This window comes from Sminthopsis crassicaudata, chromosome X, assembly GCF_048593235.1.
Source record: "Sminthopsis crassicaudata isolate SCR6 chromosome X, ASM4859323v1, whole genome shotgun sequence".
Lineage (NCBI taxonomy): Eukaryota > Metazoa > Chordata > Mammalia > Dasyuromorphia > Dasyuridae > Sminthopsis > Sminthopsis crassicaudata.
In genome coordinates, this window is record NC_133623.1 from 6943808 (window position 1) to 7520523 (window position 576716).

The following is a 576716-nucleotide window of genomic DNA, read 5'->3' on the forward strand; positions in this document are numbered from 1 at the left end:
GAAAGAGGAAGGAGGCCTGCTGTTCAGTGGAGGGGAGATGACTGGTTAACAGAGAATGCAGAATTAATTAATTCTGATTTTTCTTCTGCTTTCTCTTTCAAGGGGCATAGTATATGGACCAGAAAGAACAGGACAAACATTGCTAACAGCCTTTCGAAACCCCAAATAATGAGTGGCTGTTAAGGGAGCATATAGTTCTCCTTAGTGAGGTTGTGCTCAAAGACCCAGAAAAAAAAAATCCAGATCCCAGGGAACAGAAAGAACTGGCTGGTGTGGCTACCGAGTCACTGTTGGATGAACTTTGAATGATATCACAATGTTGGAGAAGAGTAAATGATAATGTTGTTCTCCATCTGAAAAGGGAAGGATGTGGGGCCTTCCTATCACAAACTAGTGAATTTTTATTCCTGGCAGGGTTTAGAATATATAAAAGAGACGGATTGTGAGCTTGTAGGAAGGAGAATTAGGACTCCTTTATGTGATTGTGACTTCATCAAGAGTAGCTTGTGCCATTTCAAATATGAGTTGTTCTTCCCACAAGGTAACTAGACTGGTTGTTCAGGGGACAGGATAGACCCCGAACTCCTAGATTTCAGCAGCACATTTAGTCTGGATCACTGTGATGCCTTTCTGAATAACATGGAGAGATATAAGGCAAATGAGAGCACCTAGTGGTAGATTTGAAGCTTGTGAGATGGCTAGACCCAGAGAGATCCAGTAGGGTCCTGTTAACTGGGACAGAGTTAATCTAGGGGAATATGTCTGGGATGCCCTCGGTCCTAGGTTGTTCACGTTTTAAGGAAGGACATGTGCAGGCACAGAACTTATGCTTATCCTATTTGCAGATTGCAGGAGGCTAGAAGTAATAATGAATACTTTAATGAGGGAATTAAGAACCAAAAAGGTCACAATTGGCTAGGGAAATGGGTCACATTTAATGAAGATAGTATAGCTGTCAAGTCTGACACGAATGGGGAAAAAGGAGCTTTTCAAATAGAGAAAGGAGATGTGGCTAGACCACAGGCAGGGCATATGAAAATGATCTGATAGGCTTAGTGTATCACAAGCTCAATGGGAATGAATAGTGTAATAGGGGAACAACTACCCCCTAGTGTCATCCTCTGCTGCTTTGAGAAGCATTGCCACCCAGCTTGAGGAAGGGGCCTCCACGCTGATCAGAGCCCATCTGGAAGATGGTGTTCACTTTTGTACTGCACATTTTAGGAGGAACATTGACAAATAGGGACGTGCTCAGAGAACAGGGCCCAGAGTGGGGGGTTTAGAGTCAAGAAGATTTGAGTTCAAATGCAACCTTAGACACTTCCTAGCTCTTTGACCCTGGACAAGTCACTTAACCTCTATCTACCTCACTTTCCCCAACTGTGAAACAGGAAGAGAGGCAGCTAGGTGGAATAGAATATTGGGCCTGGAGTCAGGAAGACCGGAGTTCAAATCCTGCTCAGATCCTTTCTAACCGTTTGAGCCTGGGTTAGTCATTTAACCTTTTGGCCTTAGTTTCCGTATCAATCAGCAAGCGTTCATTACATACATACTATGCCTGTAATAGGACATGAGTTGTTTTGTTTGGGGTGCACAATCCCAAGTATCTCTGACAATATAAGGAAAAACTTCCTGTTGTGGGTCAATCATGTCTGACTCTCTGTGACCCTATCTGGGATTGTCTTGGCAAAAATAATGGAGTAATTTGCATTTCCTTCTTGGGCTCATTTTACAGATGAGGAAACTGAGGCAGACAGGATGAAGTGACTTGACCAGGGTCACACAGTAAGTGTCTAAGGCTAGATTTGAACTCAGAAAGATGAATCTCCCTGACTCCTGAGCATATGCTCTGTCCACTGCAATGCCATCTAGTTAGCCCCTCCTCCCCACAAAACAACTTCTCAGTCATTAGAAATTGGCATGGCCTTGGAAGGGTGGCAAGTTCCCAGTGACTGAAGGTGATGGAAGGAGAGAGAGACTAAATCCTAAGGGGTTAGACTTCACTGGACTCTGATTCTTGAGCTTGGGGTTTTTCTTGACTCCAGAAGAACAAAATTAAAGAGATCTAAATTCAAACCCCACCCACCCCGCGTTCTGGGCCTCAGTTTCCTCCTCTGTAAACTGAGGGGATTTCAAGAGAGGCCCTCTAGGGCTCCTTCCAGTTCTAGATTTTCCAATCCTCTGACACGTTACAAGGCTTCCTTGGGTTCAGGGCAGAATCAAGCAGTGCCAGGGTTCTGGGGGACAGGGAGAGGTCATTGTGCTCTAGGCACAGGAATCTGGATTCTGGGCGGGAGCTCCCTGGAGCCTGGTCACTAATGGGTGCGCCTCTGCTGTGGTTTCTTTAATGGAATGTGCCCGGGCTCCCGCTGGCCTGAGAACCCCTGGCCAGCTAGCCCAGCCGGGTTCCAGGCCGCAGCACCTAGAGCAGCCCGGCTCCCAGGATGCCCCAGCGGGCCTCTTGCGGGCCAACGGGAGCGTTGGCAGACGTTTTCCATAGCCCGTGGGCGGCTTGATGTGTGTGGATTGTCAGGGAGCACGGGGATCGAGGGCCCTTCCCTGCCTCCGATCCCCAAACTTGTCTGCGGCCAAAACTCCGATTGTTCTCCAGCGATGGGGTGACGTCATCCTCCACTTTGCTGCAGTCCTTGGCTGAGCGGCTCTCTGTCTCCATCTGCCGGCTCTCCTCTCCTCTGCAGCTACTTTGCGGCATTTCTGGGGGCTCTGACTCGGTCTCTCATCTCTTTGGGCCTTAAACGAGCCCTAAAGTCTGTCCGGGACGCTGCTCTTGCGTTCCATTCCCATCGCCTGCCGACTCCCTGGCCGAGATCCCCGGGGACCGACGCGGGGGCGACCTTTGTCCCGCTGGCCCGCCACTAACAAGTCCGCGGCTCTCCCTCCACGATCATTAAAAAACCATTTGAAAAAGGGCTCCCTGTGAGTCGCGAAGAGGGCGTGCTCGGGGAGGCGGCCTTCGGTCAAGGTGCCGGCCTTCATCCGGGCCCCGCCCGATGCCTTTTTGTCCCCTGCTCCCGCGTCCCTGGCCTTGGCGATTCACTCGTGTTTACAATAAGCCCTTTTGACCCCGCTGCCTCTGCCCCCTCTCTAGTCATTTTCTGCTTCGGTGCCCTCTCCCCTTCCGCGGGTGATTCTTAGCCACCTAATGTGTGCGGCTCGGGGGAGGAGGGGGCACTGACTCTCCCCGCCGGGATCTCCCTCCGGGACCGGCTCTGAGTGTGCGGCCGGGCCACGGGCGGGGACCTCGGGGGCCAAGGGCGGGGATCTCGGGAGCCAAGGGCGGGGATCTCGGGGGCCAAGGGCGGGGACCTCGGGGGCCAAGGGCGGGGATCTCGGGAGCCAAGGGCGGGGATCTCGGGGGCCAAGGGCGGGGACCTCGGGGGCCAAGGGCGGGGACCTCGGGGGCCAAGGGCGGGGACCTCGGGGGCCAAGGGCGGGGACCTCGGGGGCCAAGGTGCTTTGACCAGCGCCTTCGGTGGGCAGCGCAGGTATTCTCAGCCCTGAATTTTAGACGAGAAAAGGGAAGCCCAGAGCGCTCGGGCCCGGCCAGGATCACCCAGCTGCAAAATGGCCGGGATAGGAATTGGAACTTCCATTTCCCGGCTTAAAAGCCACTGCGGTTTCAAAGGATTTCCTCCTTGAGACTCATTGAGGCACGTCCACCTCCTTGCTTGCTTTAAAGAACCGCTTCTCCGAGCTACCGGCCGGGGGATGCGCTAAGCCCGGGAAACGGCAGCCTCGGGGCCCGCTGGGGCTTCCCACAGGAACCCGAAGCCTGTAGCTGTGCGGCTGTTTCGTTGGCCGGCCCCCCTCCCCTTAGCCCGGCTTCTTTTCGGAGGACACGACCCCGTTCTGGGGCTGAGATTATTTTGTTGGTCCCGAAAATAAGCTTCCATGAGGAGCCTGATGCTTTCAGGTGCGGCCCTTGCAGGGCCCCCCCCTCCCCCCCCGGAGCCTCCACACTGGAAGAGAGGGAAGGGTCCGAGGAGGGAGCGGGGAGGGGCGAGACCCGGGGCTGATCGATGGCCGGCCAGATCGAAGCCGGGGAGCCGCCGCCGTGCGAGCTGCTGCCCACTCGGCGACGATTCCTCAAGCGCATTTTTTTTTTTTTGCCATGGCAACTAAGGGCCTGAGGGTTTCTGTAGTTAGGGGGGGCGGTCAAGCAAACAGACTCGGGCCCTCTCCCTGGTCTCGCGCTCAGGGTGGGGAGAACCGCAGCGTTTCTCTGAGTTTTGCTTTAAGTTTAAAGGTGTGTGTGTGTGTGTGTGTGTGTGTGTGTGTGTGTGTGTGTGTGTGTGTGTGTGTGTATGTGTGCGTGTGTGTGTGTGTGCGCGCGCGCGCTCGCGCGCCCCCCGTGTGCTGGGAAAAGGCCCCTGCTCTTGAGCCCCTGGCCTGAGAACGGCCCCGGACTCTCAGCACGTTAGAGCGGGAGTTGGGGCTTTGGAGAAGGCGCGCGGGGGAGCTCGGGAGGACGCTCAGGCCCCCGCCCCCGGGGGGCTCCCCAGGAGGCCAGTGACTTCGCCCCACACCCGCGTGCCAGGAGGGGGGAGGCCTCTTTGTCCCTTCCCGCTTAGTCAGGGGTCCCGCCGGGGCTGCACCTGTGTTTTCCGAATGCAAAAGCAAACGAGTGAGCGCGGGCAGAGCCTTGCCGCGCTGTGCTTGCCCCGGGCTCCGGCCCCGCCGGCGGGGCTGCCCCTGGGAGCGGCGGCTCGAGCGGCCGGGCGGCGTTTGTGTGGGAGCGCTCGGCCCGGCGGGCTGGCTCTGCACGGCTGGCGTGCCCTCGGCTAAAGCCCTGCCCCGAGCCCCCGAGCCCCGGAGCTGCCCGCTCGCGCCCGGCTTTGTTCCCGCATCCGAGGAGCAGAGTCCCTGGCGAGGTGGGAAGAGCCAGGCTTTAGAACAAAGGTGGGAGGGAGGGGGAGACAGAGGCCGACGAGAGAGCCCGAGCCCGCCACACACACACACACACACACACACACACACACACGCAGCCCCCTCCCCTCCAACCCACAAACAGACAAGCCCGGGGAGAGGCAGACCCTGAGCCAGCCGTGGGCACGCGCACACACGGGCACCCAGAGAAAGCCGCGTTCGGAGGGACACGGGGAGAGGCCGAGCCGGGCCGCCGGGCGGCCCGAGGCGGGGAGCCGCTCCTCAGCCGGCCGGGGGCTCTCCCGAGGGCCCGAGCTGCGGCGGGCGGGCGCGAGCTGCGGGAGCCCCGCGTCTCCCTCCCGGAGATGGAGGGGGGCGAGGGGCGCCCGCAGCCGGTCCGCCTCCTCTGCCCTCCGGCCCTCGCCGGCGCCGCGGCAGCCGGGAGGCTCGGCCACCCGGTTTTGCCCTTTCCCATCATCCGGAGCGAGCCGGAGCCCGACGGAGTCTGGAGCGCTGATGCAATGCTGCCTGGGGCCGGGCTGGGGGCCGAGCTCCGAGCCGCACACTGAGCTAAGACCGACTTCCAGCCGCGGCGTTTGTGCCTCTCTCCGGGCACTCCCCCTTCCTCCCGGCGGGCAATTTCAGATACACAGACGCAGAGGAACGGGGCGGTTCTGGAGGCAAACACAAGCGACTAATAAATGCTCTCCCGACGCTCAAGTAGAAATTCGGCGAGTGCCTCTTAGCGCAGGGGGCTCACCCGGGCCTGAGCAAGCCCCTTCTCCCAGAGCCGTGGAGCCTCTGAGAGCCTGCAGCGGCCTTCGTGTGGGTTGGGGGGCCAGGGAAGAAGGGGGGAAGGAAAGGAGCAAAGGGAGGGGAGGACACTGCGGAGACTGCTGTTTGCTTTGCTTTTACCTCCTGACGGGCAAAATAAATGTGGGGAGCCACTAAATTGGACAGTGATTCTCATGTATGAAGATGGGCCTGGACGAAGGTAAAGCCGGAGGAGCTTCCCGCTCCGGGTTCCCGCCAATACTCTCCGTGTGAGGATTTTCCAAATCCCCCCGCTGGGAAAAGGGGGGTGGTGCGAGGGGGGAAGAGATGTTCCGGTTAACCAAGTGCGATTGCTTGATGGAGAAAAGGCCAACTGCAGGGGGCAGGGCCAGCGCCCCCTGGGGGAGGGGGGAGGGGGGAGGACGGCCAGTGTGCTCAGGGACTCCCCCTGGGCCTGATGCACCGAGAGCAGTTTGCAGTCAAAAGGCCCGGGTCCAGCCCAGGCCCAGCTCCTTCCTGACTGGGCCTTTGGCTAAATTGTCCGGGCCTTCAAGGCTCTTTTAGCTCCTTTGTAAATGAGGGGAGTAAATGAGAAAGCCCTTTGGATGCTCGCTGCCTGTGAGCCTGTGAGCCTGTGGTCCTTGGGTAGTGAGCAGTGCAGGACTTTTTGGACCCCCAGCTTTTCCTCAAATGAACACTCTTGTGACCAAAGGGACACTGCCCTTTGGAAGAGGAGAGCTGTTCTACCACGTTTTCTGCTCACCCCTCAACTGAGGACTTTGCTTCTTTTCCTTACTGTGCCTTCTCTTCTCCCACTTGGACTCCTGCCTTGTCATCATTCCCCCCCCTCCTTTCTACAGGTTCTGACCCCGAGGTTGCCACCTGGTTGCCGAAGCCAGCGCCTCTTCACTTACCCTGGATCCCCTCCCCTCCCGTGCCCAGACCTCACTAGCATTCTCAGTCCTCATCTTCCTCTCTCTCAAATCTTCAGTCTCTCTCCATCCATCTCTCCTCTTCTGCCTTTCTCCCTTTAGCCATGGCCAGGTCTCTCTGACTCCCTTGCTTCAAACCAACCGGCCAACCAACCTGACTCCACCATTCTCCCAAGCTGCCATCTGTTAGCTCGCCCCCTTCTCTCAGCCAGACTCCTAGAAGCCGGCTGAACCCATTGCCTCCCCTTCCTCTCTTTTCTCTCACTTCTTAACCCTTTGCCTTTTTATTTAGTATTTTCTTTTTGCCCAGTCACATGCAAACACAATTTTAACATTTGTTTTTAAGAATTTAAAAATTAAAGCCTTCCTTTCCCTTCCCTTTGAGAAAGCAAACAATTAGATACAGGTTATATATGTGTAGTCATGCAAAACATTGCTCTATCAGGAGTGTTGTGGGAGAAAACACAGACCAAAAAACCCCAGACCTCAAGAAAAATTAAAAAGTTAAAACAATTCTGCTTCAATCTGTTTTCAGACACATCAGTTCTTTCTCTGGGGGTAGATAGCGTTTTTTTTTTTTTTAATCCTAAGTCCTTCGGTGATGCTTTAGATCGTCGTATTACTGAGAACTAAGTCATTCACAGCCGATCATTTTACAATATTGCTGTTACTTTGTACATTTCACCTTGACTCGGCTCTCCAGCTTCTTCCGAGAGCATCCAGCTCATCATTTCTTATAGCATGCTAGTATTCCATCACAATCGCATACCACATTTTGTTCAGCCGTTCCCCAACTGATCCCTTCGGTTTCTCGTTCTTTGGCACCAGAAAAGAGTTGTTAAAAATATTTTTGTACATATAGATTCTTTATGAAATCTCTTTAAAAATCTCTTTTGGGGTACAGACTCAGTAATGGTCTTGCTAGGTCAGAGGGTATGTATACACGGTTTTATAGACCTTTAGGCATAGTTGTTAATTGCTCTCCCTGGTCGGACAGGTTCACAACACAGGCACAGTGCCTTAGTGGCTCATTTCCCCCCTATCCCCTCCAACATTAGTCACTTTCCTTTTCTGTCCTATTAGCCAATCTAAAAGGTAAGAGGTAGTACTTCAGAATTATTTTTATTTTAATTTAATTTAATTTTAGTGTTCCAACAACAGCAAGGTAGAACAATTTTTCACATGGCTATAGATAATTTTGATTATTCCATCTGAAAACTGTTCATAGCTTTTGATCATTATTGGTGAGGAATGGCTCTTATTTTTATCAATTTGACTCGATTTGCTATATGTGTGAGAAGTGAAGCCTTTAGCAGAGAAACTTGCGTCAAAATGTTTTTTCACAGTTACTCTTACTGACCATATTTGTCTCCATCCCATTCCCTCTCCTACATTTTTTCTATTCCCTCCTTTCACCCTGTCCCTTCTCGAAAGGATTTTGTTTCTGACTATCTCCTTCCTTTTATCACTTTCCCCCCTTTTCCTGTCCCCTTACCTTCCTATTTTCTGTAGGTTATCACATTTTGATAGTGACTATATAATGGTCAGTTGTGTTGTTTTATTTGTTTTGAAAAGCTGAATTTCTTATAAGATAATTGTTATGTTGTGAAATGATTTGAACATAATGAGAATTATATTTGCTCATGTGCAATTTTGTCCATGAGAGATGATGAGGGAACACAGAAAATTGTACCGTTTCTCAATAACTCGTGAGCTGTAACCCTTTCACCATCCACTTTCATAAGCAAACTTGGGGTGTTATTTTTTCAAGGCAACGTGCTATATTAATTGTCTATCTTCTGGTGTAATAAGAGCTGAAGGATGAGGAGAGCCACTCTACCTGTACCTACCTCCCCCCCTTCCACAGTGACCAAGACTCCAGACTCCCTCACCTGCAGTGACTGGACTTTGTCAGTTTACACCCTGTGGGAATTGGGGCACAGGCTGACTAACAGGATACTGCCACTATTTGTTATAGTTTTTATGTATTTCTTAACCATTAAACTTGCATAAAACTGTGCTATCATTTTAATTAGGTTCCTATGGGGTTTTTTTTAATGTGTCACTGGTGTTTTTGAGTGTTGTGTTTCTAATCCCTCCCTTTCATAAACTCTGTGGTTTTTATTGCTCATTTGGTATAGCGTGGTGATTTTTGGCAAGCAGAACTGACTGTATCTTTGAAAAATGTCAATGGCTTTAAATACCTATTATTTTGTCTAGGATGCTCCTATATTATTTAAAGATTTGAAATGGATATGTCTGTACATTTTTCTTTTTCCTTTTTTTCTCTGAAAAATTTTCAAAATCTGTTTGCTTTTTTTCATAGCCATCTCTTGTCTTTATACAGTATACTGATTTTGGTTTGTTGCATAATTTTAGATTCAAGGTTCATGCTTCTTAATTTTGTAATTGTTATTTCTAATTTCTGTGTTCTTTCCTCATCCTCCTTGGAAAGCTTCCTGTCATACAAATTAATGTTCTTTGGTAAGTGAGCTCTGCACTTCTCCTGGAAGCTTGTCGGATTTTTTTTTTCCCTTATCATAGCAATGTTACAATTTAACTAAGATATGACTGTTAAATCTTGTATTCATCCATATTGACATTCTGTAGATTCTTTTTATTTGTATTCCCCACCAGTTGTTTTGTCAATTCTGGGGAATTTTCTTTGGCTACTCTCTGAAATATAATGCCCAGAGTGTTTTGTTTTTCCAAGTTTCCTGGGATGTCAGTAATCTTGAGATTGCTGTGCTGTGATTCATTCTCCTGGACTGTCATTTGGCTCTGTGTATTTTCCAAGAGTTTGGATTATTCAGTGATTTTTGAAAGCTGTGTTTCCAGCTGCTCTGCATTTTCCACCTTAGTAAGTCTGGTGTTGCTTGCTTCTAGGGATTTTTTTTTTTTTTTTTTGTGCGTTTCTATTGCATTCTCCGTAGTAACCATTTTCTTCATTATTTCATTCTTTTCCAGCGTTCTCGCTTGCTTTCTTATATTTCTTTTTTAAATTTCCTTCAAGGTTTCTTTTTAACTTGTTCATAGGATTTCCTCTAGATTGTTAATTTATGCTTAATTTTCTGGAATGTTTATATGTTTGAAGAGCTATTTTAGCAACTCTTACATTGTTTTTTTTTTTCCATGTCGCTTCTGGTGCTTTGGCTGATTCACTGGCTCTGTAGCAAAGATTCTTAACTTGAGATCTGTGATTTTTGAAAAAGATATCTGGGCAATGAGCAACTGTGAAAGATTTGGTTCTTTTCAGCAGTTCAGTGATCCAAGGCAATCCCAATAAACTTTGGATAGAAAACGCTGTCTGTATCCAGAGAGAGAACTATGGAGACCGAATGTAAATCAACACATGCTATATTCACTCTTTTTTCCTTTTTTCTTCTGTTTTATTTTTCTCTTGTGGTTTTTTCCTTTTGTTATGATTTTTCTCTCCTGATGCAATTCATAAAGAAATATGTATTTTCAAAAATCAATGTATATGTATAATCAGAAAAAACAATAAAAAATACAAAGCTTAGGTTATCCCCATAAAAAAGATATTTGAGAAACTGTATTTTAATAGAATTGGTTCTCTTTATAATTCTAAGCATTTTATTTTATATCTAAAACCATTATCTTGAGAAGGGGTCCATAGGCTTCATCAGACTCCTAAAGGGGTCCAGTACATAGAGAAGGTTAAGAACCTCTGGTCTATTATAGTATTTGTTTTTGGCTATACTATTTTTTTTTAAAAAAATAATATTGGCATTCTTTGCTAATTTATTATTTTGATCAGTTTTTAATTTTTTATGATTTTGTTAAAATTGTTTTTTCACATGTTCTCTTGGGTTGCTGTTTTGCCCCTCTCTGACTTTTTTGAATTAGCCTTTCTAGGTATTTAAAAAATAAAGCCTAAATAGAAATACACATCTGTCTGGAGGAAAAAAAGAAGCCTGAAACAAGAGGGATAATTATGAAATGCTAGTTAAAATAATCAGTGGGAAAAAGGGAAAAATTCTGCAGTGTCTTTTGGCTTCCAGACATATATGAACAGAGGTTGGATCAATTTCATCTGCCTTAGGAAGTGGCAGGTGGCTGGACCAAACAATGCCGGAAGGACCGATCGCCGAGACGGTATCCCCTGGATGCCGAGATTGGCCGGGCTTTGGACAAAAGGTGCCCCGCGCCAGCATTGTGGTACTTAATTAATGCTGGACGGTTTTGCCTTCTGTCCGAAGCCTTCAGTCGACTGCAGACGGTTCCTGAGATGCCTGACATTTCGGCTCTTCGACTTTCTCTGACTTCTCTCTGACTTCCAGCTGTGACTTCTGGGTTAACCAGGTGCCTGAGGGTGCCCATTAACTGGGGCTGTTACTGAACATGTCAAGCCTTCTAGAAATGATCGATTCATCGCGATTCATGAAATGGAGTGTTTTCTTTCTGTTTCTTCTCTCCTGTTTGACTGGGACATACATTGCCCTTTTCCTGTGGTCGGCTTTTCGGCTCTTGTGACAGGGACAGAAAATGAGACAATGAACATAAATCTGCCGCTGTAATAATGAGCTCTTCTTCTCAGGAGTCTGTGATTGTGTCCTGTCCACTGAGCACTATGGAGGACACAATTTGTATGCACATGCACACACATGTGCACGTGTACACACACACACACACACACACACACACTCTTATGTATATTTTGGACTAGATCTGGGACTTTATTGTTAAGGGGCACTCTCAGAGGAGAAATTCCCTTTACCAAAGCAGATTAGTCCCTGTCCTGCAAATCATAGTCTTAGAGAATTGTCTAAGTGCCGGCCACTGGATTAAAGGACTGATCCGTTAGTCAGGATAACTCAAAATCCTATTTAGACCTATGGTCTTGGACAAGGCCCTTTACCTCTTCTTTTCCTAGGGAATTCTTTAACATTTCTCTACTAAATCAGACACACTTTATGATCTCTGAAGGGTGAAGAGATTCCCACACCTGGAACTCGCCATACTGCTACAATCACAGCATCATCTGTATACATACAGATGTATGCAGAAGTCAGTATGCTGGGTTCAAATCCTACCCCTCTTCAGTCTAGGTGTACAATCCTAGTCACGTCATTTAAATTCTCCAATTCTTGAGCTTTTCACTCACAACTACATGTATCACCTTCCTCATGGGATTACTGGGAGGTGAGTTCTCAGAAAGCCTCCAAAGCATTATCGAAGAGCCTGGGCCTTCTGTCTCTGCTTGGCTGGCCTGGATTGGGTGACTCAGGCTGAGCTCATTTGCTTGTCAGCCCAGAGGCATGTGAATGGAAGGGCTCTTGATTTTTGAAATACTCCGGAGAGTGTTCTGGAAAGGATGGGGAATAAGCACACATGAAGCACCTGCTAAGTGCCAGACTCTGGGCTGAGCACTTTACAACCATGATCTCCTTTGCTGCTAACAACAATCCTTCAAGGTAAGTGCTATTATTACCCTGATGTTATAGTTGAGGAAACTGAGGTAGACAGGTTCAGTGACTTTTCCAGGGTCATTCAGCTAGGAAGTATCTGTGCTAGATTTCAACTCAGATTTTCCTGACTCCAGGCCTGCACTCTGGCTTCTGGGCCACTTTTCTACTGTCTAATTGAAGAAGGAGAAAAGAAGCTCAACTCTTCCTGGTGATGCCAATGGTGATCCTGGAATCTGGACAGGCCCCGTGGCCAAGAGTTGGGCCCCAGCCATCCCCCAGCAAAGCAGTGCCTGCAGATACTAGAGGCTACTTGGGGTTGGGGGCTCTAGGTAATTGGGTTTTTATTATGATTGGAAATTTGAATGCTTCTCATTGGAGTGAATTTGAGTTTGTCATGTAGTGAAGGGAACTGAATTCATTTGGGCAAAATGCGAGGAGTCCAATTTGTGTTCAGCACCTCTCCAGCAGCCTAAGTCAGTCTTCTTGGCTTTTCCATGTCTTGACTCTCAGCACTGGCACCAGGGGGTCTCTTCCCTTATGTCCCAAGCTCTCCTCTGGGACTTCCCCAGGTTCTGGACCTTTTCCCCCCTCCAAACTTACTTCCGTGAGTCTCTTTCTTCCAGTTCTCTACAGGGGCTCTGATAAAATCCTTGGAATCAAGGAATCAGTGGGTAATGAGAACCTTTTGAAAATCTTCCTGCATCCCAGCTCAGCAAGCTCACGTACCTGCCTCCTTCACCTAGCCTTTCAGCATCTCCTCCCCTTCCCATAATCCTCTCCTCCTCAGGGCAAAGTGAGCTCTCCGATAGGTCAGAGTGCATGGCACGGATGGAGGGGAAATAGGAGGAAAAAGAGGCAGCCTAGAACTTTACTACCCACGCATCCTGCCAGGGAAAGGAGAGGCCAATGGAGGAAGGATCCTGTCCCTTGTCTTCTTTTCTCTTCCAAGAAGTACCCATTTCTCACCAGCTTGTGCTTTGCTCACCTATCAGCTGTTTAGTGGCAATGGCTGCTGCAATGACCAGACCTGGGACTATTGGACGAGGGGACTGGCTAGGAGTCTAGCTTGCCACAAAGATGCTGAGTCTTGCGTTAGGGGGTATCTTTGGTGTCATGTGACTGAGTTTCCAGATTCAAGGAGTTTGATGACAGATAATTCAGCCACCATTTATTTGGCTCCTGCAGGGGAAACCGAGACAAAAGGCAAGAAATTTCTGCCTCAGGGGATGGGAGGAGCGTACCATCTGTATACATGGATCCATACCACACGATTCACACACATACATACACACCCATCATATACACATATCCTTACACACTCCCCCCACAAATAAACCGAAAGTACATTCTAAGCCACAGAAATTCATTCCAGGAACGAGAATGTTCTAAGAAGTGGGGGATTGGGCAAGGTCTCTGTGGGGAATCTGGCCATTCTCTGAAGTTGGGGTTTGCATTGGGAGGTGAGACTAGTACAACTACACTGAAAAACAAGGGAAACGCTTCGACAGACTTCCCCCTTTGCCCAGGAACACAACCTCTTTGGTGATATCAGCTCTGGATGCCACTTGAGAGCCACCATGGTATAGTGGGTAGAGAGAACAAGGTTCCAATTCTGCTTCTAATACTTACTAGCCGTCTGACTCTAGGCAAGTCAGTTTATCTTGTGAGTCTCAGTTTTCCCATCTCTAGCATGGTCCCGCCATCTGTAGATCATACCTACCTCCCGAATCTGTTATGAGGCTCCAAGGAGATCATGTTGGGAAAACGCCTCATGGACATAAAAATCCAATGGAAATAAACTCCATTTGTATTCTGATTAATTTTAAATTGGAGAACTTACAAAGTTACATTGATTCTTGCCTCCCTTCAGCTCCTCCACCCCAGGCCCAATCAGTTGCTAAGTCTTATTGATTCTGCCTCTACAGCAAGTCTCCTTCCCATTAATCTTGTTCTCTCCACTTACATTCAAGGTCTCTTTTTTGTCTTTCACCCAGACTATTGCTTCCAGGCTCTCCCAACTGAAATCCATCTTTTTGCATAGTTGTTAAAATCACATTCCTGATCATGTGCCTTTGACCATGTTACCCCCTACTCTAATTCCTCTCAAATGACTGTAGCATAAATACTCTGGGATTCAAGACTCTGGTTCCAGCCCATCGTCCCAGTCTTTTTTCCCATATTTTTATTTAAAAATTTTGTGTGTGGGTCAATGCCTTTTTCTAGTAACATATTCTTGAATATTTCCCTCCCAATTCTTCTATTAGGCAATCCATCCCTTTTAACAAAGAATTAAAAAAGGGGGAAGAGCAGTTCAACAAAACCCAATCGATTCACCCACCATGTCTGATAAATATGTAATGTTTCCCACTCATATCCTCTGATCTCTGGAACACAGGGAGGATTGGTGCATTTTGTTCAATTTTTTTTTCAGGTCCAACTTAACTACATATAATACATTATAATTATATCGTGTTCCCTTATTGTTCTTTTCATTTATATTGTGATAATCATTTTGCATTTTGTTTTCTGTTGCTGCTTGCTTCACTCTTATCAGATCATGCATCTTCCCATGTTTGTTTGATTTTTTCTTTTACTTATGATTCTTTTGATGCAATCATATTCTATTCCATTTGCATGATATGTTTTTAAGACATCTCCAATGATGAACTTCTGCTTTTGTGACAACACTAAGTGCTCCTATGACTATTTTTTGAATATACTTAGACCTTTCTGTTTTGAGGCTTCTTGGGATATTTTCCTAGAAATGGGATCTCTTCCCAGATTTATTTCCCATTACTCCTTTCCACACATTCTATGTTCCAATAACACAGATGACTAACATGACCTCCCTGCTCCCACATCCTTGCTTTACCATCTGTTTCCCGATATTCTCCATGTCTGTGCAGGCCCAGAAAGCACCCCTTCCCCAAGTCACAGAGTAGATCTCTGAAACAAGACTTCCTTAGGTTCAAGGTAGTCCTTGGGTCTGCCAATACCCACTCAAAATCATAGTTCAAGAGTTCTAGGCAATAATTTCTTTAAATAACCTAGTCCAATTACTAGTCAAATATTTCACCCATAACCCTAGGATACATCCTTTCATATAGACACAAATCTATGTGGGGAACAAAGGAGGGAAAAGAAGTTCAGCAAAAACTAATCAATGCACCCACCATATCTGATAAATATGTAGCATTTCCCACCCAGAGCCTCTGACCTCTGTAACACAGGGAGGGCTCATTTTTTTCAACTTTTTTTCAGCTCCAACTATACATTATAATTAATAGAAATTAATAGAACCACATTATAATTAAAGGAAAGAGTGGACACATGTTGGGAATATGTAGGTAGGAAGAAACACACGAGGAGGGGACATATCGGGTCCAGTGGTGGTATGGAGGGTCCAAGCTATGTTTCTGGTGCTACAGGATCACTGATGTCTCTGGTGAAGTTAATACTCCTGCTTTCCATGCGGGCCATGCTGAGTGTTGTCATAAGTTCAGCAAAATTCTGCAATCACTTGCTGGTTGCCATTGGGTTTGGCTCTACTTAGCAGGTAGCTGGAGAACTCTTTTTTTAATAATAGCTTTTTGTTTTCAAAATACATACAAAGATAGTTTTCAACATTCATCTTTGTAAAACTCATCTTTGTAAAATTCTATATTTTTCTCCCTCTATTCCCTGCTCCCCTAGACATCAAGTAATCCAATATAGGTTAAACATTCTTCTATACATATTTCCACAATTATCATATTGCACAGGAAAATCAAATCAGAAAGGAAAAAAATGAGAAAAAATAAAGCAAACAACAACAAAGGGACAATACTATATTGTGATCCACCATCAGTTCCCACAGGCCTCTCTCTGGGTGCAGATGGCTGTCTTCATCACAAGGTCATTGGAACAGGCCTGAATCACCTCACTGTTGAAAAGAGCCAAGATCATCATATAATCTTGTTGTTGCCATGTACAATGACGTCCTGGTTCTGTTCGCATCACTCAGTCTCAGTTCCTGTAAGTCTCTCCAGGCCTCTCTGAAATCCTCCTGCTGGTCATTTCTTATAGAACAATAATATTCCATCACAGTCATATACCATAACTTATCCAGCCATTCCCCAATTGATGGGCAGCCACTCAGTTTTCAGTTCCTTGCTACCACAAAAAGGGCTGCCACAAACATTTTTGCAATATGAATCCTTCCTTTCCCCTTTTTTATGATCTTTTTGGGATACAAGCCCAGTAGAGACACTGCTAGATCAACGGGTTTTGAAAGTCCTTTGGGCATAGTTCCAATTTGCTCTTCAGAATGGTTGGATCAGTTCACAACTCCACCAATAATGTATCAGTATCCCTACTACTCTTTTTCAAAACATCCCCTTCAATATTTATCATTATCTTTACCTGTTATCTTAGCCAGTCTAAGAGGTGTGAAGTATAGATGCTGCTGTATGCACACTTTGATATCTCTTTGGGCATAGGAGATCTCTTTTCTTTTCTCAGTTTATTCTTTTTGCGTTAATGCCTTTTTTTCTAGTAACATATTCATTCTTGACTATTTTTGGACTTCCTGGCCTCCATGATCTCTTCCAGGTCTAAATCCATTTAAATGGAGCCAGAACTCCAACTAAGTCACTTCATGAGGTCTGAGGGATTCACACAGTTATAAGTGGCTTATGTGTGGCAAATTCCAAGAAAGGAACTCCACTTAGGGTTTGGAAGGGGAATGAGGCAGCATGTGAGGGGAATGGGGAGAGAGCTGGCCTTGAGGTCTTCCTCTGGGTGACTCTGGCCAAGTCAGCCTCTTAGGACTTTGGGAAGCTCTCAAGACAAGAGCTTGAAAGGTGAAGTCCCTGAGTTGTGGGCAGAGTCCTGGTAATCGATGAACTTGGGTGGGAAGAAAGGCCCCATAATTTCACTTCCTTTGGTTTGTCATCTTATATATTTTATGAATTTCAAAACATGAGGCTGAGAGTGGCTCCATGGGCACTCCCAGATTGCCCAAGGGATCTAGAACACAACAGAGAGGAAAAATATCTGTTCTACTATTACAAGTTACAGAAAAGCTATCAATGAGGGGATATTTCTTCATCTGAGCGTTCCATATACAAAGAAAACCCAGTTCTGGACCCTAGCCTTATCTTTCTAATGGGAAGGAAAGCTGTTGTTTATATTAATAACAGCTGACATTTCAATAACACTTTTAAAGTTTGCAGAGCACTCTACGAACAATATCCTGTTTGACACAACAAGAAGACACTCTTAAGTTATTACGATTCCTATTTAAAAGAGCACAAAACAGAGGCATTAGGAGGTGGGATAATTCGCCCAGGATCACATAGCTCTAAATATGGGAGGCAGATTTGCCCCCAGATGCCTCTGTCTCCAAATTCAGCTCTCCAGCCACATACACCTCAAGTGAGAAAGGCATATTTCCTTGAGTCCGTCTCCTTGTTTCATGTTCACACCTGTGGGTGGATAGTTTTCTGATAGAATTGTGCATTCTGTGTAAACAGAATCATCAGAGATTTGTGAAGAAGCTGGAAATACTCCAGTTCAATTTCAGTTGAAAAGGAGGCAGAAAAGCAGCCAATAATTCCATTTCTATGATAATCTAAGTCTTTAAGCCTGCAGGACCTTGACAAACGAAGCTGCCATTTTGGTAAAATGTTTCAGCTTGTGCTGGAATTTCAAATGACTGGCTAATCTGTTTGGGGCACATTCAGTATGCTAAGTGTAACTCAGGAAAGTTGCAAGTGGACAAGAATGAAAATGAACTGGATCCGGGGATGGGGGTGTGTGTGGGGGGAACGTACAAACTTCTGTTGGGAGAGCTCTCCAAAGTTCCCAGCTCACCTTAGCTTTGCCTTGCCCGGCACTCTTTCTCCACAGGCCAGGCAGGGTTCTGAGAGCCCACTGTGTCCGTGGTATCCTATCAAAGTGGGATGGCAAGAGCCACCTTCCAGGAAGTACAAATAGGGGTCAGTCCAAAGTAGGCGGGGAAATTCCTGCTGTTATTTGGTGGGGACAAGTTTGGAAATTTCCTCTGGGATTGCTAAGCTAAGATTGCTGCTCTTTCTCCTTCTTATATGGCTGGGAATATTTGCAAAAGACCCACAAGCTTCCTTTTGTTCAAGGTCTTGCTAGACAGCAGGTGCAAGTTAGTAAGAGTAAACCGATTGTGAGACAGTAGACAAGTCACAGAAAACCTCAAGGCCATTTTTTATGGTGTATAATCCTGCCCATGTAAAAAGAACTTGACTACAAAATACATATCACAGTAGGACTCAGAGCCCCTACTGATGAGCTCTCTGGCAGCACAAGCCAACTCACATTCCTTCCAAGCAATGGGCTTGAATGCTCAAACAGATCTGGAATGTTGAGAGCACATTTTCTTTACAGAGCTGGAATGTTGAGAGCACATTTTCTTTGTATCTTCAGCTTGGCACATAGTAAGAGCTTAATAAATGTTTGTGGATTGGTTGTGACTGATGTCTTGGGTGTGGATACATCCTTAATAGATGGAGACTATAACCTATCCCTGTCTGCCCATCCTAGGAGACTTTTCTGCGTGGCCTTCCCTAGGTTTGCCCTAGGGGTGCACCCAACATTTGTGGGCCCTTCCTTGTTTTTTACCGATCCCATTTGTACCCTACTGGAGCATACAGACTCTATCCATTGTTTCTAACTTTTTCTCCTGGTGAAACTTTTTCCCCTGCATACTTCCTCGCTTCCAATGCATGGCTGACTGCCATGTTCCTTTGCTTTGCTCTCTGGGCCATGCTAATTTCCAATTCTTCAGAGGCTCTGGTACTCCATGACTTTCAAGCGTTCAGCACCACTTGTAGAATAGGAGTATTGAAAAGATCGCCTCTGTTCCAGGGAGGAGTCTGAAGCAAAACAAATGATGGCAGAATAGTGAGGTCAAGAGTAGGGGGGGAATATCACCCATCCCCAGAGGCCCAGTCTTCCACGTATTCTCATGCTGCTAGAGGGAGAGGGGAACTCTGTCTGTACAACTTAGGTTCTTAAAGTTGTGATTCCCCCCCCCAAAAAAAAAAGTTGTGATCCCACCTAGAACACCCAGACTCCCAGCAGCCCACTGCCTCTCACTGCTGCTCCACCGAGCCTCTGCTGAAAAGTTATTGCTTTTCCACTAATCTCTGCTGGGCTATTTCCATTCTGAGCTGCTGCTAGCTAATGTAAAAGGTAAAAGAGCCAGATTTAGGGTCAGAAAGATGAGTTCCAAAGCTACCATACTCATTAGCTGTGTGATTCTGGGCAAGTCAGTTAATCTCTCTTAGCCTCAGTTTCCTTGCCTGTAAATTGCACCTACCTCTCAAGGCTGTTGTGAGGATCAGATGAGAAGATGTCTGTGAAACACTCACTAAACCTTAAAACATCTTATAAATGTTAGCTCTTCCTAAAAGGGAGTCTACTCTTTTATGAGATCACCCCAAAGGTACTCAGCACCTTTATGGCTTGTTTACCAGTCATCCCCCAATCAGGCCAAGCCACCATCAGAGGGAGCCTCTCTATCCTTTCTTGTGTACAAGCTTCCTTCCACCTTAGCAGGGATTCTTCCTGGCTGGCTGGGTATGGTTTGGGGGTGGATAAACTCCTTGCCCCTCATCTAACATACTTGGAAACTCACCCTGCCTCTGTGCCAGTCAGCCAAATTGTGGGCAAGGGCTAGAGCCTTTCTAGAGCCTTTTTCAATAGTTTCCTGTCCTCTACTTAAAATCTCTGTTCTCTTCACAACTATTTTTGAAATACTGGACGAAAGCATGTGATAATTCAACGACAGCTTCCATGGCCCTTGCAACCCCGCTACTCTACGACTGCTGCTACTTGCAGAAGTCTAACAGTAAAAATCATCCTCAGCTTAGAGAACTTCAGCTGTCTACCGCACTCACCCAATTCTGGCCTAGGAGGCCTTAGGATGGCCATCAGTTACCACTCTGACTTCCCATCCTGCTGTTCTCTTTTCTATGGATCACCTAGTTCTCCTCACTGAATCTTCTCCTTCCTCCTCTGCTTTTTCCCCTTTCCCTAATCATTTCTTCTTTTCCCCTTTAACTAGTCTGTTTTCTCATCACTTCTTTCCTTAGCTGACTGATCCAGCTACCCAACAAGAGCCTTCTTGTCTTTTTTTTTTTTTTTTCCCTGAGGCTGGGGTTAAATGACTTGTCCAGGGTCACACAGCTAGGAAGTGTGAGATCAGATTTGAACTCAGGTCCTCCTGAATTCAGGGCTGGTGCACTATCCACTGCGCCACCTAGCTACCTCAAGAGCCTTCTTGTCAGCAAATGCAATGCTGTTTGCTGTCTTTCCCCCTCCCCCCAATCCCTTTCACCACACTTACCTGAATCCAGGCTACATCCTCCTCTCTAATCCTGTTCTCAGGTTTGTGAGTGAATCACAACATTATGCTGTTGAGTCAGCTCCCAGGTTATATGATTTGGGCTAAACTGAGGTTTCTGAGTGGCCTAGCCATACTTTTGGTCCTCTTAGAGGGGCAGCTAGGTGCCACAGTGGAGGGAGATCTGAGCCTGGAGTCAGAAAGACCTGACTGCAAACACGCACTGTGGAACCCTGGGCATCTATTTGCCTCAGTTTCTCAACCTGTAAAATGAACCAGAGAAGGAAATGGCAAAAGTATTCCAGTACTTTTGCTGAGAAAACTCCAAATGGGGCCTTGAAGAGTCTGACACAACTGAACAACAGCACCATGACCGCATTTTAACCACCCCTTACACAACCACACTCAAGTTCCCATTAACAACTATTGTAAACCTCTTCTACTTTCCTTAATTGAGAGTAATAATAGTGATATCTTAGTTTATAATGCTTTGAGGCTGTTTTTATCCTCACAAAAACTCTGGGAAGGGGATCCTCTGATTTACTCCATTTTACAGATGAGAATATTGGGGCAGATAGAGATGAAGTGATTTGTCCAGAGTGACTGGTGTCTGAAGGCTGAATTTGAACCCAGGTTCTCCTGTTTCCAGGGCCAGTGTTCTAGCCACTGTGACAAACTGCCTTTAGTCCCTAATCACCCCATTTCATACAGAATAATTTAAACTCTTCAGCCTTCACTCAGACACTTCCCTTTTCCTGTAATCCCTCCCCCAGCTCTGCCCCTTAAAACATTCCCTTATGTGTCAGGGGCTAGCTCTCAGCAGGGGCCCAGTGGAATCAGTATCTCTTTCCCTGTTTGCCCAGAGCCTGGGACCCTGAGGATAGTGGGGGCGTGGTTGTGTGTTGATTGGATTGCAGAAAACCGAAGCTTGGAAATTATGCTGAAAGAAGTCAGCCGAGGAAGGGATGGGCTGAGGGTGAATGCTTCCTTTTGACTCTCCTGAGCCTTTCATTCTAGCCACTGGGGCTGGCCATCCCCAGGGATGAGCCAAGTCCCTTGTTGAGATGAACAGCAAGTACCCTTTGCCCACAGTTTGCCATTTTCCTTTGAGGATTAGACTATGGATCCTTTGCCACATAATCCTTAGATCATAAAAGTAGGATTTTGATCTGGCTTGATGATGATTTTGCAATAATTAGAAAAATGATAGGTCAGGACTTTTCCTCAGAATGAAGCTTCTACTAAAAAGGAAGTCAAAACCCCCTCAAATGCACCACAAACTGCAACCTTCTGTCATCTATCAGAGAATAATCCTGGTTGTTGTGGAAAGGAATGGGAATCCTAGCTACTGGACTGCTCTTTGAACCCAGTCAGGGCTGCAAGGTAAAGGGAAGCTGCTTTCCACAGGCAGATCAAATTCCAGGGACGGAGCCATGCTCTTCTTTATCTCCACCAGTGAACCAAACCGTTCTCCCCTGAATACTAATTGTGACACTATGAATATTAATGGTGACATTGGGTTACCATCGTGACTGCCCCCTTGAGTGATCCAGAACTCCATTCCAATATCAGCCTGAGGCAGACAAGAGAACAAATCTCTAGCAGCATTTTTGCCCTCATCTTCTCTTGCTCAAGGAGCTCTGATATGGCAATGGCTAACCACATGGCAAAAGAAAGATAATAAAGGGAACTTGAGGCAGCAGTGTCAGAAAGAAGGCAGCGTGGAGTAGTGGTTAGAGGGCTCACCTTGGAGCCAGATAGATCTCAGTTCCAATTTCTAGCTGTGGGATGGTGGTCAAGTTACAACACCTTTCAGTGTCCTGGGAAGCTCTGATTCAAAAACAGAGCTAAATTGCTCATCTGTATTGCTATACTGATTTTCCCCACTGGAAGTTTCCAAGACTGATGGAATCACAGATTTGGGCCGAAGGAAAAAAAAGGGAGGATGAGGAAAAAGAGGAAAGCTGAAGCCCTTTTTGTAGTGGCAAAAAATTGGAAAATGAATGGATGCCCATCCATTGGAGAATGGTTGGGTAAATTATGGTATGTGAATGTTATGGAATATTATTGTTCTGTAAGAAATGACCAGCAGGAGGAATACAGAAAGGCCTGGAGAGACTGACAGGAACTGATGTTGAGGGAAATGAGCAGGACCGGGAGATCATTATGTACTTCAACAACAATACTATATGATGATCAATTCTGATGGACGTGGCCCTCTCCAACAATGAGATGAACCAAATCAGCTCCAATAGAGCAGTAAGGAACTGAGGGAGCCACACCCAGCAAAAGAACTCTGGGAGATGACTATGAACCACTATATAGCATTTCTAGTCCCTCTGTTTTTGTCCGCCTGCATTTTGGATATGCTTCACAGGCTAATTATGCACTATTTCAAAGTCCGATTCTTCTTGTGCAGCAAAATAACTGTATGGACATGTATACATATATTATGTTTAACTTATACTTTATCATATTTAACAGGTATTGGTCTACCTGCCATCTGGGGGAGGGAGTGGGGGGAAGGAAGGGAAAAATTGGAACAAAAGGTTTGGCAATTGTCAATGCTGAAAAATTGCCCGTGCATATATCTTGTAAATAAGTAAAAAGCTATAATAAAAGAAATTAGAAAGAAATCCTCAATCTCTCTGCACTTAGAAGGAAAGAGGCTCACTCTGCTGCAGAAGTCTGAGAAAGCCCTGCAACTCCAAATCTGGAGCCGATGGGAATTTGGGATGGCAATAGGTACACAGGCTGGGCCAGTTCCAAGTGGTAGAAGAGGCAGCCCACTACTGGATGGCAGGGATCCAAGAAGCAGGATATCTATTACTAAAAATTACAAAGAGAAGGGAGAGTCACTCTCTATCCCAGATATTTAAAGAAAGTTTTACAAATGCCTTTGGATTTGACCTCAGTCATTTCTAATTCTAGTTCCCATTCTCTCCTCGATTGCTATGGAATTTCCCCTTGGGACAAATAAAAACAGTTAATAAAAATACCCCAAACGCTACCTGTGTCTGAGGGTATATGCAATGTTCTGCTGAGGAGAGGGAGGAGGCAGTTTTCATTATCATTATCATTTCCCATTATCCCCTGGGTCTTGGTGACTGGCTTCCTTTCATGGTCTTTTCCATCATATTAGTGTAGTCATTATGCATAGGGACTGAAGTCCGGATTTGGCTGTGGAGCCAGAGGACCAGGACTGGCCATTGCCTACCTGCATGAGTCTGGACAGGTTTACTGGAGCAGATTTGACCTCCTGAGTCTCTTTTCTCATGCTAAAGTGAATCGGTTGACTTTGAGCTTGTATCTTTTCTTCATCCTGCATCTCTTCATAGAACTTTCCTCCAATTTTCTTCTGACTAAATTCGTCATTATTATAAAAACTAAAACAAAAAAGAAATTAGAGGAAATGTATAACAACGTGTTACAAAGATGCTTAGACTTTTCCTCAAGAATATAAATTATATGCAAAACTGCCAATAGGTTAACAAGATTAAAGAGCTAAGAGACTGATGAAGAATTTAGTCCCTAAACACGGAGGTAGAATCAAAAGGCAGATTATATTAGTTCATCTGGCTTCAGGAAAACATTTGCTGCTAATGATTGGGTGAGAATTTCTTATTCAAAGACTTGTATTCTTTAGCAAAAAGCCTATATTATCACTAGATTACACTTGCCAAGACAATTGGAAGCGTGCAAATGTGTAAACGGCTATATGGGATCAGCTTTGGGGGCTGAGGAACTGAGGCGCATCAAATGGCTGCCTGCCTGCTCAGTGTCTACATGGAGAGCTGGGCTGGGCCCCCTGGAGAGCTATTCAGGCATCTCTGGGGCCTAATCTGTGGGAGGGGGTGCTCACGATGGACAATGTCTCTGTGTATGAAACCCCCTGTGTGACTGCCTGCCCTTCAGCGTGCTCCCCACCACCACAGTAGGCAACGGAGTGTCTGTGTGTGAAAGAGCCGGGCCCAATTCTAAAGGAGTCCTTTGGCCTTTTCTCTCGTTCCCTCTGGGAGGTGGCTTCTTGGCCTAGTCAGACCAAGTTAAAGTACAATTCTCTGTGGGAGATCCAGAGCTCATCCTGGGACCAGTTTTGTATACTTCTCCCCTTCCTCCCACCATGTGAACTCTAAACATACATAAAAAAAGAGCAAGGTTTGTTGCCAGACATCTTAGACATTTGAGACCAGGCCCTGACCTGCTACAATGGAGTGACTGCATCGCTCTGGGAGGGCACAGAGAAGGGAGACAGGATATCAGTGTAGTTGATCAGTTTTCTCCAGAGGGAGCCGTCATTGAGGGGATGGAGTACTCAGGATGCTCATGAGCATAGCTGACATGTCTGCGCCTCTTTCTTTGAAGTATCTCTGGGAGGCAGAGGATGAGAGCCCAGTTTTATGGTGGAGGGAACCTGAAGATTAAGGAAACATCCAGCTGAGGCTTCCTAGGTCCCAATTCTGGGAAGTCGGCACTGTGGCCATTATTATCTTCATTTGAAGGATGAAGAACCTGGAAATCCAAGAGTTAAAATGGCTTTCTCAAAGGCAGGCAATTAATAAATGGTAGCCCCAGGAATGGCCATATGAGCATTGCTAGGAAGGCCCAATAACTTCTGGAAACATTTCTTCACACAGAAAATGTTTTAAGTTACTAAAAGGAATATATATATATATATATATATATATATATATATATATATATATATATATATTTTAATTTTATAAAATGTTTTATTTTCTTTCTTTTTTTGCAGAATCAAGCAAAAGTGGAGAAATGGCAAAATCAGTATTAATAATCTTTCATTAATTAAAGCCTTTTATTTTCAAAACATATGCATAGAAAATTTCCAACATCCACCCTCGCAAAACCTTGTGTTCCCAATTTTTTTCCTTCCCTTATTCCCCTCCCCTAGATGGCAGGTAATCCAATGTGAGTTAATCACGTGCAGTTGTTCTATACATATTTCTACGTTTGTCTTGGCGTATAAGAAAAATCAGATCAAAAAGGGAAAAAAAGAGAAAGAAAACAAAATATGAGCAAATAACAACAAAAAGAGTGAGAATGCTATCCTGCGATCCACACTCAGTGCCCACAGTGCTCTCTCTGGGGGCAGAAGGCTCTCTCCATCACAAGTCTATTGCAACTGGCCAGAATCACCTTGTTATGGAAAAGAGCTGCATCCGTCAGAATTGATCATTGTATAATCTTGTTGCTGTGTACAGTGTTTTGGTTCTACTCATTAGAAGGAATATTTCTTTTTTTATTTTTAATTTTATAATTATAAATTTCTTTGACAGTACATATGCATGAGTAATTTTTTTAAATAATATTATCCCTTGTATTCATTTTTCCAAATTTACCCCTCCCTCCCTCTACTCCCTCCCCTAGATGACAGGCAATCCCATACATTTTACATGTGTTACAATATAACCTAGATATAATATATGTGTGTAAATCCCATTTTCTTGTTGCACATTAAGTATTGGATTCCGAAGGTATAAGTAACCTGGGTAGATAGACAGTAGTGCTAACAATTTACATTCACTTCCCAGTGTTCCTTCTCTGGGTGTAGTTGTTTCTGTCCATCATTGATGAACTGGAAGTGAGTTGGATCTTCTTTATGTTGAAGATTTCCACTTCCATCAGAATACATCCTCATACAGTATTGTTGTTGAAGTGTACAGTGATCTTCTGGTTCTGCTCATTTCACTCAGCATCAGTTGATGTAAGTCTCTCCAGGCCTCTCTGTATTCGTCCTGCTGGTCATTTCTTACAAAGCAATAATATTCTATAACAGAAGGAATATTTCTTGATGCTCAAAGCTGTATCAAGGAGGAATCCCATGGAGACAATGTCAGCCAATAGCCCAGGGCACCATAGGGGCCATAAATGCCGGGCTACAGGGTACAGGGGCAGGCCACTTGGACATCATCCTGCTCCCCAAGAGCAGCAAACCCAGGTGGAAAATCACTGGGATACTGCATAGCCATGGACCAGTAGAGGAAGGAAGAGGTGATTCACTGGTGCTGTGGCATCCTCGCGGGGTGTTCAGATTTGTCCATAGCTGGCAGGCTTTGGCATCGACCATGGGAGTTATCCCCCCAATTAAATACCTCTGAGGTGAGGTAACAGCTTGACCAGTGGCCCCAAGAGAGGCAGATCCATCATCCCGGAGAAAAGAAAGAAAGAGCCAGCCTCCCTGGAAGTTGCTTGGGACACAATTCCTAGCAATCCTGTACAAGAGTTTAAGCCAAGGTAGCAAGAGACTGGAAACTTCCATCTAGGCCCTGTCACCCAGTGATAATGGGGCTTAGGAAAGGAGATGCTGAGCTTGAACGCTCTGAGTGATGGAAAGACTTGATACCAAAGCGGCTCTCCACTATGAATATGTTTTTGTAGATTTGGACCAGTATGTGGAGTTGCAAGAGCTTTTTGAAAGCTGAGAAGGAGAGAGTTTGGAGAGAGGTAAGCAGTTCTCACCATGAACTATCTCCAATGGGAGCTGCTGAGGAGGCCCTAGGAACTGGCGATGCAGACAGAGCTTGTCTTGTGTGGGGTGAAGAAGCCAGGAAGTCCGGGGAAGGCCCTTGGGGATCAGGTAGAGGAGCTTGGCAAAGTTAAGAGACACTTAACAGATATTGCTACATTGCATGGAGTTGGAATGGAAAGCAAGGGACAACCTTGAGCCTTTTCATCAGAAAAATCATCACAAGTTGGCCACAGATTGAGGGGGATCAGATTCAAAGAGGGCAACAATTATTCAAGCCTGGGCCATGTGGGAATGGAGATACTATGGGCAGAAATAGGATAGTTGGGAGGGAAAAAATGGGCTTGGGCCCAAAGGGAGGCAAAGCCCATGAGCCATTGGGGGCATGTGGATTTTTAAAAGTGATTTTTAACCTCCATGGAAAAACAATCAAATATATAAAGAAGAACATAAGAAAAGAAGAAAATGAACATGGATAAACCAACCAACCAAAAAAGAGACTTTAAACAACTGATTCCTTTAAACTACTTTCTCTGTATATTCACCATGGGATTACTGCTATTGTTATTGACCTGTTAGTTACCCAATCTTCCCTGTTCCCCCTTCTTTTAGTCCTGTTTCCTCCTCTCTGTCTCTGTGTGTTCCAATTGAATACAGTGAACTCAACAAACATTTTTATGGTTAAGGCAAAAAGAGAGATTTATATGAACTGATGCTGAGTGAAACAAGCAGAACCAGGAATACATTGTACACAGTAACAGCGAGATTGTGCTGGGCACAAGGGTGGAGAGGCACCCTGGTTAGGGAGCAGGACAGGGTTGAAGTCCAGCAGAGAAGATCGAGAACGAGTGTTCAGATAAGTGAGAGAAGCGAGAAAAAAATAATGGCACAGAAAGCTTCGATCCGTGAGGAAGGGGTAGGGAACATTATCAAAGCGAGCAGAGAGGTCAGTGATGAGAATGGAGAAAGAACCATTAGATTTAATCATTGGAAGGTAGTAACTTTTGACAGAGAAGTTTTTTTCTTCCACATGGATTTTTTGCTTTTATGTCACTTTCGATTCCAAATATAGCTCTCCCCTTCTCTACTCATTAAGTCATCTCTTATGATAAAGAATAAAAGATAGAAGGTGAGTCAGAGATGCCAAAACAGAGATAGAGACAGAGACACGGAGAAAGCAGTACCACCAAACCAACCAGCGTATGCGGCCCATCTGGCAGTACATGCAGTGCTCCACACTCAGAGCCCCTCAACCTTAGAGCAGTTTCAGTGGTGTGGTGATGTCTGAAGCCAGATGGAAAAATATTGAGAAAGGAAAGTGAAGGGGTAACACATATAAATTCCTTTTAATAGGAGCTTGATTATGAAAGGGAGGAACATAGGGATCAACGCAAAGATTTTTCAGAATAGTAGAGAACTGGGAATGTTTCTAGGTTGCTAGTGAATGTCTGAGGCTAGATTTGAACTCAGGTCATCCTGACTCTAGACCCATGGTTTTATCCCACTTTATCGGGGAGCCAAGGAAGCCTGCAGCTTCCATGCAGCAGTAACCTCCATGAGAGTACGACCTCTGCCTTCTCTATCTATCATCGCTGGCACCGACTGAACTGCTCTATAAACTTCGGCTAAATTCGAATTTGAATTTATAGGAGACGTGAGCTTTAAGGCTGGGGGGACAACTCAGGCATAGTTGGACTCTCCTGAACAAGGCCAGTTGTGGGGTGGGCTGCTTTGCTTTAACCTAGACCTGCTCTTGGATTCCTTTAGGACATTTTCATTCAAAAGCTTTCTTTGGGCTCCTGTTTAACTGAAATCTCAACTTATCCAAGCATTATTGTTTTCAAACACACATAAACACATGCTCTTCTCTCTCTCTCTCTCTCTCTCTCTCTCTCTCTCTCTCTCTCTCTCTCTCTCTCTCTCTCTCTCTTTCTCTCTCTCTTTCTCTCTTTCTCTCTCTCTCTCTCTCTTTCTCTCTTTCTCTCTCTCTCTTTCTCTCTCTCTTTCTCTCTTCTCTCTCTCTCTCTCCTCTCTTCTCCTCTTTCTCTCTCTCTCTTTCTCTCTCTCTTTCTCTCTTTCTCTCTCTGTTTCTCTCTGTTTCTCTGTTTCTCTCTCTCTGTTTTTCTCTCTTCTGTTTCTCTCTGTGGTGTCTCTCTCTTTCTTTCTTTCTCTCTCTCTGTTTCTCTCTCTCTCTTTTTCTCTCTCTGTTTTTCTCTCTCTCTCGCTCTCTCTCTCTCTTTCTCTCTTTTTCTCTCTCTCTCTGTTTTTCTCTCTGTGTTTCTCTCTCTCTGTCTCTCTCTCTTTCTTTCTCTCTCTCTCTGTTTCTCTGTTTCTCTCTCTCTGTGTATTTCTCTCTCTGTTTTTCTCTCTGTCTCTCTCTCTCTCTTTCTCTATCTCTCTCTCTCTGTTTCTCTCTCTCTCTGTTTCTCTCTTTCTCTGTCTCTCTCTCTCTCTCTCTCTCTCTCTCTCTCTCTCTCTCTCCTCCCTCCCTCCCTCTCTCTCTCTCTTCTCTCTTCTCTCTCTCTGTTTCTCTCTGTTTCTCTCTCTCTGTTTCTCTCTCTGTCTCTGTCTCTCTTTCTCTCTCTCTGTTTCTCTCTCTCTCTTTTTCTCTCTCTCTGTTTTCTCTCTCTCGCTCTCTCTCTCTTTCTCTCTTTTTCTCTCTCTCTCTGTTTTCTCTGTGTGTTTCTCTCTCTCTGTCTCTCTCTCTTTCTTTCTTTCTCTCTGTTTCTCTGTTTCTCTCTTTCTCTGTTTCTCTCTCTCTGTGTATTTCTCTCTCTGTTTTTCTCTCTCTGTCTCTCTCTCTCTTTCTCTATCTCTCTCTCTGTTTCTCTCCTCTCTCTCTGTTTCTCTCTTTCTCTTTCTCTGTTTCTCTCTCTCTCTCTCTCTCTCTCTCTCTCTCTCTCTCTCTCTCTCTCTCACACACACACACACACACACACACACACGCACACACACACTCACAATTACCTGATTTGAAGTGTGTCTCTTTTAGGATCTTGAAAATTGTACCAATGGGGTTCTATTGGATGGAATGCTAAGTGACTAGGTCAATTTTCCCAAAGAGAAATTGTGAGTAAATTGTTCAGAAACTGTGGAAATAGTATTCAATAGCTTTACATTAAGGCATGCGACAAGATCCATGTTGACGGAGCCATGGGGGGCTCAGTTGTGATGGCAATGTTTAAAGAACTGGAACCTACATCTCTTTACCCTCAACTCAAAAGATTCTGGGTAAGAAGATCCCTCTGAGAAAAACCCGTCCTTGTGCTTTGAAGCTGGCCTCTTACTTGAGATTATCTTTAGAATCCCAGGGGATAGGAAGGGGTTCCATTAAATGTGCACATGATGTGCCTCAAGGAATGGAGCCCTGCTTGGGAGACACCAGTAAGGGCCAGGGCAGGGCAGACGACTCTGGGCGTTGGATCAGATCCTTGTTGGGACAAGAAGGAGCCAGACTTCCTGGCAAAAAGGGCCAGGAACTGTGTAAGTTTCCTTAAACAAACAGACTTTTCTAATGCTTATTAAGTTTCTAATAATCAAGCAAATAAACATACAAAGTGAGGGGTAGAATGTTCCTCACCCTCTCAATTTTTAACAAGACAGAATCCAAAGAATAAACAAACATCAGAAAAGCAAAAAAAAAAAAAAGATGCTTTTATCCCGTGTCCCTTTCAGTTTAATTCCACAGGCACCTACTATGTGCCAGACAGTGGGGCCACAGAACTGACAGACAAAATGGTCTTGGTGATAGAGTTTTTGGACTTGCCATCACTTCTGGCGTTGTTTCCTCCTCCCCTTGTTCATGTAGTTAGCAACTCAGTACTAGATTCTAGTTCTTCTGATTTTACTTTGTGTCACGACAGGTAGAGGCAGTATTGCCTAGTGAATAGAGAACTGTCCTTTGGAGTCAGGGAGACCCGGATTCAAGTCATCCCTCATGTGCATTCTGGCTGTGCGGACCTGGACAAATCACTACATCTCTGCTCTAGAAAACTCTCAAAAACTCAGTTACAGAGATGACAACTTGCATTGGATGAAGAGATTTACTCTTCCAGGAGTCCTCTGTTCAAAAACCACTGCCAGTCTGGTCCCTTTCGCCACATTAAGGGATTTCCATATTTCCCTGAGTTCTTTACATCTGTCTTTTCAGTACAATGCCATGCTGAGCTTTGGCATCACTGCTTGGATATCTGGGATAGTGTCGATGCTGCCCCTTCCTCAGATCCCCTTCCAGCCATCTCAGAAGCACCTTGCCATTTTCATATTGTCTCTCTCCATTAGAACAAGAGACTGTTAAGGTCCTTTGGGTTTGTTTGGTTTGGCCATTTTTTGTATCCCCAGCACTTAGCACAGTATCTGGAACCTTCTAGGCATTTGTTGACTGACTAATATAGCAAGTGTTTTATGGATCTATGCTGTTAGTTCCCTTCATTATTTCTACTCCCTCCCAAGATTCAGATAGCAACCCATTCATACCTTCTCACTCTGTCCTTTTCATCCGTATTTCCCCCCACATTCCATAAAAGTGATTATCTGGTGATAGTGTACTTTATTCTGCCATTTTCTAATTTCTGGATATTTGGGTCATTTTCTTTTTTTTTTTTTTTTTGTTTTTTGTGTTTTGTTTTTTATCAGGAATGGAACAGCACTGAATGGTTTTGAACCAGTCAATTCTTTCCCCTTTTAGGATGTTTATGTATGGAAACCAGGTATCTTCTGAAAAGTTGCAAAGATCATTTGATGGCCCCAACTTCTCTTTGTCTTTTTTTTTTTCATCAAAGCTTTTTATTTAAAACATAGACGTGGATAATTTTCAACGTTCACCCTTACAAAACCTTGTGTTCTCATTTTCTCCCTCCCTTTCCCCCACCCCCTCCCCTAGACAGCAGATAATCCAATATATGTTAAATATGTGCAATTCTTCTATACAGATTTCCACAAATATCATGCTGCACAAGAAGAATCAGATCAAAAAGAAAAAAAATGAGAAAGAAAAAAAAAACAAGCAAACAACAGCAAAAAGGGTGAGAATGCTGTGTTGTGGTCCACCCTCAGTTCCCACAATGCTCTCTTTGGGTGCAGAGGGCTCTCTCCATCACAAGACCATTGGAACTGGCCTGAATCATCTCACTGTTGAGGAGAGCCACGTCCATCAGAATTGATCATCGCATAATCTTGCTGTTGCCATGCACAATGATCTCCTGGCTCTGCTCCTTTCACTTAGCACAGGCTTCTCTTTGAAACAAGGATCTCTCTTTTGGATACCAATATTCTGCTGCTGCTGCTGCTGTGTAGCTGTGAATCGTGGCACACCAACCTGGGTATTTCTAGTTAAGTATTACCCAAAGGACAATGGAGAAGCATATGAATGAATGGCTGACTGGCTGGCTGGCTGAATGGATGAAAAAAGCATTTATGAAAACTTCTTATGTGCCAGGCACTGAGCTAAATATTGGAGACACAAGACGGTTCCTGTCCTCAAAGAACTTATATTCTACTAAAGGAAGACAGCACTGGGATTAGAGCCCAGGCAGAGGCTTTTAGTGTCAGAAGTAAAAGAGATGGTGAGTAGAGCAATCTGCTGATGTGCTTTTCCCAGTAATGGTTGCGTTGTTGATTATTGTTCCCAGAGAAAGGGCAGTAGTAGGGGAGGGCCATAACAGAGATGGAGGCACTATACATACATATATATATATATATATATATATATATATATATATATATATATATATATATATATATATATATATATATATATATATATATGAAATATATATATAGGAAAAGTTGTTCTTTGCAAAAAGCAACTGGGCTGATTGTATACTAGAAAGGCAGGAAAACAGCAGGAAGCTTGGGCATTCCATTGGGATGCCTGCAATGTCAAGTGGTCCATGTGGAGAGCCCCCAAATTAATTAAACATGGCCAAGAGCTGTAAAAGACGGCTGGGTGTGAAGAGGTTGTGATTTGTACCTTTGGAAGGGTTTGTTTGGATTATCAAAGAAGTCTGGGATTGTTAGCAGTCATAAGAACTTACACCTATATAACACCTTTTTGTGGTTGTTGCTCAGTAATTTCTGTCCTGCCCAACTCCTCATGATTCCATTTGGGGACTTTCTTGGCAAGGATACCAGAGTGGGAGTGGTAGGTCATTTCCTTCTCCAGCTCACTTTCCAGATGAGGAACTGAGGAAGTCTTCCCTTATGTACATACTGACTGCATGGACCTGGACAGGTCATTCATTGGGTCTCAGTGCTCTAAACAAACTTTTAAAAACTCAGAGAAGATTTCCAGAGAAGTGGCAGAGAAGATGCCAATTTGCATTGGGTGAATGCAAGTAACTGGCCCAGGATCACACAGTTAGTGAGGATCTGAGGCTGGATTTGCACTCATTAAGTTGAGTCTTCTTGACTCCAGGCCCTGTGCTTTGCCTACTATACTACATACCTGCCCCATAGGGTTTGCAGAATGCTTTACATGCATTACCTCAGTTTTGTTTCTCTAATAATCCTGTGTGTCAGGTGTTTTTATCCCTATTATTCAGATAAGAAAACTGAGGTATAGTGAGGTTGTCCCTTTTATGGACAGAAAATATTTGAGGCAGGGCTTGTACTGACTATTCCATGATACCTTAGATTGAGTCCCTGCTGGCTCCAAAGGGCTGGGGCATTTGCTGACTTTGAGGTCTCTTTTCTCTGTGTCTCTCCTCTCTCTGTCTCTGTCTCTGTGTCATGCTTTCCTGGACTGAGCCAGCAGGATAGCTAACAAGAAAGTACTGGTATATCCATCCTTCTGGATGACAAAATGAAGTTTGGGAGGAGTTTCTTTTTAGTCATAGAAAGTCACTCTTCTTGTCTCGGAGCTCCCATCAGTCCTCCCTGTGCACAGCGTGGCACAGGGGTGGGAGCAGGGGCAGGGGCAGAGAGGCTGCAGTTCTGTTCAGGCTTGCGGAATGACTCCTGCGATGAAAAGATGGACAGCTCTTCTCTGTTGCACTTTGGTTTAATGAGCTGCTGCAGTAGAGAGAGGCAGTAACTGGCCAAACCCAGCTGTAGTCGAACATCTAATTTTCTGTCTTTGTCATTTGTCATTGGGCCTTATCTTCTACAGGGGATCTGATCTCTTCACAATTCCCAGAAAATTGGTCCTCAACATGTTTTGTATTCTGCCAATTAGGTCCTTTTCTTCTGCAACCTTTCTACCATGTCCTTATTCCAACCCCTGGGCTGTCACCTCCTCTCTTCTCCCCTCATCCATCAGCTCCTTCATGAGTCACTTGCCTCTCAATACTCCATCTCGAGCCTGGAGCAAGGCTTTGAAAGAAATTATCCTTCAAAATCATTTCTTCTTCGACTTTACTTTCCCAATTGAACAATAAAAAAAATAAACGAAACCCGAAGTGTTCATACCGAATTCCATAGTCAAACAGAAGCAGGTCTTGTGTTAGCTATGGCCCCAAGCGTACGGCTCTTTCTGGATTGAAAGTCCCTCATCTCCCTGACATTTTGAAAACAATCTCCTGGCCATGAGAGGATAGAGGATTTGAAGTTGCAAGAGACCTTCATTAGAGACACATTCCCTTTGTATTGCTTACTGTGGTCCCCTTCCCTTTTAGTGAGCTTCTGTTTCTCCTCAAATTAGCCACCAGCTCTTGTTGTTCAGTTGTTTTCAGTCACATTGGGATTTTCTTGGCAAAGACACTGGAGTGGTTTGCTATTTCCTTCTCCAGTACATATAATAGATGAGGAAACTGAGGCAAACGAAGTAAAGTGACTTTCCCAAGGTCACACAGCTAGGACTTGTCTGAGGTTGGATTTGAACTTAGGTCTTCTTGATTCCAGACCTGTTGCTCTATCCAAAGCAGCACTGCCTAGCAGCCCCTGATTAGTGCAAATAATGAATCTCATAAAGTCATCACAATATTTTAATTCACACTATTCAAAGATATAATTATGAAAATATGGTTATTGGTTGCAGTGCAAATCTGAATAGTGGGACCACTTCAGGGGATAGTCAGGCCCTCCAGGTATCTGGGTACAATTGCCTAGAAGCTGGTTCCTTTTTCCTTTTCGGGTTTGTGTGCCTACTGCTGAGAACTGGGCCTTCTCCAAATCCAGCTCATCAAAACAAATGCCACTTTCAGAGACTGGGTCTTCGCCATTCTTGCTTCCAGAGAGCTGAGTTCTGTTAAAGTTACAAAACCATGTAAGTGGGCTCCATTAGTGTGACCTCCAGCAGGCCCTGACCTCACCTGCCCTGGCCCAGTCTTCTCATCTCCATTTCAAAAAGGACAAATCAAATGACAAAACAAGTACATGTAGAGGACTTAGCTTCCAATGGGCGACCTGGGCTTCCATTTTCCTTGATGCCTGGACTGATGGCCCTTATGACATTTCCAAGCCTTGGCTTCATTTTGGCCAAATCCCTGTTGGATTTCCCAGAGAAGCCCTTCCAAACTTGGGCTGGTTTGATTTTCACTCCAGCCCCAGCTTTACGCCTGCCTCGATGGCTCTTGTGAGATAGCCTCCCACCCTCTTTTACTGCCAGGATGGAACTCGGCCAGTTCCAAAGCTCCAAAGCCCTCACTTTATCTCCTGGTCATCTCAACATTTGTCTCTAGTTCTCTGTTCTTTCCTTCCTCTCAGAGGAAGAAATAAGTCTCCTACCTGTGCTTTTGACCTCATCTTCTCCTGCTCCCTCTGGGCCCCTGAACCCCCACCTCCAAAGGGATGTCTCTTTGCATCCTTTTCTGCTTCAGGGTCTTAAGAATTACTCTTGTACCATTAAGGAAGAGATTTCCATTGGATTCCCCCAAGGCATGTAGATACTCTCTTTTTTTGTTAATTCTCCAGATATTCTTAGGTTATATCAATTAGCCCAAGAAATCGGACGCCATCAGAGACATTAAGAAATTTGTCCTGAGTGGGATCTAAAGGCCTTTTCTCTGTTTTTGCCTGTATCCTTTTCTACTTTCAACCTGCTCACCTTGTGGTAGGAAAAAGGACATGCATATTTTAAATACAATTAAATACCAAATTAATATACTTTCCAAATGGAGTTCGCCCGAGCTAAATTTTCCAAGTATATATAATGAGCTCCCTTGTCTGCATTGGCAGAGGAGAGTCTGTTTATTTACAGTACCAGATGCTCTTGTTAACAGCCTGGTTCAGTTACATGAGTCTGACCCCCTCCCACAGGTAAGTAAATCAATATTGCTGCCTCTCTTTGCTTATCAGCACGCTCCGTGCACTGCTGAAAGCCACCATATTATGCAAATTCCATTATCATCAAACCTTGATTGATCAAAATCCAACTAACTGGAACTCTCAATTAAAAGGGTTGGGGTTTTTTTCCCCCCTTCTACTTGAAAGAGGACAAAGCGAATGGCAAAACAAGTTCATGGGGAGGACTCAGTCCGAACAAAACCGGCTTCTTGTGGGTGACCTGGTCTTCCATCAGCATCGATGAAAGGACCACTGACCCTTTTGCCGTTCCCGAGGACGGGCCATTCTGCCAGCATTCTGCTTCACTGAGGATTTTGAGTTGTTTGTTCAACATTTGAGTATAGAGAGTGAGGAGCTCTGACATATGGAGAAAGTAAGGCTGGTGAGTCAGGCATAGCACACAGTAACAGCAGAGATCCCAGGAGGTCTTTGTTTGCAAAGCTTCAGAGCTTCCTATTTGGGAAAGAACATGGGTACCTACCATCAAAGTGTGCCCTGGAACAACTTCATTAATCTTGACTTAAGACATGCTTTCTCCCAATGGGACCGGCCATATTGTTACTGTGTATCCATCCAGATCAGAGGATGTCCAATTACCGCTCTCCCTGGTACCTACAAGTGTGTTTTGGACAACCATGTTCAGACTTGCTGGATATGTTTTGCAATAGTAAATAGTGAATGTCAAATGTTGTTAAAAGTTGAATGTTAGCCGGGGCTGTGCCATCCCAAAGGATTAAACCTTTAGTTATTAACCTCACATTCAGTTTCTCTAGCCTGGCCCATAATGCCCTATATCGACTCTTGTTCGGCCTAGTGGGCAGAACTAGTAGCCATGGAGAAACCACACAAATAAGCAGATTATTGCTTGTTGGCAGAAAAACTGTTTCCTGATGACTGGGGTTATCCAAAAGTGAATGGGCCTCCTTGGGAGGCAGTGGGTTCCCTTTGGTAGATGGTCCTTGTGCCCAAACTCCAGTATTCATGTGACCTTAGAGACGTGATTTTGGTCAAGTACACATGGAACTAAATAACTGCTGAAGAGGCTTAAAAATTCTCCCACTCTGTGGTCCTGCAATTATTGGATTTAAATGCAATAATGCTTAGTGTGGTGAATCAGTGATGACATTTTATTCACTCTGAAGCTAGGGCCTCTTGTTAAAAAGTTTGCTCAGATGCAACTTTAGACATCCTGTAATTTGATTCCAAAGTTTTGTATTTTTAAGTGACAGAGATTCTAACTCTTATTGTACAACCTATCTCAGTGTTCCCTTAATAAATGTGTTTTCTCCGGGGGCACCTGGAGAGCCGATTTCCAATGTTGCCAAGTGTTCTAATGAAAAGTGAACATGAGAAATGAGTCCTGGAGACCAAGAGCTTGTTTTTAAGTACAATACAGCAGCCTGGAATTGATTGCCTCTTGGCTTTCATTTTGACTGATGCTGCTCGGGGTTTTATTTTCCTGCAGGGAAAGCTAGTGTCTGAAGATGTCAAGTTCTATGTGCAACTTAGTTTGCCTTTACTTTTGGTAACTTCTTTAGATAGCATAGATTTCCAAAAGTAGATCATATTTCGATGCTTCTGGATTCTGGGGCGTAACAGATAGCCAAAAAGAGCAAATGCCCAATTGGACATTCACATGGCAGAGCCTAACTATCTTAATTGCTGACAAAGTTGCTACCCTATTCTTCAAGGGAGAGGCTTACAAATGGTAGCTTATCAGAGTCAGAGTGACTATTAGATGGTCTTGAAGTTCCATGGACTGCAGGGTGATACCTGCAGTGGAGAAGCGGTTGGCAAATGAACAGAGGAATATTTAGACGCCCAGCAAAGAGCAGAGTGATTATATCAGCAGAAGCCATAGGTAGCTCTATCGCATAGGAGGAATGCATTTCCTAAATTTCCATATTCCTCGAGCTCACAGGTCATGCGAGGGAAGGCAGAGCCAAATGGTGGAGATCCTCAAATGCCAGGAAGATGGTGAAATTTCTTGAGTAGCTGAATACCCAGGATCAGAGAGGAGAGAGACTTGAACAAATCTTAGCAGGCTACAGCAATCGTTCAGGCTGGAGGTGATGAGATCATGAAACAGGCTCTTGCCAGTGTGAAAGTAAAGAAAGGGATGGATGAAAGAGATGCCATGGAGATAGAAATAATAGCATGTGGCCCATGATTAGATCTGGGAGGAAGGGAGAGGGAGGAGTTGAGGGTAACTTTAAAAGTTAAGAATGTGAATTAGTCGAAAATTGGTGGTGCTTTTGACAGATATGGGAAGGCTAGGAAGAAGAATGGGTTTTGAAGAGAAGACGATGAGTTCCAGCTTAGACATTCTAAGTTTGAGATGCCTGTGGGCTATCCTGATAGACAAAGATGTCTAGTAGTCATTTGGTGATAGTTATTATCTCAGTTGGTGGAGGTAATTCCCATTCTGGGACTTCTCAGGTTCCTCCCCACCAGCCATTATAGGTTTTAAAAATATTATTTTTTAAAATTAATTTTATAATTATAATTTTTTGACAGTACATATGCATGAGTAATTTTTTAAATAACATTATCCCTTGTATTCATTTTTCCAAATTTTCCCCTCCCTCCCTCCCTCTACTCCCTCCCCTAGATGACAGGCAATCCCATACATATTAAATGTGTTACAATATAACCTAGATACAACATATGTGTGTAAATCCAATTTTCTTGTTGCACGTTAAGAATTGGATTCCAAAGTTATAAGTAACCTGGGTAGATAGACAGTAGTGCTAACAGTTTACATTCACTTCCCAGTGCTCCTTCTCTGGGTGTAGCTGATTCTGTCCATCATTGATCAGCTGGAAGTGAGTTGGATCTTCTCTATGTTGAAGATTTCCACTTCCATCAGAATACATCCTCATACAGTATTGTTGTTGAAGTGTATAATGATCTCCTGGTTCTGCTCATTTCACTCAGCATTAAAAATATTATTATTATTACCCTGACCTCCACTCCAACCTTATCCCTCCCTCTGCTCCCCCACAATTGCCAGAAGCTATTCTGAGAAAACCTGGAGATTTATGAGACCCTGTAGGTTCAGAAGGGATCAAACAAAAAAAAGTTATGAAAAACATGGAAGGCTCAGAGAGCTGAGCCCAAGGCAGAAGCGTGCCCAGGAAAAGGCAAGCTTTCACCCCCCTTCTTTGTCTATTAGACCAAATAATTTGACATTCTCCAATAAGTTGGATCTAGTTTATCTTTCAGAGTCCCCTCTTCCCCAAGGGCTTTTTTCATTTCTACCGGTTATCTTTCCATTTAGGTTTCTCTCCCAGAGTCTAAAGGACCCTAATAATGGTGTCTAAGGAAACATAGAACTTTGAGTTGAAAAACTATGAAGCTTTTTTGGAGATGAGACTGTCCCGAGCTGAGGTGTCACATTAGCAAATGCTAATAACCCTTTAGGACCCCATCCTCATTGGAGGGCAGATGAGGGCTAAGGCTTGGAAGCACATGGAAGCATCTCCAAAGAACCTGATACCATCTTGCTTCACTCAGAAAAGTCTCATGGGTTGCTCTCAGCCTTGACCAAACTCCAAGTCAGGGTTGGCCAGCCTGGAGAAGGATTGGGTCTGGCTAGCTGGGTGTCAGGAGCCAAGGTGGAAGGTAAGGAACCAAGCCGTGATTCTCAGAGTCAGAGCAAGGCTGGGAGCAGAGTGTCTTCTAGCTCCAAATCTCTGATCTTATGACATATTGTGCTCTGTCAGACGAGATGATCCCTAAGGGAACTTGCAGTTTGCACTTGTCTGATGCTGGGCCCTAGAACTCCAGGTCTAGAGTTGGGTGAGGGGAAGGGGATGCTGGTTACAGCGTCCCCAGGAACAGAAGGTTCACAGTCATCACTCTTTACCTGTGCTCAAGGCCACCATTAGTCTGCCTTAAGACACTGAAAGCTCCGGCGAGAACTCAAATATGTTACCAGGAAGGAAGACTTACCAGATTCATCCATTACCCCCCTTAGCACCCCCACCCCCACCCTCCTGACTGAGTTTCTCATCCAGCTAGCAGATAGCAGAGTTTCTCAGATAAATATACAGTTCCTTTGAGATCAGCAGGTTGTGATTGGGAAAGAAGGGGGCCTAGGGCACTGGGGCTTGGGGCCCACAAGCCTGAGGTGGACAGGGGAGTGTCACAACAGAAGATTCTGGGCAGGCCTGTGGGCCCATCCTGGGGGAGGAGGGCAAAGTGCATTTGGAGAAGCCCAGAAAACAAACTCTGCTAGTGTCTTGTTCCATCTCAGGCCCTCCTTGGTGGACCCCCAAAGGTTATATTTTCTGAAGGCATCTTATGGCTTTTATTCCTTTGTTTTCCACGTACACTGAGACCAAGAAGCCCCTCGCCAGCCCCTTCCTTATCAGGCCTTGATTCCTTTGCTTACTGGCTGACAGCAGGCCTCAGGGAAAGCTGGGTGATTCAGGATGCTGGGAAATTTGCCCTGTGTGAAGAAGGCCCAGAAGAAAATTCCTTGCCCCCTCTGTTTTCCTGGCAAGAACTTTCAGCCCTTTTCTGTGCTTCCATGCTGTGTGTACAAGGACTTGCAGATGGGCCAGTCTTCCTTCCAGCTTGTTATCAGGAAAAAATCTCTCGAGTAATTCCAGGACTTCACAAGGCCTATAGTTTCCCCCATATGGCCCTCTTTCCGTGGGAGGCCCTTGAATGCCTTCCTGCAAAGTCTTTATGAGTTGTGTCTCCCCCAAAAGAAAAGAATCACCTGCTGCCAGATGTGTGGTGAGCAGCCCCTTCCCACTTATGTGGATGGCTGAGCTATAACTAGGGGGTGGTATTGTGGCTGTTGGTCTAGGGCATTGAAACATGGAGTGTAGACAGCATTGCAGAGCTTCCCCAGTGCAGAAGTGACTGATCTTAAAGCCTTGTTAGGGAGAATAGTTCGGTTCGCTGGAAGATGCCCCACCCACAGCTGCTCTTTGTCCTGGACTTCTGAGATGAGTTTGAGGTTGTGCTTGCTGCGGCTTTCCTCGGGAGTGTTTTGTGCTAGTCGGCTGTGGCTCTGAGACTGCCAGCTCTGAATCCTCAAGCCCCCTACCACTGGGCTATCCTCAGATCTTTTGAGTTCACTAGGACGTATTTGCTCAGGCTTGGGCTACCTGGGCAGAGGCTCAGGCAGAACCCCGATTGGTTGGGTTGGCGATGCTCTCACTTGTTTAACTGGCAAACCCTTCATCCTCCCCTGTGATCCCCTTCTTCTCCTCCTTTCTTTGCACTCCAAGGTTTTCTTGTTCATAGACTCATTGGAACCCAGCTCTAGAGAGGGCTGTGTGAGGTAGGCTGGGGCTGCAGAGGGAACTGGAGTTTCCAAGGGCTTGAATTCTAAGAAGATTCCATTTTTCCTCAAGGAGGAAATGGCAAGAAAGGGGAAGGAGAAATGGAAACCTTGAACCTTTCAGGGGGATCAGGAAAGGCAACTTAATTCCTACTCTTTGATTAGTTTCAGTTGGATTAATTTTGCCCCTGGATTAAGACACGGAATCATCACTACCACGGTTTGAGGTGGAACAGGGCCCAGAATGGAGGACAAATACCAAGAAGGGTTGGCTTTGGATGCTTAATTAAAATGAGGAGGGGAGCTTAGCAAAAGGAGTATTCTGAATTAGGTTTGGGATCGGGGTGCTCATAAGCTGTGCTTGAGTCCATTTGAGAACTAGCTAGGAGGAGCTCTGGTTGTGGCTCCAAGTTTGTGCTAAAATATATCCTAAAATTAGTCGATGTCCAGGGATGGCCTTGATAACAGACACCCTTGGGGTCCTGAAAGGTAGCCCAACCTGGGGGACTCTCAAATCTTCCTCAACTCAGATGACCTACTGCTGCCATCTGGTGGCACTGAACTGAAAGTGTGCCCTTGACCTACCACTGCTATGTGGTGGCCATTTACTTAAGAGCTTACAAAAACCAACCAAAGAGAGCAGAACTGGGAAAATGCGAGGGATGAAAGGAGAGCTTCATGTCCAAGCGGTCCCACTGGACGAGGCCGATGGTATTTTCAGAAGAGAACATGAAAGATGGATCCTGGGCACATGTCTAATGGGCCACTGGGCGATGACTAAACACCTCTGGTTGTACTAGAAGAATTGGGAATCATTTTCTTGGCTTGGCAATTGGAGAGCTGAGCCTGAGTCTTCTGTACACATCACATCCGCAACGACGCAAAGAAAACAAAATCAGGCAAAGAGAGAGCAGCCAGTGGCTGTCAATCTCAGGTCTTAAAGGTTAGAGCCTTTTCTTTTCAGAGACAAAGTGCAAACTGTCTCTCGGAAAAGGGTTGCCAGCTGGGCCATGTTTGACATCTACAGGCTCCGTTAAGGCTGCTGAGGTCATTCAATCCAACACCATTTGGTACTTCTCCCACTCCCCAGTTTGAGGACATCATTTACAGATAGGGGCACAAAGATACAGGAGTCCTTTTTACTCGCCCCCCCCCCCAAAGCAGGTATATTGGCTGGGACAGGACCCATAAAAGACCTTAAGAGACAGGCCTTAATCCCAGTTTTTCTTAGTCAGCTTCCTGGGAGCCTTAAGGTAAAAGGCCTGCTCATTTCTCAGCTCCATTTGGAAAATGAATACAAAGACAAAGCACCAATGGAAGCCCAAGAGAAACCAATGACTCCTTCCCAACATCCCAACAAGGCCCAGTCAGTAAAGTAGGAAAAATATAATTTGGGAAGAATGTAGATGAGAGGGGCTGATTGTCCAAAATCATCCCATATGCCTGGGAAAGATATGAGAAAGTACAGTTCTTTTCAGGTTAGCAAGCTAATTTGCTAGGTAACATTAGTTGAACATAAAGCTGTAAATACCTTTTAGAATTTTTCCAAGTTTTTCACACAAGCAATCAACAATCTTTTTCTTTTGGGACTCAGCTAGGCATTAGGAGAGAGAAATTCTCTTAGACATCAATCTGAAAGTATGCACCTTGTAGTATTCACCCCTTCCCACCCTCCCTTCCCAGCTCCAGGGAACTTAATTGCTCCCTTACTTTTTTTTCATCTAGTAATGCCCCAAGGTTCTATGTGAATATACCTAGGAACTTTGGGGAGTTTGGTGGAAAATCTTAGAGGTGGAGAAGAATTCAGAGGGCCTCTGGCATCAACTTTCCATTTCCTTTAACATCTTCACAGTTTTCAGGACCATTTTGGCAAATACAGTTTTTACTTTGTTACTCTTGCTCAATAGTCTGGAGTGCCTATTTGAGTAGCCTCAGAAACATCTATCCCTGTGCTTAATTTTATGGCCCTCCTACCATCTCCCCGGTACCATTTCTCATGATCTTCTTTTCCCCTCAGTACCATTTCTCATGGTTCTCTTTTCTCCACTGCTTGCTCATTGGTTAACCCACTGGTTAACCAATGCTGGTCTAACCCACTTAGAGAACTCTTTTCTCCATTGGTTACTCTTCTATGTGGTCTTTTGTTGGTCTAACCCACTTAGAGAACTCTTTTCTCCATTGGTTACTCATTGGTTACTCTTCTGTGTGGTCTCCCGCTGGTCTAACCCACTTAGAGAACTCTTTTCTCCATTGGTTACTCATTGGTTACTCTTCTGTGTGGTCTCCTGCTGGTCTAACCCACTTAAAGAACTCTTTTCTCCATTGGTTACTCTTCTATGTGTTCTTTTGTTGGTCTAACCCACTTAGAGAACTCTTCTCCATTGGTTACTCATTGGTTACTCTTCTGTGTAGTTTTCTGCTTGCATTGTTTCATGTGGCATTCACTGGAATGCCTCCTTTTCCCCTGGCTGCCAACCCTTAAAAGTCACCTTGAGGTGGCCCCCTTCCAGGAACCAGTAGCTGATGAAGTTCCCCTCGATGAGATGGTGCCTTCATCTCCCTTCCTCCCAGTGCTTGTCTACTCTCATACAGCTTTTTCTCACTCTCTGATCATTTGGGCAGGGCTTTCTAAGTTCTTAAGTTATTAAACACATTGATTAATTTTTTTTACATCATTGTAATTTCCTAATGATCCTCCTCTCATACAGCATCCCCTTGTAATGAAGAAGTTAAGTTAGGCAAAATAAACCCAAAGATTGCTCTTGTCTCATAGTGGATGTCCCATCCCATACCTAGAGGCCAAGGTTTATGAGGGCCTGATCATCAGGAAGCTAGGATTGAAGCTGACATCATTTATACCTCACAGACTGTGGATTATGATAAATGTCTTCTCTCTTCTGGCCATTTTCTATAGCAGGAAGGTGCTTTGTGTAGCTATTTTAGAACCGGCAAAGAAGTCAGTCTCTAAGATGCGACAGGGGCACTGACATCATTGCGACAGCTAGCTAGAAGAAGAGGGAAAGGGCATTCTAGCAAGTTCTCGGGCACCATGTTTGGCCAATCAAGGGGAGTCACAACTCGAAGTTTCCTTCTGGATGGGGCTTTGCTGGTTCTAAAAGCCCTCCTGGGGCTAAGAGAGATTCTGGAAGGTTCTCTGGCATCTTTCAATGACTTCTGCCAGGAGCTAGGAGAACATCCTAATTCCAAAACAAGAGTGATGTGAAATTTTCCTTCAGGAGCACACATAGCCGCAGCATATTGCTGCCCTGAGATGGGTGCATTGAGCTCTTGCTGCTCCTTTCCTGCTGGGAAAGCTAATTCCATGTAGATTGGTTTTGAGGGTCCCCGCCCCTCTCACATCCAAGGATTTAAGGAGGAGAGGAGCATTCCTTAATATTACCACTTGAGAATCTCCAAGATGAGGTTCTCCAGGGTATATGCTCCATATTGTGGCTTTTCCAAAAGGCAATGGAGAAAAAGGTGCATGCTGGGCACAAACCGGCTGTGGCACATCTCTTGCGATGGCCTGTGAATGAGAAGTTGTATAAGAGATGCTATCCATGATGTGTGGAGTGGGAAAAGTGGTTAGTGAAGCGTCATCAAGGAATGCTGTACACTGCAATGGACAGGGAATGTCGAGACCTCAAAGAAGGCTTCTGACTCAATGGGTAGATCCTTTGGGTGAGACTATATGCAAACACATGTAAAAATGGCAAAGGATAAACACATATGGAGAGGTTACATTATGAATCATTGGAGGAAGTAGCTATCATGTATCCACGGATATACCAGAGTGTCCAAGATGGGTACTTGGAAAGCTCTACTTTCCCCCAACCAAGATGAAGCTTATAATTAATCCTGTGGACCTAGAAGTTGCCCAAGCATATACAGCGCTCTAGTATTGGGTGTACTTTGGGAGGTGAGGCTGTGGAACGACCATGGGGACATCTAGTATTGGCTTTGCCATTAGTTCATTGCTTGACTTTGGGCAAGGAATATCCTATTTCTTGGCTCCAGTTTTCTCCTCTATAAAAGGATGGTTTCTAAGTTCTCTTTTAGCCCTAAAGGTCTATGATTATATCACATTATGATGAAAGAAGGATAATTTTGGTGAAATATTGCAAATATATATATATAGGATCTACTTATGAAATATGTGAATTGTAAAGTTAAGGATGGAGCTTTTGTCTTCAGCATTGCAAGTTGTTCCTATTGAGCCCCTGATGGTCCCCAGTGATCCCTGCTAAGGACTCACAAAGAATCTCTTTCCTAATTAATTTTAGAATTTAGCCGGAGAGAATCACCATAATTGTGGGGTTAGAGTTTATGGACTCTCCCCTTCCTCCACTGTTGAAAACTGGGAAAATATTTGATTGTTCCCAGGCTTCTGGTCTCTCTTGCATTGTCTACAAGGTCTCAGATGTTACCAGTGGTGTGCCAGTGACTGTTCTTTCAGTACCACGTGATGGAATTCACTAAGACCGAAAACATAGATTACTTAATTTTTCAAGAATATTTTGGAGCCCAGGATTAAAAACTGGGGCCTGGGTGGGGGCAGCTTGCCTTTGGGAAATTGGGTGGTGCTATTAATGTTCCCAAAGCTTCTCACCTGAAACAAAGACCCTTATTTCTAATATTTATCCTCTTCATGTGGTGGTGTATGACTACAAGTCATGGAACACTCTACTCTCCAAAGAGGTGCAATGTAGTATTATCCCCTCAGGGGCAATAGAGAAGGGCATAGTGGGCATGGGAGCAGGGGAGGCCTTATAGGATGTATAAAAGATGTTATCAATGAAATGTGTGAGTGAAAAAGAGTTTGAGCTGGCCACATGTTGAAAGAAATGGATAAGCCATGGGTATTCCATATCTGCCACAGGTAGGCACATTATAGAAATAGGAAATAAGGAAGGCACTCAGTTCATGGGTGGATCCTGGGTGCTGGATTTGTGTGAGCACGTGAGGAAGAAATGAGAAGTTAGGCTAACATTTCAACCCAATTTCTTTAATATTCCTTCCTGCCCACAGGTTTCCTTGGAAGAGGGTCCCCGGCCATGGAAGCACTCTCTGAGTGATGTCTCTTGAGCAGACTCCCATTTCTCAGTGGTCATAGGACAACAGGATCATAGGCCGAGGCCTAGAGTGGGGTAGGTGACACCTTAAGGAACCCAGTCCCAATTCTTACCCTTGCATCAGGTCACGACTCTCTTGTTTTGCTTTAAAAGTCTTTTGGGATCCAGTTCCAGGTCATCTTTTTAGGTTTATTCAATCGACCAGATACAATAAATGTATCAAACACCTTTCCTGTGCTAGATACTGGAGATCCAAAGAGAAAAGTCCCTGCCTTCAAGGGGCTTACATTCTACCAAGAGAAATGAAATCTATGCACGTATATGCATACAAAACACACACAAGATAATTTATCGGGCAGGAAGGCATTAGCAGGTGGGGGCACATCTAAAAAAAAAACTTCATTTAGAAGATGGTGATTGAAATAATTATTTCAAGAGGGGGGGACCGTGTGCACTTGTTGCCCATTACTCTCCTTTGTGCTCTTTAGATTTGAGCCAAATAGGGCTACTTCTGGCGACTCATGCAAGACATCCCATCTTCCACCTCTATACTACTAAGCAGGCTTTCCCCCAGGCCCACCATGCAGCCTCTCCTCACTTCTTTCTCTCTAAACCCCTTAGCTTCCTCCACAGATCAGCTGAAACTTTGGCCCTTATAGGAAATCTTTCTGGAATAGAGCAGCTTCTTTTCCTGCTCATAACTATCCAGGCCTTCATTTTATGAAAACTTTGAACACTTTTTAGTAAAAGGCAAACCCCATGAACTTATTTGTACTTAAATAGAGCCATGAAAGAAAACCCAAGACTGTGGAAGCCATGGGTATGTCCCAGAGGCCAGGGGAGTTTCCAAGAGGCGTAAAATATTCTGCAGGTGCTCTGTAGCATGGCACTTGGGTGTTTCCTGAAACCAGGGGAAGGCCTGGTAGAGGTGAGGGAGGGATCTCTTGTGGACAAGGAGGCTTTCACTCTGGCCCTTTGTCACGCCAGAAGCCTGTTGGGAATCTCGCCCCTCCCTCTGCCCCCACAGGAATCATTTCCTTTGCCAATGATACCTGCTCATTAGGAAACTTCACATGCTGGTGGACTGGCATTGGGGTCTCTGACGGCTGCTGCTCCCGTAGCATTGTTTATTTGGCCTTCTGCATGGGCTCGGCCCATTGGCTTATCTATTAGGAGAACTGGAGGTCAGTTCAACAAGATGGAGTGACTGGGCCAACCCCGGACAAGCGATTGGGAAGTGCTTGCAGGAATGCTGCCTGAGATCCAATGGGAAGCAGTGCCCATTTGGAGCCTGCCACCCAGCACTGTGGTCAGAGACTTACTGGTCCCAGCTCATGTCTGTAGGAGGAAAGAAAATTAGCAAAGGCAGGAAGTAGGCCCTAGCTGTAGTTCTGTTGTGCTTCTTATATGTTTAAGTTGGACATTCGATCTTGATTCAGTACTTAAGTGGCCATGAGTAAACAAAAGGTGGTTCGGAATTTCCCCACAGTTTGTGCTTTGCTCCACTCACCTAGGCTCAGGCAATAGCCCCCTTCAGTCAAGATGGGAGATATGTGAACTAGTATGGCTTTCCTTCCCAAATCAATGTCAGCCAAAGTCTAATTCCCTAGACCTGAGCTGCCCCATGAAACCTGACATGATCTTTCCATCCTCTGCAGCACAGGGTAACTTGCCTGTTTCCGCCTAATTTGGAGGGAGTTTGGCCTTCGAGTCTCTCTCCTCGTTCCTTCTGCCTTTCAGTGGCATTGCTTTGACTTTATTCTCCACTTTTATGAATTTGAACCCTTTTCCAAGACGTTATCCAGGAGTAGAGAGAGTAGGACCTGAAGCCAGGAAACGATACTTTGAAGCCCACCTCTGACACTTGCTAGCTGCGCTGTCATTGGCAAATCCCTTTACCACCACAAGCCTCAGATTCCTTATCCAGAAATAGGGAGAGTGATACTTGCACTCCCTGCCATACAAAGTCATTATGAGCAAAGTGTCCCACAAACCCAAAAGCTCCACAAGCTTTTTGTCCTGGGGACAGCTCTTGGATAGGCCCTGGGGGGTTGAATGGAAGCCCCTTAAACAAGGGGAGACTTTCAGCCCATTCTTGTTTTTATTGCATAGAGAACTTAGAAGAAAGATGGAGAAGCATTTTATTTTATTTTACAAACATTTTATGCATAGGTAGTTTTTCAGCATTGAAAATTGCAAAACCTTTTGTTCCAACTTTTCCCCTCCTTCCTCCCACCCCTTCCCCCAGATGGCAGGTTGACCAATACCTGTTAAATATGTTCAAGTATAAATTAAATACAATATACGTATACATGTCCTAACAGTTGTTTTGCTGAACAAAAAGAATCAGACTTTGAAATAATGTACAGTTAGCCCGTGAAGGAAATAAAAAATGCAGGAGGACAAAAATAGAGGGACTGGGAATTCTATGTAGTGGTTCACACTCATCTCCCAGAGTTCTTTCGCTGGGTGTAGCTGGTTCAGTTCATTACTGCTCTATTGGAGCTGATTTGATTCATCTCATTGCCGAAAATGGCCACATGCATCAGAATTGATCATCATATAGTTTTGTTGTTGAAGTATATAATGGTCTCCTGGTCCTGCTCATTTCACTCAGCATCAGTTCATGTAAGTCTTCAGAAGCATTTTAAATGGAAAGGGGACCCCGGGATTTAAGACTGGGGGAGCAGGATGGAGTTGGGCTGGAGCCAAATACCTGGCAAATGCTCTGACCCCCTAAGGTAGGGCAGGCCCTTTTCAGTGCATTAGACGGGAAGTCCAAGCAAGCCACAAGAAGCCAGCTCTTTGAACACAGAGGGAATAGAAAAAAGTGGTTTATTTGAGCACTCTCATGCTGCCCCCTAGCCACCCTAAATCCCTACTGCGGCTCCCAGCCCAGCTGTGCCTTTTGTATCTGCTAACTTTAGAGGAACCAAACAGTTTGATGAGCTAATTCATACTAAAGTGTGAATTAGTCTAAGGCCTGCCTCTTGGAAAAGGGTCATGCATCTTAAATGAGGATACTGGGTGGGAACCACATAGCCCCAGGAGCAGTCCAGGACCAGGATGAAGAGGACTGGAGGGTTGCAGGGGATCTGCTTAGGGGATCTCACTTTACAAAGGAAGTCAATGAGGCACTGAAGGAGAAGGTGCTAAGTAAAAGGGCCGAGCTTGGAACCTGGACCTTCAGACTCTAGAGCTAGGGTTCTTGCCACTGCACTCTGCTGCCTCAATTTGGGGGTCCGTTAAATGGTATAGTGGCTTTGAAGTTGTTCTCTGGCACTCTGTCAAAAAGGGAGCAGGGACATAGTGCGGGATGTTTTTCATGAACATCAAAGAGTCGTTTGCCCAGATTTGAGGCTCCAGATACAGATGAGATAAGAGGAAACAGTTTAGCTTAGACAATACTTTGCAAAAGAAGAGCTGGGAGGATGACAGCAGCTGTTCTCTACCTGGCAGAGTAGAGAATGGTACATAAAAGGAAATCTTCATCTGCTCTGACTCATGAAATTGCCCTCCAGGCTCCAAGGACAGCTTCTAGCCAGGCGGGAGGGAAAGATGCTCTTCCCGTGAAACCCAATTCCAGAGAAGAGCACTGGCTTCTCAGCAGGACCCCCCAGGAGGAAGGGAGCAGAGGGGCTGAGAACTGTGGCTTCCAAACTCCTGCCCTATTGGGCCTTCCCTCCAAAGGCCAACCAACTGAGGGATCATGGAACCCAAGGTCAAAAAGAATTGCCTTTGGCTGAAGGGAAGTCAATGGAGAGAATGATGGTCCTTGGCATTCAAGAGTCTCTCCTAGGCTGAGGAGAAGAGAAAAAGGTGAAAATAGTGTGACTAGATCCACATTCAGTCTCCATAGTTCTCTCGCTGGATGCAGATGGCACTTTCCATCACCAGTCCATTGGAATTGTCTTGGATTACTGCATTGCTGAGAAGAGCCAAGTCCAATACAGTTGGTCATCCATAATCTTCTTGTTACCATGTACAATGTTTTATTGGTTCTACTCACTGTACTCAGCATCAGTCCATATAAGTTTTCCCAGGCCTTTCTGAAATCATCCTGCCTGTCGTTTCTCATAGAACAATAATATTCCATAACATTTATATCCCATCACTTATTCAGCCATTCTCCCACTGATGGGCAGCCACCCAGTTTCCAGTTTCTTTCTCCTACAAAAAAAGCTGCCACAAACATTTTTGCACACGTGGGTCCTGTTCCCTCCTTTATGATCTCTTTGGGATACAGGGCCCAGTAGAGACACTATTGGATCAAAGTTTGATAGCCCTTTGGGCATAGTTCCATATTACTCTCCAGAATGGTTGAATCAGTTCACAACTCCACCAAAAATGCATTAGGGTCCCACTTTTCTCACATCCCATCCAACATTCATTATCTTTTCCTGTCATCTTAGCCAATCTGAGGGGTGGGTAGTGGGACCCCAGAGTTGTCTTAATTTATATCTCTATTTTTAAAATTGCATTTCATTTTAATCTTTTCCTATATAATCCTGGGTTTTTAACCTTCTACCTTTAACATCCTTGAAGAACATCTGGCCCAACCTAGGTGAGCTAGCCAGTGACAAGGTATGCAAGATAGACTTGGCAAATCCAAGGCTTCTTCTATGTTACTATAAAAAACCCTTGCTTTTTTTTTTTTTAAAGTTTGAATCTTTGGAAAACAGCTTTCTGCAACTTCTTGCTTTTCCTTGGCTTAATAGGTCGTGTAGTGATTGCCAGGCTTCACAGCTGAGCTCCCTTGAGCCTCCTGGGATGTCAAGAAGCAGTGTGGCTTCTTGCTTCTCAGTCTCCCTAAGAATATTCTGCCAGAGGCCGAAGGGAATGCTGTTTATGGCTTCCATGATGGTTTTTTCAATGCCTTCCAACAATGCTTAATGAGACAGATGGGAAGAATAGCTTGGCTCACAGCAGCAGAGGTAAGAGGCCACTTCCTTTTACTATCTCAAGACTCAGAATGAAAGAGAGATTCTGATTTCCCTGCAGAAGGAAGAGGGAGCTGGGGCCCTCAGTGACGAAATTTTACAAGCAATAATTCTGCCAACCTTCCATCTTACAGCCCAGGTGGTGCTTGTTAAGGATGTGTAACTGAATTTTTCTTCTGTGGCTACAGAGAAAATAAAAACCAAAGGAATTAGATTCCTCAGCAGGGTTTTATTCATTGATCAAAGCTACTGGAAGATCAAAGTTATGAGAACAAGTGGAAGTAAATACTTGCGTCCTACCTCAGCTGTGTCTCCTAGCCATAATCACTTGACAGTATGATTCTGAACCCTGTCCAAACATTGTCTGGCATTGGAATTGCTATAATATACACCTAAGTTCATGCAGATGCAATGTTGGGTGAAGCAATATATTGCGGGGGCCTGTGCTATAGGGACAGAGTTAAGCGGGCAGCCCTGGCTGCAGCTGCCAAGGCTCAGTGCACATGAAGCTGGTTATTGTGAAAGGCAAACTAGGGGGAAGTGGGGGATGAGCCATTAAAGTGGCTTGGACGCGTTATTTGACTGCAGTATCTTCATGGCATCTTTGCAAAATGCCATCGTCTGGGGACTCATGGTGCAGGGCCCATTGGTACAGAGGGAAAGTGTTTTTGTTGTTCCCTCCCAGTCATGGCCCAAGAGCTCGTGAATAAGTTGGCCTGAAAATTTTACTGTGCAGCTACCTTATTTCTCTGTTTTTGGGAAAGGCTGACAAAATGATTGAATTGAGTTGTGTGTTGTGTGAGTATCTCAGTGACTTTCAGTTCAGCTCAAGGATTACCTGTTCCATAGACTTTGCTGCCGTCATCAATGCAGACAATACCATCCCTGTCTCAGAAGGGTGGGTTAGAGTTCACTTCCACCTGAGCCATTAATAAGGCAGCAAGAGCCCAGGCCTTTGTAGGCCTTCCTGACTCCAGACTCAGTGCTCTAGCTACTGAGCATCCTAGCTGCCAGGGAAAAGCTTAGGGTCATTGTAAGGCCTGTGTGATTTCCCGAAGAAAATCCTGCTCCCTTTCCCCCTTTTGTCCAACTCTGGGTCCAGCTCATCTGTCATTTACAGTGCCTCACCACCAAAATTGGTGTACTGATGGGCCGGCCCCGTGGGCAGACCATACGACTTCACGTTGCTTTGAATATGCCTATTGTCATGAATGCTTTTCTTCTTAAGGAGACTGATTTTATACTTGAGTATTTCCATTTTTCAGTTCATTTTCAAGATGAGGAAACTGAGGCAAAGAGGCTTTAGTTAACAATGGGCAGAAAGACATAGCTGGGGATCGAGCTGCTTCTTGCAGCTCTGTCTGACTCAGCCTTTTCTGCCCCCTCCCTTACTGTCCCCGGAAGAAGCTCCCCCCCATTCCTTAGGCCTCTAAATCAAAGCTTCTTAAACTTTGGGTCCTGACCCCATATGAAGTAACTGAAGGTAGGGGTCACAAAATTGTGACTGATAACCAGCATTTGATTTGTATATCTGCTTCCTATATGTTTGGGGCTGCACAAAAGTTTCTCAGGCCTAAAGGGATTGTGGGTACAAAACATTTAAGAAGCCCTGCTCTGAAAAATCTCCATTCCAAGAACTATTGGGAGCCCTTTTGGGAAAAGTGGCAGGGAAGCTTCCTAGCTGCTTCTGGTCATCAGTGGATGCTCTTTCTGAGCTCCCCCATTTGCTCTTCTCAGACCTCCTCTCATCTGTGGTTTGCCCCAGTCTCGGCAGTCTGGGATGTGAGGATCCTTATCCAACATACACTCAGCTTGGCAAGACCATTTGGACTCTGCTTCTTATAGAAGAACTACCGGCATGGCCTTCTCTCTATTGGCCAGACCCCAGCTGGCAAAGGCGGAACAGTGTGTCTATGCATGTAGGCCACAGAAGTTCTTCCGAGGGGATTTGGGAACTTTGTCTACGTGGAGAAAATAACTGATTTTCATAACAACAGACAATTAAAAGCACACCAAAATCTGGAGAGGACCTTAGGCTCAGTCTCCACTTCTGCAAAGTGGAGGACAACACAGTTTAGCACAGTCCTAGCACATTGTGGGCTCTAATGAATGGTGACCACCTGATTGAAGCAGCCCAAACTTTCTCGGCTGCACCTAGGGGCTCCAGCTCAGAGTGGCCATCCCATGCCTGTTTTCCAAACCACAGGAGGTACCATTTTCGAAAATGACTGGCTGGGCCTGGCCGGTCTCGCATTTGCGCTGCATGGTTTAATGCTGGCCAAGGGAGCTCTCTGGGCTGTTCTGGCAGGCTGGGGGCGGGGGGAGATCATCTCCCCTGCAATCTTGCTTACTCTCACTGCTTTGTTTATGAGCTTTTCAAAGGTCATGTTTATGTAGCAGGCGCTCTCTGTGTTTCAATATCATCTGAGAGGATTGAACAAAGTTAGATACTCAGGAGTGTGTGGCCCCAGAGGGCAGGTCCTAGATTTCTACATTCTCAGCAAATCTACCATTGTAAACCCCTTTTCAGTGCCAGGGACACTCCTGCAAATCTGGGCTCCCCTTCATTATTCTCTTGGGCCATTTCCTATGTGACCTCAGGGACTCCTGAATTAGGATTTTCAGGGCTTAATTTCTTATTGCTAGGATCACATATGGAGGCACAGACCCTCAGAGGCCATTGAGCACAAGCCGTGTGCGACCACGGTGACCCCAGCATTGCTCTCCAGTAAATGGGAGCCTGCTACCTTGTGAGGCGAGGCAGCTCATGCTGCTTTGAGCCAGTTTTCTCCCCACCTCGCCAGGGCCCCATGTTCTGTCCTCTGGGCAAGGCAAGTGAATTATGTTACCTACACATTGTAATTTAAGGGACACCAGGGAGGAGCCCTTATTGTTGTTAAGGAAGATGGCAGGGTTTGAGGGCTAGAAGGACAGAGGGAACCAAGAAGTCCAACCCAGCCCAGGCACAAATGCCTACTTCTACATTTCTACAAGTGGTTAGTCTGGAAGGGTAATAATAGCAAGTATATGAAGGAATAGCTAATGCTTGCAAAGTACTTTACAAATCAAATTTCACCCCTAAAGGTGGTTGCTAAGTATCCTCATTTTAATGATAAGAGGTTAAATAAATCATATAGCTAGTAAGTATCTAAGGCTGGATTTAAAGCTGTGTGTTCCTGACTCCAGGCCCAGCACTCTCTTCACTGGGCCTCCTGGTTGCCAATTTGGGGTTGACCAAAGACAGCTAAAGAAATTAAACTTCAAAGGGGGCGAGGAAAAAGTAAGACTAGAAATGCACTCAAGCTTTCTGGCCTGGAATAACTTAATGGAAAGATACTAAGAGAATTGGTGGATGGAGTTCTTGAACTGCCATAGCTGGGAGAATGGTGGAAGGGCTGGGGACTGTGGAGACAGGTTAAGGAATGGGCAAAACCAAGGTGGGCCAGGAAAGTGCGGACCCTGACACTTGTTGCCAGAAACATAAGGGGGCAGGAGATTTAAATGCAAGAGCTGGTGCATCTCATGGCCTGGGGTGCCATATCCCCAAGTGGGGAAAGGAGAGGCAGAATGAAGAATATAGAAGTACGCTGAAAGGTCTAGGTTCTTTTCGACTTCCGTCTGGTTTGACAACTGAATCTTTATAGATGGTTTCTTGTGGTGTGGCAATGAGCCTTGGGCCTTCAAAGCCATGCCAAGGAGACACAAAGAGGAAAGGTTTCATGTTTGGGCCCAGAAATAGGCCGTGGGTTTGTTGTCCAAATGGAGACATTAACCTGGCTGTAGGGAAGCTGTGTGTTTCAGCCATAGCAGCTCTTGCAGACCATGTCCTTCTACCATGTACTGTCACGTACACATACGAAATGTATTGAGGGCCTGTGATTTGATCAGTTCACAAACTGTGGGATCTGGAGTCACAGAGGTGTGCATTCAAATTCAGCTCCAGACAATCCTTAGTTGTATGAATCTGGGCAAGTCACTTAATCTCTGTCTTGCCTTAGTTTTCACAACTGCAAAATGAAGATGATAATAGCAGCTATCTTCCAGTGCCGTGGTGAGGATCAAATGAGACCATATTTTATAGGTCTTAGCATAGCATCTGGTACACAGTAGACTCTATAAAGGCTCATTCCCTTTCCTTTCTATCAGAGGATCAAAAGATCCAAAGAAGCGAATCACTGAAAGGCATGTGGGGATGGCCAAGGGAGGCTGAGCATGGTGGCTTGCTAAGCTCTCCTGCCCCAAAGCAGCATGGGTCTAGATTATCTTTTTTCTATATGTGTGTGTGTGTATGTATGTGTGTGTGTGTGTGTGTGTGTGTATCCATATATATATATATATATATATATATATATATATATATATATATATATATATATATATATATATCCACATATATATATATAGGCATATGTATAGGCAATTATGTACAAATGTATTTGCTCCAGATAAAAGTTAGATGGCTAGTCCTCAAATGGCCTCAAGTATCTATGAGAAATTCCCCCAAAGAAGGGCCCTCCATTTCTTGATTTATAAAATTAAAGCTTTATGCTATTAAACAATTTATGGATTAATTCTAAAACCCATTTTTTGGCAAGTGCTGAACATCTTAGCATAACTAATAGATACAAAACCTCATCTGAGAATGGATAACTCAGCATGAAAGTGAAAAGCAAGATTAAAAGAAGAAATTAGCCCATCATCTTGCCATAGCAAAATCTCTAATGGAGTCTTGAATTGTTTTTACTTTCCTGGGCATGAGTTAGGGTGGGAAGTGATTGTCTCTAAGCAGATGCCACGTAAGGCGAGGGCTACTCAAGGCTGGCCTTTTGTCTTGGCAATGTAAAATGATGATTTTGGACTAAATGGTGCAATGGAAGGAAGTCTGCATTTGGAATTAAAGCACCTGGTTTATACCACTTAGGAGCTAAGTGACACTAAGTCATTTCCCTTCTCTAGTCCTTGGTTACCCTCTTTGAAAACAGTAAGGGTTAGGGTCTTCTAGGTCCTGTTAGGTCTAGCTTGATGATACTGTACATGGGAAGAGATCCAAATCCTGCAGAAGCAGCAGCCTGACTTCATGAAGTCCGAATCCCATCATTCATCTCCTTATGGAGAAATGGTGGGCTTATTATTGCTCTCTTGACTTCAGGCACCTTTGGTTGGTGTCCTGTATGACACAGCTGCTGACCTCAGAAAAGGGAAGACTAAACAAATAACTCACATTTGGGCAAGGTCAGATTTTTCTCTGAGGATAGAAGATGGTGTTGATTGGCTGGAGTGGAGGGTATAAAGTGGGCAGAGTAAATGGCAGATAAGGGGAGGGATGTGCACGTGTGAGTGCACTTGCATGTGTGTAAGCATGTAGAGAAGGTGTACAATGTGTGTGTGCGTGTGTGTGTGTGCGTGTGTGTGCATAGTGCATGAAATCTCAGAAAATTGAAGTTGGCTCTGGAGGCAATGGGGAGTCTTGGACAAGGCTCTCGGGATAGACAGTTGGATAGCTATACAGAGCATCAAGCACTTATTAATCACCATGGTAAGTGCTGGAAATGAAAATATAGGTAAGAAAGACACTCCCTTCATTCGAGGAAATTCTATTTTCTTTGAGCAATACCATAGTAGAGAAACCACCAGCAGACTATGGCGAAGTTTTCTATGGACTTTGGAGAAGAAGGTAGGCAAGAGAGAAATGGCATTTTCTACAGCTTCTCTGTGGCAGCCCTTCTCTTTGAATATCTCTAATCCCGATCTGGGGGAAGCCCTAGCTGCCCCGGATTTCAATCGCCTTCAAACATTTCCAGCTGTTCAAAAACGCCATTACGCCAGGTAAAGGCAAAGGCAGGAGAAGTGAGCATTCGTGCACACGTAGGTGGCAGATAATTTCAACTCCCTTCTTCTATATTCATTCATCAAAGTTTACATGATTAGAAAATTTGGAGGCCTGATTTATCTTGTGGGTTTTGATCATTATTTGTTCTTTGAAGCATGGTAGATGGAGAGTGGGGGAGGAAAGACATATTCCGTTCAGTCATTTAATTCCATCTTCACTCTATTGAAAACCTGGTCTTCTGTGATAGGAATAAACTCCTCTTTGTTGCTGAACCAGCCACAGATTCCCATGGAAATGAAGTTCAAGCCATCAGGCTGAGGAAATAAAATCACTGCAAACTTGAAGATTAAAAAAACAAAACAAAATAAAACAAACAAAACAAAAAAACAAGTAACTGTGGTCAGATTGAAGGGGAGAAAACAGGAAAATGAATGAAAAGGAAGACTGGGGTCAAGAAGAGGTCAAAGCAGGAGGACCTTGGCCAATGGTAAGGGACCAGTGGCCAGTGCCATATCAGAAGCTGACAAGGGTAGGAAAGCTATTTCTGGCCTCTGAGAGAAAAGAGAAGGCTTTTGGGGGAGAAGGTATTAAGCTCTCTTCTGATTCAATTGATTTAAGGATCATCTTCAAAGAGCGTTTATCAATGATTCAATGTTGATTTAGAGACTGAACAAATGTAATTTGACAAGGGTCAGTCCTGGGCTCGATAATTAAACATTTGCAGCCATGGTGTGAATGGTAGAATAGTCTGTTCTTTGGGTTTGCAGTCGACAGTCAGTTTGGAGGATAACAAGTATTATGCAGGTCAGAATTTGCCTGCAAAGTAAAGTCCTGATGGAAAACCAAAGGCTACTTCCTTAATTTTATTTCCCAACCCAATATACTTGGATGTTCACCAGTTCCACTGAGGAAGCCTACTCGTTATTCAGTCAGTTAACTGTAGGAGTAAAGATCTAGCCCACTAAGCTTCCAGCATGAACTCTATATGTGAGAGTGTTGAGGTTGGGAAGGGGACCTCAAAAGTTTGAGGTCATAGACTGATGTCAAGAGGTATCTCGAAAGAATTTGCAGTCTTGAACCCATTTCCTGGTTAAGGGGCAGAGTTTTATTGTAATTATAACGCCATTACAAATGGACTAAATTCCAAGAGATTATGCAAAGAGAGGACCCCTTTATTCAGCTTTCTCTCATTGATAGGCTAATTTTATTACCCAGAAGTAGGGCCAGGCCCAGGGTGTGATCTCTGGGATTGGGTTCTCACTGACCAACAGATTATCACTATTGTCTCAGGAGTTTGGGACCATCCTGAGGCCAGAAGCTATCTGACAGTCAGCAATGAATTGAGAAGTGGTCTGACAGATTGCCCTTCTTAGATTGGGGGTGGGAAGACCCCGAGACAGACTCTGAAGCCAGAAGATTTAGGATTATTGATTTACTGTTAGAACAGAAGCCCCCCTAAAATCAAGAGACCTCAAAATCATTGCTATATTGCATCAAGGGTGGTCTGCGCTGATTTATTCCATGACATTGTGCCAACCCCACCCCAAACAGGAGACAAATACACAAGTCCTCCAGCCTGCTCCCACTTCCTTCCATTGCTTTCTGTCTGTTCAATGCAACACTCAGTGCTGCGAGGGCTCTATGTGAGTTCTACATTAGTTGGCAAAGGCTTCTCCAAAGGAATGATTATGTGGTAACACTAAGGAAGACAAAAGAAAAGACTTATATGTCCCAAGGAGATTTATCAGAAGATTCTCTTCACAGGAGGCAGGAAACAAAAGTGGGATACTGCAGGCCTCCCAATCTGGGCAACTTTAGTACAGGGCAAAAAGTCTTATCTCTGGCATGTTCTAGAGATGCTTCAAGGTGGTGACTGGCAGGGAGGCAGGTGTTAGCTTTTCCCTCTATTTCCAGATCTGTGCTTTGAGAGCTTTAAGCATATTAATTGGTTGAATGATAAGAATATGGAAATAGAATGTTTTCCAACTTATTGCAAGTTGACTAGCCAGGGAAATGTGGAGGGTCTCATTAATGATCCCGGGTGCTATAGGATCTTTTTGGTCCAGCAGACACTTCATTATGAGGTTAGAATTAGGGAAATAGGGAAACCTTCTTGTAGGGTTTCAGGAGTAAAAATGAAAGAAGATGAAGAGCTATTAAAATGGCCTAACTGTATAGAATAGTGGCCAGCTAATGTGAGCCTTGGTATTTTCTTTCAAGGATCACACTGCCTTTTCCATGGGGATGCCAGACCAAAAATGGCTGCCAGGGAGTTGATCCTCAAGATATGCAAGGGGATAGGAAGAAGGCACTAAGTTGTCCTTAATGAAAAGAAAAAAAAAGTGAAATATCTCATTGGAAAAACAACCAACCTGAAAAATAGATCAAGGAGAGAGCATTTAATAATTATCTGACTAACTGAAAGCCAGGATAAAAAGGGCCCAGACACATCTTTCAAGAGCTTTTATAATGGAGCAAAAGATGCAGGGGTGATGGTGGAGGGATGAGCAATGTTTGAACACTATTGTCATCAGAAATGGCTCAAAGAAGGAATAACAGACACATTCAGTTTGGTATAGGAATCTGTCTTGCCCTAAAGGGAAATAAGAGGATAAAAGGATAAAAAAGAGGAGGGCATTGATAGAAGGGAGAAAAGACCAGGGAAGGTGGTAGACAGAAGCAAAACACTTTTGAGGAGATAGAGTGAAAGAAGAGAGAAAGAGAAGGATGAAAAGGGGAAAATAGAATAGAAGGAAATACACAGTTTATGATCATAATTGTGAACGTGAATGGGATGAACTCACCCATAAAACAGAAGCAGATGGCAGAGTGGATTAAAAATCAGAATCCAACAATATGTTGTTTACAAGAACATACTTGAAGCAAAGAGACACACACACACACACACACAGAGTAAAAGTAAGAAGTTGGAGCAGAATTTAGTTACTTCAGCCAAAGTAAAAGATAAAAAGCAGAGGTGGCAATCATGATCTCAGAAAAATCCAAAATCCAAATCCAAAATAGATCTCATTTTAAAAAAAAATTAATTTAATTTAATTTTAAAATTAATTTTATAATTATAACTTTTTTTTTTAACAGTACATATGCATGGGTAATTTTTTTTTACAACATTATCCCTTGCACTCACTTCCTATTCCGAATTTCCCCCTCCTGCCCTCCACCCCCTCCCCTAGATGGCAGGCAGTCCTATACATGTTAAATATGTTACAGTATATCCTAGATATAATATATATGTGCATAATTGAATTTTTTTTTGTTGCACAAAAAGAATTGGATTTGTTGAGGGCGGTAGCCCCTTTGGTATTCTTTGTTTGATCTCCAACTTCCTTTGGGACTTGGACCTTTGATACAAGATGTGGTCAAACTAGTTTGGGCTATCTGAGTTGGCCAGGGTTTTACAGCCCCCCATTCTAATCTGCTCGGATAGACCAAATGGCAGCAGGAAATTCCTTTTTGGGAAGAGACTTCTGTCTGTCCCCAAAAGATAACAAGAGAATCCTTATCTTATTTACATCACTGCATAAAAGAGAGAACCCAAAAATCTTCTCTTTGCAAATGGCCTTGTACCATGCAGCCATTTTGCCCACCGGCTCTCCGGTGTTCCCATTCTAATCAATAAAGACTATGTTTCCATACAGCATTAAGTAGCAAATTCCTTTGCTGCCGAACCCACCATTGGTTACTTTGGGGAAGGAAGGAGAGAGAGAAAGGAACAGATCCATCTTTGTTTAGACCACAATTTACTCATCATTTACTACTCATCATTTAATACTCATCAGATTCAGAAGGTAAAACTAACCTGGGAAGAAAAACAAAAATGCAAACAGTTTACACTCAATTCCCAGTGTTCCTTCTCTAGGTGTAGCTGATTCTGCCCATCATTGATCAATTGGAACTGAATTAGGTCTTCTCTTTGTTGAAGATATCCACTTCCATCAGAATATGTCTTCATACAGTATTGTTGTTGAAGTGTACAATGATCTCCTGGTTCTGCTCATTTCACTCAGCATCAGGTCATGTAAGTCTCTCCAAGCCTCTCTGTATTCCTCCTGCTGGTCATTTCTTACAGAGCAATAATATTCCATAACATTCATATATCATAATTTACCCAACCATTCTCCAATGGATGGACATCCATTCATTTTCCAGTTTCTAGCCACTATGAAAAGGGCTGCCACAAACATTTTGGCAATACAGGTCCCTTTCCCTTCTTTAGTATTTCCTTGGGATATAAGCCCAATAGTAGCACTGCTGGATCAAAGGGTATGCACAGTTTGATAAATTTTTGGGCATAATTCCAGATTGCTCTCCAGAATGGTTGGATTCTTTCACAACTCCACCAACAATGCATCAGTGTCCCAGTTTTCCCACATCCCCTCCAACATTCATTATTTATTCCTGTCATCTTAGCCAATCTGACAGGTGTCGTAGTGGTATCTCAGAGTTGTCTTAATTTACATTTCTCTGATCAATAGTGATTTGGAACTCTCTTTCATATGAGTGGAAATAGTTTCAATTTCATCATCTGAGAATTGTCTGTTCATATCCTTTGACCATTTATCAATTGGAGAATGACTTGATTTCTTATAAATTAGAGTCAGTTCTCTATCTATTTTGGAAATGAGGCCTTTATCAAAATCTTTAATTATTAAAATGTTTTCCCAGTTTGTTGCTTCCCTATGTTTGCATTAGTTTTGTTTGTTCAAAAGCTTTTTAACTTAATATAATCAAAATATCCTATTTTGTGATCAATAATGATCTCTAGTTCTCCTTTGGTCACAAATTCCTTCCTCCTCCACAAGTCTGAGAGGTAAACTATCCTATGTTCCTCTAATTTATTTATGATCTCATTCTTAATGCCTAAATCATGGACCCATTTTGATCTTATCTTGGTGTGTGGTGTTAAGTGTGGGTCCATGCCTAATTTCTGCCATAAAAATTTCCAGTTTTCCCAGCAGTTTTTGTCAAATAATAAATTCTTATCCCAAAAGTTGGGATCTTTGGGTTTGTTAAACACTAGATTGCTATAGCTATTCACTATTTTGTCCTGTGAACCTAACCTATTTCACTAATCAACTAGTCCATTTCTTAGCCAATACCAAATGATTTGGGTGACTGCTGCTTTATAAATATAGTTTAGATCAGGCCACCTTCATTTGATTTTTTTTCCATTAATTTCCTTGAAATTCTCGACCTTTTATTCTTCCATATGGATTTTGTGGTTATTTTTTTCTAGGTCATTAAAATAGTTTCTTGGGAGTCTGATTGGTATAGCACTAAATAAATAGATTAGATTAGGAAGTATTGTCATCTTTATTATATTCACTCAGCCTATCCAAGAGGACTTAATATTTTTCCAATTACAAAATAGATCTCATTAAAAGAGAGAAACAAAGAAACTACATTTTTGCTAAGTGGTACCATAGGTCAGAGCTTCTTAAATATTTTCCACTTGCAACCCCTTTTCACCCAAGAAAGTTTTATGTGACCCTGGGCATATAGGTATATAAAATATCAAACATGTATTGATAATAAATCATAATTTCACAGTCCTCTCATTTAGTTACAAGAACTCATATGGGATCATGAACCAGTTTAAGAAGCTGAGCCATAGACAGTGAATAATAGCAGCAATAAACATATGTCCCAAGTGGTATGACATCCAAATTCTTAAAAGTAAAAATTGAATGAGTTGCAGGAGAAAATAGTAAATAATTGTGGGACACATCAATTTTCCTCTCTCAGAACTAGATAAATCTAGCCAAAATATAAATAAGAAAGAAGGTAAAGAGATGAATAGAATTTTGGAAATGTAAGATATGATAAATCTCTAGAGAAAATTGAATGAGAATAGAATGAAATGTATCGTTTTTTTTCAGCAGTACATGATACCAACACAAAATGACCATGTATTAGGGCATAAAAATAACAAAATTATACAGTGGTCAACTGTGAAAGACTTAGCTACTTCAAGCAATGCAATAATTCCAAAGGACTTATGATGAATGTGCTCTCCCTTTTCAGAGAAAGGACTGATGAAGTCTGAATGCAGATTAAAGTATACTCTTTTAAACTTTCTTTATTTTTCTTGTTTTTTTAAATCTGTATTTTCTTTTGCACATCTAAGCTCATATAGATGTATTTTTGCATCATTAAACATATATAATGTATATCCAAGTGCTTGCTATCTCAGGAAGAAAGTGAGGGGGGTGAAGTAGGGAGAGGATTTGGATTCAAAATTAAAAAGCAAAAGCTAAAACTTTTTTCATATAATTTGGAAAAAATAAAATATGAAAATCTTCACATAAAAATAAAAATGTACTCAATTGGAACAAAAGAAAGGTAGTGGTTTCCTCATTTCTGGAGGTCTCCAAACAGAGGCCAGATGCCATTACTTAGGTGTGTTGCACTGGGAATTTCTTTTCCCTATTATTTGGACTAGCAGATCTCTGAGTTCCCTTCCAGATCTCAAATTCTGTGGTTCAATAATCCTTGAGCTGCCCTGGGAGTTTCACCTTTAAATTGCCTGGCAAATGCTGTGGGGGGGGGACAGTCTGGAGTTATTTCCTCAATATAAATTCAAAACTTCTAATGGAGGTGATTTTATATTTTCCTTTGGTATTCTATATATGAATGCTAACTCAGGTTTCCTAAGGGAGGAGGGAATGAGCTTGCCACAAACAGATGTCCTAAAAGGGCTAAAAGGTCTTAAATATGAATAAAACCATGGATCTTTCTCCTTGTATATTCTTTCCAGTTAGTCAATTATTATTTATTATTAAATATGTAATACCAAGAAAGACTAAAACATAGTCTTTGCCCTGACAGGACATCTTCACATTCTGACAATATACAGACAACTTGCATGTATCTCTATCTCTTTCTATAGCTATATATAGTCTTCTTAACTCTAATTCAAATACTTGATCCACTAAGCCACACTGTACTGTTGGGTTTTTCCCCCCATCCTGACTAATATTGAAAAGAAAACTGGCTTTTCAGTTAATTAAAATGCTGATTCCGGTGTAAAGGCAACCTTTCTAAGATGAGGAGATTTCAGGCTCCATGTTCAGAGTTTAGGATTTCTTAAGCTTTGTTTTCTTTTGGTTTTGAGACTTAGTATTTGCTCAGCTCTGTCCAAATAAGTAGCTCTGCCCTTATATTTCTGAGAAAAATCATTATCCTGCTTCCTTCTGGCCTATCCCTGCCTTTCATGGAAGTTAGCGACATTAACACATCTGAACATTTTCCATTGTGCTTTAATCATCTCAGCAAAGGGAGATGCAAATCAGAATCAGCAGTGATTTTTCGATTCGACATCTTAACCCTATATCACCATCCCCTGACATGTTGATGAGAGACAGCTGGCCTCTGGAAAACAATTATTTTTAGAATGTCATAAAGCACTGTCCAAGAAAATAATTTTTCAAGAGATGTTTAAATTTTATCTAGTGGAAAGAAGAGAAAGAAATGGCATCCCTAAAATGGGAAATTTTTAACTAAAGAGCAGATTATCTTAGTTTATGCAAAATTTTCTGATGGATAAATGGGACTTGGCAAGTGGGTGCCATGCTTCATTAGCAAAGTTGATGACTCTTCAGACTTGTCTTAATGGTAGCCTGAATGTTGTCAGGCATCAAGAGTAGGAAGAGTTACTTATGGACTAATAGCCATATATGGTTACATGAAAAAATGGACCATGCCGTGAAAATGATGCCAAGAAGTCCTCTTTCTGTAGTGGTTGGAACAGGGTTAAATGATTAAGCCTTTATTCCAAGGTGCAGAAATATAGAAGGTAGTTCCAATGGTTATACTCTAAAAGTTAGAGACAACTGAGCAAGACCTTTGGTTTACAAGAACAACTAATTTAAATAGGTTGTTATCAGATGATGCTTTATCCTTGCCTTAGGTGTGCTCTTCCCTGGCCCAAAGCACTATGTTCCCTCCCTAATCATCCCCTCTACATTGGCAGGGTCCGTCCTAGTGTCCTTGCCTTCCGCACGCTGGGCAGTGCCCTGGGAATTTCTTCTCCCATATTGCCTTGTGTCCTAAGTTCCAAAGCTTCTTCCTGTGTTTTTTTCCTCCTTTTCACTCAATTAAATAATGGATCTCAAGGTACCTCCCATGTTGTTTGCTTTGAGCATCAGCATTATTAGTTACTGTGTGGTTCTAGGTAGTATATGCTTGAAGACATGAGATCTCTTAGCATTTGCCTGGTCTAGCTTTGGAAGCAGGTAGAATCACTGTATACTTGGATGCTCCCCTGGCAATCTTCCCAAAACAATTAGGATGATTAACTCTTTTTTTTAATTATAACTTTTTATTGACAAAATATATGCCTGGATAATTTTTTACAACATTATCCCTTTCACTCACTTCCTGTTCCGACTTTTCCCTTCCCTCCCTCCACCCCCTCCCCTAGATGGCAAGCAATCTTATACATGTTAATTATGTTACAGTATATCCTAGATACTATATATGTGTGCAGAACAGAACAGTTCTCTTGTTGCACAGGGAGAATTGGATTTTGAAGGTAAAAATTACCTGGGAAGAAAAACAAAAGTTCAAACAGTTTACACTCATTTAGTTCACAACTCCACCAGCAATGCATCAGTGTCCCAGTTTTCCCACAGCCCCTCCAACATTCATCATTATTTGTTCCTGTCATCTTAGCCACTCTGACAGGTGTGTAGTGGTATCTCAGAGTTGTCTTAATTTGCATTTCTCTGCTCAATAGTGATTTGGAACACTTTCATATGTGTAGAAATAGTTTCAATTTCAGGATGATTAATTCTTGTGAAGTCAATATTTACCAAGCATTTTTCTATTTAAGTGTGTGTTTGTGTGTGTTGTATGTGTGTGTGTGTGTGTGTGTGTTTGTATGTATGCATTTTGCTTCTGCTACTTAAAAAAAGTATCAATGCCATTAGTTATTTACAATAGTCATACTCCTCTCTCTGTTCAAGAGAATTCTTGCAAAGAAAAAAACCAAAACCAAATTACATCAGCCATGTCTGACAGTGTATACCCCGTTCTACACTCATGGTTCTATACTTCTCTAGCAAAAAGAAGGAAGCACTTGTCCTATGTAAGACAGTGGGTTTGGGGTCACTAGAACTGAGTTGGAAGCAACTCTTCTGATGGCTCTTTGGGCTTCCCTCTCCATCACTTGGAGTTGGTGGTGGGAGGTGGATGGCATGCCATTGACAATAGCTGTGGGGGGGGTCCAACTAGAAGTGGGGCGGGTGGTCAAGGGGGATGGGAGATGAGGTCTTGGCGTGGGTAGATGTAAAGCTTTATGCTCATTGATTCATGCATGCATTCACTCTCACTCATTCATTCATACATTCACTCGTTCATTCATACATTCACTCATTCATTCATACATTCTTCGAGAAACAATAGATGAAGGCCTGGACTTGGAGTCAGTAAGACCTGACTTTGAATCCTGACTCAGTCACTTAGTCTGTGTCCTTTAGAAGCTCAGAAACACAAACCACGATTTAGTCTCATTGGAGTTTGAAGTTTGGCAGAAAATGAAAATCAGGAAATCTCTCAGCGAACGGCTTGCCAATCTCTTCTGCTGTCTTTGGATTATTTTGATGTGCTTTGTTTTAGTTTTATTTTTTTCACTTAATGAGTATTTCTTTTCTCTGTTTCCCATCCTCCTCCCCGATTGAAAAAAAAGAAGAGAAATAAAGCAAAAGCACAGTCAAGCAAAAGCGAGTCCTACAGTGGCCTTGCCAAAACTATAGGTCTCATTCTGCCTCTTGGCACCTTTCTATCAGGAGGTAGGAAGCCTGCTTCACCCTCATTCCTGTGGAATTGAGGCTGCTCATTGCTCAGAATCCATAGAGTTTTCAAAGTCGTTTATACTTCTGGTGGTACTGTTATTGGATAAATTGTTCTCCCACTTCTCTCTTCACTCCACATCAATTTCCCCAAAGTCTTCCCAGGTTCCTCTGATGCCATTCCTTTCATCATGCCGTACCCTTCCATGATATTCCGTTATATGGGCTACTTTCATTGTGGCATCTGTTTGGACCATCGAGGGCTACATGGATGCTAGTCATTATTGTTATTTTTATCATCATCATTGTTAGTCCCATTCTCTCTCCCTAATGTGAGTATTTGCATCTATTACATAAGTTCTGGTTTTTCGCGCTGATCTGACTGATTTTGATGGCTGGGTGTTGCTGGGTGAGGTACTGAGCTCTTCATGAAGTCAATAACCATCTTAGGGCCTCTGGCACTTCATCACGCTTCAGATGCTATAATTTCCACTGTCAGAATAAGTGTTATCTCCTTATGAACTAGGAATTGAATCTATTTTTAATTTGAAAATGTGACACTGATTTTGAGCTTTGCATGCCTGGGGAAGTTTCTTTTGTTTCAGGTAAGAACTGGGATTTTCAATGAGAAAACTTTAGCTCAATATATATATATTCAACATTTCTTTTTGACATTGCAAATCTGTTGACATGATGGATCTCAGATTTCCCCATTGGAGATTGTCCCTGTCACAATGCTGATCACAAGCCCTCTGTTCCCCCTTACCCTCTGGGCATTTCTTGTCCAGACTTCTAACAGGGCTCCACTCAGTTTACTTGGGGCCTTTCCTCTGGTTCTCTTGACATTATGCATGTACCAGTGGATCACAGATGATGGGTGTCCATAGTTTATCCCTTACTCTTTTGATGTGACCATCTCACTTTTTCTTCTGATCTTATTTCTTCCAAATGACATTCCTAATACTTTAAATCTGGTACAGTTCTAGATTGGGAATATCTTATAGCCACTAATGACATAGAGCATGGAGTGTTGGAGCAGAATCAGGAAGACCTGGGTTCGAGCTCACTTTAGCCACTTATTAGCTATAAATACTTGGGCAAATCACTGAAGTGCTTTAAATCTTGGTTTCCTTATTTATAAAATGGGCTTAATAATAGCATCTATTTTCCCAGGGTTTTGTGAGGATTAATGCTATATACAGGCTAGCTATTTGCTTCAACTTGGATCCATCAAAGACTACAGTACTCTGTGACTCATTGCCAAAGAATTTGTTTTCACTCGACTTGTAATTTTACTGGTACAGGAAAAACCAAGTGAGGAAACTCCTTTTTCTAATGCAGATTGGCACCTGTTCTTCAAATTGTAATCTTAGATTATAAGGGCCTGGGCCACTACGTATGTAAGGAGCTTGCTCAGCGTTATATGTGTGAGTGTGTGTGTGTGTGTGTGTGTGTGTGTGTGTGTGTGTGTGTATGAGAGAGAGAGAGAGAGAGAGAGAGAGAGAGAGAGAGAGAGAGAGAGACAGAGACAGAGACAGAGACAGAGACAGAGACAGAGACACAGAGAGACAGAAAGACACACAGAGAGAAGAGAAACAGAGGCAGAGAGAGAGAGCCAATATGTATCAGAAATAAGACTATATAACCACTTTAGAGACCGCCACTAAAAGACATTAGTGTTGAAATATGATGTTTTCAGGAAGACATATGGAGTCATTTAAAGAACTGTGTCACAACATGACTAATGTGGGAATATATTTAATATGGTTGTACATGTATAACTCATATAAGATTGCTTGCAATCTTGGGCAGAGGGGAGAAGGAGGAGAGAGAAAAAATTTGGAAATCAAAATCTTATGAAAGCGAAATGTTGAAAACTGTATGTGTAATTAGAAAAAAAAGTCAAATTCCCACTATTCAGTGGGGAAAATGAAAGAATTGTGTCATTTTCCAAAGGCAGTCTACCCTGATATCTTCTTTTGGTGTCCAGCTCATCATTGGTTTGAAGTGCCTAAATTCTATGTACTGATGGAGAAATAATCACTCTGGTTCTTATTGATTACCCAACAGGAGGTCCCAGGCCAAGCCCTAATTGGTCATTGTTTGGGCTCAGAGTTTATGTAACTAGGAATTGTTTCTGTTTTGGTCAGAAATCCGAGGATTTTCCCCTCCCTGATGTTTGTTTGTGTGTGTATGTGTGTGTGTGTGTGTGTGTGTGTGTATAATATATATATATATATGTATATATATATATATATTACATATACATACATACCCACCCACACCTACATATAACTCTGTAAAAGAGGCCATTCTCCACCTCATTTCTTACCTAGCCTTAATCACTAAATGGGTATTGCCTCAGACAAACTGGGGCACTAAGTATATAAGGAGCTTGCTCAGTGTTATGTGTGTGTGTGTGTGTGTGTGTGTGTGTGTGTGTGTGTGTGTGTGTGTGTGAGAGAGAGAGGGGGGGGGAAGAGAGAGAGAGCTAGAGAGAGACAGAGAGAGAGAGAGAGAGAGAGAGAGAGAGAGAGAGAGAGAGAGAGAGAGAGAGAGAGAGAGACACACACAGAGAGAGAGAGAGAGAGAGAGAGAGAGAGAGAGAGAGAGAGAGAGAGAGAGAGAAAGACACAGAGAGAGGAGAAACAGGGAAACAGAGGCAGAGAGAGAGAGCCAATATGTATCAGAAATAAGACTATATAACCACTATAGAGACCGCCACTAAAAGACATTAGTGTTTAAATATGGTGTTTTCAGGAAGACATATGGAGTCATTTAAAGAACTGTGTCACAACATGACTAATGTGGGACTGAGATCAAATAAATACCTTCACTTAAAAAGACCAAGATTTCCTACTGCATCTGGGGCCATCTCCAGTTGTTCCAATTTCTCTCTGGCCACTGGACGCAAGTGGCTCCAGAGGGGAAAGTGAGGCAGAAGACCTTGCCCAACCCTCCCTCACTTGAATCCACTTCACTTGCATGTTATAACATCACCTCCTTGATGTCCTGGACCTCTTTGAGAATGAAGGACAAACAACAACCACAACAACTGATAGATCAGCTCTATGGACTGCTATCCAGTTGTATAATTCACAGCTTGAACCATCGGCATTCTTCATCCACTTGGCTTTGTACTTTTCTGTGACTGAACATATCATTTTGGAGGCTTTATAGTATTAAAATACTTGATATAATCAGCACCATACCACCCGTAAATAAGAGCATCTGGAGGGCCCCACTGGCAATAAGGAATTCTTCTTTGGCTTGGACCCTGCATCAGCCGTCTTGTACAATGATGGTGCACATCTTTGGGAAGTGAAAGCTTCCTTGTCATCCATTTTGCCCGACACACACTTCATTACACAGGGGGATGAGAGATATGATCCCACATCCTGGAATTTTACAGTTCGAAGCGCCTTCCATTGTTTTCTCTTGTTCAGATCTCTGTGTGATGCAAGACTTCTTTGGAAAATATCTGACTAGTAAGTGGTTGTCCTCCAGTTATGGAGTGCTTGCTAAGTCAGAAGCAGCTTATTTCTTCTCATTTTGGGGGATAAGAACAGAGGGACTGGAAATGCTATGTAGTGGTTAACACTCAATTCCCAGAGTTCTTTCGCTAAGCATAGCTGATTATATTCATTATTGAACAAATGGAACTGGTTTGGTTCATCTCATTGTTGAAAATGGTCACATCCATCAGAATTGATCATCATACAGTATTGTTGTTGAAGTATATAATGATCTCCTGGTTCTGCTCATTTCACTCAGCATCACTTCCTGTAAGTCTCTCCAGGCCTTTCTGAAATCGTCCTGCTGGTCATTTCTTACAGAGCAGTAATATTCCAGAACCTTCATAGACCATAACTTATTCAACCATTCTCCAATTGATAGGCATCCACTCAGTTTCCAGTTTCTAGCCATTACAAAGGGCTGCCACAAACATTTTGGCACATACAGTTCCCTTTCCCTTCTTTAAGATCTCTTTGGGATATAAGTTCAGTAGTAACACTGCTGGATCAAAGGGTGTGCACAGTTTTATAGCTTTCTGAGCATGGTTCCAAATCGCTCTCCAGAATGGCTGGAAATAACTCCTAATTATTGTTTTAACTTCTTTTTCATTGGTGCTACATTTTTATGGTAATTTGTTTTCTTTTCTTTCCTTTTCATTGATTCATTTTTAATATTTTTAGTGCAGTTTTTGTTTCCATTGTTGTGGTCACTGTGTATGTTGGTCTCATCAAGCTGTTTCATTGGTTCTGGACCAGTTCATAATATCTTCTCAAATGTCTCTGAATTCTTCACATTCACAATATTCCATGATTTATCCAGCCATTTTTAAATCAATGGGAATCCATGGATTTCCTGGTAGTTTTTGCTACCAAAAAAGTGCTACAATAAATGTTTCCCCTAATATTTTACATCCTAGGGGTACATGCCCAATGGTGGTATCATGGGGTCAAAGGATATGGCCAATTAATAATTTCTCTGGCATAATCATTTCAAGGTACATATGCCCACATAAAGGGTAAGCAGCATTGTCTGTGCCTTCAATGGCCATCATCAGATGCTGCTCCAAGGTTACTTCCATCTTGCATGTGTAAGCAGTTCCTAGGGAGCAGGTGTGTGCTATTTACTTATAACCAACTGAGCATGCTCAGACTACAGCCCCCTGTTGCTTTGCCCTCTTGGTTCTCTGTCTAGGAATATGAATAATTGATGACTTATCAAATAACTCTAGTCCTCTGTTCCTTCAGGATTTCAATCTCTTTTCCAAGCTCACATGATCCTGAAAAGATTGTACACTTACCTATAGATTAAGATGCATTCACTAGATGAAATAGAAATGAAAGGTACAGTAATAAAAGCCACCTTAGCTTGAGGAAGTACAATGACTTGTGTTCAGTTGAACTCATCCACTTGTCATGCTCTTCTTAGGTTCTGCCTCTCGCTGTTGTTATTAAGACTGTCACACCCTAAAGATCCCTTGCCAAATATCATAGTGCCAAGTGAATAGAAGAGGAAAGAGCTGTTTAGCCAAGCCACACCTTCCCCTAATATCCAGGAAGATGTTACATTCACATATGGTTTTTTAGACAAGTTCATAGCTCTACCAATAGTGTATGGAAAAACTAATGTCTTGCTATGCTTTCTTCTACACTGACTCTCTTTGGTCAACTTGGACAGTCTTCTGGGTGTGTGATGTAAAAGTTCAGAACTATTTTGATGCGCATTTCTCTTACTAGTAGTAGTTTGGTTGGTCACATCCTTTACCACTCCTCTATTGGGGAATGGTTCTCTGCTTTCTCTGTCTGGCTGATTTCCCATGCAATTTAGACTTTTATCATTGAGATTTATTGCTAACTTGTCTCTTTCCAATTAGCAGTTTCTTTCCCTATTCTAGTTATACTGATTTTGTTTATATAAAGCTTTTAAATCATATAAAATAAAAATGAACCATTTTGTGCTTTGTGATCTCATTGATATTTCTTTTGGTTATGAATTTTCTTCCAAGCCATAGATCTGAAAGGTCAGACTTTTTTTTTTTAAAGACCATGTCTTTTTACATTAAGGCTTTTAATCCCTTTGGAAATTATTTTAATATAAGATGTACAATGGACTTTCTACCAAACTACTTTTCAGTTTTCTGGAATTAATGTATAGAAAATACTTTGCAAACCTAAAAGTCCTAAAGAAATGGTAACTATTATTATTAGTAGTAGTGGTAGTAGCAACAGCATAACTAGTAGTAGTAATAGCAGCAGTAGTACTAATAGCAGTAATAGTAGTGCTACAAGTAGTAATAAAAGCAACAACAGTATCAGTAGTAGTCAAAAGTAATATTTGTAGTACTAGTACTAGTAGCAATAGAAAAAATAGCAATAGCAACAGAAGCAATAGCACTAGTGGTACCAGTCATAGTAACAGTAACAGCACTACTATTACTACTACTACTTCTAGTAATGTCTTTTTGAATAAAAATGCCTTTCCCCAGTAGCTTATATTCTTGTTTTTTTAATCAAATATTGGGTTATTGAATTTCTATGGATCTGAAGTCTGCTTCTTTGACCACTTTTTCAATTTTTTAATGTTATTGTATACTACTTTAGAACAGAATTTGAAATATGGTCATGCTAGTTCCCTTTCATTCTTACTTTTTTTCTTATTTTCCTTGAGATTCTTGACATTTTGTTTCTCTAAATCAATTTTTTTTATCTTGTTGCATTCTATAAAGTGACCCTTAATTGATATCACACTAAATTATAATTTAGAGAATACTATCATTTTCATTGTATTGGCACACCTTATCATAAACAATGGATTTCTCTTATTTATTTCTTTATTTATGCAAAGATTATTTTGTAATTGCATTTGAAGTTTTTTTTCCTGCTAGAATTTTACAGTAGGGCCTTTTAAAAAGCCTTTCTTTGATACTCAGAGTTTAATATGGCATTCGAGACATAGTAGGGGCTTAACAAATGCTTGTTGAGTTAACTTGTATTTATATAAGTCCTAAATGTCTTACCTTAACTGCCAGGTATTTTATGGATTTTTAAGTCATTTTTAATGGAATTTGTGTTTCTATATATTTCTGCTATGTTTTATTAGTAACAGGAAAGGACATTAAGCTGTTAGCTACAGGGTTCCAGTATAATTGTTTCAAAGGCTGGCTACTCTAGTGCCAGTATCTGGGTCAGGAGTAATTAGCTTTCATGAGAAATAAAAATAGAGGAGACACAGAAAAAGAACAGTGAGGTCCAGGTCATCAATATGGAGGGAAGCAATGGGTCCATGAAGCATCAGTAGGGATCGATTAGCAGAGGAAAGGCACAAAAGCCAGTCTTATTCCTTGCTAGGACCTTATCCATTGCTTGCTCAAAGTGAGTGGTTTTCAAATATGGTCTGGGGACCTTTGGAGGGAGTCCTTGAGATTCTCTGGATGGATCTGCAAGGTCAAAACAATTTTTTTTTTTGCTGAGGTGATTGGGGTTAAGTGACTTGCCCAGGGTCACACAGCTAGGTAATGTTAAGTGTCTGAGGCCAGATTTGAACTTAGGTTCTCCTGACTTTAGGGCTGGTGCTCCATCCACTGCATCAACTAGCTGCCCCCAAAACTAATTTTTTTAAATTGAGATGTGTTAAATTCTAATATTATAAATATCAATAGCTATAATTCACATAAGCAAAAGGTCCTTTGGGTGGGATTCTCAAAACATTTTAAGAATGTATAGGGGTCCTAGGACCAGAAAGTTTGAGAACTGCTGCTTCAAGTCACACATCTTAGATAGATTGTGAGATTGCCACAGAATTGTATTATGATATTTCTTAAGAGCTTATAGGTTGTAAAATACTTTAATAAGTGCTTTGGAATATATAGCAAAAGCTATCAGATTTTTCTAGGGAACCCTGGGATGCCATTTACATATTATTTTGACAGATTCCCAAATATTGCTATTATAAGGGCCCGATTCTAAGTATATAAAATAAAATAAAATTAATTAAATTAGGTTCAGAGAATAAAAAGTTATTTTTAACCATGAAAACTGGAGGCATTCATTTGAATATTTGAATATGTTTAACTAAATGATCTAATTATGAACATTGTGGCCCATAAGAAAGAAATTTGTTTGCTAAATATAATTTTTTTTCAGGAACAGGATGACTACTAGCCTTAAAGGCTGGCCGTATTACTTTGGACCCTTAATGATTTCTTAAAATTAAATTTTATTTCACTTTCTGATGCACATTGTTTTCTCTGTTCTCTGTCTTCCTCCGTTAAGAAAGCAAGAAATACAAACTTGCTGTTATAAACATGTATAATTAAATATAACATTCCCACATTGACCGTGCTTCCTAGCCCCCAAAATGTCTGAATCCATCACCTCTCTACTGGGAAGTATGGTTCATCTTGAATCCTTTAGAATTGTGGTTAGTCATTATGTTGAGCAGCTTCTAAGTCTTTCAAAGTTATTTGTCTTTATGATATTGCTGTTGTTGTTTAAATCTGTGGTGTCAAACTCAAAAAGAAATGACTACCTGGAGCTGTATATCGATGCCTAAAACTACATATAACATTATTTATGTTGTATTGCATTTTTATTAATACTTCCCAGTTACATTTTAATCTTGTTTGAACTCAGAATTTTGTGGACTGCTTTGGAAATTGTTCTCCTGGTTCTGCCTGTTTCACTACATTAGTTCGTATAAGTCTTCCAATGTTTTTCTAAAACTGCCTCCTTCAAAATTCCTTATAGCACTAAAGTATTGTCACATTTATAGTCCATAGCTCAGTAATTTAATGTCTATTTCCTCCCTGTGTCTATAGAGTTCTTGGTTTCTGTGTGCCAACTTGGATTGGAAAAATGACTCATTATCATTTTCTTGGATTTTCCAATCAGGACTTGGGCTCATGGATTTTCTAGATCTCTGTGGAGGAGCTGTTTTAGAAAATCAAGACTATAGTTCTTCCTGCTGTTCTGCCATCTTTTCTCTGCTCTGGCCCTTGATGATTGGTGTTAGGATGGAATAATGTGATTTTTTGGGCTTAAGAGCTTGAAGGAAATTTACATATCATCTATTCCAGCTTTTCATTTTACAGTTGAGCCAAAGAGAGTCCAGAGAGGTAAAGATTTGTCTGAGTTTGAGCTGATAGTAAGTAGTGACCCCAGGATTTAAACATGAACCTTTGATTTTAAATCTGTTATTCTTGCCATGACCTTACTGCTTCTTGTAAGCAACAGCACAGAGGAAGACATTTCTACAAAGACTTGGACAGGTTATTCTCCACTCATCGAAAAATTCTAGAAATAATTTCTGACATTTCTGACTCAAAGCAAATATTTGAGTTTCACTTGCCAGTGAAAGATCTCCCTGAAGGGGCAAGGGGCAAGTCTTAGTATGATATAGTTCTAGCCTCCTGGACAATAGTCATTTATTATTCATGTCAATTTTTAAAAAGATGGAATTTGAAATGAGCCACAGACCAGCAATCCATAAGGAATCTCAGAGGCCTTCTGGCCAGTATCCACCCGAACATGAATCTTCTCTAAAAAACCTCAACAAATGATCACCTAATTATTCCTTGAAGACCTCTAGTGATGGGAAATTCACTACTTTCCAAGGTAGTCCATCCCACTTTTTTCACAATCTAATTGCTATAAAGTTTCTGCTTGTTTTATTCCTAAATATGCTTGCCCTTAACTTCTCTATGCTAACCTGTCTTAGCTCTTAGCTAACCTGCTATTAACTCTGCCATTTTGGATCAGGAAGAATGATCTTAATCATCCTTCTATATCTAGACAGCTAGATGGTGCAATGGATAGAGTGCTGGGCCTAGAGTCAGGGAGACCTGAGTTCAAAGCTAGCCTAGACACTTACTAACTGGGTGATTCTGGGCAAACCTCCCTATGCCTCAATTTCCTTAATTGTAAGATAAAGATTATAATAGCCCTACCTCCCAAGGTTGTTCTGAAAATCAAAAGAGATAATAGTAATGAAGTGCTTAGAATAGTGCCTAGCACATGGTAAGTGTTTAATAAAGGCTCATTCTCTTCCCTTTTTCTTCTATATGACTGGCCCTCCTATACTTGAAGACAACTTTCTTGTCCTACATGTCTTCTCCAGTATAACCTACTCCAATTTGTTTACCTTGTGCTTATATGATTTAATCCTAAGGTCCTAATCTAACCATCCTCTTGTAAATATATTCTATCTTGTCAACATCTTTCATGAAATGCAGTACCTAGAACTAAAGAAGTGATTCAGCTTCAACACACCCCAAGAAATCTACCAAAGTAAAGGCTTGTTCACTATGGCTTAATGCAGCCTAAAATGTCACTCCTTTTTTACTATGTATTACTTTTGATTCATGTTGAATTTACACTTCACTAAAATAATTAAATCTTTTTCAGCTAGATTCTTACCCAGCCACCCCTCCCAATTTCATAATTACATAATGGATTTCTTTTTGAACTTAAGTATAAGACATTTCATTTATCCCTATTAAATTTCCACTTATTCCAATTTGCCCAGAAATCTTGCTTCTCAAGGTTCCTTTCATCCTGACTGCTGTCCAAGGTGCTGGCTCTACTTCCCAGCTTTGTGTTATTTGTGAATTTGTTAAGCATGCCATCTAGGGATTTCTCCAAGTCATTTCTAAGAAATATTGAATAGCACAGAGCCAAGAGGAGATGTTTGGTGTTCTCCACTAAAAAGTTGTTCTCAAGTTAACAATAAACCATCAACAAATCTTCTTTGGACTCAGCCATAAACTTTGAACTTACTTAATTGTACTTTGTCTAGGCCAGGGATTGACAAACTACAGCCTGATGGCCATATCTATAACTCCTACTTCCTTTTTGAATGCTTTTTGATCTAAAAAAGTTTTTACATTTTAAAAGAAAATGTTTTATTTTAAAATGTAAGTACCATACTTAGCTGACAAGCCATACAAAAACAGTGATGTGCCTGAGTTGCCCCATGGGCTATAGTCTGTCCATCAATAGTATAAGCAATATCTTATCTCTTCCAGAAAATTGCACGTGAAATTTTGCTAAATGTTTCGCTGAAATCTTGGAATAACATAACATCTCATCTACTTATTCACTCAATCAATGAGCATTTATAAAGTATCTACCATATTTTTAGACACAGTATATGCAAAGACAGAAATGAAACAGTCATTTCCCTTGAGGACTTTCTATTCTTTCTGGGGAAGCAATAAAGTAATTTCCAAGTGGAGCACTAGCAATGAGGGGATCAGAATAGACCTCCTCTAGGAGGTTGCACTCGGGATGATCTTTGAAAGAAGATAGACATTCTACAAGGTGGAGAAGAGGAATGACTCCATTCCAAGCCTGGGAGGTAGCCTGTGCAAAGGAATAGAGAAAGAAATGCAATGGTGAGGTTGGGTGATAGATAATAGGTCAGTTTGACTGAATAGGAGACTAAATAAAGGAGACTGTTGTGTAGTGAGCCTGGAAAGGGGAGTTAAAGTCAGAGTGTGAATGGCTTTAAGGCCAAACAGAGGAGGTAGAGCCAAGATGGTAGAATGAGAATCAGCATTTTTGCCCAATCCATCCACCATGACCTAGAAAACACACTGCATTGAATTTGGGAAAGCCAGGAAAAAGTCCCTATATGCCATTTTTCCAGCATAGGGTAGCCAAAGAAGATATATCTTAAGGCAGCAGGATAGAAGTTGGTTAGGAACACAGCCCAGCAGGGGCAGTGGCAGGGGGCATTCTATAATCCAGGATGCTAAGGGGGCTGAGACTGTATATTGGAGCAGGAAGCACTAAGGAATCCCAGAGGACGCCTGAACTAGTGTAGGGAATAGGAATGGGTGCCAGCTGGCAGCTAGTTCCAGGTCACATCCCCAGCTAAAGAGGAGTAGTTATGAGTGAGAGAAGCCAGAACTGTATATGAAACAAGGAACAAGTTCCAAAACCTGTGTGGCCCTGAGCCCAAGAGCAAAGTGGGGAATCAGTTCTAACCTTTAGCCTTACACACAAGTCCTACACATAAGTTCCACATAGTGGAACGATTAACCCTATCAATAATAAAAATAACAAAAATGATGTCATCGTTTCAATAGATGCAGAAAAAGCTTTTTCACACATTTCAACACCTGTTCTAGTTTTAAAAATTTAACAAGCACAGGAATAAATGAAACTTTCCTTAAAATTATAAGTAATATCTATTTAAAACCAAGAGGAAGGATCATCTATAATAGAGATAAGAATGAAACCTTTTCGATAAGATTAGAAATGAAACAAACTATTATTATCATTCCTATTTAATATTGTACTGTAAACACTGACTATTTACAGTAAGCACACAAAAAAAGTAATAATGGAAGAAACAAATGTAGGCAATGAGGGGAAAAACCTGTCTCTTTTTTATAGCTGATATGATGGTTTACTTGGAGAACCCTAGAAAGTCAACTAAAAAACTAATAAAAAAATTAATAACTTCAGCAAAGTTGCAGGATACAAAATAAACCCACATAAATCTCAGCATTTCTGTGTATTACCAGCAAAATTCAGCAGGAAGAGATAGAGAAAATCCATTTATAATAACTACAGACAGTACAGAATACTTGGAAGTTAACTTGTAAAGATACGTAGAGGAACCACACAAATAAAATTATAAAATTCTCTATAAAAATAAAGACAAATCTAAATAATTGGAGAAATATTCATTGATAATGGATAGGCAGAGTCATTATAATAAAATTTACTCATTCTGTGCTGTACCAATCAAAACACCAAAGAATTACTTTATAAAGCTAGAAAAAAATTCATCTGGAAGAAAAAAAAGTAAATAATACCAAAGAAATCAATTAAAAATGGGATGGAAGGAGACCTAGAAGTACTGGATCTCAAACTACTACAAATTATTAATCATCCAAATAATCTGGTACTGGTTAAGAAATAAGTTGATCCGTGAAACAGGTCAAATACACAGTAACAGAAGCAAATTAACACAGTAATCTTAGTGTCTGTTAAACACAAAATATCCCAGACATTGAGACAAGAACTTGCCAATATCTCATGCAAAGATAAACTAAAAATGGGTACATGATTTAAATATAAGGTATGATATCACAGGCCAATTGGTAGAGCAGGGCATGAAATAACCTTCAGATACCCATAAGATTTATGGATAAGAAAAGAATGTATAACTAAAGAAAAGAGAGAGAGAGAGTTACAGTAAATAAAATGGATCATTTTGATTGTTATATTAAAATGTTTTTGTGAAAATAAAACCAATGCGTCTAAAATTAAAAGAAAATCAGGAAACTGGGAAAAATCTTTGTAAGAAATTTCTTTGATAAAGGTCATATTTTTAAAATATATGGAGAACTGAGTCAAATCTAGAATAAGCATCATTCCTCAATTGACAAATGGCCAAAGATATGAATAGGCAGTTTTCAGAGGAAGAAATCAAAACTTTCAATAGCTATTGGAAAAAATGTGTCAAATCTCTAAGAAATACAATAATTCTGAGAAAGGCTAAAATGAAAAAAAGGAAATTATCAAATGCTGGAGGGGATATGTGAAAACAGGACTAGTGCACTCTTGGTAGAGCTGCAAACAATTCTAATCTTTCAGAAAAAGCATTTTGGAGTATTTCACAGATGATATTAAACTGTATATACCCTTTGACACCACAATAGCACTACTAATCATGTATATTAAACAGATCAAAGAAAGTAAAAAAGGCCTCTATGTAGGAAAAAATTATGACAGCTCCTTTTATGGTGGCAAAGAATTGAAAAATGAAGGGATGTCCATCAATTGAGTAATGGCTGAATAAATTGTGGTATATGAAGGTCATAGAATATTATTGAACTATAACAAAGGGGATGGTTTCAGGGAAAAAAACCTGGGAAGATTTACATGAACTGATGCAAAGTGAAGTGAGCAGAATAGCAATATTATAACAATAATCAACTTTGAAAGACTTAGTTACAATGACTAATACAATAATCCATTAAATTCCAAAGGATTCATGATGAAACATGATATCCACCTCCTGATAGAGACATGATGGATTCTGAGGACAGAATGAAACCTATTTATTCCCTCTTTCTTTTTGTATGACTTTTTAAAAACAGAGCAAATGTGGAAATATTTTTTATGACTATACATATTTGTAATAGGGTTTTTTTGACTTCTCAAAAGTCTCTGGGATTTTAAAAAGGGAAAAAAAGAGGAATTTGTATTTTATCCTAGAGGCAAGATATTCTTGAGAAGGAAAAAATATTATGATACAAGCTATGTTTTAGAAGCATCAATCTTCTGGTTTGGAGACTTTTAATAGAAAAATAGATCTAGACATGGAACTTGAGATCTAAAGGTAAGGGCACCGATTAGAACATTGTTGTAGTGGTCAACACAAGACATAAGAGCATGAACTAGAGTCGTGGTTGAGTGAAGAAAAAGGAACAGATAGGAAATATTTTTGCCTGGTCTATTTATCTAACAGAGATAAGGATAGAGAGCAAACCTGTGATTTCATTGGTATAAGGAACTTCGAGATGAAGAAGACTGTTTTATCCATGCAAATGTGTGGATCTTCTCTGCAACTTATGAAACTTCCTGAAGATCTGAGATTTTCCCAAAGTCAGACATTGAGCATATGTCAAAAATAGGATTGATTCCATGCTCCTTTTCACTTGTCTAGTTACACTGTCAAACAAAGAAATGAGGTTAATATGATGTGACAAGTTCTTATTAAAGTGATGTTGTTTCTTTATTATTACTGCTTCTTTATGAGATCTTCATTAATAATCCTTTTAATAATAATTCTAGATTTATTCCAAATACCAAATTCAAGCTCATTAGCAAAAGGAAAGGAGAACGATCTTGGAGAGGCAGAGGATGCATTGGTAACACTTGGTTAGGTATATTAGGCAATTTCTCTCATGAATAAATGCTTTTGTAATCATTACTTCTCTCATGAATTGATGATTACAAGAGTGATTCACAAGAGAAAAAAATGAACAAAGAAGAAAGAGATATAAAGAGAATTACATGAAAGTTGATTAGAAAAAGGAAATAAAACTTGGTACCACAAAAGCTTTAATTCCACAATGAATATAAAGAGATCAAAGAAGAAATAAATAAGAATATAGAACATAATCAAAAAATAAAGTTTTGGAATGAATAGAGAAGGAAAAAAAATAATGAAGAGAACAAAGTAAAAAATCATTCTTAGAAAAAAAAAACAAATGCAAGAAATTGAAGGGGACAAAAGGAGAAATTTTTAACTAGTAACTTAACAGGGAGGGGGAAAAGAAGGTGAGAAATTAAATGAATGAATGATAAAAGACTGATAAGCAAAATTCCAAAAATTAGGGAAAAGTTGACAAAGAGGAAAAGAAGAATTGGCGAGAGGGATCAGAGTGGGTGAGAATTAGGGTTATGTCAAAGTATATGAAGCAAAACCAATTTTATGGGCAAAGTTTGAAGAAGAAGAACAAAAAAAAACACTAACAAAATAAAACAATAATAGAAACACAGATAGGGAAAAACAATGAACCAAGGTATAATGTGAATGGTCTAAATAATCCCCCAAAATAAGAGTTTGTATTAGAAAAGAAAACCCTATAATTTGTTGCTTAAAAGCAACAATGGAAATAAGAGGAATGGAATAATATTTACTAAGCATCAGGTAAATTAAAACACACCAAAAACAAACCAGTCATTGCAATCATGTGAACAAAAGAAAAATAAAAATTTATAGTATAAACAGAAACAAACAAGAAAATTACATTATGCATAAAGGAATCAAAGAATTAACAAATATCAATATTAAACTGAGATGCTTCTATTCTTGAATGTCTCCTATGAATTATTTGTCTTCTCTACTTATATTCTCAGGAAAGATGTTTAATTTGCCATTCTCTGTGATGCTTTGCAGTTTTCCCTTCCTCTCTTTTTTTCACTTAGTAAATAAGAATTTATCCAGCATCTGCTATGTCCCAAGCACTCTACTCAATACTTTTTTCTCTTCATTTTCAAAGAGGACCACTGATATCATGGTTATTGTCTTGACGGGCTTCTGACTTGGATTTAAGTGAAGTAGAGTTGCACAAAGGCCTTACTCTCTCTTTCTTTGTTGGCTAAACAAAAATCAAGTGGTGAGTGGTGATGGTCTGGGATACATTGCAGGACCTTGGTATTTTTGATGTCTAATCAAACCATTAGTGCTCCCAGTGCCTGATTTAGCTGCCTTTATGGTCTTTGGAATAAATTGTTCTCATCCACCTGTCCTGTCAGGGGAAATCTTTACATTCTTGGGATAGACATCTCTCTAACTCACCAAAAGATCTGAGGCCTTTCAAGATATTCTCAACCTGCTTTGACCCATCTGCCTGGACAGTTTTGTTGGGGTATGGTCGTCTGCATGCTACAACTTCTTGGAGCCACAGATAAGATTTAGGTGATATTCACCAGCTTAGTAAGTCCTCATACCAGAGGTGCTAGCCCTCTCTGAACACCCCATACATTCTATTAGGCATTGGGGTTTTTAAGAAAGGCAAAATATAATCCGTGTCCTTGAGGAACTCACAATTTGATGGGGGAAGAAAAAAAAAACAAATGAACTATGTAAAAACAAGCTACATATAGGATAAACAGGAAATAATCAAGAGACAAGGCAAGAACATTAAGAGAATTTGGGAAAGACTTTCTGAAAGGTGAAGGAAGCAGAGATAAGGAAGGAGATATAAGATATAAGGCGGCTTGGAAGTATCAGGGAAGCTAGGTTTTGAATGGCTTTGAAAACCAAATAGAGGGATTTGTATTTGATCTTGGAGATGATAGGAAAGCATTGACGTTTATTGAGTATGAGCACGACATAGTTGGATCAATACTTTGGAAAAATTACTTTGGTGCTTGAATGGAGGAAGGGTTAAAGTGGGGGAGTCTTGGGGCAGGAAAACCAAGGAGGAGACTTGCACCAGGCTTGTGACAGTATCAGAGGAGATAAATTGATAAGTTTGAGAACTAGTATGAAGATAGAATTGAGAAGCCATGGTAACAAATTGGATATGGGGAAGAGAGTAATGAGAGATAGTGAGGGAATCAAGGATATTACCTAAGTTGTGATCTTGGAGGATTGAGAGAATAGTGAGGCCCTCAACAATAATAGAGAAGTTTGAAAGGATGGGGGATTTAGAGAAATGATGATAAGTTTAGTGTGGGACATGTTGAAGTTAAGATATCTGATGGACATAGGCAGTTGGAATATGAGAATGGAGATTGGCAAAAATTTAAAAGACTACTTGATCAGCTTTGTGACTTTCGGCAAAAATCATATACATTTTAGACCTTGTATTCTCCAACTATGGTCAAGAGCCCATGGTATTTTTCACAATGGTGCAAAATTTACAATCTCATTCTCAGATAAACTCTTTTTTTGTTGTTTTTATTTTTTTAGGTTATACATGTATATATATTTTTATATCTTTCCAAATGAGTCATGTTGGAAGAAAAAAATCAGATCAAAAGGGGGAAACCATGAGAACGAAAAAAATAGAAGAAAAAAGGTGAAAATAGAAAGCTTTGATCTGCATTCAGTCTCTTTCTGGATGCAGATGGCATTTTCCATTCAAAGTTTATCAGAATTGTTTCAGATCACCAAATTGCTGAGAAGATCCAAGTCTATCATAGTTTATCATCACATAGGCTTGCTGTTGCTGTGTATAATGTTTTCCTGGTTCTGATTGCTTCACTCAATATCACTCCATGTAAATCTTTCCAGATCTTTCTAAAAATCAGTCTATTCATCATTTCTTGTAAAATAATAATATGACAGTGCTCTCATATACCATAACTTATTCAAAAAATCCCCAATTGATGGGCAGCCACTCATTTTCCACCACAAAAAGAGCAGCTACAAACATTTTTGCACATATGAGTCCTTTTCTCTCTTTTATTATTTTTTTTGGGGGGGAATACTGACCCAGTAATGGTACTACTGGATCAAAAGGTATGTACTCAGGATGTTCTGTTTTGAACAGTTGTTTATTTTCCAAATCCACCTTTCTTTTTATAAAGCCCAAATCTTCAACTGGGTGATCCAAATACTACCTACATGCTCTAAGTTCTTCAGTTTCTTGCCCATAGATTCCTAATTCCTAATAAAGCTTTATAGATCCTTTCTGTTAGGATCTTTTATCCCCATATGCATCAGAAGGACTAGCTAGGTTGGGTTGTCAGATCTGACTGGTTTCAGAAAGCCTTCTATCATGTCCCAAATACCTATGTCAGGAAAACAACAGACTCCTCTCTGTGGTTTATGCCAACTTGGCAAATAGCTAGCTCATTACCCTTTCACAGCAATTTACCAATTCCAACGCTTTCTCCTTTTTCTTCTGACCATTACTGGATAACCTCTTTTCTTGACCTTCTCCAAAGGTCTAAACCCATCCCTATCACTGAGCTCCAGTTTTGCAGTGGTTCATCTTCTGCCCTTCCTTTTCTGGGTAACTACCCTTCTTATCATCCAACTTCTTGATATACATTCACACTAATCAGTCCATCATATGAATTTGCTTCATTGATTGATTTTGTTTGAACCCCCTTCTGCCATATTCAAATAGGCAAACAAGAACAAAAGCCAACACAAACACAAACAAAACATTATAAATGACTTGCATTTGCATTTGTCCTTAGCTTTAGATTCAAAGAAAGCAAGTGCAAGTGATTATACATGCCACCATAGGCTTCTGTTATTTACTACTTATTTAAAAAAAGGAATGCAATCCGTATGACCTTTTACCAGCATTTTCTATTGTACTCGATGTGAATTGTTTGTCATTTTTATTTATATAATGGTAATCAGTGTATGTGTTATTCTTTTAGTCATACTTTTCTCCATTCGGTCTCACTTTATGAAGCTTTATGAACAATTGTTTGAATTGTTCCTATTCGGCATTATTTAGGGCATAACAATATTCCATCACATTTCCAGGCCATCATTTATTCCACCATCTCCCCACTGTGTGTGTGTGTGTGTGTGTGTGTGTGTGTGTGTGTGTGTGTGTGTGAGATATATTCAGTTCTCGATATTTGCTTTTACAAATAATGCTGCCGGAACTGGTTTTTGTATGGATAAACTTTTTTCCCCTGTCAATAATCTTCTTAGGGTCAAAGGATATCTCTTTCATTGAATAATTTCATATTACTTTCCCCCAAAATTGTTGAGCCAATTCACAGCTTTTCTAGCAGTATATTTATTTTTCTATTTATCTTTCTCCCTTGTATTTGTATAGGATACACACAAATGTTGGTTTTTTAGTTTGAGAGAATCTATGTATTATCTCAATTCATTATTAGTTATTCATTCTCTTGAGTTTCCTAAATAAACTATTAAAAGTATCTCCATGAAATTTTAGCTTTCTCTGTGCAAAAGCTTATTCATTTAACTTGTTTTTTTCTTGTTTTACTTGTATAACTACCATTTCTAGAACTCTGCCAAATAATTATAGCTTTGGTAGACATTTTTGTTTTACCCCATTTCTTAGAGGGAAAATTGTTTCTCTATTATAAATATTTTTTGCTTTTTATAAGCTAAGCAATTTTTTTGTGCTAAGGGTAGATGAGTTTTTTCCATATCTTTCAGTGGTTTTAAAAAAAATATTACTTAATGGAATATTTTGTTTACATGCAGCTAGAAGGTATAATGGTCAGGGTTTAAGACTTGGACAGGAAAGTACAGGTTCAAAGACATTTATTAGCTGTGTGATGCAGGGCTCATTACTTGACCTCTCAGCTTAAAGCCTCAGCTTTATCTCTAAAATAGTGAAAACACTAGCACCTAGCTATCTCATGTAGTTGTTTTGAGCATCACCTGAGACTTGGTGAAGTATCTTTGGTACACTATAGAAAGGCAGCTAGTATTAAGGTTTTCTGCACCTGTTAATAAAATTGGTTTTGCTATCGGTATGCTTTTTTAGGCAAATGATTTTTAAAACATTGAACTTTAGCTCTGCTATCCTAATATAAATACACTTCCTTCACAATCATTTCAAAAGATATTATTGTGTTCTATTTGTCAATATTTAATTTGGTAATAATTTGTCATAGTTATCTATCGTTCCCTTTCTTTGTCTTACACTTTCCTTTGTGAGGCACTGAGATAGTGTTTGTCTCTTCAAAGATTTGTGTAGAGAATCATCTCTCTCCATTTTTGAGAACATTTTTGGTAACACAGAGATAGCTCATTCTTAAGGCACTTGATAGAATTTGCTTGTGAATTTGTCTGGTCCTAGGCTTATTTTTTCCCATCAAATTAACTTTTAATTTGTCCAATTTCTCTTTTTGGAATTGTTTTTCCATGTTCTATCTACTATTTTGTCAATTTGAGTGTTTTATATGTTTTTGTTATTCATCTATTCATTTTAAAGGTTTAATTTTGTTGGCACATGACAATGTATAATAGGAGTTTGGTGCTTTTCTTCATCTTCCCCCTTTTAATTTTGAATGTAATAATTTGGTCTTGTTTTCTCTTTTTTCAAATTAGCTATTTAATTAATCTTTCAAACAATCATATTTTAGTTTTACATTTGAATTTTTGCCTTTTGTTTTGAATTATTTCTGTTTTGCTTTTAATTTTAAATTTTTTTCTTTTCTTTATATTTAGGTTTATAAATTGGCTGTTTTTCTCATTTCTAATATGCACAATTTCCTATTTTTCTCTTTTGTTAATATAAATGTTCAGGGAAGTTGCATCTGAGGACTACTTTAGCTTGGAGACCTCAGATTTTCATTTTCTTTGATATAAATTTGTATTATTTCTATAATATGGAGCTTGACCCACTCTATTTGGGAAATTTATTATCTTCTTTCATGTCAGAATTTATAGTCCAACAGCTGGGATGCCAGGCTTATGATAACCTGAGTTCGAATCTGCCCTCAGATGTTCACTAGCTGTGCTAACCTGGGCATTGTTCTCTCAGCCTCAATTTCCTCATCTGTAAAATGGAAATAATAATAGCACCTACCTCCCACAGTTTTTGTGAGAACTAAAAAGAGATAATAATTGTGAAACATTTACCAGAGTACCTGTCATATATAGCAAATGTTATATAAATGTTAGCTATTAATAAATTGCTTATGAATTATCATTTTATTATGATGATCTAGAAAAGAAAGAGTTTAAAAGGTTTCTATCTTTCTATATTTATTTATAAGTTTTTATGCCATTGAGAATGATTTGCTCTTATAACAATATCATGCTGAGGATTTCTTTTGTGTTTATCATTCTTTGTAATTATCACATATAGATAGAATATTCAAGTTTACTAATGTTAATGAAAACTGGCTAGATATTTGTACATTTTAGGGAATTTTTTATTCAAATATTATTGCTGTGTAATTTGGTGTGTGTCTATGTACACACTTCCCAAATTCCTGTGTATGCCTGTATGTATGGGTATACACACACACACACACACACACACACATATACACATACACACACACATATATCACAAATAGCATTGAAACTATTTTGTTGTGTTTGATGGCTTTAAGTATGGTTTTTAAAATACCTATTTATCTCTCTAAATATTTTCTACTTTGAATTTAGTTTTATCTAAAATGATGTTGGTAAATAATAAGTTTTATTCTAACCTATTACTTTAAAGTTGTATGAGTCCTTATGTGTGTTTTCTTCAGGCATTCTGTTACTGAATGTGGTTTTAATGAGCTCAATTTCAAATTTGTTCATTTTGATAGGGGAGTTTGATACATTTACATTTAGTGTTTCCATTATATTTCCTTTTCCTCAACTGTAGTCTATTATATTGCTTAATCAGGAAAAAGTATAATTGCTATTGTTTCCCTAGTATCAATCCAGTGGATTAGAGCTTCATGATTTGAATTGCTATTAACAACACTGAAGAGAACATTTCTGTCAGGGAGATCCAGCTGCATTTGTGTTCCTTTGCTGAGGTGCCCTGTCTATACTAAGTGCCACAGATTCCATGTTGGGCTGCAAATCATCTCTTACCCAGTATCCCTGGACCCCACTGCCACTGTTCCCTTGGTTGTTTCCTCAGTTGTCTGCCCCATCGCATTTTGCCTCTTGGCAGCACTCAGCTCCCAGCAGAATCCAGTCTCCTGCGTTTTCTACACAGAAGCAGCCCGGGAGCTTGGAGTCATTGGGACCTTCTCTTTCAGGCTGCTTTTCTACCTCTCCAGAAGTCAAGGGGAATAGCCAGTTGTTATTCCAAGAGCAAGGTGATTTTTTTCTCGTAGCAGATAAGGTATTAGTCACAGCGTTTCTTGGAGAAGTAATGTGTTTTGACTGAGGAAACTTGTTCCGATCAGCCCAAATGTATCTTCAATGCATCAGGAATGAGACTCTGAGTGCTTAAGAATTCTTTCTGCAGGCTGAGTTGTTTTTTTTTTCTCCAAAAGACTTTTCTTATTACTCATTTTCATTTTCTATTATCTGAGCATTAATGGTCTGTTTTGCTTCCCTTTCCCTGCATTGATAAGTAATTGATAAGTAATTTAAAAAGAAAGTCATTCACTGCATTAGCAGAGGAAATTATGAGTACAATGTCAGAAATCTGGCGAGTTTGAAGAAGAGCGTCCCTGACAGTGTGATCTTGTCTCTAGACTTTGGTCTTAACTGATGAAATCCAGCCTTACTCTATTCTTTCAGCAGGCTGCTGTTTCTGAAAATGCCTTCTCATTTCCTCTAATGTTCTCATCTGTCCTCATTCTTCCTTTTCTCTCTCAATACAATATTTCAGCTGAAGATCTCAGCTTGAAAGGCCTCAGAGGTTACATATGATACGTGCATAAGTGGTCCACCAGTAATGGGGGATTCATTTCCTGAGAAGTATTGTATCTGCAGTAGAAATCTCCATGTTGAATCAGTGTGGGCCAGTGGTTGATATATCGAGAGTCTAGCCCTTTTTCTTTTTCTTCAATAATTAGTCTTTAGTCCATCTGTGACTCTTCTTTGGGGCTTCTTTGCTTTGGTTGTTTAGACATTGTTCCAAAGTGGATTGGGGGAGGGTGAACCATATTGTGATATAAGACTAACCAGATGATTTTGCTCCTTCAAAAATGATTAACTGAGGCAGAAAATTCAATCTGGATGATAATAGCAAGTCGTTTAGCCTCTCTGACTCTCGGGCAACTCCCTAAATGATAAATTACAGATGGGTCATGAGCTGCATTGGCAGAGTGAATTTCCATCTTGGTGAAATCAAAAGTCTTTGACCTAATTACATAAGAATGAACAAATATGAGGAATTTGAAAAAAAAACCCGAGGAGTCTCGTAGGTACCGATATGAATAAAGGTACGAGGAAGCAGAAGCAGGACAACAGTAGGCACACTGACTATCAGGGCATGAATGGAAACAACCTAGACAAAAAGCTGAGCTCATATCCATTGCAGTGCTGCCCAGTATTAGCTGAGGAGATGCCATGTTGCAATAGACTCTTCTCTTTTTGCTCGAGAGGAGCCTTCTTTTGGTCAGTTACTTTTGCTCACTTATTTTCCTATGATGTTTCCTAACTATGATGGAGGTGATAGTGTTGTTGTTGTTGTTGTTGGGAATTGCTATATCAGGAAAGTTATGATGTGAAAGAGAGGAGAAGTCATCAATAAAAGTTAAAATAAAGAGAATCTCCCACTGTATCCAACAGAGAAAAACAAATCTAGTCACATCCCTTGCAAATAGGATTTCTGCCTCTTGTTGAATTTAATGAGACATTTTAACATCATCTCATTATAGCAGATGTGTGATCTAAAAATGACCTGGTCTGTCATATTCATGTTTACCTCTGCTTCCCTGAAAAGAAGCAAAGAGCTTTTTGAGAATAAACACAGGCAGAATATTTTCCTTGGGAACCTGAGCACATTTCTCTTCCAATGCATAATGATGTCTGGGCCCGACTCGAGGTACACACAGTTATTTGTGATAACTACCAAGTTTTACATTAGTATTTATCAGAAATCCCAGTCATCCCTGCCAAGGTATTCAGAAATGTCTTTCAATGCCATTTGATGGAACTAAGGCATAATGGCTCTCCTTTATGATAGCATTGGTTACTAGTCATTGGAAATTATTCATTGAAATGAACATAAAGAGATGAAATGTGTGCACGACAGTGGCTGATTTACTAGCCCATCAAGGTTTTTAGCACATTCGTGGACCCACAAAGGTCTCTTCACAGCCTAGCTTTTTCTTGGGCTTAATGGGAAAGTAAAAGACATGGCAAACTCTTCCATCCTGCTGGTTGAGTACATTTTGCAGTCTTTTCTCTCCAGTCCTACAAAGAGAGTGAGATAATGAGAATGCAGGGGAGCGAGAGAGTGAGAGAGCGAACGAGAGAGAGAGAGAGAGAGAGAGAGAGAGAGAGAGAGAGAGAGAGAGAGAGAGAGAGAGAGAGAATATGTAGAAAAGATACAGAGAAAGATCAGAGTGAATGAAAGCAGGAGAGAGATATAATGCTGTAGATACAGAGAAAGAAAGGAGCAGAGAAAAAGTAAGAGAGGATGCAAGAAAAGAAAAGGGAGAGAAAGGGAAGAGGTAGAGATAATGAAAATAGGAGAGAGAAGGTAGGAGAGATACAGAGAAAGAAGGGAACAAAAGGAGTGAAAGCAGGAGAGAAAGGATAGGAGAGAGAATATGAAAGAAGAAAGAAAGAGGAAGGGGGAGGGGGAACAGACACAGAGACAGAGAGACACATACAGAGAGACAGAGGGAGACAAAAAGAAACAATGTGAGCTTGTGTATGTGAGCTACCAGTTCAAGTTAAAGACTTGGCATGTGAATAGGTAAAAGTCTCTCTCTTTCTCTTTTTCCTCCTTGCTCAAAGTTCTATTAGACTTGACCACTTTTCTCATAGGAAACAAATGAATGAACATTGGATGCGTGTTGAAAAAATCAAAAGTGCTCATGGAAAGTCCCACCATGTGTTCCTGCTTGGCCCCATCATCTCAGCTAGAACTGGAGGTCCAAATCATAGCCGCCATGTGTCTCTTCAGGGCCACGTGAAGCAGTGCCATGCGGTCAGAGTGAGAAGGGGGTCACAGAAAGAGAATTTGATCCTCCCTTCCCCCAGTCCCTCTTAGGAGCAGGGCCCCATGCAGGGCAGGTGAAGATGAAGGAGGTGCCCTCCCTGTTCTTGCTCCATGCTTTCCCAGAATAAGCTGCATGGCAGCAGAGAGAGCTGTGGCTTCTGATAACAGCAGCATCCTGCTTAGTATTTCTCCCTAATGGCTAGGTGTCTATCTGTGGTACCACATACTCCCCTATTCTATGCCCTGAGGAATAAGACAAAACTTCCAAGCATAGCTAAGTTTTCAGAAGCCACTTCAGAGGGCAAGATCAGAGGAGACAGAAATAACTTGAGCACCAGGCAGATTATGAAGAACAGGAGGGAGAGGGGCACACTTTGGGGATGGGGGCTCGGTCCCAGAGGATCAAGAGGCAGCTCAGAAAGGTTGCAAGCAGGAGGCACCATTTGTTCTGGGCTTCGGGAGATCAGGGGAGATGGCAATGGGCAGGAGTGTATTCCTATAGAGCGCTTAGGCACTCCAGATCTAGCTAGAGTTGGAAGGACCCTTCAAGGGCATCCAGACCAAATACTTCATTTGACTGAAAAGGAAACTGAAGCTGAGAGAGTAGGCCCAGATCACCTAGGTAGGCAACTATGACCCAGCCCAGGCAGAAGAGCACATTTAGGAAGTAATGAGCCACCCAGGTTATCGGCAGTGTTCAATATCTGAAGGACAGAAGGGCAGATAGGACAGGGGACGCAGGCTGGGGAGAGGTAGCTGGAACAGATCTTGGGTACCAAGCTAAGGGAAGGTCTTTGTAAAGGAGACAGACAGCACCAGAGTTGTGCATTAGGAAGGTCACAGATGTAAAATGTACAGTTTGGATGTGAGGGGCAAAGATTAGAGGCAGTGGAAATAAGCAAGAGGCTCCTGGCGAGGGCCAGACAATGAGGACCAGAATTGGGGGGGGGACAGGGAAGGGATGGGAGAGAGGTTGCTCAATCCATGGGGCTTAGGGCTGTTTGGATGCGAAAGGTAAAGTAAAAGGAGGGAAAGTCACTTTACCCTATTTAAATGTAAAAAGTTCCAGAGAAGGGAATGGCAAATCACTTCAGTATCTGTGCCCAAATGGAATCACAGAGAATCCGACACAGCAATCAGACCACAGGATCAGGTAGAGTAGCCAACAGGTAATTCTGGTCATTAGTAGCTGGAGGAATGGCAAAGACAAACTGAGGGAGGTGGGGTTTGAGCAGAATCTTGAAGGAAGCCAAAGAAAGAGGCTGTGTCCTTTCCCCTTGCCCCATAGAATATCATGCTCCACCTGCAGCTGCTCTGTCTAATATAAATTTTGTTCCCTGAAACCTTGCAAGATACTTTTGGGGTTTATAGGCTAGATTTCTTTCTTAAGGGCATGCCTTCAACCCAAAGCACTCTGACTCTCATCAATTGACCAACAATAGATCACAGGCTAAGCTTCACTTGGTTATTGTTTGGACCCTGAAGGTCTTCCTCTCCCAAAGATACACACACACACACACACACACACACACACACACACACACTCACGCTCTATCTCATTTCTTACGTAGGCTAGATCACCGAATGGGTGCTGCCTCAGTCAAACTGAGCCCTGTTAAAGACCTTAACTTAAAAAAGCCAGGCCTCCCAGTGCACTTGGGACCATTTCCAGTCATCCTGATCTCTTTCTGGCTATTGGACCCAGATTGCTTTGGGGGAGAATTTAGCCACGTGACCTCACCCAGCCTTCCATCACTTTCATTCAACTCTCTTGCATATCATGGCATCACTTCCTTGATGTCATGGTCCTCTTCGAGAAACAAGGACAAAACAACATTCCCAGAGATAGGATTAACATAAGGCACAGTGTAATTTTGAACAGATCTGCCTAGGGTTGTGAAAACACAACGTGGCAAAAAAATGGTCTTTAATAAAATGATTCTAACAGTTCTTGAATTAATGTTGTTTCATTATAGAATCTGAGAATCTAGGTTTCAAAACAAGATTCCACATGGTTTCCCTTCTTTACTAGGAAACTTTGTGGGGTGTTTCTTGGTCTTTTTTCCCTGTTGAAAATGAGGGAGAGAGGTTAGTTACAATTTTGATAATCCCATTTCTGTTGGAAGGCATTTAGAGAAGAGGACCAGAGTATGAACAGCAGGAAGGACCCTGAGATAACATCTGGCCCAGGAGTTTTTAACCTGAGTTCTGTGGCCCCCAAAGAGGTCTATAATTAAATTTCATGGGGTCCATGTACTTGGGTGGGAGAAAGTACATCTTAATTACAATATAATTAATTTCCTTTGTAATCCTATGCATTTAAAAACCTTATTTTGGGAAAGGGTACCTATCAACCACACACTAGACATGGTGTCTATGGAAGCCCTGTTCTAGTCTAGCCTCTTTATTTGACAATTGAGGAAGATGATCTCTAAAGTGAGGAAGTAATTAACTAAGGTGCGTGCAAGTGCACACACACACACACACACACACACACACACACACACACACACACACACCAGCAGCAGCAGCAGCAGCAGCAGCAGCAGCAGCAGCAGCAGCAGCATCAAGGACCAGAGCCAGAATTTAAATATTGGCCTTTTGACTCCATATTCAGAGTTCTTGCCCTGCAGTTCTCAACCTGCCTTAATTGCCTCAGAAACGAAGACTCTCACCTTTCGGACCTTTGGTCAGATGTTGTGTATCTAGAATTTTGTCAAGGAACTCAGATTTTTCTTTGTTCTGACCATAGCACTACCCTGCTCGTCACTGTTCTTGACCTTGGCCTTGCTAGAGGATCAGCCACCGCGCCACTGTCTGACACTCTTGCAGTGACTCTGCTGAGAGCCCTCGTGTGAAGATCCCCTTGTCTATGTCCAGACCAAGTCATTATCCTCAAGGCAGCTTGACTTGCCCTGGGCCAGCCAGTGGCAGGCCTCCTTTCCAGAGAAGCTGGTAACCAAGGGAGCTATTCTACTCTCACGTGGCTAGGGACGATCAGCTCTTGGAAAACTTAAGAAAACTCCCCTTTCAACCTTCTCTTCTCACGATGAATACTAATTTCTGCATTGACATCCTGTGAATAGGAGCTTGATGCCCCCGCAAAAAAGCAAAGCAGCTTGGCGCTTGTAATCTTTTGCCTCCTTGTTCCATGTTGGTCTCAAATCTGACCACTCAATTACTTGTGGCTGGAATCAGAGCGATTTCTATGAAGTAATCAATTGCCAGCAGATGAGTATAACAATTATCAACCTTTTAGTTGAGCTGTCTTAGCCGATCTTGCATACTTGCTGTGTTCGTGCTAATTAGGAAAGTGGAAGGCCGGCTTGCCAGCACCACGGCCAGGGCTAATGGCCTGAGAGCCTTCTCCCGAGCTCTGCATTATCCTTATTAGCAGAGACCTAAGATTTTGGGGTGTACTTTTCCTCTGGCCACCTATAATACTGTGTATTATTGCAGTCATCATGGGCCATTAAGAATCATCAGGGGAGAGAGGACCTTTCTGCAATCACGAAGATTTGCCCCCTCCCTTAGAATCTAAAAACCAAGGAGAGAGCTTGACCTCTGTCATTATCAGCAGATAGCCAAAGCAGGTACTATTCAGCACCGAGCTAAGCCATAGGGATACAAGTAGAAACCAACAAACAGGATGGTTCTTGCCCTTAGGACCTTATATTCTTGCTGCTTTTTTCCTTTAAAGAAAGAATTTTGTTGCTTTTGTTTGTTTTTATATCTCCCTATCACTCCTCCTTCCAGCGAGTCATTCCTTATAACAAAGAATTTCTAAAAAAAGAAGGAAAAAACATCAACAAATTTGAGGAATACAGTGAAAAAAAACGACATTATAAGATATACCCTACCTGTGCAGGGGTGGGGATATGGGGTGGGGGAGAGTTACCACTATTACTTCAGCAAAGGAGAGAGCAGAGATGGCTTTTTGCAGCTCTTCTTTGGAGCAAAGTTGTTCTTTCTGATTCTGCCATGTTAATTTTTGATTGTTTCACCAAGTTAGATCACAAAAAGTTTTTTTTTTTGGAAGTGCTAATTATATACCAGGAACGAGGCTAAATGGTTTACAAATATCATCTCATTTGATCCTCACAACAACTCTGGGAAGTAGATGATTTTAATTATCCCCATTTTACAATTGAGGAAAGAGAAGCAGAGAGAGGTTAAATGACTTGCCCAGGATCACACAGCTACCAAGTATCTGAGACCAGATTCCAATTCAGGTCTCCTTGATCCCAGACTCAATGCATTGCCCCGGCTACTTCAGGGTATGCCCAGATTGTCATGGCTTCCAAGTGAAAGTCTACTTCCAGGCCAGCTGAAGAGGAAATTTACTTATGAAAGGCCGGTGTGGTTCTAGGGGCAGAGTTCAAGAGTCCTGTGAGACCAGTGTCCATTTGGCCATGGTTGGGAATCAGACCCATAGCCATAATGCTAATTACAACAATTCACCTTAGATAGGGCTTTAAGGCTTCCAAAGTGCTCTACAAGTGTTAGTATACGTGAGCCTCATGACACCTTCCAGGGGAGTTATTATAGATTTTATAGATGGGGCAACTAAACTGAGTCTCAGAGGAAAAATGGTTTGTTCGACATTATACAGTTGGTTAGTGTCCATTGGAGGCAATAATTACTCCCGGCTGTATTGCATATTAGGTTTGCAAAGTACTTATACCACTCTCTTATTTCAGCATCATGAGTCCATGAGATGGGTGCTTTAAAAATAAGAAATGTTGGTGAGGATGTGGGATTTCCTCGGTGTTGGGAGCTCTAGATGAAGAAACTGCCTTTACCAGTGGACATTGGCGCCAATTCTGCAAATTCGAGTATTAGAAGCTATTTGAGGTACTAAGAGGTACTGACTTACTCAGAGTCATGGGGATTTGTATCCTAGATGGGGCTTGGACTCCCATCTTTCTGACTTGGGGGTCGAGGTTTTCTCCATTTCACAAGAGGTAGATGATGTAGGTAACATCTCCATCTTAAGGGGGAAGAGACTGAAGCTCAGACGGGCAACATTATTTGCTCGAGCTCACACAGTCAAGGGTCGCAAAATCTTCCTAATTCACTATATTGTGTCATTGAAAGGAACATCTGGAACTTATGGGCAGCTTTTGTGCATTTTCCTGGCAAAGGTGAGAGTTATCACTGACTAGTGGTATATTCTTGGAGAGGTCCCTTGCCTCTCTAAGCTTGAATTTCTTATCAACCCAATGTGGGAGTTGTAGTCGCTGGTCTCTGACCAATGGCTCAGCGTGGTAGTACCCTGGGATCTCGCCCTTGAGATGAAGCTTTACAGTGAAAGGGATTATCTTTGTCAGATGACATGTCCTGATTTGGGGTTTAGAACCTGTGGTCACTGGAACTTATGCAGTGCTTTCTAGTCATTTGAATCTTACAAGTAACTTGGGAGGAAGGTGCTAGTATGATTCCCATCTTACCCACGAGGAAAATGGAGTCTCAGAGAAGTGACCATGGCCCTGGAACTACTAAGCACCAGGTCTCTTGTGATCTGGATCCAAAGCTCTGCCTACTATACTAGACTGCCTTTAGGGTTTCTTTTCTCCCCTTCCCTCTGCCTCATGAGGGATCCAGTGCCTCCTTTCCCCTGTCACCGAAAGGATCCAGAGCTACTTTACTATAAGGTGTATGGATGGGTGCCTTTCTCCCAGGGCACAGGGGCAAGAGCATCTCTAAATCTGTAGCTTGAGATACTGACAAGCTGAGCAGGTGCACTCTGGGGATAGGGAAGGGGCAGGGACTTCCCTGGAACCCTGAATCACATTACCAGAAGCAGACTAATAGTGGGCTTTAATGCACTCCCAAAGATGATTGAAGGTTGAATTCTTTATTATTGTTTTTGTGCAGCTCTAAAGTTAGGAATCAACTCAAGGAGAAGTTGGTGTGCAATTTTCTTCTTCCCAATTTGGTGCCATAGTGTGGCCGTTATAATTAATTTTGACTGGGGCTCGCCTTATAATTACTCTCAAGTATTAAGTCATAAAACCCAGCTGGGGCCTCCAAGGGTAGCCTTCTGTGATGGCATTTTAAGTACTTTCCTCGCCAGGACATGTACATGGATGTCATGGTTTGAATTAGGCAGCTTTTACAAAGAGGAACAATAAATTAGACTAATTACCTTTCTTCTCTTGGATTCTCTTTTTTCTTTTCTTCCTGTTTTTTTGGGGGGGGTTTCCTCCTTCCCTTCCTCTCCTTCCCTCCCTCCCTCCCTCCTTCCTTCCTTTCCTGAATATGTCCCATTTTCTATTCATTATGATCTGCTTCCATCTTATTAAGTGCCAACTAGGTTCAGGGCCCTATCCCCCCACAATTCCCTATCTGTTGGGCATTGCCTTTGTCTCAACCACTCATTTTGGCATTCCAGGCCTTAGCACCCCGCCTCATCAGTTGTTTTTGTTTGTGTGTAATGTTCTTGTTGATGGGACTAGAGCTCAAGGAAGGCAGAACTGTGAACAGCACCCAGTACGGCCACGGCCAAGGCCAGACACTTAATTATTCTTTGTCACATTGACTCCCAAGCTATTCTTATTTAAGGGATGAGTCGAATGAGGGATCATCATTGGTTCTTAATGCACTCATTATACTCGAGGGGGAGCAAAACCTTTTCAAGATGCCATTGCCTTGGTCTAGATTCACATTATATAGCAAAATAACAAATTGATGCTCCAGTGACTTCTGCTCTCCGGCAGTAGATCCATCAGCAACACCAAATGTGGGACTGGTAGGAGCTGGGCTTTCAATAGCACTGGGAAACAGAAGCGTGCCTTTAATTAATTGCATCAAGCGCCCCCCCCAAATCTGCTCCCATCTCGGGGATGGCATTGAGAGGAGCTGGCACAAACAAATGGAGTGATGAAATGCCACCAGAGTTCTTCTTTCAATCCATTTTCAGAATTAATATTTGTTTTTTTTCTCATCCTTTATACATTTCCCCCCTTATCTCCACGGTCCAATCCTGTGTGGCTTCTGTTTTTCTTGGTTGCCATGGCGATGGAGAGCTTGCCTCAATCTTCTGTGTTTGTTTTTTCCATTCCATTTGAGAGAGAAGGGCAGAAGGCAGATCTTGGGGATAGGTCGAGAGCAGCCATTAAGTGGGTCCCTTCTTCACAAACAGACCCCTCCAGACATTTGCCTCTGGGAGACTTTGGGTGCCCTCCAGAAGCAGGGCCCAGCTGACAGGTCCTACCCAAGGACCTCCACTGGCAGCAGTTAAAGACCAGCAGTCAGGTGGTGGGTAACACCTTAGAACCTCAAAGCAAGAGTCCGACCTTTGCTCAGAGACAGTGAACACAGGATCTGGGCATCCCCTGGGGCATGGGAAGGACTGGGGAGGGAGAAAGGCCACCGGAAGTTCTGGCTTCCCCATTTGGCTTTATGCACAGTGGGACCTCAAAGGCTACTTGTTGAATGACATTGCATGGAGCGAGTTGATCATCGCTGCTCTGGGCTCAGGGCTTTATGTTTCTCCCAGAAGTCACCGATTCATTTCAGTCGCCTCACTCTAACTCCATTTTAGAGTTGTTTCTCTCTCTTCTCGCAAAAGACAGTTCCTGTCATCTGAGAGTCTCAGGATGTGGGGATGTCAGGAACTGTCTTTTGCCTTTCTCTGTGTCCACAGCAGTTAGCACAGTGCTGAGCACATAGTAGGTGCTTAATGTTTATGGACTGACTAATGCAGGAAGTCAGCTTAAAGTCTGACTGCCTTTTCTCTCCAGAGAAACTCCCAGATGGCTAGTTGATGCTGAAACCCTCATGGTCGTGGTCTCTGCTCCAAGCTCGGGGTTGGCAAGCCTGGCTACCCATTTTCTTGGTCACTGGCCTGGACTTGAGGCACTCTGATCTAGGAACAGCAGGAACTTTGGAAGTTGGTAACCATGACTTCATGTTTACAGCAGCCAGGGGAGAGAGATGCTGCCTCAAATTAGACAGGGTTCCCAGGCGTTAGGAAAACAGCTTGCTAAAAGGTCAGACAGAAAATAAGTGGGATCCTATGTCTTGGGACTCTATTAAAGAGCACCGCACAAGAGAGCAGAAAGATTGTGAAATGTCAATTTCTGCCTACAATGGCCATTGATCCTGATGGGGAAGAAAAGGGGGGAGAAAGCACCTAAAGAAATGAATGTGGTTGTACAGGGAGCTCACAGAGCTTAGATCTGCAAGAAGAGTCAGACCAAAGGGGATTCTGAACAAATATAGAAGAGTAGCACGGCTCGGGGCTAATAATGTCAGGCAAACTCCAGAATGAGCTTTGGGTTTTCCGGAGCAGCCTGCTTTTTCAACATTCAAGGCAAAAGTGAAAAGAAGAACAGGAAAGGGCTAGATTGCTTTGCTTAAGGAAGATGCTTCGATGAGGGGAGAGAAAGGGAAAGGGAGGGAGACAGACAGACAGACAGGGAATAGACAAAAGAGGGGAGAGGTAAGCTAAGGGGAAGGAGAAAGGGAAATAGAGAGACAGAGATGGAGAGAGAAACAGACAGGTGAGAGAGAGCAGGGGGGAAGAGAGGAGGGTTACGGAAAGGAGCAAGGAGGGAGGGAGGGAGAGCAAGCAGAGAGAGAGAGAGAGAGAGAGAGAGAGAGAGAGAGAGTGTGCAAAGGGGGGAAAGAGAAAGACAGAGAGAAGATTGAGAGAGGAGGGAATGAGGGAAGGAGGGAAGAGAGTGAGAGAGAGGAAGGGCCAGATAGATAGATCCAGACCCAGAGCCAGACCCAGAAAGAAAAGAGTTAGGAACTCCCATTCTGTTTGGGGTGTGTGTGTGTGTGTGTGTGTGTGTGTGTGTGTGTGTGTGTGTGTAGGGGAATGTGTGTTTAGGTTAGTCAGAAGGGGCCTGGATTTGAATCTTCCCGCTGGCACTATGTCTGTGGACAGTTATTTCACCTCTGAACCACAATCTCAACTCCTTCGTGTGTTGAAGGAGCTGGCCATTCTCTAGTCCCAGTCTCAAAGACAGTGGTCTGCAGGGCTGCCCTGCTGTGCTGCTGCTGCTTCTCCCTGGCCAGCTTCCTTTTCTCATCTTGTTTGACAAAGTTTCAGTAGAGGCAGTCTGGGAAGTCACTGTTGTGCTGCTGCTGTTTAATATTTAAAGCCCCGTGGACTGGTGCATGGATGGAGGAAAGGGTGGCGGGTTTGCTCATTTGTCTCCATTATTTTTTAATGAAAAGAATGGCTTAGAAGGTCATGTTCAGAAAGCTCACTGAAAGCATCTTTAGGGCAGCCCAGTAGAAGGCAGGACAGGGCTGGGGGTCTTGTATAGTCCTTGCTCTGCCATAGCTTTGACCTCTGCCCTTCAGGCTCTAGATTTTCATTGCGTGTAGTTTGGGGACCACGAGGATTTGGAATTCTAGGGTCAGTGCCGAAGCCCCCTTGAGATCGTGTTGTCAAATGTGCGGCTCCTCTCAGAGCTAGCTGGGCTCCCTGGCCCTGCCTGTGCTCCCTTCCCTCACTGCCCAGCCCTCCAGGGTTCAGTGGGAATCCCAGCAGCCTTTGCTGCTCCAACTGCTTGCGCTGCCTGAAACTTCTCCTCTGGTCATTGCCCTAGCTCCATCTCCCTTGTTGCCCATGAGAACGTGGCTACTCTGTCTGCCTCCCTGCCCACCCCATCTTCAGTACTTTAGCTGGCACCTCCCAGGCTTTGCCCTAGGTTTGCTTTTCCTCCCCGCCCCCAATCTTGATCTCTTCAGCTTCTCCAGGTTTGATGCTCACCTCTATGGAGCCAACCCCAAGAGCTATAGATAAATCTGTGTTCTACCATCTGCTAGACATTGGTGCCCTTTCTGCCCCCACCCGCCGTCCAACCCCCCTCCTTTCTCCCCTCTCCTTCTCAGATCTTGTCTGCCTTCCCTCCTCAGTTCAGGTGCCACACGAACCACTTTTCTCTGTGCTTTCCATTGATTCCTAGTACTGGGTTCAAATCCCCTCCCCATCAGCTGTGTGATCTTGACCGAGTCATTTTCCCTGTGTGAACCTCAAAATCAAGACAACAGTCCTCATGAGATACACTTCTCAGCACTGTCATGAGACTCACAGGAGATCAAGAACCTGCAAACTTGAACCCTATGTGTCGTTAGCTAGATCCTTAGTCCTAGCCGACTCAGAGTCGGGAGACGGGAGCTAGCCGTCAGCTGGCTATGAGATCCTTGACAGTCATTTGGCCTCTCTTTACCTCAGTTTCCTTTTTTGTAAAAAGGGGACCAGCCTAACTTGTTTTCTGTTTGTGCATTTTTACGTGGGCTCCTTTGGCACCTCTCTACCTTGTGATCCCTTCCTTTTAATGTGCTGTAATCTGCCCACACATAGTGGATCCCTTCCTGTTACTTTCAGGGGGTCTTCACCTTTAGTTCTTCAGATGAGTCTATGCAAGCCAGAGCTCTCTGAATTTCAGTGGTCCTCACTGCCCAGTGGCAGCTCATGTCTAGCTGTACACACACACACACACACACACACACACACACACACACACACACAAACACACACACACATACACACACATACATACACACACACACATTTCTTCTTTTTAATTTTTTTTTGGTACAAACACAAGCTGGAAACAGTGGTTTTCTCTTTGCTAGCAGACGGGTCCTAAGACAGGCGTGGCTCCCCATGTGGACCAGTCAGTTTGGCCACAGGCAGTTCCCCATCCCTCACCAGCCATTGTGCTTTTGTTCCCTGAGGCGAATGCCCGAGGCAGCTGTGGACTGGCACAAGCCTTCTGCCCCAGCTAAATTCACAGGCCTTTGGAGATCATCCAGTCTGAACCCCTCCTTTTACAGAGGGCAAACTGAGGTACAGAGAGGCTAAGCCATTAAAGAGATCATTCCAAGGGCCTGTAAATGAAGGAGGGTGTATGGCACACTGAAAGTATGGAGGTGGGACTTCCTGGTGAAGGCAAAAAGGTGCTAATGAACTTGATTATTGGACAAAACAGCGGACCCCCTGCTTGGGAGCAGTGAAAGGACTCCCAGGATGGTCGATTAGGCAAGCCTGTGCACTGCTGAGACTCATTCCCCCCAGGCCCCAACTCCCTTTCTTCTCTGAGGGCATTGGAAGCCAAGGCCCAGCTCTCCCTGCCCAGTCAGCTTTCCTTTTTTCTCTAAGCTAGAAGCAGTGGAAAGAGTAAATACCACAGCCTCCAGCAGCATTGTGGGAGGTGGAGGAAGGAGACAAAGAGCAAAGCCACAGGGGCAGCCCAAGGCATTGATGGCTGGGCCCCTACGGTGGGAGGATTGACTGCTGGACTCCAGTTCCAAAGCTCAAGCTTTGCACATGAACTTTCCCCCAAGTTTCTTTTCCTAGGACTCATGCTCAAGATTTTGATCAAGTCCTGAAGCTAAATGATGGAATCTCTGGGCCGGAGGGAGCCTCCAGAGTCTTCCAGTCCAACTGAGTCTTTGCTTCAAGATCTCTGAGGTGGGGGACTCATTCATTACCTCGCCAAATACTTTCTTTTTTGTGGGAAGAGCTTGAGGGAAAATGTAGTTGAGGCATGGGGGGGCTTGAAAAAGCTCATTCTAATGGGCATAAGTTAAGAATACAAAGACAATGTAATGTGTGAGAGGTGTGGGGCCATTTCTGGACAATTTTAGACTATAGATTTTAGGGGGGAGAGAGCCTGGTAAGAAGGGACTGGACACTGGACCTGGATTCAGGAACTTCTTGTTCTGTCATCTCAGTCATGTCTGGACCTGAGTTCAAAACTGACTTCAGAAGCTGACTGTGTGACCCTGGACAAGTCACTTAGACTCCTTTTAACCGCTGATTCCTTGACTGTAAAAGGGAATAATAAACTCCCAGGGTTGGTTGGACCAATGCAGGGAAGCTGTGGCATCCAGTGCCATGTTATGGGCTGGGCACAGGGGGAGAGCTGGCTCCAGCAGATGGCCTCCCTGTGATCACCATGGGCATCTTTGCTGGGTCACCTGCTCAAGAAAGCAGGCACTTGACACAAGCAATGAGGTAGAAGATCGGAGCCTTGCCATCACCCTCTCCCCTTAATAGAAGCTTTGATCGCATAGAAGACACACTCTTACTCATACTTCAGGGCCAAACTCATGTGCCACCTCCTCCAGGCAGTCTTCCCTATCTCCCCAGGAAGAAGCAGGAACTTCCTAATCTACTTTCCTGAGCCCTTGGCACCAATTCCATTTCAACTCTGTGTATTCAAATTCTCACCTTCCATCCTGCCCTTTCTTTGCATCCATTGCTCCCTAACTTCGATCACTGAATGGGTGCCGCCTCAGTCAAACTGAGACCCATTGAAGCCTTTGGCTTAAAAAGCCCAAGTCTCCCACCGCATCCGGGACCATCTCCAGTCATCCCATCTCTCTCCGGCCACTGGACCCAGAGGGCTCTGGAGGGGAAAGTGAGGCCGGTGACCTTGCCCAGCCCTCCCTCACTTCAACCCATTCTCTTGCAAGTTACAGTGTCATGTCCTTGATATCCTGGTTCTCTTCCAAAATGAAGGACAGACAACAACTCCTGAGAGGGGAAGCTCCCTTATTTTCGTATCTTTGTTACCTAATGCCTAGGACAGTACATTGGCACTCTTGGGGGGGGGAGGGGTTGGAGTGTGTAATAGAACTGTGATTGAAACTCTGCATTGGTCAAGAAATACTTGTTAACTTTACCTCCGTGCCGGGAAGAGTGCCAAGGACTACAGAAGACTTAAGCAAGACAGGACGTGAACCCAGGCGTCCTGAGCTTCAAAGGCAGCTCTCTCTCCCCTAAGCCAGGGCTCCTTTTCAGTTCCTTAGGCAACGCCTGTTGATCATTAATCAGTGAACGCATGAAGGATGTGGCTCTTGAGGGTGGCAAAGGCAGTTCCTGCACCCTCTGGTGCTGGACACCATGGAGCCAAACAGGAAGGACTTGCTGATTGGCTGCTGCCCCTGCGGCCAGCAGGCTCCTGGGCCAGTGGCTGCGGCTGCCAGAGGCAGAGAAGGGCCCATTAGTTGCTTCCCTGGGCCGACCTTTTCAGCCGTGCCCACCCACACAGTGTGATTCACCTTCAAGGAGGCATTAGCTCTGAAGGCTGATAACACCGCCAAGATAGATGACTGAAAAGGAGGCTGAAAGCTTTTGTCAGATAGCTCTCATTAGAAGCTCCATATTTCACAAAATCATTTTCTTACTCTTATCGCTCAAGAAGATTTGGATGGCACTTTATGATGTCTGGATTCTGACAAAAGTTTATTATACTTGTATCATAACCCAGGAGAGCTCCAAGTCTTGGCTTTTTTCCGATGATGGATGATTCACCACGCTGTAAACAGAAGATATGCTTGAACGGTCCACATTGATTTTCCCTTTCTGTTTGCCTTCCCTACGTGATGAGAAATGGATGACTCTAGCCACATTGCCCCCAATGTCCCACGGGGAGGTCAAGCTGATTTGTGGGCTTCAGATAGACTCTTCGAATCAGTCTGGAAGGAACCGCAAAGGGGCACTGAGGTACTCGGACTCAATGATTCACCCACTCAGGAGGCAGAAGCTAACTCATGTCATCTTGCAGACTGGCCCCCGCTCTATTCCCTTGAGAACTGGTACCAAACCTTAGCCTTGCCTTCCAAGTTCTTTCTTAGATCGTGCCTTTTACTGAGGAGCAGTGAGGGATGATGGTGAGTCAGACAATGGACTCGGAGATTTTTGGCAGCCTCTGATCTCATCTGGGCCTCCATGGTCTTTGAGAGGCCACTCAATTTCTGTGCATCTGCTGCCTCTCCTTTAAGGTCTCACCCAACTCTGCAGCTACGATGCCATGATCCTACGTCACTTACTCTCTGTGTGACCTTTGGCAAGTTACAATCTTAGTCGGTTTCCTCCTCTGAGAAATTATGGGATTGAACTCCTTTACAGGGAAAATGGGGTAGAGAACAAACATTTATATAGCACCTACTGTATGCCAGGCACTGTGCTAAGTGTTTGTTTATATATATGAGTTCATTTGATCCTGGTAGGTAGGTGTTATTATTATTCCTATTGTGCAGATGAGGAAATGGAGGCAAAGGATTAAATGACTTTCCCAGGGTCACACCGCCAATAATTGACTTGGTATTAAAATGTAATATTATCTATGTTTTATTATGTGTATTTTTAAAATTTTGTTCAATGACATTTGAATCTGGTTTGGGCCACACTTGGGAGTGCTGTGAGCTGTGTGTTACCCAGCTGAGTATTCGGCACCCTTACCACACAGAGCCAAATCCACGTTCCTGTGAAGATCCAGCTGGTTGTTGACATCACTGAATGGAGAGACAGGGAAAACAGTTTTGAGTGTGTATGTGTGTACGTATGGGTGTGTGTACATGTGTGTGCAGCGATTGTTGTTTTGATCTGTGATTTCATTGATAACTAGTCTGTAACACTGAGAGGATCATACTGCTGTTATATGTCTGAGGCAGAACTTGAACCCAGGACTGCCCCACTCAAAGGCCATCCCCAGACACCAGTCACCCTTAATAGTGAAAACAGACAATAGTGGAGTTGGCTGGATGGAATAAAGGTGGATCAGTGGGTCAGCTCCTTCTGCTCCCTGATGGAGGTAAGGGGGCTCATAGATGCACATTTGCATATTATACCTGCACACACACACACACACACACACACACACACACACACACACGCACACATACACACGCACACATACATATAAATACAACTTCAGCAGCAGACACTTATTTGGTAGCTCTTCATGAGGAAAACATGGGAAAGTTGGTCTCCCTGGAGAAGGGCTTCAATGGAACAAGTTGAGAGAGGGCCTAGAGCCAATAGAATAAAGAGCCCAAGCCATTGGCTTAAATTTGGGGCCCTCAGACCTTTTTGCTCAAACATGTCCCAAAATCATAACAATACATGCACCCAAGAAACTGGGGCTTTCTTCTTGGATGGAACTTTTTTTTACCAGGCTTTGATTGGAGCAGGTATTTAGGATCATGGGGAAAGGAAAGATGTGAATCTTTTAAAATGGAGCTCATTCATTATGTAGCTACTAGGTACCAGACATCAAGCTGGATTCTGGGGATACAAAGACAAAAGAAACGGAGCAGTCCTGTCCTCAAAGAGCTTCCATTGTCTTGGGGAAGGGGAAGGGAGACACAGCATTGTGTACCAGCAAGTAAAAACAAAGTGATTTTAATAGCAAGAGAGTTTTATTAACTGGGAAGATTAGTAAGGACCCAGGGAGGGGGCAGAGTGGATAGAGCTGGTTAAGGAGGCTTGAGTTCAAATCCAGTCTCAGATAATCCTTAGCTTTGTGACCTGAGGCAAGTCAATTAATCCCTGTTTACGTCACTTTCTTCATCTGATTTTGGTTGTGAAGTTTTTATGCCCAAATCCTTGGTAAATTTGTGTGTAAGTACCATGGACTACTGAGAAAAAAGGCATATACTTTTCTATTCCCATTCAATTTTCCCCAGAGGTCTATCATATCTAACTTTTCTAAAATTCTGTTCACCTCCTTAACATCTAATTTATTTATTCTTTGGTTAGATTTATCAAATTCTGAGAGGGGTAAATTGAGGCCCCCCCAACTAGTATAGTTTTATGTTTTCTCCTGTAACTCATATATCTTCTTTAACCATCTGGTGCACATATGTTTATACTGCCATTACTTCATAGTAAGGTAATATAATTCAGAAAAATGTTGTTTCCTTGCTTATCTTTTAATCAGCTCTATTTTTGCTTGTACTTTGTCATGATTGCTACCCCTAATTTTTTTTAAGCTGAAGCATAATTATGCTCCATCCCCTTACTTTTACCCTGTGTACATGTCTCTGCTTCAAAGATGTTTTTTATAAGCAACATATTGTCAGATTCTGTTTTTTATTCCATTCTGCTATCTGCTTCTGTTTTATGGATGAGCTCATCCCATTCACATTCACAGTTATCATTACTGTGTATTTCTATCCATTCTCTCTCTCTCTCTCTCTCTCTCTCTCTCTCTCTCTCTCTCTCTCTCTCTCTCTCTCTCTCTCTCTCTCTCTCTCTTCCCCTTCCTCTCCCCCTCTTGCTCTGTCCCCCTCGGAAATATTTTGCTTCTAGCCACCACTTCCTCCAATGTACTCTCTCTTCAATTAGTCCCTCTGCTTTTGTTATCTCTCTCCCCTATTAGTTCCCTATAAGGTGAGATAGATTTCTGTTCCCAACTGGATGTATATGTTATTCCCTCTTTGAACCAATTCTGATGATAGTAAGGTTCAAACACTGTCCACTCTTCCATCTTTCCTTTCAATGTAAAATAGCTCTTTGTAACACCTCTTTTATGTGAGATAATTTACCCCATTCTGTCTCTCCCTTTTCTTTATCCCAGTGCATCCTTCTTTTCCATTCCTTTATTTTGGACTGGGGGGGGATTTGGCTATCATCCCATCAAAGTCAATTGACATCTATGCCTCTGTTCATGTATACTCCTTCTAATTGTCCTAATAGTGATAAAAATTCTTAAGAGTTATAAGTATATCACAAAATAGAAGATTTTAATTACATCAAACTAAAAAGTTTCTGTACAAACAATACTAATGCAAACAAGATTAGAAGGGAAGTAACAAATTGGGAAAATATTTTTAAAAGGAAAGGTTCTGACAAAGGTCTCATTTCCAAAATATATAGAGAACTAACCCTGATTTATAGGAAACCAAAGCATTCTCCAATTGATAAATGGTCAAGGGATATGAACAGACAATTTTCAGATGATGAAATTAAAACTATTTCCACTCATATGAAAGAGTGTTCCAAGTCACTACTGATCAGAGAAATGCAAAGTAAGACAACTCTGAGATACCACTACAAACCTGTCAGATTGGCTAAAATGACAGGAAAAAACAATGATGAATGTTGGAGGGGATGTGGGAAAACTGGGACACTGATACATTGCTGGTGGAGTTGTGAAAGAATCCAGCCATTCTGGAGAGCAATCTGGAATTATGCCCAAAAAGTTGTCAAACTATGCATACCCTTTGACCCAGCATTGCTGTTATTGGGATTATATCCCAAAGAAATACTAAAGAGCGGAAAGGGACCTGTATGTGACAAAATGTTTGTGGCAGCTCTTTTTGTTGTAGCTAGAAACTGGAAGTTGAATGGATGTCCATCAATTGGAGAATGGCTGAATAAATTGTGGTATATGAAAGTTATGGAATATTATTGCTCTGTAAGAAATGACCAGCAGGAGGAATACAGAGAGGCTTGGAGAGACTTAAATCAACTGTTGCTGAGTGAAATGAGCAGAACCAGAAGATCACTATACACTTCAACAACAATACTGTATGAGGATGTATTCTGATGGACGTGGAAATCTTCAACATAAAGAAGATCCAACTCACTTCCAGTTGATCAATGATGGACAGAAATAACTATACCCAGAGAAGGAACACTGGGAAGCGAATGTAAATTGTTAGCACTACTGTCTATCTACCCAGGTTACTTATACCTTCGGAAGCTAATAATTAATGTGCAACAAGAAAATGGTATTTACACACATATATTGTATCTAGGTTATATCGTAACACATGTAAAATGTATGGGATTACCTGCCATCGGGGGGAGGGAGTGGAGGGAGGGAGGGGATAATTTGGAAAAATGAATAAAAAAAAAGAGTTAGAAGTATTATTTATGTAGAAATGTGAACAGTTTGACCTAATTGAAAAACGTAATTTCTCTTTCAGGTGTACCTTTTTATGCTTGAGTCTTGTATTTGAGAATCAGAATTTCTGCTCAACTCTGGTCTTTTCACCAGGAATGCTTGAAAGTCTTCTATTTTGTTTCATATCCATTTTTCCTTCTGAAGGATTATACTTACTTCCATTGAGTAGGTGATTCTTGGTTGTATACTTAGCTCTCTTGCCTCTGGATTATCACATTCTATGTCCTCTGATCCTTTAATATAGATGCTGCTAAATCTTATGTTATCTTGATTGTGGCTTCTCAATATTTGAATTTTTTTTCTTTCTGAATGCTTGCAACATTTTCTTCTTGACATGGGAGTTCTGGCATATGATTGTAATATTCCTGGGAATTTTGATTTGGGGATGTCTTTTAGGAGATGATTGGTGGATTCTTCTTTTTTAGATAATAGCTTTTTATTTTAAAAATATATGCAAAACTAATTTTCAACATTGACCCCTGTAAAACTTTATCCTCCACATTTCTCCCTTTCCCCCCCTTTCCCCAGACAGCAAGTAATCCAATATTTGTTAAATATGGGCAATCCTTCTATACATATTTCCACATTTATCATGCTGCACAAGGGGTTCACTTTTCCTACCCTGTGCTCTGATCTATAGCAACCAGATCCACCTTGGACCCCTGATCCCTGATGCCCTGAAATCACACACTCCAATGCGATAATGCTTCTCTTCACTCAGGGACTCTGACCTGGATCCTGATCTGGAGAATGTGATAGAATCCTACACTCAATGTAAGCAAAGTGTTCCCTAGAATGTCCTTCTGGCCAGTTGTCTGGCCCCCTTACTGTTTGTGGGCTGAAAGCTCTAGAGCTGCCGCTGATTCAGTCACCCCCAATGCTTGCACTGGCTTGTTGGGGTGGGACCATGCTATTGGCTTGCTCTGAGATCTGGGACCTCACTGTTGCCTTGTGTCTGAGCCAGAGACTTTGTTGCTGGCTTGCTGGGATATGCAGACAACACCTGTGTTAGACTGTGCTCCACTCTGCCTGAGGAGACAAATCTTTCCAGTCCAACTTCTAAGTTGTGTTGGCCTGGAAAATGGTTTCATCCCCTTCTTTGGTGGGTTCTAACATGAGTTCCTGACTTTACTCTGCCATCTTGGTCTCTTCCTGGTCTATAAAATGGGGATAATGATAAATAGTACTTTCTTTCCAGAGTTTTTGTGAGTATCAAATGAGATATTAATTATAAAATGCTTAGATAGTGCCTGGCAAATAGTAAGTGCTATTTAAGTGTTAGTAATGATTTTTATTATTGTTGTTGCTGTTTTCATTTTAGGTAGAGATTTTGTTATTTTAGTTTTTGTTTCCCAGTAACTAGCATAGCAATGGGCGCAGAATCGGTATTCTTAAAAAGAGTATTTTCTGACTTGAATTTGAAGGAAGCTAGAGACTCTAAGAGGCAGAGAAGAGGAAGGGGGTGTTTCAGCTGATGGAGGGAGTGCACCCTGAGGAAGTTTGTACAATTATAGAGAGGCAGGAGACATAAGGTCTGTATTGAAAACCCTTAGAGACTTCTCACTGCCCTTTCCTGTGCCTCAATTTTCTCCTCTGTAAATCAGGGAAGCTAGAATAGACAATCTTTGAAGACCTTCCAGGTTAAAAAAAATCAACGACCTTAGGAGTGGTTTGTCAATATTTTAAAGAACCTGTTTCTTATCATAATATTTTAGATAACCTGTTTCTTATCATCTTAGAGTTCCTTCTTAGCTTTCATTGTAGTGGATCTTTCTCAGCAATTAAAGCGATTTCCTCTGCAATGCTAGCCCTCCTGACAGATAGGAAATGAGGAATAGGAATTGGCTACTACTTGGAAGAAGAATGTGGCCCCTGCAGTGGGGAGAGCTCTTTTCATTGGGCAGGCACTTTTCTCAACAACGTTCACCTCCAGTTTGGGTCAAAAGGCTTCATGGCAGCCTCCTAGTGGGGTCTTAGTGCCAGTGCTTCCTTCAAAGAACACACCCGACATGGGGTTTTTCCCAGTCCATTGGCCATTTTTCTGCTCCATCACCTTCTCCACCCTCATCCTTTTCCTTGGTTATCCATCTTCATTGCTGAAAGTTCTACTCCCAGCCTCCCAGCAGGGAGCTGAGGCAATTGAAAGTTTGTCCCCAGTTACTGTTGTCTTTTGGATGTCAAAACATGACATCATTTATGTCCTTGATTATAGCCAGCCACTTCCTCTATGAGCAGAAATAGGTGATGCCTTCAGACTCAGTTTCCCTATTGTGACATAGACCGTGGAAATGTCCCTGTGGGAGTGGGGAGGCAGGCAGACATAACCTGTTGCAGGGAAAATAGACATTAGTCTTCTCAGCATGCAAGCTGCATGTCCCTATATGTTCTTCTCCTTTTGAGCTCTTTTCCCACCTCCTTTGCCAATTGATTTTTCTGCTCCCAGAGTTCCTTGTTGTAATCTCCAGGACCTGTCAAAGGCCACCTCTCTCTGAGGACTGCCTCACACCTGGGAGCCCATCTTTGTCTTTACCAGGAAGGCCAGACAGACAGCTAGCTTTTGCCATTGAGAAGATGCCGAGGCTACCAGTGAGACCTCTGGGTCACTCCTCATGCCATTTTATGGGGGAGATAGCTGGAGTCCAAGAACACTAAGTGATGACCTCAGTCTCCCTGCACAGTTCCAATTTTTAGGGCTTCTGATTTGGAGTTCCAGGTCAGGGGCCTTCCTCCTCTCTTTCCCAGGTTCAGCATACAGTTTTCAGAATCTGCCTACCTTACTTGACCACATTCTAGCCTGGACTTTATTCTATGTCTACTTCTTTCCCCCAGCTTGTATCCTGTCCTGGGCCTGGACCCTCGCCTCCTGCTTTTGCTTGCCTTGGGCCTCTGCAATCTCCGGCCCTCACCTCTGCAGAGAAATCTGCCTACCTGGGACATGGAAGCACTGACTCCAGGTGGTCCCTGACTTCCAGTTGGTGTGATTCCTGAGCCTCTGCCCTTGGCTTCATCCCCAGGATTCACAGTAAATGTTCCTCCCTCTGTCCTGTCTGGCCCGACTCCTGGTTCTGGCCTTCTTGCCCTGTTGATGAAGGACAACAACCAACCACTACCAACCGCTCATGTGGAGGCCATGTGGTGCGTTGGTAAGAGCACAGGAGCTCTGGGTTCAAATTCTGCCTCAGATGCTTATTAACTCTTAGATCTTGACCAAATGTCTGAACCTTCACAGAGTTAATTACTTGCCTCTGAGATCCTTTCCAGAAATTCAAAAGTGGCTGGGGAATCCATCCACTTTGTTTAAGCACTTGTTTCTCTTCTTCTCTTTCTGCCAACCGTTGGTCACTTGCCACTTCTGCAGTGATTGGTCTAGCCTGTGTGTCACTGCTTCTTTCCCGCAATGGTTGTAGATGGGGTTCTTTACTGTACTCTCTCCTGTATTCCTGTAGCCATTACAACTCCAAGCTGTCACGGACTGACAGAGTTCTGCATCTGGAGTCTGGAAACTTGGTTTTATTTTTAAGATAACTTACTAACTGTATCTAAATAAGATTCATTTCCTTGGTAATCCCATGTATTTCATGCATTTCTACACATTAGACTGGGAAATGATCTCCAAGTTTCGCCAAACTGCCCATGGGGTCCCAGACACTAAAAAATGCTAAGAACCTTGTACATTGGTGAATTGTATTGGAAAAATGCACGGTGCTGGACTCGAATGCATGCTAATTAAGGCGATATAATGCATGGCCCCTTTATTGGTATATTGTAGGAACTTAATAAATGCTTGTTGACTGGCAAGGAAGTCTAATAGATATAGCCCTTATCAATAGGCAACTTAGGGTTTCCTGGTGGCCTGAGAGAGGCAGGGTAGGGAACAGTGACTAGAACAAATGCCTGGTGGGGAGCAACGGAAGGAGCAAAGTGGGGTCCAAATGGCAAGCAGCCATGTTGGAATCTTGTGCAGTAGGCCATGATCGGCACTGTGTATAGAGAAGATGACCGTGCACGTGCTGGTTTAGAGTGGGACACTTGGCAGGGAGACCATCGAGGCAGACATTTCAGTAGCCCAGGTAGGCCAGGGGAGGCTACATTTTAGCAAAAGCAAAGGGTTTTGACTCATTAGATTCACAGTAACTATCATTTGCCCAAACATGTGAGCCCTAGACAATTTGGGCAAATCCCAAACTCCAAAGAGTTCCATATTCTTTGCTGGGATTTGATGGTATTGAAGATTGTGTCACGGGGAGGGGAGTGCAATAGCCAGAGCCTGGAACCCTTGATCCTTCTCCTTCTTGCTATTTACAAGTGCCAGGCTTCCAAGTGTGAGATTCTTCCCTGCCTTACTCCTCCCCACCCCCATACATCTTTGTGCATGTCTTCACTCTACAAATTATGGATCTCTCTGAGGACGGTCACATGGGCCCTGCCTCCGTCTTGAATGTAGATATCTGATTTCTTCCTCTAGCCTCCTTCTGTGTACCCCCATCACTTGACCTGCCTATAGTAAGAAAGCTACTGCACCCCTCCCACAATTGACTGGAGGCCATATTGCTATAGATACCATGAGAAACAGCATCGAGGAGGTGCTGAAAAAGGAATCAGGAAGTCCTGGGTTCAAAGCCTGCCTAACCGACTGTGGGCATAGACCAATCACTTTACCCTCTAAGCTTCAGAGTAAATCCCTTCAAAATTGACTTTCCAGAGTGTTTCACCATTACTTCTGTTATAGCCCCTTCACACAGGCTGTATCCCAAGCCTAGGACACTGCCTTTGGTCTTTTCCTCTTGGAATTCTGAACTTCCTTTGAGACTAGACTCTGTTGCCACACTAGGTCTTCCATGACTTCTGAATCCCCTCTCCCACTGAGCTACACAGTAATAGAAATCTCCCCAAGTTCAAGGAGATTGTTGCCTTTGCATCCCCCAAAAAGCGGCTGGCGTGCAGTAGGTGCTTACTAAATGCTAGTTGACTGAATGCAGGATAGGAGATGTCAGACCCCAAACAAACAGAGCTGTGGGAAGGGCAGCCTGACAACTAAAATTTACAACTTCTAAGTTTGAATCATTGGAAGCGCCAAGCCTGGCATTCTTCCACAGGTTTTATTAAAAACATGATGTCATAAAAAAGTTGGAAACCTGGAAACCGTCCATTTGATATCAATCAGGTGAATGGGGAGAGGCTCCCACAGTGACAGCACGGGCCAGTGACTTCTATGTGGAAAGGCCAGGTGAGCTTCCAGCAAATAAGGGCACATTTCAGCTGGACGGGGACCAAATGACACCATCTTCCAGCCAGTCGGGGACAGCTGTGGTTTTGTTTTTCTGATGGCTCGAGTGGGCAATGAGATAGTCTTCAGTGTCTGGTGGCTGCTTGATCTTCCTCCTCTTCCCTATGCAATCTTGACTTGACTTTCTCCTCATGTGAAGGAGCCACCAGCTCCAGGTTTCTCTCACTTTATGGGTGCAATGAAAACCGGCATGGGCCATATACATGACTCCTGGCCTCGAGTCCCAGCCCTGCCTCTTGCTAGCTGTGCGACCTTGAACAGAAAATGGACTCTACCATAAAGCAGACAATGGAGTGGGAATGATCTAATTTTTTGAGTTAAGAAACCCTAGAGAACTTATTTATTTTAGGGGGAATGGGCATGGGGGTTGGCCAGGCAGAGGGTTCTCCTAGCCATTTATTTGGATTTGCTTTAAAAACCACTGGGCTGAAGACAACAAAAGGCTCTCAGAGTAGGGGGTGTTAGAGGCCTGAGGAATTTTGAAATATGCCTGGACATCAAGAGCCACTAAGAATCCTCCCAAGACTGGTCTCAGATGTCTAAGCCCTCCTCCAGAGTAGGATTGGGGGCTGACTTTTCCTGCTAGAACTCTACTGAAGGAACATCATGGCTCCCTTCTGCTCTTGGATAGTTATTCCTTTGGTATGACCATGGGTTCTTCTTTTGAATACCAATCCCCTTCTAAAGTCTGGCATTTTTTTTTCAACTCTTAATTGAAAACAAGATAAGGAGTGATAAGAGGTCCTTAAGAGGATGAGGTCAAAGGAGAGAGAGGTAGGTTGATTGGGGGACATGAAGTACTCTCTGGTAGGGAAGTATTGGGATAACCAGCTCCAAATGGCAATCTTCTTTGAGACCAGCATCTGGGTCCTGAAAGGGGGATAGAGGAGTGGACCCGGGGGGCAGGTGATACCACTGGGTAAGAGAAGGGGGCAGAAATGAAGGAAGAAGACATGTGATTCTGGAAAGAATGTGATCCTAGCAGGTAGGAGATTGGACTCGAACCCCATATTTAGGGGTCTGATTTGGGAGGCAAGTTCCTGGCTCTCCTTGGGTGCCAGTATCTTCTTCTGTCAATGAGAAAGTTGTAGCAAAGGGACAAAGGTGCCAAAAGATATATATGTAGATAGATATAGATATGGGGCAAAAGCTACAAAAGATATTGCGATGTCTTGGACCTTTGCTTCTCTGAAGGGTGTGTAGCTTGGGTATAGATACCCAGACTTTGCTTTCTCCTCTATTATCCAGAACAAGAGGGCAGTAGATAGTCACTGGGGTAATTGTAAGGAAGGGAGTGTGTCGGGTTCTTGTAATCTAATTAGATTACAGATCCAGAAAGGTCCCTTAAAGCATAACAAGGGTTGAGATAAATGGAAACTCCAGTCTGTGTAAACATTGCACTTGGAGGCCAGATGGTCTTGGATTAGCATGCCTTTCTTTACAATAAAAAGCTTCTTTTCATCCCTTAGAAGTGGAATTTAGATATCACTTTTGCAACTGGCACTTCCTAAGTTTCAGAAAATGAGTCAATGGAGTTTTAGGGCAAAATCCCTTCCCAAGTTTCTATTTGGGGGGAGGACAGAGTAATGGCAAGTTTATATTTGGGGAGGTGGAGTGAGGATAATGATCCTGGATCATGCTGATAAGACGGAAGCTATTGCTAAATGATGAAATCTTATGCATTTATGAATTGATTCTCTGCATATTTTTCTCCATCATAGCCAATATTTTTTGGCTGCAAGGTCAATGGCTAAATTGGCTAAATCCCACTGTCTTTTCCCAGACTTCATCTCCACCTCTGCTGATCGCCCTTTGAGATTCTTCCCTTGCTCTGTATTCCCTTCTCTTGACATTTCCTGTTATCTCTCTTCTATTATTTTATCTTTGTCTCCTCTAGTTTTTTCCCATTCCCAATAGTGGGGAGTCTCAGATCCCTTGTTCTTTTCTTTTTATACTCTTTCTGAGATCTCTTTCCTCTCAGAGCTTCAGCCATCACCTCTATAGGCTGTGGATACCTCTCCAATCTCCACTTCTCAGACATAGTCCTGTATTTTCTAGCTGCCAATGGGAAGTGTCAATTTGAATAGCTTATTTAGACTCTGAATAGCTTTATTTAGACAACACAGTGTTGCCTAAATCTATGGTATCTTAATTTCTTAGTTTAATATCTTAATTTCCACACTCATCCCCAATCCCAAGCTGGTTCCCTTTTAGAATGTACAAGGTATATTGGGTCTGGAATCAGGAATATCTCAGTTTAAACCCAACCTCAGATATTTGGTATTGTCTGCCCTTTGTTCTCCAAGAGGACCAGCGATTTCACAGGGGAATGTCTTGATTCATGGGTGAATTGGATTTAAGTAAGGCAAAGTTGTACAAAGCCATCAGCCTCCACTCTCTCTTCCAGAGTCCTCAAAGTTGTAAAATGAAGGCCAGGATGAGTAGCAGTGGCCTGGGCTGCAATGGATGACCTTGGTGGCTCTAATGTCTGAGCCAGTTCTAAGTGCCCCATAGTCCTTGCTTTGACCCCCTTCATGGCCATTGAAACAAATGGTTTTCATCTGCCCATTCCACCAGGCAATGGTCTTTACGTGACTGGGGTAGATACCCCCTCCAATTCACCAAGGCCTATCAGTTAGCCTTAACCTGGGTTTAGCCTGTGAGCTGAAACAGTTTTACATGGTTGAGTACCGAACCTTCTTGGAGCTTCTTGGAGCCACCAGTGAGAAGTGAGTGAATCAGGGGGGACACCAAAGGTGGATGGGCAACCCTGAAAAGGATTCAGCAAGCCCTCACGGCACAGGGGCTAGTCTTCCCTGAACTCTCATACACAATAGCCGTGTGATCCTGGGTAAGTCAACCTTCATTTGCTCCAGTTTCCTCAGGTAAAAAATGGGAATAATAATACCTATCTCTCAGGATTGTTTAGGAAAATAAGTCTACACATAGTAGGTGCTGTATGAATATTTATTCCCTTTTCTTTATCATCTTTCCCCTCAATGTCATACTCACCATTCTTCTGATCACAACCAGACTTGGAACTGTTACCTTTTGAATCTTCTGTACACTAGATCACACATATCTAAACTGATAATGGGTTTATTTCTTCTTATTCCCATTCTTTTGCATGGCTCTAGTTCCAGCTCTTCTAACCTGGTTCACACAAGGCCTCTTAATTGGCCTGCCTACCTCTGGGCTCCCCCTGTTCTAATTCATACACACTGTTGCTAGGCTGAACTTTTCTAAAACTACTCTGCGCGATTACAGTTTAAGAACCTATTGCCTAAATATATCCCAAAGAGATCAGTAGTAAAAGAAAAGGTCCCACATCCACCAAAGTGTTTATAGCTCCACTCGCTATAGTAGCAAAAAATGGGAAACAAGGCAAATGCTCACTGATGGAGGGAACAGCTAAACAAATTGTATAACATGAGCGTAAGGTACTGTTACCATGCTGTAAGAATAAAAGAAATACAATGAAGGGAGAGGAGCATGGGAAGAATGATATGAACTGATGCAATATGGAGTGATCTGAGCCAGGAAAGTGATGCATAGTGATAATGTTGGAAATGGAAAGAAAAAAAAACACAAAACAATTCATACTACCTAAATAAAAGTGCCATCACCTACATTGTCCCCAATAACAAATGTGGAAATGTACCTCTCTCTTCCTTTCTATGCAGAGAGAACATGGCATATAATATTGGATCTGATTGATGTTTTGCTTAGTTTGGATGAATGATATTTTCTCTCCTTTAATTCTTTGGTAGGATCTCCCTCTCTGAGAAAGAGGAAGGCTACAATGGTAAATGTAAGTGATGTAAAATTAGACTGTATCAGTAAAAACCTTTTAAAAATCCAAAACCCTCTATTGTTCTGTGGGGTCAAATTCAACCCTCCCAAGCTAATATACAAGGCCCTCTACCAACTCAGCTCCAGTTTTAAATCCTCCCACTAATTCCCAATATAGAATTCCTCCTTCAGTTGGAACAGCTATTTGAGTGTTCCTCATGTTCTGACCAACTAATTTCCTATTTAATTTACTAAATATTTGTCATCTAGTGTGGGACAGTGGGGAAATAATTTACTTTGGAGTCAGAGGACCCCAGTTGAAATATTCTGGCACTTACTACCCAATGTGACCTTGGTCAAGTCACTTAATATCTCTACCTCAGCTTCCTCACTTGTCAAATGAAAAAGTTATAGTAGATAATGTATTAAATCCTTTCTAGGTCTCTAAGATGATCACCTAGCATGCTCAAGGCATTTTAAATTCAACATGTTCAGAAGGATGTTGCAGAATAGTTCAAAAAATACGCTCTTGAGAGAAGGTAGAAGGGAACAAATGTCAGAATTTACAACTTGTATAGCAGTAATAATGAGCAGAGTTAAATTTGACTCTGTGATGGCAAATCTCTCCAAAGAAGTGAGAGGAAAAAAATTATTGGAGGGAAACCCAGTCTGGAAGATGAAAAACAAAAGGAAATAGCATGAAAAGAATACATAACTTCAGCGCAGCTAAGTGGCCCTGGCGCAGAAGGATCTGAGTTCAAAAGTGACTTCTAGACACTTGATACTTATTAGTTGTGTGACCCTGGGGAAGTCACTTAACCCTAACTGCCTTGCAAAAAAACCCAAAATACACATTCTCTAGACAAGCAAAGCAATTTGCAAAGAGACAGCTTAGAGATTATAGGTCTCCCACAATTACCTGACAAATTAAAAACAAATACTACTAACAGACATGAAACCATATTGCACAAAATTCCAAAAAATGGCCCGGAAGTTCTGAACAAAGACAACAATGCAGAAATTGGTTAGCAGATGGAACTCAAACTTGGTACTTGAGAAACTTTAATTTTATGAGGAACATAAAGAAACTAAAGAAAGAACAAATAAGTATGTAGACCATGAATCAATGTATAAAAGTTGAGTATGTATGGAAAGGAAAAATAATTAAAAGAACAAAGAGAAATTCTTCTTGGAGAAATATACAGAAAAAGAAAAAAATTAATAAAAGAAGTTGTAGAAGAAAAGGGATTTTTAGTCAGCTGCTTAACCGAGAGGAGACAATTAGGCAAAGAAAATATGGGAATAGTTAGATAACTAAATAAAGAGAAAGAAAAATCAAAAAGTACAAAACCAGGGAAAGGGCTATCAAATAGAAGGCAGATGGATGGAAGAAGAGAGCCCATTAAGATAGAGTTTCCTTAAAATTGGTTTAAATTTGGATTTGTAAGTAATGTGAAAGATGAATGGTGACAAAATTCTTCATCTAAGATATTATTAAATGGAGGAAAACACAAATCTAACTCATAACTTTAAATGCAAATGGACTAAACACTTCAATAAAAAAGTGACAAATTGGGTCAGAAAACAAATTCCCATTATCTGTTGCTTATAAAAAAACACACCTAAAAAGAAAAAAATGCATAGAATAAAAATAAGAAACTGGAACAAAATTTACTATGCATCAGGTGAATAAAATAGCAAAGCAAACCAAAAAATATTGCACTCATGTTATTCAACAAAGCAAACATAAAAATTCATAATATAAACAGAGAAACAAGGAAATTACATTAGACTTAAAGAAACCATAGATAAATAAATGTCGATATTAAATTTATATGCTTTAAATGGAAGGAAGGAAACAAGCAAGCTCTGTTGCACAGTCCTCAGGAGGACAACTCCTACTCACAGAGGTTGTTACTTGTTCATGATTATTAGGAAAGTGATGCTGTGAACATGCAAATGAATTGGATTTGAGGGAGGGAAGGCTGGATGTCCTCGGAAACTTTCTGGGTCCAATGGCCAGATAGAGATCAGGATAACTACAGATGGCTCTAGAGGCAAGGGGAGACCTTGGCCTTTGTAAGCTAAGCTCTTTACCATGTCCTAGTTTGATTGAGGCAACACCCATTCAATGCTTAAGGAGAGGTAAGACAAAAATGAGGTGAAGAATAGCCTTTGTAACCTAGTTAAAAATCAAGAAATCAGTCTGTGAGAGAAAGATCCTCAGTGTTTCTGGCGAAGTCAATCCAATTGCTCACTCAAATCCAATTCATTTGCATGTCATGGCATCCCCTCCCTGATGTCATGGGCCTCTTTGAGAAAGACAAACAACAACATACTCTAAGTGGTATAGCACCACAATTCATAAAGGAATAATTAACTGAATTACAAAATGGCACTGATATCAGTGTAATAATTGTAGGAAACTTTTGTGTTCCTTCTTAAAATGGCACTGATATAAGTGCAATAATTGTAGGAAACTTTTATGTTCCTCCTTAAATTTGTATTCAGATAAAAATAAAGGGAAAATATGGAATTGAACAAATTATTGGAGACATTGGAACTAATAGACTCATGGCACCTTCTGAATCGAACTCCTAAAAGAATACACATATTTCTTGGCACTGCTTATCACTTTTACAAACTTTGCCATTTTGTTGAGTACAAAGGAAGTCTAAATACATCTTGGAAAGCAAATATACTAAATATCATTTGTAGAGCATAAAATAATAAAAAATAATCCATACTAAAATCATAAAACACACATAAGTTGGAAACTTTTTCCCCCCCCTGAGGCTGGGGTTAAGTGACTTGCCCAGGGTCACACAGCCAGGAAGTGTTAAGTGTCTGAGACCAGATTTGAACTCGGGTCCTCCTGAATTCAAGGCTGGTGCTCTATCCACTGCACCACCTAGCTGTCTCACCTAGTTGGAAACTTAATGAAATCATGAATAACAAGGAAGTCAAATAAAAATCATAGAAACAATAATTATGTGAAAGTCAATGATTATATTGAGAAAATATACTAAAACTTGTAAGATGCTGTTGGAGAAGTTCTCAGAGGAAAATTTATATATTAAAAATAGAAAAAAGAGAATAAATGAACCAAACGCATTAAAAATAGAAAAGTGACATATACAGAGTGTTGAATACTAGTAGTCTTCCTCCTCTACATTATCTTTTTTTCTGAGGCTAAGCCAGGTCTTGATAATTATACAAAGCTAAAACATAGATCTGGTTGTGTCATCCCTTTTTCAAAACCTTTAATGGCTCCCTTTTGCCTTGAACATAAAATATGAACTCACCTTGATATTTAACACCATCTCTAATATCTTCTACTTACTTTTCCAATCATTTCATGTTATATGCCTTCCCGTATCCCCTGATCCAGTCAAATTGGCGTGTGAGTTGTTCCTCAAATATAGCACTTTCTCCCTATCAAGATCTCTGTATGTATATTATGTTTACTTACCTATATATGTTTACTTGTATATTTGCCATATATTTGCCATCCTTACTCCCCGCCCACCTCAAGTAATTGGCTTCCTTGAGACTGAGTTCTGTTTCATTTTTATTTGTTTATCTCTAGTACAAAACTATTCCTTTTAAGTAGTTAGAAAATGTTAAATTGAACTGAATTTAGATGCTATCTTTGCACTTTGGGATGGTAGTGTTGGTCAAGATAGCAGGAGTCTCTATAATTCAGTAATCACCAGGATTTGTTGTTGTTTAGTTATTTTCCGGTCATGTCTGACTCTTCATGACCCCTTTTGGGGTTTTCTTGGCAAAGATACTGAAGTAGCTTGCAATTTTCTTCTTCAGCTTATTTAACAGGTGAAGAAACTGAGGCAAACAGGGTGAAGTGATTTAACCAGGGTCATATAGCCATTAAGTATCTGAGGCCAAATTTGAACTCAGGGCTTCCTGACTCCAGGCCAGGCATCCTATTTATTGCACCACTTAGCTGCCCTATCATCAGAACATACAGGGAAGTAAGATAGTAAGATAAAAAAGCATTCTATCCCTCGAGTTGGCCTTTTTTCCTTTTAAAAGCAATGCCTCCACTTTTAAATACTTCCACCAAGTTATAAATATTTCACAAATAGACACCATTTGTTTGCCAAAGTCTCTCTGGCTCATCGGGCAAACCTTCTGGGCCAAACGTGTGAGAGAATATGGACAAGTTTTAGAGAAGAAGCAGACAGAAATGGTTTGGGATATGAATTGTTGAGTGCAACTCTCAAATGGTTTAGCTCAAGATCTATTTGAATATGTCAGATGGATGGAAAATGCCCCTTAGAGCAAGAATTAAACATCACATCTAGATATGGATTAGCACAGTTGATCTAGCCAACTATTATTGATACTTTCATAGCTCATTTGGGAGAAAATGTTCCATTTTCCTTACTTGTGATGCTATTGAGCCAATTACAGATTTTGAACACTATTGCTTTGCCATCCAAGCTTGGACTTGATCATTTTGGGCTATTACAGCTTTACACTAGCAATTTCAGCCATATTATATGCTTTGTCTCCCTGTTTTCCTTATCAGAGAGAAGACATTTGTCTCCTGCTGCTAGATCTGATTAGCTTTCCGGTACTTGGGAAGGTAAATTCTGGATTTCAAGCTTTCTACCCTCCCAGCTGGGCTTTCAAAATGTCCCCTCACTTGGTTTTGCTTCTTTTCAGCTCAGGACAGAAAAAAAAAAGATAAAGGACCACGCTGTTTCTCTCCTTCTCTATCTACCTAAGACCTTATATACTATGCCCATTTTCTGAGGAGGTGTGATCACTAGCACAGGCAGCTTTTCTTTCCTCCTCTTGCTACAGTACCCACTCTGCTTACATCCCCTTGCCTTGCTGATGAATGGCTAATTAACATGGAAAGGATTTATATAACCTGACTCTAGTTTGATAACCCCTGCCTCCTTCCAAGTTGCTGCTGCCAGGAGTTTTCTTAAAGAAACCAGCCTCTTTTCCTACTGACCCTTTAAATCCCGCCTCAAACAGAGTCGTTTTAATCCATATATAATCCCCGTGCTCTCATCCTACGTCTCCTCCAATGGCAAGATGAACATAACATTTGAACTTAATCTTCCTGGAGCAATAAGAGTTTCCCAAAACAGTCACCCTGCCTCTGGGAGCAGAAAGGTAGCCCTTGAGGCAGCAAAGTGACTGCTCAATGTTCTTCTCATTGCTCTTCAGGGAGTCAGGAGCAGCCTGGGCCATTGTGTTCTTATGCTATTACTCCTAAAGACATTACTGAAACCTCAGGCAATAAGTGTGGGATGAGAGAGGCTGGGAGTAGAATCAGAAAGCCAGAAGTCTGAGAATGGTCCCAGGGTTCCCAGGGAAGTCGGAAAGTATAAGACAGTCATATGAGTAATGATGGTAGGTTGATAGCTTGATGTGATGGTGATAGTGGGATACGTGTGTGTATGTGTGTGTATGTGTGTGTGTGTGTGGGGGGGGGAATGGGGGTAATTCACTCTTGTTGAGCCAAGAACAAAAGTGGATCCAAAGCTTGCCCTTTGTATTGGGGGGTTTCATAATTGCTCTTTGATTGTTCCTTTTGAAATACAAAGGTTTTCTGATAATTGAGAATAAGAGTGGACCTAGGAAGTGAAAAAGTTGTTTAAGTCAATTGGACTAATGGTAATTTCTGCCTCATCTCATTGACCTTTCATAGAATAGACCAGGTCTAAGCACAGACCAGGCAGATAATAGGCTTAGAGCTAGACTGGGCCTCAGGGGTCACTTAGTACAATGCCTCCATTTTCCAGGTGAAGCCCAGAAATATTAGATGACAAAGTCACATTGGTGGGAGATATTTTGAGTTCACTTCCTCCGACTCCAAGGTCAGCATCCGGTCCACCATCCTCCCTGTCAGAAAATGTGTCAAAGTCATCTAGTCCTTAGTTGTTATCCAGATGAGGAAACCATGGCTCCTGGAAGGGTCAAGACACCCAAGGTCAAATGATGAGTTAAGGGCACACAGATCTAGAATTCAGTTATTGTGACAAGTTGATAAGAATATAAAATGGACATGGCAAAATTCTTAATTTGACGTCCCAGCTAGCTTTTGGGGACCTTTGGCCAGAGACTACATCTGATCCCTTTTCTGCAAGGCAAAGAATACTAGCCTCTGAAAAAGTGACACTTGGGCAATTCAACCTTTAGTCTCATACAGACCTCTCTGTTTTCCAGTCAAGTCTACAATCTGAGAGTGAACGTGATTTGTCCAGCTCTCAGAGTGGAGGCCATTTTCATATACACTCATAAAATTATAGTCTAGACCATACTTATCACTACCCTGCCATGAGAAAAAAATCACAGAATCTATGGAAAGGACTCCTAAAGCCATCTAGTCCCACATATCTCTGACCAAAAAATTCTCTTCACAGCATTTCCAAGAAAGTCATTCAGTCAGTGTATGCAGCTTCCCCTAAGGAAGCCCAGGTCACTTTTGAGAAATTTCTTGTTATTAGGAAAGTTTTCCTGAAATCTAACTTAAATATCTTGTAATAATAGTATCTGTCTACACTGTGCCCAGTTCCATTGCTTTGGGCCAAGCCAACCAAATCTAATTTATCCTCCTTCTAATTTTGCCCCATTAAGTCTTCTTTTCACAAAGCTAAATATTCCAAGTTTCTTTAAGTTTCTAAGATCTGTGCTATCTGTTGACACTTTGTACAACTTAAAATGCTACACAATTGGGATTTGTTGTCATTTTGCCATAGATGGGACTGAAATGATAAACCAGTTTGATTCCCAGATCCTTTCATTTGATGGAGAACTGAGGCCCAGAAATGGAAATAACTTGGCCAAAGTGACAGAAGTGGTACAGTGGATTCCAAATCTAAGGCTCTTTCTTCTGAACTCTATACATTCTAAAGTACTTTACAAGTATGAGGTATTCTGTTACTCAATGCCACTATTATATTTTCTACACTTTAAGAATCTTTAAAGCTCTTTAAAAAAAAGAATAGCTTTTTATTTTCAAAATACAGGCTAAGCCTTGTGTTCCAATTTTTTTTCTCCTCTCCACCTCCCCTGCCTTAGACAGCAAGTAATCTAATATAGATTAAACATGTCCAATTCTTCTATACATGCTTTTACATTTATCATACTACACAAGAAAAAATCAGAACAAAAAGGAAAAATGAGAAAGAAAGAAAAAAGCAAGCAAGAAACAACAAAAAAAGATGAAAATACTTTGTTGTGATCCACACTCAGTCCCCACAATCCTCTCTCTGGGCTCCTTCTATCACAAGTTTATTAGAATTGACTGAATCAGCTCATCATCAAAAAGAGCCACATCCATCAGAGTTGATCATTGTATAATCTTGTTGTTACTGTATACAATGTTTTCGTGGTTCTGCTCACTTCACTCAGCATCAGTTCCTGTAAGTCTCTCCAGGTCTTTCTGAAACCATCCTTCTGATTGTTTCTAAGAGAGTGATAATATTCCATCACATTCATATACCATAACTTAGCCATTCCCCGGACGATGGGCATCCACTCACTTTCCAGTTTATTTCCAGCACAAAAGGGCTGCTACAAACATTTTTGTACATGTGAATCCTTTTCCCCTTTTATGTTCTCTTTGGAATACAGACCCAGTAGTAACACTGCTGGATCAAAGAGTATACACAGTTTGATAGCCCTTGGGGCATAGTATCTGTGAACCTCTTTAAACTTAGAGGGAAGTTTTAGAAAATTGCTGGAACCAAAAAAAATAAAAAAAAAAAAACAAAAAAAACCATTCTATTATGGTCAAACAGGTTTTGAGCCAGCCTATCCAAACTGAACGTATTTGTTCCTTTAATGACAGATAGATGGTCATTCATTAAGGCTGTGGTGTAAGCTTTTATGGCTTGGAAGGAACTGCCAGAGCGGGGGCTCTACTCCCAAAGCCTTTAAGGATCTGGGGATACATCTATGCCCCAACAGGATATCAAAGGGCACGACACAGGAGAAAAGTACTAGTATGGGTTTGCTCCCTAGAATGAGTTTGGGTTCCTTGCCACAAAACTATATCCACTATAGAGAAAATCAGTTCCAAGAACAAAGCAGCTTCATAAACAAAGGATCTAATGTATTTCTGCTATTAGAAAGTCCTGCCAAAACCACTAGATTATTTGATATCTTTTATTTTTTGCAAAATTGTTTCTCTAGAAATGATTGGCGTACCTGAAAGCTGACATACACCATTGACAAGAGTTGGTTTGTAAAATCACTTTACATGCCTCCGCCTTGGGTCTGTAGGGCTTCATGGGAACACTCAAGGAGTCTTGTCACACTATTACAAGAGAAATAATTGCTGTGTAAATTACCTGCCTTAAAAAGAGCATTTTAATTAGATATGATGAGACATTTATTGTGTTTTAATTAAACAACAACTAATTTCCAAGGGAGGCAGGTTGAGTTCAGGAAAGCGAAATCTCATTGCCTTCTAATTCTGTCAAAATGACTTAAGCAGAAAGCCTGAGTGTGGCAGAGGGCTGGGAGGGAACATGAGAGGTCTTTGAGAGGCTCCTCCAGCAAGTACAGAGATGTCTGCAGCCATCTTCCAAAGTGGGTGGTGAACAAATTGGCTGTTCCCTTCTGTCCAGGGCCTTCCTGATTGAGCCACCCAGTGTAACATCCTGGACAAGTCGATGGAAAGGAAAGCTTCTTATCACTGAGAATTGTTCGACAGTTAAGGGGCTGCCTTGCTAGAGAGTGAGCTCTGGAAGCAGGGCTGTAAGACCATTTCACAGGAATACTCCCTCAAGAGGAGATTCCCATTGCAAATGGGAAGTGGTACTAGACACCTTCCAAGGTCATTTCCTGTTCTGGGAATTTGTGATCCCATGGGCTGGGGGCTGGGGGAGTGATGTGAACCCAGTGCCTCCCTAGAGAAGATTCAGGAGAAATGGTCAGGTTTATTTAGGACCACTTCCCATTTCCCAATTGCTATGTTTTTTCTGAGACTAAGCCTAATCTGCCTTCCTTGTAATCCTTGTCTCTCTTCTAGTTCTGCCCTTCAGATTCATGAAAGAATGGACTTTGTCAAAGCTCTCCTTCATGCTAGCTAGGGTGTCCCCTTTGCCTTTCCCTTCATTCTAGGTCTTTCCTTTGCCAATCTAAATATCCCCAGTTCCTTCACCTAATCCCTGCAAGGCCCGATCTTAAGGTTCCTTCCCCCCCCCAGCTGTCTGCTCTCCTCGTTCTCAATGTCCTTGCTCCTGCTGCCTGCTGTGGTCCCTTGGCTATTCTACCTGCATCTTCTTTTTGTGTCTTAGACAAATAGATATATCCTCTCCCTGCTTCTCATCAAGACCAACCTCTCATTATATAGATGAGGGAATCAGAGAGATGAAGTTACTTGCCCAAGATCACATAGCCAATTAACAAAAAAGCCCACGGTCTTTTTATCTCTGTCTGGGGACTCAGCATAATGCCCGGTGCCTAATAGATGCTTGTCAAGTCATGGCAGAATGTTGGACAAATGGAAACTCTTCCCATTTTTGCAGTTTGTTGACTCAGCTGGAACTGAGATTGGCCATGGCCACAACTGACTGTGGAAGTTTTGAATCCAGGTCTCCCTGAGACTGGGGCAGCCCTTTCTCGACTTTGCTTCTAAGTGGTGGAGGCAGGCACGATGGTGGGTTGGTTGGTTGCCGTGAGTAGATACGGCCTCTACCAATGATCATTTCAGACCTTGTTCCCCTTCCGAGGGTCCTTCATGCTCCCCTCTTTCTTTCTCCCTTCCCTCAGGCCTGTCCCGTGGCACTTCCTTCCATAAGTGAAGGTGACTTTGAAGTCAAGAGCAGAGTTTTATTGACAAGAGCTGTATTGGGATGGGGGGAGCTGGCTTCTGCTCCCAAAGTACAAAATAAGAAGATGTCAGGCAGACTGGCCACTTCCCCAGTGAGAATACCCTTCCCAAGCCATTGCCTTGGGGCAAGTAATGGACCATTAGCCTGAGATTTCATTTCTCTAACCAGCATTTTATTGGTCAGGTGGACGGATGCAGTCTGTCTGAGGGGGATGAGGACCGGGCTGACTTCTTACTGCTGACTATTAAGCTCGGTCTTTGTTTATAACTCTGTAGCAAGAATGGTAGAAGTCTGCTCACTCATATCAGCAGGAGAGCAGGGGTGGCCGGGCCCCAGCCAATTGTAGCCCAGGGTCTGGAGGGCCTGGGCGCCAGGGTGGGATACTTGGATGACTGGGGAAGGCCCCTGTGGCCACCTGCCTCCAGAGGGGGTGATAGGAGATGATAGGAGATAATGATGGGATATGTAGAAGCAAGACACTATCAACTGGGTCTTTCCCAAGAGAGAAACCAGAATAGATCAAGAGAGGAAGGAGAGTGAGCTGACAGGGGCCTAACCCGGCCAGCTCCCGAGGGGAAAAAGAAGCCCCAGGGCCCAAGCTGATTGGAGGCTTTTATGCCTCCTTCAGTGTTCAGAAGTGGGACTAAGGGGCTCCCTTCTGGGCTCCTACTCCTCTGGGTAGAGCTCAAGGTGTGTGAAAAGCCACATCTCTAGACTTCCGAGAATCTCAAAGTGAGGGGAGGGAGGGAGCATTGTTACCGTGGCAACACACTCCCGAGGCAGTCACCTTCTTAATCTCTTACCACCTGTCTGGGATGTGAAGCCCCTTTGCTAGCATCTTGCTCTTCCCCTTCTGTACCCGGGAGGGGGGCGGGGGGACCCATGACAGAGAATCCTAAGCTTCTGGCAATTTGGGCTGGAACTTCCTTCCCCATCTTCCCCAATTAGACAAGTTGAGCTTATTCATAACAAAGGTAAAATCAAAGTCTAGAGCTTGGGAACAGTTTCTCATCAGCCTCCAACTCCAGAATTTTCTTGGAATAAATACAATTTTCAATTTCTTTTGAAAGAGTGGGTCTAATTTCTCAGATATATAATGAATGCTTTCCCCAAACAGTCTAATTGCCTATTTATCCCAAAGCTGGGTATAGCCAGTATACCCAAGTGCATTTAATTATATTCAAAGAGAGATTTGTGCTTGTGTGTATGAATGCTGCTAAATCCACCATGGATATGCAGCCCAGCCCAACCAGGGGCCACAAATGAGGAATGTTAAGGCATTCATCAACCTTGATGCATTTTTTTTAAAAAGATAATGGGTCTTGATCTGATCACTGATTTTGTATTTTCTTCTTCTTTCCCCTAGAAAAGGAAGGGCAACCATATTATCTACAGGCTGGCAACCGCCATCTATATGAAGGGACTGTTCCCTTCCTTCCCCCCAGTCCTGTGAGGGAAATACCAGGCCCCTCATTTTCCAGAGCAAGTTCACCCGTGGCCAGGATATCCTCTTCCACCTCATGCCAAAGCATCCTCTGCCTTGCCACTCCCCCTCTCCCCATTGGTTTGACTCCCAGTGAAAATAATCGCCAGTTATATCTGGTCCAGAAACAGAGCCCTGGATGAGGGGGTCAGAAGTCACACGTGAGCATCCTTGCTCTGACATTACTGGTTTTGTGATGTTGGGACCTCAGTTTCCTCCCCTATACAAGGGGAATATCTGTTTTACAACTTTTACAAACTCTCTAGAAATGTGAGCCCTTAGTGGTTGCACAAGGGCTCCCAAGAGGCTCCACATGGGTTGTGCACAGCGCCTGTTGAGAGTGCCCCATCTTATAAGAATACTGATAATAATACCTATCTGTGCAGAAATAGAGGCAGTATGGCAAAAAGCTATGGTGCCTGACCTCCAAGAACTCTTAGCCTACATTTGTGATACTCAGAACCCACCAGCAGGACTCCAGATGTGTGGTGACCAGGGCAGTACATGACCTTGGATAGGTCATTTCATATCTGCTCGTCCAGAGCTGGTGTTGCTGGTGGAATAGATGACATCTATGTGGTCCCTTCTAGCTTTTGATCTCTTCTCCTATGATTGTAATCTCTCAGGGCCTAAATACTATCCTTCTCTTCAACCCTGCTAAGGTGGAATTCACTCTTTCGGTTGCCATAGGATTCTCTAATCCCATATTGAGCTTGTGGTCCACTAACAGCCCTGGATCTTGGTCAGAACTGCTGTCAATTGTGCCTTCCCATCCTGTATTTGTAGAGTTGATTTTGAACTCTAATCAACCCTAATCAAGATATGTTACTCTCTTTGAACATTCATCTTATAAGACTTAGTCCTGTGTGACATAACATAGCAGGACCTTGGGAGATGCTGAACCATCTTCGCTTTGTGGCACAGCGATGCTACTTGGACCTTTAGCCAAGTCACAGCTGAAGAGCCTTGGGCCAGTTTGCGGGAGCTTTCCTTTGATGGAGTCCAAAGAGCCTATCTACCCATTCCAAATTCATATAATGGTACTATCCCCTGTCTCATATCTCTTCATCTTTCCCATAAGTTCAATGTAATGGAAAGCATTTGGTCAAATGCTCTACCAAAATGTAGTTAAACTATATCAACTGTATTCTCTTGGGCTAACAGCTAATGTCTTCCAAGAAAGAAAGCAAAAGAAAGAAAGAAAGAAAAAGAAAGAAAGAAAGAAAAAGAAAGAAAGAAAGAAAGAAAGAAAGAAAGAAAGAAAGAAAGAAAGAAAGAAAGAAAGAAAGAAAGAAGGAAAGAAAGAAAGAAAGAAAGAAAGAAAGAAAGAAAGAAGAAAGAAAGAAAGAAAGAAAGAAAGAAAGAAAGAAAGAAAGAAAGAAAGAAAGAAAGAAAGAAAGGAAGAAAGGAAGGAAGGAAGGAAGGAAGGAAGGAAGGAAGGAAGGAAGGAAGGAAGGAAGGAAGGAAGGAAGGAAGAAGGGAAGGAAGAAAGAAGGGAAGGAAGAAAGGAAGAGAAAGAAGGAAGCAAGAGAAAGAAGGAAGGAAGGAAGGAAGGAAGGGAGGGAGGGAGGGAGGGACGGAGGGAAAGAAAGAAAGAAGGAAGGAAGGGAAAGAACAGAAAGAAAGAAAGAAGAAAGGAAGGAAGGAAGGAAGAAAAATAAGGAAAGAAGGAAGGAAGGAAGGCAACGTTAATCTGCAGAAGCTATTCTTAAGAAGGCTATGCTGGCTCCTTGTGATTGCTTCTTCCCCTTCTCAGTGTTCATTAACCTATCTTTTTAATCTGTCTAGATTTGGGGTAGAAATCAAAGTTTGATAACTGGCCTCGCTTGGCAGACTCTATTCATAGAACTTTTGGGGAAACTGAGCTGCATCCCACTCTCAAATACTGCAGTATCTCATTTCCCACTGTCTTCTCTATATTTGTATTACAAATAATAGCCCCCCCAGTTAGATAGCGAAACCAAGGTTCCTATCCAAGATATCTTCTCCCAATCCTGAACCATTTCTAATTGTTAATCTGCTTCCACTCACTCACCTTGGGTCTGATGGATTTGTGCCCCAAATTCATGTCTTCGGGGCATGATGGTCAGCTCCTGGGATCATGGTGAGCAAATGTAATGATGTGTCTGTACAGCAATGAATGCTGGTTATCTGGAAGAGCCCTCTGTACCTCTGTTCACTGGTTCTAGGGGGCTCTTCGTGACATTGATTTAATTCAATAGAATATATATTCAATTATAATAACGGCTATGTTCACAGGGACTTGGCTTTGTCCCTTTTCTTTCCTGAAAAGGAAAGAGGCAGGCAGGGGAACAGGGACCTCTGAGAACTGCTCTGCAGGTTGAATACATTTCCCCTCCAGTCTGGAGAAAAGCTCTTCTGATAATTCAGCACGTGGCTTTGCTGATTAATTTTGCCTTTGTTTTCCAAAAAGCCAGAAATGGTTTAAATGAGAACATTTAATCAGCACCAGGAAAGATAATTGCAGTAACTCCCCAATGCTCATTTTCCTTTTATAATTGAAACTTAATTTCAGGTATAGCAACAGTAATCTAAATATTGCCATTTATATTGGGAAACATGGACCAAACCATGGGTTAGCAATACACAGGCGACTTACTACACCTGAGGAGAGAGACACATACAGAGTATCTGTGGGCTGGGTGAACATTTCAACTCAGTTCAACAAACAGGGATTGAGCATCTCTGCTGGGCAAGGTGCTATGCGGGGCTCTGGGGGTATGAAAATGACTAGAAAACGGGTCCCTGCCCTCAAGAGGCTGACATCAACAATCTCAGGATTACAACATGTGTGCGGATAAATAAGTCCATGTTCACTGGAGGAGAAGAAAAGCGCTAACAATGGTGTGTGTGTGTGTGTGTGTGTGTGTGTGTGTGTGTGTGTGTGTGTGTGTGAATAAAGGAAGGCTCCCCTTAGAAGGGAATCCCTGATCTGAACCTTGAAGAAAACCAAGGATTCTAAGAGGCAGAAGTGAGGGAGGGCATTCTAGGCCTGGAGGACAACCTGGCTAAAGGCAGAGAGGCAGGAGAGAGAATACTAGGCAGTGTACAAAGCAGGGTGCGGGGGATGTTGACAAAAGAGATGGGGAGGGTCTAAACTAGGGTTGCAGCCATGTTGGTAGAGATGGTAGTGTGTGCAAATGCTGTAAAGAGACAACAAGACCTAGCAAGTTGTTAGGTTATGGGGGTGATGGAGGGTAATGGAGGAGAGAGAAGAGTCAAGAATGATCCCAAGGTTACAAATATGGGCAACTGGAAAGATGATGGTGTGCTCAACAGAAACAAAGGAGTTGGTTCAAAGGAAAATATAATGAGCTCCACTTTGGGCATGCACAGTTTCTGGCACCCGTGGGACCTGCAGATAGACCAAGCAGCCGGTCGGAGGCGCTAGACTCAAGGTCTGGAGAAGTAGAAGGGCTCGAAATAGAGAACTAGGTGTTCTCTCTGAGGAAGTGATCAAACCCATTGGAGCTGATGACATCCCTGAGACAGAGACTGCAGAGAGAGAAGGGAATAGGGGCTAGGACAGAGTCCCGGCTCATACATGGTGCAGAGGTGCAGAATGGGAACTATGATATGACAAAGGAGACTAAGAAGAAGTGGCCAGACGGGAAGGAGGAGAACCAAGAAAGTGGTAGGAGAAACATTTCCAGGGGGAGGGGATGGTCAACAGTCCCAAAGGCTGCAGAGAGATCAAGAAAAATGAAAGCAAATTATTAGAATGGTGAACTTGAAAGAATAAACTGAGTGGTGGATGATGTTGGGATCCAACTTGCAAGGGGTTGAAAGTGAGTGGAAGGAGAAAAAAATGGAGGTAAGGTATGTAGATGCCCCCCACCAGGTTGACTACAAAAGGTGCAGAATAGAAGCTGGAGACCATGTTAAAGTCAAGAGAAGGTTGTTCTTAAGGATGGGGAAGTGGGTACGTTTGTAGTCCAGAAGAAGCAGGAGCCAACAGGGAGAGATTAATGACTAAAGAAAGAGGGTAGAGGGATAATTGAGGGAGTTGTACTATTGGAGGAGATGGGCGCAGATTGGATTGATGGCTGGTCTCACTGCTATCAGGGATCACCTCTTTAGAGACTGAAGTAAAGGAAGAGAGACTGAGGGAATAAGATCAAGGAGGTTTGAAGTACAGCAAAGAAGACAAAATGTTTCTATTTTTCAGTATAACAAAAATGAAAGTCCTTTGCTAAAAGAGAGAACGGGATAGGTTAAAAATCTCCTGAGGAGCATGGAACAATCTAGATGGGGAAGTCAAGGTAGAAGTGCTTATGACGTGCTTACTGTATGCTAGGCAGTGTGGCCGTCACTGGGGAGACCAAAGCACGATCCCTACCTTCAAGGAGCTTACAATCCTTGGGGGCATAATAGAGAAACAAGCTCTGGGAAAGCTAAATTGTAAATAAGATCAGAGGGAAAGTACTGGTGTTAAAGGAAACCTGGAAAGGCTTTTTGGAGCAAGTAAAATTGTAGCTGAGGTAGGGAAGCCAGAAGGCAAAGTGAGAAAGGAACAAGTTCCAGGCATGGAAGGCCACCAATGGGAATTCCCAGAATTGGGAGATGGAATGGCAAGGGAGAAATAGCAGGGAACAGGATGTCAAGGGAAAGAATCAAAGGATTGGCAAAATGGTTTGTCGTTTCCTTCCTCAGCTCGTTATATGGATGAGGAAACTGAGGGAAATGGAGTTGAGTGACTTGCTCAGGGTCACACAACTACTCAATGTCTGAGACTGGAATTGAACTCAGATCCTTTTGCTCCGGGCTATGGACATATTTGCCTGCTGCTCCCCCTGTCAAATAGAAGCTCCTAGAAGGGAGGGACTGTTCCATTTTTTTCTTGGTATCCTCAGTGCCAAGGCCTCAGGACCCTGTCCTTGGTAGATGTTTGAAGAAATGCTTGAAATGGAATCAAACTTTCCCCAGAATTGGAATAGTTCTTTTCTCTGCAATTCACAGGTGCTGAGAAGTGTCTAGACTTCCTGGAATTTCTATTTGCTCTCCTGGATATAATTTTCAAAGAAGCCAGTCTGTGCTAAGAGATATCCGGTACGCAGATCTGTCAACCAGCACAGAGGAAGTGTCAGCATCTATATTTCTTCAAGACAGGCCCGACAGAAGAAATCAAATGGAGTTTCTACTGAATGAGCCCCCTTTTTGATCATGCTAGGAGCAGCCATGCTGGAACTGTCCCCTGGCCCACACCCTCTTCCTCAGTTGGCTAGAAAATGTGAATTTCCACTCCAATCTTGGCCCTCAACCTGAATGCCCCCTCCCAATGAACATTACAACGAGGACATTTCCCTTCACTGGCCAGCCTCACCTTAGTTTGGCCGGCCCCAGAGTTGGCCAAGTGAGAGCCTGCTGGTCATTTCTCTCCCTGTGACGTCTTCACCTGAAAATAAATCAGCAGCAGGCCTTTGGGGAAGAGAGAGCTTATCAAAAAGTGTTAGAAAAGTAATTTGGGCCAGTAGGAAGAGAAGGCTGGAGGAAAATGATTTGCAAGTTCTCCAGGGGAATTGACACATTTGGCCTCTGGGCTTTTGCTGAAACTGGTTCTCCCTGATCCTCTCAACCATCCTTCAAGGTCCGGTGAGCATTCATAATTCCCTCCACTCCCCAGACCCTTGACTTTCCCCAAACCTGTGGCAATCTACTTTTTTATTCTCATAGCATTTGTTGTCTGAGTGAGGTGTTTGACACCATACTCATTGTGTAAAACACTATGATATTTTATACAAATGTATCCTGGCTCTCCTACCAGAAAAAAGACCTGGGATCTTAGTGGACTGCAAGCTCAATAGAAGTTAATGACAAGTTGTAGCAGCTAAAAAAAATGACCATTATCTTAGATTTCATTCAGAGAGGTATGGAGTCTAGACAATGGTGCTTGTCCTATGGCACTCTGACTCAGGGAGACTGATGACTTGGTCATGTATGTTGAAAATGATTCTTTTGGGGGCAAGCTAGGGGGCGCAGTGGAGAGAGCACCAGCCCTAAAGTCAGGAGGACCTGAGTTCAAATCTGATCTCAGACACTTAACCCTTCCTAGCTGTGTGACCCTGGGCAAGTCACTTAACCCCAGTTGCCTCAGGGAAAAAATATATATTCTTTTTTTGGGGGGGATGTGTGTGTGTGTGTGTGTGTGTGTGTGTGTGTGTGTGTGTGCCTAGATGGTCATTTGAAGCAGCTTTCCACTCTGAAATGTGTGATTTGGGGCCTCTCTGTAGCTCAGTTTTCCCCATCTGTAAAATGTAGGAGTTGGGCTGGGTGTTAACGGAGCCCCATTCCAGCTTCTTCTGCATGGACCTTTGACATATGCTTCAAAGCAGATCTTGGGAGAGCGAGACTTCTTGCCTCTTCTCCTGTACTCTGAGGGGGAGGATGAAAGCTAGTCTGTGGGGCTCAGAAACAGTCAGAGAATCTGTACATCATTGCCTCCCTCAGAAGAGTGAGTCACTTCCTGTAGCACAGCCATCGCTTTCCTCCGGCCCTCTCCCAGCTTTGTATGACAGCTGGGATCTTGCTTGCTGGGCCTCCTGCCATGGAGAGAATCCGAGGGAGAATAAAACCTGTCGCTTAGAAAGACTAAAACAAAGACAGCTGAATCACTCTAATTGCTTCCCTCGCTCAACACCTACCCGTGGCAGGTATAATGGGGCATCTTTTCAAGTGTTTGCTGGAATACAGCAAGCTACGTTCACACACACACACACACACACACACACACACACACACACACGGAAGAGAGGATCTTCTCAGGTGGATGAAACTTGTATTTTGCTATACATTTGATGGTTGCTACGTGCTCCTGTCTTCTTATCAGCTCTCCCTTCTTTGTCCTTCCTACATAAGCACACACATGGAGCAGACAGCCCATTTCCCTTTCTGAGGGGCTTATTCGATGGATACTGGGAGCAGAGGATACCTGGCTTTCATGCAGATGTTTGTCAGTTTCTCCTCTCTCTGTCTTTCTGTCTCTGTCTCTTCCTCCCTCTCCCTCTCCTTCCCCTTCTCCCTCTCCCTCTCCTTCCCCCAGAATCTCTACTCTCTCCCTTTCTGTCTCTGTCTTTCTGTTTGCATCACTTTGTCTTCTCTCTTTCTTTGTCTCTGTGTCTATTTCTCTGTCTCTGTTTCTGTCTCTGTCTCTATCCTCAGGAAAAGATGGGTGTGGGTTTGATCCAACTCCACTGGACTGGATTCAGGAATGGGTGACCACAAGGAGCCAAAGAATAGCACTCTAGAGGCAGATTGCTGGTGGAAACCCCAAAGGCTCTGTCCTTGGTGCTACTTTGCTCCCCTTTTCCCCAAGCTGCATCACTGCAGAGGCAGAGCCAGGAAGGGAGAGGGGCAGTTTCAGCTTGATGTCTCTAATGGCTTCCTGATAATCACATTGGTGTGTAGGGGTTTCCCCAAGTTGGGGTCTCAGGGAGGAGCTGACCTCCCCTTTGTCAAGGATGTTTGTCTGCTCACATACAGGGTAGAGGACCTGCTTGGGGGCTTCAAAGCTCTGAGGTTCTAGGCCTCTAGTAGAGAAGAGTTATAGGAACAGAGGTCAAAGGCCACTTGATCAATCCAGAAAGGGAGACACTACAGGCCTTATCATCCTTGTTTTGTAGATGAGAATGTTGAGGCCCAGAGAGGCTTAGTGACTTGCGCAGCTCATGTCAAAGGCAGGAAAGAAACTTGGGCCTTTGTGCCTCCAAGCCCTCCATGTTATTCATCATTTCCCTTTGCTGTCACACAGCCCATTAAAAGGGCTGCACAACTTTGCCTCTTGTTTTTTTGATATAAAGTCATTCTTAACATCTCTCTCTTCTTGTACTCTGTGACCCAACTATACTGGCTATTAACTGGTCCTCATCCGTGATGCTTCATTCCCCATCTCCAGGCCTTTGCACTTACCTTCCCTCTTGCCCTGGTCCCTCTTCATTTCAGATCCTTCGAATTGCTTGTCCTTTATGACTCACCCAGAAGCCTCTCACTATCCCTTCAGCTTATAGCACCTTTCCCTACATAGCTTAATACTCTGCATTTTAGCTTACATATACTGATTTGACATGCTGCCTTCCTCATTAGAGTGGAACCCTTTGGAGACAGGGACCGTCTTTGTGTTTTATGGAGGTTTTTGGTACTACCAGTACTTAGCAATGCTTGAAACAGAGTAAACAAAATAATTCTTGGTGGATTGCTATGCTTTTCATTGACATTTATATGGCTCTTTAAGGTAAAATACTCTATATACATAGGTGATGCTGCAGTGGACAGAGCTCCTGACCTGAAATCAGGAAGACTCATTTTCCTAAATTCAAATCTGGCCTCAAGACATTTAGTCAATATGTGACCCTGGGCAAGCCTCTTAACACTGTATGCCTCAACTTCCTTATCTGTCAAGTGAGGGAGAAGGAAATGGCAAACCACTTTAGAACTTTTGCCAAGAAAACCCCAAATGGGATCTGTAATGTTCTACGGGAGCAGATTTCTTGGAGGGCTTCTGGAGGCAGCCTTCCTTTCAGTTCAGTTCAATAATCAGCTCAAATGCAGCCAGGAGTTAAAGTCCAGATCCTTTATTGTCTCCTTCAAAGTCTTGAATCTTTTCCTGGGGTCGGTTAGCTTTCTTAGAGGCCTGTCTCTCTCCTTGGTTCCAAGAGCTCTTGCCACTAGTCCTTTGTCTCTGCCAACTTCAGCCTCATGTCCTTCTGAATCCAAAAGTTTGTCCTTCTGCCTCCATCCAGCACAAAGGTGGAAGTTGGAATGAATCTGACTCTGCCTCCGAGAGAGTGGGCTTGTGGGCTTCTCCCAAAGCCCACTTGTGAATCTCCCGAAGTCTATCCTAGTTGAGGCCCTTAGCTTATATATGCTCCCTAAAGATGTGAACTCTAATATGTGAACTAATGTGTGAACTCTCTTAAAGGTGTGAACTAAGTACATAAGTATTGTCTCTATCAATTCCAGTGACTTAGCACCTTGTTTCAAGTTCTGGCCCATAACAGGGATCACCAAGTTAGACACAACTGGACAATAATATATATTTTATTTCATTTTATCTTAAGAATGATCCCATAAGATAAATACTATCACCGTCTCCATTTTATAGACGGGGAAAATGAGGTTTTGACAGCTAGCTAAATAAACTTATTTAACCTACATCTTCTTGAGTTGAAACAGCTTTCTATCAAGTAGGCTACACTGCCTCTACATACAGGAATGAATGCTGAGGAAAAGCAAAGGGAGAGGCTGGAGGGAAGACATGGAAGCTTTCTTGGAGAAAATATAATGGAAGGGAAATGAAAGGGCTGCTCTATACAGGGGAGTAATAGGATCGAAAAGGTAAAGCCTTAGGGAAGGTCAACATGATTTATGGTACAGGTGGGCAAGTACCATGATCCTGTTTGCCTCGGTTTCCTTATCTGTAAAATGAGCTGAAGAAGGAAATGCCAAACCACTCTAGGATCTCTGCCAAGAAAAGCCCAAATGGGTTCTTGAAGAGCTGAACATGACTGAAAATGACTTACCAATAATAACAGTTAAAATTCTATCTCCACAATATCCCTCAAGATCATCTACCCCCCTACCAATCACATAATAATTATTCTATTCTGGGCAATTGTAATAGCTTTCTCATTGGTCTTCCTGCCCTGCAGTCCATCCAGAACCGTTCTGCTATGCTATTCCCTCAAACAACATTCAACAGCTCCTTATTATGTCTAGGGTAAACTATAGGCTCATGGGTCTGGCATTTGAATCCTTCCCTGTTAGGATTACAAAAGTGAGAACTCAGGTTGTCTGGATAGTGACAAGGTGAGAACTCAGGTTGTCTGGACAGTGACAAGGTGAGAACTCAGGTGGACTTGACCGTTCTCTGGCTCAGACGTTTGGTTCGGGCCTTTAAAGGGAGTTTACACCTTAGGAATTCTAAGAGGAGCAAGCTCATTGGTGGAAGTATTTCCCCACGCCCCGTTGAGTTCTCACATGCCTATTCTCTGGGAGGATAAAAGAAGGGCAGCATTGGGTCTGAGAGAATCGACTCTGGGATAAGGAAACTAGTCTGATTTGGGGAAGGACAAGAGCTGGAGGAGATTCAGAGCTCCCAAGAAACCCGCGTACAGAGGAAAAGATTTTACAGATCTCCTCACAGAGAAGGATTATAATTGAGCAGACGACCGAACCCTTATAATTCAAGAACTTTACACTTCCCCAATCTGGCTCCAGATAAGTTCACCTTATTTTCCTTAAATTAATACATTCTCTGCTTTAGCCACATTGATCTACCAGTTGCAAAGGACAGCTCAAGGACATAGAAAACTAGGCCTGAAGTCAAGAAGACCTGAGTTCAGATGTGGCCTCAAATCCTAGCTGTGTGACCCTGGGCAAGTCACTTACCTCAGTTTCCTTAAATATAAAATGGGCATAATAATAGCACCTACCTTGTGAGTATCAAATGAGACAATATTTGTTTAAAAAAAAGGTACTTAACACAATGCCTGGCACATAGTAGGCACTCAATGGATATTTATTGACTAACTGGACTCTGAGCAGGTACCAATCTGCATTGGTTGTTCTTTGTTTGCTAGTCCCTAAAACAACGGAATCAGACATCTAGTCAATGATGCTTCCTCTTTCAGGGACAAGGACTGTTCACCTTTTGTCTTTTAATCCTCTGCTTGTAGACTGACAGAAGAAAGGATGGATGGATGGATGGATGGGGAGGTAGAGGCAATAAAGAAGTACATTCTAGGCATGAGAGAGAACCAGTGTGAACTTGTTGAGGAATTGGAAAGGGATGAAGAATAAGGAGAGGAATTAAAAAGTAAGAAATAAGGAACCTGTTTCTCACCCTCCAGAAGGTTATAATCTAATGGGGGAAGCCAGGACTCAAAGGAAGTTAAAAAGGAGGGTAGCCAGCCCTGTGCAGACCTTGTCCTGAGGGTCATGGAGCAGAAGCTGAGCACAGCAGTTGGTGGGCAATGAAGTTAGCTGGAAAATTCAGAGCCTCTAGAAAGGGAGATCTTGGAAGGAATTCCTTGTTCCACCTCCTGCTCTCCAGCTAGAGGGAGAAGCAACTAAAGGTGATGAGGAGGGCTTGAGTAGCAAAGCTGAATGGTGCTCCAAGAGGAGAATATGTCAAGTGAGGAACTGATCCTGGAGGAAATGTGATGTTTGTCACCAAGCAGAGCAGCTGGTGGGCAATAGAGCCTCCAGTCGAACATCTCACATCTGTATGCCTTCACATTGGACTGACCCTATGTTTCTCCCTTCCACCTTCCTTCAAGCCCACTTTCTTGACAGTTACCCACCAGGCTGTCTTGAATGGGCCTATTAATGCTCCTTGAGCTCTGGGAGGGCAGAGACTGGTTTTGCCTTTCATTGTATTCCCAGCCCTCAACACAGGGCCTGGCTGAAATAAGTTTATAATTAACATATGCTTCTTGAGTGAGTAGTTATGTCTTAGGTGTCCCGGGCACTGAGAGATCAGCACACTGTGGTGACGTGTGAACACAGAACTTCCCGGCCCTGTGGACAGCTCTCAGACCAATGCAGCTGGTCTCCTCTCCATGGGCAGCGAGACGCAGCCCCCGGACACACACCCATGTGTGGGCAATTGATAGCCAAAGACTCTTTGAACCCAAAGGGAACTACATAAGGGCTCCAGAGAGGAAAGACTACCGGGATCTGCCATAGCAGACTTGGGAATTATTTGTACAACCTGGGAACCATTGTCCTCTGAGCCCAACTCTTCTCATGAATGCCGTGTTTATTTGCAGGAGAGTGGGCCCCAGGTTTGGGACAGAACTTTTCTCTAATGACTATTTTTACTATTCCGTCTTAGTAAATGCCTTTGTTAAGAGTTAATTAGGTCTGCTTGCTCATTATTCATGGGCAGCACACTGGTGGAGAACTGGGAACTAGTGCTAGGAGAGCAGCCTGACAGGGTAGACCCTCGAATCTCGGGAGTAGTTGCTAGCCTTAGGTGCCCACTGTTGGGAGTGCAATTGAAGGGAAAGGCCCTGAGGGGCGGCATCTTAGGAAATGATCCTTACTAATGAAAGCCATCCACAAATCCAAGACACTGCTTTGGGAGGGAAGAAGTTCCTTTTATTGACTACGCTTGAAGAAAAGTTGCTTGAACCTTTCTAAGAGACATTGGAATGGGTGCAGTACCCTCCACATGGGAGCTATTAATTAAATGCTTATTGAATTGAAGTGAGAGGGAATTCCCTGTCTAAGAACACCTACTGTTCTGAGGTACATCCCACATCTGACTGGATCTCTGAAACAGAGACACAAGGTTTTAAGTACTTAACCGATACTAGAAGAAAGACAACATTACATGGAGCAAATATGTGCCAAGATATGAGCTGAACGTACTGAGGAGCCTGGCAGAGCTTCCTGCCCCCCAGGGCCCAGATTCAGAAAGAGGGGGAAGTGTATTTGTGCAAATGAAGGCCCAGTGAGCTGATAGGTGCCCAGGACAGAGGGAAGCTTCAGCAGGACTTTGGTGCAATCCCAGAGACTGTCCATGCAATGGGTATTCCAGTTATTTGCAAGTCAGAGCCCCTGAGGCTGAGGAGGTGGACTTGGACCCAGACAGAGAATATACAGGGGTGAAGAGAGAGTGAAGAAAAAAGGAGGGTTACCTAGGAAGACATGATAATAATCCCAAGGCTCAAGGAAAGAAACCCTGTGAATTCACAGTGGGGAACCAGGAAACCTGCTATAATACTTTAAGCCTATTCCAGCCTATGTGAGCAATGGGACTTTGTGGACCTGCGGTTCCCCCAGGTGTATTTATGTCACAGTATATTTCCACAAAGTCCCCTTCCCCCTTCTCTTTCTCTTTTTCTCTCTCTCTCTCTTCCTTCTTTCCTCCCTTCCTTCCTCCTTCCTTCCTTTCCTCCCTCCCTTCCTTCCTTCCTTCCTTCCTTCCTTCCTTCCTTCCTTCCTTCCTTCCTTCCTTCCTTCCTTCTTTCCTTCCTTCCTTCCTTCCTTCCTTCCTTCCTTCCTTCCTTCCTTCCTTCCTTCCTTCCTTCCTTCCTTCCTTCCTTCCTTCCTTCCTTCCTTCCTTCCTTCCCTCCTTCCTCCTTCCCTTCCTTCCTTCCTTCCTTCCTTCCTTCCTTCCTTCCTTCCTTCCTTCCTTCCTTCCTTCTTTCCTTCCTTCCTCCCTCCCTCCCTCCCTCCCTCCCTCCCTCCCTTCCTTCCTTCCTTCCTTCCTTCCTCCCTCCCTCCCTCCCTTCCTTCCTTCCTTCCTTCCTCCCTCCCTTCCTCTCTCTAAACACACACATAAATATAAACATATTCATGTATTATTGATAATATTTTGAATCACTGTGGCTTTTCAGTGACCTCTTTCCAAGAATCCCCCTTTGGAACAAAGAAATACAATCAAGGAAAGCAAACCAACACATTGACCTTATCTGACAACGCATGTTTCGTTCTGTACCTATGGACTACTACCTCTACCAAGAAGAGGGCAGCGTGCTTCTTAAATAATCTGTTAATGAGGCTTTCACAAAGATCTGGCACAGGAACTGAGTGCGTCCTCTGGACTAGAGAAGGGGTCCTGGACACTACAAAGGATTTTCTGAGGTGAGGTCTCGCCAGAGGAACATCCATAAACTGTCCAAGTTGAGGCACCGATCGTCAGGAAGAGCCAGCCCTGAGAAGCCTTGTACTTGGGAACTGCTTGGGTGAAAATAAGTATGTAATGAAAGCCAATCTACCCTATTTGCTCCATGGAGAAGTGAAGCCCAAAGGACACTTCTATTGTCCTTGGGCCACACCTGAGTGCTCACTGCTCCCACTGTGCTTTACTGTCTCACTTAACCCAACCCCAGGACTTTGGAGGAAGCAAGGGTAGGAGCCAGAATATATATGTGTGGTGCTTCCTGCTTTTTCCTCTTGTTCAGATCATTTTGTTTGAAGGTTGGATGGAGTCAAGTCTTCTTTCTTTGGTCTCTAACTCCTGTGGGTTTTGAGTGATAGAGCAGACTTCCCACCACCGTGCAAACTTGAAATTCGCCCCCCAGCCTTCCCTTCCATGCTCAGCTCTCCTCCCCCATTAAGCTCCAGCTCTGATTGCTTGTTGATTTAAGCATCATAAGTTTTTTTCTCCCCACGTCAGTTAATGTGTAATTTTCCCCTAAGGTGCCCAATCTTAATGGTAACTGCCGGCTCGTTCTAAGAGATACTGTACTTTTCCAAAGTTGGGTATCTCCGGGTGCCCTATTCATGTCGTTCATAAACTGTTCCTCTCCACTCTTATTGGCTCTCTAATTAATGTTGGCCTCCCACAATCCTATCTCCAAGCACATCTGATCAATGGCCTGGCAAGGGGGTCTATTGAGAGAAGCATTTTAGATTAAAGTAGAAAATATGCTTAGCATTGACATTGTTTTCAAGATGAATAATATCTGTCATAAAAGGAACCCCCCCATTGTAGCTATTTCTGAGTTTCCATTTCCTTGCTGGAAGGAAAAATGTGTGAGCTTACAGAAGGTAGGAATATGTTTCTGGAGGGAGGCTTCATCATAGCCCTCCCTAGGGGATCCACTTTGAAGTTTTCTAAAACTCATTTGTGAGGCAGCTTAGAAAATCAAGGATGGGGAGGTGGGAGAGGGTTTTTAGAGAACTGGAAATGTTGTCCACAAATGGCAAGAAATGGTAACCTGGGCCTGAGATATTTCTGCACAGACAGCAATAAGCTTGGGTAGTAGCTGCCAATTGTACCAGAGTTGGGGTGGGGAGAGTTTCTTTTCAGATAACTGTCCTTAAGGAGCTCCATGAGTCAACAAGCATTTATTAAGCTCCTGCTATGTGCCAAACCATTTAGGTGTTAAGTTCTGGGAGACATGGAGAAAGGCAAAAACAGTGCCTGCCTTCAAGGAGCTGACAATTTAATGAAGGAGACAACATTTGGCCAACTATACAAACAACCCAGAGACAGAAAAACAGTGGAGATCGTCAACTGAGGGAAAGCACTAGCTTTAAAGACTAGCTGTCTTAATTTTGTAAATTGAAACAAATTTCCTTGAGATATTTTCTGCTCACATGCAACCTTCTCAGGGAGGGGATAGTGCTAAGAACTCTTGCTAAGGAGGAAAATTCATTCTCCCTCTTGTTTGTCCCATCACCATTGTGGGAACACGGTGGTCTTGGTCCTGCGATCCACCCATCCGTCCCCTTGAAGATTGACAACCCAGAGAGGAACGTGCTCCTTCCCCTTTGGGGACAGCTCCAGATAGGAGAAAGCGCTGCCTTAAATTGAGCCAGATTCCCTTCTTTGCAATGTCCATTGACTGCTTTCAGTTCTACCATCTCAGCTAAACGGAACAAGTCTGAGCCTTCCAATACAAGATAGGTCTCCAAATAATTGAAGCCAGAGAAAATCTCTCTCCTCAGTTTGCTTTTGGCGAGTGAAACATTTTCAGTTCCTTCAGATGTTCCCAGGTTGTGGTCTTGGAGCTCTTGCCCATCCCAGTTACTCTCCTCTGGCCACTGCCCAGCTTGTCAACGTCCTTCCTGTGTTGTGGTCCCTAGAACCGAACACAATATTCCATCTGGGAGCTGAATCAGGGCCGAGGAGCTCAGCACTCTACCTCTCCAGCCTGTGTAAAAGCAGTATAAAATCCCAGTGTGAGGGGTGTTCTGTTTGATTTGTGGGCCAGGGTGGCCGGATCACGATGTTTAGTTAAGTGGAGTTGGCTCCTCCCCATCTTTGTGAAAGGAGCTGTGATCTGGCCATCTCTCCCCCATCTTGTGCTGAGGCTACTGATTTTTGGAAGCCGGAGTATAAGACTTGCCATTGATCCCGATTGCATTTCTTCCTATTAAGTTTAGTTTGATTATTTCTATCGGGATATTTCAAGTCCCTGACTCTGGTCATGGGACCGTGTTAGCTCTACTGGTCACTGGATCAGCGATCAGCATTTCCCGAACACTTACTCTGTGCAATTTGCCCATGGAGGAGGATGCCATTTGTTAAAGCTGGTGCAAAACATCCAGTAGTGCAGCCTGAAATACAGAGCCCCAGGCCATTCCACTGAAGACCTCTTTCCAAGATCATCGTGACCATCATCACCATCACCGTCGCCATCCTCCATCCGGCCCGCTTTTATGTGCCAAGCTCTGTGCCGATCGCTGCACAAATATCATCTCACTTTATTCTCACAACAGTCCTGGGAGGGAGGTGTAGGGTTCTCCTCTTTTCTAGGAAGAAACTGAAGCAGGCAGAGGTAAAGTGATTTGTCCAGGATCACATAGCTAGTAAGTGTATGGGAAGCTGCACTTGGACTCAGCTCTTTCTGACTCCAGACACAGTGGTCTACCCAGTGTGAAATCTGGCTGCTATGTGCCAGGGGATGTGGAAATAAAACATCATCCCTGCCCTCAGGGAGCCTAGTGACATGCGGTCTGGGGAAACAACATGGACACATGTAAGTAAATATGGGTGAGAAGTCAATTTGGAGGCTGAAGGCACTAGTATGTGGCTCATACTTTCATAAGATCTCATAAAGGAAACTGCATTTGAACCTGAAAGAGAATAAGGCTAGCAACTAGGTAGCACAGTGCATAGAGCACCAGCTCTAAAGTCAGGAGGACCTGAGTTCGAATCTGGTCTCAGACACTTAACATTTTTTAGCTGTGTGACCCTGGGCAAGTCACTAAATCCCAATTGCGAGAGAGAGAGAGAGAGAGAGAGAGAGAGAGAGAGAGAGAGAGAGAGAGAGAGAGAGAGAGAGAGAGAGAACAAGGGATTTTTTAAATTATTATATCTTTTTAATTACAAAACACATGCATGGATAATTTTTCAACATTGATCCTTGCAAAACCTTCTGTTCCAACTTTTCCCCTCCTTCCCCTCACCCCTTTCCCTAAATGGCAGGTTACATACATGTTAAATATGTTAAAATTCATGTTAAATCTAATATATATATATATATCCATCCTATTAGCTTGCTGCACAAGAAAAATCAGATCTAGAAAGAAAAAATAACCTGAGAAGGAAAACAAAAATGCAAGCAAACAAATAACAGAAAGAGTGGAAATGCTCTGTGGTGCTCCACACTCGGTTCCCACAGCCCTCTCCCTGGGTGTAGCTGATTCTCTTCATAACTGAACAATTGGAACTGGCCTGAATCCTCTCATTGGTGAAGAGAGCCGCGCCCATCAGAATGTCATATAGTCTTGTCATTGTCACGCACAATGATCTCCTGGGTCTCCTCATTTCACTCAGCATCTGTTCCTGTAAGTCCCTCAGGCCTCTCGAAATCATCCTGCTGATGATTTCTTATAGAGCAATAATAATCTATAACCTTCATGTACCACAATTTATTCAGCCACTCTCCAATGGATGGGCATCCACGTAGTTTCCAGTTTGTGGCCACTACAAAAAGGGCTGCCACAAACATTTTGGCACATACAGCTCCCTTTCCCTCCTTTAAGATCTCTTTGGGATATAAGCCCAGTAGTAGCACTGCTGGATCAAAGGGGATGCACAGTTTGATAACTTTTTGAGCAGAGTTCCAAATCGCTCTCCAGAATGGCTGGGTCCATTCACAGGAGGACAAGGGATTTTAAGAGGTGGAGGGGAAGAGGGAGCCTATGTCAGGCATTAAGGACAGTCTATGCAAGAGCACAGAGGTGAAGGATGAATGTTGCAAGCAAAAAAACAGCAAGTAGACAAATCTGGCTAGAATGGGGAATGGGTCACGTGTAGCATCTTTGAAAAGGTAGGCTGGGGCCAGATTGTGAAAGGTTTAAAATACCAAACAGAAGAGTGTATTTTAACTGGAGGCAATAGGGAGCTATAGAAGCTTTTTCAGGAGAGGAGTAACATCTTGGTAGTTTTGTGGAAGATGGATTAGTGAAAGATTTGAGGCAGGGAGTCAAATTAGAATAATATTGCAACGGTCTAGGCTAGAAGGCTGAACAAGAGGGATGGCTAAGTGAATAGAGAGAAGGGATGGAAGCATGCAATGTTATAGAGGGAGAAACACACAAGATTTGGCAACTGATTGAATAAGTTGGGTGAGAAAGAGTGAAGACATACAGATAGCTCTAGGAGTGAACTTGGGTGTGTGGGAAGTTGCTGGTGCCCTTACCAAAAGAGAATTGCACCGAAGGGAGACGAAAAGATGTTAAGTTGTTTTTGGAGTAAGTTGTTAAATGCAGATGGGACAAACTGTGGGAAATCCCCAAGAGTTAGTTGGTGATGCGAGACTGAAGCTCAAGAGAGAGACTTGAGCTAGATATGGAGAGCTGTGAGTTTTCTCCCTAGAGATGGTAGTTGAACCCTTGGGTGCTGCTGAGATCACTAAGGCAGAATAGAGAAAAAAAAAGAGGAATGGGTCCAGGAAAGGGCCTTGCTTGGGGTTCACCCAGTGAGAGGGCAGAGCATGAATGAGGATCTGACAAAGAGGATGGAGAAGGAGGGGTCAGATATATAGGAGGGGAACCACAACCAGGCAGGGTCACGAACCCCTCAGAGAAGGAAAGGAACCAGGCAGAGCGTGGCAAATCATGCCAGTTCCACAGCAGAGCCAGAGTGGAAGGACTGGGAAAAGGGAGTTCAGGCTTCCCTTCAGTAGCTTGGGAAGCAGTTGGGTGGGGTTGGCAACCTGTTCATAGCGGGTGTGGCTCAGTGCTCTCACTTTCTCTCTGTCTCTGCTTTCCCCTCCCTTCTGGGAGCTCCAAGCCTCCCTCAGACTAACTGGGCTAATTGTGCCCCTGAGCAATTCACACAGGCTCTCTGAAACTTGGTGTACTCATCTGTAAAATGGAGATTATTCCCTATTTTCCAGGATCTGGAGGGAGCATCCAATGAGAGAATGTCTGGAGCCCTCTTAGCAAATCTAAATCAGCTGAATTTGGGTGCAAAGGGCCCAGACTCAGCCTGTATTTGCCATTATGTGACCTTGGGCAAGTGACTTAAACTTGGTGGGCTTCAGTTTCCCCATCTGTGGGGAATGGGGAGGAATTGACTACATGACTTGGTTTTTGGATCACAAGATGTTGAGCTGAAGGGGATCTTCAAGATCTGCTAGTTCAATTCCTTCAGTTTACAGACTGGGTGACTCAGCCAAGCTCACACAGAGAGGATGGGGCTGAGTGGGCATTTGAACCCAAGTTCCCCAGCTGCCTATTCAGCTTCTCCTTCTACTGCATTCTGCTGTCCTAGGCTTGAAGTCCATGATCCTGTGATTATTATGCTCAGCTCTACCTTCTGACCCCTCCCTCACCTTCCCTTAGCTCACATGTTAGTTCTTGCATGACCAGCCCCGGGCTTCCTCCTTTGGCCCTCGGTCAGTGGGTGGCCACTGACCCAACAGTGTTGTGGCAGAGAGAAGGGAAGACCCTTACTGTTAGGTTCTTACTAAGTGCTAATGAGATAATGAGATGATAAGTTCTTACTAGGTGCTAAGTCGGTACTTGACAATTCTCTAGTTCCGGCCTTTACTGGGAGTTTTACTCCTGTGACCTCCTGAGGAGGAGCTTGCATGCTTAGGAGGAGCAAGTTCATTGGTCGAAGTAATTTTCCCCAGAAGCCCTTGCGTTATCCCACGCCCATTCTCTGGGAGGATAAAAAAGGGCGGCACTCCAGAGATAGAGAGTCTCTTGTCTGGACCAGACTTGAGGCAGCTCTCTGGAGGAAAGAAGAGTCTCTGCTCTAGACCAGAGAGTGATCGGCAGTCTCTGGAGACAAGAGCACATTACAGTTATGATCTTGTGTCTCAAAGCCTCCATAAAACAACTAAAAACTGTTCACATCTCAGGAGTTTGGAGTCTCTACTGAGGCCCCCACCCCCAAAAAGGGATTTGATTGATATTTTGGTTTATGTTAGCTACTCGGCCAATGCTGTGGAGGGATAACCAGTCAGAGAGTGAAGGTTGCCTGCCCCTCAGATTCCCCAGGAGCAGCCCCAGTTGCCATCTTGAGAGCACCTAGACTAGAGGTCATCTTCCAGAAACTCGTGTAGATGGGAGCTTCCAGTCTGGGAGCAGAGAGGTCCCCGGCAAGGTAGCTGCCTGGCAGGTAGAAATAGGAAGTCTGGGGAGCTCAGAAAAGTGAAGGGGCTAAGGTATCGTTTCTTCAGCCAGTGCTCTTCCTCTCTACCATCGTCTCTTGGTACTGATCCTTTGTCATTTCCCCCCATCCCCCAACACTTTGCAGCTAGAGCTCTGTCAGTCTCCCTGTTCCAGTGTCAGGGTAGGTGAAAATATATTGGCATGATTTTCCCCTCCTGACTAATACAGTCCCAGACATAGTGATTCCTCCCCAGGCAGCTGTGCTCCCTGTGATCTTCCTGGGTGCTGAGGGTGCAGGGGCCCGGGGCTAGAAATTAGGGAAGAGTGAACCTCAATGGATCAAGAGTTGGAAGAACTGAGCACATCCATGGGAGAGGGCTGGGGGAGTAGGGGGCTCAGTTCTTTACAGGAATACACATGGCCAAATTAGGGTTGCCTGGACTTGGCCGAGAAGAGCTTTTCCATTGCTCCTTCATTGACTTTTTTATTGCTGCAAATGGTTTTTCTCCCCCTGAAGGTCTCTATCTTGTTTCTCTCAATGCACGCCACATGAGCCTATGAAAATCCATGATTAAGCCTATGGAGAAACTTGACTAGCAAATCATCCCCAAACCCCAGCTGCATGAATTAATAAAGCATTAGCTGAGAGATACGGCCCTGAGACTCAAGGAGAAAGACACATATATGGACAGGTGGGAGAGAGAGAGAGAGGAGAGAGAGAGAGAGAGAGAGAGAGAGAGAGAGAGAGAGAGAGAGAGAGAGAGAGAGAGAGAAGAGAGAGAGAGAGACATAGAGAGGAGAGAGACATAAAGAGAGATAAAGAGAGAGGAGAGAGAGAGGTATGAGAGATACAGAGAATGGGGAGGGAAGAAGAAACATGGAGAAAGTAGAAAGATATACCAAGAGGAGAAAAAGGAAAGAAGCAAAGCAGGAAGAGAGAGAGAAAAGCAACAAAGAAGAGAGAGGTGCAGAGAGAAGGAGGGAAAACAGGTATACAGAGGAGAAAGACCCAGAGGATAAAGAGGAAAGACACAGAAATGGAAAGAAGATGGAGAGAAATAGTTTGGAGGAGAGAGAAGGGAAGGAAAGAGAAACAGAAAGAGAGCAAAAGAAATTGTGCAATGAGGGAAAGAGAGAGATAGAAGGATGGAAGAGGGGAGGGATAGAAGAGGAGAGAAATGAAAAACAGAACTGGAAAAAAGAGAGAACAACAGAGGCTAAGGGAGAACAAAGAGGGTGAATGAGAGCTGGAGAGAGAAAGGAAAAATCAAAAATTCAAGAGAATTACACAGAAGCAAAGATAAGGAGAGAAAGAAATGGAGAAAAAACAGAAGAGACAGAGTTACAGAAAGGAAATGAAGAGAAAGAAAACAGGAAAGAGAGGGGGAAAATAGACAGAGGAGAAAGAGAGAGGGGAAAAGCAGAGACAGAAGCAGATGACAAGGGGAAGGGGGAGAGAGAGAAGGAGCCAGACAGTAAGAGGAAAAGAAGACACATGGATGAGAGAAGAGCAAGAAGAGACACAGGAGAGATAAAAGGGAGAGACAGAACAGAAACAGAGAAAACTGAAACAGAGACAGAGAGGAGAAAGCAAAAAACATGTTTTTCCAAACTTACAAACCCTAAGATGCCCAGCAGATGCCCAGGAAACCTCCTTTTGCACTGAGTATGTATAAGGGATATTTGCAGGTGTGCCAGGCGGACCAGGACACCAAACTGGTTCAAGTCCTGGACATCCCAGTTTTGCCAAGGTTTCTGCTGTTCATTTCATGGAACGGATTGGGAGCGACTTCATTGGCAGAATCAAGGATGCCCGAGGATTGCAGGATTTAGAACTGGAAGAGCAATTAAAGAACATTTAGTTCAATCCCTCATTGTATAGCTAAAAAAATGACAATTTAGAAAAGGAAAAAGACTTCCGAGGTCAGCCAGCCAGGAAGCAGCAGAAGCAGATGTAGCCCCGGTTGATTCTAAAGCCACAGCCTACCTGCTATTTGAATGACTGATCTGGATGTGGTATCTAAGGAAAAGCAATCAGCTCCATTGTTCTGGCCATTGGAGAAGCACTTACTCCATACGCTCTGAGTGCCAAAGACAAAAGTCAAGTCGCTCCTGCTCTCAAGGAGCTTCCCTTCTACTTGGGTAGAGGGGGAGGGTGACTCCCAATCCTTTTGCCAATTGACGGCAGCACAGGCAGAAATGTGGGAAGGCGAACTTGTGAGAGAAGGGCTCACAGGGAGGTGGTCTGCCAAGGGATGATCTGAAAGCAGTCACAAAGACGAGAGACAGACCAGGGGAAGGACTGTATACAGATATCCAACTGGTGTGCCGCTGGGAGCTCACCTGGATTGGGGATTTGGATGAAAGGCCAGGAAGTCCATTCTGAGTGGGATGGAGGGGTCACAAAGGAGAAGAGTCGGAAATTAGGCTGGAAATGTAGTGAGAGCCAAGTACTAGAGAGCTTGAATGCTAGCCTGAGGAGTTAGCATTTGATCCCATGGGCACTGGAAACCACTGAAGGCTTTTCAGCAAGAGGAGGAGGAATAAGGTCAGATACGTGCATCTCCACGTACAAAGGAAGGACACGACTGAAGGAACTGGCAGCAAAGGAGACTTCTAGGTGGAAGAGGGCAAGTCATTAGGAAGTAACATTTCAAAAATGTTAGCAAGTAAAAGAGCAGCAAGAAGACTTTATATATATATATATATTTTTTTTTTTCTATCACCTTCCTTTTCAGATATATTCCTTCCTCTCTGCTCCCTAAATAGCCATGGCTTGTAACAAAGAATGAAAGAAAGAATTTCACAAAACTAATAGACACATTAATGAGGTCTGGCAATATAGACAGTGTCTTACACCAAGAGTTTGCCACTTCTGCAAAGAAGGGAGGGAGAAGCACTTTCTCCTCTCTTTTTGGAGGTCAAGCTTGGTCATTATAATGAAACAACATTGTTTGGGGATTTGGGAGAAACCTTTATTTTTGTGAAAATGTTTCTGCATCTGCTTCCTTCGGGCTAGTGTTTCATATTTGTAATCTCCAATCATACTTTAATAAGGTATATGCGTTACCGGGGAGAGTTTGTTTCAGAGCATACAAATCAAAACTGAGGAGTGATTAGAAATTTGAATTTAGAGCAAAGGATGGCTAATTTGTGGCAATTTCATCAAGATAAATCTTTCCATATAAACTGGAATAAATAGTGACATCTCACAGACACAGTGACTGAACAAATGAAAGAGGCATTAGACAGCACAGGCACCACACATCCCCTGAGGAAAGTCCCACGTTACAGCCTCTGTTCCAACTACCTGAAAATCTCCCATCTGTTCACCGTCCCCATCCCAGCAGCCTGGAGGACTAGAAGCGCTCATTCTGATGTGGCTCTTTTAGGTGAAGGGCTTTGTGCAGTACTGAGATGATTTGACCATGCCAAGAGAAATCGGGCAGCCTGGCTGGTGAGATACTGAGACCAAACAGTGTGTTTTAACTTTCTTGTTGGATTCTATGAAGATCCATGAACTAATTCACATAAAAGAGACCGAGGCAAACACACTAGCATGTGTAAGTAGCTAGGAGGCCAAGGGATAGAGAGCAGGGCATGAATCAGAGTTCAAATCTGGCCTCAGACACTTATAAGCTGTGTGACACTGGGTATGTCACTTAACCTCTCCATCTGCCTCAGTTTCCTCATTTGCAAAATGGGGATAATAGCACCTACTCCCCAGGTAGTTTGTGAGGAGCAAATGAGATAATATTTCTAAAGCAAATTACTATTGAAATTCTAGCTATGAGGAAGAGGATGATACCAGCCTTGGAGTAGTTCTGCTGAGCGTGTGGGAATTGGGGCAATTTCATGTTGAGATATTAGGATTGATGTGAGGAGGCTCCTGGAGTTACCTGAACCTTGAGCTTTCGAGTGAACAAAGGAGATATATACAAAATACAGGAAATCTCTATCTCGTGTAAGAAAATTCCCTGCTTTTTTGTCCAGTATCCCCCTCTCCTGTGGACATGAAAGGCTAATCCTGGGATCAAAGATTCAAAAACTGCAATGGGTCTAGAGCTCTTTCAGTTTACAGCTGAGGAAACAGGCTCTGAAAAGAGAAATTATTTCCCTGTCACTCGGGTAGTAGGAGCAGAACTCAAGTGGAAGACTATATTTATCTATAGAACAGTGTCCCAGATGGGCTGCCTTGTGGCATGAACCCACCAGTGGTGGGGGCCGAGATCCTTGCTGAGGGAGGCCAGGAGGTACAGTAGGAGCCCCTTCCACCCACAATGCAATTGTATATATGCTTACAGTACTAGACTGGCCATTCTCAGGGGTGAGGCTAGGAGGCCACAATGTCTCTTGTTTCTTCAGGGCTATCTAATTTAGCAAATTTCTTTTTAACTCCTGAAAAAATAACATTTGACCCCTCGTGTGACAAAAGCCCTTCACAGGGGTCAAGACTTTCTGGGCAGACTGAGCTGTGGCTAAACCCCCCTGTACATCAGATCCTTGTCTTAGAGGTTCAGCTGCAGACTCAATATACTCACTTCCAACCCCACCCCGCCAGGCACCGGTTGGTGTGGGGCAAACTCTCAGATCCCAGGGGATTGATCAGGGTTCGCTTGAGCTGGCAAACCTCTCCATCTCCTTGGGTCTTTCAAACACATCCACCTAGACCGGCAAGCCAATGTTGAGAATATGACTTGTGGTGCCTCATGGGAATCCTTTCACTCTCACACCAAGACTTGAATTCCTTTTTCCTGAGAAACAACAGGACACAACTCCCAATAGGAGTGCCTTAGACCGGCAGGAGGTAACTGCTTAATTTTTACCCTCCTCGCTAACACTATTCATCATGTGTTGGTAAAAGGAAAGATTCTCTCATTTTAATAATTTTTTTAAAGATCCACTTGGCTCAGCCAACACCAGACTATTAGGGAGCACTTCAAGGGTTTTAAAATGACATTTCATTGTAATCAAGATCCTTCTTTTAGGCTGGTCTCAAGGTCATTGCATCTTCCCTAGATTATTTCTTGATTAAAGCAGCTGAGAAGATGGCTGCTGATGGTCTCTTCAGCTTCATTTCTGTTCATTCAGAGGAACAACCCTGGAACAAAAAGCCAGGCTTCACATTTGAGAACAAGTAGCTAATTATTGTAATCACACATGCGATTGGATGTCAGGCTTCTGAAGGTACTGACTTCAAGGGGTTCCTTCTATTATCCAGCCTCTTGCCCCCTCCCACAAAAGATCATGGCCCCGACTGCTGATGGTTTCATCCTAAAAGAAACTTAAATCCTTGTGGGTTAATGTTGTACTTCTTAGCCCCCCAAAATGGAGATCCAGCCCTTGGCAAGACCCCATATGTGTGTGTATGCGAGTGTGTTGATTAAGCATTTGTTAATCACTTACTATGTTGTGCCAGGATACAAAAGGAGACAAAAAATAGTCCCAAACTCAAGCAGGTCACATTCTAATTGAGGAGAACAATATGTAAATAACTAGATAAATACATTAAAAATATACACAGAGTTATATGCATGTTCCCTCTCGGTGTCTGTCTTTTCTCTCTCTGTCTCTGTCTCTTTCTATTTCTCTTTCTCTGTCTGTATACCTGTATCCTTCCTTCCTTCCTTTTTTCTCTTTCTTCTTTTCTTTCTTTCTTCCTTTTTTCTCTTTCTTTCTTTTCTTTTTTTTCTTTCTTTCTTTCTTCTTCTTTCTTCTCTCTCCTCTTCTCTCTCTTTCTCTCTTTCTCTTCTTTCTCTTCTTTCTTTCTTTCTTTCTTTCTTTCTTTCTTTTCTTTCTTTCTTTCTTAGTTTCTTCTTTCTTTCTTTCTCTCTCACTCTCTCTCTCTCTCCTTCCTTCCTTCCTTCCTTCCTTCCTTCCTTCCTTCCTTCCTTCCTTCCTTCCTTCCTTCCTTCCTTCCTTCCTTCCTTCCTTCCTTCCTTCCTTCCTTCCTTCATCCTTCCTTCCTTTCTTCCTTCCTCTTCCTTCTTTTCTTTCTTTCTTTCTTTTCTTTCTTTCTTTCTTTCTTCTTTCTTTCTTTCTTTCTTTCTTTCTTTCTTTCTTTTCTTTCTTTCTTTCTTTCTTTCTTTCTTTTCTTTCTTTCTTTCTTTCTTTCTTCTTTCTTTCTTTCTTTCTTTCTTTCTTTCTTTCTCTCTCTCATCTCTCTCTCTTCCTTCCTTCCCTTCCTTCCTTCCTTCCTTCCTTCCTTCCTTCCTTCCTTCCTTCCTTCCTTCCTTCCTTCCTTCCTTCCTTCCTTCCTTCTCTTCCTTCCTTCCTTCCTTCCTTCCTTCCTTCCTTCTTTCCTTCTCTTCTTTCTTTCTTTCTTCTTTCTTTCTTTCTTTCTTTCTTTCTTCTTTCTTTCTTTCTTTCTTTCTTTCTTTCTTTCTTTCTTTCTTTCTTTCTTTCTTTCTTTCTTTTCTTTCTTTCTTTCTTTCTTTCTTTCTTTCTCTCTCTCTCTTCTTCCTTCCTTCTTTCTTTCTTTCTTTCTCTCTCTCTCTCCTTCCTTCCTTCCTTCCTTCCTTCCTTCCTTCCTTCCTTCCTTCCTTCCTTCCTTCCTTCCTTCCTTCCTTCCTTCCTTCTTTCTTTCTCTCTCTCTCTCTCTCTTTCCTTCTTTCTTTCTTTCTTTCTTTCTTCTTTCTTTCTTTCTTTCTTTCTTTCTTTCTTTCTTTCTTTCTTTCTTTCTTTCTTCCCTTCTTTCTTTCTCTTTCTTTCTTTCTTTCTCCTTTCTCTCTCTCTCTCCTTCCTTCCTTCCTTCCTTCTTCCTTCCTTCTTCCTTCCTTCCTTCCTTCCTTCCTTCCTTCCTTCCTTCCTTCCTTCCCTCCTCCCGCCCTCCTTCTTTCTTTCTTTCTTTCTTTCTTTCTTTCTTTCTTTCTTTCTTTCTTTCTTTCTTTCTTTCTTTCTTTCTTTCTTTCTTTCTTTCTTTTCTTTCTTTCTTCTTTCTTTCTTTCTTTCTTTCTTTCTTTCTTTCTTCTTTCATCTTCCTTCCTTCCTTCCTTCCTTCCTTCCTTCCTTCCTTCCTTCCTTCCTTCCTTCCTTCCTTCCTTTCTTTCTCTCTCTCTCTCTCCTTCCTTCCTTCTTTCTTTCTTTCTTTCCTTCTCTTCTTTCTTTCTTTCTTTCCTTCTCTTCTTTCTTTCTTTCTTTCTTTCTTTCTTTCTTTCTTTCTTTCTTTCTTTCTTCTTTCTTTCTTTCTTTCTTTCTTTCTTTCTTTCTTCTTTCTTTCTTTCTTTCTTTCTTTCTTTCTTTCTTCTTTCTTTCCATCTAGCTCTCTCTGTCTCAATCTTTCTCACATTCTCTATCTCTGTCTTTGTCTCTCTCATTCTGTTTTGTCTCTTTTTCTCTCTATTTCTCTGTCTCTGTCTCTGTCTCTCTCACACAGACACACACAGAAAATACACACAGAGGTATATATGAACTAATCTTCTAGGCCTTGGATGCTGCTGCCAAAGCTTTCAAGAGCCCAGGGTCACCTCCACACGATGAGGAGGAGGACGTCTTATAGAAGCTGGGTGAATAGATCATAGGGAATTTAACAGCTTTGAAAATAGGTTTGAAAATCATTTGGACAACTCAGTTGTTAAAAAATGGACTTTGAAGGCTGCACTCCCCCTTCTGCATTTCCTTGTGTCAGAGAGATGATATAGCAGATTGATGGGGCCAGGGAGTCTCAGTCGACTGAAGCTGTCCTTACACCACCCCTACACACAGACTGCCTCAGAAAAGAGCAAAAGTTTCAATTCCATTAAATAACCAGTGATTTTTGGAAACAGATTCTTCGGCCCAGGCTCTTACCGGTGGTTGAATCTTCCCTGGCTCCTGCAGCCCCCCTCCCCCTGCCCATTTTTGCCCAGATTGGTTTGTGTGTGTAGACACAGCCTGGAGAGCATAATTTACATTTTTATTAAAACTCTTCCTATCCCTGAGTCTATTAATCAGCTCTGAGTTTCCAGTCCACTGTGTGCATAGCCCTGCACCAGACAGTGGTGGACGGCCTAGGGGAAGGCACTTAAAGGGGAAGGCAGAGCAGACAAGAGGAACATGAAGGCAGTTGTGCTGGTGGTCAGCAGGACCACTGTTGGAGGCCAAGGAGTCACACTGGAGAGCTCCAGCAGAGGCCTCGGTAACCTGGAAACAATAGGAGTGGGGAGTGATCTCAGCTGCTATGATGTAATGGGGAAAACAGCTAGGAGTTGGGGGGGGGAGATAAAGCTGGGAAGCAAAAGGAAACTCTCAGGCCTCTGGGATGCAGAAGATGGTAAAGCTCTTGGCAGGAATGGGCCATTCTAGAGGAGTGTCTCTATTTCACAGATACATGGGTATTTCATCTCTAGCCTCTGAGAATATAATCCCATACTAAAGATTAGCTTTAAGGCTGAAATCAGACCCTGATTGGAGATATGGGACAGAAAGCATGTGATTTATTCATCAACTTCACTTCCCACTATTCCTTGCTGCATCCCAAGTAGCCCAGCCAGCCAGAACTTCTCCTCAGCCATCCTTCATTTTCCTCTTCCATTCCTGCTGTTTGTGTAGTCTTGGGGCCCTTTAGAAACCACTTGGCCTGGACCAGCTGGCTAGTAGCTATCCTCTTTCCTGGCCCTGTTTTGCAGGTAAGAACACTGACTGACTTTCAAAGGCCCAGAATGCTTCCCTAGGTAGGAGTCATCCAGCAAGGCCATTCTCGGCAGCAGGACCAGAATCCTTCTGGGCTTCCTGCGCCCCTGGAGGAAAGATCCTGGGTCTCTTCTGGGGAAGGTAGCGTGCCCTGCACACTCATTAATCAGAGCTGTTTTAGCTCCCCTCCTCTTCTCGCTACACTGGGATTCAACCAGACAACAGGCTTTCAGCCTCAATTTAATGATCACTAATGTGGTGGAATTCAGCTAATTAAAAGATAACAAAATATTTGATAACGGGAAATTGTCTGCTAACCAAAGACCGTGATTAGCTGTTCTTCTGACACCAGATACAGGGAAGAAGCCCTTGACAAAATTCTATTTCTTTCTCGTCTCATCCTCGGTCTCAGGAAAGCTCATCTGCATTTGGATTAGTGACATTGCCTGGCTCTGCCTCAGTGGATCCCCTAAATGGACCTGGGAATAGAAGAATTCATCTGGGGACCTGGAGATGAGCGGCCAGGAGCCCTGCGGGGCTGGCTGAGGACCTTCTCCCATTCACTGGACATTTCTCGTTCTTGGTCCTGTTCTCCTTGGAAAGGAAGTAATGTGTTCTGAGAAAGCGGTATCCATAGATAAGCTTATAACGGAGGTGAGGGTGAGAGGGGCAGAAAGGCAAGGGAGTGGGGAAAGGAGGATGGAATTTAGAAGAGGAGGAGAGAAGAAGTTCCAAAGATAGAAGAAAAAGAGGGAACTAAGTAAGGACAGGAGGAAAGGAGGACATAAGAAAGGCAGGGAGAGAAAAAAAAAAAGATATTGAAGAGAGAAGAAAAGGAAAAAAGGTAACCAGGAGAGAAGGAAGGGGAAAAAAGAAAGAAGGGAGAGAGGAGAGAAGGAAGGATGAGGAAAGAAAAGGAAAAAGACAGAAAAGGAAGGAGGAAATAAGGCAGGAGCACTAGAAGGACTACAAGGAAGAAGGAAAGTGAGCAGGTATGTCTCTCCAGAAGGGCAGTGTCAACTCTTGAAATAAATCAAAGCTAAGAGTTGAAGAATAAAATGTCTTTGATGGAAATAACAGGCTAGCAAACCTGCCACCCTGGGGGAATGTCCAGTGGATTTCCCAACTCCAAGAGCCATCCTCATGCTTTTTATACCTTTAGGAGGAGAGGGGAAGAGATAAGTGAAGGTCACAAGACCCCAGTGGCCCTTGGCAATCCAGGCAGGAAAGCTGCTTCCTTCCGGTTGTTTTGCCCCCATTCATGAATCTCAATGCAAGGGGGTCAAGGACACTAGAAAACAGATCTAGCACTAGCTTTCTCCCACCCTCCCCACTCCCAGCAAAATGAAACCCCTGGGTAGGGGGACCTGGGGTGTGGCTCAGCTCTCCCTAATCCAGATGAAATATTGTAAGAGTAAGAAAGCAAGGGCATTACTGACATTCTGACAGCTCAAGGATCATTTAAGGGAGCCACAGTCCAGATTACATTTGGTATTGGCAATTTCTGTCAACAGCCAAGTGGCAGTGGACAGAGTCAGAGAGATCTGGGACCAAATTCAGCCTCAGATACCTCCTAGCTGTGTGACCCTGGGCAAGTCACTTCACCCTGCTTGCCTCAGTTTCCTCATCTGTAAATTGAGTTGGAGGAAATGGCCTACCACTCCAGTATCTTTGCCAAGAAAGTCCTATATGGATCACAAGAGTCAAACGTGACTGAAAAACAACTGAACAACAGCAGCATGCTTCTACATTAAACCAACTTAGCAAACAGCCAATTAGAGCCCAATGGGAATGGGCTTAACCTGGCTATTTGATCCTGACTAGGCTAAACCATTGGACACTGCAGTTCCCACTCTTCAGCTGGCATTTGGGAGGTAGTGTAAACATGCCCAAGTCTTACCTAAGGGAAATGATGGACCTGAAGCTGGAGGTGAGCTGCCCCTTCTCACTTCACCAAGGTTTCCTGTGCTTTAAGGCAAAGCTGAGCCAAGGGCAGTGACCTCATAGTTACCTTTTCAAAATGTGAAGTGAATTGAGTAGAAATTGAATTGAATTGAAAATGTGGATTTTGGGGCAGTGGATAGAGCACCAGCCTTGAATTCAGGAGGAACCGAGTTCAAATCTGTTCTCAGACACTTAACACTTCCTAGCTGTGTGACCCTGGGCAAGTCACTTAACCCAAGCCTCAGGGAAAAAAAAAAAAAGAAAATGTGGATTTTGGGGCAGTGGATAGAGCACCAGCCTTGAATTCAGGAGGAACCGAGTTCAAATCTGTTCTCAGACACTTAACACTTCCTAAGCTGTGTGACCCTGGGCAAGTCACTTAACCCAAGCCTCAGGGAAAAAAAAAAAAAGAAAATGTGGATTTGAAACACAGTTTCATGAAAGCAGTGAAAATACAGCTCTGTGTGCAGCAGTGTCCTTAGACTTTAAGCAAGTCGCTTAATTCCTCTGCCTCAGTTTACCCGCTTGTGCCAGAAGCTTGTTATTGCACTCATTGAAGGGATGCCAGAGTCCGAATTAGAGATCTTCTAGGAAGTATGGCAGTTTTAAGGTACCTTCTTTCAGGCCCTTCTGCCTGGGCATGCAGTGAGTTCCTTTATGATCACCTCTATTTGAGGTACAGAACAGAGCTTGGGAGGTACAGAACTTTTTAATGCTCTGCACTTCCAATGCCCCTGCTGCTCAACAATACCCCGAATTACCCCATTAGGGCTTCATTCCTTTGGCTTAACCCTTTGATCTCTAGTACTATGCAAATGCCCCATGGGAGGGGTGATGCTTTAGGTTGCCCTGGCTCCTCAGCAGTCAAATCCCAAAGAGCTTGAGCTCCTTTTCTGGGAGCAGGGAGAGAAGAAGGCTACAGATTTGAGCAGTGCGAGGAAAGGAGAGCACCCAGATTCCTGGCGGCCCAGAAGAAAAACTGCCCGGGGATGCTCCTCCTTTGTTCCCTGGTGCAGACTATTCCTGGGTCCCCTATTAGAAAACGATCTATTCATTGATGGAACTTAACGACTCTATTCCTTCACTAGACTACTGGTGCTAAGGAAGCTAAGTCAATAGGGTTTTATATGAATTGATCATTCATTCATTTCATTCATTCATTCTTGCAGTCATTAATCTATCTTTCATATAGCAAGTAGTCCTCAAAGGCCCGGCCCATTCAGAGTACGAGGTCAGGCCCTATATGGAGGCACCAAAGACTCCCAGGAGCTCAAGGCTCTCCCATAGTTTCCACCATAGGATAGCAATGGAGTCTGACCCCAGTATCTGGCTCTCCTGAAGTGAGTCTGGACCATTCTTGCCAAGGCAGACACTGAAGCACACAGGTGGTAGAACCGCAGCGGTTCCCCATTGCCCTAAGATAAAATGCAGACTCCTCCATTTGGCAGGTAAATCCCTTTCCAGACTGGCTCCATCCAGTCCATCCTTCAAGACAAATATCATATTTTTCTCTTCATATTATCTCTGTTTCAGCCAAGCTAGGCTACAGGGCCTTTCCAATACAAGCCAGGCCATCTCTCCCTTGTGGGGCCTAGAATGGCCACCCTCTTCTTCTCTGCCTCCCATATCCTGCTCTCCCACTCCAGGCTCTTACATTAGGCTTTTCTTGATCCTTCCCTTGATAACACCCTTCTTCCCTCAAAACACAACCCAAGTGCTATCCTAGATGAAGTCTTTTCCTGATCTCTTCCAGTTCTAGTTCCCTGCTCCCTCAAGGCAGAGCCTGTGATCTTGGGGGTTTTACCTCTTCATACCTGAACCTGGTGAATGTCATACATGAGGCCCTTAATAAATGCTTGTTAAATTCAATTCCAGACTCTCTGAATGGGGGGGGGCTCAAGAAGGGGTTTTAGCAGCTCCTTTGAGTTGGAGCATTCCCCTGATGTCTGCATGCCCCCTCCCCAGTTCAATACTTCTCAAAAGCTGCTGGTCTGCCTTACTTCCAGAGCCACCCTGTTCTTGCTTTCCAGATCTGATCTGTTAGGCCCCCCCATCCACAGCGAGCTCCCTGGTTTTTCCGCCCCCAATATTTTTCTCTGAATTATCCCTTAGATAAAAGCTGAGTTACAAAGCAGGGGCCACTTCAGCCCCTCCCTTCCTGTTGAAGTCCAGCGTTCCCTTAGCTTTCAGTCATTCTGAAGCAACTTTCTCCTGATCCTGTGTACCCAAACTCCCAATAGCCATAATTTAGCACCTAGGCCTCAGGAAAACCTTTTGACCTTCAAGAAATAGGAAGATTTGGTCTTCCCATCAAACACTGGTAGCAATATCCTGGAGCAACAGTTGCTGATGGAAGCATCTGCATGAGGAAAATGAGAAGGGCACCTACTGTGTACCAGGCACTGTAGTCGTATTTTAGAAATACTACCTCATGTGATCTTCCCAATAACCCTGGGAGCTAGACGCTGTAAATTATCCCCATTTTATAGAAACTGAGGCAGACCAAGGATTAGTGATTTCCCAAGATCATACAGTTAGGAATTTAAACTCATGTCTTCCTGACTTCAGGTCTCAGCATTCTTGTTCTCTCAGGAGCAGAGGACAAAGTAGACACATCAAAGAAAAGCAGCTTTGGGAAGCTGTAAAGGGACCAGGGCCCCATGGGGAAAAAGGAGGTTCTTGTAACCAGGAGATATGGGTTACCATGTTGTTTCCTGTGCTCTCTGAGACCCAGCTCACTTTCACCCAGTCCTCTATCCGTGGTTATGAGCAAGTGAAGACAAATTATGTTTCCCCAGAGACAGAATCTAGCTCAAGGCACAACCCCATGATGCTATTGTGGATTCATCTCCCAGACTGGGTGTGGTTTGTCATATAAGTTATACTCCAATTGAGATGTGATGCTGTATATCATGGATCTCATTCACAGATTGTTCACTGACATTGGGCAAGGGCCAGATCAGGCGATGTTTGCCAGGCTGACTGTGACTGGAGAGCCCACCTTGGCATCTAGAAGCCTTGGGGTCCAGTTCTGCTCTCCATATGCTGGCTGTATTAGCCCAGGGAAATTTTCTTAAGATTCCAGATAAAATTGAGAATCCTTTGGAAGTGACTTTGTAAACAATAATGAGACAACATACCAAAATTGGTGGGGATACAGCCAAAGCAATCATTAGGGGAAATTTTCTATCTCTAGAGGCTTACTTGCATAAAATAGAAAAAGAGAAGATCAATGAATTGGCTTTGCAACCAAAAAAGCTAGAAAAAGAGCAAATTCAAAACCCACAATCAAAATACCGAACTTGAAATTCTAAAAATAAAAGGAGAGATTAACAAAATTGGAAGTGACCTCATAGAACGTAGTCTTGCCATCAGTCAAGTGTCATGTTTCAAAAGAAACAAGGCTTGGCTAGAAGCATATTTAGAGTAACTAAGTGGCCAGCCTAGTGGAATGATGGGGTCTCTGCACCCTTTTATTCTGGGAAATCCCCAGTAATAAGAGAATGACTCAGAAAAGAAAACTAGGGTCTGGGCGAAAGCTGGCGTGAGCTTAGGTAGATGGAGATAGTTGGGACACTCGTCACTACCACAAACAAGTTAATGCCTCCAAACATCTGCAGAGAGGTGGGCCAGTTCTAGGGAGCAAGGCAAGCAATCTAATCCGTTCTGATTGGGTTCCTACTGAGTCTCATATGTAATTCCCATTTTAGTTCCCCAAGACTAACACTGGTTGGGAAGGAGGGGAGAACGTGGCCCCCTCTCCAGGGGGCCTGCAGAGCCTGTGTTTTGATGATGCAGCTTGAATTTCTTAGAAAATTCCCCATAGAAATCCTCATCTGCTATTTGGGGGGAAAAGCTTTCATTAGGATAATTACGTTTATTAGACTAATCAGCTCAAATGGAGCCCAAGTTACTTGAAATAACTTTTTTTTTCTTCTGTTATCTGGCTTTAACACTCATAATAGACTCCGTAAGCATCAGCCCGGCTCGTATTAGAGCTGCAACGGAGGCCCCCGAGCTTGGGCTTGGGCTTGGCAATGTCCTCCTTGGGCTCCAACTGTTTAGATCCACATTTTCAAGGGAAGCTCATGTGCATCTGCCTAATTGTTTTGGTTCTTTTGGAAGTTTGTTGGAAATTGTCTTTTGGAGTTATAAGTGAAATGGAGTTCAAAAGAAGGAAAGATCCCAGTACTAGAAAGCCAATCTATATAATTTGAGCAGGACAAAATCTTAGCAACCTTTACCAAGATTCCCAGATGCATATGGGAAATAAAGCTTGTGTGGTATAATCTACAAGAATATTGGGTCAGCTGTGTGGTCCTGGGCAAGTCACTTAAGCCCAATTGCCTCAGCAAAAAAAAAAAAAAAAGAAGAATAAGAAGGAGGAGGAGGAGGAGGAGAGGAGGAGGAGGAGGAGGAGGAGGAGGAGGAGGAGGAGGAGGAGGAGGAGGAGGAGGAGGAGGAGAAGAAGAAGAAGGAGAAGAAGAAGAAGAAGAAGAAGAAGAAGAAGAAGAAGAAGAAGAAGAAGAAGAAGAAGAAGAAGAAGAAGAAGAAGAAGAAGAAGAAGAAGAAGAAGAAGAAGAAGAAGAAGAAGAAGAAGAAGAAGAAGAATATTGGGTCATCCCTTGGTTATTACAGCATTAACTCATACAGGACATAGGGTTCAGTGGAAAGGCAAAGTGGCTGGTGACCGGAATGCTGCTGCTGGTATCAGGAGACTTGACATCAAATTCTACTTTGGAGACTCTGGACAAGTCATTTACTAGTGCTACTATATTTGTAAAACTGCTGTTTCCATAGCACTTGAAGTTTTGCAAAGTACTTTACTGTATCATTTCATCTGCACCAACAGCCTGGAGGTAAATACTATAGTCAGGTATTATTAATTCCATTTTACAGATGAACAATCTGAGATTCAGAGAAATTGTCCAGAATCAAACAGTTAATACTGATCTGAGATGGGATTTGAACCCAAGTCTCCCTGATCACAGGTCCAGCATTTTTTTCCATGACATGTCCTCACTCTGGGCCTCATTTTTTCCATCTATAACTTGGACAATTAAAAGGATCAAATGAAATAATGTCTGTATAGTGATATATACACTCATACACATACCTCTCTGTCTGTCTCTGTCTTTCCTTTTCTCTGCCTCTTTATCTCTATTTCTCTGCCTCTGTCCTCTCTGTTTATCTTTCTGCCTCTGTCCCTCTGTTTTTCTATCTTTCTATCTCTGTCTCTGTCTCTCATTTTCTCCCTCTGTCTCTTGCTTCTATGTAAAGTGACGGGAGTTATCTTGTTTACAAAATGAAGGAGCTCTTTGAATGATCACTCCACCCCCCCCCAATTATCTGCTTTCACCACCACAATTTTCATCTCCCCAATTTGCTTAAAGCAAGCTAAGCTGGCCCAAGTTTTCTTCTCCTTAGTGTGGCAGCAAATCTCCATGGCCTGGTATATTGATTGCTGTCATCACAGACCTTTCTTGACAATTCAAGGTAGAGATGACATTCAACCAAAATGAATAAACCAACAAGAAATCTATCTCCGCCAAAGCAAATTTCAAGTCAACTCAATATGAAATATGATGATCTTGATAAATGCTAAGTTATCAGTTTCATTCTCAGAGAGCTTTCAGATAACTCCAAAACAATTTAGAGGCCGCATATTATGACTGAAAACAGAGAGGCAAGGTTCCTGCTAATGCCTGCTTGCAGATGCTGGCCTTTGGCCATCACTCCACATCACTAGGGGCATTTCCAGGGGCATTTTCAGGGCCATGCGTACAGTAGGTGCTTGTGAAAGGTCAGCCCAGTAGGTACTACAAGTTCCCAAACAGTTGTGCAGTATCTCTCTGATAGGATTCATGCAGAAGAGCCAGATGTGGGCATGTGCCAAGAAGTATCCAAATCAACTAGAAATCTCCATCTGAATTAGCTTATTTATCCCTCCATTTCATCTTAAGCAGGTGTCTCTGGCCAGAACGGTCCTGTACATTTGCAACATTTGCATAATTAAAGCAGCAATATAATGTTTTATTACAAAACTGTGCATATGGATTTAGGATCCAAGATAATAAAGCTACTTAAATGGAAACAAGAAAAAAAGCAAACTCCCATTCTGAATGTATTCAACTGGGGAAATTTACTTAAGGCCAAAAGCATTAGACAAGTTATTTTTCTGTTCCACAGGCAATGGTTTTATTCAGGCTATCCTTCTATCCCAAGAAACATAAAACCAGAAATTACTTCTAAGTTGGGATGAGCTTAAAAGTTTGAAAGTGATTTTTTTTCTCCCAATGTCATCCTGAGGTTCAAGGAGTACTATGGCAAGATAATTTTGTCACCAAATGGCCAACCTACTGGTGTTCTTCCACCAGTGCTTAGATAGGCTCATGCTCACTACCTCCGCAGTGCCAAATGATCTAGAGGAAGGCCCCCTATATCTTGGATATAGGTAGATTTATAGGAGGATGTGGACAAGAGTAGCTCAAGATGGGTACACATGGATAGGTTGGGATCAACACCATTGGAAGGAGTAACTGTATTGATAGGAACATATATCCCTCTAAATATTCTTGTCAGATGGTTTACTTAGAAAACCCCGGAGAATACATGAAGGGAAAAAAGAAAGATAAGTGTCCCTATGTTTAGAGTTGTGTTTGCCATAACTTTCTACTCGACTGGTTTATTTAGTCAATGGGCTATGGAGGGAAACTTGGGGAAAAGCTGATACTTCTGCTTCCATTGTTTTTTCCAATCAAATATGGTTGCATAATGCCTTTTATACAGGTTGGAACAGATTAATTTAGTGGTGGCATGTTTACAAAATCAGTTGTGGAAGTTTTCTGAGACAGATGAATTAATTAGCTGAGGGAAAGGCCTGATTTCCTATTTTTGATAAGAATAAATCAGTTTACATTTTGTTAGTCAAGTTTGTAATGCAGCCTTCCTCTCATTCAGACAGAGCATTCCCAGTGGTATTTGTTTTTACCATTTGTAAATTAAAAAGGGTGATTTTAGGCAATGAGATTAATTTCTTTCCCTAAAGCTTCATAACATAAAAATGGATTTTCTGACACAGAGACTGAGCAGACTTTGAAAATTTGTAATTCATGCTGTAGGCAGAAAAGCCAGAATGAGAGGACAATTAAATCACTTTATAGGACAAAATGGAAGGAAGATGAAGGTGCCTCCTCTCCTTACTGTTCTTGGGGAAGTTGTGATCGGGCTTCCTGTGTTCAGAACAGTTCTGGCTCAAGTCAACTCCTGATGAAGCAACATGTGGCTCTTTAGGTGCCTTGTTTTAAGATGAAAATTTCTTTACTTAGTGATGTCATACTTCAAGCCTAAAGAGTTAGGCGTCTTGGTATAATGGATAGATTGCTAGACTTAGAGTCAGGAAGACCTGGGTGCAAATCCCACCATTTATACTTCCTGGTTTAGTAATAATGGAGAAGTCACTTGGCCTCTCCGAGGCTCAATTATCTATAAAACATGGACGATAGTACAAAGTACTTAAAAAAAAATCTAAAGCGGTATCAAAATATCAGTTATTTTTGTCTCTTTCTTCTTCCCTTCTTTCAATGAAGTTCACACAGAGATGGGCCCTGGAGAAGCTGGTATTCTGATATTGTTCTTTATTATTTGATGCCCTGTGGATTATGGCAAAGGCAGACAAAATAATTGCTTTTTGGAACAGAATAAAATTCTTATGTTCCATAGGCTCCCTGAAAATATCTTCCATACACTCAATCAGTAAACACTGAGGAAGCACCTACTATGTTTCAGGCATACTTTACTAAGCCTTGGGGATACAAAAAGAGGCAAAAGACAACCCCTGTCCTCAAGATGCTCCCAGTCTAATGGGGGAGACAACAAACAATTCCAGGAGCAGACAGGAGGATGAGGATGCAATGTATTCCTGTTCCTCTCTCGTTTTGATCTCCTCTGCTGGGTGTTTCTCTATTTTGAAAGTTCTTCATTCCATGGAGATTACTGATAATTAGTATTTGGTATGGTGATTGCAATTAAAATGTTGTTTTAAGTTTTTGTGCACGGGTTGTTTTCCTGATTTCTGTCTGGGGAATTGTGGGCAACGGTTTAGTCTGTGATAATCATAAGATTCCAGTCCATGTCACTGGCTGAGTTTTCAGGACACTGACACTTAGATGATATGGGGATTTATCCTGTCTGTAAAAGATGGGTGGACAGTTCTGGCTCCCAGATCACATCTTGCTAGATATTTGGGAGATGCTAACTTGTTTTAGTCTGCAGTGATATATTGTCCTGTCTCCACCTTTTCTTTGAATAATCCCAATCGATCACCAGCTCTTCTGCTCCCAAATTGCCTTCCCGCAATATTATCACTTATTATGGTTGTTGTCGTTATGATTGTTAGGATCATTACCATTATTAGCAGCAGCAGCTGCCATGTAAAATAATAACAGGTAGAAGCCTAACCTTGAAATAAAAAGGCTTGTTTTTCAAGTTCAAGTTCAAGTGACACCTCTATAACATATCCTAGTTGTTTGAATGGACAAATATCCCAGATTTGCAGTGCCTGATCAATTTTTTTTGGGGGGGAGGGTCTATGATTCTATAATTACCTCAGATTATTTACCGAAACTTGAAACATCCTGTCCTTACTCCCATACTTCTCTCTTCCAGGATTAAAAATGTTTGCATTCATAGTTATTTGACTATAGGAAGGCTATGTACACATAGTCAGAAATATACATATTCTAAGGCCCAGCTAGCAAGCTGTGCCCCGAGTTTGGCATAACAACAATCCTTTGTGCTGAGCAACTCTTAAAGACTAAAAGTTACATCCAATGAGACAGTTTTCACATGTGGGCATTCCCTAGGCTGAAGAAATCACAGGGCCAGATCCACCTCTATACCTCCCCACTCAAAACAAACCCTTAGTTTCCACTATTCTTTAAATATGCATTCTTCCCTTGGCTCCCTTCCTTTTACACATGAAGAACTGAGGCTTGGAAAATTTGGGACTTATCCAGAGTCACAAGGCAGAAGCTCAGGTCATCTGGCTTACAGTCTACAAGCCTTCCCCCAACCCCAGATCCTCCCAACTTTTATATTGGGTGCCTTCTTTTGAAGGCCATAAAAATATACCATGACTTCCAGCTCCTGCCCTTTCAATTTCTTCTCCCCTGCTCTGGGGACTTCCCAAGAGGGGAGAGTGATAGTTGTGGCTTGAGCGTTTACAAATGTCTCCTGGAGTTTTTGGAGTAGTGGCTGCACACTGGGCCTTTTCATGGGTTGGTCTGCACCACCACCTTATGTTGAATCACCTGAAGGTAGGGTAGCCTTCCAACCTATATGTCTCCCCTGCTATTGAGACAATTTTCATTGATTCTTCCTGTCATGGATTATCCTGGTGCTAGCTGAGAGGTCAGCCTGTCTTTGGCATTAGAGGAAATAGGAGTAGGGGGTGTGTGTGCCCTCTAGCTTTAGGATCTTGTTATAATCTGCTCTTTTACTAGAACTCCTGAGTACCAAACTCTTGCTCAAGGCCCTCCTTGAAGAGCCAGAACTCCCCTTTCCTTTGGCCTGTATCCACAGAGTTTTGATACTTAAGTACCAAGTTCACCACCACGGGCAAGGGGATGCCTAATTGGATTTGACTGCCTAGGGGGAATGAAAGATTTGCTGGTGATCTGCTCATTTCACACTATCCTCATTCCTGAGAGACAATGACTTTCTTAATGAGACTTGGCTTTTGATGACCCGATTTATCCAGTTTGGCTCCTCAAGGTTGAGGAGAAGAGGATGTGTCAGTCGACATTCATGTAGTGCATCTCTGAACATCATTCTTTGCCGTCAGGATGTGCTATGTATTTCAAGTGGCTGCGGTAAATCACATCCATTAGTAGCATAATCAAAACGTCCTCTGGGTATTCAGGCTAGTAATGGGGTTGCCACCTTTTGTTCCAGTTGATCCAGACAGCTGTGAAGAAGCCTGCCCTACAACCTTGGAGATATTTCTAGGGAGCATCCTTGTATGTCTGATGATTGGAAGGATGGCTCTTGGGACTAAGGTGAGGCAGGTTTGCAGAGGGTTGCAGTTCTCTGGTTATTTTGTATACATCTTCTTCTTTCCCAAAGCCAAGGGGCCTAGATCTCTGCAATTGCTTCCCAAAGTCATTTCAGAGCCATGGCTTCAAAGTAACAAAAGTTTACACAAAGTAAACAAACAAACAAAACAAAGTAATAAAGTTTACACAAAGTAAACAGATGCTTTGTTCATCTGGGTTATTCAGATGATCCTGTGATTTCACAGTCCCTTAGAGACTTCAGTGACCGATCATTTAGTTTTATTGGTTGGCCAATTGACTTCAGCAGTCAATCTGGCCACAATGGTTGGTTTGATCAATGTGTAGATAGTCTAACTAATGGAGACTAACACTGAAAGAACCAATGAGAAAAATTCACATTTCTTTCTCTTTGGTTTTTTTTTTTTTTTGATTTTCAAAAGTATTTTATTTTCCAAATACATATAAAGATGATTTTCAACGTTCATTTTTGTAAGACTATGTGTTCCAAATTTTTCTCTTATTTCTCCCTCCACAAGATAGCAAGTAATGTGATATAGGTTAAATATGTGCCATCCTTTTAAACATATTTCCATATTTGTCAGGTTGTCCAAGACAAATAAGACCAAAAGGAGGAAAAACACGAAGAAGAAAAAAAGAAGCAAACAGAAAGGGGAAAATACTATGCTTCGATCCACATTCAGTCTCCCTAGTTTTGTCTCCGTATGCAGATGGCATTTTCCATCCCATATCTATTGGAATTGTTTCAAATCACCACATTGCGGAGAAGAGTCAAGTCCATCACAGTCCATCATCATATAATCTTCTTGTTACTGTCTATAATGTTCTCCTAGTTCTGCTCACTTCATTTGGTGTCAGTGGATCATCACAGGACCTTGCAGTTACTGTATACAATGTCCTCCTAGTTCAGCTCACTTCACTTAGTATCAGTTTATGCAAGTCTTGCCAAATTTTTCGGAAATCAGCCTGCTGATCATTTCTTATAGAACAATAATATTCTATTATCTTCATGTACCATCACTTCTGCCATTCCCCAACTGATGGGCATCCACTCCATTTCCAGTTCCTTGCCAGTACAAAAAGGGCTGCCACAAACATTTTTTATAATCTCTTTGGAATATAAACCCAGTAGCAAGACTTCTGGATCAAAGGGTATGCACCATTTTATAGCCATTTGTCCATAAGAACTCATATTTCTATTGGCTCATAGATTTAGGGCTGGAAGAGATTGTAGAGGTCATATGGTCCAACCTTCCTCCCTTCACTTCACAGAAATGAAGTGTTGCCTGTGATCACCCAGATGATAAGCAACAGAGCCAGTCTTTCTTTAGAGACACTTTATTGCACTTTAGGGTGCAAGTGTTATTGTCCTTATGATGAAGTAGAGGAAATTTCACCTCATAGATATGAGAAATGAATAAGCTTCATCTAAGAATATCCCTAATATCCAAAACAGGAGTACAGTAATTAGAGGTCTTTTCCCAAACTGATTGGAAGTCATCGCCAGAATGTCAAGCACATAAACATTAGCCCTGGTGTGGGAGACAGAGGAGCTCTATTTGGATACTTGTGACCACAAGTAAATGGTTTTATTTCTCTGGGACTCAGTTTCCTCATCTGTAAAATGAGGAAGTTGGATTCAATGACCTGCTAAGAACCCCTTCTAGCCTGAAATCTATGCTGTTATTTTGGCATCATAATCACTAAATTGGAAAACCTAATGTAGTGAGGAAAGCATAGGAAGTAGATTCAAATCCAAACTCTGTTACTTGTCATCTGTGTCATCCTGGACTGATGAATCTCCTTTTCGGGGCCTTGTTTCCTCCTGTGTAAATCAAAGGATTGAACTAGATGGTCTGTAAGGTCTTCAGCTTCAGATCCTAGTTTAATAGCATTATTCTCACTAAGGCCAGGCTTTTATTGTTAGATGAGGACTTTGGAGGGGAGGGGAAGTGTTCAGCCTGAATCTGATGTGACTGCAGTATTTTCAATCCATCTCAATTGTCTTTTTAATTTAATAGGAAGCCTTGTGTCAATAGTGCATTTGTGACTATTACATTAAAGAGGTTCCTAGGTAACTGGAAGATAAAGGCTAAAAAGTGAATGCAGTTCATCACAATGGACATCACTGTACCATACCAGTATCTCTGCACCAGTCAAAACTGACATTAGCTTCCTTAGGTGTCTCTGCCAGTTCAGCCTCCATTTGTCCCTTCTGAAAGGCAATTTCACTAAGCCAATTCTTGCTAGGATGACACTTTGATTACTCGACTCCGAGCAGGATTGAATCCTCTCACCATCACCTTTTTAATTTCATTTCTTTTAGATGATGTCTTGCTAAACAGTCTGTAAATGGAGAGTCCATCACATTTAGGGATTCATGGGCTCGTTTCAGCCTCCCAAGACTGAAAACTGCCTTGAAATGTCCTGAGGCTGAAAAGTAATTTCAGAAAGAAATAAAAGTGATCTGTGAGTCATTGTGTCACCTTTTCCCTCCTTGTGACTCAGTTTCCTCTCCTCAAAGAAGAGGGGGCTGAACTACATGATATCTTCTACCCCATTCCACCTCCAAATTTATGATATTTTGATCCTAGCTAAGGAGATGAGACTAGTTGTTGATATCTGAATTTCATCCCTTCCAGCCTTGACACTTTATGAGTCAGAGACAAAGATAGTATTGGTTTCAGCCGGTTAGAAATTTAAAGAGGAAAATTTCATTTGACAACAGGAGTATCTGTGACTTTTTCAGGCTTCATCAGCCTCTAGTCTGGATGGTTTTTTGAGCCACTGTACCCATAGAATTGTAGAATGTTAGAGCTAGAAGTGACTTGTCCAACATTACCCTACCCGCTCAACCCATTGAGGCCCATGGCAGCTCCAGACCAACTTTGCACCCTCATATTGATAAGGTAAGCAATCAATAAGCATTTATTAATTCCCTGCTATTTGCTAGACACCTTGCTAGGTACTGCGGCTACAAAGTACAATGAATGAAAATTCCTATTTATAAGAATCTTATATTCCGATGGGGGAAAACAAAGCCACACAAGCATATGAAACATCAAAAATACAAATAAACAGAAGGTAGTTTGGGAGGGACCACATTCTCAATTAAAGGGATCAGGAAAGGCTTTGAGTAGAAGGTGATGCCTGAGTTGCTTCCTGAAAGAAGAGGGGGATTCTCTGAAGTGCAGGTCAGGAGGGAGTGTATTCCAGAGTTGGGGAACAGGGGAAGATGGAGTATTGTATGTGAGGCTGAATGTCAGAGTTCTGGAAAGGTAGTAAGATACAGTGAGGTTGGAGTCAGGTTGTCAAAGGCTTTAAAAGCTGATCAGGGGAATTTATATTGTATCTGAAAGTCAATAGGAAGTCCCTAGAGTTTATTGAATAAGGAAACATTTTCAGAGTTACACTTAAGGAAAATCCCTTTGGTGGCAATGTTGAGAATGGAATGAAGAAAAAAGGGACAAGGCAGGGAAACCAACGAGGAAGTTGTTATAGTGATTGAGGTGAGGAAAGTCCGAACAGAAGAGTCAGATGAAGGAGATATTATAGAGATGATAGTTAAACTTATGGGAGATGATGAGATCCCCAAGTAAGGTAGTATAGAAGAGTAGGGGGCTTAACAGAGCCTTGGGGATTGACCAAAGTTAGTGTGAAGTAACCTTGGAGAGGGCAGTTTGAGGTTATAAGATAGATTGTAAAAGGTAGATTGTCAGTCATAGTAGAGGAAGGGAAAATAGCCAGTGTAAAGAGATTGGCTAAGAAATGGATTCTGGATATAAGATGAAAGCCTGAGGGAGGGGAGGGTTTAAAGAAGTTTTGTTTCTTAAGGAGGAGGGAGACTTCGACATGTTTGAAGATGGTATGGGAAAAAAATGAGTTGATTGGAAAAGATTGAAGATTAGAGAGAAAAATGGAAGAATCTATTGGAAAGAAGGGGAGGGTCAAGCACACAGGCGGGCCTTGGTAAGGAGAAGAAAGGAAGGGCCATCTAGTTGTTCAAAACTGGGGGAAAAGGAGGAGAGAGGGAGCTCATAGAAATTGGTTTCCTTTTTCTCCATAAAGTATGATGGCGGCATTTCTATAGGTAAAGTCTCTTTCTGTCTTATTTTAGCATGGGGATTGAGTTTCTTTGACTTAGATCTGCTTTTATTTTTGTTTAGTGTTCATAATAAGCTGTTTAGATTGCTTTTGATTGGAATAATCCCTAAATTTGATCAGAATCTGGTAAGCAAGTTTAGACCAGCTGCAAACTGATTAGCTTTCCCCATTCGGCTCCCCTCCCAGCTGCCGGTGATGGGGGCGCAGCTGTAATTATGGTTGGTGATGAGATGGAGGGAGAGGATTGTTAGGGCAATTTCAGACATTCTGAAGATGCCTGATGAGGCTGAATGTTTCCTAGAGGAGCTGGAGAATACGGAATGTCAGGAAATGCACTGACGGATGACTAAGGAATGAAAGTTTGTTGTTTTTCTGGGGGGTAGTGAGTAACACCTTCCATTTCTAGAGCTGTTGGATTGCAGCACTCCTACTGGGAGAAGCCTGCCTTCCAGAACCCACACTGGTTGCCACTCCCCTTGGGCTATCTGACAACTTGCCATCTTGAGGTATTGACTGCCCATGGGCCTGGTCCTTACTGCCTAGTTCGGTTTGCCTCTGCAGTGGATGAGCTGCCCAGACTCAGCTGGATGGAGCCAGCAGCTCCATCTTTTGGTTTTGGTCTTGTGGGATCCCAGTGCACTTCAAGATTGCTTTCATCTCCCCAGTACTGGAGTGTTTTGAGGCTGCTGGGAAAAGTCGTACTGAAAAAGTTCACCTAGACCTGGCTGCTGTCAATGAAGGATCTCACTCCACTCTAAGGTTTAGAGCCAGAAGGCCCCTTCTACATCACCTAATGGCACTTGATCACTTTACATAGGAGGAAACTGAGGTCCATGGAACTGAAGTGACTACTAGTGAGTAGTAAGCAGCAGAGAAGATATGGAATGACTTGAGAGTGCTCTCTCCCTGCTCTGAACAGGGCAGTGCTTTTCACACAAAAGCTCAGCAGATCCCAGAATGGAAAATTTTTTTAAGAAGCAAATGATTGTCAAATACTGGGCAAGGCCTGGTAAGGTGGAGTGGGGGATAAGCATTCCATATCACCTACTGTGTGCCAGGCACTGTGCTAAACACTTTACCCATATCTTATTGGATCCTCATAAGCCCTTTAAGGTGGGTACTGTTATCAATCCCATTTTATTGATGAGGAAACTGAGGCAGACAGATGTAAAGTGACTTAAAGGTCATAAGCTAGTAAGTGTCTAAGGATAGAGTTAAACCCACAACTTCCTGCCTCTGGGCCTAGGGTTCTGTCCATCACACTTGCCCTAGCTGCTTTAAGGTCGCAGATTTCTGCACATGGAGGACTTTTTTAGGGTAGAAAAGGTCAGGCAATTTATCAGAAAATATCATTTAAGGCATTAAGCACTAAGAGAAAAGTACTCTGGGACTAAATAAATGTTGACATTCTTCCACAGTAATGTCAGGCTGACAGACTTACATGCAAAGAAAAGTAGCTGATTTGGCCCCAAGAGTATGGAAATCACAGGGGCATCTTGGCCCTCCCTCACTGGGGGCAGTGTGACCTCAGTCAGTAGTGGTCTCTTTAAAATGCATCCTTTTAAGAGACTTGGGGTAGGTGGATCTTACAATTACAGCCTTTGTGAATGAAAGAATGAGTGGCTCTTCCATGTATTAAGCTGGAAAGGTATGTCCCCTCATGAAGGGAGTCAGAGGATGGAGAGTGAGCAGCCTCGGATACAGACTTCTGAGACATGGGTCTGCACAACCTAAGAATTCCCCTGCCATTCATTTTGATAAGGGGAAAATGCACAAAGACTTAGAGATTCTGCTCGGGAAACAGCCGGCAGTAAGGCCTACTGGCTCCTTTGGCCTGGGCTTAATTCCTATGGTCCCATTCCAGTAGATCACCAGCCACAATCCATGTGCAAGAGCATGTAATGGAGGGAGGGTGAAGAGGGTTTGGGATGTCAGTCAATGTAGGAAAGAAAGGAGGAAGGGAAGTGGAGAGGGAAAAGGGGATGGAGAAAGGGGAAGATGGAGGAAGAGAAGGAGGGGAAAAGGGAAGGTAGGGGAGGAGAGGAAGGAAGGAATGGAGGGAGGAAAGAAAAGGAGAAAGGGGAAGATGGAGGAAGAGAAGAAGGAGGGGAAAAGGGAAGGTAGGGGAGGAGAGGAAGGAAGGAATGGAGGGAGGAAAGAAAAGGAGAAAGGGGAAGGAAGGAAGGAAGGAAGAGAATGTGTTAAATGTCTGCTCTGCACTCTAAGTGCTTTACAAAAGTCATCTCGTTTGTTCACAACGCTGACAGGTAGTACTATTTTAATGCTCATTTTGCAGGGGCCCAAAGGGAAGCAGACAGGTCACATCATGTGCCAGAGTCTCACACACACAGCTAGAAAGTATCTGGGGCTGGATTTGAACTCAGGTTTCCTGACTCCAGGCCCAAGTTCCTGGTGCACCAGGCCCCTGGCTGCCTGCGGAGCCTCAGGCAAAAACAATGCGGGAACGTTGGGAGCCGAGCTGGGAGGGCTGAAGTTCCCGCCCCCCCCCCCAGACTTTGTGAGAAGCAATCCCCCGCTCCCTTGGGTGCTGTGTAAAGTGGCTCGCTGCCCTTCTTGATCTCCCCTGGCTCAGGGCCCGAGAAGAGCCAGATCCGGAGCCAGTGACTGGGATGGAGGGAAAAAATCCCGGCGGCTGGCTGGCCAAGTTGGGCTCTGCACATGCTCAGAAGGGCCGTTGCCTTCACGGGGCACGAGGCTTCAGTGCTGTGGCCACGGTTGCTACAGGGAGCTTTAGTTTGGGGCAGCTTCAGGGTCCGTTTCGTCTGGGGGGGGGGTCGGACTAGGTCTCTCCCCCCAACGTAGAGACGAGGTGGGGGAAGGGACACACGTAGACAGGGTGAATGCTGACTCCCCAACGGACTGTCCGTTGTCTGGTATCAATCAAGCCAAGCACATCGCTTGAGGGGCGGCGCGCTAATGGCGCACCTGCATGGGGGAGGGGCGGGGCACGTGAGGCCGGCCGCCTTTGGCTGAGGCAGCCTACAGCGTCCACTGTGCGGCACCCCCGGGGAGAGTCCAACTTGGCCCCCAGAGTCTCGTGGCTCGGGGCCTGCCCTGAGGGGGCTCTCCCAGGAGCCTGAGGGCGGAGGTTAGAAAGGAAAAGTTGTGAAAAGATAACAGAATGAGGTGGGAAAGTTCGGCTCCCGGGCCCCACAAAGCCTCCAGGCCAGACCAGCAGGTACTTGGCGGGAGGGGGGAGGGGCCCCCATTGCCATGTAAGCACCTGATTGCTCCGGTCCGAACAGGTGTGGGGGGAGGGGGGGGTTGGCTCCACTTCCAGAACTTTCGCTCCCGCTCCCTCCCGCCTCCCCCCAGCCCGTGTGGACTTGGGCAAGGCAGCTCCGGAGAAGTTGACAGGGTCCTGGGCCGTTGCTGGAGGCGGCCCCACGGGCACCGACCTAGCCCAGGCCTGGCTGTGGCCACCTGCGGGTGAGTGGCTGGCAGCGGCCGGGTGGGGGCGCAGGCCCTGCTGGCTGGGGACATTTTGGGCTCTGGTGAAGGGAGCCTGTCAGCTGGAAGAGTCCGCAGGGGAGGCCTGCCCACCCTGCCTGAGGCTCCGGGCCGGAGATCGGAGGCCGGGTCCCAGTCAGAAGTCCCCTCAACCTGAAGCCCCGCCCAGTATCCTCCCCTCTACTGCCTGAGAGCAGAGCCCCCTGCTGCCCGCGAGCTGCCCACAGAGAAATGGCCCATGGGAGGCCATGGACAGAGAGCGACCCCAGATAGCTATCATGGTGCCCGAAAAGGTGGCACTGAAGAAGACAAAGGGGGGGAAGGAAACCAAAGTGGCACAGGGAGAGCTCTTGCAAGACCTTAAAAAGGACTTTAAAGAGCAAATGACAGCTTGAGGAAAAATTGAGCAAAAAAATGAGTTAATGCAAGAGAAGCAAGAAAATGAGCCCCCAAAAAGTTAACAGGATGAAAAAGGGGTCCAAAAATCTCACAAAGAAAATGGCTCTTTGAAAATCAGAACTGGCCAAGGGGAAGCTGATGACTTGATAAGACATCAAGAAAGGTTGAAACAAAATAAAAAATAGAAGAGAATGGGAAACATTTCATTAGAAAAACAACTGATCTAAAAAACAGATCTAGGAGAGATAATATAAGAGTTATTGGACTGCCTGAAAACTGTTTCTTTCTTTTCTTTCTTTCTTTTTTTTTTTTTTTTTTTTTTTTTTTTTTTTTTTTTAAAGTCTGGATCCTATACTTCAAGAAATGAAAGAAAATTGTTCCGAAGTTCTCGGACCAGAGAGTAAAAGAGAAATTGAACAATCTACCAATCACCACCTCAAAGAGGCAGCAGGTAATGAAAGGGAGTTATGTTCCAATTCTTTCTGGCAGAGGGGTATAATTTCATTCCTCTCCTATGAGTGAAAATCATTCTGCAAATGCCCTCCTTTTAAGTTTGCTTTGTTCCCATCCCTCAGAAGGGGAAGAGGGAAGCGGAGAATTCAGGGTGAAGGAATATTAGAAGAAGGGGCAGCTGGGGGTACACTGGGGTGAAAGGGGGACCATTTCTGTTTCCTTTCCTTTTGTTTTGAGGACTCAGCCCCCTTGATTACTTCTTTCTTTCACCTTCATTCTCATCCAATCTTCTAGCTCCTTCCCTGCTGCCTCCAAACATGCCCAGGTCTGCCTCATCTGCCAAAAAATCCTTTACTAAACCCTATCCACTCCCTCAAGGTGCCATGTTGTAATTCTTCTCCCTTTTTATAGCCAAACTCCTAGAAAGAGTTGCCCACAACCATTCTCTTACCTCTCACTAACTTTTCAGTTCCCTGCAGACTGGATCCAACACATATTCAAATGAAATTATTGTCCCCAAGCTTCCCCATTATCTCTGCTAATTACCTTGTCACCCAGGGTCCTCTCCCTTTCTGATTTCTATGACTTTCTGTCTCTTCATTCTCCTCCCATTTGTCTGACTATTGGCTTGCTGAATTGCCATATGAACATGGCATCTCCCATGTTTCCTCTCTCCACAATTTCTTTTAGTTGAGACCATCAGCTCTAGCCCTCTGTATGCTGATGACTCCCAGGTCTATGTGCCCAATGCTGATTCTTTCCTGAACTCGCATTCCATTTTTCAATGTTCCCATAGATGTGATATATTCAACATATCCAAAATGAAAACCATCTTGATCTCCAAATCCATCCCTTCTCCCTACTTCCTTGTCTCTATAGATGGAGCCCCCATCCTTTTAGTTACCTAGGTTTTGTACCTTGTAGTAAAGCCTGACTCTCCTTTCTCTTTCACTCCCCCACCCCCATGGCCAATGAGTCAAATGATTTGGTGACCCCACCTTCATGCATCTTTTACATTTTTCCTCTTCCGATCACATCCTTTTCTGTAGTTCAAACCTTCATTACCTCTCACTTCCCATTTCCTTACTTGAGAAACCATCCTTCTTCACATAGCTGCCTAATTTTTATTAAAACACAGAACTGAACGTGCCACCTTCACCTGCTGAAAAAAATATTTATTGGATCTCTATTGCCTCTGATAAAATACAGAGGCAATCTCATGCTAAAGCCTTGCATAGTCTCAATATCCTTGGTTTAATTCCTGTGACTCCTCGACATATAGTTTCTATTAAAATTAAACTGATACTGTTTCCCTTACCCATCATTCAAACTCCACATGCCATTCATTTGTATAAGTGGGTCCTCATGAGTGAACTCACTTCTCACCTCAGTTTCCTTACAAGGGCAATTCGAATGGTTTTTCCTACATGAGGCCTTTTCTACTACTAGAAGTTGTTAGTGCCTTCTCTTTCTCCTTCTTGAAATTGCTTTGGTTTTTACTCATTGACTTATATGAAATATGCCCTTCTCCCTTCCTCCCTTACCCTAGATGTCAATTCTTGGAAGGCAGGACTGTTCCATTTTTCTTTTGAAACCATAGTCCCTTGTACATGGTAGATGATTGATTGATTGTTGTTGTGGTTTTTTTTTTTTGTTTGTTTGTTTGTTTTTGTTTTTTTTTTCCCTGAGGCTGGGGTTATGTGACTTGCCCAGGGTCACACAGCTAGGAAGTATTAAGTGTCTGAGACCAGATTTGAACTTGGGTCCTCCTGAATTCAGGGTTGGTGCTCTATCCACTGCGCCACCTAGCTGCCCCTAGATGCTTGATTGTTAAATTGAATTGAAACAAAACTATGATTGGCCATACCATGAAGTAGAAAGAATGTTGGATTTGGAACAGGGGACCAGGATTAAAATCTTGGTTTGGCCACTCAATTACTGTCTCTATGACCTTGGGCAAATCCCAACCTCTCCACTTCTTCATGTGTCTCCTACAACTCTAAATCTATTAGTCATTGAAAGTATGATCAAGCAAACAATTATCCTGTATTTTGGGATATGCATGTATGTGTGTATATATGTACATTCAGGGTTAGTTGCCCTGGATTTTCAGACAAGGGGATGACAGTAATGAGGAAGGTCCCAGGGTACAAGTCTGCTCCCTCCCAACCTTTAGCATTTAGATTCCCATCAGCTTCTCCTTTGCATCCAGAGAAGGAACCCTTGACAAAGCTGGAAGATACCCTACCAAGAAACACTTCAAGACCCTTTGAATGGAGTGGTTTTGGTCAGTCAGACAGGCAGTGAATGTTAAGAGAGGTAGGCCTAATCTACTCTACAAAGCAGCAGAAGTCAGAGCTGTGACTGCCATGGACCTCTTCTGCCTGCCATGACTAGAAGGGCTGGAGAATTAGTTGGCATTAATCCTTTGTACCCAGATCCAGACCCTGCCCTAGACATTTCCTAGAAGCTACCTAAGATCCTTAGACTAGTTCTTCTTTTCACCCTTATCCTGCTTCCTAGCTCTACCGGGCCTACCTGCTTGTACTTTTGTGTTACATGTGGAAGACGCAACAGCAACCTGTGACTTAAACATCAACTGACTTTAGTACATGATGAACTAGGTTGAAGACCATGATAAAAAACATCTGTATGAACAAGCAGCTGGTTGGCCAGTTATCCTAGGCTCTCAAGTAGATAAAGTCTCTGAAATGTTATTAGGATATTTCACTATTCATCTATCCCTAATGTGTTTATTCATTTATTCATGTTTTGAGATATTATTTCATTCTGTACAACAGCTCAGTAACTTCAAGTATGATAGAATTGCCTATATCACAGAGTCTTAAGTGACTAGCTCACTCACCATAACAGCCTTAGCCTCTATCAGAGGCAAAACTTGTCCCCAGTTCTCCCCACGTCTAATGCTGAGCCTCTATCTGCTAGATGTTGCCTCTCATGGAGATTGTGTGGGGTTAGAAAATGAGCCCATCTCATTTAGCTTAATGAAAAGACAAATATCAAAGAAGCTGACTTTTGAGAAAGATGCAAATGATCGATCAACCAACAAGATTTATTATATCTATGCTGTGTGTCAGGTGAGAGGTGAAACCTTTAGTTGCGAGATTCAACTGTAGCAATTCCTGCCCTCAATGAGTTTACAGTGGAAAGAGCTCTGGATTTGGAACCAAGGAGTAGGGATTCAAATGGGAATGCTAATACTTCCCATATGACTTTGGCCTCTCTGGACCTCAGTTTCCCCCTCTGTAAAGGGGAGGGCTGGACTGCATGATCTCCAAGTTCCCTACCAGCTTGCTATCTGTGAAATTTTCACTTTGTAGTGAATTTCTTTTTTCCCTTTTGAAGCTCTTTATTCTTCTAGCAATTTCATCTGAGTGGGCACCAAGGTGATATCACACAAAACCTAAAACAGAAAGAACTAGAGACCCTTTTAAATTGTATTTGAGGGAAAAATTGATCAGATCAGATGAGCTTTGTGAAACCTCCCTCTTCCATTACAATTGTCTCCGAAAGGCCCCTATGACCTCTAACTGGAAAAAAGAACGTTCCTTAATAGTTTGATGAGTTATTATAGAGGGAGCACCTCTGTGTCATCGACTCTGACGGCATCATATTTAGGAGAAATTTGTGGGTGACAGGCAGCAGGGAGAAAGCCGTTGTTGCTAATGATAGATTGATGAATTTTCCAATTATCTATTTTTTGTGAATTACTGGTAACAAAATTTAGTAAGTCCAATAGAAATGTGTGTGGGGGGGAATGGCAGTTTGTAATACCAAGCCTGAGAATCCCATCCCCCTTGTCCCCCATTCCCAAAATGATGAGGAAGGTTAGGTGAGGAAAAGGACATGCTTGCCTCTGGCAAGCAGCACTTGTCATTAGGAGATGTGGGGAGCTGGTGGGAAAAGGAGGAGGAGAGTAGAATTGGAGGCTGGCTGGGATACCAGTAACTGTGGTCAGAATTAGCTGCAAATTGAGTTTTGAAGTTTGAATAAAGCAATAGAAGGGTGATGAATATCTGTCTTCAACTGAGCACCAGGGCTAGAAGAGGTCACAGGCATCATTCTCCATCGGTGTGCCCTTTCTGTCTGACTCTGGAGGGATTGCACAGCAACTCTGAGCCCCCAAGCAGGAAATGGCACTCTCTTTTACTGCATTCTCTGATTTCACTTCAGTGGAAAGAAAAACAAGTCAGTCAAACTGATTCTGGGGCATTAAGCAGCCCGAGAAAGGCTGTTTGCTTGATTGAATTTTTCACTTTTTGTGAACATGAGTAGGCGAGGGATAGACAAAACTTTAATTTTGCAAGAGAAAAGATCTTTCATGTGTGCAAATTGGATGTAATTAGTCCACAAGAAAATGGAGAAAAGGGACTCTTCTCAAAGCAATCTTATCCATTGTGTCTTTCTCACCTCCCCCCAGAAAATCTCTTTTTGAATGCAGTGACCATCCCCTGTGTACTCTTGTAGGACAGCAATCTAGTCTTTGTAATCAAGACCTTCAGATAGTTCTGAGGCATATGCCTTGGCATAGAACAATTGTCTGATTCTATAGCACTGCTGGGGATGACCTGAGGATGCTAGTCAGCTATCCCCATACAGAGGAGTGAAAATCTCACAGGTGATTGCCCACACCACTCATGAATGGTAAGCATTGCATATTAGACTCCTAGATCTGAGACAAAACCCTCAATGGGAGACATGTAGTCAAAGCCCTCTCCAATGCAGGCATCCCTTTTGAAGTATCTCAAGGGGAAGGAGAAGAATATTCAACCATTGCCCAAATCCCTCTGGTGGGGTTGAAAATGAGTTGTTTGCAACAGAGCTATGAGGAGACCATTTGGTGCCTGAGCCAGTCAGTACCAAAGAGTCCATCAAATCAATGTTTAAAGAAACACTTTAGAGTTGTTGGTTGTTTGGTGTTTTGTTTTTGTTTCTGTTTTGAGAGGGCAAGGAGAGGAAGGAACTTCAGACATTGGTCCAGGAGGGGAAGACAGGCTTTTTGAGGAGAAGATTCTGGGAAGAGGGGCAGGTTAAGAAGTCCTCATCTTGGGGCTACTTCTAGAACAAGTGTGCCATATCCCAGCTTCCCATCTGAGGGACTGATCTTTGCTATCTAGCTGCAAACCTCAGCTTTTTCGAAGATGATGAGTGAGCACAAGTGCCATCAGATGCTAGAGCAAAGTCCCATTCATTCCACACTAGTCACAGATAGGTTTTGCAAGAAAGAATGTTCCATTTTCTGACAGCTTGAGTTGCTGCATTCTTCTTCCTTCCTTTGAGCTAAAGTCTGCTCTGCTCCCTTCTTTCTTCTATCCATTGGCCCTAATTCTCTTCTCTGCGTTCACATAGAATAAGCCAAAGGACTCTTCCATACAGCTGTCCTTCCAGTCCTCTCGTCATGCCCGTTGCCCTCTGTTAGTTAAATCCGGTTTGCCAGTGTCAGTCTTAAAATGGGCAGCATCATGAGGGTAGTTTTGGATTTAGAGTCACAAGATTTAGCTTTGGGCCTAACTTTTCACATTTGTTTTTTGCCTTAAGCAAGTCACTTAACTATTCTGAACCTCAGTTTACTCAGATGTAAAAGAGAGATAATGATGCTTTGCATAGTTGTGAGAAAGACAGCATTTGCTTTGCAGAATGTAAGATTCCATAAAATTCTAACTTATATTGTTAAAAACAACAACAATAATCTTTATCATCAGAAAAATACATCTAAATGTGATCCTAGCAGCTTAGAGCAGCATAAGAATATTACTTCCCTTCAGCCAAAGGTCAAATCACATTGTTGATTTACATTGATTTTATATTTAATGAAAAACTCTCAAGTATTTGTACATGAACTTTTGTCTAGCCATGTCTCACTCCAAATCTCTCATCCTCTGCTCGAGCAATTGATTTTTGGAGGACAAGCACAAGCCTGGAATTTGTTTCCATTAAATTTCGTTGTGTTCCGGTTCATTATTCCAGCCTCTAAAAATGGTTTTAGATGTCAATTCTGTACACATAGCTTCATGGTATCCACGGCGTTGATGAGCTTGCCATCTATTTCTCCATCTAAGAGGTTGACCAGGATAAGGACAAGGACAGATCCCTCTGGCATTCAATAAGTCAACTAACAAGAATTTATTAAACATCTGGTATATGTCAGGCACTAGAGATTCAAATGAAAAAGAAAAAGAGCCCTTGCTCTCAAAGAGCTTACATTCTGCTAGAATTCCTATTCTTTCCAAGGTGACATTGAGTTATCTCATCTTTTGAATCAAGTAACTAATTCAGCTATGAAGTCATGTTCTTCCCTGTTTCTCATAGTGTTGCCCACAATTATATCATGGGAGACTTTATCAAATGCCTTGATGAAATAAAGAGATCGTAGACTGTGTTTATGCAGTACCCATGCTGCATTGGCTAAATAACCTTATCAAAATAAGGAGATGAGATCAACTACATGACTTGTTCTCCCTGAACTCTGGCTCCTTGTCATTTCTTCTCCAGATTTTGTCACCTTGTTTCAGCTACCTTCTCTCTCCATTCCTGGTCCCCCCTTCTTTCCTAGGTGAATTCCTCCCTTAATCTCCATTCCGAGGAAGGATTCAGAATAACCATCCTTCATTCTTTGGACTTCACCCAAAAAGGTACTCACTACCTTCTCTTTTTCAGCTCCCTTTCATGAGTTGTCTTTCCCCATTAAAATTTAAATTCCATGAGGGGAATGGCTGTCCTTGTTTTGCCTGTATTTGTATCTCTAGCACTTAGCACACTGTCTGACACAGGGTAAACATTTAATAAATGCTTTTTTACTTGATCATCCCTTTCTTTTCTGAGTACCCAAAATGTATCTGTTTAATGATTTTAAAATTTTGCCAGAATTAAATTCAACCATCTATGTTTTTGAGAATTATTTTTCCCCTTTTTCAGTATCAAGAAAAAAGTTGCCCATCTTTAGTTTTGTGGCAAATAGCTTTTTCTCTAAGGTTTTTCAAAGATTACTAATGATCATTCAATTGTAATGGTTTTTTTCTTTAAGTCTCCTGAGATTTAATCTTTACAAGTCTGAAGATGTGAGCTCCATTGAAAATGGCAGCTTGCCCTCCTCTTGCCATCTTGCTTTTCTTCTATTTAAGTTCCTTTTTAACCTTTCCCATTTTCTACTTTGAAGTTCAGTCTTCGTGACAGAGAACAGTGAAATGATATGAGAAAGAAATTATTTAACTTTGCCCCGTTGTCTGTTGTTAATATGATACTATTTGTTTTCCCCAATTGTGGTTCTTTTCCTTTCTTCTTTATGAACACACACACACACACACACACACACACACCCCACATTTATTCAGCATTTATTATGTATTAGGCACAGTGCTAAGTGCTATTAATGCAAATACAAGCAAAAATATGTTCCCAAGGCTCAAGGATCTTACATTCCAATGAGAGAAGAAATTCTCATTAGAGAATCAGTTAAGGAGAGAGGGAAGAAGAGGAAGGAAAAAGGAGAAAGATACCACTCTGGGGTCCAGGCTAGTAGGGAAGAAGTGAAAAAGTCTAGAGAGTTAGGAATGGAGCTGGGAGAGAAATGACCATGGGTAGCCTAGATACTTTATTAAATGGCTATCTGGATCAATGAGCAGAAAGGGCCGCAATAGCAGAGGATCACCAGGATGAGAGAGCTTCCAGATGAGAAGTACAAAAATACACAAGATTCGATATGGAGTTGGGAGAAAAGTATTCTTGTTCTTGCTCCAGACATAATTTTAAAAGATCCTTTGTGAATTGTAAACATTTTGTGAAAGCCTCAGTTCTTTTTTGGTCTTTTTCTTTGGTATGAACTCCTCCTTCCTACTTTCTATATACTGTTGAAAAAAAACTTAGCTTTTGAGGGAGCTCCCCATGAGGCATATTCCACTCTTGGCAGCCTCCCTTTTTTTTCTCATTGGGATACTTTATGATTGTATCATTGTTGAGAGCTTCCCATACTTTTTCATTCATCTCCCCTTTTAGAATCTCTGGCTATTGGATTATGCTTTTTTTTTCTCTAAACTTCTTGAAATCTGCTTTTCCAAAGTCTAAGGAAGCATTTTCTAAAATAAGCCCTGGGGAGCCTTGCTATTCTGTGATAGGAATAAAAGTTCTATGAAAAAATGATGATAGAATATTCTATGTAAAATTATTTAAGTATTAAAATATTTATTCCATGCTCCTCCAATCTTCTTTTATTCTGAGTATATGTTTTCAGAATCTCCATAGCTATTTTAAAACCTCTGAATGTCCCATAGCTACATGAATTTCGGAAACATGGGATGAGAGGACTTTTGACTGTGTCTAACATTCTTATTTTTGCATATTATGAACTCTGAAATAACAAGTGCCTTTTTATCCAAGTTCCTGTTGCTTCTTCACCCATCAGTTCTTCATTGATGGTTAGAGTTACATCCAGATTAGCAGTTCTTCTTATTGCTTCCTCAGCCTTCTGAAAAATTAAAGTGTCAGCAAGACAAGATTTTATAAGATGATCTTTTTTTCTGCAGAAGAAGATATTTAGCAGAGACAAGACAAATGAAATTCCCCATCCCTATTCTTCCTTGCCTGAGTACCAGTTTTGTAAACTAGATTCGGAAAGCATCATATTCTCTATTTGACCAAACTGTCTCATAGCATATTCCTACAAGGAATCTCACCTCAATTCCTCCCTACATCTCCCTCAGCTATAACTAAAATCTTCCTTTGTTGCTTTGTTGTGGTGTGGAATTATTCCAGTTCTTGAAGGCCAGGCCATTGGAACATAATGTTGACAGGTCCTCACCATGTGGATAAGGTTTGAAGTCCAGTTTGGTGGCTCAGTTGAAGATCAGCCTGAGTTTATTACCAAAACTTTGTCCCCAGTAATAATGATTTTCCAGTCACAACAACTCATGAATGTTCTCTCTTATGGAATGCAGAGATTGTGATTTCTGCTGGTGAAGGCCATGTGTACTCTAGGACTCGTGAACTAGGAGATATGAAGGAAGCTTAAGGATTAAGTCAGCTTCTTTCCACTAGGCTTTCTCCCCTTCAGTTAATGAATTTCCACAGAAATGCTAAGCTTTTTGAAGCGGTGGCTTTCTAGGACCCTCACATCAGATTTGTGTCCTGCGTTGTGGAATTTTAGTCATGCTCTTTCTCTTCTAAGTTCAAATACTGTCCGAGATCCCATTTGTTGCCTTATGCTACAAAGTCACCATCACTTTGTTGATTTCTTATGCATTTGTTAATAGATAGTTGAGGACAAAACAAACATTCTTACCTATATTTCATGTTTTCACCCCCACAAAATTCACGGCTGTTTCTTCCTTCCATTATCTGTCATCCTTCTTTCCATACTATGCCTTTTGCCCTCCTTACTATCAGGTTTTACAATTTTAGCTGGATGTTTCTTTTGGGCAAAGCACAATCTCATTCCCTCTTGATGAAGTCATTCTTTCTCCTGGTCTTCATGAAATGCACTCTGGTCCTTAGGTGCTCCTAATAGCGTGATTATCTCTAGTGGAGAAGTGGTGACATGGTGTATTGAAAAGAGGGCTGGCTTGAAGTCAAAAGACTTGGTCAGGAATCTGCTTCTGACACTAATGGACTGCTTCCATCTGGACAAGTCAGTTTCTCCCCGAACCTCAGTTTCTTCATTTCTAAAATGAAGTAGTTAGTCTTTAACATTTGTATATTTAACCTTCATGACTTCAAGCATTCTCATGATTTTACTAGTAACCTCACTTTCATTTTCATGTTGGCAACTCTGAAACATTCTTAGCTACCTGCAGTAAGTAACCATATGAGGGGCCCAATGCATGCAAGTTTGTGGAATGGATTGTGTCATCCCGGGTGAGTCACCAATCTTGTTCCCCTTACCTTTGTAAAGAGCTCCTGTGCATTCCTTGTATATTTTCATTGTTTGCCTTTAAAAGTCAAGCTTTGTGCCGCAGTTATGCCCTCAAAGCATAGTGGAGTCATTTGGACTCTAAGCCCAGTGTGCAAAATCAGTCATTCAACTTAGCCAGAAAATAAAAGTGTTAGAGAAACTTCACAGGGGAATGTCCACAGCTGCTGTCACCCCCGAGTTTGGTGTTATAGACCTTATATCCACAAAAAGGAGGAAAGTATCAGCAAGAAAAACATATTTGCCCGGTACCAGTTTTATTTTGTTTGCTGTATTTTATGGGTTCTTTCATGGCTAATGTACTAGGAAAAGTACACATTATCAAAATGAAGGTTTTCTTGTGAGGAATTGTATGCAGAAGAATGCATTTTCAGTAATCTCCAATGAAAGACTGGTTTTTGGTGGTCACAGGAACCTAACTCTCTATTTACCATACATTTGATGTATCAGTATTTACATTTCTGACTCACACCATTTTCTGGGACCATTACCCTCCTGTGGAAGTTGAAGACTGATTTTATTTACCTCACTTATTTTTCCTAAGGAAAGCCCTCTGTAAGTGGGAGAGAAGTAAGCTAGAGAAATGAGTGTTGTTCTTATTTATTGGGAAGGACATTTCTGAAGTGTGGATTTGCATAGATTTTGAAGTCACCTTTCTGTTCTGCAAGGTTCAGCAGGAGGAAGTAGGGTTCCAAGTGAAAATTGGGAATGGTGCTTGCAGGTATTAGAGATGGGCCAGGCCCTGGAACTTAAATACATCAGTTACTTGATGTCCTTCTTAATGATACTATAAGATATCAGTTGGACTTGGTTCAATTAAAACTCTTCCTAAGACTCTGATCTGTCTTGACAGAAACAGATCATCCCAGGTCAAAAGGAATATTCAATTAGAGTCAAGGAAAGCTGTATTGAATTTCTGTCTACTCACTCCCACATCTTGGATGGCACCCAAGATCATGTTCCGGTTTGGCTTGCTTAGCTGCATAACCCAAAAGGATTCTGGAGGAGAAGAGATATCATTCTTTGAGCATATTAAGATTTTACTAAGTACCTTTCTCTAGTCTCTGCCCCAAGTCTCATCAGGGCCAAAGTTGAAGGTAAAACAAGAATACCTGGCAGCTCTTGGTCCCAAGTCGAGCAGCCTGGGAAGAAGGAAGTGGGACTGAGATACAAACTCAGAATGTGGAGATGGGGACTTCTGTCTCATACCCTATTCTTTACCACCACACTCTTCTCTTATAATCCAAATCCGCAATAAAATAGAAACCTTGTTTAGCTATCAGGATTTCCACAAACTTCTTCTGATTCAATTTCCTCAATAAAATGTATTTTTTTTGTAAAAATGTAAATATTCCATTGAAATTGTGAAACTGTAAATATCCTCTTGAAAGCATGATGCCTTAAGTCTTGTCAAGTAAAATTTTAGCCAGAAAGGCCCTTCGGGAGTAAGTTATGGTTGTTGTTCCTGTTGCCTCAGATGAACTGAGACCTGAGAAAGGTATGCGTTGAGGGGAGGAGCACATGTTCTGAGAAGGTCAGAGGAAGGCACTAAAAGACAAGGGAGATTGAGAGCAGACCCTGTCAAGGACATAAAATGCTAAAAAGGAAGGACCTTTACTTGGCTGAGGGTGGACCTCCTTGTGGGGTTTTTAATTAAGAAAAAGCAAAGATATTCCTTCTCTCCCTCTTTTTGCCACATGTTTTTCAAACAAAGATTCCCTCTTGGAGATTAATGCTTTTCTACCTCCACTTCCTAAGTACTATGCATCCATTTTCTATAGATTCTGGGTTGCTATATCTGCATAAGTTATTTTCCACAAGTAAAATAGAATGTCCTTGAAGGCTGGGACTATTTTCTGGTCTGAATATCCCTAGTACACATTAGGTATTTAATAAATGCTTATTGGATTGAAATAAATGCAAAATGTGCCCCAAACAGCTCTGATTCATTAGAAGTAATGGATACCATTTTCAAAAAACAAAACATAAAAGTTCCTGCCTTTCTTGCCAGAGTTTAATTGGAATCCAAATCCACATATTTCTATCACCAAAAGTTAAACTGGATTCTGATAACAAGATTAGTTGAGAGGATTATCATTTCCAAACTGTAATTAATTTTTTTTACCATGCAAATCCCTGGCTCCAAATATCTCAGGCAATTAACAGGGAAAGTGAAGTCTGCGCGTTCTGTTCACGCTCCTTCAAAACCACTGAAGCTGAGAGAGACAGCTCTGGAAGAAGCCAAGGGAGAAATTGCAGCACAGTCCCTACCACCCAAGGGGCACCAAAGCATTTTCTTTCTGCTCTGTTTCAAGCTCCTTTCCAATATTGTCAGCCCCACAAAAGTCCCTTTCAGCTGGCAGTCTGAGGGCTTCGTAAAACTCTTGGCAAGGTTGCCTTCATGCTGGCATCTGTCTTGTTTGTCAGCTCAGTTCTAATCTCCCTTTCTGGGACACAGCTCTTCGCCATAGTGAGAGCACATTTACCTTGACTCCACTACTCTGGAGTTTGGGGAGCTGCAGCTTTGAATTTGAATATACACTAACATCCATTATTCACAAGACCTGCGCTGTAGGTGATTCTGCCTGGGAGATGATAACATTTGGACCTAGACATCTGTTAGGCAGGAGTCTACCTATAACAACACACATCCCATCCTGACTGATGGAAAGGTAACAGATTTTTACAACTAATACCTTTAAATGTCTTCTTCAGACAAAGAGAGAAAACCCCTTGACCATCCTTCACAGAAATGTTCAATTGTAGAAGGCTCTCGTGTAAGCAAAGAAATGGAGCTAGAATTTGATTGATACCTCATCCTTAATTCTTCTTTTTTAACCTCAGGTGTCTCCTATAGGAGGCTATTTCAGGTTTTCAAGTATAGATTTGTGAAGCTTTTATCTTACCTCCCAACAAGAATGCCTCAGTGATTTAAAATATCTCTCTGTAAGTAGTTTGTCATTATTGTCTAATAGGTTTCAAAGGGGTTGAGTGAAGCATTCCTATTAATCTCATTAATAATAGGCCTTCGGGGATTGCAATGGACACTTTCCCACAAATCGCTCCCCATTTCTCAGGCTTGGACATCTTTCCTTTTTTATCTGAACAGCCATCTGTCTATAGCAAAGAACAGGGGCATGCATCATGGGCATGGAAAGTTTGTCTGGACTAATACCTAGAGCAGCCTTCTGCAGTGACTTTCTCCCGACCTTTAAAAAGCCCAAAGTGTATTTTGCTTCAACTCAGAGATCATGCACTGAGTGTGAGAGAACTTAGCTTCCCAAAGGAAGTTGATAACTCCTCCTATTTCAGTGGTGCTTTAAGGGCTCATAACAATAACTGCTGACATTTCTCTAGTATTGGAAAGTTTGCAAAGCCCTCTATACCTCATCTGAACTTCTTGACAACTTTGGGAGGTAGGCATTCTGGGTATTGTCATTTGTTTTTCTTTTTACACATAAAGTAGGACTCAGAGTTTCAATGACTTGTCCAGGATGACACAGCTAGTGCTAGTCAGCAGTGAGATTTTAATCTGGGTCTTCCTCACTCTAAGCCTGGTGCTTTATGCACTGTGCCACACTGCTTCCCACAAAGAAATTTCCAAATAACAGCCCTGTGAGGAGCAGTGCAAGTATCATTATTTCTATTTTATGAAAGGGGAAACAGACTGAAAAAGGTAAGTAGCCTCTCCAACGTCCCACCTCCAAGCAGTGTCAGAATTGGGTTGAAGCATAGGACACTCAATCATGCTCTATTTTGCACCAAATTTAGATGTATTTTGTCTAGGGCTTATACAGCCTGAGGAGATTATTCTCAGTGGTATTTTATTTTTTTCTACTTACATATAAAGGCAATTTTCAATATTCACTTTTGCGAGATTTTTGAGTTCCAAATTTTTTTTCTCCCTCCTTCCCTTATCTCTTCCCTGCCCAAGACAGTAAGCAGTCTAATATAGATTATACATGTAGAATAATTTTAAACATATTTTCATATTAGTTATGTTGTGAAAGAAAAATTAGAACAAATAGGAAAAATCATAAAAAAGAAAAAAAAACAAAAAATGTGAAAATACTCCATATTCGGTCTCCATAGTTCTCTCTCTGGATGCAGATAGTCTGTTGGAATTTCCTTGAATCACTGCATTGTGGGGAAAAGCCACTTCCATCACAGTGGATCATCGCATATTCTTCCTGTGTACAATGTTCTCTTGGTTCTGCTCATATCACTCAGCATTAGTTCATATAAGTCTTTCCAGACTTTTCTGATATCAGCCTGCGCATCATTTCTTCTAGAACAACAATATTTCATTGTATTCATATACCACACCTTATTCAGCTATACCCCAATTGATGGGCATCTACTCACTTTCCAATTCCTTACCACCTCAAAAAGAACTGCTACAAACACTTTTTTTTTACCATCTCTTTGAGATACAGACCCAACAGTGGCACCAATGAATCAAAGTATATGCCCAGTTTCATAGGTCTTTGGCCATAGCTCCAAATTGGTCTTTAGAATTGCTAGATCAGTTTACAATTCCACCAACAATGCATAAGGGTTCCAGTTTCCCCACATCTTATGAGAATACTATTCTCAATATAACAATAAGCATGTATTAGACATTCACTATGTGCAGGGCACAAAGAATCCCATTTTGGATTGGACACTGATAATATAGGCATTCAAGGATGAATCCAGTATTGTGAGCCTGAGTGACTGGAAGGAGGGTTGTTGTCTTCATGAGAAATAAGACAGTTTGGAAAAGCAGAGATTCTAAAGGGTGAAATAATTCTGGGGTGCATATGATGAATTTGAGATGCCTGTGGGACATTCAGTTGGAGATATCCGGTTGATATTTGATCATTTGGGAATGGGGCTCAGGAGAAAAATGAGAGGTAAATACATAGATCTAGGAATCCTCCACAAAGAGATGATTAGCTGATGATGTCACTGAGAGAAAGAATGCCTAGGACAGAGCCTTGGGGAACACCTAGAGTTAAAAAGCGAGACATAAATGAGGATCTTGCAAGAGATCTTGGGAAGGAGGCAGGCACGCAAGAGAAGAATCAAGATAAATTTGTCAAGATCTTTTGGGATCCTGCCTATTATCTAGTGTATTAGCCATCTTCTGAGACTTGTGTATGCTTTGTAGTCCTTCCCTCCCCCCCTCTCCCAAATCACTGATGGAAAGGTTGACCACTACTGACTCAAACAGATTCCTGGGTCACTCTACCGGAGACCTTTAGAGTTAATTTTTAAGAAGACTCAAAAATTTATTAAAAATTTTCCAAATCACTTCTTTAACTAAATTTTTATTCTCAGAATTTCCTAGTTCTTCCTTGTATATTTTCATACTTTGAAGACCCCAAGACAATGAACAATCTGTCTTGTATCATATTTTTATCACTGCTATTTATTATCTCAATATCACAGTTATCCCTGCTGCTTTATTGTAGAACTGGTGTTATATAGAGAAGATAAAGATATTTTCCTTCTGGAGTATCTAAAAGAAAGATGTCCATGAAGAACTCAGGTTAAAAACCCAGATGGTTGAGATGGCCTTGTGGAGTAGGTGGTTTTTGTCACTGGGAAATTTCACAGAACAAATGGGTTTGATGAAGCATTTGTTGTCTGAAGGAGGAAGGAGAGGTGTCCAGATCTCCATTTACAGTCCCTCCCCCAATATCTTAAGCTGAAGAATAATGCCCAGCATCCAGAGGGGTCCCAGGCAGCTGAGGTGACAAGCACCAGTCAGGAATGTAGGGAGTGTGTGGGTGGGCAGGTAAGAAGGTAGATCCAGACTAAAGGCATGTTATGTACAGAACTCTGAAAGAAATGGCTCAAATCTGATCACAAGAGAAGGAAACTTAATACAAAGAGCCTTCTCGGAGAAAGAGAAATACAATTTCTGGGAATCAAATATCAGTTTTTGCATTCAACATTCACTTCAGACAAGTTCCAGCCTGATTCTGTGTATCAGCTCATCTTCATTATCTTATAGAACCCCACGACCCATTAGAACAGTCCACATGGTTCAATATCTCTCCATTTTCTTCATGGAGACATTTTGAATAGATGTTAAATATAACTATTGTAGGGAAAGAAATTCAGTGGCCCTCTATATAAAGTTCTGGACAATGAGATGATTAATATATCTTTGGGCTAACAAGGCCACTATTTATAAAGAAGCCCATCTAGTTTCTCCTAATCTACCGGGTGGTGATGGATAGAATACTGGTCTGAAGTCAGACAGACCTGAATTCAAATCGACCTCAAATACTTTTTAACTGTATGACCATGAACAAATCACTTAACCTTTGCCTTTTTTGGTTTCTTCATCTATAGAGATAATAATAGCACCTATCTTCCAGAGTTTTTCTGAAGAGCAAATGAGATAAGAATTATCAAACACTCAGGATGGTACCTGGCATATAATAGGCCCTTAATAAATACTCTGGTGGTGGAGCCAACATGGTGGAATAAAGGCGGGGACTCCTCTGAGCTCTTTCCCTGAATTTCTTCAAGTGCTTTCAAGTAATGACTTTTCACAAGTTCTAATGTGGCAGAACCCACAAAAAGACAGTAAGACAATTTTCCAGTTCAAGACAGCTTAGAAAGTCAGTGTGAAAGATCTGTTGCACCAAGTTGAGAGAGGAGCACAATTAAGCGCATGCTACCCCAGCACAGAACGAGCCCCAATAAACCAGGAGCAGGCTTTGAAGTGACTGGATCAGTGACAGCAATGGCAACCTCCAGAACTCTCAGCCCATAAATGGTAAGGGAATCGGGCAACAGATCAGGAGATTTACAGGGGTTCCTTTGTTAACCCCTGGAACAGAATTCTGTTGTATTGCCTGTACTTGGATCTGGGTCACAGTCCTGGGTCTTAGTACCAGGAGGAACACTAGCGTAAGAGAGCTTGTCATGGCAGGGAAGCAGGATCCCTTTTAGAAGGTCCTTGGGCAGTGCTGTGGCCTCCAGATTCCTTTTTCTATAGCCAACTAGATGGCAGCTCCTCAGATGCATGGACCTCGTTCTGAGAACCTGTCTACCATAGTCAGACCCACCAGAGCTTGTAATTCCCTGGAAGAGTCAGGACCCATGATTGTGATGGAATACTATTGCGCTTGAAGAAATAATGAACAGGATACATTCAGAAAAAAAACCAAAAACCTGGAAAGACTTACATGAACTGATACAAAGTGAAATGAGCAGAACTGAAGACTGTTGTACATAGTGACTGCAATATTGTATGATAATCTACCATGAATACCTTAACTAGTCTCAGCAATACACCGATCCAAGACAATCCTGTAGGACTTATGTAGAAAGCTTCTGTCCATCTCCAGAGAAAGAACTGGTAGAGTCTGAATGCAGATCAAAGATACTGGGTTTTTTCCCCCACTTAGTTTCATTTTCTTGGGGTTTTTGTCTATTCCTTTCACAGAATGACCTCCGTGGAAATGTGTTTTGCATGACTATAGATGTTTAACCCATGTCAAATTGCTTGCCTTCTCAATGAGAAGGGAAGAAGAGAAAGGGGGAGAATTTATTTTTACAAAAGTATGTTACAATTGTTTTTATATGTAACTGTGGAAAATAGAATGTTAAATAAGACTTTGAAAAATAAGTGCTTGTTCCATTAAATAATAACAGTTTTTTCTTGTGATGCTGTTTCTCTCTGTGAATATGACCAAGAGATAGTAGATATAGGGGAAAGTCGAGGGGGCTGGATTTGACTCCTGGCTCAGCTACTGAATAACTGCATGGCCTCAAATATACTTCGATTTTCTTAGATGAACAATGCCATATAACAGTCATCTTTTGAATTTTCAGAAAGAACACCCAATTTTTTTTGGTCTCTCATCTCATAAAAGTTGAAATCACAATTGGAGGATTGATTTTTGTATGTAGACACTTTTTGTCCAGGAAAATTAATTCTTGATTTTTAGACCTTCATAGAATATTTGATCTCTGTATACTTGTTTATGCTGCTGAAGAAAATATTCTTAGATTCTTAAGTAGAATTATCTGACAAGAAAATTAATTTGAGTGATTAAATTTCTCCCTTGGAGCCATCTGCCAGAATCTGTCACAACCAGTTAAGAGGCTGAAAATGAGACCACATCCAGTCATCTCGGTTTATCTATCCTACATTTCCTATCCAGTCTCCCATCCCAAGGGCTCATCCTGATGAGGCAGAAATAAGTGTTATTTCAGACATATAAAAATGTCTGTAGGATTTTCAAAAGTATTGAAGCACTAATTGTAGTAAGTGTTCACTAAAAGTTCAATAAAGATTTTTCAGAATGTATTTCATAGGATCAGTGGGCCCAGTAGAACATTCTGTGAGATGGTCGGTCTCTGGCATGAATCTGTCCCCTTTGATTTGGGTATTCCCATGGGGCCAGGGGAGGGATCAGAAGATGCCTTCAAGGAGATCACTGCTATAACTCTTAAGTATTCTCTGTGCTTCCAAACTTGAATATCTCCTAGAATGGCCCAATACAATGGCCTAGGGTGAAGCTGACAATGCAGCAAGACCCAGAGACAAGTAGGGAAAGCTAGCCAGGTACAACAGGATGCTGAGCCATGAAAAAGTCTCTCCTTTTCTTCTTCCTGCCTTCCTTTTTCTCAATTCCCCTTTCTTCTGCAATCTGGCCCTTCTTCCCTCTCTCCTTCTACTCTTTCCTCCTCTCTTTCTAGAGCTGGGAGTTTCATTAGAAATCATCTAGTTTAATTCCCTTCTTTTACAGAAGATGGAATTGAGACTAAGAGGTAAAATCACTGGCCCAAGATCCCATAGGTCATAAGTGGAAAATGTGCTTGGCCCTGACTTTGACCTTGAAGAAAGCTAGAGCTGAAGAATTGCAAGACAGTCCCAAGGAGGCTTACAGTGCCAGGAATTAGCCTTTAGAGTCCCTAGTTCTTTTGCTGTTTCTTCCCCATATTAAGTCAGGTGCTTTTCTTTTTCTTCCTGGTTACTTTGGCCTTTAGGAGAACGTGCTGGAAAATATCTCCTTACCAACAGTCCAGGCTTTGAAAACTGAACACATAACTTTTTTATGGGCTTAAGAGCTGTTTAGAGAAGTGAGTGCAAGGGATAATGTTGTAAAAAATTACCCATGCATACCCATGACATACCCATGTCAAAAAAATGTCATAATTATAAAATTAATAAAAAATAAAAAAAACCAGAACTTTTTAGAAAGCAAAAAAAAATAGCTTTGTATTTTCAATATAAGCAAAGATAGTTTTCAGCATCCATCTTTGTAAAACCTCATGTTCCAAATTTTTCTCCCTCCCTTCTCCTTACTCCCTCTCCCCTAGATAGCAATATAAGTTAAACATGTGCAATTCTTCTATACATATCTCCACAATTATCATGCTGCACAAGAAAAATCAGCTGATAACATTTTTAAATGAATTCACAAATTTAATAAAAAATAAAGTTATGCTGTTTGGACATGCATACTTATATTGTATTTGATTTATACTTTAACATATGTAACATGTATGGGTCAACCTGCCATCTGGGGGAGGGGAGTGGAGGAGGAAGGAGGGGAAAAATTGGAACAAAAGGCTTGGTAATTGTCAGTGTTGTGAAATTACCCATGCATGTGTCTTGTAAATAAAAAGCTATAATAATTTTAAAAATAAAAGAGCTGTTTAGGACTTTGAAGCATCTAGTTATCTTCAGAGGGGGAAACTAAGACTAAGAGTCTTTGGAAATAAGGGGCAGAGCCAGGATTCAGTCCCCAAATTTTTGCATGCCAGTCTAGCTTTGTGCTACTGTAGGATGGTGCTTCTTGCTGAACCAAGTTCACTGTTTAGAAGTGGGGAGGTAAACACCATTTTCTTTGTTAAGAGATACCAGAGTTTCTTTTTTTTGCCAGAAAAAGATAAATGAGAGTAAGCAATCTGACTCTTTTTCTCTTATCCCATAAACAAGAGTGTTATCTGGTGGCTTTTATTGTACAGTGAGTATAGACTGAAACTGAAATGAGAATCTGGAATGGCCTACCAGGATGCCATGTGGACAGGGAATAGGAAAATGTGACCTTGAAGAGGCCAGATGCAGCCCTGGAAAAATGCAGTCCTCTGCATTGGGGTTTTCCATCATTGTGGCCTTTGCCTTCACTGGCTTCTGGGGCAGGGCTTCTGGACCCTCATAGAAGGCCCTTGGCCAGTATAGTGGCCCCCAAATTCCCCTCCCCATAGCCAACTAGGATAGAAGCTCCTCAGATGCATGGGCCTCTTTCTCAAAAGCTGTTTGCCCTAGTCAGACCCACCAGAGCTTGTAATCCCCTGAAAGAGCCAGGACCAGGAGTTGCTACCATGAGAACTTAGCTTTCAAGAAAGCCTCCCAGCTGGACTAGACTCAAGGATTATGCGCATGAAAGCAAGTGTCACCAGATGGAAAGAGTATTGGCTTTGGATTCAAATCCCATCCCTGCTTACATCCTCTTGATCCTTCAGCAAGCCACTTCCATGGGTTCTAGTTATGCCATCTCTCAAATGAGGGTGTTGTACTGAAGTGCTTTCTAGTCCTAGAACTCTGATTCTCTCATCTTGTGTTTCTTTTTCTGCAGTTTCTGAGCTCAGGCTCATGGAGTCATTTGCAAGAGAATCCAAGATCATTCAATAGACTGTTTAGAGCAAAGATTCTGAAATTTAGATTGTGTAGTAGATGCCTTTGGCAGGGCCAGGGAGACTATCCCTTCTCAGAATCGTGCTTATTTTGAATGAATAAAATAAAATTCACAGAATTGCAATTAGACCAATTATATTAAAATGTGCACTTAGATGTAGACATATACATGTCCACACACACACACACACACATATGTACATGTAGACACAGATTCAATCCATAGACTCTGGGTTAAGAATCATTGTTGACAGGGTTCAAGATCTTGGCCTTTCATTTTACAGACCAAGTCCTGGAAAGTAAATTGACTTAGCCAAAATCACACAAGGAGTAAGGATCAGAAGCTCCTCTTGCCACAGGAGTATACCATCTCCCTTTATAATTGGTTATTGGGGGCTGGTTGAAGGTGGGACTCTGGAGGTACTTTCCAGGAGCATCCGCAGCAGTCAGCCCAGCTCAGCACTTCTGGCGCCGGAGGAGTCGCTCACTGCCTGCCCTTTGTCATGGTTCTCTTTTCAGTCCTCGCACTGACCACTGATCAATATCATCCCGGAGTTCTCAAAAGTGGCCACTCAGCACGTGGCAGTCAGCTTGAAGTTGCTGCTTTCTTTGATGATGGAGGCAGTTTCTGATCTGAATGAAGTCCACACTCCATTGAACATTATAGTTAAATAGCATTACAATCATCTTGAAATAACGCTCTATCAGTGGGAAGTTTGTAGATGGCAACACTATTCTTCAGAGCTATTTATTACCTTGTCCTTGGGGACTGGCACCAGCCTCCCTCCCATTTGGGATGGATCTTTCAGAGATGAAGTGCATAAGTCACAAAAGGGTTATTTCCTAGAATGGCTACACATTTGTCATCCATTGGATTCAGAAGCCGGAGTGAACCTCGGCCATTTTTCACATTACCCTTTCGAATGTGCTCATTTCTTCATAGTCTTATGGGAAAGGTAAAATGTCAGCCAGGCTCCAGCCTCCTGCAGTGCAGAGCAGACTGCTTCCTAATCAGCAAACTGAATTCTGTGGCATGAAGATGGGCTTGGAAGGTATTGGGGCTGCTCAGGCCATGGTGCAGAGATAAATTGTCTCCCCTTCTCCCCCCCCCCCCAAGGAAAGGCATCCTTAGCCAGCTGGAGAGCAGGGAGTTTGTCTATATGAAGGAAGCCTAGTATTTTCCTTGGCCTTGTGTCCCCCCCATCAATCTGCCTTTAGATTTTATTTATATCATGTGACATTTTGGTTCCATTCAAAATCAGAGTTTCCACTTGTATTAGTTCCATAAAATGTCTGAACTGGAAGGGACCTAAGAGACCACTTCAGCCAAGTCTCCCGATTCAGAGATAATGGTTGAATTTGTCCATTACCCAGAGATTTAGATAGGACAAGAATTCCTAACTCCTAAGATCTCTGGTCTGCCAGTAGTCATAACTAGGAAATGAAAGCTGAGATTAAGTCACTTACTCTGAATCCTGTAGCTAATTAGTATCTGAGGCAAGATTTGAACTCTAGATTTCCTCATTCTGAGTCCAATACTCTTATCATGTTGCTCCACAGTTCTGTAATTATCAAGAATACTTAATGAAAATAAGAAGCTATCAGTCTCATCCTGCTCTTATTCTCCTGGTGCCTCCACCCAGTTGGATTCTGGGACTGGGCCTCTGGGTCTCATCCCTGTCCTTCCCCTGGGTCATCCTCCCCAGTGCTGGTCTCACAGTATCCAGAGACCTCTTTCTCTGCCACACAGGGGCTGCAACCCAGAGTTTCCCAGCCCCCCAACTGAATTTGCAGACAGGTTTCACGCCACCTGCCCTGCGTGGAAAACTCATTAGTTACGGTGCTGTCTTTTAGCAAAAACATTTTGTGTCTGAATTGAATATCGATGGCATCCAGTCAGGCAAGTGGACCTTGTATTCCAGACACATCTCTCCAGGGGCTGTCAGAGTCGGGGCTCTTTGAGTTCCCTGGAATAAGCAGGAGAAGGTGGAGAGAAAAGAAACACAAAACCTCTCAGAGGTTGTTTTTTCCCCTTCTTGTGAACATAGATCCCCTCATCTGTCTGCTGCCTCTCTTTGAGACCATGTATCTGCTTTTCTGCCTGTGTGTTTGCAGACTCCTAATTGGAGTGTGAGAAGGGACTGGCTGGGTGTGTGTGTGGGGTGAAACTAAACAATGGAGAGTCTCCTGGAAGTTTTTCCCTTCAAGGAACCCTCATCCAGAGATTTCTTGCTCAAGGAGCACCCTACAATGAAAGGAAGTGGCTAGGATTAAAGACATAGTGGTCCCCAACATAGGATCCCCAGTTTAGGACAATGCCAGAAGCGTCTTCTCCCCTGCCCTGGCCCCACCCTATGCCTCCCACACCTAGACAGCCACCAAGCCTGGAATAATCTCCCAACTTCCTGAAGTGTACAGCAAGGTCAGGGCTGCGGGCCAGGGAAGACTGTGGCCCAGATGCAATGAGGCAACCAAGGCTTCCTGCCCTGCACCGACACAGCTCTTATCTCTGCCCAGCAGGGTCAGCGTTAGGGGAAGGGATATCCCATGACTCACTCACAGGACCTATGGAAGTAATTGTGGATGCCTCCGTGTACCTAACTGTGCACATAATCCTTAGGATGAATGTGTGTGTCTCAATATGGCAATCAGGGGGTGATGTGACTGTTAGTATGCTTGTCTTGAGCACAAATCTTTATACTTTCTTTCCTCCCTAAGATTGCCTCCAATGTCTCAGCCTATTGTACAGGTGTCCAGTGAACTCCAAACACTAATAAGTCCTGGTAAACTGGCCTAATGATGGATTAGTTGTCTGCCTGGTTTTCTGACTGTTGTCTGAGTCCGAGAGCCTTGGGGAGGCAGGAAGCACATGTCATGGGTCTGTAAAGGATTAAAGGAGTAATTGAAAAGCTTAACAGTGTGGCAGGATGGGTCCAGATAGCTGTGTGTCGGCTTCCCGTGAGGCTACCTATATGTATGCATATGAAGATACAGGCAAGAGCCTAGGAGCCATGCTGGCTTCTCAACGGTCCACCTTCACCCCTCCTTCCACTACCAGCATGTTTCTAAGCTCTCTTTCTATAAAAGAGCATTTGCCAAAGGTTTGGATGCCCTGGGGCTAAAGTCTGGAAAACCATGGCTCCTGCCAAAAAATTGTAAGCTCATAAGTCAAGTGCATTCTACCAGGGAGAAATAAGGTGATAGTGGCCCTTGACTAATTGTGGATCACGACGTAGTATTTTCACTTTTTTATTATGGTTTGCTTATATTTTGTTTTCATTCTCCTTTTTTTCCTTTTTGATCTGATTTTTTTCTCGTGTGACATGATAATTGTGGAAATATGTAAAAAAGAATTGCACTTTTTTTTCCCTTGAGGCAATCGGGGTTAAGTGACAACAATAGCAATGGTGAAAATACTCTGTTTTGATCCACATTCAGTCTCCATAGTTCTCTCTCTGGATGTGGATGGCATTTTCTATCCCAAATCTATTGGAATTGGTTTGGGTCACTGTATTACTGAGAAGAGCTAAGTCTAATCAGAGCTGATCATCACATAATCTTGCTCTTGCTGTATACAGTGATCTCCTGGTTCTATTCACTTCCCTCAGCATCAGTTCCTGTAAGTCTCTCCAGGCCTTTATGAAATCATCCTGCTGATTGTTTCTTATAGAACAATAATATTCCATAACCTGCATATACCATAGCTTATTCAGCCATTCCCCAGCTGATGGGCATCCACTCAGTTTCCAGTTTCTTGCCTCTACAAAAAGGGCTGCCACAAACGTTTTTGCACATGTAGGTTCTTTCTTATCTTTTAAGATCTCTTTGGGATACAGACCCAGTAAAGACATGGCTGGATCAAAGGGTATGCACAGTTTGATGGCCCTTTGGGCAGAGTTGCAAATTGCTCTCCAGAATGGCTGGATCATTTCACTACTCTGCCAACAATGCATTAGCAATACCATTCATTTTGAGCTGTATTGGTGCAGAACTTAGTGAGCCTTCAAATGTCAAACTCCATTGCAATCTGTCACTGAACATGAGACCAATTCTTCAAACAGAGGCTAGATGACTACTTAATACAGAAGTGGATTCAAGCAAACAATTAGCAAGCATTTGGAAATGCTTAATGTAGGTCAGGCATTGGATTAGGAACTGAAGATTACAAAGATGGAGAGGGATTCGGCCCCTGAGGAGTTTTACATCATACCAGAGGGATATGATACATCCACAGACATGTAAGTACCATTAGATGCAAAGCCAAGGATCATTGATTGGGAGAGGACATTAATAAGTAGGAATCCTAAAACCTCTGGAATTCTAGATGCACACTGAAGCTTTCAGGAGAGGTCATAGGCAGGAGGACCAACTATGAAGTTAGAACCATAGTGTAGTCCAGAGATGGGAGCTACTGAATTAGGCTTATCTTGGTGGGAGCAGAGACAGGGTACTGATGAGAGAGCTGTTTAAGATGGAATCAACAAGATCCGACAATTCACCTGATGTGGTGAGTGAGAGTGAGGAGACAAGAATGACTCCAAAGCTGTGGATCTGCTTAACTGAAGGAAAGGCTGTTCCCTTTATTGAGAAAAGGGAATTAAGAGGAAGAGTGAATTTAGGGCAAGAGATGAAGGGCTCTGTTTTGGAAATATTGCGTTTTCATGCAGAGGTAACTGTACATCAGGTAGTTAGAAAAGAAGGACTGGAGCTCAGGACAAAGCTGCAAGCTGAACATGGATATTGGAGAGTTGTGTACACAGAGATGATCGCTGACTCCATTGGAAGCCAATGATTTCACCCAGATTGTGTGTGTGTGTAGAAATTTTGTTTCAGATACAGTTTGGACTGGATGGCTTATAAGAACCCTTTAACCTCTGAGATTCTATGATTTGGAGACTGTGGGATCCTTTGTTTTCCATCCTAGTGATTTCTAAATATTCCTCCCTCTCTCCCCCCCACTCCAACCCCCACCTCCCCGTCCTGAAAACTAGCACTGAATTCTGTCTTGGTAACAAAAAATGCACTTAGGCAAAAATAACCAACATAGTGAGTCTGAGAGTATGTGAAACACTTTGCTCCCTTCCTAAGAACCCCACGTCTCATTTAAGAGGAGGTAGGTACATTTCATTATTTGTTCCCTGAGACTGGGATATGGTCACTCAGACATTGGCTTCTTTTTAGTGTTGTTCTCATTTACACGGTTGGAGTCATTGTGTGTATTGTTTTCCTAGCTCTGCTTTATCCTCCACATTGGTTCATACAAATCTCCCCAGGTTTCAATGAATTCTTCCTATTCAGTGACAATAGTATTCCATGACATTTATATACCACAATTTGTTCAGCAATTCTCCAATTGGTGTATATTGGCCTTTTCTTTCTGTCGTTGACCTCTTTGGGCCATATGCCTAATGGCGGAATTGAAGTTTAGTCACCTTTCTCAGAACATTCCAATTTGTTTTCCAGAATAGTTGGCTGAATCTGTAGCTCTATATACATGAACTTGGTGAGCCTGTATTTCCACAACCCTTCCAACATTGCCTCTGATTTTTGGCTTTCCTAATTTCGTATCTGGAAGGTAAAAATTCTGAGTTATTTTCTTGGATGTATCTCTTCTTGTTAGTGATTTTTAGCATTTGATGACTCTTGATAGTTGACGTTCCTTTTTAGAGAACTATTTGTTTATATCCTTTGACAATTTATCTATTCCATGGCAAGACTGTCTACTTTCACCTGAGTTCTTCTTATAGCTGATCATTATACTTTGCATAACTTCTTTAAACACCTTTGTAATCTGCCATAGATCAAGCTCAAGGATGGGGTGGGGTGGTTCAGGAAGCGCCAGGGCATGGCAAGGCAGGATTACAGAAAGTTTGATACTACGCAAGGACTCAGGGATGGGGTAGAAGAGATAAAATAGGGACCTAATTATTAAAATTGGAGCTCAAGGGGGGTCTCTTTGACAAAGGAAGAATTCTATATGTGCTGGGTTCCTTAGCTTGTACTCAAAGATCCCCAAATTTCCCACTTACTAGAGTGACATCTCAGAGAATCCCCGTTCCCGTCACTCTGCACTGACACATGCCAGAGATTTAAGGTGAGTCCTCAGACAGAGAAATCTCTCATTCTTCAAAGAGGGGATACTGTGAAGTATTGCACCCTTGAGCCCATAACTCTTTCTCAGAAGGTGTGGTGGGATAGAAAGCGTGCTAGATTTGAACTGCAAGAACATGGGTCCAAATTTTGACTCTGGAACTTCCTAGTCACTCATTTGTTCTCTCTAAGATTTAGTTTTCTTTTCTATCAAAGGAAGTGGGAAGAAAAGGTAAGATCAGATGATTCCTAAGGCCCTTTCTAACCCTAAATCCTCTCATCCTATGACATCCAAGCTTAGATATGTGGGGAAGTTCTTTCCTCAAAGAAATAGAGGAAATACATGATAATCAAGGACAGTACCAAGCTTTGTTCTTATGTGCAGTAATAATAATAACAATAACTAGCATCTATATAGGGCTTTGAGGTTTGCAAAGCACTTTACAAATATCTCCTTTGATCCTCACAACAATCCTGAGAAGTAAATACCATTACTGTGCCCATCTTACAGATGAGGAAACTGAGTGAAAGTTAAGTGACTTGCTCTGGGCCGCACATCTGAGGCTGGAGATTAAGTCACACCTTCGTGACATGTATTAAGTACATAGGAAGATACAGCAAATCTTTCTTGAATTGATTTATATTAAGAGTGGCATTTATTTCAAAGTTACCAGGTAAAGAGATATTATTTTTATATTAGGCATCTTCTAGAATATGATAGGATCAGTTCATATTCCTCCCAACTTCCTAGACTTGCCAATGAGTTTTGCTGGGTCCAGAAGACAGTCACGTGCACACTGGTGACCTGAGACCCAGAGTGCATCTCCCTATGCAGCATCCCTAGAGAGACAAAGGTCATAGAATCCCACAAAACTGGAAGAGTCCTCTGTGGCCATTTGCTCCAACCTGAATTCTTATGCTTACCTTTCTGTGCCCTCAATTAGTGGTCCTCTAGCCTGAACTTGGAGACTGCCAGTGATGGAGTAACAACCACCTCTCAGGGCACAATGGTCCAACCTTGGGATTTGCTAGCCTGCCCTCTCCTGGACCACTATTTCAGGAAAGCCCCAGTCTCGATTTACTTCATTACCTACTCTCTGGCCATCTCCTCCACAGGCTCATCAACCTCCTTATCATCTTTCCTGTCCTTCCTCCTCCCTAAGCCTGTGATTCATCATCGGATCAAATCTGCCATTGTTTCTGGATGCAGTGTGCCAATCTACTACTCCGTGTATCCATTCATCATCCTTTGGACACCAGAGTGTTCCTTCCAGGGCACCTCTCCTTGCACGTAGACTTATCTTCCTCATTGCTTTTTGAGGGCAAAGACGATCTTTGCTTTTGTACTTGATAATATCCCCAGCACTTTGCTGAGTGCTTAGTACACAGTAAGTTAACACTTAATAAAAACTATCTGTCATCCCCAGCCCTTTCTTTCTTCTCTCTGAGCCCCACTCTAGTCCGAGCCTTCCCCATTGCCCTTAAAATGTGCATTCTTTTGTTGGACATTTCCAATCCTTCACGGTCTGGCTCTCCCTGTTCCTTCTCGGCGGCTTACACATTACTTTCCTAACATACTCTCTGCTCAAAGACCTTCTTGCCAGTTCGCATCTCTGTGCTTTAGACAGGCTGTTCCTCCTAAATGGAATGTCTTTCCTCCTCACCTCTGCCTCTGACAACCCCTTGTTCCTTTCAAGGCTCTATTCACTTGCCATTTGCCACAGCCATTAGGCCTCCCCAGCACTCAGTGTGGGTATATTCCCATTCGCTTATTTGTGTGTATTTTGTTTTCTCAAACTACTTATACCCTTCCCCACAATTCACGCACTCTCCATCTTTCCCTCCTCTAATCTACCCTCTTTCACTAACACCCCCCCTTCTTATTCTCCGCCACTCATATCCTATCCATCTTCTCCCCATACCCTCTCCATCTTTCTTCTCCCTGCCCCATGTAAAAGCTTCTTGAGGGGAGAGAAGAGTTCTTTTTGCAACTCTAGCCTCTACCACAGTGCCAGGCACACAGTGGGTGCTTAAGCAGCTTATGCAGTTGTCTCTTTCTCTCCTTTCTTCCACCCCCTCAGGCTTTTTAGAAAAGCGAAGCAACAAAGCAATCTCTGGAAATGTAATTTCATCTGGGTAGCTGACATGCCAGTCCCCAGCAGTCTCTGGAGCAACGTCCCGAAATGGGCCGAGAAGGATTTTTCAATAAGGGTTGGAAGGAAAAAGGCCGCAGAGCCTGCAGGCATCTTGTAGTTAAGCGCAGCCCCATCTGTATTCTCCCAGCGTTCTGGACCAAGTGTTTATCTATTGACTTGACTGCAGTGGTTTTTTTCCCCTATTTCCACTTAGAGGCTTGAAATTGAGAACAAAAGAATAGGAGAGAAAATAGGAGAGAAGGAGGAATCCATGTAAAGAAATAACCAGCTGAATGCCTCTCTAGTCAGACCTTCAAGTTGCCCCATCCCAGTCCCCATTAGTGCATATAAACTAGGTAAAAGAGCCTTAAGAAGACTGATGATGACAGTGACAGGCTGGCCTATGGGAGCCATGGGGCTTTGAGAGGCAGCCTGGAAGAAGTAAGTTTTCATGTGGGACCCCAGGCTCTTACTTCCCCAGGAGGTATGGTTCAGAAACTCAGTTCTGCCCTCAGGAGGCCCCCCAGGAGCCAGAAATAATGATCTCACACACATCTGCAAATTTGGGCAAAACAGGTTTTTCACTCTTTAAAACCCTCTTCAGCCTGGGAAGGAAGAGACAGAAGGTAGCTAGTGAATGGCAGATAGGAGCCTTCAGAGCCCAGACCTTCTGGATCCTAGGCCGCCATCTTTGTTAAGATTCTGGGTCCCTTCACATTCTTTCTATGAATTGTAAAGTAGTAAGAAACCCCCATCAGAAATTGCATTTCAGTCCAATTCAATTCAGAAAATGCACATCTACTGGCCAAGCTGTAACCAGGATACTGAATGTAGAGGGCAGTGACAGAAGGTGACAGATAGAAAAAGCTAGCACTCAGCCAGAAGGACTTAAAATAAGAACAGACTCTTCACTAGGCCAGCCCTCCAACTTAGCATTTCTGGCTACGTGGCCTTGTCCGAGGTACAGAAATGGCCTTCCAGGAGCTAGATCCTGGGCCCCATGAAATACTTGAGCTACTAGTTACCTGTGATGAATTCTTGGGTCAAACACAGACAGCAAAGTTAGAGGAAAAACTAGAACTAATTGATTCTGAGGTTCACCAAATAGTAATCACCCAAAGTATATACACGCGTAGGTAGTCTGCCATTGCTAGATACAGAAGATGGGCTTTTATTTATTGAGTTGTCTTCAGGCATGTCCAACTCTCTGTGACCTGATTTGGGGTGTTCTTGACAGAGATACTGGAGCGGTTGGCCATTTCCTTCTCCAGCTCATATTATAAATGAGGAAATTGAGACAAATGACTTGCCCAGGGTCACACACATATTAAGTGTCTGAGGCTGGATTTCAACTCAAATCTTCCTGACTCCAGGCCTGGCACTTTATGCACTATGGTGCCACTTAACTTCCTCGGACTTTCATACCCAGGGGTAAAGACTTTGCAGATGGTTCCGGGCTAACTTTCCTTGTAGGTAGATAAGAACCAGGCATGAGATGGAAGAGCTTTACAAAATGGAGTCACTTTGGTTACTTTGCTACCTACAAATAGAAATAGAGGATTTCTTGAGATGGTCAGCAAAGGAGCCCCACCTGAATAGGTAGAGACTCCTCAAAGAAATGAAAAGATCAAGCTTGTAAAGGTTTGAATTTAGGTAGGAGGTGGATTGGGCATGGGCTCCTCAGGACTGGACAGGACCTGTTGCCGGTGCCAGTACCAGGAAAGGCTCTTCTTTAGATTAGCTCTCTCTCGTGCCTCTGCCCTAATGGATGGCACCATCCTTGCCATTTAGCAGAGAGGAAGGTCAAGTATAGGCTGGAGCTTTCTGTGCAAACCACGTCACCAGTCTAAAGGAGATGGCCTTGGCTTTCTTGGCCCCACACAGAATCTGTCTTCTTTCAAAAGCTGTTATGGAAGGTATGTTTAGTTTGACCTCAGCCCAGTGATGGAGGACAGGAAGCTAGATCCCCCAAATTTCAGAGATGACTTGGTTCAAGACATACCCGCCCGAGAATCCCCTCAGGAACACTGCCAACAAATGGCCACCCAGCCTATGTTTGAAACCCTCAGTGAGAGAGAGAACTGCTCTCCCGTCCCCCAAATTCCTGGGCCTGCCCTCTCCCTCCAAGCAGAATGTGTTTCCTTACCCTGATGTTAATTATCCCAGCAGCAGATTTTTGCCTGATGGTGAAACCCACCCCCCACCCCTTTCCTGTAGGCGTGGAGGGTATGTGTGTGGGGGGCACGTGTGCATGTAGGTGTTTGTATCTGAGCTCACAGAATTATGATTGTCATTCCTTCGGTGGGGCTTGCCATCCACCTGTCAGTGTTCTTTCAAAATGGAAATGAGAAATTGAAATGGAGGGGAGTGTCAGTAGGCCTGCGGGGAGGCTGAGGCTGAGGAGTTTGCATCTGGGCCACCCGACCTTGGGCTTGGTGGCCTTCCAAGTCCTTCCCAGGCTGACCTTAGCCAGCCTCCCGCCCCCTCCCTCTACGCTCAGCAGCACTTCTTCCACCAAAACTATCTGGTATTTGTGGCCACTTTGCATTTGAAAGAGGCAGTCTGAACAGTGGATAGAAAAATGGGCTGAAAGCTTGGAGAGCTGCTTCTGATCCCTCCTGACCATGTGATTCAGGTCAGGTGACCAGCTCATCAGAACTTCCTTTCTACCAGGGAAGTCCAGTTCCTACCCTCATCCCTAAAGGTAGTATTTATTTATCTGGGTAACTATCCCCCATTATCATGCCCTTCACAGAGTGGACTATTTCCTTTCGGTCTTTTGTGTACCCACAGCTCAGACAAAGAAATGCTTGGTAGCTGCTTAATTGATGCTCTTTGCTTGCTTGCCTCTCTCCGGGGAAGGTTGATCTCTCTCATCCCTACCACCTCTGACTCTGATGGTTTCAATAATGGCATCCTTACTTTCCCCGTGGCTTAGCCACAACCTAGCCTCTGGCCCCAGAATGCCGGGGGAAAGCCTGCCGGCCCAGGTTTCCTGAGGAGCACACCCAAAAAGCAGCCCCGAGTCTGCCTCCCCATGTCTGCCTCCCCATGTCTGCCTCCCCATGTCTGCCTCTGAGAACTTTCCTCTGCCGGAAAGAATAGTGTACACAGTAACAGTTGCCATTGGAAAGTTGGCTGCTCAAACTGTGACAGTGTTACAAGAAATGGGAAACAAACAAGCAATGGGGATGCAGGCTGACTCACTCCAAGGGTTACCCACAGGCCTTTCTAACCTGGTCTGGGCGGACCCTGTCATCTCATAGAAAGGGAAAGACCAGAGGGCAAAACATTTGCCTAAAATCAATCCCAAGTGCCTTGTCAGGTCCAGGATTGCAATGCAAGTCCTTGCCTCCTGGTAAAGGGCTCTTTCTTCCCTTTCTCTAGGAAATCTGTCACTGCTAGCTGGGCGACACAACGGGGAGTTTGGTCAGGGTTACTCCACAATGCCCAAAGTCCTCATGAAGGAACATATCCAGGCTCTTCAAATGGGCCCCAGCTTAGGACTGAGGCTGGAGAGAGCCCAGTCCTGGGAAGCAGGATGCCTCTTCCACCACTAAGTAGCCACAGACCTTGAACTAATAATTGTCTGGTGGCCACCCTGCTATCCCTGTTGAAAAGAAGAAAATGGAGGAGGCTCAGAAAGGGCAAGGAAATCACCCTGAGTCACACAGCTGCTTATTCCAAAGTCTTTCTCACTCTAGGTCCATTTTTTTTTGGGGGGGGGCAATGGGGCAAATAATTGACATGACCGCAGCTTGCCATTGTAATATAAGACTGGGTTGCTGTGGTTTCTATTTTTATTTAAGGCCCCCTCTCTTGGAAAAAGAACATTTCTCCTCTGCTGTCTGGGAATTCAGCTTTAAAGAATGTAATTGACAAATTTGCAATTGAGAAAATGGCTATCATGTGCAGAGGAGGAAGCCTCCAGCAGAGAGAAACTTGACTGTTTTTGCAAATGCATTTGTTGGCTTGTGGGAGAGCTTAACTGGATGGAATTGTTCTGAGGGAGAGCAGAGGAGCAGTAAAATGACATGGTGGCAGCTTGCGGACCTCGGGCTTTCGGCAGAGCTGACTGGGGAATGGGCTATTCCACCAGGTCCTTTCCATCATGGGGTGGGTAGCCAAAGTTGGATCTTAGGCATTTCTGAATTCTGAAATAAGAGGGTGTGTGTGTGTGTGTGTGTGTGTGTGTGTGTGTGTGTGTGTGTGTGTGGTGTGTGTGTGTGTATGTGTGTGTGGTATGTGTGTGTGTGTGTGGTGTGTGTGTGTGTGTGGTGTGTGTGTGTGTGTGTGTGTGGTGTGTGTGTGTGTGTGTGTGTGTGTGTGTGTGGTGTGTGTGTGTGGTGTGTGTGTGGTGTGTGTGTGTGTGTGGTGTGTGTGTATGTGTGTGTGTGTGGTATGTGTGTGTGTGTGGTGTGTGTGTGTGTGGTGTGTGTATGTGTGTGTGTGTGTGGTGTGTGTGTGTGTGTGTCTGTGTGTGTGTGTAAATGTGGAAGTGTGTAAAACCCTACCACCTCCATCCACTGACTTGCAGTGTGACCTTGCCCAGGTCTCCATCTCCTCTGTCATAGAAAGCAGCTACTGCTTCTGTTCTCTAAGGACTCCTGGCTGTGTGATCTGAAGCGAGCCAGTTTCCATCTCTGAGTTTTTGTTTCCTTCTCTCTAAAATGAGGGGCTTGGACTAGGACCCTTCCAGTTCTTAATTCCTGATTTGTTGTTCATTCATTTCTCAAATTCTATTATTACATAAGTGAAGAGCTGGCCTGAGGAGAGGGGCAGGGGCAGGGCAGCTGAGCCTGCTGGACTCCCTTCACCATCATTATCTGCTAAAATGGATTTTTTCATTTTCCTTATAATTCTGTATCTCCTCATTATGCACCAATGTTAAATAGGTGCAAATGGTCCCACTAATGGGTGGCCAGTGGTGGGCATGAGATCACTGTCCAGATTAAATGAGCTCACACAAGCACAAGGTGGAAGGAGTATTCAACTATCCCCCAGGCCTAACTGGCCACAACCTGCCATTGGCCCTTGAATAACCTTGTCAAAGACTGTTGCCTTTTCCCAGGGCACTGGCAGTCCATGCTTGTTTTCCACTTGGACCAAACCAAATTTCATTCTAATCCAGAGCCTACAGTTCAAGAAAGGGGGAGGCACGGAGATTCACCGCACTTCATGTGCCTTCAGGTGGATTAAGGGCAGAATGAGGACAAACATATAAAAAAGAGCAAGAAAAATAAGAATAACACATATATGTATGAATATATAGAAGCAGAAAAAGAATTATAGGTCATATTATATATTGATATATATCAATATATGTATATATATATATATAAAATTAGAAGTATATAACTTTAAGATTTGCAATAAAATTTGTGTCAGTTCATTTACTTATCACAACGACTCCATTTTGTAGGTGCTATTATTTTGCCCATTTTAGAAATGAGGAAACCGAGACTGAGAGAGGTTAAATAACTTGCTCAGGATCCCACAGTTCATAAGGGCCTGAAGCTAGATTTGAACTCAGGTGCCACTTGAGGTGCCTTCATATTTGAAAAGTGACAGCAGTCCTAACTCAGCGACTGTTACCTAAGATCTTACCTTAGAGGTCACCTGGGGTCTTGGAGGTCCAGTGAGGAGGACTTGTCCAAGGGCACTTGGGTAGCAAGTCCAAGCTTGGAACTTAGGCCCACTGACTCCAAATCTGTGATCTCCTGCAGCATCAGCCAGGACTTGTCGTTCTCTTTCCACTTCTTAGTGATTTCTAGCTCTTGTCATCCTTAGGCCTTCCTTCCAGTTTGCAGAGCTCAGATAGACAAATCCTTAGCGAGGGGACAGAACACAGGAATGGGTTCTGCTCCAACTGGCAAGGCTGATAGGAGGAAGCATGGTTCAGGACACCAGAAGGCTTTTAACTGTAGTACACTCTCATGTATGGTACCTCCTTGTTTTATTGTTGTTCACTCGTTCTCAGTCAGATCCAACTCTCCCTGACCCCATTGGGGGCTTTCTTGGCAGAAATACCACAGTGTTTGTCCATTTCCTTCTCCAGATTATTTTATAAATGAGGAAACTGAGGCAAAGGGTGACATGACCTACCCAGGATCACAGTGCAGGAAGATGAGTCTTCCTGATTCTAGACCAAGTGTTGTATTCACTGCAGCAGCACCTAGTGGTTCTCTACGGCACTCTCAGTACCCTCTAAATTTGCCCACTTTGGGAACAACAGCTTGATGGCTGCAACTTAGTCCCAGCTTTGTAAATAAGCCTTCCTTTGATCTTGACTCATGTTCATCATGTTTTACTTTTTAATTATAGCTACTTATGGAAATGACGTAACTCCCTAAATTAGATTAGAAATCCTTTGAGAGCAAGTATCTTTGTTTTTAAACTCTGGGTTTCCTTAGTCCTGCCCAGCAGAGTATCTTTAATAGAATAGGAACTTTCTATATGTTTTGAGAAGAAGTTGTATATGTCAGCAAACGTTCCATTTAGGGAAGGTAGGGAACTTCCAGACTGGACTCGAATTCACTTTTGTACCAGTGGGATGTATTGCTCCCCACTGTCCCGTTCTGGAGTGCTGTGGTGAGTGACAGGCACTCTGTGGAGAGGTGGCAGGTATGAGGAGCTGTCAGTAGCTGCCTAGGCAGAGGGCTATCACTGTGGGAGGCTGGCTGCCCTATGGGCGAGAGATGAGCAACCCAACTTTCTGCTCACTTTTCTCAGGTTAGTTATCCCCATTAAATGAGTTCTCTTCAAGCAGCATGCCCTCAGCAAGGTTGGACGTGGCCTTTTGGCTCTTCTAGGCATTTGCTGTTTCATCTCTCAGAGCAGGTACTATGCTCTGCCTGTCTAAGGATGGGGAGAAAACTTATATTTATTGATCTTGCTTCTCAACTCTAGGGGGGTGAGACTTTGGGGATGATAGCTATGACTTTTCAGGTTGAATTATGCGTTATTAGCACATGAGAAGCACAAAGGGACTTTTTACAAGGTAGCATGGAACTGGACCCTTCATGTATAGCAGCATAGCAGAAGCCTTAGCACTTGATCTCAGTATGAATCCCTATGGCTGACAGCCCCAAACAAAAGGAGCCTAGAGGAGGGAGCCCAGCACTACGGGCATCTGAATCCCAAGTTTTAGAAGTTCATTTCCATTTTGGAAGTTTTTCCCTTCTTCACCTTAGGGGCTAGACTTTGGGATCCCTTCCTAATGAAAAGGAGGGAGATTCTCCTACCACTGGACGAGAGTTGACCTTCTTCATCCTAGAGTGAGAAGGTACAAGAGACCCAGCCATCCATTATCTGTTCTGAATTCTCCAACCTTGTATCATAAAATCCCATGAAACACAGAGGGCCCATTTAAAGAGTATTTAGAGTGCCAGTCCTAATAGGGGTGCCAGAGGGGCAAGAACCTGGCAATATTGAGGAAAAGCAGTGCCCTTTTGTCTCTGGACTGAAAAGAAATAGATGCATTTCTTTAAAAAAAAAGTAAATAAATTTGGTTTAGACTTTTCATTACTTCAGGCTGGGAAGTGCTGCTACTTACCCTTTGGTCCAAATTCATTCAGCTTTTACTACGTCAAAGCTTTGGAGATACAAAGCTATGGGTCACCTTCTACATCATCTTTGTATGTAGTCATCCAAGGCATGCTTAGAGCTGCTGCAGGTTTTGGTGAGGAAACCTAGGGGGCTGGAGGGAAAATGGAAGGGAGACAGAGCATAGTGGGAATCAGTAATTTGCCTTCTAGTACGTGAGCCTGGCTGTGAAGTGTTCCAGATTGCAAAGGAATGGATTTGGACATTGAAAGGTTCCATTCCCAACTGTTCTTTGGTGGTATCAGGATCGGAAGAATGAGATGGAAGCCTTAGTGCCATAGTGTTAGAGCTTAGAAGAGCATCTAGGCCAAATCTCCCATTTTATAGAGAAGGCAACCCAAGTCTTCTAATGGTTATGAAAAGTTTTCTTAAGAGCCAAGAAGCAAATGCAGTACCAAGAAGCAGGCACAGGTTGGGATGCATATGTAGCAGTGGGAGGGTGGGTGAGCTGGCTAAGTCCTCCAAGTACTGAGCCTACTCTCCTGTGGATAGAATTTCTCCTTCCCTTTTTCAGGCACTTTCTCAAACACCCCACTTCCAATAGTAAATCAACTAATCACAATCTTACATCACCCAATGATGATTTGTTTCTTCTATAGTGTCCCTGGTATAAGCATTTCTCTCTCTACTTTGAAATTGTAAGAAACGAATCAGTAATTCTCTTTTTCGGCTCTGAACCTTCCAGCCAAGAGATTGCTGGGGGGTAAAATCAAAACATAACAGTAGTTTCATTTATCTACTTATCCATTCATTTATTATTTTTAGCATTTACCTTTTTAAAAATTTTGAGTTGCAAATTCTCTCACTCCTTCCCTTTAGCTTCTCCCTCACCCATTGAGAAGGCAAGCAGCATGATGCCCATTATACATGTGAGGTCATGCAAAAATATTTCCATATTAGCCATGTTGCCAAAAAGGAAGAAATATAAAGAAAGTGCAAAAGAGTTCTGGAGGTAGATAGCATTTTGTATCGTGAGAGCTTCAGAACTGTCAATCAGAATAGTTAAGTCTTTCACAGTTAATCTTCCTCCATTCTTGCACTGTTACTATACACAATGTTTTTCTGGTTCTACTCACTTCGCTCCACTTCAGTTGGTATAACAGATGCAGGTTTTTCTGAAACCACTTTGCTCATCATTTCTTATAATATAATCATATTCCATTACAGTCATATACCACAAATTGTTCAGCCTTTCCCCAATTGCCAAGCATCCCTTCAATTTCTAATTCTTTGCCACCACAAAGAGTTGCTATAAATCTTTTTGTATGTATTGATTCTTTTCCTTTACCTTTAATCTCTTTGGGTTACAGACCAAGTTGTGATATTGCTGGATCAAAGAGTATGAATACTTTTATAGTATCAGTATGCTACCATAGGATGGATTTCATTTTTGACTATAGCAATTCATGAAGACAAAAGTGTGGAGGTGGGCCTCTGGGTCCTGAGTTAGAAAGCTTTCCTTGGGTCTAGAGGTGCTAGGGAGCCTCTGAAGTTTGCTGAGAAGGGGGATAACACAGATAGAACTTGCTTTAGAGGAAGAACACTTTGGTAGCTAAGTGTGGTTTTGCCAGGTAGGTAGAGAGACCAGTTAGGAGGTCATGGGAATAGTCTAAGCAAGAGGTGATAGAGGTTTGAACTGAAAAAATGTAGATTTTGGAATTTTTTGTGTGGGATTGAAAATAGAATCCCTGGGACCTAATTAGATAACTGAGAAAGTATGTAGAAAGAAAAGGACCTGGGAGAAAGAAGGATCCAAGCTATGCCCATGCATAGATCCTGGAAAGACAATGTCAGAATCATTGGATTACCTGAAAGCCATAATCAAAAAGGGGAACCTGGACAGCATCTTCCAAGAAATTATCAAGGAAAATTATCTTGGTATCCTGGAACTAGAGAGCAAAAATAGTCATTGAAAGAATTCACCAATGACCTCAAGAAAGAGACCCCAGAATAAAAACTCCAAGGAACATTATAAGGTCAAAGGAAATGATCAGGTCAAGGAAAAAATACTACCAAATGGGCAGAAAAAACCGATTCAAATACCAGGCAGTCACAATCATGATTATGTAGGACCTGACAGCTGCAACACGAAAGGACCCAAAGGCATTAAACATGACGTTCTAGAAGGCAAAGGAGCTAGGACCACAACCAAAGATCACTTGCCTGGGGAAAATATGGGAGGGTGGGCAATGGGCATCACTTGAACCTTACTCTCATCTGTATTGATTTAAAGAGGAAATAATATACACAATCATTTGAATATAAAAAAATCTATCCTGCCTGATAGGGAAGTAGGAAGGGAGAAGCTTAAGTAAAGGGCAGGGGAGGGACTGATAGGAGGCCAGATGAGGAGAGGTGGTAGACAGAAACAAAACACTGGTGAGGAAGGAAAAAATAAAAGAAGAAAGAAGACAAATACCAGGAATACTTGGATGGAGGAAAAACAATCATAACTATGAATGGTAAGAACTGTCGTTTAAAATGAAAATAGTGGATCAAAAATAAGAATCCTACAATATGTTATTTACAAGAATCATATATGAAGCAGAGTAAAGGTAAGGAACTGGAGGAGAATTTATTATGCTTCAGCTGAAGTGAAAAAAAGCACAGCTAGCAATCCTGATCTCAAAGTAAAAGCAAAAATAAAACTAATTAAATGAGATAAGGAAGGAAGCTGCATCTTGCTAAAAGATACCATAGACAATGAAGCAATATCATATATGTACCAAGTAGTGCAGCATGCAAATTTTTAAATGAGAAGTTAAGATGAATTACAGGAAGAAATAGGCAGCAAAACTATATTAGTGAGGGACCTTAACAGTCCCTTCTCGGAACTCAATAAATCCAACCAAAAATATGCAAGAATGAAACTAAGGAGGTAAATAGAATATTAGAAAAATTAGAATTGACAGACCTTTAGAAAAAGCTGAATGGGAACCAAAATAATGTATTTTTTCTCAGCAGCATATGGGACCTACACAAAAATTGATCATATAATAGGCATAAAACCCTCAAAATAAAATACAAAAAGGCAGACATATTAAATGCATTCTGTTTAAATCATACTGCAATACACATTATATTCAACAAAGGGCAGTGGAAAATAGATTAAAAATTAATTGGGAACTAAATAATGTAATCCTAAATAATAAGTGGGTCAAAGAACAATTCATAGAAACAATAATTTCATTAAAGAGATTGTTAACAATGAGACAACATACCAAAATTTATGAATTTCAGCCAAAGAAATGCTTTGGGGAAAATCTATTTCTCTAAAATCTTACATTAACAAAATATTTTGGCTTTCTATTTCTCAGTTCCAGACCTCCTTCAGATTTTTCGGAGATCTGCAGACATGTCATTACATACCTGCATCTTCCCCTTTCAACTTCCCTTTATCTGTTATATTCCCCCGTTCAAATATAATCTCCGTGAGGACAGAGGCTAGCTAGCATTTAACACAGTGCCTGAGGCCTACTAAGGGCTTCACAGATTCTCTGTCTCAATCTAAGAAGGAAGAAAACCAAAAGAATAGCTTTTGCAATTATGAAATTATTAGTAACCTTCCAGAGAATTTCATCTGTCTAATGCAAAATCAAAAAGTCAGATTGCAAGAGGTTAAGAAGTAAGTGAACACTTAAAAAACTGTGGCTTAAGAGATTTCATCAATGTATTATTTTAAAATCTAATTATAAATTATTAATTTAGAATTGTGAGAGATTTAATGATCATAATACATCACCCTCATTTGGTAGTTGAAAAAATTAAGCCTTTCAGACATTAAATACCTTGTTTGAAGCAAAAAAATAAAGGAAGTGAGTGGAAGCTGGAAGAGTGGAGACAAGGAGTGGAGACAGCTTTTGCAAATTATTCACCCTTTTCCCTCCTATTACCCCAATAACCATTGTCCCTGTTATTTGTCAAAATGATCAAGGAATATTTCCTAGAGCAGCCAAGACTTGAGTTTAGCCTTGAAGGAAAACTGAGATTTAGAAAAAAGACCAATAGGAATGGGAGAGTGTCATAGGTGGAGTGCAGACAAGACATAGAGGTGGGAAAGTATAAAGGAAATTGAGGCAGGAGGTGGGAGGTGGAAGGATGGAAGGGAAAAGACCCAAGATATCTGGAGAGCTGAGGGAAGATAATGCTACAGGAACTTGAGCACAGGTCATTGCAATTTAGAACTCAACTAGCTCAACTTTCAGAAAGGGAAACTGAGTCCCAGAGAAGGGAAGGGACATGTTTAAGTTTACCATGTAGCAAGGAGAAAGAACTGGGATTCATATCTAAGTAAGAATTCTGAATCTAAACAGAATTTCTTTCATTGTGGTCCACTGCCTGGTATAAAGTTGTAGAGGGACTTGGATGCCTGTCTGAGGAATCAGAAGAGTAGGCAACTGTGGAGGACCTTTGAACAGGGACATCATCACAGTAGTAATGTTCTCTGGTGTGTAATGCACTTGGTATACACGAGCTCATTTGAGTTTTATCACAGCCCTGGGAGGCTGGGCCTACAAGTCCATGATGAAAGGGGGATGGAGGAAAGCTGTTCTCCTGAACCTACCAGCCCTGCCAGGGGATCATTTCCTTCTGGGGAACAAGTTGGTTCCCAGTGTGGCAGCTTTTCAACAGTATTCTGCTCACTCTGCTGCAAATTGAAGGCACACCGATTTTGTTTAGAAGTGGCTTGTTGCTTCCCCATTAGCACAATAACCCATGGTGATGTTAAACATTCCATTTTCTCAGTGTGAAATTTCATAAGATGAATGAAATTGATTCCTGTTTCCTCTCTCTCTGCACTTGGGGAGGGGACATGGGATCTTAATCTTGAGGCACTGATGCTTGTCATTATCATTAGCTAACATTTATTAAATGCCAATAATGTGCTAAAAGTGAGGCGTACACAGATTGTGGGAATAACTGTCCTTGACAAGACCTATACTCATAGAGTTACTTCAAGGTAAAACTCCAAACTCTCTTTCAAACTTATTAGTTGTTTTTTTCTTTTGGTTTCTCTCATTGTTGTTGTTATTGTTTAGTCATTTCAGTCATGCCCAGCTCTCTGAGACCCCATTTGGGGTTTTCTTACCAAAAACACAGCAATGATTTGCCATTTTCTTCTCCAGCCCATTTTACAGATGAGGAACTGAAGCAAGACCCTGGGTCTTGATTAGGTCAGCAACTCATTTGGCTATTCTTATTCTTCTGTCAGACTGCTTGGCCCCATCGGAGAGAATGTTACAGATGTGCATGCTAGTGCCCTTCCAAGTTCATGCCATCTCACTACCAAGTCCCAAGCCCCAAGTCCTTGGTAGTCCTCATAGTTAAAACTACTATTCTGACATTGCTACACTGTCCTGTAGGCCTCAAGCCCATTTAAATGAAATCCAAAATTATAATTACCATCTGTCCGCCATTTTCTGCTGCTACTGTCATTACCCTTTTCAGGCCGCCATTATGTTTCTCCCACTCTGTTGTAATGGCCTCCTAGCTATTCTTCTTGTTCACATTCTTGATCCTCATGCCAATCCATCCTATACATACTGACAATCACCTTTTCCTAAACTACAGATCTAATTACATCTTTCCCCTGCTCAGAAAATGTTAGTAGCTCCCCATTGTCTCCTGTAGAAAGTCTCAAACACTTAGTCTGCTGGAGCATCAAGGGTATCATCAGTAGCTTCTGTCCCTCCCACTTCTTCTCCCTGAAAGATTTCCTTCTGTGCTTCCTGTACTTCAACCATTCCTCAGACATGCACTCTGTTTTCGCTGCCCCTACAACTCTGTCCGTGTGATTCCCATTGCCCAGAATTCAGCCCCTCTATACCCTACCTCTTTGCTTGCAGTATCTGGAGTTGTTGAAATCCCATTCATCCTTCAAGGCTGAGTCCAGATGGACTGCGCCATAAAGCTTAGCCCTCCAGGTAGCAAGGATCTCTCCTTCTTCTGAGCTCCTCTGGCTTACTGAACCTCCAGCACAGAAGTCATTGCAGCTGCTTGGTGTTACTGTTAATTTACACATGTGGCTTATCTCCCTTCTGGATATCAGGCTCCTAGAGGGCAGATGCTAGCTAGGAAGAAATGGATCATTTGGGGTTTTTAGAGTTACTTAACCTTCCTTGCCTCCTTGGTCACCTGGAAATTGGGTTAATGAGGTAGGCAGGGATGATTTATTTATTGATAAATTTGTGTACCACTTTATGGGTTTCCATGTTAGTTGTTGGGGGAGTTGGGTGTGTATAGGAGTGAATTTGACTTCCAAATGACTATCCAAGTGCTCTGTTCCTTTTATGAGGATGGGCCTCTTAAATCATCTTTATTTGTGTAAAACTGGTTTCCTTATGGAATATATAAACAGAAGCCCATTCATTTTGCAGTAACAAGCATTTGGCCAAGCTTTTCAATGTGGCTGTGTGCTTTAAATCATCATTTATGCCCCATTGAAGTTTACAACCATTTTATTAAGCATTGCTCAAGATAATGGCAAGGAGTACATTATGAACAATAACCTGATTTTATTAAAAAAAAAAAAAGTAAAGTGAGGCACAGAGATGGGACATGACTTGGGCAAGATCACAAAAAAGTGCAAAACATAGAAAGTAGCAATCTTTGAGAATCAACCCGAATAACTGTTGTAGAACCACAAGAACTTAGGAGCCTTTGATTGGGGCTATCCCATGGTGAGGCATCACCGGCCATTCTGCATTGAGGAGGCTTTAGCCCAGTGAAAGGTCTGCCTCTTATAATCAAGATGAGCTTTTGCCAGCACACAGCATCTTGAGACCCTTCAAAACACTACATGGTTTCCCCCGTGAGATGCAGCCCCTTCTCTCATTTTTTTTCTTATTTTACTTCATCTAGAACCAAGCAATTGTCTCCACTGTAGTGCCTATGTGAGGTACACATACTGATGGACTCCATTAATGGATTGCCCATCCTCTCTGGGCAATATGAACCCTTGGGGCAGACCCCTAGGGGCAGACCCCTCAGAGCAGACCACTGAGGCCGACCCAGTATGATTTGGGAACTTAATGCAGCGATAATACAGAACAAGTAGAAACAAGTGACTACTGGGGCCTGGTACTCTATTCTAACTTAGCATAGAGAGATTCTGGATGTGAATTGGTTTTGTTTTTTCAGACCCACTTATTGATAATGAGCATCACTATCCATCAGTCATCCTGACTCAGTTTGAAAGAGCCAGAAAGCAGTTACTGTGAGAATGTGGCACTTTGGGGTTTTTCCTATAGAGATATTCCCATTCTGCCTTGCCCGACTCTAATGATGTTTGCATTCTAAGTATGAGAATTAAATTATGCAGAAAGATAATGGATGATGATTTGGAAATCCCAGGAAAATTTGTTGGTTAACACAGAATGCACAATTATTTCCATTTGGGAGGATGTTTTTGACCAATTAGGCATCTGTGACATGATATCATTTTGACTAACTTGAAAAGGCACAGAGTTGGTTTAATTAGACATCATCTTCAGACTCAGAAAGTCTTCCCAGGCCTTCCCATCTCTACAGCCCATCTCTATGAAGCGGGTGTCAGGACAACAGTGTGGTTTGATGCCTTAGTTGAGGGGGAGGGCCCGGGTCTTATAATTGTCATCTGATTGATTCGAGGTCCAACTTGACCTCATAGCCTTCCCTCTCTGGCTTCACCCAGCTTTCTATCAAGGAGGTAGATGGAGGCTGGCTCATGTTTCATGAAACCTACATTCTCTTAGCTGAAGCTAGAGAGTTCTTAGCTTGACAATAGGAAGCCTTCGATTCAAATCTTGGCCCCATCCATTACTCATGAGCTGAATGATCTTAGTTGTGGTGTGGTGGATAAAGTAGGGGACTTAGAGCCATGAATACCTGGGTTTAAATGCTACCGTGGACGTTTACTAGCTGTGTAATCCTGGGCAAGACACTTCAGTTCTCTCTGTCTCAGGCTCCTCATTTTGAAAATGAGGAGAATGCACCAAGTGGCCTTAAAGGTTCCTTCTGGTTCTAAAACATAGGAACCGGTGGGGGTAAAGTAGGTATGGTATTCTTAGGATCCTAAATTTGGAGCTGAAATGTACTAACTTGTCCATTTGACAGAAGGTCAAAGCATCAAAATTTATCCTCCTGGCCATCCTCATTCCTCTAGTTGGTGCTTATTCCTACTCTCTCCCTCCCTTTCTTCTTCCTTCTCTTTCTGCCTCCCTCCCAATTTTCTTCCTCCCCTTCCTCCAATTGTTTTCTCCACAGGCTCTCTCCATCCTAGAGAGGACAGGGACTTTTTCTTGTTCATCTTTGTCTTCCCTCCACCTCCCTCTTCACATTAAGCCAGTGTTCAATATGATGCTCAGTGATGGTCACCAATGAAAATGAAACCAGGGCACACTGGGAAAAAAGCTTCCTTTTCTTTTCATTCTCCATTAAAGCCATTTAGTAGCTGCTGATGATAGTTGGAGGAAATAAAGGTACCTAAAGCTTTATCGTGGATCAGTCCAGTTGAACTTGCCTTGCCTGCTCACAAGCATGCTGGAGCTACATGATTTTCATTGGTCCCCTATAATCCCTCACCACATGGAGGTCAATTGTTGAGTTCTGATAAACAGCTTTCTCCTGGGGTCACTGCTCATTAAACACAACCAAGGACCCATTAGTAACCTCTCATTCAGGGCCAACAAAAAGGACTTAGGAATTCACAAACCAGGCACATGCACTCAAGTTGGACGTAGTCTATATGTCTGGTGACAGATGTGCAAGGTACCCAGGCTATCCAGCATTCCCCTTTTCAGATAGTTCTAAGCTCTGAGGTCTAGGACAAACAAGTCCAAGACCATGGAAGCCTCTGTGGATGCTAGCACTGACAGTCACTGTACCAAGTCATATCTGAGAATGGTGCTTGGCCCAGTTAGACCCACAGCTCGGAACTTGTGACAATAGTGACTTGACAAAAGCATTCTCCTTCCTCAAATTTGTAAAAGATAAACTTGTAACCTGAACTCTCTAAATGGCAGTAGGTTCTCAAAAGTAAAAGTTGCCTTTAGAAGGGCCAATTCTAGAAATGATTGGCAAGAAAGAAGTCAGTAGAGAAGCTGGGAAATGCAAAAGTTTGGAAGCTGGGAAGAAAGGAGGGGCATGGATGGACAGAAATCGATACTGTGGAGAATCTGAAAAGCAATGGTCAGAAGTAGGAGGTAGAAGGAAAACCAAGAAAGCAGGTTTTTTTTTTTTCTTTTTTTTGAAGGAATATAATTGGAGTAAAGTTGCCTTTAGAAGGCCCAATTCTAGAGATGGTTGGCAAGAAAGAAGTCAGTAGAGAAGCTGGGAAATGCAAAGGTTTGGAAGCTGGGAAGAAAGGAGGGGCATGGATGGACAGAAATCGATACTGTGGAGAATCTGAAAAGCAATGGTCAGAAGTAGGAGGTAGAAGGAAAACCAAGAAAGCAGTTTTTTTTCTTTTTTTTTTTTGAGGGAATATAATTGAGGTAAAGTGACTTGCCCAGGATCATACAGCTAATAGTATCTGAGGCTGAATTTGAACTCTGGTTCTCCTAACCTCAGTGCTGGTAGTTTAGCCACTGCAGCGTCACCTAGCTGCCCAAGAAAGCAGTTTTACAAGAACCCCAAGAGGATAGACTATCTAAGACAAGGTGAGCCTTAGCGTCCAAAGCTCCAGTGAGATCATGAAAGATGATGCAACTAAAAGATTTATCTTCTAAGGGAATTGTCAGTAATCTTGGAGTGGTGGATTTCAAAGTCAAATATAAGAGACTAAGATGATGGGAGAAGCCTCTATGTCGTAGTTTAGCTATGAACAGTAGGCACACTGGCATAGCGAGAATCCTGAACATGGGAGTCCACAAGACCTGAATCTGGATTAGCTATGTGACCCGGTGTGATTCATTTAACCTCTGTAAAATAGGCATAATCAATGCACCTCCTCCTCAGGCTGGTTGTGAGGCTTAAATAAAGTAATAGATGGAAAGTGCTTTGCAAACTTCATAATTTCATATCAACATGAATCATTATTATTATTACAGCATAGAACCATACCTTATGGGGATGACCGGATCAAGTGAAGGTATTTTTTCTTACTTCTTACTTTGTTAGGGATGGGGGGGGGGAGATGGGCAAATTTGTAGACAACAGGAAAGGAGCCAATAGCTAAACTCAGGAAAGGCTTCCTGCATGAGGTAGCATGTGAACTAAGCCTATAAGGAAATCAGAAAGGAAGAAAAGGACAAAGGCACAAGGTATAAACTTGTGTGCTTGGGAACTGACCCCTGTACACCCATATCCTTGCACTTCCCCAGGAGTCCTTCTAGTTGGGGGGATCCTGACTGGGTTTGGTCCCTGCTAGGTTCTTTTGGGCCTTTTCTGTTATGGCTGCTTTCCCTGGAGTCCCAATACTAATCTTCTTTAGCTAGACCTTTGGCCTCTGGTTAGCTCCATGGACCTCTCCTTAGGATTTTTCTTGATTGCTTGGCCCCTGGCCAGATTTCTTTTGCCAGCTGGCCACCATTGAGCCTGATGCCTCTCTGGACAACAGACTTTCCAATGCCAGGGAACTACCAGGAGGAAGTTTCAGGGAAATCCTTGGCAACGCAATGAGACTGGAGGTTGGAAGCTTTGGATTATAGGATATCTTTGCTGTAAAAGCACAAAGAATTCTTTCTCCCCTTATCTCCTTGAAAAAAAGAAGGGTGACATCTAAGTCTAATAGAATGGCAACTCCCTGAGGGCAGGGTCTATTTTACTCTTGTCTTCCTATCTCTAGCACCTAGTCCAGTGCCTGGCACATCATGGCAGGGGCTTATCACATCTTGCTGATTAAATGATTGAGTGATTGATGACCATGCCATAAAGAACTTTGAAGCAAACTCTCAAAGTAGAATTTATACTTAATGCATATATTTGAAACTTCATTTGGAAGCTGGATGCTCTTTGGGCTGATGTCAGGGATGCATGAAATTAAATTTGGGGAAAGATCAGCCTTAAGAAATGTCATTTCTGTGCAGCAGGTAGTTAAAAGCAGGATAGGAATTAGAGCTGGCAATTTCCCCACAGAAATGAGTAAGCTACAGTGAACATATTTTCTTGATTCTTACTCTAAAGTATATTTGAATAACATCTGAAACTTAGAGGAAATTAAGGAAACAAAAAGTTTTCAACTAATTTATGGGTCAGCCAGTCAAGAAGCATCTATTAATTACCTACTATGTGCCAAAGAGTGTGCTCAGTGCTCGGAACAGCAAAGGATAGTCTCTGCTCTGAAGGAACTCATTGTCCATTAAGGGAGACAACATGCAAATAACTCCATGCAAACAAGCTACAGACAGGATAAAGAGGAGATAACAGAGGAAAGGCATTAAGACTAAGGAGGACTGGAAAAAGTTGCTTATAGAAAGTATGACTTAAGCTAAGATTTGAAGGAAACCAGGAAAGTCAAAGGCAGAAATGAAGAGAGAGAGAGTTCTAGGAATGAGGCACAGCAAGTAAAAATGCCCTCAGACCTTAAGTTGTAAGCCTGAGTGACTGAAAGTATAGTAGGTTACTGTGTGTGTGTGTGTGTGTGTGTGTGTGTGTGTGTGTGTGTGTGTGTAAAATTGTTCAAAGACCCAAAGCTATAAAACTCTGAATACCCTTTGAGCCAGCATTATTGCTATTATACCACAAAGAGATCCAAGAAAAAGGAAAAGAGGTAGGAGCTCTTTTGTGGTGGCCAAGAATTGGAAACATGAGGGGGATGCCCATCAGTTGGGGAATAGTATATGATTGTGATGGAATACTATTGTGTTATAAGAAATGACAAAGGGGGTAGTTTCAGAAAAACCTGGGAAGACTTACATAAACTGATGCGAAGTGAAATGAATGAAACCGAGAGAAAACATTGTTCTCAGTATCACCAGGATTGTAATAATGATTAATCATGAAATGCTTAGCTACTCTGATCAATACAATGATCCTCAACAATTCCAGAAAACTCAAGATAAAAAAAATGCTCTCCAGAGAAAGAATGAAAGAACTTTGAATACAGATTAGAGGAATTTTTTTTTTACTTTCTTTGATCTTACTGCCTTTTTTAATAGCACAGGGAATATGCAAGTAGGTTTTGCATGACTTCACATATATAATATTTTAACATATTGTTTGCCTTCTTAATAGGCAAGAGAGGGCTGGAGCGATGGAGAGAATTGGGAGCTGGAAATAAAAATTAGAGAAAAATATGGTCAGTTAAAAAAAAAAAGGTCAGTGAAGTAACCATTCCCTCCAGTGATGCAGTTCACATTCGATTTGTTCCTGCAAGCAAACAACAACAAAAAGGATGAAAATAGTAGGCTGTCATCCACATTTCAGTCCCTATAGTCCTCTCTCTGGATGCAGATGGCTCTCTCCATCCCAAGTCTATTGGAATTGGTCTGATTCACCTCATTGTTGAAAAGAGCCATATCCATCCCAGTTGATCATCACATCATCTTGTTGTTCTATACAATGATCTCCTGGTTCTGCTCGCTTCCCTTAGCATCAGTTTATGTAAGTCCCTCCAGCTCTCTCTGAAATCAGCCTGCTGATCCTTTCTTGTAGAACAGTAGTATTCCATTAGATTCATAAGACTATCACTTTTTCAGCCATTCTTCAGCTGATGGGCAGCCACTCAGGTTCCAGCTACTTGCCATTACAAAAAGGGCTGCCACAAACATTTTGCACATGTGGGTCTTTCTCCCTCTTTTATGGTCTCTTTGAGATACAGACCCAGTAGTGAGACTGCTGGATCAAAAGGTATGCACAGTTTGAGAGCTCTTGGGGAGTTCTACATTGCTCTCCAGAACGCACAACAATCCTTGAAGGTCATTTTCTAAATTATTTAGAAATGTGATCCCCACGGGGAAGGGGATGCCCACGTTAATGCCCATGTCCTGGAAGTTGAACTAGTTTAACTCAAACAGAAGATGAGGGACACTTGGGGGTGGGTAGAACATCATATATTTTATGAGCAACTGGAAAATTCATTTGGTACAAAATTTAGATTAGAATGTGTTTTTATTATCGCCTGATTGTAAAGTATTAGAGAACAAAATTCTTTTGCCTTTTAAAAGTTTCATTCACCTGCAAGTTTGTTGCTAATTGTGATGCACTGAGGAACGCGGTCCAGGAGAGCGATTGCTCTGTCACTTTCCAAATGAATTTCATTATGTAGAGGGAAGTTCAGCCCCCAAGCACAAGCACCAGGGAGCATATTGGAAAGTGATAAGACTTTGAATTCGAATGTTCTGAACTTGGAAGGGTCCTTTGAGGCTATCTCATCCTTCATTTTACAGCTTAGGATGCTAAAGCTGGATCCCCTGAAAGCCTCTTCCCATCAGGCTCTACTGCTGCCTCCGTACAGATAGGGAAAGGCAAAGTGCTGGGGAGGGGGAAAGTGCCTTTAGAAAGTTTTCCTCCTCCATCCCAAGGGCAATGGGGGCTGTCAGGCGCTGTCAATGGCTTGAGTACAAGCAGGCTGCGAAGCAAGAAGGTGACAAGCAGATGCTGTGTGCAAATGAGCTTCAAGGGAGCAAAGGGAGTATGCTAGGGGCTGCCTGGCACCATGTGTCTCGTCCTGTGAGCCCTGCGTTGGTGTGGCTGCCACCATTTTGTGCATAGCAATAAGCCAATGTCCTCCTGGAAGGCTCCAGAGCAAGACATCAGGTCCCTCTCCACCAGTCTAATCCCCTCCAATCCAACGAGTATCTTCTCAATTCTAACAGCCTACCAGACACTGGACTAGCCAGAAGGAAGAGAATATAAAGTCAAAAGCAATATTTAATTCCTCCCTCAAGGAGCCTGTGTTCTTCTGGGGGAATATAACTCCACATTAATAAGTAAATGCAAGATAACCTGAGATTGAAGGAAACGTAAATAACTGAGGTGCTGGGGGGAGTCCAACATAATGATAATGTACTGGGCGCTGCTGCTCCGAGCACTGAACAAAGGCAAAAATGGAACATTCTCTGTCCTCAAGGGGCCTACATTCTACTGGGAGATATGCTAGGTAGACAGAAAAGTAAATATGGGGATATATGTTGATTAATACATGCAATTTTATGAGTAAGGAAACACTAATTAGTGAGCAGATCAAGGTCTCTGTAAAAGAAGGTACCTGAGAGATCTTCAGAAGCAAAAAGGAGATCCTAGGAAGTAAAAGTGAGACTGGAGTCCTTGGCAGGCATTAGGGTCACCTTGTCTATGGAGACAGGAAATAGAATGGTTCAGACAGGGAAGAGCTGGAAGGCCAGTTTGGAATAGGAAAAATACACAAAGGAGCATAACATGAGCTAAGTCAGGAAAGACAGGTGGGAACCAGTTTATGGTGCATTTTAAATAACAAGCTGAGGATTTTCCATCATATCCTAGGAGGCAACTGGGAGTCATTGAAGAAGTTTAAATGTGTGTATGTAACGTGTGTGTATGTGTGTTTGATAGCATGTATTGTGTGTATGTGTTATGTGGGGGCTGTGTGTGTGTGTGTGTGTGTGTGTGTGTGTGAGAGAGAGAGAGAGAGAGAGAGAGAGAGAGAGAGAGAGAGAGAGAGAGAGAGAGAGAGAGAAAGAGAGAGAGATGGAGAGAGAGAGAGAGAGACAGAGAGAGAGAGAGAGAGAGAGAGAGAAAGAGAGACAGAGAGAGAGAGAGAGAGAGAGAGAGAGAGAGAGAGAGAGAGAGAGAGAGAGAGAGATGGAGAGAGAGAGAGACAGAGAGAGAGACAGAGAGAGAGACAGAGAGAGAGAGAGACAGAGAGAGAGAGAGAGAGAGACAGAGACAGAGAGAGAGAGAGAGAGAGAGAGAGACAGAGAGAGACAGAGACAGAGAGAGACAGAGACAGAGACACACACACACAGACAGAGAGAGAGAGAGAAACAGAGAGACAGAGAGAGACAGAGAGAGACAGAGAGACAGAGAGAGACAAAGACAAACAAATATGTTTGGAGGATATTGATCTGGTGGTTGTCTTGAAGCTAGAATTATGAAGATGGGATAGACCAGAGAGAGAGAAACAGATCTGGAAGCTATTGTAATATTCCAGACAAAAGGTGATAGGGTTATGGGGAAATGGAGAGAAGAGGCTGGATATAAAAATCTGAGTGGGGAGTAAGAGAAATAGAATTGTCATGTAGGTTCTAAAGCTATGAACCTGTGAGACTAGAGTTAGGGCATGCACACAGGTTGTGTGCATGTGTATGTGTCATATGGAAGAGTATTGTGTGTGTGTGTGTGGGGGGGGTGTTGTGTAGACAGATATACAGAGTTGACCTGAAACAATACATTTGATTGGTGCTCACCCCCCATCAATCTCATTTTTCATCCAACTCTTCCATTTCAATATCCCCTCATTAGCTGCCTCTTGACCAGGTTTGTTTCCTGTTTGACTATCATTCACTTTGACGGAGAAAGCCCCAAAGCAACATCAGAGTTGAGTAGTTCCTCTTTCTCTTCCATCTGTTACCATTACCTCAAGCAGTGAGACTATCATTTTTCTATCTGTCTGCTTCATCTTTGTCTTCTTCCTAGCATCTTTGGCAAGGTTCGATTCATGCTGGGCTCTAAGAGTAATATGTAAGAGCTAACATTTATCTAGTATTTACTAGGTGCCAGGCACTGTGCTGAGTGCTTTACAATTATTCTCATCTGATCCTCACAATGACCCTGGGAGATAGATGATGTTATTATCCCCATTTCACATGTGGAGAAATGAGGCAAACAGAGGTGAAGTGACCTGCTCAGAGCCACACAGCTGGTAAGTCTCTGAGGACTGATTAGAACTCTGGTATCCTTGACTCTAAGCCCAATATTCTGTGCACTCTGGTGCCCCTTGGCTGCCTACAGGCTTTAACCTCCCTAACCTTATTCATTCTTAGAAGGAAGAATGTGCTATGATTTGGTCTTTGGCTTTAGCCATGTTTTGTGCATTTTCTTTTTAAACTTGGGCTCATTTCAGGGTAGCCTGTGTGGCCATATCACTTTTTCAGAAGCCTCCCCCTTCCCTTCCTCTGTGATATCAATCACAACTCTACAGTCAGAATGTCATTTTTGAAAACCTTCCAACATTATCCTTCTTGAACTGTATCCCTTTGCAGCAGCTCAAGCCTCCCTTCCTGGACTCTTGGGAACACGCTTCCATAAAGGTACCCATTCCCTCTGTGCCTCTTAGGAATTCCAAGTTATCATGATCATTCATCTATCACATTCTCCTCGGGTGTCCACCTTCATTCGAATTTCACTAAGCAGTTCTTCCTTTTGGGGAAAATTGTAGTCCAACAGTAGCAGTTCCTCTTCCTGCCTCCTCATCTTTCTGAGAGAGAAATTGTCAGTAAAAGAAGTCATGTATTTATCAGGTGACGTTAAGTAGAACAAACTTCTGCAGAAGTTTAGGCAGCTGACAAGCCCCATCGGTCTTCCTTTGCTTCTGTGCCACTGTTTAGAGCATCATCCATTGCCTCTAGTTGGCTGAACTGTTAGCACTCACCTCCCACAAAGATGTAACCCTTCTCTACATTCCTCTTTTTAGCCTCAAATGTTCTTTGCTTCTTTGCTCAGGGTCATGAATTTTATGCTGACACCTGCCCTTTGAACTTGGCTTAAAAAGATCTGACCAACCTTTCATTGCACTTTTGTCACAAACTCCTAAATTCAATATGTCTGTTATATTGCCCTGAAACTTGCCAACTTCTCTATTTCCATTGAAGGGACCCACCATTATTCCATTCACCCAGATTATCATTCTTGATGTAATTCTCATCTCCTACTTCTCATTTACTCAATTTCAATAAATAGCCAAATCTTGGCATTTTTTTCCTTCCTCACATCTCTTACATCTGGCTCATTCCATGTTGGTGGTATGCTGGGAGACCCCTTAAGTACTTCTCTCTTGTCTGGACTGTTGCGGTACCTTCTAGCTTAATCACCCTACCTCAAATCTTTCCCTCTCTGATCCATTCTCTACTTAGCTAGCAAAATGAGTTTTCTGAAGAATGAATCACACCATGTCACTCCTCTGTTTAATAAACTTCAGTGGCTCCCTATTACCTCTAGTATCAAATACACATTCCACTGTTTGACACTGAAAGCCTTTTTCAGAATACAGGAAACTGGGGGAAATTATTACAATAAGTTTCTTTGATAAAGGCCATGTTTCTTAAATATGTAGAGAACTGAGACAAATTTATAATAAGACGTCATTCCCCAATTGATAATAGCTCAAAGGGGGCAGCTAGGTGGTGCAGGGGATAGAACACCAGCCCTGAATTCAGGAGGACCCGAGTTCAAATCTGGTCTCAGACACTTAACACTTCCTACCTGTGTGACCCTGGGCAAGTCACTTAACCCCAGCCTCAGGAAAAAAGAAAAGAAAAAAAAGAAAGAAAGAAAAAGATAATAGCTCAAGAATATGAATAGGCAGTTTTCAGATGAGATTGAAGCTATAGTCATATAAAAGTTCTCTAAATCACTATTGATAAGAGAAATGTAAATTGAAACAATCTGAGGTACCACCTCATACCCATCAGAGTAGCTGATATGATGGAAAAGGAAAATGGCAAGTGCTGGGGGAATGTAGGAAAACTGGGATCCTAATGCATTGTGGGTGGAATTATGAATTAGTCCAACAATTCCTGAGAAGAATTTGGAACTATGCCCAAAGGCTATAAAATTGTACATAGTCAAAGAGTATATCTCTACAATATCACTACTAAATCTCTATCCCAAAGAAGGCAAAGAAAAGGGGAAAGAACTCATATGTGCAAAAATATTTCTAGCAGCTCCTTTTTGTAGTGGCAAAGGATTTTTTCCTCTTTTTTATCTTTTATTGATGTCTTTTTTCTTTAAATCATGGACATTTCTTTTTTTTTATTATAGCTTTTTATTGACAAAACATGTGCATGGGTAATTTTTCAACATTGACCCTTGCAAAACCTTCTGTTCTAACTTTTCCCCTCCTTCCCTCCACCCCCTCCCTTAGATGGCAAGTATTCCCATACATGTTAAACATGTTAAAGTATATGTTAAATACAATATATGTATACATATTTCTACAGTTATCTTGTTATACAAGAAAAATCAGATTTAGAAAGAAGGTAAAAATAACCTGGGAAGAAAAACAAAAATGCAAGCAAACAATAACAGAAATACTGGAAATGCTATGTTGTGGTCCATACTCATTTCCCAGTGTTCTTTCGCTGGGTGTAGCTGGTTCTGTTCATTACTGATCAATTGGAACTGATTTGGATCCTCTCAGTGTTGAAGAGGGCCACTTCCATCAGAATTGATCCTCATATATATAGTATTATTGTTAAAGTGTACAATGATCTCCTGGTTCTGCTCATTTCACTCAGCATCAGTTGATGTAAGTCTCTCCAAGCCTCTCTGTATTCACCCTGCTGATTATTTCTTATAGAACAATAATATTTCATAACATTCATATACCACAATTTACTCAGCCATTCTCCAATGGATGGGCATCCATTCAGTTTCTAGTTTCTAGCCACTATGAAAAGGGCTGAGTGGCAAAGAATTGAAAATCAAGGGGATCCACTGGAGAATGGCTAAACAAGTTGTAATACATAATTGTGAAAGGATAGTATTGGGATATAAAAAATCATGAACAAGATAGTTTCAACAAAACCTGGGGAGACTTAGATGAACTGATCCAAAATGAAGTAAGCAAAATCAGGAGAAAATTGTACATGGTAGCTGCAGTATTATGTGATGATCAACTGTGAAAGACTTAGCTACTTTGATCAAGACAATAATCAAAGACAATTTCAAAAGACCCATGATGCAAAATGCTACCCACCTCCAGAGAAAGAACTGAAGAACGCTTTTTTACTTCATTTTCTTTTTAAAAATGGTTTGCCTGTGTTTTCTTTTGTAGCATGGCTAATGTAAAAAGATGTTTTGTATGACTTCACATATATAATTCATATCAAATTACTTGTCTTCTCAAGGATGGGGAGGGGTGGGAGGTAAGGAGATAATTTGGAACTAGGGTTAGGATTTAGATCTCTTATAAATCATTCCATTTCATATGCTCAGAATTACAGCCAACTTGGCCTGCTTCCTGTTCCTTGGATGCGATATCTTGTCTCCCACCTCTCTCCTGAATTGTTCTCCCTCCTCATCTCAACCACTTGGAATAAACCCCTGACCCACTTCAAGACTCAACTCCAGTGTGAGCTTCTACACAATGCTTTTCCTGATCTCCAGCCCATGAGAACTAGATATTCTGTAGGCATTTCAAATTTACCACCAGCAAAACTTAGGATCTTCCCCCAAAAATTCTTGTATTTTTTTGTATCTATTTCTATGTGTGCCTGTTGTTTCATTCAGCAGAGTGTCAGTTCCTTGAGGGCAGGAACTGTTTTTAATTTGTTGTTTTGTATCCTCAGAATTAAATGTGAAAGCAGAATTAATTTTCCCAAATGTAATACCAGTTTGACATGTGACCTTGGAGAAGTCATTTCCCTTATATTTAACATGGGATTAATAACCCCTTGCCCTATCTGTCTCATGAGTTTTGAAAAGCAAAAGAAATACGAGTTGTGGACATTTCTAGGAAGGAAAGCAAATATATCATGCTTTACAGATGCAAGGCATTTTTATTAGTGTCTGGTTTCAGGCCATCAATTCAAAGATACAGATCTCAAGGCTGTGGCTGAGGTAAAACTCTACTTTTAATAAAAAAAGATAACAAATGCTGATTTCATAGCTGCCTTTGTGGAAGTTAGTCCAGAACAAACATCTTTTTTTTAACCTTGTTCTTACTTTGCAATGACTTCCCTGCCTTCCCAACAGAATCCTCCAGAGCAATCAAGCAGAAAAGTCCTGCAAAACAAATCAAGTTGTTTCATTTAGGGAGGATAGTATCAAGGCACAGTGTGCAGAGGAGGTCAGACTACATGGTGAAAGGCCCTCCATCTGAATATCTGTGGAGGGAAATAGGAACAGGTGAGAGGGTGAAAGAGATCAGTTACTGACTTGGGGGCTTTGGGGTGCTGTAATGTGGAAGGGCTTTAACCCTTGTGCTGCCAAGCTGGGGAGGGTGGCACCAGGAACAACGGGCAGGGGAGTTACAAAGAGGTGGGTTTAGGCCCCTTCTAAGAGAGACTTTCCTAACAAGTAGCCGTTTAAGTGTAAAGGGCTCACTAAGGAGTGAGTGGATTCCGTGTCCTGGACTTTGGAAAGTCAGCTCAGCATGACAGTTATGCTGGAGCGAGGATTCCTTTTTAGAAATGGTTGGGCTTAGACAGACTCTGAGCTAACTTCCAATCTACCATTTCTGGAACCTTTTTGCCACATCCAGTGCCATGGCTTCATCCTACCCCATAGTCCCGCACTTATTTGCTAAGAGCTGGAGGTAATAATGCTTCCCTCTGCTCTGGAGTCGTCTCCCATCCCCGGTCACTGGTCAGAGTTCTCAGGGCTTTCAGTGTTAGTTTTTTTTTTATATTGTGATCATGTGTATACTATTTTGCAGGTTCTGTTGACCTCTCCCTGCATTAGTTCATGTAAGCATTGCCTTATTTTTCTGAATGTCTGGTACTGACATAACACATTTTGCTCAGCTCTTCCAAGTCAAAGGTCAGCCAATTTTCTTCTAGGTCTTAATACTGAGAAGTGCTGTTACAAATTGGTTCATGCAGGAATATATTTTTCATTTCCAGCAGAGTTAGGAAGAGTTTGACTGAGATTAGAATTTAGTTGAAAGTCTTTTGAGACCTCTAGCTCAAACATGGTGAATTGAAGAGACTTGTAGAGGGGAGGGGTGTGAAGCTGACAGTGTATGCAGGAGAAAATGTGCCCATCATGCTTCCTCATTTGTGCAGGGGACCCCTCCCCATCCTCGATCAAGGATACTTTGTCTTGTGCCAGTTATGGTTACAATTTGGTAAGAAAGCTCTGTTAATACCAATGGAGTAGAGTGGGCAGGGACAGGGTGGGGGGAGCTGTCTCTTAGAAGAGAGCAAATTCAGCCAAGCTTTGCCTGAGCTGAGAAATTCAAATAACACTGTAATAGAGGCTGCAAATAAGAGGGGAGCTCTGTTAACTGCCCCCCATTACTGCCTGCCTCTACCACTTCATAACTGTTTGAGTCACTTAATCCCCTTAAGCCTCAGTCTTCTCCTTTGTAAAATGGAAATGCAAACCTTTACCCTACCCATCTCTCCGGCAGTTGTAGGGAAAATGCTTTGGAAGCTCGAAATAAGGTAAGAAAGGGAGCTTTCAGTATTGGTACTTAGCATATTATCACCTCATGTGAACCAAAGGGGTGTTTCCACAGGCCATTTTCTGCCCTGAGACTTCCTGAGTTGGAAGACCCAATGGTTTTCTGGGAAAGCTATGGGTGGGGGGAGCCGGAAGGAGGAAAATAGAATTAGCACTTTGATTACAGTGATTAATTTGGACCCATGATTTAAGTGGGATGGATAACTTCCAGTGAGTGGCCCCCACATACATTCAGATGACCAGTTTATGGTCATGGACAGTTAGTTCTCTGGGAGCACAGCCCCCAAAGTTAAGTTGTTTAAGTTAAATAACTTGTCTAGAATCCCTTTAGCTAGTTTGTGTCCCCAGTGGTACTTGAACCCCAGTCTTCCTGGCTCTGAAGCCGGCCTTCTCCCTACTACTTTCCATTGCCTCTCCCAGCACACTTTATATGGCCCTTTAAAGTTTACAAAATATATAGAGGGATCCCAGCTTTGGAAAGGACCTCAGCAGCCCTCTAAGTGAATGTCAGAGGGATGCTTTAAAGATTTGTGGCTTTGTGGAGCCTTCTGGGGTCAGTAGCCTCTGGAATATCTGCCTAGCAGAGGAAGCAAACTTTGAGTCAAAGGATATGACCATTTTGGCCACTTTCTTTGTGTTCCTACTGTTTCCTGGACATTCCCCTTTTCCGTGGCATCTCAGCTTTAGAACTAAAAGACCATCTGGTTGGACACAGAAGGAAACTGAGCCTGAAAGCGAGGAAATGATTTGTCCACAGCTAGAAAGACACTTCAGCAAAAGTTCAACTCAGGTCTACCTGACTTGCCACCCTGCAGTGTGGCTAACTTCAGCTTTTCCTGACACTGCTCAAAAATAGGGTTTGTGGAAGCAAGTGTGCACTCACACACGTGTGCACTAGAGTGTGTAGGCTAGAGAGCTAGCCTCAGAGTGTGCTCGCCTTCCTTGTGGTTGGTGGGACACTGGCTGGCAGTAAAGGACTAACTGCATCTCTGCCATCTCACTCAGGCCCAAAGTCCTACAGATGGAAGGGAGTCTAGAGCCTTCTTGTCCAATATCCCCATTTTACATATGAGGAAACAGGCTCAGAGAAGTGAAAGGGCAGTTAGATGGTACCACAGCATCCAGAGAGCTAGCCCGGAGACAGGAATCCCGAGTTCAAATCTGGCCTCCAAAGCTTACTATCCATGTGAGGCTGGACAAGTTAACTCTTTGGTTGCCTCCCAGGTGCTTTGTAGATGGCAGCTATTAAGTGATTTGCCCAGGCTTCCAGAAATAGTCAATTTCTGGGGCAGGCTCTTCCCAACACCAAATCCAGTGCCATGCCTGTCATGTCACATCAGCTCAGCCTTCCAGACGGCGGTGTTCCCAGGGGATATGGGCTCACCCAACGGAGAGGCCACCTCACCCGCAACACCCGCAGGACCACACAAGGCTCTGATGGTTGAGAAAGTTTGGGGCTCCTTCTTGCCTTGCTGGCAGATAGGAGGCAGCAAGACCAGAACTCTCATCCTGTCTTAGGTGCTCATTTACTTTATGTACACCCCTGGGCAAGTCACTTAATTTCTCCTCACCTGAAAAGTGGGGCTAACAACAGCACTTGCTTCATGGGGTTCATATAAGGTTCAGAGGAGCTAGCAAAGTGCTTTAAAAACATAAAACACTCTACCCATGTGACTGTAACAGTGACTGTTAACTGTTTTTATTGAGAGGTAGTGGGGGTCGTGGAGAGAAGCTCAGCATTGGCATCAGGAAGCCCTGGGTTCAAGGCCTGCTTCTGTGACCTCTTATCCTGGCCGTGTGACATTGAGCAGCTCTGTAAGCTGCAGGATTGGGGGTTGGCTTTAGGTCTACTGCAGGGAAAGCAGTGAAATCACAGAGCAGCTTCTCTCCTCAGGACAATTCCTGTACTTCTTTTTCCTTCTACTTAAAAAGGGATTGGGGGGTTGTTTTGCCCACAGAACCCCATTGGCTGGAGTTGAACAAGGAGTTGACGGGGAGTGATATGTCTCTTAACTGAGTGCTGATGGTCAGGGTCTGGTGCCCCATCTAATGGTGAGTCCTTTGACAAACATGGCTTCAGAAGTGCCATAGTGTACCCGCATTACTGATGCAGCCTGGCCAGCGGAGCCTGGGAGGCATCTGTCAGGCCTGACATGAGCCCTGTGGTATTTTCCACTTTCTTGTTTTTAACAAGTTGGACAGGCACTTTAATGGATTTTTAAAAATGGAGACCTTCAGGGAAACTTGTTAATTTAGTGGTTCAACAGAGCGTGGTTTAGTGACCAGAGTACCCGGAAGGGAGCCAAGAATCCTGGGTTCTAGGCCTTTGTGATATTTAATTGGCTATGTGACCCGATTTGAGTCAATGAAACGGGTCTGTCCTCACTTTCCCCATCTGTATAATGAGCTAATAATACCTGTGATCCCTGTCTCACAGATTTGTCGTCACACTGTTATGATATCATAAAGATGACTGGATATGAGGAAATGTTAAGAGACACAAAGAAAAGAGAATCTTGTCCAAGTGAATCTTTGAAATAAGAACTTGCATACCTAGCTATGATGTTCTGGTTAGCTTTCTGGAGGGCCTTTGGACCAGCCTTGGTCTCAGCAGAATAATCACCATGGGAATATTCAGGGATAAAGTCCAAAGTCTTTATTATCTCCTTCACAGCCTGTCTCCTTTCCCTGGGGCCAAGCTACTTTTCCCGGGGACCTTCAGATGGGCCTTGGTCTTAGTGGAGAAGTGAAGGAGACAGGGCAGCCACCACGAGGGTCTTTATCTTCGAGTCTGTCCTCCAGCCTCCAGCCTCCAGTCCTCTGTCTTCTCTATCTCTGAATCTGTCTCCCCTCCCAGATCTCTTAGTTCTTATATACTCTAAGTACATCATCATAGGTGTCAGTCTTGGAGAAAAGGGCTCCACTTGTAGAACTATACTAAGTAATTGTAAACTAGAGAATCATTATTTCAGTTCCACTCAGTTAACACCCTGTTATAAGATGACTTGTTTCAACTACACTTGGCCCTCTACACCTAAGCCAAGTGGGCAACCTGCATGTAGATTCTCTTTCCCCTACTGTGGGCTATGAGGAGGGCACCTTGTGCCCACAACTCTTACATGCCCAGCTCCAACCGCTTGATCTTTGGCCCCTGAGTGCGCTCATACATGGGCTTAAATCAACACCCAAAGCTATTTTCATTGTTGTGTAAATCTGAAGAAATGTTGGCAATTTACTTTATTTGACTTTTTAGAAATCAGAGACCAGAATCACCAAGTCTTAGCGAACCTCTGCTTTTCCCCTTTATGTTGTCGCCTTGCCCGGCCCTTCACCAGCCCGTTCCTCCTGATTCTGTCTGATCTGTTTCAATCCCCTTTCCTCGTTCAAGGCTTCTCTGGGAAAGGTAGTCCTGACTTGTGATGAGGGGGGAGACTGGCGTGCCAGTTCATATGTGTCCTCCCTAGACCAGAGACTCTGATGGCATCAAAGAGCCGAGTAAACTTTTTTTTTGGGGGGGAGGGGGAGAAGATGGTATATGGTTCTTTTGGTTCATAACCTCAAGCCAGGAAATTGTATTTCTAAAACATGCCTTGTCTCCCCTTCCTCGTCTCATAGACATGGAGCCCGATTCTTTATTTTCAACCAGGTTCTTAGTTCACAATGTTAGAGCAGAAGCTGTTTATCCAAAGGAAGAGATCCTTGAAAAACTAACTCTTAGTCCCAAGGACATATAGGCAAGCACAGAGACCCGGTCTCAGACATAGGCTCTCTCTGATCAAGTTCTACCCCCCAACACCAAGCTTTATCTCAGCCTACTGTTCTCTTAGCCCTGTTGGCTCTAGAGGGCAAGACTGGGAAATGGACAGGGACAGGGAGACAAAGAGGTTAAGGGAGGGAGAGAGGGAGGGGCAAAGAAGATTGCTTCAACCTAAGGTTGAACTTGTTGCCATCTTGCTTGGCCAAACCACCCGTCAGCTTCTCAGGCAAGGCCAGGACGAGGCTGGTTCTGCAGCCATTTCCCCTATGTCAGGTGAGGGCAAAAACTCCTAAGTCCTCTCCTTTCCCATTTTCAGTCACCTCTTCTCTTCCAAGACCTGGGGTTTTGTTTGCAGTAGATATCAGCCTCCACATGAGGCGCAACGTGAAGAGCCTCACAGTACTGCTGATTGATTTTAGGTCAAAGTAGTAGTGCTAAGAAGGGAGGAGGACAAGGGAGACCAGAGGGCCACTGCCCTGTGCCATGTTACAGCAGAATATCATGCCCAGCCTCCAGAGGAAAGATGGCAAGATGGGGAAGAGCCTGGACATTAGCCTATAGAAGATGGGAATGTTCACGTGTAATGGGAGAGAACTTGGGAAGGAGGGTGCTTGAGAGCACTGCCTTCAAGCCCCTGGAGGTTGTCATGGGCCGAGGGCTTAATTAACCTTGTTCTTGGCCTCAGAGGGCAGAATGAGGAGCTATAGGGGGAAGGTGGGAGTTGAAAAAAGGCAATGTGGGCTTGGTATCAGGAAGTGAGGAGAGCTATCTCAAAGTAGAAAGGGAATCATGGGATGGTAGATCTAGAACTAGAAAGGAACTTGGAAACCATCTGGCTTCACCTCTTCATTTCATAGATGAGGAAATTGAGGCAAGCTGGGTTAAGGGATTTGCTCAGGATCACATTACTAGGGAGTGTATGAGGATGGGTTTGAACTCAGACTTTCCTTACTCTCCATAGATCTCTCCCCATACCCACTCTCCACTGCACCTTAATGGAGGTTTTCAAACAGAAGTGGGATGATCAATTGTTGACCTTGATCCGAGGCCTCTTATTCAGGCCCAGAAGATTATCCTAACCCAGACTGATTCTTTCCTTGCTTCTCTTCTCTGCAGGCCCCATCCCTCGCCCCAGCCCACATTCCTCAGGAAGTAATAGGCATTCCCCTTCCCTGACTGCCTTCTCGCTCTCTTCATTTCGGTCACTCGGTGTTTTCTGATTCATTTTTTGGAAGCATTTTAACAAGACAAACAGGGAACAGAATGAAGCGTCTGTGGGGATCAGATCCCATCAGAGCCCAGCTGCCCATGTACCCCGTCCCTTACCATCCACCTGGGATGGCCTTCCTTCTCCTCTGTACCAAGGCTGCAAGGACCAGGCAGAGATCAGAGTCTGCTTTTCCATTTCCATGGGGGATATTTGTAGGGGGCAGAAGCTGGCTGCCCATGTGGGCAAGAAAGATAAATGAAAAATGCCCAGAAGGCTCCCTGCTCCCCGCTTCCAAGAAGATGAAATGGAAGACCTGGGGTTTTTCCCACCAACAATTCATAAGTCAGCGCAGCAGGTGTGGTATCAGTTTGCTAGTTTCGAATTTTCCTTGCTATTGTGTTCAGATGACAAGCTATCTGTGATTTAGGAAAGTAGGTAGTTGCTGTTTTCCTCCAGATAAATGAGTCCCAGTTGTTCCTGGTGCCTGCTCTGGGCACCCTAGCCTGGCAGTACATTATCAGAGATATGTGTGGCACCAGGGGAGAGGTATGCACACGTGTGCATATGTTGGGGGGGAAGGTGGCTTTCTGCTAGGACTCTGGGCTCTGTGGGAAGGCAGCAAAGCCTAGGGAGCCCTTGTAGTGGTCACAGCTGTGTCTCCACAAAAGAGAGAATGCAGAAGGGCTCTCCTGCACAAAGAAGCTGTAATAGCAGTATGGAAGTCAAAAAACCCTATGTGTTTGCTAGCTATGTGGACCTAGGCAAGTCATTGGGCCTCAGTTTCCTCATCTGTAAAATAAAGGAATCAGGTTGAGTGGCTTCATGAAATCCCTTCCTGCTTTCACTCTCTGATTCTATGATGCCCCAAGAAGCAGCCTGATGTAGAGGGTAGAGTGCTGGGCTGGAGTCAGGAAGGATTGGCTTTGAAGTCTGCCTCTGACACTCCAGAGCACTGTGACCCTGGACAAGTCACCTCAATGATTTTCAGTGAGGAGCACACTGAAAGTATTTACCTCATTGGGTCACTATGATGATCTAATGGGAAAGAGAGGTACAGCACCCTGAGTAGCTCAGGGGCATGGGATTTACACCCCAACCCCAGGAGTAGGGAGAGGAGTCAGCCTTTCAAGTGCCTCTTTTTAGGGGGATCAGACCTTTTTCTGCTCAAATGTTACAGTGACCAGGAAACATTTGGTGTGGACTCACATTGTTCCCTGGGCCAGAGTTTCAAGAAATGCAGAAAGCATTTAAGGGCCTATTAGATGCCACACGCTGGACCAGGTGCTTTCAAGGATCTTACATGCAACTGGGGACTGCAACACGTGTGCAGAAAAGCAAGATTCAGAGCAGGGAACAAATATTCATGGAGGTTGCAGATTGGATCCAGTTGGGCCCAGCTTCCTGTTGTCAATCATTGCTGCCTCAGGGAGGACCCACATTCATGACAAACTGGGCAGTATGGTTACATACCCATTGATGGGTGTGTTTTCTTTTATTGTTATTGGCTTTTGCTTCCCTTTTTCTAAGTGATTCTTCCTTTCAATGCATTTGCATTCCCAATCCATTGTTCTCTCTTTTAGTTTATTTTATTTTTGTTTGGTGAGGCTTCCCATTACAGATTCAAAATTTTTTTCTCATTATTTTTGCTGTGCAGGATGTAAATTCTTCTTTCTCTTTTAAACCACTCAAGAATTGCATATTGTGGTTCTATGTTCTCCTCAAATTTCCCAGGATCCTCCATCTTACCAAGTTTGGAATAATTTTCCTTTGATTTGCTGGACTTATTCATAGATGCCTGAATTTGTTTACTAGATCTGGAGGTCACATTTCCTTCTGTGACTTGTTTTCCCGTTGATTTATCTTTTTATCTTTAAGGTCTTTGATCTGTCTTCTTCCTGAAACCTTCAGAAAGTGCTCTCAGCATCCCCGCTCCTTATTTTCTTTATCACTCACTCCATGAATCCCTCCCCTATGACTGTGGTTTCCTTGGGAGCTGGTTGTCAAAGCATCCTGGAGGTGGGATGCTTTGACATCCAGCCCCCAACTGAATCTTGGGTGCTCAGAAATGTCTACAGCTTGATACCGGGCTCTTTCCCTCAGATTCAGAGGAGTGCTGTATAGAAGATCCTGTTCTGGCAACCTGTCCTCCTCTCACTGCTCCTTAGTTTCTATTCTGGCCGTAGCAGTTCAGAGCTTTGCAGGAGCAGTACCCCAGGAAGCTTTTGTGCCTGAAAGTTTGTGGTCAAGCTGGCCATGGAGGCCTGGGCAAACTTCTGTGCCCTGGATCAAAATCTGTACATCACTGGAAATAGGGAGAAGGCATCAGGGTACTGTGCTGTGTCTTTGGGCTTGCTCTTGTAGCCTCATTGGCAATAGTACAGGGGATAGAAGAGGAATGCTGAGTGAGCTCAGGGTCGGTGAACGTTGGTTCCTGCTTTACTTTTCTTCCAGACCTCCTTTTAGAGTCTTGGGTGTCCTAGACTATGGAAATAGCTGAAGTTGCTTTATCTCTGTGTCATAATTTCTCTTTTGGAGGGGTCTGAGAAGTCTTGGGGGTCAGAGATAATGGCTAGTCTGCCACCTTATTACTCACATGACCCAGAAGTCCTTAATTACATAGAAATCTGCTTCAGGGTGTCCTCAAGTGTTATATGCCTTGAATTATTGCTTGATACTTCTAGGCAATGGTTTCCAGACTAGGGATTAGGTCTGGGCAGGGAAGGGGTGCGTCGTTTTACCCCCAGGGAGCCATGGTCTAACTTCAAAGGATATGCAAGCAGCCAGTGGCCAGGATGGTGAGTGGCATTTGACCCTCCCAGGAATAGTTTTAGGGCTTGAAATCCCAGCCAGAGTTTCCCTGGTCATCCAGCCTCTGGCCTCATCTGTACCCATTTCCAATCTTCTTACTTCTGGACCAGGTCATTGCCTCCCAAGGCAGTTGTAACCCAGTTATAACTGTGTACCATTTTAAAACAACTGTATGCCCTCAAAATGTGGGCATTCCTTGGGAGATTACCTGGGGAAAGCAAGATTTTTGTGTGGCCTGGCCTCCCTTGAGATTCAACTCAGTTTCCTAGTTCTGCAGTCATTCCTGCTCAGAATCACCATGAATCCGGTGTCTATCCTGAGAGAAGAGGACTTGGGGGAGGATGTGGGGAGAGGATGATGGAAGACTTCTGGAAACGGGCAAGGATTGGACCACGCTGCCAAAATAGAGGCTGGGACAGCATTAGGGTATGGAGGAAATAATAATTCCTTAATTTTCAAAGCATTTCCATATTCCTTCTCTCATTTGGTGCACAAAATAGACCTATGATACCTTTCCACAAGATCTCCCAGATCCCATTTCACAAATGAAAAATTGGGACTTGTCTAGGTAAATTGACTTACTCAAAACTTCACAGTGACTGCTACTAAGTGGCAGGGTGACAATTTCTTTTTTTATATATTTTATTTTAAAAAATTTTAATAGTTTTTATTTACCAGATATATGCATGGGTAATTTTACAACATTGACAATTACCAAACCTTTTGTTCTATTTTTTCTCCTCCTCCCCCCCCCCTAGATGGCAGGTTGACCAATACATGTTAAATATGTTAGAGTATAAATTAAATACAATATATGTATACATGTCCAAACAGTTGTTTTACTATACAAAAAGAATAAGACTTTGAAATAGTGTACAATTAGCCTGTGAAGGAAATCCAAAATGCAGGCGGACAAAATTAGAGGGATTGGGAATTCTATGTAGAGGTTCATAGTCATCTCCCAGAGTTCTTTCGCTGGGTGTCGCTGGTTCAGTTCCTTACTGCTCTATTGGGGCTGATTAGGTTCATCTCATTGCTGAAAATGGCCACATCCATCAGAATTGATCCTCATACAGTATTGTTTTGAAGTATATAATGATCTCCTGGTCCTGCTCATTTCCCTCAACATCAGTTCCTGTCAGTCTCTCCAGGCCTTTCTGAAATCATCCTGCTGGTCATTTCTTACAGAACAATAATATTACATTATATTCATATACCACAATTTTTCAGCCAATCTCCAATGGATGGGCATCCACGTAGTTTCCAGTTTCTGGCCGCCACAAACATTCTTCATGACAATTTCAACTCAGATCTACTGATCACAAGCCAGTGATACTTCCACCACCTCAGCATTCATTGAACTTTCCTGTTTTTCCACTTTTTTCAAGTTTGGATAAGTTCAGGTCTCAAGTATTATGGTAATGATTCTGACTACCTGTCTGAGAACTATGTGACTTGTCTCCTTTGGTACAAGGAAAATTTAATAATGATGGGGTGTGTGTGGTGGGGGGCACACAGGAAGAGACTCAAAACTTGGAAATGGGTTCCTTGGAGGAAAAACAAAGAAAAGCAAATAAAAGTTGGTCATCATTCAGCAGTAGACTGAATTTTAATGAAATAAATATTCATTAAGTTCTCTGCTCATTTGCTGACAGCGGGGCGCAGGTGGAGGGAACAGAGACGCCACCAATAAATGAGATGTAGGGTGAGCATCAGGTTCTGTTCAAGACGGAGCCAAATTAGTGGCAGCTACAAGGGGCTCTCTGAGCATGGATTCTGGTGCTGGAGATCAGTTTGATAAAACCAATGCCCTGATAACATTCATTTAGACAAACACATCTCCTGAAGAGACAAAATTACTCAGGATGCTTTGGGAAAAGACAGAGTCATTGCTGCATAATCATAAATTAAGAAGTAAATTTCTAAATATATTTTAATTCCTCCATCTATTTCCTATGCACATATGCATGCATGTGTGCAAGCACACACATACAAACACACACACAAACACACACACACACACACGCCTTTATTTACCTAAATAAAACACCAGATATAAAGTAGCCCTGCTATAAGAATCAGTGCTTTAAATGTTCTCTTCTCTATATTATCTTTACTGTTGTTTTTTATTCATATGCTTAGTCAATTTGGAGATGTCTTATAGACTTGCTGCTGGACTTGGAATCAGTCCTCACAATGGTATAATTTTTCTCCCAGTTGGCTCAAAGATGATCATGTAACTCCTTTTGACTGTTCCCAGTGATCATTTCAATTTTTCCTTTGAAGCTGGGAAGGCGTGTGATTATCCCCATGCATCTGCTATGATATAGCTTTGAAACTGGCTTGTAGTTTGTGAATATGCACTCAAGACACTCACTGAAAACTCCTAGGCCCGGGCTGCCACAGGAGGCCTGGCTGAGGACTTTTACCCGAAGCAGATCACATACTCCAATGCATTTGGAAGTAAGAATCGTTAGTAGCAGTACTTTGGACTTAGTAACCTTTTAAGGTCCTACTTGCCTTATCCAGTCAGCTGTAACAACTGCCTTTGACTCCAGTAAAACCAGAGATACTTCCATTTATCTTTTTCATGGAGTAGGGAAAAGCTCTGGCTGAAAGAGGGCTGGCAATACAAATTGGCTTTCTTATTTCTTTTCTCTTGAATCCTAAAGATATGATTGCTTACCCATTGGATCTATGAGAGTATGCTCGGTGAACGGCCAAAAGATGCCAGGCTTTCAGTGAAATGTCTTGGGTGGCTTGTAGTTTGGAATTTGTACCTGTTCACACGTTCATGTAGCATCTTACAGGCATCCATTCCTTTACCTAGCCAGGAGGTATTCGACACATAGTCCATCTCCAGAGTCTGACCCAAACCAAACACAAATTTAATTGGGAACCATTTAACAAAAGAAATAAAAATACAGTAGAACAAAGACAATATTACATTTAAAAAATTGAATCAAGATGCTGCCTTCAGAGATTCATGTGTATAGTTTTGTGGGCCCTGTTTCTATTTGATTTTGATACCACTGCTGTAGGGCACAGCTGCCTGCCTTGGAGAATTCTAATTGCAGTGGGCCCTTTTGTGGTTGTGGGCCATTTAAGATGTTCTCTCTCAACTGGAACTGAACAGTTGTTATTTGGAATTTAAAGGCATTGAAGAAATATTTTTAACTCCAAAGATGGAGGAGGAAAAACATCCTTTAATGTGCTCACTAAAAGACATCAGAGGTTTAATATTTTGTGACTCATAAATTGGATAAGTGACAATAATTGACCTCCCAAGTTGCCATGATAGGATATTTAGTGTCTTGAATTAATCTAATTCATCTTAATTAATCTAACATGTTAGGTGTAAACTGGATTTTCACAAAGCACTCTAACCAATTCTCTCATGTTAATTCTTGTGGACAACATGGAATGATGGGCTTCGAGAGAATACATAGTCTGGAGGTTTACAAATGTACCTGGATGATTAGTTGGGCCCAAAGAATAAGCATAATGATTAAGGTGATTGATTGATGTCTGTCAGCCTAGAAGTAGGTCTCTACTAGAGTATCTGGGTGCCCGAGAATCTTGGACTTGCCCACTAAGAATAAAAAAAAATTACACACCCACTGAGTGACTTTATTAGAGCATAGGCAGCTATTATGTAGTCTACATCAAGCCAGAAAAGATGCCAACATGGATGACCCAAGAGTCTACTTCCAAAATTACAAATGGGGCTTTTAGAAGATGGGACCAAAAGTTATTAGATGGGATAGAGACACATGCAAAGGCTTTTTAATTACATTTCACATAAGTTCAAAATGGGGTGGGGACGAGCTAGCCAGTACTGACAAAAGATTCCCATTGCGCTTTTTTAGTGGTCTTCAATGCTGTGACATATATGGCAGCCCCAAAAGTTAACAGGGTTTTTGCAGACTTAAATATTGTGGAGGATTGGGGATATAATGTTTCACACTGTTCTGGAGAGACAGTCCCCCCCCCAAACTTGGAATCATTCTAAGAATGCTTGAAAATCACACAAAATCACATCCATCTTAGTATATAAATCACTTCAGTCCAAAGAAAAATGTTCTCTGGCCCTTACTTTCCTTTTCTGTAAAAATGGGGCTTTTTGAACACTGGATGCAAAGAAACCATCCCCTTCTAAGAATCTCTTTTCTATTTTGAACACTTAATGTGCAACTGCATTCGATCATATCTATTTACCTTATGGAAACCTGTCAATAGGTGATCACCTCCTCTGTCAGGCATAGGACACAAGACTACAGATGGAACAAACCCCTGCCTTCAAGAAGCTTAGAGTGTTTTGGGGGTGGGGGCGATGGACAGAATTTGACCCTTATTGATCAAATTCATGCCACTTGAGGCATTTGATGGCATTATTTTTTTCTGCAGTCAGTTCTGGATAATTTCAGCTTCCTTCTGAAGTATGACATGAATTTAAATTACTCATCAAACGTTCAGATGATGCTAAGCTAAGGGGAGAGCACAATTGGGCAACTGAATCTGGATTTTGACAGCCTTCTGAAGTTAAGATGAAATCTAAAATGATTAAATTCTATTAAATTCTGCAGTGTAGCTACCTGCAAAAATAACTTTATATGGAAAAAGAGATTCAACATTTTTCTGAATTGTCATTGGGAATATGATCATCAAACAATTTTAGGCTATATTAGAAACCCCAAAGAACTTCTAGGAATACTTCTCCAATCATCAGATGACTTCTTGGACTATGACTTTCAATTCAGTTTTGAGGTTAGGAAAGGAAACTAGTGAGAGATCAGGCTTTGATCAAGCTAATCCATATGAAGAGACTCCAGGGATGATCTGGAGAAGAATAGAGTTAGACTTCGGGAGTGACATGATTTCTGTCCTAAAAAGTATTAGGTTAGGATAGAAAAGGATCCACTCTTTTTTATTTTTGATAATTACATCCCTGCCCTCCTTCCCTAAGGGCAAAACTAGAACACATTGATGAGTTAGAGGAACAGATTTTTACCCTAAGAGCTGGCAGTTGTCCTTCTGAGGTAGATTATGTCTGCCTTGAAGTAGAGTGGGAGAGTGAGCAAGTTTGAGCTAAACAACTTTTGGGAGGTATCGTAGAAAGATCAATTGGACATTACCTTGGAAACATATCTGATAATGGTCAATCAGCATTAATTTTGGGACTCTCCTTGTATCTCCTTAGGGAGAGTTTCAATATATACTTATGAGTGAAGAGTGATTAAAGATGGATTGGTCAGATCAAAGTACTGTGGAGTCAACTATTGTGGGAGGAATCTTGGTTGTCTACTAGCCTGTGAAAGAGACCTTCTATTCTAAATTTGTCCTCCTCCTTGTTTGTAGATCAGAATAGGGAGGGGGCAAACATACATGGATCCTGGAGCAAAGGGTAAGGCTTCCCAGGAGCTGCTATAAGAATTGCCTATGAATAGAAGCACAGAAGGTTTTTTTCCCAAACCTTGGGCTGCAAGAGAGGATGAACATATGGCCAATTAATGAGAATTCTGTAATCCTAGCTTCTGTGATATAAGATGGAGATTTATGGGAAGGGCTAGCTCAGAAATTCAGCCATCTATCAGAAGTGGGCTTTAAGTAGGGCTAGTCATAGGTCCCCTTGTTAGCAAACACAGGGCTCTCTAAGCTGTAGAATCAATAGGGGAGTCAGAAGAAAAAGACCTGAATTTTGCTCTCTGTATGCTATTCAGGCAGTGCAATGGAAAGAGGCCAGGATCCTCAAGTTTATTTTCCTAAGTACAGTGGAACATTTATAGGCATCTCTAGGGAAAAGGGGGACTCACCAAAAGTTCATCAAATGATTCTGATCTTCTGTAAATTGTCTGTTTCCTCCACTTTCCATGGAGGGATTGGATAAAAATTGTCTCATTACATAGACTTTGCTTTGAATGTTTGTATGGCACTGACACTTGTGCAGATCTAACCGTGAACCATATCTGCCCCAAACTCTAAGGCAGTGGTCCTCAAACTTTTTAAATAGGGGGCCAGTTCACTGTCTGTTGGAGGGCCGGACTATAGTAAAAACAAAAGCTCACACTCTGTCTCCGCCCCTCAGCCCATTTGCCATAACCCGATGGGCCACATAAATGTCCTCAGTGGGCGGCATTTGGCCCACGGGCCGTAGTTTGAGAACCCCTGCTCTAAGGTTTCCCAGAGGCTGCTCTTAGTATAGTCAATGCAAGTCGGAGTCACAATTACAGGTGACTGACACCGAGATTAAATCTAGTTTATGTAAACCTTGAGTTTAAGGCCATAGACTATAACAGGTACATCAGATGGTGTTTAGCTTTCTTCCACTTCTTAAGAATAAATTGTATGGAGTGATTACTTTCTCCCAAAGTCTCCATGATTTCTACCCCAGGAACCAGACCTTGTCTGTTGATGAGTTTCAGATTGTGAATTGGATTTCCATTCTCCCCACCCAAGATTTATCTAAATCCATGTGGTGGGTTAATTTCTCAGTTATTTACAATTATAAATGAGAATCATTATTATATGGAAATGACACTGGGTTACTTATTTTGGTCCTAGTGGAGAGCAGATTTTGATGGGTCCTGCCAAGCACAGTGATGGAGTGTATTTTTTTTTTATCCTAGGACCATGTGCCATGTTTGGAACAAAGTCATCACTGAGTTAGTCACAGGGTGATGCATTTTTGGCTATTGCAACTCCTGAGGGCTGTCAGCAGAGCTGTGGCGGTTGAAGGGACATCCACAGCTAATAAAATACAGATTGTTGACATATTGAAGTATAATTCAAAGAATTAAATTTGTCAGATCATAGCCAAACTGAGCTTGTAACATAATAAGATTCCAATCCATGACTCACTTTCCTGCTTCTGCTTTTATTCTCTTCATAGCTGATTATTTGCTTCTCTGGATCTCAAGGGATATTGATGACTACATTGTCTACCCATAATGCATCTTACTTGGATTATCCCAGAGAAAATTGGCACTTTATTTTCTATGCATTTAGATTTTCCTCTCATGTAACTGGAACAATAGCTTGGGTTGAGATTTCTAGTTCTCATGCTCGTGAAATGAAAAAAGGAGTTTATTAGGGAACTAAGGAATGTACTATCAATAGCTAATTGAAAGTGCAGCTGCTGTCAAAATGTGTAGAGCAGTGGGCCTGGAGTCGGGAAGCCCTGAGTTCAAATCTAACCTCAGATACTTATTACCTTTGTGACTCTGGGCAAGTCATTTAATCTCTGTTTGCCTCAGTTTCCTCCAATGCAATGGGGATCACAGTAACAACTCTCTCCCTGGGTAGTCATGAGAATCAAATGAAATAATATTCATAAAGCACTTAGCACAGTATTGGACACAGAGGTGCTTAATAAATGCTTATTCCCTCCCTTGTAATTGTATGTATCTGGTCCTTTTTCCTCCTACTAAAGACTTTGGGTTGGGTGAAACAGTTGTATTTTTGATGTTGTTTGAGTGATCTAGATCCTGGTGGTCTAGATTAGTGGCTATAAGAGAATTGTTAAGAATCACCTTTAAATTGGCCACAGGTTCTAGGAGTAAAAGAATTCACTCGTTCCCGAATTATTAGTTGCAAAGTAAAAGTTTATTGTTGGATAGAAATCAGTTTACCAAGAGACTGACTTCTACAGTGGCAGATCTATTGGAAAATGAAGTTTTGCTCTGAGAGAATGAAGTTCTCAGTGGACAGAAGGGTCCTTATAGCTCAGTGAACTATCTAGGTCCATCTGCAAAAGACCTTCAATGAAGGAAGCTGTTATGTTGGGTCTTAGTGGGGGCTGAGACAGCCCGGATCTCCTATTGGAATTAACAACACTTCAAAGGGGCGCTTTTTGACCAGGATTTCTAATTGAATCAAAGGCCCTGGCATCCTGGGAAGATAACTTATTTAGGGGGATATGATTTCCCCAGAAAGAGCTGAGAATCTGAAAGAGATCACAGATCAATAGGAAATAGTTTCTTTTTTTTTTAAATTTTATTTTTTTATTCATTTTTGCAAATTATCCCCTCCCTCCCTCCACTCCCTCCCCTCCATGGCAGGTAATCCCATACATTTTACATGTGTTACAATATAACCTAGATACAATATGTGTGTGTAAATACCATTTTCTTGTTGCACATTGATTATTAGCTTCTGAAGGTATAAGTAACCTGGGTAGAAAGACAGTAGTGCTAACAATTTACATTCACTTCCCAGTGTTCCTTCTCTGGGTGTCGTTGTTTCTGTCCATCATTGATCAACTGGAAGTGAGTTGGATCTTCTTTATGTTGAAGATTTCCACTTAGGAAATAGTTTCTTAAAGAGACCACAACCTGCTTCATTTTGACTCCACTAAGGCTCTCCAAAAATAGAAGCTGGATGCAGGGAAATTTAATTAACAGCCACCATTTGCATTTCTCTCATCTACAAAAGTGGTCTCCAAACTTTGGCGATCATGTACCCTATCAGTAAAACATTTTATAACCCCCCATGTTCATATTTACTTATTTATATATTATATACATTCAGTCAATAAACATTTATTAAGTATTTGCTATGTGCTAAGCAATGGCAATATAAATATGGAAAGAAGCTCCCATCTAATGGGGGAGACTAAATGCCAATAGGGATGTCAGAACAAGCTATATGTAGAGTAAATTGGAAATATCACCAGAAGGTAAGCACTCGGATTAAAGGGGATCAGGAAAGACTTTCTGGTGGAATTGAACTGGATTTTGAAGGAAGCCAAAGAAGCCTGGAGGTAAAGAGGAAGAGGAAAAGCATCCCCAGATGAGATACGGCCAGTGACAGTGCTAAGGTCATATTGGAGAAACAGCAAATAAGCTAGTCTGTGACTGGCTCCCCGAGTATGTGATGGGAAGAGAGTGGGAGATAGGAGGAGGAGGACAGGCTACGAAAGGCTTCGAACACTATCTGAAGAGTTTTGTGTTTGATCCTGGAGGTGATAGGGAGCCACTGAAGTTTATTAATTGGGGAGAGGGGTGGTCATACATTTAAACCTGTGCTTCAGGAAGATTATTCTAGCAGCTGCTGGGAGGATGGATTGGAGTGCAAAGAAATGTACAATAGAGAGACCAGTTTGAAGGCGACTGGTGCAGTCCAGGTAAAAGGTGATGGAGAGCTTGCAGTGGCAGCTATGTAAAAAGGGACCAAATGAGTGAGGTGTTGTGGCCACTGATTAGAGATGGGGCTTGAAGCAGATTGAGGAGATGAACATGAAAATGAGTTTGTGAGGAGGAAGGATATGGAACTTTGTAGGATGGTTGGGTGGGAGTGGGAAGAAACCCAGTCACAATCATTCACTTGGGCAGTTACTGCCCCTGCTTGGCTGTCCTGTCGAAAAACATTCACTTTAGCTACTGGGAAATGGGAACCAAAGGGGAGATAGGGTGGGCTGGATGAGGGTTTTTCTAATGGCACTTAGCCACCTGCTACTGGTACAGGATTAAAATTGTCTTGAGAGGCCAGCACCCAGCTCAGAAGGGAGGAAGTAGGAGCTTACCCACTGAAGAGAGAGTTGGGGGATAAGGATAGATGTGGTAGTGGTGATCAGCCCTATGATTGTATGTATAAAACCAGCAAAGCACTGGGGGGAGTGTGTGTGGGGGGGAGGGAGGGACAGAGGAAGAGGGAGAGGGAGGAGAGAGAAAGAAGGGGAGGTAGGGGAGGAGAGGGAGAAATGAGGAGAGAGAGAAGAAAGGGGAGACAGGGAGAAGGGGGGAACTGGATCCCTCTGAGGACCCTCTCCACAATGAAATACTGTGACTCTGTGAACCTTTGTCTTTGGTTTTTGAATCCTTTAGAAAGTGGTATACTTCATTGTGAATAGCTGAGTACTTTTATCTCTAACTTACATCCTACATTTCTAGTGTTCTCAATGACAGAGTCACGACTCAGTTATTCCATTGGCCAGATATCTAATCACAGTTGTTAGATTGCAGAGATTTTGGACAGTGCTGCTGGTGACAAGCATCCTCTGCTAACCTTGCAAGGACAACTCAGAGAGAGAACAAAGAGATTGTTGGGGATTGTGGTGGAGCCTTAGTTGAAATGCCAGGAGTTTGGATGGACTAATGATGAGGTGTGCATTCTTCAGGGAATGGGGTAGGAGCATCCTCTGGTCCAGGGGATGCATTCTTTTTCATTTTAAAAAGTTTCACTGGGACATTTTTTTACATCACAGTCAATTTCAAATATCATCCTTGTGCCTGGTCATAAAATGAGCCCTGTTCTTGTAATAAAGCAAAAAGAATAAAACAGACCCAGCAAATGCATCAGGGGCATCCTGTCTCTACCCCTCCCTACTCCCAAAGAAAGGAGAAAAATGTTACATTTCTTCTCCAGGGTCAAGATGATTCATTGCAATTAGAGAGCCTTCAAACTTGGGCTTTTTTGGTGGTGTTGGATGGACTGTTTCCCTGGTCCTGTTTACCTCACTCTGAATAAGCTTATACAAAAACTCCATCTTTCTCTGATTTCCTCATATTTGTTGTTTCTTAAAGTACAATAATAATTGATATGATAGGATCAAATGAGATCATATTTGAAAAGCAGCCAACACAGTGCTCGGCATTTACTAAATGCTTCCTTCCTTTTTTTTTGTGGCATTCACATACCTTCGTTTGCTCAGCAGTTGTCCAGGTGAAGGGCACACAGTTGTTGTTTTTTTTTTTAACAATTTAAAATTTATTTCATTATTATTATTATTATTATAGCTTTTTATCGACAAAACATATGCATGGGTAATTTTTCAACATTGATCCTTGCAAACACTTCTGTTCCAACTTTTCCCCTCCTTCCCTCTACCCCTGAGGCAGGTAGTCCCATACATGTTAAACATGTTAAAGTATATGTGAAATACAATATATGTGTGCAGATCTGTACAGTTCTCTTGTGGCACAAGAAAAATTGGATTTAGAAGGGCAAAAATAACTTGGGAAGAAAAACAAAAATCCAAGAAAACAACAACAGAAAGAATGCAAATGGTATGTTGTGGTCCACACTCATTTCCCAATTTTCTTTCGCTGGGTGTAGCCGGTTCTGTTCATCATTGATCATTTGGAACTGAATTAGATCCTCTCATTGCTGAAGATAGCCACTTCCATCAGAATTGATCCTCATATAGTCTTGTTGTTGAAGTGATAATGATTTCCTGATTCTGCTCATTTCACTTAGCGTCAATTCATGTAAGTCTCTCCAAGCCTCTCTGTATTCATCCTGCTGGCCATTTCTTACAGAATAATAATATTCTATAACATTCCTATACCACAATTTATTCAGCCATTCTCCAATGGATGGACATTCATTCAATTTCCAGTTTCTAGCCACTACAAAAAGGGCTGTCACAAACATTTTTTACATACAGGTCCCTTTCCCTTCTTTAATATCTCTTTGGGATATAAGCCCAGTAATAACACTTCTGGATCAAAGGATATGCACAGTTTTATAACTTTTTGAGTATAGTTCCAAATTGCTCTCCAGAAAGGTTGGATTCTTTCACAACTCCACTAATAATGCACCAGTCTCCCACTTTTCCCGCATCCCCTCCAACATTTGTCATTATCTTTTCCTGTCATCTTTGCCAATCTGACAGGTGTATAGTGGTATCTCAGAGTTGTCTTAATTTGCATTTCTCTGATCAATAATGATTTGGAGCACTTTTTCATATGAGTAGAAATAGTTTCAATTTCATCATCTGAAAATTGTTCATATCTTCTGAACATTTGTCAATTGAAGAATGGCTTGATTTCTTATGAATTAGAGTCAATTCTCTATATTTTGGAAATGAGGCCTTGAGTAGAAATCTTTCTTTAATAGTTTTTTTTTCTTTACCAGATATATGCATGGGTAATTTTACAACATTGACAATTGCTAAACCCTTTGTTCTAATTTTTCCCCTCCTCCCCACCCCACCAGATGGCAGGTTGACCAATACATGTTCAATATGTTAAAGTATAAATTGAATACAATATATGTATATATGTCCAGACAGTTGTTTTGCTGTACAAAAAGAATCAGACTTTGAAATAGTGTACAATTAGCCTGTGAAGGATATCCAAAATGCAGGCGGACAAAATTAGAGGGACTGGGAATTCTATAATAGTGGTTCTTAATCATCTCCCAGAGTTCTTTCGTTGGGTGTAGCTGGTTCAGTTCCTTACTGCTCTATTGGAACTGATGGCCACATCCATCAGAATTGATTATCATATGTATTATTGTTGAAGTATACAACGATCTCCTGGTCCTAACAGAAACTTTAATTGTAAAAATGTTTTCCCAATTTATTGCTTCCCTTCTAATCTTGTCTGCATTAGTTTTGTTTATACAAAAGCTTTTTAACTTGATATAATCAAAATTTTCTATTTTGTGATCAGTAATGATCTCTAGTTCTTCTTTGGTCAAAAATTCCTTCCTCTTCCACAAGTCTGAGAGGTCAACTATCCTATGTTCCTCTAATTTATTTGTAATCTCATTCTTTATGCCTAAATCATGATCATTTTGATCTCATCTTGGTGTATGGTATTAAGTGTGGGTTAAGGCCTAGTTTTTGCCATACTAATTTTCAATTTCCCCAGAAATTTTTGTCAAATAGTGCATTCTTATCCCAAAAGTAGGGGTCTTTGGGTTTGTCAAACACTAGATTGCTATAGTTAGTGACTATTTTGACCTAACCTATTCCACTGATCAACTAGTCTATTTCTTAGCCAATATCAAATGGTTTTGGTGACCACTGCTTTATAATATAGTTTTAGATCAGGTACAGCTAGGCCACCTTTATTTGATTTTTTTTCATTAGTTCCCTTGAAATTCTTGACCTTTTGTTCTTCCAGATGAATTTTGTTATTATTTTTTCTAGGTCATTAAAATAGTTTCTTGGGAGTCTGATTGGTATAGCACTAAATAAATAGATTCATTTAGGTAGTATTGTCATCTTTATTCTATTCACTCGACCTATCCAAGAGCACTTAATATTTTTTGAATTATTTAGATCTGACTTTATTTCTGTGGAAAATATTTTGTAGTTTTGCTCATATAGTCCCTGATTTTCCTTTTAGCAGATAGATTCCCAAATATTTTATACTACAAACAGTTGTTTTAAATGGAATTTCTCTTTGTCTCTCTTGCTGTTGGATTTTGTTAGTGATGTATAAAAATGCTGAGGATTTATGTGAATTTATTTTGTATCCTGTAACTTTGCTAAAGTTGTGGATTATTTTTAATAGATTTTTAGTAGAATCAATGGGGATATCTAAGTATGCCATCATATCATCTGCAAACAATGATAATTTGGTTTCCTCATTACCTTCTCTAATTCCTTTAATCTCTTTTTCATCTCTTATGGGCACACAGTTTGTTAACAGCTCTTTGCAACTCTGTGTATTGCCTGCCTCTGGCATGAGCTACCTTGATTTGGGCTCCTGGGACATCCATAGACATCTTCTCTTGCTGCTCAACACCCCTGACAGCCTCATATTGTTCTCTCTGCCAACATCTATCCTGGTTGCTCATTCTTTTGTGATTTCATAGTTTTTGGCTGAATGGAGGAAGCTTCCCCCTTTCTCCACAAACTGTTGGGCCTTTCATATGATGGAATTCTAATGTCACGCTGATGATAATTTCACTTCCTAGCACTCTCCATTACATTTCAAAGAAGCTGCTGAAATTCCCATCATTTCACTAGCAACATGAAACCCTCACCACTAGTGGTTGTTTAAACTTGCAACAGGTTATAATATTGTTTGCAATATCATAGCCTTTCCATTACAATGGATGAGATTCTTTCTTCACAAGTCAATAAATAATGAGTCCATTTGAAGTGAGGCTTTGGAAAACAAGATGAAAGTGGCCAACCAGAGATGTTCTCATAGAGGGTGATATTTTTTAGTTGATTCTCTAGGGTTCTCTAAGTATACCATCATATCATCTGCAAAGAATGATTATTTGGTTTCCTCGTTACCTGCTCTAATTCTTCCAATTTCTTTTTCTTATTGCTAAAGCTAACATTTCTAATACATTATTGAATAGTTAGGGTGATAGTGGACAACCTTATTTCATTACTGATCTTATTGGGAATGCTTCTAATTTATCCCCATTACTTATGATGTTTGCTGATGGTTTTAGGCAGATGCTCTTTAGTGTTTTTAATAAGAATGGATGTTGTATTTTGTTAAATGCTTTTTTCTGCATCTATTGAAATAATCATATGATTTCTGTTAATTTGGTTATTGGTATAGTCAATTATGCTAATAGTTTTCCTAATAGTGAACCAGCCCTGCATTCCTGGTATAAATCCTACTTAATCATGGTGCAATCTCTTTAGTAAGATTTTATTTAAGATTTTTTGCATCAGTATTCATTATGGAAATTGGTTTATAATTTTCTTTCTCTGTTTTGACCTTTCCTGGTTTAGGTATCAACACCATATCTGTGCCACAAAAGAAATTTGGCAGGACTCCTTTTCCCCCTATTTTTTCAAGTAGTTTGTATACTATTGGAATTAATTGGTCTTTAAGTATTTAATAGAATTCACTTGTAAGTCCTTCTTGCCCTAGAGATTTTTTTTTTCCTTAGGGAATTGATTAATAGCTTATTTAATTTCTTTTTTTTTTTCTAAAGTAGAAACTATCTAAATAATTTATTTTCTCCCCTGTTAATATGGGCAGTCTATATTTTATAAGTATTTATCCATTTCATTTAGATTATCAGATTTATTGGAATACGGTTGGGTAAAATAGCTCTAATTTCCTCTTCATTGGTGGAAATGAAGTCAGCAAAACCCAACTTGTCCTGGGGAGCGGAGTATGGCCACAGCCTTTAAAGAAATCACTGAAAGGATGAACTTTTCATTTTTGATATTAATAATTTGATTTTCTTTTTTCCTTTGTCTAATCAAATTAACTAAAGATTTATCTATTTTGTTGTTTTCCCCCCCATAAAATCAAGTCTTAGTTTGGTTTATTAGTTCAATAGTTTTCTTACTTTCAGTTTTATTAATCTCTCCTTTTATTTTCAGAATTTCAAATTTAGTATTTAATTGGATTTTTTAATTTGTTCTTTTTCTAGCTTTTTTAGTTGCATGTCCATTTCATTTATTTTCTCTTTCTCTATTTTATTTATGTAACTATGTAGAGTTAGAAAATTTCCCCTAAGAACTGCTTTGGCTGCATCCTATAAATTGTGGTATGTTGTTTCATTATTGTCATGCTCTTGGATGAAATTATTGATTGTTTTATTCTTTAGGATTAGATTATTTAGTTTCCAATTACTTTTTGGTCTTTTTTTCCCCTGGCCCTTTATTATATGTAATTTTATTGCATCATAATCTGAAAAGGATGCATGTACTATTTCTGCCTTTCTCCATTTTATTTTGAAGTTTTTATGCCATAATGCATGGTCAAGTTTCGTGCAGGTTCCATGGACCACTGAGAAAAAAGTATGTTCCTTTCTGTCTCCTTTCAGTTTTCTCCAAAGGTCTATCATACCTAACTTTTCTAAAATTCTCTTTACCTCCTTAACCTCTTTCTTGTTTATTTTGTCATTCAATTTATCTAGCTCTGAGAGAGGGAGGTTGAGAAACCCTACTAGTATAGTTTTGCTGAATATTTCTTTTCGCAACTCTCTTAACTTCTCCTCTAGGAATATGGATGCTCTACTATGTGGTGCATATAGATGTTTCGTTTTCATATTACTTCATTATCTATGGTATCAGTTAGCAAATTGTAATTTTCTTTATTATCTCTTTTAATTAGATTTATTTTTGTTTTTGCTTAATCTGAGATCAGGAGCACTATCCTAGCTTTGTCTACTTTAGCTGAAGCATAATAAATTCTGTTCCAGCCTTTTACCTTTACTCTGCATGTATCAATCTGCTTCAAATGTGTAATGGTGCTATTTCTTGTGATTACTCTGAATCTCAGGGAGGTCAAAGTCAACCGTTTAGCACTCACAGCAGAGGGATTTTATGACAGCGCCGGTTGGGATGCTTACAAGCAACATTTCTTTTTATGATAAATGAGTTGCTCCCCTAAGATCTCGAAAACTTTGATCTTGGAAATAGTCTCGGTCCTAGGCTTTGGCTAGAACTGTTTTCCAGTAGTGGCAAAACATTTTGAAAAGAAAGCTACAGGAAGTCAGCAAAACTTGTCCTGGGAAACTGAGTGTGGCCATACTCTTTGCACAAATCACTTACAACGAGAGTCCCATATCTGGGAGCTGAAAGGGAACTCAGGGACCATCTGGTCCTAACCACACCAAACACAAATCCCCTCCATGATAGGTGGTACATGTAGTGTAGAAAAGCCTGCTACTTGCTAAAGGAAGTCATTCCACTTGGGGATAAGTCCAGTAAGTAGAAACAAATGTGTAATGTTCCTTATACTGTCTCCAGAGGCAGCTATGTGGGGCAGTAGCTAGGATGCTGGGCTGGACTTACAAAGATCTGAGTTCAAATCCATTCCTAACACTAGCTGTGTAACATTTGACAAGACACAAACTCTCTTTGCCTCATTTATACAATGAGGATAATAATAATAATAGCCCCCCAGGGGTGTCATGAGAATCAAATGAGATATATGTAAATAAATGCTTAGCACAGTGCTTGGCACCTCATGGGCTTATTACCTTCCTTCCTCTTTGCATCTTCTCATAACAGACCCTGCTCCTACACTCCCAAATCCAGCAAGCAGGACCGATGTAATATTTTTTCTTCATGAAAGATTTAGGAATAACTGAAATCATAGGGTCAAAGATCGAGAATTACAGGGCTACACAAAGATCATTTAATCCCCAGCTTCTTAAACTATGGGTCATGACCTTTCATACCTGAATGTGGAGCTGGAGAAATTTTGATTTCCTATCAATAAATTTGGTTTGTATACTTATTTTATTTCCCTATATACCCCAGGTCATGTAAACATTTCTCAGGTGAAAAAGGGGTTGGAAGCAGAAAAAGTTTAAGAATCCCTGATCTAGTCCAACCCCATTATTTTACAGCTTGAGAAATTGCTCCCCAAGATGTGTGTCCCTTGTGAGCAAGTCCCAGCATAGACTGTATGTGTTCTTCATGTCTCTGGACTCATTAATGTTCCCCTCCAAGTTTGCTTTGGGAAATTTCTGTATAGAACTCATGCATTATTTGAGATTATTTCTACAAGTGTGAATAATAAGATCCCCAGTTTCCATACATTCAAGATAAAACATTATTTCCACATAATTAAGTTTCCATTCTGCTTTCTGACCTAGATATTCTTCCTTGACAAGATTCTAGTAGGGCTTGGGCAAAGCCATTATGGCAACTAGGTGGCACAGTATGTAGAGTTCTGGGCCTAGAGGAAGGAAAACTTAAGTTCAAATCTGGCCTTGGACACTTCTTAATTCGTCTCTGGCAAGTCAATGTCCTGTCTGTCTTGATTTCCTCAATAAAGCGGAATTCTAATATTACTACCTCCTTCCCAGGGTTGTTATGAGCATCAAATGAGCTGATGCTCAAGTTAAGTGTAAAGTTTGGTCCCTGTGCCTGGCATATAATAAATAGGTGCTTGCTCCCTCCCTTCCTTCATGTGCTTGCAAGATGATAAGTGAATGAAGGAGGATTCAAGCCTTAGATTCCAAATGCCGCTTGAAGACCAGTTCACATGGATGTTCACCGAGAGCTAAAAGAACAAGATAGCAGGGAAAATAAGTAAGGCTCTGCTCCAGAAATCTAATGCCAGTTAGAACAATGATCAGGATGGCAGCACAGAAGGAAGGAGTAGGGGATATCAGTGGGGCATAGTGCTCACCTTAGAGACAGGAGGTCTGGGTTCAAAGGCTGCCTTTGATGACCCTTGGCAGGTCCATTCACTTCCCAGAACCTTGCTTTCTCCCTCTGTAAAATAAGGGGGTTGGATGAGATCAGGTTGAAGGTACCTTCCAGCTCTGATTCTCTCTGAGCCTTGATCTCTACTCATTCTTTCACCCTGTGGTTCTGTGGGCTGCTGGTGTCTCATAAATAAAGGATGGCAGATAACTCTAAATGGTTTCCCCTAAATGTCTACTGGTAGTACCATTAAATAACACAGAGATCCCTCTTCAAAACAAATTTGGGGCATGTGACACCTTCCTTCATTCATGGAGATGGGCAGTAAAGCCTTGTTTCAGAGAGCATGCCCTGGCTAGCTGCAGGAATCACCTGTTCAAACATGACTGAAATATCTAGAAAAAACAGAATGTATGTGGATGAAACAGCTTTGATGGAAAAGTTGCTGATGGCTCTGATATTGGCTTATTCTCACATCCCAAGAGCTCCCTGTGAACACCACTCAACAGCTCTGGCCTAACTCAAAATGCCACAGGAAAATTGGCCTCTGCATGTTGGGTCATGTACAGAGCCCATCACTGGGCTGCAACTCATAGTAAAGCAGAGAGCTGGCCCAAACTGCACAGATCCATTGAACGGATTTGCAGGAATTCTCAGGTATTGCCTTCCAAGATATTATTTTGTGGAAAACAAGTTTCTTTTTGAAGTTGTTTAGGTCCAAAAGGTGGAGTGACTGGTAAAGGAGACATAGTTGATCTCATTTCCCTTCTAAATAGTTGGAAGCAGTGCTCAACGCAGAATTATTCACCAGGTACTATTAAATATCTGGACTTGGTATCTTAGACTGATGCATCAGGGATGAAATGCTATATTTTTCTGAATGTCCTCTCACTCATTTTTCTGTTCATGGCCAATGCTGATTCTGCAGGGGATTCACCCCCCCACCCCCCGCCTCTGCCTAAGACTTCAAGATTATCACCATTTTCCTCTACTGGCTTTATTTAAAATATCTCCAGAACTTTATTTTACATAGAGCCTTTACCTGCACAGTGTGACACAGAAAGAAATAAGCAAGAAACATTTCCCTGGACCCAATTTTTGTTAGGTTCATTAATAATGCATGTGGCACCATGTTTGGCCACAGCAATCCTGTCTGGGTAATTAACAATGCAGCATTTCAAGTTCATCCAATGACGATTTGGGGAGCAATACTAACAGCACAGGTAGAGCTGGATGATAGCTGGGTAAAATGTACGTGCAAAGAGTAGAAACGGTTAGATGGAAGGCCTCAGAACTGTCCCAGGAGTTTTAACTTCAGGCTGCTCATTGAAGTTGCATCCCCAGGGTGCTAAAATGTAGAAAGCAATAACATCACCATCCTGGAGTATTTTCTGTGCCCCCTGGCAGCTGCATGCCTGATACCTACCCAGCTGTGAACAATCTTTGAGCAGCATAGAAACTTTACAATGTCCTGGGGACATGCTTCTCTCCATGTCCCCATGCCCATCACATGCACGAGCAATCTTAAGGATGGTTCTGGATCAGCTGATTTTTCATGTGTCCTGTCCTAATCAATAAATCAAATATATTTCAATTCAGCAAACGTTTATTAAATACTGGCTATGTCTCAAACCCACAGCACCCAGTAATCCTCAGAAGTCTCGCTCCCAGGTTCTAATAAGGTTTAATAGATTTCAGAAAAGTCTGGCCATGGAGATTTCAATGCAGGGGCCGAGAGCTAGTGTGGAAGCAAGACCCATCTTTGGCTGAAGCCAATCATGTGACTCTGGATGAGGGTTTTAACCTGGGAATAATAATGACAACTTCAGAAGAGCTTTTCTGGTTGGCTTTGATTAAGGGACCAGGCCAGTTCCATCCCATCTAATCCTAGGTACGCCAGAGTCTTTACTCTCAAGAAGCTGCACACATAGCAGTTGCATGACCTTGGGCAAATATTCTCTCAGCCTTAGATTTTTCATCTATAAAATGGGGGTAGCAAGAGCATCTGCCTCACAGAGCTGTTGTCAGGCTTCAATGAGATCATGTCCGTAAAGTGCTTCACGAATTTGAATGCACAGTGACAGCCACTGAGATGGTACTGATGCAGCTCAGAGAGATCTGGGAGAGTCACAAGATAATTTGGATCCAGAGGACTTCTGGGAAGTTCCAGAGCCAGGATTCACATATTTCCTTTTCCACTTATGGTCCTTAATGATCCACTGATAACTGTAGCCAGAGATAACCCACATTTGCCACCCCTTCCCCTGGACTAAAGGACAGAGTAAGAAAAGAGAGACTCAGAATGGAGTTTTGGTGTGGTCGTGGGAGAGAGGTTTGCGTGACTGGGATGAATTTCCTGGCACCATTATATGATCTTCACTCAGGTTGCTACCTAGTCTAACTCTGGTGGAGGCCACTCCTGACCACATGTTGTAGGCTTTGGAAAAGTAACATTCATTCCACATAAGTGGGCTGCTTGACCCAAAAGGCCTGCTTTCCTCCCCAGTTGGAGCTCCTTCACTGCCTTTCTCCCTGCCAAACGAGCATTGCAGAGAACAGGACAAAAGCCACTGCTCTCGGAAGCAGGTGGGCACCAGCTGGAATCTGGCAGGCTAAGAAAACAAGCACCCAGTTTGGGGACCATCATACCACCAAAGCCTTTGTAGTCATGGTGATTTTGTTCTTCTTTCCAAGAGTCACAAAGATTCTATTTCAACTTGCCCCACACAGAGAATTTCTGATCGCTGAAAGTGGGAGAGCTGGCCAGCACCTGCCAGCCCTTCAGCCAGAGCCATAACACCAACTGCCTTGGTTAGGAGCTTTGCATAAAAGCAGTCATGTACTCATTAAATGTAGCTGAAAATCATATCATTAGCACAGATATTTCATGCATGAATTACTCTCTCCAGAAGAAAATAAGACCTTTTTTTTTCCTGAGCATCCGATCTTTCTACAGAATTATTTTAGTGCTCATTAGCAAGATCCATACCCATTTCGGTTCAACATCTGGCTTAGGGTCCCTCTGATATAGTTAAGGTTTCTGCTTTTCATCAGAATTCTGCCATTATGCAAGCTAAATAATTTGCATCTGTTGAACCTTAAAATTACCCCATATTTGGAAAGTTTTTCAGGGAAAGTTGAACACACATAAACAAAGTTCCACCAACTTTGGCCGTCAGCTGACGGTCATGGAAGAACATGGTAGCTGGCTAAAATGGGACATAGGTCTTCTCTTAGAATTGAGAAATCGGGGGAGGCATTCCATTCTTCCTGCAGAGTCCAAGAGAAGAAAGGGTGGGAACCTCTGGTTAGTTAGCTAGTCACCAACAATCCAATTCCATGGGGATTTCCTGAGGATCTATTTTATGCCAGGCACTCTGATAAGGTGCCACAAGATGTACAGCCCATGTGAAGGGAACTTGCAATTTCAATGGAGAGATGAGACAGAGCCAGGGGAGATATCAGATATAACTCTAACACTGGGTGAATGGATCGACTCCCAGATAAATGGTAAAGAACAGGAAGCATCCTTGGAGGAGATGGGGGCTCACGTACTGCATCTCACAGAGCTGGGTAGTGTAGCATGTACCTAAATCAGATTCTCTTCTGCTGTGCCTAGATAAGTGACCATATAACCCCTGCCAAAGGCCCTACAGGGAGTGGTGGTTCATTAACCCTTCTGCAGTAGTTCTAACTTTGAAGAAGTTGTGGTTTTTTAAAACCCCAGCTGAAGTCTGCCTCTTTTCAGTCTCCACCCATTGTTCATGATTTGGTCTTCAATTTTCACTATTTGGCCAAGTTCCTATAAAAGTGCTGCAGTTTGTCTGTAGATAGGGGCTCTCATCTGGAAGTAGGAATGAGGCCTTGTCCTTCAAATAGCTAACTCTCAAGAGGGCCATTTGTGATTCAAATGTGTTTCACATGACAAACATGAGAGATGTTTGGTAAATATGTGCACATGATAGATGTTGGATAGATCTGGCTTTGATCCTTTGGGGAGGCAGACAAAGGCACTGAGGGGACAGCCAAAAAATGCAGCAGTTCTTGCTGTCCTCCCTTCTAGTAGAGATTGCAGTGAGGGCTGGAGCACATAATGTAGATGAGCAATCTGGCCACGGCTGATGAGCTAACAGTCAGTTTCCAGACAGATACCCTCGAGTTTATAGGAGTCATGGATTTCTAGTACCATGAGACTAGAAAAGGGCATAGGATTTTTGCGTTACAGCTGGGAGCAATTTCAGATCTCAAGCCCCATCCCCTCATTTGATAGAAGAAGAAATCGACATCCAGGGAAAACGACTTTCCCAGTGTCTTAGGAGAAGTAGCAGAGCCATCTCTTCTGGTATGTTGTCATAAGTAGACAAAGGCATGGAAAGACACATTGAGAAGAGACCCTCCTCCTGTCTTTGGTGGGCCTAGGTTTGGTACAGACCACCACAGGGTGCAGTGGATAGAGCACAGGGACTGGCATCAGGAAGACCTGAGTTCAAATCTAGCTTTAGACACTTTCTAGCTGTGTGACCCTGGGCAAATCACTTCACTCTTATTTGTTTCAGTTTTCTCATCTGTAAAATGAATTAAAGACGAAAATGGCAAACCCCTCTGGGATCTCTGGCAAGAACACCCCAAATGTCATCACAAAGAGTCAAACACAACTGAAATGACCAAACAACAACAACAAAAAGCTTGACGTAGTCTTTCCAGAGAGCCAAAGAACCAATTGTTCATCTGTCCTTCCTCCTTCCCTCCCTCCTTGTCCTTCTTCCCCTATCTTTCCCTTCTTCCCTCCTCTTTCTTTCTTTTTTCATCCTTCTCCTTTCTTTTTTCCTTTCTTCTCTTTCTTCTTCTCTTTCTTCCTTCTTCTCCTTCTTCCTCTTCCCTTCCCTCCTTCAGTAAACATCTGTTTATTACATGCCTGGTGAAAACACAAGAGTTTCTGCCCTCAAGGAACTTATGTTCCAGTAATGAGTGGGAATAGTAACTACAATATACAAAACACATGCAAAATATTTGCAAATTGATAGATACTGTGTAGGAGAGGCCACATGAACTGAACATTGAAGAAAGATAGGGACCTTTTGAGGCAAAGGGGATGAGGGCTTCCATTGGAAGCAAGTGAGGTGGTGATGAGTGAATGATTATTGTGTATGGGAACAATCAAGAGACCAGTTTGGTTGAAATACAAAATGTCCCAAAAGGATCAATGGATAATAAGCTTGGAAAGGTAGCCAGATTGTAAAGGGCTATCAATGCACCAAGATTCAGTAACTGCAAGTGCCTGTAGGGTAGCTGGAAGCGGATGTATTTAACAGTCTTCAGCCAGAAACAGCCTAGAAATAAAAAGCCATTAGAAAGGACAATTCAGAAGCCAACCAAACACTGGGAAGCAGTGTCTCATTCTTATCAGGCTATCAACAATAAGGAACTGTGCTTTCTGTTACTGTTTATCATGAGAAATGAACGCTAATCTACCCCAAAACGAGTCAATAGAGCTTTTCCATTATGACTTGTACCCTACAAGAGACAAAAATGGCATCCAACTTTCTAAATTGATTTTACAGCCTAGATTCAGGATTTGTTATTCCCAAATCTTCCTTCCCTGGGAAAGTGGATGGCAGAAGCTTGCCTTGCTCTCCACTTCCACAACTTCCCCAAAGGCCACTGGTGTGCCCATGTGTCATTGTGTTGCTCTACCTAGCTGAGACAGTTTACTGGGGTATGGCCATTGTATGCTGCAGCTTCTCAGTGTCACAAGTGTAAGTTAGGCGGATCAAGTAGACACTAAAAGTAGAAAGCAGCCCTGAAAAGGACTCAGCAACCCACACAGCAGAGGTACTAGACTTCCCTCAATGCACTGTATACCCCAGAGCTAGCTCAGTGTTTGGGAAGACTCAAAGGAAAGGTGGGGGAGCAGAGGCATTAGACTGTCTACCAAACTGAAGGTCTGTGAACCATTGTGCTGAGCTCATTGTTATATGTCTATGAAACCTGGACAGTATAAGAGTGCCATGCCAGGAAACGGAATCACATTTAAATTGTCTTAGAAAGAGTCTGAAGATCACATGGAAGGGCAAGGTGCCAGACACGGAATCCTTTCTCAAGCAAAACTGTCAAGCATTCAAACTCCACTGCAAAGAGCACAACTCTGTTGGGCTGGCCACATTGCTCAAATGCCAAATGGGTGCTTACCATAAAGACTATTAACTCACACAGGTGAAGTGCTCACATGGTGCTCAGAAGTGATACAAGGACTCTCTCAATGTGTCTCTTAAGAACTTTGGAATTGATTGTGAGACATAAGAGACACTGGCATTGGACCCAGCATGGCCTGACCACGTCAAAAAAAGGCGCTGGGCTCTAGGAGCAAAGCAGAATTGAAGTAGCTCAAAAGAAATGTAGGGTGCGCAGAGAGAATCCAAACCAAATGTTCACATAGAATATGTGTGGCCATTCCATGGTAGAGCATTTGGAGCTCATATTGGTGTGATCAGTCTCAGCTGGACATGCTGTAACTTCACTCCAATCTAGTGATGTCATTTTAGTCCTCCTTGAGAACAAAGTTCAATAACTAGTCATCTGTCGGAGTTATCTGTGAAATGAGGGGACCAAGGCAACTGCTCCAATGGGAAGATTAAAGGGTCAAAAGGTTTTGTCCTTGACCTTTCTACCCAGTCATTTCTGTGACCCTTTCCAAACTTCATCACTCCTTTTCTTCCCTTTTACCTTGATTTTGGTTTGTCTTCTGGTATCTGGAACAAAGTTATCTCTATCTCATCAATAACTTCTGCTTTCCTTTGAGGAAGAAAAATTGCTGTCCCCATTTCACCTGGAGCTACCTGAAAACTTTTGTCATCTGAGTGTGTACTGGAAAGGATGCCCGTATCTGACCTAGTACCATGAGCAACCACAGCCTGGCAAAGGAACCTCCCCCAGCCACCTTGACATGGCTACTCTTTCTTTAACTTTTAAGCAGGGGCAGTGAAGAGAGGAGGGGAAGGGATAGGATGGAAAGTGTCAAAGAAGTAATTGTTTATGGAGGAAAGAATAACAATCTTTCTGGGAAAATGAGAGAGAATTCTGTTTGGATTACAGCCTGCCTTTCATGTTTCAGTAATAAAACAAAACACACACACACACAAAAGAACTTCTTTCAGACCATACTTGACAGTAATGGGTCCTATTACTGGGGGTGGTGGTGGTAATGTCAGGCCTGCCTGAGAAAGTGTACCAATTACTGTAGAAAGAAGAATCCTAATGTTTTAGAACAAAATGAGGATGGAAAGATCCTGGACCTCTTTTTTTTCCTATTGTTTCCCCAAATGAAGGATGGGGTCTTGTTCCCAATGTGTGGCTTCTAAGTCTTCAAGGTTCTAGATAAAATTCAAAAGGAAAATTCGTTTGGAATGCAGAAAAGAGGTCAACTGCAAATCATCAAATTTAAATATTTCTCTACTTAAAAACTGGTATTATCCCCTTTACCCACATACTCTGTGATTGAGCGACCCTCAGACAAGATACTCCATCACTCTATTCTGGACATTGTCCCTGCCTATCTCTGCTATACCTGGAACTCCATCCTTCCCTGTTTTACCTTCTTGGCTTCCTTAAAGTCCCAGATAAAATCCAACCTTCTATGAGAAACTTTTCCCAATCCCTCTTTTTTTATTAATTTTATAATTATACATTTTTGACAGTATATATGCATGAGTAAATTATCCCTTGTATTCATTTTTCCAAATTATCCCCTCCCTCCCTCTACTCCCTCCCCTAGATGACAGGCAATCCCATACATTTTACATGTGTTACAATATAACCTAGATACAATATATGTGTGTAAATACCATTTTCTTGTTGCATGTTAAGTATTAGATTCCGAAGGTATAAGTAACCTGGTATATAGACAGTAGTACTAACAATTTACATTCACTTCCCAGTGTTCCTTCTCTGGGTGTAGTTGTTTCTGTCCATCATTGATCAGCTGGAAGTGAGTTGGATCTTCTTTATGTTGAAGATTTCCACTTCCATCAGAATACATCTTCATACAGTATTGTGGTTGAAGTGTACAGTGATCTTCTGGTTCTGCTCATTTCACTCAGCATCAGTTCATGTAATTGTCTCCAGGCCTCTCTGTATTCATCCTGCTGGTCATTTCTTACAGAGCAATAATATTCCATCACATTTATCTAAACTTATTCAATCATTCTCCAGTTGATGGACATCCATTCATCTTCCAGTTTCTAGCCACTACGAAAAGAGCTGCCACAAACATTTTCCCAATCCCTCTTAATGCCAGTGTCTTTGCTCTATTTATTTTTTTGCTGAGGCAACTGGAGTTAAGTGACTTGCCCAGGGTCACACAACTAGGAAGTGTTTAGTGTCTGAGACCAAATTTGAACTTAAGTCCTCCTGACTTCAGGGCTGGTGCTGTATCCACTGTGCCAACCTAACTTCCCCACCCTATTTATTAGCACCATTTTATCCTGTATAGCTTTTGTTTAGACATAACAGTTTGCATATTGTCTGCCAAGTTACACTGAATTTCTTGAGAATACATGGTCTTTTGTCTTTCTTTAGTATCTCCAAAACTTGGGACAGTTCTTGACACATAATAGACTCTCAATAAAGACTTACTGAATTACTGACTATTGTGTGAGAGTTAATGTAGCTGAACTGGATTCTAGTCCCTCTGGTAACATATATGGATGCTTAACTTTCTAAAGGTTCAGGCAACACTCCAAGACTTTGAGGTTAGAGCAGGTACTGCTCAAGATGGCCAGAAGTCAATTCCTCACCTGAGTTCCTTTTACCAAAGAAAATACAGGTTTGGGGAAAAGCAAATAAATGTTAAGTATACAAACATCAACATATTTTTCAAACCCATCACAAAAATTCATGAAAGTGAAGAGAATATTGGCTATTAAAGCTGGTAGGATGAAGTGGGGAAAAGCCTTGAACTGGGTGAAGAAGGGCATGCAGGAAGGGGAAGGCATAGAACTGGACTCAAGTTCAAATAGAAATAGATCTCTGCAAGAAGCACACTGACTTAGAAAGCCATAAATACACATTATCTATGTTGCATATTATTTGTATTTAATTTTGTTCAGTGTTTCTTAATTGTATTTTAATCTCATTCAGAATCCTGAGGGGCCTGAACTGATGCAGAATAAGGTGGGCAGAGCAGAAAAAATATACAAAGATTGCAACATTCTAGGGGGAAAAAAACTGAAAATCTGAAGAGGCATTTTACCTGTCTCCTCAAGCATCTCCATGTGATGGATTCAAGGTGCAGAAATAGACATGTATTATTTTTCAAGTTTTTAATTGAAGACTGAGGGGAGTTAGCAATAGTGATGCTCAAAAAAGAGGCGAGTTGAAATATTGTCCCAAAATGCACAAAGAGAAGGATGTTGAGAACAAAAAATAGATGAGCAGGATAGTTTTCAAATATGTGAAATTTATAATATACTATTTTCAAAAGCAAGCAGTATGAAATGGAAATTTGTAATTTCATATACAGTTGTCTTTTTGTGTTCTGAGATATATACTTAGATAGAAAAGTGCTTCTTGATGGGTTCCTCTAAGTTCAAACTAAAAATATAAAATAAAAAAATTAAGATCTTTTATTCAAAGATCAACTTGAGTGCCATCACCTCTGTGAAACAGTTCTTGACCTTTTTTCAGCTGTTTGCTTTCTTTCACTCTCCTCACCTTTCCCTCCAACAGTTTGTCTGATCTCTCCCCTCCATCAACATTTACTAGCTATGTGACCCAAATTAGTAACTTTAATTTCTGCTTGCCTCAGTTTCCCCATCTGTAAAATGGGGATAATGAGAACACCCACCTCACTGGGTTGTTGACAGGATCAGATGAGATCATGTTTTTAAAAAGCATCACAATGCCTGGCACATAGTAAGGGCTATATAAATGCTAGCATTTATTTATTCATTAATCTCTTTGTTCATTTAATTATTCAGCCATTCCTCAGTTGATGGGCTGTCCCTTAGATTCTTATTATTTGCTTTTTTGTTTTTTTTGTTCCCTTTTCATCCCTATTCAAACCGTTAGAAGTTTGTTGTCTTTGCATCCAGTCCCTCAGTGGGTAGCAGCATCCCTCTTATTTCTCTGTTGCTTTTGATGTATTTTTCCACCAGCATGTAGGAGTGAGCATTCCACTCCTCTCTGCTTTATCCAATGTCGCACCTGACTACTTTGGTCCCTCACTGTCTGAGGATCAGGTAGGTTACAGTTTGTACCTCACCTAAGGTTCTCCAGGACCTTAAGGGGATTTGGAGATTGGAATGGGACTAGATTCTCTGCAGATGGCTCCAGACCTGGCTGATTGTGTTCCCCCCAAGTGTAAGGTTGGGTCCCCTGCACCCCAGTTACATTTAGCCACTAACAATCACTAGCTGTTTTTTTTTTTTTTATAAAGGAATATTTACTTCAAAAAGTATAATCACAGATATGTGAACTTGCCCCCAATACATGATGCTTAATTCTCCTCACTCTCCATATTCAGTTTCTGGGATAAACAAAGGGATTAGGCTCATAGCTTAATTCAGTTCCTATAGAGCACAGTTCCAGTTTTCAAATCCCAAATCCTAATTGGACTGGAGATCCTAGCTTCTCAGGGCTTTTCTTCTGGGCTAGTTGGCTGCACCATCCTGCCTGGAATAGTGGCTCCTCCAAAATCATCACAGCTTGAACTCCCAAACTAGTAGGAACCACTGAGGGAGACACCTTAAACAGAGGACAAACAAAACTGAGCAGAAATCAGGCCTATTTCTTGGAGCTAGATAAAAGAGGAAGCAGAAGAAGGAAGGCTTCCATTCTCAGCAGTTCAGTTCATGGCACTTGTGCTCTGGGTAAACTGTGATCTTCACCTTCTGGACATAGCTGGAAGAGTAGGAAAGAGCAAGAACCAGAAGGAGCAGCAGAAGCTACTTTTAAAGATGTCCCTTGATCTGATTACAAAGCACATCAAAGGAAGCTACCTCTACTTCAGTGGTAGGGGACAGAGTTCCTCAGTGGTAGATGATCTGGGTATGCTTCCAAGACCCCATTCCACACATAAGAATGTGTATTAAGTGATATCCTCTCCCTCAACTCCTTCCATGTTGATATTCTCTTTTTTTCCTTTACCTCAATTGTGAGAAATATAGTGTCTTCTTTCTTTTACCTTTCCTTCTCTTTCTCCTCAAACTCTAGTCTAATGTTAACACCATACCATCATAAGTCATTTTCAATTGTTCAGATAAATTTACCTTTTTTTCCCCCCTGAGGCTGGGGTTAAGTGACTTACCCAGGGTCACACAGCTAGGAAGTGTTAAGTGTCTGAGACCAGATTTGAACTCGAGTCCCCCTGAATTCAGGGCTGGTGTTCTATCCACTGCGCCACCTAGCTGCCCCCTAAATTTACCTTTTTAAGTTTCTTTGTACTCTTTTATTTCCAACTTCCTACTCGGCTCTAGTCTTCATCAGAAATGCCTGAAGGACCTCTATTCCACTTTTAGAGATTTCCTCTTGTTTATGCTAGATGTTGCCAGATCTTCTGTGATCCTGACTATGGTTTCTTGGTACTTGAATAACTTCATTCTGAATGCTTATTTCTCTTAGATATAGCAACTCCAGATTTTGACTTTGATATTTCTGGGATTTTTCTACTTTTTATGTTCCATTATGACCTTCAGTAGAGAGACCTTGTTTGGTTTCATTCTGGATCACCTAGGTTCTTGTACTTCTCAGCTTCAGGCTCACTGGGTCTTTGAGGTTGAGTTCTGGATTCTCAGGACCAAGTGCTAGGGACTGGGAGGACCCTAGATGTCTGAGGCACTCTAGTTTGAATACTATTATTCAAGCTCTTCTAAGGTCACATTGGGGCTTTCTGACTTTACTGGGGCTTTCTTTGGAGCTTTCCACTTCTGTTGTCTCTAATCACAATGGCCTGAAAGCTAATGTCTCTGGCTTATTACTGCTCTTAAAGGAAAGCTGGGCTTATTTGCCTGCTCTGGTGCTGGCTTTGCTGCCAGCTTCCTTTCCTAAAGATCGTAGGCTCACTTTTCATACATTTCTGGGTGGGAGTAGTCACTCATTGTAGTTCTCATTAAATTTATTGATCATCATTCAGTCTAGTGCAAATGTCAGGGTTTTGCTGGATTAAGTACATGAGAGCTGGGCAATCTGCTTTCTATTTAACCAGCCATCTTGTCTGGAAGAGCTTTGAAGTAAGGTAGGGAAGACCAAAGATTGACATGAGAAGGAAAAAAAAGTTCAGTTACCTGAAAGAGTATAGTGCGTAAAAAGAACAGTGAAGTTATATCAAGCTGCAAAATGAGATTGAAATCAGAACCTGTGCTAAATACTGGGGATACAAACAAAGGCAAAACCAATCCTGATCCTTCTAATGTTCTAATGGAGACAACATGCAAATGTCTAGGTATATCCGAAGTACTTAGAAGATAAATTTGAGGTAGTTCCAAAGGGAAGGCACTAGTAAAATGGAAAGACTTCTTGCAATAAGAGCATTTGGATTGAGTCTAAAAGGGACCCAAGGAAGCCGGGAAATGGAAGTGAGTGGGTAGTGAATTCTAGGCATGGAAGATAGATAGCCAATAAGAAGGCACAAGGGTGGGAGATAGCATGCTATAATGCCATGAACAGCAGGGAGGCCAGTGGATGGGGAATGCTAGAGTATATTGAGAGACAAGTGTTGAGAACTGTTGAGAAGACTGGAATTGAAGAAAAAGGGCTAGTGAGGAAAGGTTTTAAAAGCCAAGAGATTTTGTATTTGATCCTCTAGTTAATAGGGAGCTACTGCAGGTTGTTGAAGAAGAAGGACCAAGATCTATGCATCAGGAAGATTCTTTTTTTTAGAGAACTTTTTATTTTTAAAACATAAGTATGGATAATTTTCAATATTCACCCTTGCAAAACCTTGCGTTCCAATTTTTTTCTGTCCCCTTTACCCTCATCTCCTTCCCTAGACAGCAAGCAATCCAATATATGTTAAACAAGTACAATTTTTCTGTACACCTTTCCACAATTATCATGCTGCACAAGAAAAATCAGATCAAAAAGGGGGAAAAATGAGAAAGAAAACAAAAAAGCAAGCAAACGGCAACCACAAAAAAATGAAAATACTCTGTTGTGATCCACACTCAATGCCACCGCCCTCTCGTTAAGTGCAGATGGCTCTCTCAATCACAAGACCATTGGAACTGGCCTGAATCACCTTGCTGTTGAAAAGAGCCAAGTCCATTACAATTGATCTTCACATAATCTTGCTGTTGCCGTATACTATGATCTCCTGGTCCTGCTCATCTCACTCAGCATCAGTCCTGTAAGTCTCTCCAGGCCTTTCTGAAATCATCCTCCTGATCATTTCTTATAGAACAATAATATTCCATAACATTCATATACCATAATTCATTCAGCCATTCCCCAACTGACGGCTGTCCACTCAGTTTCCAGTTTCTTTCCACCACAAAAAGGGCTGCTACAAGCATTTCCCTTTTCCCTTTTTTATGATCTCTTTGGGATACATGCCCAATATAGAAACTGCTGGATCCACGAGCATGCACAGTTTCATAGTTTTTTGGGTAAGGAAGATTCTTTTGACAATTGTGAAAGACGGTGTCCAGTCTTAAGAACCAATTACTTTTGCAAGGAGTGATGTAAAAATGAACCACAAAGTACTAAGAATGAGCCACTTTTTGATTGGCTATAAACATTAATTTAATGGTTAGTACTTGGAACATTGAGATTCCAATCAAACAACTGAGTCAACATACTGAATAATTTCCATATCTATAAGGCCACTATCTAGAATACCAGACTACAAAAGGAAGCTACTGCTAAAAGGAAAGCTGGCAGTCCAGGAGCTAGGAGAGTTTACTTATCATTGAAAGGCTATAAGCTTATCTTGGATTGCAGTGCTCAGGATGAATATTAATTGAGGTACATATACCAAGAGCCTCAGGCAGAGGATGAGAGGTAAGGAAAGTCTAAGAAGAAGTAGATAAGAACTTCTCAATTAAATCAGCATATACTAGAACCTTTCCAGTGAATGCAATGCAACAAAAATGGGCATAGGGAATGATATCAATTATATTGGGAATAAGCACTCAGGATCTAGAAGCAATAGAGTTCAAAGACTCAGACCTTCCACAGGAGCCTTACATAGCATATATATACTATATTCAGGAAATGTGCCAAGGAACATGGACCAAGGCCAGAATCAAACAGCAAGGCAAAAAACAAAACAATACAAAAAAACAAACAAAAAACAAACAAACCTGTTTGTAATGTCTTAGGAAATAACCGATTGCTGATTCATCTGTTTGAACAGTTAGATCATCAACTTATTTATTAAGGAGAAAATAAAAGTCAAAACCAAATTAGGAGAGAGGATAAAGATGAGAAAAATAAATCTCATAAAATTACATTATCCACAGCTTGCCCTATATAATTAAACTACTGTAACTCACAAATGAAAAAAAAAATGGATAAACGAATAGATATCAACATGGACTGTCACCATTTCATAAGAGTTTAGTGAATTTAAAGCAGTCACCAGAACAAGAAGGCCAAACAATATAGAAACTGCCTCAGTCAGCAAATACTTGCTCTGTTAAGTGCAAGAGAGATGACAGCAAAAGGAAATATTAGTTTAGGCCATAAACTGATTTTTAAAATGTTAAATATAAAGGTAATGGAATATGAGCAGAATACTGCATTCAACAATAAAAAGCAGTCAAAGAGCAAATAAGTTTCCAGAAGTTTTGATGAGAAAGGGCACATTACTATGGCATTTAAGAATGAAACTCAGTGGAGAAGAAGAGAGAGGAATATCGATTGGATCTATGGTTTTATTTCTATAGGGAAGCCCTGGGTGAGAAAATTCCCTTTACCAATGTTATCTTTACCTTGTGGTCTTAGAGAATTATCTGGATTACCCAGCCAGCAAGTGAATCTCAATTTTCTTTATTGGAGACTGACTCTATTCACTATGCACAACACTGCCTATACTCAAAAGCAACAATTGAATAAAAAAAGAAAGGAATTTTAGATTTGTCAGCATTTCTTTAATAAGCTGTGTTCTCTATCAATGGGTACAGAATCACTATATTTGGATTTTAACGTCACAGGTTCTTATCTCTACATGAGAAAGTAGAGAAGACACCCAAAGAAACAGATGGTAAGAACAGCAAGACAAGATAGAATATACATAGATTAAAAACCATTTCCATGTTATAGGCAAGACTATTTTGAGGATATTGAGAAACTGACTCTCAAGGTAATTGGAAGAAGAGAAGATATTGAAAATTGGTAGGGGGTAAGGGTAGACATAAATAATGATCAATACACTTATTTTTCATCTTTGTAAAACATGAGAATGATCTATACCTGAGGCATCCTTTATAAAGACCTGGAGAGAAACAGACTTTTGCAAAGCAGAACTATATATTTTTATAGTTTACACAACTAAATGCAAGGCATAGAAAAGACAAAATTCTGTGAGCTTATTTGTTAGTTGATCTATAAGAAAGCTCTTAATCTTGTTGAACAAAATTCCCCTTTAAAGGTCCTCTTCCATAGGAAAAAACATGTGGATGAAGAATATACATTACATAGACTTGGTATGTACTTGGAGGGATTCTCCTTTGAGGTGGTCCATCAGTATGTATATTTTGGACAAACACATGTGTGCAGTGAACTAGACCCAGAATTGGGTAAGAAGGAAATAGATTCAGTTATATTTAGAAAATCATGATACCTAAGGAGACTGTGTATGGAGGAGAACTTCAGCATTACAGATCATGATTATGTTTAGTGGGGCCTTCAACAGAAATGGGTTAGATTAAAGAATGAGTAGATATAGGGAAAAGATGAGGTGTTTAAATTTAGAGGAATTAAATTTGAGGTGCTGCTTTGCTTTCCAGTTAGAAGTCACTTATCTAAGAGGAAATTGGAGATATGGTTTGGGAGAGAGACTAGGGCTCACTATGTAGTTCTAATATTTATAGATACTGATGATTGAACTCATAAGAACTGCTGAGATCAGCAAGGGAGAATATAGAGAGAAGAAGACGCATACTAAGGGAGCAGGTGATGCTCTAGTATAGAAGATTGAAGAGTCCTGACCAGTATGGGCTGATAAGAGAACATTGACCCCTGGGAGCCAAGAGTAGAGAGGGTATTGATGGTCAAGAAAAATGCCTTTTTTAGGATGGTGGAGTTGGGAAGGTGATTGAAGATAATAATAGTTATTATTTATATAGCATTTTAAGATTTGCCAAGCACTTTACAAATATCTTGTTTTATCCTCACAACAACCTTAGGACGTTGGTGCTATTATTATCTCCATCTTACAGATGAGCAGATTGAGACAGGTTCAGATGAAGTGACTTGCCCATAGTCACACGGTTTCTAAGTATCTGAGGCTGGGTTTGAATGTAGGGGTTCCTGACTCCAGGTGCTGCACTCTATTCACTGTACCAATTAACTGCCTCTTCAAGAGACAAGAAAGATGAGAAAAGGAATGGGGGCTATGGGACAAGTTTCTAAAAGCGAGGGGAAGAGGAGAGGGCTTGGGAAGATGAGGTATGGAGGAAAGTCACTGTAGAAGCTCATGAGGGACGTTTTTGTTTTTCTTGGCAAAACAAGAGAAGAGACCATCTGCTCAGCCAGAGAAGTGAGGGACTTGACAGAAAGAAAAGATTGGAACAGTCAAGGTGGGTGGTGGAGATCAGAAGGAAACAAGTAACAAGATTTTGTAGTGGGATAAGTAAGAAGGATCAATATGATTAAATGAGATAAGAGATAAAAAAGTGCTTTGTAGACCTTAAACTTTTCCATCATCATCGTCATCACTTTTTTTTTTTTTTTTGCTTTTATTCAGCCACATTTCACATTTGTGGATAGAAGTTGGGAGATGGGGGTAACCAAAGATTGAAGCCTGGCAGGGCAGAACAGTTGGGGAGGCAAATCAATGGGTAGGACAGCACCTCATTGAATTAGTTCACTACCAGGCCAATGTCAGAAGCAGAGGAAATTAGGTCAGAACTGGTGTGATCATCTCAGAGAATAGGTAGGGAGGAGGGGGTTGAAGATCACAGTCAAGGCTGAGTTTGTGGAAGAATTTGAGGGATACGAAGGGCAGGAGACTGTGTATGGAGGAGAACTGCAGCATTACAGATCATGAAAGTGTTAACTATTTGGGGGTAAAGAAGAGATCTAAAACATTTGAACATTCTTATTGATGGCTGAATTAGAGTAAAGAATAGAGACGATGAGAGCTGTGGGAGCTGGTGAGCTTTGCAGCGTCATCAGTGGGAATATTGAATATTCCCCTCCTCACAGCTCCCCAGTAACAGCCCCTCCTTCAGCAGCATTGAAACCTCTGTGTTCTTCCTGGATGTTTGCTTCCTCCCCTTGAGAGTGGTCCTTTAGCTGAGATTTCCTTTCTCTGCTACTGAATGTCATGCTCCTTGTATCGGACATAGAAGGTCCTAGTAATGGCTCTGTTGAGCTTTATAAATAATGGTAGTAAATCCCTCAGTCTGTAAAAATTATCTCCCAGAGTTCAATGTCCTAGGCCAGTGAAAAGAGTTAATACCTTTTGTTACACATGTTCCAGCTCAACTTAAGAATTAAATCCTATCTGTTGTGGCTTCCTTTATGTCTTCTAGGTTTTTGGAAATTGATTTTGTCACCTCACCAAACAAAGAGAGCTTCAACCTTAAGTCAGTGGTATGCAGAGATGAACTGGGAGTATCTGTGCCCTTGGCAAAGTGAGGCATGGACATCTTACTGCCGAGACCGCCCTGCTTTGGGACTTGATTTTTCCTCCTTTGCTCAATCAAGTAAGTCTAAAACTTAGAAAGTTTAAATCTCTAAACATTTGGGGAGCTTCAATTGCAGGAATTTGCATTTGTCAGGGATTTCAATCAGCTTTGGATCACTTACAGATTTTTCTCCTCTCTGCTCCTATTAAATGTCATAATGAGACATCTTCAATCAAATCAAAGGAAAGAGTCTTTGTATGGTCTCCAAAGATAGTCATTGTTCATAGAGGTCATCAATTCCACTGCACAGTATTCTGAATAGTGAGATCTTTAAGACTGCTAATAGGCCCTCTTCAAGCAGGAGGCACAGATGAGGAGGGTGGCTAATCAAGAGAAACTCTTAAATGCCTGGCTGGGGGTGCCTCAGTCTACAGTCTTTCCTCAAATTAAATATCTTGCTGTCCAGAACTTGTAGTTATCTGTCTGCTGGCTTCAAAGCAGCCATTTCTGCCCTACCATGAATGGGATATGGGCTCCAAGGGATGGCATCTTGAGTAGCAGTAGCTTCTAAATCTGTGTCTGGAGCCACAGATGAACAGTGTAAGCAAATACAAGCTGAATGTGGATTAAGAGAACCTGGGTTCAAATTCTCACTCTACCACTTAATACCTGTGTTAATTTAGGCATTCAATAAATCAGCAATAATTTGGCAGGTCTCTGCTGTGCACTAAGCACTGTTCTGGCTGTTAGATATACACATTTTGAACGTGAGCTTAGGTTTTAGGGGGGAGCAGGAATGAATGAATAAATAACTGAATGAATGAATAAAGCAAGTCAGTAAGTTTGTGTTAATCCCTTACTATGTGTTAGAAAAGTATTCATTGATAGGGACAAAGAAAGGCAAAAAAACCGTGAAAAAAACTAGGTACCTACAAGATGCATAAAGAGTGGCTAGAAGGGAAGATAAAAGGTTCTGTCAGCTGAGGAGATCAGAAAAGGCCTCTTCAGAGTACATCAAAGTGGTAAAGTGTAGGAAGCTGGGAAAGGTAGAAAGGGACCAGGTTGGAAATAGCTTCAAATGCTGTAAACAGAGGGCTTTTTATTTCATTCCAGAGGTCATGGGAAGCCATGTAGAGGAGGAATGGGAGGGTGATTTCATCATACCTATACTTTGGGCAAGTGGACATTGGATTTGAGTCTCAAGAGACTTGTAGAAAGCTAACTGATTAGAAGATTCCACCCAGAGTCCAGGGACATAATGAGAAGGGCAGGAGCTAGCATGGTGTCAATGTAAGTGGAGAAAAGAGAGTGTTTAAGAGATGCCGTGAGGCTAAAAATAACAAGTCTTAGCAAGAAATGAAATCAGTAGGAGTATGAGTGAGGAGTTGAGAACTCCTAAGTTGAGATTCTGGGCAACTGAGAGTATATTAGCATTTAGGTAAAGAAATAATGAGTTCTGTGTTGGAAATGCTGAGTCTTTGATACCTAAGGGACATCCAGTTTTTAGACATCCAAGAGATATTTAGTGATGCAGGACAGATGCAAAGGCCATAAAGTAAGCAGTAGGTGAGAAACTGAAAGCAACTAGTAGTGATAAATTTTCCTTCTAGAAATGTAGTTATAATAAAGGAGGAGAAACTGACAATAATAACAAGAGAATGATGGTACTTAGTTTTTTTAAGGATGGGGAAGATCTAAGAAGGTAGCAGGACAAGGGCCATGGAATAAAGGACTTGAAAATTTGTGGAAAAAGATAATCAAAGGAGCAAACTCCCCCATGAGACAAGAAAGGATGGGATCAAGAGCATAAGCTGGAAGTGGGAGAGGTTAGCAAGTGCAAGGAGAAGAGTTTCTTCTTTCTCTGAGATGGAAGCATAGTCTTCCAGTCTGGCCCTTTTCTAAGTTGCTACCATTGCTGCACCTTCACTTCCATGTTCTTGGAAGAGTTTTGGAACTCCCATCCTAGGCAGAATGTCCTAATTAGTGAGACCTCATTGGATTAGCCTCACAGCTAACTATTCCCTTTCCCCTCGCCCACTTTCTAACATTTTTTCCACACATGCTTCTCACCCTCCCCCTCTCCTACCTCTTGCTTGGTGGAACTAGAACCTCGTAATTATAATCCATCCGGTGCCACCAGTGTATCTGGAAAAGGCATCGCAACTGCTTCCCCTCTTGTTCTTCTTATCACTTTCCTCAAAGCAAATGCCCCTCCTTGACTACCATTCCCTTAGATGCCCTAGCTCCTCTTGTCAAATTTCAGCTCCTTGAAGGGATGGATCACCTCATGTTTATATTTGTGTTATTAATATGAAACACAGTCCTTGGAAAGCAGTGAGTACTTTATAAGTGTGTCATCCGTCTGTCCATTCATTCATTTATTCATGAGAGATGGTATATCTGGTACTAGAAAGGGGGGCTTGTTAATATAGTATCTTTGAAGGAGAGCTTTATGAGGATTTCAAGAAGAGAAAAGAGAGTCTCTCAGTTCTAGGCCTCTCTTCCCTAGCTTCCTTTTTCTAGGTCTAATCCAAGAGTCTATAACATAGCTGCCCTGAACCTGGCTGGGTATAATGTGATGTTTATAGTACCAAGCAGGACCAAGGAGAGCTCCCTTTCCACTAAGAACCACCAGTAACCCCAAAGCAAAGCCCCAAATAGGACAATGGTTGGAACTCTTCTCTGCATAAGAGCACCTTGTTTACCTTGACCAGGCTCTTCCTGACAAGTCCTTACCTATGTAACATTTTACCCTTGGTAAAATTGTCTGCCGTGGGATCAGGGCTACAAACCTATTGCACTGGATACAGTCCAACCTGTATACACCTGGGTTTTTTTCACGTTCTGGTGTTTGCCTTCTATTACTGGTCTGGGCCACTAATAAAAGCAAGTTAAGGCTGGGAACATTTTCAAAGAACAATCCTTTGTACCCAGCAACTTTATTTCTCAAAGGGAGTCAAAAAGGTGGCTGTGATGCCGGACATTGAGGTAGGAGGTGAGGGCACTACAAAATTGCCTGTGTGTATTTATGTTTCTACGATTAATAATTGTGAAGCCTTTCAGCACTTCTACCTCATCATTGGCTCACCCTCCTGGGTAACTCTTCATTTAGGGTTCACTATGACCTGTTTTCCAAGGGGTTTTGAATGGAGCCACAACTAGAGGGCTAACCCTGGAGCCAGGAAAGACTGAAGAAGTAAATCCTTTCACCTTTCACTATTTTTAGAACTCAGTTAGGCTAGGGGTCACAAAGAATCAGCAGAAGGAGTCTCTTCATCACCCCAGGGAGATCATTGACCTCTATTACCGTTCTTCCCCTTTGAATGTGAAAGAGAATTGGCCAGAACACCAAGCCCTGATGTCTGCTGTCTTTTGCTCTTGGAAGATAATAGATAGCACTCAGGAATTTGCCTTTGAATGTATCTTTTCACCCCTAATAATTCCTTCAAGACCCAGTTTTTGGCTGCCAGACAGTGAGCTCATGCTGCCTTCCTGATTTACACCTTCCTCTATCTTCAGAGTACCAAGTCTCCTGTGAATTGAGTTCTTCCAAGCTTTTGCCAAGAAAGTGAAGCTGCTAGAAACATCTTTGTAGGAAAAGATACAAGGACTCTGACATCCCACCAGCTATTGTGACCTAAATAGGCCTTCCCTTCCCACATCCAGTTTACAGGAGTGAGGAGCCATTGCCACAAAGCCAGAGGACTCTGTGCTTTTTGTCATGAAACTTCAGTCTTTTTCTGTTTGGATATTTATTTAGATCACTTTGGCCTCTGCCTTCTCCTCCAAAGATCTGATGGATAGCATAGCCCCAACACACTTGGGAAGGAATAAATTGAGTAAAGACATTTCTGAGCCACATTGCATGTGGAGACAGGGAGCAGAGCTGCCTCAGTAGTTGGTGTAGTTGTGCTAGCAGACGCCACCCCCAGAGACAGATAGACAGACAAGATTCCCTTTGTGAGGGGAGTCCAGAGGAATAGTTTTACACTGAGAATGGCCAGTCACAGAATATCAGACCTGGAAAAGCCTTCAAGATGATCTGTGTCAACCACCTTATTTTGTATAGTAAGACAAAGACCCTCTCCTCTCCCCTTGAATTAAAGGGGTGTGTGTGTGTGTGTGTGTGTGTGTGTGTGTGTGTGCGCGCACACACGGTTGACGGTGACGGTTGCCTGTGGAAGGTCATTCAAGTTAATGGTAAGCCTGGAATTCTTGCCTTAATGTTCTTATTCCCAAAAATACTGCTTGAATCTCAACATTACCTTTTTTTTTTTTTAAACAGAATCAAAGAGTCTGTGCATTGGAAGGGAAGCGAAGCTAGGTGGTGCTTCAACAGATAGAGCGTGGGGCCTGTAGTCAGAAAGGCTCATCCCTCTGAGTTCAAATCTGGCAAATCCTTCTAATATCTTTGTCTAGAAAATTCCAAATGATTCCAAATGGGATCATGAAAATTCAGGCACAACTTAAATGACTGAAAAGGACCTTTGAAAGGGAGCTCAGAGGGCAGCCTCTCCCTAACCTAGCTGATAAATGGGCAACCAGTGCGGGAGGAAGGGGAACAGCATTCCAATCATGGGGGACAACTAAGATGGAGGCATGGCATTGGGAGGTGGAAAAAAATGGAGATGGGCTTCATAGGGTCATAGATTTGGAAAAAACTTCAGTCATGGTACCCAACCCCCTCTTTTTACAGATGAAGAAACAGATGGAAAGGAGGTAACATGACTTTTCCAGGTCCATACAAGTAGTCAATGTCTGAGGTCAAGTTTGAACTCAGTTTTTCCTGAGCCCAAGACCAGAGCATTTCCTTTGCCTCTAGTGTGTCCCGACCAGCTCTTAAGCCACGATGGCTCTTACTCTCTACTTACTGTTCTGGGTGTTCACCAAACATTCCCTTGCTAATACGAACTAGACTTTTTCTTCCCTTTTCTGGAAATTGGAAAATTTGCCCTTGTCCAGCCTGGGGTACCTCCTTACTTCTCCACATTCATTCAAAGTCCCTGACAGTGGCCCCCAAAACTCAGCTCCTATGTGTTGGATACTGAGGCGTGTAGTTTGTCTAGGGCTGGTGACAACTTGTGGACGGCATCTCCATGCTCACTTCCTGTTGCCTTCCTGATTTCAGCTCCCTGTCAGACCCTTTTGCTGTCCTTTCCAGATGTCATATTCTTCTCCCTGGCAAAGAGCAGAGGAGTAAAGTTAGGGCTCAGTAATGGGATTACCACAGGCCTAGAGTCTGGTGGGCAGCACTGAAGACTAAGAAACTTCAAGAGCTGCTCTGGTTGGAAACGTCTTCATGCTGCGGCCACGAACTTCTCTGTGGCTAGCCAGGGTGATTCTCTAATGCTAGCTATGTAGTCAATTGCTAGAGAGATTTGTGGGGCCAGTGAATAGGCTGTGGTGCTTCACCTGTGATCAATTGCATGCAAGAAACAATATGAAAGATCGCTTCTAAATGATTTATGAAAGGGAGGAGGAGGGCTGCATACAGAGAGATTGAGAGATAAGAAAGGAACACCTTGGTGTTCACATAATATTAAGGAGCTGAGAGGAAGGCTCCCAGAATATTGGGTGGAGACCATGTGGAAGCAATATGGGAGGCCTTGGACTAGAGTTGCTCTGGGTGACAGGCCACAGATATATTGTGACCTGTCCTGTTGGACAGAACCATGAGATGAAGTAGCAATGGCAGCTCCCAGAGCAGAATTCATAATCAAATGGTGGGGGCCATCAGTCATTTGGTTTTCTCCAAAGACATCTTTGTTGATAGGTGGCCATAGGGAGAGATATGTGATCCATTACCCTGCCCCAGCTCTGCCAAAAGATGGCATAAGATTTCGCAACAAAAATTGGCACATCCTGGTATACTAGGCTAACAGGAGAACTTTATGGTGATTCCAAATAATGCATGGTACCAGATTCACCTCTGACTCTGAAAGGTGCTTTCATACTTAGATGAACTAGGATGGGGATGGAGACTGGACCTGAGACTTCACTGGTACTAGGAATTCTTGGACAAGGAAACACCTTATTCAAATCAGCAGCACCTTCTTCATCAATATGGCCCAGGGCACTGAGAAGCTATATAACTTGCCCAGAGTTCCCTAACTAGGATGTTTCAGAAGCAGGACTTAAACTCAGGTCTTCTTGGCTCCAAAGCCAACTTTGAATCCACTTGGCTGCAGGTTCGTCAGTCATTTTCAGTTCTGTCTGACTCTCCATGACCCCTTTTGTAGTTTTCTTGGTAGAGATACTGCAGTGTTTTGTCATTTCTTTCTCCAGCTCAGTTTACAGATGAGGAGACTGAGGCAAGCAGGGTGAATTGACTTGGCTGAGATCACAAAGCTTGGATATTATCTAAAGCCAGGTTTGAATCCAGGTCTTCTTGACTCCAGGCCTGGTGCTCTGTCTGCTGCAGTGCTACCTAGATGTCCTTAAAGGCACAGGAATACTCAGATAGGTAAAACAGCTCCTAACTTCTAGATACATGGGGAAGTACAGAGGAGGTGGAAGGGAAGAGAGAAGATAATCTATATACAGATAAGTAAGTAAAAATATATGTAAAGCAAATAGCGAGTGATTTTGAGATGGTGGCGTAGTAATAATATATATGTGTTGGGTGCAATGCCAGAGGAACATGTGGATCAAGAAAGGCTTTGAAGATAAACCTTGAATGGAGTTATGGATTTGAAGAGATTGAGGTGAGGAGAGAGGACATTCTGGATTTGGGGGTTATCCAGAGCAAAGGTATGAAGGTGGGGGATAAAATATGTTCTGGGAGCAGCAAGGAGGCTGGGATGTAGAATATTCTACTCATTCATTAGCATTGACTGGCCCCATCACTCATTGAGTACCATTTCCTCCAAAGAAATCCTGCCTTGGATTGTTCTGGTCTCCCTAACTGGGTATGAGCCTGGTGTATTAGAATCTTTTGCACTCTTTCCCTGTATCTCACATTTCACAGTGCTGAGCCTAGTTTCCCAGGCATATCATCATAAATATCGGTTGATGTGAATTCCCCGAGCACACTTGGGCCTGTAAATCCCCCTCATAAAGCATCTCACTGCAACAAGGATTTAGTTACAGACCCTGAGGAAAGCCAAGGCCTTCATCATATTGAAGGCAGTTGAGTGAAGCTTTCTCTGCCTTCCCGCCAGAAAGCCAGGGAGATGGGTGGTATTAGGAGCAGAGGGCAATTGCCTAGTTGTTAGGAAAGTTGCTCTGATGCCGGATCAAAGCCAGCAGATTTCTTTGTCTTTGTTCTCACTGACTCAGGGCACTGCCTTCCATCAGGCCTAAAAGTTAGCCTTGAATTTGGCATCCTCTGGGTCTTGCTCTCTGAGCCTTGCTTGTCTAGGGCTCTATGATGCTATCTGCATTGAATCCTGATAGCTTTTCTCTCGGTTTTGCTGCCCTCAGCCCCCACTCTACTCAGATGGATGCAGGACTGAGGGACTCAGGGGGCTTATAACATTGCCTTGATCCTTCCCCTTCCAACTTTAACCTGAAATGAGAGACATGCTTGAAATCCATGGCAATTTGAAAGCACAGTTCTGTTCACTGATAAGAGGATGTGATACAGTGAGAAAAGGGTTCCATCTAGATTCATCACTGCCTCTGTAGCTTTGAGCAAACCACTTCATTTGGATGGGCTTCACTTTTCCTGTTAGATATGCAGATAATATCACTCTGATGGCAGGAAGTGAAGTGGAATTAGGAGGAGAGTATAAAAGCTGCCAGAAGTATAACATGAAAATAAAACAAACAAACAAAAAACCTATAGTCATAGCCATTGGTCTCATCACTTTCCAAATAAAGGGAGAAGAAAAAATGGAAGCAATATCTGATTTCATATTCTTGGGCTCAGAGATCACTGCAGGCAGACAGTGACTGCAGCCATGAAATTAAGACACATGGTCCTTAGAAGAAAAAAATAAGGTAAATCTGAATAGCAGACTAAAAAAATCCAGAATCCAGAAACATCATCTTGTTAACAAAGATCTATAGAGTCAAAGCTGTGGTATTTCCAGTAGTGAAGTATGGATGTAAAAGTTGGACTATAAAGAAAGCTGAGTGTCATAGAATCAGTGCCTTGGAATTGTGGTCCTTGAGAAGACTTTTAAGAGATCCTTGGACAGCAAGGGCAGCCAATCAATATCTAAAGAAATTAATGCATCAAAAGGTCAAATATTGAAGCTGAAGTTTAAATACTTTGGCCACATAATAAGACAGGACTCATTGGAAAAGCCCCTGATGTTAGGAAAAGCAAAAGGAAAAGGGGACAGCAGAGGATGCGATGATTGGCTAATGTCATAGAAGCAAGAAACATGAGCTTGGACAGACATTGGGAGTAGTGGAGAATAGAAGGGTCTAATGTGCTATGACCCATGAGGTCACAAATAAATGATTCGACAACAACAATATAACCAGTCTGGGTTTATAACATGAACACTGGACTGGCTCATCATCAGGAAAACTAAAAGTATAATTGACCATATTAATAACAAAAATCATATGATTATATCATTAGATATAGAAAAGACTTGACAAAATACAATGTTCATTCATTTCTTAAAATGCTAAGTAGTTCCTATTTAAAACAAGGAAACAGAACTATCACTTTTTGCTGGTATATATATGTATATATTATATGATTACCCCAGAGAATCAATTTTAAAAACTAGTCAAAAATTAACAACTTTATCAGAGCTGCAGAAGCCTTCCAAGATATCTTGAGGTTTGCTGGCTAGATTTCTGATTTTAATTGGTCATCAACAGGTTCTAGGCCAAGTCCCATTTGATCATTGTTTAGGTCCTGATTGACTCAGATTGAATGTAAATAGTAGTCATATCTGCTTTGGCCAGAAACCCTGAAGGTTTATCCTTCCCAGATTCATTCATTGATTTAGTTATTTAGATTTTTGGAGCAGGGCACTAGGTGAAAGAGGAGTTTCTTTAACTCAATAAGTTCTCCCCCTGCATCCAAGGCCATCTCCAGTTATCCTGATCAATATCTTGCCACTGGACCCAGATGACTCTGGAGGGGAAAGTGAGACAGGTGATCTTGCACAGCCCTCCCTCACTTCAATCTAATTCACTTGCATGTCATGGCATCATCTCCCTGATGTCATGGTCTTCTTCCAGAGTGAAAATCAAACAAAGAACAACATATATAATAAACCCACATAAATCATCATCTCTATATATTTCCAACGAAGCCTAGCAGGAAGCGATAGAATGAGAACTTCCATTCAAAATAATTATAGATAATATAAAATACTTAGAAGTCTATTTGCTAATACAAATACAGGAACTATTAGAACAAAATTACAAAACTATTACAAAATAACAAAAAAATTGACAAAAGACAAACAATTAGAGAAATATTATAAAATGATTGTATATGTATTACCCATATTATATTGCTTCTCCCTTAGAGAGGGAGAAGGGAAAAATTAGAATTAAAATCTTATAAAAATGAATGTTGAAATCTATCTTTATATGTAATTGGAGAAATAAAATACAATTGAGAAATATTAATTTATTAGGTTGAGCCAGTATGATAAAAATGACAATACCACCTAAATTAGTTTACTTGTTCAGTGCTATATCAATCAACCTACCCAAAAATTACTTTATAGAGCTTGAAAACTAATAACAAAATTTATCTGGAGGAATAAAAGGTCAACTATTAATGGAATCCATGAAAAAATGTCAAAACAAAAGGGAGAGAGTAGCACTATATTTCAAACTTAATTATAAAGTACAATTAACAAAAGCAACATGGAACTAGTTAAGAAATATATTAGTTGATCAATGCTATAGATTAAGTACATAAGATATATGAGTAAATGAGTGTACTAGTCTAGTATTAATAAACTGAAACATCCTAGTTATTGGGGCAAGAATTCACTATTTGACAAAAACTGCTGGGAAAGATACAAAGCAGACTGGCAGAAACTAGGCATAGGCCAATACCTCACTATATACCACTGGGTACCACTGTACTAAAATAGATACATGATTTTGACATAGTGGTATCCTTTTTTATTATAGCTTTTTATTTACCAGATATATGCATGGGTAGTTTTACAGCATTGACAATTGCCAAACCTTTTGTTCCAATTTTCCCCCTCATTCCCCCCACCCCTTCCCCCTGATGGAGGGTTGACCAATGCATGTTAAATATGTTAAAGTATAAATTAAATACAATATATGTATACATGTCCATACAGTTACAAAAAGAATCAGGCTTTGAAATAGTGTACAATTAGCCTGTGAAGGAAATCAAAAATGCAGGTGGACAAAAATAGAGGGATTTGGAATTCTATATAGTGGTTCATTGTCATCTCCCAGAGTTCTTTTGCTGGGTGTAGCTGGTTCAGTTCGTTACTGCTTTATTGGAACTGATTTGGTTCATCTCATTGTTGAAGATGGCCACATCCATCAGAATACATCCTCATATAGTATCATTGTTAAGGTATATAATGATCTCCTGGTCCTGCTCATTTCACTCAGCATCAGCTCATGTAAGTCTCTCCAGGTCTTTCTGAATCATCCTGTTGGTCATTTCTTACAAAACAATAATATTCACATACATAGTGGTATCCTTTTAAAATAATAATAGCTTTTTATTTTTCAAAATACATGCACAGATAGTTTTCAACATTTACCCTTGCAAAACTTTATGTTCCAAATTTTCCTCAATCCCTCCTCCTCTGCCCCCAGACAGCAAGTAAGCCAATATAGGTTAAATATGTGTAATTCTTCTAAACATATTTCCATATTTTTCATGCTGTGCAAAAAAAATCAGATCAAAAGGGAAAAAAACAAGCAAACAACCACCATCATAAAAAAGGGAAAATAGTATGCTCTGATCCACATAGTTCTCCATAGTTCTGTCTCTGGATGTGGATGGTTCTCTCTATCTCAAGTTTACTGGAATTTCCTTGAATCACCTCATTATTTAAAAGAGCCAAGTCCATCACAGTTGATCATCACATAGTCTTGCTGTTGCTGTGTACAATGGTTTTTTGGTTCCATTCACTTCACTTAGCATCAGTTCATGTAAAGTCTCTTCAGGCTAAAGGGTGATATCCCAAATAAATTGTGAGAATATGAAATAAATTGCCTGTCAGATTTATAGATAGTAGAGAAGTTTGCAACCAAATGAGAATAGAGAAATTAATAGGATGAATAATTTTGATTACATTAAATTAAAAGATTTTTGTATAATCAAAACCAATGTGGCAACGATTAGAAAGAAAGCAGGAAATTGGGGTGGTAAATTTACAGCAAATTTCCCTGATAAAGGCCTCATTTCTCAAAAAATAGGGAACTGAGACAAATTTATAAAAATAAGAGTTATTCCCCAGTTGATAGGCCAGTGTAGATTAGGATACAATCAACACTGGCCTAAGCATGCTTCTCTGCCTTACAAGCCTCCAACTCCTGTTCACTCCCCTCAGTATGCAGAACAAATTGTGGCTGTAGTGGCAACCAACTCTTTAGCAGCTTAGAAATCTTGAGGTGTCCATGAGGCTGTAGTTTTTCTAGCTCTATATGACAGGGGAGTTTCTTCTCAATGTACTTCCTCTCATCATCTCCCACTCCCCTTATTTCATGGCGGACTTCATTCTTCCCCAGTGACAATGTCCTGGGTACCCCCTTTTCCACTTTCTATAAGAGCAAAAAATTCTAGTAACAGCTCTGAGTTTGGTACAGAATGTCTCATCAGCTAAAAAAGTCTTTCTTCAGCTCCTTGTCCTTTTTTTTAAATGAATGGCCTTAACAATGGGATTAATGGGACAAAAGAGAACAGCTTTCCCAAATAGGACTCATTATGGATCGAAATGGGACCCATTTTTCTCATACCTGAGAGTGGCTATAATCAAATAGCTGGCCCCTGTGAGAGCACTCTCAGGGTAGAAGGCAGTCTCAGCCTTCTCATCATCTTTAGGACATTGTGAGCTCAAAGCTAGCCTTTAAAAAGTGCAGTAAAGGGATGAAAGGAGAAATTATAGAGTGATCAGACGATGGCTAGGAGCTGAGTAAAGCAATGCTGAGATGGGAAGGAAAAAGCAAATTGAGACTTAATCATCCCTTTTGAATCCACCTATTTTCTGTCTCTAATGCACCAAAGGATTCCTCAGAACTTCTGAGTGAACTCTGAGGCCCTATCTCAGAGGAACTTATCTCATTAATCAGTGAAACCCTTTGTTTCAGTGATTGCAATTTTGACCCATTAGTTTTGTCATGTTGTTGTCATATCAAATTCCTAAGGTTGACACATGTTTGTCATAGCTGCTTTAGAAATAGTAGTGCTGTTAGCTGACAGATGAGCATTGATGAATTCTTCTGTGTAAGAAGTTCCTATTTATTCTAAATCCCAAATCCCTGTAATAAAGGACTAATTACTGGCTCTCTGCTTTTTGACATGTAAAAGAGAGTTCAATGACTAGCAAACACTGAAAATAGGGATTTTATGTTCTTTAGAGAAACTTTCCAAGAGTATCCTGGCTAACCTGTACATTCAGAGCAGGCTCCTAGACGTGAGGATCCTTGACGTACAAAGTTAAGGAAAAAGTCTTTTAGTTAAGAAAAAAGTCAGACAGGAGTTATCTATTCAGTACTATAGCATGTTACTAGGGAGATCCCGTGGGATACAGAAGACATGGCAGAGACCATTGCTAAACTAGAGTGTTGGATTGGAAGTCAGAAACTCAGAGTTCAGATCCCAGCTCTTCCTGGTTATGTGACCTTGGAAAGTAATTTCTCCTACCTTGGCCTTTCTTTTTATGTAAAATGAAAGGGTTAGGCTAGATAATCTCTAAGGAGTACTTCCTGCTCTAAATCTAAGGGTACTTCCTACTCTAAATCTGTGATCCTTTGGTGTGCACATAAGCATTTTCATTCATCTTATGTTCCACTAGGAAAGGAAATGAGCTACTCATGATGAAAGCATGTGGGATGGATGGGCAGCCTCAGTGCCACAGCAGTGCCCCATGATATGAAAAAGAAAAAACCGAGAAAGGCCTCTAGTGTGATGGCTTGATCCTCTTATGGGTATTATCTGGGGAAATGTTGCTAAGAATCATACAAGATTAGAAAGGACTGACTGCATTTGTACCAATGAAAGAAGGGTCCAGAGAGATGAGATCTCAATCCCCCCCCCAGCCTGTGAGCGAACATTCAGTCAGACTGTCCCATTCCATGACCTTTTGGGAGCATTGGGATGCCTTAGCCTTCTTGAGGAATATATCATTCATTCCCCCAAGGTAAGCTCACCGATAAAGCATGTCTGCCAATAGGTCTAATGGAACGGGATGAAATCTGTGCTGGAAAAAAGATACAAAGAGGGTCCCCTGAGAAGTATTAGGAGACAGTGGTCACTTCTAGAAAGGATCAAATTCAATGAAGAGGTCCGTTGACTTTGTTCAATCACTTTTCAGTTATATCTGACCCCACCTGAGGTTTTCTTGGAAGGGATACTGAGTGGTTGGCCATTTCCTTCTCCAGCTCATTTGGAAGATAAGGAAACTGAGGCAGAGTTAAATGGCTTGCCCAGGGTCACAAAGCTAGTTTAGTATCTGAATCTGGATTTGAGCTCAAGTCTTCCTGATTCCAGGCTCAGTGTTCTATCCCCTGAGCCACCTATCTGCCCCCATTGGTTTTATTACACTGCCAAAGGTGTTTATGATGAATAAAAGGTCACTGACCCCTGCTTTAAATGGGTTTGCACCAAGAGAGACAGGATGGTATAATGAAGACAGGCGGTGAATCTAAATCTGTCATCTGCATTAGAGTCCTGACTCTACAACTCAAGTCATGTCCCTACTAGCCTCAGCTTACTTGTCTGGGAAGTGGTGATAATTATTGGTGCTGAATGTGTCCTTGAGAAGAGTACTTCATACAGTGGAAGCTACTGTATAAATCTAAGCTTTTGTGACTGCAGCAATGTGAGCTTTAATGAAGTCCCCAGGCTCACATGAATGATGTCCCAGGCTGTTGAAAGAATTCCCAGCTGAAATAGCTAACCTGCTGTCGCTGATCGTAGAAGAAGCCAGAGACAGGCACAAAGCCCAACTTGCAAAAAAAGTGTCGACTGAGGAAAGCGCAGGCTGGCAAGCTTGATGTTTATTCCCAGAAACATTCTAGAGTAGTTTCTGAAACAGATGGTTTGTAAGCACTTAGAAAACAGACCAATGATCACTAGGGGCCAGGCTGGTTTACCAAGGAAGATTATGCCAAATGAACTTTATCGCCTCTATTTTTTTTTTTTTTGCTTTTTAATATGGTTAAAAGAGTGGTGAGCCCCCCAAAATGCCACAAACATAGGTGAGCTTGGTTTCAACAAGGAATTTCAAAGTATATTCCCTAGTGATCTTGTGGACCAGACAGAGAACTATGGACACTGGACATTTAGGTGAATATCATACAGAGCTAGATGAAAAAAATCATGGAAAAAGTCTTTCAATAGAATGGAAACATCAGGGGGCCTGAAATTCCTTTATTTTTCTTCTTGGATCACTGACACTTAGCACAGTGTTGGGAAAATAATAGATATTTCCTCAGCATTTGCTTAGTTGACTTGAACCCCACCCATCCAGTGGGTGGTGATGGATGAATGTTGGAGATGGGTTCTTCCCATTTACATCTTTGTAGGTGTCAGGTAGACTGTTTTTCTGATTTTGCTTACTTTCCTCTGCATCACTTCGCACAGGTCTTTCCATCTTCTGAAGTCTTTGTAGTTTTCATTTTCAACACAGTGATATTTAGCACAGTGGTATTCCCTTACGTTCGGGGACCACACTTTGTCTAGGCATTTCCCAGTTGCTGGCTATTTATTTTCATTCTAGTTTTTTTTGCTACTTCTGGGTAATAATAGCATTGAATGGAGAAGAAAAAACACTTTTTTTTTCAAATGTTAAAAAATGAGAATGGAATAGGGGATAGGGAGAGTGGAATTCATTGGCTAATGGATTTAAGATTCAGAAAGATTTCACCAGACTAAGAGCTGAATCTACTTAAATGGGGTGATGTTTACCAGGTAGAAATGGGAAGTCCTGGATTTAGATCCAAAGAGTCAATTGCCCACATTTAGAACAGAGTACTCCTGAGGAGGGATTTAGTAGACTACAATTCTTCTCAATAGAAATTAACAGCTCCCTAAACATCTGTGCTCTGAGACTGCATAAATGGCTGTAGAGTGTCCAGATCAAGGACAATAAGGGCCCCACTGTATTTTCTGCTAGTCAGCTCACACTATTCTATTCAGTTCTAGGTGCCACTTTTTTATTTATTTGTTTGTTTTATTTCATTTATTTATTTAAAATGCGGCCATTTTAATGAATGAATGGATGAATAAAAGCATGCAAAAACATTTACTAGTTACTTACAATTGGTCAAATCCCCACATTGAGTGACAATAATAATGTGTCATTTTGTGAGTTTATAACTAGGGTTAAGATGTTGTGGAGTTCATGTAATTACAATAAATGAAGAGGAGCTTCTCCAAGGAGGTGGCCCTCTCATTCCCTAAAATTACTCCAAGTGAATTTGCTCAAAGGCAAGGTGGCTCAGAAGTCCCCCTCGTGAGGGCACATTTTGTTTGGATTCCCTTTTTTTTCTCAAGACTTCTCTAAGTTAGCTCTAGGGGCGTATAATTATTGTATCTGCTTATATAGGCTTTGCTACTCATGGAAAACTCACCTTTTCCTAAGGGCATTTTTTGATTAAATTTCTCTCTTTTTTTTATAAGAAATCCAACCTGAAAGCTTGTTCACCCCTCCCCCAGACCTCAGCTCACACTGAAAGAGAATGTTTCCTTTCTCTCTAAAAAGGTCAAAACAACCTCTTCTCAAATCTCTAGTCACACTGGCATTAATCACCCAGACAATGCCATAAGCAGCCACCAGCATTTTGAATATAATCAGATTTGTGGGCATAGATAATAATGTGAGGAGGAATTTAATATTGGAAGTAAACGTCTTAAGCCTTGGTTACTCTGAATCCTTCCTTTGAACAGGAAGCAAGCATTCCTTCAAATCTTGCAACTCTATGCTATCAATACATAGAAAGGAAAGGATGAGAGAGTGGGCATCTGGAGATCAGACACCTAGATCAGTCCTGCCCGTGACTTTTCCCGAGTTGTGTACAAGATGGATGACTGTGATCATCTTTCTGCCTCCTCTCTGCCACAATTCTTCTAAGAGCCGAGCTCAAAGAGTTGTCACCTTGCTGGCAAACTCTGCAACAGAGGTCATTCACCCATTTCCTGAGCAGGATATCTCAGTGGCACCATTTTCTAGGCAGTAGACCAGGTGCCAATGCTGATGTACTGGCTGAGTACTGGGAGACAGTGATGCAAAAGCCAGCTGGTCCCTGCCTTCAAGGATCTTGCATTCAAATGGGGAAGACTACAGGAAAGTAGCATCCTGGGAGGGGTGCTCTGGTTTGAAGACTTACAGGGATGATGAGTGGAGCCATAGCAGAATCATTCACATACCCTTTCTAGTCGTAATAGTAGTATGGATTGGATTATGGTTCCATAATAGAAGGTGGGGGGATAGAAAGCCCATGAGCTGTAGAAGGGCAGTTAGTGGGATGATGGCTGTGTTATAAAATGAAGCATGACTAGAATTGTCTAGATACAGTGGCCTTGGAGAGGTATTCATCAATTAGGGCAACACGGAGCCCCAGGAATATATTTCCAGCCATTATAAGATCCATTAATTATCAGTACTCCCTGCTCCAAGCCTAGGCTTTAGTCCAGATGGTAACTACACTAGACAAGATGACCGGTGAGAAGATGGCCAGGCTGTAAAAGGCTGTTGACAAACTGGAGCATGTCCAGAAAAGTGGGCTTAGAGTGGTGAGGGCTCTAAATACTATATGTGAAGAACCACTGTAGGAAGTAGAGATATTAAACCATGGAGAAGAAAAGACTCAGGAAGCAGGTCACATGTGCAAGAGGGACAGATAGGCTTATTTTGCGGAAGCCACAAGGACAAACCTTGGAATCAGTGGTGGCAGTTGTAAAAGCTTTATGACTTGAGGACCATGAAATCTGTTGGCAATCAGCATCACTAAGGCCTCAGAGGGTGCTCCTGTTTTGGAAGGGAAGTTGCGCTATAGGGCATTTTCACGTCTGCTGTTACGATTTGTTATTCTAAAGACAACTTGGGCTTAATGTCACTGAACAGAGTTGCTATTAAGCAGTCTCAGTCCTGTGTTTGTTTAAACTGAAGGTCCTTTGTTTATTACAGTCAGCCAAGCAAGAAAAGTTAATGGGCTTTTTAAAATATAGAAATGAAAGCTTTATAATGGACCTCGGTGCTTAGATTTCCAAAGCGTGGGTGAAGTGAACTTCACTGGCATTTGCTATTAGGGCTCAGGCTGCTCAATAGTCTTACCTGATTGACAGTTCCAGTGAGGGCCCAGGGCCTTACTTCTGCTAATAAATGGTTCTCCTTCACAATAGACCTAGAAAAAGGGCCCTAATTTATTGGTTAATGGCTGCTCCCTTTTGATGGACTATTAGCCCAGGTTCAAAGGGGGAAAAAAAAACATCTGTGACTCCTTGGGAAAAGGGAGGAAAATAGAAAGGAGCCAAGCTTTTCAAAGGAGGCCCTGAGGGTTTCCTTACACAGAATTTTGACCCCCTTACCTTGGGGGTCTCACTCCAGATGACCCGGGGGCATGGACCCTGGTTGAGCTACTTTTCTTAGAATTAATAATGGGCCTTTCTATAGCCTGCTCAGGTTTTCAAAGTGCTTTACAAATATCTCCTTTGATGCTCTCGTGTAAACAACAACCTGGTGCGAGGAGGAAGAGAATGAAAGATGGAAGCTAATGTTTATATAGAGCTTACTGTATGTTGGGCATTTTCCAATTATTATCTCATTTCATCTTCACAAAAAACCTGGCAAGTAAGTGCTATTGTTATCTCCATTTTACAGCTGAGGAAACTGAGGCAAACAGAAGTGAAGCCATTTGTGTAGAGTCACACAGCTAATAAGTATCCAGGGTCAGAATTGAACTAAGGCCTTCTTAGCTGCCAGCTCCAAAGATATCAGTTCTTCTGCATAGATGGGGAGACTGAGTCTTAGAAATGAAATGAAATGGATTGTCCTATATCATGCAGGCAGCTTAGTGCCAGGTGGAACGAGAGCTAAGTCTTTTCCCTTTTACAGATGAGGTTCAGGGATTGTCTGAGATCACACAGCTTGGTATATGACAGATGTGACATTTGAAATTTTGTTACTCCTTCCTTCTGGGTACTCAGGCCTCCTTCTTGTTATGGCACCAAGCTGATATCTCTTTGACTGAAGTTCTAGTTCCTCAACTTTTGAAGCACCTTTAGAAGAAAATGGGACTGAAAGTCCTTGCTCTGTTCTCATGCTTCCATTCCATCTGGCATTGTAGAAATACTTATTTTGAGGCATCTGGGATATAGAGAAGAGCCCTAACTTAGAAGGAAGGTGAAAGCATGATTTCATAGATTTGTGAGTGAAGCAGGAAGGGATTACTGGGCCCAGAGAGGAGTATTAAGGTCACTCAGAGAATAAGCAGCAAAGTCATATTCCCTAGCTCTAGTGTCCTTCCCAACACCCCATCCTTCTTGGGTAGAGGAAATGAAAGTGTTAAATCCATGGACAGCCAACCTCTGGTCACCTTTCTTTTGTGTTTTATTCAAAGCCTTCTGGGGCAGTCCCTCAGCTCTCATGGTTGCTAATGAAATGAAGTTCAACCCAATAAGCATTTGTTAAGCTCCTACTATGTGCTAGGTCTGGGGATACAAAAGAAGAGAGAACATCCTTGACCTCGGGCAGCTTACCTTCAGGTGGAGGAATACAGTGTTACAAAAATGTGGTTGCTAGCAGTGTCCACACATCCAAATGGAACTCAGCTTTGAGGACCAGGGTTAGCTCCGTGCAGAACTCCTCTCCCTTTCATGGGAAGGAAGTAGCACAATCATCAGGAATGCTTATTGCTGCCGTTGTTTTTCCCTTTCTTTGTATCGCCAGCACTTGGGACATAGTAGGTGCTTAATAAAATACTAGTTGGCTGAACATTCATGCTGTGGCCTGGTAGACGGAGTTGGGGAAGGAATTTAGTCATAGGCCACATAGTGAAGGAGGTAATCTTGTCTCCTGGGAAGTATTCTACTGTACCTCCCACTGTTCCTCATATCCATCTATTCTGTCTCTGTCCTCCCTCCACCTCTGACATAGATTTGTACATGCAAGGCAACCAGTACCCTCATAGTTTCCAGGGTCCCATTCAGTTATCTCCCCCGAGCTTGCCCTGTTAAGCAGCATGCCATGGTCTGTGTTTATCACTACTTGGGGTACAGTTAATAGAGCATTGGGCCTGGGGGCAGGAAAAGTTGAGTTTAAGAAATCCAGCTTTGCACACTAGCTTTGCAACCCTGAGCAAGTCACTTAATTATTGTTTGCCTTGGTTTTCCTGAGAATTGGGACTAATAATAGTACGTACTTCATAAAATTATGAGAACCAGATGCTAAGCAAAGTGCCTCACACGCGGTGGGTGCTATGTAAATGCTTATTTCTTCCCTTCCTTTTCCTCCCCTTATAGTATAAATGGTTTAAAGTTGAAACGAATTAATGTTGAGCTATTTAAACAAAGTTAAGCTAGGTGGTAATAGATTATTAAATATATAGTGAAGAAGGCCTGAGTTGTAATCCAGCCTCAGAACCTACTTGCTCTATAACTCTGAGCAAGTCACTTGAAATATCTTTCTAGTTTGATGATACATCACCTCCATTTATTCTGTGTTCTAGTACATTTTTTCCTTCTTGTACCTAACTTTCCATCTCTTACTTCTCTGATTTGATATAGTCTCTTCCTCCTCACTTAACCTTTCTTGGACTTTTTTCTCATCTGTAAAATGAGGATGATGACAACACCTACCTCACGATGTTGTTGGGAGGATCAAATATGTTAACATAGTTAAAGTACTTGGCAAACTTTAAAGAGCTGTGTGAACAAGTAATTAAAAAACAAAAAAGGGGAAATGGACAACAGAAATAACATTGACACCAAGTAAATAATTTTATCCCCAACAAGGACAAAAAGAGCCCAGAAAGTGGTTTAGAAAAAAAACATTGGGATCACTAATCAAAGAGAGAGGGGGAGCTGCCAAAGGTAACTCCAGGGTAGAATACAAACTCATTTGTAAAATATTATGAAGGATGATGGACGATTATGAGCAGGACTGTATCATAAAATAGAGAAAAAGCAATGGAGGGTGAAACCAGTTTAAAGAAAATCTTGGCAAGAGATCCAACAGAGCAAAGGCATCCCAAGGGCATTTCCAAATGAAAATGGAAGGACAGCTACAAACGAGAAAAAAACAGACTTGTGAAAGTCACTATAGCATAAAGGGTAGCTGAACCCCCACACTCAACTCTTAATATCACAATCAAGGACATGTTCGGAAAGAAAGTTAAGACAGCTCAAATGAGAACAAAGACAGGAAAAGCAGCTGGATTGGATTGAGTATATATAGGAGAGAACTTTACTAAAGATGACCCAATAGTGGCTACATTAAAAGACTAGAGTATGAGGTATGTGAAAGAGGGGGGGGAATATCAAAGATATGAGGGAAAACAAACTATCCAGAGCCTTTATGAAGGTCATCTACACAAATTAATGACAGCCTTAATGAGATTCAGATTAGGCAGCTAGTGCTAGTCAAGGATGCACTGCATCTCAACTACCTCACATTTTACTGAAATATAGAGAAAATATAAGATCCTATTGTGCTTCTGGATTTGGTAAACACAATATTGCCTTACAAGGCTCTTTTACAGGAAGGGCATCTTCCAGGCTCACAGTGAAGTCAGTCAAGCTTCCTTGGAAGTACAGAGAGAATGACAGAGATGATTCTGTTCTTTGATAAAGGATATCCATTTGGTGGGATGTATGCTCATCAAAGGTATCCTCCAGTGTGATGGAGACCTTCATACAGTCTAATCCAAAGAAGGATTCCAAATTTAGGGTAATGTTCTTTAGATGCTCCTGTTTGCATGATATTGTGTTGATTGTATCATGCTCCATACCCCTGCCCCCCCATTAGGACATTGCAGAGCCTCTAGAAGAGATCTTCTATCAGTCAATGAAATTTGGCCAGACTATCCAGATATCTGACTAGCCGGAGGAAAGATGAAGCTGTCTTTGGTCCAGATTTAAACATGTATTTAATTGGTTGTCCTGTAGAGATTATCCAATATTTTGCCCCTCTAAGACTGACAATAAGGGTGGAAAGTGAGTTGGGCCTAAAATTGAAAAAGAAAAAGTGAAGGACTAAATTTTCCTTTGGAGAAACTGCAAAACTTTTCCACTAACCTTAAGTTTACCCTAAAAATTAAGGCTCATTTTTTTTTTCAATAACCAGTATTACTTTGTGATAGTAAGATAGGAAATCCAAGTGGGTAGGGACCAGGTTTTTGCCTTCTTTGCATTCCAGTGATTAGCGGAGTGTCTGGTGCCAGATAGCAGCTTGGTCAATTCTTACTGACTGGACACAGGGGACAATACAGAGGCATATGACTGATTTCAGGTTATGACACACAACCAAGGAGGAAGTCTGAAGTACAGGAGCAGAAGATATCTTCAAGAAATCATATGATGGGAAGAGAAGAGGGACTGCTCATATGTTACTGGAAGAAATAACAAGAAGTTAGCCAGAGTGCAGTCAGGAGAAAGCAAGCAAATCTTCCAATATGGTGGCTGGCCCCTGAGATAGACTTATGGGGAAGGCTTGGACTAGAGTCCTCCAGGTTGGGCAGCCTCATGTTCTAAACCTCCATTTGAGACAGAGCTCCCAGATCAGCTAGATCCTGAGAATCAAATATGTGCTAGGTGCGATATCTAAAAACCAAATAAAGACTCCCAAGGAGCTCCCATTCTTCAGGAGTCAAAGAACATATGTACAAAGTAAGTGCTCACTATGTGTGGGCTGCTGTATTTAGATTTCTAGAGGGATACATCCACTACCTAGTTAACTAATTTCAAAGTATTTACCAAGCAATTTCAAGAGAGAGAAAGGGCTAATAAATGAGAAACGGGAAGGGGGAAAGTGATGTTAGGACCCTCGAAGGAAGTGAATGATATCTGAGCTGTGTGGGGAAGCTCGGAGGTAGAGGTGACATGGAGGACAGCTGAGTCAGATAACCTTTATCATCCCTTTCAGCTCCAAATGTACTATCCTGTGACCTAAGCTTGGAAATTGTGTTTCATTAAAAAAAAAAGATATTTAAATACTCCAGATTGTCATGGAATGAACTATAATTAGTGGAAAGAACTGAATCTGGAGACAGATGACCTCAGGTTGATAGCTGGCTCTTTTCTTAGCAATTAGCCCGTCCTTGTGTACATTATTTTACCTCAATAAATTAGAGATCATATTACTTAGTGAAAGAGTGCTAGGTCGGAGTTGGAGGCCCGTCATTTGAATCGTTGCCATTCCACATTAATTGCTCTTGGTATGGCCATGGGCGAATGACTTCTCTCTACAGCTTTGTTTCTTCATCTGCAAGATGAGGGGTTTGAACCAGCTAATCTCTAAGCTTCCTTTCAGTGCTAAGTCAATGATCTCCTAATCATTCCTTCCTTCTCCTTTTACTCCCAAATTAAGGTGAACTAGGAAGTGGGGAAGGCTGTAGTTAAAGGATCGTATTTACCTATTTTTCCAGGTTTATATATAGTTGCTTCCTATGTACCATCTATTAACTCCACATTCCTGTCAAAATACATTAGTGTCTCCCACATCCATGCATTTATACAATTACCTTCCTATTCCTGTTATGCTTGCCCATCTCATCTCTACCTCTCAGACTCCTCATCTTCCTTCCTGATTAAGCTTAGATGCCTACGTCCTCTGCAAAGCCCTTTCATGATGTCCTGGTTATCAGCATTCTCTCCCATTTTAATCGTCCTGTTACTAAAATAGTTCAAGTACCTGTTCTATCTGTTTTTTACCCCATCCCCAAAATTTAAACTCCTTGAGATAAGGGGTTCTTCCCTCTGTATCTTTCTCTCTATCCTTAGCACTTACACATGGTAGAAAACATATTGAGTTCAATCAAAACCTGTTTGTGGCTTTCCGAAAGTGTTTCTGACAGCCCAATATGAAGAGGTCAGAGAAAATATATTCAGAATGTATTGATTTAGAAACGTCTTTGCAGATTTTATTCAGCAACTTGGAAACAAAATGGAGATAAGGACCTTAGTGGGAGGCCTTGGTTTCTCACAGCAGGACTTGGACAACAAAATTCTAATAAAAATCTCCAAACATCTTTGCTCCATTAGTACCCAAACCTTAAGTACCTAATATGGAAGACTGGAAGGAAATAGCTTGGAAGCATCTGCTCTTGTTACCCTCTGGTTCCTTCTTGGATGAAAAATCAGGACTCCATTTAGCTCAGCAGGAGTGTAAATCAAACAAAAAGTCATTCCATTAGGATGATGAGCTGTTGACATGCTAGTTACCTGCTGAAGAGGAAAGTTCTCCTAAATGTGGCTTCCAACCAAAGTCAGAAGTGAATTCTCTGCTGTCACGTTGCTTTCTGGAATACCTAGGAAAAAGTAAAACTTTTCTAAACATTTCTCTGTAGTTTCTATCAGTCCAGGGATGGAGGCCACGATGGAATTTCCACTAAACTGGGAAGTTTGAGATGAACCAATTGTGCTCCAGCAAGAAAAATCAACTACTTGGCAATCCCCAAAACAGCCCATTCTAGGGATTCCAAAATGTACTGCAGCTATTATCCTTTGCAATTATTATTTTTTTTACAGAAAATCACACGAATGAAAGAAAACAATTCTTTAGCTCTTCTCTTATGCTATTCATTGTACTAAGTGCCAGAGATACAAATAGAAAAGTGAGACAATCTCTGAGCTCCAGAAGCTTCCATTCTAATGGCAAGGGCCAACACCATATATGGGAAAGGTGTCTACAGCCCAAGCCTCTTCATCTTTCACCTCCCACAATCTGCCTTCTGCCCTCAAGTCAATACACATTTGTGACATGCTAGGAACTGTTAACCTCCACTGCTCCAAAGAAGTTGCTTTCTTGAAAGTCACCACCAGTCTCCTCTTAATTGCCAAATCCAGTGACCTTTTTTCCAAACCTGATCCTCTTGATATTTCTGGTTCCACTGACACAATAGCTCACTCCAGTCTCCATTGGCTTTAGACACTTCTGGTTGCCTTATTGGATCTTTCTCGTCTGGATCCTGTCTTGTGTGGATTACTCAGTGATCTGCCCTTCTTTCCTCTCCCTTCAGCCTCTATCTCTTTTTCTTTCATGTGTCTGATTTCTCTTCTGACACAACTCCATGTGGTTGTCCTGCCAGCTCTTCATCTTTAATTTTTCCCCTCCCCCAAACTGACTCTTCTTTGTGACTATTCCTCTCTCAGGTATCACTATTCACTCAGTTTCCTCATTCAGAGCCTCAGAGTTCCCTTTGGTTCTTTCTTCTCTTTAATTTCTCATGTCCATCCAAGTCCTCAAGCCCCATCAGTTGAACATGGGCAATATTGTCTCTTATTCTCTTCTCACCAGAGCCACCCTAACAATGCTTAACACCACTCCCCTGGACTGGGGGCTCTATGCACTCTCCCTCTCTAATCCATCCCTGAGGCTACTGGCAGAATCTCTTTTCTTATGCAGAAGAGCTGGTTATGTCAGTCTGCTCAAACTTTTCATTAGAAGACTGAATTCTCAATGAGTCAAGTTCAAATTCACTTACTATCCTGCATAATACCCATGAGGCCTACCATAGCTAAGGCTCTTTTATGGGAGCCAGGCAGGGAGGATTAGGGTGGAAGTGCTGTGGTTAATAAGCCTCTCCCTTGCAGATAAGAGAACACAGCTCCTTTAAGCTTCCAGTCCTCAGTTGAGGAGTTTTCTTCAAAGACACCTTTAAATAAATGGCCTTTAAACCCCTGAAGGTACTGTCATTAGTTATCTTCTGCTTGAGGAGAAAAAAGAAACAATTCTCACCTTTGTAATCTTCTAATCCAGGATGCTCCAGAAGGTCCAACAGCACAGGCTGGAATAAGTGATGCTCTTTGAACTGCATTTCAGAACTCAGTTCCATCTTCTCCAGGGCTCTCAGTTTACCATCAACTGACTTAGAATCATAACTTCATCTTAATTCTTAGGGCTTCTACCTCACCTCAGTGACACTTTCTGCTGTCTGTCAAATAGCAAGGGCTCTGCTGGCTAGACAAGGCTGACAGATGCTATGGCTTTTGGCCAGCGACATATCGTGGGGTTTTCTTTCTTTCTGACTTTTCTACTTTCCTCTCTTCCTTGTGGTCCCAGCAAAGTACACAAGGGCAATATAGAGACAATATTAACATCATGAGAAATAGAATGTATCTACAACTGTACTGACAATAGGATCATAGTATTTAGGACTTGAGGGACCTTAGGGAGCATTTGATCCAAGTCCCTCGTGTTAAAGATGAAGACACTGGGGTCTGTGGAGTGGATAAGGACCAGAATCCACTTCTTGAGCACTCCATCCTTTGCTGCCTTTGCCTCGATTTTAAATTTGGGTCTTGTTGCCACCTAAGGACGTCTTGGTCGCTGTCATTCTTCAATCTCGATAACATGAAATAAACAAATCCTACTGAAATAATGGAATTTGGCCAATTGTCTGAGATCTTCATTCCCAGGCCCATCTTGGGCCCAGTTTGAGGCTCTGTCCTCCATTCTTCAGGCTAGATGGCATTCCTTACTTTGTTCTTCTGCCTCAAGGCAAGACTCCTGCTCTTGGAATAGTTCCATTTTCTGTTCCTACCAAGTCTGTTGAGACAAATACACGTCTAAGAAAAAGTCACTGTGCAAGCTGTAACCCTGCAGATAACTAAACCAAGACTTCTTCACTAATTGGCTTATTAAAACAAAACACTGAGAGCTGGTAAGTGTGTATAGATTGAGAGGCAGAGTGATAGAGTGACAAGTCTACTCACAGCAGGAGAGGCCTGGGTCCATATCCTTCCTACTGTGTGGAAAGATTAAGGAAAATATTAAGATAATATAGGCAAAGTGCTTTCTAAGCCTTAAAGCCCTAGATAAATGTTATCTGTTATTGTCATTATTTGTTACTGTCACCGTCATCATCATCATCACTTTGCTTTATAATCAGACTCTCCAATTTCTGACTTCTCAGCTACTTCTGCAAATATAAAGTCAGTGTTCCATTGGTTCCCCAATTCAATCCTGGGAACATTTATTAAACACTTATTCTAGGTGCCAGAGATCCGACTATGAAAAGCAGCATGGCCCCTGCCCAAAAGAAACTCACAGTGGAAGGGGAGGGAAACAACATTGACAGTAATAAGCCATGTTACTTCAACAATGTCCTGTGCTATCCTATGGTTCCTGGGCTAGTGCTAATAGCTTCCTGAAACACAAATCAAAAAGGGCTTAGATGTATTCTAGAAAACAGAGCCAAGTAGAACAGTCTTCACCTCCCTATTCAGAGGTTGCTTGTATTTGCAAAGTGGAAAGGCCCCAGCAGCCAGGTCCTGCCCTTCCTATACGAGGGCCAATCCAGAGCCAGGACTTGCCATCCTTGCTCTTGTCTTAGGAGTACCTTCCTTTTCTCTCTTAGTCCTTAGCATCCAACCTTAGAAACCACTCTCACCCTAAACCCACTGCCCAAGCACATTCTTCTCTCATCTGAAGTACAGGAAGTGTCTTTCTTTCCTTGCTATCTATGGAGCACACCTTTCTTTCTTTCTTTTCTTCTCTCAGTCTCCAGGGTCCTAACTTCCTGAAAATAAGTATGTTATAAGGTAGAATATCATAAGTACAAAAGAGAGGTTTATAGAAGATGATGAGGAAGGAGAGATCAATTTAAGGGCGATCTTTACAGAGAAGGTGGCAGGTACTTGATTGTCCCTCTTCCCGATTTTTGAGGAACACGGGAGTGTGAATGTTTGATTCAAGAACTTGTAGATTAAACTCTATTCAATTATTCTTTTCCTTGTACTCATTGTGCCATGGTTCAGCACTTTTCCACTCCACTGACAACTGAAAATGCATTCCTCAGGCCCCAGGGAGAACCTCATTCATATCTGACACATCTTCAGCTAGCTGTTCCCCATGGGGTAATTCCCAGTATGTCACCGGTCCTTGGGTCTCTCCTTTTGGCCTCTGGGGCTCAGCACTTCTAGAAAAGACCTTAGTTCTCTCTGAATGGTCCCCTACCAGCTGTACATCTCAGAATTCTCTCCTTGTTTGGGTGCGTGACTTTCACATTTCATTGGTATTCATGATTCTCTATAGTTCTCTTCCTATAGTTCCCTCTTATGGTTTCAGATCTCCTTAAAAATCAATGTCAGTATTTATTGCTTGAACTTGGTACACAAAAAAGCATCTGTTTTGTTTTTTTTTGTTTTGTTTTGTTTTGTTTTTGTTTTTTTGTTTTTTTTTAATTTTTATTTTATTTTATAATTATAACATTTTTTGACAATACATATGCATGGGTAATTTTTTACAACATTATCCCTTGCACTTACTTCTATTCAGATTTTTTCCCTTCCTCCCCCAACCCCCTCCCCCAGATGGCAAGCAGCATCTGTTTTTGTATTCAACACTTTCTCTCCAATCAACCTTGTCTTATGTCTGGAACCCCTCTGGCTGTTGGTTAAAGCCTAATCTTTCCAGAATAGGATTTTTAAATACATAAAAGAAAATACATGGGATTACAAAGGAAACCAATTATATTGCTATAGAGATATCAAAATGATGGGGGTTTTTTAAGTTCAAGAACTCCGTTAAGAAACTCTTTCCACTTCCATAGTTACTTAGCTTCTTCACCTTCCATCTTGCCTGTCCCAGCCTCCTACTTGTTCTTCCTGCTCCAGACTCCTTTTCATTCTAATCCAGAAGTCATATATAGCAAAGAAATTTTTCTTAATCACAGGTCTGACCATAGCATCCCACTACTCAGTCAAGTCCAACAGCTTTCTAGTGCTGCTGGGATCAAAGATGAACTCCTTTGTTTGACTTTTAAGCCTTTCTTCACCTGGCAAATTCATTGGACTTTGCTCCACTTCCCACATTCTACATGTAGTTCAGCCAGCCTGGCCTTCTTACTAATCTCCCACCTCCATATTTTGCCTCCATGCTTCTCATGACCATTCCCCATGCCTAAAATACATTCCCTCCTTAACCCCTCTACATCAAATCCTTCTTTTCCTTCAAAACTCAGCTCATGCAATACCTTCTGCATGAAACTTTTCCTAATCTTCTCCAACTACTTATGTCTTCCCTCCTGAACAACCTTGTATTTAATTTGTAGATATTTGTGTTTATTCTGTAAATACTTCTTGTATTTTTATCTTCCTCATTAGAACATAAAGTCCGTGTGAGAATGGTTTATTTTATTCTTTTCTGGTTAATTTTTTAATTGGAACCAAGTCTTTATTCCTTGAAGTACTGTTTACCCTAAAGTTCATTTTGGGAGGAACCAATGTATAATGTTTGGTGCTTTATCCCTTTATAGTTTACCTCTAGACGATTTTACTAAGGAATCGACCCAACTAAACAGCACTCTATTAACTCCCTCTCCCCCCAGCCAATGACAACAATCTACAGATCCTTTTTTTAGGATACAGGAGAGATAATCATAAGGGACATAAGTTTGTGGCCCTTTTTGGACTCAAAACCCTATAACAAATGTGATCTTTTGGGATCCTCACTGTCACCAAAAAGCAAAGACTTGTCCCGAGTCATACAGCTAGTAAAGGTCGGAGCTAAGACTTGAACTCTGTTCTCTTACCCCCAAACCCAGTTCTCTTTCCAGTCAATAATTCCAAAGAGAGAGAAGCAACAACACACTGCTATGAACTGTTCAGGAGGTAAGGTGGACATCCTAAAGCATACCACTACGATAGAGTAGCTGTCAGGAATAAAATCTCAGGATGAAGAATTGGTTGGGCTAAGCAGAGACTATAAGTAACCAAACCAGTGGAGGTATTTATTATAAATCAATGCTGGTGACCTGATTTATAGCCTGGGCTGCTTCTTGGGGAGATTGCACATATATAAGTTGCTTTACACAGCCTCTCATTGATTGAATGAGGTCACTTTGAAGGCTTTCCAATAGTATGTAGAATCACTTTGGGTTAATTAAAACCTTTCCCCCAAATGCCACCCTTGAAATGAAGCAAGCTATAATAATTATGAGGTGGGTCAGATTCACCATAAAATGACAAGCTCAGGGTTCATCAGATGATCAGTTAAACCTAGCTAGTTTGATGGTCCAGCATCCAGCTCTGATCTATGTTGTTCAACCCCAACTCTCTCTGAACCCCACCTACTTCACTTCTCCCCCCGTGATTGTCTCTTTGGCTCTTGATCTGCCTCCTTGACTTTGTGCCTGTTGGTTCTGATTTCATCCCATTTCCAGGCACCTCTTGAGGAAGATACCAAACTGGAAGTCAACTTGTCTTTATGGACAGAACAGAAACCTTGGTTTCTTGCCTTTGGCTTTATCCTTGAAATCATACTGGATCAAATGGCTTGCAAGAATGTCTGGGGTTTGCTTATTTGCAATTATTTGGACATAAACATATACAAATTGAACCTGAAAGTGAAATTGAACATTTTCTTGTACTCTTTAAATCCCAAGGGAGGGTGGCACCACAAAAGGACCCAAAAGCTATTTTATGAGCTCGAGTACAATCCCATTGTATTTTCTGTCACATTCAATAAAGCTTGTCAGGTAGTCTTTGTTTTGTTAACCTGAGACCACTTACATGGAATTTAAGGGCCCATTTGTTCCTACCTTCTGCATGTGTGAAGGGAGGATGAGAAGGAAGAGAGGGGGGAAGGGAGGGGAAAAAAGGGGAGGGAAGAAGGGCAAGAGGGAAAGAGAAGAAGAAGGAGAGGGAGAGAGGGAGAATGAGAGAAAGGGGAAGAGGGAGACGAGGGGAGAAGAAGAGAAAGCGAGAAGAAAAAAGAGGAATTCCATAATAGGAGTTATATTCTGATTTTTACACAGGAAATTCTGGGTGGGGATATGAATCAAAGAGTTACATATTAAGAAATGGGATCTTTGTAACCTTAGAGTTGTGGTTCTGAGCCACAGATGATATAGAAGAGGATCCCCTGTTGACACTTCTCTCAATAGATAACCTACTTGGTTGCATCAACAGTTGGCTTTGGGACAACCAGAAGACAGAGGAGTGTATTCTTAATGGCTTCGGGTTCCTGTGTCTTCTGAGTATACCACTTGGCATTTCTTTGTAATTCTAAAGCTGATAACTTAGACTTAGTCCATCCCATTCCATATAATGTTATTCTCCAGGATAGAAAAAAAATAATTGTTTATAATATGAGGCTTATCAAAAAGAATACAGCCCTAGCATGCAGGTTTTTATAAGTTGCATTCATTCGACTTTATTTTTAAGGATTTTTTCATAGACTCAAGAATGCTTGAAAATGACATTCTGTGCTCACAAACACTTTCTGATGTTCATATTTGTCATTGTATTAAATTGACCTGTCACATTACCTGGTTGCTTTCAGCACTTTGATGTGCTATGATGATGTGTTGATGCTTGAAAATATTCCCTTTCATTGTTCAGGAAGCCATTAATACTCTCTGTTCCAATGCAATCTTGCCCTCTCTGTGCAGGCCCAGAAGAGAGGGCTTGAATGTAATCTTAATTACAGGAACTGTCTTTTTCAGGTGGAAACAAATAATATTTTTAACCCAAGAGCTTGTTACTGGCTGATGTTTCATTTAGGTTCATTAAAACATGGAGCATTATAAACCAAGGCCATTTATTTCTTTTTGCCATCTAGACCCTTGTGTTACCCTATGAATCTGTTACATTTTAATGATGTAAAAATTAGAAATTCAGAGGGAAATGATCTATTTTCTTACACTGCTAGGCCCTTTATGAGTCCATCTGGGCTCAGTAAATTCTAAGGAGTGGAGAGCGTCTGTGAGAAACCAGGGCAGATTCCATGTTCCTTTTGAACTGTGGTTACACTCAACTTGTTCATTTCAGAGGATCAACACATTCCTCCCCACTCAGTACCCTCACATCCATAACATATGATAATCTATTCAGTATTTGTTTGCAGAATCTGCTCCTAAAGTTTCCCACTAACTACTTTGAAACAGCAATGTAAACCAATTAAGACCCCAGACAACAAAGCAGACATGGTTAATTAACTGGAGAGGAATTGGCTCAGAAGAGCCTCTTGGGGCAAAGATGGCACCCAATTCAGGGCTTGCATTCAGTTTTGTTCTCTCTAACAAAATGGGTTCTAATTAACGTGGTTAGGCCTCCTACGAAAATAGTTGTACTCAGTGTTCTGAAAGGCTTTCATTCATTCATTCATTCATTCAATAAGCTTAATAGATGGCCAAAATTAGGCCAAATTTCAAGTAAAAAAAAAAAAAGCAAGATTGCTTAGAGTTGAAGTGGCATCCTTGGGAACATACTTTTGGACAACAGAGCTAAAATATCAAAAAGGTAAAGTAGAATCAAACAACTAAAGTTAGAGCAGGCTTTAGGGTCTGTCTATTCCAACCTTCTCATGCCACAGATGAGGAAATTGAGACCCACAGAGGAAAAATGATTTATCTATGATCACAAAATCACAAATTGTCAGAATTGGAAAGGCACTCAGTGCTCATCTATTCTAACCTGTAGCCAAACCAACATCCTTTCTACAAGCCCATGGTTATTCATCCAATGAGGAGGATCCACTTCTTCCCAAGGTAGCCCATTCCGCTTTGAGATTGTTCTGATCTTTAGAATCATTTCTTCTTCTTCTGCCCCCCCCTCATTGCTCCTAGTAATGCCCTTTGGGGCCAAATAGAATAAGTCTAATCTCGCTTTCATTATATAGCCCTTCAAATCCTCAAAGACCACTATTGGGTTCTCCTTTTTCTAGTTTAAGCATCTTTGTTTTTTTTTTTTTTTAATAACATTATCCCTTATATTAATTTTTCCAAATTTTCCCCTTCCTCCCTCTACTCCCTCTCCTAGATGACGGGCAATCCCATACATTTTACATATGTTACAGTATAACCTAGATACAATATATGTGTGTAAATCCCATTTTCTTGTTGCACATTAAGTATTGGATTCTGAAGGTATAAGAAACCTGGATAGATAGACAGTAGTGCTAACAGTTTACATTCACTTCCCAGTGTTCCTTCTAGTTTAAGCATATTTGGAGGATATCTCAAACCTTGGAGAGGTTAAGAAATGAAGAGAGCCAGCCCCTTCTTTAGAACCTTAAGCAGTAATGTAACCCTTCCAGACTTCAATTTCTTCTCTGACATGGAATAAATGGGGATCAAGTCTATTCTAGCTTATAATCCCATGACTCCTCTCAAAGTGAAAATCTGGGGGCTAAAGCCTTAGGGATATTCACCCTATCCCCTCTCTTGTCCCCTTCCCCACTGGCTGCACCAAGACAATCGGGACCAGCAATGGAGAGTATATGAAATCATTTGGTAGACAAAACCTCTTACTGAAATCTCATCTTAGCAACAAGTCTGTGTGGTACCAATACCTTCCTGTCTACATTTGCGTCACCCTTGCTAGAGACAGAGCTAGAGAAAAGTTCTTGGGAAAGTTCCATTTCTCTTCCATCCTGTCATTTTCCTCCCTAGGGAATGCTTTTAAACCCTGTGCAAGTGAATTTACCTCTTGGACCCTCATTTTCCCTATTTGTGAAATGAGGATAGTCATATTTATGCCATCTGCCTCCCCAGGGTTTCTATGAGGAAAGTGCTTTGCAAAGCTCACAGCCCTTTATAAATGGTAGTCATTAGGAAACCTTGCAGCCTGTTGTCTTATTGTAAAGTACGAGTGCTTGGATTCTAGCTCTTGCCAGTTTATCCTCTACAGCTGAAGTCCCTGCTGCTTTTCTTAGTTAATTCTTAAGATTGATTTGGCTATTGTGCAAGCATTGTTTGTAGTTGTTGGGTTTCTTAAAACATTTAATTGATTATTCCAGGAAGGAAGTTCATTCTGTTTCCAGTGTCTCCAGCTCAGTGATTGTCATACAGAAAATGGAAGGCTGGACTGCCATACTTGTATAGCGAACTAACTCTCTGGTTCTGTCATTTCTGATCCAGACAATTTACACAAAATAGAGGCCAAATGTACCCCAAGGAGGCTAGAGACAGAGAGCCCTTCCATAGCAACGTGCCCATAGCAACAGTGTGTGTGTATGTGTGTGCATGTATGTACACATGCATGTAGCAGCAGTGGCAGAGAACTGGAAACAAAGTGGATGGTCGTTGATTGGGCACAGAGTAGCCAAACACAATGTAGTGAGATCTTCTTGCCCCTTAAGAAATGATGAATATGAGGAATTGAGAAATATAGAAAGATTTTGAGGAACTAATGCAGAGTAAAGTAAGTAGGGCCAGGAAAACAATACACAAAATGACAGGAAAAAAAAAAAAAACAATAAAGCAAAGGCAAGTGCTGTGAAACTATCATGAATGAAAACAATAATCCTGCATTATTATGGCCCGTCTTGGCCCTGGAGAAGAAATGGGGAACCCATTCTTCCTGCCTTTCACTGAATAGTTGGGGGACCATGAATATGGCATATGCTGTGGGACTCAATCATTGTTATTTGGTCTTGAAGAACCCTTTCTCCTTGGCTACAAGGGAAAGCTCACAGGGACTAGAAAAATCAAAGGGTTTCCATAAAATTTAAAAAGAAAGAAACCAGGGGCTAGGATTCCTAGAAAGTCTTCATATAGAGAAGGTCATAACTGAAATGGATGCTGCCCAGAAGTCTTTCCCAGTTTTCTTAGTGCTTTTCCTCTGTTGATCATCTCCAATTTATCCTGCCTATTGTTTGCATCATGTCTCCTCCATTAAACTGTGAAGAGAGGGGACTGTTTGTTGCCTTTCTTTTCTATTCCCAATGCATCCAGATTCTCTCCTCATTCAGTGGACTCTCTTGATTCTTACCAGTATTTGGGCTTAAGATCCCGATGCAAATCCAGCTTCTTGCCTCTGACTGCAGCATTATGACTCTGGTCAAAGTGCCTTCATTCCTTTCAAACTTAGTTTCTTCATCTGTACAATGAGGTGGGGGGAGGAAAGAAAGACAAATCTATGCTGCTTATCTCACAAGTGGGTGTGAAGCTACTTAAATCCATGTATGGAATGAAAGGTATGTGTAAGTTCAGCTACTAGCACCGAGTTGCACACAGTGTTTGGTCTTCCCAGGTTTGCAAGGAATCACAGAAGCTGAGAATTGGGAGGCACCTCAAAGGCTGAATAATAATCCCATCTGCACCATGCCCAACAAATGCCCTTTAATGAGAAGGGGCCAACTCCTCTCTAATGCTACCAAACATAATTTTCAAAAGCACTAATTGGTAGAAAGCGTTTTCCCCCTGAAATCCCAACCTGAATATGAATTTGTACTTTCTTCCCCTCTCTCCTGGTTCTGCCTTCTGAGGCTAAACAGAGCAAAGCTAATCCCTCTTCCAAAATGTCAGCCCTTGAGATACTTGAAGATGGCTATGGGCAGTTGCTTCCAAATCTTCTCTTCCAGCTTAACCATCCCTAGGTCCTTCAAAGAATCCTCATGTGACATGAACTTAAGACCTTTGATTATCCTCCTTGGCACAGTGCCATCTAGGTTATCAAAGTCCTTTCTAAAAGATGGTAGCCCAGAATGAAACACAAGACTCCATGTTCTTAACCAGGGTAGAGTCCTCAGGGATTGTTACCTTCTTCCTGGCCTTGTCACACATAATGCATTTTGAGGTTACATTTGTCTTAGCTGCCATATCATGGTGTTGACTCATATTGAGTTGCTGGTCCACTAAAAACCCCAAATCTTTTTCAAAAGAACTCTATGGCCATGTTCTGCCAACTTGTGAAGTTTATTTTTTGTACCTAAGTCTAATAATATGCATTTATCTTTATTCTATTTCACCTTATTTGATTGGTCCACTTTTTTACCTTGGAAGATCAATCTTTCTGAATCCTGGCTCTGTTGTTCAGAGAATCAGCTGTCTTTCTCAGCTCTGAGGCATCAGCCAATTGGAAAATCAGGTTGTATAGCTTTTTTTCTCCAAGTCATCAATAAAAATATTAAATAATCCAAGATCAAGAAAAAATGTTAGGGTATTCCATTGGAGAACTCTTTCCAGGCTGATATCAAGCAGTTTTTGACTCTTTAGGTCTGGACATTTTTGAAAATCAGTATAAGAGTTGTCATTCTCCAGCCTTGTGACCTCTGTCGGTTTCCCCACAGTCTGTCTAAGGTTTCTGACTAGCCCAGTAATCACTGCTACTATTTCTTCTAGTCTCTTGCCCCACAGCTTAGCTGGGTCTAGTGACTTGAACTTTTATGGGTCAGGTAGATGTTTTTGCCTAATAGTGTAGAAATCTGGGAACACCAAGCAAGAAATCAAAAAGCCTCATTGAAGTGCCTAGCATGTGTCAGGAGCTGGGGTCACAGGGACAAAAATGAACCAGAACTTCAGAAACTAATGTTTTAATGAGAGAGACAAACATGTCTCTACATAGTTACCTTCTAGTATAGCAAGACACATGCATAGTGACCTTGGGGCTGGGGTTAAAGGGAAAGGAAGAAGAAGCTAGAAGCCGAGATAAACTGGGAAAGGGCTCCTGCAAAAGGTAGCACTTGAACTGAGTCTCCAGGAAGCCCATGTAAGGAGAGAACAATGCAGGTATGGAGATATCCAGAAAAGGAGGAACAGGTTGTCTCAGGTGCCCAGGATGGACCAACAACATTCGCCTGGCTCTGTTGGTCAGTAAGCATTTACTATGTGCTAGGCACTCTGCTAAGTGCTGAGTATACAAAGAAAAGCAAAAGGTAAGGAGCTCAAAAGGCAAATGGGGAAGACAACATGCAAATAACTACGCCCAAAGACTGAGCATGGGAGTTTGTCCCAGAGAAAAATGGCTTACCCTACTTATGATGATCCCTAAGTATTATGGGGCATATTTTTCTGCCCCTAGTTTGTCAATAGCTTACGTTTTCCTCATTTTTGATTCACATCTGAGATTTATTTTCCCTATTTATGAAATTAAATGGGGAATAATAAAATGGACTAGCAGGTCTCTGAGGATCCTTTCTTTCTATAACATCTTATGATTCTATGAATAATCTTTGTGCTGGAAACTTAGTTGAGTTAATTAGGCTCCAGACAATAGGGCTGTATTTATTTGGGATTCTTTTGCCTTTCTTGCCTCTTCAGTTCCTTCTCAGGAGATGACTCTAATCTTTTCAATTTCAACCCATTTTATGATAAACCAAAGCAAAACCTGAAATGGAAAAGAAAAACATGACTTGTGTGAATTTAATTAGCACAAAACCTTGTTCTCCTTTTTGATAATGAGGCCTTTCAACATTTACAATAGAAAAGTTTCCAATGGATATTAAATAGGAATATGAAAAGTTGAAAGTGATTGACAAAGTTGAATAAGATAAAAGGAAAAGGACAATAAAACATCTGCAATCGATTTTTCCAAGACTATCAAAATGCAAATTGCAGTCTCTAAAGGAACAATGAGAAGATCTCAGTTCCAGGCAGAGGCTGAGAGTGATGGAACTAAACCACAACTTCGTCTGAGGACTTCCCATAAACTTGCTTTTCTAAGAGCAGAGGGATCAGTAATTAAATGTTGCTCCAAAGGCTTCGGCTTCCTCCTTTAGGAAATGGCCAGACTGGGTATCCAAGATGGAAGCTAGAAGCCGGAACCAGGGGTGCAAGCGTCCTGGATTCAGTCAGACATTCAAGATCCCCAATTGGCTTCTTCCTGCTAGTGAGGTGGCCTCCTCCTGGCTGCCTTTCCAGCCTTGGCTAACTAGGCTGTGCTCCTCTGTCCTTTTGTGCTTCTCACCTTGGCTGCTCGATCTACACCTGACTGTTGGTGTTCCTTTTTTGGGGTGGATGGGGGAGGTGCTGCAATTTAATCATTTTATTAACAAGGCCAGCAGGTTATTAAATTAAAAAGAATGATCATTTGGCCAAATCTTTTAGACTAAAGACAAACACTTTACCAAGGGTTTCTTGAAAGTTATGAGGAGAGATAATGTGAAAGGAAAAATGGAAAATGGATGACACTTGACAAAAATCAAAGGGGGTAGTCCCCTTTGAAAACATTGGACTGTCAGTATGCTTGACAATTTTTTGGTCTTCCATGTTTCCAACTGAGCCTTTACAACCCCTCTTATTTCTTTGGTGCTGGCTTCGCTCTCTGTGTAATCTACCTATTCATGGAACTTTCCTTCCCTTCCTACATCTAGATCCTGCCCTTTGTGTTCCCAACTCCATTCTGGTAGTATGACCCAGTTATGTAACTGTCCTCCTTAGGGGAACTAAGGTTTCTAGATTCTGAATTGCACCCCAAGCCCCTTGAAGCACTGCCCTCTTTCTATGTATGATTGCTTGGTACATTGGAAGGAGACCCATTCATGACTCGTCCTTGAAAAATGAGGATTTTTAAAGTTCTCTAAGGTTCCTTCCAACATGAAATTTGTGGTCCAAAGGTTGAAAGTTAGACTACTAGATGCAAGCTTGTGACTTTTTATTACACAATATTCATCGTGTAGTAAGTCATTATGTGTGAGACAGGGTTCTTACCCCTTACCCAAATTGACTACCCAGAGATCACTCATAAAAAAGCAGAATTATTTATTAGAATCTTGAGAAGGGAACCATCCTGTCCTGTGAGTCGAAGATCACAGAAGGAGGGCCACTCCCTTGAGAGTGCTCACAGTTTTTATACATTTCAGACAAAGAACCCCCCAAATCCCACCCTCTATATGTTGAGATCAGTCACATTAGTCTCTATTCCTCTATTTGGTCAGTGGAATGCAGTAGATAAGGTGATGTATAGCTTCCCCACCACGTATCCTTCTTTGGACAATGGAATGTAGTCCAGGCCTTATTTAAAATCACATGATTCCAGAGAAGCTGACACTGAGGCCTTTAAGGTTTCAATTAATTTAGCTACAGTTTCTGATCAATATGTGCTTGATCTGTAAGTTCTTCACCTTTTCCACACTGGTCTAAGCATACCAATTGAACAATCCAGTATGGCGTGTGGCACATGGTAGAAAACAGGGAGTGAATTACAAAGCAAAAAAAAAAAAAAAAAAAAAAAAGACTTGGATTCAACCCCACTTCCTCTTGATTGATGGATTGATTTTTAAATGTTTTTTGTTCATTGTGAAATGAACTTTATTTTTTTAATTAAAGCTTTTATTTTCAAAACATATGCATGGATAATTTTTCAACATTGACCTTTACAAATCCTTGTGTTCCAAATTTTCCCCTCTTTTCCCCACCCCTTCCCCTCAATGTCAAGTAATCCAATATATGTTAAACATAGTAAAATATATGTTAAATCCAATATGTGTATACATATTTATACAATAATTATGCTGCACAAGAAAAATCAGATCAAAAAAGAAAAAAAAATGAGAGAAAATAAACTGCAAGCAATCAACAACAGAAAGAGTGAAAATGCTCTGTTGTGATCCACATTCAGTTCCCACATTCCTCTCTCTGGGTGTAGATGACTTTCTTCATCACAACACCATTGGAAATGGGCTCAATCACGATGAATTGAAAAGGTAGTAACCCCTGACTAATGGTAAGAACTTCCTGTGGATCACATGACTTCTTGAAACTTAGACCTAGGGTTTGAGTTTTTCTGCCCTACAGCCCTCTAGTGACTTTCTGAAATTTAGGCTTAAGGTATAACCCACTCTATTGCATTGACTTTTTTGTTTTCTTATTTATTTATTTAATTATTTATTTATTTTTTTATTTTATTTTATAATTATAACTTTTTTTTTTTTTTTACAGTACATATGCATGGGTAATTTTTTACAACATTATCCCTTGCACTTACTTCTGTTCAGATTTTTTCCCTTCCTCCCCCCACCCCCTCCCCCAGATGGCAGGCAGTCTTATACATGTTAAATATATTACAATATATTGTAGATACAATATATGTGTGTAGAACTGAATTTCTTGTTGCACAGGAAGAATTGGATTCAGAAGGTAAAAATAACAGTTTACACTCATTTCCCAGTGTTCCTTTTCTGGGTGTGGCTGATTCTGTCCATCATTGATCAATTGGAATTGGATTAGCTCTTCTCTTTGATGAAGATATCCACTTCCATCAGCATACATCCTCATACAGTATCGTTGTTGAAGTGTATAATGATCTTCTGGTTCTGCTCATCTCACTCAGCATCAGTTGATGTAAGTCTCTCAAGGCCTCTCTGTATTCCTCCTGCTGGTCATTTCTTACAGAGCAATAATATTCCATAACATTCATATATCATAATTTACCCAACCATTCTCCAACGGATGGGCATCCATTCATCTTCCAGCTTCTAGCACTACAAAAAGGGCTGCCACAAACATTTTGGCACATACAGGTCCCTTTCCCTTCGTTAGTATTTCCTTGGGATATAAGCCCAGTAGTAGTATGGCTGGGTCAAAGGGTATGCACATTTTGATAACTTTTTGGGCATAATTCCAGATTGCTCTCCAGAATGGTTGGATTCTTTCACAACTTCACCAACATGCATTGACTTTTTTGAGAAATCTTCACCTGGTCCCATTCAGTTCCCCTACCCTTTGTACCTGGAAATTGTCACATACTCCTACCTTGGGGAAGAACTGAAATTTGATGACCCAACTCCCTTTTGTTATTGTGAGCCTATCTGATTTTTCTTTTTTCTCATTTTAAAAGTTATCAATAAAAACTGGTCCTGCCTTGAAGCCATTGCTGATCCCTGGTGATCAGCCTGTCAGTGTGCTGCTATCTTACTTGGGGTGTCCATCCAGTGGAACTACAGGCTTTTTGTTTCCCTAATGATTCTGGGGATCATTCCTTAAAAGTCATTTTCACCCAGAGGAAATGGGAGTGTAGCCAGACTGGTTTTCCTTTACTGCAATACTCCAGCTGGATGTCCCCTCAGCCTGATGCACTTGGAGAGGCACCTTCCTTACTCTGGATATGCTCATTGTTTCTTAGATGAGGTCTACAGAGTTTACCTATAGTGCTAATAGCCCCAAACAATTCCCAAGTTGAATTGCTGATAAAATAATTTCCTTGGCTGATTTACAAAGGTAACCTGGGCCACTGAGCTTTATTTCTGAAATTCTCTGCCAACCTTGGCCAAGATTTGGTGAATCCATGTGTGATACTATTCAGTGATCAATGACAATCTGGACCATTATGTTCTTCTGAAGAAAGTGAAAAACTTGACAATTGCAGCAATGTCTTTTAGCTATTCCAGTGTCAACCATTTAATGAACACATACAGAGAGTTTTTTTCTTAGTGGTGTTTGCAAATGCACACTTTGTCCTCATTGAGGAACTTTTAGTTTTTGAGGATCTTAGTGTAAAGTGAGAAGAGGATTGAAACTCAGCTATTACAGAACATGATGGTCTTGCCATGCAAGTCAAGAAATCTGGAGGATTGTCCTAGCTGAGTGTTTGTCTTTAGGCAAGTCCCTTCTGATTGCTTGACTTTCCCCCCTCATCTGTAAAATAAGTAAGGGAGGAGAGACTAGCCGACTTTGAAGATCCCTTTCAGTTTTAAGGTGCTAAGAACTTATGGGGATTCCTTTTTATCAGAACTTCCCAGCTGTTTCCATTCCATGCTATAGATAATCTGTGGCTGTCCCCAAAATACCACTTGCACTAGTGAGAAGAGCCAAGTCTATCACAGTTGATCATCACATAATCTTGTTGCTGTGCACAATGTTGTCTTGGTTCTGCTTGCTTCACTGAGCATCAGTTTATGTAAGTCCTTCCAGATTTTTCAGAAATCAGCCTGTTGAACTCAGTCTTGAAGGAAACCAGGGATTCTAAGATGTAAAAATGAGAAGAGAGAACTTTGCAGGCATTGGGTACAGTCAGGGTAAAAGCTCAGGGGTAGGAAATGGAGCATTGTCTATAAAAGACAACATGTAGGCCAGTAAGGGTAATTTGTGGAGTGTATAAATAAGAGTGATGTGTAAGAATACCAAAAAACTAAGAAGGAGACAGGATTGAAGAGTTGAAATTGCCATATAAAGGAGTTTCTATTTGAGACTCTGGAGTTCACGGAGTAGGAAGGGAACATCACCAAACTTTGGCTTCAGGAAAATCTCTTTGGCATCTGAGTGGAAGATGGGTTGAAGTGGGACAGAGACTGGAGGCAGGCAGACTAAATAGGATGCTATTAGAATAGTCCAATTGATAAGCAATGAATTCCTGAACTATTAAGGTGACCATGTAAGTGAGACGGGTAGAGATGTGAGAGATGCAGAGGTAAAAATAACAAAATTTGCCAACAGATTAGGACATGTCAGCGGAGGGAAGATGAGGAGATGAGGATGAGTGAATTTGAGGAAGTAGAAAGTTGTTTGTGCCCTCCATAATGTTAAGGAAGCTCATAAGAGGGGCAGCTAGGTGGCTCAGTGGATAGAGCACCAGCCCTGAATTCAGGAGGACCCGAGTTCAAATCTGGTCTCAGACACTTAACACTTCCTAGCTGTGTGACCCTGGGCAAGTCACTTAACCCCAGCCTCAGAAAAAGGGGGAAAAAAAGGAAACTCATAAGAAGGGTACATTTGAGATGCCCAAAGGATAGCCAATGTCCTATTTAATTGGAAATTCATGATAGGGCATTAGAGCTCAAGAGAGAGATTCTAAATGAAATAGATCTGGGACCTAATCATTGAATCTATGGTACCTGGTAAATTTGCCAAGAGAAAATGTAGAAAAGAGAAGAGGTCCCGGGGAGCCTTGATAAATGTACGCAAGTAGGGATATTGACATAAATCATACAACCAAAGAGTACAAGTTCTCATTCTTGGACAGGTAGGAGGAGAATCTAGAGATCGATGTTGTGAAAAGGCAGAGGGGAGACAGTTATCCAGGAGAAGAGTCATCAATGAGGTCAAATACTATTGGAAGATCACAGAGGAAAAGGCTTGAAAAAAAGATCATTTGATATGATAACGAAGGGATCATTGCTATCTTTAGAGAAAGCAATTTCAGTTGAATAATATCAGAGACTAAGTTGCAGAATTAAAAAGAAATGGGAATAAGGAGAACCACCTAGTGGAGATAAAGTTTTCCAAGGTCTTTGGCCATGGAGTGGAGGAATTATTCCACGGTAGATGAGAAAACTATCCTTTGAGCAAAGACCTGGTTTGCACTCCCCATCTGTGACCCCTAATGACTCTGGGTTGTTGCGCAAATCATTTCAGTTCTCAGTCCTTCTAGGACAACTCAAAATTCTAGAAAAGGTATTAAAAGGTGAATTCCCCATAGTAATGAAAACACAAGTTCTATGCTTATGCTTTAGTTGGGGGTGGTGTTGGAGAAGGAGCACAAGATAGAGGATGCTAGCTAGTCAGGATGAATATAGTGAGATTGTATTTGTTTTAGGATGGGGGAGATATGAGCACATTGGTGGGCATTAGGGAAGGAATCAATAGAGTGATAAAGATTCTAGAGGGGAAAAAAAAGAATGAAAGAAGAAATCTGGATAAAATGGGGGGTTATGGATTGAGGGCCCATGTAGAAAGATTGGCTTTGATGAAAAGAAGATAAGACCCTTACTCAGAGATTGGACTAAGAGGGAGATAGTGGGGAATAAAATCAAGGGGCGGGCTGGGAGATGAGAAAAGTGAAGGGACTTTCTTTGTTCAGTGAAATATGAAGCATTTGAGAGAATTAGGAGGGAGGTACTTTGAAGACTTGGGGAGGAAAGCAAAACTCTGGAATAAGCATTGTGATGTGTGGGACACTGAATCAATTTAGGAAGGAGTGACATGGCTTACCTTGTGGTAGTGGAAGATCAGTTGAGAGCAGCACAAGATCAGGAGTGGAGGAGGTAGATGCTGGGAGGACTCCAATTCTGGGATTTGTCAGGGAGAGAACATGGATTATAAAAGAGAAAGGAAGCAACTGATTTGAACGGTGACAACAGTGTAGAGTTTGGGCTGATGAGTCAGGGCAAAGACTGAGAAAGAAGAAAAGTGAAACCGGAACTGTCCAGTCACTTAAACCTGGCCAAAAAAAAAAATCCTACAGACTCTGCTTAAAGACCTCCAATGAGGGAACTGACTGCCTCTGAATAAACCCATTCTGCTTAATGATTTCTTTCATTCTTAAATGTTGCCTGATATAGTTCTAAAATCTGAAACTCACTCCTAATTCTGCCTTCTGGGGCAAGGGAGAACAAAGATAATAGCTCTTTCCTAGAATAGCCCTCCTAATGCTTGAATGTAAGCTGGCCTCCCCACCTCCCAAGTACCCCACCACCCCAACCCCATGAAATTAAAATAGAAACAGAGCTACTAAATCATGCATAAGGCCCCCTCTAGGCTGCATATTGACTTAGAAAACCATATGTTATTATCTATATTTTATGGTGTCTTTATTTGTTGTGTTCCTTATTTCCCAATTCCATTTTCATAGCTTTGAGGAGCATTCTTTTGGCTTGGGCCACATGCAGTCTACATACTTGACACCTCTGCTTTAGAGAATGGGAATGCAAATGTGTAGCTGCTAGCAGGGATTCTTTGCATCCTGATCCCAAGTCTTAGAGAGAAAGGCCGCAGACCCTAATGGACTAAACAGAACCACTTGGCTTCAGAAAGTCTAAAGTCTAGATCCCAGAGAGCCATTTTCTGTTTCTTTTCAGTCCGATATGCCTATGCTCCAGTAGGAAGGATCATTGGAGATCATTTGCTCCAGCTTTATTTCACAGAGGCTGAGGTTGAAGACTGAGGCTTAAAGTGGGGTTTTGCTCTGTTGAAAGTCCCCACAACTCAAGATTAACCATATTACCCCACCTCCTAATAGAATGGTAATGGATTCAGGGTGCAGATTGAGGCATATTTTATGAAGACATAGTTTGGCTTGACTATACAGTTTGTAAGAGAGCTTTATTTTTCTTGTTTTCTCAATGTTTGTGTGTGGAGGTGGGAGGGAGGAAAAAGGGAGAGACTTCAGATCTGCAAAGAAAAGAGAATTTAATCTTAGAAAAGGAAAAAAATAATCTCATCTGTCAGTATTATAATTCTGGGCTCCAGTTCACCAACTCTGTACCCTTTCCACTAACTAGGATGATGGTGCTGATCTCCTAGTAATTACTTTGGGGTCTCTGGCTCCTGTTTTTCCCTGGCTCAGTTATCCTTTATCTAGAATTTTCAAGGTTAATCCTTGTCCTGAAACCAGAGTCTAGATTTTTGGAACCAATCCTTGGAGCTGGACACAGTAAGTGTCTGTACTATAGAATGTTGGCAATGGAGCTAGCAAGAAGGCTATGCAAAGTGAGAAGAAATAGCTCTTCCCCAGGCCACCGTGTGTATTCCTTCATGATTGTGTAACTGGGGTACGTATATCAGCAGGGAAGTGGAATGGTAGGAAATGATATTTTGTCTGTGGGAAGTTAATTATAACTGTATAGGAACTTGAAATTCAAAAAGAAAATTCTACTTTGAGGATGAATGTCATTTTCATCTAAATGATCAAACTTCTATCAGGCAAGGTGATGCTCTCTACGATGGACATGGCCAATTTTCTAGAGTAATGAGAAGCAAATGATCAGCCATCTGTAAGAATAAAGGAAGTATCTCAGGATAAGAATGTGTGAACCTTGAGCAAGTCTCACGCTCCTTCTGAAGCTTAGTATACAAACCAAAGTGAACGTACATCCACATGCACAGCAGCAAGGGAGGGTGCCAACAACTAGCGTAGCTTATGCCCGTGGGAAGGGCCATCGGCCATCTTTCCCACAAACCATTGAATGATGGCAGATCACCTTCCCATCTGCTCAGAGATGAGCACTTAATCATCATTTAGACCGTTAATGGAGCAGATGGTGGAAATGCTTGATCTAAGGTCGTTTGTGAAAAGATGAAGTTGCAATGAGAATTTCAAAATCCAGCATTTGTTTCATTTTGCACTTTGGCTCAAATTATTGTTTCATGAGTCAGTTAGGTGACTCAAGGTACTCTCTTCTTCTCCTGCTTCCTTCCTCCTGTCCATCACACCCCACCCCAAGCAGTGAGAAATTTTTTTTTTTATAAGCACTGTGAAGCAACTCTGTAAGCAAGGTTAAGAGACCACAATCTGGATGAGTTGTGCCCATCAGAATCCGATCTTTTAACTTTTCTCATTGTTCATTCACTGCCTGGAAACAGGTGGTAGGAGAGGTAGCTAGCAACTAGTCTATCTTTCTTCTTCTCATATTCACATTTACATCCTCACCGAGGAAAGAAATTTAGTGGTGAGCCCCACAGAGTTGGTGGTTACCAATCTCTGGTCTCCCTCACTCTCCCTTTCTCTTCTCAGACCATTCTGGAATAGAGACCCTGCCCTTTAGTTCCTCATCTTCTATACTGGGTGGGGGGACAAGAGAATTCCAGGGAATTTTCTCTCAGAACACTCTAAGAATATCTTGTCCCAAGACTCACTCCTATATCCAGGGGCTCAAACCCTCAACCTCTAAACTTACTTGAACTTAATCCTTTTCTCAATCTCTCTTTTGCCCTAAGAATGTACCCAGAAGGAGTGCTCAGTGCTACCATTGCCTCTACTTCTGTGCTATTGTGCTCAGAACATGTCCATTTTCAAGCCCTCAAATCAATATATGATAGGCGTTGGGCTATTTCCTGACCCCTCACATAGCCCCTGCCCAGCTACAATTGCTTGTTGCCCCTTATGAGTATCCTAACACCTACAGGAAATAAAATCTTGTAATACAGGAGCTGCACAGGCCTCACTTTTCCTCTCAGTCCTGTAGAATTCTGAGGTTTTGGCAACATGGAAAATTTGGATATTCAGAACTGGACTCCTTTCCGGACGCTATCAGCAGGATTACAAGGTGTTGGACCTGGCCAGCATACCCTGAAGGAATCCAGCACATACTTTTTAGGCCAAGGCTTGGCACCTAGCAAGAGAGTAACTTTGCCAGATGATGGCCTTGGAGTTGTTGGCGTTCACTTGACCTGCACTGGTTGCCACAGAGTTGTCTTTGAGCAGGGATGATATGGAGGGGATTCCAGTTTGGGTTAGGGTTGTGTGGGGTCCCCTCTGAGGGCCCTTCCTCTTCTGTGGTTCAACAAATTGGTGTGGTATTGTAGAAAGTGGCACATTGAAAGAATAACCAACATATATGGGCATTGCTGATATTTTTCCTTTTCCAAATACTTTTATATTTATTCTCCTGTGCGCTTGTTGCTTCGCTTCCAAGAGAATGTAAGCTTCCTGAAGACTTTTTCTGTTTGCCTTAGTAGCCTCATGGCTGACTAACCGGGCCTAGAAGTTTTCAGGTACTACTGAAGCCTGAATTGATGCCATGGGCATGACATAATAATCATAGCCACCATTTAAATAATGCTTACAATGTTCCAGGCACTATGCTAATGCTTTGCAAATATTTGCTCACTTGATCCTCACAATAACCCTGGGAGGTGGGTGTTATTATTATTCCTATTTTATAGTTGAGGAAACTGAGGGAAATCAGGGATAAGCAATTAATCCAAAGTCACACTGCGACTATGTGTCTGAGATTGGATTTGAACTCAGAACTTTTTGGTTCTAGGACCAGCACTCTACCCGTAGTACCACCCTGTTAATTCTTGTAGGTATGTTGTTGTAGTCTTTGCCAGAGCTAGCCTGCAAGGCCTGATACCTAAGAGGAATTCAGGAAAAGTCTGAATTTAGTTGAATTGAATTGACTTGGGGATCCACAGCCCCCCCAGGAGGCCTTCTGGATGCCAGGCCTGCACAATCCCCATGGAAAACACCAACCAGGCATTTCAGTCAAGCAGCTGCTTTTGTTTTCTTTTGCTTTGGTTTGTTTTTCAGCAGTTTTCCATGAACTTAGTTGACTGTTGGCAATAGGATTGAAGGGGAACAGCTCCAAAGAGTTAATGCCTCTAACTTAACTGAGAGTCAGGAAGCAGTTAGCGCCTTGGTAGGCTGTGGTTTTACTTATTAATGACTCATCTGGAAGTCTGTCTCTACAGCTGCCTTGGCTAAGGTTTAGGTAAAGGGAAATGTGAGTGGCGTACTATCTGCCAGTTGTAGGAATATTTATAGTGTTCAGACATTACAAATTAAAGACCTAATCATTTGTGCTCTGCCAGTCCAAGATGTAGTTGCTGGCTAATTAAGGTTCATGATGATTAACAATCTTCAGAAACAGGTCATTTTAGCAATGTTCCCTTCACTTTGTTTTGAGGCCACAGGTTGAACCGCTGACCTTAGCCAACTGCTGCTATACACAAGAACAACTGGGCAGTAAGATGGGGATGGCTCAATGAAAACTGATCACCACTAGGAATGAACTGAAGTAGAACACCATTGTCTTTACATATGTTATGGGTCCCATTAGCCAATTTGGGAGTTGCCATGAATCTTTTTCTATATGCCCTGGAACAGAAGAGCTGTCAATCAGAAGTCCCCCTTGAGGGAATGTAGTAAAGATAGACAAGGTGGCTTTAAATGGAAACTCTTCTTGGAGAGGTAACTGGTAGATATGGGCAGTGGACGGAAATGGGCAGAATGAGATTCCAGTCTGTGGAATAGGAGTCGATAGGAATGATGTCAAGCTACAAAGCAAAGCTACAAAGCAAAGCTAAGCCTGGGGAGAATGAAACTTGAGACTTGGGTGAAGTAGCCCAGAAGAACTAGAATGACATTGGATCTGAAATGGTTTATTTCTGCTATTTAGCCATTGGGTCCTGAAGCCTGTGTTCTCTGAATCAGTCAGCTCTGCCCCTTTTTGTGGGGGACCACATTTGCATTTGTGTATGCTGATGAAAATGGGCAGAAACAGCTGGCCCTGGCCAAGATTCAGTTGTGCTTCACACAAATCCAGGTCCATTTACTTCCTGTGTGATCCTGAACTATGACAACTTTTCTGGTCCTTGGTTTCTGTTCAGTAGTTCATCCCCTCACAACCACTTCCAGTTCACAGAAAAGGTCCCCAATTCATGGGTACCACAGGCTCAAGAAACTGTATGGATCTGCATGTGCTAAAATCCCATAGATCTATTTACTTTTGTTAATTAGATCAAGGATACAATTAGTTCAAGCAAAATAATTGAAGGGAAAGCACTAAGCAAAGAAGCAAATATTTCCCTATAAACCAGAGTCCCATTGGCCCATTGAGAGAAGTGCTGAAAGGCAATTCATTCTCTGTTTGGGGCGTCCCCATGTGTTCTGGTGATGTCGCCAGGCTTATCTCATCAAGCCCACAGAATCTCTAGGTCTCTGCAGTGGTCACTGCTAAGCACTGCTCCCATGGGCACATCTTGAGGGAGTTTCAGCTTCAAACTTCATCCAAAGTTCTCAGGGCTTTCTTAGTTTAGATTCTTGAGGCTTTTTACATATTTTTAGAGTAGAATGGACACCAGCCAGTTAAAATCTTGTCAGGGAAAACAACTAGTACCTTCCAGATTGTTTTTTTTTATTAAGGCATGATTTTTCTCATTTATTTCAGAGTCCTAGAGAGAAGACCCTTCATCACCAGCAGGAGACCAAAACTCTTCCTAATACAGAGTAGAGCCTCCAGCTATCTACCAAGGAGTCTCAGGATTAACCTTTGCTTTGAAATTAGCTTCCTGGTATGGAGAATTGGAGGTTTTCTGCAGGTCACCTTACTCCGGCTTGTGGTCAGCATTTGTTATGTTGTCCTACCATAATTACTTGTGTTTAAACTAGACCTAGTCATCATGCACCTCCAAAAGTAGCTCTGGCCCTGGGACCTGGGATAATTCAGTTTCTCAATTATGAAACCCCTCTCAGTCTCTGATATAGATGAGTGATCTGAGCAGAGAAAGAGCTGTATACCTACAGTGATAAAGCAGGAGTGGGGGAGAGAGGTCTTATTTCCATATTCCTGTTTTTTCACATGTATATATTAGCCAGAAAAAAAATTCTTTTTTCTGATTTCAACTGTTTTACATTAGGGCTGGGGAACTTCTTTTCAGCCAAGGGCTGAATATTTATCATCATTCATGGAAAATACAAAATTATCAATTTATAGAACTCAAGCAGTGGGAGGTTGCTGTTCATTATCACCTGTAGTTGCCTTAGCAAATGATTTTGTAGGCTTTCTGTGTGCTAGGTGTTGGTTCTACCAAGAGGAAAGGGAAAGGTACAAGTCGATTACATTCTACTGGGGTATGAAGGGAGGATGATATGTACACAGATAGGTAAGTACAAAATGGTGATGATGATAACAGTTTATGTGCAGTTTATATTTATATTATGTATAGATATAGATATAGATATAGTATACATTTATATAGTGCCTTAAAGTTTATAAAACACTTTTCAAATATTATCTCATTTGATCTTAACAAAAGATTCTGGGAGGCAGTGCTATTTTTATCATCTCCGTTTACAGATGAGGAAACTGAGATAGACTCACTCAGAGTCACATAGCTAGTGTCTCATTCTGGGTGAATTAAGGTCTTCCTTCCTTCAAAAATATGTGAAAAGTAAATGGAAGCTCAGTTCAGTGGGGCACACTAATCAGGGAGAGGGTGGGGATCAGAAAGGGCTTTTGGTAATAAGTGACTTTTTTTTTTTTGGAAGGGAGGAGGTGGAGATGAGGAGGGGATTTATGTAAGGCATGCCTGAGGATAACCTATGGGAAGGAAAACCCAAGAATAGGAAAAAGTTTTTTTGTGTACAGGAAAGAGAAAGTAAGTTTGACCGGAAAAGAGAGTGTCGGAGTAAATCATATGAAATCATTTTATCAAGACAAGTTAGAGCCAGCTCATAAAGGGCTTTAGAGGCCAAGAAAGAATTCGCCTTCTATCCTAGAGGTCAAATGTTTGAGGGAGGCAGTGCCAAAGTTGGGCCTGTGCTTCAGGAATACAGGTTTAATAGCTGTGTGGAGGACTGATTGCAGACGGTGTATAAAGGTCAGATGCAGAGAAACCAATTAGGAGGCACTTGTGCTGGTCCAGGTAAGAGGTGCTAAGGACCAGAAATAGGGGGGACGGCTATAGGAATGGGGAGAACGGTATATAGCTGAGATAGATATGAAGGTAGAATTGAGAGGACTTGGCAATCAATCAACAAGCCTTTATCAAGTATCTACTGTGTACCATGCACTGTATGAAGTGCTAGATATACAAAAACAAAAGGAAAACAGGTTCTGAGAACATTACTGGGTAGATAATGTGTCTAGATAGAAGCAGATCCTAGTAGGAGACTCTTGGAAGACAAAGAAGTACAGAGACAACTGAGGAAATGCTATGTACAGGGAAAGGAGTTGGCCCCGTTTAGTAGTTTAGACTGCTGGGGAGCAGTCAGTGAAGAATGATCAACCACAGCTAAGGGCTAATGTGCTTTAAATGCTCACCCTGACTGGATGTTGACTTTGGGAACATCAATTTGCCGGATGTGGGTGGCTCAGAGACTGGCCTGGGTGAGTTCAGGAATATCAAATAGCAGACTTAGATTGGAATTAAAATAGTGGGAGAGAGAGGTGTTCTCAGTCTGACTAGCAGGATTATAGAATAAGTAGAGAAAAAAAATCTGATAGAGAGTTTGAGGGTATGGAATTGAGGGGAAAGACTTGATGACTGATTGAATATGGGGCATGAAAGAAAGTAGACAGTCAAGGATGACTTCCAAGGGTGATTTAAGAGTGATGGTACCTTTCAGAGAAATAGGAGAAGTGGGAAAAGGAGGGGAGAAAGTGAAGGCAGAAAGTGACAGCTTTTTTTTTTTTTTTCTGGGAGTTTGTGAGGCATTTTTAAGGATGGAGCACCAAGGCGTCCTTCTAAGTAGCAGGGAAGAAGTAAGGAGATAAGACAATGAAAGGAGTTGGTTGAAGTGGTAGGAAAGGGAAAATGCCATCAAATCCTTTTTAAAAAGACATAAAAGAAAACCATAGGAAACAAAGAGATACACATAAAAGCAAGCATCAAGAATTTAGAATATACTTTGAAAAAAGCAAGAAGTATGGAAAGAAGATACAGAGTTTCAAACACAATCCTTTTGTTATTCTTCTGAGTATTTTAAAATGCACATTATTTTTTCAATGTTAGGTTCAGAATAAATAGAAATTTTAAGACAATTTCAAAAGGAGGAGGGAACTTTTAGAGGTTTTTTAGATAACAGAAATCACAGTCTGGGCTAGCTGATACATTTGATGGAATGAACTTCAAATGAGGTAAAGCTGCTGAGTGATGATGGTAGAGGGAGACTTGAGAAATGGTGATGAGGAGTAAGGAATATTCCGACTCCTCCACCTTAACCAATGAGTCTGGGGTATGAGCTAAAGGAAGCTGGTCCTAAGAAAGAATGACCAGGGAAATCATGTCATTAAGGATGTTGCTGAGAGCAAGAAGATGGAAGAAATGGAAAAGGAAGACTGTTGAGATGAAAGAGATTTATTAATTATAGAGTAGGTATTCTAGAGGACATAGTAGAGGATATAGAGTGAGACTTTGTGGGAAGACAAGGGTTTAAGAGGTTCTCAAGGGAATGAGACTTTGGGGTTTGGCATCTGAGAGTTGTTAGCACAGGAATGGAGAGAATAGGGAATGTGCTAGCAGTGTCAGTGACATAAGCTTAGGAAGATGAAAAGGTTTAAAGTATATTCTTTAGATGTCTACACATCCCTCTCCTGTATCATCTGTCTTCTGCAGATGGAAAACTCTCTTTGAAATAGCATTTTGTTTCCATTTTTGAGTTTGCTGTGTCCCGGGCAAGATTGGAGGCAAGCTTGTATTGTTGTGGTTCCTGGAAGTCTAACTTCCATATGGGAGGAGGTATTTCCTGGATTTGAGTTGATTTTTAATAGACACTAGGGAATCCTGTGGGAGTGAATGTTTGGGTCTTGATTGACTCAGACAATGTAAATAGCAGTCATTTCTGCTTTAGCCAGAAACCCTTAGGGTCTTTCCCTCCCAGAGTCCTTCATTCATTCATTCATTTAGTTATTTTTTTTGGACTAGGTGAAAGAGGAGATTCTTTGCCTCATCATTACCCAGCCTTGATCACTGAATGGATGTTGCCTCAGTCAAACTGAGACTTGTTGAAAACCTTTGCTTAAAAAGGCCAAGATCTCCCACTGCATCCAGAGCCATCTCCAGTCGTCCTGATCTCTCTCTGGCCCCTGGTCCCAGAGGGCTCTGGAGGGGAAAGTAGGGCCGGTGACCTTGCCCAGCCCTCTCTTACTGAAATCCAATTCACTTGCAAGTCAATGACATCCCCTGCTTGATATCCTGGTCCTCTTCAATAAGGAAGGACAAGAATCAACACAGTAAAAGAAAGGGAGGATCAGTTATGTGGGATAAGATTGTTTTGTATGACTCAAAGGGTGGCTGAAAGGGTATGATAAGGAACTAGGCCATGAAAGACCTTAAATGACAGAGACCTTGATGTTTAATCCTGGAGGTCCTGGAAAGCTACCAGAATTTAGTGAGTAGGATCATAGCATGATGAGATCTGTGCTTTAGGAAAATTGCTTTGTGGAACATGGAGAGAATGGATTGGAGATGAGAAAGATCAGAAGTGAGAAGATCAATTAGGCAGTTCTTGTGATTGCCAAGATAGAGGCAATGAGGCAAAGGGATAAAAGGGATATTGTATGTCATACTTGGCAATCACTAAGCTCTATGGATAAGGGAGAGTGAGGGCTTGACAATGAGGAGGCTGTGAACCTTGAAAGATTGTGGTGCCTTTCCCAGAAATAGTGATGTTCTTAGAGTTGTCAGCAACAGAGACAGAGATTGAGAAAGAGACAGAGATAGAGACAAAGATGGAGAGAGAGACAGAGATGGAAGGAAGGACAGAGGAATTTTATTACCTATCATGAGCCAAGTATAGTACTCAATGATAATAGTAGATATACAAAAAGTAAGACGGTCCCAGGGCAAACAACATGTATCAGGGGAGTGATGGCCAGGAAGGAGTGTTAAAATGGCAATATTGATTTGATCGTTGTTCTGAGGAAAGTTTGGGGTAAAGATTCTGTTGTGAACATATTATTAGATGTTATTTGGTATTATAATTATTCATGTCATATCTTGGGGCCAGGCCAAGAGTTGTTTAAATTCTCTTTTTGTCTGGATGAATTTTTAAACTTTTCATCCTGATACTTTAAATGTTTGCTGACCCTTGTCCACTTCAAGGAGTTAATTGGTTAAATGGAGAAAGAGATCTTAACTACAAGTAATAATTCTTTCTCTCTTTGTCCACTGACTCAAGTAATCTTTTCAATATGCAAAATAACCAAATGCTCATTATAATGATAATTAGGAATTAAAAACATTTTAAAATAGCAATAAATTACTATAACCAAAGTTTTTGATCACAATAATTCACAAGTACACTCTTGGGTACCGAACAAGGACTTGTAAGTTGTTCCTTTGGAAAGAATTTTCATGGAGATGGAATCATGGGTCTTTGAAAGTGTTAGCATGTAAATAAAGTTTACAGGTACTTTCATGCTCTCACATTAGCCCCATGGGCAGAAGGGAGAATTTGCCAATCACCCCTACAGGCTCATGAAAAATGATCCTTTAATTTAAATTACATTTGGCTACCTTTCTTTTGTCCATTTGACAAAAAAAAGAATACCCAACTGTGGAGAAGAGGGCAACTTGGCCAGTGTTCCAAGCCAAGGTGGTCTGTGGTTGTACTTCATGGAGTAAAACGGTATCTAGTGTCTGTGTAGTTCTAGGAAATAACATACAGCTCAGTAAATAGTTCACTTGAGTAAGGTTACTAGCAGGTGGCTTGAAAGTAAAGCTCATTACCTCCTGTATCCTTGTTTTATTCTAACCTGCCAAATAGAACATTTCTTCCTCTCCTTGTTCTCCCTCTCCTACATCACTATAAAGAATATCAGAGTACCTGAGTGCACATCCCAGAAATTAAAATATCAACTGATCTCTGCCTCTCTACCAGGGAAGCTAGGGAGCTGGAAGAGTTATACTAGAGTCCAACTTGAGGATTTCAACTCAACATTCATTTTTTTTTTGTTTTAATTATAGCTTTTTTATTTACAAGATATATGCATGGGTCATTTTTCACCATTGACTGTTAAAAAACCTTTTATTCCAATTTTTCCCCTTCTTCCCCTCCACCCCTCCCCCAGATGTCAGGTAGACCAATACATTAATATTCATTTGTTCAGTGCTTACTATCTATGAGGAACGAATGCAAGAGTCAGTGCTGGGCAGTTAACTAGATAGCTGGCATTGGATTTATAAAGATCTCTGTCTACTCTGAACCATACTAGTCAGGTCACTTCATATTGTAGTGCACCAGGAAGTACCTTTTTAGGACTAGAAGTTATAAATGAGTTTCCAAGGGACATTCCACATTGGGATTTTTTCCTAGATGAAATCACAGGTCTTGACCATTTGTTCTCTGCTGCCCCCTTCCCATTGGAAAGGTACAGTGTGCTAAGTCATGGGCTTTAGAGAAAAAATGAGATAGTCCTTATTTTCAAGAAGTTTGCTATTGTCATAGAAAAGTGGAGAACAAAATGGAAGCATTCCTATGATGTTGAAGGGATTTTGGGAAAGCCCCATCAGCCCTGCCATACTCCCTGAAATTTCCCTATTTGAGATTTATTTACTTTAGGTGAAAACATTATATCCTGAGAATATACCTCTAGGGAGGAGTAATATTAATATATTTTCTGCCATTAATAGCTTTAGCAGGTTGAAGCACTAATTGTAAATATTTGGGGGGGATTTAGCCATGAGACAAAGGAGAGATAGAGAAGAAAAGGTGGCTATCATAGTAGTTTTTAAAAAGAATTGCAGACATGGATATGTTTGTTGTCTCCAGAATACCAGGATCTCCAATAAAAGTGAAGAGAGAAAATATTAGAGACTATAGATGCTTGCAGGGGGCAGCTTGCTGGAGTAGACAGAAGGAGATGAGATCTAAGATGCTTGTAGAAGATTTGCCTTTGGCAAGAGGGAACATCTGTTCAGAAACAGGAGTGAAGGAAGAGACAGGAGGGACTGGGGCAGACATCTGCCTGAAAGGTGATGAGAAAAAGGGGGGAAATGGCCTTGAATTTTTGGTATAGTATGAGTTGAAGTTCTCAGCTAAGAGGATAAAGAGAGAGTAATGAGGGAGACATGAAAAGAGTAGAAAAGTTTTAGAATAGCAGGTGTGCTATTCTAACGAATTCGAGAGAAGTAAAATTGCTGTACTCTAATGATCTTAGTTGACTTAAGCTAACATAAAGTTGTAATGAACCCAGTCAGCATAGTTTCATGATTTCTTCCAGTTGTACTCAGAAACAATCGAGTAGGAATAGAAACAAATAGTGGGAAGAGTCTGTGGTTCAAGTTTACCAAGGTTTGGTCGGCTATGGAATGAGGGAACAAGGATGATGTAGAGTTGAACTACTTTCCCAAGAGCTCAAAACATGGAAGGAAAGAAAGGGTAGCCAAAACAGGGTTGAGGATCTGGGGTAACGCTGAAGCATAGAAGAATTGGAAATCATGGTTATCACAGACAGTCAACTGAGGATGAGTGAGACATTGAGAAAATAGAAAGATGACAAATAATAGTCACCTAAAAGAAGTTCATAGTTCTTGAATGTGATGCTGTTGTGGGGGATGGCAAGATCGAGGGTATAACCAAGCTTTTATATAATTGAGATGTGGTGGAGCAGTAGGCCAAGGCAATTGAATAGGTCAAAAAGTTGGGAAATTGGGTATTTGAAGGAACATTAATATTTAAGGTGGAGAGTCAGTAGGTAATAGCTATCATAATTTTCATTGAATGGTCAATTGGATTGAATGGACCTCAAAGGAGGAGAGGTGCTAAGTGATTAGGGAGTGTCTAGATGTGGCAAGAAGAGCAAAGAATAAAACTTGAACTCCACTCTCACTGACCAATGAGTTGAGGAGTATGAGTGAAAGTATAACAAGTACCAGAAAGGGTAGCAAGAATTCTAGGTCATCAAGAGAAAGCCAGATCTCAGGAAGTGCTATAATATGGAAGGAGTGAAATAGAAATAGTATAGGATCAAGTTTGTTAATTACACAGAAGGATTCCAGATGGCAGAGTAGAAGGAATGGGCATGTGTGTGTGTGTGTGTGTGTGTGTGTGTGTGTGTGTGTCTATGTCTGTGTTGGGGGGAATAGAGAATGAAGCAGCAAGTAGCTGAAGTGGATGGGGAAGAAGGTTGCACTTTAGTAGCCAAGGACAGTATAGAGGAGATGGGAAAAGTAAGGGGGATGGAGGTGGGATGGAGTATGTTAACCACTGGGGAATAAGTCCAGGCAGAGCATCATTGTGGCACACTGATAAAGAAAGGTAAGTAGAAGGGCCTTGGTTGATTAGAAGGGCCTTGGCCAACTCCTCTACTCCCCCAGGTGTCAACACAATACACAAGTAATTGACCTGCCAAGTTGCCGTGAATTGTGAGCTTGGCAGTGTTGTGGTTCCAGCCAGTTGGGAATCTCTTAGACCAATTGGGAAATCTAACAAAGAAGAAAGAAGTTGTTTGTAACAATGTGGAAGCCTAGTGAGAAGGTAGCAAGAAATGATTATTAATGATTTGCAACCATTTTTCATATGGTTTTTGATAGCTTGTATTTCTTCTTGTGAGAATTGCCTGTTCCTATTCCTTAACTATTTAGCTACTTGGGGAATGGTTCTTGTTCTTTTTTCTCCTCAATTCCCTCTACATCTTGGATAGCAGAAAAACGCAGGTCTTTAGACAGCTAGTGGTTAGCATGAGGGAATTTGGCACCTATAGACAAAGGAGTGTAGATAGAGAAGAAAGAGCATCAAATACAACTTTCTAATTCTATCCAGGGTCTACTCTTGGTATTAGGAAAAGATGTGGAACAGATCAGAATGGGAGTATGAACACAGACCAATTCCCAAAGGTAGTGAAAGCCAAGAACCAAAGTATTTCTAGTGGGCGGCTTTGGCTCATCCCTTACTCCAATGTCCAGGATGGCTGGTTTTTCTGTGCAAAGCTAAGAAAGTTAGGCTGTGCCTCTAAGTGAAGAAAACAGAGGAACTGACATTCAGACTTCTTAATGAGGCCCAATTCTCTTGGTTTATTATTCTGCAAGGAAAGTAGTTGCACCTCATTGAGGACCTAATGGAGCAACATGGGGAGAAAGTCTCAATTTGTTGAGAATTGTATTACATTCATCCTCATCATAATACAGACAGTATTCACTCGATTGCCTTTGCAGCCTGTGCACAGTATATGGGGGCATTCTGGCCAGCCTCCTTAGACTAGGAACTTAATGGAGTAAATGTTTTTGAAAACCAGTCTTTTCTGACCTCTTCCCTCCCTCTGTATGCTTTGCCCCATTCCCCTGACCTTGGATGTCTTAGATGATGACTCTAAACTTGAGGAGGAATCACACCTCTCTTCAGGGTCTTACCAATCATCTTCATGCTGCCAACTTCTATCCACGATGACCCATTTGAGCTCTTTTTTTTTCCATTTCTCTTGGGCCTCCATTATCCAGTGGGCTTTAGTCCTATTTGGGACTGAACCAACTTGGGGCCGGTGGGATTAACCAGAGTGCTAGAATGCTGACCTCACCAGGGGGAGAGGCTGCTAGTCTCTGTTCTGAGTTCTATCTACCTTGGACTCTGAATTTCATTCAAAGATGGGCTCCATCAAGCCTGTTTGCTTCATATCTTTCAGTGGCTCTAATTTGAACATAGAATGAATGATATTAAGATGTGTAGCTCCCCACCCTTCTTTACTGGACATACATAGAGAATATCATGCAATAAACAGGCACTGTTTTATGATCGTCATCCTGACAATAGTCACTTCAAGATGTTTGGGCATCTTTGACCTTCTGCTAAAGGACTGTCATCCAAGTACAGGTCTGATCGTGCTCCTTTCCTGCTCAAGAAATTCAGTGGCTCCTCATTGTCCTTAGGAGCAAATGCAAACCCCCTTTTCTGGAATTTATAGCCCTTCCTAATCTAGCACCAGCCTGGCTTTCCTGGCAGGCATTTTGGATTTTGTTGTCTACCCAAAGTTAGCCTCCTTAGCATGTCCTGCTCACAACCTTCCTCCCTCACCTTTCCTGCCTTTGGAGAAACTTTTCCCATGCCTCAATGCTTTACTTTCCCACCTCAGTCTTTTATAATCCCTGAATCCATTCAAAAGGTGGCCAGAATTTAGCAGGTCTTTCTGGATCTTTCAAGTCTTATTGCTTTAAGTTAAAATCCCTTTGGAGATATTTTGTATTTACTTCTCTGACTTCCTCCCCCCCACCCCCGCCAATAGACTGTAAACTCCTTGAACTCAGAGACTGTTAATTTGGGGGTTTGCATCACCATACTACCACGTGCTACATGGAAAATGCATAGGGAATTGAGAATTGTCACCTCTCTTCTCTTCATTAGTGATAGGTACAGTGACAACGAGAAGTGTCCAGGCTCTGCTCCATTATTTTCTGTCTGGCAATGAGTCTTTCAAGGCATTGGGGTGCCTTTTGATGAGGGAGCTCAGATATCACGCCCCCAGGAATAGTACTACTACTTTGAAGCACCCAGGAGAAGCATCTCTTCAATGTGGCCTGTCTGGCGGTTAGATTGGTACCTTACGTACCAATGACCAGTGGGTCAGCAACTCCTGATTTTCTACATCCTCCCCAAAAGGAGATAGTGCTGAGCACCGTGCCGAGCAGCAGGGATACAAGGAGGCACAGCCCCTCCCCTCTGGGAGCTGACATTCTAATGGAGGAAATGCTTGTTCAGATATTAATATAGTGCCTCCCAACATCTTGGTGCAGTTGGAAGCTCTGAGAGCTGACATATTTAATAGCTTCAATAACTTTCACCTACACTAACAATTTGGGGGACATAAGGCAGTTTTGCTAGGGAGGCACTACCAAGGATGGGGGAGATCAGGGAAAGTTTCACATAGGAGATGGTGCTTGAGCTGGCTCTGGGCAGAAAGCAGGGATTACCAAAGACAGAGGAGAGGAGAGGATATATTATCAGACACATGCAATGTCCAGTGCAAAGGCATAGTGGTGGCAGATGGAGCATGGTGCTAGCAGAATATCCATGACACCACACTGGTGTGTTGAGGGGGGAATTACAGAGGGACCACTGGGTGTGTCAAGTGATGCAAAAATAAGTTTTGTAATTTTAATTTGAAATAAAATTTTTCATCCTTTCTTTTGACTTGGATAAATAATAAATTCATTGTCAATTGTTGTGACTTAGTGCTTTGAGGTTTTCTCAATGGTCCTTGTAGTGGTAATTTCTAAGATAGCAGAAAAGGTCACCGAGATATTGGGAGCTTATTATTTCCTGAGGCAAACCATTCCAGACAACTGGGTCCTTAGCTGTTTATTGTGTTGCACTGCTCTCTCTTGGTTCTGGAGATGTCTATTTCCTCTTCAGTGAGACTGTGAGACCATTAGCACAGGCTGGATGATCCCCTTGTTGAGGAGATTGGAGTGGAGATTCCTTTCTTATATGGGTTGGACCAGTAAGGCTTCTAGCAGCCTTCCATGACTCCACACGACTTTGGGAAAGTCAGGGACTGTGAATTAGCCTCCTTCAGCACTATCCACTGCATGTCACATCAGCAGTAGCCAGGGGCTTTGGCCTATCCCTGCCATTGTCCCAGGCGAGGTCATAGGGACAGAGAGTTCTAGCTGCCCTGTTCACAGGACCAAACTTTACACACAGTAGGTGCCCAAGAGATACCTGTGGGGATGAGAATGTGGAGATTGGCTCTCTCCTAATCCAGCCTTGGGTCAGCTCTGACTTCCCCAGTAGGCTTGAGCAACATAATCATGAAATTCTGAGTGCCAAGAACCAGTCTTAACCCAAACATATGAAGATAAACCCTCACAGACAGCTAGTGAAACTGGTCTGGGGGGATGCCTTCATTGGCTCAATGGGACCTATATTTAACCATGATTAGTTTTAATGATTAATTGCAAGGTAACCAAGATACTTTTTACTGGATGTAAATGAGAGCTCCCCGTGAAGGCCTGAGGCCAGAATGGCTGAATAAAGACTTTCTATTAGAAATGCAAATTTCAAAGAATCCATTTGGAGTTTAATAGGAAAGCTTCCATTAGAACTCTCCTAGGAACTTGGCTTTGCTCTGAAATGGTTCAGATTCCCAATGTGAATCTCTCTGAAGACTTGGGTCATTTTCCTGCAAGGTACTCCCTAAGGAAGGAGGGCCAGAGAAAATCCCCGCTGACTCTGGAAACACAACTGGGCATCATGGGACTTTTCCCAACCTGCTTTGTTGTCTGATCCTTTTGCTGGGTGTGATTGATTTCTCCTTCCCAAACAAGCTTTTGGTGCTCAAATCACTGTCTGGCTGATGCTTTCAGACTTGGTAATCAAAGGTCTCAAGTTCACAGAAATGATTTTGGAAAGTGTCACCGGATGATGGCCTCATAAAGTGAAGGAAACGAGGAAGAAAAACTGCCCCATACCAAGCTGTCACGTACTGCAAATCATCATTTTGGGGAAAAGTTTCTGACAAATGACTAACCTTTTTTTATAACATTCTACCCTTCTCCATAACTCATTTTGAAAGTTTACTGCTCCTTAAGAAAAAAAATCTGGGATTGAGAACAGATGAGGATTTATCCAATAATTTTGATAATTCATCACAGACAAGATGAGAAATGTGGTCTAAAATCTTGAGGCATTTTCCAAAGGCTAGCTTGGCTTGAAGGTGGGTCAACTTCCTGAAGGACTTTTCTTACACATAACCAGGGCAACTGATGTGTACTTCTTCAAGTATACTTCTTTCAAGTATACTTCTCCAAAGTTCAGTCCTCTACACAAGTCTAGATCTGGAAAGGACCTTAGTGGTCATTGAATCCAAGGCCTCATTTTATAGATGAGACAAAGAAAGTCTAGAGAGATTAATTGACTTGCCCAAGTTCATACAAGAAATAATTAATTGGCTGAGGAAGCCTTCAAATCCTATTCTTTCTGCCTCTAAGCATTCTGCCACCATACTTGTCGAAGTACAGTGGAAAGGTCCATGGTGGACATGAGTATGTAACATATCACCAAGGAAGAACGTTGAGAAGGGCCTAAGCAATAAGATCAGAAAGATATATGACAGTCAAAGAGAAAGAAGCACGTCAGTCACCCAGTAAGCTGCCACCTGTGTGGTCATTGCTTCCTATACAGTGTCAAAGGTAAGGCTTTCATTGTGCCTTCTCAGTTCCCATGTAGGGTGTGATATAGATAAAAATTGCCCTGCATTTGATGCATTTGGCATCATCAGAGGCAATGCCCTTGTTCCATTCTAGCATCAGGAAGATGTGGCTAAGAGCTGTCTGGGTCATAGCTGACTTGAGTTTTCCAAGTTGAGACTCAATGGAAGTCCAGGCAACAGTAGAGAGTGAGTTTGCAGAACAGGAGGTCAAAACAGAAGGGAAGAACCAGCACGTCCCTCTTATTCCAGGACTTCTGTCTTTTATTGGAAGGGACAGACCTAAGAGAGGAAGATGGATTGAAGTTCCATTAAGTTTGGGCTTCTGGGGAAAGGTTATAGTGAAGGATGATTGGTGTACATGTTGGGTTTGCCAATTGGCTTCTCAGTGTCGCTGTGAAGGCATTAACATACAACTCAGGAGAGAAATCGTTGATAGGATTAGTCCACCCCCATCTGCTGCAACCCAGATTGCTGACCTTCTAAGCAGGGTTTGAGAGGCATCTTTAAATGGGCTGTTGATATCAATGTGATATTTGAAAGCAGGTATGTGTGCTGGGGCCAGCCCCTCGTTCTCTTTGTGATGGAATGGTTTTTAATGCTTTTCTCGTGGAGTGAGGTGAATACCCTGCCAAAGATGCAATTTTATCAATCTCCAAAATAAATGAGTGTGACTAGCAGAGCACAGAGTCTGATCCCCACTGAAACCACCATGGGCGGCTAAGTGAATTATTCCCCTCATTACCCTGAAACTAGGAGGGAAGAAAAACAAACTCAAACCCCCAAGTCCAGTTCCACAATTAGTTTCTCTTTTGTGATTCTGGAGTCATACCCTACCTGGCATTCACATAGTGCTTGCCCATGCAGGCTTAAGGAAGAATTTTCTAAGCATATGAAAAAAAAATTCACATTCTGGTTATGAAATATCCCTGGGGCATTTTAATTTCTTAAAAAGAAAATGAAAACAGGGAAAAACCTTAGGCATGTGTATTGTGTGCATGTGTATGTGTGATACTAGAATAGAAAATTTTTCAAATGGCAGAGTAGAAAGAAATCTAGAATATATAAGCAGACATCTTCATTTAAAGAATAAGAAAACAAAAGTCCAGCCAAGGGAAGGGACTTGACCAAAGTTGGCCAGCTAGAAAGAAGGTCTATTGGCTTCCAGTCTTAAGCACTCACTATGGCTTCTCGACAGGAGGCTCAAGTGGAGAGATATGGAAGTTTACAATCAGGTTTCTCCTTAGATTGTCATTCTCCAGACCAGTTGTTTAAGCATGACCTTCTTCCATGAAGGCTAGAACTGAGATCCTTTGGCACCATCCCCACCATTCCCACTCCAGGGTAAATGTATTTCTATTTGTGAATGTCAATCCACTTTCAATTATTCAGTTTCTTTTTGAGCACAAGAGAGTGTGTATTTGAACAAAGAAAAACAAAAATAGGAAATCTTTACTTTTGAATAGAAAAAAGCCCCAATAAGAGGGACAAATCTACTCTGAAGGCAGCTGGCTGCACCCAAGCCTTTTCTTATTTACCCTCAACTTAGCTGGGAAGCTTTTAGCTCCTTGCTTGGAATCCTCCACCTTGAAGAGGTTTCCTGTTCTATCAGTTTCACAACCCTGCGTGGCAGATGACTTATTTACGAAGGACCACAAAAACCCATGTCTGTCTTAGCACAAATGTGACCCTGTGGGAAATATAAGGCACAGCCCCTGACCTCAAGGAGCTGGCAGACTAGTAAAGCAAGTATATGAACCCAAAGACCTTCGTTCCAAAGCAAAACAGGATCAGTACATCATGGGGATAGAAGCCAAGATTTCTTTTTCTTTTTTTTTTTTTTTAATTCATTTTTCCAAATTATCCCCTCCCTCCCTCCACTCCCTCCCCCTGATGACAGGTAAATCCCATACATTTTACATGTGTTACAATATAACCTAGATACAATATATGTGTGTAAATACCATTTTCTTGTTGCACATTAAGTATTAGCTTCCGAAGGTATAAGTAACCTGGGTAGACAGACAGTAGTGCTAACAATTTACATTCACTTCCCAGTGTTCCTTCTCTGGGTGTAGTTGTTTCTGTCCATCATTGATCAACTGGAAGTGAGTTGGATCTTCTTTATGTTGAAGATTTCCACTTCCATCAGAATACATCCTCATACAGTATTGTTGTTGAAGTGTATAGTGATCTTCTGGTTCTGCTCATTTCCCTCAGCATCAGCTGATGTAAGTCTCTCCAGGCCTCTCTGTATTCCTCCTGCTGGTCATTTCTTACAGAGCAATAATATTCCATAGCCTTCATATACCATAATTTACCCAATCATTCTCCAATGGATGGGCAGCCACTCAGTTTCCAGTTTCTAGCCACTATGAAAAGAGCTGCCACAAACATTTTGGCACATACAGCTCCCTTTCCCCTCCTCAGTATTTCTTTGGGATATAATCCCAATAGCAGCAATGCTGGGTCAAAGGGTATGCACAGTTTGATAACTTTTTGGGCATAGTTCCAAATTGCTCTCCAGAATAGAAGCCAAGATTTCTGAGGCCCAAGGAGCAAGGATTGCCTTTCAGCTAGATCGAGGAAGGTTTTATGGAACAGGTGAGATGTGAGCTGGACTTCAAAGGATTTTTTTCTTTACCAACACACACCTATGAGAAAATGTCTATGTGTACACACATGTGCACGTGTGTTCACGTGATTGACTTCAAAAGGAGTTAAGGGACCATCTAATCCAGTTCAATCCATTATGCATATGTATTCATGTCCAACCCATATACAATGAAACCCCTACTATAATGTAGCTGACAAATATGGATCTGTTTGAAGATCTCTCGGGAGGCCTGAACCAGGCCTGCTTTAGAATGGGCCTCTTTGTTTGGATCTTGTCTTCCAATCTACACAGCTTTCGGACTTTTCTTGGTTCCACCTTTGGGACCAATTGGACAAAATCTAGTATATCCCTCCTTCATAGACTCTTAAAGCCAGCTCCCATGTCCTCCCCAGAGGCTTCTTTTCTTCAGGAACAACTTAGCCAGTTCTTTCAATTGATCCTCATGTGTCATAAACTCAAGGCCATATGGCTGTCTTCCAAATCCATTGTACAATGGATTTCTGTCATGCTTAACCTATAAGGCCCTAAACTGAACCCAATAGTTCAGATGAAGTCTTCCTGGAGGCTCTTCCCTTCCTGTGTGTCCCATAGCCTTGAGCCCATTTGAGGGCCACATCACGCTGCTGTCCCTTGTAGACCTTACAGTGATCTCTCTCCTTCTAATGTTGAGGTGGGAGATTATGGCATCCATCAGATCTCCCAGCTGTACTTTCCAAAGCTGTACTCAAGTGGAAGACTTTATGTCTGTATCAATACTGATATACATAAATGGTTTGGGATATATACATAGTTGTATGTATGTATGTATGTATGTGTGTGTATATATATATATATATATATATATATATATATATATATATATATATATTTATACGTGAATATATACATACATTCATACACATACTTGTATGTGTGTGAAGGTCCTGAGTTTATCAGTTTCAGAGAAACATCTCTGATGAAAAATTGGATCTACCAAAGCAACAACGCTTCAGCACTTTGTGGTTCTGGGGAATGAAGAGAGAAAATGACTTGCCCAAGATTACTTAGCTAACATGTATCAGATGCAATGCTAGGGCCCATGCCTCACTCTCACTAAGGCTGACTTTATTGTTGCAAGCTGCTTCTTTCTAGTTGTCCTTGTAAAATTATATCTCATTAGGGGCAGCTAGGTGGCACAGTGGGTAGAGCATCAGCTCCAAAGTCAGGAAGACCTGGGTTCAAATCTGACCTCAGACACTTAATACTTTCTACCTGTGTGACCCTGGGCAAGTCACTTAACTCCCATTGCCTCAGCAAAAAAAAAATATACCTCATTAGATGTCAGCTCAGTCCCCTTATAGGATCTCTTTGACTCCTGACTTTGTCACCCAGTGGGTTAGCTATTCCTCCCAACTTTGTGGCATCTGCAAACACAGTGATTCTGCCAAATCTGTCTCTAAGCAAATCATTGATAGAAATGTGACATAGCACAGTACCAAGCCCAGAGCCTTGTAGCAGGCCATTAGATACCTTCCACTGACTTGATTTTGAACCATTATGGCTACTCTTAGTCAACTTGTTCCAATTAGGTCATCTAAGCTCCTGTTCCTCTGTCTTTTTTGCAGGAATTAAATGAGCTACTTTATTAAATGGTTTTCTAAAACCTAAGTGATTTCTCTGATCTACTAGCTTAGCAAGCTTATGAACCACAGAGTTAAGGTTAGTCTGGCTTGTTCTTGAGGATGTCTTGTTGACTTTGGGGGATCATTCTTCCTTTTCTAGATATTCAATAAGCATCTCTTCAATTCCTATGGAAGTCTTGATTACCTCATTAACATCAGCTTCACTGGCCTGCGGTTCCCCACTCTTTCCTTTGGTTATTTCTTGTTCTTTATGTTCAGAGAGGCCCATGACATCAGGGAGGTGATGCCATGACCTTCACGTGAGTTGGATTGAAGTGAGGGAGGGCTGGGCGAGGTCACCTGTTGTAAAGGTCCTGTCGTCTCTCAGTTGTAATCCTTCTCTGGGAGGAAGTTTCTTTTCTCTGTGAATCTTTTTCTCTGTCCTCTTCTTCCCCTCCAAAAGTATGGGATTGCTGGACTTGTGAATCCACGGGACGTCTTCTCCTTGACCCAATCCAGAACTGACTTTCCAGACTCTAACTCTCCTTTTATCCTCCCAGAGAATGGGCGTGGGTGTACTCCAGGGGCTTGGGGGAAATTTACTTCAACCAATGAAATTGCTTGTATGAACTAAAGGTGTGAACTCTGAGCTAGAGAATTGTTAAGTACCGACTTAGCACTTAGTAAGAACCTAACAACCTGCCTCACTTTCTCCTCCAGAGCCATCTGGCTCCAGAGGCAGGATATAGATCAGGATTACTATCAATAGCCTTGGAATTTTCCCTTTTACAGCAGTCACACCAGTTGTACCTCCCATCCTGTGGTAGCTATTTCATTCTCAGATGTCATGACCTCATTTCCCAGCACCATTTGTACTTTTTTCAATACCTGAAGATATACTTCATTCATCTGGACCTGGTGACGTAAAGACATCAAGTCAGAAAAGTGACTCCTTATTTGCCTTAAGGTGAGCAGCACCCTAGCAGCCATATTTCTACTGCCCAGTCTTTCTCTTTGGCAGAGAAACAGGCAAATTAAGAATCAAGCTGTTCTATCTTGCTTCTGAGATCACTTACCCTTTGTCCCACTTGTTCCAAGCCTAGCCATCCTGTGAGCCCTCTCTCCCCCTCTATACCCCGCTCCCATCACTAAAAGAAAATTCCTTGAATTTTAAAACTCCTAAAACCATTTATGCTATAATGTGCTTTAATGGGTGTCCCCTCTCTCATACACACATACATGTGTGTATATGTGTCCATAGATGTATGTGTGCGTATACATGTATTCCATTTTTAGATCAAAGTCAGCTCAATTCCCTATGTCTTCCCACTGGTCTATTCAGACAAGTCCTCGCTTTCTGTTGTGTTACTTTGTTTCTTCAGGATTCCGTTCCAGAAACCTTCCCATCCCTCCTGGGCTGACTTGCCCTGGACTTCCTGAATCCTTGAAGTCAGGTTTTCTAAGATTGAGGGTGCTTGTCACTCTAGATTTCCTTTCCTCTGTGCCAACTCTAGGACAGAGTACTTCTCCCCAAGGTTCCCATCATTTCCATGCCATTAATCCATTCATCTCTGTTACTGAGAATCATACCCAGAATTAAGTGCCCCCTTGTCGATTCTTCTGCTCTATGAAGGATGACATCATTAAAGTAAGTCAAGAAGTTGCCAGCTGCTCTGCTATCAGCAGATGAGATGTTCCAGCTTTGGAAACTGAGAATCTAAGGTCAAGTGCTACTTCTGGCTGGCTTACTTCATCTTTGTAGGGCTCGGTTTCCTCATCTGTAAAATTCTTCTTGTTCTAGCTCTGTGACTCCTATGAGCCCTTGCCTGGCTACTTGAAATTCTCATCACTACTCTACTTGCCTCTCTTTCCCAAATAACTCATCTATTGTTTCTTCCTGTCTAGTAGTATTTTCTGATGTCAGTCACTTGTGTTTAATGCCATTTATCCAAAGGCCCTCTACCATGCCCCCCCTTCCCTATCTTTTCTGGCTTTGCTCACATGTATATAACTTGTTAGCATGCACTGTTAACCTGTCCACTCCCTTTTGGCCATGCTGCGCAGGGTCCTCATGGTGTGCCCATCTAGAACCATTGTCCCGTGAGCTGTTTCATCTCGGAGATTCATTATGGGATGGAGATGGGAGTCAATACATCTAAACTCAATGTGTTTTATTGTTTTTTGATGATGAAGACCCCTTTGTAATAGCAAAGCATTTCACTGTCCCCATATGACCTTAGGACCTTCCAATTTATTTATTTTTGCAATTTGTTTCTATTTTATATTTATATACAATATAAATACACATATATATAATATACATAAATACATATACAAATATATAATATTATATGTATATTTTAATATATACACATGTTGTTTCCCTTTAATAGAATATAAGGTCAGTGAAGGCAGGAGATGTTTAGTTTCCATATTTCCACAGTACTTGGCAAGTTAGTTGCAGACTTTCCTCTCCTCCCTACCCCCATCCCCACAACATGGACCTCCTCTTTTCCAAAGGACAATAAGACTATGGCTAGGGAATGCTTTGATTGAGAAGTCATGCCCTCCAAAACTGCAGGGTAGGGTTTGAGGGGAGAAGGCAACTCCATAGATCCTGCCCCTGGGGACTAGGCTCAAGCCTTGTGGACCAAAACATGCTTTCTACCATGTTCTTGGAAGCCTCTGGATCCCTGAGGGACAGAGGAGGTGCTCCCTGATTAAAGAGATTATATGAATTTAGGGGAGAGGGTGGTGACCAGAAGCTAAGATTCTTCCTTTGTCTACTCTGACCCTAATATTCTGTTGTCCTAGGATGAGCTGAATCAACTGGCCAGCCAATGCAGCCTCTCTGTGAGCTAAATTGAGCACTGGTTTCGACACTGGAGAAAGCAAGAGCGACCATTAATAAGCAAGAAATTCTCTGAAGCCTGGTGAGCTGGGGGGACTTGATAGAAGACTGGCACCAACGTATCTAGACTTGGGTCAGTGGACCATGGGGACCAAGACTGAGTTGGAAACCAGTGGCCCCACTTGTTAATCTCTCCATTCATTCCCAGTGATATGACCTCACCCATTCATTTCTAGCCTTATTCTGTATTTTCAGTTGGAGATTTTTATTTTACTCCCGTTCTTTCTTTGGAGGTTTTCTCATCTTCTACAATGTGAGTATGTTCTGTCCCATCCCTACCACATGACCATCCCTCCTCATTTGACTTCTCATCCTCGGCATTCCCATTGTCTTTATCTTCTGCCTTTTTCTGCCCATTCATTCTTTCATATTTCTCTTTTTTTAATTAATTTTATAATTATAACATTTTTGACAGTACATATGCATAGGTAATTTTTTTTACAACATTATCCCTTGTACTCCCTTCTGTTCCAAGTTTTTCCCCTCCTTCCCTCCACCCCCTCCCCTAGATGGCAGGCATTCCCATACATATTAAATATCTTATAGTATATCCTAGCTACAATATATATGTGCAAAACCGAATTTTTTTGCTGTTGTTACAAAGGAAGAATTGGATTCGGAAGGTAAAAATAATCTGGGAAGAAAAACAAAACAAAAATGCTCACAGTTTATACTCATTTCCCAGTGTTCCTTCTCTGGGTGTAGTTGTTTCTGTCCATCATTGATCAATTGGAACTGAATTAGGTCTTCTCTATGTTGAAGATATCCACTTCCATCAGAATATATCCTCATACAGTATCATTGTTGAAGTGTATAATGATCTTCTGGTTCTGCACATTTCACTCAGCATCAGTTGATGTAAGTCTCTCCAAGCCTCTCTGTATTTCTCCTGTTGGTCATTTCTTACACAACAATAATATCCCATAACCTTCATATACCACAATTTACCCAACCATTCTCCAATGGATGGACATCCATTCATTTTCCAGTTTCTAGCCACTACAAAGAGGGCTGCCACAAACATTTTGGCACATACAGGTCCCTTTCCCTTCTTTAGTAGTTCCTTGGGCTATAATCCCAGTAGTAGTATGGCTGGATCAAAGGGTATGCACAGTTTGATAACTTTTTGGGCATAATTCCAGATTGCTCTCCAGAATGGCTGGATTCTTTCACAACTCCACCAACAATGCATCAGTAGGACCCGCCAATTTAGAGCTGGAAGGGAACCCAGAGGTTATCTAGCATGGTGTCTTCATTTTACAGAATAGGAAACTGAGGCCCAGGGAACGAAGGGAGTGAGGAGTCAGAGCTTGACTTCAACTCTGAGTCTTCTCATATTTTAGTCTGACCTGGTGCATTCCTTACAATACTGCACTTGTGAGACTGGGAGTCCTTGAAAGTCAGGTTTGTGGGTGTGCTTTACCTTCCCAACATACCCCACACCCAAAATTCCTTATCTTGTTTTTTTTCCTTCCAGTTGTCTTCCAAGTAGAAAAAAAAAGCCTTTTTCTGTTTATTGGAGACATAGATGTCTATACTGGGAGGCAAATAGCCATTTTCAGTTTCTTAACAATATGAAAGGCCCGTGGAATCCCCTCTCCTAATTGGCTCCTTCCAGTCCTTCAGAGGATAGGCTTGAGTACTCCACAGCTATGAAGGGGAGAGGAGCCCCTGTCCATTTCCTGGAGTAATAAGGGGCAAAATGTCCCTGTCTCCAGAGGCCTAAGTCTGTGAGGACTTCTCCCTGTGATGTAGCCAGTCCAAGAGATAGAGAAGATTTTCTAAGCATAAACTGCAGTTTGAAAATAAATCAATAAAATTGCAGTAACTTCATGTCCCAATGCCCGAGTCTTCCAGAAAAATATTGGCAGTGGTCTCTCTTCTCCTGAATAGAAATGGCAGGATATTCCTGGATTCACTTGTACCTTACTTTACATTTAATGTTCTATCCCAGTAGAAAAGTATTGAACCCTTCCTCATACCCACACTTCCCCTAGTAGTTGGCGGTCCCCTCCCCAGTGTTCTGGAGTAGATGAAAATTGGGGGTGAGAAAATAAAGAAGGAAGACAGCCAGAGGAGACCTTGCCTGGCTCCCATCCTCCCAGGGTCCATGCTCTACATGCTCATCTTCTTCACTTGGGGTCTGCAAGCGTTTTTGTTTTTTTTTAATATTTTGATCATTGTAGTATAGATTGTTGTGTATATTGTATATCGATCATTGTGTTATAGTGTAGAGAGCACTTATATCATGAACAGGTGCTCTCTCTGTGGCTTTGTTGTTGCCTTTTGTTTGCAGACCGCAGTTTATCCTTGGTCTCCTATGAGATCCTTCTTTGCAGAACGAAAAGATTTAAGAAAAGTGTAGACACAGCAACAGCAGCTGTCTGGACTGATGCATGCCACAATCCCCAGTCATGCCCCCCCGCCCCACGTTCATCTCTCTGCATCCTAGTTTAGCCCCAGAATTCACCAGTTTTTTGCTGCTCTTCAGCATTGTTTTTCTTTGCCTCAGTGGAGTCATTTTGCATACTGGTTGTTTTCTTTACTCTGAAGGAAATACAGAACTGCTCACATTTCTCTGACCTATTTATTTTTGTCATTTCTTTATTTTTATTTTTTTATTTTTATTTTTTTTATTCATTTTTCCAAATTATCCCCTCCCTCTCTCCACTCCCTCCCCAGATGACAGGCAGTCCCATACATTTTACATGTGTTACAATATAACCTAGATACAAGATATGTGTGTAAATACCTTTTTCTTGTTGCACATTAATTATTAGCTTCCGAAGGTATAAGTAACCTGGGTAGATAGACAGTAGTGCTAACAATTTACATTCGCTTCCCAGTGTTCCTTCTCTGAGTATAGTTATTTCTGTCCATCATTGATCCACTGGAAGTGAGTTGGATCTTCTTTATGTTGAAGATATCCACTTCTATCAGAATACATCCTCATACAGTATTGAAGTGTACAGTGATCTTCTGGTTCTGCTCGTTTCACTCAGCATCAGTTGATGTAAGTCTTTCCAAAACTCTCTGTATTCCTCCTGTTGGTCATTTCTTACAGAGCAATAATATTCCATAACCTTCATATACCATAATTTACCCAACCATTCTCCAATGGATGGACATCCATTCATCTTCCAGCTTCTAGCCACTATGAAAAGGGCCGCCACAAACATTTTGGCACATACAGGTCCCTTTCCGCTCTTTAGTATGTCTTTGGGATATAAGCCCAATAACAGCAATGCTGGGTCAAAGGGTATGCACAGTTTGATAACTTTTTGGGCATAGTTTATTTTTGTCATTTCTTGTCCTGTTATATTCATATCCTATATTTTGTCTAGTTAGTCCCCAATTGATGGGTACCAGCTACTTATCTTCCAGGTTTTTTCAACTACAAAAATGGTACCATGGATATTTGGGTATTTCTTTTTACTTCAATCTCTCAGGGGAACATACTCAATAGTAAAACACTGTGGGCCAAAGAATATATGACTTTACTTTCACAGTACTGAATTTTTTCTGCAATGGTTGGAACCAATTCAAAACCGTAGCAACAATGTACCAGTGTGCCTGCCCCCTCCCCAAATCCTCCAGTGACTATTTCCATCTTTCATCATTTTTTGCCATGTTGAGGGGTGTTTATGGCTCTTCCCAGATCCCAGAAGGCTCATAAGGGAGATTTAGGGATATAACACAAATTGAAAAGCCAGGGCTTCATAATAGTGGCCTAATAGGATAGTGTGTTATGAAGACTTGACTTGATAAAACCGAGATTATTGGCTGGAGTCAGATATGCCTATGAAAGTCACAGCAGCCCCGAGTCAGGGAATAGACCTCCAAGCCAAAGGTGCTAAGGCTATCGTTGGAGAGGCAGGAACACGTTAAAGGAAAGCTCCAGGAAGATGGGGCAGCATAGTTCATGCTGTATAAAGTTCAAGGAAAAAAGCCATCCCTAGTACAAAGACTACAGCGTCCCGATTGTCCCTGATTATTGGGCTGGGCCCGAGGGAGTCTGCTGGATGGGTGTCGTTTTTTTTACCATGACCAGTATCTCATCCTCTCTTCATTGTGGGGGTTGGGAAGGGGGGGCTAAGGATGATGGAAGTTTAATAACAGTGGGCTTAGGGGCAGTCGGAGGAGATGGAGCTGCATGGGATAAGTCAAGGCAACCTAACTCTTACTGTCTCCATCTTGGCCCTAATTCCCTGAGTTAAGAATCCTGTTTGTCTTTAGTTCTCAGCCTGCCCCTAAACCTTCCTTGTCTTGGCTCGGTTCCCAGAAGCTCCTGACAAGACAGGAGTCAGTGAAATGAAAGTCATTCTCAGCATCCTTGGGTACCCCTCATAGGCCCAGCTCTGCCCCAACCTGAAAGCAAGAACACTAATTCCAGGTACAAACCAGCAACTTTGTCCATGCCATTCCCATTCTACTCCATCATCTCCTGCATCTGATGCTGTTCACAGAGATGACACTTGCCAAACTAGGGCCTCAACGTTGCTTTCCTTTCTGCAGCATAGGGTTACCTTGTTATGGCCCTTGCTCATGGACCCTGGATGAGGCGGTAAGGATTGCTGGTGCCTCTGGCCACTGAAGCATTATAGGGGATGAGTGAGAAGCCTAGGTAGAGGACACCAGCCTTCTATGGATCTCAGGAGAGAAGCAAGGAAGAAAAGGAAGGCAGGGAGGAGGAAGAAGAAGAGGAGAATGGAACAAGAAAGGAGGAAATAATTAGGTGGGCTATAAAGATAGCCATGACCCTGCCTCAGAATCCCTTCCTAAATGTATCTGCTCCCCACTTACCTTCCTCAATCCCCATCTGCAATTCCATACACATAAATATCTCATTGGGACATCCTTAGCTCTCCTTTTTCAATCCAATTCCAAATTAAAACCTATAACTTTTCTTCAGTGAAAAGAAAAAGCAGATTTAACTTCATTTATGGTGGATAAAACGACTCTCACTATTATACAAATCCCTTGAGATGAAGATGGCTACATGATGCCTATGGATAGAATACCCAGGAATTTAATCTGCAGACACCTCATCTGTCAGATCCAAATGATCAAACTCAGAAATTCTTGAGAATGGGCAGCCCAAATGGCAATGAGAAAAAATTTACCCCCCACTCTCAGTACTAGACACTCCAATTGTAACGTGCTGTTGTCTCCAGAAGCTGCCGATCGCTCTCTGGGAGGAAATCTGCTGTGTCAACTCAAATCTCTCGGACAGATTCTTCTTCCTGTAGAGAACCGTTGTCTCCAGACAATTGCCGTTAACTCTTGTCCAGAGAAGTGACTTCCCTTCCTGCAGAGAGCCACGTCAAGTCTGATGTAGAGCAGAGACTTCTCCTCTCTTTGGAGTGCTGTCCTCTTTTATCCTCCCAGAGAATGGGAGTGGGATAATGCAAGGGCTTCTGGGAAGAAGTACTCCAACCAATGAGCTTGCTCCTCTTAGAATTCCTGAGGTGTAAACTCCCTTTAAAGACCCAAACCAAAGGTCTGAGCCAGAGAACTGTCAAGTCAACCTGAGTTCTCACCTTGTCACTGTCCAGACAACCTGAGTTCTCACCTGCTAATCCTACCATCAATGACCAAAAAGGCAAAAAGCAAGGTGCTATCTAGAATTCATCATATGGAGTGGCTGTGGAGGTGTGAGTTTCCAAGCTGATTTCATCTTGCAGAATGATGAGTTTCGGAAGACAAGGAAGTCTGGGGACGTTTCAAGCCCAGGATTCTCCCCGCTTTTTCTCCCTAAGTCCTAAGCTGGATCATTAACAGTGAAATGAGTAGAATTCTAGCACAGATGCAATAACAGATAACAAATGATTCCAGAATCATCAATGAGGAACTAAGAGTTTTGGGAGAAAAACGCTCAACAGAAGCTTCATGCCCCAAACCACATGGGCCTCAGGCTGCCCCTTCGTCAGAGCCAGACTCAGTGTGCTCTATTCACTTGGATTCACCAGGTGGAGGCAAGGTACCTTGGAGGAAACAAACCCGTACAGGCTGTTCATCAACACCCAAAGCTACAAGACATGGGAGATAACAGGTGTCACTCAGCAAGCTGTTAGTGGTTGGCTTTTTACTGTCACTTCTTAGAGCTCTTTGCAGCTGGTGGTTCTCCCTCAGGGATAAAGCCATAGTGTTTTTTATTTCTTCAGTTCCATAGAAAATCAACTCTTGGTCCCAAAGAACAGAATAGGGAGCTGTTGAATTGGTCCAACCTCTCTCAGAAGGAATAAACACTAGCATTTTACATAGAAGCCCATAGGTGAGGCAAGCCAGAGCTGGCACTAATAGTGGGCATGGCATCCCTGAGAATAGGCACTTCCTCTTCTGCCTTCCTGGCAGAATAGTGATTTCCACTCCCACCAGAGGAAACCCAGGCTCCCTGGTTTTCCTTTTCTAGTGGTGGTGGTGAGGTCCTCACCCGACTTGCTGACCTCCAGAACACACATGTTGATGTGCCTTATAAACGCTTGAACTTTGCTATCTGCTTGACTGGTATAATCTCCTTTATGACCCCTGGGCCTTGCCATCTACCCTGAAGTTTCTTTATGTGTTATCTTCCTCAATTAGACTGCGACCTTCTCAAAAATGGGCGTCATATAGCTTTTATCTTTTGTATTCCTGGCACAGTGTTTGGCCCATAGTAAACTTTTGACAAAGGCTTTTTTCATCCATTGATCCAACCATAGGAAGAGGAGAAATAAAAGAGCAAGCAGAGGGAGTTTTAATCTGGGAAACTGTGCAGGAAGGAAATCTGAATTTAAGTCACAGCCACTAGTTTATGGGAGGCCCACACAAGTTATTTAACCTCTCAAAGCCTCAGTTTCTTCACCTGTAAGATGGGCCTATTAGCACATAGCTTGCTTACTGTTTGTATTCCATTTATGTATGTGGTTGGTGCAAAATGGAAAAGGAAAGTCATTTGATTCCCTAGCAGCACTGGCTTATTTCCTTTGGGGTCTGGTGAGTGTTGGTGGCCAGGTGACAACGGAAGGAGAGTGGGACTGTGGAGCCTGGAAGGCAGGCTGGAGGGCAACCTGGTAGAAAAGAAGTCTTAATGAATAAATATAGAAAAGGGAAGAGTTACAAGTGGTATTAACGATCTTGTAATCTCCAACTCCAATGGTCTTTTCTCAATCCTCACTCTTCTTAACCTCCCTGCAGCTTTTGACACTATGGCTCCCCTTCTTCTTGGTACCTTTCTCTCCAGATTTTCATAATGCACTCCATCCTAGTTCTCCTTCCATTTGTATGCCTGTTCCTTGGTCTCCTTTGCGGGATCTTTAGCCACATTGTACCTGCAAGCTGTGGGTGTCCCCCAGGGCTCTGTCCTGGGCTCTTTTCTCTTCTCCCTCTCTCCCATCTCATGTGCTGATCTCATCAGTTCCCATGGATTCAGTTGTCCTTTATGCTGATGATCCCCAGAAGTAGTTACGTGGCCCTCGCCTCTCGGCTGACCTCCAGAATCCATCTCTAACTGAGCCTTCGACATCTCAAAGGACACGTCTCTGGGAGTATTCAACTCAACAAGTCCAAAACTGAACTCATTATCTTTTTCCGATTCTCTCAGGCCCTCCCACTTCCAGTCCCTACTCTTGGCTCTCTCTCATCCTCCCCGTAGCCATTCTGTTGCCAAGTGTTGTCAATTGTATTAGAGAGGAATTTCCCTATTTCTCCTCCATGTCTCCTTCTCTCTCCTCTGACACCCACATGGAGGCCTTCATCATTTCACGTTGGGCTATGGAAACAGCTGCTCTTGTGGCTGACCGCCACAGGTCTCTCTCCACTCAGATCTTCCTAAAGCACAGATTTGTCCATGTCACTCTCCGCTCTGCTCCACCCAATTCGGTAAACTCCCTTGGTTCTCTCTCACTTCTGGGATCAAATGTAAAGTCTTATATTTAGCATTTGGAGCCATTCCTAACCTCGTCTTTCTCCCCCTCCCACTTTGCTAGTCATAAGCCTTATTCCCCTTTATATTCTTTATGATCCAGTGAAACTGGCCTCCTGAGATTCCATCTCTAGTCTCTGGGTGGTTTCACTCGCTGCGCCCCATGCCTAGAATTCTCTCCCTCCTTCTCTCTGCCTCCTGGGCTTCCCTGAAATCTCACTTAAAATCCCCTCTTCTAGGGGGCAGCTAGGTGGCTCAGTGGATAGAGCACCAGCCCTGAATTCCGGAGGACCAGAGTTCAACTCTAGTCTCAGACACTTAACACTTCCTAGCTGTGTGACCCTGGGCAAGTCACTTAACCCCAGTCTCAGAAAAAAGAAAAAGAAAAAAAAAATCCCCTCTTCTACAAGGAGCTTTTCCTCATTTGCTTTAATCTTAGTGCCTTCCCTCATTCCACTTTCACCTGAATACATCATTTTTATAGCTGGTTATTGGCATGTTGTCTCCCATGTTCGAATGGGAGTTCATGTGAACAGGAACTGTCTTTCGCCTGTCTTTGGAGCCCCAGCATTTAGCACGGTGCCTGGCACATAGTAGGTGCTGTTGACCAACATAGAGAAACTAGTCAATTTAACTCAACACCCACTTGTTCATTGCCTACCATTGGCAGGAAGCTAAGCTGAGCACTGAGAGGAGGATACAATATCAAGCTAAGACTCGGGCCTGTTCTTGTGGACTTGATGGTCCGTAGCGGTGGTATTTGTGTGACACTGATTATACCAGATTTCTATGTTCATAATGCATTTGATGTTATTTAGTACCTGGCACATAGTAGGTGCTTGATAATTTTTTATTGATCAAATGATGCTTACCCCAGTCATTTTACAGACAGATGAGAAAACTGATGCTGATTGAGACTAAGTGACTTACCCAGGGTCATGCAGATAATTAATGTAAGATGCAGGATCTGTTCCCAGTTCACCTTGATTCCTAAGATTACTCTTCCAATTTCATTGATCTCGTATAAGATACTGGGGATATGAAGATAAGGCAGAAACAATAGATTGCATTCTACTGAGGGCATGCAATATGTATTGAAATAATCACTTAAGAAGTATTAGTTAAGCATTTACGATGTGCAGCCCACCTGGCACATCAGGGAGATCAGGTGACCTTCCCGTAGCCACACAGTGAGCAACAGAGGTGGGGTTCAAATTTCAGTTCTTGCTGAGCCTGGGTCCATGACTCTATCACTAGACTAGGACCTGAGCATCCACAGCAAAACACAACATGGTCCTTCCCCTCAAAATGGACACTGGAAAAAGGTCATATGTGAAGAAAGAAAATACTTATATTTGGGGATGGGTAGTGGGGAGACAAAGAAAGGCTTCCCAGAAAAGCTGAACCTTGGAGGAAGCTAAGGATTCTATCAGGTAGAAGCCAGAAAGAAGTCGATTGCAGGCTTGAGGGATAGCCCAAGCAAAGATGGGAGAAAGAGCTGAAATGCTGAGTTTGAGAACTAAAAGTCAACTCTTTTGGCAGGAAAAATATGTTTGTAAAGTAGAGTAATGAGAAATATGTCTGATGTTGCTCTTTTCAACAGTGAGCTGATTCAAGCCAGTTCCAATGATCTTGTGATGAAGAGAACCATCTGCACCCAGAGAGAGGCCTGTGGAAACTGAGTGTGGACCAAAACAACATTTTCACCCTTTTTGTTGTTCTTCATTTGCTTTTTGTTTTCTTTCTCCTTTTTCTTCTTTTTGATCTGATTTTTCTTGTACAGCATGATACTTGTAGAAATGTGTCTAGAAGAACTGCACATGTTTAACATGCATTGGATTACTTGTGGTCTAGGAGACAGGCTGGGGAGAAGAGAAGGAAAAAAATTGGGAGCATAAGGTTTTGCAAAGGTAAATGTTGAAAATTATCTATGCATATGTTTTAAAAATAAAAAGCTTTTATTAAAAAATAAAATTTTAAATATAAAAAAATAAAGGAAAAAAAGAGGAATATGTCTGAAATTGGAGATTAGAGATAGATGACAAGTGCCAAACAGGAGAATATGTATTTCATCTTAGAGATATCCAGGTGCTCCTGAATATTCCTGGGTTTTTTAAAGGGGATTTTTTTGGCAGTTGTGAGAAGAATGAATTGTAGAGGAAAGAGCATGGAAGCAGGGAGACCAATTAAGAGGGGATTGCAGTGGTCCAGATGAGAGGTAATGAGAAGCCAAACTCAGGCGATGACCATATGAAGGAGAGGGACAGATGGGAATGATGATTAAATGACATATTGCATGCAAAAGAGGTTTTGAAAACAAAGTTTAAAGTGCTGTGCAGATAAAGGAGGTAGAATGTTATAAAATAAAACTTCAGTCACATCTGTCTATACATAATACCCCAGGTGCAAAGATGTAGTGCTGGAATGGACCTCAGAAATTAAGACCCATTTACATTTAGAAAAGGGGAAACCGAGGCTCAGAGAAGGGAAGAGGCTTGCCTAAGATCACACAGGGAGCCAAGATGCAAACCTCCATCCTTTGATTCTATAGCTGGAGTACACATAAAGCCCAGAAACTATGATTTCATCAATATGGAAAATACTCATATGGAAAGTTCCTTTACTGCTGCCCAGTAGTAAATCCTCTGTATCTGATGGTCATGGAGAGTGATCTGGATCACATAGTGAGGATGTGTTAGAGGTGAAACTTGAACTCAGGTTTTGCCCTCTCTCCACTATGCTTCACTGACTACGTTGGAATGAATCACTTGCAGTGTGTGTGTGTGTGTGTGTGTGTGTGTGTGTGTGTGTGTGTGTGTGTGTGTGTCCTAGTCCTATTAAAGAGTTGGCAGAAAAAGCTCCCCCTTCAGGTAGAACATTAAGATAAGAAGTGATGTGACATATTGTTAACAGATTGATATTTAAATAAGTTATTGAAACATTCTGTTGTTGAATAAGAGCGACATATGCACTTTTCCGGGGAAAAAATAGGCCTCAGAGGTTCCATTTAAACTCCCATATTGGATATATATGGTTGTCTGGGGTGCCCTGTTTGGAATTCTGTGATTTGAAGACTGTGTTAATTGTAAAGGAGTCAGGAAAGCCAAATGCTCACCTTTTATGGACTTCTGGGCACTCTGCAAATAGTGGGTTGGAGGAAGCATCCATTTCTATCCCTTCACTAGTGAGTGCCCCTAAAGAGGAAGGGGATGTTCTGTTTCCTTTCAAAATTGAGCACTCTTCCTGTGCAGTAAAAGAAAGTGTACAGACCAGGTGGTCTCTTGGATCTCTTCTTATAAGTCATGAGCTGAGGATGACCTGAGGATAAAACCTGTGGCATTTCCCAGCCACCAAGTCATCTGCTTCTCACTCACTGCATGACCTCATGGAAGCAATCTCCCCCAAAGTCCTCCTCTGATACTTTGGTGTGATAATGGAGGTACCTCTGAGGTTTAGAAGGCTGTCAGTAGAGATGCTCAACATGTGTAGATAACAACAAATTGGAAAGAAGAGGAAGCCCAGGGAATGACCAAGTCAAGACCCAATCAGGGACTTCCGGCCAAGATGGCGGCGTGGAGGCAGACAGCTGCTTGAGCTCCTCGTTTTCTCTCAGAACTTACTTCATGACAAGCCTCTGACTTAATGCTTGACCCAGAAAGAAATCCACAAATTATCACCAAGAGAAGACATCCTTGAAAGTCGCCAGAAAAGGTCTGTGTTTGTTCGGGGGAGGGTCAATCAGACTGGGCGCAGACTGAGGGCAGACAGCCAGAGCAAGACAGGCAGCTCACACAGCTCAGACCGGAGGGGGAGGGGTGTGATCTCTGTCGTTTTTGTGAAAGGGCTTTTGCCCCAGTGTGGATGCTCCGTCTTGGCAGCAAGCCAGGAGCAGTGGAGAGGGTGTAAACACTGGAGGTGAAGATTAAAACCCCAGAAAGCCAGCATCTCTCAGAGCCCGGCCACCCCCAACCCCCACCTGGACTGACTCGGTGCGCTCTCGGAGCCTCAGAGCGCAGACTCAGTACAGTCATTGCTGTTCTGTTAGTGGCTCTCTGCTGCCCTACCCCCAGTCTGTAGAGGAAGCCCATTAATACCATCCAGCCCTATCCCCCGCAAAACAGACCAATTGTTTCTCTTGTCAGTTTGTTTTCTTTGATTCCTACTCTGACAAAATGAACAAAAAATTCAAAAGGGCTCTAACCATTGACAGCTTCTGTGTGGAGAGGGAGCAGACTTCAAATGCTGAAGAGACTAGGAACAGAATGTCCCCAGATGTATCCCCTGGGAGGGATATAAGCTGCTCCTCAATACAAAAGAACCTCATAGAGGAAATCAAAAAGGCTCTCACAAGAGAGCTGGAAGAGAAATGGGAAAAGGAAAGGGAAGCTTGGCAAGAGAGCCTGGAGAAGTCATCCCATGCATTCAAAGACAGAATGGATAAAGAAATCAAATCATTGAGAAACAAGATTAGTGAGCTGGAAAAGGTAAACAACTCCAAGGAAAACAGGATTAGAGAGCTGGAAAAAGAAATCAGCTCTCTAAAAAATACAATGGAAAAAAATTCCATAGAAGATAAAAACTCAATTGGACAATTACAAAGAGATATAAAAAAAGTGAGTGAAGAAAATACATCATTGAAAATTAGACTGGAACAAGTAGAAATGAATGACTCAAGGAGAAACCAAGAGGGAGTCAAGCAAAACCAGAGAAATGAGACAATTGAAAAGACTGTCAAGTACCTTACCAGAAAGACAACAGACCTGGAAAACAGATCCAGGAGAGACAATTTGAGAATAATCGGACTCCCTGAAAAATGGGAGGAAAAAAAGAGCTTGGACACCATTTTCGAGGAAATTATCAAAGAGAACTGCCCAGACGTTTTGGAAACAGAGGGTAAAATAGACATTGAGAAAATTCATCGATCACCTACTGAAAGGGACCCTAAAATCAAAACGCCAAGAAATATAGTGGCCAAGTTCAAGAACCATCAGACAAAGGAAAAGATATTGGAAGCTGCTAGAAAAAAACAATTCAGATATGGAGGATCCACAATAAGGATAACACAGGATCTAGCAGCGTCCACATTAAAAGAACGCAGGGCCTGGAACATGATATTCCGAAAGGCTAAGGAACTTGGTATGCAGCCAAGAGTGACTTACCCAGCAAGAATGAGCATCATTTTCCAGGGAAGAAGATGGACATTTAACGAAATAAATGAATTCCATCTATTTTTGATGAAAAAGCCAGACCTACATAAAAGGTTTGATCTTCAAATACAGAACTCAAGAGACTTCTAAAAAAGGTAAAAAGAAATCTTGAGAACTATACTTCTGTCAAAAAAATATGCAAAGAACATATGTACAATTTGTCTTAGAAACTAGAGGTGGAAAGGAGATTATATCATAAAAAAGTATAAAGTGGTGGTACTACATCTCATGAAGAGGCAAAGGTAACCTATTATATCTGAGAGAAAGAAAGGAGGGAGATGAACATAGCGTGTATCAATAGACATATTCGATTTATGGTGAAACTTCTTCCACTTCATTGAAAAGTGAAAGGGAAGGAGTAAGCTAAGGGGAAGGGAATACAGTAATTTCGAGGAAAAGGGATAAAATAAGGGGAGGATCTTTAAGGTGGGGGAGGGATCCTAAAAAGGGAGGGCTGTGAAAAGCAAGTGGTGTTTACCAGTTTAATACTGGATAGGAGGGTAAAAGGGAAGGAAAGGGGAAAAGCATAAGCAGGGGTTAATAGGATGGCAAGCAATATAGAATTAGTCCTTCTAACCATAAATGTGAATGGGGCAAACTGCCTCATAAAGAGGAAGCAGTTAGCAGACTGGATTAAAAGCCAGAATCCTACTATATGTTGTTTACAGGAAACACACCTGAAACAGGATGAGACATTCAAACTAAAAGTAAAAGGGTGGAGCAGAATCTATTATGCTTCAGGCAAAACCAAAAAAGCAGGAGTAGCCATCCTCATCTCAGATCAAGCAAAAACAAAAATTGATCTAATTAAAAGAGATAAGGAAGGGCATTATATCCTGCTAAAGGGAAGCATCAATAGTGAAGCCGTATCAATATTAAACATGTATGCACCAAGTGGTGCAGCATCTAAATTCTTAAAAGAGAAATTAAGAGAGCTGCAAGAGGAAATAGATAGCAAAACTATAATAGCGGGAGATCTCAACCTTGCACTATCAGAATTAGATAAATCAAACCACAAAATAAATAAGAAAGAAGTCAAAGAGGTAAATAGAATACTAGAAAAGTTTGATATGATAGATCTTTGGCGAAAGCTAAATGGAGACAGAAAGGAATATACTTTCTTCTCAGCAGTTCATGGAACCTATACAAAAATTGATCATATACTAGGGCATAAAAACCTCAAAATCAAATGCAGTAAGGCAGAAATAGTAAATGCATCCTTTTCAGACCATAATGCAATCAAAATAACATTTAATAAAAAGCCAGGGGAAAATAGACCAAAAAATAATTGGAAACTAAATAATCTTATACTAAAGAATGATTGGGTAAAACAGCAAATCATAGACATAATTAATAACTTCACCCAAGAAAATGACAATAATGAGACATCATACCAAAATGTGTGGGATACAGCCAAAGCAGTAATTAGGGGAAGTTTTATATCTCTACAGGCCTACTTGCATAAAATAGAGAAAGAGAGGGCCAACGAATTGGGTTTACAACTAAAATTGCTAGAAAAGGAACAAATTAAAAACCCCCAGACAAACACAAAACTTGAAATTCAAAAAATAAAAGGTGAGATTAATAAAATTGAAAGTAAAAAAACTATTGAATTAATTAATAAAACTAAGAGTTGGTTTTATGAAAAAACCAACAAAATAGACAAACCCTTAGTAAACCTGATTAAAAAAAGGAAAGAGAAAAAGCAAATTGATAGTCTTGAAAATGAAAAGGGTGAACTCACCACTAATGAAGAGGAAATTAGAACAATAGTTAGGAGCTACTTTGCTCAACTTTATGCCGATAAATTTGATAACTTAAATGAAATGGAAGAATACCTTCAAAAATATAGCTTGCCCAGATTAACAGAGGAAGAAGTAAGTAGTCTAAATAGTCCCATCTCAGAAAAAGAAATAGACCAAGCTATTAACCAACTTCCTAAGAAAAAGTCCCCAGGACCAGATGGATTTACAGGTGAATTCTACCAAACATTTAAAGAACAACTAACTCCAATGCTATGTAAACTATTTGAAAAAATAGGGATTGAAGGAGTCCTACCAAATTCCTTCTATGACACAGACATGGTACTGATACTTAAACCAGGTAGATCGAAAACTGAGAAAGAAAACTATAGACCAATTTCCTTAATGAATATTGATGCTAAAATCTTAAATAAGATATTAGCAAATAGACTTCAGAAAATCATCCCCAGAATAATACACTATGACCAAGTGGGATTTATACCAGGAATGCAGGGCTGGTTTAATATTAGGAAAACTATTAGTATAATTGACCATATTAATAATCAAATTAATAAAAACCATATGATCATCTCAATAGATGCAGAAAAGGCATTTGATAAAATCCAACATCCATTCCTACTAAAAACGCTTGAGAGTATAGGAATAAATGGACTATTCCTTAAAATAATAAGGAGCATATATTTAAAACCTTCAGTAAACATCATATGTAATGGTGATAAACTAGAACCTTTCCCTGTTAGATCAGGAGTGAAACAAGGTTGCCCACTATCACCATTACTATTCAATATAGTACTAGAAACTCTAGCCTTGGCAATAAGAGCCGAGAAAGAGATCCAAGGAATTAGAGTAGGAAATGAAGAAATCAAATTGTCACTTTTCGCAGATGACATGATGGTATACTTAGAGAACCCCAAAGACTCTGCTAAAAAGCTATCAGAAATAATTCAGAATTTTAGCAAAGTCGCAGGATACAAAATAAATCCACATAAATCCTCAGGATTTTTATACATTACCAACACAATCCAACAGCAAGAGATACAAAGAGAAATTCCATTCAAAATAACAGTCGATAGTATCAAATATTTGGGAATATATCTACCAAAGGAGAGTCAGGAATTATATGAGCAAAATTACAAAACACTTGCCACAAAAATAAAGTCAGATTTAAATAATTGGAAAGACATTCAATGTTCTTGGATAGGCCGAGCGAATATAATAAAGATGACAATACTCCCCAAACTAATCTATTTATTTAGTGCTATACCAATCAGACTCCCAAGAAACTATTTTAATGACCTAGAAAAAATAACAACAAAATTCATATGGAAGAATAAAAGGTCGAGAATTGCAAGGGAACTAATGAAAAAAAAGTCAGAGGAAGGTGGTCTAAGTGTACCTGATTTAAAGCTATATTATAAAGCAACAGTCACCAAAACCATTTGGTATTGGCTAAGAAATAGACTAGTTGATCAGTGGCATAGGTTAGGTTCACAGGACAAGATAGTGAATAAAAATAGCAATCTAATCTTTGACAAACCCAAAGATCCCAAATTTTGGGATAAAAATTCATTATTTGACAAAAACTGCTGGGAAAACTGGAAATTAGTATGGCAGAAACTAGGCATGGACCCACATTTAACACCACATACTAAGATTAGATCAAAATGGGTCCAAGATTTAGGCATAAAGAACGAAATCATAAATAAATTGGAGGAACATGGGATGGTTCACCTCTCAGACTTGTGGAGGAGGAAGGAGTTTGTGTCCAAGGGAGAACTAGAGACCATTATTGATCACAAAATAGAACATTTTGATTACACCAAATTAAAAAGTTTCTGCACAAACAAAACTAATGCAAACAAGATTAGAAGGGAAGTAACAAATTGGGAAAAAATTTTTACAGTTAAAGGTTCTGATAAAGGCCTCATCTCCAAAATATACAGAGAATTGACTTTAATCTATAAGAAATCAAGCCATTCTCCAATTGATAAATGGTCAAAGGATATGAACAGACAATTTTCAGATGATGAAATTAAAACTATTTCCACTCATATGAAAGAGTGTTCCAAATCACTATTGATCAGAGAAATGCAAATTAAGACAACTCTGAGGTATCATTACACACCTGTCAGATTGGCTAAGATGACAGGAACAAATAACGATGAATGTTGGAGGGGCTGTGGGAAAACTGGGACACTGATGCATTGTTGGTGGAGTTGTGAAAGAATCCAACCATTCTGGAGAGCAATCTGGAATTATGCCCAAAAAGTTATCAAAATGTGCATACCCTTTGACCCAGCCATACTACTACTGGGCTTATACCCCAAGGAACTACTAGAGAAGGGAAAGGGTCCTGTATGTGCCAAAATGTTTGTGGCAGCCCTTTTCATAGTGGCTAGAAGCTGGAAGATGAATGGATGTCCATCAATTGGAGAATGGTTGGGTAAACTATGGTATATGAATGTTATGGAATATTATTGTTCTATAAGAAATGACCAACAGGAGAAATATAGAGAGGCTTGGAGAGACTTACATCAACTGATGCTGAGTGAAACGAGCAGAACCAGAAGATCATTATACACTTCAACAATGATACTGTACGAGGATGTATGCTGATGGAAGTGGATTTCTTCAACATAGAGAAGAGCTAATCCAATTCCAATTGATTAATGATGGAAAGAACCAGCTACATCCAGAAAAGGAACAATGGGAAATGAATGTAAACTGTTATTTTTACCTTCTGAATCCAATTCTTCCTGTGCAACAAAAAATTCGGTTCTACACACATATATTGTATCTAAATTATACTGTAATATATTTAACATATATAAGACTGCTTGCCATCTGGGGGAGGGGTTTGGGGGAGGAAGGGAAAAAATCTGAATAGAAGTAAGTGCAAGGGATAATGTTATAAAAAATTACCCATGCATATGTATTGTCAAAAAATGTTATAATTATAAAATAAAATAAAAATAAATTAAAAAAAAAAAAAAAAAAAAAAAGACCCAATCAGGCCATGAGTGTCTAGAGCAGGAGGGATGAGTATAAAGTTTTAAATTTAAGTGCAAAAAGTTGCCTCTACAAGTATGAGATGGAAAAAGGCATGGTTAGACTGCAATTTATCTGCAAGAGGTCTGGGAATAGCAGTGAAGCATAAGCTCAGTGGGACTTGCCATGTGATCTGCTGGCCAGATCACCTTAGGCTACATTAAGAGGGGCAGAGTTTCTAGGAATAGAGATGAGAGCCTTCTTGTACTTTGTTCTCATCAGGCTTCATTTGGAATACTGGATGCAGATATGGGTGCCATATTGTAGAACATCGATAAGCTCGATGGCATCGAGAAAAGGGCAACCAGCATGGCGAAGGACCTTGATACGTCAGGATCCGTTGAAGTAACTGGGGATTTTGTGCCTGGAGAAGAGAAAACTCCCAAGGTATGTGTTTATATTCAAAAGCTGCGTCATAGAATAAAGTTTAGATTTCTTTGATTTGTCCCCAAAGGGTAGAATTGAGAACATTTTAACATAAGAAGTAAATTTCAGCTTTGTGTGAGTGCAAAGACCTGCAGGTGGAAGGCTCTTCTTCTCTGGAAGTCTTTAAGCAAAGGCCGAGTAAGGTTCCTTCCAAACTGCAAGTCTGTAGTTATCTGTGAGAGTTTACCTATTCCTTCAGGCATTTTCATCAGGCAGCCTCAGTTCATGTGTAGACCATTGTCATCAATTTATAGAAATGAATTTTTATAGAGAGGAATTATTATCTCTAAAGAATAGCTAGTGGGTTAGAATGTTTGAAGGGGATCAGTGACATCAGTGACTTCATGGGCGATGTCTTGACTTGGGCGTGAATTGGATGGAAGTGAGGCCCAGAATTGTCAGCCTCACTATTTCTTCTGGAGTCATTGAATTCTAGAGGCAAGACAAAAGTCAAGATGATTGGTTGCAGTTCTCACTGGATGACCTTGGCATCTTCGGTACCTGACCAAGCTCTAAACGCTCCACAGTGTCCACTTCAGCAGCCTTTGTGGCTGTTGGAACAAATTGTTCTCATCCGCCCACTCTGCCAGAGGAAGTCTTCACAGGCTTGGTGTAGACACCCCCTAACTCACCAAGGGATTTAAGGCCTGTCAGTTACCCTCAACATGTTTGCCAAGATGGTTTCACTGAGATGTGACCCCTGCACATCCTATAATCTTTTTAGAGTCACAGAGGAGAGCTTGGTGAAAAGGTAGTGAAAGATAGATGAGCAGCCCTGAAAAGGGCTCAGCAGCCCTCCCACCAGAGGTGCTAGTCCTCCCTGAGCACTCTAGACACAGTAGGGACTAGATTGTGAAAAGCACAAAATGTCAGAATTTATAGTCAATTCAAAAGAACATAGGGAGCACTTGGAGCTTAGGAGGAGAGGGTAATGTGCTTCTATCCTCCCTTTTGGAAAACTATGTATGGCAGCTCTGGAGGATGGGTTGGAGTAAGGATAAACTACAGAATCCTGGTGCCTGGTAGGTGCTGCCTCTAGACTGAGCTCAGGTCCCACTCTCCGCCCACCCACAAAGCCCCTGCAAGGCTAAAACCTTCCCCTGGAAGATTGCCTTCAATTTACTCTGTGTAGAACATGTTGGTACATCCCTATTTGCTGGTGGTTAGAATGTAAACTTGGATAGCAGAGACTTGATTTTTGCCTTTCTTTATATCCTCAGCATTTAGCACAGTGCTTTGGCACACAGTGAGTGTTTAATAAATGCCAGTTGACTGGCTGAGGCAGAGTTCTTACTCTACATCTACAGGGAGCACCTGTAGGAAACCTGTTCCCAACTAAGCGAGCTGTTGGCACCTCCTTGTTGTAGAGATCTAACGTAGGGAGACCTGCCGAGGCCACTCAGAAATAATATATGAAAAATGAAGAGGAAGAATGGATTATCCTTCATTTATGAAAGAAATCAGAATGAATGAATTAGAAAGCATTTATTAAATTCTCATTGTTTGCAAAACAGTGTGCCGAGGATACAAAGAAAAGGCAAGATTCTCTCTCATTGTTACAGTTGATATTCGTGCTTTCAGGGTTGCAAGTGCTTTTCATATATTGTTTCATCTGTGAGGTAGATGCTTTTGTTGTCCCTTTGTACAGAAAAGGCACTGAGAGGGGTTAAGGGACTTAACCAAGACCATATGTGTCACTAGCAATAAGGTAGGGGTTTAGGCAACGTGGTCTACACTCTCACCTCTGCTCAGCAATGACATTTCTCATCACCCTCCCCCCCCCCAATTCAGACTTAGATATCTACTCTGGGCAATGTTTCATAAATAATCTAAGAGCACAGAGATGCCCAACCATGATCAGTTCCCTAATGACAGAAATATCTAGATGAGGTAAGGGTTGAAGTAAGCTTAAACAAAAGTTATGGATTTGGAGAACAGGAAGAAGAAAATTCACAGAAAGTATTTCTAAAAAGCTTACTTAAGATCTCTGCTGCTTCCATTCCATTCTAGTATGGAAGCCAAGCCATGTACACAATATGGTAAGTGCAAATGACTTATCCACAGTGAAAGACTTCCTCAGAACAGGAAGAGGAAGTAGTAGCTACACCCATGTTACTGAAATTCCCCGAAGGCAGACATACTCTGACCATGCTCTCTATGGCATCCAGGATATGAATATCCTACCAGAAACACCTTGGGCTTCTGAAAATCCTCCCTTCCCCTCTCCCCCAAACTGGGCCTGGGCAGGGGCAGGAAACACCACATTTCCCATTTCCTGTTCTTTTTATGTTGGCCTGGTAGATAATTTCAGGGTATCCATCAGCCCTCAGGAAAGGCCAGCTGTTTTTTTGGGACACATAAAGAAAATGAATGGTGAGACAGAACAGGTGGAGAGTAATCATGGATGAAAATGATCTAGTCTACAAAATAGCCACAGGAAACCAACCTGCTTGTAATGATGCAGCTTGTGAAAATGGACCAGGGATAATGGGACTTCTTGGGACTCAGCCTGAAAAGGGGAAAAGCCTAGAAAAGTCCTGCAATTATAAAGAAGGCTAGTCATTCTGCTTGATAAATCATGGAAAACAATAATGCTTCATTATGCTAATGACAGACAGCTAAGGGGAAGGCACTTAGTGAGGGCTGAATTAATGAATTAGGCCTTGAGATATAGGCACTGTGGCTGGATCTCTCCCCTTTCTTTCTCATCCCTGCATCCCCATCCTTTCCTCAACTTCAAATATATTTGAAGGTAGGTTCTTGTGCACCCTCCCATCCAGACCAAATCATGCTAGCACCCACTTAATAATAGGGGAAGAGTGCACTGGCTGTCAGTCTCAGCTGCCAAAATGAGAACAAAGAAAAGATTGGATGGAAAATCAAATCGCTGCATGATTACACAAAGGAGAATGATGACATTGCCATGGAAACTGTCGAAGGAAACCCCAAATTGCCTTACAAATGTCACCCCTTTGCTGTAGTGTCCTTCTATACATCTGTATACATGTGTATAATGTACATCTGTACAAACTCTATTAAAATATTTAAATTAAACAGTTGATATTAGCTCCTCTTCAAATATTTTGTAGCCCATATTAGAGAAAAATGGAATGACAGTAAGTTTGGAGCTACTCATCATAGTAAGCATTCTCAGTGCAGAATTTGTTAAAAAGCTATTCTCAGTGCCAGTATCCAATCTGGAAAGATAAGTGGCTGGTGCACAAAGTGAGATAGAGAAGCTGATTGGCATGCGCCAATATGCGGATTTCCTAGTGCCATCTAATTACCTTCTTAGCATTCAATATCCTTGGCTTCCTTTTGTCTGTTTCCAAACAGAATGAATGCTATGCTAAAACAAGGAAATTGAGCACTGATATCCTTGGTTACACAACCTGTACTTGCTCATTAGCAAGTCAAAATAGCTTGACATTCAAAGGGCCACCAATTGTTAATTCCATCAACCTTTATGTGCATGGTGAAACAGCAAAGACACTCTATTAAACCCATGGAATATGATTGTCAAGTTGACTGTCTTGCACATAGTGAACATTCACTCAGCTTTTGCTTAATAAATGAATTCAACAGTTGTTTTATGAAGCTCCTATGTATTCAAGGCACTGTGCTAAAGGTTAGACGTACATACACAGCAGGAGAGCTCTTGCCCTCAAGGAGATTATTTCCACTCTTAGAATTGCTATCTCCTACCAGTGTTCAGTGTGAGGGCCACCAACATAAGGCCTTTACCAATTATTCCTCCCCCATTCCGATGACCGCCGATTGTTAATATTTTCCCTGAAAAACAAAACAAAACCCCCAACTCTTTACTATTTATTTGTGATCCAGGATATTCCCAAGAATCTTGGGCTTACGTGCACTGATAGGCACTTGTCAGTGTTTTGTGCTGGTGATAGTGAAGAAGATGAGCCCTTTCTTTATAGGGATGGATCTTCTCAATGATGGCTGCAAGGACCTCATTAAAAGCATGAATGGTAGGGAATGGGGAGGGGGGGGTTGGCCACTGCTGTTTCCAAAGCTTTTGAGTTAGGGTTCGGGACTATCTCCATTGGAGTCTGAGGTAAAATGATGGTCAAGTTTGTGGCAGTGGTTTGATTCATATGTCTCAAGTCTTGTCTCTGAGTTGCTTGTGGTTTCAGCTAAGCTTGATTGAAGGGAAATGAAAGAAAATGAGTATGTGGTGAGGAAACATGCTTTGAATTAGCTGCCTTCTGGACATTCTCCCATCCCCCACACCCGGGGTAGCCCTCCCAAGCTTTGTTTGGTTTTGGTTAATAGGCGTTTCTCTGCTCTGAGTTCCACATGGGCACGACACCAGAAGCTCTTTTCCTTTCCAAAGACCACTTATCACCTCTCATTGAAAAATCCACGAACAATATTCGATAAGTAATCTAGTAGCATCTAGAAGCTAACAAAGTCCATAATGATTGAACCGTCTACAATAAGTGAGGTTGAGGAGTTAGTGTTGATTTTAAATCAGGACTCAAGTAACTCGAGGAGCCTGGATTCACAGTTTCTGGGCAGTGTTTGTTGCACATAATGTCTTTTCCATCTTCTGGGAGGAGGATCAATCTTGGTATTGATTCATTTAATACGAACACATGAAGACCTAAAATAATTGTGAAATAGTCTGTCATCTCAGCAGAGTAGAGAGACAGAGCTTCCATATCCCTGTTCCTGGACACCCTTAAATGCTTAATAGTGTGTGGGGGGTGGGGGTGGGGAGGCTCATCTGTTTGTAGAGTTGTTTGAGAACCCTTAAAATCTTGTGAAGCTGTGGAAATGAGAGCTGCACAGTATTTTCTATGTTTGCATTTCAAATGAGGGTAATATTCTTTGTATATTGGCCTCGGGGTAGCAAGTAGGGATGGCAGGAGATTGTACAATGGGGCTGCTTCAAAGCAATAAGGACAATAGATTATACCCCTGAAGATTTCAACCAACATCCATTCCATCCCCCACTTAATGCTCACACCAGCTCATGTCAAGTCCCCCAGAACAGAAAGAATTCTTCTTCTTCTATAAACAGAAAATTGATTGTGATAAAGGACTTTGATCAGAAGTGAACAATGAGGCAGGGAGGGGGTCATCAGGAGGGACCCCTGGTGGGACACCAACAACCAGAGATGAAGCCATGGAGCCTGGGGTGACTGCCTGCTTGTGGAGCTCAATGAATGTTCCACATATGCAATGAACTGCATTGTCATACTAGAAGCACAGAAATAGGCAGCATGTGGTTTGGGGCAACTGAGGAATGTGAATGTGGCCCCTTAGAGCAATCATGAAATTCAAGACAGAAAGGTCATCCCAGAAGTTAGTGCTGAGTCCCGTGAAGGCCAGAGCCATACACTTAAATAGGCATGCCTGCCTATAGGCAATCTCAGCGTTGCTCCCCTGTAGGGCAAACTCAACATGTCCAAAACAGAATTCATTACCTTTCCCCCAAATTTCACGTTCTTCTAAACATTTCTATAACCGGCAAGAGCACTACTATCCTTCCACTAAACTCAGTGAGATCCTCCTGCTTCATTCACTCTTACTCTGCCTATTTCCATTTCATTGCTCAATCTTTTCATTCCTATCTCTCTCACACCCATCCCCTTTTCTCCACTCCCATGGGCACACTGAAGGTCAGACCCCCAGAGCCTGTCATGTGACAAAGCTAGTGAAAATGCACAGCAGGAGCCCTTTTCTGGGAAAGAACTTCCTGGGTCAAAAGTGACAAAGCCCAAAACATAGATGAGAGAACTGCAGAACTAAATGAATTCAGTTCAATATGTAAGGTGAAGCTTAATTTTTCAAGCCATTAAATGATTGAATGGCATGGGTGTAGGGGGGAGCACAGACATGCATGCAGGAAGGAGGGAATCATATATCGTTCATCAGCTCATTGGTGGTTCTCTTTCAGTGGGATGTTCATGAGGACTCTAGCTGACCACTTCTCAGGAATATCATAGATAAAGTTCATGCTTTGTGTAGGTAGAGCTGGATTAATGAATCACTAGTGCCCTTCCCTTCCTTATCTATATTTCTTTGGTGCTGTGATAAGAATGAAAAAAATCAAATATTAGTAATTTATAACATGATCTGAATATTTTTTTAAAAACTTATTAAAGCTCTTTATTTTCAAAACATAGGCATGGATAATTTTTTTTAACATTAGCCCTTGCAAAACCTTGTGTTCCAATTTCTCCCCCTTCTCCTCACCCCCTCTCCTAGATGACAAGTAGTCCAATATGTGTTAAACATGGTAAAAAAATATATGTTAAATCCAATATAAGCATATATATTTATACAATTATCTTGCTGCACAAGAAAAACCAAATCAAAAAGGGAAAAATGAGAAAGAAAACAAAAGGCCAGCAAACAACAACAAAAAGAATGAAAATATTATGTTGTGATCCACACTCAGTTCCCACAGACCATCCCACAGATGGCTCTCCCCATCACAAGATCATTGGAACTGGCCTGAAGCCCCTCACTGTTGAAAAGAGTCGCATCCATGAGAATGGATAATCGTAAAATCTTGTTGCCGTGTACAATGATCTCCTGGTTCTGCTCATTTCATTCAGCGTCAGTTCATGTCAGTCTCTCCAGGCCTTTCTGTATTCATCCTGCTGGTCATTTCTTATAGAACAATAATATGACCTGAATATTATTGATGATATTAGTAATCTTTTCATAGGGCTGATCTAGTTCTGTTGTTTTCTTGGAGTAGAGCACTTCTAGTTCTTTAAAAAGAAAAGATCTACTAGTATATTCACTAATTGGAGTCCTGTGTTTAGCTCCAGAGGGAGAAAGCATTGGTTAGCTTAAGTGAGACCCAGGTCATGGAGCCAACTGTCATTCTCTAAAAATATTGAGTTAACTTGAGTTCTTGTAGGAAATGGGGAACTTGTGAAATTCACACATACATTTTTTAATACAAGGAATTTTTCTCTCACTAATAAGGCATCAATGATTTTACAGTGCTGGAAGCCCAGAAGTTGAGACAAACATGGTCCAGCTGAAACTGGAAATGTAAATAAGGTTCTGATGAATAAATGGCCTACTCAGGGCTCCCAGTTTGAGCCCAGTCTTTGGCCAGGTCCAATCTAAATAGTTAAAACCAAAAAAAAATTAAACTGAGGCCATTTCAAAGAGGGAGAAAGCAGAGATGAAAGTCTGAAGAGTGAAAATTCCATCTTCTTACCCTTATATCTTCTGCGCCCTCTGCCCACAGTCTCCAATAATAACCATTCATTTGGTTCCTTTGGGAAGTATTAGAAGATACCAATTATTTTGTCCATGAAACTATTTAGATTTAATATCTTTTTTTTAACTCTATGACCATCAGATATGTGAAATCAACCATCTGTTAGTCCTTCTGTTGAGATATAGGAATATAGCCTCTTACATCCTGCATCTATTCCATAAGAGGGAAAAAGATACATTTTTAAAGTATCTGATTCTTATAAACTCTGTGTGCAGCAAAGTAAATGAAAATGAGAGGGACAGATCAATAGCCTTGAAAGGCCAGGAGGTAGATGTGATGTTTGTTACGTTCCAATATATGGAGCTATTTTTCTTGCCTGAGTCATGAGGTTTTAAACCATAAATGTATTCTGGTCACATATAGTACATGCTGAATTGATTTCTTACCCCAAAAGTTGTGTCAACAATTAAAAACTGAGAAGTAAGCAGGCCTTTATGGCCTTCACAACTCCATACAGAACCTGGCTCCTAATACTAAGTATCACTGACATTTTTCTGACAATATTTCTGGGCTTTGGGGGACTGATTCAGCACTGATAAGATCAGCTAGGCAATAGTTTTGTTGCCCAAAGTGCCAGATTGGTGGAGCTTATCACTGGGGAGGAGAAGAATGCCTTGACACACTCTCTTCTCCTCTCTGACCATTGATTTCCTTTATTGCTTCCAGCCCCAATCCAAGCAAAATTGCTTGGTCTCTCTCAGGGCCTTATAATAGTATTGAATCACCTAAAATACATTAGACTGCTCTTCATATAAGGTCCAACCAAACTAGCTTTCTTGTTACTCAATAGGGTCTTATGGCTTCTTGCTTTTGTATCTCTGATGAGACTGACCTCTACACCTAGAAGACCTTGGTTCCTCATGTGTGGCTTTGGTAATCTGCAGCTCCTTTTATCACTTTCTACCAGAGGACTTGCCCAATTATCCCAGTTGCTAATATCCTCATCAGCCTGAAATGATTTGTATATTGTGTGTGTGTGTGTGTGTGTGTGTGTGTGTGTGTGTGTGTGTATGTATGTATGTGACAAGTTCTGTCAGGTAGGAGTCCTACTTCCTAAGGACCTGCTTCTCTAAGACTGATCACTTGATGACAGATCTTTGGTGTGGCCATCCATTCGTGAATGACATGGATTTCTCCTTGTTTGTTGAGACTCTGAATGTTAAAACCTTGGCTGGTGACTGGTGAGAGAATGTGGAACTGAAGGAGGTGGATTGTATCATGGTTGACATTCTCTCTGTAAAAGGGATAAAAAGAAATGAAGGAAGATTCAGTTAAATGGAGGGAATGTTTGCCAACTCTCCCAGGAAAGACAAAGAAAGGAATCTATGGAATTGGTATCAAATGTCCAAGTGAAGCAAGCCCCACAATTCAAAGAGATAGTTGGTCATTCATGATCGTGCTTAGGATAAACATTTGCAAAATGACAAGCACAGAAAAATATCTCCCCCAAACAAAATAAATAATATTTTAACCAAAAAGAAATGACTTCTTAATAACGTGATAGACATTCATCAATCCCCTTTCTGTAAAGAAAACCCACCAGCTTCTTAGAGCAAAGATGAAAGTTAATATAAATCTAGAAGGAAGAAAAATAGAGAAACAAGTTATGGGATACAACATAAACAAGTAAATCCTGACTTACTCCAACAAGTGATGCTAATTCGAAAGAATCTTGCCATACCATCTATCCAGAAAAGAGCAGGAAAATGAAGAATGCTGTGCTCAGACTATGACAAAGTGAACAGTTTCTATGGTTATCGCCCAGGCTACAACATAGTGAACAACTTCCATAGTACTTTAACAAATAACAAAGTGTTTTGTATTTATTAACTCATTTGACAAGTTAGACAAGTTGTAGAACATATCCATCGGTATGTATATTGGGAAGAGATGATGCAAATAGATAATCAATTGAATCTAGAATTAAACAGACCAAAGAGAGCAGACCATTAGAAAATTGCAGTTACTTTAATGACCTCACTTAGAGGAAAAAAGGCCTATATTTGATAATACAACTAATACTATATATATATAAATAATTTACAGTGGAGGCAGGTAAATGGCTCAGTGGATAGAGCACCAGGCTTGGAGTCAGGAAAACTTGAGTTCAAATCAGGGCCTAGATACTTACTAGCTATGTGACCCGAGGTAAGTCACTTCACTCTGCCTTACTTTCCTCATCTGTTAAATGAGCTGAAGAAGTTTATAGCAAATTACTCCAGTATTTTCCCTACTTAATTGCTGAAGAAAACTGAAATTTGGGGAGATTGACTTGTCCACTATCTCATAGCTAGTGAATAGATAAGGTGGGGTGTAAATTCTGCGTGCTTCCCACTATATCCCATTGGAGGCCACATCTCTAGCATGTAATTGAACCGCCACTGAACCTCAGCTTTCTGATTCCAGACTGTCCTTTGTACTGTAGTAACCTGTTTCTTTTTTAGCTTAGTTAGGCCAAGAATATTTGTGAAATCACACTTTAAATGTGGTGATGTAAGAAACAGTAGACTGGGTAATGGGTTTTCAAGAGGTAGCTCCCAAATCCCTAATGGTGATTTGATTTAGTTGGTTACTTGTACATAGACACTGGGTTTCAAAGGTCATATAAAATAGTTATATCCTGCATAGGGCAAATGGCATCTTGAATAGGATAGGGAATCATGCTTCCTCTATCCTAAAAGATTCAATGTTGTCTAAAGTGTACACTCAGAGATTCAATGGAAGAGCCATGGACTTGGAGTCAGGGAGACTTAGCTTCAAGTCTTGCCTCTTGTTATTGTATGAATTTGGGCAAGTCACTTAAACTCTGGGAGCTTCAGTTTCCTCATCTATAAAATGAAGATGTTAGATTTAATCTCTAAACTCCCTTTTAGCTTGAAATCTGTAATCCTGGCATCCCTTGTGCCACCTCCAGGGGCCTATTGCCAAGATACCTATCCCCTAAGTCCACCTTCCCCTCTAGCCATTATCTGACTGTTTGGTAAATGGGCCCCTCCCTCTTTTGGCAGGGCTATCTCTATAGTCAGACTCCCCTGTGTTCTACCATTATACTCCTCTCCCCTCCTCCAAACACAGTTATTGCTCTGTTATGTATCCCCTGCAAAAATGAAATAGAAACATAGCTTTGGAAGAGACACTAGGAGTTATCTCATCCTTTACAAATGAAGAAATGGGTATTGTGCAGGGAGGGTGCTTTCTCAAGGTCACCTAGAGAGTTAGTGACTAGGATTTGAACTCATATACCTTTACTCTTGATCATGAGAGTATTCATTCCATTGGTTCCATTTCTCCATCTCCTTCCTGTTCCAGGAAAACTGATTTCACCCTAAACTCCAGAAGAATGGACTCAGTTCTTGTCCCTCACATTTACTCTTCCTCAAATTTGTTCTCAGAGCTCTCTCTCTGGCTGGCTGATGGCCCAGGCCTAAGTCTTCTTAGCTTCAGAAATTTAGCAAGATTACAGCCCAAAAGGGGTCATGAAAATTGGAGCTTACTCCCCTGCTGCTCAAGAATGCAGAACTGAGGTTGGCAAAGTGTGGAATAAACATTTCTTCCTGCGTCCCACTAATTACTTTTGCATGGCTGTGATAAATACTTAGGACTGTGTATAAGCCATGAATAACTTGGGCATCTTTTTGTTGTTTCTCTGCAGACTTCAGTACCACTGCCAAAACCAGGATCTGCCTTAGGAAATGGCCACATCAGGACAGCCAAGCATTAGGGGTAGCACCTCAAAAAGTCTAGTGTTTTATTTATCTCGGCAAGATCTAGAGGAGAAAGAGAATGCCAAGGTCCCCCGTACCCCCTCATTTTACAGATGAAAAAATTGAGGTCTAGACAAGCCTAGTGACTTGCCTGCAGTAACATAGGAAGTAGTAGGAGCATGATTTGAAGCCAGATCCTCTGACTCCCTGCTTTATTAACTGGACTAAGCTATCCACTAGCCCCAATACTTACCTTGTGGGGGCTACTTGGCCCTGTCCTGGCCCTTACCACCTTCTTCCATCATAGCTGAACTGTCCAGCATCCATTTCTTTCAACACTCAGCTTTCTGCTTAGAAAAAGAAGAATCTGGAAAGCCTGCCAGACTTAGATAACCTTTTGTATTTTCATACAAACCTTTTGGGTACTAAAAAAGGTGAAAATTTTGATTATTTCAAAGCTTCTTTCTGTAATCCTATAAAATCACAGGCTTTTGCTAGTTGCCTTCTCTGCCTCTCTTTACACCAAACAGTGCATAAGACCTAGATATATGGAAAAAGGAAAAAGCTCTGGCCTTCTAGCAAACCTAGGTTTGAATCACAACTCTTATACCCTTCCCTAAGCCCCAGTATCTTCATCTAAAAAATGGGAGTAACTTTGTTAGCAATAGCGCCCCAGGGTGATTGTGCAGAAAGTGATTTTAATTTGAGAAGGGGGAGAGGAAATAAAATCATAATAATTTAAAAATAGAATAGAATTGTTTTATAATACTAAGGACTAGGAGAAAAAAAAGTGATTTGTAAACTGAAAATAAGTTACTTTCACATTCTCTACTGCATTGAGAATGCAGCACATGCATGAAAATTGATTTTCCAATTTGCAAAGCGTCTGTATCTTTTTAAAAGACAAAATAGAATACTGCCATGATAAATGCATGCTGAAATCACTTGGATCGACCCTTTGGGAATGCTGGGTAACCCTTTTCTGATGTTACAGATGTCATGTTATTATACATGAGATAGATGGGGAAAATTGACTGAATGTGGGTTCCATGGAAGCCCCTCTCCCTAAAAAAAAGAAAAGAACTCAAAGTTATTTGTGAAGTTCTACTTTCTAATTAAGAGGACTAGATTTGGAGCCAGCAAAACATCAGTTCAAATCTTGTCTCTGAAACTTACTGGCTGTGTGATTCTGAGTAAGCCAGTTGATCACCTTTTTTAGATCTGTAGAAACGTGATAATGGCGCTTCTCTTACATATCTCATATAGTAGTTATGAAGCTCATACGAGATAATGTGGATGAAATGCTTTCTCAGGGACGTAGCATACTGAACATTTGGGCTGCCACCATCGTCAGCATCATCTTTGGTGTTCAGATTGAAACAATACTGGGAGAAGTCTCTAGCCTGCTATTATTTTATATTTAATGGTCTTCAACACACTGCAGAGGTGGGTACAGCAACTGCTACTATTTATATTGCATAAATGTATTTGAGTGAAAGGCTGTTCTCTCTAGACTCATTGACAGCATCCTGGGTACCTCTCCATTAGCAGACAGGATAGCATAACGACAAGCACCTTATTTTGTCATCATATGATTTTGGTTTCTTCTGCTAAGTATCTATATTTTACAAGCTTTTTGTTCTGTATAGTTTGGATATAATGAGTATTGGGGAATGATTATATCTGTCAAAAATTGAAGTTTTTGTAATTCAATGGTGTATCTGGGAAGTTAGAAACAATTTGGTCTGTAATAATGGTCTGATTTTAGTATGGTTCATTTGTTGAGTTTTTTAGGATATTTTGAAGTCTATATAGTATGTGGGCTTATCAACTGTTGATCCAAGAGAGGCAGTGAGCTTCTGATGTATGATTCTAGCCACCAAGTTATGTCTCGCTAAGTATTCAGTAGATATAAAATGTTTGCAGCCGCCAAAGATTTTTTTTGCATTGTTGCGCTGTCTCCATTGTTTCTTTATACCTCCTCTGTACCTATATTATATGAGCTTTTCAAGAGTAGTAATTATCATTTGCATTTCTTTGTATCCCTGGCATTTAGCACTGTGAACATAATTAGTATATAATAGCAAATTATTTTCTTAATATGTGGCTGTAGCTTCTCTGCTAATAGTCAATATTTCGGTGTCAAAATTCTTTAGAAATGTTGATCTATAGTTTTCTTTCTCTGCTTTAACTCTCCCTGGTACAGGTAGGAAGACTACATTTGTATCCTAAAATGAGTTTGGCAGGATCCCTTTTTTATTTTTGCAAATAATTTAAGAATGGAATTGTTGTTCATCTTAGTTTATGGAGAGGACCAGTGACATTGTGGGGTGTTATCTTGACTTGCACATGACTGTATTTAAGTGAGGTAAAACTGCACAAAATCACCAGCTTTATTTTCTCTTCCTGAGTCATTAAAGTCCAGTTTTTCACCTGCTTGAGGTAGACATACCCTTAACTCAGTGACAGGTTTAAGGCCTTTGGCTACCTTCAGACTGGTTTAACCCATCTGCTAAGTTGGTTTAGTAAGTGTGACTGCTACAACTTGGAGTCACAGATGAGAGTTGGGTTGAGCTGGCCTCCAAAGGTAGATGAGAAGACCTGGAAAGGTTGGCAAGTCGTCACACCAGAGGTACTAGTGCTCCCTGAATACTCCACACAGCGCAGTACTATTGGAATTAATTGTTCTTTGAAATATAGGAGAATATACCCTTAAAATTTCATTGGGTCCTGAATTAAAAAAAAAATTCCTTAGAAGTTCAATTATATTTTCCTCTATTTCTTTTTTTCTGAAATTGGAGGATTTAAATTCCCTATTAATCAGTATGTCAGTTTAGGTATTTTATATTTTTATAAATATTCATCAATTTTATTTAAGTTGTCAATTTTGTTGGTCTATAATTGAGCAATAATGTTTCTGACAAATTCCTGTATTTCTTCTTGGCCTGTTGGACATTCTCATTTTCCATTTTTTTACATTGGCAAAATTGGTTTTCCCTCTCTTTTAAGAATATAATTAGCCAATCATGGTTGCTTATCTTTTTCAAAAGGTACTAGTTTTATTTTAAATTCATTTTTTTTGCCATCAGTGTTTTAATGTTTTTGTTGATTTTCAGACTATAGTTTTGGTACTTAATTGAAGTTTTATTTGTTGGTTTTCTATGGGGTTTTGTATATCATTCTCAATTTATTGATCTGTTTATTGATGAAAATGTTTAGAGATATACATTTGCCACAATGATTACTTTAACTGCAGCCAAAAAGTTTTGGCATATTGTCTCATTGATGTCATATTCTTTGATGAAATTAATGTAGTGTTTGTATGATTTGTTCTTTTAATAACCAGTTCTTTAGGACTAAATTCCTTAGTCTTCATTAAATCTGAATTCCTTCTTTGCCAAGTCTTTATTATCATTTTATCATCTTGTGGTCAGTATGACATATGTTTAATATTTCTCCTTTTCTGTATCTGTTTTGGAAGGTTTTATTCACTCAATCACTGAGGTAACTTTTTTGTAAAGATTCCATGTCCCATTCATCAATAGCAAGAGAGTTATCTCTAGCCTTAATTTATTGCTTGTATGTCTTCTTGTTAGATTAATACATATTTGAGAAGGATACATTGAGTTCCTCAAATATAGTTCTATTATCTGTTTCTCTCTGTAATTGAATGAACTTTTCCTTTAAATAGTTAGATATATTATTTAGTACAAGCACATAGAGTACTGTCATTTATTGTATTGCCCATGGTGCCTTTAGGCATAATTTAGACTTTGTACATATCTTTTTAAACCATGCTTATTTTTGTTTTTCTTTACTTCAGTCATGTCCAACTCTTTGTAACTTCATGAACACGCCACACCCCTCTACACTGCACTCTGTCTCAAAGTCTGGCCAAGTTCATGTTCATTGTTTCCATGATATTATATATCCATCTCATCTTCTGCTATCCCCTTTTCATTTGTTCTTCCATCTTTCCCAATATCAGGGTCTCTTCCAATGAGCCCTGTCTTCTTATTATGTGGCCAAAGTATTTAAGCTTCAGCTTTAGTATTTGACCTTCCAGTGAACAGTCTGAATTAATTTCTTTAAGTATTGACTGATTTGATCTTTTTGTTGTCCAAGGAGCTCTCAAAAGTTTTTTCCAACACTATAATTCAAAAGCATTGATTCTTTGACTTCCACCTTTCTTTATAGTCCAGCTCTTTATAGTATAGCCATACATTGTCTCTGGGAAAAAACAACAACAACAATAACAAAAACAAAAAACAACAACAACAAAAAACTTAGCTTTGATTGTAAGGACCTTTATTTGGCAAGGTGATGTCTATTGCTCTTTAGTAGGCTATCCAGATTTGCCATAACTTTCCTTCCAAGGAACAAGCCTGTATTTACTTTTATCATTCCTCACTTCACTCTGGTCTCACCAGTCTCTTATCCCCTTCCCCTCCTATTTCCTTATTGGGTAAGGTAGATTTCTATACCCAATTGTGTGTGTGTGTGTGTGTGTGTGTGTTATTTCCCTCTTTGAAACAATTCTGATGAGAGTAAAGTTCAAGCATTGCTATCACCCCTACCATTTACCCCTCCAATATAAAAGTTTTTCTTGGTGTATCTGTTTTATGTGAGAAAAATTTCTCCATTTTGCCTCCTTTCCCAATGTATTCCTCTTAGTTTTTCCATTTTTTGGAGATAATTTCAACATAATCAACTCATGCTCCTTACTTCTATGTAAATTCATATTAACTGCTCTAATAATGATAAAGTTCTTATGAATTACATGTGTCATCTTCCCATATAGAAATATAAAGAGTTTAACAGTTTAACTATTCAATCCCTTATTTCTCTTGCATGTTTACCTTTTCATGCTTCTCTTGAGTCTTGTGTTTTAATGTCATATTTTCTATCCAGCTCCGGTCTTTTCATCAGGAATTCTTGAAAGTCTTCTCTTTCATTAAATATACATTTTCCCCTGAAAGATTATACTCATTTTTCTTGGGTAAGGTATTCTTGATTGTAATCTTACCTCTTTTGCCTTCCAGAATATAATATTCCAAGACCTCTACTCCTATAGTGTAGAAGCTGCTAAATCTTGTGTAATCTTTAATATTGTTTTACAGTATTTGAAATTTTTCTTTCTGGCCATTGAAGTATTTTCACCTTGACTTGGGAGCCCTGAAATTTGGCTACAATATTCCAAGGAGTTTTCATTTTGGGATCTCTCTCAGGAAATTAGTGGATTCTTCAAATTTCTATCTTATCCTCTGGATTTAGAATATCAGGGTGATTTTTTCTTGGTAATTTTAAAAAATATGATATCTGGACTCTTTGTTTTTAATCATAACTTTTAGGCAATGCAATAATTCTTTAGTTATCGCTCCTTAGTCTATTTTCCAGGTCAGTTGTCTTTTGTTAAGATATTTCACATTTTCTTTTATTTTTAAAAATTTTGTTGGAATTTATTTCATTGTTACTTGTTATCTCACCTGTCCAATTCCAATTTTAAGGAAATTTTTTAGTGAGCTTTTGTGTACCTTTTTTCCATCTGGCCTATTCTTTTTAAAGTTTTTTTTTTCTCTAATGAATTTTTGTGCCTCTTTTAACCATTGAGTCAATTCTGTTTTTTAAATAATAATAGCTTTTTTTTCAAAATACATGCAAAGATAGTTTTCAACATTCACCCTTGCAAAACCTTGTTTTCCAGATTTTTCTTCCTCCCTTCTTACCTCCCACCTTCCCTAGATAGCAAGTAATCCAGTATAGGTTAAATATGTGCAATTCTTCTAAATATATGTCTACATTTATCGTGCTGCTCAATAAAGATCAGATCGAAAGGGGAAAAATAAGAAAGAAAAAAACAAGCAAGCAAATAACAACAAAAAGATAAAAATACTATGGTGTGATCCACATTCAGTCTCTGTGGTTTTCTCTCTGGATACAGATGACTCCATCACAAGTTTGTTGGAATTAACCTGAATGATGTCATTGTTGAAAAGAGCCAAGATCATCATATAATCTTGTTGTGTACAATGTTCTGTTGGTTCTATTCATTCCACTCAGCATTAGTTCCTGTAAATTTTTCTAGGCCTTTCAGAAATCGTCCTCCTGATCATTTCTTATAGAACAATAATATTCCATTACATTCATATACCATAATTCATTCAGCTATTCCCCAACTGATGGGCAGCCACACAGTTTCCAGTTCCCTGCCACTACAAAAAGGGCTGCTGCAAACATTGTTTTCTGCTTTCCACTCAGCACTGGATTGCTATGTGACCTTGTACATATCATCTCCTTTCTCTGGGCCTCAATTAACCTTATCTATAAAATAACATTAAATTTGGTTGAATCAGTATAAATTCTCAATTTATTTTTCTTCTATTGGATGAGGTTCCAATAGAATTCTCTGTTTTGTTGCACATAGGTCCAAATAGCTCTCTAGAATGGTTGGATCAGCTCACAGCTCTATCAAAAATGCATTAGTGTCCCAGTTTTCCCATATCCTCTCCAACATTTATCATTGTCTTTCTTAGCCAATTTGAGAGGTGTGTAGTGGTATCTCAGAGTTGTCTTAATTTACATTTCTCTGATAAGTAGTGATTTAGAGCATTTTTTTCATATGACTAGACATGGTTTTAATTTTTTCATCTGAAAATTGTTCATATCCTTTGGCCATTTATCAATCAGAGAATGGCATATATTTTAGAAATGAAGCCTTTATCAGAAACCTTGGGTATAAAAATTTGCCCCCAGTTTTCTGCTTCCCCTCTAACCTTGGCTGCATTAATTGTACAAAAACTTTTTAACTTAATATAATCAAAATTACCTGTTTTGTTTTCAATAATGTACTCTAGTTCTTCTTTGGTCACAAATTCCTCCCTTCTCCACAGATCTGAGAGGTAAACTATCCTTTATTCTAATTTGCTTAAAATATCACCCTTCATGTCTAAATCATGAATCCATTTTGACCTTATGTTGGTATAGGGTGTTAGGTGTTGGCTAGTGCTGCTCCCACCCTAGTATTAAAGAGCTGTCTTGTCAATCTCCTCAGTTGCCTCAGACTTGAAAGATGTCTCATTCTGATTTTTTGTTGATTCTGCTGCTTTAGAATTTGATTCAAGGTGTTATTTTTAAAGTTGTTTGCAAAGGAATGTTAGAAAAGTTCAGCTGGATAGCTGCCTCAAATTCTCCATCTGCCTTTGCCTCATTTTCAAGGTACTTTTGTCTCTGCACCTTTGTGTCATTTGTTCTTCAGACTGCTTATCTGGCTTTGGCCTCCTACTCTAGCTGAACTTCTAGATGCTGCCTGATTTTAGTCTTCTAATTTCTGGCTTGATTTGACACACTTCTCTTTCGTCATTTCTGGCTTCCATGGATTTTTTTTCAGCCTAGCCAATTGTGTCCATTCATTCCAGACTTGATTTTAGAAATCCCAGAATCACTGAATTCTGTTTATGGCCCACATAACAGGGAAATGTGCTATCCTGCTATGGTGTGCAATTCCACAAGGGAATGGAAGGGACAGAAGAAGCCTTTGCAAATGGATCACTATGCTCTTGTACTCTTCTAAGTATTTTTCATTTTAGATAATTTTGTTAAAACATCAGAAAATAAAAAGAATAACTCCTTCAATCAACATTTCAGTGTGAACCAGTTCACCCAGCCTGGTAATGAACTTCCAGTTATGGAAAATAATATCATCACCTTTGCTTGTAAGTGTTTTCAAGATGGGGCTGAAGACAGAATGTAGAAAATCAAACTTATGCAGCAGGAATTTGATGAATTTTTTATGGTTCTCATTGTGAGTCTTTCAAATGCAACATCTTCTACCATTGCCTGCATTACCTCACAGTCATTCACTGCTCCCTTGATCCATTGTCTCTGGAAGGCTACCATTTTTGGCATTCCAAGGGAGAAGCTGTCTCCAAGGTTCGTGCAGTAGATTCTTGATTTGATCTTCCTCACACAAGATCCCATGCTCTTGGGGCAAGGAAGAGGAAATAGTTTGGTAGCCACTATTGGTGGGCCAGGCATTTGATGAGATCTTCTTGCTGGATTTTATTTTGGAAAAAATGTCTCACATGTTTACTTCATTTTCAGATCTTTCTATAGGGAAGTTACAGCTTTCTGCTTTGTGTGCCTGGGATTCTCTTGGGTCTACATGTTCCTAAAGAAACTTGACTTCTGCTTTTTTTTTTTTTTTTTTTTTTTAATTTTTTATTTTATTTTATAATTATAACATTTTTTGACAGTGACTTCTGCTTTCCATTCAGCCACTGGATTGCTATCTGACCCTGTATAGATCATCTCTTTTCTCTGAGTCTCAGTCACCCCATATATAAAATGACATTAAATTTGGCTGAGTCAGTATACAATCTCAATTTATTTTTTTTTCTTCTATTGGATGAGATTCTGCTAGAATTCACTGACTTGTTGCAGAGGTACAATCTTGTGGTGAACAAAAAAGAGAGGAGAAAGGGTACCAGTGCCAGCAGACTCCCATTCTGGCTGCAGCATGCAACATTATTAATGAAGTACAACACCAAGCTATGCATCCTCCTTAAGGGTATGTTTGCTCAGAAGAGGAGGCAGTTTGGGCTTGTAGCTGGACAGAGTGCTAGGAGAAGCCAATAACTGGCCAAGATCGGGCAGGATGCTTCCAGCACATTGAAGGGATCTCTAATGAGGAACTCCCTAGAGGCCCCCTCTTCCTACTCTGAAAAGTGGGACTCGTGCAAGATGGGAAGGTATGCCAATTTGGACAACTCTATCGAGATATTTTTGTGGAAGATGCCTCTGACTGCCTAGACTAATCCTAAACTCTTCAATCTCAATGGATGAGTCATCATGGGTCTTACAAGGCTAATTGCCCAAATCTGAATCCCTTTTGGAATCTTGTAGCTTGTGTGGCTGAAGCTCCTGGAGTTAGGAACTGAAAGGCAGAAAATGTGGCTTTTCCTTTCCTCTGGGTCCCAGCTTGCCATGTGATCTTGGGCATGTCATTTTTGTTCTCTGAACCCTACTTGCCCACATTCATCATATGATAATAAACTTATTTACCTCAAAGGGACTTCTTAATTTTATGTTTATGAAATATTAAATCAAGAAACTAGATGAAAACTGAGTCAGGCTCCCCCTTCCCTTTTCAAGCAAGAATGTGTTTGCTTGCAAAACTGCTTCATGGGGCTTGGATAACAATTCTCGTAATCCTATATGTTTAGCAGCTATAACATTTCAGTAGGAGGTATACCTTTATTGTGGCTTTGGAATATATAATTAGGATTAAAACATGCTGCCCCTGATTACCATAGAATTACACTTAAATTTCTCCTCAAACCTTATTCACTCTTTGAAGTATTTCTCTCTTCCTTTCTCAATGGAAGAAACAGACAGACAGACAGACAGACAGACACAGAGAGAGGAATAGAAATCCTTTTTTTTTTCTTTTTTTGGTTCATTTACGAAGAGGAAACATTGCAAATCAGAACAAGTGGTGTATGATGAACCCCTTTTCTCCCTGAGAAACCAGAACTTATTAATAGACCATCACACATTTTAATTAAATATGTTTTTCTAGCTAAAATTTAAATAGTCTTTTTGGCACCAGATTTTCCCCAATCTATGGTAATTTCCAGACCATTCCTTTGGCAGGATTTATGTTCCCTTGGATTAGAGGTCGGGCTATTCTAAGTTTCGATCGATGTCTGATTAGGTACACTGGCCTGAGCAGCTGAACCAAAGCAGCTTCTTGAGGCTGCTCAATCTATAAGTGTTTGTTTTCTTCAGTAGTGGAGTCCGGCTTTCGCCTCCGGATGGCAGAGATCATTTCTCATCATGCTGCTTGCAAAGTGCTTCCAAGCTTACCTTCTGGATTTCAAAGCAAAAACTCAAGCAATGGTGCTAATTTGCTTTTTTTTTTTTTTTTTTTTTTTTTTTTTTTTTTTTTTTTTTTGAGAAGGGAGAGCAGGACCTGGGCTCATCAAATGACTTCTGGGCTTTGTACAAGAAACAACCTTCTTTCTTTCTTTCTTTCTTTCTTTCTTTCTTTCTTTCTTTCTTTCTTTCTTTCTTTCTTTCTTTCTTTCTTTCTTTCTTTCTTTCTTTCTTTCTTTCTTACTTTCTTTCTTTCTTTCTTTCTTTCTTTCTTTCTTTCTTTCTTTCTTTCTTTCTTTCTTTCTTTCTTTCCTTTCTTTCCTTTCTTTCCTTTCTTTCCTTTCTTTCCTTTCTTTCCTTTCTTTCCTTTCTTTCCTTTCTTTCCTTTCTTTCCTTTCTTTCCTTTCTTTCCTTTCTTTCCTTTCTTTCCTTTCTTTCTTTCCTGAGGCTGGGCTACAACCTTCTTTCTGTCTACCTATATCTTCTGGGCAGAAAATGGAAGTTTTGCAAAGACACTCATTTTCTAACAAAGTTCAATTCAAGCTTAGTTCAGTATTTGTTGGCCTCCTGAAGTGAGGTGAATGTTTCGACATTAGGGGAGGTTTTTTATAGCCCACATCTGGGCATTTGTGTTTGACAGGCCATCCTACTCAGTAGGAATGATCTTGAATGTCTGCTTTCGCTCATTATAGAATCCTCCAGTGTATTCTTCACATTGAGATGGTTATTCATCAGCCTTGATTACCAAAGTCCAAATGTAAAAAAGCAGTTGGCACCTCCTATTACCTGTGTCCTTCCTCAGACAAAACCCATCAGTCCTGTCTGGACCTCCTTAGGAGCCTGAGTATGTTGATGACTGAAGGGACTACACTAACAGACTAAGATTAACTTGTGATTCCATTCCCCAAAGCAAGCTTGCCCTTTTGACAATATAGTGAAGTGAGTAGTGTTCGCTTTGCTGCCCTCTCTGGTACCTCTTCTCATGTCCTCATTCTCCTACCCTTCCTTCTATCAAAATCTTCTCAGTCACCAAATGGAAATGCAGTAATAAACAAATTCACACCAAGGTACAAATGACTCATAACATTATTACCCCTCCTTAGAACTGTTGCATTTTAATAGGGTTTTTTTTTCTTTTCTGTGTCTTTTTTATTAATTTTTATAATTATAACATTTTCTTTGACAGTACATATGCATAGGTAACTTTTTTTTTTTTTTACAACATTATCCCTTGTACTCCCTTCTGTTCTGAATTTTTCCCCTCCTTCCCTCCACCCCCTCCCCTAGATGGCAGGCATTCCCAAACATATTAAATGTCTTATAGTATATCCTAGGTACAATATATATGTGCAGAACCGAATTTTGTTGTTGTTGTTGTTGCAAAGGAAGGATTGTATTCGGAAGGTAAAAATAATCTGGGAAGAAAAACAAAACAAAACAAAGCAAAACAAACAAACAAAAAACAATGCTCACAGTTTACACTCATTTCCTAGTATTCCTTTTCTGGATGTAGCTGATTCTGTCCATCATTGATCAATTGGAATTGGATTAGCTCTTCTCTATGTTGAAGATATCCACTTCCATCAGAATATATCCTCATACAGTATAATGATCCCCTAGTTCTGCTCGTTTCACTCAGCATCAGTTGAAGTAAGTCTCTCCAAGCCTCTCTGTATTCCTCGTGTTTGTCATTTCTTACAGAACAATAATATTCCATAACCTTCATATACCATAATTTACCCAACCATTCTCCAATTGAATGGACATTCATTCATTTTCCAGTTTCTAGCCACTATGAAAAGAGCTGCCACAAACATTTTGGCACATACAGGTCCCTTTCCCTTCGTTAGTATTTCCTTGGGATGTAAGCCCCAAGGGTCAAAGGGTATGCACATTTTGATAACTTTTTGGGCATAATTCCAGATTGCTCTCCAGAATGGTTGGATTCTTTCACAACTCCACCAACAATGTATCAGTGTCCCAGTTTTCCCACAGCCCCTCCAACATTCATGGTTATTTGTTCCTGTCATCTTAGCCAATCTGACAGGTGTGTAATGATATCTCAGAGTTGTCTTAATTTGCATTTCTCTGATCAATAGTGATTTGAAACACTCTTTCATATGAGTGGAAATAGTTTTAATTTCATCATCTGAAAATTGTCTGTTCATATCCTTTGACCATTTATCAATTGGAGAATGGCTTGATTTCTTATAAATTAAAGTCAATTCTCTGTATATTTTGGAGATGAGGCCTTTATCAGAACCTTTAACTGTAAAAATGTTTTCCCAATTTGTTACTTCCCTTTTAATCTTGTTTGCATTAGTTTTGTTTGTGCAGAAACTTTTTAATTTGGTGTAATCAAAATTTTATATTTTGTGATCAATAATGGTCTCTAGTTCTCCCTTGGACACAAACTCCTTCCTCCTCCACAAGTCTGAGAGGTAAACCATCCCATGTTCCTCCAATTTATTTATCATTTCGATCTTTATACCTAAATCTTGGACCCATTTTGATCTTATCTTAGTATGTGGTGTTATATGTGGGTCTATGCCTAGTTTCTGCCATACTAATTTCCAGTTTTCCCAGCAGTTTTTGTCAAATAATGAATTCTTATCCCAAAAGTTGGGATCTTTGGGTTTGTCAAACACTAGATTGCTATTTTTATTCACTATCTTGCCCTGTGAACCTAACCTATGCCACTGATCAACTAGTCTATTTCTTAGCCAATACCAAATGGTTTTGGTGACTGTAGTTTTATAATATAGTTCTAGATCAGGTATAGCTAGACCACCTTCATTTAATTTTTTTTCATTACTTCCCTTGAAATTCTTGACCTTTTGTTGTTCCATATGAATTCTATTGTTATTTTTTCTAAGTCATTAAAATAGTTTCTTGGGAGTCTGATTGATATAGCACTAAATAAATAGATTAGTTTAGGGAGTATTGTCATCTTAATTATATTCGTTCGGCCTATCCAAGAGCACTGATTGTCTTTCCAATTATTTAAATCTGACTTTATTTTTGTAGCAAGTGTTTTGTAATTTTGCTCATATAATTCCTGACTTTCCTTTGGTAGATATATTCCCAAATATTTTATACTATCGACAGTTATTTTGAATGGAATTTCTCTTTGTATCTCTTGCTGTTGGATTGTGTTGGTAATGTATAAAAATGCTGAGGATTTATGTGCATTTATTTTGTATCCTGCAACTTTGCTAATATTCTGAATTATTTCTAATAGCTTTTTAGCAGAGTCTTTGGGGTTCTCTAAGTATACCATCATGTCATCTGCAAAGAGTGATAGTTTGATTTCCTCATTTCCTACTCTAATTCCTTGAATCTCTTTCTAGGCTCTTATTGCCGAGGCTAGCGTTTCTAGTACTATATTGAATAGTAATGGTGATAGTGAGCAACCTTGTTTCACTCTTGATCTTACAGGGAAAGGTTCTAGTTTATTACCATTACATATGATGTTTACTGACGGTTTTTAATATATGCTCCTTATTATTTTAAGGAATAGTCCATTTATTCCTATACTCTCAAGCGTTTTTAGTAGGAATGGATGTTGGATTTTATCAAATGCTTTTTTTGCATCTATTGAGATGATCATATGGTTTTTATTAATTTGATTATTAATATGGTCAATTATACTAATAGTTTTCCTAATATTAAACCAGCCCTGCATTCTTGGTATAAATCCTACTTGATCATAGTGTATTATCCTGGGGATGATTTTCTGAAGTCTTTTTGCTAATATCTTATTTAAGATTTTAGCATCAATATTCATTAAGGAGATTGGTCTATAGTTTTCTTTCTCAGTTTTCAATCTACCTGGTTTAGGTATCAGTACCATGTCTGTGTCATAAAAGGAATTTGGTAGGACTCCTTCAATCCCTATTTTTTCAAATAGTTTATATAGCATTGGAGTTAGTTGTTCTTTAACTGTTTGGTAGAATTCACATGTAAATCCATTTGGTCCTGGGGATTTTTTCTTAGGGAGTTGGTTAATAGCTTGTTCTATTTCTTTTTCTGAGATGGGACTATTTAGACTACTTACTTCTTCCTCTGTTAATCTGGGCAAGCTATATTTTTGAAGGTATTCTTCCATTTCATTTAAGTTATCAAATTTATTGGCATAAAGTTGAGCAAAGTAGCTCCTAACTATTGTTCTAATTTCCTCTTCATTAGTGGTGAGTTCTCCCTTTTCATTTTCAAGACTAACAATTTGCTTTTTCTCTTTCCTTTTTTTAATCAGGTTTACTAAGGGTTTGTCTATTTTGTTGGTTTTTTCATAGAACCAACTCTTAGTTTTATTAATTATTTCAATAGTTTTTTTACTTTCAATTTTATTAATCTCACCTTTTACTTTTAGAATTTCAAGTTTTGTGTTTGTCTGGGGTTTTTTAATTTGTTCCTTTTCTAGCAATTTTAGTTGTAAGCCCAATTTGTTGGCCCTCTCTTTCTCTATTTTTTGCAAGTAGGCCTGTAGAGAAATAAAACTTCCCTTTATTACTGCTTTGGCTGTGTCCCACAGATTTTGGTATGATGTCTCATTATTGTCATTTTCTTGGGTGAAGTTATTAATTATTTCTATGATTTGCTGTTTTATCCAATCACTTTTTTATGATATAATTTCCTTTCCACCTCTAGTTTCTAGAACAAATTATACATATGTTCTTTACATATTTTTATGGCAGAAGTATAGTTCTCAAGATTTCTTTTTACCTTTTTAGAAATCTCTTGAGTTCTGTATTTGAAGATCAAACATTTTATGTAGGTCTGTTTTTTTCATCAAGAATAGATGGAATTCATTTATTTCATTAAGTATCCATCTTCTTCTCTAAAAAACGGTGCTCATTTTTGCTGGGTAAGTTATTCTTGGCTGCATACCAAGTTCCTTAGCCTTTTGGAATATCATGTTCCAGGCCCTTCATTCTTTTAATGTGGACGCTGCTAGATCCTGGGTTATCCTTATTGTGGCTCCTCCATATCTGAATTGCTTTTTTCTAGCAGCTTCCAGTAATTTTTTCTTTGTCTGATGGTTCTTGAACTTGGCCACTATATTTCTTGGAGTTTTGATTTTAGGGTCCCTTTTTAGTAGGTGATCAATGAATTTTTCAATGTCTATTTTACCCTCTGTTTACAAAATGTCTGGGCAGTTCTCTTTGATAATTTCCTCGAAAATAGTGTCAAAGCTCTTTTTTTCCTCACATTTTTTCAGGGAGTCCGATTATTCTCAAATTGTCTCTCCTGGATCTGTTTTCCAGGTCTGTTGTCTTTCTAATAAGGTACTTGACATTCTTTTCAATTGTTTCATTTCTCTGGTTTTGCTTGACTACTTCTTGGTTTCGCTTGATTCATTCATTTGTACTTGTTCGAGTCTAATTTTCAATGATGTAGTTTCTTCACTCACTTTTTTATATCTTTTTGTAATTGTCCAACTGTGTTTTTAAGTGAGTTTTTTTCTTCTATGGAATTTTCTTCCATTTTATCCATTTTATTTTGTAGAGAGCTGTTTTCTTTTTCCAGCTCACAAATCCTGTTTTCCTTGGAGTTGTTTACCTTTTCTAATTCACTAATTTTGTTTCTCAATGATTTGTTTTCTTTATCCACTCTGTCTTTAAATGCGTTGAATGACTTCTTCAGGCTCTCTTGCCAAGCTTCCTTTTCCTTTTCCCATTTCTCTTCTAGCTCTCTTGTGAGAGCCTTTGTGATTTCCTCTATGAGATTCTTTTGTATTGAGGAGCAGATCATATCCTCCTTAGGGGATTCCTCTGGGGACAATCTGTTTTTAGTCTCCTCAGTATTTGAAGTCTGCTCTCTCTCCATACAGAAGTTGTCAATGGTTAGAGCCCTTTTGAATTTTTTGTTCATTTTGTCAGAGTGGGAATTGAAGAAACCAAATTGACAAGAGAAACAATTGGTCTGTTTTGGGGGTGATGGGGCTGGATGGTGTTAATGGGCTTCCTCTACAGACTGAGGGACAGGGCAGCAGCAAGCCACTAACAGGACAGCGATGGCTGCATTGCGTCTGTGCTCTGAGGCTCTAAGAACACGCTGAGTCACTCCAGGTGGGGGTTGGGGGTGGCCGGGTTCCGAAAGATGCTAGCTTTCCAGGGTTTTATTCTTCACCTCTGGTGTTTACACCCTCTCTGCTGCTCCTGGCTTGCTGCCAAGATGGAATATCTACACTGGGGTAAAAGTCTTTTAGCAGAAACAGCAGAGATCATACCCCTCCCCCCTCTGGTCTGAGCTGTGTGAGCTGTTTGTCTCGTTCTGGCTTGCCTGCCCTCAATCTGCGCCCAGTCTGTTTGACCCTCCCCCGAGCATACACAGACCTTCTCTGGTGAATTTCAAGGATGTCTTCTGTTGGTGATTATTTGTGGGTTTCTTTTCCAGTCAAGCATTAATTCCGAGGCTTGTCATGAAGTAAGTCCTGAGAGAAAACACAGAGCTCCTGCAGCTGTCTGCCTCCACGCCGCCATCTTGGCCGGAAGCCCCCTTAATAAGGTTAATTTAATCCAAAGGCATACGTTTCAAGAATTCTCACAGGCCGTCCTAGAGGCCCCAAAACTTTTTCCAGTGGTTTGCCCTGAGGTTTGTAGAGATCAGAGGACTAGGCATTCCCCCCCCCCATCCCCAAGCCACCAGAGCCTATTGCAGTAGCCAGTAAAAGCTGAGGACTGACTGGCTGACTGATCTCTGGTGATTATAAATCTAGTTGTTCTACAGTCCTAGAAAAAAGGACATTATGAGAATAAAGGACAGATACAGATCTGTGTCAGAAAGGTCCTTCCAGAACTTCCTGGCTAGAAGAGAATATAACATGTGTTGGGGAAAGGGGAAGGACGAAGGAAGGGAGAAATATGGTCTGGAAATAAGACAATTATAGCCATGGGAGCAGGAACCTATTCCCTTCAGGGGGTTCCAGGCTGAGATGGGGTGGGGAGCTTCCAGCACCAGTATTTTTCCAGTGCTATGGAGGAGTTCTGTATAGCTGTTGAGCAAGGTTATTGACAGTGGGGAGCAAAAGCTTAGCCCTCATCTGTAGGCATTTGAGGTCTGCTTGACTTCAGATAAGACATTGGCATTCCAGACTTTGCAGCAGAATGCAAATCATCCCCGAGAAAGAGCAATAAACAAATATGTGTATGCTGGGGAGGGAAGGATTCAATATTAATTAGCAATAGGCCATCAATATCCAGGAGTCAGCAGCCATATTTTGGCCTCACATCTCCTTTGGATGATAGGTGGCTGGAAGCATTTCAAATATCTAGAGGGTTTTTTTAATCTATTAAAGCCAACTTTGATTCTTGACAAAGGCCACAAATGAGCACTTTGACATTTTGTCTCCTAAATTCTCCAGTTCCAACAATCATATCCCTCCCTTGCTTGGAGAAAGGGAAACAGAAATCTCTTCATCCCTGATACGATTCCCCATATATAAGTCTGACCTTCAGTGACATACTTGGCAGATAGTAGAAATGATGACATTCTTGACAGCATCTATTCACTGGCCCCTTGTTTCCTATTGGATTCTTGGCCTCTGACATGATGCTGGCTATATAAAGATAGATCCTGGTGGGAATCCATGGGGAAGGTTTTAAAACATCATTATTACCACTGAACAAGCCTACTGTAACATGTTAGAAAATAATACAAGTCAACAGCCACTATCCTTATGGATTTCCCCAGAAAGACATGGATCTTCTTAGCAAGTGAAAGTGCCATTTGAGTACCAAGAAGGGATGGAAAAGATCACAAATATCCTCCTGTTTGTGGAAGAAGTCAGGAACTCTTGGATTCAGATACCACTCTCAGTATTTCCTAGCTATGGAACAATGGGGAAGTTGCTCTGATCTCCAGACTCTCCCTAAAACCTATCTCAAGTTATAATTTATAATAATACATAATATATTGTGTTATAATGATGGAGGGCATTCCTATTTCAAATAAATAAAAATTTTAAAACCTAATACCTTCAAAGAAAAGGGAAAATGGACTATTTGTACAAAATAAATATTTAGAGGGGATCTTTTTGTGGTGGTAGAGAATTAAAAATTGAGGACTTCCAGGGCTAGAACCAAGATGGTGGAGTAAAAGCCAGAAGCTGCTAGCGCTCTCCCAGTTTCTCTTGAAAATCAAATGAAACCAAGCCTGTGAAGAGAGTCTGATGGAATGAAACCACTCTTCATCTCCAGATAGACTCCATATATACATATATATAGAGTCCATATAGACTCCAGATAGATCTCCAGATAAAACTTCAAGAAACTTTTTGTCAGTCTCACTGGGGTGCAAAGAGTATTCAATTGAGCTCTGATAGATTCTGGGAAAGCTGGTAAGATGGTCTTAATCACAGCAATTCAGCAACTAAGACCAGATCTGACTCAATAAAGGAGCAAATGCGGGAGGGGGGAAAGAGGAGGCAGCTCAGTACCAGCTCATAAGGCAAACTCTGGGAAACCAGAATGTTTCCTGAAAAGAATAGGCTAAGTTAGCCCTTTGAACACAAAGAGCTCCTGTGCTCAAAGTCAAGGCTCAGAGCTACACAGGAAGCTTAGGACAGCACCACCTTTACCCTAGGAGAGGAGTTCAACTGTATAAGTAAAAAAAAGAGGAAATATCAAAAGAAAAGGAAAGAAAATTGTTAAGAAAGATACTATGGTGATAGGGAAAAACAGAATAGCAACTCAGATGAGGACAAAATATCCACAGAAGAAATCTCAAAGAATGATATGAATTGGTCTCAAGCCCAAATAGACTTCTTGGAAGTACTCATAAAAGACTTGAAAATGCAAATAAGTGAAGTAAAAGAAAAAATGAGAAAATAAATGAGAAGTATGCCTGAGAGAGCTTGGAAAAGGAAGGAAAAAATTGTTTGAAGAAAACAACTCCTTAAAAATTAGAATTAACCAAATGAAAAAGAGATACCAAAGATGATTGAAGAAAATCACACATTAAAAACTAGAACAAGGCAAATGGAAGTTAATGACTCTGGGAGACAGCAAGAATCAGTCAAACAAACTAAAAAGAAAGAGAAAAATGGAAGAAAATGTGAATTACCTCATTGGCTAAACAGCTGACCTAGAAAATAGATAAATAGATCCAGAAGAGACAATTGAAAAATTATTGGCCCACCTGAGAGCCATGACCAAAAGAAGAGCCTGGAGAGCATTCTTTAAGAGATCATTAAGGAAAACTGCCCCAATATTCTTGAAACAAAGAGGGAAATACACATTGAAAGACTCCATCTATCATCTTCAGAAAGAAGTCCCACAAGGAAAACCTCAAGGAATATTGTTAAATAGCTCCAAAACGACAATCTCAAGTTAAAAATACGGCAAGCTCCTAGACAAAAACAATTCAAATATTAAGGAGCAAGTCAGGATTATACAATATCTGGCTGCCTCTATGATAAAGGATAGGAGGATCTGGAATACCATATTCTGGAAGACAAAGGAACTAGTGTTGCAACCAAGAATTAATTGCCTAGTAAGACTCAGCATCATCTTTCTGGGGAGGCAATGGTTCTTCAAAGAAGTAAGAGACTTTGAATCATTTCTATTGAAAAAAAACAGAACTAAAGAGAAAACTTAATCCACAAACACAGGACTCAAGAAAAGCGTAAAAATATAAACAGGGGTAAATATACATTATTTAAAGGTTAAGTTGTTTATATCCCTATATGGGAAAATGATATCTATAAATATTAAGAACTGTATTTATCATTGGGCAGATATAGGGAGGCACCACACAGACTGAGGCTGTGGTTGTTAATGGATTCTGATGTGATGATATCAGAGAAAAATACATTAAGGGATGGAAAAGGGTTTATACTGGAAAAAAGAGTAAGAAGGAGGTATAATGGAACAATTAGATCCTATGACGACCTATTGCAATTGAGGGAAAGAAGGGAAGGGAAAGAGCATTGTCTGAAGCTTGATGTCATCAGTTTTGGCTCTGAGAGAATGTTAATCATTCATTTGGATATAGAAATTTATCTAATTCTATAAAGAAGTAGGAAAAGAAAGAGGAAAGAAAAAAAAGGGAGGGGCAGGATAGAAGGGAAGGCCAAAACATTAGGGGAAAAAGGTAAGAGAAGTGGGGAAAGGGTAATAGAAGACAGGGTAGTAGGTGTGGTGAGTTAAAAATACTACTAAGAGAAGTGGGAGGGGTGATAGATAACATGATAGTGGATGGGGTGAGTAAAAAGAAAAGCTACTAATGACAGGGTAGAAAGAGAGAACAAAAGTATATACTAGGGAGAAAATAGGATAGAAGGAAGTATAGAGTTGCTAATCATAACAATGAATGTAAATGGAATAAACTCTCACATAAAATTAAATTGAATAGCAGAATAGATTTTAAAACTGAATCCTACAATATGTGTTTACAAGAAACACATTTGATACAGAGAGACACATGCAGAGTAAGGATAAAAGGCTGGAACAGAATTTATTATGCATCACTGAAGTAAAGAAGGCAGAGGTAGCAAATCTGATCTCAGATAAAGCAAAAATAAAAATAGATCTAATAAAAAGAGATAAGGAGGGAAAGTACATCTTAATAAAAGGAACTATAAACAATGAAGTAGTGACAATACTAAAAGAGTATGCGCTAAGTGGTAGACAAATTCCTAGAGAAGATTTTAAGCCAGTTAAAGGAAGAAATAAACAGCAAAACTATTCTAGTGGGGGATCTCAACCTTCCCTTCTCAGAATCAGACAAAGCTAACCACAGAATAAGCAAGAAAAAACTAGGGATGCTAATGGAATCCTAAAAATCACCTAGATAAGCTAGATCTCTGGAGAAAATTGAATAGGGACAGAAAGGAATATACCTTTTTCCTCAGCAGTAAATGGCACCAATAAAAATTACAATGTTTTAGGAATAAGACCCTCACAATCAAATGCAGAAGGGCAGAAATAGCAAAATGCTTCCATTTGAGACCACAATGCAATCAAAATTTTATTCAATAAAGGGTCAGGGGAAAGATAGACTAAAAACAAATTGGGAAATTAGATAATCTAATTCTAAAAAAAAGAGTGGGTAAAACAACAACATCACAGAAACAATCCATAATGTAATCAAAGAAAATGACAATAATGAGATAACATACCAAAACTTATGGGATACAACCAAAGCAGTTCATAGGAAAATTTTTATTTCTCTAAATAGCTACATGAATAAAATAGAAAAAGAGAAGATCAATGAATTGGGCATGCAGCTAAAAAAGCTAGAAAAAAGATTACATTAAATGTCCCCAATTAAATATCAAATTAGAAATTCTGAAACTCAAGGAAGCCATTAATAAAATTGAAACTAAGAAAACTATTGAACTAATAATTAAAACTAAGAGTTGGTCTTATGAAAAAAAATATAAATTTTGGTTAATTTGATTAGAAAAAGGAAAGAAAAAAACCAAATCAGCAACATCAAAAATGAAAAGGGTGAACTTAACACCAATGATAAAAAAATTAAAGCAATAATTGGGAAATATTTTGCCCAATTGTATTGCAGCAAGTCTGATAATCTAATTGTAGGGGGTGAATGTTTACAAAAATATTATTGCCCAGATTAACAGAAGAGGAAATAAATTACTTAAATAGTACCATTTTAGAAAAAGAAATTTAAGCCATTAATGGACTCCTTAAGAAATAGTATCCAGGGCCAGATGGATTCGCAAGTGAATTCTACCAAACATTTCAAGAATAATTAATTCCAATACTATGTAAACTATTTGGAAAAATAGGTTAAAAAAAGAGTCCTGTAAAATTTCTTCTATGACATAAATATGGTGCTGATACCTAAACCAGGAAGAGCCTAAACAGAGAAAGAAAATTACAGACCAATCTCCCTAATGAATATTGATGTAAAAACTTTAAATGAAATATTAGTAAAGAGATCACAGCAACTTATCAGCAGGATAATACACTATGATTAAATGGGATTTATCTCAGAAATGTAGGGCTGGTTCAATATCAGGAAAACTAGTACTATAATGGAACATATCAGTAACAAAACTGACAGAAACCATGTGATAATCTCAATAGATGCAGAAAAAGATTTTTTTTTATGAAATACAGCATTCATTCATATTAAAAACACTAGAGAGTATAGGGATTAAGAGAGCTTTCCTTAAAATCACAAGCAGTATCTATCTAAAACCAACAGCAATAATTATTTGTAAAAGATAGAAGTTGTAACTTAATCTCATTAAGATCAGAGGTGAAACAATGATGCTCATTATCACCTCTGTTACTCAATTTTGTACTAGAAATGTTGGTTTTATCAATAAGAAAATAAAAACAAATTAAAGGAATTAGAATAGGCAATGAGCAAATAAAACTATCACTCTTTGCAGATGATATGATGATGTACATAGAGAATCATAGAAAATCATCCAAAAACCTACCTGGAACAATTCTCAGCTTTTGTAAATTTGTGGGATATAAAATAAAGCCACACAAATTATCAGTATTTCTGTATGTTATTGACAAAGCCCATCAGCAAGAGATAGAAAGAGAAATTCCATGTAAAATTAATGTAGACAAAATAAAGTACTTGGGAGTTTTACCTGCCAAGACAAACTCAAGAACTATATGAGCACAATTACAAAACATTTCTCACATAAATAAACTCTAATCTAAATAATTGGGAAAATATCAATTGTTCATGACTAGGCTGAGCTAATATAATAAAATGAGTTCTGCCTAATTGGTCTACTTAATAAGTGCCATAACCACCAAATTGCCAAAACATTATTTTATTGAACCAGAAAAAATAATAACAAAATTCATCTGGAAGTACAAAAGGTCAAGAATATCAAGGAAATTAATGAAAAATATGAGGATGGTGGCTTAGCAGTCCTAAACATAAAACAATATTATAAAGCAGCAGTCATCAAAACCATTTGTGGTAAATCATTGGAAGAGATTAGATAGATGCAACATCATTAGCAAGGCCTATAGCAATCTAGTATTTGATAAATCCCAAACCCTAACTTTTGGAATAAAAACTCACTATTTGACAAAAATTCCCAGGAACACTGAAAAATAATATGTCCTACACTTGGCATAGACCTACATTTCATAATCCATATCAAAATAAGATCAAAATGGGTACATGATTTGGGCATAAAGGATGATACCATAAGCAAATTAGAAGAGCAAGGAAAAATTTATCTATCAGATCTTTGATAAAGAGAAGAATTTATGACCAAAGAAGAACTGGAGAACATTATGAAAGGCAAAATGGACAACTTTGATTACAATAAATTAAAAACTTTTTGCACAAACAAAATCAACAGAAACAAGATTAAAAGGGAAGTCCAAAGCTGGGAAAAAAATTTGGCCAGTATTTTTGATAAAGGTCTCATTTTTAAAATACATACAGAACTATGTCAAATCTCTTTGGTCAGTTGCTAATCTGAAGGTTAAAAGGTTAAACTGCCAAGCTGTTTGACATTTCACTACTCTTACTATTGGTGATGTGGAACACTGTTTTCATATGACTGTTGCTAGCTTGCATTTATTTTTTTAATTACTGCTTGCTCATATCATTTAACTACTTTCCAAATAGGCAGTGGCTCTTGTTCTTATATATTTGTGTCCTTTATCAGAAATAATTGAGATGGTAGGCTCTTAATGAGGAAAACAATATTTGTAGTTTTTTAGTTGGTAAAGGGAGAAGAGGAAGTAAAGATAAACTATCAGAGATGGGAATAAATCAGAAAAACATGGATTCTTTGATTTCTGTTTTGTAAAATACATTTTGTTCTGATCCAGCAATATACCACAAACAAACAAACAGAGAAATTTCTGGACTGATTCCAAGCAAAGTAAGCAGAGATGAAACAGATGATATAATGAGCACCAAAACAAAAATGAAATCAATGCTGGAAGACTTCAAAACCCTGATCAATACAATGACTCCACATGACCTTAAAAGGCTCATAGTGAAATGTGGAAGGGAGGTAGTAGACTCGAGGTACATATGACATATAAATTATCAGATGTGGCCGTTGATTTTTCTGTGTTTGACTTGATTGTACTTCATTGTTACAAAAGTAGTAGCATCAGGAAGTGGGAGATTTTTCAAAATACGTGTCAATAAGACATTGAGAAGCCACCCGTCTCATTTCCCCCTCTGAGGAACCTCATTCCAGTTTTGCCATTTTTATACAACTTAATATATAGGGGCTACACTATATGAATCTATCTCAGAGTCAAGATGAGATAACAGCTTAGTGTAATTCCGTTTACTATGGGTTTTGTCACTTTTCCAATCCATCCAAGATCTGTTCTTTTTGTTCCCCATCCAGGGCTGAGATCAATACCTCTACTCTAGTGGGGTTCAGGGTGGTCCCTTCCATGGCAGGGCCCATTCCGCAAGGACCCTGCTGTCCCTCCTGGTTGCCAAAAGCAGCTTGGGAGCACAATCATCTCTGATCAAATGGCATTTGCTCATCAGTTCCTGGTACAAGATTGGCAGGAGAAAAAGACATCTTAGAAGGGTGGCCTTGGCTTTAAGGGCCAGAGTTTCATTTCCCCATCAAGAAAGGCTTTGTTGGTGCTTGGAGAACTTTAGATTCAACATCAGTCATTTAAATGAAACTAATTCTTTCTTTGAAACTGCTCTTTGACATTTGGGAAATGTCAACCTGAATGCAGATTGTAAAATAACCTAGCGATAGGCAAGGGGGAAAGAAGGTTCTCTTAGACAAACAGCTATTGAATTTGAGTGCTCATTTTCCTCTTGCCCTCACCTACAGGGTCATTTCTCTCCTATCCAATCCCAACATGCTTGTTCAAGTATTTGTCTCCAACCAACAGAAGTTCTATAGCCCTAAGACCCCTGGGGAGACTTTTGTTGGCTAGCCCAAGGTCCTTTCCACTTGTAAAATCATGTAAGGCTCAGCTATTTAAAATAAACTCTTCTCTTTTAACACTAAGGCTTCTGAATAAGGGGCCCATGACAGTAGGTCACTTTCCAGGTGGATTTCAAATCTTTACCTAGCAGAATGTGAAGTCGCTACCTTCATATCTCATCTTGGCAATGTGCTGAGTTGCCCATTGGGTAGAGCAGATGATAGCAGCTGTTCTTTCTAAATGAAGTTCTTAGGGATTTCACTCTCAACTGACCCTCCAAATAGGTAATGAGGACATACCAAAGGAGCCTAGCATCTATGGGTAACAAGTGGGCCAGAGAAGGAAGATGAGAATGCCCAGGGGACCAGCAAGGCTATTTGACTTTTGTTTGTCAGAAAGGTCAAACTCTACTCTGAAGATTTTGAGCAACTGAGGGCTAGTAAATGATCTTGTCTAGTGAGAGTAAAAATTACAATGCAGAGATATATTGCTCTCACCAAACCTTCCAAAGTTCTTCCAAGAGGAAAAAAATGTTGCTCTTAGCTCTTCTCCATTTTGTCAGTAAAACAATGATGAAACTATTATTGATGTATTTAAGGAAGGCTAAAAAAGGTCATTTGGAGCAATCGTTATTCAGTCCTGTCCAAGTCCTTGTAACTCCATTTGGGATTTTCTTGCTAAAGATACCAGAGTGGCTTGCCATTCTTTAGCTCATTTCACAAATGAGGAAACTGAAGCAGACAGGGTAAAGTGACTTGCCCAGGGTCACACATCTAGTAAGTGTCTGAGGCCAGGTTTGAATTCAGGGCCTGCTGACTGCAGGCCTGGTGCTCTATTCAATGCAGCACCCAGTTGCAGTTAGCTCTCAGAGTTAGTGATTATAAAAGTGAATTGTAAATCTTTCTCCTCATATGGCTAAAACGTGTCTTTTGGCTCAGTTGTAAAATCTACTGCTTCATACCACAGAGGGATATCATGAGATAAGTGGACACAGGAATGCAGAAGAAAGAGCACAGTTTGGTGCTTCACAGCAAGTTAGTCTTTTGCTCTGAGGTGGCACTGTCGACAGAAGTCAGGCAGACTCATCTTCCTGAGTTCAAATCTGGACTCAGACACTTACTAGTTGTGTGTAGCTAAACAAATCCCTCAACTCTGCTTACTTTAGTTCCTTATCTGTAAAACAAGCTGGAGAAGGAAATCGCCATCTCTGGTATGTTAACAAGAAAACTCCCCAAATGGGGTTCTGAAGAAGTGGACATGACTGAAAGAACCAAAAAGCAACTTTTCCTCCTAAGTTGAGTTTAATTACTTCTTGGGGGGAAAAGAGGTGGGGGCTTTAGTGGAAGGAAAGCCATAATTATCTTAGATACAAAATGAAATAAAATATCAAGAAATGTAAAGTCTATTGTTTGGGCACAAAATTTTAACTTCAGAATGAGTAAGATGTACATGAAGAAGATCTGAGGGGTCTTAGTGGAATGGCAATTCAATATAAGTCAGTAATATGACTTGGCAGCCAAGAAATCAAATGCTATCCTATATTGCATTAAGAGAAACCTAGTAGCCGGGACTAGGGAAGTAAGAGTCCTGCCATCTTCTGCTCTGGTGAGAAGATTTTTCGAATGCTGTGTTTAATTGTGGAAGAACTTGGTTAACTGGAGAGTGAACAGAGGAGGGTGAGCAGGAGGAAGAAGGGACCTCAAAACAATGTCAGATGAAGGCAGGTTAGAGATGAACTGGTGTTGTCCTGAAGAAGAAAATATGGAGGTGGGGGATGAAAGGTAACCTGCTCACTGTCTTCAAGCATTTAGAGTGTGTTTAGCGGGGTGTGAGAGGGTTTCAGATTTAGATCACAGATCACAGATCTCCTTGTTCTTCTTGAGCCTAGAAAGCAAAGCTAGGAACAAGGTAGAGAAGGGGGTTGATGGTGCAGCCAGTCTAGGTCTGATGCTTGGCAAACTTCCTTCACAAATAGAGCTGACCAGAGTTGGGGTAGCTGCTTTGGCTGGTGCTAAAAACAAAGCTTGAAATCTATTAGGATTTTCCTATTTTGGAAAAGAGGGGATTCTGAGGCAAGTCCAGGTTGTATAAGTGGGCACCCTTTCCAGCTCTGGAATTCTGGGACTTTGCCCTGGCTCTTTTTTTAGGCATTGCCATTCTCACCCCAAGTTGGGTATTGGAAGGAGGGCTCATTGGCTATTTGCATGAACCTAATGTTTTCCACTTTTTTTCTGAAGTAAAGATAAAAGCCCCACTGGATTTATAGAAAAAAAAAAAAACCCTGATGCGTTGGACTCTTCTGATATCAGACCTACCATACAGATGGCCCAAGGCGGGACATGGCAAACAGAAACGGGGACCAAGAATGATTAATGTCTCCAGGAGCCAAGGAGGCATCCGTCACTCCTGAGGCCTTTGGCGAGGGCAGAAGGTGAGAGCAGTTAGGGACGGAGGTCAATAGCAGAAGCTCTAGACCATCTGCATTCCTCTCCTCGGCTCTATTCAGGAGAAGGAGCGAGGGTTATTATTGCCATGTTAACGTTGCATCCAAATGGCAAAGGTGGGCCTATTCAAAGCTTTCAAAAGGGTCATAAACCCCACTGGGTTACTTCTAAAGAACTGAAGGTGAAACATTATGCTCCATGCTCTTTTGTTAGATCTTAGCCACCTGGGATTGAGAAGCAAAGCTATTGCATCAGTAACAGTCATGCCCATTAAATCTCAAATTATTATTCTGTAACTTTCTAGTACAAGTTGCATCATCTAGCTTTGTGCATTCTAGCTAGCTGGTGAGGTGCCCAGATCTAGCAAAACTAGCTCCTCCAACAAGTACCAAAGTGCTCTGTAAACAATAGGTAGTCAATCCACATTTGTACTGAAATAATATTTAATGTTTTTAGCGTGGACCATTATCATTCCCATTTTATAGATGAGAAAAGTAAGACCCCTTAACTATCTGTGGAAGATTCCAAGGTATGTTGGCTGCTCCCATGAGGCCATGGGCAAGCTTTTCCCAACAGATATTCCATCTTCTGTTTTAGGAACCTCTCTTCTGTTCTGTCTGCATGAGAGAAAACAAATTTAGAGAAAGGATTGATCAGGACACACCCTTTTGCCATTTAGAAGATGGGCAGAATGAACTTTTAGGGTACAACATAGGAAATGCCTAATGTGTGCTAAGAGCTTTAATAGGCCCCAGGGAGCTTAGAAAAGATCTTGGAGATCTGGTCCAATCTCCTGCTGTGTCCAGAAGCCCCACCCACATATCCTCGGGAAGCGACAGAGGGCTTTTCTGCTCAAATGCTTCTGGCTCCACCACGGCATCTTTGCTCTGATGTTTCTTTTGGTGGATGAAGGCAGTTTTCCAGCTAAACTTCTGAAGATTGTCAGAGGACCTTGACATCCTTGTCCTCCTGCTGTATATTGAAGACCCTCCCCAGGATTTAGACTGAAATGGAAAAAGAGGAGGGGAAGGCAGGCACTGCTTTTGTCAAACTGTGCTGATCCATTTGTCAAGCCCTAGTGTCACAGGGGTCCAGATTTAATCATTTCCCTTTCATCAATCATTACTCATGATTCCTCACAGTGTGTTTCTGTGTGTCTGTGTGTGTTTATGTTTGTGTGTATGTGTGAGGGAAGGAGTGATTGTTCTATGGAAACAAGGATCCTGGCTCATTTTTTTTTTTTTTACCAGAGATATGCCCCTTGATGTGACCTTAGCGATGGCTCCCGGTCCTTGTGTCCTTGCCTTCTGGCTGTCTTCCCAGTGACTTCGGCCATCAAGAAGGCAGTTGAAATGAGCTCCCCAGCCCTGCTGCAGTCTGCTTCACGTACTGTCTGTACACACAGTCTGAGTCCCCTTCCCGGGCTAACAACCTGAGCCGGCGGGCGCATAGCATCTGTTACATTTGGACCTCAGGCTCCCCACCCACCCCCCGCCCCCTGATGTTGGTGTCAAGGACACGGATGAAGACGGAAGGAGTCCCGGAGACAAATGGAGACTGGGCTTGGAGAGGAGAGGGTGCCATTCTCCTGTACTGAGCTGAAAGCTGTGAGGGAAGCTTTTCTTGGAGTCTGTCTCATTTCCAGTTGAACTCCGGAACTTCAGGCTGACCCACTGTGCCCAGTGCTCTCTGCACCACAGCAAGGCTTTCATTAAATAGGACTTTAACCACAATCTCTCTAAGAAAAACATGTGAGTGCTATGGTTGTGTAATATGATGCACGGCATTAATCATGCCAACTTGTGGATTTCAGTCCCAGCTGGGCCATTCAGCTTTGACCAGTGGCTCCATATACAGCATCAGACTTGTCTCAACCAGTTTCCATGTTGGATTGTGGGGAAGGAGAGGCATGAGGATAGGGCATAATCCCTGCCCTCAAGGAGCCCACTCTCTAGCTGGAGAAATAGACCACACACTCATACAAACTCATAAGTGTGCAAGGCAGCAAAATATAGTGAGTGCCTAGCAGAAGGCACAGGTACTGAGAAGGTGAGGAGTGTGGTGAATTGGTGGTGATTTGGGTTGCTTGTGCGAAGCAGGGCCAGGAACTCTTTAGCTCTGTCAGCCCCACATAGCCCTTCGCAGTCTTATATCCAAGTTCATTTGTGTGGCAACCAGAGGGCATCATAAGACTTGGAAGGATTCTCTTTAGAAGAGACATCTCTAAAGACTAGGACCCTCAGTGAAAGCTCTTAGGAAGAGACAGGGTTTGATGCTGGAATGGAAAGATGGCTCCAGCTTAAGTGAATTCCAAATGGGAGGGCATGCCCTCTCCACACCTCCTCAGCTCCAGGGTTGGGGGACTCTATCACCAAATGCTTGCTGGGTATCTCTACTTGGCTCTCCTAAGAGCTTCCCGGGTGAAACATCCTCCAAATCAAACTTATCGTCTGTTCCAGACTCCTTAAAACCAAAAGTGAAAGCAAAGCTCACACCCGTTCTTCCAAACTAATGGCAAGGGTACCTCCATTCTTTCAGTCTCTGAGGCTCAGACCTGGGAACTCATCTTGCCCATTCCTTCTCCTTCCCTCTCTAGCCAACCAGTTGCCAGAACTGCATGTCTTTGCCTTTGACTTCATCTCTGGTTTCCCTTTTCGCTCACGTCCCCAGCCTAGTTGAGGACCTCCTGACTTATGGCTCTGGTGCCATTGTCCTCACCTCTCCATCTCTCCAATCCAGCTTCCACAGAGCTGGCCAGTTGGATCCATTCATCCTTAACAGTGCCTGACTTGAGAAGCTTTAGGGGTGCTTCTAGAAGAAAAGACAGAGTCCTCTGGCTGAGGTGTCTAGCCCTTTACAATCTGGTTCTAAGCTGGCTGACCGAGTTCTTTGCCATCATTTCACCTGATGCTCTGTGGGCCTGCTCTCCTTGGGAATCTTTCACATGCTGTTATATTTCCAAATCTTTGCGCACGTTGCCTCCTCTGCCTTCCTTCCTCTTCCATAGGACCACTAGTTCCCTTCAAGGCTTAGCTCAAGCACCACCGCTTCCACTCAGCCTTCCCTCATCTCCACTCTCCCCATAGGTGTTTGTGGTCCCCTTCATCCCGTTCCCACAGATTGTTTGAGCATGTAGACAGTCTCCTATGTACACATTCTTTCCCACTGGTATAGAATGGAAACTTCTCAGGGGCTATTTCCTTTTTGTCCTTGAGTTCACAAACTTTTGCAGAGCTTGAGGCACATAGTAGGTTCTTACTGAGTACAAATTGGATTAATGAGTGTCAAGTTGGACTAAAATAATTCACTTGGTATTTTCAGAGCATTAGAAGTCACTCAGTGTACTTGAAGCAGAGAGTTTGGGCAGTGGAGCTGTAAGGGGTCTGGGGTCCCAGTTTGAGAAGCTGTGCTTCTGCTGTTGTGGGGGTGCAGCTAGGAGGAGGTTGAGTCAGGTGGGGAGGAGAAGAGAGCAGGTTGCCCAGGGTGACAGCTGAAGTGAGCTGAATTGAGGGGAATTAAGATGAAGTCATCTAGCCTAAGGCCCCCATTGTACACAAAATGAAGCTGAGGCCTGATGGGAAGTGTCCCAAGATCCATAAGTAAGTAACTGAGACAGGTATTGAAAACAAATCTCTAACACCAACTAGTGAAGCCTTTCCATTGCCATGTAGAATGACAGAGATCCCAGTGACTCATCCTTTGCATAGGGACATTTGGCACCCACTTTCCTTCTAGGTCTTTATGGAAGATTCCATTCAGTCAGCCTTTGGCCTTCAAAGGTCCTTAACCTCTGCCTTTGGCAGCACTGGGGTCGAGATATTCAGCCTTTCCTTTTGGGAAAGGGGCTGCCAGCGTAGTAACCAAAGCTTGAGAAGTGGATTGTTGTGATGACAGTGTTAGCACCCTGGATACCTTAGAATCAGCTGGAGTCAGGATAAGCAAAAGTCCTTGGTCTTTATTCTTGGTCTTTAGCTTTGGAAGTGAAGGGAATGGACGTGCAGGATCTCCACAATCTCACCTCTTCATCTCCTGCCCAGAAGTGACTTTGGCTTGTCTTCCTCCACCCCCTAGTCCCCCCTACAATTCTCTGCATACATCACACAATTGGGCTAGCACAGGATAGTGAGAAGGGCCATTCTCCAAGCATATGCTAATAGAGTATTGTCCAGTTGGTAATTAGCCTCAAGTGCTTGGTTGTGTGACCTCAGGGCATTAACTCAAGAGTTTCAGCCCTTTACAGGTTGTACCCAGGTGAAACAGCTTCTCAGGGGGCAGAGGGCAGTGGTCAAACAATCTTCTCTTCTCTCTGGGCCTCTAATCTCTTCATCGGTAAAATGAGGAGGCTGACCCCAATGGTTTCAGAGGGCTTGGCCTCTGGTGAATGCATCAGCGATCCTATCTGCCCAGGTTTGAACATGCAAGATGGCACTGAAGAAGGAGGCGAACTTACAAGCACTACTGGCTGCACATCCAAACCAGGATGGCTGGGAAGCAGATGCCAGAATTTGAATTGTAATGAGACCATGAAACATCCCAAAGTCTTCTCCGTGGCTATCTCAATGCAACCTCAACAACAACTCTGCTCAGAAGGTGCAACAACTCGCATTCTGTTCTAGGCTGTAGGAAATGCCCCTCTTCCCCGAGACGTGGCCAAAGGGAAGAGAAAAAAGAGGGTCCTTTTCTGGAGTGTGCTATGGAAAGGTGCCCGAGTTTTCTGCAGTTTCAAAAATAAATGGGAATATTCTGAAGGGTAGTAGGAATGGCTTTAAAAACAGAGTTGATTCAATGAAAATCAATCCCCAAAGTGTTTCTTAAGCACCTGCCATGTGACAGGCACCTTGCTAATGCTAAAGATATGAAGGAAAAAAGGAAACAGCCCCAGCTTCAATTGATGATTCTTATAGTGCATGAATTCCTGCTCCTGACATACATTTGAAGGATGGGGAAGCCTTTCCCACACTTTGCCTCGTTTGAGTCCCCTAGTTGCTTGTGGAGATAGGTACCGTAGATGTGATCTCCATTTGGTAGAAGAGGAAATTGAGGTAGAAAAGTGAAATAACTAGTCACTGTTAAAGGAGGGATTCGAACCCTGGGCTCTGCGGTCTCCAGGTCTAAGGTCCTCTCTACTCCATCGCTCTGGCTCTTGTGGGCTCTGTCCGCAATGGGCCCGGTGCAGAAGGATATATGCAGAAGGAGAATCTAGCTTCAGTTAAAGTGGCAGGTAAAGTGCCTATGTGAGCCATGATCTCATCCTGTCTTACTCCCATTTGCCCAATAGGCAAACAGAGGACAGATGATATGCTGGACCTGGAATCAGTAACAACTGGGTTCCAAGCTTTGCATTGCTGAGAATGGACGAGTTGCTTTGCCTCTGAACCCATTTGCTTGTTCACAAGGTCCAGCTAATAGGAGCTTGGTGTGTGCCTTGTAGGCTGACTACCAGCCTCAGGAGAGGGAAAGCTGGTCTGTGTGCCTTCCCTTGTGCTTTGGCTCTTTTAGACCTTGGGGCAGACTTGCCGCTTCCTCTGCAGGGACTTTGGCCTTTTTTTTTTTTTGAGATCTCTAGTGTTTACTGGGCCTGGCACAAAGTAGGTATTTCTTGACCCAGAGAGTGATCTCTGAGACCCACCAGTCCAAGACTCCCTTAGTGGAGGGAGAGGGATTTGTCTAAGGTCATCTGATCCAACGTTTTCATTTTCCTCATGGGAAAATGAGGCCTGTGGGTCCCAGGAACTTGCCTAAGATCACACAGTTAGTAATGGGCCTGAACCTTGGTCCTCTACTTCCCAATTCAGCCTCCTTTCTCACAATCCAAGTCACACTCTTTAGAAATTCATAAAAGGCTTCAGGTCTTTGAGTTTGGCATCGAAGGCTGTTTAACACAAAGTTTGTCAGTTATTTTCCATTCAACTCTTCGCAAAGGGCAGTTTCAGAGCTCTTGGCCCTGCCAGAGGAATGTCTGATGATAGATGATGAGCCCCGAGCCTCACCGATCAGCCTTTGGTGCAGGGCTGAGTGCTGTCACCAGGCTGCTTGGAGGACGAGCCAGAAGGCAAAGGAGCCCTCAAGGAAAGAGTGAGACTGGCGGCTAATGTCCCCCATTTTCCCCCTTGATGAACTGCTATCAACCGCTGTGCTTTCTGGGGGTGTTTGTTTGACAGAGGGCAGAGAGGGGAGGAGAAGGGAACGTGGGCAGACTGCAAGGGCTCTGCATCCTGCTTCAATGTTTCTGCAATGGCCTGTGGGCCAGGGACTGCTCTGGGCTGGAAGTACTTCCCAAAGCAGAGGAAAAGCCAAAGAATTGCATTCCCCAAACTCACAGCTTAAGAAGGAGACAGAGGTAGACAGATGCCCTGACAAAAACCCCAGTTTCAGGTGAAAGAGACAACCCCAAAAAGGGACAGGCTTGATTTACTAACAAAGATGCCCAAAACAGTATTAGGAAATGCTCTGACCATAAGTTCCAGAAAGGATTGTGATCTCCAATGGTGAAAGGAATTTCCTCACCTGGAATAGCAGCTCCTATCCTCATAGATGGATCAGCACTGTACCCTATAGGGACTGAAAATGCCCAGAAAGCCCCCCCCAGCTTCTGCCCTCAAGAAGCGTGTACTGGTAGAGATGGCATATAAACAATCAGGCAGATACAACAGAAGGCTCAGCTGTGGAGAGCGAGTCTTTAGCAGCTGGCAGGATGGGGAAGTCAGGGAAGGCCGAAAGTGACCTTTAAGGATTGGAGCCTGTATCTGAAAGAAGCCAGGGATTCAAAGAGGAGGAAGGGCATTCTGGCCAATCCCTGGAGCTAACTTTACTGTTATTTCTTGAGCACTTTAAAGAATGGGAGGAGGGAATGAGACGTGGCCGACAGAGATGTGTGGAAGAAAGGATGCCAGCCACCTTTTGAACTCGACGTGGCTCTGAAGGGACGTTTACCCAGCCTTCCTGCAAATTCTCCAACCAGGCCCACCTACTGTTTGAGGAATTGCCTCGATCTTTTTGAAGTTTAAAGTCAAAGTGAAATTCCAAGAAGCGAGGCCCTGAGAGGGCCAGTTTCCAGTGGGCAGCGAGGAAGCCCATCAAAGGAAGTAGCTCTTAGTACTTTATTGTCTCATCCTGGGAAAACAGTTTCACGTTTTGAAAAGCTATAAAAAATCCACTAAAATGTTAGTAGGTGAACCTTTAGAATTTTATGAAGCAAAAAGATATTTTTCTGTTCTCCACTTTCCCCTGTTGACGTTCAGCACTGTTCACCTTAGACCACTGAGTTGGGTTCTCTTCTAAAATCTCTTGTAGCGATGGGCCCAACAACATTTTAAGGCAGAATAAAAAAGGGAGGTATAATTGTAATGAGATTCATTGTCAATGTTCCCTTGGGTGATATTTGGTAGAAAGGCATCCATTGCCTTCTTGGAAGCTCTCTTGCCCCTAGAGAACCTCATGTGGATGTTCGTAAGGCTGCTTTCCCTCTGGTGCACACCTGAGTGCCAAGCCTTATTCTGCAGAATGAGGATGTTCTATGCCATGGAAAGAACTGTGGAACTGCAGTATGGGGCTACCAGGGTCATAGTAAGCCGGAAAGAACCTCCAAGACTGGTTAGCCAAACTCCCTCATTTTACAGATAGGTACAACAAGGCTCAGAGAAGTGAAGCAATTTAAGGACACAATCAATTGATAGACATTTATTGAGCATTCCTAAGTGCCAGGCACTGTACTAGGTGCTGACAGAGTCAGGATTTGAACCCAGGGCTTTGGATCAATCGTACTGCCTCCGGAGAAACCTGCCTTGGATAGAAATATCTCTGATGTTGACTAGTTGTGTTTTGTCATTTAATCCCCCGTCAACCTCAGTTTCCTTTTCTTTAAAACATCTCCCATAATACCTGTAGTGCTTATTTTTTTGCCTGCTATGAAAAATGAGTACGCTAATGGAAAAAAAAGCATTCCATAAACTTTACAACTGTAAATATCAGTTCCACTTGAATACCTGGCGCTTCAAATTTCTGCAGTCAAAAGAAGGCAGCATTTGTATTTGAGGCACTGAAATGACATAGAAGTTACATAGCTAGGAATCTGCTCTCTGACTTCCCTGGACGCTCATCTTCCTCTTGGTGGGCATCTCTACCTGATCAGGAAGCCATAAACTTTCTTCCTCCAGCAGCAGATTGATGATGTTCCTTATACTTTGTCTCTTAATGAGTAGCCATTAGGAAATGTGTATAGAATTGAATTTCCCACATCCTGAAGTTTTACTGAGCAGCCACGTTGAGTCAGTGTTTTAGTGGGAATCTCTCTGATTCATTATAAGATGTCAAATGAGTAATTAAGGGCTGTTAAAGGAGCTTGATGGAGAGGTGAAAGAGGGCTTGATCCAAGTCTGGGTGGCAGGAGAAAGTGACCATCCTGTCAGGAGAACCTAAGCCATAAAAAATCTAGTAGTACTCAAGAGCTGGGTAGTATCTAGAAATCAATTGTAGGCAGGTTCCAGGGCCAAGGTGGTCAAGAGGAGGCATCATAATTGGGAGACAGAGCACAGAGTCCCTGAGGAAAAACCTTGTCTATCTTAGCTACTTATTCCTGGTTCTCCTCATTCAGTCCCCTTTCTCTTAGGGACTGAGTTTCTGACTGTGAAATATTAAGATCAGACTAGATGCCTTCTGAGATTGCTTTCAATTGTCTCCACTAAACAGCATATGTTCGAGGAGCAATATTTTGACCCGCCCGCACCCGCCTGCCTTCTTCATCTCAAACAGCTTTGGGCCATACCCTCTGCTCCCTCTTGTGTCTGCCCGGGCATTGCCAACCCTGGATAGAAGTATGACCCTCCAGAGAGGAGGGGCTTCCTCAGCATGGCCAAGTCCAGCAAAGGTCTAGCTTTAAAATTAGCTAATGGGTTTTTCCTGATGTAGACATTAATTTCTCTTCCTTACTAAATACCTCTTACATGTAGGAAACATCTTTGTACTCCTTTGATGATGAATGAAAGACATTCGTACAGAACTTTGTGTGCAAAGTACTTTGTTTGCATGATGCCATTTGATCCCAACAGCCCTGTGAGGCTGATGCTACAAATGCTGTTATCCCATTTTATAGATTAGTAAACTAAACTCAGAGAAGTGATTTTCCCAGGTCCATGTATTTAGAAAGTTTCTGTTTGAGTCCTACTTTGGATATATATTAACTTAGTGACTAGATGGGGATGTTTTACGTCTCAGTCTTAGCTGATATGAAATGGGGTCAATAATAATATCTATAGCACTAATCTCATAGAGCTATTAAGATTAAATAAGATCAAATATGTGAAGATGTTTGAAAACCTCAAATCACTGTGATGAAGATAATGATGATGAGGAAGAAGAGGAGTACAAAATAAATACAGGACACACTTTCTTTTTTTTTTAATTTTCCAAGTTTTTATTTTCAAAACATATGCAGAGATAGTTTTCAATATTCATCCTTGCAAAGCTTCTATGTTCCATTTTTTTCCCTCCTCTCCATCCTCTCCCTTAGATTGCAAGTTATCCAATATAGGTTAGACATGTGCAATTCTTCAACATATATCTCAACACCCATCATGCTGCACAAGGAAAATCAGATCAAAAAGGAAAAAAATGAGAAAGAAAACAAAAAGCTAGCAAGTAAACAATAACAAAAAGGTAAAAATACTGTGTTGTGGTTCACACTCAATTCCCACAGTCCTCTCTCTGAGTGCAGATGGCTCTCTCCATCACAAGTCTACTGGAACTGGCCTGAATCACCTCACTGTTGAAAAGAGCCACGTCCATCAGAATTGATCATCGTACAGTCCCATTATTTCCTTGTATAATGATCTCCTGGTTCTGCCCATTTCATTTAGCATCAGTTCATGTAAGTCTCTCTAGGCCTTTCTGAAATCTTCTGCTGATTGTTTCTTATACAACAATAATCTTCCAGACATTTATATACCATAACTCATTCAGCCATTCCCCAACTGATGGGCATCCACTCACTTTCCAGTTCCTTGCCTTTACAGAAAGGGGTGCTACAAAATTTTTGCGCATGGGGGTCCTTTTCCCGTTTTTGTGATCTCTTTGATATACAGGCCCACTGTAGACAGTGCTGGATCAAAGGGGATGGACAGTTTCATAGCCCTTTGGGTATATTTCCATATTGCTCTCCAGAATGGTTACATCATTTCACACTTCGACCAACAATGTTCCAGTTTTCCCCTGTCCCCTCCAACCTTTATCATTATCTTTTTCTGTCATCATAACCAATCTGAGAAGTATGTAGTGGTACCTCAGAGATGTCTTAATTTGCACTTCTCTAGGACACTTTCTAAGAAAAGTACAGTCTTGCTGGGAAGGGAAAGCAGAGACTAAATTTGGAGTCAAGAAGGCTTGGATTCAAGTCTCCCTTCTAACCTGTGCTGGATTTGCGATCCTGAATAAACGTGTTAACCTATATATGGGTGTATCATAGGCAATGCTTTGAGAGTGCAAATTCCAGATAAGTTGCTAATGTTTATCAGTGAAGGACATTCCCATTCTGGAAGTTCCAAGTTTCCAATCAGGCTGAACTCCCAGGCCTAGGTCAAACAAAAAAAAGGAATGGGTAGTTTCTACAGGGAGAGCTGAGCACATTGGAGACACTCAAGAAACACTTGATTGGTTTATTCCTAGAATTAAATAATCACAATGTAAATGTTTCTTTTGGTCCAGATGTTTTGACATCATGGAGACACAGCCTATTGTGATTGAACTGGCCTTTTGCTGATTTAGAATGTAATGTGCTACCTGAAGAGGTAATGAATGCCCCATTGCTCACAGTGCAGTCAGGATACTCATTTCTAGGAGATCCTGTTGATAATCCTTGGAAAGCTCCCTTTTCTTGATAAGGTTATGGCTTCAGGAGAAAAATCACTGTTTTCTGACTCTAAGAGAGTATGGAAGCACTCCTCTTACTTTAGAGGTCTTTTAGATGAACCCCTTCGTTTGCAATATATTATTAAACTGGGACTTTGTTCAAGTTTAAGGTCACAGAACTAGAATTTGAACCCAAAGTCCTAGGAACCCAATTCTAGATTTTGCAATGGGGCCATCTTTATGGTTGATGTAGAAGGCATCATGGAATCATTGAAGTACACATAGATTGCCTCACTGTCTCATCACCCCTTAACCATTTGGATGAGGTCAGATCAATCTGGCTTCTCTCCCCCTGAAGTCCCCTTGAAGAAACTGTTCCAGCTGCTCACTTGCTCCTGCATTTTGCACCTCCGGATATGCGGTGCCATTCCAGAGGAGCCTGAAAGTCTTTGGGCACGATTTAGGGGGGCCTGAACAGTTCTTCCCAAATTGGGGTTGCCTCTAGATGCACCTCCATCAAGTCAACCTGTCAATTTGGGTAAGCAACAAATTAGTGTCAAGCACGCCAAACACTCGGTTTAGCTGGAACTTGATTTGTCTGTTTGGCTTGATTTAGTTGACTCTTCTAAAAAGTAAAACAAGTCCAGGTAGACATAGGCTGAAACACTTATTCCTTTTCCTTTTCTTATTAAAGTGAAAGACTTCAGTCTCTGCAGAGTTGGACATTCCTTCCCATTACGAATACTGGCCAACTGGTTTCTTCCATAGACTTTGAGATGATTGCAACAAAGGAGAAGTTACTAGATATTGAGTAATTCATCTCTAATGATGGCATATTAGTTAGAGAGTCTCAAGCCTGAGGTCGGGAAGTCCTGGCTTCAGATCCTGTCTCTGACACCTAAGGAGCAAACAATAGAATTGAAGAATTAAAAGGTACTTCAGAGGCTACCCAGTATACTGGGTAGAAAGAATCCTCTCAACAATTGATCTGGTCAGCAGGCTTCCCATTCACTTGTTGATCTTTAGTAAATGGGAATCCACTACCTTCCTGTCAGCATTGGGAAATTTTCCCTTAAACCAATATGTTTTGCCTGTTACCTCTGCTTCTCCCTTCTGGGACCAAGTAGAACAAGATGATGACAATGACTGCCATGTCTTCCTCCTCCTCTTCCCCCTCCTTCTTTTTTCTTCCTCCTTCCTTCTTTTTTCTATCATCATCATCATCTAAATTCCATAATCCTTTGAGGCTCACAAAGCCCTTCATGTATATGTAGTTCCTCCTCTGCTCTATCTTCCACACGGTAGCCCTGCACATGTTTGAAGACAAATATGATGCTGTCCTAGCCTCAAGTCATCCATTATCAGCCAGTCAGCACATATTTATTAAATACCTACTCTGTGCCAGGTACTGTGGTTGGGGCTCGAGGTACAAGTACAAAGAATAGAACAATTCTTATTTGCAAGGGGTTTATATTCATCAGGATATATATTTCTAGTCATTTCAACCAAGCCTCCAATGATGTGCTTTTCCCAGTCTTCACTAGCCAGGTTAGGGGATTGTAGGATTTTGACTTGGCAGAGACCAATGAGATCATCCAGCCCAATCAGAGACCACAGAATATCAGAACTGGAAGGAAGCTCAGAGATGAGAGGAGTCCATGTTGTTATCTTTCAGATGGTTAAACTGAGACTTGGAGAGTGGAAGGTCTTGACTATAATTACACAGGTAGTTCATAGCAGAAAAGTTCATAGCATGGAGAATTTGGATCTGGATCCTCTGACTGTTAACCCCGTGGTCTTTCTCTTTCAGAAGAAGGTACAGAATAAATGCTTCTCTCTCCAGAGGGAATCCTGACCCCCAAAGCAGCTGCTGTGAAATATGCAGAGCAAGGATGACATACATGACAACAAGCAGAATAGAAATTGCACCCTGTGGACTAGAGTGGAGATCAGCTGTCATGGATTAGATGCTCTAGGTTCCACCAAGGTCTTTGCAATTGGTATCTCCTTTGCTCTATACCATCCTTGAGGAGGAGCTAATGCAAAACTGTTTCCCCCACTTGACAGAAGAATTTGACTAAATACCTTCCTTAGGGGCTACTGGCAGAGTAGTGGCAAGCTTCAAATCATGGGCATTCTGCTGTAGCATGTAGCCCACACCTTGCTATGGTGCTACATACTAGTAAATGAAGGTTCTCTCCTCCCTGGTTGTGCAGACCGAACCTTAACTTTAGCTGTGGTTCCCCAAGTTGAGGGCTTTGTTATCTCGTGCATTGTATGTGCTGTATCTAACAAGTGGACTCTGGGAAAGAGTCCGTAGGCTTCTGGATTGTGCTGACCACTCAAATGATGTCTAACAATGAGAGTACTGAAGAAGTCCTGGTAATTAGTGATTTTACTGAGATTGTCAATGAAAGTCACTCTGTAAAGCCAACCTTAAAGTGCCTGTGAATGGCTGCTCCAGCTTTTCGATGACATAAAGGACTGAGGGGGAATAACCTTTAGTGTGACAAAATCCTCCAGGAAATGTCCAACACCTTTGAGATATCCTCTTCTGATCAATTCAATTGCTCATTTGTATCCAACTCTTTGTGACGCTGTATGGGATTTTCTTGGCAAAGACACCAGAGTGGTTGCCCAAATCCTTCTCGGGTAGATTAAGGCAAACAGTGATTAACGTGTTTTGCCCAGGCTCACACAGCTAGTGAGTTAGGTCTTCCTGACTTCAGACCCAAAGCTCTATCTACTGAGTTACCGAGCTACGATATCCCTTAAAACCCTATAAAACGGCCTACAATTTTCTGATTCATTTCAGAATGTAGCTAGCCCTAGGAGGGGTCAGGTTTGGGGAAATTAGATTTTCAAGATAATTAAAAGGACATTAGAAATATTAGCATTGATTTTGGAGTATGGACAATCACTTGCATAGGTCTTGGCCATAGAAATATTTTCCCCCATAAAAGTTTCCTGTACCCTGATGCCAGGGACGATGGGGAGATAGAATAGGGGGCTCTCCAGCTTCTAAGTATCTTCTTCCATCTTCTCCCAAGCCTTATGGGAGGTCATAGCCAAGAATGGCCCAAGCTGAGAAGAGTTCAGGTACTGAACTATATTGCTTGATAAAGGGAGTCCCTACCTAACTCAGATCATGGCTCTATATAATATGGAAGGATTAAAGGGATCAGCTTCTCTCTTATTGTGTCTTTCTGGCCCTAACCTACCACAGTCAGTGTCACATCTAGCCTGGAAGAGGCAAATGAGATTGGAGCAAAAGCACTGGTCAAAGTCCCAAAGCCCAAGAAAACAGTGTGGTCAATTGCCACCTTTGGGGAGTCTGAGAGCAGGTTTCCACAGACTAACAGCTCAGTCATGGCCATGCCTGGGTCTTCAGGAGGCTATTTGGGTGACGGCAAAAACAGTGTTGTTGTTGTTATTGAGGTTAGAGTAAGTTTTGAACACAGAAAATGGAAATTCTTTTGCAGTTAGAGAACCTCTCCGATTTTGGAGAAGATCTTTGTCCAGTGGAGGTTTCTGATGAAACATCTGTTCTTGGTCAAACCCACATTGGAGACCTTGGGGCCAAGGGCTGGAGGGCCCCTAGTGGTAGCTGCCAGTGGACTGGCACTGTCCCTCTCGATAGTCCCACTCTCAAAAGACCATCCTCAGAGACAAATGCCATCTCACTAGCGGAAAAGAGAAAAAAAACTCCAATAGGCTTTCTGTGCTTCCATGAGGCTTTATGAGTATTTCTTAGTATCCTTAATAAACGGCCCTTTTTTTTCTTCTCTAAGAAGCCCATTTTGCTTCTGCGTGGCAGCATAGCTGCAGCTCATCGCTTAAGGTGAAGTCTTCTACTTTTACTTACCTCTCCAATCCAGAGCCGGGTGCTGACTGGGAGAAGCTTCATTGACTTCTGGGCCTCTCTCACCATACTTCATTTTAATTCTTGCCTCTTACTGGTAATTTTCCCTTCCAGTCCCCATTACCTTGAGGTCGTGTAATGTATGATCCAATCTGTTTCACTTAAGTGACCCCAAATTCAACATCTATCCCCATTATGTTCCTGGCAAAGAAGAGGCTGATGAGAGAACTGTGTCTGCAATCCTCTCGGCTGCTCTCAAGGATTGAGCCTAGTTTGATGAGCCCAAACTTTGCTGTTTCCTATGATCTCCTGGCCATCAATATGGGCCCAAGTGTCATTCAGCTTTCTTGTCATTTCAATTAACCTTGTCATTCCATTGGAGGAACCTTGTCTATATAATTATTATCATTTTACAGACAGTCTATTCTAGAGAGAGATTTATATTGCAGAGAAAGAGCGAGTATTTTCAGCTTCTTATTTCTATTTCTATAGATTTGTGGGTCATGAGGGAAGGCTAAGCAGAGGAAATTTGTGCCATATCTGACTGGGCCACAAGTGAGCCAATGCGCTTTGGAAACCATGGTGCATTATATGAATTGTCTCAATTATTCTTACATCTCCTCCATGTCTCCCAACTCTAAAATCCTCTATTCCTCAGTGCTTAATGCATAGGAATTAGTTAACTGATCAGTGAGAGGGAATCTCTTACTTCCATCCCATCTCTGAGTCTGAAGAGTTCTAAATCCCAGTCCTCAGCTGTAGAAGGGACCTCCTCCAAGGTTAGTCTTGGCTGTTTGAATAGGGAGATAGAAGATATAGGAGTTTTTGTGTCCCTCCCTTACCCCCTCGCACCCCATTCTCAACCACAAATCCTGATAGGAGCTTGACTGCATACACACAGGAAGCAGCTTTTCCTTTGGGGTTGGCATCAAAGGAACAAGAACAGCTATAAATAAATGGCATTGTTTCCTGCCCAAGAAATAAAGGAAGCCACTAAGATTAAAACAGTCTGTATTTACCAAGACAGTTGGGCCCCTGAATGTTCACTTAGAATTGAGAACTCCTTCTAACTCAAAAAGCATGGATTAGGCAGCTACTCTATGTAAGAAATGTTACCTCCGAACTCAGCACTATGGGATCTAAGTACCTCTTAGGTGTCAATGGACAATTTGGAACCTGGGGATACAAAGACAAAATCTAAGAGTCTGACTGCAGAACCCAGCTGGTCACAAAATCATTTCAGCCACTAGAAGTGTGTATGTAATTTTGTGTCTAACAATAGTCCTTCCACCAACACAGATTGCAAACCCTCTATGATTTAATAGGTGATTTTAAAGAGTTTGTTGATTCAAAGGAGGCAGACAGAGAGCTTTTGTTTCCTCATCTGAGTAATGGGGATAATAATTACCTGAGATCCCAACTTCATAGGTAGGTGAGGTTCAAATGAGATAGAAATTTGTGTGAAGTACTTGGTAACCTTGAATGTTCTTTAGAAATGTCACTTCTTCCTCCTCCTCCTCTGTTGGATGTTCTCTGTCGTGATGTGTTGGGATGGGAACCCTTTGTATTCTTATGCGTTCTTGGTCATGGCACCTCTCAATTTCCTGAAAGTCATCCCTACTTTTTGATATGAAGCCTCTTCAGTACACACCATCTTGTTCCTTAGTCTCTGAGCTTCATGGATCTGTAGAGAATAGAGCCTGACTCCCTAAGGTGGGAGCTCATACTCCTAGTTTTCACATCCTTCCTACTCATGGGAAATACCAGCCTCAGGCAAAGAAATGGCTTCCGCTGGCCCTTTGTCTTACTCATCCTTACAGTTATCCTATCTTTTCAAGTACCCCACCCATATGATTCATGTTCTGAAAGATGTTCTGAAATACCTTCTTAGAGCCTAAGGTTTGAGCTGTGAAAACTGAGCCATACCTGCCTGTGGGGAAGGTGCTAGCTACAGCCTAGTTTAGATATTTCCTAGCTGTGTGACTCAGGATAAGGCCTTTAAATTTTATTACCCAATATTGTTCCCATATTCAGCCTTGGATCTTTGCTTTTTTTTTTCCCCTTTAATTTTTGTTTTCTCCAGTTATATGTAAAAACAACATTTTTAGTTATACATACATATATATATATATTCATTTGTTTACATATTTCCTTATGAATCATGTTGGGAAAGAAAAATCAGAACATTAAAGGAAAAAAAAAAGAAGAAAAAGGTGGGAAAAGTGAACATAGTACATGTTGGTTTACATTCAGTCTCCATGATTCTTTCTCTGGATGCAGCTGGTATTTTCCATGTAAAGTTTATTGGGATTGCCTTGGATCACTGAACTGCTGAGAAGAGCCTAGTCTGTTATACTTGAGCATTACACAATCTTGCTGTTGCTGTGTACAGTGTTTTCCTGGCCCTACCCTTCCCTCCCTTAGGGAGCTACCACTGGCAGCTACCACTAGGGGCCCTCCAGCCCTTGGCCCCAAGGTCTCCTATGTGGGTTTGACCAAGAACAGCATCAGTTTCACTCAGCATCAGTTCATATAAATTTTACTAGACTTTTCTAAAATTAGTCCATTCATCATTTTCTAGAACAATAATATTCTATTAGTTTCACATACCATAACTTACTCAGCCATTCCCCAAACTATGGGCATCCCTTCAATTTCCGACTCCTTGCCACCACAAAAAGAGCCGCTACAAACATTTTTGCCACTTGTGGGTCCTTTTCCCTCTTTTATGATTTTGTTGGCATATAAGTGCAGTAGTCAGCCTAGTTTGACCTATGTGAGGTCAAAAATCCAGCTTGGTCCACAACATAGCATTTGCACTCTTTCTGTTGTTGTTTGCTTGCATTTTTGTTTTTTTCTTCTCAGGTTATTTTTACCTTCTTTCTAAATCCAATTTTTATTGTGCAGCAAGATAGCTGTATGGATATATATATATATATATATATATATATATATATATATATATATATATATACATATGCATATGTATATATATACATGTGTATATATATGTGTGTGTGTATATATATATATGTATATATATATATATATATATACATATGTTGCATTTAACATATATTTTAACATGTGTTAGACTATCTGCCATCTAGGGGAGGGGGTGGAAGGAAGGAGGAGAAAAGTTGAAACAGAAGTTTTTGCAAGGGTCAATGTTGAAAAATTACCCATGCACATGTTTTGTATATGAAAAGCTATGTAAAAAAAAAATGTAAAAAATATCTAGCTTGGTTTCCAGGGTTCCAGCCTTCAAGTCTCACCTCCACCCCATACACTTATCTCTATTCCCATGTTCTATCCCTACCTGCATTCTCATCTCCATCTCTATTTTCAACCACTTCTTGTGCTCTCACCTTCCACCTTCTCCTCTCACCTGCAGTTGTATTTTCTTGAAATTTTCCCATGCTACCACTATATTTGCCCACCCCAAGACCTTGTTCCATGGCCCTTGATGTCCTTGTCAGAGGAGCTGAAAGGGGGTACTCATGCTTTTTTAATCCAAGCCTGTCAATATTTTTCTTTAAATTAGAATAGGGACTAGGGCTGCGATGGGATTTCAGTATTAGTGAAGAAACTCCCTCCTTCCATTCTGTAAATGAAGGTGAAATTCATTTCTCTTAAATTGAACTTTTTATAAGGTAACAACGTAAACCATCTTTAAGATTGAATCAGGATGGAGGACTGTCCTTTTGAAAGTTGACCTTTGTTTCAGGAGCTAGGAAAGGAAGCAGGTTATTTGCCTGGGGATATTAAAGGAGGGCCTTAAAAGTCTTCCCTCCCCCATTTTATAGGGACAGCTACTGCTCAAACTCAGGCTACTGATGCTCATTAACAAAATGACAGCTGCCCAAGAATTTGGTCAAAAGTAAAATAATTTTTTATTTTATAATGAACCTGGGAGAACAGGAAGTTGAGGAAACAGCTTCAAGTCAGAACTGCAGGATGAAGCAACTTCAAGTTGGAGTTCCAGTGGCGTAAACTCATGCTGTAGAAGTTCTCATATCCAAGGTGTTAGTCTGAATATAGGCCAAGCAGTGGGATTGATTGGCAAAGGTCTTGGCTGTTTTCATGTCTCAGGAACTTTTTGGCAAATCTTAACAGTCTTAATTGGGAATATTCTGGCTAAAGTGTTAAGTCTTAATGAGTAAGAAGTTTTCTGGGGAGGCCTGATGAACTATAAGGAACAGTCTTGTAACAACTCTTTCTTTTTCCATTCTCTTAGCTTCTTTTTTTGGGGGGGGGTGTCTTGGTTGGGGATTGGAATCTGACCTGCTCTCCAGGAGACGGCCTTAGACTCGGAGAAGTTCCAGAGTGTTTTTATAGCAGATGGCGATCCAATCATTCTGACTTCTGGCCCACTGCACATTATTGATTTCCCCACCGGCAGTGTAGGTTAGGATGGGCTCCTTGGCCGCATTGGGCGCCTGCTGAATATCCCAGATGAGGGCCTGGCAATCATCAGCGGCAGTGCAGAGGTGGCCTGGGGAGTGGGGTGCCCAGGTGATCCCATTGACACAGGCCCCATGCCGGTTAAGGCGAATCATGGGTGTGCCAGGCTTGCGCAGGTCAAGGATAGTTACCTCAGTGGACTCCATGGCCAGAGTGGCCATATAGTTGAGGTTCAACTTGTTCCAGGCGAGGCGCAGCAGTGGAAAGCGCTGGGGTTCCTGATAGAGAATGGTGCTACGGTCAAGCCGGCGTAGGTCAAACTGTCGAATAGCACCATCAGCACCTACGGAGGCAAATACATCTCGGCTCCCTCCAAAGGCAATATCATAGACCTCTTTGTTGTGGTTGGTAAAGTGAGCCTCACTGTGACCCGACACGCGGCCTAGTATCTGACGGGTCTCCAGGCCCCAGACGGTACATGTCGTATCACTGCTTGAAGTGGCCAGTATTTGAGGGTCCACGCTGCTCCAGTCAAAAGACGTGAGGGGCGAACAGAAACGATTATTCTTGTTCTGGCTGAGTACGCACTCAAGGCGGGGATTCAAGTCAAGGTGAACAGTCCCCACTGTGGCAGTGGCTGCGGCCGCGATGATGCCACGGCCCCGCCCTCGAAAGACACTGCCCCCTATCGCCTGGGCCCTGTGGATCAATCCTCGTGCCCTGCCCACAGTGGGAACCACATCCTTGGGATTTAGGCAGCGCCAGATCCTCAGGTAGTCGCCGCTCGTGGCCAGCAGATCGGGGTGGTCGCCTTGAGGGTCAGGCATCCACATGATCTTGGTGACTGGGTAGGGATGCTGTAAAGTGTATCTACACACGAAATCTCCCGAGTTATCGCACCAGTCAGACGCCAGGCTCACAAGTTGTACGCTATTCCCATATTCCTCCACGAAGCTTCCTATCGCGAGGCGGAAGGGTTGGTCAGCTCTCACGCTCCAGTTCATAGCATACACAGTCCATGGCGCTTCATACTTATAGGTCTTGCGGTGCTGATAATCTTTTCGGGGTAACTGGTGATGTAGCTGTAACATTTTTGGGGCTCAAATCACTCTCTTTCCCCTCTAAGAAGCGAGCGTTGACTTCAAAGTTAAAGATGGCGGGAGTGGCTGTTGCGCGCGCAGCCTTCAACAAATGGTGTTCTGAGGAACTGGGTGTGGCAGTTCATCCAGAGGGCACCGGAAGAGGGTTCAAGGGTCATAAGGTACTTCCTGTCTTCAGACATAGGAAGTTATAACTCATAAACTCACCCTATCTCCTATCCCCTGTCTCCGGTAATAAGGTTGACTTAAAAAAACAAATAAACAATAAAAACCATTCTTCCAGTTCCTTCCTTTTACATGGGAAGGAATGGAGGTGTATAAAGTAGAATAGAGTCATCCACAAGCCATATAGCCAGTGGACACTTGAGACGGTAGGAAAACCCAACTATCTTTGCCCAGAAAGTCATGCTTTTCCACTTTTTTGTTGTTCTGTAAACACCAAGAGGCCACCATCCTTCTTGATCGTTTCTGGATACCCAATATTTAGCATGGAGGAAGCACCAAAATCATGTTTGTGAAATCATTGACATTTGCACCCAAAGTGGATCTTAGCACTATCATGGGCTTTCTGTTGCCTAAGCTTCTTTCCCGAAGTGGACACTGTTCAGTTTCCCATATGAAGAAAGTGGCCCCCAAAGCAGAAGGGCTGTCTCTGACAGTTAGCAGAGCCAGACCCCAGCTGTCCTCCACTTTCCAACTCACTTAACAGGTAGCATGGAAATCTGGAGAGCCACCTGAACCCAGGATCAAGAAGGCATGAATTAAATACTAGGTGGGGGATCTCCAACAAAGAACTTCCCCTTTGGGGGTCTCAGCGGCCTTATCTGGAATATGGAAAGTGCCAGACAACCTCTTGTTACAAGGTTGCCATTTGCATCAGACTAGACAATGGTTGCAAAATGATTTTCCAGTGGCCTTCAGTTATATAAATGCCAGTCACTCATCACCATCCCTACTTGTTTTCTGTTCCTCCAGGCAGTTTTTTGTTTTTTATTAATTTTTTTTAACAATTGATCATATCCACCATAATTCCCATAGACTGTAATAACAAGTGACATTTCTATAATACATTATGGCTTACAAAAGACTTTCCTTACTTTATCCCATTTGAGCTCCACAACAACCATGGGAGATAAATACTGCCACCACCCTCCATTATTAATAAGATAGAGAAATAAAGTATCAGCAGTCGTATTTAAACTTAAATCTTCCCAAACCCATATCTCAAGCTGCTTCAATTGATAAATATTGAGAGGAATAGAATATATGAAACAGGTCCATCCATTGGACAATATCTTTTTTTTTTTCTTATGTCTGATTTCCCTGAGGCAATGAGCACCACTCAGCTCCCTCTCCCCATTTGGCTTTAAATCCATTTTCTCTGTATGGACTTTAGGATTGTGAGGTAGACTGGGAAAAAGTCTGGAACCCTGGACCTGGACCCAATTGAGGACTGTTCATTACAATCAGAAGCCTTTGGGAAGCTAGGGGAGAGGATACATCTTCGGCCCTGGAAATAACATTGGGAAATTTGACCAAGACTCCAGGGAATGGATTAGACTGGGTAAAAATGAATTTGCAAACCCCAAAATCAAGATTTCCCTGCCATCAGTGAGCATAGCTCAGATTCTGTGTACATTTGACTGGCAACTATCAGTTTCTCAATATCATGGAACAATAATAGCCTCTTTTTCCTGTCCCCCCTCCCAAGGGAATAATCTTCTCAAACAAATACAACTGTGCTTCAGCTTGAGTTCAGCAGACTTAGAAAATTTCTGGGGAAAGTGCACATATGTAATCAAGGGTATAATTTAGAAAAGTGCATATTGCAGAATAGAGATATAAAGTTAATTAACATCACGGTAATTATGCCTCAGAAAGGTGACAGTAAAGAGGTCTGAGTTGCTGAGTGTCTAATGATGCATTTATGTTATTTGTGAAAATTTCAACATCAGAAAAGTGAGCAGAAAAACTTGGCTTGGTACCAAACCACATCACCCATTCATAGGAAAAGGACGAAGTTTTGAGACTGAGCTACTTGTTGTAACAGTTTCCTCTGAACAGACTTGAATTCAGAAACTAAGAAATTGATTGTTGTCTTTCATTTTCAAAGGAGACTAAAATGATATTATTGTGTTAGATTTAAGTTACAATATGTTCAATTGTGGCTGATCTGTCTTTCATTTTCAAAGGAGACTGAAATGATATTATTGTGTTAGATTTAAGTTACAATATGTTCAATTGTGGCTGATCAGACCAATGCAAACTCAGAGTGCTTTGCCACAGATTGGATACAAAGAATCCATGTGAACATTTGGTTTTTCTAGCTTTGCACATTGCATGTTTCTTCTGAGCTAATTCAATTCTGATTTGCTCAGAGAGCAGTCTAAAGAGGGCATGCCATGCTGGGCAATCCTGTGCCAGAGTCTTCCATGTTATAAATCGATATTAAAGGTTTTTTGTTTTGTTTTGTTTTGTTTTTTGCTGGAGTAATTGGGGTTAAGTGACTTGTCCAGGGTCACACAGCTAGGAAGGGTTAAGTGTCTGAGACCAGATTTGAACTCAGGTTCTCCTGACTTCAGGGCTGTGCCACCTAACTGCCCAGTTCTAAAGTTGTTTTTTTTTTTTCTTTTAATTTCTTTTTTTATTATAACTTTTTTATTGACAGATCATATGCATGGGTAATTTTTTTTTACAACATTATCCCTTGCACTTATTTCTGTTCTGATTTTTCCCTTCCCTCCCTCCACCTCCTCCCCTAGATGGCAGGCAGTCTTATACATGTTAAATGATATAGTATATCCTAGATACAATCTATGTGTGCAGAACTGAACAGTTCTCTTGTTGCACAGGAAGAATTGGATTCGGAAGGTAAAAATAACCTGGGAAGAAAAACAAAAATGCAAACAGTTTACATTCATTTCCCAGTGTTTCTTTTCTGGGTGTAGGTGGATTCACATGTGGCTAATGCCCAGACCCAAAGATTTTTCATGAATAGTTGATATCAGCCTGGAAGGAGGTCTCTGGCTAAGTATTCCAAGGATCTCTGCTTGACCAAATGTTGGCCAGTGGTTCTATCTATGATCTGGGTAAGGGCAGAGCCAGTGTCAGATGATGTGACAAAGCTGGGACTGAGAACCATGTGACAGTACTTCCCAGCTTCTTGCTACTAGAAAGCTAATAAAAAGAAATGAGCTGGGATAAAAGTAAATTACTCAACTTGGATTAAAAATAATAGCTTCCAAAGGATGAGAAGACAAGATCGGATCTTGGATGAAAAGGATCTGGGACTTTTGGTGGCCTTAAATTAAGCTGGTGTAGACCCCAAGAGGGCTTGCTGCCATTCCCTTCCCTGGGCCAAGTGACTTCATTTTCATGTTCATCTGTGCTACTGCAATAATCTAGTCCTGACATAGGATACTTTTTTTGGTCATTTAGGTCTGATATTAAAACAAAATGAAACAGTCATGGGCCATTCAACATTTTTTAAAAAGCAGTTTTTCTTAGCCATAAGTAGCAAGAGCACATCATTCCTTCAGGTAGCTGCAAACCCCCTCACCTCCATGTGGAAATGCTCTGGTCACCAGGGCAGGATGTGGTTCTTGTATGGCCTTGCAATCACTTCTTAAGGTTCCCAGTTCCATAAAGAAATGTTGTTTGTTGTTTTTTTTTTACACCCTTAAATGTTTATGAGGCCATATCAATACAGCCTGAGGAAATCAGGAAGCTGTTGACAGTGACTAAGCTGAAACCTTAGGTCTTCTGACAATCTGCTCTTGTCTTGAGGACAACTTCTTTGCTTATTACAGAAGAAACTAATCTAATCTATGTGGCAGGGGACAGGGAATGCTGGTAGATATTGATGCTTTCACAGCTGGGTTTTGTTTTTTTTGGCATTTCATTTATGGATTGTTCAGTTACTGTTGCTGAGATTACAGTGTAAATTGCTGTTGTTCTGTTGGTTTTGTTATTTTGTTTTTTATAAATATTTATCTATTTCATTTAAGTAATCATTTTTGTTAATATGTAATTGGGTATGACTAGGCAGCAGAGGGTAGGAAAGAGCCAATCTTGAAGTCTAAACTTGGGGTCAAGTTTCTTCTCTGAAGTCTCTCATCTCTGCCATTAGCTAGAGCCCCCAAATATTATGTTTATGTTGCTCTAGATTTTAGGGTCTTATGAATAACTCCCAGTTGTTCACTATTCACCCCATCTAACCACTTGACATCAGATTAGCTCTTTTTATATGTTATTATTATAGCTTCTTATTTGCAAAACATAAGCATGGGTGATTTTTCAGCATTGACCCTTGCAACGTCTGTTCCAATTTTCTCCTCCTTCCCCCCACTCCCTCCCCTAGATGGCAGGTAGTCCAATACATGTTAAATATATTAAAGTATATGTTAAATCCATTGGTTCCCTTGAAATTCTCAAGCTTTTGTTCTTCTAGATGAATTTTGCTGTTATTTTTTCTAGGTCCGTAAAATAGTTTCTTGGGAGTTTGATTGGTATAGCACTAAATAAGTAGGTTAGTTTAGGGAGTATTGGAATCTTTATTATATTTGCTTGACCTATCCAAGAGCACTTAATATTCTTCCAATTGCTTAGATTTTACTTGATTTGTGTGGAAAGTGTTTTGTAGTTTTGCTCATACAGTTCCTGACTTTGCCTTGGCAGATAGATTCCCAAATATTTTGTACTATTGTCAGTTATTTTAAATGGCATTTCTCTTTGCATCTCTTGCTATTGGATTTTGTTAGTGATGTATAAAAATCCTGAGGATTTCTGTGATTTTATTTTGCATTCTACAACTTTGCTAAAGTTGTAGAATATTCCTAATTGCTTTTTAGTAGATTCTCTGGGGTTCTCTAAGTATATCAATCATCATATTATCTGCAAAGATTGATAATTTGGTTTCCCCTTAATGAGGAAACCAAATTCCTTAAATTCCTTTAATCTCTTTTTCATCTCTTATTGCAAAAGCTAGCATTTCTAATACAATATTGGATAGTAATGGTGATAGTGGGCAAACTTGTTTCACTCCTGATCTTATTGGCAATGATTGCAATTTATCCCCATTGCATATGATGTTTGCTGATGGTTTTAAATAGTCGGTACTGACTTTTAAGGAAAAGTCCATTTATTCCTATACTCTCTAGTGTTTTTAATAGGGATCAGTGTTGGATTTTATCAAATGCTTTTTCTGCATCTATTGAGATGATCATTTGGTTTTTGTTAATTTAGTTATTGATATGGTCAATTATGTTAATAGTTTTCCTACTACTGAACCAGACTTGCATTCCTGGTATAAATCCTACTTGGTCGTGGTGTATTATCCTGGGGATGATTTTCTGTAATCTCTTTGCTAATATTTTATTTAAGATTTTTTGCTTCAGTATTCATTAGGGAGATTGGTCTATAATTTCTTTCTCTGTTTTCATCCTACCTGCTTTAAATATCAGTATCATGTCTGTGTCATAAAACAGATTAGCTCTTATAAAGAGATATTTACTTCAGAGAAATACAAGAACAGACATACAAATGTTTCCCCCCAACATCCCAGGATCATATTCTTTTCTTGCCATCTCAATCTCTGGAGAGGAATTAGGTTCATAGTTTAAATCATTTTCAGAAAGTATTAACCTCATCAGATTCAAAGTGTCTCCCCTCTCACCTAGGACTTCCCTGTTGTACTGGCTGGATTGTTGTAATCTGACCTGTTCTCAAAGAGGACCATGACTTCAGGAATCGATGCCATGACATGCAAGTGAATTGGATTGAGGTGAGGAAGGGCTGTTAATATCTGACCTGAATTACTAGCCTCCATGATCCAAACTCCCAGTAAAGCATTCCCTTCCCTGAACTTGAACCTAGTCAAGACCCCAAGCATATTTCTGTAGACCAGATAGCCTAAAGTGGGGGGAGGGAGAGAAGTGACCTTCAGGCCTGGCTTTCTCCCTGCTGCCACCTGATGGTGCCACCTACTGTGACGGAAAATGTCTTTCATCTTTATGTGAGTGGTGGAAAGAGCACAACTTAGTATAGTGCCTAGCACATATTAAGCCTTTAATAAATGTTTATTGATCTTGATAAAAATGGATGAAATGGACAGTTCCAGAGGCAGACATGTATGAACCAGTGAAGAATGAATTGAGGAGAACTAGGAAAAGATTGTATACAATAGCAACATTATAGAGAAGAACACTTTGGAAGCCTTTAGAATTAGATCAGTGCAATGATAAACCACAAGTACATAGAAGGTGAACCATATCCCATACCTCCTGCCAGAGCAGTGGTAGAAAATGAGGAATGAAGAGACAGATATTTTTGGACATGGCCGACATGGGGAATTGCATTGATGAACTATGCACATTTTTCATGAGTGCTTTCTTTTCTTTTGCTTCAGGGAAGGGGGAGTGAAAGAGATAATGAATGCTTGTAAAAAGAGACAAATACACAGAATTACATGATAACTCAGAAAAATTTTTGGTACATTGCATTCCTAGTTAGTTCATTGATCTAGTCTTTCTCTCTTTTGTTGATGAAAGTATTTAAAGATCGAGACTTTCCCCTAAAGACTGCTTTGGCTGCCTCCCAAAAGTTCTGACGTGTTATTTCATTGTTGTCATTTTCTTTGATAAAAAATGTTTATTGTTTCTATGACTTCTTTGACCTACTCATTCTGTAGAATTAGGTCATTTAGTTTCCATTTAAATCAGGATTCTTTCTTCAAAGTTTCTTTATTGATTAATTTTTATCTTGTGGAGTGAGCTTAGTATTTCTGTCTTTCTACTTTCATTTATGAGTACTTTTATACTGTAGCACAAAATCAATTTCTGAATGTGTGTATTTTTTTTGCACATAAATATGTAAGTATACAGTCTGAATGAATTCAATTTGATAATCACTAAAGGTTTACCACAACTAATTTTTAATAATGCAATTTAGATCTTTTAAGTTTTTTCTATTGTACATTTTCAATAGTTTTGTCCAAGTCTAAAAAGGAGCACTATGAAGCCCCCACCAATTGTTGTACTGTCTTGTGTCTTCTTGTCATCCAGTTAGTGTTTACTTAAACAGTTTGATTTTTTTTTGCATGAATAAATAAATAATTTATTTTTGTGCAAAGCACTTTGCTAAGTGATGAGGATGCAAATACAAAAGGTGGATGGTCAGGCATTTTCATTCTAATGAGAGAGACAATACAGGTGGAAGTTTCAGCTGCAAGTCAGATGGAGAAGTCCATGATCTTTTAGGCACAGAAGCAAAGCAGATGAACGTGTCTCTTCTTTGATATAATTTCTATTGATCAAATGCTATCAGTTTCTGAGGTCGAACTATTTGAAGTGTCAAGGCCTTTGAGGGCAAACATTTTCTTTGCTTTGTCTTCAAGAGCTATGGCTGCCACAAGCCTTATAGGAGCAGTTACCAGATCATATCTCAGTGGGAGGTACTTCTCAAGAGGATGGCTGAAGGCGCTGGACTAGAAGCATTTCCCTTCCCAGGGTTCTTAGGGTTAGGGTGGTGGGCTTATCCATCAGAATTAGAGTAGAGAGGGGGAGTTTGTGGTCATATTTTTGATGCATATGTTTATTATTCATTTTTTTGATATTCATTATCTATGGTCCCTCTAACTTAGTTTACCTGCTTTTATCTCTCTTAACCATGTCTGTTTACATTGTCTGATATTTTTATTTCAATCTCTGGGTGGTGGCTATTATTGTTTGCATTCAGTTAAAAAATAATAGCTTCTACTTCAACACCACTTTTTAACTCTGCAAATCTTATGTTTTAAGGGAAAGGGAAGGTAGCAAACATTTCTTTAGTACCTATTATATGTCAGGTACCATGCTAAGTGCTTTGCAAATATTTTGTCATTTGATCTTCACAACCCAATTAAGTAGATGCTATTATCTCTGTTTCATAAATGAGGAAAAATGAGGCAGTCAGATTAAGTGATTTGCCCTAAGTCATACAGATAGCATCTGAGGCAGGATTTGAACTGAGGTCTAACACTAATCCACAGCACCAACCCATTAGATTCTGCCACCCTCATTAATTTTATGGGTAAGTTCTTCCCATTCACATTCATAGTTATGACTGTTACATTTATTTTTCCCTCCATCAGAGTCTCATGGCATTTCCTCTTTTTGTGTATCACCCCCTTTTAAAAGAAAAATAAAAGAAGGTAGAGAAAGAAGGGGTTACCATGAGTAATTTATATATTTGAGCATATTATCTCAGTCCTCTGCACTTCATCTCTGGCCACCACAGGCCCAAATCTTTTGGTTCTTTTCCTCACCATTGCTTTGGCATTCAGTCTTCTGTAACTGAAGTTTGTTTTGTTTGCCATTATTCCCTTACCAATTCTATACCTCTCTTGAACCCCTCTTTTCCAACTCCTTGCTTCATTCGCTGTTTACTGTGCTTTTCTGCCCACTATTCATTTCTTCTCCTGAAATCTTGCTTTGTCTGGCTCATGAGAATTGGGTTCCTGAAATAACCAATCTCTGCACCCCTACCTTTATGCTTGTATTATTTCCTGTCATTCTGTATTTAGAAGAAATTGTCATTTCTTTCTATTTATTACATATTTTCTGAGTCTAACATAAGTACCTAAAGGCAATTTGATTCAGTTAACATTTATTAAACACCTACTATGTTCCAGGCACTGTGCTAAGCACTGGGAATTAGAAATAAGAAAAAAAAAGACCTGATCTCCTAAATTAGGCTGAACAATGCAGCACTGAAGATGTAGGATTGATGATCTATGCATATTTTTCATGAGTAGGAGTGTCTTGGGACAAAGAACAGGATTTGTGATAAAGGGAAACTTTCTGAAGCCCACGTGGCGTTTTCCGTCCAATGTCCATTTATCCTCTTCTCCCTCCATCCTTTGGTTTTGGTTGAGGAAAGGGCTCATTATTAACAACAAAGTTTGAGAATATTTGATGAAGTTTTCATAATGACTTTGAAGAGCTAGTTAAAGGTCAGAAGTAAGTGCTTAATCAGTGCTTTGGGAATTGACTGGAGTTGAGATTGGACTAGGGTTTGAATGTGTTTTCTAACTCTATTTCTTTATGTTACAGATTTGGGAACTGTCATCATGGAGACTGAGGAATAACATCTGAACCTTGATAGATGCCTATAGTTAGATTACAGGAGGAAGGAGGTTCACCGGAGGAAACAGAAGGATCAGTCGAAGAGGTAAGTGGAGAACGGTTGGATTGCTTTCATTGCTATTTAATTCTGCAGAGCTCGACTGTGTTCTCTTTCCCCAGCCAAATAATCAAACTTGCGTGGGTTTGCACAGGAGAAATTAATATCAAATGAAAGATTGATTAATTATCCCCAGGTTTCAACTAACAACTTCTCCCTCTATACCTGTGTGTTAATTTATTTTAGTGTCAAGTTCAGTTATCTCTAATCATTAGAAAATGTGTTTAGTCTTTCCCAAAACATGTTCACTTAAGCTATCCCTGCAGTGACAGCTGCTACACAATCAGGTGCAATAAAACTTTTCTATCAGTTGGTAATTTTCTTTAGAAAGCCTTTCCAGAATCCTTGTTGCTGTTCTTCAGAAGAATCCTTATTATTATGACAGCACCTGAGAAATCCTTGTTGCTCACATATCAAGATCACGTGCAAGGCTCTGGGGTAACGTTCAAGGCACAAGCTGACCATGAACCAATCGCCATCCTCACCTTGACCCCCATAGTCCATTGTTGATGAGTCCATTCCTCCTGCTCTGTGTTTTTGTCAGCCTTTAGTAGGAAACTGAGTGGCAGCAGAATTCACTTTTCAGACATACCCAGAGAGTGTCTCAAGGTCATTATGCATAAACCTGCTAAGAGCCCTTCTATGATGCCTTCTCCTTGCTCAAATTATAGTAAGATTGGCTATTGACTCCCACTGGCTAAAGTTCGGAGGTGGTAGAAGTTTGGGAAGAATCTTTTGGAAATTATAGCAGTGATTTCTTGGGTTTTTATTAAAACTTTTTTATTTACAAAGCATATGCATGGGTAATTTTTCAACATTGAGCCTTGTATAACCTTTTGTTCCAAATTTTCCCTTCTTCCCCCCACCCCTCCCCTAGCTGGCAGGTAGTCCAATACATGTTAAATATGTTGAAATACATGTTAGATCCAATGTATGTACACATATTTATACAGTTATCTTGCTGCACAAGAAAAATCAGATCAAGAAGGAAGAAAAACTGGGAAAGAAAACAAAATGTACAAAGCAAATAACAACAGAGAGTGAGAATGCGATGTTGTTATCCATACTCTGTTCCCACAGTCCCCTCTCTGGGTACAGATGGCTCTCTTCACCACTGAACAAGTGGCATTGCTTTGAATCTTCTCATTGTTGAAGAGAGCCACGTCCATCAGAATTGATCATCATATAGTTTTGTTGTTGCCATGTATAATGATCTCCTGGTTCTGCGCATTTCACTTTACATCAGTGCATGTAGGTCTCTCCAAGCCTCTCTGAAATCATCCATAGCAGTGATTTCTTTAGTACCACAAAGCCAAAATTCAGTGACAAAAACACCCTTCAGATTCTCAGAAGTTTCCAAATCTTAGATGGTCTCTTTGGGGAGGGAGAATTAGAAAAGCTTACAGGTAGGAAGTAGGGAGCATTTAATTTCTTCTTTCTTTTACTTGTTTTCATTCTTTCCCATTCCCTTGCTCAAGAAACTTCAGTTGCTCCCTATTGCCTCTAGGGTACAATAAAAATTCCTCCACTTGACCCTGCAGACCCTTGCCAGCCCTGCTCCCTTTTCTCTTTCCAGTTTTATTCCACTTTATTCCTTTCATGTACACTGCAACATCATCAAGCAGACCTATTTGGTGTTCCCAATCCACAGTATTCAGTGTCCAATGCATTGGTACAATCTTTCATCCTTCTTTGATTATCTTTCAGACAAGTTCTGTTTAGCTGCTCTCTCCTCTGGGAAGCTCTCTATTCTCTCCAGGTCCCCATCCTTGGTAATATTCTCTCTCTACCTTGACCACCCGATAGTTACACATCTCGGTGTGCATGTTATATTTTTTGCAGTAGAATTGCAACTCCTTGAGGGCAGGAATAGTTTGCTTTTTGCTGTTGTAGCTACAGAGCCTAACACGGTGATTTGTGTACAGTAGGAACTTAGTAAGAACGGGAATATAATAATAGGCACAAATTGGGGATCTGTGGTTTGCTCCAAGTGAGGGTACCCCAAGGATGAGAATACAAATTAAGGATCTTCTGTGTCTAAGGGGATAAGTTCTAGAGAGTTGCCTGAGGTCTGAGAGGTTGAGTGACTTGCTGGTCATCACAGAGCTCACAAGTGTCAGAGGCAGAATTGGAAATCAGGTGTTGGTACCTCCTAGTCATGTGCTCTTTGCACTCTGAGGGATAGCAGGGGAAACAACTTTCTAATGGTCATAGAGATGGATTTTTATTCAAGTCAATGATCTTTCTATTATAATGTTCTGATGAGCTCATTTTGCACAGCCCCAGAAAACAAGGGCAGCCTCCCTTTCATTTGTCTTTGTATCTCACATGAGACCCTAAGTATGAGAGATCCTCAGAGGCTGTTCTTGGACGGAGGGCTGACCATTGGTGTCGGTCAGAGGTCAACATTTCCAAGGTCCTCGAGGAATATTGGGAAAATGTTCCTTTCTGATCTGGTTGCCATGGGAATTCTGCCCTTTTACTAAAGGCTTACATTGAGGCCCAAAGCAAAGCTTGAGGCTCTGCTCAGGATCAAATTGGAGGCTCTGCCACATACTAGTGTGTCACCATGGATGCTATCCTCCTTTGTTCTTGGCCCCCATCTGTTCCTCTGGATAATCTGGAGACAAGTACAGATCTATCTCACTCTACACATAGAATGATTGGGCTGTGGCCTGGCTGAGGAATGTGTCTGCACAGACAGTTCAACTCTAATAGCTCTGGGAGTAATTATCAAGTCTCCACACTGGTCCCCTCTCAGGGAGTCAAAGAACAGTGTCTAGCTGAAGTTTTCTTGAGAAAAGGGGAAGTGTGGAGGTGGGAAAGAAGGAGGGGATGGCTTCAGTGTGTTAATTAGTCAGAAAATACCCTCATTCTTATGGTATCACTTCAAAAGGCTAGAAATGAGTCAGACCCAATAAAATCATTTCTTTCTGAATGATGAAAACACCATCAGGATCACTAGGACGTGCTGCCAGGTCCATCCGTTAGTCATCACAACACTGTCAGGGAATATAGTTTCTCAGCTAGCTCAGGCAACAAAAAGCAGCCTGATACTAGGCTTGCTCCCAGTGTGGCCCACCGTGGCCCGAGGCAGCCTGCTTGTCTCCAAATTGAACACTTCACAAAAGTACATGCAAAAGTACAAAATCTCCCGGCAACCAAGTCAGAAAACAACATTTTCCCTCCATTCCTAGAACATCACAGGCCCTGAGCTACGCCAATGGCTCTCTCCCTCTTCTTTCCCCAAGCACTCCTGAAGGAGCTTTTCTGCAAAAGGCCTCATACAAGATGCAAAGATATACCACACAGGGGCTGGTTTGGCCTCCCAGGGCCTTACAAATTGAACTCAATGGTGTGCTATAATGAAAATGGCATTGACTAGAGTGTGAACCCCAGCTCCATGACTGTGGACACAATGTTTTGCCACACTGGGCCCCAGTTTTTTCATCTGTAAAGTGGAGAGAATCTTTTTTGTCCCTTATGAGCAAAGTCACCTGCCTCACTTTCCCCTCCAGAGATAAGATATAAAAGATGTAAAGATGAGCAGAGACGCCCTGGCTGCAGGGAAAGACCTTGACCTTCGTAAGCTGAAGTCTTTCCTAGTACAGGGTGGACTAAATATGCAGAACATGACACATTTTAGGACCTGCCAAGGTGGGAACTTGTTTTGCTTGACTATGCATATTGTAATAAGGTTTTTGCTTTTCTTCTTTTCTTTTTGCCAGTAGGGGTGAGGAAGTAAGAGAAAAAAAGAAATGCAAGAAATGCTTGTTAATTGAAGGCAATTTAATTAAACAAAACAAAACAAAACAAAACATTTCTCTGTGCTGAGCAGAATGGAATTAAAAGGAGATTCTGTCCAGTGCTGAAAATCACCCTCCTGTTTCTGTGCTGGATTCCTGAGGAGTGAGGGGGCAGCAGTTTTTGCCAAATAGCTGAAAGACCAAGAGGAAAATGAAAGGTTCCCTGGGCTGCCTTTCCATTTTCTCCTCCCTCCTCATTTTTCTGTTTAGTTCCATCAGCACAGCACCAGAGCTGGGTGGAGCGAGAGAGACACAGGTAAAGGGAAATGGAGAAAATACAGTATGAAATGGAACAACAGAACAAGCTCCTCTGGCCAGTGGAAATAGCCATGGGTCCCTTTCCGCCAGAACCCATTTTCCCTGGAATTATTTTACTTTAATTTTGCCTGTTGTTCTCCAACCACACACACAATCATCTCTTCATAGAGTGCTAGTTCTGGGTAAGGGAGCTCATGAAAATGCAGTTGAAATCCCTTTAATGGTATCAGTGGCCACAAACTGATAGATTTTGATCTTTTCCAAGGTAATCTTGTGATTTCCTTCTGTGCATTGGAAGCAATGGGGCAAAGTGGGATGACCTCCAGGCCGAGTCTGGCAGCCTCCTTTGGTCCAGGTTCTACAGTTAGCTAGTCATTTTTTTTTTTTTTTACTTCCTTCAATGCTCAGCTCAATGCCCTGAAGTTTTTCCTGATTCCCTTAGAGGCTAGATGTTTGTTTTTTTTTTCTTTTTTCCTTTTTCTTTTCCTTCCCTTATAAGCCCTGGCAAAATAGTTAGATAACTGGCCTCAGAGTCCAGGAGTCCTAAGTTGGAGTCCCGCTTTTGACACCTACTGACAGCAAAATCCTGGACAAGGCATCTCAACTCTCAGTACTCTTGACAGTTCTCTGGGACTAGAACTTACTGAGGAGGGAGTGACCTTGCCCTGGGAGAGGGAGTTTTCTCATCTGGAAGTTCCCTGTGCCAGGGCTAACATAATTATAGTCCCCATCCTCAGGAACTTTTAAAATTATTATGATTTTTAATTTTCAGTAACTTTTTGCGTATCCCTTGGATTCCCTTTGTGGTTTCCCCTATCTAGAGCACAGGCTCCTGAGAGAGAAGAGGGCAGAGGCCTTTCATAAACTCTTTGTATCTCCTCCACACAGTGAAGTGGCTGGCTCACAGTAGGCATTTCATAGATGCTTACCTTGAGTATCACACAAGCATTTGGCCATACTTATTCTGGGCCAGGTGCTTGGGCTAGAAACTTATTTTTCTCTACCCAGTCCTTCATGGTTGACTTTAGTAGTTCTTTGCTACCCCATTCAAAGAGTTCATCTTCTGGACGAAAAATTCTGGTGGCACTCCTCCCAGGGATAGATTTGGAAGCAGGAGGCCTGACATGGATTCCTGCCTTAGTGAATTCAATGCTCCTCTTAGAACCATGGATAACTGCCTTTGAATCCCATCTCTGACATTTACCAGCTGTGGGACTCTTCATTTTTTTAATCCTCAGTTTCTTCATCTTTAAAATGGGGATTATATCACTAACTTCACAGGATCATTGTTATTCATTAACTGTAAGCAACTTTTTTTCCTTTTGAGCTTTAATTTCCCTTTATGAAAAAGAGGATTAAAAAAAGCTTTGAATGACCTTCCCCTTAGGTTTTTGGCCTGAAGGGAGGAGGCCCTCTCTGAATGGAAATTCGTGTTATTCTTACTACTGTTCCCTCTAAGAAAACCTCAGAAAAGGGTCAGATTTCTGATTGGTTTGGAAGTAGGCTTGCACATTAAATATAATTCTCTAATAAGATCCAGGAAGAAAGGCATTATGTAGAAGATAATCAGAAGGGATCCTATTCATTGGAATGAAGGCTTTTGTTCCAAGCTCCCTTCTTTCACCCTTAGTGAAGAAATATATTCTTCACTAAGAAAAAAAAAGTGATGATGAGGAATGGCCTGTTTCTGTAGAAATCGGTTCCTCGTCTGGCCCAGTTGAATAGGCAGGCGTGTCATTGGGGTCCTTCTCATTAGATTTAAGGAGAACTTTATTTTCACCTTTGTGAACAGGGGATGGGTCAGTATCTTTGGAGCTCATTATATTATTTGCCTTTCATTGGGGGTATTAATTAATTGGTGGCTTGTTGAGCTGGTAGAAAGGGTCCCAGAAGAGGGGAAAGAAATGAAAGTGTTCATTTTCAGCAGAGATTAGGCTAGCATAATAAAAGCTAGTCACTCAGAAATTGTTTCTATCTCATATTATATTGGAAAACATTAATATTTTTTCCTTGGGCTCTTAGTGGCTCCTGTGAATTTAGAAGAGGCAGTATTTGCTTTGCTGAACTCTGTAGAGATGAACTCAGCTCCACTAACCAGGAGTTGAATTTCTGAGGAGGGTCTCTCTTTTCTGTACTTGCTTGGACCACTCTCATGGCATGTCGTCTCCACTGGCGCAGCCTTTTTGCATTACTTCTCACAGGAGCATGTAGTCCCCACCCAGGAGATGGAGCGGCTTCATTTGGGAGGTGCTGTTGTCTGAATCACTCACTGCATAAGGGCTTGACACAGTCAGGGGCCTAGAGAGCCACAGTTGGCTGAAGTCCATTTTCTTACAGTCATGGCAGTTCTCCATTTGATTATTGCTCTACTTGGTACCAGAGCCTCTGAACTACAAGCAATCATAAATTAGAATTTGAGGGGAACCTCCCCACTTTTCAGAATCAGTCTCCCATCTTGCAGAAGAAGAAACAGTAACCCTAAGGGATGATTTCATTAGTAGGCCAGAGCCCAGATTTGAACTCTGGTGTCTTGGCTTCCCATCTAACACTCTTTTTACTTGACCTTGTCTATGGCTCTGATCATTTCTGCGGGTGTTCATTGGTTGATAAAATCTAATAGTGAGACAGAGCTGGGACAAATTCTCTTATGTGAGAATGGATTGCAAGGAAAATCCTGTACTAGTATTTTGATAATTAAGAAAGGAGTTAGAGGCCATCAAGCTAGTTTTCCTTGTTCATCTTACAGTGCAAAAACTGAGTTCTTTGAAACTTGAACTTTGCTCGAGGTCACTCAAATAGTAAAGTGGGAGTGGCTGAATTTGAACCTAAATCCTCTGACTCCAAATTCAGAGGTCTTGCCCTCTATGCTGGATTGTACCTGTTATTCTCACTTGGAGAGTCCCTGGGCCATGCTATGTTGTTGGGTCCCAGGAAGCAGGCAGCTGAGCTGCTAGTTTTTTAGTAGCAATGTTTTCAAACAACAGAGACAAGTTCTAGGTACTACTCTAGTACAAACTTGCTGTGTAAATTTTCCCAAGTCATGTTACCTCTCTGGAGGTTAGTTTTCTCATCAATAAATAAATACATGAATGAAGGAATGAATAAATGGATATATAGTTATAGTCTCTCTCTCACTCTCTCTCTCTGTATATATATACATATATATATGTTTTTTATATATAACATTATATATCAATCATGTTATTTCATATTATATTAATTATATATTATAGATAATTTTATTATATGAAGCACATGCAAAGGTCAGTGGATATATACATATATATTACTTCTAGTCACGATTCTTCTGAGACTCTATTGTTCCATGAATCTCAATCAAGTAGCATAATCACTGGAAACATATTGCTGTTAAAAAAGATAAGTTTTTGCTTGGGAGAGGATTTTAGGAACAAAGTACATTGCAATTTTAGCATACTAAAATTTAGTGTATACTTTTCATCTTATTCTGATGGACCAGATGAATGTGCTGTTCATTTAACTCCATATTGCTCTTTAAATAGTAGGCATTCTTCATCTTCTTGGTTTTTCGTTACAAGCCTTGGACTGTATTTGAGAATGGATTTTGGATGTCAGGAAACTGAAGTGTTCCAGGGATTGGTATAGTTAGTATAATGGTATTAGCAAACAGGAATATCTGTAAAACCTCACCAATTATAGGAAATTTCTCTTCTTTCTTTTTTGATCTCTGAGGTCAGTTATTATTACATTTGTATAATTTTTAACATATGTGAGAGATATCTAGTTGGAGAAGAATCTTACTAATTCTTTTTTCTTACTATTTTTAATACATTGTTTTATGAATTATGTTGGGAGAGAAAAATAAGAGCAAAATGGAAAAACCATAGCAGAGATAAAAAAAAAAAACAATGTATCAGTGTTCCAGTTTTCCCACATCCCCTCCAATATTTTTCATTATCCTTTCCTGTCATCTGAGAGGTATGAGGTGGTACCTCAGAGTTGTTTAATTTGTATTTCTCTTATCAATAGATTTAGAGCATTTTATATAACTATAAATGGTTTTAATTTCATCATCTGAAAATTGTTCATATCCTTTGATTATTTATCAATTGGAAATGACGTGTTTTCTTATAAATTTGACACAGTTCTCTGTATATCTTAGAAATGAGATCTTTATCAGAAATACTGGCTGTAAAGATTTTTTTCCAGCTTTGTACTTCCCTTTTAATATTGTTTTTGTTGGTTTTGTTTGTGCAAACCCTTTTTAATATAATGTAATCAAAATTATCCCTTTTGCCTATCATAATGTCCTCTACTTCTTCTCCAAAGATCTGATAAGTAAATTTTCCCTCTTTCTCTTTATTTATGGTATCATCCTTTATGCCCAAATCATGTATCCATTTTGACCTTATTTTGGTATGAGTGAGATGTAGGTCTATGCCAAGTTTATGATATATTATTTTCCAGTTTTCCCAGCAATTTTTGTCAAATAGTGAGTTCTTATTCCAGAAGCTGAAGTTTGGGTGTTTATCAAATACTAGATTGCTATAGGTTGTGCTTATTGTGTTGTGTCTAAATAATCTATTCCACTGATTTACCACTGTATTTATTAGCCAATATCAATGGTTTTGATGACTGCTGCTTTATAATATAGTTTTTGGTTTGGTACTGCTAAGCCATCATCCTTTGCATTTTTTTTCATTAATTCCTTTGACATTCTTGACCTTTTGTTCTTCCAGATGAATTTTGTTATTATTTTTCTAGTTCTATAAAATAATATTTTGACTGTTTGACATGGCATTAAACAAGTAGACCAATTTAGGCAGAATTGGCATTTTTATTATGTTAGCTCAGCCTAGCCATGAAAAATTTATATTTTTCCAATTGTTGAGATCTAATTTATTTGTGTGATATGTTTTGTAGTTGTGTTCATATAGTTCTTGGGTTTGTCTTGGCAGGTAGACTCCCAAATACTTTATTTTGTCTACAGTAATTTTACATGGAATTTCTCTTTCAATCTCTTGTTGGTGGGATTTGTCAATAATATATAGAAATGGTGATCATTTGTGTAGCTTTATTTTATATCCTGCAACTTTGCTAAAATTGAGAATTGTTTTGAGTAGGTTTTTGAATGATTTTCTAGGATTCTCTATGTACAACATCATATCATCTACAAAGAGAATTAGTTTTATTTGCTCATTGCCTATTCTAATTCCTTTAATTTCTTTTTCTTTTCTTATTGATAAAACCACCATTTCTAGTACAAAATTGAATAATAGTGTTGATAATGGGCATCATTGTTTCACCCTTTATCTTATTTGAGAGTAAATTTACAAATAATGCTTGTTGTTAGTTTTAGATAGATACTGCTTATTATTTTAAGGAAAGCTCTCTTTATCCCTATGATCTCTAGTGTTTTTAATATGAATGAGTACTGTATTTTGTCAAAAGCTTTTTCTGCATTTATTGAGATTATCAAATGATTTCTGTGGGTTTTGTTGATATTGTTAATTATAGTACTAATTTTCCTGATATTGAACCAGCCCTGCATTCCTGAGATAAATCCCACTTGGTCATAGTTTATTATCCTGCTAATAAGTTGCTGTGATCTCTTTAAAACTTTTAAAAAGTGTTTACATCAATATTATTGGGGAGATTGGTATGTAAATTTATTTTCTCTGTTTTGGCTCTTCCTGGTTTAGGTATCAGCATCATTTTTTACATCATAGAAGAATTTGGCAGGACTCCTTTAAATGTTTGGTAGGATTCACTTGTGAATCCCTGGAGATTTTTTCTTAGGGGGTTCATTGATGACTTGTTCAATTTCTTTTTCTAAAATGGGATTTTTTTTTTCCTGAGGCAATTGAAGTTAAGTGACTTGTCCAGGGTCACACAGCTAGGCTGTGTTAAGTGTCTTGGGCCAGATTTGAACTCTGGTCCTCCTGATTTCAGGGCTGATGCTCTACCCATTGAGCCACCTTGCTGCCCCTAAAATGGGATTATTTAAGTATTTTATTTCATCTTCTGTTAACATGGGCTGTTTGTATTTTTGTAAATATTCATCCATTTCGGTTAGATTGTCAGTCGTGCTGCTATAGAGTTGGGCAATAATATCTCCTAATTATTTCTTTAATTTTTTTTCTATTTGGTAGTAAATTCCCCCCCCCCCTTTCTTTTTTGATGCTAATGGTTTGGCTTTTTTCTTTCCTTTTTTTGATTAACCAAAGGTTTATCTATTTGCTTAGTTTTTTTTTCATAAAGACAACTCAATTCTTTTATTAGTTCAATAGTTTTCTTAGTTTTTATTTTATTAATCTCTCCTTTGAATTTCAAAATTTCTAATTTGGTATTTAATTGGTGGTTTTTAATTTTTTTATTCCAACTTTTTTAGTTGTGTGCCTAATTCATTGAACTCCTCTTTCCCTGTTTTATTTATGTACCTATTTAGAGATATAAAATGTCCCCTAAGAACTGCTTTAGCTGCATCCCATAAGTTTTGGTATGTTGTATCATAATTGTTCTTTTCTTGGATGAAATTATGGATTGTTTCAGTGATTTATTGCTTGACCCATTTGTTCTTTAGAATTAGATTATTTAATTTCCAGTTAGTTTTTAGTCCATCTTTCCCTAGTCCTTTATTGAATACATTTTTTTTTTGTCATGGCCTTCAGGAAGCCACATACATCTTAAATTCTCTTCTGGATCTATTTTCCAGGTCGACTGTTTTGCCAGTGAGATATTTCACATTTTCTTTCATTTTTTTTCATTCTTTTTAGTTTGTTTGATTCTTGCTGTTTCACTGAGTCATTAGCTTCAATTTGTCCTGTTCTAGTTTTTAATGTGTGATTTTCTTCATTTTTTTTTGTATCTCCTTTTCCATTTGGTTTATTCTACTTCTTAAGGAGTTGTTTTCTTCAGACATTTTTTTCCTTCATTTTCCAAACTGTTGATTCTCTAATGCATACTTTTCATTTCTTTTTCTCATTTTTGCTTCTACCTCTCTCTCTCTCATTTGCCTTTTGAAGTCTTTTGTGAGCATTTCCAAGAAGCCTCTTTGGGCTTGAGACCAATTTATCTCACTCTTTGAGGTTTTTTCTGTGGACTTTCTGTCCTTGTCTGAGTTTGTGTTTTAGTCTGCTTGGTCACCATAGTAGCTTTCTATGGTCATAGTTCTTTTTTTGTTTCTTGCTCTTTTGCTTTCCTTTTCTTTTGGTATTTCCTTTTTTTTTTTTAAACTTTTAAGGTAGAGCTCTGTTCCTGGGGTAAAGGTGGCACTGCCCCAAGCTTCCTGTGCAGCCTTGGCTTTGAGCACAGGGGCCCCTTGTGTTTGTAGGGGGTTGCTTTGCCTGCTCTTTTCAGGAAATAGCCTGGTTTCCCAGAGTTTGCCTTCTGATCTGGGACTCTAAGCTACCTCCCTAATTTGCTCCTCTGCTGGGCCAGGACTGATGGTCTTATTGCTGATTTGCTGTGATTAAGATTCTCTCACCAGCTTTCCCTAGTCTATCTGACCTGGGCTGAACACCCTTTGCTTTTGTTGACCTTTCTTGATGCTTTTTCAGTCTATCTTGAGCTGGAGAGTGGTTTCATTCCACTGTTTAGAGGCTTGGTTTCATGTGGTTTTTGAGGGAAACTAAGAGAGCTCAAGCAGCTTCCTGGCTTTACTCTACCATCTTGACTCCACCACCGAAACTGGGAATTTCTCTTCTGTTTGAGTTCTGAACTAGATGTCTTCCACAACTATTGCAAATCCTTTAGCAGATATACATCTCATTCCTCTGTCTTTTCTCACATTCATAATAATCAGAGAGTTGTCAAATAAAATTATCTTTGGCTTGCATTTTAAAAAATCTGCTATGAATTTAATATAATCACAGGAGCAGGAATATGCTAGTAAATTCTTAACAACCAGCTCTCTGAAAAAAATTATGTGGATGACGCTTTTAGGTTTAATCTACATTATTAACATTTTCTCCATCACTTTAAATCTAAACAATCAAAACAGTAACTCAAGCTGCGATTTGTAGTATTTGCCAGTTTCTAAAGTATTAATGCTCTTGCTGAAAATTTAACAATCATCTATCTCCTGAGTCAGTATGAGCTGGCTACAATACATCTTTGCATGGGAGGACTTTTATGGCAGCATTTCTCTCCTGAATCAGATGATAATTTATATTTAACAAAACTTAAGTACAAAGAAGTTATGTATAATTTGTACCTTTCCATCATTTTTCTTGTTATAAAAATGTGGTCTATTGTAGAATATCATTTGCTCAGTCCTACTTATTCCTTTTCCATACCTTCATCAAGGCTACCCTCCATATAGATAGATAGATATCATACAGATTTTATGGAAACTCAATGAGAAAGTAGGCAAGTAAGTCTGGCTTTATCGATCCCTTATTGATCATCTTGATTTTCGTAGCAATTCCACTTGGGGTTTTCTTCCCATTATTTGGGTTAGAGTTATAAATATTGCTCCCTTTCCAGAAATCAGTCTTTCAATAATCTTAAAGAGTATGTTGCTCCAGTACAGATTTCTTCTTTGTTCAACCAGCCTTCCTGGTCATACTTTGTACCTTTGATTTCTTCTTGCCATTTACATGAACTATAAGTGAGACTGGACTGCATCCAATCACGATGATTTCCCTCAACACTGATGATGAAGGTAATAGAGATGCTGACAGTTCCATTACCTATTTTATCCATCTGTTGTCTTTCTTACATTTGCATCTTTTAGTTACATTTAGTTATGTGTGCATGGCTTTGTTCCATTTGATGTCAAATGTTCTGCAAATTTTCTAGAGGTTTTTTGTGATAATATTCAATCTCCCTCTGTCCCCCATAAAGTTTAGAAAGCAAATTGATCTTCTTAATTGGTATTACCCAGGACTGCTGCATCTCTGTGCTTGGCAAGGAGACTGTGTTTGTCGATTGGCCAGTTGGTTACTGGTCTACAATGTGGCCGTTGTATTGCATTAGTTAAATTTCCAAAGGGAATGATGAAAGTGTGGGCCAGTATCTTTTCCCTTATTCTATTTCCCATTTTTATCCCAAGGAGCTTCCTACTAATTTGGTGTTAATTTTGCTCTTTTTGTCTAACAAATAGGTTATTAGATTGCTTATAGACTAATGCTGAAAAATGACTTCCAAACCCATTCCTAGTTGTTTCCTCCTAAGGTGTTGATGTAATCAGTTTTGAACATAATGGAATATTATTGTTTTGTAAGAAATTATAAAAGGGATTGGTGTAGAAAAACCTGGGAGGAATCCCATGCAGAATGAATAGAAAAAATAAAATTACTTCTTTATTGATTACATGCAGTAATACAATAGACATACATAATTTGTACAAAGACTAACCACAGTTTCATGGAACCACTAAGGAAATGGGCTGCCCATAATTTTAAGGTAAAGGATGAGACATACATTCCTAAAGATGGTCAAAATGTGGCAGTGCTGCTGTGGATAATATATGAAGCCTGCAGTCAGGATGACTCTTTTTCCTGGATTCAAATCTGGTTTCAGATATTTCTTAGTTGTGTGACCATGAGAAAGTCACAACCCTGTTTGCCTCAGTTTCTGCATCTGTAAAATGAGCTGGAGAAGGAAATGGCAAACCACTGCAGTATCTTTGTCGAGAAAACCCCAACCAGGGTCAAGAAAAGTCAGACACAATGGAAATGACTGACCAACAGTATATGGATCTGCTTTTGCCAGACTATATATTTTTTGGTTACAGGGGGCATTTCTTGGTTTTGTTTTGGAAGTAATGATGAGACAAAAAAAAGAATATAGAAATAATTAATGAGGCCTTTAAAAAAGGGCACAGAACAGAACAGAAGGATGTTTAGAGAGGAACATAAACCATCAGGACAGCCTTGGAACTAATGTGATGAATGAATTATATACTTCAGAAAAGTAAAGCTGCATGTAATGATAGTTCATGGCTTCAGGTACAATATTCTTTGTTCTTTTTTGTTTATGGAAACTCTCATATTTTCTGGTGTTTACAAAGTACGGAATAACACAAAATAAAAATTAAAACAAATGATCTTTTTGTGATAATGTTTGAAACTTAGGACCTTCTTTTTCTTTCATAAGAACAGTATTATTATATCCAAGTGAGAGGCTTTTCCTGTAGCCCATAAGCCTCTGTCTTCTGTCCTTAATCCAAACAAAGTATTTTTTAAAACACTTATTTGCCATTCTTTATGCACAGCTTTTCCCTGAGTGTTCACGTCCAGATTGGCTTGGCGAGGGGACAAATTTGCTTTTTCTTCACTAGGTTTGCTTTACCTGCTCAACCTTTCTAACAGATGTTGTCACATAAGCTTCTTTTATAATGGTCTTTTTTTCTGCTTATCTGGAAAGATGAGTTGACTCAATACCCCCAGAAATAATGTTCCATGCTGCTTCTAGGGGATGATGAAACTCTTTATACCACTTCCTTGCTTTGCCTCTCCAGAGAGAACCTGTAAATCATTCTTCCATTGAGAACATGGCTCAGGAAAGTGAACATTTTCTAGAGAAAGAAGCCCTGGTTTCCAATCTTATTCTTTACTCGAGTCTCTTTAGCTCTTCTGTCAAATGAGAAATTGGATTAGCCTTGCTGAGAGGCCCCTAAATTTGGGGGTTTTATATCTTCAGATTTCATTTAGAACAAGAACGTTAATATTGACATGGCTCAGTTTCTGTACAACTATGTTACCACTTTGGTTATGGGGAAAATATGTTATATTTAGGATATCAGCAATTAATTAATGTGCATAAAGGTGTTTTTTCTATAACTGTAGCACCTTCACTATGGGAAATTTAATTGAGGGTCCATATATTATGTACCCATATGAGCAAGACATTTCTACCCACTCTGTCTTACACAGACTTGGGAATTTATGTTTTGCTTCCCCCATGAGAATCTGACTCCCTGGAGGCTAGGGACCATCTCATTGTCTTTTTTCATCTCCCTAATGCTTAGTACAGTGCCTGGCACATAACAGACACATAAGAAACACTTCTGTGTTGACAATGTTTTAGGAAGGCACAAATAGCACCATTCCTTTGTGTCCTCTCAGATGTGAGATGTTTCCAGATCACTAAAATGTAAGTTAGAGTGTGGCGGGCAAAAGGACGGAACTGGGACATGCTCCCTGAGACCTATCGAAGCTCAAACCATCCTCTCCTTTGGTGAGTTCACTCCCATTTATGCCTTGTATACAGATGATTGCTCAAATCACTCTCTATTCCAAATTCAAGATAGTCATCTCCAGCCACATTTGCCTAGAGAACATCATCTAAGAACACTTCTAAGTTAACATGGCTAAAACCAATTGCGCTTTATTTTCCCCTAAACCTGCTCCTTTTTCGCCTCACTATTTGTTTGTGACATCCTCCTACTTTTTTGCCCATCAAAAGAAATTCTTTATATTCCTCAATCTAGGCCTTTACTCATTTTTTTTTCTTTGCCTTTCATTCCTGCTTCCTTATAGGAAGCTATCCATAAAAAGAACCCAGAAGGCTAAGGACCAAAGAGTCAGGGATCTAGAATAGAAAGTTTGGGAGTAAGAAATCAAGGTTCAGGTAAGAAGTGTCAGTAGCAATTACCAAAAGGCAGAATGGGTCCTGCCGCATAATGGTCCTTCCATGCCTCCCACCCAGACATATGGGTCTCTGAGGAGAGGAAGGCAAAGAGGGGTGGAGGAGGGGAGTGGGGTCTAGGAGCCAGCTATCCTTCCTGATCAAGGCTGACTCCTGCCAACTTGTATAAGTTTCCCTTCCTCATGTGTAACAGACTGGTGTACACATGCACGCACACACACACACACACACACACACACACACACACACTTAATGTTAATATTGGATGAAAAGTTTAGTGCTACTTTCACCTTGCAATATTACAAACGATTTAAAGAATTCATTAATTTTTGAATGCCAGAAGATGGCGGAGAAGAAACACACTACTCAGTGAACGTCCTCACTCCCTCACAACCAATTAGATAAATTAAGTCTCAAAATTAGCTCAGGACTGATAGATACCACAAGGACTGGAAGCACGACTTACCAGCTGAAGAGAATCTGGAGTTTCAACAGGAAAGGTCAGTTCTCAGGGGAGGAATAAGAAAGACCAGCACAGACGGTGGGGTAGGGGCACACTGCGCCCATTGCGCTGGGAAGGGCTCTGGGATCAGAGAAGCCACTGAGGTAAAGGAATCTGGCACAGGCTGTTAGCTCTTCTCTGCTAATTATTTAGCAGTTCAGAAGAGAAAGCCAAAATATTTTAAAACTCAGATTAGATTTCCCCCCCCCCCCAGACTCGGCACCAGGGGGTGTGGCCTCAGCTACCTCCTGAGAATAGTTAAGAGACTGACAAGTGGGTGGATACGGCCCAAGGCAACACACACGGCCTAGCTTAGCTGGAGGGAGTGGAACTCAGCTCCAGGAAGTCCCAGAGAAGCGGAACCTTTGAACTAGGGACCGCGGTTTCTGGCAGACACTTCCAGTTTGAGCGCAGGGGCTTCTCACGTCACCTGCTGCAGACATCCACTCCCCACCCGGACACATAGGCTGAGCTTCTTGCTGTCTTCACTATTCTACGCCCTCAAAGCACAGCAGTGCTAATCACCTCTGAGGCGCTTCCAGGGAGGGGGTGGGGAACTCTCTCCCAGAGCTCTCTCTTAGCGCGGGCGCAGGGGCCGCTGCATCCATCCGGTCTGGGAGGAAGCTGGTAAAGAAGTAAATAATTTCCTACCCCAGGGACAGACCCCAAAACATTTTTTAAGTATGAGCAAAAAAGCTAGAAAAACTATAGATTCCTTCTATACAGAGAAAGAGCGGGTATCCAACCCCGAGGAAGTTAACAGCAAAGATTCAGAAGATAACAACCTAAAGGGGAACGATTCCTGCCCCCCATCACATAACTCTCTCCTAGAAGAAGCTCTTAAGAAATTGAGGGAGATCGAAGGAAAAATGGGGCAAGGAAAGGGAAGTTATGATAGAGAATAACAACGTCCTGAAATTGGAGTTGGAAAAAATAAAGAATTCACAGGAGATGCAGGGAAACAAAATTAGTGAATTAGAAAAGGTTAAAAAAACACAGGAAAGTAGGATTTCTGAATTGGAAAAGATAAAAAAGTCTCAGAAAATAGAATTTCTGAATTGGAAAAAGAAAATAATTCTCAAAAAAAAAAATTAGGGAAATGGAAAAAAATTCAATAGAGCAAAATAATTCATTTAAAAACGAAATTGGGCATTTACAAAAAGAACTAAAAACTGTGAAAGAAGAAAATAACTCCTTAAAAGTCAGGATGGAACAAATAGAAATGAATGATTCACAGAGAACCCAAGAATCAGTCAAACAAAACAAAAAAAAATGAGAAGCTGGAGAACAACGTCAAAATACTTACTGGGAAAATCTATAGACCTGGAAAATAGATCTAGGAGAGATAATCTGCGGATTATTGGACTTCCAGAAAACTATGACCAAAAAAAGAGCCTAGATTCTATTTTACAGGAAATTATCAAAGAGAACTGTCCAGAGATAATAGAAACAGAAGGGAAAGTAGATGTGGAAAGAATTCATCGAACTCCTTCTGAAATAGACCCTAAAAAAAGAACACCACGGAATATTGTGGCTAAGCTGCAGAATTACCACACAAAGGAGAAAATCCTGCAAGCAGCTAGAAAAAAACAATTTAAATACCAAGGTGCCACAATAAGGGTCACCCAAGATCTGGCTGCCTCCACATTAAAAGATAGAAGGGCCTGGAACCTGATATTCCGTAAGGCAAAAGATCAAGGACTGCAACCAAGAATGAACTACCCAGCTAAGTTTAGCATCTTTTTCCACGGAAGAAGATGGTCATTCAATGAAACAGAGGAATTCTATATGTTTCTAAGAAAAAAACCAGACTTAAACAAAAAATTTGATCTACATCCACAAGACTGAAGAGAAACAGAAAAAGGTACACAGAACCCTTGAGAACTGTAACTCTGTTGTGGGTATATAAAAAATACTCAAGGATAATTTGATTTTACTGATATAAAAGAAAAAAAGGGGGGTGTAGTAAAGGGAAGGAGGTCGGTTCAGAAAAAGGGGAAGGAGTGATAAAAAGAGGGAAACTACATCCCAGGAAGAGACATAGAAAATACACCATATCTGAGGGAACTTAGTGAGGGGGAGAATCATTGTGTGAATCTTACTCTCATCAGAAGAGGCTCAAAGAGTAAATAATTAACATATTTGTTTTTCAGAGAATTTTCTCTCACCTCATTAAAAGGGGGGAGAGGAAAAGGGAAAAGGAAAAGGGGAATAAGTGAAGGGACTTGGAGGGAGGGGGGAGGGATCCTAAAAAAAAAAAAAAAAAAAAAAAAAAGAGGGAGGGTTGCGCGTCACAAGGGGGGTCTGTAAATTAAATATCGGGGAGGGGGATCAGGGGGGTCAAGGGAAAAAAGCATAATCTGGGGATAATACGATGGCAGGAAATACAGAATTAGTAATTTTAACTGTAAATGTAAATGGGATGAACGATCCCATCAAACGGAGACGGATAGTAGATTGGATCAAAAAGCAGAACCCTACAATATGTTGCCTACAGGAAACACACTTAAAGCAGGGAGATACATACAGAGTAAAGGTAAAAGGTTGGAACAGAGCCTATTATGCTTCAGGTAAAGCCAAAAAAGCAGGGGTAGCTATCCTTATCTCAGATCAAGCAAAAGCAGAAGTAGATCTCGTTAAAAAAGATAAGGAAGGAAACTATATCCTGCTGAAAGGTAGCATAAATAATGAAGCCATATCAATACTAAACATATATGCACCAAGTGGTATAGCATCTAACTTTCTAAAGGAAAAGTTAAGAGAACTGCAAGAAGAAATAGACAGTAAAACTATAATAGTGGGAGATCTCAACCTTGCACTCTCAGATTTAGACAAATCAAACCACAAAACAAACAAGAAAGAAATTAAAAAAGTAAATAGAACATTAGAAAAACTAGGTATGATAGACCTTTGGAGAAAACTGAATGGCAATAGGAAGGAATATACTTTCTTCTCAGCAGTTCATGGATCCTATACAAAAATTGACCATATACTAGGACATAAAGATCTCAAAATTAAATGTAGGAAGGCAGAAATAATAAATGCCTTCTTCTCAGATCACAATGCAATAAAAGCTACATTCAGTAAAAAGTTAGGGGTAAATAGACCAAAAAGTAATTGGAAACTGAATAATCTCATCTTAAAGAATGACTGGGTGAAAGAGCAAATTATAGAAACAATTAACAATTTCACCCAAGATAATGATAATGATGAGACATCATATCAAAATCTTTGGGATGCAGCTAAAGCGGTAATAAGGGGAAATTTTATATCTTTAGAGGCTTATTTGAAGAAAATTGAGAAAGAGAAGATTAACGAATTGGGCTTACAACTTAAAAGGCTAGAAAAAGACCAAATTATAAACCCCCAACCAAAAATTAAACTCGAAATACAAAAATTAAAAGGAGAAATCAATAAAATTGAAAGTAAAAAAACTATTGAATTAATAAATAAAACCAAGAGTTGGTTTTATGAAAAAGCCAATAAAATAGATAAACCTTTGGTAAATTTGATCAAAAAAAAGAAAGAGGAAAATCAAATTGATAGTCTTACAAATGAAAAGGGGGATCTTTCCACCAATGAAGAGGAAATTAGAGAAATAATAAGGAGTTACTTTGCCCAACTTTATGCCAATAAATTTGATAACTTAAGTGAAATGGATGACTTCCTCCAAAAATATAGGCTCCCTAGATTAACAGAGGAGGAGATAAATTGCTTAAATAGTCCCATTTCAGAAAAAGAAATAGAACAAGCTATTAATCAACTCCCCAGGAAAAAATCCCCAGGGCCAGATGGATTCACATGTGAATTCTACCAAACATTTAAAGAACAATTAGCCCCAATGTTATATAAATTATTTGAAAAAATAGGGGATGAAGGAGTCCTACCAAATTCCTTTTATGACACAGACATGGTACTGATACCTAAACCTGGTAGATCGAAAACTGAGAAAGAAAATTATAGACCAATCTCCTTAATGAATATTGATGCTAAAATCTTAAATAAGATATTAGCAAAAAGACTTCAGAAAATCATCTCCAAGATAATACACTATGATCAAGTAGGATTTATTCCAGGAATGCAGGGCTGGTTTAATATTAGGAAAACTATTAATATAATTGACCATATTAATAATCAAATTAATAAGAACCATATGATCATCTCAATAGATGCAGAAAAAGCATTTGACAAAATCCAACATCCATTCCTACTAAAAACTCTTGAGAGTATAGGAATAAATGGATTATTCCTTAGAATAATCAGGAGTATATATTTAAGACCGTCAGTAAGCATAATATGCAATAGAAATAAACTGCAACCTTTCCCAGTAAGATCAGGAGTGAAACAAGGTTGCCCACTATCACCATTACTATTCAATATAGTACTAGAAACGCTAGCCTCAGCAATAAGAGCCGAGAAAGAGATTCAAGGAATTAGAGTAGGAAATGAGGAAATTAAACTATCACTTTTTGCAGATGACATGATGGTATACTTAGAGAACCCCAAAGACTCTGCTAAAAAACTACTAGAAATAATTCAAAATTTCAGCAAAGTGGCAGGATACAAAATAAATCCACATAAATCCTCGGCATTTTTATATATCACTAACAAAATGCAACAGCAAGAGATACAAAGAGAAATTCCATTCCAAACAAATGTTGATAGTATAAAATATTTGGGAATCCATCTACCAAAGAAAAGTCAGGAATTATATGAGAAAAATTACAAAACACTTGCCACAAAAATAAAATCAGATTTAAATAATTGGAAAGACATTCAGTGCTCTTGGATAGGCCGAGCGAATATAATAAAGATGACAATACTCCCCAAACTAATCTATTTATTTAGTGCTATACCAATCAGACTCCCAAGAAACTATTTTAATGACCTAGAAAAAATAACAACAAAATTCATATGGAAGAATAAAAGGTCAAGAATTGCAAGGGAACTAATGAAAAAAAACTCAGAGGAAGGTGGTCTAAGTGTACCTGATCTAAAGCTATATTATATAGCAGCAGTCACCAAAACCATTTGGTATTGGCTAAGAAATAGACCGGTAGATCAGTGGAACAGATTAGATACAAAGGACAAAAAAGGGTACATCTATAGCAATCTAATCTTTGACAAACCCAAAGATTCCAACATCAGGGATAAAAATTCATTATTCGGAAAAAACTGTTGGGAAAACTGGAAATTAGTATGGCAGAAATTAGATATGGATCCACACTTAACACCATATACCAAGATAAGATCAAAATGGGTCCATGATTTAGGCATAAAGAGGGAGATAATAAATAGATTAGAGGAACAGAGGATAATCTACCTCTCAGACTTGTGGAGGAGGAAGGAATTTATGACCAGAGGAGAACTAGAGATCATTATTGATCACAAAATAGAAGATTTTGATTACATCAAACTAAAAAGTTTCTGTACAAATAATACTAATGCAAACAAGATTAGAAGGGAAGTAACAAATTGGGAAAATATTTTTAAAAACAAAGGTTCTGACAAAGGTCTCATTTCCAAAATATATAGAGAACTGACCATAATTTATAAGAAACCAAACCATTCTCCAATTCATAAATGGTCAAAGGATATGAACAGACAATTCTCAGAGGAAGAAATTGAAACTATATCCACTCACATGAAAGAGTGTTCCAAATCACTACTGATCAGAGAAATGCAAATTAAGACCACTCTGAGATACCACTACACACCTGTCAGATTGGCTAAGATGACAGGAACAAATAATGACAAATGTTGGAGGGGATGTGGGGAAATTGGGACACTAATACATTGCTGGTGGAGTTGTGAAAGAATCCAGCCATTCTGGAGAGCAATCTGGAATTATGCCCAAAAAGTTATCAAACTGTGCATACCCTTTGACCCAGCAGCGCTACTACTGGGATTATATCCCAAAGAAATACTAAAGAGCGGAAAGAGACATATATGTGCCAAAATGTTTGTGGCAGCTCTTTTTGTTGTAGCTAGAAACTGGAAGATGAATGGATGTCCATCAGTTGGAGAATGGTTGGGTAAATTGTGGTATATGAAAGTTATGGAATATTATTGCTCAGTAAGAAATGACCAGCAGGAGGAATACAGAGAGGGTTGGAGAGACTTAAATCAACTGATGCTGAGTGAAATGAGCAGAACCAGAAGATCACTGTATACTTCAACAACAATACTGTATGAGGATGTATTCTGATGGAAGTGGAAATCTTCAACATAAAGAAGATCCAACTCACTTCCAGTTGATCAATGATGGACAGAGGTAGATACACCCAGAGAAGAAACACTGGGAGGGGAATGTAAATTGTTAGCACTAATATCTGTCTGCCCAGGTTGCATGTACCTTCGGATTCTAATGTTTATTGTGCAACAAGAAAATGATATTCACACACATGTATTGTACTTAGACTATATTGTAACACATGTAAAATGTATGGTATTGCCTGTCGCCGGGGGGAGGGAATAAGGGAGGGGGGGTAATTTGGAAAAATGAATACAAGGGATAATATTATAAAATATATATATATATATAATAAAAAAAATTAAAAAAAAAAAATTTTTTGAATGCCAGCATCCCCAGCTTCTTAACTTTTCTAGACTCACCACTTTGCAAAACAGTTCACCATTTGCATCCAACTGCAAACAATAATTTTCAATCTGTACAGTGCTTCAGAAAAGATATATGCTAATGACTTTTTGAAGGATAGACCTAAACACACAAGTGCTGTAGTTCCCAAATTAAAGCATGCATTAAAAACAATTCCATTTTCTTGGAACAGCAAGCTGGCGGGGGCAGACTCTGGCCCAGTGCTGGGGATTAAGAGGGTATTTATATGATCATAGATTCAGAGTGGGAAAGTACCTTAGAGTTCACTCAAGGTTACATTTGAAGTTGGACAGATGTCTCAGTTCCTAGCGAAGCCAAGACTCATATTGACCAGGGATCAATTCTGGACTAAGAATGGCTTTTACAATTGAAATAGAATAAAATTTTCTTTTTTTTAATTAATTTTATAATTATAATTTTTTGACAGTACATTTGCATGAGTAATTTTTTTAATAACATTATCCCTTGTATTCATTTTTCCAAATTATCCTATCCCTCCCTCCCTCTACTCCCTCCCCTAGATGACAGGCAATGCCATTCATTTTACATGTGTTACAGCATAACCTAGATACAATATATGTGTATAGATCCAATTTTCCTGTTGCATGTTAAGTATTGGATTCTGAAGGTATAAGTAACCTGGGTCGATAGACAGTAGTGCTAATATTTTACATTCACTTCCCGGTGTTCCTTCTCTGGGTGTAGCTGTTTCTGTCCATCATTGATCAGCTGAAAGTGAACTGGATCTTCTTTATGTTGAAGATTTCCACTTCCATCAGAATACATCCTCATATAGTATCATTGTTGAAGTGTATAATGATCTCCTGGTTCTGCTCGTTTCACTCAGCATCAGTTGATGTAAGTCTCTCCAAGCCTCTCTGTATTCCTCCTGCTGGTCATTTCTTACAGAACAATAATAGAATAAAATTTTCTTTCAGGTATAGGTATAAGCTATTCATTGCTTGTGGGTATACAAAAAACAGGAAATGGGCTGGATTTGGCCATAAGATCAGATTTTGAGCAGAAAGGAATCTTAGAGATTCTTTATTCCAATCTTTCCATATTATAGATAAGACGGAGAGAGTTCAGATAAGTTATCCGAAGTCACTCAGCTAGAATCCCAAACGAAGTCCTTTGCCCACCATATCAGATCCTCTTTCCTCTACTTCACTGGCTTGGTCCATAGATGACCAAAGGAGACATGTTACTTGCCCCAGATCACACAGATGACGTGATCAGGATTTGATTCTGAACCCTTTTATCCTAGGGCCAGTTCAGGGACCAACACATTGCACCTCACATATTGCTCCCCCACCTTACCATGGTCGGAAGCTGACCCTCACTTTCCAAGACTATGCCAGTGAAGTTTAAACTCCAATGGATCTGCCCAGTGGTGCCTGAGGATTGGCCATAAGATCATGCAGTTTTTGTCCAGTTTTTTTCAAAAAGAAAGCAAATACTTTGGGGATACCATGTTATTATTATGCTATCCTTACTTTCCAGTATCCCTACCCCTTTAACCATCCCTTAAAACAAACAAAACAAAACAAAACCTTCAGCTAACCAAACCAAGCCAATAATCCAATTGTGTCTGAATATGTCTGTAGTATTCTTCTCCCCTAGCCCTCCATTCCTCTGCAGCATCTGTTTTTCAGGACCAAGTTTTTCCCCACCCTACTCTGACACCTAACCTGGCTTCCTTTAAGTTTCAGCTACAATCCCTTGTTTTTACTGAAACCTTTTCCCATTCCTTCTTAATTCCCTCACTTTCCAGTTCTTTCCCCTGAGAAAAGAACTGCTGTAAATATTTTTGTACATATAAGTCCTTTTTCTTTTTTTAAAATCTCTTTTGAAATACATGCCTACTTGTGATATTAAGTCAAAGAGTATGCAGGATTTTATAGCACTCTGGGCATAGATCATATCTTTTGATGATTTATAAACTGGGGAATGGCTCTTTTCAAAAATAAATTTGACTCAGTTCTCTATACTGTTGATGAACGAGACCGTCATCAGAGAAACCTGCTTCAAAATTGTTTTCACAGTTACTATTGCTAACTGTATTGCCCCCCTCATTCGATTCTCTCTGCCCCTCCTCCAGAATGTTTGGTTTCTGATTATCCCCCACCCAATATGCATTCTCTTCTGTCAATCTCTACCCTTTTCATATCCCCTCCCCCTCCTACTTTCCTACAACCTAAAATAGTTCTCTATACCCAAATTGAGTGTTTGTTATTTTCTCCTTGAGCCAATTCTGATGAGAGTAAGGTTCACTCACTCCCCCTCTCCTTCCTCAGCTCTCCTCCACAACAAAAGCTTTAGCCTCTTTTGTAACAGATATTCCACATCTCCCTTTCCCTTTTTTCCAGTACATTACTTTCTTACCCCATGATTTTATTGTTAGATATTATCCTACAAAAGGCTTTCTCAAGAAGTTTAGGTACCTATAAAGATCAGAAATAGGATGATCCAGTGCAGATGGGGATGATCAAGAGATGGGAATTTGAGGATGGAGAAACCTGGGTATGTTTACTGACAGCAAGGAAGTAGTCAGGGAGGAAATGAAGAAAGAGAATGAGAATGATAAAGAGGAAAGTTTGCTAAAGAAAATGGAAAAGGATGGAATCAAGGACAAATAGAGAGTTTACCTAGGTAAGAACAATGGCCACCTCTTTGAGAAGAGTGAAAGAGGAGATACAAGATTGGGAGGAGGGGCCAAAAAGAGCTCCTAGGAAGTGATTTCCATTTGCTAGTGAAATATTAGATTAGATATTTATTTCTATTGTTTTTGTTATTATTATTAGTATTGCTGGCTGTTGCTAACATTAATAACTACACTTAAGGTTTGCCTGAAAGCAATGAAGATGTGATGAGAGTCTTACTTTGGACCTATTGCTGGCTGTGTGGTCTTAGCCAAGTTCATTCACCATTGTACTCTGGGTAACTTTAAAGGGATCTTAAATTGCAGAGGAGGTACCATTCTGTCTTGGTGGAGGAAGTTTCTTCACTTGGGAGTTCCTTATATCTTTGGAATTCCAGATCCAGTCCTCATTCTTGTTCTGATTTATTATGCCCCTACTAGTATGACTAGCTTATAAATTATCATACAAAGACAATCATAAGCCTGTGTAGAGCCATAGATTTGGAACAAGAAGGGAATTTGGGTGTGGAAAGTGGGGCCTTCCAGATGTTGGGGGCAATGTCATGAAAGAAGAAGGTTGTTCAGGGAGCAGCCAGTGGGTTGTGTGGAGGCAAGCATCTGTCATACATTAAAGCAAAGCTTCTTCAACTGTGGATCACAACCCCATATGGGATCCCATGACTGAATGTGGGGGAGGGTCACAACAATTTAACAACAAGGAAATGTATCTAATATTCCAACAAAATAAAATTCTTTATGGAAAAATAAACAAGCACATCCAGTTTATTAGTATGCAAATTTGCTTTCTGCTTTAATAAATGGTAGAATTACGTGTATTCCAAAGAATTGTTTAAAAATAAATTTCCTTATGATTTATTATCAGTAAATGTTTGATTTGTAGATCTCTTTTATATACTTGTATACAGGGGTCAAGTACAAAATTTTTAAGGGGAAAGGTCTTAAATGGAAAAAGTTTAAGAAGCCCACCAGGGAAATAGCAGCAGCAGCAGCTGGCAGCCTCCAACTCGGCTCCCCTGGCTTCCCCATCTAGGAGTCTTTCCACTGTGCTCTGCTAGGAAGAATGAGTTGCTCCCTTAACTAAGAAACCCCAAGCAATTAAAAAGTAAGAGTAGACAGAGTTTAAGAATATGTTGAAGAGCTGTTCAAAGCAGAGATAGCGTTCTTATTCCCAGTGTATAAACGGAATTGTATCACTAGCATTAGGCTTATAGAATATAAATGGAAATGTTAAGTTAAGCCCTGATTTTCAGTCTCCCAAACATTCTCAGAGCATACTGCTCTCAAATCAAATCCAAGCAACATGAAAAGGATCCATTTACATGGGCGTTTAGGGACTCCAATTGCCCACAGGCTGAGGGCATTTATTAGAATAAGACAAGAGTCCATGATTTGTCTTCCAGACAGCAAATGACCTGGATTCTCTAGGCTACTTTAGATTCCAACTGGCACTGTTCTGTTTGTCCACTTGGGGTTTCACGGTCTCCTAGAGGATCACAACAATCTTTGATTGGCAGTGAGAAAGAGAAATGAATTGTGGGACACTTAGTCCCAAAGCTGTTGTGGAGAGACAGAGTGATATTTTTGGAAGGGGCTTCCTGACTGAAAGGCTTGTGCTCTAGAGGAGGTAGTTTTAGAAGTTATAAATTCATCAGAACTGCTTCTTTTTTTCCTTTAAATATTTATTTATTTAAAATGAAATACAAAATGAGTAAAAACAAAATAGAAAAAGAAAGACAGAAAAGGAAAATTAAAAAAAAAAAAAACAAGCTAAACATTGTCATGTGCCCAGCAGAACCTGAGGGAGAATTCAAAATATGTAACAATAAAATTTTCATTTCAAGAAGGCATATATAGTAATAGAAGAAGTTATATTCATCACTGTCCATCTTTGCTTCCTTATAGGTTATTCTTTTGTTCTCTGCTGTGTGCTTTTTACTTTATTCTTTTTTTCCCCTTTCATCCCCCCCACCTCTCCCAAGCAGACTATGCTAAATCATTGGTATATTCATATATACACATATATGTATATATAAATTCACATATATATATATATATGTATCTGTATACATATATATATATTCACACACATACATATATCTATATACAACACACATACATGCTTACATATACAGATATAAATATACATTTATTCATATGTAGACATGCATCTAAAACAATATTAATTTGCTTGAATCTGTTTGCCTTTGCTTGAGATCAATGATTACTAGCCCTATTTTTTTCCTAATAAATTCTAGTCCTGATCCTTATTACAATATTTGTCTATACTTCTCATTTCCTATCTCTGCTAACTTTTCTACTTCAATTCTACTCCGTAACTTGCCTTGCAATTACCTAACCTCCCCCCATCCATGGATTCCTCCCTTATTTTCTCCCCCCATACTTTCCTTCCTTCTTTATACTATTCTGATTAATTTATACATTTTGTCCCACTGCCATAAATCTACACATGCTTTATATCCCACTTTATCCTGTTCTCTCCCCCTTATTCTTTATAGATTTTGGAGGGTGCCATACCATTCATAGTATATGCATATATCTATTGTTCCTTATTTTAATTTATCCCCGATGTGAATTGGTTTTCAGAAATACTAGCCCTCCTTTCCCCTCCCCATGCATCTGTGTTGGTTCTTCCTCCACACTTCATTTGTATAGCATAATTACTATTTCACCTTTTTCTAGGCAGTTTTGCTTTTTAGAGTCAGATCATGCTCAGCTCTGCCCCAATCTTTCTTTTGACTTGTCCAATTACTGATGTCATCCTAAACATAATGTTTACATTTCCATGTGAAAACCATATATATTTAGCCCTTGTTTAGTCCCTTGAAATCAAATTTTGATGTTGACTCTTATATGTTAAATTTTCAATTGAGTTCAAACAGTCCTGAAAATTTGTGAGTTTGTTGAATGTCCATTTTTTTCATTCAGTATTATAGTTCGTTTTGCTGAATATGATATTTTTTATCACAACCCTAGTTCTTTAGATAGTTGATGTATATTATTCTAGTACCTCCAATTTTTGATGTAGCTCCTAATGTATCTGTACAATTCTAATTGTAGTTCCAGCATATTCGAATTTGTTGTTTGTTTCTTGTAGAATTTTCTCTTTGATCTGAGAGTTTTGAAATTTAACAATCACATTCTTGTGGATTTTCCTTCTTTGAGGAAGTGAATGATGAATTTTATTTATTTCTACTTTCCCTTCATGTAGATATAACATGGACATTTTCTTTGAATATTTCTTATATATTGAGATTCTTTTTGGGGTCACAACTTTCAGGTAATCTAATTATTCTTATATTTTCTCTTCTTGATCTGTTCTCCAGATCTTTTGTTTTTCTGATAAGATGTTTCACATTCTCTTCTTTTGAAAATTCTTTTTTTTTTGGTACCTTTTTTTTATTATAACTTTTTATTGACAGAACATATGCCTGGGTAATTTTTTACATTATCCCTTGCACTCACTTCTGTTCTGACTTTTCCCTTCCCTCCCTCCACCCCCTCCCCTAGATGACAGGCAGTCTTATACATGTTATATGTGTTATAGTATATCCTAGATATAATATATGTGTGCAGAACCAAACAGTTGAAAATCTTTATATTTTATTTTGTTCTTTCTTCATCTCTTGCCCAATTCTAATTTTTGAAGAATTATTTTATTATTTCTTCCTTAAAACTCTGTATCTCTGTTTCTAGTTTGTTGACATTTTTTCATAATATTCTTGTTTTTCTAGGATGGTTGTTTTAATTTTTAATTTCTCCTTAACTTCTCTCATCTGATTTTTAACTTTTATGAGTTTTTTTTATTATAAATTCTTTCAGGACAGATAGCCATTTAATGTTACTCTTTGGGATAGAAGAGACTTTTTTTTTTTAATTCACTGCCCTCCTTTGAAAATGAACTTTGGTCTTCCCCAATCCCACAGTAAGTTTCTATGGTTGGATTCTTTATCCTTTGCAAGCTCATTTTTAAAAATCAGAATTTGTTAGTCTAACCACCTCTAATATTGGGTTGTGAAGGTAGTTCCTCTGGCTTCACTTCAATTCTCCCCTTTGACCTGGAACCCCAAAGCAAGACACACAGCCATCGGTGTCCCTGCCCCACTGCTTCTGCATTCTCAGTGTGCTGGTTCCTTTTCACCCAAGGCCACAACTTAGCAGCACAGCTGGGCCTGGCATTCCTTATCAGGAAAGGTTCCCTCAAGTCTTCTTGGACTCAGACCCCCCAGGAGGTGAGAGTTCTTGTGGTTCAAGCTGAGTATCTCTCAGAACTCAGCAGTCTCAGGGCTGCAAAGCTAGTCTGGAGGTGTTGACTTGTATGGTTCATCATCCTGAAGTCTTTCTTCAATCCTGTGGTCTTTCTTTAGGTCTTCTCAGGTTTTCTCAGGAGGACCCTTGTTCTGGCCCAAGTCATTTATTTTTCACCCATCTATGTTTGCCCTGAGGTTCAATTTTGTTTTGCTTGTGGGGGAAATCTAGAGAACTTAGAATTTTCTGACCTACTCTGCCATCTTCCCAAAAGCCTCCCTCAGAACTAATTACCAATTCTCCCCAGAATGCTTGTATAAGATCTCCAAAGGGAGAAGAGGCAACAGCTCCCAGGCACGTGCCTAGGATCCAGAGAAGGCATCAGCTTCTCCTTACCCACCAATTTTGTAACCCTATCCTGACATAGGCTGTTCTTTTAGGCTAGATTAGGTGGCTTTTGAAGAAGCCCTTGCAGATCATGGCTTCCCTTTCAAACTATCCCTGTAAGGGATGCAAACTATCCTGTTAATAATGTTTTCTTGTATTTTTTGCCAGGGATTGAAGTTAAGCCCATTGGCCTCCATTTTGTAAAGTCTTAACTTTTCAGAAAACCAGAACAATATTTGCCCTTGTCTGGTCTTTGGGCCCCTTGTGTTTTTTGCAGAATATTTCCAATAATTCTGCCAGTTTGTTTTCTCAGTCTCAGGATATTGGTTGTTGAAACATGGTTGTTTGAACTGATCTTTGGTAACAATGTACTCTCATCTCCTTGCCTAGATTTTAACTCCCCACTAAACATCTTTGATCCTGTCCAGTTCAGGCATCCTTCTCCCTGGTAGGGATAAAGGAAGCAAAATAAGTTCTCCTTTTTTCACCATTACTTATTATCTTCATCCCAGCTTGGACACTATTCAGAGTTTGATTTCATGACCATTGATTATTTACCTCCTGCGTGTAGAACATGATACTGGATGCAGTGGGAGAGAAGTTTCCAAAGACAGACCACCTGCATCATTGAACTTCTAGGTTTGTGGCAGGTTCGTGACACATCCTTCAGCAGTCTCTTTAGAGGTCATCTGAAGGATGGGGCTGATCCCAGGTTCTCAAAGCACATACTCTGGCAAAGCTGGATAGGAAAAATCGCTCGTATCCCCAGAGCTGGCACTCTAAACATATCATCCTGTCTCCCCTCCCCTTCCTTTGACCTTGCTTTGCAGAAGCCACTAGATGCCATTTCCCATTGAGCCCTTTGCTGAATAGCAAGACCATCTTCTTCTTGAAATAACTTTTAATTTATATATTTGCATACGCATTATGTCCCCTCAGTAGAAAGGAAGCTCCCCAAGGGCAGGCACTATTGGGCTTTGGGCACAGAGTGAGATCTTAATGAAGGCTTGAAGAGCTGAATAGATTTGTTTCTTACTGAACTTATTTTTTTACATTTCAATAATACAACTCATATTGGCTTTTTGTGAAAGTAAGAAAATCTCACACGTCAAAGCCCAGTTCCTTGGGCACTTTGAAAAAGAAATTGTCTCTTGAACTAATTACCCACAACTTCTCTTTTTTTCCATGTGTTATCTCAAAAGGATATTTTGTGCTAATCTCAACGCTAAGCACTGAGTCTGAAATTCTGAGTTTCAGCTCTATATTCTATAAGAATCTGAATATTGTAATATCTCTTGAATTTAAAATCCAAATTTTCAACCAATTAGATTTCAGATATGTATGTGTATGTGTGCATATATGTGCACATATACATACATACATACATACACACAGATTCCATTGTTAAGAGAAAGCCAGCAAGACCAAACAGAACAGCAATTACTCACCACATCCCAGGTCTAATTGCTGTACTTGCTCCATTCTCCAGCCTGTGAGAATTTTTAATTTAGCCAAGACCTACTGATCAGCGCTATCCCAGGGCCTAGCCTTTGTTCCAGCGCCACACTGGGCTGATGCTTTTTACATCAACAAGGGTTTCTGATTTGCCTCCAAGTTCATTAGAACCAGTCCCAGAATGCTACAACACAAAAGCCTCAGGACAGAAGAGGAACTTGGTTTGAGATCTTTTGTTTTTTATTCTTCCCCTTTTTTCCTGCAATAATAGCTGGTATTTAAATAGAATTTGAAGGCTAGCAAATTACTTTCTAGACATCGTATTATTTTATCCTTACAATGACTCCCCTTTAGAGAGCAGGCCTCTAAGGCTTGGAGGGATAAAATCATTTACCCAGGTAGCCCCTAGCTAAGAAATATTGGCAGCAAGAATACCCAGGTCTTCCTGATTCCAAGGCTGGTTCTATGTCCCAAGTATATAGCATGCTTTTCAATCATGAGACCCAGTCAGTTATGCTTTGATGAACAGTTTATCTGGAATTTTCTAATGCTAGCTAAAACTATGGGGCTGTGTTTTAAAAAGGAACATCGCTTCAAAAAGTTGTATTAAACACTTACCGGGTTGTTCTGTGGCTCTTGTCTGATTGTGAGGCATAGGGTGCTATGGTTTCCAAAGCATCAACATTAAGGATCACTCAAAAGGCCAGGGAGAACGGGGTGGAGCTGGCTATAACATAATCTAAGAACTGAGGAAAAAACCATCTATTTCCACTGAACCTAAAAAGGAATCCCTGAGAAAACTCATCCCTTAAAAAAACTTTATCAATAACTTTGACTTTGATATTATATTCATCTCTGAATATCCCTTTTCCTCCATTCTACCCTCAATAAACCCAGGGAACTGTACCTTCATTTTTTTTTTTTTTGCTATTACATTTTTCAGATAGTTCAGCAAATCTAATCGAGACATTAGCTGTGTTTGAATTAGTCTAACATAATATTCAGCCTTCTGAACCCACTTTTCAAAGAAAGGAGGAAAGTGTTAAAATTCATTTGATTATTCCTTTTGTTTACATTATTGTCATCAGTCTAGCTACATAAAAGGGTTATATAAGCAAAGTCACAGAGGAAGGACAATCCTTGGCAATCCAGTAGCTGTATGGAGTACCTAGGGGATAGCAAAGCTGAAAAGGTAAGATGGAACCACACTATCGAGGTCTGGCAGAGCAGTTCGAACTTTGTTCTGCTGGCAATAGAAAAGAAATGCAGATTTTTCATCAGAGAATAACATGACTGTGCATGTCATAGAGTCCATAACTGTAGATTTTGAGGTGACAGGACCTTAGACGTCATCTTATCCGGTCTCCTCTTTATATAAAGGATAAAGACCAAGACAGACTAAGTGACTTGCCTAGGATCATACTTGTAATAAATGATAGAATTATAATCTGAACTCAGGTCTTCTGACTCCAGATTTAAGGAATTTCCTAAGGAAATAAAAGTTTAGAAACAGTTTTTAATTTTTTTAATTATAAATTTGACAGCATCAACAAATATGAGGATTTCCATAGACAAAAAAGAAGTGAAAAAGAGGCTTGTGTATGAAACTGTCTTTCCATTCTGGAGAGTTCAGTTTGGTTTTTGGGTTGTTTCATTGAATGTAACCCTACCAAAGGGGATTTCTCTCAAACCAAGTATGGAGGGACATGTGACTCTAGATTGGCTGAGAGAATGAGAGAATACCTAACAAGGGGGTTTAACTTCACTTTATTTCAATCTTTGGAGAGAGATTTCAGAAATAAACATGGAGAAAGGATCTCTAGACAGAAAACTGAAAGAAATATTTGAATGATGGAGTAGGCCTTTCACAGCCGTGAAGATATGTATGGGAGCCAACTACATCATGTTTCTTGACCTCAAAACCATCCCATGTGTGGGCAGAAATAAGGTTACAGCTGTATTCTTGAATGTTGATAGTACCAATACTTCCTTGACTTCCTGTGATGTTCCTGAACTTCCTTTTGCTCTCTTCCGTGTTTCTGAGTGTTTTGTTGCTTCTCTTTTCTTTCTTTTCTTTTTTAGTTCATTGTGTCATAATCTTCCCAGAGCTTAGAGACCTTGGAGGTCATTTGGTCCAGTCATCCAATCCATTGGAGAGCTCCCTCTATTCTTTCAGCCAGGATGCCTTGAGTGACAGATGATCACTACTTCCTAAGGCAGCCCATTGCATTTAGAGAATAGCTCTACTTGTGAGAAAAACATCTTTTTATTGAGCTGAAAACCACCACCCTATAATTTTCAACCACTGGGCCTGGTTCTGTCTTCTGGGCCCCTCAGAAGAAAATTAATTCTTTGTCATCATGATCATTCTTCCGCTGTCTTGTCCCCGCTTCTATTACCTTTCTCCCCTTCACCAGTTTAAAAAGCCCATTTCCTTCAACCAATTTGTGTATAGCCTGGTCTTTTCTTTCATTTTCCAGGTCATTTTGTTTTCCAGCTTATCAATGTCCCTACTAAAATGTGGTCAGGAGAAAAAGAACATAATGCTCTAGAAGAGTCTGACCAGGCTACTTATGTTGTACCAACCAATTTAGGCCTAACCAGCCAACAAACATTTATCCAATGCCTGTTATGTGCCAGGTATTGTGCTAGCTGCTGGGGATACAAATACAAACACACAGTTTCTCCCTCTGTGCTTTGCTTTCCATTCTTCTGGGGACGAATGACAAGTACTGAAATAACCACAAAGCCTACACATTGAATACAAAATGATATTAGGTAGAGAGTATTGCAGGCGTGGGGCACAACCTGGATAAAGGCACTGAGTCAGGAGGTACAATATGGGGAAGAGCAAACAAGCCATGTAGAATGTCTGGGGTGGAAGGGAACATGCATCGATCCTTGGAAATATAGACTGGAGCTTGATTGTGAAGGTCTTTGAATACCAAACAAAAAAGGAATCATTTTAGCCAAGAGGCAATAGGGAGTCCCTGGGACTTGTTGAGAGGGCCAGTGAAAGGCGTAGACTCTTCCTTGAGGAATATCCCTTTGGTAGAAGATGGATTGGGCAGACAAGAGACTGAAGGCAGAAAGACCAATGGGAGGCTATTGCCACAGTCTCCAAAGGTAAGACAGCTGCCGTCTGTCTCGACTCTTTTGTCACTTAAATAGCTGCTGAGGTATTGTTATAGGCACTGGAATCGGTTATCAGGGACAGACCTGAGATAAGCAGAAGACTAAAGACCGGCACAAGCTCACAGATGTGACCTGGGAAGAACATCAGAGGTCATCTGGGCCAAGGCCTGCAGGAGAGGAGGGTCTTGGTTGGGGTCACCCAGATGGTGGAGTTAGGATTTGTAACTCCAAATCGAAAGCCCTTGCCTCTCACTCCTGACTTGTGAGCCTTTGACGGGGCCTATACCCATCCTAGGAACCCCTTGAAATATAACTATGGCAGCTCGGACTGGACAAACCAACACACTAAGGATTTTTTCTCAAGGAATGAAGCCACCAAAACGGTCCCAGGACCCCCATCTATGGATCCATGCAGCACCCCACAATTAGAGAGTGGCTTCCTAATGGGCTTTGCAGCAGTATCCCTGCAACCCCACCCTTGCCGTTTTCAGACAAACTTCAATCGTGTCCCTACCATGGGAAAACTCAAGCCCAGCTCTGTGCTACAGCATTGCTTTGGGAAGCCAAAATCCAGCACTTTCTCGTTACCCTTCTGCCTTCAGGCTGGCAGGTTGAGATCGATTCCACCTGCAGAGGAGATGAGCTGTCTGTCTTTGGCATTATACAAAAAGCCTCTCCTAGGAATTAGGGGCTTTGAGGGTGAGCTCTGAACAAAGACAATAGCTCTTAGTCCCTCGGTTTCAGACTCATGGCTTGATATTAAAAAGTAATGATTTTGTGGTTTCATCTATTGGGAAGCTCTCAAAAGCATATTCATGAGCTAAGAATAGAATGGAACCTTTGGGAAAATGAAAACTCAGCCTGATGAGCTGGGATGGGGAAGCTTTAACTTATTTTCCCATAGCTCAAGTTTGTTCTTCTTTTCCCTCTGAATAGTTTGATCCCTCATCTTGAATCTCCTTTGTGTGTGTTTTTTTTTAATTTCTCAAATATCTAGTTCAGTAGTCACCAGGCATCTTCAGCTCACACGCCTTTCCATTGGCTGCCCTCCATCTCCAGAGTGTTCTCCCCATACTTCTGCCTCCTGACTTGCCCACCTTTTGTTAAGATTCGATTCAAATCCCCCTTCTGGCAAGGGATCTTCCCTTTGACCTTCCCCAGGCCTTCAGCCACCTCTGGATATTCCCTTGCATCTGTGTTGTGTAGACCTTCCCAATGCTGTCTCCCTCATTAGAGAGGGAGTTCCTTGAAGGCAGGGAGCATTTGTTTGACTTTCTTTTACTCCCCAGTGCTTTGTACAATGCTGGGTACATAGAAAACACCTAAACCTGCTTGTGATGGTACTGTGTATGAGGAGGGAGAACAAAATCCACCTCCCAAAGGACTAGACTCTTGGTATTCTCAGCTTGAGGTTCTCCGTGTTCTTTTGGATTTATGGGTGATTGTGTTAAATTTCAGGTCGAACCCCAAGAAAGTTGACACATGAAAATTGCCATTGAAGGATTCAGCCACTTACCTCAAAGCTGCCTCGAGGAGTGTCATCTTGGCTGTGAATCTGTCACTGTCCTCCAGAGAGGCCCCAAAGGACCCCACCAAGTGGCGCTTCATTTTGGCACTTCGGAAGGAAGCCTCAGAAGCAGCCAGCACAGTATCCTCAGAGTTTGCCTCGCCTGCGGCCTCCTTTTTTGGGTGAACTGGCCTAATTTCTATGATTATTAGAAGAAGCCATGTCAGTCTTGCCTTCCTGAGTTTCTTCATCATTATATATCTCCGACCCGAGCAACACTGTATTTGCTACACTCATCAAAGCCCAACCTGGGAAGAAGCAAGAGACTTCTAATGTTAGTGAAAGAAAGTTCAGTAATCCAGCCTGTGCAAAGATGGGAAGATCCCTGTAGAGTCGGCCTTAGGCTGAAGGCCTGCCTAGTGCAAAGTGGGAAGGAACCACCTATTTGGAGCCAGTTAGGAAGTTTGGAGGAGCCAGGACTCCAAAAGACCAGTACTGGACTAAGTACTTGATTCCACAGTCCTTCTGCTCCACTTTCTCCCTGTTGCTTCTAAGATATGATGTAAATGACTCTATGTGGTACTTCAAGTGCTTCACAGCCTGGTTCTAGCCTCTTTCTGGACTTCTGCACCCTATGATCTCCCAATAGTGCCTTGGAAAACCAGGACTTAGTATTATCTATGATCTGTATTTTTATTTATTTTGTGAAACATTTCCCAATTACAGTTTGATCTGGTTTGGCTTCCCTAGGGGCTTTGCAGAGGCTTCCAAATCTGACAACTCTGGTTTACAAGTTAACCCCACCTTCAGTCACTAGCCTCCCCCAATCATTTTCCATGTACTTTGCATATATGAATCTGTATATGTCACCCCCTCTACCACTAGAACATCAGTTTCCTTAGGGCAGGAATCAGTCTGGTTTTTTTTTTTTTATGTTTTTATCCCCAGCACCCAGTGCAGTGCTTGGTATATAATAGGGGCTTAATAAATGCTGGTTGCATGAATGAATGAACAAGTTTGCCAGCAAAGAAGGGAGAAGGAATACCCAAGGGAATTGCAAATGATATGGAAGATATGCCAGTTTGTCACAAGCAGGTAGGCAGAGAATGAGAGGGACCCAAGAGTTCTGATCGTACCTCAGAGCCTGTGAACCCAAACCAGAACTGTGTTTACAAGTAGGTAGAAACCAGCAAATCCCATTTTGTGAACATTCATGCAAAACTCTCATTTTCAGGGGAAATTAGACAGGTAGAAAGGTAAGGGGACAAATGTGGCTCTGGCCTCCAGAACTTGGGCCAATATAGGTGAAAGCAATTGGACACGTCACCTATGGGGGAATCAAATGTACCTGCTTATCAAGTAATTCTCCCAGCTCCAAAAAGCTTTTTTGTAGTTGTTTAAACACTTAAGAAAAGTAGCAAATGTAAGGAAACCTAACACTGGTTGCTTATATCCACTTGAGTAAAGCTAACTCCCTAAATGCCTACTTTGGGTAAATTGCTGGGTGAAACTTGGGCTATTACCAAAGCATCAAGGGGCCCTGCTTACTGAACACACACGGGCAGGCTAAAGAAATTGGCTTCGTGTTGGAGACTTTATTTCCCAAAGGGATCAAACTCTCCAGCCTAACCACTGACAGAAAATGTTAAACAACTGCAATCATTGACTAGCTTGACATGCAAGGCTCACTGGAGTCAGGGTTGGCTCCCTGACCTTTAGTGTGGGCTCCACTCTTCTGCATTGGCCTTCATGCCCATCTTGTCTTGGTCTACTCTTACCTTACCAAGGGTAATGAATAGACCATTCAGATGGGTGGCTCAGCAGAGGGACTGGCCATCACTGAGTGTGTATGGGGTGCTAGGGCACAGAACACAGCCCATACCCTATAACCTGACATGACACAGCAGGGATCCATCTCTCTCAGTTAACCTGTTAGAATAGCAAATTCCCTAACAGATCTCCTCCTCAAACTATCAGGGCTTCAGTGTCCTGAAGTTCCTTCACCCTCCCCCCCCCCAAAAAAAAGCACTGAGCTTAAAGTCAGAAAGACCTGAATCCAAATGAACAAGTGGATCATGGGAGAGGATAGTGCAGGGAAGATGAGGGCTTGGAGTTAACCACATTCAGCTTGACTCAATGTTCCTCATTCCGTAAGGACTTGCAGACTGTGCAAGTCTCAACTGAATCGAGCTCATTTCTACCTTACCTGGATAGAGTAGGTGATTATTAAATTTGAGAAGAGCCAACATTTCCCAAGATCCGTCTGGGTTCTGATAACAATAGAGACTAATTTACATGTGCAACCGGTGGGAAGTGATCCATAGCCATCCATTGCTGTAGGAAGCAAGCCGGGGAAGGATGGATTGTGGGACACACATAGAGGCTGTGGGCAGTGACCTCAGAGGCACCTAAAAGGTGCTCTTTGTTTTGCTCTCCAGAAGTAGTTCTAGGCAGTGTCCTTCCGTGCCTTTGTGGAGCAAAACTGTGAGCTGTCCAGTGAAAGCACGTCCCTTCTCTTTCTGGAGCTGCAGTGTTTTTGTAATGAAAACCTCATAAGAATTGTGATGGTGCCAGTAGTTGGAACAGTGACATTACTACCAGCTGCCATTTTATAGCATGTGAAAGTTTCCCACATACTTTGTATCCAGTAACTTCCTTGATTGGTACAACCACCCCAGATGGATTCTGCAGGGATTCTCTCCATTTTTAAGGTGAGGAAGCGGAGGCACAGGGTGGTAAAGCAATTTGGAACTAATTAGCTTTATCACTTAGGTAGCAGAAATCTTCATCTCTTCCTATTTTAAGCCCATCAAAATATTTAGATGAAATTCTTTGCTAAAAGCTGTCTGTAGACGCTTTTTACCCCCAAAATCATTGTTAAAAGTCGATCTTTTAAAGACATTCTTAAAGTCAACTTCTCAATATTGAAAGTATAAATAGCAGATGTACCAGTATGAGAATATTTGCTCTAGAAATCAGGTGACGTATATGTAGCTCAGTTTGTGTCTTAGTAATTAACTTCTCCATTGGCATGGACTCGGGAATTTCTCTCAAGTTTATATTTGTAATAGCAAAATGAAATAAAGAGGCAGCAAAATGAACCAGCTCTTTAGTAATGAGTTCACCAGAAGACATGAGTCTCAAATGTGAGTGTATCATGGGGCTCACATTTATGCTAATCTTGTCAATCCTCCTGACTCTGTTTCCTGCCTTAGCTAGCAGAGCATAGAATTTGGTGGTGGGCAATCAATCTCTCCCGGTATCCAGAATGTTTTCTTCCTGTGATCCTCCTGAAGTTTCCATGATAAACCCGGCCTTCCCTACTCAGTCACATCACTAACCCAGCTTTCTAATCCTGATGCCCCACTTATGCTACCTTCCCAAGAAGAACTCTCTGGTCTTCAGGAAACAGCAATTAGAATCTCTATCCTTGGTTCTTTATAAAGAAGTGATCAGAGACTCCCCAATGCTTTGCTGATCTGCTTCTAAGGCCTAGGCCTGAGTACAGGGAAAGATAAGTAAGAAAGGGGGGAGGAGGTGAAAATGGGCAGCCTTACATTACACACGCTTCCATTCTCTTGGCAAGCCCAGGTTGTGTTTATCATTTTATTGAGTTTCAGACTTCGCCTTTTACTTCATGTGATGATTCTTTGGTTCTTTGTCACACTCAGGTGTTTAAATATTAAATTCCAATTTCAGTTCAGCAAAACTCATAGCAATTACCAAAAGTGAATGGAAAGAAATCCAAAAGCAATGGGATTTGATGAGCCTCAGAAGTACTCCCCTGCATCTCCATTGCCCAGACACAGTAGTAGAAAGTTCTCTCATCTTGGGCATCAAGAGGGCCCAGGGCATTGTCCCTGTGGGCCTCGTGGAGATGCAAACATCCTGGAAAGGGTAGCACACACCAAGGCAGCATCAGTTTGCTCACATTTCAGCATAAATTTGCCCACATCTTCCTTTCTCATGTACTGTCTGGTTAAAACTAAGACCCTCTAGGAAAAGAGCAGATAGTTGCTGGGGGAAAAGAAGAGAAAAAATGGCCTGAATACAGAATGAGGAGACTTGGACACAAAAGCCCTGAGAAATTAAAAAAGGGAAGACGGGAAGAAAAACTGATCAATGTCCAGGGCTACCACCTCCTAGATTGAGAAATACTGGCCTGGAAGCAGTAAAGCACCAGCTCTTGTAATTAATTTGGTGATAAAAATAATAAAATTATATGATGCCTTCTCAATTACAAAGCTATCTCCCTCATCTGTTATCTAGCAGATTGCTCTTCTCAGTCCTGTGAGGAAGCTAATATGCATGGTATTTTACAGATGAGGAAACTGAGGCACAAAAAGACAGAGGGACTTGGCTATGGCATACAATGAGGACATAGGAGAGGCAGGGTTTGAACCCAGGACTTCCTGTTGCCGAGGCCTCTGTGCTGGCTCCTGCATCACCAAGCACCCTCCCAGTGATCTGAAGGCTCCAAGTCCCATGAAACTTGGGTAGGTCCTTTTCTTCCTCTGCCTCATCTAGACCCTGCTCATCATCTTGGCATGTTCAGGGCAATGTTCATTCTCTGTCTCTCTCTGTCTCTCTGTTTCTCTCTGTGTCTTTCTCTCTGTGTCTCTCTCTCTCACTATCTCTGTCTCTCTCTTTAAATATTAAATTCTAATCTATGTTCAACACAATTTGGTATAACTGCTGAGAAGAAAAGAAAACTCTGAAATGAATTAGGTGCCTACAAATAGGAAATGGAAAGGGATAGTACAGGCCTGTTGTCTTAGCTCAGTGGTGAAACCAGTGCTACCTCTCTTGTCTCCTTCCTCCCTCCTTATGAAGGGGCTCTTCAGTCTTGCCCTCATCAGGAGATGACACTTTGACCCGCAAGCCTAAAACTCCAGCACTGCTCACACGGCACAGCATGGCCCCATGCAAATAGGTGGCAAGAGTGTTCCTCCTGCCATCCAGCATCCTTCTCCCCCAGTGCAGCCCAGCTTGGGGTCAGGAGTAGAGGTTGCGCCACCTTATGGGCTCTATCAGCTCAGAGGGTACAGAGCTGGCAGTAAGCACATCATCCGGTTTGGTCTCAGCTATTACGAACTTGGGCAAGACTTTCAACTTATTGATGCTTCAGTTTCTACATCTGTGACATGGAGCCAGTAAAAATGGAGTCATGTCACCTTTAGTGTTGGTGGAAAGAGCCACAAGATGATGATAATGAATGAAAAATTGCAAGATAGCATGATTAATAAATAGTATGGTATGGTAATTGAAACAATATGGCAACAGATATATTTAAGTAACAATGATGCTAATTCACCTTGGATAGCACTCTGTAGTTTGGAAGGAGCTTTATATCTCATATCTTATTTAAATCTTATTTCATCTTAGAATTATCCCCATTTCACAGATGAGAACATTGAAGCTCAGAGCTGTTAAGTAACTCAGTTTCCCAGAGAAGGTTATAAATCATCCCTATTTCTCTGATTAAGATCGCACGTTCCTCCTGAAATAGAACAGAAGCTCCGTGATGGCAGAAGCTCTGTATATCCCCAGCTGCCAGAACAGACCTTGGCACCCAGTTGCTCTGTAGCTGTTGCTTGAATGGTGGGGACCCTGGCACCTAGATATAACAAGGCTGCTGTCGGGTATCCAAGAAGAACTGCAGCTCAGCAGAAGCCAGTCTGTGGGTTGTGGCCCCAGGCCACATTCATATCCTATAATTTCAGGACATGGTATAGATATCCTGATGAATAGTTCTTGTGAAATGATTTCTCTGAACTTCCCTTATCCACCAGGACAGCAGAGTCTTCATTGGTATTGTGGTATTGTGAGATCCTCTACAACTTGGTAGACAAGTCTTAGACTTGCTTGCTGCTCAGGTTATCTGACTTGGCCAGTATCACACAACCAGTAAGTAGCAGAAGTGAGATCGCCTTCCTAAATAGAAATCATTGCTCTGTAGGCTATTCTGGTTGCAACGTATGTGTTTTTACCCTGCAGAAGCAGTGTTATCACAGAATGAAATCATCCAGGAAAGTTGTTGGTTCCTGGAGTTTGCTTACAAGTCAACAGAAGAGAGAAAGTCTTTTTAATATCACATAAATATTTGAAAAGAACATTTAGTAAAGAAAGGCAGAGTAATATGTTAGCGGAGCATAAGCAGCAGTCTTTCCTCTTGAGCATTTGAAGAAATCTGCTCCTTGCTAGTTGGGCGGGCCAGACAGGACGTGGGAGCACCAGGAGCTTGGCCCAGGGAAGGGACTGGCAGCAAGCCCTCTTGGGCTTAATTTAAGGCCACCAAAAGTCAGATCCTTTTCATCCAAGATCCTATCTTGTCTTCTCATCCTTTGGAAGCTAATATTTTTAATCCAAGTAGAGTACTTTACTTTTATCCCAGCTCATTTCTTTTTATTAGCTTTCTAATAGCAAGAAGCTGGGAAGTACTGACTGTCACATGGTTCTCAGTCCCAGCTTTGTCACATCATCTGACACTGGCTCTGCCCTTACCCAGACCATGGATAGAACCACTGGCCAACATTCGGTCAAGCAGAGATCCTTGGAACACTCAGCCAGAGACCTCCTTCCAGGCTGATATCAACTATTCATGAAACATCTTTGGGTCTGGACATTAGCCACATGTCTAACCGGACTAGCCTCATTCTAAAATGCCTCGTGAAAGAGAGGTCAGTCAGTCTCTGTTTTATGCTTCCCAGACCTGGCTCCTTCCCTTCTGTATGAAGTTCTGTGACTGAGATTCATCCTAATGATTACTCAGAAGTTGTCTTCCTTGGGAATCTTCTTTCCCTTTATGGTATTGTCATCATTTTATTTATTGTTCCCAGCAGCTCTGTTTGCTCAACTCTGCATTAATTCATACACATCTTTTCTTGTTTCTCTGATCTATTGATTCTTTTGGCCAATTAGCTAACAAGTGTTTAGTAAATGCCTCCTACCCTTTGACCCAGCATTGCTGCTATTGGGCTTATATCCCAAAGAAATACTAAGGAGTGGAAAGGGACCTGTATGTGCCAAAATGTTTGTGGCAGCTCTTTTTGTTGTAGCTTGAAACTGGAAGTTGAATGGATGCCCATCAGTTGGAGAATGGCTGGGTAAATTGTGGTATATGAAGGTTATGGAATATTATTGCTCTGTAAGAAATGACCAGCAGGAGGAATACAGAGAGGCTTGGAGAGACTTCCATCAACTGATGCTGAGTGAAATGAGCAGAACCAGAAGATCACTGTACACTTCAATGCTGTATGAGGATGTATTCTGATGTAAGTGGAAATCTTCAACATAGAGAAGATCCAACTCACTTCCAGTTGATCAATGATGGACAGAAATAACTACACCCAGAGAAGGAGCACTGGGAAGTGAATGTAAATTGTTAGCACTACTGTCTATCTACCCAGGTTACTTATACCTTAGGAAGCTAATAATTAATGTGCAACAAGAAAAAGGTATTTACACACATATATTGTATCTAGATTATATTGTAACACATGCAAAATGTATGGGATTACCTGCCATCGGGGGGAGGGAGTGGAGGGAGGGAGGGGATAATTTGGAAAAATGAATAAAAATAAAATAAAATAAAATAAAAAAAGTAAATGCCTCCTATATGCCAGGGACTGTGGTAAGTGCTGGGGATATAAAGGTTCAAATGGCCCATGCCTTCCAAGAGTCCACATTCTAATGGGAGAAGCAACATGTAAGTAAGTAGGCAGATACAAGGGATATAGAGTGCAAAGGAAAGGTGATCTTCCAAGGAAAACACTAGCAGTGGCCAGGGAGGAGGCAGTCATAAATGAATGGAAGGAAGGACATCCTGCAGCATTTGGGATGAGTCTCAAAAGAGGCAAAAGGGGAGGAGAGAGAACATTCCAGGCAGAGGGGGCAGCTGGGGTGAAAACAGAGACGATTGATGGAGGGTGGTGTTCTAGGGAGCGTGACAGGCAAGTTGGATTGCAGAGTGCAAGAAGAGAAGCAGTGGACGAAAGGAACTAGGGCCAGGATCTGAATGACTTTAATTGCTTAAGAAAGGAATTTCTATTTGCTCCAAGTGGTGATAGGGAGCCAATGAAGTTCATTGATTTGGGGGATGGGGTAGAGTCAGGCCTATGCTTTAGAAAAAAATTCCATTGCCAGTAGAAGATAGATGGAAGAAGGGAAAGACTGGACCCCAGGGGACCATTTAGGAAGATATGGCAATGGTGTCAGTGAGAGGACTAACATAGTGACTATGTAAATGGAGTAAAGGGCAGGCAATTGAAAGATTTTATGAAGATAAATAGCAAGATTTGGTGGTGGGCAAGTGAGAATGACAGGTTGAGGATAACATGAGGTTTGGGACCTGATTGACTTGGGAGATGGTGGGGCACTTGCCAGTAATAAGGAAGTTCCAAAGAGGGGAGGCTTTGGGAAGAAATGTAATGAGTTTAGTTTTTGACATCTTGCATTTGAGATGCTTTGGGGACATCCAGTTTGAGGTGTCCAGAAGGCAGTTGGTGATGAAGCTATATATCTCAAAAGAGAGAGTAGGTCAGATATACTCTGGGAATCCTCTCTATAGAGATACTAATTGAACCCTTTGGATTTGAATTGATCACTGAATGAAATAGTATAGAGGGAAAAGAGAAGAGAATCCAGGACAGAGATCCGCAGAACAGCCATGGTTAGTTGGTCAGTAGCAGATAAAGATCCAGCAAAGGAGACAGAAAAGAAGCATTCAGGCAATAGGAGAACCATGAGAGAAAACCCAGAGGAGAGAATATTCAGGAAGAGAAGATGATTAGCAGTGTCAAAGACTGAGATTGAGAGAACACCATTAGATTTGACAATTTAGGCATCACTGTAAAATACACAAACAAATACAACAAAAAATACATCCTTGTCAACTTTAAGTGCAATGATATTCTATTTTGTTCAGAAACAGCAAGGTTTTGGTTTTCTTTTTGTTTTGAGCATTTTTGTTGGCTTCCTGCTTTATTTTTAGGTTTTTGCTAACAGAAAAAAAAAATGCTGCCATGAATATTTTGGTCAATGGAAAGTTTCCAGAGGTCTTTGACGTCCTTAGGCCATATGCTAAGTGCTAGGCTTGCTGTCAAAAAGTTAGTGACTTTGCCTGACTTATTCCAAAATCCTCCTCCAAGAATGGCCATAACTACTTGCTAGCTCTTCCCTCTAGTACATGGTATGGCTGCTCTGCCATCGACTCTTTCTGCTTCTGTCCTTGATAGCTTGCTACATGGTAGATAAAGTTCAGAGTTATTTTAATTCCAATCTCTTATCCTTTGTGATTGGGAAAAAATCTTTTTCCCAGTTCTCCCAATATTGATCAATTGGTTCCTCTCCTTTGACTACTTTTGATTAGAGAAATTATTCCATATTTCCTTCTTTCCTCACTATCAAATCTTTCTGAGATGATCTATTCATGTACTCAAATAGTCATTCACAGATGATATTTGACAGCAGATTGGCCTACAGTCACACAATTAATTGAGAAATGGAGCGACTGTGAGATGCCTCCATGTGGGTTGCTTATACAGCAGGGAAGGGAAATTGACCTGGTGGAGCAAAATGCAGCATTAATGATCACCACCAACCTCCTGTTTCCATGCATATGCGTCAAGTGTGGAAGATTTTACTATAGCATAACCTTTTTCTGGGAAGGATGACTAACACATTAAATAGCAGTCAGTATCCAAAAGGAGCTTGAAAGAAACTTGAACTAATTCTAATCCAATGAAATGTATAGAGAAAAAAGCAAAGCTTTATCCTTGGGTTCAAAAAGCAAGCCGGTAAGGGCAAGATAGTGGGAATATGGCTAGCTAGTACCCTCTGAGCCAAAGGGAGTAAGGAAATGCTTGTTAGATTACAGATGGTGAAGTGTTTTTCTTAATCATTTTCAAAGACAACAATAATTAATAATGCTATATTAATCACTTGATATACATGGATGGTATCAAGATAGATGGTTCTATTGAAAAATACATTAAATAACTCTTTTATTTTGTGGAAATGTTTTCCAACTCTGTCAGAGTGTCATTTGGACTAAAATGAGAATGTCTGAGTTTGAATCTAGAGTTCAGAATGGAACAGGAAGTGAAAGCAAGGCTTACAAATCTGTTGGTTTTCACAAGTCCAGAAGACTGACAGTGAAGCATGCTGCCCACCTTCCCGATAGAGGGGAAAGAGAGAGCACAGATTGAAACAGGATTTGGGGACTTGACCAATTGGGGAGTATGTTTTTCTTGGTCATGCATACTTGTAACCGGAATTTTGTTTTTCTTGCATTATCAATTGGAGGGAAGGTAGGGAAGAAGGAGATGAGATGAATTAAGATGAACTTGAACATAAAATAAAGTTTAATTTCAAAATACTCTAAATACATTGTTTTTTTCATACATAGTGACCATAAAGTTACCAAGAGAAGGCTACAGTAGGGGATATCAAGATTGACTGGCACCAGGGAGCCAAAGTTTAATGGAAAAAAGAACTCATTTAAAGCAACTACATGCCAGGCACTGTACTGAATATTTTACACTTACTATCTCATTTCATTCTCACATCAACCTTGGGAGGTAATTGATTTTATCATCATCCCCATTTTACAAATGAGGAAACTGAGGCAGAGATTAAGTAACTTGCCCAGAGTCATACAGCTGGTAAATGTCTGAGACTATTCTTGACTCTAGGCCTAGCACTCTGTTCACTGTACCTCTTTCTTCCCCTTTAATGGCTTTGTGACACCACTTTCAGCATATCCTTTGGGTACAGGGAAATGGACATTTACAGATCTATCAGGTATTCACACAATGGTGACAAAAGCCCCCAAACAGATCTAGAAAGATTAACTTTCTCTTGATTAGAAGGAGGAAGGGGAGTGACAGATGTTAACAGAGCATATGATAAATAGATCAAAAAGCTACCAAAATGCTTTTGGAACAGAAAGTGAGGAAAAGAAGAGAAGAGAAAGGAAAAAAGAAGGGAGCAAACAAGCATTTATTAAGTGCTTACAATGTTGGAAGCACTATATTAAATGAAAGTAATGGATAAAACGGGATTTGTCAATTGTAATCAGAATGATAGATCTCTAGATAGACCTATGAAACATTTAGACCCAAGGGTGAATCAACGGACCTTGAGAGGGTCTTATCCAACTGAACTCAATCAACGCTATATCAACAAAGAATAGTCAAAATGAACTGTGTAATATATCATTACAGATTGCAAAAAAATAACACCTAATGAGACATGATCAAGTGACTGGGAATATACCTCAAAGACTTGCTTTCCTTTATAAAACAATACAACAAACTCCCAAACATCCTTCAAAATTCAATAAATAAACTCTACTGGAATCAGGGCATGTTATCAGAACTCTTGCCCACAATCATCTACCTATAACATTGATCCAAAATACATGTACAATTTTTTTAATAGATGTCACTATAACAAAAACTCATAACTTCCCAGCTACCTGCATTGAAAAACTTAGAGATGATCAAAACCATGTGGGAACAGAATCAGATCCATATTGTTTTCTTACTACTAAAAATGTACCAATGTACAAGCTCTTGGTGCTGCCTTTAAGTACAAAAGTCAGCTATGTCCCTCAACAATTTCCCCATAGAACATAAAATATAAAAGAATTCTTATAGGATAGCAGCTTGTCCCAAGACCATTTCTATCTGAACTCCATTGGAAAGGTGAGAAAAAGAAACTTTAACAAGATGATTATGCTGATGAAAGGACCACAAATTCAATTACATGTAATAATTAGCTGTTTCTATTGGTTAATGAAGAGATGTCTGCTTGTTGCAAGGGATGCCTGCAGATTTCTGACCTATATGTCACGGGTTCTGAATATACCAATCCTCTCCCTCTTATTTTGGTGAGGAAGAATTAACCTTTCTCTAGTTCCCTCGGGATAAAGGTCCTTCCTTGTCTTTTGTTAATGCCATACAAGTTTTTGTTCAGATGCTTTTCCAGATCAATGATGGTCCATTTGACGGTTTCTCAAATGTATGCTAAAATAGGCTTTGTTTGGTTCTTAATTGCTTTAAGGATATCCTTCTGATTAATTTTTGACTTTAACCACAGATAATATATACTTTTTATAAAATTCAATTTTATGTTATTGTCAGTTCCAGATTCTCTCTCTCCCCCTCCATTGAGAGAGCAAGAAAAACAAAACCTGTTATATATAACAGCCAGTATGTGTGTGTGTGTGTGTGTGTGTGTGTATGTGTGTGTGTGTGTGTGTGTGTGTGTGTGTGTATATATATATGTATATGTATGTATGTATTTTTTTGAGTGGTTGGCCACTGCTTCCTACTTGTTAGCTTTCTGATTGATGTGTTTGGCCTAGAGGAAGCTAAGGTATTTGTAAATGTTGCCTTTGTCCACTGGCTCAACCAGAAAGATCGCAGTCTTTCTCTTTCCACAGTACAGGGTAACTATTGGCTCTTATTGCATTCAAATGAGATTTTGATATCACTTGAGAAAGAATCCGTAAGGAAGCTGTTTCATGTGTTTGCAACCCCCCAGTGCATTTACAAAACTTGATGTCATCCAGCATGTATGTCAAGTGATTAATAAGATGTTTGGGTTTGAACTTTTTTTTTTCATTTGGAAGCTATATATAGTCCTATATAAGAGACAGAATAATGGATTTAAGGGTAGATAAGAACATAATGGACGTCAATAATCTCTGTGAAGAATATTACTTCGATTTGAAGTATTCTTGACATTAATATGCTGGGGGTGTGTTTTAAATGGTTTTGCATGAAGACATCAAATACTCCAGCCTTCTTAGGAGACTCGGTTCTGTTATACGTAGTTGCAGAGAACATGGATAAGCAACAAGTGAAGAACTGTTTCAAAGACAATGTCATAATCAGTAAAAGCACTATAGATTCTATGGTTGTTTCAGGCAGCCTATTCAACAATTACTGAATCGATACTATATTGCTCTATACACACTGGACTTTTTGGCATACTCCTTTTGCTCCTCAGCTTTATTAAAAATATATGTGTGACATATATTGTATCTGGGTTATATGGTAACATATGTAAAATGTATGGGATTGCCTGTCATCGGGGGGAGGGTGTGGAGGGAGGGGGAAAATTTGGAAAAATGAATACAAGGGATAATATTATTAAAAAATTACTCATGTATATATACTGTGGAAAAAATTCTAAATAAAAGAAAAAAATGTAAAAAAAAATATGTGTGTGAGTTAGTGCTGCATACAGTCTATATGATGTATATGAACATACAGAGACCTCTATCGCTGTTCTTTTCTTTGGGTAGTAGATTGTGGTACCCTCTGTAATGGAAGGTGGGATCAGTCGTATGTCTGAAAGGAAGTTGGTAAAATGCTAATGTATCTAATGAGTACCTAAATTACCTAATAGGGCAGCTAGGTAGCTCAGTGGATAGATCTTTGAATCAGGAAGACTCATCCTCAGATAGATACTTGCCAGCAAATCACTTTACCCTGTTTGCCTCAGTTTCCTCATCTGTAAAATGAGTTGGAGAAGGAAATGCCAAACCACTCCAGTGTCATTACCAAGAAAATTCCAAATGGGCTCATGAAGAGTTGGACAAGACTAACGAACTAAAAAGTACCCAATGAGAAACGATAAGGTGATTGGCTCTGTCAGTAATTTACACAACACTGGGAAGTATTTGAGCTAATAACTATGGCAAATACCCAGCCCCACTGCCTTCCAGTTTTATTGAGATGCTAGTGTTTTAGTCACCTCCCTTGATATAACTAATCTATCATTTATGATATTAATCACATGCAAGTTTTGGCTTTCTTATTAGATTCACTGTTTTAATTGAAACAGACTTCTTGAGACCACAGAGAAGACCAGAATTTTTCCATGTCTTCCTTTTTTAGTTCTCTCTTCTCTCTGATTGCTTTGCTTGGCAAGCCTCTGTATTTGAGGATTTAGTTGATCTTTGATATTCATTTAGCTTTCTCTATCACTTCATCCTTTTGACTTGTGTTTAATTATTAGGGAGAATCTAGACATTTTAATGAACTTTCATTTTCTGGATCTCATTTTGCATGTTTCATTTTTGTCATGTTCAATTGACCACTAATAGGTAATTAAGTCTCCTGCTGTATGTAATGACTGGCTAGTGCCTTAATCTTCAGTGCCTTTCCCCAGATCTTGAACTGCCCTCTCAAATGCCTTCTGCTATGATTAGAGGTGGACGCCTGTAATCCAGGTCTGTTCTTTGATAATGCTACCTTTTCTCCTGTAGTTTTTACTACGGCAATGACCTCTTTCTGTATTATGGTATCTTCTGAAAGAGTTTTTGTGTTCCTTTGGGTATTGTCAAAGAATGCTTTCATTCATAATGGCTAAAGAAAATGCTGGCTATTTCTGAGTTAGTCTGTTTGGGCCTAATTGGTCTGCTAGCTGGAACTCAAAAAGACCTTGAAATTGCAGTCCTTTTACACTCATTTCCTTTTCAAAATCACTTCAAAATGTCAGTGTTGTTTCTGTCATCCATTTCATTATTTGGTGTCATTTCTGAAGTTTACATTAGGTAAAGATTTTCAGGGATCTCAGCTTCTTCAGTTTTCCCTTTTCAGAGTTTAGCATCTTCTCAATTTCATCTCTTGTTTTATCTAATCTAGGCTTAGAGAAGAAGGTTTTTTCTTCGACTTGCCCTGCACTGGTCCATAAAATATTGTTGTGTGCCTTAAAGTAGAGAGAAATCTTGATGCCCCAAGTACAGACCTGGAAATATCCTTGAGATCCCAGCCAATCAACTATGCTGGAAACAGGCCATTATTGCTGACAGAACAGTTGTCTACAATCTCCTTGATATAACCCTGATCTATAAAACTTGAGAACGACGGTTTCAATAGATGTCACCCTATACAATTCTCATAATCTCCTGGCTACGTGTAAGGAAAAGCTTTCAAAATACAGAGCTCTGATTCCCTCTAAATTCTGTGGGACCAGGATGAGGTCTGTATCACCTCATTTGTCCTGCCTGCTCCTGGATTTGTACCGAGGGGATTTTCAATGATCCACCCAAAGATGAGCTTACATCCTAAGGCTTTTTATCCAGCCACAAAAGGTAGTTATTTTATCCACCATGCACTCATGCTCAGAACAGAAAGTATAGAAGGATAACAACAGCATAATGACTTATCCCAGCATCACTGCTATCTGAACTCCAGCGAACAAGATGAAGTTATTATTTCTATTTTAATAATAACTAGCATTTAGGCAAATCTTTAAGTTTTGTGTGCATTAACTTATTTGATCTGTGAATAGACTGACCTCATGGGGTAGATATTATAGGTATTATCACCCTATTATCACACCATATACCCATAGGTATAGAAAAGCAGGGCCAGTGATTTGCCCACAAAGAGAATGGATATTATATTAGTAGGAAACATCTGAAATACAATGATGATAGGAAGTGAAATGAAGTAATGGAATAGAATCGAAGGCGATACTCCCTGCATCCTTGAAGTTGGAACAGAAATACAAAGCTTTCCAATGATCAACGTTAGTATAAAATCACACAAAGAGACAATGTAAAGCAGTGGACAGAACTGGAGACAGCAGACCATTTTTCAAATCCTGGAACTGCCATTTACTACCATTAGCGTCTTGCACAAGTCATTTCCCTTACAATACATTTACCCTTGATCTTGTCATCACCCAAATGCACCACCACCATGATCATTAACTGAAATTCCCTTCTCTGCTCATAATCTATTGCTATCCCACTTCTTTTGCTTTTCAAAACCAAACCCTTTTCTTTGATTGTGGTGAGAGTACCAATCCCCCCATCTTTCTTTCTCTCTCCTCCCTTGGTCTTTCTTCTTTTCTCTCTCCCTCCCTTCCTGGGCTTTACTTTCCTGGCTTCCTTTAAGTTTCATCTAAAATCTTGTCTTCTCCAGCAAGCCTTTCCCAAGTCCTCTGAACTCTAGGGCCTTCCCACATTCAGTTACTTCCTGCCCATCCTGTCTGTAGCTTGGCTGTACATATTTGTTTCTTGTAGTCTCCCCCATTAAATTATGGGGCCTGTCTCTCAACTTTTTTTAAATTCCCCAGTACTTAACAGAGTGCTGGGCACATAATAGGTACTTCATAAATGTCTCCTGCCAGACTCTGAGACCCTCATCTGTTTATCTGCTTAGCTTGTAGATATGTTTGTGTCAGAGGCAAAGTCAAATCAGTAAGTGTTCAGTGTGTCAGTTCTATGTTCTCACCGCTAACTCTCCTGAAAAAAAGCTGGCTTTTAGTTCCTCAAGGTCATAATCCCTCCAAAACCTGGAAGATTGTCTATGAGACAATGAGAGATGCTGTGGCAAGAATGAATGAACGGGATGCCTGTGTGGCCCACCTGCTGCTGAAGCATATCTATGCTCCTCCTCAGATGATGGACCACTGGACCTTGAAGGACATTTAAAGCTAGAATGAACATAAGCTCTCGGTCGTTTGGGCAGAAAGTAGCCTGTGTTTGAGAGAAGACTGGCCTGTATGGAACAAAGAGTTGGTGGTGAGGTGAGAGATGTCTTTGGGGGCCCAATGAATCTGATTATGGAGGCCTTAGAAGACCGGGGGCTCAAATTGAATAAATAAGTCAAAGGCCATGGGGAGCTAAACCGCCTGTTTGTAGTGTGTGATCAAATTTCAGGACATCAGGAGCAGCCTTAAGTGTCTGCAAAACAAATGGGCCAATTCACCCAGGCCACAGCTCGTTTGCCTGAATTGTGTTCGCTGTAGCTTTTCGACCCGATTTGTTCCAACTCTCCCCATTCTTACTGCTTAGCAGATGATGCTGTTGTCACTTAAAATTTGGACTGTGCCTGGGTCTAGATGAGCAGAATTGATCATTTCTATGGTCACATTGACTTGCTCCATTCAAACGTTCCAGGGAAAATAGAAATCAGTTTATATCTATTTGCTACCTCTGTTGATAGTATCTATCTGATTCTGCTACTTCTCAGCTTTAGCATGACCTCAGCCGCTGGAGACCCTCTCCGTGTCTGTAGCTAACTGAATTGTCTCTTTTCTGGTTATTTGGGCTCAATTGCCAAACACTTCTTTCCCTCCCCTCTTCTGACCTTGACTAAACTGTATTGACCTAAAAAGTACCCAGTTGTCTGTCAGGATCCTGGCAGAATGTGATTGTTAGGGAAGAGATACAGATCTCCATCTCTTCTCTCAGGGAAGTTTTCTTTATAAACTTTGGAAGTGAGACTATATCAAACTTTGTTACTGGTTCAGGTGAGAAACCCATAGGCTCCCTTACCCATAGGCAGAAGAGAAGATATCCCAAGATCCTAAGCTCATGTCAAAAGGCACTTCAAACTACCCTCAAGATACAGTCTAATTGTTGGGAGGATTTTCTTTGCATCAAGCCGAAATCTGCCTCTCTGAAACTTCCACCCATTTCTTCTGCCGTCTTTGGCAAAGTTTAAAGACAATATTAAACCCTCTTCCACGTGATAGCCCTTTCAGGTACTTAGCCAACTGGCATCTCCCCTTTCAGCCTTCTCTTCATCTGAACGGACGTAGCCAGTCCCTTCAAAAAAACCTCATGTTGTGTACCACTGAGGCCTCTCCTCTTCAGCAGCATGTAAAGAAAGAGCTATGAATTTGGATTCAAATTGTGACTCACTTGCTTCCTAGCTGCCTGACATGGGACAATCATTTCATCTCAATGGAACTAATTTTACTCATCAATAAAGTGAGGGGCTGGACTTGATGGTCTCTGAAATCCCTTCCAGCTTGGAATCTGTGGTTGCTACTACCTGGATGCTCTCCAGTTTATTCATGGCCTTCCTAAAATGTGCTGACAACTGAAAAGAAGTCAGTTATGGTTGACCAGGACACAAGAGAGGGGATAAGTATTGCCTCATATGGAGCTTTGTGGTTGCTTTTCAGTTGTTTTCAGTCATCTCCAACTCTTCATGACCCCGTTTGAGGTTTTCTTGGCAGAGATACTGGAGTGGTTTGCCATTTCCCTCTCTTGCTCATTTTACAGTGAGGAACTGAGGCAAACCGGGATGTGACTAGTCTAGGGTTATATAGCTATTAAGGGTCTGAGGCCAGACTTGAACTCAGGAAGATGAGTCTTCTTGACTCTCACTCCAGTGAGGGCTTCATCCACTGCAACAACTATCTTACAATTTACCATAAGAACTCAGGTCTTTTAGATGACCTGCTTTTTGGGTCACATTTCTGTTACCTCATATATGTTATATCATATACCTTTATGTCATATATAATATTATATATTGTAACATAATATTATAACACTGTTATAATATACATTTATGTTAACAATATATTACAACGTATTGTTGTATATATGTATAATGTATATTGTAATGTATAACAATGGTACTATAATTTTTAAAATGTTCAAGTTGATCTTTGAGCCCTTAGGAAGACTTTATGTTTACCACTTAATTACATCTAATTAAATCTGATCTACTGTTCTAGCATTTTGGATTTTGACTCTGTCATCCAGTATGTTAGCTCTCACTTGCAGTTTTGTGTCATCTGCCCTTTGAGAAGCATATCATTTATTTTTTGAAATGGATTTCATTTAATATTTATTTTTAGCATTCTTTTTTAAGTTACAAATTTTCTCTCTCCTTTTGGTCTCTCCCCCACAAATTGAGAAGGCAAACAATTTGTTATCAATTGTACATGTGGAGTCATACAAAACATATTTCCATATTAGCCATGTTGAAAAAAAAAACAAGAAAAATAAAGAAAATAAAAAAGTATACTCCAATGACTATTGAGAGTTCATTAGTTTTCTGGAGGTGGATAGCATTTTTCATCACGAATTCTTCAGAATTGTCTTGGATCATTACATTGATCATAGTAGCTAAATCTTTCACAATTGACTCTGTACAATGTTCTCCTGGTTTTGCACACCCTCTTTACCTGAGTTCCGGTGAATCTTCCCAGACTTTTCTGTTTTTTTGTTTTTGTTTTTGTTTTTCTTTTTCTTTTTTCTTTTTTAAGGCTGGGGTTAAGTGACTTGCCCAGGGTCACACAGCTAGGAAGTGTCTGAGACCAGATTTGAACTTGGGTCCTCCTGAATTCAGGGCTGGTGCTCTATCCACTGCGCCACCTAGCTGCCCCCTCCCCAGAGTTTTCTGAAACTGTCCTGCTTGTCATTTCTTATAGTACAAAAGTATTCCATTAAATCATATGCCACAACTTTTTCAGTCATTCCCCAATTGATTGGCATCCCTTCCAATTCCAATTCTAATTCTTTGCCACCACAAAAGAGCTGCTAAAATATGTTTTTACAAGTAGGTCTTCTCTCTTAGGTTACATGGTATGTTGGATCAAAGTATATATACCATTTTATACCCCTTAGGGTATAGTTCCAAATTGTTCTCTAGAATGGTTAGAACAATTCACAACTCCACCAACAGGACCCCATTTTGCCACATCCCATCCAAAATTTGTCATTTTCCTTTTCTGTCATATTAGTCATCCTGATAGGTGTGAGGTAATACCTTAGAGTTGTTTTAGTTTGCTTATCTGTAATCAATAGTTTTTAGAGCATTTTTTCAAGTGACTATTGATAGTTTTAATTTCTTCTTCTGAAAACTGCCTGTTCACATCCATTTGACCTAAGATATCAATTGGTGAAAGTAATAACAAAAGTGTTAAATAACGCATGGTTGAGCACAGATCCCTGGGTCACTCTCCTGGAGACCTCTTTATAAATGGACCTCAAACCATTAATAACTACTCATTGAACCCAACCATTCAGATAGTTCCAAAGCCACCTAACTATACTGTTGTCTTGGCCCACCCCCCATTTTTTCTTAAAAAATACATGAGAGACTTTGTTGAATGCCTTGTTAACATCCAGATAAATTCTCTTTCTGTTATCTGGTCTGAATTGTCTAGATCTCCTTGTCCCAGTAACCTTGTCAAGTCATGGCAATGAGCATAGTTGCTGGACTTATTCTTTAGGCACCACATGACCACTGCTTCTTTGTCTCTATGGTCACTCCTCATCCTTTGTACAATATGCTGTAGAATAAATTTTTCAAGGAATTTAGTTGTTTACTGACCTGTAATTTTTTTTTGAAAATTAGGACATTATGGGTCCTTCAGTCCTATGGCACTTAAGACTATCCATTATTTCAAATCTTACTACCCATAGTTCCACAACCATTACATTTGCTTATTACTTCAGAACCCAACAGAATAGTTAATTTGGACCTGGTTATTTGAACTCACCAAGGATAGATAAGGGTTCTCTTACTATTACCCTCCTTTTATTGGGCATCAATTCCCCCTTAGCATCATCCTCTGATTTCTTCTGACCTTTCCAGTTCAACAATCATTTTCTTAGCAAAGAAAACAGAAAGCAAATTAAAAGTTGAGCAAATCTATCTTTTCTCTGTCATTCCATCTACCATAAATGGATATACAAATCCTTTCTTTGATCCTCCTCTTTTCTCAAAGCTATTTTAAAAGTACTTTTTCTCATCCTCAATTAACTTTTCCAGCTTCAGCTCATTCAGCCTATTATGGCTTGAGAAACTGTTCTTTCAGGATCTTGCTTGACTTTTTCTTCCTCTTTTGTTCTTTAAGTTGATTAAGTACTAAGGAAGATCAAAGTAAGTAGAACCAGGAGAGCAATTTATACAATAACAATAGTGTAAATTTGAGCGACTTTGAAAGCCTTAAGAATTCTGTTCACCCCTGTGAGCAAGGATGATTTTAAAGGACCAATACTTAATCAGGATTATTAAAACTTTTTAATTTTCAAAACACATGCATAGATAATTTTCAACATTCATGCTTGCAAAACCTTGTGTTCCAAATTTTTCCCTTCCTTTCTCCACCCCTTCCCCTAGACATCAAGTTAATATGTTAAACATGTGCAATTCTTCTATACATATTTCTACAATTATCATGCTGGCCAAGGAAAATCAGATCAAAAAGGGAAAAATGAGAAAGAATTCAAGCAAAAAACAACAAAAACAGTAAAAAATACTATGCTGTGATCCATACTCAATCCCCACAGTTCTCTCTCTGGGGACAGAAGGCTCTCTCTATCATAAGACCATTGGAACTGCCCTGAATCACCTCATTTTTGGAAAGAGCCACATCTGTCAGAATTGATCATCATAGAATCTTATTGTTGCTATGTATAATGATCTCCTGGTTCTGCTCATTTCACTTAGCATCAGTCCATGTAAGTGTCTCCAAGCCTTTCTGAAATCATTCTGCTGATTGTTTCTTATAGACCAATAATATTCCATAACATTCATAGACAGTAACTTATTCAGCCATTTTCCAATTGATGAGCATCTACTTGGTTTCCAGTTTCTTGCCACTATAAAAAGAGCTGCCACAAACATTTTTGCACATTTGGGTCCCTTTCCCCCCTTTTGTGATTTTTTTGGGGATACAGGCCCAGTAGAGACACTACTGGATCAAAGGGTATGCATAGTTTGATAGCCCATTGGGCATAGTTCCAAATTGCTTTCCACAATAGTTGAATCAGTTTACAATTAAAATAAAAATAAATGTCCTAGTTTTCCCACATGCTTTCCAACATTCACATTATCTTTTCCTGTCATCTTAGCCAATGTGAGAGGTGTGTAGTGGTACCTCAGAGTTGTCTTAATTTGCATTTCTCTGATCAATATTGATTTGGAGCATCTTTTAATATGACTAGAAATTGTTTCTTATTTCATCTGAAAATTCTCTGTTCATATCCATTGGCTATTTATCAGTTGGAGAATGGCTTGCATTCTTATAAATTTGAGTCAATTCTCTATATATTTTAGAAATGAGGCCTTTATCAGAACCTTTGAATGTAAAAAAAAATTCCCAATTTACTGCTTCCCTTATAATTTTGTCTGCATTGATTTTATTTGTACAAAAACTTTAAAACTTAATCTAATCAAAATTATCCATTTTGCATTCCATCGTGTACTCCAGTTCTTCTTTGGCCACAAATTCTTTCCTTCTCCACAGATCTGAGAGGCAAATATCCTATGTTCTTCTAATTTGCTTATCTTTATGCCTAAATCATGAACCCATTTCAACCTTATTTTGGTATAGGTTGTTAGGTGTGGGTCAATGCCTAATTTCTGCCATACTAATTTCCAATTTCCCCAGCAATTTTTGTCAGTGAGTTCCTATCCCAGAATCTGAGGTCTTTGGGTTTATCAAATACTAGATTACTATAGTCATTGACTATTGTGTCTTGTGAATCTAACCTATTCCACTGACTAACTGCTCTATTTCTTAGCTAGTACAAAATGCTTTTGATGACTGCTGCTTTTTAATATAGTTTTAGATCTGCTATAGCCAGACCACCTTCATTTGCATTTATTTTCATGAATTCCCTTGAAATCCTTGGCCTTTTGTTCTTCCAGATGAACTTTGTTATTATTTTTTCCTAGCTCTCTGAAATAATTTCTTGGAAATTTGATTGTATGACATTGAATAAATAGATGAATTTAGGTAGTATTGTCATTTACATTATATTAACTCGGCCTACCCATGAACACTTGATATTTTTCCAATTGATTAGATATGACTTTACTTGTGTGGAAAGTGTTTTGTAATTGTGATTATATAGTTCCTGACTTTGCCTTGTCAGGTAGACTCCCAAATATTTTATATTATCTACAGTTATTTTAAATGGAATTTGTCTTTGTATCTCTTGCTGCTGGACTTTATTGGCAATGTGTAAAAATGCTGATAATTTCTGTGGATTTATTTTGTATCTTGCAACTTTGTTAAAGTTGTGAATTGATTCTAGGAGTTTGTTAGTTGATTCTCTAGGATTCTCTAAGTATAGCATCATATTACCTGTAAAGAATAATTTCGTTTCCTCATTATCTACTCTAATTCCTTTAATTTCTTTTTCTTTTCTTATTGCCAAAATATTAAATAGTAAAGGTGATAGTGGGCAACCTTGGTTCTTATTGGGAATGGTTCTAGTTTATCCCCATTACATAGGGGATACTTGCTAACAACTTTAAATCGATGTTATTGATTGATTTAAGGAGAACTCCATTTATTCCTATACTTTCTAGTGTTTTTCATAGAAATGGGTGTTGGATTTTGTCAAATGCTTTTTCTGCATCTGTTGAGACAATCTTATGATTTTTGCTAGTTTGCTTATTGATAGAGTCAATTTTGCTGATAGTTTTCCTAATATTGAACTACTCTTGCATTCCTGGTATATAATCTTACTTGGTCATGGTGTATTATCCTGGGGATAACTTGCTGTAATCTCTTTGCTAATATTTTATTTAAGATTTTTACATCAATATTCATTGGGGAAATTGGTCTATAACTTTCTTTCTGTTTTGACCCTCCCTGGTTTAGGTATCAGCACCATGTCTGTCATAAAAAGAATTTGATAGGATTCCTTCTTTCCCTATTTCTCCAAATATTTTGTGTAGTATTAGAATCAGTTGTTCTTTAAATGTTTGGTAGAATTCACATGTAAATCCATCTGGGCCTGAAGATTTTTTCTTAAGGAGTTGATTGATAGCTTGTTCTATTACTTTTTTCTAAAATGGGACTATTTAAGTAATTTATTTTCTCCTCTGTTATTCTGGGCAGTCTATATTTTTCTAAGTATTTCTCCATTTCACTTGGATTATCAGACACATTGGCAGGCAGTTGGACAAAATAGTTCCTAATTATTGCTTTAACTTGCTCTTCACTGGTGGAAAGTTCACCCTTTTCATTTTTGATATTAACAATTTGATTTTTTTCTTTCCTTTTTCTAATCGATTTAACTAAAGGTTTATTTTGTTGTTGTTTTTTTCATAAAACCAACTCTTAGTTTAATTTATTAATTCAATAGTTTTTTGCTTTCAGTTTTATGAATCTCCCTTTTTATTTTCAGAATGTCAAATTGAAGATTTAATTAGGGATTTTAATTTTTTTTCTTTTTCTAGCTTTTTTAGTTGCAAGCCCAATTCACTGATTTTCTCTTTCTCTATTTTATGCAAGTAAGCATATAGAGATATAAAACTTTCCCTAAGAGCTGTTTTTGCTGCATCCCCTAAATTTTGGTTTGTTGTCCCATTATTGTCATTCTCTTGGATGAAATTATCAATTGTGTCTATGATTTGTTGTTTCACCCACTCATTCTTTTGGATCAAATTATTTAGTTTCGAGTTAATTTTTGGTCTACTTTTCCCTGACCCTTTATTATATGTAATTTTTATTGCATCATAATCTGAAAAAGCTGCATTTACTCTTTCTGCTTTTCTTCATTTGATTTTGAGGTCTTTATGGCCTAGTTGGTTTTACATACCACTGAGAAAAAAAAAAGTATGCTCCTTTCTTGTCTCCATTCAATTTTCTTCAAAGGTCTATCATACCTAACTTTTCTAAAATTCTATTTACCTCCTAAACTTCATATTTATTTTATAGGTCAATTATCTAGTTCTGAGAGAGCAAGATTGAAATCCCCCACTAGGATAGTTTTGCCGTCTAGTTCTTCCAGCTCTCGGGAGGCATTTTTTAGATGGCCAGTATGGAAATAATTTTCTTTTGTTTGTTTGTTTATTTGACTAGGGTTTTTTTTTTAATGTCAATTCTCAGGGTAGGTAGGAGAGAAGAAAAATATTGTATTAATATGGCTTTTGAAATACAGTCATAGAGTAAAGGAAGAGGAGTAGAACACATTTGCTATCCCTTACAGGTTTTAGATAGTAAGCTCTCAGAAAGAATAGATCATTATCTAGGTCCACATAAACTGTATACAGAGTGAGTGAAGGAAATGAAAGGGGGAGGCATTAACAGGTGGAGGCTCCTGTCCTTATCCTTTAGAGGTCCATAGGGTGTTGTTTTTATTTATAGAGTAGTTGGCAAATGAGACACTAAGCTGCAGTTATTTCAGTGTTGTGGGTGGCCTGAGATGAAGCCTTGCTTACAGCCTAATTGCAGCAATGTGGTTTGTCTTGGTTCCCACATTTATTAAGTACCTAGTATGCATGTGCCAGGCACTGAGCTGAGCATTGTGCAAATTAATCTTTGTTGAATGAATTGACCAAAAACCTTTGTGCCAGGGAGGAGGGAAGGAGGCAAAGAAGGTAGCAAGAATGGGTATGAGAGAGAGTACAGAGTCCTCAGCCAAAGCCACTGCCAGATAACGCCCATGAGCCACAGAGTCCTGGCATGTCACAGGGACCTAAGGGGATCACCCAGTATAGCTCCCCTTCAAAACTGGAGGGAATTGCAGATTCCATCTAGTCCAGCTCTCTTGTTTTACAGATGAGGAAACTGAGGCTCAGGAAAATTAAGAGGCCTGCCCAAGGCTACACAGCTAATATGTGTCAGAGGTGGGATTGTAGAGACTAATCTTTCCAGCATACTGCACTTGCTCATGGTCACCCAGTGGCAGAGCTGCCGTGAGAACTGAGTTTTTGGAGCTCCTAAGTAAAGATCACAGCAGGCCCTGTCATTTTACCTGTTGGGCTCTCAGAATTATCTTGGCCTTAGCAAAAGCTCCCTAGCTGCATTTGGAAGATGACAGTAGTAGCTTTGCCCTTCTTTGGAAGCTTGGACTAGAATTTATTAAAACTCTGCTGCTGTTTGGCTTAGCGGGCTCTGTGATGGCAAAGAACATGGTGGCTGCCACTTTCCATTTATCAGCAGTCCCTCTAATTTATTACAATGCAAGAAAAAATATTTGGTGAAAGGCTAGAGTTCATCAGATGCCGACAAACATTTCAAGCAAATGATGTGATAGGAGTAATTTTCAGGGAATGCAGTTAGGTTGTTATCTGGCACAATGCTGAAATTCATAAAATATTTTGAACAGAACCCAGAGCGAACGGCCTCGGATGAATTCTAGTAAATTTGAATAAGATTGTCAGTTACTACCTTCATTAAAGCACAGTGGGTTCATTATAACCCAATCTGGCAGAAAATAGCATTGGCCAGAACTTCCTGACTTCATGAGATACGAGGAATGCTTGTTTTCCTTCAAGCTGCCTTGATGTTACATTACAGCCAATTAACACATTTGAATGGAAATTTCCTGTACCTCTCATCTTCTCTTTGCAAGGCAGCCTCTCAACGTCTGAGCCCTGTCTGTCCCACAGGCTCAAGACCACTGAAGTTCAGTGGAGCCGGCTTCCCAGGGCCCCTGCTGCTCTCCTCAGGCTGGGGATAGATGGTGCAAGAAGAGCTAGCCCACACCATTCTGCCCCCTCAGCCCAGGCTGAGACTACACAGGCCTAGTCCTAGCGGACCTTCAGCTAGTTTTCTGAGGTAGTTGGAGGCCTCTTCTGTGAATAGGACTGGAGTTAGTGAGGGGTCCTTAACTTGGGGCTGGGAACTGGCTTTTAGAAAACATCTGCTAACTATATAGCAAAAGAATTGGTTTCCTTTGTTATCTTGTGTTATTTTATGCATTGAAAAACATTATTCTGAGAATGGGCCCTCTAGGTCTTACCAGCCTGTCAAAGGGGTCCAACACACACACACACACACACACACACACACACACACACACACACACACACTTATTCACACATGATATCAGTCTCTGGTCTAGCCTCACAAATTGGTCTGGAAAACAAAAAAACACAATACTTCTTAGGATTCCCTCAAGCCATTGGCTATATGAAGCCCAGCTGAATACTAAATTATAAGGCCTTTGGAGCAAGGGGCATTTAAGTCCCTTTGTGTCACTCAGAGTCTTCCACAAAGGGTGGGGGGCTTCCCAAAGTGGAAAACACTTCAGAGCCCCTGCTATGTGAGAAGGGCAGTGAGTGATGGGGGATAGCAGTCCTGATAGTCTGTGGCAGACCTTCCTGAGTGTTAAAGGTAGCTTGGATTTGGAAGCTAGCAGTCTGGCCTAGTGGGGTGAAACAGGTTCGAAGGGCCCAAGGCTTATGAGATGGCCTAGTCTGGAGTAAAGAAAGGTTTTAGAGGCAAAAGTACAGTCACTAGGAATCTTGGTACCTGTGCAAAGACAGGAGGGAGAGAGCATAAGTACAAGTAGCAGTAAGGCAGCAGTAAGACAATCTGTGTATAGATCCAATCAGAGCTCAGGTGGAGATGCAGGCCCTGAGAGAAGGGTAGCATGCTGATGGACCCCCAGCGGTGGTCCACTAGTCAGAGTTGTGCCATGAAGCAGTGCCATCTCAGAGAAAGGATGAGAAGGTGAGGGCCAATATCATGGCTTCTTTCTTTCTCTTTGTTAATATTCTATTTAAAATGTTTACATCAGTATTCATTACCAATATTGGTCTATAGTTTTCTTTTTATGTTTTAAATCTGCCTGATCTATGAATCAAGATCATGTTTATTGCTTTGAATGGCTTGGTTAGGATCCCTTCTTTTGCTATTTTTGAATACCATGGCTTCTTGGAGAGGAATGCTGTACAGATGTCAGCATCCTTGGACAAAGTCTTCTTTGAGACTCTCAGTTCTGAGGGGCACCGTGGCTTGCTAGTAGTCCCAGTCAGTTTTTCTATTCTATTAAAATCCAAAGCCACTATTGCTCAGACTTACTGGTAAATGCATGTGTTACTATGGATTCTTAGCCACAATCTGATTTGTACAAATTCCATAAACAAGAAATTATCTAGTCATAAGGGATCTTATTTTGAGGCCATCATCTCATTAAACCTATGGATGACTTCTCAGAATATTGCTTTTAAATAACAAATAAATAAAATGCATAGGATTACAAAGAAAACCACTTCTATTGAAATACAGTTAACACAAAACAGATAGACACTCCCCCAAGTGCAAAATTCTTGGTCATGTGTAATGGAAGAAGCCTGGTGCTGAGTATCAAATTCTTGTCATTGTCTTGTCTGTGACTAGCATTTCTAGGTCTCAGTTCCCTTACTGTCAAATCTGAATGATTATACCTGTGCTTATAATGGAATCAGGTTTTAAGTTCCAAAAAATGCTCAACAAATCACCATCACTGAGACCCAGTCTTTGATTGTTTGAGGAAGCTGATGTTGACCTTTGAAGCAGGGGAAAGAGCAGAGGGTAGAATTTCATTTTATCATTTACTACCTTAGTGATCTGTGCAAATTACTCGCCCTCTCTAGAGCTGGATTGATGCCCTCAATGGACCCTTCTTGTTTCTAGCTCCGAGGACTTACATTCAGGAGTTTCTACATTCCAAATATGAGCTTTCTACACATTCTTATCCCATGTCACTCTCATCTAGGCCCTTTGTAAACCTACCTCTGGGTCTCTGAATATCTGCTGAGTCCCGGCTACGTTCCCCTTCTCTGTCTTATTGGTGAAGAAGCCAACCTCCTTTCTGAGGCACACGGGGCTCCCAGTGGCTTCTCAGCCTTCTCTGCTGCTAGAATCATCTCGGTCACCTATTTATCCCATTATTTGTTTTATCATGACTTTTTGCATTGCCCCATAATTTTGATTCCTCAGAGATCTTTGCATAATATGATTCATAGGCACATCCATAGGCATCGGAAAAGATGGGATTTGGCAGTAGCAGGCTGCTTGAGAAGGTAGAAAACACGGCACAGACTGATTTTGACTACCTAGTCAATTTTAGACCAATGTAATCCAGTCAGGCACTTTACTAGCAGTTATTTTCAAGTGCCTGCTATGTATCAGGGATTATGTTAAGTATCTAAATACCCACTCACATACATTTATTAATATTCAAATATCTACAAAGTAATAATATATATATATATATTAATCATTTAATAGTAAAACATAAAAAGCTTAAGAAATATACTTACTTTATTTTTGTTTATTTCATTAAATATTTCCCAATTACATGAAAAAATGAACATTCACATCAACAAAAACTATTGGGGAAACTAGAAAGCTGTCTACAAGAAATGGGGCATAGGCTAACAACTAACACCATATACCAAGACAAGGTAAAAATGGGTACGTGATTTAGACAGATGAACACTACTACTTCTGACTTAAAAACTGACTTTTACTGTCATCTTTCGAAGCCAGCTTGTCCCACATAGCAAATGTTTTCTCATTGTGTGTAAAAGCATATTAATCTGTTTTGATGGAAATGGCATCTGAATTTGTTACCTCATATCTTAGTAATTAAGGAGAAAATTACTATCGAGACATCTGGCAACTGTGTAGTCCAGCTGTGATTGCCAAAAAGGTCAATGCAAACTTCTCCATAATGAGTTCTAACAGAAGGAGCTCAAGCTGAATATTTTGGATGCCTTTCTTTCTCCCCACCACTGGTTCTCCTGTTACTCCTGTAAGATTGCCAATTGTTGTGCTTCTTCGATACCCACAATCGTGACCAGGAATTCTAATGCCCAGGGCAAGTTTAATGGGACAAAGCATGGAGGATGATAACCCCTTCCCCTCCACAGCTCAACCCTAGATCTCTGTTTGTTCTTTTCTCTCTTTTACTAAGTGTTTAGGGTAGGTATTTTCTGTGTATGACCCTGTTTTCTTCTCACTTATGTGGTCTTCCTGGGCAGACTTAGTTGTTCCAATGGCTTCAATTACTATCTCTCTAGATAACTACATCATCTCCGTCTTTCTAACTAAGATAACACCAAGGTTCTCTGCTGGGCCCTCCTCTCTTCTCCTATACTGTTCTGCTTGGTGATCTCATAAATTCCTATGAATTCAATGATCATCTTGATGCTAATGATTCTCAAATCTGCTTATTTTTCTGTTAATCTCCAGTCTCACATCTCCAACTACTTCATAAATATATTGGACTGAAAGTCTTAGAAAAATCTTAAAGTCAACATGTCCAGAAATGAATCCATTTTCTTCCCCATCCCTCCACCCACAAAATCCTTCCCTCTTCCTAACTTCTCTGTTACTGTCTAGGGCCCAGTCACAACCCACATAGTATCTCGTAACTGAATGTGAAGGTCACAAAATTATGATTCATTATCAGGAAATTTGTATTTACCTGGAGTCATGTAAAAAAGGGGTCACAGATGGAAAAAAAAAGGTTAAGAAGTCGTAGTCTAGAGCACCACCGTTGTTCCAGTCACTACCTACGTGTCATCTGCCACTCCTCGTTCTTTCTTATGCCCCATGTACAATCTGTTGCCAAATTCTGCTGATTCAACCATTGTGATATCTCTCATATATCCCCCATATGTTTTCTGCCACCAATCTCCCCCCACCCCAGTACAGGCTTTTATTACCTTACCCCTAGCCTAATACAATAGCTATTGGGTGGGCTGCTACCACAAGTCCCTCCCCACTCCAGTCCATCCTCCACCCCACTGGCAAAGTGATCTTCCTGAAGTACAGATCCAACCATGTCACATTTATTCATTCAATATACTCCATTCTCCCTGTTACCTCTAGGATTAAACAAACTCCTTTGTCTTTTAAAGCCCTTCACAAGTGACCTCTTTCTACCCTTCTGGTCTTTGTAAGATTCTCCTCCACATGTTCTATGATACAGGATTGGTGACTCCCTTGCTGTTCCTTGTATAAGATACTCCATCTCCCAACTCTTTCTCCCATAATGGAACTCTTCCTCCCCATCTCTGCTTCCTTGTGTTAGTATTACCAGGTGAGAATTCAGGTTGTCTGGACAGTGACAAGGTGAGAACTCAGGCTGACTTGACAGTTCTCTGGCTCAGACCTTTGGCTCAGGCCTTTAAAGGGAGTTTACACCTTAGGAATTCTAAGAGGAACAAGTTCATTGGTTGTAAGTAATTCCCACAAGCCCCTGGGAGTACCTACAAGTCCATACTCTGGGAGGATAAAAAGAGGCAACATTGACCCTGTAGAGCAGTCTGGATTGGGGAAGGACAAGAGCTGGAGGAGATTCAGAGCCAGGATTCAGGAAGAAGAAGAGGCTGGCTGGAGGCCCCAGAAGCCTCCCAAGAAACCCGCTCATAGAGGAAAAGATTATACAGAAAAGAAACCTCCTCCCAGAGAAGGATTACAACTGAGAGACAATCAGAACATTACACCTTGTATTCCTTTAAGTCTCAGTTAAACTCTTAGCTTTCACAAGCCTTATCTCCCTTAATACTAGAACCTTTCCTCTGAGTTTCTCTACATTTTATTGTCTTCCACATACACAGCTGTTTGTTGCTTAGTAATTTCAGTTCTGTCCAACTCTTCATGACCCCATTGGAGGTTTTCTTGGCAAAGATACTGGGCTGATTTGCCACCTCCTTCACCAATTCAGTTTATAGATGAGGAAACTGAGGCAAATGGGGTGAGGTAATTTGCCCAGAGTCATATAGCTAGACATTGTCCGAGGCTGGATTTGAACTCAGTTCTTCTCCCTCTGAGCCTGACTTTCTAGCCACTTTATCACCTTGTTCCACACTCTGTACTCCCCACCAAAAAAAAGATATCTAGCTATTGATAAAGTAGCTTCCCTCATATGTCACCCAGAACTTGATTTGAAGATTCTCTGATGAATTTGTCTTGAAATATTGTGTGTGAGCCTCCTTGTTTAGCACAGTGGGCTGTACATAGAATATGCTTAATCAATGTGGGTTGAATTTATTGTGTTCTGTAGATGCAAGGTTGGACTTGTCTGCTATGATCCCTAAAAAGTGCCAGACACAGTGCAGGTCTGTGGAGAGGCATGTTTGAGGTGGGGGAGCAGGGGTGGGTGCCCTTTCCCACACTCTTCAAATCTCGCTCCAGAAGACTCTGCCTTCTAGCTGCAATTGGTTCTTTGTTACCATTTCCCCAAACTCTGGCTCTGTTCCTCTCCAACTCTAACTGAAGAAGCAGGTTTCTTTCATCTTGAAAGCAGAAGGAACCCCACTAAACTCTTCCATCCTCAAGAAGACTATTTTTCTCCTCGCTCTCTCACTGCTTCCATGCCTGGTGGGGTCTTGGGAATAATCCAATGCCCCCAGGGTTGCCAGGCCTGTGCCAGGAGGTCATTGATGTGGACCGAGCTCCCAAACCTCCTGTCTCAAAGCCTACTCTGGGAGGAATAAATGGGACGCTTTTCCAACAATGATGGGTTCCTGAGAATTCAGAGCAATGTCACTTCACCTAAGAGCCAAGTAAAAGCAGAAGTACCACTTGGAGGCTGCTGGCCCATCCAGATTTTTCCAGGAAATGGCTCAAGTGGCAAAGTAGACTTGCTGATTGAAAGGGAAGAGAAATTCCCATTAGCAAAAGCTTGGCTCTGAATGGATCCTTTGACAATGTTGATGCCAGGCAACCAATTGGAAGTCACTCAGAAGAGATGTAGCCCATTAGGAAAGAATTTGAGATCTGTCTACATCTCCATGAACACCATCTCTGTGACTTGGAGGGCTGGAGCAGGGTACTGTGGCCGTCCAGAAAGTTTATACTAAAGGGACACATGAGAAACAGGAGCAAGGGAGTGGCTCAACAAGGGTTTTCACTTGTTATTCTGCTGTGCTGAATGGCGATCTGGGCAGCCAGTGTCTGGAGTGAGCCCTGAAAGTGCTGATTTAACAGGACAGCACCAGGGAACCATGAATGCAGGAGGGGAAGATGTGTCCTATTATTCCCCACACCCAGAACCACAGCTGGCCACTCCCAAATACACAGACTGGCCAAAGGCCTTGCTGTCAATTAGAAATAACTCAGAAATGGGGAATCAGAGATGAAGTCTATAATGTTCTTTTTCTCTAAATTACAATCATTTTCTTGGGGGCAGGTTTTCTTGGAGGGCTTCTGGAGGCAGCCTTAGTTTCAGTTCAGTTCAATAATCCCAAAATGTAGCCAGGAGTTAAAGTCCAGATCCTTATTGTGTCCTTCAAATATTGTCTCTTCCAAAATCTTACCTCTTTCACTTGGGACTCGGCTAGTTTTCTGGAGGCCTTCCTCTCTCCTTGGTTCCCCCGAGCTCTTGCTGCTTGCTAGTCCTTTGTCTCTTCCAGCTTCAGCCTCTAGCTCCCTCTGAATCCAAAGCCTCCAGCCAGCACAAAGGTTGAAAATGGAATGAATCAGACTCTGCTTCTGAGAGTAGAATTGTGGGTTTGCTGGAAGTCAATCCTAAGTGTGAATCTCCCAAAGTCCTCTCCTCCGACGTCCCCTGAAGTTCTCCCGGGAAGTCCTCTCCTTGACTGAATCCTGGCTCGCCATCTCCTCCCAGAGACTGGGCTTTTATATGCTCTCTAAAGATGTGAGTCTAACATGTGGACCAATGAGTGAACTCCTTTAAAGGTGTAAACTACTTTAAAGGTTTGAACTCCTTTCAAGATGTGAACCAAGTACATTACCTTGTCTCAAGTTCTGGCCCATAACATCTGTAAAAATCCTAACTGAAATCTGATTAACCTTGCCAGTTCTTCTCTCATTTAAAGTCTCCGCCATGATATGTATCTTATCCTTGGACTAGTTGAAACCTGATTCCCTAAAGTTAAGAGTCCATTAATGGTTATTTCTAGCACTAGTTCCTTTGGCAGTGACTTTGAAGAGAATACAGTTAAATACTCCCAAAGTCTTGGGCACCTCTCCTGCCCAATTCTCAGTCCTTTGGAGTCAGATCAGGGTAAATTTCCATAGAGTAGCTTGAAATAAATAGTGCAGACAGCTTCTTAGAGAGGTGATCCTTCTTATCCTTCTGAACATGGCAGAATCCATTTGAGCAGAACTCATTTTAAAGAGCAGAAGCGATATTGAAAGGGAAATATGCCAGATTTGGGGTCAGAAGACTCCATTGAATCCCAGTGTTGCTATTTAATGTCTATGTGACTTTGGAAAAGTTTCCTCAGCTCTAAAAGAAAGAGGCTTGGACAAAAGTAGAGGTTCTTGAACCCCCTTTGGGTAGGAGACAACTGTCAGGTGAAACCATTAATATGCTTATCTAAATTTAAAAGCTACCACCACTTACCGCAAAGCACATAGCCCCCCAAATTAATAATTCCCGGATTACAGCATTAGCAAGCACTTATATCATATTTTAAGGTTTAATAGAGCACCTTACATATATTGGCTCATTTGATGATAACAAACCGTCTTGCAATCTATGGTCAAAATGATTTGTTTATTCTCTTTGTCTCCATTCATCATGCTTGTCAGTCCCAGCAAAGAAATAGTCAACCACTGGCATGCCGAGGCTGAACATCAAAGACATAGAATGGTGGCTAATGTCAGAGCTGATTTCTGAAACAGAATGCTGCCCTTTGATTTGCAGGTATGCTCTCCAACATGCTGCAAGTCAAAAGAAGAGAATTTTCATTCACATCAAGTAATTTGCAAATTATATTTCTGGAATAGATATTTCTTTATTGTTTACAATAAACAAATACTTCATTAGATGAACAGTGTAAACAAAACATGGAGGACTTTAAGAGAGTTATCCAGTTTGGCTCCAAATTTGTATCTGCAATTAAGTATACTCTCAGAGCCACTTGGAAATTCCATTTTATTAAGTAATGAATAATTTTCCTCCTACGACTTTTCTTGTCAATCTTCCTGCTTTCCTGGTGGGGTTGATTTGTTTGTTTTATGGGGGTCTTTTGATTCTGAAGCGGCTTTCAGTTGCTTCAAAGTGCTTTAAAGACTCTGACATTCCCCAGGATATCTTTCTTACCGTGGTTGAGTGGGCGACAAGTTGAATTAGTTGAGACACATGGACCACTGGGATCACAGATTTAGAGAAATGGCATCTAGCTCTCGCATTTTTCAGAGAAGGAAATCAGGCCAGAGAAGCTGAAAACAACTTGTTCGATAGAGCAAAGCCAAGGTAGAAACCATTTCAACACCTTGACCAAAGCTCTCTAATGTCCTCAAAACTGAAAGTGGAATCCTTTTTTTTCCCCCTCAAGAATTGAGAAATTATTGCTAAAATTAGAAAGACACACTGATGTAGGATTTTATAATATTCAGTCTCTATAACAATCTCCTAAGTTAGGTACTATTGTTCCCATTTTACAAATGAACAGACTGAGGCACAGAGTTGGGATGCAATCATTCTATCTTAACAGAGAGTAAATGGCTGGTTACTAATGTTGATTGAAATCATTTCTGAATCTCTGTAGAGTCACAGGACCAATTTGCTAGAGCAAAAATCAGCATCAGCACCAAATTAGAAAAATAATCAAAATGAGAAGTAGGTTATTCACTTGAGAGGTGGGGGAAGAAGGATTGCTAAATGGAGAGTCTATTACCATGTCCTAAATTTCTTAACTGCCACAAGGAGGAGGCCAAAAGAGCCTAGAAAGTGCTTCTGTGGCTAAACATTTTATCTTGCCAAATTAGGAGTGGTATCAACTAAGGGTGACACACCCATTGAGTTTCTAAACTCATTTGTAAAATCTTATGGAGGAGGAGGTTGCAAGACTGTGAGCAGTCTCACATCATAAAACAGCAAGAAGTGGTAGAAGGAAAAACACATTTACAGAAACCCAATTAAAACGGATCATTTGAGAACATTTAAGAATGAAACTGGAAGGAGAGTAATGAACAAACCAAAAAACTGAAAAAATTCATCTGTCGCAATTGTGATAACAAATGATTTTCTCCACCTACACCAGTGGAGTCACCATATGTGGTCTGCATCATCATGGTCTCCTCTCTGATGCATGAAGAAGTCGAAGTAGCACTAAAGAAAACAAATATGGGAAGCACAGCTGGATTAAACCAAGCAAGAGAGCCGTGTTGGAGGCAACACACTTTTTTAGGGCATCAAGGGACTGATTTTCAAGATACCTGAAAGGGGAGAAGATAATAAATGCCAGAGGCACAGGGAAATTACAGATATTATGACTGTTGGAATAAAGGCACTTGAGAAAATGTCAGGAACAAGCAATCCATGTACCTATACAGTCTTTTAGGGAAATAATCTGCTTGTGTATTGAGGGCATCCTTGAAGAAAGGAGGAAAAGAGAAGGCGACTTTTATGAATGATTGTCTAGAGCAGAGCAGATCTTTTCAGCCACACATCTGCCTAAAAGGTATAGAGAACACCAGGTCCCCTTCTCGTCATTGCTTGTTGACTGAATAAAAAAGCTTCTTATTTAGAAGAATCAAATGGTCCTTTAAAGACTCCCCCAGCAAGACGTCTCCCATATGGTCAACGTTCTTCGACAGATGCAACAACAAAGAGAGTTTTATCCAAAGATCCTTTAGATTAGTATCATCAAGCCCACTCTTCAAGCTGCAACTCTCAAATCCAAAGGAAGAGGAATTGCAGCTTGGCAAATTTACCTGTTCTCATACCTTTGGGTAGCAGGAGTGTAAATCTTTGCTACTGTGCTGGGCTTGGACCTCCTTTGCAGAATCACAGGGGTAAATGGTAAGAGTAGGCATGGCCATCACCTCTCTCCTTTCCCTTTGTCTATTCTTGGGAAAGTCTCAGATGAACTGTCTGCAAGCATTTGCCTAGCCTGGGTCAGCCACAGCAGAGAAGAATGGAAAGGAGAAAAACAAATTGGAAGAGAGTACGAGAGCCTTTCTGAGCCCCCTCTCCTACTTTGTCAAAAGTATTAATGGAATAAGAAGCAAAACAGCTGACTTATATAAGGCATGAAGGTAGGTGGAACTGAACATCTGCTAACCTAGTCAGGAGGGCCAATGGAGACTGTTGGAGCAGGGAAGAGAAAAGTGATTCTTAAAGCTACCCAAAGAGACATTTTTGCAGTGTTGGCTGTAAAAAGGGAAGGTGTTATGGCCTCCAAACTTGTGAGCAAAGTTACACTCAGTTTGAATGCCAAGTTCGTAGTCTCCGTCCACAGTTCCAGTGCTGGCATCGAGAGCTAGCATCCTTCCCTGGAAGTGAGTTCAAACATTAGAAAACAGAGAAGTACAACTCAGGACCGCGATAGCAGCAGCTGGGAGCAGAGGGCAGTGACTTGGCAAACTGGGCCTCTGTTCCCTGACAGGAATGCTGCAGTCATTCCTACACATATATAGACATAGACACAAGATGTACACACCCGCTCAAACACAGACACCCTATCCTGGTTCTTGGGGCAGTTGGAAGGGACAGAAGAGGTGGGAAATGATTCAAGATGTAGCAAGACAGAGGAGAGGCTAGTAAATAAACAGAACAGAAGTGTAATATTAACACTCCAGAGGAGTGAACACAAAGAGATCTTTTTCTCCTTTCTGAATCCCCAAGCATAATAGTTCTAAACCCTTTAGACTCCATAGCCCAGGGTGTGGGTTATCCCATCAGAAAATATGAGGGTGGAGTGGTTGAAGTTATCTTAATTTGCTAAGTGCTCAGATATGGCTCTTTTCTACTACTTTTCTGTGTGATTAAAATTGTGCTATATTTAGTTGTGTTGTGAGCTTCTGTTCCTTTAACAGGGAACTCGTGATGCCATCGGGAAATACTAGAAACCACAGTTGTCATTGTCAATCTTGGTAGAAAAAAAAATGAGCCATAAAAGTTTTGAACTCCCCAAAATGCATCTGAGTTCTTTCTGTGTAGGAAAGAGCCTTTGAGAGACGGGTTTTTACAACTTTGACAGCTTACCCTGGGTACACATTGGGGGCCCATGCCTACTTTTGGCTGAAGTTGTGCTGGTAATCTAAGGAGGATGGCTAAGCAGGCTCACTGGAAGCTTATCTATTGCTATGACAGATATGAAGGAGTGCTGTTGTCAGAAATAGCAGCATCCCAATCTGTACGCTTGTTAGCATTACGGCCCATCCCTACCATCGAGCAGCCATCTTTATTTAACTTGGTCAAAGCAACATGAAGCCTTTTATGGCTTCATCAATAAGCAATATTTCTGTTTTGGAATGAAAAATAGATGAGTGAAAAGACCCGTCCATCTCTCAGCTGGTAAATCTTCCAAAGTTTTCTACACCAAGTCTAATTACAGCACTCATTATTTGATCATACTTTAGCACATCTCTGATATGGCACCGTACATGATGCTCACATGAGAAGAGGATAATATAGAAGATGCCATTTAATCCACAGTAACTGTTCACTTTTGAGCTTTGGATTTTGGTAATGAGAGAAATGAATTTGAGGATCATTGAGAATCAGTGTTATCCTGGTCACTGATTTCAGGGTTCTTGGTGAATGTCAATCCTTCTGACTCTTTTTGTCCTTCCTCATTAATAGACTTGCATGCAAACACCACACTTTCCCTTCAGGTTTTGATGGGAATTTGCTTCTACCAAGGAGGAGCTAAATCTAAAGACCATGAAGGCAATTGAGTTGAGTTTTGGGAAAAGAGGATCCCTGATTTAAATAGTCAGAAGAAGAGTGGCTAAGGGTACACCTTGCCAGCCTAACCACAGTATTCCCAAATTGCCCTCGACTCAGCAGAAATGGTGATAGATCGGAACTGTAGATGACGGCTGCCGTAGGGAGGAAGGAAATCTACAGGGACTCATTTTCCCAGCTGGTGTCACACCTTGTACCAAACATGCAGGTGTACACACATAGATATAACATGTACACACCAACACAGAGACTGTGTCCTGGTTCTTGGGGAAGTTGTGGGGAGGAGAGGGACAAGAAATAGGAGGGGAGACTGGAAAGAGAAGGCAGGAAAGGCCGTCTCAAGGACTTCACTGTTGTACAGAAACTATGGGGAAAGGAATTCACCTATTATGAACCAAGAGCTGAAGTGGCCCTTGACGCTGAGGCCAGGGAGGAGGGCAACAATTGTGGCCAGTGTCCGCCTTCCCCGCCAGCCCCCTCCCTCCGACTTCAGTTATTGGACTGAGTCTCTAATGCCAGCATGTTTCAATGTAAAGGACAGAGTCTAATTGAGCCCAGTGGCCCAATGACTACATTGCATCTTTTCATTCTTAAGAATACTATTGATGCCAAGCTGTAATGAAAGGAGACTCGAATGCAGACTTCCTCCTTTGTTGGGTTACCATTACAGCACCAGCATTGTTGATGATTGCTTTATTGAAGATTTTAGTAAAACTCCAAGTTCTATTATAGCTGCTTAATTACTGCATTTGGAGTCTGAGAACCGAGGTTCACACCCTGTGTGACCCTGGGGGGAAGCATGTCTTATGGCCTCTCTAGGCCTCAGTTTTTCCAAACCAAAGGGTTGGATTAGTGTTGTCTGAGGGCTTTCCCAGCTCTGACCTTCCAGGAGGTAAGGTTTCCCTTTACTTCTGCTTTGAATCTTTGCTCTTTTCTAAAGGCAGAACCTCAGTAAAGGCTTGTAAATATGTGTTTGTACTTTGCGTCCCTAGATTTACATCTTGAGGTAGTTAATAAATCAGTGTCGCTTCCACAGATATCGAAGCCGAGAGGAAAAAAAATATCTAAGGAAGAAAAATGAGTTTTAGAAAAGAGGATTTGCTGATGGCAGAATTTTTGCCCGAGCTGTTGAAGTCATTTGCTACCCATTATCTGATTTCTAGTGCGTGTATCTTGAGTTTTCAAATGAATCATTTTCTGGAACACACTTTATCTTCCCCAGATATGTAACTTTTGGGGGCAATGCAATTCTAAGTGTTTCTGCCATAGCTAGATACTGCTGAGCCAGGGGGGAAGTACAGTTCCTGGGAAAACTTCCTCAGATTTGGACGAGACAACTTTCATGTGTTCGATAGCCAGCTCTGAGCTGCATCCCCAACCGTTCATGTGGTATCCATCCCACCTTGAAATCCTAGAATCAGGGACTTGAGAGAGAAATCATTAAGTTGAGCCTCATCATTTGACAAATGAGGTAGCTGAGGCGCAGAGTAGGAGATTTTGTAAAGCCTCATAACCAGGTTAACCCCTCCTCCCCTCTATTACCTGGTCAAACTGGCTCCCCATAGGTGGCATGCCATCTCCTGCCTCCATGCCTTTGTCTAGGCTGTGTTCTTGTGCTTGGGACATTCCCCCTCCACACATCTATCCCTTAGTATGTATTGCTTCATTCAAGACTCAGTTTAATAAGTGTCACCTTCTGGATAGGACTTGTTTTTGCCCTTATCCCACTGGATAAAATGAATGGGAGTTCATTCTCCTAGCATTTGACTTTTAGCTTGGGATCCTCAGATTATTGGATGACTGAGCGAATGAACAAATGAAAGGATGACGAATAATTCATCAATTCTTTGTGGTAAGAGAATGACAAGCCCGGCTCTGCCACTTACTGCCTCGATGACTTGGGACAAGTCATCCGACCGCTCTGGAACTCAGTTTCCCAGTTTGACTGAATGGTTTTTGCACTGCCCAGAGGCCTCCTTCCGGCTTTCTACCTAGACAACCCCCTTGTTCCCCAGCTCTTACCCTCCCTCCCTTCTGCAATCAACACTCACTTGTCTTGTATCCCATTTCTCCAGGGCCTTGCAAGGTAATTGATAAGCTAATGGGTAATTGGTTCTTAGTCCCCTGTAACAGCTGAATTTTAATAGGGACCTTTAATGCTTTCCCCTGAAGGAGTGAGTGATGTAAAAATTTCAGGCAGGTGCCACTGCCTAGTCAGGTGGAAAATGAAACATTCAGTTGTCCAATTTCTTTTGCAACCACTTTAGAATACGTATATAGAAGTGTGTGTGTGTGTGTGTGTGTGTGTGTGTGTGTGTGTGTGTGTGTGTGTGACATCCTCATGTCCACATTTGTACCCGTTTGCTAGTCCCCCAAATTCTCCTAAATGCCATGCAGGCAGAGCCACACCTTGGCCTGATAATGAAGACCTTTGCCCCTAGGATGCTGCCATCTCCCTGGGACATGCTTCCTCTCAAAAGGGCCCTTTCCCCAAGAGAGAAAAGGGGAAAGAGATTCCAGTTCTTTGGTGGGTTGGTCCCACATTAAGGAACAAGGTGGAATGGAGTGTGTGGAGGAGTCCCAGACTCCATAAAGTGATATTGGGCTCCTGAGATCAGTGTGCAAGATGGTGGGGAGCAATGGGGTGGATGTGATTGTGCAGACCACGCTCCCCCACCTTCGCTAGGTTAGCTGGAACCAAGATTCCTTGTGATGATATGCATGTACATTTTCCCACTCGCCACATCAGGAGGCAGGATCCCTGGATTCCAGTCCCAGCTCAGCTCCTGCCTATCTGTGACTTTAAGTAAGTTACTTTTCCTTTCCCAGAAAGGGACTTTCTGGGACTCAGTTTCCTTTCCTGTTGATTTAAAGGTTTGGACTAGATGGTCTTTAAGAGCCTCTCCAGCTCCAGTAGTGGAGGATTCTAATATTAATTTTTAATTATTCGCTAGCTCCCTTGGAGTTTTTCAGTTGACATTTCATGAGATTGTACAAAGGAATTGGACTTCTGTTTCTGAAGGTTTGGGCGTACTAAGCAAATGGTCTTTATGGGACATATAAGGCTTGTGAAGTCCTCTCTGGAGTCAGCCCGGATAAAGGCTTTTAAACAACTGCATCAAAAAGCCACTGCCAGGGGATCCTGGGGTCGGCTCCAGAAGCAAAGTACTACGGTTAGGAGCACGGATTGGGAGGACAGTCAGACCCGGGTGTTCTTCAGCACTGAGCCCTGCTGTGATTCCTAGGGAAGGGCTTGTGTATGCGTGTGTGTACATGCGTGCGAGTGCGTGTTGGGTGCCTTCTTCCCTCTGCTCCTGCCTCTGATGCCCATCTGAGCAAGATTCTCAGCCCGCCAGGTTCTCTAGTTCTCAAGTCTTGTATTGTTTTTCTCTTATTGCTGGCTTGGGGTCTATGAACTTTTCTTATATCATCATTTCAGTAGAACTGGCTTTCTTTGGAACCCTCTGCATTTTGGGTTTTGCATTTTAAAAACATTATTTTGAGAAGGCTAAAGGAGGTCCTTGGCAGAAGGCTCAGAACCCTTGTAGTTGAGTCCTGCTTCCAGGCTAGGTGGCAAGGGCTTCCCCAGCTTCTGTCCCCACATCTGACCTGCCTTTGGCTTTCAGCTTGCTTTCAAGCATTGGGGACTGTCTTTTCTTGTTCAAAGATCATTTTCCTGGGCAAAGAGGATGGAAGCACAATAGAATCTGGGCAGCTCTGCCCCATCTCAGGACAACAGAGTTGGAGTGTTCCATTTGGCCTTAGAGGAACTGGATTCAAATTCTCCTCACCCCCTAGCTTAGCTAGTATTTGTGCCACAGGCTACTGTTATTGCCATCCCTTTCACGCATGTCCAAACCCATGTGGGGTTTTCTTGGAGAGATCCTGGAGGTTTTTATCATTGTACTCTCCAGCTCGTTTTACAGATGAAGAAACTGAGGCAGACAATGAAGGGGCTCGCCCAGGGTCAAACAGCTATAGTGTCTGAGGAAGGATTTGAACTCACAAAGTGAATCTTTCCTACTCCAGGCCTGGTGCTCGCTGCATTATGGCACCACCTAGCTGCCCTCTCTAGCTAGGCCTGTTTCTATTGTAAAATGGAAGAAGGGGTGGGAGAGCCCTTGGCAGTACAGCTCCCACTCTCTGGGCCTATGACACCATCTCCTTCACCATAACAAAGTCAAGGCATTGTAGGCCATTGCTTCTATATGAATCTGGTGAGTGGGAACCCCTAAAGGAAGAGAAAGCTGGAGAGTAGTGGGGAAACAACTGCAAACTTATTAGGGGTCAGGAGGGCTTAGGCCATTGACACCCAGGGGTTGAGGGAAGGGAGATAGCAGGAAGCTAATGAGGGCAGCAGGATGCCCCGAGAGTGGGCCAGAGATGGGGAGCATTGCTCAAAGCTGGGAATTGGGCCACTCAAGGAGAGCTTTGGTACTGCTCAATTTTTTCAAGGACAAGCAGGCTACACTTGACTGAAATACTTGAAAGTAAACATTTCAGTTGCTGGCAGATTTTCTCCCAAGATATGACACAAAATAGTGAGACTAATAGTGCCTTTTCTTTCCGCTTGTGTTGGGCTGATTTTGCTGCAAGTGGTAACTACCTGGATGGGGATGGTCTGTCTTGCTCCATTGCCCACAATGCCAGGACATCCAGATGTAAAATAAAATATGCCAGCTGCCAGCTGATGTCGGAGCTGCTGGAGGAAAGCCCGTCAACTGTTTCCCAAGAGCTTGACAACTGGCTGATTTTCTCTCTATTCCTCCTTGGCCACACTGGATAAAAATGGAGTCCATGGGCCCATTCCCAGCATTATAGGTGTGGAGCTGGAAGGGCTTCTAGGGGTCATCTAAACCGACCCTCTCATTTTACTTATGAGGGAACTGAGGCCCTTAGAAAGTCACCGTGGTAATGAGTGACAAAAGCCAGGATTCAAACTCAGGGCCTGTGGCTCCAAATTCTTCTGCCTTGCCAGGCTGAAAGCATCACCGAAGATCCTTAGAATGCATTAATCAACCAGCCAATCAATTACCGCATCAGTATTTGCCCCTGCTTTGCTGATACAGTTACAAAGCCACTGAACTCACCAGACCCTTTTCTCAAGGAACTTCCTTTCTCTTTGACAATTGGCACCCCAAGGCACTGATCACTTTTAAAGGAGGCCTTCTGGAGTAAATGGAAAGGCAAATCTGTTGACCTGAGCGTTGGGCGATTGCCTCTCATCACAGCTGATCGGTTGCTCCTGGCTGCCACATCTAGGTCTGGGGCAGCAGCATTCCCCTCGGGGCCCCCAAAGACTTCCCTGAGGTACCATCTCCCACACCAAACTCTTGCCAGTGCCTATTTTAGGGTTCTTCCTTGCCTCCCCTCCCATTTATCAGAATTTAGTTTTATATGAAGCAGTGACAAGTGAGTAGTCACATTGTGGCAGACCTGTATGGATGAGAGTATTTGCCTCCCATGGATTTCAAGAACTGAATTGGGGTTTAGAAGATTTGAGAGCAAAAGTCAATTTTTCTATTCACTGTCTGCATGACTGTGGGCAAGTCCTTTTCTCTCTCTGTGCATCTCTTTCCTATCTTACAAAATCATAGGATTATTTTTTTCAGGATACTACCTCATGCCTGGGGGGTGAGATATGGAGCCAGGACACCTAGGGGCAGCTGTTATAGAGGTAGATTGTAAGATGGAGAAACTGGAGAAGTTTACCTTGGCTGGACAGATTAAGTTTTAACTCATTATTGTGGCTTATTGTTGCTCCTCTAATAGAGGAAATCCTACCTCTACAGGCCAAGTCCTAGGTACCTGCCTTTCTCCCACTCTCCTGGAGCACAGCCCCACTTTCTCACGAGGTTGTCCTCTTTTTCTGCCTCTCCATGAACACTTGTGGCTCTGCCATCTAATTTCTTCAAGGTCAACCTGAAATGCAGCTTTCTCCATGAAGCCTTCCCAATTCTTCCTTTCCTCTGTCCCTAGAAGAGATCTTAATTTTCCTTTCCACTGGACTCCAATCACTGCCCTTTTACCTTTAACGCTGGTTTTTTTTTTCACTCCTTATGGGATAAAAATCTCTTGAGGGTAGATAAAGTCTTATTTTTTCCTGTCCTCTAGGGTGGGAGGGGCAGGGCCTTACCCCAAGAAGCCACTCTGACAATTGTCAGCATATGCACCCCGCTTCTTTTCCCTGTACCTGGACATTTGTGAAACTGAGACTGGTTCCCTGTCTTGGAAGTATCAATAAAGGTTGTTCTTTATTCAAATAAGTGTTAAATACAGTATTTTTTCATAGAAAAAAGTGCATTATATTGATTGAGCTTAATAGGAGGCTTAAGATATTAATAACATTTATGCAGATTTGGGATTTATATGATAAAATGCTTTAAGATAATTACCTCAAATAATTTTATGCAAAAATCAACCTTTGTGGAGTAGGGATCATTCCGCCATCCAATCCCCATCCTCCTATATCTTCCCTTGCCCCTTACAGGTTTCTGAATATGAGCCTGGTACCATTTTGCTATGTTCTATACACCTGTCAAAATAGCCATGATAGGAATTTTAAATTCTCATTATTTCAAATTACAGCCACATAAATTGGATGCAAGCAGTCTACAGTTTTATAAGCAACTGGGCTGTATGCTTTATATCTCAAAAGCAGAAGATTAGATGGATGGGCACTAAAATGCTCAACAGCCTCATTTATTTCACCAGGAATAGATTTAAATCTTTTAAAAATCTCTCAGGCTATGGTAGTGCTTTCTTTTCCTTGCCATAATGCAGCAAAGTTCTTTGTTAGCAGATGTTGTACACACTGTTTCCCCCTCACTAGATAGCAGATATTGAAAGCCACAGCTTAGGAGACAAAGAGAAGGAAATCTCATTTTCCTGGCTCCAACTTCCTCTCCAAAGGGGCAACTTTGGTAGCTTGGGTGTTCATTCCTGCAGCAATATGGTCTCTGCCCCCTCCACTTGCCCCCCTACCACCATCCCCAATGGTGCAGTAATAAAGATTTCGGACATATAGTCAGAGCTGGGCAATTCACCTAATCTCTGTCTCAATATGATCTTCTGAGAAATGAGAATCTTGACCAGATGTAGCAAATAAAAATTGTAGAGTTTAGAGCAAGTGTGGGGGAGATAGAAAATTAAGCTAAGATGGAGCCATGGCCTTCTCTGAGCTTTCAGTCTTGCAAGGAGATATGGTGTATGCAATAATAAATGCTTCATTGATTCCTTCATTTACTTTACTCTGCCACATCAAGGGTCTTTAACTCCATTGCTGTGACTACTCCTTCCACCAATACAGATTACAACCCCTGGTTTAGTCTTTAGTCTTTGAGATTTGTTATGGCCCCCAAATGGGTCATTCTTTAGCCAAACTAATGATGAACCTTTCAGAGCATGGCCAGGCCATTCCTTAGTTGACCGACATGGATTGGTAGAACTTGCTGAGGCTAGCACTGAACTGACCTTGGCAATTGTATTTTTTTTTCAAAAAATAAAATCAAAACTTTATCAACAGGAAAGTTGTCTTATTTGAACATTAATTGCATTTTTCTAAATTGGTTTCATTTCTCATAAGGCTATTTTAAAAGCTGCTCATACTTCATTGCCTTTTGGACTAATTTTCAGTTGACACTGGCAATTCTAAATCATCACTTGACCTCACGAGAAAATATCAGAATTGGAGTTTAGTGGAGAAGGAAACCTTTGTGAATCTTGCATCATTTATGCCTTTGAATAAGGAAGGTAGGAACCGGTTTCCCCTTGGGGTCTGATCTGGGTCGTTGAGAGGAGAGTGAACAGAAAGTAGCATTTTGATTTGGACTTTGAAGGATACGTGGAAATTCAACAGGTAGAGAAGGAGACGGAGCTAGGGTATTACAGGAATAAGGAACGATCTGAGCAAAGACAAAGGAGTAGGAAAATGAAGGTTGTTTTGGCGTTCTCAAGAAGAGTTCTGTTTGATTGGAGCATCTACTATAAGAAGGAAATGGTAGAAGATAAGGTTAAAAAATAGATCAGTGTCAGCCTATAGAGGGTCTTGAATGCCGAGCTAAAGTTTACTCAGTAAGACTTCAGTGACCAAATGAGATGATGTATCTAACATTTTATAACAGAAAGAAGGATCTGCATGAAAGCTTCCTACTATTTTACTCTAGCCTTCCCCTCCCTATCTAAACTTCCCTTTAGGAAAGGAACTGATAGCATTTAATTAAACTTTGGTGTGAATTTAAGGCCGTGCATTTGGAAGGAATTCCAATTGCTTATCATTATTCAGTGTTTAATTGCATACATAACATATGTTGGTTCCATCCAAGTCTAGCACTTTAAAAAGACAACTTGCTAATGATTCACAGTTGAACATGGGCAGCTAGGCAACTACTGGATCCTTCTAGATCTCTCTTCTCAGCTCTACTTCCAACTCTCAGGACTTTCCCACCTTGGCCTAGAATGGGTACCTTCCCTTCACCCCTTGCCAGCTTCCTTTTCTGTGTTGCCCTCTCCCATTAGAACGTAAGCTCCTTGGGGGAGGATTTTTCTTTTTTTTTTGTATTTGTACCCTTAGCCCAGTGCCCTGTCAGTTCAGTCCATAAACATTTATTAAGGGTTTATGATGTGCTAAACACTGTGTTAAGTGTTGGGGAAACAGATAAAAGTAAAAGATGGTTCTTGTCTTAGAGGAGCTCACAATATAACAGGGAGGGAAGGAGAACAATATGCAAATAGCTGTGTACAAATAATACAGATACAGGATCAGTTGGGTACAGTCAGCAGAGTGAAGGCACTGGGATTACGAGGATCAGCAAAGCTCCTCCTAGATGTGGGGTTTGAGCTGAGACTTAAAGGAAGCTGAAGGCTGACAAGGGGAGGGAGAGCATTCCAGGCTCATGGAGTCTGTTATCTGAGGAACAGGAAGGAAGTCTCTGTCCCTGGGTCACAGAGTGTGTACAACTATTTATTTTTATATACACTCATGTATATGTATGTAGACATACATATACACATATACATATACATCTCTATATATGTGTGTGTTTCAGAGGTAAGGGGGGTGTAAAGTGTAAGAAGACTAAAAAGGTGGGGAGGCATATTGTGAAGTAGGGAATTACTGGAATTTATTGAATATGGGATTGATATGGTACTGCACTTTAGGAAGATCACTTTGCACTTAAGTATTCTTTCTTTTTCTTCCTCCCTTCCTTCCTCTCTTCCTTCCTCCTCTTCCTTCCTTCCTTCCTTCCTTCCTTCCTTCCTTCCTTCCTTCCTTCCTTCCTTCCTTCCTTCCTTCCTTCCTTCCTTCCTTCCTTCCTTTCTTCCTTCCTCCGTCCCTCCCTCCCTCCCTTTCTCTCTTCCTTCCTTCCTTCCTTCCTTCCTTCCTTCTTTCCTTCCTTCCTTCCTTCCTTCCTTCCTTCCTTCCTTCCTTCCTTCCTTCCTTCCTTCCTTCCTTCCTTCCTTCCTTCCTTCCTTCCTTCCTTCCTTCCTTCCTTCCTTCTTTCCTTCTTTTCTGTCGTTCTTACTTTCTCCTCACTTCTTCTCTTTTTCTTTTTTTTTTCTGCCTCTCTCTTACTTCCTTTCCTCCTTCCTCATCTCTCTATCTTTCTCAGTTTCTCGCTCTCCTTTCTTCCTCTCTCACCCCCTCTCTCTGTCCTCTCCATCTAGCATATCTCAAAGCTTATTTTAAAGGGTTGAAGGCAGTTTGACATCATGGAAAGGGTACTGAGTTGAGTATGATGTCAGAAGAGCTGAATGCAATTCTAGTTTTTGCTGCTTCATAGCTCTATAATTTTGGCCAAGTCCCATTGCCTTTCTAAGCCTCAGTTTCCTCCTCTGTTAAAAAAAGTCAGTGAGTTCTCCAGTTCTTTCTGGCTCTTGTATTTTTCTTCTATGAGTCAGTAATAATGCCATGGGCCTTGAGCACCAAAAGGGCATCTTGAGCGGCTTAGAAGAAAAGAGATGATGGCCTCTAGTGAAAATCAGAGAGGGAGAAAGGCTTTTTCAGAGGAAAAAAGCATCAAAAGGAGCTTTTAGTTAAAGATGAGGGTTACTTCAAATCTTTTCAGAAGGAAGAAGCTGATTATTCTGGCAATGAAAGAAGAAAGTGATTGGAGGCCTTCCTGACCTTGTGGCTCTTAACAGAGCGGAGAGTGGAAAAGCCCAATTAACTTGAGTTCAGCCCTGGCGATCTGGTCCATTAAAAGCTAGCTGGGGATATTCTGAGAGAGACATTGAGTACAGGGAAGGAAATTTGTAACAAGTCAAGAAAGAAAAGATGATAACTTTGTATACTTAGTCCTTCCTTCTTTTTTCCTTTTGGGTTATTAAGTTTGGTTTTTGGAGGTTTTTTTTAATAAAATAAAATTTTATTGTATTTGTTAGAACAAATTTAATGACTGTCCTCTACAAGGTTTCTCCTATGAATATATCAGAATTATTCCTATTATATATATATATATATGTATATATATATATGTGTGTGTGTGTATGTATATATATATGTGTGTGTGTATATATATATATATATATATATATATATATATATATATATATATATATATATCTTCAACAGATATGATAACAAGCAACCTTGTCTGACAACTCTCTGATCATTTATATGAAGTAAGGCCATGTGCTCCCCAAAGCTGTTCATCATCATTGTGGAGGAGATCCAGTGCAGAGTCTAGGGTTAGAAAAGAATTCCCTTTCCAGATACCATTCTCCCAATTCTCTAGCTTGCCATTAGTTAGTCAATAAGTACTTAGTAGGTATCTTTTTTTTTTTCCCCCCCTGAGGCTGGGGTTAAGTGACTTGCCCAGGGTCACACAGCTAGGAAGTGTTAAGAGACCAGATTTGAACTCAGGTCCTCCTGAATTCAGGGCTGGTGCTCTATCCACTGCGCCACCTAGCTGCCCCTAGTAGGTATCTTCTACTTCTATTCCAGGTACTGGGGAGAAACCATTTTTACTCATCGGCAAGTTTGTATATCATCACTTCCAATGATTCCAAGTTACTTGCTGCTGAAAAAAGTCATATGCTTTGGGAAACAACATCATAAAGTAGAAAGTGTCAGGCTTAGGAGTCAGCAAAGCTGGGGTTAAATCTTACCCCTAACCCGATTTTTGTGTGACTTGGATCAATCACTTACTCCTTCTAATCATCCTCAATTTCCATCCATGTCTGATATCCCTTGAAGCTCTAAATCTATAATCGTACAAACCCCAGTATTTTTTCATGCTCTGTGGATGAAGTTAATAAAGTACCACGACTTAGAAAAACAAAAGTTCAGGTTCTCCCAAAGGGTATGTAAAGATGTTATAACTATCAAAGCAGGCTGTGACATATTAACAACAATGAAATATATGTTAGAAGTGGCTTAGCCTCCATCATTAAAGATACATATGACTGTCAAAGGAGGTAGGCTGGTCATGTCTCATGTCTAAGGGATAAATATTCAGTCAGTTATGCTGGAAAAACAAACTAGATAAAAACACATATTTTCCAGATTATGACATAGCTAGATAGCTAACCCATTAAACTAGTTTATTAGTATCTTGGCCAGGACTTGAAAATGAACAATAAGCCAGGCCCAGAAATGAATAAGAGGAACAAAGCAGATTAAGGTTACATTTTAGGAGCTCCATAACTTCTCCAGTGATCCTCAAATGTTCAGTGCCGCAAAAGCTCATAGCTCCGTAGATTTAGAGCTGGAAGGGACCTTAGAAGTCTTATAATCAAAGCTGCTCATTTTACAAGTGAGACTGAGACTCAGAGTTCTTAAGGGATTTGCCTGGAGTCACAAAGCTAGTGAGCTTGTGTTTTTACACCAGTATTTTCAGGGTGATGCTCAATGGTGGTAAATTATGGAAGAACATAATTTCAATATAATCAGTTATTCGCACCCCACAGAGTAATAAAGAAATGCATGATAGGTGTGTTTAAGTTGCACCATATAAACAGTGATGACTTACATTGTGAAGTTTTGTAAATAATAATAGACATATAAAACTGGAAAAAAAGGTTGGTGGAGCAGAGAGGCTCAATTCCAAGGATGTAATAACCTGCCTATGAAGTATCAACGTGTGCTAGTGAAAGGAATCCATCTCTTAAGACTACAGAAGTATATTATTTGGTGCTGATAACTCTCAGAAAGAGCATAGACCAGAGAAACATTTGGAAAACAGCTTCAACAAGAAAGAATTTTTTAAGCCAATCTGTATCCCTCTTTTATTCCATTGAATTGATAATACTATTTACATATAAAGTTATACGAATTAGGCTTGGTATGTCCTCTATTTGTGTTTTTAGTATTTTTAAAAATTACTATTTGCTTTTGTTCCTCTTCCTCTTTTAAGTAAGCAATTTATCCCTATGATTAATTTTGCTTAATTGACTTTGCTTCAGATCATATTCCTACAGTCTCTCTTCTATTCCCTTTAATCTTCCACCTCTTATTTGTCAACCCTTCCTCTGATTTTGGAGTTTTATTTAACTTAGTAGTTTTTTTCTTTATTTTACATTTCATTATCTAATTATTTTCCATTTTCTTCCTCTTTCCCATCTCTTAAATAGTTAATTTAAAATCCCCCTTCTCCTTTCCAACTTCTTTTGTTTGTGATTTTTTTTCTTTTTCTGTACCTTTTTCTAAGAGCATTTCTGTACTTTGATCTTTTTATTGTTTCTTTTTTCTTTCCATCTAGTCTGAACTTTTATTCTTTGATTCATAGGCTACATGCTTATATATGTACCTTTTAAATCTCTTTGTGTTCCTCATGGAACACATGATTTCTCAAAGGCCTAAATGAGTTCCCTCTTCTAATCAATATCTATGTTATTGACTCCATAGCTCCTGTCACCTCACCTTTTTTTGGCTGTACCTCACTCTTTGAATGATCATTTCATATGGGAGATAGTTAAGATCAAAGCACCGTGCCCCAAATTGTACTTTCTCATTCAAATCCATGATCATCCTTCTTCCCATTTGTCATACAATATCTTCTCTGCCTGAAGTGAGAGAATCTTCAAGACATGGAAGATAACCTATGCAAAAGACACAGGGTGTGTGTGTGGGGGAATGATATGCTATTTATGGGAAACTTCAAGTATTGTTGGAGTAAAACTTAAGATGTGTTCCTCAGATGTTCCTAAAACACTTTGCCTTCTCTCTTTTGCCACTTCATGCCCTATCTTGGATGGCACTTATCTGTGAACAAGCTGAACAAGCCAGTCCTATGCCTCCTGCACTCAGCAGAATGAAAGCTACTTGAGAATAAGAACTGTTCGTCTTTGTGCCGTAGAATTGAGTATTGAGAATGTTTGTTGAAATGAAAACTCTTTCTACTTCCAGGTGCTGTTTGAACCTTTGGGAATATGTCATCAGAAGCCTAGAGGTGAACTGCTTAGTGTTCCTTTGGGCAATTCATCCCCAAAAGCCTTTATTGAGTATCTGCTATGTCCTAGACCCTGTGCAAGGAGCTGGAGGGACAAGCAAAAAAAAATATGAGGAATGGATCCTTCTTCAAGGGGCTTGCATTCTAGTTCCCCTCTCTGAATTAAAGTGCCTCCTCTGGCAGCACAAGGGCTTATATTAATTTGTTTTAATGCTTCTTCTAGCTCTGAAATGCTAGTCAGTAGGAGAGGCAGTGCAGTGCAGTAGGAGGACCAAACTAGTATAACATTGGCCAAGTCACATTAACTCCTTCCACCTGAGTTACTAAAATGAGGAAGCTGGATATAATGATCTCTAAAGCTCCTTCTGACTCTGACATCTGAATCCCTTCTCATCTCTGCGCCTTAGTTTCCCTTACTCTTAAAAGAGAAATTCAGACAATCTAGCCCCTGAAAGTCCCTTCCAAAAGGAGATATCCAATTATCGCTCTATGTTCTTCAGCATGAGCGTGCTCATACATCTCTAGCAAAAACAGTCTTCTTTTATGGGATGCTGGGATCCCATAAGGAACAATTTTCAACTCAATTGGCAGATGCTGAGGGGCTATTTGCCATGCCAAATGAGATAAATGTGATATAGAAAGAGCATGAATGTTGATCATACATTAAGGCGCATTAAATTCAACTTAGTAACTTTCATCACTTTTTCTTGCCCAACATCCTCATATTAGTATTAAGCATTAATATAATTCTGATTTACTTGGAAAACATGCATGACCATATGCATCCAGAAAGCAGTTCTGCTCTCCAATATCTTGCTTGTACATGCTGGCACTGCACACTCTGGGGTTCTCAGAATACACCAGGTTCTCCTTCTGCTCCATCCACCAGGTTTAATATTATATTCTTGTTAAGGAGAGAATGTTTACGAATCAAAAGCATTTTTTCAACATTTTTCTTTTGGTTTGGCAATCTGAAAATTGCCAAGACGATTCCTTGCAACCATTAAATGGTTGTGTATACAAACTTGAGCCCTTCCTCGAAATGGTCATTAATTATTTTTCTTCTGTTTTTTTTTTTTAAAGACACTAAAAAAATTAAATTCTAATTTTGAACTGGATATTCTACTTGGCTACTGAAACAATCCAAATAGTGAATTTAATTCACCTCAGCTAATACATACAAAGCATCTTTTATGTGTGAGACCCAGCATTAGGTGCTGTATGTGAAGAGAAAAGTGAAATAAGCCTTGCCCTTTGAAAGAACTTACATTCTCTAGTATGGCATATACCATGCAGACATAAAAGATTATATTACAAATTAATGGCAACAAAGGTGAGATCTAGCTAAAATGGGACATGAATACTTGAGGAAGAAGAAAACATATTTTTATTGGGGGTCAAGTGGAGGGAATTGGATTCAGGAAAGATGAAGCAACAAAAGAAGGGGAAAGCATTTATTAAGTACCCATGGTATGTCAGACACCGTGCTTCTTCTTTACAAATATTATCTCCTTGGATCCAGATCAGCACTACCAGGTAGATGTCATTATACTTCCCTTGTAAAAGTTGCAGCTAATGAGGCAGACCAAGGCTACCCGGGCTCACATAGCTAGTAAATGTTGAAGCTGAATTTCAATTTAGGACTTTTTGATGCCAGAGCCACCACTCTATCCTAGGACAGTTACAGAAAGCATGTGGTACCTAGGTAGAGCTTTGAAGGCAGGTAAACATTCTGAGAGATGGGGATGAGGTGGGAAGAGAACATTGCGGGGATGTCAGATGGAACCCTGAGAGCGCAGAGTGCAGGACTCTGGGAGTGTCTGGGATTATGTCTGGGAGCACTAACTCGGAGGCTGGATTGGATGGAAATAGAGTGTGTGCTGGGAAAGAGTGGGATCATTGCTCTAGGGGGAAGAAGATACCTTGCCCTCATAACCTCATTTTCTAAGTGAGGAGATGAAGTGATTATACATGTAACAACCAACACTGGAACCCTGTTCCTTTGTTCCAATAAACCACTGACTCCGACTTAAGGGAGATTTTAAATGCCAGACTAAGTAATTTAGATTTTTTTATCCTAGAGGCCATAGGGAGCTACTGAAGTTTTTGAGCCAGAACATTTCTTAGAAAGATGAATTAGCTATATAGATAATGCATTGGAGGGAGTTCCAGGCTTGCCCTTAGCCACTTACTATCTGTAAGTTATGGTACATAAATGCCATGGAATATTATGAGCTCTAAGAAATGATAAACATGATGAATACAAAGAAGCATAGAAATACTCACTTGAACTTATGCAAAATGATATAAGCAGAGTGAGGAAAATAACACAATAACCATAACAATGTAAATGGAAGGAACAACCACCACAAAACTATCAAAACTGAATTGTTGTAAAATGATAAAGAACAAACCAGGACCTAAAGAATGGAAATGAGACGATACTTTTCTCCACTTGTTTGCATCCATGGGTGTGGGAAATTGCGTGCAGCATCAGAATTTTTAAACTTTAAATATGTTCATTGATTTTGTTGAATTTTGTTCTCTTTTCTTAAAGAAATATTGGTTATAAAACAGAGTTATCTCAGGGAGGGGCAGGGAGAGAGTTAAAAGAGGAAATCCAGGTGATCAAAACAAAAGATATTAATAAGAATCTATTTTTTAAAAACTAAATCAGTCCCTGAAAGCCATGGCTCTAAGATATAGGTTGGCTCATGTGCCGAACCTTCCAATAGCACATTCCAGGTATCCCGCTGACCAACAACAAAAAAAAAAGCAGAAAGAAAAAGTCAATCAGGTTTGTCCATTGGCTTTTGCCTGGTGGGATGACTTTGGCACCTGCCACTAGTTAAGTTCAGTGTTTCTCTGTGCTTTCAACCGTCTACTGTTTCAACCCATTTTCATGGACCATTGCAACATGACCATGCTAAGAATGGACACTTCTGATATTTAATTGTCATAGTGCAGTCGACTAGCATTTACTGTGTAAGTGGTAAACTATCTAAATAAGAAAGGAAAGCAGAATCTTGTCAACTCCCTGGATAATAATGGAACCATTAATAATTAACATCAGGGAGAATGTCACTTGACAGTCTGTAGCACTCAGTTCTCTTGGCAACTAATCGAGGTATCCTATAGAAAATGTCCTTTCTGCGTAAGGGATGAACAGCTTTGTAGAAATCAAGGCTGTTCTTTGAGATCCACTTTGTTAGCAGTGTTATAAAAGGTACTTCATTAGAGTTCCTGACAGCTGGCTTTGACTTTTGTTCCCCGGCTCCATAATGCTATGTCTACAAAGACATGCTAATAAAGGTTTCTAATAAATCTCATTTCACTCATTGGCTGTTTTGAGATATAAACAAAGCCATCTGTTCTCATTAAAGGATGGTGGCATTTAATTTTTCATTGTGAGAAAAGGCCTACTGCCTCCATAGATAGCATCCTCCATATTGAAGCGGAGAGAGAAATACAATTACATGAGAAAGTGTAGGGTATTCTCTCCTTCATAAACTTCTCCCATTCCCTACCCAAGCACTAGCCAGAAGCTGAGCTTTCATTATCTACCATGTAAGTTCAGTGTTTACAACATTTTTTAAAGAAAATTTAGAAATGGAGAATATTCAGAAATTCGGATAGACTCAAATTTCTTCAAACCAAATGAGCTTTAGGATGAAGTGTGCTAGGAAGGTTAGGAGCATCACTATTCTCCGAATTCTTTCACTTTCTCTCTGTCTTTAGAACCTTTCTACCAGGGGCTCAAGAAGTCATATACCTTCATAAGAGGGTCTGACAGGGTGACTCTGTTGTTAGCATTGAAACTTACCTGATAGGCCTAGCCTTTTCACACTCTTTGAACTGTGGTTATTCTGGCAACAAAAGGTACCCTTTGGATCAGGGGTGTGTGTGTGTGTGTGTGTGTGTGTGTGTGTGTGTGTGTGTGTGTTTTTCACCAAGTTTTGCTACCTCAGACTTCCAGGACTCTGCTGCTCCATTTTCAGGGCTGAGTATCTTTAATGATTTATCTATTCTAAGTTTTCCATTGACCAAGAGAAGAGAAAGGAAGTGATTGAATCCTGGGAAATTTATCCCCATACTCTACTTCTTAATATCCATTCCCAAATTCAAGATAAGAACATTCCCAAATGTGAATATAACCATTAATCTTGGTTATGGCATCTTGGAGAAGGTCTATAGGCCCTCACTGCTCACTCATGTACAGAGCCTGGGAAGGATAGTTATAGTGGATGACCTGACTATGCTGTAGAGTCATACAACAGTTAAGTGCATTTCTTTTAAGAAACATGAGCAATTCCTCCACTTAAGACGTTCAAATTTATTTATTTTGTTTAACTTTCTTTTATCTTTTCACTAATATTTCAAAAATTACCTCATTTTGTTGATTGTTTTTAAGAAGGAATGATTGAAAATTATCAGTTCTCTTAAAAATCCGTTTCTTTTCCTGTAGGAATGTATTCAATTCTACTCCTTTGTAGGATGTTATTCTAAGGTATCAGCCATTTTGCTTTGCTTTTTAAAGATAACATATTTCAATATTATATTGTATACATACACACACACACACACACACACACACACACACACACACACACATATATATATATATATATATATATATATATATACACATACATACATATTTTATACACACAGATACACACACACACACACACACATACAGAGGCTGCAAGTTCATTGAGGACAGGGACCATTTCATTTTTGTCTCTGTATTCTCAATTTCCAGGACGGGGCCTGGTATAGCCTGCATGGAGAAGGAATTTAATAAATTCCAACGTAGAATTGAGTTGAATTAAAAGTTCATCTTCAGTGCCTCATAGGGGTGAAGACATAAGTCTGGTTTCCTAAAGACTGCCTGTAGAGCCCATTCTGTAGCAAACCCTAATAAAACAGGAACTGTGGACAGAGGCAGAGGCTCAGTCTAGTCAAGTTTGGAAGGCTTGTCATTAGTTTACAGCAGAGTGAGGAATTCTCATAGCCACAGTAATGCTCAAAGACCCTCCAAGGCAAGGATTCCGTATCTGGAGGCCACAAATAGATTTTAGGGAAGCCAGGAATTTGGATAACATTTGACTCTACCTTGCATACAGCATTCCATTCAGTTATTTAAAAACCATGATTCTGAGAAGGGGTCCCTAGGTTTTATTAGACTGACAGAAGAGTCTATAACACCAAAGAACCCCTGACTAGAATGTTGGATTGGAGACAAATAACCTTAGGGTCAAATCCTAGCTCTGCCACTTATTTTCTGTATGAACATTAGGAAAATCATTTAAGCTTTCTGGATATCAGTCTCCTCATTTTATTTTGGCCCAACAAACTCTCAGACAAATCCCCAAGCACAATACATCCCTCAACAAACATAGTTAATTGTTGATTATTTAAAAAAAAAGAATTTTTTTAATCTAATAGTGGTATTTTAATAGATAAATTTATATTGACAAGTTTCTCAACAGGCAGAAACAATACTTTACATAGAATAGGGTGTTTAATGTTTGTTTAAATTAAATAGATATGCTCTCAAAATTTTTAAATTTAAAATATTTAAATTTAAATTTTAAATTTTAAAAGTCTTTAAATTTTAAGAATTCCATATTTAAATTCCATTAGATCATCTCCTCTCAAAAGTCTTGTCTTCTTTTAAGGCTTGGAGCTCTGATGATACTTCTTTTTAGAAGCCTTCACCTACCCATTTCCCCCTCACCAATCTGCTTCCACAGTTATTACTATTTGCTTCTTCCTCATATTCTTTTTTGGTTTGTCTGTATGCATGTTCTGTGGCCTAAATACAAGTCAATATTCTTTAAAAAATGAAACAAAAAATAGATTTTGTTCTTTCTCATTCTAATATCCAGAAATGTCTTGCACAAAGATAACTTAATGTTTCTTGAATTTATAGTTTGAAAAATTGATGCACATACATTTTGCTTTTAAAAGGTCTCTTAGCCAAACACATACATTAGACTAGGAATTTCTCCAACGTGAACGTAAGAAAACAAATATTTTATTGAAAATTGAGTTATGATGTAATATAACTCTGGAGCAAATTTTAGCAACAAAGGAAAAAAATTGTCCCTAAGTCAATGTTCTCCAAACATTTTAAATTCTTCAAATATTTTAAATCCTTATTGCCTAGTCTTCCTTTTCTCCCCTTTCCAATACCTCTGCAGGAGATCTGTACAAAGCAATTTTAAAGACAATAGGAGTGACAAAAACAGGTTGGTTCTTTCCTAGAAAGGTAGTGTTCACATCTGCAGAATTTTATTTTTTTATTTTTATTTTTTATTAATTGTATAATTATAACTTTTTTGACAGTACAGATGCATTTTTTATAACATTATCCCTTGCACTCACTTCTGTTCCGATTTTTCCCCTCCTTCCCTCCACCCCCTCCCCTAGATGACAGGCAGTCCCATACATGTTAAATATGTTATAGTATATCCTAGATACAATATATGTGTGGAGAACCGAATTTCTTGTTGCACAGGAAGAATTGATTCAGAAGGTAAAAATAACCTGGGAAGAAAAACAAAAATGCAAACAGTTTACACTAATTCCCCATGTTCCTTCTCTGGGTGTAGGTGCTTCTGTCCATCATTGATCATTTGGAGCTGAATTAGATCTTCTCTTTGTCAAAGATAAAGAATACTTCCATCAAAATACATCCTCATACAGTATTGTTGTTGAAGTGTATAATGATCTCCTGGTTCTGCTCATTTCACTCAGCATCAGTTGATGTAAGTCTCTCCAAGCCTCTCTGTATTCATCCTGTTGGTCATTTCTTACAGAACAATAATATTCCATCACGTTCATATACCACAATTTACCCAACCATTCTCCAATTTATGGGCATCCATTCACGTTCCAGTTTCTAGCCACTACAAAAAGGGCTGTCACAAACATTTTGGCACATACAAGTCCCTTTCCCTTCTTTAGTATTTCTTTGGGATATAATCTGAGTAGTAGCACAGCTAGATCAAAAGGTACACACAGTTTGATGACTTTTGGGGCATAATTCCAGATTGCTCTCCAGAATGGTTGGATTCTTTCACAACTCCACCAACAATGCATCAGTGTCCCACTTTTTCCACATCCCCTCCATTCATCATTATTTGTTCCTGTCATCTTAGCCAATCTGACAGGTGTGTAGTGGTATCTCAGAGTTGTCTTCATTTGCATTTCTCTGATCAGTAGTGATTTGGAACACTCTTTCATATGAGTGGAAATAGTTTCAATTTCATCATCTGAAAATTGTCTATTCATGTCCTTTGACCATTTAGCAATTGGAGAATGGCTTGATTTCTTATAAATTAGAGTCAGTGCTCTATATATTTTGGAAATGAGGCCTTTATCAGAACCTTTAACTGTAAAAATGTTTTCCCAGTTTGTTACTTCCCTTCTAATCTTGTTTGCATTAGTTTTGTTTGTACAAAAACTTTTTAATTTGATGTAATCAAAATTTTCTATTTTGTGATCAATAATGATCTCTAGTTCTCCTTTGGTCACAAATTCCTTCCTCCTCCACAAGTGGTAAACTATCCTATGTTTCTCTAATTTATTTATGATCTCTTTATGCCTAAATCACGGACCCATTTTGATCTTGTCTTGGTATATGGTGTTAAGTGTGGGTCCATGCCTAATTTCTGCCATACTAATTTCCAGTTTTCCCAATAGTTTTTGTCAAATAATGAATTCTTATCCCAAAAGTTGGGGTCTTTGGGTTTGTCAAACACTAGATTGCTATAGTTCTTCACTATTTTGTCCTGTGAAACTAACCTATTCCACTGATCAACTAGTCTATTTCTTAGCCAATGACAAATGGTTTTGGTAACTGCTGCTTTATAATATAGTTTTAGATCAGGTACAGCTAGGCCACCTCATTTGATTTTTTTTTCCCATTAATTCCCTTGAAATTCTCGACCTTTTGTTCTTCCATATGAATTTTGTTGTTATTTTTCTAGGTCATTAAAATAGTTTCTTGGGAGTCTGATTGGTATAGCACTAAATAAATAGATTAGTTTAGTGAGTATTGTCATCTTAATTATATTCGCTCAGCCTATCCAAGGGCACTCAATATCTTTCCAATTATTTAAATCTGACTGGCCAGTGTTTCGTAATTTTGCTCATTTAATTCCTGACTTTCCTTTAGTAGATAGATTCCCAAATATTTTATACTATAGACAGTTATTTTAAATGGAATTTCTCTTTGTATGTCTTGCTGTTGGATTTTGTTGGTGATGTATAAAAATGCTGAGGATTTATGTGGATTTATTTTGTATCCTGCAATTTTGCTATTGAATTATTTGAATTATTTCTAATAGCTTTTTAGTAGAATCTCTGGGGTTCTCTACGTATATCATCATATCATCTGCAAAGAGTGATAATTTGGTTTCCTCATTACCTACTCTAATTCCTTTAATCTCTTTTTCTACTCTTATTGCTGAGGCTAGCAATTCTAATACAATATTGAATAGTAATGGTGATAGTGGACAACCTTGTTTCACCCCTGATCTTAATGGGAAAGGTTCCAGTTTATCCCCATTACATATGATGCTTACTGATAGTTTTAAATATATGCTCCTGACTATTTTAAGGAATAGTCCATTTATTCCTATACTCTCAAGTGTTTTTATTAGGAATGGATGTTGGATTTTGTGAAATGCTTTTTCTGCATTTATTGAGATGATCATATGGTTTTTGTTAATTTGGTTATTGATATAGTTGATTATGCTAATAATTTTCCTAATATTGAACCAGTCCTGCATTCCCAGTATAAATCCTACTTGGTCATAGTGTATTATCCTGGAAATGACTTTCTATAATCTTTTTGCTAATATTTTATTTAAGATTTTAGCATCAATATTTATTAGGGTAAAAAAATTTTAATTATGGAGCAGAGGAGTTATTTGTTCTTTAAATGTTTGAAAAAATTCATTGGAGATTCATCTGAATCTGTGATGTTTTCCCTTTTGGACATTCCTTTATGGCTTGCTCGATTTTTCATTCTAAGACTGAGTTCTTTAAAACTTTTGTTTCCTCTTTTATTAAAATAAGCACTTTATGCTTATGTTTTCATAATTCTTCATTTCATTTAGGCTTTGTTAGTATATAATTTACTTATTTCCCCTCTATTAATTGTGAATTCTCCCTTCTCATTTATGATTTTAGCAATGTGTGTTTCCTATTTCTTTCTTTCTATTTTAGTTAAAATAAAACCATATCTCATTTATTGGTCTTTCAAAATAAAAGTTCTTAGTTTCATTTTTTTAAGCTCAATTGTTTCTCTCTTTTCAATTTTGTTTATGTCAACTTTGATTTTCAAAATTCAACTTTGTTCTTGTTCAGGGATTATTAATTTGTTGCTTTTCTAGCTTTCTTTTTTTCATTGCTTTCTCAATTTACTAGTACTCTCCTTTGTTATTTCAAGTATTCAGAAATACAGATTTTCATGTAAGGACTGTTTTAACTACATTCTACAAATCTGTGGATGTTGTGCACTGGTTGTCTTCTCCCTTTCCTCAGTCAATATGTTTGAAGTTGTGAGGTGCCCCAACTGTAGAAAATACTGAATTCTGTCCTCTCTTTTGTTTCTGGGGGATTTTTTGAGCATTCAAAATTAGATCTTGTCTCTCTTTAAAAATGTGGCATTCTACAAGAATAATCTCTTCTCTTCTCTTTAGAACACACCCACTAGATCACTCATCTTCCTCCCTTATATACTTTTTTGAGATGTTCAAATTTATTTATTTTGCTTAACTTTCTTTTGTCTTATCATTGATATTTCAAAAACTACCTCATCCTTTTGAAATTTTTTTTAAGAAGGAATGATTAAAAGTTATCAGTTCTCTTAAAAATCCATTTCTTTTCCTACATGATTGTATTCGATTCTACTCCTTTATAGGATGTTATTCTAAGGTACCAGCCACTTTCCTTTGCTTTTTTTTTTCTTTTTCTTTTTCTTTTTCTTTTTTTTTTTTTTTTTTTTTTTTTTTTTTTTTTTTTTTTTTGAGGCTGGGGTTAAGTGACTTGCCCAGGGTCACACAGCTAGGAAGTGTTAAGTGTGTGAGATCAGCTTTGAACTCGGGTCCTCCTGAATTCAAGGCTGGTGCTCTATCCACTGTGCCACCTAGCTGCCCCCCCTTTTGCTTTTTAAAGATAACATATTTCAATCTTGTTTTTATTTTATTGTTGTTAAACATACCTGTCTCAGTCTGTCTAGAGTTCCTCAGCACATGAGCTATCGTTTTCTGGTCAACTAAAGTATTTTCTCTCATTTCTCTTTTATATTGGGAAAATTTTTCATAGATAGATCTCTCAGATAGAATGTGGTTGAGTTGGAGTATTACTGTGATGTAGGAAATGATGAGCTTATTAATTTAGAAAAATATGGAAAGACTTGAACTTAAAAAAAAAAAGATGATATTAACCTTTAGAGAAACAGATGACAAGTGAAAATAAGCATAGTATGGTCTTATAGATGTGTTTGAGTGTATATGGATATATATATATATATATATATATATATATATATATATATATATATATATATATGTGTGTGTGTGTGTGTGTGTGTGTGTGTGTATGTTTATATATATCAATGTGAATATATGTATATGTGTGTGTGTATATATATATATATATAGAGAGAGAGAGACACACACACACACACACACACATATATACATGTGTATATTCTTGCACATACATATCCATTCTTAATTGTCAACTTTTTGGTGGAGGAAAGAGGAGAAATAAAGTAAAAAGTACACAGTAGGGAATAAAAGAAAACATACAAGAAAGCAAAGAAAAGATGGCTGGCTTTGAATATAATATGTAGTATGTATTATGTAGGTTTTCTTGAAATGGAGATTTATTGCTTTATATTGAATCATGTCTTATGTTCTGCTGTGTGCATGACAGTATTTTTTGTTTTCTTAATTCGAATATATATTTAAAAAATAAAAACCAAAGCTAGGAGATTCTACCAGTGGAAGAAGGTAGGATACTGAGCATGTGAAATGCTGGAGCTAAGAAGTCATTCACTCAAAAAAGTATTCCTTAAGTGCTTACTGTTTACCACATTATCATGCAGCAGAAGCAAGATGATGGTTCAGAACCCTGATGAAGGAATCATCTAAGTTACTTCAGTCTGATAATGAGCCCATTGCTGTCCACATAGACTTACTGGTTTCATCTCTGGGTCTTGAAGACGTCAGATTACTGTGGGGGTTTTGATATCTCTTGCCTGATCTGCTGAAATAACCTAATTGGTCTCCTTTTTTTTTCAAATTCTTCCCTCTTCAGTCCACTCTCTGTGAAGCTGTCACACTGATATTCCTAAAATCCAGACCTGGACATATAACTCTTATCCTCAAGAAGCATCAAAGACAACCCTGCTTAGAACATAAAGTGTAAAGTTCTGTATCTTTTATAGCCCTTCACAGACTAGCTCTAATTTACCTTTCCCTTGTGCTTAGAATGGTCTATCCACCTTACTTCTACTGCTTGAACTTTCTAGTCCCATTCAAGGAAAGGGGAAGAAAGGGAACAAATATTTATAAAATGCTTGCTATGTGCCAAGGACTGTGCCAAGTGCAATATAAGTGTAATCTCAAAAATGCTCCCTTACATCAGCTCATTTCTTGTCAGTGCTTTGTTACCCCCTAAAATTATTTCATGCTTAATGTATATTTTGCATTTATTTTTCTACATACATAGTGCTGTGCCCCAGTGGAATATAAGCTCTTTGAGGACAAGGATTGTTTTCATTTTCTCTTTGTATCTTTAGTGCTTAGTCCAATGGCTAACCCACAATAGGAATTTAATAAATATGTTGGATTGAATTGGCAGGACCAATAAAACAATGTCTTTTAGCCTAGATTTCATAGTCTACTACTTCTGCTAATTTGTCATTAGTGAAAAATCCACTTACTAAATCATTCAATAATAATATATTTGGTCCCTATTGTCCCCAAATCATCCAAAGAAATGAACTTAAATTTATCATTCTTCAAAAGCAACAAGACTGTGACAGTTACAGTGCCCTTTTCATTCATACTGATGGTTTCTAATCTTTAGAGTGTGTGCATGTGCATGCACATGAGTGTGTGGACACATTTGTATATGGGCATAAAATCTACCTTTATTTATGGAAAAGTTCCTGGGGTCGCTCAGAAGGACAGTACAGAATACACTCAGTTCCCAAAGGACAGCTCTGTGAGAAAATGTATATAATTCAATTGGATCCAACAAGAATCTATTAAGTCTAATATTTTAAGATTAATTTATTAATCTATTAAGTGCTTGATTTGTGCCAGAGGTACAAAGCAAGCAGTCCTTGCTTTGAGGAAGAAGTTTACATTTGGGGAAAGTTGGGGGGGGTTCAGTTAAAACAGGCATATAATTGAAAGGGTGGCCAATGAAGTCATCATAAAATAAATTTGGCAAACTTCTTTTTCTTTCTCCAACTTCCAAAAAAGTTATCATTTTCCACTGGGAAGGCTTTGACAGAAATTTATTATGTCCATGAGTCATATTTTTTAATGCAGTTGGTAGTAAGTGGAGGGGGGAAGAGAGACAAAAGAGACCATCGATTTCCTAAAGTGATTTCGGGGTAATCTTTCCCTTCTTCAATCAGAGCCCCAAGTGCTGGATAATATCCAACTGGGAGAGTTTTTTTCTATCACTGATAATAGATGATGATGATTTATTGAGACACAGAAGTATCTCAATCACTGAAGAGAAAAGTTGTTTTTTTTAAGCCCCATTTTCCCCTGTACCTTTTAAATCAAAATTAGAAGACTTTTCTTCTGAATGAAGCTTCTAAAATTTCTTGTGTGTGCATTTCTGGACTGTTTAAGAAGGTATTCATCTCTTCCTTTTGACTTTTTGGATGGTAAAAAACAGTACAATTAATTATCAGCAAAATTTCATTCTACTACATTCATGTGTGTACTCCTTTCATTGGTACAAATTGCAACTCCTCTTACTTCTACCTATGGTTCTTATTGCTGTCTACACAAATCCTCCAGAGACAATCAAGATCTGAGTTCTTCATGTTACCTTTTTCCCACATTGAGGTTCAAATGGAACACTTGGCTTGGCCCTGTTTTCTCATCTGTCCATTCCACATGGAATTTTGAGGAACCAAGTCTATTCCAGGCAGAGGACTTCATATTTTATTTTTAAAGCAATGGGGAGCCATTGAAACTTCTGTCTCTCTGTCTGATCCATACTGATATAAACTTGACAGCTGGCCAGTATTCTCTGACTTCTTTTCCTCCATTCCTCAAGTCTAATCCACCACCAGAGACTACTTATATCCAGCTTGCGCATATGTCCATCGGCCACCTTCTTCTCCCATATGTCAGCTCATCCTTTCAATTCTTTCCTTTCCAGTAAGGGCACCATTATTTTCCCAGTCACCCAGCCTTGAAATATGGGAATGAAACTAAAAGATCAGCATTTACAGCACTTTACTCTTGTCATTAAGTAGATTTTAAAATATGAATTAAACCAGCATCCAACAACATGTATTAGAGTATGTACCATTTGCCCACCTAGTGCTGTTCCTGATGCCCGGCCATTGAATTGATGTTTAGTGACCTATCGCTGGGAAAATACTGCATGAGACCAAGCCCTTGAGTTGTTAATACTGACTTTGTGGCTCTGCTCAGAGTCATTTTCCTTCAGATTTCAGCTTTGATTTGGTTCACTCTTCAGTTTCACGTTGCATTCTTTTCGGGTGCTGAATCCCAGTGGTATTTTGATTGTGATGGTTCCAGAAAAAATATAGCTGATTCTCATTCATTGCTGAGGAGTTTCTTTTTCATCAGGCTTTTACTTTCCTTCATTTATTAGCTGGCCTCTTCAGCAAATATTCTTTCTCTTCTTTTCTAATTGCATCATTAATTTTTTTATTAGATCTCTTTCTTGGCTCATCCATTTTGTGGGGGATGGAATAAAGATAGAGGTTATATTAGTTATGTGCTACAAATATGAAAATTATTCGGAAACAAAGGACTGATTATTAACCAATTCACAGATTGTAATTCTTTAATATCTCAATATGTGTACACAAATAAATGACAGTGAATCCCAATCTCAGCACATCAAGACTTCCTAAAGACATGGTGTCTAAGACATGGTGAACTTTGCCCTTCTTCTCTCTCCCTTTGCCCTGTGAATAATTCCAAACAGACTTGTCCAGAGTTTGTTTCTCTAGGATCCACTAAGCAATATAGCTATCCTGTTGGAAAGTGACAAAATTCATATCGACTAATTCACACTAAGATATCAGTGATTGACAAGGGCTTAAGGCATTAACCTTCCCAGCCTGTTTTCATTTTAAAATGGAACTCTTGGAAGCCGAGTAGATTAACCTAGAGAAATTAGTCTGATAGAATTTCAGGTACTGTATTAGGGGAGAAGACATGGGGGATGGCCTTCATGAACTTCCCAGCACAGCAAGAAGATAGCTTCTTTCTTGTTACTCAGTTTTCTAATTGATCTAGACTCCCTACCTAAAAGCATCCCAACCAAATGATAACTTTAAAGCATAATGTTCAAGATTAAATAAAAACAAGCATTATTTCCAATAGAAAGGTGATTTCTCTTCAGTGATAATTGAATGATTCAGGCAGAAATATTGCATATCCCTTTAAAAGGGAACAAATGTGAGTGGGAGGGGAAAACAGCAACCAAACATTGAATGGGAGGAGGATAACTGAATGCAAACCCATCCCTACCATAGGAAAAAAATGACAGAGCAAAGCTACTACTGAGCATTTATTGTAGGAAGAATGAAGTGTTGGATCACAGAAGACACAGTGCCATGCAATTTATATCAATAAGCATTTATTAAACAACATTTTTATGTATCCATACAAGGTGCTTAGGCAGACAAAGGCAAAAATTTAGTCTCTGGCCTTACAGACTTATATTTTACTTTAGTGAAGGTATCCACATGCATTGATAAGTTAATACAAAATAGATAATAATAGCTGGCATTTCTTCATGCCTTCAAGATTGTAAAGTAGTTTCCGATGTTATCTCACTGGATCTTTACAACAAACTCATGCAGTAGATGCTATTATTATCCCTCTTTTTTCCAGATGAAGAAACTGAGGCTGAGAGAAATGCAGTGACCTACTCATAGATACACAACTACTAAGCGTTTAAAGCAACATTCAAACTCAGGTCTTCCTGATTCCTGGTCCAGCATTCTGTCCCTTATCAAATAATTACAAAATAGTTTGGGAATGGGAATAGGGGAAGAATGCTAATATTTGGAGGGATTTGAAAAAAGCTTCAGGAAGAAAGTAGTCATTGAGTTGAATCTTAAATAGACTTAATGACTCCAAAAGGTGAATATAATTGGGATAGGGGAGCAAAGGAGGGGGTACCTTGTACACAGGTATGAAGTAAAGACGTGGAATAGTACATATGGAACTTTCTAAGCAAGCCAGTTTGACTAGAAGGTCAAATGAATAAAGGAAAATAATGAGAAAGAAAGAGAGAGACAAGAGTTAGAGACAGACAGACAGACAGACACACAACCAGAGAGAGGGAGAGGGAGAGAGGGAGAGACAGAGGGAAGGGGGAAGGAGGGAGGGAAGAAGGGAGGGAGGGAGGGAGAGGGAGAGGGAGAGGGAGAGGGGGAGAGAGAGAGAGAGAGAGAGAGAGAGAGAGAGAAGAGAGAGAGAGAGAGAGAGAGAGAGAGAGAGAGAGAGAGAGAGAGAGAACTGTGAAGTAATTTAAATGCTTAGCAGAGGACTTCATATTTTATTTTTAAAGCAATGGGGAGCCATTGAAACTTCTGTCTCTCTGTCTGATCCATACTAAATAAGGTGATCTCCACTGAAGGTATTTAAGCATTGGTGATGGGTCTTGAGCATTCAAACATCTCTATCAGTGATTTAGAGATGTAAATAGTATGTTTCTCTAATTTGCAGATGGCGCAAATTTGAGGAAGGTGGCTCACACCCTAGTTGAGAGAGCCATCATCATGACCAACATTATGTCAGGCTAGAGCTTTGGATTGACTCTAGTAACACACAATAAATACATAAATAAACAAATAAGAATGAATACAGTCTTAGAGTTGGGTTTCAACTATTACTTTCCCAAAGTCAGTATGGGGACGTTGAGGTTAGAGAGAAATTCATTTGAGAAACATCTGTGAGTTGAGGAGAAAAAGAAAGAGGGGCACTGTAACCTCACTATGTGCCAAATGTCTAGCAGGCTCAAAGGCTAATTGACTTGGGGCTGCCCTGATAAAAGTATGGCTTCCAAGAGTAAGTCAATGAGACTCTCACTGTCCACTGCCTTGGTTATTTCTGGAGGCCAGGATTTAGGAGCATCATTGATAAGTTAAAAAGTGTCCAATAAGGGATAAACAGAATGAACTTGAGATCATGCCGTATGTGGGTCAGATGAAGGAACTGGGGTTTTTTTCATGGAGAAGAGAAGACTGGGTCAGATGACAAGGTAGAAGAAACACATGAGAACTGTGTTCAAATTTCCCAACATATCTCATGTGAAGGAGGAATTAGACTGGTTTTACTTGGCCTTAAATGGTAGAGCTAAGAGTTGTAATAATTGGGGGGATGAGAAGCAAGTTGAGGTTCTACATGAGGAAAAAATTTCCTAACAACCACAGTGGAATAAACTGCCTTGAGAAGTGAGGGAGTCTTTTTTTGGCAGTGCTAGAGAACCATATGTCAGGGTTGTTGTTTTGTAAGGTCTAGATTAGACTGATGGCTCCCCGAGGCCTCCCAGCTCAGAGTTTCTGGGTAATTCTGCATGCTAATGGTAGCACTGAGACGTGCCACCTTTACCAGAAAATCACTTTCCAGCTAATTATAAATAAATCGATGGGAAAATCTAAACAAATGTGTCTCTTCTTCCAGTGGCTAAGGTTTCTTCAATTAATTGGTATAATTCTATTGTGGTAGAAGGACTTTTTCTCCTGAGTCAGTAGGATTGTTCTGCTAGGAGCCTATCTCCTCCAATCAACCCCCCACACACACACCAAACTTTCCTCTCCATCTTTCTCCTCTTGAAATGTAGGTACACAGATGCCTTTTAGGGATTCAGTTTATCAGGGTTTTAAGGCACCCATTTAAGCTGCCCCTGCTTGACAACCCTGAGATTCCCTGTTTTATCTGTCAGATGAAAGTACTGCTTGGATCCTAAGCTGCCCTAATTTGTTAATTATTTTATTTTATTTATTTAATATTTTCCCAGTTACATTCAAAACAAAAAAATTTACATTTGTTTTTTAAAATTTTTGAGTTCTAGGTTCTCTCCCTTATCCCCACCCACAGTTAAGAAACCACATGTGAAATTATGCAAAACATTTCCTTCAAAATCAGGTTGTGAAAAAAAAAAGCAGAGATCTTCCATCCTAATGAAAATAAAAACCCTCAAAAATTAAGCTAACAAAAGAAAGAGAGAATTCTTCAATCTGTATTCAGACACAATCAATTCCTTCTCTGGGTACGGATGGGATTTTTCAACATAAGTTCTTCAGAGCAGTCATGGATGATTGTACTATTGAGAATAGCTAAGTTATTTACAGCTGGTCATTGCAGAACATTGCTAATACTTTGTATACAGTACATTTCACTTTGCTAGAGTTCATAGAGGCCTTTCTAGGTGTTATTTTTTTTTTCTGAGACCATCCTGCTCATCATTTCCCATGGAACAATAATATCCCATCACAAACATGTACCACAGTTTGAGCCATTTCCCCAACTGATGGACATCCTCTCAATTTCCAGTATTTTTGCTCTGAGAAGAGAGATGCTATGAATATTTTTGATACATATGGATCATTTTCCTTCTTTTTTTGAATCTCTTGGGATCCATGCCTGGTAGAGGTGTTGTTAAATCAAAGGATATGCATGAATTTATAGACCTTTGGGCACAGATCATATCTTTTGATCATTTATCAACTGTGCTCTTATTGTTAAAAGTAGCTGAACATAATTGAGCTCAGAGAGTTCTCTCTCTCCTTCTCTCTCTCTCCTCTCTCTCTCTCTCTCTCTCTCTCTCTCTCTCTCTCTCTCCTCTCTCTCTCTCTCTCTCTCTTTCTCTTTCTCTCTCTCTCTCTCTCTCTCTCTCTCTCTCTCTCTCTCTCTCCTCTCTCTCTCTCTCTCTCTCTCTCTCCTCTCTCTCTCTCTCTCTCTTTCTCTTTCTCTCTCTCTCTCTCTCTCTCTCTCTCTCTCTCTCTCTCTCTCTCCTCTCTCTCTCTCTCTCTCTCTCTCTCCTCTCTCTCTCTCTCTCTTTCTCTTTCTCTCTCTCTCTCTCTCTCTCTCTCTCTCTCTCTCTCTCTCCTCTCTCTCTCTCTCTTTCTCTGTCTTTCTTTCTCTCTCTCTCTCTTTCTCTCTCTTTCTCTCTCTCTCTTTCTCTCTCTCTTTCTCTCTCTCTGTCTCTCTGTCTGTCTCTGTCTCTCTGTCTCTGTCTCTGTCTCTCTCTCTCTCTCTCTCTCTCTTTCACACACACACACACACACACACACACACACACATATCAGAGAAGGGTGAACCAAAGCGAAAAATAAAGCACATGGACTGTCTGGGACCATAAGGACACTAGTCTGGCTAAAACAGAAATGGGAGTCATAAGATGTAAGGATGGAGAGGCCCTAAATCCCCTGCTGAGAAATTTGCATTATATCATATGTACAGCAGGGCCATGTTGAAGACTTTTGAGCAGGGCAGATGAAGCTGGCAGGATGGATTGGAGAGGGCATCTTGGAGTTAGGAAGACATACAGAAAATGATAAAGGTTTGGCCTACGACAGTACCAATGGGAATTGTAAGGATGAGGCTAATAGAAGGGATATTAGGTGTAATGTTCTCTTTTGGTTTAGTTTCCTTGGGGTCTCTGGGAGCAGCCTTTGTTTCAGTTCAGAGTAATCACCACAAGTACAGCTGAATCCTCTCTGCCCTCTGAATCTCTCTGAGGGAATCCTGGCTAAGGCTCCTAGTTTATAGGCTCTACACTAAGTATAACCAGTCATTATATCATTAGGAAAACCATTATTTGTTGTAGGATTAAATCAATCATACTGAACCATGCTAAACCAGATAACTATTGTCTCTATCAATTCCACTGACTTAGTACCTTGTGAGAATCCTTTGTTTCAAGTTCAGAGTTCTGGCCCATAACAATTAGGAAGGAAGCTTCAAAAGGCTTTTGACAACTGATTGGAGGCAGGGAGTAAGTAAGAGAGGTGTCCAAGAAGATGCAAATCATTTGTGCTGGGGAGATGAGGAAGATGGCATTTCCCAGGGGTTCTGGGAGCCCATCTTGGGCCTTAGTTTTTTCCTCTGTAACAGGTGTCTAATAATGTCTGGAGAAGCTATCTGAAGGTTATTGTGTATCTCCAAGTCAGCTAACTTTAAAGCCCATTTAATGAATGTCACTTGCCACCCAACTGTCATATTGTTTCAAGACATGAAACACAACCGGCTGGGAAGAATTGAAAATGAATATGAGCCAGAGGACAGGGGTGTGTGTGGGAGCATGAATAGGCTGCAACTTAGAAATGGAAGGAACTTGGAAGCACTGAAGTGAAGGATGTCATCAGGGAAATAAATGTGTGATTGAAAAAGAAGGTGGGTCCAGCCCACACTCAGGGCAAGAGATGACAAGTAGCTCCAGACATCTTGAAGAAAGGCAGCAACATGCTGGGAAGTGTCCCTTGTAGTGGACTTGTGGGAGGATATGGACAAGAGTCACCCATATTGAACAGGCGGATTGGGGTGGCAATCTGCATCTCTGGAGGGGACACCCATATCAGGGAAATGAGAAAGCCATTGGAACATTTCAGTAGGAGTGCCAATAAGGAGAAAATCACAAGGAGGATGTCAGGATTTGGTCCTTCTGCTTAGCCTTTTGTCCCCAAAGTACTGCTGGAATCTTTTCCTGTTTCTCTGACACTCCCCATGGCCCTTTAGGAAGAAGTGTATTGTATACCTAACTCTTTAGCTTGTGGTAGTAACTAATAAATACAGAAACTAGAAGATAGGGCATCTATAAAACAGCTAGGAATCAGTACAGGAGGAAGTAGAAAGAATACTGATTTGGAATTAGAGGAGGTTTTGGGTCCAATTTGCCACCTGTATGACATTAGGCAAGTCACTTTTCCTCTCTGTGCCTCAGTTTCCTCCTTTGTTAAATGACATGAAAGTCTTGAGCCTTAGAATTCCCTTTTTGCTCAAGTTTCAGCTCAGAATCAGTGATCTTCTGATCTTGGGCCGTGGGGCGGGAACTAGAAGCTAACAGTGTTGACTTGTGCACCTGGGAGGCCCTGTGGAATTTCAAGTCTCCCATGTCACCTAATTCCTGCTTCTGCATTTAAAAGCTACAATATTTCATATTTTGAATTTACTTTGCTGTGAAACTTTGGATCTGTGGTTCCAGTGGTGTGGGCCCACTGGTGGGACACCTCCCTTCAGCAAATCATTCTCCCTTCTCATCCTGCACCATGCCTATCTAGCTTTGCCTGAGATGCATCCATAGATATCTCCCACTCCTGAGGTTCCAGGCCTCCCTGTGGGACCCAGCACCACTCGTCGGTTGTGTCTGTGCCAGCCTGCACTTGACTGATCTTCTCCTTTTCTTATATTCAATCCCATCCATCATGTGTCCTTGGTTTAAGCTCTGGCCGCCTCAGGGATCAGATTCACCTTGAGGAAGCTATCACTGGGCTTCAGATGAGACGTCAGCTTTCCATGACTTGCAGGTCTAGAAGCTTTTATAGCTCCGGCAGGTTTGATATCATGCAAAGGGCCAGCATTCACCCATGTGATCTAGTCTGCAGTCTTCCTCTTCCTTCCACTCAGTGCCTGTCTAGAACACCCACATAGGACACAGCTCAACTTGATGAGTGAGAGGAGAAGGAGATGGGACATCTTTAGCATTTCACCAGAGGGGGGAAACAACCACCATTATTGTACATTGGCAACTCATGGGATTTCATGGAATCACAGAAATGGAAAGTTGGTGGGGATCTCAATGACCAGCAAGACCCGATCATCCCCAAAAGGAATCCCCACCATAACATACTCTGCACTTGGTCGTCCACCTTCTGCTTGAAGACCACTAAGAAGGGTGAACCCATCACTTCTGCATGTGGTTCATTCCACTTCTGGCTTCTCTCCAACTTGGCCCATGACACCTCCGGCTCTTCCCTAGGATCACTTTTCATCTCTTCTCTTCATGGCAATCCTTTAAAAACTTGAAATGAGTTAATGGGTAGTTCCAGAATCCTTTTTCCTCACGCTAAACCTCTGGTTTCTTCAGCTGATCCTCTGATGGCATGAATGTAACGCTCTTCACCATCTTGGTTGCCCTACTTTGGACACCATCTGGGTTATCAGTGTCTTTCTTCACAACGTGGTTCTGGGGAAAAACTCAGGACTCCAGATGATGTCAGATGAGGGCAAAGGAGAGAGGAGCCATGTTATTCCTCAATTGCATGGAACTCCCTTCTTCACTAAGGGTTACTTCTTTTGCTACCTCTTAGTTCTCTTTGATGACATCTTCTCACTGTTGATTTGGCAATTTGTTACTCTTGTTTTATTTCTTCTAAACATCTTTCCTCTGTGACTCTCCTGGGATTTTTGGAGGAGTAACTTTCTTCTTCAGGGTTTACTTCTTGGACTCCTCCCAGGCCATAGTATTTCTTCATTGCATTTGCCTCTTTCTTCTCCTTTTTCCTAGCTTCAGTCCCATTTTCTGGATTGGAGTTTTGTGACTGTGTCAGACTCTGCTTCCTACCTCCATACTTTTATATTACATGGGCAGGCTCTTATGGCCCTCAATACAATGCCCAGACTACGTCTTGCCCACTGCAGGGATTCCTAGATTTTGAATCCATTTCCTGGTAGTTGGGTATAGGTTTTAGCTTTGGCTCCTTCTCTGTAGCCTTCCCTGTCCTTTTAGAGACACGTGGAACATGAGCTAGAACACTTGAACACTGGACTAGGAGTCAGTTCCAATCTAGCCTCAGATACTTTATTCCTATATGACCCTGAACAAGTATTCAACCTCTCTCAGCCTCAGTTTCCTCAACTGTAAAATGGGATTCCCCCACCTCACAGTTTTGTTGTGAGGACCAAATGAGATATGTAGAAAGTGTTTAACCTGGCACATAGTATATGCTTAATAAAATGTTTGTTTCCTTCCTTCTCTTTGCACCATCTTGAGCCCAGGGTTCCTGCCTCCCCTTGCCCTGAGCCTACTAAGCTCTACCACATGTTCTTGTGTTGGGTTTAAGCCTTCTGACAGTCCTTTGATGCTGCTGTAGCCCTTTCTCCTGCTGTGGTTCAGGTCAGGAGCCACCTGGCCACCGCACTGTGATGCCCAGGTAGGGGGCTAGCCCAGTACCTTGCCTGGGCATTGTGAGCTAACCCTGTCTCCTGCTCTGGTCTCCTCTCATTTTCTTTATCATTCTTCCTTCAGACCCACCTGGAGAGCTTTACTGGAATGTTGGCCAGAGGGAATCTGTGCTCCCCTAGCTCTTACCTTGCCGCTTGCCTCCCATGATTCCCTACCAACGATATGACCGTATACTTTTTTATGCGTGAAGGGACCATCTGTATGGTATTTGCAGGCAGGACAAAATGACTTCTTTTCTCTCAAGGTAACCTTGTAAAGGGGCTGAAGCACCTTCACCCCTTCTCCAGTTGGCTTGAACAATTCCTTTTTCTCCATGCTTATCCCTGCATTCAAAACCTTAACCCAGGACGAGATCTGGCCGATGTCTCCTAAAATGGAAGCTAGTTCTAAAAAGGAGTCACCCGTGTCAGGGGAGGCTATGAACTTCCTCTTCACCCCCCACCTCAGTTTCAAGATGACAGACACGTCCTAGCAGATGCCCCTCTCTGCCCTCTGTGCCTGCTTCTCTGCAGCATGTCTCCCTCCCCTCCCCAAAAAGAAAATCACGCTTTATCGATTGTTGACTGAAAGGATGTGTCCTTCAGCTTTGTTAGGATGGCACTAACATTGTCCACGTTTTTCTAAGCCAGACAATGCTTCCGGATGGCTGCAGATAAGGAGGACATAGTTTATTATTGGGTTGGTTTTCATCCTGCTACGCTCCTCGCTATAAATTTAATTGAGTGGGAATGTAAAGATTAGCTTTTTGTTAGCCTCTAACTGAGTGTCAGCTCAGAGTGTCTGATAAACGGATGGGGCTGGTTTGGAAAAATGGTCTGGGCCTTCCATGGAGATCCTGCGGCCACATAACCTCATTGGGACAGGAAGCATAATACTTATTTGCATGTTGCTCCCCTTCATTCCAGGCCCCTACATCTTAGGAAAGTCAAGTTTTCCAGGGGAGAAAATCTGGGTGCCAAAGAGAATGTGGCCAATAATTAAAGTCGGTAAAGCATTTTACTTGTATTGTCTCATTTGAATCTCCATATGACTCCTGATAAGAGAACTGAGTCTCTAAGAGTTCTGAATTATCCAAAGTCATTTTGCAAGTGGCTGGATATTCTGCGGATCCTCAACAGCCATTCAGTTTTTCCTAAATGTCCCGGGAGCTGTACCTATTTCTTGAGTTCCCCTCCATTTCAGCAGGAAATATAGATCTTTTCCCAAAGCACTTGATGTGGTCATATTTCCAGAACATGGGGGTGTTGTTATATGGCCTGGCAGATAATGGCTTCTGCGGGGAGCTTGGCATAGAGACTGCAAACTTCCGGGGGCTTTTGACCCTAGGAAGGACTATCCTCCCAAAGATAAGCAAATGCCATGTGGTCCCATGGGGTGAGCCAGAGGGCAGAGAGACACTGGCTCTCCAGCCTCAAGCTGCTTACTTTCCTGTAGAAATGGAGGGGAACTCAAAAACAAATGCAATCAGGGGAAAATAGTACATATAGAAGAGGAGTGGCTAGGATTTTAGTACTTTGACTTCACTTTTAAGAGTTAGAAGACAAAGGGGGTACGAATAGTGCCACATGACTGAAGATGGCTGGGGCTTGGCGTGGCAGGTCTGTTCCCCAGGTTACCAGTCAGAAGGCCAGGTTCCAGTGGGGTTCTTCAAGTACGGTGTCAGAGAACAGAAAGCTGGACCTTGGGAAGATGACATTCTGAAAATGGCAGGATTGAAAAAGGAAAATAGGGGGCAAAATGTGTGGTACAGAAATGGTGAGGGGTCACCATTTAATAAAAAAAAAAAAAAAAAAAAGCTGGAGAGAGCTCTAGAGAAAAGCAAAGTTTATTTTACATTCTCATGAGAAGGACGTCCCACTCCTCAAGCAGACAATGGAAGAAAGGAAGCACCTCCTGTGGGCAGGACAGAACCTTTAATCCCTAATACAAAACACCCCCTCCCACCACTGACTCTCATCCGCATTGGCTGAGAGTCTTACATTCTAACCGTTAGATCTACCCATGAAATTGAACTTGACCAATAAGTACATAGTTGCCCATATTTGGCTGAAATAGGGAGGAGATATCATGAGAGGGGACCGCAATTATGCCCTTGACTAGATGTTCAGAGTCCTCCAGGCCTACTCAAACACTGAAGTAAATGAAGCCTTACTCGATTTTCACAACTGTCTTGAAAGATCTCACCTCATCGCATTCAAAAAAGAAAAAATGAAAGCAGGAACTCATAGAGAGAGCACTGGGCTTGGAATTGATGTGGTCGCATAGGGAGGTTTGGGAGAGCAAAGATGAGGCACCAAGGTTGTGAAAAAGCACAATGAGGTATTCTCCCTGCCAAAAGGTACCTTTATTAACAAGTAAAGGCCACAGACAAAATCTAAATATGATTTTGTGTCATACATTGGGCAAGACTGTAGAAAGGAGAGAGTTTGGGGAGATAAGATCTGAAGATATTCACGAGGAGTTGAGGAGATACTTAAAGGATAAAACTGAAGAGAAGTTAGAGGAAATGCGTGAATGATAAGGACAAAGTCAGGGGAGAGTTGGAAGAATACTTGAAGGACAAAGTCAGGGTAGGGCTAGAGAAAAAAAGTCGGGAGATTTGGGGAGATGGTCTCAGAGTAGACTAAGGAATTTTGGTCTTAGGGAGAGGATAAGCTGAGTCTCCATAAGAATCATCAAGATTCATCTTCATGAGTTCAGATCTACCCTTAGACACTTACTAGCTGGGTGACTCTGGGCAAGTCATTTAACATTGTTTATCTCAGTTCCTCATCTGAAAAAATGGGCTGGGGAAGAAAATGGCAAACCACTCTGGGATCTTAGCCAAGAAAACCCCAACAGCAGCAGCTTGCCTCAAAGTTGCATTTTCTTTGAAAGTACTTTTGAATTAATTTTTTTTAATTCCCATCTTTCATCATTATATCACTTACATTTCATCTACTCCATCCAGACAGTCATCCTACTAACAAGAAAAAAAGAGAAGGGGAAAAGCCACAGTCTAGGTTACTAACCCACATATCCCTCAAGCTCAGCAGTGTTCCTTCAGGCTTCCACATCCACCATCCTCTACCTCTGTCACTGTGGAAGAGAGGGGCCTTCTCCCATCCCTTCTTTAGAGCCAGGATGACTTTATGATGTCATAGTGTTCAATGTCATTTTTTGTTGTTGTTGTTCTTTTCATTCAAATCATTGTAGTCATTGTGTATTTTGTTTTCCTGCTTCTACTTACTTCCCTCTGCAGCAGTTCATCCCATTTCCCTCTGCTTCCTGATGCTCCCCTTTTTTCCTCACTTCTGGCAACACACTAGCATTGAAGACAGTGTTTTCAGTGCTTCACACAACACGTTACAGCAATGTTTACCCAATGGCATAAGCTAAAGGCTTTTGACTTTTTGGTGCATAATAAATTAGGTCATATCTCTCCTCATCAGAATGTTTGAAAATTATGAAATGTGCATGGAGATACTTTTTCCCAACAGTTAGTACTATTATCATGCTTTTCCTCATGTAGTTTGAACATCTAATCCTTACATCATGGTACATTTGAAGGGACTTGGTGGAGGTTTCCCTTCACTACTGGCCTGTGGGTCCCCTTTGCTTGTTTGTTTTTAAGATCACTTGGAAGAAGATGCACAGGTAGGGTGATCTATTGTGTGCCCTTGCTATGACATCAAAGGAATTTATTTTTTCCCCTTTGGTTCTGTGAGAAATGAGAATAAAATTGAAAAATCCCAGCTATCTCAGATCCAAGTCTGGACTAGCTCCTAGGGGATAAACAGATCAATCACCTCAGCTGTAGTACTTTCAGATAAAATCCTCTTCCATTTAAAGAGTTATCAGTGTTCTTTGAAATTCTGATTAGCCAGATGGGTAGTCTGCCAGATTAGTGGCCCTGGCACTCTCCCCTTTTACCCTGCTGTAGCTGCCCAGGGAAAGATGGTATTGCTAAGTACACAATTTTTCAGAGTCTAACTCTGGCTTTCCCAGTTTGGGGTTTTATGATGACTATGACAATGGCTAATTCCTTACTTTAAGCAAGGCCCATGAAGATTGTTCAGGAGTACCAGTGAGACACAGATGCCTTCTAGAAGCAGAAGGCTCTTGATTCCAGAGCCCTGGCCCAGCTGATGCTGCTGTCCACTGTGGCCCTGGGAGTACCCGGTTGTCTCTAGCTGACATGAGTTAGGAACTAGAATTCCGGGGATATCATGGAAAATCACTCTTTCAATTTGTTGGAGCTATGTACTCACCTCACAGTTACACAGAGGATTTCTCAATTGATGTTTTGTGGTCATTTGTTACTGGTTCAAAAAACTTTCACTCCCAAGTGTCCTTATTTCATTAAGGCTCTGCCCATTTGCCCTCCTTGGCCATTTTTTAAAAAATGAGCTCAAGTAATCTTCTATCCAGTGAGAGAGAGCTGGATTTGGACTCAAAGAATTGGGAGTTAAATTCTGGCTCTGTGGCTCCCTAGCGTGAGGCCCTAGGACAAATCATTTTATCTCTCTAGGCCTCAGGTTCCACATCTGTAAAATGAGAAGATATTCTTACTTCTCTTCCACTAGGAAACTGTCCTCTCATCAAAGTTATACCTCTCCTCCCTCCCGGGCAAGCATGAGAGTGAAAGCTCACCGGCTCTGCTCCCTCTGCCCTTGCTCTCTTCTTTTCTGTTGGACCAAGCAGCCCTCTTCCCCAGCTCTTCCACATTGTTCAAAGGACCACCTGGCAAGGCAGGTATGGATTGGTGTCTTTTCTCAGGGATAATTGTGAGCTGAATTTTTTCAGGATTATTGTAAAGGATTATATAGAAGTCATTTTTTTTAATAGATTTGTATGTATTGAGCTAGGATTTCCCTTGACAATGCATGCATGATTGGTCTCAACTTACACTGAGCTGCTATGTTCATTATTGAGCTAAGAATTTCCCCTGGAGTCCAATAGTCCATGTACCTGGTAGTTCCAATTAAGTATATCCCTTTCTCTCTCACTCACTTTCTCAAAATTGCCTCTTTCTTTTGTGAAGTTCTGTTCCCTAGGCACTTAGTTGGCCAGTGCCTCTGGGATCCTTAGAACATTGCCCAGCTCAGACTCAGGAAGAAGTGGCAGAAGGTGCAGGCAGAGAGTTAATTAAATAGCTCCCCCTCTTCCTGCCTGAGTAGCAAGTTCTTAAAAACCTACAAACCTAAAAACTGACTACTATTTCTTCCTACAGCCCTCTCTCTCCCTTCCCTATATCCTCCTGTAAGCTAAGACTTCAGAGAGACAAGCCATTCAGCCTAGGAAATTGAGATGTTTCCGCAGTACAATTTGAGTTGGGAAATACTGATTGGATACAAAAGCCCAACAGGTCATCCCAACCATTATTCCCCAACCTGCTACATATACGGGTTTACCATTACTGAGAAAAGCATTGCCGAACAATGAAAATGGAGACTTTCACGAAGTGAACAAATCTGAGAGAATAGAGCTGGGAAATGTAGCAAACCCTAATTATAAAATCGAAGAAACAATTAAATACATGTATTTCACTGAAGGATCATTCTGGATTCATGGCAACCCAATTGATTCCCCTTTCCCTAACAATGGTATGCTTTATTTGGTCACTTAAGTCATTTGGATTTACTTTCAATCTAACCAGTAATCTATCTCCCAGAAGCCATAGAAACATCCAATTCAGTCACATTATCAGGTCTATTTCTATTGAAATTTGAGCCTGCTCCCTTCAGATAACTCTCTTAAAGGGTTTATGATTATGGGAATTTTCTAATGGGGGAAGTAGTGGAGGGCCTCCCTTGGGAGGAAAGTGAGCATTAGATTTGGAGTGAGAGCGAGCAGCTGAGATAGGGTTCTTTGGGTCTTAGTTTCCTCATCTGTACAATGAGAAGTTTGGATTCCTAAGAGAACCAAGGTACCTTCAAGCTTTAAATCTATGCTTTTATCATTTGTACATCATTTGAAAAACAGACCTTGCAAGTATAATTGGTAGCTTTAGAAGTTCTATGTTTAAAACATCATCTCCTTAGGCCTATAAAGGAAATAGCTCATGTAAACGAAAGAAATGCTCACATAGATCATAGAACTTTGGGGTCATCAAGCACAACCCCTCTTCTTTTTACAGATGAAGAAACTGAGGTTCCCAAATGGAAGATAATGAGCATAAGTCATGTTGCTAGTTAGTGATAAAGCTGGGTTCATAACTCCTCACTCTCCCAGCATGTCCATCCCAACTTTACTCAGTGAACTTCATCTTTCATCAGTATTTGTCATCTCCTGGGTCCAGGGCCCTTATCTTGGCCTAGACCCATGATGTGTTTGGTTCAGGCCTCCTGGCTTCCATCTGGTTGTCTGTACGCTACTAGGGTAGGTGATAGGAAGTTGCAGTTATGCTCCGACCTGTGGCTGAGTCTTCTGCATCAGGTCTAGTAACTGTGTGCTACAATTTCCCCCCCAAAGGATAGTCTGTATCATTTGCTTTCCCTTCTCCCATGAGGACATGGAGTACTGCCCACTTCATTTCCTCCTCTTAGGGAAGGAGGGGACAGGACAGGAGTAGGAACTAGACACCATGGTTTCATTGGTATAGGGGAATGTCAATGAGAAAACTCCCTCTTCCACTGCAGATAGGCACTTGTTCTATGATTTAGATATTATAATATATAATTATAATATTTAGATTTATATTAGATATTGTAATGTTCTCTTATCTAAATTGTAATCATTCTCTTGGGGTTTCTTGGGGAGCTTCTGGAGGCAGCCTTAGTTTCAGTTCAGTTCCGTAATCCCAAATGCAGTCAGGAGTTAAAGTCCAGATCCTTTATTTTCTCTTTCCAAGTCTTGTCTCCTTCCTTGGGGCCAGTTAGCTTTAATAGAGGCCTATCTCTCTCCTTGGTTCCCAAGAGCTCTTGTCTGAATGTCTCCAGCCAGCACAAAGATGGAAGTTGGAATGAATCTTTACTCTGCCTCTGAGAGTGGGATTGTGGGTTTCTGTGGGCTTGTGAATCTCCCGGAAGTCAATCCTAGTTGTGAATCTCCCAAAGTCCTCTCTGGCCCTGAGAGCTTCTTGCTTATATGCTGTACACCAATCATTTCATCACTAGGAAACCATTATTTGTTGTAGAATTAAATCAATGCTAAATTAGATTTAACCATTATCTCCTCAGTATCTTGTTTCAAGTTCTGGCCCATAACATCTCCCTGTAGGATCAGATTAATCATACTGAACCATGCTAAATTAGATAATTATTGTGTCTATTCATTCCAGTGACTTAGCAACTTTAAGTCTTCCTCACTGTAGGCCAAGCATTCTGGCTACCATGACACCTAACTACCTAAATTGACTTTATTTGGGTCACAAAATCAATACATATTATTCAATCAACAAGAGTGTTTTAAGTACCTCCTATGTGTCAGGTACTTAGTATCAGAGCCAGGCTTTGAACTCAGGTTCTTCCAGTCCCAAGATCAGCTTTATCCACCATACTATCCTTTCTCTGTACATAGGGAAAGCACTGATAAATGAAGTTGGGATCATTCTCAATACTAATCTTCTCGATGACGAAAGAAAAGATAGGCTTATTCCTCAGCCCAGGCTGTCTTCCATGCCTGGAATTTGCTTCCTCTTCAACCCCACCTGCTTCAATCTTTAGCTTCCTTCAAATCTCAGCTCAGTTATCACCTCATTCTGGAAACCTTTCTTGATTTCCCTAGTTATTAAAGTTCACTACATGGCTAGAAACTGGAAGATGAATGGATGTCCATCCATTGGAGAATGGTTGGGTAAATTATGGTATACGAAGGTTATGGAATATTATTGCTCTGTAAGAAATGACCAGCAGGATGAATTCAGAAAGGTTTGGAGAGACTTACATCAACTGATGCTGAGTGAAACGAGCAGAACCAGAAGATCATTATACACTTCAACAATGATACTGTACGACGATGTATGCTGATGGAAGTGGATATCTTCAACATAAAGAAGATCCAATTCACTTCCAGCTGAGCAATGATGGACAGAATCAGCTACACCCAGAGAAGGAACACTGGGAAGCGAATGTAAATGGTTAGCACTACTGTCTTTCTACCCAGGTTACTTATACCTTCGGAATCCAATATTTAACGTGCAACAAGAAAATGGGATTTACACACATATATTGTATCTAGGTTATACTGTAACACATGTAAAATGTATGGGATTGCCTGTCATCTAGGGGAGGGAGTAGAGGGAGGGAGGAGAAAATCTGGAAAAATGATACAAGGGATAATGTTATAAAAAATTACTCATGCATATATACTGTCAAAAATGTATAATTATAAAATTAATAAAAAAAAGTTCACTACACCCTATTCTCAAATTATCTGATATTTACTTATATCCACTGCCTTGTTATATTCCCTTCACTCCTTCCCCCAGGAGAAAAGTTAGGTTCCTTTGAGACAGGAACTGTTTTTCAGCTTATTCCCTCATGTAGGACTAGCCACTGCTTCACTTCTAACACTGTGGCTTGTGAGCCCCCACCAGTGGGCTTCCATTAATAGTCAGAAAATAAGTTCATTTAGCTTTTAGCAAAGACGGTTATTCAAATGAAACAGCAAACACAGTAGTTTTTGCTCATAAACAAGGAGCACATACTCCCACAAATATATGCCCTATCCATGATGAGAGTGGGCAAAAATTTAAAATAAAATGTTAATGAGGCTCACCAGAATGCAACTCAAATGCTAGAAGCATACGGCTTCTGTAACTCTTCACAGAGTCCTCCCAATGTTCAGGCCACAATGTCTCTGTCACACAGGTCAAAATGCTGAATTCCCTGGACTAGTGTCTAAGTGGGCAAATGGGGTCTTTACCACCTTTAGCTTCAGGTTCAGCTGTAATCCTTAATTGGAGTACACTGTGCTCTTATATAAAAAATAGAGTACATCAGCTAGTAATTCACATAAGCCTTTCCAGGTCTGATCCTTTATGGCCTGGGGCTTCCTATTTCCATGTAGGAGGTAGAAGAACCAAGTCCTCTTCTTTCCTTTCAATTCTTCCCATTTCAAGGTTAGCTACCCTTTGAGACTTTATCTTAGCTTCTGGTAACAATTCAATACATTTCCCAAGTTACCATCTTTGCTTGCTAAACTATAACCAGGAAATGTCCATTAATCACCAAACAGGTCTGGGGCTTGAAATTCTTCAGTTACTTTTTTGATTCTATAGTTTTCCTGACAATTGCATAGATTCTATGCAAATGAATGTCTGGGAAAATGATTCAGATCCATATATGATTGGAAATGGGGGGAGGGAAGTAGTTCACCATTTTAGCTGGATTTTTTTTTTTATCTACAAATAAGTTATTGAAAGTCTCAGGTCCCTAATCTTGTGTAGAACAGTTCAATCATACTTGAAAGAACCTAACCTTATATCTCTATGTCTCTCTGCTTGCCCCTCAGGCTCTACAGATTTCCTTATTCTTCTTTTCCAAAGAAAAAAGAAGAACAAAGCACAAGGCTATCTTATGAGGCTTTATAAATACTGAGGAAAGAAGAAAAGCAAAAAGTGAAAAAGAAGTGTAAAATCATACCCAACTGAATGCAAAATTGCAGAGAATAGCAAGGATGGATAAGAAGGTTTTCATCAAATGACTGATGCAAAAACTGAAGAAAGCAACAGAGTAGGAAAGACAAGACATCTCTTCCAGACAATTCGAGATATCCAGGGAATGTTTCATATACAAATAGGTAAGACCAAAAGGGTAAGAATTTCAAAGAAGCAGAAAAGATTAAGAAGAGGTAGCAAGAATACACAAAAGGATTATGCAAGAAAGATTTGAACTGCACTGTTAACTATGATGGGGTGGTTACTAATCTAGAAGCAGAAATTTAGAGAATGAAGTCAAGTCTTAGGAAGCATTGCTGGCAATAAGGGTAATGGAAGTGATGGAATTCCAGCTGAGCGATTTAAAATCCTAAAAAAAATGATGCTGTTAAAGTGTGACCCTCAATCCGCTAGCAGATTTGAAAAACCTGGCGTGGCTACCGGATTGGAAAAGATCATTTTAAGTCCCAGTCCTAAAGAAAGAATGTTAAAATTACCAAACCTTTCACATGTCAGCAAGATAATGCTTCAGATTCTACAAGCTAGGCTCCAGCAATAGGTAAGTGAAGAATTACCAGGAGAGCAAGCTGGTTTTCAAAGTGGCAGAGGAACTAGAGACCAAATTGCCAATATTTGCTGGATTATGGAGAAAGCAAGGGAATTCCAGAAGAACATCTACTTCTGCTTCATTGACTGTGTGTGTCACAACAGAATGTAGCAAATCCTCAAAGTGTACCAGACCATCTTACTTGTCTCCTGAGGAACCTCACATACTGCAGACCAAGAAGTAACAACTAGAACTGGACATGGAGCAATTGATTTGTTTAAGATTGGAAAAGGAGTATGACAAGACTGTATATTGCCACTGTTTATTTAACTCATATGCAGAGTACATCACGCAAAATGCCAGGCAGGAAGAATCCAAAGCTGAATTAAGTTTGCCAGGAAAAACATCAATAGTCTCAGATATGCAGATGATGCCATTGTAATGGCAAAAAGGGAAGAGGAATTAAGAAGCCTCTAGAGGAAGGGAAAAAGGAGAGTGAAAAAGCTGCCTTGAAGTTAAATATCAAAAGAAAAAAAGAATAAAAACCTAAGATCTTGACAACTGGTCCTATTTCTCAAAGATCACTGCAGATGGTGACAACAGCCATGAAATTAAAAAAAAATGCTTGCTCCTTGAAAGAAAAGCTCTGACTAATCTGGCCAGCAGACTAAAAAGCAGAGACATCACCCTGCCAGCAAAGGTCTGCCTAATCAAAGCTCTAGTTTTGCCCAATAGCAATGTATGGCTGTGAGTGTTGGATCATGAGGAAAGCTGAGTGTCACAGAATCAATGCTTTTGATTTTGTGGTGCTGGAAAAGACTTTTGAGAGTCCCTTGGACAGTAAAGAGATCAAATAAGTCAATACTTAAAGAAATTAATTCAGGCTAATTAAAGACATTAATTCATTAGAAGGTCAAATACTGATGCTTAGGCTTAAATGCTTTGGCCCCATAATGAGAAGCCAACTCACTGGAAAAGACATCGATGTTAGGAAAGATTAAAGGCAAAAAGAAACAAGGATACCAGAGGATGAGATGAATAGATATTGTCATGGCAACAGTGAGTATGAACTTGGGCAGACTTTGAGAGATTATGCAGGATAGAAAGGCCTGGCCTGTTATATTCCATGAGTTCTTGAAAAGATAGACATGATTGAATGACTGAACAATAGAGAGAGAGCTGTACCCTTCCATGTTTTCCTTTGGAACCCTGGTACTGATTTTGTCTCAGCAGACAGGCCAAACCAGGTTAAAAGTAACTGACAGGCCTCAAACTCCCCATCAGTGAGTGAGGGAGATATCTACTTCAAGCATGTGAAGACTTCCCCTGCAGCATTGGATCCAGGAGAACAATTTCTGCCAGTAGCCATGAAGACGCTGAATCAGGTGCTATGGAGTGCTGTGCTTGGTCAATTGTCAAAGACACAAAGTTCATCCACTGCAAACTGCCCTCATCACTCATCTGAACTTTTGTTTTGTCACTGAATTTCAGTGACTCTAAGAGAACAAGGCTAATGAGTTTATAAAACTTTGCCTCAATTGAATCCAACTCATCCACAAGTCAAGGTATCGCCCCGTGATGTCATTGGTCCTCTTCAAAAATGAAAGATCAGCAAGAGTCTACAAAGGCCACACTCTTCCATCTTTGCCTTTGGAGCCCTAGCTTCTGTTCAGGTACCTTGTTCATCGTAAATACTTACTTGTTGATTTGAAATGTATTACAAATAAGGAAACAATTGGGATTCTGATGAGTTAGCCTTGGAAAATGTGATGGCTTTAATCAACCCTTTGAAAAAGTGTTCCCAGAGAGTGAATTGAGTTGTTCCTGTATATAGCAAGCCAGAAAGAAGAGGGTGGAATCTTTGTTCCTTTTTGAAAAATATGGGCAATGAAAGAAAGAAGTTGGGTTTTTATTGGTTTTAATTTTGAGCTGTTCCCCTGAATAGAAAGTGCTAGTATGAGGGTTAGGGAATTCCACAATTGGAAGCAATTGGTAGCATGGGCCATTGGAATATTTAATTATCTGGGCATTGCTATGCTGCTGGGAAGGATTTAAATAAAGAAGAAGAATACACAGTAAGGATGACCTTTTCACAAAATGAAAGTGTGGCAATCGACAAGCATTCATATTGAAAACAACATTCTCATTGAATAACCACTCAAGAGTAGCATGGGAATTATTATGAATAAGTATTTTAGGCTGCTGAAGAGCCTTTCAGCCACTTTCTGTGGATATGAACAGGCAGGCTTGGTTGTACCCCTGACTGAAATTAAAAAAAAAAAAGAATGGACTAAATCAAGAAGTTCAGGTAACTCAGGGTTGGGCCTCAGACAAGTAATTGTCTTTTGTCCTTTTACGGACCTCCAAGGTCAATTATACAAGGTGCCTTGTATAATTGATTGATCCAAAGCTATTCTAGTCGAAGGGATATAAAGACTACCCCATTCATTCCCATATTTGCTTGTGTTATCTTTCTTTCTCTGTCCTCTCCCAGTTATCAAGGAGGGCAAAAATGGTCTTGACCAGAAAAACTTCCTCCCAAAGCCCATGATTGGAATCTTAGTAGTGAAGTGACCGTACTTATGATAGAATGCCATATCCCTCATACATACATATGGTCCCCCAGATGAGCTACCACAGATTGAGTACTCTGAGGGGAAGCATGCACTTAAAATCATGGCTCAGGAGTCCCCACCAATTTTATTTTACTTTCATAGACAACCAGAGGGCATAATTTATTGAAAACAAAAACATTGAATGAAACAGCATTAGAAGAACAGCAATAACAAAATAACAAAACATTTCCCCCCATAAGCCTGGGGCATACATTCTTATAAATACACCATACCCTTAGTGTAGGAAGGAGTGTGTATGTGTGTGTGTGTGTGTGTGTGTGTGTGTGTGGGAGAGAGAGAGAGAGAGAGAGAGAGAGAGAGAGAGAGAGAGAGAGAGAGAGAGAGAGAGAGAGAGAGAGAGAGAATATGAGAGAGAATGAGAATATGAGAGAGAATGTAAGAGAGAACACACCTCAGGGGCAAAAAATATGTAAGGAGTTCATGTTGCTAAGGTGCTAACATGGAAGGGAATACATATAAGGGATATATGTCAGTGGGACATATATAGAGAAAAATTCAGGTAGGGAACATAGAAAAAAGGCAGGGAGGGAGGGATGGAGGGTGGGAGAAAGGAAGGAAGGAAGGAAGGAAGGAAGGAAGGAAGGAAGGAAGGAAGGAAGGAAGGAAGGAAGGAAGGAAGGAAGGAAGGAAGGAAGGAAGGAAGGAAGGAAGGAAGGGGAAGAAGAGCAGGAAGTGCTTACTGTGTGCCAGATATAGTGTAATAAACTTACCAAGTGATCAAATAAAGACCAAAAAGAAAAGAGCCTTGTGGGATATCCACTTAGTGAGTGTCATCTGGATGATGATTCATTAAAGGAGATCAAGGTTCACTTGTTCTATGAAGCAAAGGTGAGGAAAGGAGCAGCCTATACAGAAGCTAGAAGGTAGAAGATGAAATGCTGAGGTTGGGAAACAGCCAATAGTCTAGTCTGACCAATTTTAGACTGTGTATACATAAAATATAGAGTACCGTGAATTAAGGCTTGGAAAGAATGGGTTGGATCGGGGAGCCCCTTAAAGGCTAGGCATTTGTGGAGTTTAGAAGTGATCCCAGAGGCTATAAAGAATCACTGAAAACCTCTTGAATGGGAGAGTGACATGGCCAGATCTTTACCTTAAGATCTCTTGGGAGAAGGGAAAGACTAGATGCCAGAGAATCTATTCAATTCTGGGAATTTCTTGTATTCTGTGTTTTGTGTTGTGGGAACACAAAGACTGTGTGGGACAGTAGCGACCACCCACAAAAACAATCAGCTACTCTCAAGGTAAGAAAGAGCATTTCTATACCCAATGAACCCCCACATGACCGTGATCCCTTGTATCCACACTCTGGCAGAAGGCCCTAGTTAGGTAATATATGGTGTAGCTATTACTGGGCACAACTTCACATGACAGTGAATAGAGATAGAAAGAATATGAGAGGAAGAACTCTGAGGGAGAAATTGTGAATCACAGAGCACCTACTATGTGCTAGCCACTGTGCTAAGTGCTGAATTAAATGAGATAATAAAATTGAAAATTGATTGAAAATAAACACTATATAAATGTTAGCTATCAGCAGCAGCATCATTACAGTCCTTCTTTCTTAGGTCCAGGGATAGAGAAGGGAGGAAAAGGTTCTGGGACAGGGCCCTCGAGATCATCATCAACCTCCAGGTCCCCAAGCACTCAATGTTTTCAGAGGACTAGGATGATTGCTATTTTCTTTGAGTGATGGCAGGTCCTATCTGCCTAGTTATGACCGTCCCCTGAAAGCCCTGCTTGATTATGGGGGGATGCAGAGGGTAGTTTGAGTGGTACAGTATCAAGTAGCCATTGCCACTCAATTAGTCTTTTAGCTTACAGGCCAGGAACCCCTAAAAATTTTCCCTTTGAGGGCTTGGGGTGAAGACCAGAGTTCACATCCATGCTGGAATCAGTTCAAACTAGCTTAGGAGACATTGGCAAGATTTGCAGTGAAAACATAAACCTTGGAAAAAGCAGAAGTTACTTACACATCAGAAGCTGATTAGTTTGTTGAATTTCTAAGTTAAGAATGTGATCGAGAAAATGTTAATAAGTCAGATTAAACTTGAAAATGTGTCTTGAGTAGGATTTCTGGAGATCTAGTTAAACATTCACCAAAAATTGCTGCATGAGCTAATGATGGAGAAGGATAATGTGGATACTCTGGACTGCATAAGTATTCTTCAGTCTCACTTAAGATGTACCAGTGAGGTCTGGGCCCTGCTGCCCCAGTGGGCCACATTTCTTGGCGATTGACTGGTTAATGAAGCTAAGACCTTAGGTTTAGGGGACATGGGTGTCTGGGAAGATGATAAACTTCTTGCTGGAAATAGGGAGAATTCTGGGGAAAAAAAAAAAAAAAACTTGGGTCCTTTTAGTTCTTTTTTCAACAACCAAATTGCTAATAACAGGCATGAGTACAGGAAACTGCAGTGGGGGCTCCAAGGTTGCCACCCTGCCTCTGCTCAGTCAAGCCTAGGTCTCAAGGACATGGCAGAGCTGCTTCTACGTAGACAAAAAAGGTACAGGGGCAAAAAGAGAGAGAGAGAAATTTAAAGTTTCTCCACTTTAAAAAACTCCACTTGTGGAGTTTCCCAAGTTCTCTATGACCCCATTTTAGCATTCTGACTGCTAGAGAATGCAAAGGGAGCTGGAGAGAAGCTGCCTTTTATTATCTGCCTGCCCAGAGCAACGGATGAGCTGTCCTTGGTATTTCTAAGGTCCAGCAATTTAGCTATATTAGGTGGGCTGTGAATCACAGGCTCATAAGATCACGAATTTAGACCCGGAGGAAACCTGAGAGGTCATCTAGTGCAATCCCCTCATCTCATTAGAGCTGGATGGATCAAAACGGCCTCAATAAAGGGCTGGAAGGCAGTCTTTAGGTTGTGGATATAAAGTTCTAGGTCAGTCGATACTGTCTGAAATCAATCTCCCACTTCCTCGCCCACCCACACTTTAGATTGGGTTTTAACAAGAATTGAAAATAAATGATGGCCTTGGGGGGAGGGATGGTATTTTTATTCAGGTTTCTCACAAAAACAGACTCTAAAGAAGGGGAGATCTACATGGGCTCTTACAGAGAAGGAGGAGAAGAGACTTAGCGCCTAGTTTTGAAGAAAGTGGAGGAAAAAAAGAAGGGAGGGGGAAGAAGGGAGCCACTATTCATAACTTGTAGTTTTGATACTGTTGAGCCTCCCTAGATACTCTCTCTCCCACTTCTGTGACATGCTTATTCCTGCTTTTCTTCCTCCCTCTTAACCTGACTGCTCCTTTGACATCCCAGCATCCAATAATGGGTATTCCCCAAGGCTCTATCCCTGGCCCTCTTCTCTCTTACCTCTCTATCCCTTTCTCTTGATGAGAAGGCCTTGAAGATTCTCTCAGAGAGATCTTGTTGGGCAATGCAGCTCTCTGTTGGTGAGCTCTAATCACTAGGTTCAGTGATGTGCATATCTAGGTCTTATTTCTTTTCTGCACTCCAGGCCTGTCAGCATGTGCTTGCTGGACAGCTCCACCTGGATATCCTGTAGCTGTTACATATCCTCAAACCTAGGGTATCTGAAATCTAGCTCATTATCTTCCCCTTCCAGACTCCACCTCCACGCTGCTTTATTACTGGCAAGGGCACCCACCTCATCACCACCTCTTGACTCTTTCCATTTCTCCTAACTAATCAGTTGACAAGTCTTGTGTATTTGGCCCGTGAAACTTCTGCTGTACCCATCCTCCTCCTCCTCACTCTATACAAGGAGCCTTAATTATACCTTTATATAACTGAATTGTTGCTTCTTCCTTGGTCTTCCTCTGTCTCTTCTCCCAATCCTTTCTCTGTTTGACCACCCAGATATTCTTCCTAAAGCATGAGTCTTCTTGTGGCACTCTCTTGTTCAAAATCCTTCAGTAGTTCCCCGTAGTCCTACTATAGATTACAAACTCTTTCCCCTGGCATTTAAGCGTCCCTCCCCCACTTATTCCAGCTCCAGCCTGGGTTTTTACACTGCTTTCCCTCTTTACATGCTCTGGTTTCGGACACAATTATCTGTCACCTTGATTCAACTTTGCATTCCCCTCCTCTGAAGCTTTTCCTGTGCCTCCTTTCTCAGCTCTACCTCTTGGAAGTTCCTTCAATCCTCTACTTCTACAAGGGTTTTTCTTTTCTTTTCTCTACTCAACCCGTATTTACTTACCAATTTGCATCTCATATTCCTTATGTAGAATGTATGCTTTGGAGGGTAGGGGCTGTCTTATCTGTGCATAATCAGATGGAAGCACATTGCTAGATGAATGTTTGTTAGAGAAAATTGAATTGGGGAAATTATGGATGCCAAATGCTTCTGGTCCCTTGGAGACCCAAATGGAGAAGAGTCATCCGCTTAGAGTAGAGGGTCCCTAGTGGGGAAGCGGCAAAAAGAAGAGTGACAAAGGTTCGTTGGGCTCCTCAAATGACACACTGAGGAGTTTGACTTGGATTTTTAAGCAATAGGAAGTTATTAGAAGCTTCAGCCAAAGGAACCCAATGATGAAAGAGGTGATGGCAATATTGGGGTGTCCCGTTGTGATGAGTGGGAAGCAAAGGAAGAGGGGCTACTCAAGGAAGGAATCACAACCAGTACATTTTGAATTTCATTTCACTTTTGTTGTCTTCTGAGCAAATATTCTGCATCCTGTGATTCTGTCTGGGGTTTATTGAACAAAACACTCTGTGGGCTGTTGTTCAAATGGATTCCCTCAAGAGCCTAAATACAGAGCTGCGTAGTCCAGGGCTGTGCTTTACAGTTGCTTACTCTCCCCCCTCCCCCCATAGAATTGTAACTCATTCAGAAGAGCTGGGGCTTTGCTACAGGGTCTCTGTCACAGGTAGGATGTGCTTCTAGCAGCGTGGACATCAGGATCCCTTTGCCTCCTGGTCTTCTGCCCTGTGTCCCCACTGGGCCTGAAGGACAAGGCAGAGCTAAGAGAATATGAGAGATTGTAGCCTCCGGTAGGCAGAGGAAGAAGGCAACTGCTCCTTCTTTGGGTTTTTCTGCCCCACAGTCAGACCTTGTCTTAGTTGGCTGCTGTTTTCTCCCAACGCTACCCCATTCCCATTCTTTTTTATTTTACCTCGGGTGCAAAAATTCCAAGCTCTGAGTACCTCCCCGCAATAGCAAAGCCCTCAAAATGTCTCCGGGAGACCTGGGTAACTCATTCCCAATGAGATGAGAATTCTAGCAAGTGGGCATTCTGACCTCTACACCTTTCTCCTTTCAGTCCCCCTTCCTTAGGCAGGAGGCAGGCACTGTCAGACAGAGAGTGCTCAATAGAAGGGATACCTTTAAAGGGCCCCAGCCGTTTGAATAGATTGAAACTGCCAAGAGGGAATGTTTTTTTTTTTTTTTTCTGAATGAGGTATTTTTTTTCTCTGCAGAAGAGTAGAGCCAGGCCCTGAAAATGCTCCTCTATACAAATATTCCCAGATGGTCCGATACAGCTCCTAACCTTGGTGTAATGGACACAGAAGGAGCAGAATGAAGAAAAGCAGGTATGTTGACATCTTAGAGGCCCTGGATGCGGTCGTGAAATGCCCTTTCAGGGGTTCACTGCTCTAGTTCATCGGAATCTCAACCAGTATATTTTGAATTTCATTTCACTTTTGTTGCCTTCCCCCCTTTAAAGGGTCAGAGACCCAGAGTTAAAAGGGACCACAAGAGGCCATCTAGTCCAGCACCCTTATTTTACAGAAGAGGAAACCATGGCCCAGACAGGAGAAGGGACTGATCCATGGTCAAATAGTGAGTAAAGGACAGAACTGTGATTCTTTCTCAAGTCTTGTATTCAAATTAAATGTTCTGCTCACTGCCTTGGGCTTCCTCAAGGACCTGTGTGAGATGTGTTAGGGTAGTCCCCCGCTTCATCAGCGTCCCCCTGTTATACCAGGTAAAATCGTGAAACTGATCTGGCACCCTTCTACTTTCCCTTTCCCAACCTCATATACATGGCATAGCAGATAGAGTGGAATCTGGGAGACTTGAGTGCAAATCCTACATCAGACATTTAACTATGTGACTGGGCAAGTCATAACCTCATTCAGGCTTTCCTCATCTGTAAAATGGGAACAATAGCAACTTATCCCATAGGATTACTGCAAGACTAAATCAAACAGCCTATGTAAACTATCTGGCAAATCTTAAAGCTTTATATACATACCAGTTAATGGGAATTTATATGATAGCCTATTTTGCATATGTATAAATCTTGTCTCCTTAATTAGACTATAAAGGAGTCTATCCTTTATATTTTCTCTATCATGTTTCAAATGCTACACCAGGGTAAAATTGTGAAGCTGATCTGACACCCTTCTACTTTTCAGCAGAATAATCACCATGTGAATAGTCAGGGATAAAATCCAAAGTCTTTATGATCTACTTCACAGCTCGTTTCCTTCTCCTTGGGCCAGGCTGGCTTTCTGGGGAACCTTCAGATGGGCCTTGGTCTAGTGGAGAAGTGAAGGAGACAGGGCGGCCACCATGAGGGTCTTTATCTTCGAGTCTGTCCTCCAGCCTCCAGCCTCCAGTCCTCTGTCTTCTCTCTCTATCTCCGAGTCTGTCTCCCCTCTCAGATCTCTTAGGTCTTATATTCTCTATTATAAGTACATCATCATAGGTGTCAGTCTTGTAGAATAGGTGTCAACCTGTAGAACTATACTAAGTGCATATAACTGAGAGAATCATTATCTCAATTTTATTGAGTTAAGACCTTGTTGTAAGATTACTTGTTTCAAGTACACTTGGCCCTCTAACACCAGCCAGGGCTGGCCTATGTTCATCCACTCTTCCCTTATAATTCCTCAGAATGCCAGATTGTTGAGTGGAAGAAAAAGAGCAATTCATTGTGGTGCAATGCAACAGATGAGCTGGCTTCCAACACCACTGCTGGCACTTCTACCTATGGAAAACTGGTCCTTCCCCTCTCTGTGCCTCAGCTTCCTCATTCGATGACCTTTGAGGTTCTTTTTCCCCAACTAGAACATCTCGAGGTTTTCTTTGGGCAAATATAGGAAGCTCCATCTGGATGTGGCAATGAAAATGGGGAGAAAGACTTTAGAGACATTTTTTGGCAAACAAAGGTGACTCCTCCAGAAGGTTTGTCTCAGTTTGCCTGAGACTGAAAGGAAGGGACAGTGAAGTGGATGGGAGGGGATTGAATGTGATATTTCTACTCTGATGGTCACTTCCCTAGGCTCTAGTACAAATCCGATCTTTCTTTATGGGACTCAAGATAATGTCCATGGAATAAGTAATCAGCTGAACTCAGATGGTGGGCCACTTTGCTTTCCTATTTCTAGGTGATTCAGATACAGCCATTTTCAAGACAGTAATCCCACACTGCAGTCTCTTGCACTAAGGTTCTAAGTTTTTCCAGAACTCTTCCTGTTTCTGATGAGAAATTCACTATCCTCCCAGAAATCCATGTTTCCCCAAATCCAAGGAAGGCCGTAGCTCTGACTTTTTCAATTCATTAGCCAGTCACTTACCAAGCAATGTGGTCCACGCAGGCAGTAAAGAATCGAGCTCTCAAACTTCCTTCGTCACATATCCAGGTTCCAGTCTTTAAGATATGATTTCTTTTTATAAACCAGCAGCTTAGTATCTGTTCCTTCTGTATGTTACACAGTGTAGCTCATGTATTCCCATAATTATTCCTTCTTGCCAGTCAAAAAAGGCAGTACACTCAGAAGCTGAGAAGTGATATGGAAAAGACCTTGGAAGTCATCTGCTACCATTCCCTCCTTGTACAAAGGAGGAAATTGAGACACAGAGCAGAATGACTGATCCAAGGTTATGCAGCTAATAAGTGCCAGAGCTGGGATTTGAAGCCATATCTTCCAGCTGATTCCAACATTTTCCTTCTTTGAATAAGAACTATTGCTGAATGAAGAGACATGAACGTAGAAAAGATTGATCCAACATCTCTTATACTCTCCTTCGACTTCTTGGGCTCGACAGAATGCTAAGCCGGGGGAATCTCTTCTCCTCATTTGAGCCCAGCACACAGTGTTTCCTGTGCTCCTCATCCTTGACCCAGGTACTCCTGGTTATTGATGGCATGGTTATCAAGAGGCAAACTCTCTGGACTTCTTACTCTGAAGAGGACTCCAGCTTCCTTTCTCCTGACGAAACCCAAGTCCCCTTCCTCTCATCCAAGACTCTTTCCCTATTGTACAACCTGCAAAGAGCCAGCTTGGTGCCCTGACTGGAAATTCTAATACTTCAGTGAAGTAACAGGGTCTCTGGATGATGAAGTAATTGAAGAAGATTGTGTGTGTGTGTGTGTGTGTGTGTGTGTGTGTGTGTGTGTGTGTATGAGAAAGAGACAGACAGACAGACATGAATCTGTGTTCCTTTTTCCATAATATAGTTTCAAGCATTTGTTCCCTACTCATAAGGAACCAATTTATCTTGGTTATCCACTCAAAGTTGGCCATTCTTGTTTGGGATTCCCAAAATACACTTTGGTTGTCACTCCATGGCTAAGATTCAGGAGTATCACTCCTTTCACCTACCCTCCCAGCCCCCAAATAAAGAAATGGGAAATAAGTGAGAGATGTTGGTTTCCCATTTATATTTAGGATCCTTAAGGCATAAAATAGAGAAGCACATATCGTGGGGTGAAAAATCTCCTAGTCATTCATGTTGTTACTACCATGCTCCCCTTCTATTAGCAAAAAATAGGGGCACCATCTAGTGGCCGACTGAATACTTCTTTTCATTGACTAGGCACCCAATTTGTACTTAGCTGGGACACTCTTCCCCTTCCTTCCTCCTAGCCCAACAGGAAGCTCTCTTTCATTCTTGAACCTAGGAGAGAATCCGTTTGATGCACTACATTCTTCCCTACTACAAGAGGTTCATTCTTTGAACTTTGCTGATTACTCCCTTGGAATCATGGCAGCCAATGTGGTAGCTGGCATCCACTTGATTATTTTTGTGAGGGTGGGATGTTGGGAATTTTGGAGGAATCTTCTTGACCCTTCCTTTCTCTTTCAGAGAATTCTATAACTTACTCTTTAAGTTGGCACATTTCTTCAGCGTGGTTACATTCTTTTGTGTCCAAGCACCTATTTCTGCGAGGCCATGCTTTTCTGAGGGTGAGTTGAAAAGAATTAATAAAGCAACAGGCAGAGAGCCTCACGTGTGCTCCCCTGGTGTTCACACGGTGATAATATAAGAGCAAGAAGGGTCCCAGTATGGCAGGTGGACTCCCTGTGGCAAATTTATGGGAGGATTGACAACGAGTAGCATGGAATGGGCAGCCATGGATAGATTGTGACTTATGTCATTGGAGATCATGTTCACAATGAGATCTCAGATCATAGCATCATAGATTTAGAGCTAAGAGAGAATCTTAAAGGCCTTTCAATGAATTTTCCATTTTACACACACAAAGGCACAAAGAGATTGTGATTTGTCAAAATTTCACACAATAAATCTACAAAGAGGATTTGAATTCATGTTCATTTGAAAAATTTGAAAATTTAAAATCGGGTAATGGAGCAACCTTGACTACAAGAACTTGCCCGGTACTTAAAGGAAATTGGACAATGGGATTAATGAGATTCCAATAAAGTAGTACTTCATTGAGAAAGAAACCCTAGACTAAGAGCCAAGAGAATTCACTATCTGTCACTTGCCTTCTCTGGACTTTGGTCCCCTCTTCTGAAAAATTCAGAGTTTCTCTAAGACCTGGAGACACCATGACTTCTTAAAAAAAAAAACAGGGTTCATCTTCCTTTCCTTCATTATAGCTATCATTTATTTTGCTCATCATTTTGGGTTGGGATGTTGGCGATGTGCTTGTGGTCTTGTGGGCACCAGGGCTGGTTTGAGCCCCAGTCCACCTCTCAAACACATAAATATCAGCCATATAGTGGTACAACCAAAACAACTGCACCACTTTGGGTCTTTATCCATACTGCAAGTGTAAGAAACTAAGGCTGAAGTATTTTCTGGGAGGCTGGCTCAAACTAGGTTTAGGATCATTTTAGCTGTCTTAGAGATATTTCAAACTCAGTGTGTCCAGAACAGAAGTCTCCTACAAACCTTCCAGTCTTTTGAGTTTGTAATCTCTATCTTCTCCTTGACGCCTCCTTCTTCTTCACCACATAGATCCACATGTTCCAATTTGGCCATTTCTACCTCTACAAAAAATGTGACGTCTCTTCCCACCTCCCCTCCTCCTAAAGTTATACTTTGGGTTTTCCTTGTCCTTCTTCTCTCTATTCCATCTTCTCCAGAGCTACCAAAGTGACTTTCCCTAAATGCAGATCTGACTCGGATATGCCCACAGTGATAGTGACATATATTACATATGAATCTTTTCCTAATCCCCTCTTTTCCTCAGACACTCTCCCACATTATCTCGTATCTAAGTATTTTGGATTGGGGTAGGCTGGAGTTAGTTTGAACCTGCTGGAGAGCTAATTGTGAAATTTTCAGCATGAGCATTTGCACCTAGGAAGTCAGTAAACTCTCAAATCAACAGCTTGATTTATTGTCTTGCCAGTTGTCTAGACTTCAGAAAGTTTTGAGGCAAATGTCAGTAATACAGATAAAACTTAAAAGTGTGTCATCCATTTATTTTTTCTTGAGAGATCTGGTTGTTAAAACATTTGCCAGCATACTTCCTATTTGTATTCATTTTCTTTATAATGATTAGAATGGCTTGGCATTGATCTAGGCATGGCAATTATGGGTGAGATTTAGTGTTTACTTTCAGGGCTCATTTAGACTTTTAGGAGACAGAGGTATTTTACCCAAAGGCATCATTTCAAAGGAGTTGAGCTCTCATGAACTCTCAAAGTAGCCTTCATCACATAGCCAGTTTCTAGGCTTTAATGTAGGATTCCTTCTCATAAATCACATATCATATTTACAATATTGGGAATGTCTTTTGAAGTATGTTTTTAAATGATTAGATTCATTTTTAAGCTTTTTCTTCTTTTGCCATAAGTTTTCCCCCTGCCTAAAAGAATTCAACTCACCCCCATCTTCCTAAATGAGAAAAAATATTGCACTTATGTTATTTAACAGTGCAATTATGGCCTAGGTGGAGCTAATAAGGCATTTATAGGTCACTCATTATAGTGACCTTCAAAACTGTGTTTAAGATCTTGTTCTTGAATTTCACAGTAATGAAATGGTACTAAAAAAGAAATTCCTCTTAATGATGATCAAAATGGTGGATTTGCTCAGTGCACTGATTTCCAAATGAATCCACAAACCTTTATTAAACTTCCATGTTCATAAGATTGAGTGGTAAGCTGGATGACTTACAGACTTTAATTAAGTCCCAATCTTTTCTGTCTTGGGATGTCCATGCCAGAAGGAGGATATAATGCATAGATGAACAAGTGCACATTCCCCCTGGAGATTCTAGTTTATCAATCACATTTTTCACAAAAGGCCTGTAGAATAGGAAGTACAAATTTCCCAGGTTAGTGTACCCAGAGTGTGCACATCTGTGTGTGTGTGCATGTGTGTGTGTGTGTGTGTGTGTGTGTGTGTGTGTGTGTGTGTGTGTGTGAAAGAGAGAGACATCCAGACAGAGAAATGAGAGAAAGAGAAAAAGAGAGTAAAAAAGAGAGATGGAGACAGAGAGAGAAACACACACAGAGACACAAACAAAGAAGATACAGAGAAAGCAACAGAGACAAAGACATACAGAGAGACACAGAGAGGTAGAAACAAAGGGACAAAGATAGACAGACAAAAATAGAGACCATGAAAGGACAGAGAGAAAGAGAGAGAGAGAGAGAGAGAGAGAGAGAGAGAGAGAGAGAGAGAGAGAGAGAGAGAGAGAGAGGCAGAAAGACATACATAGAAAAAGACACACACACACACACACACACACACACACACACAGAGAAAGAGAAAGAGAGAGAGAGAGAGAGAATATTTGGTCAGTCCAGTGGAAAACAGATGCTGGATTTGGAGTCTAAGGACCTGAGTTCCACCTGCCACTTACTACCTTCATGATCCTAGGCATGTCACCCAGCCTCACCTGACTTGACTTTCCTCATCTGCAAAATGATGGGCTTGGGCAGTCCTACTTTGAGGATTATTCTAGCTTCAAAGCTAGGATACTATGACTATAAATTTTTTTTCTGGCACAAACCAACTGGTTTTTTTGTTTGTTTTTTTGTTTTTTTACAATATCTAGCAGAGATGGGCTGCATTATCCCTAGGAGAAAACTTCACTATAGCTATTGAAAATTGATTTGTTATATTCTTTTTTTTTTCTTAATGGGCTTTAAAATGTTCAGGAGGGGAAAAGAAGCAAAGGCCCTTTAAGAAGAGACGGGGGCTGATGGGGGGAAGCAGCTAGAAGACTGAGCTGCTAGTCTAGTTAATAGATAGCATTAAGCAATTATATGCAAAATAACTTTCATATTACCAAAGAATTTCAAAAGTAAGTGAAAAAACAGCTAATATCAGTTGCTATGGTAACAAAAATAAACTTGATCCTGATTGGGAAAAAAAGAAAGACAAGATGGGCCCTAAACTACCCTGTTACATCTATTGGTTTTTAGTGCTGTGTCCATGCAGAAAGGAATAGGAGTGACTGCAACCCAGGATACCACCCGGGTCCCCGGCTTTGCCAAGGAGAAATCAGCCTTTGTTATTGCTCCCCTACCAAGGAGAAATTCATGCTAGGGATGAAGCCTTAGGCCCCTTCAGCCCCTCAGAACAAATCAATGGCAGCCAACCCACAGGCTCCATCCTCAGCATGGATTTCTTCTTGGCAGGGGAGCAGTAACAAAGACTTATTACTCCTTGCCAGAGATCCGTACCTGGGTGGTATCCATGGTTACATGAAGATCATCCCATCACTCAAAAGCAGCCCTAGAAGGGACCTTAGTTAGAAACTGTTGAATGCCAGCCCCTCATGTTCCAAATGGGAAAAAGAATAGCCTTAAGGAAGAAAAGGTTTGTCCCGTGTCACAGAACAAGAGCTCAATTTGGGGTACCATGTGTCCTAACTCCAAATCCTGAACTCTAGGGAGAGCTTGACTGATCGAGCTGGCCTGTTTTATTCTTTTTGGTGAAAAAAAAGAGTGGGAACTTCTCTGTGATGAATTTAAAAAGTTTCATTCATTCATTCACTAACATCTATTAAATATCTATTTTGGAAAGTGACCTGTGCTAAGTATGAGATGAGGAGAAGAAGGTAGTGAGGAAATAGAAAGTTTCAATAAGATCATCAGATTCTGCCCTCATAGAGCTAACAGACTAATAGTGAGCCAAACAACACACAATAACAATCGTATCTTTATGTAGCCTTTCAAAGTTTCCTTAGGTATTTTCCTTAAATTCATCCTACAAAGTTATTCATGCAAATATTTATATCCCCATTTCATAGAGGAGGGAAGTAAGATCCAGGAAAGGAAAATGACTTGTCCATAAGAGTCCCAGCTAATAAGTACAGGAGCAAGAACTGAATCTTAGGTTTTGTGACTCCAAGTCTACTTTTCCATCTCCTACGCTGTGCTACATAAGGTCTCAGGGAGGTAAGCTTACTACTGACTCTGGTGAGGAGAAACTTGGGAAAGCTTCATGGAGGAGATTGAGTTAGCCCTTAAAGGACAGGAAGAGTTTCAATAATTGGCCTTGTGGAGGATATAGTGTAGATATCAGATATCATGTCCGGCATGAATAAAGGCTTGGAGGTGGAGAGGTCTACTGTGTGCATGGGAGATGGCAAATAATGTAATTTGGATGGAACCTCAAGTATGCAGCAGTGGGGATGACATCAGATTGTGAAGAATCTCACAGGCCAGGCTAAGGTATTGGAACTTTGGTGAGCAGGCGCTGGGTAGCCAGCCATCAAAAAATCCAGGCGGACGAATGAGATAATTAGGTCTGTGCACAATGGTGATGATTTGGCCATGAAAGGGATGGATTCCAGATGGGAAGAGAGTGGAGGAAGAATGTCAATGACAAGAATATTCGGCATCATTCTCCAATTGATAAGTGGTCAAAGGATATGAACAGACCATCCTCAGATGAAGAAATTGAAACTATTTCTAGCCATATAAAAAGATGCTCCAAGTTATTATTAATCAGAGAAATGCAAATTAAGACAACTCTGAGATACCACTACACACCTTTCTATAGTCTTTTTGCTAATATTTATTTTATTTAGCATCACTATTCATTAGGGAGATTGGTGTATAATTTTCTTTCTCTGTTTTCAACTTACCTGGTTTAGGTATCAGTACCATGTCTATGTCATAGAAAGAATTTGGCAGGAGTCCTTCATTCCCTATTTTTTCAAATTTTTATATAACATTGGAGTTAATTGTTCTTCAAATGTTTGGTAGAATTCACATGTAAATCCATCTGGTCATGAGGATTTTTTCTTAAGGAGTTGATTAATAGCTTGTTCTATTTCTTTATCTGAAATGGGACTATTTAAGCAATTTACTTCCTCATCTGTTAATCGGGGAAGCCTATATTTTTGAAGGTAGTCATCCATTTCACTTAGGTTATCAAATTTATTGGCATAAAGTTGGTCAAAGTAACTCGTAATTATTGCTCTAATTTCCTCTTCATTGGTGGAAAGTTCTCCCTTTTCATTTTTAAGACTTAGAATTTGATTTTCCTTTTTCCTTTTTCCAATCAAATTTATCAAGTGTTTATCTATTTTGTTATTGGTTTTTTTCATAAAACCAACTCTTAGTTTTATTTATTAATTCAATGTTTTTTTTTACTTTCAATTTTACCAATTTCTCCTTTTAATTTTAGAATTTCAAGTTAAGCATTTGATAGGGGGGTTTTAATTTGCTCTTTTTCTAGCTTTTTAACTTGAAATCCCAATTCATTGCTCTTCTCTTTATTTTATTCAAATAAGCCTCTAAAGATATAAAATTACCATTATTACCATTTTGGCTGCATCCCACAAATTTTGGTATCTTGTCCATTGTTGTAATTCTCTTGGGTGAAATTATTGTGTCTATGAATTGCTGTTTCATGCATTCATTCTCTAGAATAAAATTATTTAGTTTCTAATTACTTTTTGGTCTATTTACCCCTAAGTTTTTGTTGAATGTTGTTTTCATTGCATCGTGATCTGAAAAGGATGCATTTGCTATTTCTGCCTTTCTGCTGCATTTAATTTTGAAGTCTTTATGTCCTAATATAGGTTCCAATATAGGTTGTATAGGTTCCATGAACTGCTGAGAAGAAAGTGTGTAGTTTGTAGTGGTATCTTTCTGTCTCCATTCAGTTTTCTCCAAAGATCTATCATACCTAACTTTTCTAATATTCTATTTACCTCTTTAACTTCTTTCTTATTTGTTTTGTAGTTTGATTTATCTGATTCTGAGAGTGCAAGGTTGAGAACTCCCACTATTACAGCTTTGCTGTCTATTTCTTTTTGCAACTCTCTTAACTTCTCCTTTAGGAAGTTAGATGTTATACCACTTGGTGTATATATGTTTAGTACTGATATTATTTAATTGTCTATGGTACCCTTTAGCGAGATATAGTTTCCTTCCTTATCTCTGTTAATTAGATCAATTTTTGTTTTTGCTTGATCTGAGATAAGGATGGCTACCCCTGCTTTTTTGACTTCACCTGAAGCACAATAAATTCTGCTCCAGCCTTTTACCTTTACTCTCTATGTATCATCCTGCTTTAAATGTGTTTCCTGTAAACAACATATTGTAGGATTCTGGCTTTTGATCCAGTCTGCTATTTGCCTTTACTTTATGGGAGAGTTCATTCCATTCACATTTAAAGTTAAAACTACTAATTCTGTATTTCCTGCCATTTTATTATCCCCAAATTATGCTTTACTTTTTCTTTTCCCCCTCCCCCCTTCCCCAGTATTAAACTTATGGGCACCACTTGCCTCATGCATCTCTCCCTTTTTAGAATCACTCCTACCCCCTTTGAGTCCCTTCCCCTTTCTTATACCTTTCCCTTATTACTCTTTTCATTTTCCCTTTTCCTCTCTCACCTTTTAATGAGGTGAGAAAAGTTTCTCTGTAAACCAAATATGTCTAATATTTTCTCTTTGAGCCAATATGATAAGAGTAAGATTCACATAATGTTCCTCCCTCTCCCTAAATTTACTCAAATATGATAGGTTTCCTTTGCCTCTTCATGGGATGTATTTCCCCTCTTTTTATCTCCCCTTTTCCCTTTTTCTGATACTATCCCCTTTCCACTTCTACTTCCCTTTTTTGTATTAGAACAGTAAAATCAAATTATACACATGCTCTTTATGTATGCCCATAACAGAAATATAGTTCTCAAGAGTTCTTTTTAGCTTTTATGCTTCTCTTGAGTCCTATATTTGGAGATCAGATTTTTTTCTTTAGCTCTGATTTTTTTCATTAGGAATAAATGGAATTCACCTGTTTCATTGAATGCCCATCTTCTTCCCTGGAAGAAAATGCTCAGCTTTGCTGGGTAGTTTATTCTTGCCTGCATTCCAAGTTCTTTTGCCTTTTGGAATATCAGATTCCAGGCCCTTTGATCCTTTAATATGGAAGCAGCTAGATCCTGAGTGATCCTTATTGTGGCTTCTTGGTATTGGTATTTGAATTGTTTTTTTTTTTTTTTTCTGGCTGCTTGTAATATTTTTTCCTTAATCTGATAGTTCTGAAATCTAGCCACAACATTCCTTGGAATTTTTATTTTGGGGTCTTTTTCAGAAGGTGTTCAATGAATTCTTTTAATGCTTATTTCACCTTCTGATTCTATTACATCTGGGCAGTTCTCTTTGATGATTTCCTGTAAAATAGAGTCTAGGCTCTTTTTTTCTTCATAATTTTCAGGAAGTCCAATAATCTTCCGATTATCTCTCTTATATCTATTTTCTAGGTCTATTGGTTTTCCAAGTAGATATTTAGCATTTTTTCTATGTTTTCTTTCTTTCTTTCTTTTTTTTTTTTGGTTTTGCTTAACTGATTCTTGATGTCTCAATGAGTCATTCATTTGTTTGTTCATTTCTGATTTTTAATTGTTACTTTCTTCATTAGCTTTTTTTTTTGCTTCTTTTTGCATATGTTCAATTGAGTTTTTAAATGAGTTGTTTTGCTCTATGGAATTTTTTTCCATTTCACTAATTTTTTTACTGAATTATTTTCTTTTTCCCAGTTCACAAACCCTACTTTTCTGGGAATTCTCTATTTTTTCCAGTTCAGAAATTCTGTTTTCTTGGGAGTTCTTTACCTTTTCCAATGCACATTTCAAGAAGTTGTTTTCTTTTTCTACTTTATTAAATTTTTCTTTTAATGAGTTTTATGCCTTTTTTATACTCTCTTGCATAGCTTCTCTTTCCTTTCCCCATTTTTCTTCTAGCTCTCTCTTAAAATCTTTTATAATTTCTTCTAGGAGAGACTTATATGATGGGGACCAGATTACATCCCCCTTTGGGGTTTTTGTCTGGAGACTGTGTTAGTCTCTTTGGGTTTGGAAACCTGCTCTCTTTCTGTATAGAAGCTATCAATAGTTCTCTTGGCATTTTTACTCATTTTTTAAAAAGCCCTTAGGGTCTGCATTCAGGGCAAGGAGGTTTCAGCTTCCTCTACAGAACAGGGATAGATATATGGATAGTAGCTGTCCTGCAAACAAGCTGCAAAGAGTGACTGAGCTGTGGAAATACCCTGTGAAGGGCTCTTCAGTGGAAGTATCACTGCCAGGCAGAGTAGCTGAGCTGTGGAAGTTGCACCCCCCCCCTGCTATGCAGAAGTATGGCTGCCCCAGGCAAAAGCCCTCTGCTGCAGAATGCAGCTGCACAGCTGTACTGTGGTCCCTCCTGAGTCACTTGTGGTGCTTAGTGGGTGTAGCCAAGTCCTGTTAAATTCTGGCATTTTGGGGGGTACATTCTATCTTTGGTGTTTGTGTAACTTCTCTGCTGATCTGCTGCTTGCAACCAAAGCAGAATAGCCAACCTGTGGTAGTCCTCCCTGCAAATTTTCTATCTGTGGAGACCACCCCCACCACACTCTACTCAGTGTGCTAGCCTCAGTGTTTTACCTCCCTGCCTGTGCTGGCCTCCTCCCACCAATTAGGACAAACCTTTTCTGGCAATCTTCTAGATTATCTTTGGCTGGTAATTTGTTGTACGCCCAATATCTGTGGATTTTACCAGTCAAGCCCTATTTCAGAGGCTGTATTTGGTAATTAGTAGTGAGGGTAGAAGAGGAGATTAGAATGAAGTGTGTGTCTTCTCCACCATCTTGGCTCCACCCCGCCCCCACCTTAATCTACTCTAGATGTCCACCTGGCACTTCATTCCACCGGTGGCTTGACAAAGTGGTAGTGTGCATAGCAGCCAAGGTTATCCACTGCAGCCCAGGCCATTGCCAGTCATCTTGACTTTTGTCTTGCCATTGGACTTCGATGACCATGAGAGACAGAGGGAGATTGATGACTTTGTGCATCTGTGCCTCACTTAAACCCAATTCACCATCAAGTTGAGATATCACTAGTGATGGTCACTGGTCACTTCAAAAACCTCCTCTCTTCCCTTCTTGCACCCACCCATCACTCTTGTAGAGCTGGGTCTTCTCTGGCCTTCTGATTTCCTTTCCCCATTCTGGCCCTTGTGTCCTCTTCTCTCTCAGGTTTTTGTTTGTCTGTTTTTAGCAGTGACATTCTCCCTTATTAGGGAGTTGTTTGTTTTTTTTTTTTTTTGAATAGTTTTTGTGCTTAGGTGCATTGGATATGAACATGCTCATGAAGGGCTTATTCTCTAACAATGATAGGGGAAAGATTGCTCTTTTGGCTTGAGGGAAAACCAAGGCCAATGGGAAATCTTACTACCTTTCCATCAAAGTTAGAATTTAGGCTAACCCTTCTTCCCTATAAAATGGAGCTTCTTAAGCATCCAAGGCCCTGGAAGGTTGTTAGGACATCAGTAGACAGACCATTACGGCAAATAGGACAGTGCAATGGGCACTCCCATGCTTTCCATTCTCTAGGGAGTCCCAACTCCACAGGAGTTTAGACAGAAGTCTGGGTGCTATCTAGTATTTCCAACTCCCCAAGTCTTTATCAGGCACCAACTTTGTGTCAGGCAGCTGTGCTGGGTGTTGCAGACACAAAAATAGAACCAAACAGATCTTGCCCTCAGGGAGTTCTTATCATAGGATGGGGGGCTGCAAACTAAATGTCCATAAATAAACACCAACTTTGTAGCTATGTGTAACAGTGCTGCACTCAAGTAACTGTCCTGGAAGAGTAGAATATGGGAAATGAATGAATAATGCAAATGGATAAGGAAAGCTAGTTGATTATTTGAGGAGGAAGGAATTGGCCCAAATAAACAAAAGGGTCAGGAGAGGCTTCCCAGCGCAGGGGACATCTGAGCTGAGCTGTAAGGAAAACAGGCATCCCAAAGGGTGGTGGTGAGGAAAATGCAGAAGGCAGAACACTGGGCAAACTCAAGGGTCAGGTAATGGAGGGTAGAGCTTTGGGGAATAGCTTAAACAGATCAAAGGGTGCATGAAGGAGAATGAGATGGGATCAGCCCACGCAGGTAGGCTGAAGCCAAATTGTGAAACATTTGTAGAGACCTCTCTGAAGTCTGAAGAATAAGTGCCGCTAACTCACCAGGCCATGGTGAAACACAGAATTACAGGGGCTGGTGACTCCTGGGGAGGAAACCTCCCTCCCCACACTGGTCAGCCCTACTGTCTTGGAGAGTTTGCCCACCAAGAA

General features: G+C 41.2%; 1 long non-coding RNA gene and 1 pseudogene across 1 annotated transcript; one reads left to right on the forward strand and one right to left on the reverse strand.

The window, feature by feature from the left end:
• Positions 1-178656: 178656 nt before the first annotated feature.
• On the forward strand, positions 178657-434081 carry LOC141549235 (uncharacterized). The gene is made up of 6 exons (XR_012484292.1): positions 178657-178764; positions 279693-279866; positions 348083-348201; positions 357686-357992; positions 366323-366487; positions 433988-434081. It is a non-coding gene; the product is annotated as an uncharacterized LOC141549235 (long non-coding RNA).
• Positions 423264-424971, reverse strand: LOC141548906 (DDB1- and CUL4-associated factor 7 pseudogene; annotated as a pseudogene).
• Positions 434082-576716: the final 142635 nt, after the last annotated feature.